Below are 546,158 nucleotides of genomic sequence, written 5' to 3'. Positions count from 1 at the left end.
ATTGGGTGCTTGTTGGTTTTGCTTAGAGACTGCTTGTCTGCCCTGGCATTTTTCAAGTCGTAAGAGCTAAGTCACCCAAGAAGCCAGAGCTGTGTAAACATTGCAGCATGGCCCACAGAAAACAGCTGACGTTTTATGTCTCTTCTAGGTTAATACCAGGAAGAACTTTTTCAGTACTAGCCAGGCCAACTCTCTGCTCAAAGGGCTGGGGGACTGGGCAGGAAATTTTGTAAGTTTTATTACAGGAAAAGATAAGTGGTTCCATTTTACATCCTAGGGGGGGAATCCACTAAGAAAAATCAGCACTGTCGCTTACTGCTTGCCACATCGTAAGACATGATGGCCTTGTGAAGTTCCTGGGTGTGCTGCTGACTGCTGGGGGTCCCTGTAAAGTGGCCGGAAGAGGTGGCGCTACTATTGACTTGAGTGCTGGAGACACTTAGAAAATGATGAACTCTCATCATTTTCGAAGAATTTGGGGGATGAGAAAAATGGAAATTACCATTCTACTCTCTTACAGAATCTTCTTCCTAGAGAGTGAGACCACTTAGTGTTTTTCACACTTTTACAAATAGGAGATCATGGGATCATTGTAGTGAGTGGCAATCAGTATGTTACTAAGAGAAAATAGGACAAATATCAAACACATTGCACAAGTTAAGGATAAGTTATTGCTTCATGAAACTGATTTCAGATATTAATGTGTATGTACTACGTCATGACGAAAAATTAATTTCTTGCTGTGGCCAGTGGTCAAAGCATGAAGAAACTTGACCTAACGTTCATCATTCGACAATTGAGGAGAAAGGCTCAGAGAGAAAAGTGTTGTGGCCAAGATTCCATTGTTTGTATATTAGTGAACATTGTCACCCTCACTCAAAAGGAGCAACAAAGGTAATTGCCACCTCGTCCTTTCCAACCCTGTTAAATCCAATTTCTCCCAGATTTGGATAATACTATATCATTTTCTAAGTTTGTAGGCATTTAAGGACCAATCAAAGCCAAATACCTTGTTGTCTACATTCATTCACTTACCAAATACTTAGTGCATTTTCAGAGTTTAGAAGTAGAACATGCAAAGTTTCTGAAGCTAGTTAGCTGAAGAGAAATTGTTTTCAAGTTTGAAGCATCACTGAAATATGAACAATGTGCTAACTAAAACTTTTCCCCCAGAAGAAAGCCATCACTTCTAGGTTTCTTTGGCCCAGTTGTGACTTGTAGGTTATTTTATGAAAATTGTGTGCTGGAGGATGGGGACACAGCGGTGCTTACAATTTAATTATGAGATAAATCTGACCCCTAGACAGGATAGATGGCGTAGACTTGTTGAGTCATGTGACAGACTAAGGGCTGAAGGAGGAGGAGGGACAGGGTAATAGGAAAGGCCATGCAAACTGGGTAGAGCACCCAGCCGCTCAGAACACACACTCTGGTCTCCGCCTGGCTTCAGATCCCAGCCTCGGTTATTTCTCCTGCCTGGGCTTCGGTTTTCTAACTCTGGTGATAATAGTTCAGCTTTGGAGGTAGCTGTGAGGACTTGGCGATAATGCTCACATAGTGCCTGGCTCCAGGTCCTTAACAAACAACAGTGATTATCATCACCGAAAACCTCCAGTTTATGAAATTTTCAGATTTTCTAAGATTCCCCATTAGAACCAAATGACTATTACTAGTGGGTTTTTTTTTTTTTTTAAGATTTTATTTTTAGACAGAGGGGCAGGGAGGGAGAAAGAGGGGGAGAGAAACATCAATATGTGGTTGTCTCTCGCACACCCCTTACTGAGGACCTAGCCCGCAACCCAGGTATGTGCCGTGCCTGGGAATTGAACCTGCGGCCCCTTTGGTTTGCAGGTCAGCATTCAGTCCACTGAGCCACACCAGCCAGGGCTGTTACTAGTTTTATTAGATATCTAAATATAGAAAAACTTTGGAAATTTAGGAGTTACCTAACTGTATTTTTTTTTATCTGAGATTGGTAGGAGGTGGAGGAGTGGAGGATTAGCTGAAGACAGATCCCCATGTTGGGGTGATTGAGCTGTTAGGAGGGGAATGGAAGCCACTGTGTGTTCCAGGCTGACCCAAGACTCACCAGACCTGTACCAGCCAAGAAAGGTTGCCATGATTTCTATTTTTCCTTTGCCAAAAAGTATACATCCTTCAAAGTTTGGTTCCCATGGGAATACATATGCAAGAACAGACTGAAAATGTAACTCAGTTAACAGAAATTCAATTTTTAGCCAATTTCAAGGAAAGGGTAATTGACATTTGAGTTTCTTATGTGCCAGGTGCCTTTACAAATATGTCACATTAACAATTCTGTGTAGGTGGAACTGGATTTTTTGGTTTGGTCCTTTACCAGTGCAGGGGAAATGAGGCTAAAGCACATGCAACATCCACTAGTTAGCTACACGGGTGGAGCTGGTATGCGGGCCCAGGTCTCACTGACCTCGGATCCCATTCTCCTTAAGGCCGCTCCGTGTTGGGGCATACTTGGGAAGATACACGTGTTCTTCAACAGGGGAAAGGAGGATGTCGTATTCACTAAATGAATTCCCTTGCTCCTTACTTGTCTCAAGTGGAAATATTTCAATGGAATCAGAGAGAACTCTGCAGTCATGTCACCAAAGTTCAGCAGTGTGAAAACCCGAAACCTAGCGAAGAGCCATCATGTTTCTGTATTGGAAAGGCACTGTTAAGGGAAAGCAAAACTCACATTCTTTCCTTTCAGGCCTCCTTGTGTTGCAGAAAGAGCTTTGGCATGGAAGGCTGATACGGGTTCTTGTCCTAGCTTGTGTCAGCTACATTGGGCAGGCCCTTAACGCCCTTATGTGGACTGAGAATAATAGGAGGTCCCTTCCTGTGATTTTGTGATGTTTATGTCTTCCTAGAGTGCTCTCTTTAGGAAGGCAAAAGGTCCCCAGTTTCCCTGTCAAACACCTATCTTGAGATGTAGCTACAAGAGCGGACTTGCCACAAGGTGATGAGTGCACAGGATTTTTGCTGTGTCCGCTGTGGCTCAGAGAGGTGAGTGTCAGCCCACATCACACAGGAGGGGAGAAGGCCTGGGCTTGACTCCCAAACCAACATCCAAGGCCATGCTCTCATTTTCTCAGGACCACGGCTCTGATCTGGGCCTCAGTTTTGCCCGCGTGAGTGAGAGGGTCAGCACAGCTGCGGTAATGACCGCCACTCCTACGACTTACGCTGACACTCAATAATAGGCTCACAGACTCAGTAGTTCAGTTGTATACCCAGCGAGGATGGCCAGCGCGTTTCGTCTGAATTTCTGAAAATAAATTGAAAAAATGTGTTGAGTTCTTAAGATGTGCAAAATCATAATCACAGATAGTCAACAGTGTAGACTCAGAAAGACGTTTTTGTCTTAGACATCAAAAGTGACAGTCCAGTTAGCTAATTTGGTGCATTCAGGCATAATTACAATATGCTACTAAAATCTTACAGTCCAGACAAACAAATCCAGACGTCAGGGTGATATGTAATAATAAATGTGCCTTCTATTTCACCAAAAAAGCTGGCACTTCATGTCATTTGTCTTTTATAAAGTCCTGATTTTTCTAGACACGTTGCTTTCTTTCTCCTTTTTAGTTGATCCTTGTAACTGCACATCACCAATTTTTGACAAAAACAAGACATCTAAAATACGATTTTATTTCCTGCATCAGATTCTGGTGCAAATGTGCATGAATGGTCACTGGAGGGCTCCACTCCCAAGGGCTTCCAGTCCGTGGGGTCAAGTTTTTCAAACTGCTGGTCAAAACCCATTCTAGGGGACGTGAATCAGAAGCGAATAGAAGAGAGCTTGTTTTAAGAATAAATGGTGAAGGTAAGTACCGTTTTGAGAAACTTTTATTTCTCTTACATGTTTATGTGTGTCCTGGGTTGCAATTTGAAATGTCTTCGATTGGAGGCCTGGAAAATTATTTTGAAAAAAGTTTTGGAAGTTTGAAAGCCACTCACTTTAGTTATGGGGAGAGGAGGGTTGTTAAATCAGTCAAAGGTTTTATGAGAGTCAAAAATAATTTAGGATTGCAATCCCCATCTTTTACAAGTAATCTGCAGAGTTAGAACACTTAGTGACCAACAACCGCTGGTCATAGTAACTTGAATATCAACACTTTAGAACAGGAACATGAAGCTGCGTTCAGAAAACAGGACGTAAGGTTTCCTTTCTAAGGCTCGGTTGAGAGGGAAAGAAGAGAAAAGGGCGTTAGGAAGACAGCATATAAAGAATAAAACCCTGTGGAGCTAAAACTCCTCTTAAAAGAGCCTATAAAAAGAAGAAGAAAAGCAAAATTCTCCCTTCCTTTCCCAAGCCCTTTCCCCTCCCTGGGACAGCAGAGGGCGGGCTACTTAGGTTCTGTGCCCGGGCTCTGTTTGGCCAGCGCTGCTACAGATAACCTGACTCAACATTTGGAAAAAAACGAAACCTCCTCTGTTAGAAGCAAGAATTCTCCTTGATGACAAGTCCTCATACTCTCTTGCACAATTCAATTCTAAATTAGAAATGTTTGTATAGGCAGTAAACAAGATTGCCTTATTTAAATCTTAACTGGATTTGGGTGATTTTTCTGTTACCACTACCCCGAGCAACTATTACACAAGTGTCAAATGAGTACATGACTAAGTCACACGGTGTCCATATATTTTCAGAAATGTGATAAAATTGGAAGTTGAATCCGAGAGTTTGAGTTAAGGAAGGAAGCCTAAGGAGCAAGCAGGAAGGTTCACCGCAATGTCACAGGGGTGGAAATCAGAGAATTCCAAAGGGCTGGTAAAACAATCGGTCAATTGGAATATCTGCTGAAATAACCACCAGCTTCTCTAGACATTTTAAAGTTATTTTGGAGTCATTTTACATTGATAGGAAAGTTGCAAGGACTCTCCTAAACTCTCTTGGCGGTTCGCTCTCTACTTCCACCCTTTCCTGTACCTTACCCCATGGTTACGGTGTTCCAGGGGGCTGTGAGGGTTCATTGAGCATTTACCACGTGCTGAGCCCCTGGTAGGGGTGGTAGGAGAAAGCTATCTGCCATCCTTTCCCCTGTGCTCCCCCTGTTCTTTCAGGCATTATTGCGCTTGTATGGTATGCTGCACAGAGGGACAGGGAGAGGCAATGAGCGCCTCACCTCTACACCAGAAACAAGCATTGCTGCGGTTACAGTTAAGTGGAGGTGTCATGTACAATGTCTTTTTCAATAAAAGGTATTACATTAATAGTTTTAAAGCTACAAACTGATATGTAATAATTCCCCCTTAATGAAAGAAAAGTCCCTTTTTCTTTTCCTCCCTGTATCTTCTGTGCAAAGAGCCCAAGTCAAGTTCAGAAGAGAGCTGTGTGTTCAGGACCTCACCTACGCACCGGGGCTCTGGGCGAGTCACTGTTACCGGGCACCTCTTTCCTCAGCTGCAAGACACTTGCTCTATGACTCTATGTTCTTTCTAAAATGACGTGTGTGTAGACATTCTAACGTTTTATATTTAAAACCTGAGCTCTTTTTCAATATCTGCTCAGATTCCCATCTTATTCCAGATATGCTCCCCCTGACAGAGCTGTTCTCCTAATTAGTCCTGCATTGAGAAATGGCCACTTGTTAGGGAGTTCCTGTCTGAAAGCCCTCCATCCAAATGAACATTTTTGCCTGAACCCTAAATGAAATCAGGTCATACGCAGAGAGAGAGAGAGAGAGAGAGAAGAAAGAAAGAGAAGAAAGGGAGGAAAGGGAGGGAGGGAGGGAGGGAGGGAAGGAGGAAGCGAAAAAAAAGAAAAGAAGGAAGTAAAGAGATGGAATAACGGACCCCTGAACAAAAATAAAAATATAGCTGTACCTGTGTGTGTGTAACTTCGTAACTCAGTGTTTATGGGGACGCATGACCTTTTGGGGAGGAGAGGGTTTACTTTGCTGGAGGCAAATGCTTTTGTTCTGTCTAAGAGACAATTGGAGTGAGGGGGAGGGAGGCGTGGACACCAAGAGGCAAAGCAGGCAGTTTCTGTAGATTCCAGCTGGGCCCAGCTCAGTTCTGTAGGTGGATCAAATTCTGGGCCTATCTGCGCTTTTGGACGCCGATGTGCCATTTTTCTAATTCTCCAACATTCTCGGTTCTGGCCTAGGATATTGACCAATATAATGTAATCTGACAGTTTTTATATCTCTGGAGAAGATATCTTGGAATGTGATTCTGGTCGCTTTTTTTGATCAGCAGATACTGTTTAGACTTATTTATAATTCCATTTATTTTATAAATGATTTAAAGCAGTTTACAGGCAGGGTATAAAGCCATGTGTCTCTTAAGATTTCAGTTAAGAGTGATTACGGCAAAGGACTCGGTGGATGCCGCTGCGCCGGTCCTCACTGCCACCTCACCCCCATGGCAGGCGGGGCCGAGCCAGCAGCCGTCCTGTCACCGCTACAAACTGAATCTTTCTGAAACAGTTTAGCAAATTACTCTCCTTAAATGCCTCCCTTTTGCCTTATCCATTTGTTACTTAATTTGACAAGCATTATTTGAACATCTTTTACATGAGGAGAACTAGCTCCAAGGTTACCTGAATAAGGCCCAATTCTGGTCCTCGATGCCCCATTTTCTAATTTGGGGGCCAGCAGACCATGGGCTGGCGCCAGAGCTGGCCTATTACCTGTTTTTTATGGCCCTCAAGGTAAAAACGGTTTTTATATGTTTACATGGTCAGAAAAAATCCAAAGAATAATATTTTGCATCATGTAAAAATTAAATTCAAATTTCAGTGATCATAGATAAAGTTTCATTGTGAAGACACGCCCCTTCCTTTACCTAACGTTGCTGGTGCTTTCACAACAGCAGAGTTGAGTGGTTGTGACAGAGACCTCCTTTTTTTTTTTTAATTGAACTTATCAGGGTGACATTGGTTCGAAAAACCATCCTACCACTCGATAAAACATCGTCTGCACACAGCGTCACATGCCCATCACCCCAAACCAAGACTCTTTTTGCAACAGAGACCTTTTGACCCCCAGAGGCTGTAGTATTAAATAATCTGGTCCTCTACAAAAATAAAAATAAAAAACACTAAAAAATTGTTACAAATGCCAACCTGCTCTGGGTTCCACTCTTCTCTGTGCTGAAGTCACCAAGTTCTTGTCCTAATGGCCCTTACGCTAGAGTGAGGGGGTCAATGAAGGAGAGAGCCCTTAATCATTTAGTGTACTGAGTGCTAGAATATCGATAATGACAGTAATCACTAATATTAGTGTTTTCTGGGTGCCAAGCAGTACTCTAAGGACTGTATATTCCATCAGCCTACTTCATCTTTACAGTATCCCTCTGAAATGGTAAAAGAATTTTTAGAAGAGGGTATAACGATGACTTTTGTACAGAAATATAAAATGAACAAATGCCAAACCTTCTATTAATTAATAAGAATCATGTTCAATACTAATTGTTTTCTACCAATTAGAGTTGAAAGGGAGCTCAAAACTGAAAGTAAGAGATAGTAGAGATGAGTTACATAAACTGAATGCTCACTGAGCTTTTTTGGACAATTTCAAAGTCTTTTACAATTTTTTCTGACAGAAGTCAGTACTACATTGTGTCCATAAAATACATTTTTTTTAATAAACCAAAGATGTCCTCGATGACATTATATTTACTTATCTTTCCAGACTTTATGGACATCTCGTATTATTATCCCCATATTATAGGTGAGGAATCCAGACCAAGTTAACTTGCTCAAGGACGCACGCTGCATGTGGCAGAGTCAGAGTGAGAGTTCAGACGGGCTGGCTCTGTGTCTGCACGCTACACATGCCATGCATGATGTGCATCTGTGACACACACTCCTTTGGGCAGAACGCCTAGGACACGCGCAGTTCCCATAGGGCACTCCCTTCTCTTCTATTAAAGGAAGCATCCAAAAAGGGTGGCTCAGTTAACACCCAGCGGTCCCCTGGACCCTTGATGATATAGATAAGATTGACTTGAATCACTGCTCCATGGCTTATGGAAAGAGCAACGCCTTCCCCCAGATCACTAAGAATTCCACAGAGCTTTCCCTTTGTACAGTGAACTTTGGCTCTAGCTTCCTTCTTCCAGTAAATTTTCGTTCTTCACTTTGAATCTAATGTCTATTTTTACTATAGAGATAGTTGCATTGACTCAAACTCGTATCGTAGCATCTTCTTTTTAATCTTCCCCGAGGTAATAACAATAACAGTAATAATAATAAAGAAATCCTGCAGATGTAGAACTATTGCAGAACGAGCTATCCTCACAGGCATGCAATAACTTCAATTTGAATATTAGGCTTGGTAGTATCTACTACTTATTGAGTGCTTATGTGATAGGTACTACCTATATATTTGTATACACAGTAAACCTGCCAGCAAGACGTATATGGGGCCCAAAATTTTCATGCCCCCAAATGCAGGATTGCCTATGGCGAGGTGAGTGCAGTGACTGGGGCAGGCTTGTGCACCTTGCTGGCCGGGTGTTCCAGGCGCCCAGCTATGCTATCCGATTCCAGTCTATGGTTTGGCACCGCCCACTCTGGCTCCCATGGTGCGAGGGTCAGCCTGCCTTCCTGTGGTGAGCTGACTTCCAGGATGGTGGCAGCAGTCTCTGCCAGGGAGATGGGCTGGGGAACACTGGGGATGCCGGTGTCGCCTTTCCCTCCACGCTCTGTTCTCCCAGAAGACAAAATAAGAACCTCAGCCCAGTATGACAACAGCAGTGTACTTAGTGCTACTGAACTGTACACTTAAAATGGGTAAAATAGTAAATTTTATGTTATGATCTTTTACCACATTTTTTTAAAAAGAAACTGAGAATGGGAGTGGGACAGAGGGTGGAAGCCAGGCACCATTTCACTGACATCGACATTGCTTTATTGCAAGGGGCATTGGGGCAGGTTTTATGGGCGTGAACCTCGGTGACCTGACTCTGGGGTCGCATTTCAGCCACACTGCCCAGGCCACCCTACCATTCCGTCTCTCCGACTGCCTCTTTCCAACAAAAACAACCACCGGCAAAAAATTGCATTCCATCCTCTTTATTATGCAGAGCAATTCAATAATTCCTCCACTGGATCTGTCTTTTCAGGCTCTGTCCCATCTTTTAAAGCCTAAATATGTCTTCAAGTTATTTTCTTAAACAAAACAATTCCATCCTGCAGAAGGATTCCAACAAAGGACTTAAAAAAAAAATCTCAATAGTGAAAGATGACCTTAAATTCATTCTAATTTATGTTTTTAAAACAATTGCTTTTAAACTTTCGTGCTTTAAGTACCAATACTAATAAATTACTTGCAATATACTGCACCTCCCCACCGCCGCCCCCCCCCGCCCCCCCAGTGATTGAGAAGTACTGCTCTCATTTTCTGATTTGGCTCATGCGTTAGATTACAGATCAATTTCAAGGTTCAGGAGTAGTGTTTCCACACTTGTGCCTTCACAACCGGAGCTTCAAAGGCTTGTAGCCAACTAAAAAGAGACTTCTCCCCCTCACCTTCTTCCTGGGCCCTGATATCACAGGACTTCTCTGGGATCGGTCAAGTCAGTGTCCCTCCGCTGCCTTCCACGGCACTGGTTATGACCTACACCAGAAAATGTTGGCCAAGTTGTGATTTGATAGGGGACAAAACCCAGGAGGAGCTGTGATTCAGCCCCCAGAGCTAAAAACTTAGAATGGAACGCTTTGTTTCCTAAGCTTCCTAAGTTATCTGGTCAACCTTCTTGCCTTTTTTTTTTTCCTTTTTTCTTACTTGTGTCTTTGCAAAAGTGAGACCCTGAAGGGCCACAGCTGCTGTATGACCTCAAGTGACCACCTCAGTTAATTCCTCAAATGAGTGCCTCTGTGTTTAATGGTGCAGAAAAAATCCAAGCTCAGACAATCACGGAAGGGAACTGACACGATAAGTCCACATTCACTGGACTTCACAATCCACGGCGTAGCCGGGAGCTAAAGTCAGAATCAGGCCAAGCATCTCAAAATGTGGGGGTGGTGATGTAAGAAAATGACTAATCAGAAACTTCCCACCACGCAGCTTATTGATGACAGAAATGTCCTTTCTGCTGATTACAAAATAGAATTGCCAGAGATGATGTAGTCCTCACCTCCTTATTTTACAGACGAGAGAAGCGAAGCGAAGTGACCTGTCCGAGGTCACATAGTGGGACCTCCGTAGGTATTCTTTCCACTCCACCGTTTTACATTTCTTGACCTGCAAAAGCAAAATAAAAGATGGCTCTAGGGGTTAAAGAAAAGTGAGTTGTTATTTTGATAATTATACTGTAGACCATACAATATAATTGTATTGCATAGTCTACATACACTACATTCACTATGTGAATGGCGACCCCTAGAGCTGCGACCGGCCCATGTGGGCATTCATGGTAACCTGATAAAGGGCCATGTTTTGACACTGAGAGATAAAGAATCTGTAGAAAGAAAATTGCCCCAAATTAGACACACGCTTTCAACGTCAATGTTAGAAGAAAAGGCATGAGGACAGGTTGTTCTGGTGGGCTGATTACAAACGGCTATCGAGTTCCAGGCTGGAGAAGACGATGTAATTCGCCTGCTTTTGTGTTTGTGACTGCCTGGCTCCTGTGAGTCTCATCTTTAGAAAGCTTGGCCATGTTTGCCTGGCCTTGGTGCTGGTCCCCTGCCTCACACTAAGCCTGTCTTGCTGGTCCTCGGTCCCCTCCTCAGGCCAGCCCGGGCCCCCCGCTGACCTGACCCTACCTGCCCTGAGCCGTGACGACCCGCCCTTCCCGGCCCCTGCTGGCTTCATGCATCCGAGGGAGCCAGCCTTTGGCCGCAGCCTGGGAGAGAGAGCCTCTAAAAATGGAAATTCCAGAAAGTTGGGGAAATGTTTTAACCAACAGTAGAATCAGTTTGGATTTGAGTTGTTGAGAAATGGGGAAGTTGGTGAGTGAGAGCCGCGGTGGGGGTAGCGAAGGGAACACAGTAGGAATCAGTCTGACTGGACACTTGAGAGCAGTTTCCTTAAAATGTGAAAAGAAATGTGAAAATAACTTGCAAAGGAATGTTTACACAAAAGCTAATCTAAAGAAAAAACAACTTACACACAGGAATCTAAATGTCACTTGACTCCCAGGGGGAATGAGCTCAGATGTTAAAAGGAGAGGGATCCTCTCCAACTATTAAATATATTTTTTAAAGGCTCCTTTGGGTTTAAATTGGTTCCAGGAAGAACATAGACTCTTTTCCCAGGGGAGGTATCTTTGCAGATGCTAATAGGAGAGCCCAGAAGCTCAGTGTTCAGAATGGGGGGCGGCGGTGCAGAGGGCGCAGAGGTCAGCCAGAAATAGTCTGTCAATGGTGCTTTCAGCTGATAAATTCAGCCAGATTTTGAGATCAAACATGTGGAACTTGAGAAATTCCCTCCGGGGTTGCTTTTGTTTATCATACTTTCCTGGCCATTGGAGTTCACAGAGAGTCCTATCACTGAGGGGACTTAGGAAGCGGGTCCAAGTTTTCTAAGGCACAATCTTAGGAATGGAAAACAGCTATGCGTTCAGTTTGAAAGGATCATAAATAAATCTTAGGGGGCAGTCCTCGTAAGCATTGGCTGTGCAAGGAAGTTGAAAATACAACTGCCTGAATGCAAGCAAGTAGCTGGTCACAGGAGGGGAGAGAGGAACCAGGTTTCCTAATTCCCAGTCTAGTTCTTTTATTATAAGCATTTCCACAGAATGTACGTCAACCTTGTGAGCATATAAATAGCTTCAAAGATGATTTCTATACTGAGTGCAGAACAAGAAGCCTCATGGCCCCAGGTGCCACACAGAATCCTAGACCTCGAAGCAACTTGTCACCATCTAAAGCCATCAGATCAGAAGAGAATGAGAGGTGCAGCTCCCCAGGTGGGGAGAAGGGAAGTTAGGGAAGCTCAGGGAGGTGTGAGCCAAGGGCCCGGCAGGGAGGTGCTGCAATTTCAGGAGGCTCCTACTTCCTCTTCTGCAAAGCCTTCAACTTCCTGCCCCTGCTGTGCACCAGTACCTAAAGTTCTCCCTCTGAAGCTTCATTTGTTTGCTTCTGAACATACCTTTGTCACTGTGCAAAGGCCAGAGGAATTAATTTTACTGCAGGCGACTTAAAGGGGATACTGGCAATTCCACCCCCCCCCCCCCCCGTTTTCATCCCCTCCCTTCATTTTTCCCTGCCAATCCTAACCCCCTCCTTGTTTTGTTGTGTTTTTTTTCTTTATTGTTTTGTATCAGAAATCTCCAAAGTAATTACTGACCCTGTGTAGTTTTCAGCAATTTCCATTCAGTCAGCGAACCTTCACGAAGCCCCTTCTGCAACCAGGTGGTATGCCAAGTATTAGGGATTCAAAAGGCCAGTCCTGCTCCCTCCATAGCCTTCTGGGCAAATCAGAGAGTAAAGCACTAAGGACAACAACTCTGATAACGAGGGCTGTGTCCAGGAGAGGCGTGCCTTTGCGGGATGGGTGGGGGGCCATGGCAGGCTTTGCTTGGAGGTTTAGCAAGGAATATTTACGCGGGGAGGATGCAGTTAAGTGGGGACCAGAAAGGATATGCTAAACTTAAGGGAAAGCTCATGCAAAGGAATGGGACAAGAGAGGTCATCTCTGGGAACCATGGTGGTCAGGGAATAGAAGGGCACCAACTTGAAGGGATAGGCAGGGGTCAAGTCTCAAGAGGTTTGCCAGCTATGCAAAGGCACCACGGAGTTCGGGCTTCCTGTGGGTGGAAATGGGGAGCCATTGAAGGCTTTAGAGTAGGAGACTGAGATGACCAGATTTCTGGTTTAGAAAAAGCATCTGGGCTAGAGTGAGGAGAATAGATTGGAGGAGAGATGAGACAGGACGCAAATTAGATTTCTCGGCAAACTTTGTCTCACTTTGGCAACTTCTAAATTCTAGAGAAAGTAGGCCCTGTGCAGAGATGGAGGCAATGATCTGAGAAGACTCCTAAGAGAGCCTTCCCCAGTTCTCTCTACAGAGTTGTGAGCCCACTGTTTAAAAAAGATTTTATTTATTTACTTTTAGAGAAAGGGGAAGGGAGGGAGAAAAAGTGGGAGAGAAATATTGATGTGAGAGGGAAACATTGATCAGCTGTCTCTGTTCTGTGCCTGGACCAGAGGCTGAAACCACAACCCAGGCCTGTGCCTTGACCGGGAACCGAACTGGCAACCTTTCACTTTGTGGGATGACGCCCAACCAACTAAGCCACACTGCTCAGGGTGTGAGCCTCTTTTCTAAGAGTTGTCTTAAATCCTAAAGTACAGTTTCCAAGTAAGGGAACCTGAGACATTGCTGACACACCATCACGGCAGGGCCTCCCAAAGTCTGGTCCTCACGGCAGCAGCAGCAACAGCATCACATGAGAGCTTTAGATGTGCACTTTTTTTTTTTTTTTTTGGTCCCAGAATATTTATAGGAACTTTGGTCAAAATAGCCAGTCTGGAAACAGTCCAAATGTCATCAGTCGGGTAATAAATAAACAAATTGTAATATAGTCATTCAGTGGAACGTTACTCAATAAGCAAAAGGAATGAACTCCGGATACACATAACAATGTGACTGAATCAATCTCAAAAAGAAGACCAAAACATTATATTGAACAAAAGAATCCAGCCATTGCCCTGGTTGGTGTGGCTCAGTTGGTTGGAGTGTCGTTCTATAAACCCAAAGGTCATGGGTTTGATTCCCGTCAGAGCACATGGCTAGGCTGTGGGTTTGGTCCCTGGTCAGGGCATGTCTGAGAGGCAACTGATCGATGTCTCTCTCCTTCTCTCTCCCTTCCTTTTTCTCTCTAAAAACAATAAGCATGTCCTCAGACAAAGACTTAAGGAAATAAAAAAATAAGCCAGACACAATATCATACCTATTGCACAATTACATTTCTATAAAGACCAAGATTTGGTAGAATTGATCAATAATTAGTGATAGAAATCAAAACAGTGGTTGCCTAGGACCTGGCTGTCAGGATGTGTGATTGGACATTGGTAGGAGGAAACTTTTAGGCATGTTGGAAATGTTCTATATTTGATTTAGGTTTGCTTCGGCAGGTGTATCCAATTATTGAAACATAGCTAACCAAACACTAAAAATCTATTCATTTTATCATATGTACATTTAAGAAAAAAAATGCCATCTGAGAATCAAGATGGTGGAGGAGTGAGTGGAAGTCACACTGACCTCCTCCCAGGACCCATATGGAATTACAACTAAATTGTGGAGAAATCACCTGGAACAAAGAACTGAACAATAGTGCGAGAGGAGCCTTATAACATCGGACAGACAGAAGAATCAGCTTTAGCACAACCTAATTGGTGAGGAGTGTGGTGGAGACTTGAGAAGGTGGGAGGGCTGCCCACAGAAGGATATTGAAATGGCCAGTTGGATCCCCCTGAGAGAAGCAGGGTCTAAAACATAAGTGGGGATCTCCAGCCTACAGCACCAGAGCCCAAAAAGTACACAGAAAACAGCCAGCTGCGAAAAGCGGCAGGGTTGCTCTCTGCCAGAGACAGGCAGCTGGAGACACAAAGAGCCTTTCAAAGGGCCAACACATAAATTTTTATTTGCAGCAAAGGCAGGGCACAGTGGGCTGGAGATGCCTGAGGAGAGACTGGAGACAGAAGCTTTTGGGAGAGAAATGAGAGAGTAGCCATTGGGAGCCTGGTGCTGACTCATCCCACATAAGGCAACAGCCATCTGGTTCAGGCAGACCACTCCCCTGAGTGGCAGCAGTATGAGGGGACCCAAGAAACCCACCCCCAGGAAGGACTCTGCCCCACCCCGTGGTGTCTAAGCTGGCCTGCTGAGTGCAGAGTGATTACATTAACAGCTGAAGGAGACAGCCACAGAGTAGATTCCTGGAAGTCTCGAACAGACTGCCTAAGGTCAGACAGGGTCAACATCTGACATCACCAGAGGCAGATCCAGAAAGAAAAAAACAGCGGTCTCCTACTATAGAAGCTCACACTGCAAAGTCAGGAAATCAACACAGATCAATTTAAGAAGCAGAAACAAAAAAGAAGAGTCTCACAAATAATGGGAAGACAAAGAAACACCTCCAGTTGAAGGGAAATGAGGAATCCCCAGAAAGAGAACTAAATGAATTAGAGGCAAGTAAACTATAAGGTAATGAGTTCAAAACAACGGTTTTAAGGAAGCTCAATGAGCTCAGTGAGCTCAGAGAGAATTACAAAAAACTACAGGGAAACTATGAAGAACTTACTGCAAACTATATCAAATATACCCGTGGAAAAGGATATAGAAACGATCAACAAGAGGCAAGGGGAAGTGAAGGATACAATTTCTGAATTGAAGAACACAGTAGAAGGAATCAAAATCAGGCTAGATGAAGCAGAGGAACAAATCAGTGAGCTGGAGGACAAGGTAGAAAAAACGCTCACAGAAAGAGCAAGAAAATGAAAAAAGACTCAAAAAGAATGAAGAGGCATTTAGGGAAGTGCAGGAGAATCTGAAATGTAATTATATCCATATAGTAGAGATACCAGAAGGAGAAGAGGAGGAAGGGATAGAGAACCTGTTTGAAAAAGTAATGATGGAAAACTTCCCTAATTTGAGAAGAGAAAAAGTCTCACAAGTCCAGGGAGCATAGAGGGTCCCATTCAAGTGGAACCCAATGAGACAGAGAATCCTAAAGGCAGCAAGGGAGAAAGAGGTAGAAACATTTAAGGGAGCCCTGGTATGGCTAGTAGCTGACTTCTCAACAGAAACACTACAAGCCAGAAGGGAATGGCAAGAACTATTCCAAGTCATGAAAAGCAAAGGCCTGCAACCAAGACTGCTCTACCCAGCAAGGCTCTCAGTTAAAATGGAAGGTGAAATAAGGAGCTTCCCTGACAAAAGAAGACTAAAAGAATAGACCTCCACCAAACCAGCACTGCAAAAATATGCTAAAAGGACTGCTTTAAGAAGATGAAGAAAAAGAGTCTGTGAATACCCAGTCCCTTTCACAGTCACCAATACTTGATATTACCAATGTTTTTAATACTTATTAATCTGATTGTGACAATGATATGTTATTTTGTTACTTTATTGAAACTAAACCTGTTTTTGTATATTTCTTGCCTATTTCTATTAGTTTTTAAAAGCTTTAAATGACTTTTTGGTATTCTTTATCCATTTTCTTAATTAAATGTTTGTAGAATTTTTTCCCTAAAAACCAAAAACTATTAACCCTATTTTAGATGTGTTGCAAGTACTTTCCTATTCTATTCCTTGTCCTTTAACTTTTTTTATATGTATATTACTGTATAGTCTTAAATGTTTAATATAGTCATATTGTCAATATTTTACTTTATATCTTCTGGGTTTGAATATGTTACTTCAGGGTAAGAAAAATATTAGTTTGTATTTCTCCTAAAACTCCTTAGATTTTACATATTGATTTTTAACTCACCTGAATATTTTTTGTATAAGGTGTGAAATAGGGCTCTATATTTGTTTTATTTCAAGTGGTCCATGCACCGTATTTGTTGAATAAGCCTTATTTTACCCATTGATTTGAAATATCAATTGAATCATATATTATATTGTTAGACAGATATATACATTTGTTTCTAGAATGCTCATTTTATTTCATTGATCTATTTGATTATTTCTGTGCTGGTGTCATGTTGTTTTAATTGCTGAGACTTAAAATGGATTTAAATTTTTTAATATTTTATCATGGATCTTGACATTTTAAAAAATAAATAAATAAAATCAACCTGCATTTTTTTAGAAAAAGAAGGAACTCCTACCTTTTGCAACAACATGGATGGAACTAGAGAATATGATGCCAAGTGAAATAAGCCAGTCAGTGAAAGACAAATACCATATGATCTCACCTATAAGTGGAATCTATTCAACAAAATAAACTAAGGAACAAAATAAACCACAGCACGGAAAAATGGAGCAGACTGAAAGTGTCCCGAGGGGATGGGGAAGGAGGACAATGGCGGAAAGGAGAAGGGACTAAACAAAGAACATGTGTGAATGGCCCATGGACATGGACAACAGGGTGGGAATTGACTGTGGGAGAGGAAGGTGGGGTGGGATGGGTGGAGGAGGGCAAAGGGGAATAAACTGAGACAACCGTAATAGAATAAACATGATTTAAAAATAAAAAAAAATAAAAAGAAAGAGAAAAAATGCCTGCCTTTGCTACCTTACACAGATACTGGAAGATGGAATGAGATTTTAAGCAAATGTAAAATGCCACATAAATTTGAATTGTTGCCATCTGACAGATAAAACCAAACACAGACTGGGGGATGGGCAGGTATATGGACACATGTGTCTGGGAGCCGAGCACAGATCCCAGCATGTCAACCCAGACTGCAGCCCACGAACTAAGAGGACAGGACTACGAGCCATCCCCTTTGTACCTGAGGGCGACAGCTACTGCTGTCCCACGTGGTATCTTTGTGAGAATCAGAAAATAAGCCCCTTCCTTTCCTCTCACCATGGCACATGGTGTAGGGAGCAGAGAGAGGCTGGCTTTCAGCACCTCTTACTCTTTGGGCCAGGCCTGTTTGTGCCAGGAATCATCTGCACAGCCCCACATGAGGGCTCTCCTCAAGGCCTTTGTACATGCTGTTCCACCTGCCCAAAACGCTTGCCTCTATTTACACTGTACTGGCTCTCCTTCATTCTTCAGATCTTGGCCGAAATGCCATTTCCTCAGGGAGATAATGCTTTTTCCCTCACCCTATTAGCCTCTACCTCAATGCCCTGCTATTTTCCTAAAAACATCAGCCATGCTTTGCAATTGATATTTCTTTATGTGGTCTTTATCAGTCTCCTCCTCCTAGATTGTGCATTCCACAGAAGCAGGGAACCCATCTTCTGTTCACCGTAATACCCCGAGGTGTTTTAGGGCCTAGCACATGACAGGTGCTCCACAAATGTTCACCAAGTGACAGAGTCACACAGAAGTTTGAGGAGTTGTGAGTCTGAAAGCTGGTGATATTCCCAGTGGGTGATCAGGTAGCAAAGGCTGCTTCACTGGAGACCAGCAGGGGAAGAGGCCCAGGGAGGACTGTGGAGGGGAGGGGGCTGGCAGTTCAGGATCCGCAGTGAGACACAGCCCGTAACAATGTCAACTTGCAAAATAGACAGCTCTTTGGTGTCACATTTTTATATCATATAATAAATAAATACAAATTCCTAATGGGATCTTGATTGGCCATATTATTTTTTTCTGACTTGCTTTTCTAGAAATTTTGTCTTAGGTCATCAAAATTTATAATTTTTGTAACTTTATTTTCATTGATGAAAGGAACATCAGTTGTTCAGTTTTTCTTAGCAAATGCTAAATCACAAATACTTTTTGCTAATTTTTAATATCGAGATGATTTTCATGGTGATGCAGTTATTACTGGACTAAGGAGTATTTTACAGGTTATAATAACATTTGGATATATTTTTATTAATAACTTTGAAATATATACTTTAGTACAGTTACAGCTCGTGATTCTTACAGAACAAATTTTCCAAAAAGATTTGACTCTTTACAAATTCATTTTGTGTAAGTCTGAACTGAATTTTAAATGTAAATGTATACAACATCCTCTTTCCTTTTCTTTTAGTTTTTAGAAAAATTTAAAAAAAGTTTTTCAGTTACAGTTTATATTCAATATTATTTTGTATTAGTTTCAGGTGTACAGCCTAATAGTTAAACAATCATATACTTTACAAAGCGTCTCCCCTCCCACCCCGCCCCGGATATCTCCAGTGCCTACCTGAGGGCAGACATAGTTATCACAACATTATTGACTGTAAGAAATGCACATTCTTGAGCCCCACCCAGCTACAGTGTTTCTACGAGTCTCCAGGTGGCTCCGGGGCAAGGCTCAGGTAGAAAGAACCACTACCCTCTGGTCTGTCAGTTCGCGGGCCTATATGGGAGAACAGAACATCAGCTCGGAAGATTCTCTTTTTGTTTTTTAAGAGAGAGAAAAGCTTCAAGACTAGTCAAAGTCACCACTAAGCTGGTTAAAAGTTCCATGCGACAGACATGGAACTGTGACATCATTTATTTAATAAAAATCTAGCAAATGATTTTGAAAGCCTACTATGTACATTATACCCTGGGCATAGGGTTCCTGTGCATAGTAGAATTCTGCCATCATCATCATCATCACCATCATCAAAACTTCCCTGATGCTAACAATAGTCACTTGTAAGTATTCACATATGAGAACTCACAGGGCTTGCTGAGCACTAACTTTGCACCTAGCTCTGTGCCCTAAGGTTCCTGCCTTAGGCTTTCAAATGGCTTTCAGTCTAGTTGAGTCAAAAATTGAGCACAAGAAGCAATCCAGCCGCCCAATGTAGGACATAACACTGTGCTAAATTGTGAGGAGACCAAGCAGGCCTGGTCAGTTCAAGACCCCTCCTCTAGCTTTCTCCCAATGGCCTCATTCTCACTCCTTCTCAAGGTCCTGGTTTTTCTTTCTCTTTTTTCTTAATCCAGGTAGTGGTAATTCCATTCTACAAGACAAAGTCTGGTCCCCTTTCATCTCTGTTCCCTCTTATTTTAATAGCACTTTCCCAGCATGCTTTTTAAAGACCCCCAAAAGATGGTCAGTCCTACCAGACCCCAAATGCAGCCAGACTGAGGTCAGAGCTTCCCAGAAATTTGACGCACACCCCCTGAGATGTCCCCAGGCGAGAGCACCGGGCTGCAGAGTCTGGGACTCTGAGGAGGTTATAATGTTCGGTGGTCAGCCATCTCTGGGAAGCCGGGCCTCCTGGGATTTGTCCCGTGGAGGTGGGGGAAGCAGGCCTTCGGTGCCCTGACTCCAAGGACTCCAGCCTTTACCTCTGGGGCCCTGGGCTGCGTCCTGTATCTCTCAGAGGGAGTTTTGGAGGATATGGCCACTGCCGCATTAACAGACAACTCTAGGAAGGAAAGGAAAGGCCTGTTCTATAAATAAACGCTCCTCTCCTGGATGATGCACTGTCTGCCTTCCCACTCCCACCCCCAGTCACCCTTGTGACTGTCAGAGTGGAGCAGCCTCAAGCCAAGGGATTAGTGCAATCACAAGGTCACAATAGATACGCTGGTCCATAAATACTCCTGGAGAGCTTTAGTCATGAACAGGAGCCAGGAGGGGAAAGAAAGGAGGAGGAGGGAGAGAGGGCTGGGAGTCTGCTAGGGCTAGCCTGAAGATCTACAGTTTAAAAAAAAAAAAAAAAAAGACTGGTTTCCTTCCAGAATGTGAAAATCTATAGAGAAGTGGAGAAGGGAGGGGGGAAGGGCAATTCCCACAAAAGTACTGTTGTTTTTAGGGTGGTTAGCCTGACCCTTTGCACACAAATCTGCCTCCTAAATGTTGTAAATAGAAATCTAGGAGCCGGTACCCCGAGAAGTTTCAGAATGTCTGTTAAGATAGCAAGCATCAGAAGTACTGAAAGTTCAAAGGAAATATTTTTGGCACCTTTGCAGTGGAGAATCACAGAGGAGCAGGAAGAGGGAGCAGGGCTCCTGCACTGACAAAGCTGGGAGATAGGTTCGTGCTTGGTCTCCTGGGATACGCAGAGCAAGGGGAGCCCTCGCTGGAGCGGGCTGTCCTGTGGGCTCTGAGGAACCTGGGAGTCATTGTGTCCTCGCCCTTTGGTAGGGCGCACACACACCGAGTGGTGCAGGCAGAAGGAAATGATGGGGAAATGTGATCAGGAGATGAAAAGCTCCGTGCAGAAGCGAGTTGCTTAAGAGCATTGTACCTAAATAAAGAAGGCCTCGGTGCACGGGTAGCAGTGCCACGGAGCTGATATTCTGCATTTTCACCAGACAGCGCGGCGGGCAGAGGGTGGATCAGCTTCACTGTCACCAGCAGAGACAACTTCCAGAGCAGCTTGGATGAGTCATCTGGCGCGCACACACACTCAAAAATTTTAAATATGGAAGATGGGGGTGGGGAGATGCCAACTCGCAAAAGCTGAATTTGGGGTACACAATTTTTGGATGTGGTGTGGTTAATTCTGTCTTCAATTACTGTCTTTTGGTCACTTTTAAGTGAAACTTTGAGTGACTTAGCTACAAGCTACTATTAAGCTGATGTTAGAAGGCAAAGTCCTAAGTTGCTTAGGGTGATGTGGCCAATGTAAGCACCTAATCAAAAAACAAATTAGCTAATTGGGACGTGGTCACACATGCTATTAACATCAAATGCTATTAACATTTCTGTGTTACTTTCAAAACCACAGTTTAGTTCTTGGCTGCACAGTGAGTTTGTGTTTATAGCTGATGTTCCGAGCAAATCTTTGAAACATCACCTGCTTGCCCCTCCCACCCCTCACCCAGAACCTGTGCTGGAGACAGGACATTGCCTTGAGCACACAATAGGTTTGACAAATGGTACCTCACCTTATCCACACAGAAGAGCTATAGAATTAAATTCCTCTTTAGCCTTTGAGGATACAAGGTCAACCTCTGCAGAAAATAGGATAAAAGATTATGAACAAGCAAATGGGACTGTAAGAAACTCTCTTGTCTAAGAGGTTTAGAGGTCAAAAGCTAACTAAAAATAGCTGTAAAAGACTTTTCATGTGCAATTGAATCTATGTTAATATGCACTCCATATTAGATGATATTTAATCAATATGAAATGTCTTATTGTGCCCTAAGAAGCTAAATTTCAATGTATCTATGAAGCAACAGATATTTATTTAGTACAAATTTATTAGGTGCAATGAATTGCATGGGTCCTGCCCCGAACACATCATGTCTTATGTACCAAATTATATTGTCAAACCAAGAAATATGTCTATGGAAAGCTAAAAAAAAAAAAAAAAAAAAGGAGTCAACTGAAATTTCGTACCATTAAGTGAGGAGAGGCACTGACTTAAACTTCACTGAGAAGCCCCATATTGCTTGCTGCTTAAGACCCAATGAAATCACCACAGTTAGGATTTATGGAAGGATGAGCCATCATAATTTGTGGTTTGATTTAAAGTTTTCAAATCTTTCTTCAGGGTAAGGATGACATCGCATCCGCACTCTAAGCACCGCTCTTGGTGATCCTGGCCGAGGCAATGATGTCTTCTTGGCAAAGCCGCTGGGTAAGCTCTGCAGCTGCAACTGTTTGCGGAACGAGGACATTTACTGCCATTGGTCTTCTTCAGGAGGGGCTCATGTGCCCTGGGGGGCCACTGACTTTTTTCAGTGAGAATGTGTAAAAAGGTCATCGGTGACAACAGTTCTCTTGACGCCAGACAGCAGAACCCACATTCGGTGCTCATCCCAGATACATTTTCCAGGGCTCAGCATTCTTCGCCACCTTTTTGCTAGCCCAGGCTGAGTTGGTCTGAGCCCTTGGCAGAGTCATTGCCTGTTCCTCTTCCAGTTCAGCCCCACTTGTGGCCCACATCATATAAGCAGACATAAGCTAATAGAAGCCACATGGTGATCTTCCACATCAAGGTGAAGAGACTAAAAATGTCTTAACAGAGGTGTCCAACCCGCGCCCCACAGGCTGCATGTGGCCCAAGGATGGCTATGAAAACACAAAATCGTAAATTTTCAAAACATTATGAGATTTTTTTGTTTTCATTAGTGTTTGTGTATTTAATGTGTGGCCCAAGACATCTCTTCTTCTTCCAGTGTGGCCCAGAGACATCAAAAGTTTGGACATCCCTGACAGCATTTACTGCCTGTCACACCCTAGCCAACAATTGATTATATAGTCCTAGGTTACTTTCTAATTATGTCTTGCATATCAGTGTGCCAATTGACAAACATCAATTAGTGTCTTCTGTGAATTTAGTCATAATCTCCCTTCCTCAAATACAGAGGACGAGTTATTTACTTCTTCATTCTTCCAGCCTACACTCCACAGTGCTGAGCACTTAGCAGGAAATTATAAAGTGATGAGTTCTGTTTCCAGCAGTCCTGCATCAACCAGCTTGTGTGTCTCCTCATACCATCTGTTACTGGTGAGCGCTCACCACACAGACATTGGATAACAGGGACGCTGCAGATGCTGAGAGGTGCTTGGCCAGCCAATAGGTTTCAAATCAACACACCCCTCCTCCCAACAGATATTTTTACCTGCTCAAACTCTTTCCCAATGCCATCCTTACCAATAGGGATCAGATATTTTTACCTGCTCAAACTCTTTCCCAATTCCATCCTTACCAATGGGGATCGATGTGCTGATGCAGCTAACGGAGGGTTCACTAATAGCTCAAAGACGATTAGATCTTCTATAAGTCTCATCTGACATTTTCATTAAAATTTGTACTGAGTCTCAAGCACTGGAGCACCTACTCCTTTGGCAGAATGACCTTGTGTAATCCAAACATGAAAAATGGAGGGAAACTCATTCTCTTTACACAATAAAGTATTCCAAGCTCAATGTTAAGTGACAGGGATTAAATGTGAATCAGAGAGGGTCACGTGTGAACAGGAAAAGATGTGTGTAAACTGAGAAGTGCCGTAAAGTGTTAAAGGGCTTATGCTAGAAGTTCACCCAGTACACACTGAGGATGCAAAGAATGGTCCATTCTACTTAGGACAGTGATCAGGAAAGATGACACAGATGGGGTGACATTTGATCTTTGTCTTGAAAGATGAGTCAATTTTTTGTTTGATGATGGAGTAGGGAACACTGTGCTCAGAAGAAACAAATCATGAGTAAAGACATAGCAGTGAAATAGCAGAATCTACCAGGGGATCTGGAAGTCAATTAGCTTGGCCAAAGCAAAGTGGATAAGGAGGCACAGGGAGAAATAAAAATGGAAAGAAATGTGAGGCAAGATCACTAAGGGCCATGTAGGCCAGTCTAAGGAGCTTGGGTGTTGTTCTCTAGGCAAATGGGAGCCCTGGACAAATGTTTAAAACCACAGAGAAACATAATCAGATTTTTATTATGGAAAGATCAGCCCAGAAGCCATATTAGGAAAGGTTGGAGGGGTAGGCCCAGGGAGGCATCTCATTCACCTGCTTAAAAATCTTCCAAGGGATTAAAACAAAATCCAGACTTCTCATGATTGTCCAGAAGGGCCCCACCCACTTCTCGAGGGAACACCCTGAAAGCCACAGGGCTTCTCAAACATGGAAAGATTTTTTTTTTAAGTCCCAGGACCTTTGCATTTAATTTCTCTTTCTCTTGCCTCGAGTGCTTGTCTTTGGCTCTCCCTGTGACTCTTCCTCTCAACGAGGTCTCAATTTTAATATTATCTCCTTCAAGAGAACACTACGTCCTTCCTATATTTTTAATGTATTATAAACACATGATTCTTTTGTTTGTATAATTATTGTCTTTTGCCCCTTCAAATGTGGGAGTCCCCATCCCACAGAATCCTCCCAGCTGTTGTAGATGAAAAAAATGAGTCATTCCAGACACACTTGATCTGCCAGGAGAAAGGGGTGGCGATTCCCTCTGGTAGAGAATGCCCTGAGCCCTTCTCTGAAGTGGCTTTTATTGAGAAAGATATGCACAGGGGTACACAGCATGCATACAAAGCTTACAAATCAATGCCTAAAGGCTATATTTACAGAAAATAGACAGGGATCATAGATAACAATTGAAGGAACCAGAGATTTGCCTCAGGTCAGGGTCTGTTAGACATGCTGATGTCCAATGGTTGTTGAGGTACGGTTCCTGAATTCAGGAATTTACTCCCCTGCCTTGAGGTTAGATGCCTGTTTTTTCATTAGCAGGGCAGTACAAAGTGGAGCAAGCTTCAGTGGATACAATGCATTTTCCAGGCCTGATTTCCCACAGGACCCTCGGTGCTAGCGTCGGGTCATGTGTGCCCCGCAGCAGTCCCAGTTTTCTGGTCGAGACCTACAGGCCCCTTTCGAGGCCTGGCTCACACCGTCTACAGTTCCCGATACCATACAAAGTGGTCCCCAACACTCAAATATCCTTCATGAGGGAAGGGGTTATACTTGTCTTTTTTACCAACATGTCCCTAGACACTGAAAGAATGAACGAACGAACGAATGAATGAATGATGGCTCAAGCAAGAGATTAAAAGGGCCTGAACCAAGACTGCGAATGAGGAGGAGGGAATGGAACAAAGAGATGTGAAGCAGAGAGAACCAATCTGGCTTGGTGATTAAATGGATGTGGGCGGTGAGGGAAAGGGTGACATTAGGATTCTGGCTTGGGCAGCTGACTGGACAGTTATCCTTTATAGAGACAGGGAAAGTGGGAGAGAGATTCATGAGGCATCACCGAAGAGGTCAGGCATCACCGATGTAAGGTTGGGGCATTCAGAGATAGGAGACCAGGAGGCAATTAGCGACGGGAATCTAGAATTAAGGAGAAAGGTCCAAGCAACAGACACATATTTAGGAGTTGTCCACACACATGATAGCTGAAGTCAAAGGGAAGACATCAGTTAAATTGCGGAAGGAAAGAGTATGGAGGTGAATGGGAGAAGCAGAAGATGAGCATCAGTCCTTCCTAAGGACATGTCTCCATGTGGACGGAAGGGATGCCAGACAGTCAGCACCGTGCAGGCCTTCCTCGAGACTGCATGGGACGGCCGTCCCCACTGCTGGCTGCACAGGTGCCCATGAGGCCAGAACTCAAGAAAGAGTTTCCAGAGGGCCATGTGAGAGACCCCTTGCCTTGCCTGGCCTCTCTGAGAAAAGAACAAAGAGTTTCAGTCACCCAGGAGGCCAACTAAGGAACGAAGTACAGCAGCATGGTGTTTAACCTGCTGCTCTGAACACTCGGGCAGGAATTTTATCAATGTGGTAAGTGCACTTGAGGCCAAGAACCAAATCTTCGGTCTAAACTCTACGCAGTGGGAGCATATTTTGCCAGAGTGCATAGGCCCATTTCTGTAATTCCCTTTTACCTGTTTATTTGAGTAAGGCATATTCAAATAACAATAGTTTAAACTCATTAACAAAGAAAGGAGACTATAAATAGTACTTTTCTAAAAATAATACTACAATTGGCTTTTCTTCCTTCTAGGCTATTTTTCTCCACAGGCTGTTCTGTGTTTTCCTAGTGCAGACCGCTTTCTCCAGAGCAACTTTCTCCACCAACCACCGGTTGTCTCACACCCAACTTTCATACATGCCGGAGGATCTGTATTTATTTTCCCAGCTCTAATGTGAGATATCCTCCAAATAACTTGACGAATTGGCCAGACGTGGGTCACACATTCATCCCTGAGCCAAACTATGATGGGTTCAGATTAGAGCAGGTGTCCATTGGTGAATTAGTGGCCCTACCAGGAAGGCAGAGTTACGAAGAACACCGCGACTTCCCTCTGGAGCTGGGGAGGGAGAAGGAGCATTTCTCAAGGGAGTAGTGGTGGGGGCAGGGGGCCTTTTGTAAAGATGAGGTGTGTGCACCTCATCTAGGGCACACTAGATGCCACAACCAGTTCTCCCTAACTGGTGATTACACAACTGCTTTCCAGATTTCCCTGCCTCCCACCTCAATCCTTCCCGCCCTCCTACCAAATGCTCACTGGCGTTTCCCCACATGGTTGCCGGTGATCCTCTTCAAAATCAGCGACTCTGATAGAAATAATATCGTTGCTGTTTTCCGGAATTATTAAGCTTTGCGCAAACTGTGCACACAAACAGTACCTTCTTACCAGTCACCTGAAGTGAAGTGGGCAGAGGCGCTCTTCATGAATTATTCCACCTGCAGTTTACTTGTGCATTATTTTACTTCCCTTTTCACATCTGTTGCCGGCTTGGCCCTGTACCATCTGGCGCTGTCTATTATTCCTGCTTTCCTCCATACCTAACAACCCCACTACCACGAGGCCATTCCCTTTCCGCAGGGCTGCATGGGGCCCCAGCAACCCGGCCGCTGTGTCCACGTGTTTGTAAACAGTCATGACTACTCCAGCCTAAGCATTAGCAGGGCCTCCAGTAATCAGCTGGTCTAACCCTTTTAACTCATGGGGGGAGAAAAATTAGACTAAATGCTCCCGCCTGGTTTTTTCAAGGTCCCCTAGCGTGTTAATGGCAGAGTATAGCTAAAGTCTTGGTGTTTTCTGATTCCTCACCCAGTGATGTCTTCAGGAACTGGACAAAGCAACCAAAAAAAAAAAAAAAAAAAAGAAAGAAAGAAAGAAAAACAGAGGTGGTACAAAGAACCAGTCAAGCAGTTCCTCAGGCCCTTTGACAAAAATACTCCACTGCCATCCTGTTCTTTATATTCTTTTAAAATAATAAGTATGTCCCCTTTAGGGACACACACACTGCAGGACCTCTCAGCTAGACAAGAAATGCCGCCCCGCACTCGCTCAGCTGATAGTTATCAAGCCACTACTACTCTCGGTGGGGAATGCAAAAAAAAAAAAAAAGAAAACCAACCAAACAACCAACCAAACAACTAAAAACACATTACTTTTGATCTCAACCATTGAAAAGTTTTCAATGATTTGGGGAGAAAGGACAAAAATATTTGATCAGGTTTAGGATGCAAGGACTGTCAGAGAGCAAAGCATGATGTTAGAAAATAAACAGGTGGTAGAGACAAGGCTTCCCAATACTTTTCTTACCCCTGGCATCTTATCATCATCTTACATAAAAGGAAATGTAATAAGAACTTCCCCCAATCTCCATAAAGATGCCCCTAAGTCATTGAATAATATTATAATTATTGTGGGGAAAGGATAGACATCGAGTGCCAGGAGTTCAGAGAACAAGAGAAGATTCCACCTCCTGGGCTCTGATTAATGCCCCACCTCAGGAACGGTGGAGCCTGGCATCAGCAGCTCATTGTTTGCCGGGCAATGAACACAGATCCTTTCAACGGGAGGGAGGATACTAGGACCAGAACTCAGAGTGCCTGTTCTGTCAACTTCCCAATTTCCATTATCCAAGCAACAAATGCACACAGTTTAAAAAAGCAATTAGCTGGGGGTGGGTGGGGCAGGAGAAAATGGTGGTAGGAAAATGGAGACAAACATATTTGAACAATAAAAAAAAAAGCAATTAGTACTATAAGGTTTGTAACAAAAAATTGCTCCTTTCTTAAATTGCGGCTCTCGCCTGAGTGACACTTACTTTAAACCCAGTTTTGTTTTGTTTTGTTTTTACTTTTTTGGTTTCATACATGATGCTTAGTCTGTTAGCTTTTTATTTTTCCTTCTATGGACATCTTATTATGGACATCTCATCTCCTTAGCAGGAATGAGATTTTAGCTCTCTTCCTACTCTCCCTTCCAGTTACGTAACACTTTCTATCCAATCAGTGTTTAATGTTTACATTAGCATTTATGTAAACATTGTTCAGAGAAGAGCCAGGCAGCATACTGTGATCACTTTTCTTTCCTATATAACTTTCTGTTTTTCCTGGAATTGATAACTGCCTCTTTATTGTTGTTTGATTGGATTTCTATGTATCTCTCTTAGTTCATTCTTCCAACTTGACAAATTATAACACTGTAATTTAAGAAGCATAACATTCTTAATTTTATAATTAAGAACAGAACTTTATTAATAACCAGTGAGAATTATGAAAGTCTGTCAATATTCACACACATCAGGTGAGCTCCCAGTTTGTTTGTTCCTTTGGAGAAGTGCAAGATCCAGCAATCCTGAACTTCTCTGTCTTGAGCTCTAATGTAGAGCTTTTGTCCTAGTTTGTATGTACTGTTATTTTCAAACTTCATCTTCACTCTGGGAATCCCCTCCACTTCTCTCCTTTCCAAGGACCTTCTTAGTTTGTCTCCTCCTTTGTTTTAGAGGAACACATCTTCTGGTATCTTCTTGAGAATGGGTGGATAGGAAATAATTTTTTTTTTTTGAGACAATATGTGCCTAAAGAGTACCTTTATTTTTTCTTCACGATTGATTTATACTTTGGTTAGGTTTAGAAGGGTAGGTGATAAAACATTTTTTTTTTTTTGAGGTTGTTTGAAGGCCTTGATTTCTTTGTCTTTTCCATTCCAGTCTTGCTGTTTAGAAGTTTGATGTCATTATGATTCCTTGACATCTCTGAGTATAACCTGTTTCTTTTTCTCTGGAAGAAAAGAAAAAAACTCTCTCTGAGACCTCTTCTTTGTCTCTGAAATTCTGAAATTTTAAAATGATGTATTTTGTTGATGTATTTCATTCACCGTGCTGGGCACTGATTGGATCTTTTAGTTTGGAAACCGGGATCCTATCTTGAATTAGTTTCTCTGTTTTCTCTTTATGCAACTTTTATTTAGCAGATATTGAACCTCCTGGATTTGTATCTAAATTTTTGTTTTTCCATTTTATTTTCTGGTAGAGTCTCTCAACTTCGTATTTCAACCCTCCTATTAAAATTGTTTTCCAACAGATTTGTATCTCTGTGAGTTCTTTCCTCTTTTCTTAATGCTTTCTCTCTCTTTAAAGAGCATCTGGTTGGTGTTTTTTTGTTTGTTTGTTTTAATGATCATTATTTAAAAAAATGAACACAGTATCTTCTTTTACCTCAATATGATAGTAATTTTTTCTTTCCCTGGATTGTCTCTGTTTTTTCCAAGTTCCCCTCATATTACACTATTTGTTTGTCTTGATCTTTCTTTTATATTGGAGGATTCCATCAAATAGTTGATGGTCCTTGATGGGTGGTTCCAGAACCTTGATCCAAGACACATATTTAGAGGGGGCAAAGACCGCACTTTTGACCAGCAAGGAAAATGGATCAGGGTTGAGAGTGGGACCATGTATTAATTAATTGGTGAATTAATTAAAGTATATGTACTGAGTGTTCACTAGATTCCAGGCACTGTGGTATGGTAGGTGAAGAGGAAACAAAGATGAGTAAGATGTTCAGAGTCTAGCAGGGCAGATAAACAGGTGAACAAATACAACATACTGTGATAAGCATACTTTAGGTTCAACAAACGTTCACTTAATGTCTACTACATGCCAGGTACTATACTAGGCCTTTTCATTTTATTTACTCCTTATGATAACATTGTGTTAGGCATTATTATGCCCACTTTCATATAAGGAAACTGCCAAAATAGAGGAATATACAAGTACTAGTAAAACTGAGAGGCGAGGCCCCTCTTCACCTCTTTGGGGCCTCTTCAGCCTGGCCCCAGGCACAGTCTGCCTGGCTCAGGAGTCCCCAGTCTGCAGCACTGACGGCAGAGGCTCAGGCTGGCACCCAAGCTCCTGCCCAAACCTGGCTCTTCACCCAAAGGCGCCTGCTGTAGCTCCTTCAGCCTGCCCCTCAGGTAATCCACAGTGGGTTGGGGCACCGCCTCCCCCGCCGAAAGGGAGGACCAGGGGACAACAAGTCCTGAGAACCTTGAGCTAAAACGGTCTCCAACCACAGGAAGCTCTTAGATGTGTGGTCCTGTTTCTTGTTTTTATTTGCCTTCCCTTTTTCTTGTCAATAATGAAAATTTACCCAAGTATTGACTTAGGAGCTAAGAAATGTCCAAGAAGCCAGGGGAACAGGGGTGGGGGCGAGGGCGGGGGGCGCTGAATCTAGAGAGATTTTTATTAAGGTAGATCAGTTGTCCCTCAGAGGGAGATCAAGGGGATCATGTGGGTGAATCGGGGAGAGGGAAACGTGAACACACACACATGCGCGCGCGCGCACACACACACACACACACACACACACACCCCCACCCACCCACCCCCACCACCCACCCCTGCCTGAATCAGTTTTTTAAAACTCTGCCTCTAAAACAGGAACTGGCCTTGGGTCTCCTGAATCTAAAAGCGCAGATCTTGTCTTCCTCCTTCTCAAGTCACCTTGTCCTTTGAAGCCGAGAGCTCTGTTCTCCCACAGCCAGGGCGGGGTAAGTGGAGGCCGCAGGCCCACAGGGGCTCCCTGGGGGCTCCTTTCATTTTTGTTCTCTGGGGTTTAGGTAGAGAAGGTATTTTGGGGGGTGGGAACCCGAACTCCCCATGTATTAAGGAAAGGAGGTGGGGGCAGGGTACAGAGATTTTGCCAAATTACAGATGGAGCCGACTAGATCCAGAACAATTCCCAAAGGAGGCCCTCCCACACGCACAGGAAGGCCAAAAAAAGGCTTGAAATGCAAATTATTTTTGGTGCTTGGGAGATGAGAGGGGAGTGAGAGAGGGCAGGCACTGAAGGGGGAAGGAAAAACGAAAGACTCCGTCAGTATCTTTTCTCAGGAACAACTTAGGAGAGCACCAAACGGTATAAGAAATGTAGCTGGACTTGAATAATATTTTTATTATGTATCCACGGGCTGGACTGTAAAAGAGAATATTCACAAAGCTTGTATAAGTTTTGTTTCTGACCTGAAAGAGTGGCTGCCCCTCTCCTTCCGTGAGCCTCTGCTTCAGAGACGATGGGACAGAGAGGGTTTGCCACGCTGTCCCCACACCCTCTCCCTGCTCCTCTCAACCTCGTGTCCTGGCCCGGGTTTCCTCCAAAGCTGCCCTTTCATGAATGTTGTACACCCATATTGAGGTGGTTGTTTCTGCTTATACTTTTGCTTTTTGGGGAAGAGGAATGGGAAAATGTCGGGGAGAGGTAAGGATGGATGACTCAGGGTGAGAGGTGGAGAAAGCAGTCCTTGAATTTGAGAATTAGGTAAATGGAGAAATGAAAGACTCTGCTCCCTGTCTCAGTACTTTAGTCTTTCCAGGCCTCATTTTTTTTTTTTTTTCATCTCTTAAAAAGAATGATTTGATACTGGGCATGCTGTCAAAGTTGAGTTTCAGAAAAACTGCAAATAAATAACTAAAAAAATCTGCCATTACAATTCTGTGTATCTGAGGCAGTTTTTAAATCACATACCGCAGTGATGCGAAGTGAGAGGTACCCACAGGGCACAGAGGTGTGGGAGGGCCCGGCCCACACGAACGGGGTCTGCTCTGCTCCCACCTGTCTTTCCACGCTTGTCCCTTCTCATTTTTAAAAAAGGAAAGACAGGCATTGCCCTTGGCTGTAAAAACATGCAGGACCAAGGCAAGGGACAATCAGAAATATTTGTGTTTGTGTTGAGAAAGCAAAAGCCTTTTTAAACAGATACATATCATTTTCAAATTTAAGGTTTTTCATAAAACTTGGAGAAAAACTTAATTGAGTTGACCACTGATGGATCGGTCCAATCGTTTTTTAAAAATAGACTTTATGTTTTTAGATCAGTTTCAGGTTCACAGTCAGCAGAGCAGAAAGTACAGAGGGTTCCCATACGTGCCCTGCCCCTCACACCACAACTCCCCGTGGAATAATATCTGAAGGAAGATCTCTAAGTGACATCTGACCTATGACTCGAAGGTGTTCAAAGAATTGATTGACACTGCCATATTCAGCCCTGCTGAAAAACAAATTTCACGTTTCCTCGCAAAGGTGGACTGGGTGGAAGTCTTCACGTGGGGATTGTATTCATAAGCAGTTAAGTCATTCCAGACCCCACTTTGAAGCCATAAGCCCAGAAATATGTCCCAATTTTCCCTCCTTCTCATCAGCCCTGGGCATTGTCATAAGAAAACTCCTACAGTCCCGTCTACTTACTTATTAATGTGAACAAAGTTTCTCATGACAAATAGGGATGATATTGATAGGTAACATGCTCATTCTTGCAAAAAGTTATATTAATTGATAGACAGTTGAACAGATCTGTAGGTATATGGGTAAATACATATATGGGTAAATATATATAAATACATTATATTTAAAAATCCATCCTCATTCATCTCATTAAGAGAATAATGTCTAGTATTTTACTGTTTTATGTTTAATGATCAATTAAATATATAATTATTTTGTTACTGCTAATGGCAATGATGATTCAAACACTGACTATTGGGAGGCTTATAGTCACAAGACACTTTTTAAATTGTGAAATCAATTTACATATGCATTTTGTTTCAGAATATATGATAGGGTAATCAATAAAAGATGATGACATAATAAATAATGTCATAAAAATTTATGACATTGGGATACAATTTTTTAGAAGTGGACTGTAAATGCTCATATAGATCAGGCAAAAAGGAATGATTGAACATTCTGACTGTTAAATCATTGCTTGTTTATTTTGAAAAAGGGATGATGGTGTCAGGGGACTGTTAGTTAGAGTCTATTGGATACATTGAAAAAGAACGATACAACAGTTTTATTTTAAAACACTGCTTGTTAACAATCTGCAGAACACATCCTTTGCAACCACTCAAACTTATGATTAAAAGTTATAAATGCCAACTTGGAAATGTTCAAAAGGTCCCCTTGTTTCCAGCACTTTGTAAGGGGTGTAGTGAAGAAAAGTTTGAAGACCACTGTTTTATGCCATCCTCTTACTGACATTTCTGCTCATAACATAGTACTTATATTTCTAGATCTTTTGCAACTTTGACCAGTTAAATTGTAGGCATCCTCCTACCTACAATTTCAGAGGCTGCTTTCCCCAAGTTCTTTGGCCCTCACCGTGCCGCCCATCTACTCTAAACTGGGTGGTAGCCACAGGGTCATGACACGAGGGCTTAAATTGGAGAAACCAGAAATAAATCAGCCCCTGGACCTCACAGCTGAACTATTTCAAGGCTATGCAGTTACATTTCAGTGGCTGTGATCTGACTGACTCATGGCGTACCCAGTAACATATAATTACGAGTTGCATTCTAACGGACTTCTACTGTAATGTTTGCTTGTCGCCTTGTGAATGTAGGGGAGCCACAGCAGGGTTTTATGGTAACTAATTGAAATGACCCAACCAACCCTGATGCACATCCTGTCATAGGAAATTGACTTGCTTGCATACCAGCTGAGATTCTGGTGGAGTTTCTCCAAGTATTGAAAACTTTCTTTTTAAGGAAGGCAGAAAAATGGATGGAAGCAACCACAGGCCCAAAGGGCGAAGGGAATAGCCTTGGGGGAGGGGGGAGCTATGTAATAGGGATGGGAGCAGGGGAGGCTGGAGAGAAACAAAGTGCTGCTCTTCATATCCGAACTAAAAACTAAAGGGTCGTTCACCACCGTTTAAGTACAGCCACAGTATGTGAAACTGCTTAACCGGTGTGTGGAGTTTGTAAGTGGGGAGGCTTTAGTGAATCTAGGGTCAAGAGGGTTATGGCTCACCACAAGTGATTTTTAAAACTAGATAATATCTATTTAGGCACAAAGCTCTGTCAATATTTTTTAGCTTTTTTTTCTTTTATTAAACCTTGTATTTTGAGGTAATTGTAGATTCATATGCAGTTATAAGAAACAATTCAGAGAGATCCTGTGTATGCTTTACCCGGCTTCCCCCAACGGCATCTCGTAAGCCGTAGTGCAGTGTCACAACTGGGACACGGAGGCTTTTGCAGCCAAGAGACGGAACATTTCTGTCAGTAGGAGGATCTCTGTGTTGTCCTTGCATAGTTACACACACGTCCCTCTTACCCCACGCCCTCCTTAACCCTTGGCAATCACTCATCTGTTCTCCATTTCCATAATTTTGTCATTTCAAAATGTTATATAAGTGGAACCAATCATACAGTATGTAACCTTTCGGAGCTGGCTGTCTTTTTTCCACTTAGTATAATTCTCTACAGATTCATTCTGGCTGTTGTGTGTATGAATAGTTTGTTCCTTTTCATTGCTGAATAGCATTCCATGGTATGGATCTACTACAATTTGTTTAAATGTTCACCACTACAGGGACATCTGCATTGTATCCAGTTCTAGTTATTATCAGTAAAACTGCTACAAACATTCACGCACAGGTTTTTGTGTGAATTTAAGTATTTATTTCTCTGGGATAAATGCCCAGAAGTGTAATTGTTGGGTCTCATGACAGTTCGTGTTTAGTTTTTTTAAGACACTGCCGAGCTATTTTCCAGAGAGGTTGTACTCTTTCACTCCCATAAGCAATGAACCATGATCCCTTTCTTTTCTTCCCCATCTGCATATGATGTTATTACTATTTTTTATTTTAGCCATTCTGATAGGTATGTAGTGATATCTCATTGTGGTACAATATTTTTGGGGGTATCTTTTGAATTTTTACATTTTTATTGTGATATAGCTGACATAACATTGTATTAGTTTAAGGCGTATGACACAATGATTTGATATACATATACATTGCAAAGTGATCACAACAATAAATTTAGTTAACATCCATCACCTCACATAGTTACAAATGTTTTCTTCTGTAATGAGAATTTTTAATATCTACTCTCTTAGAAACATTTAAATATACAAAACAGTATTGTAACTACGTTCAATGTATTATACATTACATTCCCAGAACTTATTTATATTATATTTGTACCTTTTGACCTTTGCTCATTTACCTGCTCCCAACGCCTGCCTCTGGCAACCACCAATCTGTCCTCTGTTTCTATGGGTTCAGTGTTTGTCTTTCCCTGTCTGACTCACTTCATTTAGCATAATGCCCTCAAATTCTCTCCATGTTGTCACAAATGGTAGGATTATATTCTTTTTCATGGCTGAATAATATTATATGTTTAATATTATATATCATATTACATATATATCACATTTTCTTATCTTTCCACTCATCAATGGACACTTAGGTTGTTTCCATGCCTTGGCTGTTGTGAATAATGCGGCAGTGAACATGGGGTGTGCAGATATTCTCTTTGAGACAGTGCTTTGCTTCCTTTTGACATATACCCAGAAGTGGAATTGCTAGATCATATGGTAGTTCTATTTTTAATTTTTTGAAGAACCTCCATACTGTTTTCCATAGTGGCTGCATCAATTTACATTCCCTTTTCTCAACATAGGTACCCACACTTAACTCTTATCTTTTTGATAATCACCTTCCTAACAGGTGTGAAATGATATCTCACTGTGATTTTGATTTGTATTTCCCTGCTGATTACAGATGTTAAGCATCTTTTCGTATTCCTGTTGGCCATTCATATGTCTTTGGAAATTGTCTATTCAGTTCCTCTGCCCATTTTTTAATCAGAATTTTTTTTTTACTGAGTTATAGGAATTCCATGTACATTTTGGATATTAACCCCCTCATCAGGTATGATTTGCAAGTATTTACTCCAATTCTGCAGCTTACCTTTTCTTTGTGCTGATTGTTTCCTTTTCTGTGCAAAATCTTTTTAGTTTGATGTGCCCCACTTGTTTATTTTTGCTTTTGTTGCCTCTGCTCTCTGTGTCAAATCCAAAAAATATCATTGCCAAGACCAATGTCAAGGGGCTTACCCACTGTGTTTACTTCGAGGAGTTTAATGATTTCAGGACTTTAATATTTTTAATTTATACAATTTTCTTTTCACATATTTTATTTGTAAAGTCATTTAAAAGAATTTTAAGAAATTTAAAGCAAAAGATACATCATGCACATTTTAAAAACATAAAAGAGTGTAAGTGAATCCTCAGTCTCCTCTTACCACCTCAGAGGTGACCCCTTCCTCAAAGGTCACTGCTCCTACCAGCAAAACCACGGGAAACCTACCACCTAAAGTAAAGGCACTGGTCACTATTCAGCCGCGCTTTCCTACCCCAACGTCATCACTGGGAATGTGGAAGGTCGTCTTGAGCGCATATAATCTCTGGGAATGGCGTCCACCTTTCTTTCCCCTCCTTTGGCGTGGTCAGCTAATCCATTCAGGGACATGGGAATGAACTGAAGAAAGTCATTTCCCTCTCTCCCCTTCCTCCCTTCATTTCCAATAGCTTCTCCATTCTGCTGCTGTTTCTAATCTGCTGAGAGCTAGGAAACCACATTGGACGTTTGGAAATTAAATATTCACCCGGAACCCATAAGCAAGTCTAAGAAAGGCTCGTCTTAATGCAGGGACTTTCGTAACTCAGAGGCACTGCCCCGCTGATCTTCTGAATTCGGAGTCCTCTCCCAAAGATAGAAGTTGACAGAAGGGCAACCTCTAGATCAAGGTCGTGTTCCTATGTATGTCTTTGCAGCAGGCCAGGGCTGTGCCATCTTCTGACATCAGACACTGGAGGCTACTTATCCAATTAGAACATTCACTGTATCATCAAGTATTAGGTGTAAGGATAAAGTTAGCTTGTTATTGTTTAATTACTAAATGAAGGAGGTAAGCTGGAGTGGCTTAATTCTCCAGTCTTGTGCTACACTTAATTTTAATATAGTTTGATAGACATGTGGAGTCATCATATAAATTTTAATCAAATTTGAAAGAAGTTTCCTGAGCAGATTACCTGTCTCCAGTGACTCATCCTGAGCTTCATTAGGTCTCAGGGCTCAAGCTGCTAGTCAGGCTTTGTGTATCTTTTCTAGTGGTAGCAGTTTTAATGTGAAGGGTATAAAATTGGTTAAAATTTTTGGAAAACTGTATACACAGACTGACAATTATTTTTAAGGTGAGGGTAAAGTTAGTTCTATGGGTTTTTTTTTTGTATTTGTATTTGTTTTTGTTTTTGTTTTTGTTTTTTAATCACAAAGCAGCCATGAGATCTCTGAGGTACTTTTAAATTAAAAACTATTTACTAGTAGAACTAACATTTTTTCCCTCTGGTCACAAAATAATACATGCTTATTGGCAAATACTTGGAAATTTCAGAAATAAATTTAGCACGCAGATAATTACATTGTAGGTCATATCCTTGCAAGTTGAATATTTTTTATTATTAAACACACACACAAATTGATTACCTCTGGGGAAGAAAACAGTGACATTAGTGGAAGAAGTATTTGTTCGTTCTTACTATTAGTGCCTTTTGAACTCTGTATAGTTTGACCTCTGTGCATGTTTTTCCTATTAACAAAGTAATGGAAAGACATAAACTTATCTGTCCAAATATCCTTTTTGCTTTTCTTTGTTCTGTAATAATCAGCTTGTATTGAGAAACACTGATGGAAAAGTCAACCTACCATAGGAATGTCTTGGAAAACTGGATGGAGTTTATTCTAGCTAACAACTTTGACTTTCATAAGTTGTAAGCGAGAATAATTCATCCATAAGTATTTATTAATAGTAGCCTGCATGTGGGCTCAGTCCTGAGGGAATGAATTATGTAACTAGTCTAAGCAAAAAGTGAAGTTAAATACATTGCTAAAACATGGTCATGGGTTCAAAGCCTTCTCTTTCTGCTTCCACAGGCCCAGTTCTTCCCACATAATCACAGGGCATTGCTGGGGATGCAGGAATCCTAGCAGGGCACTGCATTTATTCAAACTGATGGAAAAACAATGCCATCAGCATGAATCAATAGGAAGAGTGCATTTAGCGGGCAGACTGTTATTTCTAGGGACAGGATGTGCACTCAGTTTTGAGGTTTATATTAGTGTCAGATTTAGCAGGATAGCAAATGTTTTCTATACTTTGTTACTAGGAAATAATTTTGGCATGCATATGTAATGTGCGTGTGTGTGTGTAAAAATACTATAGAATGTGTGGCTTAACAGAAATTTATTTTCTCACAGTTCTGGCAGCTGGAAGTCCGAGATCTGGTTGCCAGCATGGTTAGGTTTTGGGGAGAGGTCTCTTCTTGGCTCGGAGGTGGCCACCTCCTTGCTGTGTGTTCATGTGGCCTTTCCTTGGTGCCTATGGAGAGAGGGAGAGCTCTTTTCTTCTTGTAAGGCCACCAATCCTATAGATAAGAACCACGCTCTTACAACCTGATTTAACCTTAGTTTCCTTCTAAAGGCCCTTTCTTCAAATGCAGTCCCATTTCAAGTTAGGTCTGTAACATGATTTTGGAAGTGAGGGGTGCATTTCAGCATATATGTGTGTGTATAAATATGCTTATTTTATGTACAAATTTCCAGGTGTTCCACCAAATTTTTATCTTTTTTGATTTTATTGCTGTCCTGTATTGCTCTTTCCCTTATCCTATAAACAGAAGTTGCTGAAGTTTCTTCCACCCCCCATTTTACCCATTCTAAAGACTCTGAGAATTTGAGCTCAGAGGTAAGCCTGAATGTTGAACAGAGATCACTGAAATAGCATTCAGAACTATTGGAGGCAACTCATAACTGGCTATGTGTTTCTGAGACTGTATCTCTCCTGAAAATCTAAATTGTCCCCTTTGTAAAATGAGATTAATAATGAACAAACCTGTGAAAGAATGAATAGCTAATAATTTATCACGTTAGCTCTCTCTAATCAAAGTTTCAAAATCAAATGCAAAGATTTTAGTCTAAAAGTATACTAATTTTTAAAGTTAACAGAATTCTTAGTATTTACTATGTGCTCCAAAACAGTAACTCACTCAGTCTCAGCAACAACAGTATGAGATAGGTTATCTGTTACCACCACCCTCCCCGTTTTATAGAAATACAGAGAAAGAAGTCAAGTTACCACCAGTCGAAGGCTATACAGCTAATTAGTGACAGAGTCAGGCGTCAAATCCTGGCAGCTTGTTGCTAGAGTCCACGTGCTATGCAATCACTAAACTGCTTATTCACTTCGGATTGTGTCACTTCCTTGCTCAAAAGCCTTCAGTGGCTCCTGGTGCTTAAAGTAACAAGCACAACTCACTAGCTTAGCAGTAACGACCCTCCATCTACCTTTCTTTATTGTTTTGTTCCCAGGAAAACCCTTCATCTATCCTTCCGTGCTCCAGCCAAACTGGACCCGTCACACTTCCCTGAATGGATCGCAGGCATTCCCGCCCCTCTGTTTTGCTTTTGACAGTCTCTTTATCTGGGCTCTACCTATTCTCATTTCTCCCTCCCCCCACCCCGCCCTGCCCCTTGGCCCCTTCCACCTCTTACCTTTCCTTCAAGGTCCTTAAGCATCCTTCATACAGTTTCTCCTGCACCTCTCAATCCTAGCTCGTTGTGATTTCCCACAGAACTTTATCTCTTCTCTCTTCTCTGCCTCTATCAGTTTCTGGCTTTTGTGATAGTCATTTCTGTACGTTATATCCCCTCCCTAATAAATGATGGGCTCTTTGAGGGCTGCAGTATGCTTTCCCATAGAGCTTTTACATTTTTTATTAAAATTTAAATTATTATTGTTCTTTTCTCACAATCAAATGTATGCATACTTATTGCCCAAAATTAAGCATTACAGAAATACATCTCTTAGGAAGTGAGATCCACCATTACATCCCTTCCTCCTCTGTCCTAAGAAAACTGTGATTAACAGGTTGGAATATAGTCTTCTAGACTACTTTCATGGAATAAGCATGTGTAATTTTTATTTACAGAAATGGGTTTATACTCTACAGACAGCTTTGTACCCTTTTTCCACCTAAAATATCATATATATTATATATATATTTTCACAATTTAATCACAGGAATTTTTTTTACATTATTTTATATTTTTATTGTATTTTTTCTATTACCATTTATCCCCCATACCCTCTTCCACCTCCACCCACATCCCTCCCCCACAATTATTTTTTTAAAGCAGCTGAGTAGTATAAGATTGTATGACTGTACCAATATTTAGTTGTTAAATCCCTTGTTAATGATCATGAGAGTGATTTCCAACTTACCGTTATAAACAGTGCTTCAGTGAGTATGTGTGTATATAGCCCATATACAAATACACACTCCCTATATACATACACACTCCATATATACCACATCGATCTCCAGATGGTTTTCTGTAGGACATATCTTTGGACATGAAATTGCTAGGTGGAATGGAATGGATATTGTAAATGTTAATAATTATAAAAAATGTGGAGGGGAAAGAGTTTTGGTTTACATCTTTCTGTCTCCGTCACAAACTCGGCGGCTGAGAGGGCAGCCTCTGGCACTGGCTGCAGAGGTTTGTTTCTGTGTCTCAGTCGCCTCATCAGTAAAATGGGGCAATAAGGGTAACTTGCTCCCAGTGTTGAAAGACTTAGGTGAATAATAGGTGTAAAGCACTTAGCACTTAGTATTTGGCAAATAAGTAAATGCAAGATATATGGGAGGAAACATGGTACGAGGTTCAGATAATTGGTTGTTGAATGAATAGGACTGAATCAAACAATAGTAGTTTGCGTAATCGTTCTGGAAATGGACACTGTTTTGCTATTGAAACCAGTAGTAACTATTTATAAAATGAGCAGCTAGCATCAGAGGTGCAATGTGTGGCCTTGGAGCAATTATCTCTGTGTAAAGTTAACTAGCCTGAACCAGGATCAACCAATGACTTTGGTCTCTTCAGTCCCACCCTTCCCCCAGCAGAACTAACTGGCCCCAGTGGCAGCCTGGGACCTTATATGATGGGTAGCTCTGAGGGTGAAGGGTACCCTGGCTCACCACTGAAGGTTATTCGATCATCCAGCTACCCAGCCATTAATGCTGAAAATAGAAAGTGCATAAATGGCTAGAGTAGAGTAAAAGGCTTTCTGGTTAGATTCTTAAGTTTTGGGCCAGAATCTCATCTTCATGGAAAAGTTTCTATACCGATACTAGAAGATTCTGAGGGTAGTCAACCCTGGCTTCTAAAACCCACTTTGCCACTAACTAGCTGCAAAACCTTGAGCAAACTGTTGTACCTCATCTTGCACTGATAAAATGAGGGGACTTAAACGACTGACATGAAAGGTCCTCTTTTGGACATTCCTTTCCCCACTGGCAGTCGTATGTTCAGAGGTCAGGGCTGTTTATTGTACTGAAAAAAATTGATGCATAAAGCCAGGCAATGGAAATGCTTTACAAATGTGTCAGCCATGAGATGGAAAGGGACTCCAGCAGGGTGCAGAATCAATTCACACCTGCTCTGCAGCGCCCACTGCAGGAGGAGGTAGTCCTCTTGAGAAGCATCAGGAAATCCAGGGGTAAGAGTGGAATCGGGGTAGCAATTGTAGTCTAGCTGGGGCCGGGGGCCTGGCCAGAGTCAACAGCAAAAGAAAATGGGGCTCCCCCTGAAGTATGAGCTTCGCTCAAAGGGCGCTGATGACCATCCTCCCAGCTTAATATGTTCTTGCTCCTCACCACCGGAGGCAAATTGTACCCATTTTCTTAAGCCCACTTCAAGACCCACCCCCTTCTTGAGAACCCAACTCCGTGCCTCGCAGACATCTTTCTCCGCTAAAGGCTGACAGTACTCAGTCTCTGTGCCATTTATTCCCCAGGCACTTCCAGGAGGAATACAAGCCTGCCAAGACCTCCTAGTGACACTTGTACCCCCTCAACAAGACCCAAGGCCTTTGGCTCCTCTTGGCCTCCCAGACATCCAAGACAGTAGTGCTCAGAAAATATTTGTGGCTCTGTGATTGAGTGACTCAGGCAGGCTCAACGGAGAGTAGAGTTTTATGGGTTTTAATGTGAACCATACCATGAAATCTGAGATTTTTACCTCATTGCTCACACTGGAAACCACCAGTCCCAGTCAGATTTGCTTGGAGCTGGGTGGAATTTTATTCCTTTTCACCCTGAAAACCATAATCTAATTTTTAAATTCAAAAAACATTTCCATAGCATCCACTTCATTTTCAACAGCAATCTAAACACTACAAATGTTAACTCATTTACTCTCCCTAAGAACCCAGATGTAGAAACTGAGGCACCCAAAGGTTAAGCCACTTACCCAAGGATCAAAGTAGGGGAGCTGGGATTCAAACCCAGGCCACCCGGTTCTAGAGAACATGCTCTTCAACATGTTACATTGCCTGAAATTCGTGAGTGGCAAAAATCTCCATGAGCAGGGGGAAAAAACCCCGACGTTGATGTATTTATTTCAAAGGAAATGTTTTTTTTTCTCTCTCTTTCTTGTGTCCCCCTTTCCTTCCTCTTTTAAAGCAAAATGTTCTAGAGCAAACAGCCTCTTTTCACACCTGAGAGAACCGTGTGCTCATTTTTGCTTTGGCAATCAAAATGGAAGAGGAAACGTGTGTGGTTTCATCACTGGTGCTTTCGGGGTGTGTGCTGCGCGGTGTTCTGCCTCCCTCCTGGCTCGGGCTCCCTGTCCCCGGGCGTTGTTGCCTGAGGTCCCGGAGACTTTTAAACTGTCTGCCTTGGCCCTACACTACCGGAATGTGAACCAGCCTTTCCATCACTCTCGTATATCCAATTCTGGTCCTAGAGCCTCAAGGATCTTCTCTTGCCCTCCTCTCCTTCCAAGTCTGGTCGGCCTCAGATCGTGTTCACTACATTTGCATCAGAATCCCGAGAAACCGCGTCTCCCGACCTTCCCTTCCAGGGTGAATCCACTGCATTTCTGTGTCGGATGTTAACCGCCCGACTTAATGTACGTTTAAATGTCTATCGCCTCACGTGGGAGGCCCGCGTCAGAACCTGACCAACCTGCCATTGATTAACTGTGGGACTCTGGGCACATTACTTCACGTCTCCAGTCTCGGTTTCCTCATCGTGAACGGAATGGATACGCACAGGGCTGCAGTGGATATCGACTGAGATAACGCGGAGGCTGCACCGGCTCACAGTAGTTCTTAGGTTCCCCTTGGCAATATTTACTTAATGCAAGCTCTTCTGTTTCCCATTTTTCCCAGGGCACCCTCCCGCTCTGGGGGCGGGAAGGGCGTCTTTGCGCCACACTCGGAAAATGTCCCTATATCCCCAGTTAGGACGTTCGGCCCTACGGGGCTCTTCGGGCAATTTCATGACAATCTGGGAGAATCTGCGCTGCTTCTTTCGACCCTAACCCTAAACCTAACCCCGCAGTCCGAGGAAGGCAAGGGCTCAGGATGCCAGGGAGGCCCGACTGAAGTCGCTGGGTGGGGCTTTGGGAAGAAGGAATGGGGATCAGGGTGAACAGCCTCCCTCCTTCGAGGATGCCCTCCGCCCCGGGCCCCTTTCCGGCTCCGGACACCTGCTGCCGGGGCCGGGAGTCGGAGGCACGGCCTCCCCCCGCGGCCCAGGTTCCACCTGCGCGCCGGCAGACGCTGGCGAGGGGGTCGCGGCCGCCTTCCGGGCGCCCGCCCCGCCTCCTCCGCGCAGCCCGCCGCGCCCGGCCGTGCCCCCTCCCACCCGGCGGCGCCCCGGCACCCCTCTCCTCCCCCAGCGGGCTCCGCGGAGCATTGTACTCACATCCGGGGCTGGGTTTTGCTTTGAGGCGAAACGTAATTAACCCGGAAAAAAGAGCCGAGAGACAAGAGAAAAGGAGGGGGCGGGGTGGGGGGGTAGAAAAGCTAGAGGAGCGAGAGGCACCGAGAGTTTGGCAGCGAGATAAAGAAATCCCCCGAGAGCGCCAGCCCCGCGGGCCGAAGGGGCGCGTCCTACCCCGATGTGACACACGCACCCTGCCCGAGCCCCGGCCCCTGCACGGCGGGGTAAGTTGGGTGCCCTCGCGGGCCCAAGAGCGGAGAGGCGCAGAGGGGTGCGCGGGGGCAGGCGCGGGCTGGGGGCTGTGGGTGCTCCTGCCCTGGTGGCCGAGGGCCAAGGGGGCTCTCGCAGCAACCCCTGGCCACCGCCTCTAGCCCCGCGAAAGCCCGGAGGGCAGCCCCTCCTCCAATCCTCTGGAGCGTCCGGGGTGGCCAAGGTCGCCACCGCCAGGGGTCGGGCCGCGGGGGTGGGGCCGCAGGGAGGGTTGGGCGGGTGTTCTGCTGAGCTGCATTTTCTCACGTTTGCAGCGGCGAAACTTCTTTGCGGGTTCTGGCGCTGGGGCAGCGGCCCCGCAACAACTGCCCGAGCTGCGGGTAGGGCAGGAGAGCAGAGACCGTCCAGGCAAGTCCCTGGGGCACGCATTGGGTCGTGGAGACTCATCTCTCTCTTTCCCTATTACCTTATTACAGGACAGGCCTTGTATGCTTTCGTAGGGAGATCCCTTCCTTTCCCCTGGGTCCAGGCCGGGCCCTTGGGCTTCTGGAACTCCAGGCTATGGGGCTTACTTGAAGGAAAACTGTCCTAAAATGCATATTCGGTGCCAGGTTGGAAAAGCACCTCGAGGGGAGCTGTCTGTCTGTCTCTCTCACCAACTTCTTTCTCACCTTACTTGCTTCCCTTTTCTGCTCCAGCTCTCCAGTTCTGAAGATTGTTATTTCACCATATTAAAAAAAAAACCCAACAACAACAAAAAAAAAAAAAACAAGAGGAAAGGGAAAAAAGAGGCCTTGTAGGAAGGAAAAGTGTCCAGGCATGTCCTCCACTTTAGTCTTACACATCTCCTCCCCCAAGCCAGCCCTGCCCCCCAGCTTTTGGCTTAAGGTTTCCTTCCTTCTTGATGAGTGTAGGTTCAAGCTGTGTCTTCCCCTTCTAATGCCTCCCCTCCCTCCTCCTTTCTTTCTTTAGGACTCCAAATGAGGCTTTTCAAAAGAGAGTAAACAGCAGAGAAGAGGGAGGGGGGAAACATTCTACCAGGATGCCAGCTGTGGCTCTTGGAGCACCTCAGCCCACTTGCACTTGGGCTGAAGTTCCAAAATTGTACTCATGTTGTTTTTAATATATCTAAGTCAGTCCCCTTTTTCCTCCTTTCTGAAGCGTCATCATTTTTCTTTGGTGGTAAAGCCTTCGGAAACAGTAAAGCCGAAGATCTTGAAAGAATAGAAATGTTTGTTTCCTATCTTATTTGTATTCAATTGATATATACTGGATAACAAGGATATGAAAGGCAGGGATGAACAAAATGCAGCCTCTGTCTTTAGGGAGCTTCCAGTCTAGGAAGCTAAACAGCTTCCTAGAACACAGAACTGTTTGCTCAAAAAGAGATCCAGCATGCTTTAGAACGCAGAGGAGGTTTTTAAAAAGCAGTATGATCATATCAGCTAGTAGCTTTCTTCATTGTGTGCCGATTGCAGGCAGGTGACTTATGTCATAGCGAAAGTCTAGCTTGATAGTCTAGACTCTGGCTGCCCCAGTATATGACATCTACTAAGTGGTGAGTAAATGTTTGTTGAATGAATGAATGAATGAATGAATGATGGCAAGCACATGAATTGTTTGCACCTGTCCAGCAGAAGGGGAAAGAGCAGAGTGGCAGTGCCTCCAGCCTGTGGAAACAGTCCATCAAGCTGGTTCACGAGGGTTTACTTTGGGTGTTGCCTTTACAGCTAAGTAATCTTCTGCCCTATTTGTAAGCCCCACTTTTTACAAAGTGTGGCTCCTTGTGGAGCTCTAGCTACGGATGATGGGAGCCTTGCTTGCTTCAGAGATGGGTAATCACCTAGGCATTGACTTGGAAACCACCTGCCCTTTGGTGGAGAGTTTGTAAAACCTCCTTTTCCTTTGCTGGTGCTTTCTTCTCTCTTCTGTGTAAGGAAGTAGGGCCTGCAAATCCCATTGTGTTGTAGCGAGCTGAGCTGTATTTAGCGCATATTTTACTAAGGTTAAAATAAATCCTGAAGACATGCAGGTTTTGGTTGGTGCCTACCTATGGATTCTACGAAAGTGGGGAGGGAGATGCATCAGCCCTGTTAGCTAGATTCTCCCCAGCAACTCCTGCAGGCTTGCAGGGTGTTGTTGAAGTGCTGGAACCCTAGGGAGACCCAAGCAGCAGGAGCACGATCTTCATCGTACACATCCAGCTGGCATTTCATTGATTTTCTGTCTTCTTCATGGGGCAGGTAAACAGGTGAGTGCTGCCCTGTTAAAAAGCTGGAATGCCTCAGATTAGCTCTTGCCGTGGGCCACAGTGCAGTAAGTGTCTTTTGATTCACTGAAGCTACTGGACACTATTTATTCTGTCTGATGTAGTCCTAGAACTTGGAAAAGAGGATGTGAGTGCTGGAACATTGGGCTGCTCTGTTGCCCCACTGTGAGCAGTTTGGGTCGCCTTACTTTCAGTTTTCCGTCTGCCGTTGAGCTGGATAGGACTCTGGCAATCTAATCTGTTAGGCTTTGGAAGGGAAGGAAACAGAGCAAATATTATGGTTTGACAGCCTATGGGAAGAGAAGAATCCTAGCCCTGCCCAATATAAGTGCATCCTCGAGCCTGAGAATTGGACAGGGTGGGGAGAGAGGGAGGCTGAGAGGTGGGAGGGATGGGGTCCCTTCCTTCCTGTTCTGAGGAGCCTGTGCTTGGTGCAGTGGGACTATAACTGATCTTTATTCCAAATCTTGGGTTACTCGGTTCTCTCCTCCTCTGGCCCAGTCAGTCCTTTGGGCTTTAAAACTTACCTTTCTGAGAGCCCCTTGTCTGTCCTGACCCCTGTTTACTGAACTAACTTGCAAAGGATTTCAGGCTGGATTGGGCTCTCTCACCGTGGAGGTCCCGGTCCTTCTGTGCAGGGGCCCCTGACACTGCCCGGAGTGGGCTAAAGGCTTCCAGCTTTGGGCCTGGGGTGTGCTTTCCTGTGCACAGAGGTCGACCAGCTGAGATAAAGGGGTGGGAAGCTAGGTCTGCTTGTCCTTCCACTCCTGGGACACACTACCAGTGAATGCGCGAAGGCTAGTACTCGCTGTCCCATCAGCTAGGACTCAGATTTGGCCACCTTCTTGCAAAGTGGCTCTCAGCTATTGTGCTTCTCCTTTGGGCAGAGCAGGAGGCAGCTCCAGAGTCCCTTCCCTGGAACCGATAGGCGTGGGTGGGTTCTGTTAACTTTCAGAGCAAGCTGGCCAAGGTGGAGTCTGTGGAACTCTTGGACTTTTTTAACCTCTTGGAGAATTTTAGAGATGTAAAATATGATGGGTCTTGGAGCAGAGGCTAGAGTAAGGGACATTTATGCCTTTCTTTGTGAGGCATGCCAGTGTCATGGCCTTTTCACTGACATTTGCTTATTGATATTTGAGGGGCAGAGGTGGCTGCCGCAGCTCCTGCCCCTCACTGGGCAGCTTGGGTGCCATGGTAATCATACGCTTCCTCGTTAGGCGCTCCACACACGAACAGCCTAACAACATTTGCCCAGTACTTACTCCTTACCAGACATTCTGGTAAGCACTTTTCACACATTATTTATTTCCCTTAATCCCCACAAGCAGCCTTTGAAGTAGGTACAGTGATTCTCTCCGTTTTGCAAACGAGGAAATAGGCCCAGAGAAGTTCAGCAGGGTCTGACTAAAACCCAGCCTCTTTCACTTCACTCTCCCACATCAATGGGTAACTGAAAATCAGCACACCCTTTTTCATGGTCATCTGCTCGCAGGAGTTTCATCAAACGCACTCATACCGATCGCTGTCACCTGCACACCCTCCTCGGCACGCCCAGTACCCCCTCGTTCCCTGAACTCAGAGCTGCGAGCACATGCCTTGAGACAGGCGGACTTGCACTGTCCTCAGGCACTTTCCAAAAGGCTGGCAGAGAGGAGAAGCAATGGCGTTTGCTTTTCACCTCCCTACTGGCCACGTTTTAGTGGCTGACGCTCTCAAGTTGTAAGTGAAGATTATAACTCTGGGACTGCGGTGTAGTTTTTGCTAGGAAGCCCCGCCAAGAAATGGAATTCTTTGAGCCTTCTCAAGTGGGGGGAATTGACGTCGCTGCAAGTTGGAGATCCCAGTTTTTATAGGCCATTTAGAACACCAAGGTGGCAGCCCACCCGCACCGGGGTCCCTCTGGTGGAGGTGGTCTTCGGAGCCTTGAGCCGAGGCAGGCCTGTGTTTCCTACTGGCTCCAACAACCACATTTTCTCAGAACACAGACGAGGCTGCTGTTAAGACAGGTCATGAGTGTTTAAAATACTTTGTTGTTTTTAGCATTCTTACTGCAGTGGTATCAATGTTCCGTTACTTCTGCCATTTCCTCCCCATTTTTTTCCCCTTAAAAATTCCTTGAGTGTCTCTTGTCGTCCATTCAAAGCTCTTGGGGTCCGGTGGGGATTGGGCTGTCTGTGTCAAGGAGGCTTCTTTTCTTAACTTCCCCATTCCTGTAGATGTTTGCATTCCTCACCCTGAACTTCCGTCGGGAACATGTTCTTGGTACATTCTCTTCTCTCTCACATTACTCTCCTGCCTGAGACTATTTGGAGTGTGCTCTGATGACATTTTCAAAATGCAGTGATATTATAACAGTAGAAAATAGATGCTCCCACACTTCCTAAGTTATCATCTTTGGCCCATTCTCAGGGATGTGTTCTGAAATAGCTAAGCTCGTGTTTTGTTATTGTTCTTGTGATTTTTCTTGGGCCCTTGGCAGTGTTGAGGTTCCACAATACATGTCTATGTTTGCTGCAATTTAACGTAGGTGAGCGCTCTGTTCACATGGCCCATGCATATCCTAGCCAAGAGTTGACTGTCTCTCCTTAACCTCCACACCCCAGACCCTCTCTGCTGTATGACAGTCCTCGCTGAGCCCTCTGATGTCATTTCCTGATAAACTTTCTCCTGTAGAAATTTAGCAGTTTCCTGTGGGTATCCCTGTCACTTACTGCCAGTGCTGGACGCTGCGGTTTCCAGTTGCCACCTCTTTCTCCCACCATCAGAGGGTGACAGGACAGGAGATGTACTCACTGTACGTCGGAAAACAGCTTCCTGATTATTTTCTGGACTAAATCACTGAAATTCCCTGTCCTGCCAACACAGAGTAACATGAAAGAAAAATGTCCAAATTTAAAAAATAAAGTAAGAATTTTTTTTCTGACCTTTTTTTGAACTGGAGGTTAGATTGTGTCATAATGGGGCCAATGCCAGGGCTTCGTCTCTGTTACCCCTTTCTCGTATTTTTATAAATACTTCATCAGCGTCAGAATGGCCAGGCAGCTCAGTCTCCCTTGTTTTGCTCTATTCTTTCTCTTATCTCCAAACTACATTAGTGATTTTAAAAATCAAAATGTCCAATTCACTAAACGATAGCTTTCATGACTTAACAGCTCTATAGCTTTTGTTCCTTAAAAAAAAAAAAAAAAATCTGTTTATCCATCTCTTCATCTATCTCACCATTTATGTTAAAAATGGCAACCCTGTCTCCCAAGTTTCAAGACAGAAAGTTCCACTGGGGGGTCCTTGTCAGGTTCCCCTTCCTTTTCCTGAAGTGGCTCAGATGCTGGAGTCAGAGAGGCATCGACTCTGGCATGAATATTGTGGGCTCCAGGGACGGGGCTCCTCTGAGGAAGACCAGAGGGTAAGGAAACAAGCCTGCCAGGGAAAGAATGAGCCTAAGAGGATGTTGAAATAGGAAGTAAGGTGCCCAACTAGAATGGAGGGTGCCGAAGCTCTCTGACTAGGTGTCTGGCTCTTGGGCAATGGTGATGGGTGGGATATTGCTTTATTAGATTTAGGGCTTTGACACACCAAAGAAGTTCCAAGAGAGCTGGAGTGTAGGCAAGGTTTTACTTATTTGTGGACTCTGGAGAATTGAGAAATTCATTCTGAGCTTCAGAATTTCTATGCTGGGGATGAGGGTTTGTGTGGAGTTAAATAGCTTTTCTTCCCACTGAACAAAGTAACACACATTCCCTGTAAAAGGTTTGGGAAATACGGAAAATATGTAGAAGTAAGTAAAATTCATTTATAACCCACAGATAACTGCTAATATTTTGGTGTCTGTGTGTCAGTTTTTTTCTATCCAAATGTAGATATAGAAAAATAATATTTAGAGGGTTGAGATCGTATTATGAATCATATTTTATCTTAAAGGATCTTATCAGGATATGGTTTCTGCCTACTTGATTAAAAAATGACTTGAAAACATAGTTTTTAAATGATTATGTAACATTTCCTTATGCGAGTGTCTTATAATTATTTAATTATTCCCTAATCATTAGGACATTCAGAGCACTTCCAACTTTTTGTCATTACAAATTCTAGTGCAGTTGCTGTCTTTTTATTTTAATCTTTATTTGCATCTTTGTTCATTTACTTGGATGGAATCCTAGAAGTAGAATTACTGGGTCAAAGGGTATGAACATTTTTAGCTCTCTTGTTACATATTGCCAAACTGCTTCCCAGAAAGGTTCCTACTCCTGTCCGGGGTGTGTAAGAATCTTAGGGACATTTTTCAGGTGGGTAACATTTGTTATAAGCAGCAATCTTCTCGTTAATTTTTCACCCTTTTGCTGCCCCTCTCTTCCTTCCGGATATGTTCTCTATTTTTTTAGGGCCTTCGTCCCTCATATCTCTTGCATATTATGAGCCTGATAAAGAAATCGGTTGCTTCAGTTCTAGGGGACAATTTTATTGTTGGCTTGAATCTCTTCCAGCGATGGAACCTGAGGCATTGAAATGGGCAGTTGAGGAGAGATTTTGCACAGGGACATCTCCAAATGCCCCGATCTCATTGTGAGGTAGGCAGCCATTGACTCCTTTTTTCCTTCATGAGCTTTGTCTGGTCAACTGGCAAATGTTGGCCAGGAATCTTGGTTTAATTGACTTTTAACCCATTTTCTGCTGTGGATCAATGGGTAACTTCATGCAAGTTCACTTTTTTCCTTCCAAGTTTCATTTTACTATAAATTAAACATTTAATATATTTTTATTTGCAGTACATACTTAGGAACTTGGATACTGAAGAAATCTGGATCATATAAAACTTTCCTCTTTTCTATTTTTCTTTTCTTTAAAATACATTATTTAGTTACCTGGCTTATGTGAGGCCATGGTTTGGTTTCGTTTGGTTTGGGCTATGTGCGTGAGAGAGACAGAGATTGACTGATATTGATTGTGTGCACACATCATTTTGATCTCATTTCACAAAGTCCAGGAAGGAAAATGAAGCAGGAAATAAGTCTTAAGAATTGTAAAAAATCCTAAGCTATGATTTGGTCATATTATTACTTGGAATTAACATTGTTTTCATGTAAAAGAAGAAAAGCACGAAAATATGAATTTCAGCATTATTTTAATAGTGAAAAACTGGATGTAATCTAACTGTCTAATCATGGAGAAATGGTTAAGTAAATTATAGTAAATACAGTTTGGTAATGTTATGCAACCATTAAAAACAATGATTACAAAGACTATGTAGCAACATGGAACATGTTTATGATATAATTTAAAACTTTAAGAAGACCGATTATGCAGACGGGCATGAAAAAGCATGCAGAAGTGAAAATGGTTGCCTAGAGTGATCTTTTAAAAATGCCAACATTGTTACACTGTGATTTTTGCACTAAACACGGAAAACACTAGGGAAGTTTGGCATGCTTTGGAAAGATAGGGAGGGTTGAGCGGGGTGGACCAAGGTCCCTTCCGGCATAAATGTCTGTTCTCATTGTCTTCCATGTGCTATGAAGGCTAAGAAGCTACTTGCTCAGTGGTTCATTGCGGTGTTAGAGCAGAGGTGAAGAGTGCAGCCTCCGAGAGGGCATGTGCTCCTTCAGCCCCAGGAGGACACTTTGCATATTGTCTCAGGAGATGGGGAGAGTCATTGTCAGAGTATGGGGCCCAGGACATGCCGGGGGCAGGGGGGGGGGCAGGGGGCAAGTATGGGGGGCGGGCAACTCCTGGGTCAAACCACCCAATGTCACCCTCCACCCAATATTTTTACTCCGGGAAATTTAAGTTAAAATGGAATTTAAGATAACAAGTGATTTTAGAGAGTCAGAAATTAGCCTAAAACTATGTAACTGGAGGAAGGTGGAGAGAGTTAGAAAGGACATTTGAAAGCTTTGTCTCTGTCTTGATAGGGGAATTTTGGGGTCAGTGAGTGTGTGTGTGTGCATCATGGTGGGTTTTTCCCCCCTTTGCTACAAATTGCTAGCACTTCCCTTTCTCCCCACACTGCCCAGTTGTCTGGGCTGAGCCGGGGCGGGGGGTGGGGGGGTGCAGAGTTAATTGTATTAGAGGGCCCCTGTGAGAAAAAGAGGAGGAACCAGCAGAGACTTGGAAGATGAAGGTGACAGATCTAAGAGGCAGGGAGAGGGGATTTGGGGCTGGGGACAGCAGGCTGTCCATATCAAGTCTTAGCAGCTGTTGTGACAAAGGCTATACTGAGGGGTCCGAATGAACTGTCAGAGGACTGGGGCTTAGGCCCTCAGGTTTGTGTTTTGTGCACTGTCTTGAGGCTGTCACTTCTGTGTGGGTCGGCTGGTTATCACCACGTGTCCCTCCTGCTGGTTCTCCTGCAGCTGACCCTTCCCCCACCTCCCACATTCTTGATGCTCTCTGTGACTCAGCGGCTTCTCAGGACGTCTGAGCAGCCTATTTTTTCTGGGGCTAGAACCACAGTCAGGAGATGTTGTAACCAGAACTCTTCCTTTTATTATCTTTCCTTCTGAGACATGAAGGTCTTCTCCCTCCCATAACCTGTGCAAATGGGAAGCCTCCTCCACAAAAGTGGGCAGTGGGAAGGTTGTAGAAAGAGTACCCTCTCTAGCTTCTGCCTTGAGAAAAAGACAGGCTCTGATTAATCCTGTCGGCTGAAAAGAGAACATTGGAAAGCCAGCCTGAAGTTGGGCGTTGTGCTTACCCACTGGGCCTCGCTGCATATTCTATGCTTTCTCTTAGAAATGACCCAGGAGTGGCAATAGTCCTGAAACCCCTGGGAATTCTGTCTCTCTGGCTGCGTCAAGGGAATTTGCCGAGTTTTCTTGGGGCATGCGTGCACCCCCCATCCTGACCAGACAGCTGTGCACTCTCAGTGGGAGGCTCCTCTAGCCTTTCTGCAGGGGGACCCCTGTGTGCCCCTGTTCCCAGGGATGTCCTTTCTCAGGGATGCACGCCCTCTCCAACCAACGCCAGGCCTCTTGCCTTCGCTTCTTGGACCTGTGTCTGCAAGAAGACTTCACGATCCTCCTGTGGCGCTTGTTCCTAACTCCTGGCTTGTCTCCATCTCTTTCGCTTTCCTGTGCTCACAGTAGATCCGTTGTGGAACTGGAGCTGGGGCGAAAGCTTTGCTTGGGTAGGCACGAGAAGCAGGGCCTCCGGCTGCCGGTACCTGCGACAGACCTGATGCTCCATTGAGCAGGGCTGTTTCTGCCCTCAACCCTCACCCTGCCATTTCCGCTACACTTCTTCCTTCGCCACTGCCATCTTTTTTAACCTCCGTTTCTGTTCTTTTATCCTTTTTTTCACCTCCTCTTTTATTTCTCCTTTTACATCCTTTGCCCTGCCTGCTTTATTCTTTGCTTTCCCATTGTTACCCAGCGAGTCGTGGGATCCCTGACGCATCTCCCTTCTGACTGAGTCGTCTCTCCTGATTGGCATTCTGGCCTGACCCTCCTGAATCGAGGGATTCGCTGTTGACTGGTATCCTTGTCTGTAGACGGCCCTTTCCTCCTTGGGGCAGCCTTTCGACGCTGCCAGGCCCCTTGTGGGGGTGGGAGAGAACAGACCGCACCACCAGGTGCCACCCTTAGAATGGGCCTGACTGCAGGCCCTGCCCCCTGGGCCTGGAAGATGACAGGTGTAGTATCTCAGTAGCTTACCTGTTGACCAACCTAGTGTAGGCAGTGGCCTTAAGTTGGCCGTCTCATGACTTTGCTTAGTTGTAGACGAAGATCCATGGTGGGCTCCGGTCTTAGTGAATTTTACTTGTTGGAGCCAAGCAGGGCCAGGGGTGGGTGGTGTCTGTCCTTGAAAGTCTAAATGGTGTTTTCTAATCCCTGTGGGGCCTTGTCACCCTTCTACACTGTGTTGTGCGTCAGGTTGGGTGTAACCGCCTGCGGGAAGTTGCTCCTAAGCCTTCGGGGGGAGAACAGAGCTCCTGCCCTTACTTTGGCTCTGCAGAGAGACTGAAGGAAACCTCAAGGAGAGGGGAGGCTGGCTTGAGGGTGGGGCATGTCTCCTAACACCAAGATCCTCTGGGGTCAGGCGAAGTGGTCAGGGGTTGGGGCTTTCTTTCCATCCCTCATTCTTTCAGTTACAAGTGGCTTCTGGGTAACTGCAAAGTGGAGGAAGTGAAGCATGTGGCCCTGCCCAAAGGACCCAGGGACGCTTGAGTTAATTCTTTGACACCTCCATGGATCTGGAGGGGCTGCTATTGACCGAATTACTGGCAGCGTTTTATCTAGTAGTTGAACTGGAGCTTAAATCCATCCTGAGATAGTTTCTTTATGTATAAAACTAGGTTATGACCTATTTTCTAAGGCTTTTGTGACGAATGATAATAATGCCTAGTGTTTACGAAGTGCTTAATACACGCCAAGCACTTAATTTTCATCAAAACCTTTATGAGGTGCAGGGAGTGTTATTATCCCCATTTTATAGATGCAGAAACTGAGGAGCACAAAGATTAAATAGTTTGTGGTCACACAGTAAGTGGCCAGAACTGGAATTGGAACCCTGGCCCTTGACCCAAAGCCTAGGCTTATACCCTCTGTGTATCTCAAGCTGCCTAATGCTCAGCTCAGCGCATAAAAGAGCCTCAGGAAAGTGAGGTGATGCACGTTAATGGATTTTGATGACTGCTTACGGAATGGAATCCGTAGAGGTTTCCAGGCCCTGGCTGGGGTGGAACATTTGGTGCCCTGGGGAAGGGAGCTGATGCGAGAGCGTGCCGCCAGCACAGCTTCTGACAGAGGTGAGTCAAGCCAGAGCGAGGTTCCTACGGGGCCTGCTTCACCCTCCTTCTCACCAGCACCTCCCTCCCTCCTGCCATGCAGGGTGATGTGAGCAGAGCCCAGGAATGCCTTATGTGGATCGGCAGAACCGAATCTGTGGGTTTCTGGACATCGAGGAGAATGAGAACAGTGGCAAGTTTCTGCGGAGGTACTTCATTCTGGACACCCAGGCCAACTACCTTCTCTGGTACATGGACAACCCCCAGGTGAGAGGCTGCGGGGGAAGGCGGCAGGGGGCTGGCTGCCCGTCACTGCCTGGGAGGAATGCACATGGGATTAGCCTGAAGGGCTTCATCTGTCATGGGCAGCACCGACCTGCTGGTCAGGAAGGAGGGGGAAACGCCTCCACGCACACACACGCCCGGAAACACGCATGCACACACATGCACCCTCATGCACAGGAAATCATCCCAAATTTTAGTTTGAGAGAAAGCTCATCTCTCCTGACCCAGAGGATCTGGTGTCTTTTCTCACACTCGGGGAGAGGCAGGCCGGGTTGGGTCCAGGCTCTGAGGCACGGCCCGCTTCCGCTCCCCTCTCTTGTTAGGGCTGTGGCCTTGTGGCCGCTCCTGCTCTTCCACTCTGGGGCCCCTCCCAGCAGAGAATGTGACCTGATTCCCTGAGCTGGACAAATGGTGGACTTCCCTGGTCTCTTGCATTGAGCCGGGAGTCCCAACACCGGGTTGCAGGTGACCCAGGAAGTCCCCTACTTTTGCTTCCTTGCACTGCAGATGAAAACAGCTGAGTCTCAGACATAGGAATCAACAGGGTCCCCCAAGTTTTGTGGCCTTGCCCGGGAGTCCCTGGTCTGGGAAGAAGTTGCTCAGCCTCTGATACGGGATCTCAGGTCTTTTTTCAGCTGCTCTGAGTGCTGTTGGCTCTTTCCTTCCCACTGTCCCCGAGCAGTCCGGTGGGATGGAGCCCCAAAGACTGGTGTGGCCCTTGAACGGCGAGATCATGGGCCATGGCCATGCTGGGGTGGGGAGGGGTGTGGGCCTGAGATTTGGCTCTGGTTCAGAGACTTGGGAAGGGGAAAGCCTGAGTGTTGCAGGATGGATTTGGGCTTTGAGATGTGAAGTGGAAAAAGAATCCTGCGAGTTTCTAGGTTGTTATCCAGGGACTAACCCTCTAGAGACCTTTGGCATTTGTCCTCTGGATTTAATGGCTGAGAGAAAATGCTGTAGATACAGAAAACATACTCACAGATCAGCTGCCGCGAATCACTGTCTCCAGGAAAGACTTAACCCAAAATAGAACTGTGCCCCCTGTTTTACCCCACATTCCTGATAAACCTTCTGTTGATTACTTGCATTTAAACTGCTGAGCATGCAGAAGAAAACCTACACACAGACACTCACATCCTTGACGTAGTCTGGAATGCCTGCCTCTTCTGATGTTTTGTTTTGGGGTTTGCCTTCGGGCCCTGCTCTCTCATTTTCCCTGCCTTTGCTCTGTAGAGGTGCCCACAGCTGAGTCAACAGATCTTCTGTGAAAGGAAATATCATTTTAGGTGCTACTTCCCCACTATTGGAGGAACTTGAAATCGAGTCCTGCGGCCAGCAGACCTGGCTTCTGGCATGCCAGGGATGAGCCTGGTGACTTACGGTCTGTGAGTCTTATCGTTCATTTTCCCTTTTTCATCCTTCGTATACCTCCTCCCACTGATCTGCCAAGTTGGCTCAGGTAATTCGAATGTATTTTTGTCCTGCTTTAGCGAAGTTAGTGCTATGCATCTTACTAGGACTGTTCTTAACCCGAATTCCCTTGCTTAGGGAATCCTGCCTAGCCGTTGCCAGCAACCTCCCCTGAGAGCTGGACCCTCCTTCATACTCTGGGCCACAGGCTGAGTCTTGTTGTCAGTGACATGTCACCCGGGACCACAGTGTCACCATTTCCAATCTCGAGCGTTGCCAGTTGTCAGGATTTCTCTTGCTCTTCCCAGCTTTCTGATTTGACTCTTCCTTGGTTGCACTAACCGTGGAATGCTGGGCCTTGGGCTGCCTTCCTGGGGCGCCTGGGTTCAGCCTCTGCGGCAGGTCTCACCCTGCCCGGGGAAGCCTCCTGTGCCCCCCTGCCCACTGAGCTCTCTTTGTGCTAGAGCCTTCTCGGAGTTTGAGTTACCAGATAAAACTCGTGGCCCCTGCTGCAGATTCTTTACATTTTCCCTGGAGGCAGAAATTTCAGCTGGCTTGGCACATGCCTAAAAAGGGAGAGTCTGGCTGTGACACGGCAATATTTCAGAATATTTTACTTCTTTAGTTGTTGGCGTGGCTCATTGTTGCATTAAAGGCCAAACGGCCATTCTAGGCTTGCGAGTGGATATTTTTGTTAAGTTGTGGAAGAGTGTTAGTGCATTACTATGCACTAGGCACTGTTCTAAGGACTTTATTGGGTTTTCATTTCATTCTGACGGCGGTCTAATTGGTAGGTACTATTGTCCTCATTCTGAAGGCGAGGTGGGTGAGGCACAGAGGGGAAGACGTTTACCTGTGGTTACATCATAAGAAAGTGGTAGAGCCAGGGCTCTAACTCTGGCAGTCTGACTCTGGTTTCCCTGCTATTATTGCTGGTAATGAGACAGTCATTTTAATGTTGCTTGGGAGGAAGGAAAATTTTCAAAGGTAGTTTCTGATTAAGAAATAGAAGCCAGAGGACTCCCGGGGCTGGGAGCTCTTAGCTGGCAGGGGGCTCACCTGGGTTAGCTTTTGGTCCACAGTGTCCAGCCTGTGGGAAATGTGTACTCACTGAGTGAATGAATGAACAAACCGAAGAGGGTCGGGTAAAGACATGGTCAGAGGGAGGCCTTCATGAAAAGCGGAGCGTCTGACACTGCGCTTCTGGCGTGGGCGGTGTGGCCGAAACCCAGTGGAAGCTCTGGAGAGGGCCCGGCGTGAGGAGAGGGTGGCTTGGAGGTTATCCCAAGAGCAGGCTGGAGGGTTTGGGTCTGTCCCTGTGAAGAGAGACATTGGAAACTCCATTCAGCCCTGCACATCTTACTTGTATAGGGAAAAGGAGACACCTGATATAGTATCTTAGTTATTTAATAGACATTAATAAGTAGGGGATTTTCTGAACCCAGGTCTCTGATCTCTGCCTGTTTAAGCCACTTGGTATTTATGGACCCTGTTTTTACTACCACTGTTACTGCTGTTATTACTAACTAACTGCAGGTTATACTTAACCGAGTCTTACTGAGTGGTTGCTCTGTACCAGCTATTGTGCAAATGCATTACGTGTATTGTCTCATCAGTTCCTCTCAAGACTCCTGGGACTCAGGAACTATGATCCCTCCCATAGTGTTATTCTCTGCAGGGTGCAGAGAAGTCTAGTGACTGCTCAAAGTTGTGCAGGCGGTAAGTGCAGAACTAGAATTGGAGCCAGGTCTGTCTGACTTGAGTGTCTGCACTCTTCTTCCTTCTGTGGTATTTATGCTCTGTCTTGAGCAAGGTCCTGGAGGCGATGTGGAAGGTGAACTCAGTGAGGTCTTTGCCACTAGGAAGCTTCAGGTTCAGTTGGGGAGATGAAAACAATACACACAAAACTATAGTGCTAAAAATCCAAGTCCATCTTTATAACAAGATAGCATATCACTAAGCTGATCCACCCAGATGCCAGTATTTCGGTTGGAGGAGAGGAGGCGGCAGTGTTCCTTGCTGCTGCCCATCTGGGGAAGAGTAGCGCTTGGAGATGGAGTCTTAGATGGAACATTCTTAGGCCAGGGAGACAAAAGATCAAGGACCAGATCCTGGCTCTGCCACTCCGTTGTTTTGCACGTAGGCAAGCCATTTATCCTCCCTGGGCCGTAGGCATTCTAGGTGATCCTGAACGTGGCGTTTGGCCCTTTATTTCCTGAAGGGCTGAGAATAGGGTAAGATCCTGGACTTCAGCAACGCTAGATAACACAGAGGAGCAAAACGTGCACTGCATGCCAGACACCGGTCAGATGCTGAGGCTTCAGCAGCAAACTAGGCAAGTCTTGCCCTCATGGAGCTTGCAGGTAGCTGGGGAGGTAGATGATCAGATAAAAATGTGGCAGGGAGAGCTGTGGGGCTCCCCTTTATGGAGGGTTAGCAATAAATCCAAATCTGGAAGTAACTACTACAAGTGATTGTAAAGCACTTTACAGGTTTTGAATTGTTGTCACTTACAGTACCTCACTTGATTGTTTTGCGTCCTGGAGGAAGGGGAAGAGGAGGGTGTTTTCAGTGAGGGCAACAGTAGTCTTTTGGGGGCAGGGCAGCACCAAGGAGGGAAGGTGAGATAGTCTGCTTAGGGGGTGTGTAAGGTCCGGTTCCCCAGAAGGCCCCAGGACGAGGATTTGTGGCAAGTTCTTTATTAAGGAAATGTTCCCCTGAGACTGTCAGGTGTGCTGGGAAGCAGGGCAGGGAAGGCGAGGGAGCCAGACAAGGGTGTGAGCTCAGGAGAAGTCTGCCGAGGGTAGGTGGGCCTTAGCCCGTTGCTGCGGGGTGGGGGCAGGGGACAGTAAGGGAGGCCTAAGAGTTGGCCCAGTGGAACCGGGCTTCCATATGCCTCGCTGGACAGATGTGGGCAAAACGGCTCCGGTGGCCTGATGGCAGCCTTCTGAAGTAGAGCTGCTGGTGGCGGCCATGGTGAGCACAGCCAAACATAAGGTGGGAGGCCAGCGGCAGTGTCTGCTTCCAGGACAGATCGTGGGTGCATGTTACCCGTCAGCTTGCGGGGACCAGGTACAGCCTTGACTGCTTGTCAATATGTAGGTCCGTTGTGGTAGAGTGAAGAATCAGGGTTTTTTAATAAGGCACTGTTGACACCAAGCTGATCTAGGGTGAAACCTATTAGCTAAAAAGGACCCCTATAAATGGAGAGTTTCAATATTATTGATTATGACCACTGACTTGGCTAATGCATTTAAAAATCAATATGCTGACAATATCAAGCACATAAATAATTCGTAAATAGAAACAAATATTGGCTGGATTTTCCTTAAAGCACTCCTATGATATGATGGCACCAGCACTTGTATTTTAATTTAATGTTGGTGCCTATCATGGGAGAGGGCATGAAACTCCTTAATAAGGCTTCTCTCTTTTATTGCCATGACCTACAGAGTCATTAACTATGTTTTAGTTGCACAGCAACGCTTACGTTCCACCTGTCCAATGTCTGCTCGGCTAAGGAATTGCAAGACTAAACTGTATAGCCCTGAACAAAGGAGAAACAGAAGCATGAAAGGACTATTGCACTAGATTGTTGTTCTTGTCAGATTTACTCAGTAAAATATATTTTCTCTCTTTGGTCAAAAAATACTTTCCAAAGGCCATGATGTGAATTTTGGAACAAATTACCCATAATATAATATCCAAAAAGATTGCATCTCTGCATATCTCCTGGTGTCTGTGGGCCTTCAATAAAAACCTTTTGCTTTCCTTTTTAAAAAAATAAGCTGAAAGCAACTCTTCATTGAAAGGGGCAAAGGGCCCTGCCTTGTTGACAAAAAGATGAATATTTGGCTGCATTTTAAGCATATGGAGGGATGGTAGGAAATTATATCAATACATAATATATAATGGACAATAGTCTTGTCTTAAAGGCTAGGCAAAAGTTAGTGTGTGGGTTTTGTTTTGTTTTGTTTTTTTTAAATTGTGTTTTCTGTATCAAAAACCTTCTTGAGGAAAATTTGGCTGAAATCCAACACTGTTTAAAAGATTTTTGTATAATATGCTTCACCCTGTCAAAATGCCAAGGGCCCGTAAGATAACTTTCTTTAAAAACTGGCCAATAACTGCACCTGGTACAAAATTTGCAATGTGGGAAAACTGATACAGTGACAGGTTTCTTCCTCCCGCTCCTGTTCCCCAGCTGTGTATTTCCCTAGCCAGAGGCAACCAGTAATACCAGTTTCTTGTGTCTGCCCAGAGATACTCTCTGTATATATAAGCATCATGATGACTCTCAGATCTTCACCAGCTGTTGGGGCAAAGTGTGTGTAATTCATGGATTTTGTGTAATTGGTCTATCAGCGATCTATGTAACACATGATTTCAAGGGTTAAGAAGAATTCCTGGCATGCTTTTGTCTGTCATTGTGTTAGAGTAAGAATGAAGAATTCCATCGAGGGGGGGAAAATCCCTAAAGAAGATTTCAAGTGACAGATCTGTACTTTGTCTAAAGTGCAAATTAAAATAAAGAAATGCAAATTCTGCTTAGGTTTAATTATTATTAAATTAATGTCTTAAGAATTAAAATTATGTGTGGATTTTTGAGAGTTAACGTGAAATACCCTGAGTGCAATTTTGTTTTATGTGTTTTCTGTAGTAATTTTATTCTTTAAAAACAATTTTTGTCTTTACAACAAGGTGTACTTTGTCTAAATGGAAAAGAAGTAAAACCTAAGCACTTGGAGGCAATCATGTTAACTGTTACCACTACTTTGTATTAGAGCCCAAGCAGCTAAAGAGATGGAAGCTGTGAAACTTAGCAGAGGCTTTGCTCACCCATGGTGATTTTCTTAAAATTTGTCTTTGGTTATCTTGCTAGGTTTTGTTTTAGATCTTAACCTTCAGCATTCATTTACTATATCTGTTTATATATCTACTTTAAAATATTTTATATATCTGTTTATATACAAGAATGCCATCTTATTGTTCAAATAATGTCTCTATGGAAAGTGCTTGGGAGCAGGACTGCACAGTAGATTTTGCTTCAGAGCCCATTTGTATTAGTCCATCCGCTGAGCACAGGACACCTTGATGAACACATTAATGAGGAAGGCACCGTTGTTCGCTGAGCCCCCATCCTCAGCTGTAAAATACATGTAATAATATGAATTACCTCTATCTCTGACGTAGTTGCTGTGAAGATTAAATAAAGTAATGTATGTGAAAGTACTTGGATAAACTCTGGAGTTTATCAAGTTAGATGTTGGTAGAGGTGTTATTTGTTAAGGCATTTTTGTTCTGACGGAGATGAGAGATGGACGGGGAAGTGGGGAGAGCCCGGAGTCAGCGAGGACAGCGAGGGATTTGCCCCGCAGCTTCCTGATGTGCACAGGGCGGCGGCGGCGTGGAGGGAACGCAGTGGAAGGGAGCGGTTTAAGGGCCCTGTGAGAAAGAAACCGATGGGCCTGGTGGCTGACTGAGGGCGAGGCAGAGTGTCTCAGAGGGTCACAGGCTCAGCGTCTGCCTGGCTGCGGGGAGAAGGTGGAGCTGCTGGCAGAGATGGAGAAGTTGGGAAGGGAAGCAGTCAGAGGGTGGAGGGGGGATGATGATTGAGGTTGAGATAAATGTGGAGGAGGCCAAGCTGAGGAAACCAGTGAAGCACTTGGCCGATTGAGTGTCAGTTTTCAGAAACACTCAGTTGGCCAGTTGTTGGAGTCTCAGATCCTGAACGTGTCCCAGGGATTGTCTAGGGCCCAGGCCGTTGACCCTGTCTTTAGGTCACTGTCACCAGGATTGAAAGAGGAAGTAAAAGAGCTGGGAATGTGGTGGCTGAGAGACTTCCACATCAAGAAGTCTATCGTGGCTAAAGCCGGTCCTGGTGCTAGTCAACAAGAAGGAGACGCCCAGATAAGAGAATGAAAGCAGTACACCAGCACAGCAGGTTATGGTATAGAATTGGCTTTTCTCGAAGGGAAAGATTAAATCCCTCTCCATGCACTGGAGCCTGCAGAGAGCAGCCATGATCATTTCACCTTCCTTCAGGCAGCATCAGGAAGTGGAGCGGCAGGGTGGAGGGGAGATGTGTTTGATACCAGAGCCGCAGGTGAAGCCACTGCCTGGGTCCCCTAACGCCTGGGAACAGCTTGGTCACCTCCCTTTCGTTATTCTCTCAGGCCACCGTGGGGCTGTGGAATGCGGGGCAGAGGGAATCATCCTCTTCCCTCCATGCCCATCATGCTGCTCTTCTTGGGCAAGCCCTTTTCTCAGAGTCCGTGTCTGGCTTTGGCTTTTGGTGGTTTGAGCTGTGGTTTCAGCCCATGGGCAGCCATGGTGGCTCATGCCTTAGCTGAGGGATTTCCACATACATTCTCTTCCTAATTCTCCCATAAGCTGACCAGCAGGCCGGTTTTTACTGCCTGTTGTGTTCCTTCCCGTCTGCTAGGAACCCCACAGGGATAGAAGAGAAGGTAAGAGGGCACCAGCATCTCTCCTTCCCCCTTTGCACTCTCTGAATTCCTGGTCTTTTGGAGTTGGGCACCTAAGAGCCAGTTAGACTAGTTCCTGCCCTGCCCAGCTTGGGCAACTCTGCAGGGCCTCTTTTGGTGTAACCTTGCTGGTCCTGCTCTTGTATTTACCTTTCATTGATAATCAACTCTTAGATAATAAGCAGGTCCTTGTACATAGGAAGGATTGTCTCATGGGAGGTGGCACAGTAGAAAGGAAAGTAGATGGGATTTGAGAATCAGGAAGGGTTGGGTTCCACCCCTGGCCTGACTACTCAGTACCTGTGTCACCTTGGGCAAGTTGCCTTAGTTTCTGCGTCTGTAAAATGGGATTGTTAAGATTAAGTGGCAACATACAGAGGTGCCTGTCAGCAGGCCTGATGTATAACAGACTCTAAAGATAGGTCCGTTTCTTCCTTCCTCAAGCTGTGCTTTGTCAGAGCAGCAGATTGATCTTGGGAGTAATGGGCTCAGTCCGTCTTCTCTCTGCTCCTCGAGGACGTCATTTCCCCAAGTTGAGCCTTGGACGACTCATGTGGTGAATGACAAGGCATCAGCAGAACCTTTTAGTGCTGACGTTCTGCAAATTTATGAATCTATAGTTAGGTCTTCTGGTTGTTTCTATGCTTCTCGTTACTCTCACTAGAAGATGGGAAAATTTTTCCATTTCAACAAGAAATGTTGCTTCTAGAAGAAACGCTTGCCAGGGGACGTATGTCACGTCTCTGTGTGGGCACCTCAGCTCCTTGCTTGACGATGGAAAAGAAGCAACCCTATGCTTTCCACTCATGGGCAGTGGGAGCTTCTTTGAGGTCCTTGGTGGAAGAAGAACATTTGAGCAAAAAGCAAGGCGTTGTCTTCATAAAGCCATCATTTATCAGCGGCCTGCCTTGTGCCTTGCATTGTTCCAGAAAACTGAGAAGTCCCAGAAGTGTACAAGTTGTTCCTGACTGAAAAACATTTCCACGCACAATTGCTGCCAGCCATGCGTGCAGTTGGAATCCCTCGCCTCTCCCCGGTCACTGCCTGGCTCTTCTCTTCCTTGTCCCTCTTTATTGCTGCTGCAGCAGCACCAGCTCGGGCCGCTCTGCGGGCTGTGGCTGGGCGTGGCCCTTTCTCTCACCAACTGCTGTGTCTCTGCCGGGGCAGGGCCAGCAGGATCAGCTGGTGCCTGCAGCAGTGGTCCTCAAACTTGGTGGCACAGAGGAATCTCCGGGGACATTTAAAAACGTACAAGTGCCTGGGCCCTCCCGCAGATCAGTTAAAACCTTGGGGGTGAAACCTGAATATTAGTTTGCTTAAAGCTCTCCCCAGGTGATTCACACAGCGGCCTTCCCACCAACCTCTGTCTCCGCTCGCCATCTGCTCAGCTGCTCCCGTCTCAGCGGCTTCCCACCTCTCCCAAGCCCACTCCTCAGCTCCCTCTGCCCAAGTCCTTGACCCCTTTTTGGTTGGGACCCCGTCCTTTCATGACCCCTCCACCCGATTCCTGTTCCACAGGAAACCTGCTGCAGGTCATGGGAACTGCGAAGTTAAGTGACACCCAAGTTCAAAATGTGAACGAGTCTCCCAAAGAAATGTTGTTTGCCCATGGTGGGTGGAGGCTGTGTCGTCTTCCAGTCCCCCATGAGGGTAGCAGGTGTTTGCGGGCTGGTTTGGGAGCTGAACAAATAGGGTTTTCCTTTAAAAATTGAGTAAAGCTCTACTTATATCTTCAATGTGCTTGAAATCTAGTAAGAACAGACTTAAACTCACCGCCCCGCAAAAAAAAAAAAAAAAAAAAAGTACTCCAATACAGCATCCAGGGCTAGATTTTGCCATGTAGACTAATTGTTCTCAAACTTGTGCCTATGAAGGCATCACTTGGGAACATTAAAAAAATATACGTGTTCTAGGCGCCTTCCACTTGATTCTAATTCAGTGTTTTCTGGGTGAGGCTTGAGCCTGGGCCTTGTAAAACAAGCTCCCCAGGGGAGTCCGATGCGCGGCAGAGCTGGGGAAGGACTGCTGTGCCCGAGATCAGTGGGAGCAGAGGTCGGGGAGGCGGGGTCTCTTGTCCCTTCCCTAGGGGAGACAGGCGGCGGCCAGGAGAGGCAGCTTGCTTGTGTGCGGCGCCTGGCCCCTCCCCAGGTGCTGTTCCCTGGTGTTCCCACCCTGACAGCTGGCTGCTGAGGCCCTCACAGCTCAGGCGTGTTGGCACATTCTTCCTTGAGCAAGAAGTGCCTGGGGCTGCCACCCTGGCAGTGAGCTGTCACCATTAATCCTCCAGGTCCAGTAATTGGAATGGACACTGAGCTGTCACTCTGGATCAAGCCTCTGGGATCCAGGGGCTGTTTTCTCCTGTCATTCATTTCCCTCTGGGTGGTGAGGACGGTGGGGGGGAAACTGTTTTTTCAGACATTCGTCATATTTTCCTGGCTTCTTGTGGTCGCGAGGAGGTGCACGTGAGCTTAGGAGCAGACCGTGGGTGGGCTGTGGGTGAGGGAGCGAGGACACCCCCGCCCCGAGGGTAACTGGGCCTGGAGAAATGCTGTCTTTTTCTCTCTGAAGCAGGGCACCGAGGGTGGAGCAACCGTGGAGGGTGGAGTGGATGAAGTAGTTGAAATCTGATCGGCTCCTATCTGTCATTATGTTTGGGTTAGTGTCCCAGTGGTTCCCCAGATCCCACTTCATCACTCATAATTCAGGATAGGGCCCTCGAGGCCTTTCGGCTGTGGTTTGGGGTCAGGACAGTGAGTTGTGCAAGACCAGCCCTGAGACTTGGCATCTGCATCTTGTAATTAGCATGCGGGGCGGAGATCAGAACCACCTCGGCTCCGCTCTCTTTGTGTGTTTGCACGTCACTCTCCCAACACACTATGAAACCGGGCCTATTACTGCTTACAGTCGTGGTAGAGCAGTGATGTCCTGAAGCTAGAATTCCAACAGCTCCTGCTTTTTAAAATTACACTATGTTGCTTCTAAGGCATCAAAGTGGGAGTCACGAGACCTGAGCTGTAGTTGAGGCCCTGCCACCAGTTGTTCCCTTGGACAAATCCCTTCACTCACAAGGCAGTTTCTGCAGGAGCAAGATGGGGACTTGGGGTGGATGAGGGGCTCCGTGTCCGGCAGAGGCCCGTGGCTCCGTATGTCTCTGGAGGCCCTGCTTCTGGCCACCTCACTCCAGGAGGAGCTGAGTGTTTGCACCGAGAGATTCACTTATCCTCTGGGGCAGGCAGGCACACACAGACCTCCTTGGGTGCTGTCGCTCCTTTTCGGACTCTGATTTAGGGGCTGTACCCAATAGAGGGTGACTAAAAAAAAAAAAAACACCCAAAAAACAAAATGCAGTCATTGGATAATTGAAAAAAAATGTGTAAATCAAATCGTCCATTGTTGAAATGCTAATCTGGCCACCTAAAGGCAGATTTTAGACTTATGGCCTCATTTGCAAAACGGGAGGTACTCTATCTAGTAGACCTCTTAACTCTAAAATTCTAAGGCTCTGAGATTCCGGTTAGCATGGTATTATTCCAGTCCATTTTCTCGTGAATGGAACAGTTCACGCATTACATTGGCTTCAAGGAAGAGATACATTAATTTAGATCATTGGGCCTGGAAGGAATCTTCCCTCTTGTCTAAGATATTTCTTGAGAGCCGTCTCCCTGGAATGACAGGTCATTTCACTGTTAACCCTTTAGGAAATTTAGTAAATTCCCATTGTCTAAGATTCGCCTCTCTTTATTCCTTTGCCGTGACCTAGGTAATGGGGGCTTCAAGGTTATTCTTTAAGGTTTGTGGAGACCGTTTAAAAGGTTCCCAGGAGTTAGGGACAGGTTCTCAGCTTCACAGAGAGTGGGTTTTCCAAATTACAGATTAGAAACTCCACAGCTGTGATTTCTGGGCCATTTCTTTGGTCCTCTCCCCTTCCCGTGTCACTGCTTCCTCTCTGACGATGGAGAACTTAGGAGGCCAAAGCGACTGTGCCAAGGTAGATACCGCCGCACAAGGTGCCTGTGAGTTTCTTGCTGTTTTAATTATATATTTACTGTGTGTTTTATAGTGTGTGGACATCATAAGAGTCCTGTGAAACAGACTGAGCAGCTGAATTTTTTTTATTTCTGTATTGTGTGAATCTGTACCCCATTTATTATGAAGAGAAGTTGAAGGGGCATAAAATAGGACCAAGCCAACAAGGAGATCAGATTAGTCAGGACAGAAAGATACAGTAGCTAATACTTGCTCAGCGTCATCTGTGTGCCAAGTGCTCTTCAGTGGACTCACTCATTCTTACGACTGCCCTGTGAGGTAGGTGCCGTTATCAGAAGGGAAAACTGAAGATTGGTGGTGAAGGGACTTATTAGTCAAACAGTGGAGCCCACACTTCTACCCATTGTACTAGAATACCTCTCTGTAATACATGAGGCCATGGGTGCCATTCATGCACACATGTAATGGCAAGAATTATCACTGTTTTACAGGGGAGGAAAGTGACTCGCTCAAGGTTGCAAAGCCAGTAAGTGGTATAAACAGAACTAAAAGCATGGTCTCCTGTCTCTTAGTGCTGTTTCCATGGCCTCACATAGCGTCCTTCTTAAAATGAAAAACATTTTTTTTTTCCAGAACCTGGCAATTGGGGCAGGAGCTGTTGGATCTTTGCAGCTGACCTACATCTCGAAGGTAATGTTGGTCTGGCTCTCTGGGAATTCATATTCTGTAAGTAGGTTTAGTATCTAAACAGGAGGAGGTGTCAAATCCTTTGGGTGTTAGCATTGGGGGGTGTTGCTTGGGCAGCTCCCCCTTCCTCACCATTGGCCATGGAAGCTCGGCTGCCGACCAGGAAGGGGGTGGAGTGTGGTCAGCAGGTTCTTGGGTTGGGTGGGCGGGGGCGCTGCAGCCTCCTCCTCCTGGGACACATCAGCCAGTGATGCTCTCAGCTCCAGCAAAGGAGACGGTGGTGGTGGGGGTAGGAGTGAGACGTGACCCTTTTTTGTAATTGGGACAAGGAAGAACACACCACAACAACAGAAAACCCCCAGTGACTGTAAAGGATTCTCCCAAAGGGTGTAATTAAACAGGAGCATCTCAGAAAGGGTGGGGTTGTATTGGAATTTTATCAATCACCGGGACAGGGTAACTGTGGAGGGAAGGCTAAAGATGCCTTGAGAAGGTGCTCAGATGTACCAGGAAACCCTTCAGCAGCCAGGTAACTGCTGTAGAGTCTGGCAGATGGGCTGGCAGGGTGAGAGCAGCCCCTCTTCTGGGCTGAGACCTGGTGGTGGGGGGCGGGGGGTGGAGCTGGCTGATGGTGCTCCCCTGTCGCTGCCGAATTCAGCTTCTTTTAGCGGCCCCTCCCTAGAGCAGGCTCCAGGGCTGACCCTTGAGGCAGCAATGATAAAAAAGGTCAGAGGATATAGAGCCTCAGCAGAAAGAGGAACTCTTTGTCCAATGAGGAGAGCCAGGTGGCACCCCGCCAGCCCTGAGGTTCCGGAAGTCCTGCTCGGCCCACTTACCCCTCACTGCAGGCCTCTTGGGGTTCTCTGCTTCCTTGATCAGGCTCTCCCACCCTCAGGGGGCTGAGACGGGTGGAGGGGACCATAATCTGAACAGCTCCTGGCTCCTTTTTATAACAAGCTTGGGGAGTCCTTGGCTTCAGCCCTCCATCTCAGCTGCAGGAGAGTCTGGCAGACACAGCTGGGTACTCTGAGCTGCTAGAGAGAGGAGACGGTGACCTGGAGGCAGAGGGCGGGCCTTTGGAAGCTCAAATTTGTGCCTGCCTTGGGTGGGAAATGTGGCTGCCTCCCTTCTCCTGTCCAGACTTGCTGTGAGATCGTTAGGCCATTTCTGTAGGAGATTCAGAGAAAGACAATTCAGAGAGAACCTCAGTATCAGTGAAACCCCCAAACCTGCCTGACTGAGAGGGTTTGGGAAGATTTTTTTTTTTTTTTTTTTTTTTGGTTGAGGGAAGAGTGACTACAGTCTCTTGCTGAATTGTGACTTGTAAGTGCAGCTCAGATGAGGGTTTTTGGAATTCTCAGCTTTGGAGATGGCCTCGCTTAGAAAGGATGGACCTGCCTTTTAGCCCTTCATGGGAGAGACAGGCCTGGATTGGCCGTTTGCAAACCCACAGCTGCCGTGGGTCAGGTTACACAGAGCCGAGGGCCGTTAACTCCTGCCAGAATGTGGGGGTTTTTCCCAGGAAAGCATGAAGCAGCGGTACCAGCATCACTTTTCAGCGTTCCAGGTTATTTCGTATTAACCCCTAGGTATGCCCTCCCCTAGTGCCAGCCTGCCTTCTGGTGTATGCGTGGCTTCTGTTCAGGGATTCCCCCAGTGTCTCCTTCTTGAGGGCTCATGTTGGGAAAATGGGGTCCTTCAGAGAGGCCGGCAGAGATGAAAGTTCTTCACCTGATGTCATCCAGGGCAGCCAGGGCAGCAGAACCAGTTCCTGGGCACACGAGAAAATAACTGACGCTGGCCTTTGCGCAGTGTTCTCACTTCGCCCAGTGGCCCTTCGCACAGCCAGTCCCGCTGCCCCAGCCGCAGCTCGTGTCCTGTTTTGTCAGGGCCTTGCCCTCAGCAACGAGAAGGAAGACCTTCCTAGGACACTGGTTCTTGTCAACAGAAATTCCCCAAAAGATTAGAAGACGGAGATACTTCATTCACGTGAATGGTTTGCAACCTGGGGAGATGTAGCCTCTCGCCGAAACTGGAAGTGTGTCATCTATAGAGAAAGTTTCCCCGCCCTGCCCCGTACCCCCCTTCCTTCCAGCAGTCCCCCCCTTAGTTCATGTCCGTGGGTTGTGCATATAAGTTCCTTGGCTTTTCCGTTTCCTATACGATACTTAACCTCCCCCTGTCTATTTTGTACCTACCAATTATGCTTCTTAATCCCTGTACCTTTTCCCCATTCTCCCTCTTTCCCCTCCCTGCTGGTAACCCTCCGTGTGATCTCCATGTCTATGATTCTGTTCCTGTTCTAGTTGTTTGCTTAGCTTGTTTTTATTTTTTAGAATCAGTTGTTGATAGTTGTGCATTTGTTGTCATTTTAATCTTCATAGTTTTGATCTTCTTTTTCTTAAATAAGTCCCTTTAACATTTCATCTAATAAGGGCTTGATGATGATGAACTCCTTTCGCTTCACCTTGTCTGGGAAGCACTTGATCTGCCCTTCAATTCTAAATGATAGCTTTGCTGGATAGAGTAATCTTGGTTGTAGGTCCTTGCTTTTCATCACTTTGAATACTTCTTGCCAGTCCCTTCTTGCCTGCAAAGTTTCTTTGAGAAATCAGCTAATACTCTTAGGGAATTTCCTTTGTAGGTAACTGTCTGCTTTTCTCTTGCCGTGTTTAAGATTCTCTCTTTATCTTTAACCTTTGGCATTTTAATTATGATATGTCTTGGTGTGGTCCTCTTTGGGTCCAACTTGTTTGGGACTCTCTGTGCTTCCTGGACTTGTATGTTGATTTCCTTTGCCAAATTATGGAAGTTTTCTTTCATTATTTTTTCAAATAAGTTTTCAATTTATTGTTCTTTTCTCCTTCTGGCATCCTTATGGTTTGGATGTTGGCATTTTTGGAGATTCCCCAGAGTCGTCTTATTCTCTCCTTATTATTATTATTTTTTTTTTGAATTTTTGTTTTCTCATTTGTTCTAGTTGACTGTTTATTCCTTATGTTCCAAATCATTGAATTGAAGCCCGGCTTCCTTTCCTTCACTGTTGGTTCCCCATGGATTTTTCTTTATTTCACTTAGTGTAGCTTTCATTTCTTCCCTTATGCTTTTGCTATACTCAGTGAGTTCTCTGAGCATCCTTATCACCAGTGTTTGAACTCTCCATCTGATAGGTTGCCTCTCTCCTTGTTGCTTAGTGCTTTTTCTGGGATTTTGTTCTCTTCTTTCATTTGGGCCATATTTTTTTGTCTCCTCAATTTGGCAGCCTCTCTGTGTTTGTTTCTGTGTATTAGGTAGAGCGCTTTGACTCCTTATCTTGGCGTACCTGTTATGTTGAATGAGGCAGAGCCTTAGGTAATCACCAGGTGGGGTAACCCACTTCACCGCTTTGTGGCTTTTTATGTGAGGGAGCAGTCAGAAAGGGGACAATGCCGCTGCCTGGCTGTTGGAGGCTTGCTCGGCACTTGCCCCATTCCCAGTCACTTCACCCACTTCCTGTATGCACTGACGCCTTCCTAGCTGCTGCCCTGGTGGTGGTTCCCAGAGTGGGTGGGTTTGCGTCCAGTCTTGGACAGTGTGGACCCTTTCAGTGGACTCTCCTTAGAGACTGGTAGTTTCTTCCACTGCCCCAACCCCCACTGGTTTTTACAGCCAAAAGTTACGAGGTTTTATTTTCCCTCCACTGGAACCTTGGGCTGTGCAGTCTGTTCTGGGGCTGGGATCATTTGCTCTCCAGGTGTCCCTCCCAGTTTTTCCCTACCACATGTGAATGTGGGACCGTCCATTCCGCTGGCCGCTGTCTCTGCTGCCACACTGCTCTTCTCTGCCCCGGTCCCCCATCTCCGCCCCCCTACCTGTCTGGATGAATATGGCTTCTTTAAATCCTTGGTTGTCAGACTTCCATATAGTTAGATTTTATGGCAGTTCTGGGTGTTTTTTGTATTGAGGTTAGTTGTGATCTTTCTTACGGTTCTGCAAGGAGATAAAAGTGTGTCTACCTACTCCTCCATCTTGACCCGACTGTATGGTTCTGATTGGTACAAATCATGCAGTCCCAATTCATCAGCATTATGTATCCTGATTGGTTTTTATAGAACAATTCTGATTGGTTGGTTTGACAAATGAGGATATAACTGTGTAGTTTTGATTGGATGGGGCAAGTCTCAATTCATTGGTCCAAAGACAAAATCAGGAATTCTCTTATAATACTTGACTCAGATAGATTAAATGAGCAGGGCATAATGCAGGAAGCCAAGAGCCCAGTCTGGGGTCCTTCCTGGTATACAGACTACATGAGAAGCCCCTGTCAGCATATGGCTGCTAGACTCTTATCAGTTATGAAATTTGGGCCCTCAGTTGACCATTGGGGAACTTATCTCAGCAGATAAATTTCTTCTTGGAGTTCACATCAAATGAATCTTTTTATCGTGGGGTCCACATACCTAACTTTTGGGGTGGGTCATGGGTCCTTTGGAGAGTCTGATGAAAAGTGTGGACTCATTTTCCAGGTAAAGTATGCATGTTTGCACACACAATTGTCTGTAATTTCAGGGCCCATTGACCCTTGACTGGTTCGGAGACCTCAACTTAGGGCCCCTCCAGTCATGCTGTGTAGGCGGCTGCTGCTTCTCTTCCTCTGCTCTTGATGTCACCTTGTAGGGCAGGGCTGCCCTGGGCCCTGGGGCAGAGCTACACCGAGCTCCTAGACCTCGTTCTGCGGCTGCTGCTGTGCCAGAGGGGCCCCAGCTCCACTTCCGGCCAAGGACAGGCAGGGTGGGGCAGGCTAGCAGAGTCCTGCCACCGATGAGCTGGCTGCTCCTGTGGTCTCTGTTTGATCTGATAAGAACAAGTTCCTCAGAGTCTTTGTCACTGTGGAGCGGCCTCATCTGCGTCACTCTCTGGGTGACCTGTGCTCATTCCCCTCTCACATCCCGACCTCCTCTCACTGCTTGCATAACCCAGGATCCACCAGCCAACCACAGTTGTGCAGCCACTCAGCTGAGGCCACCTTGCGGCACACAGATGGTTGCACTTGACTGCCCTCACCTAGTTGGCCTGTCAGCCACACTCCTTAGGGTTGTTGGCCCCTTCACTCTGTCTGGGATGTGGTGGGGGTGTGGGGAGAAGGGTTTGATCACCAAGATGTGGTGGGGGTGTGGGTGGGGGAAGGGTTATACTTGCCAGGGACCAAGGATTCTGCTTCCACAATCACCAGAATGTCAGGAGGAGGCCAGAGCTAACTGTTCACAGTAAGAACCCCTCCTTGGCCCTGCTCTTTGAGGGGCACAGCACAGGTAGATAGAATTTTGCTTTCCTCTTTTTGCCCTTCTTTGACCATAGCATTTTACTCTGGCTTTGCTAATCAGGAAGTTGATCAGAGACATTGAGGGTCTTAGCCCTCGCTTAACAGCCCATCGGGGCAGAACTAGAACCGATATTTAGGTAATTCAGCAAGGAACTGCTTTGCCAAATAATGGTTCTGTGGAAAGTCATGAAGCATGAGGCAAATTATAGATGTGTGTGCATATAAACACGCATACCCCCAACTGATAACTGGAGAACATATAAAAACAAGCAAATGAAAACCAGGCGATCTCTTTGAAAGCGTCAGTTCCCACAGTGAGCACATGGGTAGCATTCTCACAGTAAAGGTTGGTAATAAATTGTGATCAAAGTGGACCATTTGTCATTCAGCCAGGGTGAAAAGTGTCCCCAGTGGTGCTCTTTCTAGTCAATGATAAATGTTAGTTTCTGGGAGCAAGAGTTTCCTAAGAAGCTGGAGAAGGTTTCAAAGTGCCCAGCTTTTCATTGCCCTCCCAGAGCTGAAAGTAGAAGGGATGCCACGAGATAGGTGGGTTCTTAGGTTTGGGGTCCCAAGGCAGTTCTCTGATGGCCAGGGTTATACAGGAACCAAGGGCAGGACACACAGGTGTTCATGGGCACGAGGACCCGCAGGAACACAGATGCTGCAAGAAAATGAGTCACTGACAGATCAGAGCATCAGACGCAAGCAGGATAGAGCACACACTGTGGTTCAGAATGAGTGCTGGGGTCTAAAACTCAGGAAAACTAGAGAGCCCAGAGGCCAGAGCCCGGGACTGTTGTGTCATGGAGCTCCAATGCATGGTTCCTGGGAGAGGTGAAGACCTGCCTCAATTGGAGTAGTTGGTGTCTGAACTCAGAATATATGGGTCACCTTTCCTTAAATCTTCATGTTTTTCAGGACTGTTTAGACTTTCTTGGGCCCTTTGGCCTCCACCTCACTTTGTGGTAAACATACCAAAACGTACCTACATTTCTCATTAAACACAATTGTTTGACTGTAAACCAATTACAGCCAAAATGAGACATAGTGGCAGTGTCGGGGGAAGGGTTTTAATTATTTTACGTTTGGAAAGATTTGGCTCTGAGTAAGTCATTTAATTTTTGATTGGCTTTAATTTCTTGGCAATCATCTTGCACACCCAAGTATTCTGTGAACTAAGAAAATCACAGCTACTACAGTTTTTGAATCTAATGAAATTTTTGTGAATGTTTTAGTGAAATGTTAATGAAGTTGACTTAATGTGGCCTGTTGTAGGCATTTAATTAAATGCTCGTCATTGAGGTTGAGAGGATGTTATACAGACATTTAATTGAATATTTATTAATGCTGAGTATGCCATATTCATTTCGTATGTTGGAGGCCAGGCATTTTTTCAGGTTTCACACGTTTTTTGAGGGCCCTGAGAAGCTCACAAGGCTCTCAGCATTTTGCTCATGCTGCCAAGCATGGCACTGCGTGTGCTAAATAATGTGGAGTGGGGTTTTAAAGGAAATGAAGTATCAAGAGCAATAGCCTCTCCTTTACTGAACCGTCTCCTATGTGGTAGGTAAGTGTCCTACCTGCAGTATCACATTTAGTCCTTACAATAGCTCTATGAGAACATGCTACTATTATACCTATTTGATGGAACAGGAAATAGGGGTCACGAACCGGGGTGCCTCAGATTTGAGCCCTGGTCGTCTGGCACCAGAACCCAGGCTACACTGCCTGTCCTTCCTTTGATAGGCGGCTTCCTCAGTTGCCGTCTTGAATATCCGGGCCAGGCTTCATTTCGGTTGGTAAGGAATCCGGACAGGTCTGTAGAAAGAATTTAGAGCCAAGAGTGAGAATCCAGACAGACTGGCGCGCCAGTCATGACAGACCCTCAGCAACCGTGAGCCAAGAAGAGACCTTAATTTTGACTCAAGGTTTTTTTTTTTTCGCTTCTGGCTTCATGTCTTCCATTAAAGCAAGAACCACTCCTAGGGCCCCTCTTGAGAACAAGAAAGAGAATGTCCTTGGCTGGAAAGGGGTTGAAGGAATGGTGTCCTCAGGAGGATTATGACCATGTGGGAATAGTTCCTGGGGGAAGGTGGCCGGCCCCTTAGGAAACCCAGGTCCAGTGGGCGAGGTCTGCTCCAGGGAGGCCCACCCTCCATCAAGGGTACTCACCTAAACTCTGTGGGCGTTTCATGGAATATGAGTTGCTTCTCTGTATTCGTTCAATTTATTTGAACCTCAGAGAGGTGGGTTCAGGGGCACATGATCAAGAATGTATGTGCCAGGGGTAGGATTGAAAAAGCAAGGTGAAATCAAACAACAAGAGGTAAAGAAATATTTCTACTTCCTTATGCCCTTTTCTTCAGTATGTAGTTACGCCCTCTGACTCCATTGGCTCCCCTTGGAACATGTGAAAAGCGCACGTTTTCCTGGTTAAGCAGTCAGGGTGGATGTATCGGAGACCTATCAGAGTGTCCAAACGCAGTGGGATCCATGCTGCCTCATCTTTCTGTGAGCTGCAATTGAAATCTGTGTATTTGTAGCAGTATCACCTTCAACATAAAGAACAGTTCAGGGAGAGAGCATGGTGGTTAAGAGAGGAGTAGAATCTTGCTGGTGTGAGTGGGGCCAGTGCAGGTATTTTGGTCCAAAGAAAATTTTTTGTCTGGACTCAGTGGCTTTTGAAAGTGTTTTTGAAAAGATAAAGATTAACAAAGACATCAAGATAGTGGTTATCTCTGAGAGGTGGGGTTGGGACCCTCTCAGGGAGGGGCACACAAAGGACTTCTGAGAAATGTGGCTGATAATGTCCTGTTTCATCATCTGGATGGTGAATACAGTTTCCACTTAATTATTATTTTTTTAAATGTGTTCACATATTTATGTACGCTTCTTTTTGTAAGAAAACGTTTCACATAAAACAATTGGGAAAAAGTGCTTTTTAACAGTTAGAAACATGGTTATGTTTCTTTTATTTTTTTTAAATTTGATTTAGGTGAGCATAGCTACCCCAAAGCAGAAGCCAAAGACTCCGTTTTGCTTTGGTAAGTACCGAGCTAGAGGATGGGTTTTCTGAACACTCCCACAGCAACTTCCTCTTTTGCATGGAGACGGTCTGGTGATCACATGTGGCTTAAACCCGGTGTATATGAGTGACTTCAGTCACAGCCATGTTCCTGGCTCTCAAGTGATACTACTTTCCTTGGTCTCACCGCAAAGGTTATTAATAACCCAAGACAGAGGTCCAGTGGCGTTGCAAGTTCTGACTCCACAGGGTAGGGTGCAAAATACCTACTAGAAGTTTCTAGGAACCCTCAGTTCAGAGCTCTTTAGTGGTGTGCTCAGGTAAGGCGGAGACTTGGGAAAGTTGGGGGATAATAGAAAAGAAGGGGTATTCTGTTAAGGGTCTCAGTATTGCCAGACAAGTGACAGTATTGGGGTGACACAAGAATCAGAGCCACTCGGTTGATTCCCCAAGAGATTGACTCATCAGTATATATTTAGCTCTCACTATGTTGTCAGTACTGTATTAAGTGCTACAAGCAAATGATAATAGTTTCTGTTGTATATCTAGGGTGATTCTGAGTGTCAGCTCACGAAGGCAGGGGTATTCCTGTATCCTCAGCATGTAGAGTGGTTCTGGCACATAGTAGATGCTTGATAAATACTGGTTGACTGAATGAATGAGGTATAAGGAATTCCATGTCCCATGATTCTCGCCTCTTAAGTAGCTCAGGCTTTTTTATGCTAAGAGAATCAAATGGTCCCTGGAGTCATCCTCTCTCCCAGCTTCAGGTTGGTTCAAGCTTCCCTGGTACTCTCATTCTTCCATTGTTTTTTTTTTTAGATGTCACTACTGTGCTCAAAAATGACGCTCTCAGATTTTGTGGTCAGCAGATCTATTTAAAAAAAAAATTATGAACCCAGAAGTCAATTGTTGACCTAATGGAGTGCTCAGAGGAAAGAACAGGTTGAAAATGAGGTCAGGGTCACAGATTTGATGATTTGATTTCAGGGAAGCTTTGTTCCATTTTCAAACCACAGACAATACTCCTAACCCAGGCCACTTGTGCCAATGGAAACAAGGAGCACTGGGGCCAAAATTATATATGTATTATTATGAATGGAAATCTGTCAGCACTTCTGAAAAGCAGTTCAAGCATGTGTCTTCTTGGTGGCCGACTAGCAGCCTCATTACTCATTGCACAACAGCGTGTTAAAGGTTGTTGTTAACGTCAGGTGCCATTCTTGTGGCCAATGGAATAACCCATATTTCTAAAGAGAGAGCAGTATAGCCTGCTGCTCCCCCAATATTCATGCAGGTGACTTCGCCCCATGGGAAAAGTCTTCCTCTGCTTTGTGGGGGCCCTTCCCCTCGCTACTTCAAGCACCTTGCTTTTGTGGAGTCTCTGTGCGGCATGTGTTCTGACCTGGGTTTTTCTCCCTTCGTCTCCATGACTGCTGCAGTCATCAATGCCCTCTCTCAGCGGTATTTTCTTCAAGCCAATGACCAGAAAGATCTGAAGGACTGGGTTGAGGCCCTGAATCAAGCCAGCAAAATCACCGTACGTATGATTTCCTCTCCTCTCTGGAGGGGTCTGCGCCTCGTCCCTGCATATGGGCTGTTTGGGTGGGGAGGAATTCCGGGGGCAGCAGGGGCTTTTCCAGAAGCTTGTCCCAGACCCAGTTCCCCTACCTCTTCTTGCACCATGCCTGACTACAAGTTGAACAGAGAGTTTGAATCGAGTTCAACGGGAAGTTCGCGGAGCGTCTGCTTTGTGCTTCCTGGGAGGGCTTCTGGTCAGTTGTGTTTTGGGTAATGCTGAATCAGAAGGTGGTGGGATTGGAAAATGCATTGCTGACAAAGAGAAGTGGAGTGAAGGAAAAAGCATATGAGAAGGGAAGTCAGAACTTTGTCCTGGCTTGAGGGAATAATCTTCACACTCTTAAGAGTGGCCTAGGGTGGGGGTCAGTCCAGGCCATCCACCAACCTGCCCTGCAGAGATGTTTTATTTAAAAGCATCACTGAACTAGTTCACTGACTGGTCACGAGTACTCTCATTTTCCTTGATTGAGGAAGAACTCCTTTCTTTTTCCCTAGAAATACAGAAAAAGAAAGCGAGAAGCGTAGGAAGGAAGAGAGGGAAACTGTATGTTTTGGAAAACACTAAACCTTTAACCAAGTAACCTAGGCAGACTTGTGGCATCATAAATATGGTTTGTATGCTGAAAAGTTTGATTTTCTGTACCATACTGTCAGAGATTTTTGCATTCCAGTGACTTCCAATAATAACCATTATATGCTAGGGCAGATCATTCTCCAGATGCATCAGGGTTCCTGTGAAAAAAGTAATAGAAGAAATCTACACCTGTCCAGCACCTGTGATGCTGGACCCACAGAAAGTACAGTTCAGTCACTGAAGTCGTTTTGCTTGTTAGCTTGTTTTTCTGATGAACTTTGTTAAAGCCAGGAAAAGAGAGCAAAAGGCAGGAGATGGCTGCTAACCCATGTGTCTGCTCACCCATATGCTTCTGGACCTGGCTCTGGAGCGCTGATTTTAGTGAAGGCTTTCTCCATTCATGTTGGGGTCTTCACCCTTCTGCATCTCCCACAATTTGGGGAGTTTCTTTCGATGTCTGGCACTTTGTCCTCATTCAGCATTTCCTCCTGGATTTCCGCTGCTATTCCTGCCCGGTGAACTAGACTACACAGTTTGTGAGGCAGCTGAGAACCTCTTTCCCTTTCTTTCCTGCCTGGAGTGGAGAGTTGCTCTAATCAGCTAGTTCCCTTGCTCTTTTCTGGCCCAGTGGAGAGGAGGTTCCAGGCTGCGGAAGTGGGAGAAGCATGCAGGTGCCCAGAGGCTGGAAGTCTAAAGACGTGGTGGGATATTAAAGCCTTTTTCAGGGTCTCCACAATCTCCAGGACCCCCCCTCACTATCCTAGTTCCATAAATACATTGCATCAGTCCGCCTGCCGAAGATCTTGTGGGACAGAAGGAAGAGGAGGGGCAGTCTACACCCTCCTAATCTTTTTATATCCTGGGAGGGTTTATTCCTTTCTGCAGTTCTGTGTCATCTTCTGTTGTCTGTCCTTCCTTAGGGAGGCTAGGATGAGGGGTAGATGGGGGGCTGGGACACCACCTGGATAATATCCATATTAATTTTAAGGACCCTCATGTGCAAAGGGAAGCATCGGGCACTTGGGATACAGAGATGAAAGAGGGAACAGGTAGCGTAGTGAGCCAAACCTACACATGTGCTATACGTTCACACCATACATCACTCTGTGAGACAGGTGGTTTTATTGTCGTTTTTTTGGAGGAGGAGAAGGGAAATCAAGAGGCTTGCCCAAAGTGTAGAGGTTTGTAAGTGATGAAGCTGGGATTCGAACCTCAGGACCCCCTGGCTCCCAAGACCTAGGAGTTTATAGAAGTATAAGAAATGAGCAGCTGTGTTCAAATATGTTAGATTAAACACCTCTTTTAAATACATGGTTTCATTTTTGCCTTGTAAAAACCTTAAGTAGGAAGAGCAAGTATAATTATCCCCATTTATAAATGAGATGCAAATGCCTAGAGATCAAAGTGGCTTGCCCAAGGTTACGGAGCCAGGACAGATCCAGTTTTTCTGCCCACAGATCATTGTTCATATTATGCTAAGGTCATGGAGTCCTTATGCTTGAAGAAAACGATCAACATGTGGGATTTAAAGAATCGGGCTCTCTCAGAGTATTAGTATTTCTGTATTTTTTTCTAGGACTGCCATAACAAACTGGGTGGCTTAAAACAGCAGAAATCTATTCTCCCTCAGTTCTGGAGGCCAGCAGTCTGAAACCAAGGCATCAGCAGCGCTGTGTGCCCTCCGGAGGCTCTGGGGGAGAACCCTGGCCTCCTCCAGCTCCGGGCGGCTCCCGGCAGTCCCCGGTGTTCCTGGCTTAGAGCTGCATCATTCTGTTTCTGCCTCCATCCTTGCATGGCCTGGCAGTCTGTGTGACCTCTCCTGTTAAAGCACATCCGTCCTAGAACTGAGGGCCCACCCTCAACCAGTATGACCTCATCTTAATTTAATTCCATGTGCAAAGAGCCTGTTTCCCAACCGGGTCACGTTTTGAGGTTACGGGGTAACACTGTTCAACTCAGTACTCCGAAAAGGGTTGAAAGTGGACTGAAGCACAGCTCCCCCCCGCGCCCCACGCTGGATTATCCGTCGCAGCAGCCTCGCCAGGCTTGGTGAGAAGAAAGATGAGTCCTTGCACGTTTCATTTCACATTGTGAATGAAACCCATGGGGAACTCCAGCGCTGGAGAACATGCCACAGGTGGATGGAAGAGGGCACACCTTTAATTAGGCTCCTGGGATATGGACGAACCAAAAGGATGACCTTGTTTTCAAGCTTGGAGCATAGGTTTTGTTGAGTTGGTCCTTCACAGGCTGATTCAAAGCCTTTGGATGGGGAGTGGTTTTGGCAAGGCGCTGGGAGGCTGGTGGGAAGCAGCCTGCGCAGCAGGGGCAGGAGCAGTGACCACCGGCTGTTCTCCGGGTGGAGGACAAGACTCGGAGAGGCAGGCAACACACCAGCCAACCTTCTGTGAGGGTTTTTTTTTTTTTTTTTTTTTTTCTGGCCACTGAGAACTCAAAAGGCTATGTCCCCATATTCTAGCCGGGTTTCAGGAATTCATTTGGGTCATTTGGGGAGAATTTCTGCTGTTCCATGGTGATGGTATCACTAAACACCTCAGCAATAATCAGCATTCCTAAGAAATTTTATCTCACAACAGCAAAACGCAGAGAAAGTTAGAATGGGTGGTAGGTAGGTAGGTAGGTGTATTTAGCACCGGTGAGTCAGGCAGTCCTCAGGCCAATTACTTCATTTTAATGAGCTTTTGTTTACCTCATCTATAAAATGGAAAAAAATAATACCTACTTGATAAGATTCCTTGAGATTAGGGATAATGTGGTGAAGAGGTTAGCTCATTGCTTGGTGTTGAGTGGAGGCCCAAAGCATTGGGAGTCTCTGCTCTCTCTCAACCGCGAGAAGGGAAAGACAGGGAGGGTGTCCTGCTCAGTCTTGAGAGATGGTGGGCAGAGGTCACCCTCGCCTGTGTGCGCTGAGGTTGCAGGCCAGAAAGAGGGGGTCTCATCTTTCTGGGGCCCCAGCGTAATCACATGGTCTTACTCCTTTGAGTGGACACCAGATGGAGTGGTACTTGGTCCCCCTGAGCTGTGAGCTCTTGAAGGGTCTTCATTCTTTGGTCTCTCTGACTCGCCAGACTGTGGGAGAAACGGAAGAGGATGTTAGCTTTTCTCAGGCGGCCTGCACTGAGTTCTTGTGAGCAAGAGGCTGTGTGATGCTGTGGGCACCACACCAGCTGGAAGTCAGTCTTGTCTCTGTTCAGTTATTAGTCATGGCTTTAGCGAAATGACTTGCGTATTCTGGGCCTCTCTTTTTTTCTTACAAAATGAAAGATTTCTTCAGAGTTTGCAGACTCTGTTACAAATGAGTGACATGGACAAGGAGGAAGGAAAACAGCGTAAAGAGGACCAGTGCCACCTGAAGCGTGGCCTCGGTGTCGGGGGAATGGGAGGGATGGCGGCAGGCTGGAGAATGTATTCCCCATCTAAAGAGTGAGCTGCTGCTTGGCTGGAAATCTGGATTTTTGTGTGAAATATCCCAAATGTTAAATGTAGATTGAAACACGTATTACATAGGACAAATAGATCACAGTTTAGACAAAGTCTGCCTTTGGGTCAGCAGTTTGCAACCTGTGGCCTGTGGTCTCCAGCTAACCATGAAGATTCTGTGATTGTGTGTGTGATCAGCCATGGTGAGGGACAAAGACAGCTCCCTCTTCAGAAAGGGCTGTTTATCAATGTTAGTACTGTTTGTGAAATGTTAATTAAAATAATATGTAATAGTTTTGTATTTTTATTTGTCTTTCTGAAGTTTTTAAATGTCTGTACGCTATCATTGGATAACCACAACAACTCTACGAGATAAATGTTGTTTCACCTTCCATTTTACATAGGAGACTGTGTAGGCCCAGAGACATCCAATGAATTGCCTGAAGGTCCCTTGGTTAATTGGTGACAGGTCAGGGCTTATCTCCCAGGCCCTTGGGCTCCAAAGCTCACGTTTCCTAATTCTGTACCATATACCACGTGCGTGTTACCTGTCCCCTGTGTGACATGCTTTCTGTCTTCACACTTCCGGTTCCTTTCCACCCTTCAGATTACTGTTTGCCCATCTCCTCTTCTGGAGACCCGCGCTAACCACGCCACTTCAAGCAGTTCCCCTGCTGCTGTCTGTCTCGGCCCCTGTCTTTGTTCATGGCACTTGCCATCATTTGTCATTACTCTGTTTTGCTGTGCAGTTTTTGTCAGTCTCTCCCACTGGCAGACACGTGCCATGAGGGCGAGACGTGTCTAAATTTGGTGTTTTATCTTTAGTCTTTCACAGGGAAAGGCTGGCTCACAGTCGGTGTGCAGTACATTTGTTGTGTGTTCACGTGTACATGTATGCGCGTGAGTGTGTGGTGGAGTTGTTGACAGAGTTCTGCATATTTGTGAGCTATGGATCCGTGGAAGTCTTGGGGGAGGAGGGGTGTCTTACTGTAATTTGGTATATTAGCTTTTCTCACCCCTCCCACCCTGCTTGTGGCTCCCTGCTTTTCCTAAGTTTCTGTTCCCCGTTGACCGCAGTGCCATCATTCTTCCCAGGTACCCAAACCTGGGAGCATGCCCCTGGCGACCGAAGTTCTCAAAAACCTAGCAGTTCCCCCAGGCCTCGAGAAGAAGCCACAGGTGGCCTACAAGACAGAGATCATCGGAGGGGTAGTGGTGCAAACACTCATCAACCAGGTGCTGGCGCCTGGGGCTGCCGGGGTGGGGGGGTGGTTGGGGGTGTGAGGGGTCCGCGGTGTGCCAGTGACGCATGGGGGACAGTGCTGAGGAAAGGGTGGGGGGATGGAGCCAGGGCAGGGGGGTGGGCGAGAAACAGCAGGGCTGGGGTGGAGGTAGGTAATGGCAGCGTAGAAACCGAGGCCACTGTATCTTGAAGCCGTGTGGCCGGCGCATTTTGAGATGAGCGCATGTAAACCCCATGAGGAGAGGGGCTAAGCAAGGCACGTGAGGTTTCCTGCTCTTCTGCTTTGCCCTCTCAGTCCTCCCCTCTCTCCTGGGCCTGCCCAACCTCCCTGAGCCTTACTCCAGGAGAGCCCCCGGTGCAGAGCCTGACGGGAGCAAAGGAGATGCTTATTTTCTTATTTAGCTCTTTGACTGTCACCAGGGACAGGGAGGCAAGAGGTGACTTGGCCAGAGGGAGCGGGGCGGGGCAGAGGGGAGGCTGCCTAATGATCGAGGGGGCGGTGCTAACCCTGACACTGTTTCCTTGTAGAATGGTGGGGATGGGCAGGAAGGCGGTGAGCCAGGGTCCCACGCCATCCTTCGAAGGTCTCAGAGTTATGTCCCCACGACAGGCTGCCGTGTACCCACTGGCCCTCCCCTCATTAAGAGTGGCTACTGTGTGAAGCAAGGGAACGTGGTGAGTGTCAGCACCGGGGCTGGAGCGGCTGGGTGTGGGTGTAGAGCTGCTGTCCTCCGTGCCCCTGCGCAGACCCTGAGAGGCTCGGCACCAAACATTCGCCCCACAAGTCAGAGGCATTGTCTCAGGCGGGAGGAAGTTTGTGTCCCCACTGAGTGTGGGCGCCCAGGTTTCATGGGGCCGGGTCCCTGGGAGCTTAGAACTGGAACACCCTCTGCAATGCTGCGACCTCTTTCTAACGTCCTGCTCTTTACTTATTTATTATTTCAGCGCAAGAGCTGGAAACGTCGCTTCTTCGCACTCGATGACTTTACCATCTCCTACTTCAAGTGTGATCAGGTTTGTAGTTGCTCTGGGCCCTCCAAGATGTCATGGAAGGAAGAGGACACAAGTTACCCCCTGGGGGTGGGGTGTAGAGGTGTGGGCACGCACTCAGACCTCAGAGGGGCCCCTCTGTCTTATCTCCATCCGTCCCGTGTGCTCACCGTCACAGTGATATCACAGCGGCCCAAACACTCTCCCTCCTTCTTTGCAGTGAGCTGTTCTGTGGTCAGAGCCGCAGAGATCTTCTTAGATTTCTTTTTCTCTCTCTTGATTAACTGGAGACCTTGCCTTGTTTGCAACCTGGTTTTTAGCCAACCGCCTCTGATGAGCAAGGCACGTCAGTCGGCGAGTCTGGGCCGTGGCATTATGTGGGCAGCCTCACTTACCCACCTTTCCGTTTTACCCCCAGGACCGAGAACCACTGCGAACTATATTTCTCAAGGATGTTCTCAAGACCCATGAGTGTCTGGTGAAATCTGGGTAATTGTCTCTGTTTATTTTTTTTCTGAGCAAAACCTCCATTTGCCCTCTTAAATCTTCATTTACCACCTTGCTGAGGCTCTGTTTGAGAGTCTGCTACCAGGCGCAAGGGCCGGGGCCTGAGGTCTTGTGGCTGGGTCACCACATCCTAGCTGACGTGAATGCGAGATCACACTGGGTTGACTTATCCTCTGCCCATTACTTTACTCTCGTTCCTGAGAGGATGAGCCTATGTAATAATTTTCTGATGGAGAAAAAGAAAGACTGCAGGAACAGAGGAGAGCGTGGTGCTGAGATGTTTCTCGGTGGTAGCGTTAGATGCTCGGTGCACAGGAGGACTGGGGCCCAGAGCGCGGCCTGTGCCCTTTTTCACCCACTTTTCAGCACTTCTGGTCAGATCACTGCTTATGCCGGTGCCGCCTCCTTGAATTTCTTATGCCTTTTTTCTTCTCGCCCTTCTGACAAGTCCCTGATATCCCCTTCCCATTTAGGCGATTCACAGCGACTCTGTCACTCCCACTGGGCAGAAAGAGGAGGCATTTTTAAGTGTTCCTCTTTCCACTAAGAAGTGGTTACCTTCCAAGTATCACAGTGGACCGGTGATTTGTGGCCCCGGGGCCCCTAGATAAGGGCTCTCCCATATCCAACACCAAATACAGATGTGCCAGAACTAAGCTTTAGGAACCTTAGGGCAGCTGGACATCTAGAAATGCTCACTTTGGCCCTGAACCTGCAGTCTTTGGGGACTGTGTGATGGTCTCCCCGTCCCCCGGGCTGGGCCTGCAGGGCCCGCATCCTCAGGGAACTATTAGCAGCAGGCAGACTGCTCTCGGATGAAGCCACGGGAGAGTCTTGTGTGAAAACAAAGTGCTGGGTGACCCAGGGAAGCAGCGACTAAAGCACCGCACCGAGTCTCGCAAATGGCAGTGGCAGAGCACAATCACAACGGAGAGTCCACGAAAGTAGCTAGTGATGGAAGCCCCCGGAAGTGCGGCGAAGGAAAGGTTGGGTGTGACCAGAGCCTCGGAAACGGGTCCTGACCCTCGGGAGCCTGTACAGAGGAGACGTGCGACCCTTTGGGCATGCTGGGGCAGCTCGGAGAGCCAGAGGAGGTTCAGCTCTAAGAGCGTTTTGTACTTTGCCTAAATATCTGTCAGTGTCAGACTGAACTCTGAGTACAAGAATTAAGGGGGTTGGAGATCATCAGGGAAGGGAGTCCCCAAACCTCTTCTGTAGGTTCCAGGCCTGTGAGACTGTGTGTCCTCTCCCTAACCCAGTGAGAGGGCTTTTGGGTGCCTGGGTTGTCAACCAACATTTGTAGAATTGAATGGAAAGGCAACATGTAGAAGTATGTGAAAAGTACCTGAGAAGTAGATGTGAAAAGGGTAGGGGGTTCCTCCCTGGTTTGCTTTTACCTCCTCAGTAGTGGATTCCGTGTGTGCATGAGTAGCTTAAAAGGTGAAAACGTTTTAGCTGGAAAGCAGTGCCGTCTATACTCAGAGACTGAGAAAGTGATGATAGCAGTGAATTGTTTCAGTTGACCACTATGTGTCAGGCCTTGTGCCAGATGCCTTCTATACCTTATAATTGATCTTGTGGCAACTGGCCAGAAAAGGAGTCCTTCTCCATCTGTATTTTACAGTGAGAGTACCAAGGCTCAGAAAGTTTTCAAAATGTTCTTAAAGTACCTTTTCTCAAAGTGGAGTCAGAATTCGGCTGCAGGTCCATCTGACCCCTGTCTTCCTGTCCCCTTCCATGGAGGTCATTAGTCTCATGCTCCTCTCTGGGGCCCGTGTCACTGGCCAAGCGCCTGCCATTTCCTTTCAAGTCTTCATTCAGGAAGCCAGCTCTGCCTGTGATCTGTCCTTTCTTGGGATTATTCTAACTCTTGGCCTACTGCACACAGTCTAACACCACATTACATAGTTTTGCTTTTTAAATTTCTTTTACTGGGAAGGAATTAGGTCTTTCACTCCTTGTGTATCCCCCACTATGACACATTTAACACAGTAAATCGTTTCAGCTGATTTAAGGTTTGTCACTGAGTATCAGCTGCTTCTCGCCTTCTTTGCAGAAGTCAGGATCCCTCTTCCCAGACTCAGTTTGAGCCTCTAAAGTCATCTACTCTCTCCTTCCTCTTCCTCTCCTTCCTCTCCCTCTCCTTCCTCTCCCTCTCCTTCCTCTTGAGCGTCCAGTCCCCTCAGCCCAGTGTAATGAGGCACAGCAGGAATTTGATGAAGCTGACTGGTTGCTGCTTGGGTTGAGGGAAGGTTTGGATATGGGAGATTTGATTCTCTTAGGAGAGGCAAACATTAGTGGAGTCATCAAAGCAGAGACCCTGGAGCCAGACTTGGGTTCAAATCCTGACTCTTCCATTTACTAACGCTGGCACCGTGGACAAGTCACGTAACCTCTCTGAGCCTGGGTTTCCTCGAAGAACAGACTGGGCCGCTAAAGGTTGGGAGTGGGGGTGGGTGAAATGGGTAAAGGGGATCAAAAGGTTCAAACATCCAGTTATAAAATGAATAAGTCCTGGGGATGTAATGTACAGTGTGGAGGATATAGCATTGTACGTTTGAAAGTTGCTAAGAAGTAGATCTTAAAAGGTTGTGTCACAAGAAAAAAAATTTGTAACTATGCATGGTGATGAATGTTACCTAGACTTAATTGTGGTGATCATTTTGCAATATATGCAAATGCCAAGTCATTGCATTGTACATTTGTCTGTCTCTATATATAGATACAGCTATAGAGAGAGAGAGAGAGAGAGCTACACACATACACACACACACACACACACACATACTTTCCTATCTATAGATATATAATAAAATTTTCATCTACTTGATTCTAAAAAAAACAAATCAGTACTTTGCACAAAGCACATTGTGCATTCTTAGGCATGAAAAAAACCCACAAAAACAAAAAATCCCCACAACTGTAGGTGGCGTGGGGTGTGGTAGGTATTAACAGGAGGTTTGCAGGCGCGTCCAACCTTCTGGCATCTATGGGCCACAGTGGAAGAAGAAGAGATGTCTTGGGCCCTACGTTAACTACGTTGTGACACGTAATCACAAAAACTATCTCATAATGTTTTAAGGAAATTTATGATTTTGTGTTGGGCTGCATTCACAGCCAACCTGGGATGTGGGCGGCCGGTGGGCTGCAGCTTGGACAACCTGTTAGAAGGAATGAGCTGTAGATCTGTTAGATCTGGTGGTGCTGGTGATGTGTGTGTGAGGAGTTCCATGGGGGTGTCAGAACCTTCCAAGACCCTCAAAGGAGTGAAGCCAGAGAAAGCCCTGTGACGTTTTTGGGGCACGGGCTGAGGGAGCAAAGGCCCAGGAGCCCGCTTTTTGTGGGAGACGGTCCTGGTGCCTTGATGTAGAACAGATCAGGTCCCCAGTGTGTGCACCCGCCTGCCTGCTAACTTTCCTCTTCTCTGTCTAGGGATCTGCTGATGAGGGACAACCTGTTTGAAATCATTACAAGCTCCAGGACCTTCTATGTACAGGTAAAAAGCTCACCCCAAGGAGACTTTGATGTTCCGTCTCTGTTAGCGGAGTACTCATGGGCCTTGCCCTTTCCTGTGCTTTCTCTTTTATTTTGTTTGAAGTTTCTAGTTGGTAAATTTAGCCCCTGAAAGTCAGTATGAGTCCTATTTTTTTCTAAACAGGATGTTTGCCAAAAGCTTCCCAACCATAAAATAATAAGAGCAGGTTGAGCCACTGGGCTGGGGAACGTGAGCGTGGACCAGCTGCTCTCAGCCGCCGGGCGCCAACTAAGCAGAGAAAAGGAGAACTGGTCAGTGGTTTCACTTCTCCTTCGGAGGGTATTTATAAGCTCCGCCCGTGTGTGGTCATCGCTGCGTGAGGAAGGACAAAGGCACAGAGGCCCCTGCGCAGGCACCAGGTGCAGAGCCCAGCTGCACAGAGAAAGGCATTGTTTGGGCTCCGACCATTCAGCTGTCAGAACTTCTCCCCTCCGCCCACGGCTTTGGAGCTCTCCCAGCTCCTTCTAAAATCATAGGCTCTAGGAAGGCAGATTTCCAAGCAGGGCCTAGACTTTCAGGGCCAAGTCCCCACCCGGGCCCGCCTAGCAGTCCGCAGAGCGTGCCTTGATTCATGCAGCATCGTGACAATGCCGCATTTCTAGCGTGAAGACGGTCATGTCGTGTGTTGGTTTAAATGGGGAGGTTCCCCAGCCAACGCGTTGCAGGGTTCCTGGGGCCCTTTCCTCTTTGTTTCAAGTGTGCTCTCCCTTCCACAGGGGTCACCCTTTCCCTGGTTGTTGGGCAGCAGCTCTGTTTGTCCCGCTCTGAGCTGGTCCCCCTGCCAGAGCCCAGCCAACAAGCTGGCAGCCTCAGCCATCTGTGGGATCCATTCATTCAGACAAGCACTTGTCATCCCGGAGAGATGACGTGGGGAACTGCAGAAAGTGTTGCTGGGGGTGTTGGAGTGGCTCCATTGCCATCCAGGGACAACGTTTAAGCTGTAGGTGCAACAAAAGCATTTCCAGGTCTGGCAATAGCAGATATTTGCAGAATATCTTTGGGAGGCCGGGCATTTTGCCTATGCTGGGGACACTGCCTTACACAGAACAGATCCTGAGCTGGAGGGAGAGAGAGAAAGTCAAGTACACAGGCAGTTAAAACAGTGTGATGGTGGCGGGGCGGTGGATGGATGAACGCTTGCGTTTTTAGGGCAGTGAAGCTATGCTGTGTGATCCTGCAATAGTAGATGGCATGGAGTAGAACTTTACAGGACAAAGTGTAAGCCTTAATAGATGTAAATTTAAAAAGCATTTAGGAGGTCCGATAATCCCGGCATGGAATGCAGAATATGACAAGGGAAGCTAAATGTGTCACTGGCGAGAAAGTGCCTCCCTGGTGGGGATAGGGGAATAAACAGCAAGGACAAAAACGGTGCGATGAGTGCTAACATTAGACTGAGTAGTAGTTGCCATGGGAACTCATAAGAAGGGCACCGCCCCCAGTTCCAGGGAGTCAGGAGGTTTCCTGGGGGAGGACAAGTCTAAGCCGTGCCAGCCAGCCGAGGGGAGAGCGGCCCAGGCAGAGGGAACAGCACGTGTGGAAAAAAGCCTGGAGATAAAAGAGCGCGGGGCATCCCGGAGGCTGGAAAGCACACACCCAGGGCCCTGGCCTCATTCGTTGCTGAAGAGCCTGTCTGTTGTGCCAAGGGATAGGGCCCCTTGAGGTTGAACGAGAGGAGTGCCCCACTCAGATCTACCTTCTAAACATACCCGTTGGGCAAGGGATCTAACTTGCAGAGCCTTGTTCTCTCCATCAGTAGAGGAGGGATGATGGCCTTTAGCCCCAGCCCCAGCCGCGGCGTGCTGTAGAGGACAGATGAGCGAAGGGGGAAGATAGGCCCATGTGAGGGCGTTGTCGTAATTTAGATGAGGGATAAAAGGAAGCCCAAACTGGGGTGGAGGGACAAAAGTGGAAAATGGAAAAGCTCTTAAAGGGCCCTCTCTAGGGCTTGGTCGGTGGTTGGACTGGAGGGGGCTGGGAAGCATGTGAAGGGAGAAAGGCCAGGGTGGCTGATGGCAGCAATCACTGTGACAGGGGCCTGCAGGGAGGGGCTGGGAAACTCACAAGCCTGGCAGAGGCGGTGCCGAGTTCACCACGTCTCTGGGACATCTGAGCGGACATGCTACGAAGGTCCTCAGACAGTGCCTGACACACCGGTGGTGCTGAATAAGTCTTTGTCAAGTGACCGATTGCGTTAGGTAGGAGTGAGGACAGAGCTTGGGGAACCTGAACCCCAACAACAACAACAAAAACATTCGAAGGTCTCACTTCATCTGCATGAGTGTGAGCACGTTTACCAGAAGCTTCTCGTCACTTCCGGCCCCATTGGCCTTCTGCTCCCACATTTCTGGGATAGACAAAGACTAGCATCGCCCTGAATAAAGAAATGAGCGAACGGACAAATTTGTTTATCACAGCTAACTCAAAGAGGAACAGGGTGTTAGAGAAGAGAGTAAAAGTCATTAAAATATGTATTCATTTATTTTAAAATAGTAACTATAAACTCATTTGTACTAAGACAAGTGATATTTTATGAAAAAGAACTGTATTTCTAAAACAAAAATGACGAAGTAGCATGGTTTTTGGTGGTTTTTTTGTTTTGTTTTGGGGTTTTTTTTTTGCCAATCTCCTTAATGGCTGGCTTTATAGAAGACAGCAGGATTCTGATATCTGCCTCTGCATTCTATCTGGGGCCATATGTTGTTTTGATTGAAGAATATGAAGAAAATCTGGCCCTGCATAGAGATATGTAGTTGGGAGAAAAAAGGAATATTTTAATAGCTTTTTCAGATAATTGTGGATATCCTTCTTTGATCCTATACGAAAACTTGGCAAATGGTAGTTTCTTCATGTTTAGATGCAATGTGAAATTAGAAGCCAATAATAATAAAGTTTCATAGTCTTACATTAAAATCCATTGGCCAATTTTGCACTTTGAATGAATCCTTTTACCAATGCATGATTTTATAACTGTGTGCATAGGTTACTTGGAGAATTGTGGTCTCGCTGAGGTATGCAGATTTTCCAAATGTTGACCCATTTTATTATATAATATTTAAAATACCACATTTGTTAATATCAACACCAGTATCACCAAGAAAGCCTTTAAGTATAGAAAGCTGTCAAGTTCATGGAGATGAATATAAATTTCCTGAAATTCTAATTTTTGCTTTGAAAGCTCAAAATTCATCATTTGCAAGAAAATACTTCCATGATCTTCCAGACAAACAGGCTCATTTCAATTTTGAGAGTTTGCCATGCACCTAAATCTGAATAAGTTTGACTGACAGTTTGTCTGTCAGTCATTTGTTCCAAGTAAAAAATGTGCTTCATATAAGAAGTGAAAGAATATAACGGCTACTGATACAGTTTGGGGCCAGCAATTCTACCACCATGCAGGGCATTCTGACCTGCTTCCTAAGGCTTTATACTCAGTAGATCTGCTTTGAAGAACTGTGTATGCTTGGTGTCTAGGTAGGCTAGACCATAGAGCAGGGGACAGCTATGCAGAGAGAATAAACTGTATGCGGAAGAGAGAGACCTGGGCAACAGAATGGGGCTGGATTCCAGCTACTTACGTGTTGTTACCTTCTATGCCACATTTACCTTATATGTCACATGTACGTATAATTTGTACCCTGTCATCTCTCACACTGTAATATTGCCTTTGTGTTAACAAAAAGCTCCCGTTTAATGGCCACTTTGATATCCTAGGCACAATGCTAAGCAACTTACAGGCAGCACATGACTTAATTCTCAGCAGTTTCTGAGGTCACCTCCACTTTACAGATGAGGATATGGAGTGTCTGAAGATAAATTGTTTTGAGATCATAAACCTCATGAACTGTGGAAGGCATTCGAGGCACCAGATGCTGGGACAAGACCTACTCATTTGTGTTGTTTACAGGCAGCCTGGTGCAGAACCGAAGATGTTGAGGGTAGTCCGACATTGAGTTGGGAAGATCAACTTGGGGTAACTAGGTGTCCTGGCAGGTGGATTATGGTGACAGAGATCCATGACCTGGCAGTATTAGGTATCTAAGCTTTTGATGTTAGCAAGTTTATCAGCAGATACAGTTCTCACTTCTGAGCAAGGGTTCAAAATGAGATTTTCGTCTTTGGGGGATACAAGGCAAACCAGGGTCACCATTTCCTTATTTCCCAGTCGTAGATGGTCAAGGGTATTAGGCAGCTTATCAAGAGGAGGATTGGTTATTAGAAATGAGAAATGTGGCGCAGACTAGTTTTGGTGAGTTGGCATAAGCCCAGTCGTCAGCAATAGAGGGCTGTGCCAGGACGGGAGCAGCCCTAAGAAGGCTCACACGCGGACCCCGGGATGTTGAGCTAGAACTCTTTGGATACTTGCTGTTTTAATACAGACTACGAGGTGCATGAACTAGGTCGTGTATATAACCGAAGCAATCATGTGGCAGGGCTGTGTCCAAAGGTGGACTGGTTCTTGGGGAGAGGGCAGAGGTTATTAGCTGGGGGGAAGGGAGGGCAGAGGCGAGGAACGGAATGAAGTAGATAGTGGAGGCCTTTTCTTGATGGCCTCTAGAATTCCTTGTTTCAGTCCGCTGCGTCTGTTACAACGCTGGACTCATCGCAGATATTCATGAAGAGCTCGCTGGACTGCGATAAAAAAACCCAAACAGATGGCAGTGGCTCATTTTAATGCCTTTTGTTCCCCTCACCTCAAAAAACTGCCCTTAAGGGCAGAAACCCTAGTGTTTCTTTTGAATCAGGCACCAGAAACAGATGCACACGTTAAAGCACCAGGAAAAGATGCACATGTTTAAGCACCAGGAAAAGATGAAGGCAGGAACGTGGCACCTCCCTTTAGGTTCTGTGTTTAAGCCTTTTTCAGGCTTAGTGATTCACCATGGGGTGGGTGGACTTCAGCACTGTTTCTTACCTCTGGTTCATGAAGCTACCTTTGTGATGGATTTTAAGGTATTTTTGAATTCTTGGTAAAGGCTAAACCCAGGCTTTTCATAAAAGATAGGTATACACATACACCATATTTTTTTTGCATACAGTCTTTGAGGTTTCACTGAATTTTTGTTGCCCGTGAATCTCATCCTTAAAATTACTGATAGAGATTGTAATTGTGATCTCAATGAAATAATACTCTTTCTTTTCACATGGGGTGAGTTCCAATATCTGCTTTTCTATTTGAATAGTATTCCTAAATAACTTCTATTGGTTAAAGATGTAAGTGATATTTACTGGTGTTTATTATTAACATTAACATGGTTGCGTTAACTACCTAGATTATCTGACAGGAAAATGTCCTTAAAAAGAATTAGAAAATTAGGGAAGAAATATAATTAGCAAGCAGTTTCCATCTCTATTAATTACTAAATGTTTTAAGGAGGAGATTTAATTATTTTGCCTATCATATTAGCAAGGAGTTTTAAAAATTGTAGTGTGTAGTTCTAGCAAGGATGCGTGTGAAAAAATAATGTGTTGGTAAATGAAATGTTTATATATTGTTCATAAATGTAATTTTCATAAATGTAAGAGCCTGAAAGGAATGCATACTCTTGAACCTGGTGATTTCCCTGGGAGTTGAAGACTCTTTTAAGTATGAAAAAACTTTATGCACAAAGATATGAATAGCAGCATTATTTATATTAGAGAGTTGGAAATGATCTAAACAGGTTTTGGTGGATTTTGATTCTTGTGCTTGAGCCCCCAGATGTTAAATCAGGTGATTCCTAGATTTCTGTGACTCCGTGATTCCTTGCTAAGTGGAGGCTGGGGTGAAGACACTTGGGCTAGTTTTATAATAGTTCCTAGAAAACATGTTGAGAGTTTGTTGGTAAGGTCTCAAAGGACAATAAGATAGGTGGCCTTTGGCTTGTGGTTATAACATTGGACTTGGGGGCAGCATTCACTAGGGTAATGGAAGGAGTGACAGTAGCTTAACAGCCCTCGAAACTGATTATTGGATTGTAATCGTAGGGGTCCCCTATGTGATGTGGGAGACCTCTTTATTTCCCTCTGTCTTCTAACATTTTCTCCTGTCAATCACGTCTGCTTCCCTAGAAGTAAAATCTCTAAGGAATTCTTTTCTACTACTGTATAGTTTAATTACCTTCATCTCATTCCAATTCAAAATAACTCTCCTTCCCCCACAAATATGTTTTCTTACTTGATCCTGATAATGTGATCCTTTAGGTAGGAATTAATCTGCAGATAATGGGGGAAAAAGTCTCAGGGAGAGGGCGGTGCACATACTTATAATGTTGGAATTTAAGGCTTCATAAGGGTCCTTCATATGTAGTAGTAGTAGTAATAATAATAACAACTAATACTTACAAAGCTCTTTCTGTGTATCAGATGCTGTTCAAACTGCTTTACCTGCAAAAATTTACTTAATTCTCCTAATAGTTCTACTTGTGGACAGGCTAGCTCTGATATCAGTAAAATACCTTCTGGAAGAATCTTTTGGAGACCTTGCCCTGGTAATTTTTTTGGACTAGGGATGGATTTGTCTTTTCCTTGGGGAACCGCTAGATTGTCAAATAACTGGAAAAAGTCCAGGAGAGAGAGGGCGCAGGTGAATCTGCAGGTCTAGCATGTGGGAGAGGTGATCCCCTTGGACACTTGTTGCCACACGCTTTTGACCCAGTGTGCGGGGCGTGAAACCGTTTCTCTTGTGAGTTTCTCCTGTACAGGTCTCACCAAGTAAGATTTGTTTGAGGTGACAGGGACCGGGAAATAAGTTTGAGGGTTTTTGAAAAACTGATCATGTATTATCTTGATATAATGCAAAGAGAAAGAATCGCTTGGGGCATGGGGAAAGTGAGGGCTACATGTGCAGAATTTTACAGTCCTGGGTGTGGTGTTTGCAGATACACATGCTCGGGCATGCAGATGCAGGCTTGTGAATTGGGGTGGAACAATTTGGGGAGGACGCAGGGGGACAGAGAGAGGTTAAGAAATACAAAATTTCTGGAGGTCGGGGATTCAGTCTTGGTCCCATCTCTGTGCCCCGCACCTGAGGGCATGTGTAACACTAAGGCCTCAGTAAACGCTGCTGGTTCCCTCGAACTCAGTCTCTCCGCGGCTGCAACGCACTGATTCACTCCCAGGACTCCACCTGTGGTGGCTTTAGTTCCCTTCTTCACAGAGCCGCTGCTGCCCCCTTCTGGGCTTGGTAGGTATTTCGGGGAAATACTTTTTAACGGCCCAGCAGTGTCCTACACGTTGTTAAGCTTAGCACTCTCTCGTCTAACAACTCTGAGGCCTGGATGGAGAGTCCGGACAGGCCTAGGTAGCTTGTGCTTTGAGAGAGGACCTGCGTGGAGATCACACACATCAGGGAGGCGTTGTAGAGGATTTGGCTTTTAATGGGACTGGAGTTGAAGGTAGGATTAATTCTGCTGAGTAGAAAGATGACTGCACTGGGGGGCAGGAGAACCGGAATGCAGATCAGTCATAGGGCCTCGTTTTCAGTTTCCAGAAAACTGGACCAGGCCAGCTGTGTTCCAGAGGGAGAGAGAGACTTCAGCAGGGCATGGGCCCCTAAGCTCTCCTCTCCCTCATGACCTCCCTCAGGACACATTGCGGAGCAAGCTCTACTTTGAGCTGTTTTATTTATGAAGTATCAAATACTATTTTTGCAGGAAAAAAATGTCCTCAAAAGTCTGAAGCCACTGGACTAGATGATCTCTGGGATTCTGCCAGCTCTAATGATGTGATTTTATGAACTTAGAATTGAGTCAGACTTGAAAGCTGAAATCATAGTGTTCAAAACGTCTGTGTAAGTGCTGTGGGTGTTTTGCAGGCGAACAGTCCAGAAGACATGCACAGCTGGATTAAGGAGATCAGGGCAGCTGTCCAGGCCCTCAAGTGCCACCCCAGAGTAAGTCACTTCCTTCCTCTTGCACAGTCCCTGTCAACTTAGAGGTGATTGTCCTGGAGCCTGCAGGTTTCATTTGATGATGTAGGCAGGCAGCCTGGCTCCAGCTGAAGCCCTAGGCTGTCTTGTTTTTCTCTTTCGACTGACTTGGGCACACATTTTTATTTTTTATTTTTGGTTGTAGGAGGAGGTGAGGTAGGGCTGGATAGAGAAACAGAGTTTCTGATGTGTCCTACACATACACCTTCCTGTCAGGCAGACCTCGACGACTCTGGAGTGATTCCCATTGGACACATTTGGTTTCTGTACACAAGCGTGTCCGGGACTGTGAAGTGGTGACCTGGGTGGGTACTCTTCCAGGGGCTTTGGGATAAACGCTGTCAGGGAAGTCCTTACAGTCCTTTGTTTTTTCTCCCTTTTTTGTAGGAACTATCCTTTTCTAGATCCATTTCTTTGACTCGCTCTGGAAGCTCCAGCCTCTCCGGTGGGCCCAACTCTGTCTTCTGCAGAGGGCGGCCACCTGTGGAAGAGAAAAAAGCCCTCTGCAAAGCCCCCTCTGTGGCCTCGTCCTGGCAACCCTGGACGCCTGTCCCCCAGGCCGGGGAAAAGCTCCATCCAGCTGAAGAGACTCCTGAGGACTCTTTGTTCACTTCTCGACTTGGGGAGAGCAATACGTCTGGGGTATTGCCCAGCTCCCGGCTGAGGCACCGATCGGAACCCCAGCACCCCAAGGAGAAACCATTTATGTTCAACCTTGATGATGAGAACATACGGACTTCTGATGTGTGATGAGGCGGAGTGCCCAGGGAGGGCGGGGTGGGGAGGACTCCAGAGGAGGAGGCCATGACTCAGTCTCTCTCTCTGTTGGAGGATAGTCAAAAGCCTTTATACCGTTCATATTCCTGTGGCTGCTCTGTGGGAGGGGCCCATCCAGCTGGCTTAAAAAAAAAAATCAATGCAGTGTATTTAATTTGGGAAAATCACTAGGTTAGACCTGTAGGTGTGCTCAGTGGAGAGCAGGCGGCCTCCTGTCCCACGATTGAAAGATCGCCCTGATGAGAGAGGCTGGAGTTCCAATCTTGTCCCTAATCACGTTGTATTTGCTTGTCCTTGTTTTAGTCCCTTCCCTTTGTTGTCAGGACAGGCACAGAGTCTTGGGCTAGTCACCTGGTTTTACCCTATTCCTGTTTATTGGCCGAAGTTGGACTGTGAAGTAGAAGGGTGGGAACTAACCCACCTGAATGGAGGGAGCAGTGGTGGACGACCCAGCCTCCACCTGACTGGGATGCGTTTTGAGGGGAGGTGTTAAAATCTGGGGGCTGGCAGGTGACCCCCAGAATGTCTGCCAGGGCAGATCCCCGCAGAACCCCATGGGGGAAGAAATAGGGACCTCTTGTAAGGAGTGGGGAATGATTCATTTAATGCAGCAGTCAATTTTGAGAATTGCTCTTTTCTTGTTTTGGTATCCTTTGACCCCAAATACTGTCAGTGTGAGGGACAGACCTGCCCACCTGGTTTCTGTGTCCAGCCGCAAGGATGGGTTTATCAGTGTTAAATGTTAGGACTATTGAGAAGAGAACAGGCATTTCTCTTGATACGGTGTTATGTTTTAATGTGTGGAGGGTTGATACGTATATGATAATTCACCTGTGTGAAAGATCAGATCTCTATTTTAGAGTTTTAGATTTGCTTTGAAATAAGTGCCAGGAAGAGATGGATTAGAGTTCATCCAGCTAAGTTTTTTGATCCATGTTTTCCAGACAGAAGGAAAGGTCTGTTTTAGCAAAGACAGATTACCTTGAATCCTTGCCTCACAGCTCTTTTTTAATGGGCCAATATTAGTCTGAGTTTAAGTGCTGTAATATGGTATTCCCTGGCAGATTGCTTTCTTTCTATTCTTTGCGTTGCCCTTTGAATGAAACCTTGTCTATTTGCATGATCCGACCTTGTAATCTGATAGGTTCCATGTACTTAAGAGCAGAAAGATACAAAGATCATCTTGATAGATATTTATATTTTTAATAAAATAGAAACTGCATAGAAACATTGATTTAGAGGCTATGCATTGCTGACTAGAGATTGCCCAGGTAGAAGAGCGTAGATCACATTTCCCACCCAAATTTGCCTTCTTTCATTTGACAAAAAAAAGATACGATTTTTGGGGTCCCTGGGAAGATTTGTCTATCCAGCTTACATGGTGAATTGCTACCTGGAACTTACCAGATTTCCGTAAAGGGAGAGAAAACGTAACTGATTTCTGTCTATAACTTTTATCAGCTAGATCAGCTAATTAAATTAAAAAATTAATGACTAGCAGAAGAGCCTAAGAGAAGCATTTTTACCTAAGTAAATCCCTTTCTGCCTTATGTCCAAATCAAATGCAGAGGCAAAAAGACGTGACCAGAAAATCCTTAGTGTCTTGGGGGAAATCTTATGTTTCTTTCCAGAACCTCAGTTTCCTTGAAGCCAGTGTCACATTGGAAACTATTCTTGACTGCACTGTGTTGGAGCTGTCCTTCATTTATATTGTTTGCCTCGTGGTCCTGGTATGAAAAAAGAAATCTACTACTGAATCCATCTCTCTCTCCCTCTCCCTTTTTTTCTCTCTCTCTCTTTTCTGCTGACTCTTGTATACTTTTGTCCTCAGAAATCCTCAGTTTGGGAATTATTTATTTGTGAGTAGTCAAGGTTACGACATACTTCAAGTAGCCTGCTTTCAAGAAGTCATTCCAGATTCTTAAAACTCCTTGTCTGTGGTTTCATCTTCCAGTTTTCCTCCAGAAAATTATTTGGCTAGGTCCAAGAAACTATACAATAAGTGATTTTGAATTAATGGAAATAAGTTAGGGACTTTTGAGATCTCTAAACATTCCCTATCTCATGAAAAATTTAAGTTACAAAAATCTTTCGGTGTTCAAAGCATAAAAATCTGCTGATCTCTCTCTCTCTTTTTAAAATTAAAACAGAGTAGTACTCTGTTAGAGTACTACTGCTAAAGTGATTGGCCATCAAGGAAGCTGATATGTTTCTTATTCAGTCAGGTCTATTTTGAGAATGTGTTAAATTAAACATATAAATCTAGGTTGTATTGTCATGATAGAAGGAAAAGCAAGGACTCTAGTTGGCAACTACTTGGGAATTTCAAGTTAGAATTTTGTTAATGTAGTTCTAACACTAGAGAAATATAATTATCTTCAATGAAGCTTGAACGCATTTTCAGTCCCAAACCTTATTTTGGAATTCCTTTTGTGTCCTATTTCTTACCTTCTGGCCAATTTCACATCACAGCCTTTTAATTCATTATACATGTGAGCCAAAGATGTTGCATGTACAACCAAAGCATTTGGTTTTAAATGTGTAAAATGGAACCAAATGGAAAAAACAGGGTGGGGACGCACTATAGGCTAGTAGTTAAGTCCATAGGCTCTGTAATAATTTTATATCTGAGTTTTAAAAAAAGGAACTAAAAAAGGTACTGCATTTTGTGGAATAAAAACAGACTTCTCTGAGTTGTGCTGTTTTTTAATCAGAGTTTTGATGGGGTCTTGATTCACTGTATGTAACGGTATTTTGGGTGGTCTTTCCTATAGCTGAACTATTTACCATCCACTGTTAACGGAAAGCTTAAGGATTTGCTTTCTCAAGTCAGTTGATGGCTTGGTAAGCATAATTGGGCCTTTTGCATACTGTGAGACATCATAGACATACATTGAACCTCAGGTCAAAATGTTGGAATTACACATCTGTTTCTGGGCAGAAGGCTGGAAGATCCCCATGAAAAAGAGTAGACTTAAGGTCCAGCTTTGTAGTTCACTTGAAGCGAAGGGTTTTTTTTCTCTTCCTGAGTGTAACTGCTCTGACATAGGCTACAAGGACCCAATAATCATATAGCAGGTTCAGTAGTTGAGCAGTGGGATTTGATGTTTGTTTTCACTGTGAACCAGATGAACAGTCACATGTAGGTAAAAATATCTTGGAAATGGAGTTTCCCAAATCAGTTTTGTTTATAAACTTTGAACATGTGAGAAATGGGCAGGTTTATTAAATCTATCTTTTTATCAAGGTCACTTCCCCCTTATTCTCTTCGAACTGTTTGATTCCTTTTTCTACTGCTTAGGAAGGTGTGGCATGATTTTGTGTTTTGAACCAGTATGTTTCAGCTGTGAAATGCACTTGCGCTGTAAGCACTGAGCTGAGTGCATGGAAACTGTTATGCTTCTCATTTTATGTGATCTCTGAATTGGTATGTTGCAAAAAATAATTTTCTAAAACTGTTTTGTTGCTTGTTTTGTAATAAAACCGTGTGAAATACTGAAATGTGGTGTGTTTTCCTAGTGCTGAACTTGGGTGGGTGGTCGCTCTTGTCAGTCTGCCCCTGCTGGTTTCACGGACTTCACAAAGTAGGTCCCTGCTCAGGGTAGGGCTAGGGACCTCTCATCGTTGCCTGGGGGTGGATGTGGCCCTCGGGGAGGGGACGGATGTGTGATGGGAAGATGTATGGGGGGGGAGGGGTGTGTGTGTGTGTGTCTCTCTCTCTCTCTGCCGGGGGTGGGTGGGTGTGTGTGTGTGTGAAGAGGTCTGCCAGGCTCTGCCCTTTAAAGTCTGGGACTGGTGGAGGCGGCACCCTACCCAGGGGCAAGTGTTGCTCATTTAAGAGTGGTTGCGGCTCCAGGGTAAAGTAATTGGAAGAGTGGGAAGAAGAAGGGAGCAGGATGATTAGACCTGTGCTTCGACCAGCCAGGCTCGGACAATTCCTCCTGTTGTGGCTGCTGCTGCCCCCGGTGCCCGTTCCCGGGGTGGAGGCTCGGAGGACATGGCGCTCTCCGCTCTGCCCCGCGGTCTGCGAGCCAACGCGCTGTCCCCCGCTGCCCACCTGCTCCGCGGGTCCGGTGCTGGACAGCTGCCGCTGCTGCCGCGTGTGCGCTGCGGCCGAGGGTGAGGTCTGCGGCGGGGCGCTCGGCCGACCCTGTGCTCCGGGGCTGCAGTGCGGAGCGCCGTTTAGCCCCCGGAGCCTGGGTGGCGCCCGGCTGGGCACCTGCGGCTGCCCGGCGACTGGGGAGGCCGTGTGCGGCAGCGACGGGCGCACCTACCCCAGCCTATGCGCGCTCCGGGCTGAGAACCGCGCCGCGCGCCGCCGTGGCGCGCTCCCGGCCCTGCCGGTGCAGAAGGGGGACTGTAGCGATCCAGGTAAGTGTCAGGGCCCGCGCTCTCAGGGCACTTTGGGAACTTCCTTAGGGAGCGCATTTCAATCGCGCAGCTCGCTGGAGGTTCTGCTCTGCTCTACCGGCCTTAGGGATTCCACTTCTTGGTCCTGATTTTCTTCCCTTCTTAGGTGTCTCTTTACCGGTTCCTATGTGTTTTTTTCCTTCAATTTCCTCCCCACACCTGTTAAAGGTCTTCCGTTTTAATTTCTTTCTCTCTTTCTTTCTTTCTTTCTTTCTTTCTTTCTTTCTTTCTTTCTTTCTTTCTTTCTTTCTTTCTTTCTTCTTTCTTTCTTTCTTTCTTCCTTTCTTTCTTCCTCCCCTCCCCCTCCTTCCCCCTTTCTTTCTTTCTTTCTTTCTTTCTTTCTTTCTTTCTTTCTTTCTTTCTTTCTTTCCTTTTCTCTCTCTTCATCTCTCTTTCTTTCTCTTTCCCTCTCTCCTCCCTCTCCCCTTCCTTCCTTCATCCCGTACCAACCGAGATGACAGGTCTGGATCCCTCAAGGAGGCGTTGTCCTTACGGGATCGCAGGGAAAACAGAGATGGGGGACACTGAAGAGAGGAGGGGGCGGGAAGGTCGAGAGAGGCGCAGGGGATAGACTGAGAGATTTGAGATCAGGCCTCTGAGAGGGTCAGGAAGCGAGGGTCCCATCGCCCCCAAGAATGGAGCATTTTTTTTCACAGGGACCAGAAGCGCAGGCTGGCTCAGGAGCAACTATAACTTCATCGCCGAGGTGGTTGAGAAGGTGGCGCCATCTGTGGTTCACTTGCTGCTGTTTCGCAGGTAAAGGAGGAAGGAGGAGATCGTCCGCTACCTGCTGGTTTTCTGCTCCAGGCCCTGCGCTAAGCATCAGGTAGTGGTAAAAATCGATGAGAGGCTCAAAGCGGCCCAATGACCTGGCCAAGGTCGTTGAAGGGATGAGGATTCTGACTCTAAATCTGAGAACTTCTGCGCACTTAGATGGCTGGGGGTTTTTCCTTCCTCACCTCCCAAAGACAAAATTAAATGTCAGATGCAAGAGCTAGAAAGCACCTGGATGATCTTGCTCAGACCCCTCATTGCCATGGAAGGAAATCCTCTGTCACAAGGCCAGTTAGTAGTGGAACCTAAACAGAAACTAGACCTCCTGGATTCCCCTCCTGCCTGGTCCTCCATTGATTTGGCACTAGGTCCACTTTTGTCCAAAGTGCTGTGATTCTATTAGGCCTCCTTGAAGCAGAGGGCTGCTGCTCTGACCAGCTCTGACGAAGGGAGTGTCCCTGGAAAAGGAGAGTTGGAATCAGCCCTCAGTGCCACTGAACCTGCAGAGTCCAATTACACATGGAGAAAATGAAAACACAGACAGGGAAAAGTAAAATGTATGAGAACACTGTGCAGGAGGTATGCTTGATAAACGTGAGGTTTCCAGTCTGTAGTGGATCCCGACTTCCCTGCCCTCTGCTTATGCTGTTGTCTTGCTGAGACAGGTCACTTCTCAGCGGGGAGGATATTCCTGCATCCAGTGGCTCTGGGTTCATAGTGTCTGAGGATGGGCTCATTGTTACCAACGCCCATGTCCTCACCAACCGGCAGCGAATCCAGGTGGAGCTCCAGAGTGGGGACAAGTATGAAGCCACTGTCAAGGACATTGACCATAAATTGGATCTGGCACTGATTAAGATTGAGCCAAATGTGAGTATGCAAGGGCTAAATCAGACCCTGTGTATTTGGGGGATTTCTGTCAATTTGCTCACATTTCTTCCCCACCCCATTTGCACTCACACTACATCTTTTCACTTGGTGTCTGCTCTTTTCTAATTTCCTTCTTTTCTGTGTGTTTTTTTTTTTTTTTGACTCCTTCTTTTGTTAATTTTCTTCCATGCCAGTCAGTACATCCATAACAATTTCTATTAACTATGAAGTGGTCTTTTCTCCTCCCCTTCTTCCTCCTCCTCCTCCCCCTCCTCCTCTTCCTCCCCCCTTCTCCTCCTCCTCCTCCTCCTCCTCCTTCTTCTTCCCCTTCTCCTCCTCCTCCTCCTCCTTCTTCACTTTCTTCAACAGATGCCACTTCTGGGAAATTTATTTCTCTTAGAGGACTGTCTGAGAGTACCATGAGTGATCACAGTGAATTCAGAGTTGCTAAGGAGTACTCTGAGGTCCTGTTTTATATTAAGTTTGGTCTGCACAGTAGCAACATTGATATTATCTAAGCAATTTTTGGAAACGCAAAATCTCAGACCCCAGCCAGGTCCACTGATTTAGAATCTGCATTTTCTTAAGCTCCCCAGGGGATTTGTTTGAGAAGAGCTACTCTCGGTGATCTTATTTATTTATTTATTTATTTATTTATTTTGGCCAATTAACTTTGTAACCTTTTGAGCTGGACTGGTGCTAAGTAAATTGATAATGTCAGTTTATGTTCATTAGTTACTTCACTTGTGGTTTATTTATAGTAATTTCTACAAAGCAATATTTTCAGATTTTAGAGATGGTCTCAAGCATCTTAACAAGTGAGAATTTGGGTGGGTGATTCTTGGGTTATAAACGCCCAAACGACAAAGACTGTGTCATATGTGTGTTGTACACACACACTGGTTGATTCTCTTCCTGATTTGTCCTCCCCATCCCTTCTTGCCTATGTGCAGACGGACCTTCCTGTATTGCTGCTGGGAAGGTCATCTGACCTGCGGGCTGGAGAGTTCGTGGTGGCCTTGGGCAGCCCATTTTCTCTGCAGAACACAGTGACCGCAGGAATTGTCAGCACCACCCAGCGAGAGGGAAAAGAACTAGGGCTGAAAGATTCAGACATGGACTATATCCAGACTGATGCCATAATTAATGTAAGTCACGTGGGAGGGCCATCGGGAGTCCATAAGATACTGGCAGTGCAGTGAGGAGAAGACTTCAGGGTGGCCTCTTTTCCCTTTGTCCTTTCGGGGATGCCCGGAGTTCTGTTAGATCCTTATGGGAGGGATGGAATGCCTTGTAGTTACAGTTCATCCTGTTTGATATGATAACTGGCATCCATGATATTGGGTGTTCCGTCTGTCGTAGAGCTCACCCTGCTGTAGGAAGTGGTGGTCCTTTTGCTGTTGTTTTTACCTGCAGTGAGTTCAGTATTGATGATGATGGGGGGACAACTCTGCCTGCCGTCGGGGAACAGGGGGAAAAGAGCAGCCCGCTTTTGGTAAACCTGTTTAGGAGCCATGTATAGTTGATGAGGAGAAAAATACTGATTTTTTTTTTTCAAATTCTGTCTTCAGCACGGGAATTCTGGGGGGCCTCTGGTGAACTTGGTAAGTGGCCACTTTCCTTGCTGCTTCATGACTCTTCCTTTTAGAGACTTCATAAATTCCATGGTGCAGACTAATCCCAGTGTAGAGGCCTGTGGTATGATGCTTTTCTATGACTGTATCTTAAGCAGATGGTTACGAAAATTTAAGATCTGCAGTGGATGTGTCATCCTGGCGTGTGATCTCATTCAACTGAGAGCTTTGGGGCCACTTATACCTTACTTACATCTCTTCAGCATGCTTTCTGTTTTTGTTGGATAGTTAAAAAAGTCCTGGGTACTAAGCCCAAATTTATGTCAAATGACCAGCTGTACTCCGTAATGTATATCCTTGAAGACTCCCTGCTGCTGCCTATGAAGAACTGTCTCCATCCAAAAATGCTTATTTAATGATGTGGTCTGTCCAGGTTTTTAGAATTGACCCACTTAGATGACAGAAAAGCCACAACACAAATCCACTGCTCTGTCACATATTTAATTCTTAAATTTTATTCAGTCTCTCAAGTGGAAATGCCAGCATTTCTAGTTGCTCAAACACATGTGGAAACACGGGAGTGCAATACTGTTTGACAGAGCCTGTGATCATGTGATCATGCTCTCTGAGTTTATGAGCCTACTGACTCTGGTTCATCTTGACATCTTACACTTACTTGTAGAAGGATGAATTGCATGTGAAGTTGTTGAGTGTTTTTAGTTATAATGTTGCATGCAATTTTTTGTGCCTTCTTTCTCTAGTCGACAATGAGTTTCCTAGGTCAGGGCTCACGTGCAGAATTTCAGGCCATGCTCCAGACCTACTGAATTATATCTGTATTCTAATAGGATTAAACATTTCATTAGATAGTATGATTTTTTAAATCCTTTCCATTACTGAACAAAGGGCTGGAGGATGATGAAGTGCATGAGGAAGAAAGTATTTCTCATTTCACAGCTTCAGTTTAGTAGAGCTTTGTTCCTAAAGTCAATTTACTAATTCTCCTGAATAGTTTCATTGAAGTGTTGCTAGCAGCTTTTTGCCCTTGCCGTATTTATTTTTAGCTTCATTTAAGGAATGAAAAGGCAAATACTCCTTGTCCTCTTATTTGGGTGAAATAACAAGCTATGGCTCACATTCAAAATCAGTGTAATTTGGCAAAGGAAAAATGAGCCCAAGATTAAAAAAAAAAATTCCTCAGCAGGAATTTGTACATGTAGGTCCCCTTGAGTGCTATCCTACCACCCTCTTCATCCTCTAAGGTAACATCCATTGATTTCAATTAAAGAAGCACACGTTTCCTAGCCCTTCTGTACTCTGACTCTAAGTCACTAGCTTCCCTCCTTTTTTTTTTTTTTTTTAATTTTTCTAAATTTTTGTTTTATTTTATAGCAACTGTCATGATTAGAGAAGTAAATAACACGTTTAAAAACCTCCTCAGGGCCAAAGGATGCCAGAGTATTTACAAACACATGGTAGTCGTGGAGGGGGGGGTGTCAATATATGAAGGCCTGGGGCTCAGGGGCTAGGATCCCACCCAGGCCCTCAGCCAGGCTAAGACGTGGACGCCAGCCACCACAGCTGTCCCATCAGCCTGTGCGGGGCTCAAGGAGCATCTGTGGCCTTGAGACTCTGCTCAGGGACCTGGGGGGAGACCCTCTAAGCTACTTGTGGTCCTGCCTCCTGCCCAAGGGGCTCCCCACACCCCACAGGCCAGCTCAGAGGGGCCTCTGGGAAGCACCAAAGGACAGGGGGCAGTATGGGGGGCACAGGGGCTGGGACAGAAGTCCTAGCCTGCCCAGGGTGGGACGGAGACCGGCACACGCGCACGCATGTACGCATGTTCAGTTTGCACAACTCGGTGACTGCATGATATGTCCTCCCTTGCCAGGATGGTGATGTGATTGGCATAAATACACTGAAGGTGACCGCAGGAATCTCCTTTGCAATTCCCTCAGATCGAATTCGACAGTTCTTGGCAGATTTCCAGGAGCGCCAGTTGAAAGGTAAGGGGAGTGAGGACTTCTTCTTCCTCTTGCGTTTTTTCCAGGAGCACTCAGTCTATTGTGGAGACAGTTCTGTGGCACATGCCCAGTCCCTGTCATGGTGGTTTGGGTGGGAATATGGGGTCTAGGCACAAAAGCAGGCATGAATTATACTCAGGAATATTTGGATTGATCTATGGTGGGAAGGAAACCTGAGAGGTAGAAGAGGGGACGTGGGTGGGAGGAGTGTCTATAATAATGACAAAAGTTCTCTGAGGCACGTGTTTCATAGTTGACAGCCTGAGAGGGCAGCTAGGATGGTAAAAACCTCTGTGACTCCGGTGCCTTTTAAGATCTGCTGGAAAGAGAGAAGTTTTGTTGATGGTAACACAGTATAATTTTCCTTTCCAGGAAAGACTCTTTCACAGAAGAAATATCTGGGTCTGCGAATGCTGCCCCTCACTTTGAAGTAAGCATAGGTTTGGATGTGTCTGGCCTTTTTTTTTTTTTTTTACCCCAGAAGCAAAGCCATAGCTGGAAAGTCTTGACAGGGAAACGGAAGCGTCTGGATTCCAGCTGGGTACTCTCGTGGCCATAGGCCCAGTTTATCACAGGGCACGTATCTGCCTCAGCCCGCACCAGCATTCACTGTACTTTTCAGGAGTTTCTTTCACTGTGCCTGTATTTTATAATGTCCAATGGTTCTAGGCTTTCGCATAGAGAATCCGAGCATCCCCAGGGAAGAATAAGTGTGACCTGCTCGATGGAAGACTCTCTGGCGCCCTATGAGCCTTGAAAGAACAAGTAGAATATTTACTGAACGTCGAAGGCTTTACCCAGGACTCAGATCAATTCACTGTGCTTCTTAACCTTATGGAAAAACTCTTCTTTTCTTAGCCTTCTTCAGGAAATGAAAAGGCATGATGCAAATTTCCCTGATGTGAGTTCCGGGGTCTTTGTATATGAGGTGATTCAAGGAACAGCTGCTGAAAGGTAAGGGAAGCCCAGGCCTTTGCCCGCCTCCTTTGTCCGCACTAGGTCTGCCGTGGGAAGGGTGTGCAGGGCCTAGACTGAGGCCGTCCAGTACGGGGTCCGCCCCCATGTGGCTACTGAACACTTGGGATGTGGTTGGTGCGACCGATGGACTGAATTTTTAATTTTATTTCATTTTAATTTATTTAAAGAAACCAGAAGCATGTAAACTGTTTTCCCATTAAACACACCTGTGTTTTGGGCGGCCAGGGAGGGTGGGGCACGGAGAGGGCTGCCTTTCACTTTAGCCGCTGTGTTGCATGAGATGGTGTTGTGTGTTGTTTCTAGTGGATTCCAAAGACTTAAAACAGACTGTAAAATACATACTAATGATTTAAAAGATCACATGTTAAAATGACATTTTAGATACATTGCGTTAAATAGGTTATATTATTACAATTGGTTTTATCTGTTTAAAATTTTTTGAAAAAATTATCATTACCGGAAAATTTAAAATTACATACAGCATATGTGGATGGCCTTACATTGCTATTGGATAGTAATGCTGATTTAGACTTGTGTGCTGTAAGGGCCTTTGTTTTTGGGAGGGGTTTTCTGTAGCCCAAGAATGCATGATAGGAGTTAGTAGCCTAAGTTTAAATTAATTTTGCTAGGATCCCCAAGTCTGCCCTTTCAATACCTTAGTTATTAAGAATCAGAAGAATCCAAAGGGTTAAAAGTTTAAGAACATATTTTAAGTACCTTAAAGTACTTTTTTCTTTGAACTCTGGATGACAGTATTAGAGGGCAGCATTAATTAAACAAAGGAATTAATAAAGTGAATAAAGCAAAGGTTAGAGTAGCTTTCCAAAGAATATATTCCAGCTGACTTTACTGTTGTTTTGAACATTTATACTAACTACTGAGGGAAGAGGTGGCTTGTCCAACAATTATTCTCCTTGGTGTCTCTCTTAAACTTCTTATCTGTCACTGTATCTCTCTGTCACTTTTTCAAGAGCTCAATAATCTGTTTAGATTGTGGTAACTCTTTTAACAGCGGGCAAGAAAGCATAGGGTACTACCTGTTCAGAATAACTAAGTGTTAGATCTCATGTTACTAAATTTGGCTTGTCACAGGCTTTTCTGGACTTTCTTGGTACCCCTCCCTTCCCCTTATTTTTAACTTCTGATTCAAGGCCAAAGCTATTTCAGCTCTCCAAGTCCTTGCTACTCAGGATGTGGTCTGCAGACCGGCTGCATTAGCATCATCTGGAGCTTTTTAGAAATTCAGGGTGACAGGCTCACCACTGAATCAGAAACTGCGTTCTAAATGAGATCTCCATAACTCGGATGCACATTAAAACGTGGGAATTACTGCTTGGTTGATGCCACTGAGAACACAGAAATCTGTTCTGGCTCCATCCACTTATATCTAATACTAATGACAATAATTATAGTAATAACAGCTGGCATTTATTAACCACTTACTCTATGTCAGGTACCATTTTAAGTGTTTTACATGCTTGGTTTGAGCCCACAGTAGTCTTGCGACATAGGTATTGTTTTACAGAGGGAGCAGCTGTGGTATAGAGAGGTTAACGTGAGAGTTACGCAGACCAGACAGCAGGGATGTGGAACCTGACTTAACCCCTGCATCATCTTGCTTTCGTGGCTGCTTTTCTTACTACTAGGGAGACACTGAGTGGCAAGAAAATGGGTTTTTAAGTCTCAGAGACCAGGGACCAAATCCTACTTTAGCCTTTTACAAGCTGTGGGACATTTATTCTGTCTGAGCCCCACTTCCTCTTGCTGCATAGTCTGCACTCAGTAATACTTTGCAGGTTTCTTTCTTTTCCATTCCCAGAACTACCATGAATTAAGTTCCTTCTTTGTGCATCGTCCCAGTCATCTTCCTGAACTAACCTTGTTCTGAAGGCTTGCCATGCTTTTAGCTCTATCTACCTTTAAACTCCCCCCCGACCCCGCCATCCTCTCGCTTTATGTGTCTCCTATTTTTTAATAATCTCCATATATCTTGGCAATCCTTTCTATTATTCTTCCTTGGACCTCCCGTTTCTCTTAAAGGGTATCTCCGGGAGTCATTTAATTTTATGTCCCTCTTCCAGACTATCTTTGACTTTAAGACAAATCAACAACATAGCTATATACTTATTGCAGTGTTGGAGGTGGGTTTTCTTCCTGGAATATACATTCTATGAGAAACAAATTTGTAGGAGACTCAATACAATCACAGCTTTGGGGAAAAGGAGTCTAGAACCAGAGTCTTAAATATTTAGACCTGGGTGACTGGTTTTTGACTTTGGGAGCAGAGCTTTTAATAGTGTAGCTCAACATACCCTTGTTCCATAAACTCTGGTTGAAGAGGGGCAAGTGGGCTGTCAAAATCAAACTGATCAGAGTGTAGCTGTTTGGGGAAGCTTAGATTTTTCATGTTTGCTCATTAGACTGGGCATATGCTGGAGGTTAACAGAGGTCAGAGATTAATAGAAATTCAAAGCTAAACACTTTATTCCAAACCAAATCCAATATATGGGAGGGGTAAACTTCTTACACAGGATTCTGGTAGAATATTAATTTTGTAAAGGTAAATATACTGTGTCCTCCAGGTGATTTCACAGGTCTTACAACAACAGTCTTTGTATTTGAAAGGATTGAGGTGATTTCTGGTTTCTTGGTTGGTTATGTTTACTGCCAGCAAAGTAGTAGTGCCATAAGAGATAGACATTAAATTCTGGCTAGGGATAAGTATAACTCTCAGAGTTTCATGATCCTTTTCCCCCCTCCCAGCTCTGGGTTGAGAGACCACGACGTGATTGTCAGCATAAATGGGCATGCTGTTACCACCACAACCGATGTTGTTGAAGCTGTTAAGGACAATGATTCCCTTTCCGTCATGGTTCGTCGGGGAAGTCAAACTTTGATCCTGACAGTCACACCTGAAATAATTGATTAAGTATCTTGCTTTAAAGAGAAATTATCTAACAAAACCAAGGCTGTATTACCTGGTTTGTATTGAAGATGTGCCAAAGATGGCAAGCGGTTTTAGGATCTCATTCTTATAAGGGGAAATGAATGCTTAAACACACACGTGTTCGGGGACCATTAGGTTGGGGTTGGTACTGCTGCTATGCAGCCTTACTAAGCCAGTGGAAGAACTTGGTGCCAGGAAGTCTGGGAAGCTGATAAAATTTTATTTAAAGATAGGAACAACTGAAAAACAGCCAGTTTCTAATTTAACCTTGACAGAAAGACACTTAGTATTTTAAAACTTTCATACTCATGAACTGGATCACACACACACACACACACACTCCCACAGTGGACCCAGACCTGCCTCCTGGATCTGGCTGTGGGCTGAAGTCTGGGCAACCCCTGCAGTGCCTGGTCCCTGGGCAGGCAGGTGCCTCCCCTTGCTAGTGCAGTGCAGACCAAAGGAACCACAGGGTCCTCGCCTCCTCTCCACCCCTCAACCTGGAAGACGCTGAGCTCTAGCTGGAGGGAACGGGCTGGGAAGCTGGAGACCTAATTCTCCAAAAAAAGAGGAGTTTCCAGGAGAGGGATCCTGGGCCCTCCCATGGCACAACCTGGCCACAGGGAGCCGCGCTCCACCCTTCTGGCCCTGTCCCCGGCTCTCGCACTCTGGGCCTTGAAGCAGCTGGCCACACTGTTGAAATGAGTGACGGTGGCACGGATGGTGGGGGCCCGGTGCTCCTTCGCTTTTTGTCCTGCTGGGACCAGAGGGAGCCCAGGCAGTGGTGGGGCACCACCTCTTTGAAAAGCTCCTGGGAATCAGAGGAGTGTCACCCGGCCCTGTCACACCCAGGAGCTCAGCATCCAGTCACCCCTCCCCAGTCCCAGGGAGGGTCCCCAGTCAGAGCTGCCATCAGGAAGCTGAGGCCCGCGCACGCACACACACAGACATATCTACCAAGTATTAAGAAACAACCTGAATCCAGTGCAAAGGAAATAAAAATTTTTATTAATATTCCTTTATGCAATCAGTTTGTCAGGTTGCATCATATTATGGATACAGAGGATGGATATCATTTATAAGTTGAATTGAACAACTGTGGATTGTCACGAAGATTACTGAAGATTCTCAAGTTTTCACTCTAGCAGTGGAAACAGCTTCGATCTCCCACAGCTTTTCTGACTGCAAGAAGGGCTTCTATAAAATAAATACTTCAATAAATTAAATTATAGACTTTACTTTTTACCGAAGCCCTTCCTCCTGGCAACATTAATGATTTGAGCCTGAAAGCTGCCAAAGTGTGTGTGTTTTTTTAAAAAAAAGTCTTTGATGGGGTTTGTGACTATCTTTAAGGAAATTAAAAAAAAAAGTTGTGAGATGGGGCGGAATTTGTGGCTTATGGTGGTATATTTCTCTGGGTAAGATTTTATTTTTAGTTTGTTTTCCAGCCTTCTCTTAGAAGTGAGATTTTAAATATGACACCTATGCAAAATTTGATGCGTTTGTGTACTTTTCTGGGGAGAGGGTCCAGTTTCTTAATGACCCACAATTTAAAAAACACTGCCTTAGAGTATAGAGATTATGAATAAAAAGTCTTCCAATTACTGTTGTAAAGATTAAGGTCAGTGTGGTACAGACATTTCAAGACAGAACAAAATAAGTTGTTTTACTTTTTACACAATTGCCACCATTTAATAATATAAGAACAGTGATCATACTGATCAGGCGTAATAAAGCTGAAACTTTTTGGACAGCCATTTCACAATGATGAAGAATATCCAGTTATTTTAACTGCGATTCTTGGTCTTTAAGCCAATTATTATGTAAGTAAACTTTGGACAGTTCTACCTTGATTGTTTCAAGAATTTCTAAGTTATTCCAAATAGCAGGATTTTAGTTGACGTATCCATAAAGTTCCTTTACTTTGTATTTAACAGTTCTTTTCAACTTGGATTGCAAAGGATGGGAACTAAGTTTATAAAACCACTTGCTCAAAACATTTCCTTCATCCCCAGTGATCTGGGACTACAAAAGCCTGGGTGTGCTTCTTCTTGACTGTAGCCACAGGGGGAGCTTCTGGTATCAAGCTTATTTTGACATAAAGCCCTCAGTTCCTCCTTCTCCTCACAAATCACATCCTAATCTGCCCATCACCCAGTAATACTATCATTTAAGAGTCTGTTTTTCCTTCCAAGAGCATGATGCTCCTCACCTTATCTTACCTCATCATGAAGAACAGTTTTATAATCACTTGTATGAAATCTCTTTTTTACCAGCCTACAACATGGGCTCTCTAAACTGGTAAATGCTACTTTTCAGACAGGAAAATTCTGTCGAGAGGATAGCCTAACCCAGACAGGTCTAATATTGCTGGCTTTCAAACCATAATGGGGTGAAAAAATTATTTCCATGTGTATATATATATATTTCCATGTATATATATGCCTCTTAAGCATAATCATGGCGGAACAATAGGGTTCATTAATAGGGTAGCTCACTTCAATTGACTAGCTTGTAGTGCAACAAAGATAATTTTGAGTTTCACTCTACATACTGAGAATACCCAAACAGCATTCCAGGTTGGCAAAATTTACAATGCAGCTTAAATTCACAAAGTCGGAATTTCAGCATTGTGTTAAAATGCACAGCCATTTCTACTTCCACTGAAGATTTTCATTGGTTCAGCTTCCATTTTCTTCTGCATGAGACTCAGGGTCACAAAAGGCACAAGGCTAAAAATATTCACTTTGCTCATCCTGTTAGGTCCCTTTGCTCCAAAGGATTTGATGGTATAGCCATGTACAGAAAGAAAGAGTATAGAAACCTTTCCACAGCTTATAAGTTAGTTGCTAGCCTTTATATTTTTGTACATAAAGAAAGGTTTGAACTTGGTTTCCACAAGAGTGTTTGCTTGCCGTATCTAGTTTGCAAGGCAAAATTTGGGTTGAAAATCCACAGTCCAAAGAAGCCTTCATAACCAAAGCCATTCTCTCCAAAGAGGGCAAGTAACGGCCAGGTCTGATATCAAGGAAGAGGTGTGATCCTGTAGAGACGAATCCAGAAGCCTGGCCTCTCTCGGCCATAGCAGCAGCTCTTTTTAATAAACAGTGCACCAGTTGCTGCCATCGCTCGGCATCAGCCCTCCAGTTATAAGTAATATAAGGTCAACAAACCACCAAATCCCAAGTCCTCCAAGTGTCAACAGCTTGCCTACTGCTGTGCCAGTGTGTCCCAGACAGAAACGATCCACTCCGAAACATCCCAGGAAGAAAGAGTAGAGTAACGTGGTTATAAAGTAGTGTCCGGTATACCTAGACAAAAGGAATGAAAAGGAAGATGTTTACTGCATGAAAATTAAAACACTTACTGATCAGTGAAGTAAAGAAAGTGAAAAGATGGTGCAGGCCAGTCCCCCTGTGGCCTCTTACACTCTTGCCACCCATCCCCCTCCAAAAGATCTCTCGTGGGCCTAGAATCTCAAAAGCATAGTTGCTAAGATATGGAGGGCCTGTAAGATAAATATTGAGTTGGGCTGGACAAGAAATAATCAAGCCATTAGCACAACAGGCATCCTGGCAGGAGTGGAGTCTGGGCGCCTGCTGCTCCCTTTGCACAGACTCCTTTCCTGAGGCTGCAGTTCTGAATGCAGTTCTCTAACAAAGCGTTGTCTTCCCTTAAACAAATGCTCATCTCCATATACATTTTTGCTGACTCTTTGCAACTAAAAATGGGGACATCTTCATAAAGACTTGTGTCTTACATACTGTGATGAAACTCAATTGCATTACTAAAAGTCACAGACTCTTCATTAGCAAATGGTATGAAAAAATTCTGTCCCTTCAAGCAGAATTTGCAGAAATAATGCTAATTCTTTAAGTGTAAGATAAACTGATTTTCAGGGAAAGGCCCATACTTTTCATAATAAAACCTTTCTTCCTGAAATACAATGGCTATTTTCACAGAATTTATAAATTCCTATAATAGGAATTTTGATGCTAGGTCATCTGGTCCGACTCCTTCATTTCGCAGATGAGGGGAGAGACTATGGGCACCTAAAGGTAATTAGCTAGTTGGTGAAAGAGACATTTAGAACTTATGGCCTCTGGTCTTAAGTCCAGTGTCGGCTCTATTATAACTACATTGCTCCTGTTTATGGATTATGTACAGTAGTAATCCTTTAACACTTAAGGTAAAAGAGCCACATCAAGAGATGACAAGGAAAACAGTTCTACTTTCATCCAAGTACCAACTAACCCATTCAAAGTAACACTTACTTTACACAAGGTTTATTCTCTCGTAGGAAGGTCCTGGGACTGGCACACTCAATTCCATCCAGGGCCCGGCACTGGACTGACGTGTGTTCCACATCGCTGTAAGCCTGACCACCGAACTGTGGAATGACAACCAAAACAAACTCAGAAAGAAACAACAACAACAACAGAAAACATCTCACCAAAGCAAGTAACACAAAATATATCTTAATGAATAAAAACTGACTCAGGATGATAATTATGCTAATGAAGTTGGGGTCAAGCTGTGTGCAAAAGAACAAGGAATTTACTGACATACTTCAAGTGATTATAAATTAGTGCATCCTAAATGTGCATTGTTTTAAATAAACTCCCCTCTTTTTTCTTCTTTATGACTGGCTTCTTCAATATTATAGTTAATAATCAGTTTCATTAATGCTATTTAGAGTAGATGAACATAATGCTTTAATTATCCTTTATTTACAAGAAAAAGAGCACATTACTGAGCATTTGGGAATGGGTATTTAAAAAGTTGATGTGTATTAGAGTTCTGTTTTATATATATTATAAATGAACATAATTAGGAAAAAACTCAGAATATCAACTGACTCATGACTTTATTTAGGCCATGAATGTGTAATTAACAGATATTTGTAGTAGCTTTAAAATCAGCAAAAAATTTCAGAACAGGACCTCTGACCCCCTGTGTAACTGAATTCTGGAAGAGAAAGCACCACTGTGCGTTCTCTACTGGCACCTTGTTAAGAGCTTCACTCCTATTTTTGTCAGAGCGTTTCTCAAAGGGAAGGGAGTAGGAAATAATGATGCTCTCCCCTTGCACCTCCCCCAGGGACTCAGGTGCCTGAGTACCCTCAGTCCTCCAGGACTTCTGGGGGGAAGTGACAGTTTGAGTGCCCAGACAGCATCAATTCAGTTTTTAATTAAAATGGGCAAAATTAAGTGATCTCTATATAATGCTAACTCAAACTTCTATCAGTGGTTATCAAGAGAACAAAAATCTCCGTATTAAGAATATTTGTTTACACATGATTGCAGTGTCAGTTGCTTTTTAAGTTTTATTACTTTTGGGTTTATTCCTGTGTCTGATTAGTACAAAGAATGTTTTCCCATAATCCTGTAACACTTGTGTCTTGACTGGCATTATGCAGCACAATGTAACATAATGTTGAGTCCACAGTGCAGAGAAAGTACATGAATTTCACTGGTTTTCGGGAGTCTGACTGGGCAATGTGCACCTGCCTTTAGGGATATTATTAATGGAAACGAATGGTTTCTGTCCATTCCAAGAGGCCATTCCTTGAATGCTATAACCTCCTACAAAGACATGTGCTAATAAATCCTATTTATTTCCTAAAGACATGGTAGAAACTGCTTGCCTGGTATAAAGAAAGTTAATTGGCAAGAAGAGCTTTGCCCCAAATGAATGTGTAACAAACATACTGCTCAATTCATCATCTGTTTTAGAAAGTGTATAAGCCTTTCTTTTTTTTTTAATTTTTAGTTTTTTTCTGTATGATGGCTCTCGTAGTGCTTAATTGTCTTTTTTTTTTTTTTTTTAAGACGTTATTTATTTATTTTTTAGAGCGAGGGGAAGGGAGAGAGAAACATCAATGTATGGTTGCCTCTTGCACACCCTCAACTGGGGACCTGGTCCGCAACCCAGTCATGTGCCCTGAATGTTTACAAGCCTTTCTTTTGCTCTTTAAGGAAAGTGCATGCCTTGAAGGATAGTCAGGGCTAACAGGTTAGCTTCAAATCCATCTGCATGAATGGCCAAAGGAACCAAACACAGGTTGCTCTTTGCACCTGGGTAGTTTTGACACCGAGACTGCTTCTTCCTGAGGAAGCTAAATGTCTTGTTTAGTTACTGACCCTGGTCATGCCAGAAATTTCCAACAACAGTCATTCTAATGAATTCTACAAACTGGTAACTTCATACTCCTTACAAGGCTTATAATTTTCTGTAACGTTTTCATGCATTTCTGGAACCGTTTGTTTAGGAAGCAAAACAAAAACCCACCTTGAGACAACCATAACCAAGCTCCTGGGATGCGGTTGCATTTCCAACATGATCCACTGGGTCTTCACATTCTATGAATTCATCGGGTCTATAAATCACCAGTAAGATCATGATCATCACATGGTTTTTACAAATGGCTGTCTACATGTATGTAATCAAACCAGGCAAGTGACATTTCTTCAACTTTTTTGGGGTTTAATTTCATTCTGACTCTTCCTCAAAACAAGAGATGGCATCATGTAGACTGAAGCATGGCAGGTCAAATAGCTCTCCAAATGGTCCTTTTATTGGGGCAGAGGATTGTTTCTGATCCTATTTCTACGCGGGTTCTACTTCTGCCATGGCTTCCTCTCTCCCCTAGGTAAGTAAGCAGCTGCAAGGCTATCAGGGCAAAATTGAGACCAAAGAAGTCCCAGTTCTCTTTGCCTTTCCCAAATGCCTTTAAAGAGATATTAAAAAATGAATTGATTTTGCAACGGTAATGATACTGCTTTTTTCCAGGAAGTACTTTGGAGGCGGGAACAGCTAATTTACTTCATTTGTGTCTCACACAGTACCAGCCCCTACGATGGAGTCTCTCTCCGGTAAAAGGAAGCAGGATGGAGAAGGTGCTACCTCGTACCCTTCTTCCGGAGGTTCTGTGATGTCACTCCTTTCTAGTTCTCTTTTTCGTTGGATCCCAAAGAATCTGCTACCCACACGCAAGGTTTTCCCCTGCACGAGTGAGAGGAGTGACAAACCTGTCACGATATTTACCTCCCGTTTGCTGACTATCAGGTCCTCGGCTGAAGAGAGTCTGGAAAAAAAAGGCAGCCCACCTCGCCGCCTCCCCCCAGCACAACACCCTTATATCCCTTGCCCTACCGCCATCTCCCTGCCTCGACGACTGGGTAGCTTACAGGTAAGAGCAAAGGATGACTGGAGAGTTGGGGTCGCCATATTCCCAGCTCGAAGCACCCGCGGAGAACTCCGGATTGGCGGCGCCAGCGGATGTGAGCTCCGGGTCCGCGGTAGCGTTGAACGAGTGGCTCCGAGAGACACAATGCAGCAGCAGTAGATTCCCCAGCAGCAAAGCCGCCTGGCCGCACAGAAGTAAGTAACTCACAGGGCAACCACCCAGCACCATCTTCCCGGACCCAGTGGCGGAGACCGGGCCCCCTCAACCACAAACCCCGGCGGGAACCGGGGTTCCTAAGCTCTGCCTGGTCGGGCCTCTCCCGGTAGCACGCTTCTCGCTGCCAAACAGCCAATGGGCGTGCAGCCCGGCGCTCCGCCCAGCCCCCGACAACCAATCATAAAAGGCTGCGCAGGGGGCGGGGCTGTGCTTCGCCTTTGCCTCTCAGTTCCTCTTCTCTGCGTCACACGCTCCTCCTTTTGCTCTTAGTGCTTCCTCCAATAGGTTCCCTCGACCCCCAGAGTAGGCGGGCCTGGGAGTAGAAACAGGAGCGGACAGTGAATGGGCGGGGCAGCCTAGTGCGGGTTTTAGCCGACAGATAGCAATCCCATTCTCTCGCCTGGGACTGGCTTTTTCCCTACGTCAGCGGTAGCGAGCGCGATGTCGGGAGCGAGCTCGGATAAGAGCGGAGTTGCGTCAGTGGCGAGCGCGTGTTCGTTCCCGGGCGCGCGCATCCCTGCCAGCTCTGGGGCCCCGGCAGGGTTGGGAAATGATGGAGCAGGCGGAGGCAGGAGCGATCGAATGTTGAGTAGAACCTGAGGAATCGGCCAAGATGGGATCCCGCGCGGGCTCGCCCTTTGGGACCCTCCGCTTCCAGTGGTTGCTGTTGTTTGGCTTGGTAGGCCCAGTCCTTGGTGGGGCTCGGCCAGGTGGGTGTCCGCCCCCAGGGACCTTTGGGGTTGTTATTTCCTAGGGCTGCGACCTCGGAGTTATCCCGAGGTGCCTGGGAGTGGAGGGGCCTGGCCTGGCGACTGGACTTGGGGTCGGGAGGCGGAGCCGTTCCAGCTGTGTGGACAGTGTTTAGACCCTAGGTTCAGTGTCTGGCGCTCCAAACCCTCCTGAGCCCTGGTCTCTGTCTGGTTCTTCTTCCTCGGTTTCCTGCTTGACAGAGTCTTTTGCGGATCTCCCCACCCCCATCTAGCGCAAAGCTGGATACTCCAGACTCCGTTCAGACTACTATGGATCTGACTCTGACCTCGGGGAGTCTCCTGGGTGCGCGCCGAGGGTGTGTTCACATTTAAACTGTTTTGAGAAATGGAGCTTGGTCTCGCTTGTGAAGTTAATGTCACTTGGAAAGAGGCCGGGAGGCGGAACTTTTGGTCCAGGTTATCATAATTGGAAATTTTGACGTTCATTTAATCAGCTGAGCCACCAGTAGGTCCACGGAACTAAATTTAGTGATGGAATAAAGGGGCGTGTGTGCGTGCTCATTTTTCTTGGGCCATTTTGTTGTAGTAAGAATACTTCTTTTTGGAAGTGCTATATTTCTTTGATTAGTCTTTTACCTGCGATTTTCCTGGGTTTGTAATGCGGACAAATAATTTCCGCACTGCTAAAGTTACAGGATTTACGTGAAATCGCTTTTGAATTGTGAAACTTCCTTTTAATATGTAAGATATAAATACTGGAGGTGCCCAAACATAGTGGAAGTAAATCGCCAACATTCTAGCTTCTTTTTGGACGCAACTTTATTTTGGCTTGTGTATTAAATTATTGTTTGCATGGATATATTTTCTTTATTAGTTATAGAGTATGATAGAGAATGGTAGTGTTTTTTTTTTTTTTTTTTTAACTTACTAAATCACTACCTTGAGAATTGTTCTAAGGTGATGACGGAAAATTGTGATGACGGAAAATTTCAATGCCGGGCTGCTGACCTTCAGGAGACTAATTACATTTCTTTTTTATCTTTGGTTTATTCTTTTTCAATTAAGTGAATTTGGCCCATTGCAGGAATTTTGAAGCTCTAGACAGTGAGACTTTATTGACGGGGAAGCTGCTGAATTTTTTCTGGCTAAGAGCGTTTTTGTCATGACATTCTGGATGGTTAATGTTTACCAATATTTAAGGTGAAGTAGTTTATACATGTGAATTTTTAGTAATCTATGATTCAATGTGTTTGCAAACATAACTAAGACTATTTTTTATTGTTAATGTATGTTGATTATTATATACCTACATATAGATGTATGGATTATCCTTGTGGTTTTTAACTGTGGCTTTTAACAGTTTATGACCAGTCCCATGGCTTAAGCATGTGTATGCTTTCAAAATATAGCCGGTGTTTGTTGGACTCCTATAAACATCATGCTCAATTATTTTGGAGGGGCAAAAGGTGACTAGATTTGCTAAGTCTTTCTGAAGGATGTTGGGGAAGATTCCATAGAGAAAGATATTTGAACTGACCTATGTTGGCGAATGTTCAAGTAAAGGGATAGGAATACATTCTAAGCAGAAGAGTTTTTTCCAGAGTATGGAAGGGTGAAAGAACAGGATCTATTAGGAACGGCGAGAATATCCCCAGGCAGTCTATATGAAAAGGGGGCAAGGAGAAACTAAGGTAGGTTGGTACCAGTTGGGAATGGTCTTCTATGCCTAGTAAGGGGTTTGGACTTTTCCCCACAGGTAAAGTTCTCCAGGTAAGAAGGTTTGTCAGTAGGGTGTATTATTACTTAGCCAGATTCTTATGGTAACTGACATCACAATGGATGACAATGTGGGAGGGACAGGCTGGAAGCTGGGAGAGACCCGTTAAGAGGCTTTTATAACTGTGTAGTGAGTCACCTCATGTTTCCCTACTGGAATGTTCTTCCAAAATCAGATGACTAAATTTTTGCAATACAGGAAGGATGTTTAAAACATGCATGAAATCTCTTTCTGCTAATGGGAGAAAAATCTGAAGACTCAGTAGGCATTGTGTACGTAACAGTTAAATAGGTTTTGCAAGAATTTTTACTGCCAGGGTGTCAATGAGGAAGTGGAGTATAAATTCCAAACAGCTGACACTTACAGTAAAACTTTTTTTTAGAACTGGGATTAACAAAAGTAATTATGTATGGTTGTGAAATATAACAAAGGGAATCAGGCATGAAACCTCTCCTGATTTTCTCTTTTAAGGTAGTAATTATGATGAGTAGATCTAGAATTAAAAAAAAAAAAAGAAAAGTTAAAAAGACTAGCATTCTAAAGAAAATGAGTTTTAAAGTGTGGTTACTCACAGTGAATCACTGTAAAATGAACTCTGTAATAAGAACTAAGGTCCACACTAATTTTATTTTTTGGTGCCAGCAAATTATTTGAATTTGAAGTTTGTGTTTGTACTGTATAGGAGAGTGTAGATTTTTAAATTTAAAGATAGTTGGTTTTCCCTTAAAGCCCTATACATGTTTTTCTGAAGAAAACTGGGCAGGATGGAGGTGTGTTGACTCAAATTTTCTGTGATAGAAATAAATGCTGGTCTCCACTACATAGCGAGAATTGGGGGCAAGCTTCTCACCAAATAGTCCTGTAGGAAATTCTCTATTTTTGGTTATTTATAAGTAAACAGATCTTTATCCCAAAGCTTATACCTAAGTGAAAGTTGTGCAACTAATTCACCTTTTAATAAACTCAGACACTATTGAGTTATAAATATTCCTCCAGTGCATTATATGATTTAAAATTTTAATAAGAAGAGAAGGAGTTTGGAAGGCCTGAAGACTTCTACTTATCATTTTGGATAGCATATGATCAGCTTTCCCCAGAAGTCTTTCATAATCTTTCATTCTAATTGTTCAAGTAGGAGAGATACTGCAAGTGAAATAATTTGCCTTCCTGTCTTCCATTACCCTGGGAAGCCAAAATTACATTGTAACCATCTTTGTATTCCCACTGCATGGAAATGTGCCTCGCGCAGAGAAATTGTTCAAAGTTTGATTAATAAATGAAAATATTCAATAATATTCTGTGAATACTATTTTGGGGTCAGCATGGCTATTGTTATGGTCTTTCTTATCTTTCCTGACCTAATAATCCCTGGACATTTGTTAGCTATGTTGCTGTAAGAAAAGACAATAAGTAGCCAATCATATGCCCAAGACCACTTTTTATAAACTAGCATGCGGGGAAAATGGTGTCCTTGAGCTACAGCCTTCTCTAGAGAATGAGCATAAAACTATCCTTTCTGCAAACCTTAACTTGATTAATTTATTTTTCCTCCTCTAACATTCTCTCATGTTACCAGTTTACATGCAAATAAACTACAGTAGGTAAATATATAATGAAATATTTATACTGGGCAGGATGATGGATTGGATATGACTGTTTCATTGATTTTGACTTAGTGGTCAGATTGGGTATTAGTAGACCAATTTTAAGTATGAATAATAGCTTTTTAAAAAAGAACAATTTAATATGTTCCCATATTTGCCTGCACCTGTGAGATATTTCTTGATTCCTTTAACATCAGGCTGGTCTCAGCAAGATGTACCATCGAAGCAGAATAATGTAGTCTGTGAAATCTAGCCAATTGTCTTAGCTTTCTTTTTCGGTAAATGGCTTTCCGGAGTGGTTGAGAGTGTTATAAGCCATGGTAATGGGGTGTAATTTGTTTTCTGTAGCATTTGTTGTCTTCTGTAGCACCGAAGATACATGCTGCATTTCTAAATACTACTATATATGTTGATAAAAAGAAGCTCTAATTGTGTTATTATTATCTGGTAATTAAAATGTAGTTTTAAATGGGATAAAAAGTCAAGATAGTTTGGTTTTCAACTTTTAGGTAAAAAAGTAACACACTTATAATGAAAATATGTACGGAAGAAGTTGCCAGGCTCCAGCACAGTGTTTAAAAAAACACTTTAAAATTTACCTTACCAAAGTGTAAGTTACCTTTATATTTTTGCATTTTGATAAAAATCTTGGTTTATTATAAATCCTGTTCCCTTTCCCCTGCCAAAAGACGCACACTGTCAGTAACTAGAGGCATTTTCTTGGAATAGCCACAAGCCCAAATATATGACAAACACAGCCTCATTATATGTGTATTTCCCTTGGATACCTGGTCTATAGCAGTCTTGCAGTTATGCCATCCTTTGAGTCAGTGCTATGGAACTGATGGCCTCAAAAGTAAATCTAGTCTCCTTAGTGTCTCGGAAACTAAACCCCCACCACCTTTGAGTGTTGGATTGCACTTTGCATTGCGTACTTTTGTTGTTATATTGAGAAATTATGTTTTATTTTGTGTCAGCGTTATTTTAGTCAAATAATTTTTCCAACATAATCAGATGTAAGATACTTCACTTTTTTTTTTTTTTTTAATATTAGGGAACGTAATATTAAGTACTTCTTAAATCACATCTTTTAAGAGTAAGTTAGGGAACCTAAGAAGTTCACTTAATTTGGTCTGTTTTAAAATATACAGTTGCTTGTGCATTTGTTTACATTTATCTTAAGACACAAATGTTTCAGCTTACAATAAATGAAATGTTGCCACTGCCAAACTTTTGTTAGGCTGTGCAATGAAACCCATTCCCAGAGGTGGGAAATGCTTCTTCCCCCTTGACCCATCTTTCTTTCAGTGAGATGTTTCATGGTTTAACTCGTATTAGGAGGACCCCTGCTTTAGTTGCCCCTTCGAACCCTCCTGCATTAGACCCCTGGAGTTAGCTTTATTGGCACACGAGAATCCTGCTGAGTAGACGCTCTGATCGCAGCTGCTTGAGAGGAGTGGTTAAGCAGTCTATGGCATGGAAGTACAATGGAATATAGCATGTGGTTAAAATGCCAAACGTGTGGGCCCTGTGGAGCTGTGGGAAACTGATATAAAAGATGTCAATATAAAGCTTCCTTTGGGTTGTACATGATCATGACGATTACGAGATGTATGTATGTAGAGCAGTAAGGATAAGAAGAGCTTTACTCAATACACACTTATTAAATACTTTACAGTACAGAAAACACAATGAGTAAGATACTGTGCTTTATCTCAAGAAACTTAAATTCTTTGCTAGAGAAACTTAAATTCTTTAGGGCATTAAATCCTGTAAATGGTTGGCATTTTTCCAAAAGCGACACTTACAAAAAAACAGCAAATGCCCTGTTTCTTTTTAAATGTGGAAACGTAAATGTAAACAAAAAAGATGGTAACACTGAAGAAATGTAAACATATAGGACATAGCCATGACAAGTTATAATTATGTTTGAAGATAGTTATTGATTATATAGGATATATGTTTATTTGGGATTCACCGTGTGAATGGAATGGAAATATGTGGCTCAGAATAACAACCGCTTTATGGATCTCATTACAATAATTTCTTTTCAAGAACTAATTTGGACAACAGAATGATCTCTTCATCCTTTATGGGGAACCCAGGTTTGTCTTCTACAGTCAAAGTACTTCAAGGTGGCTCTTTGTTTACATTAGAGGTGGGAGGAAAGGAGAAAAGCTCATGACTCAGAGTTCACATTTGTTTGCTTTGCAATTAGGTGGAATTCTTTTTACTTGTTTCCTCTATTACGGTTACTATTATGAAACATATGCTTGGACTCCCTCCAAAACAGTGCATAAAAATATCTAAGGAGTTGGATTTTCATCCAGTGTGCCACAAGGATTTTTAAAGCATGCAGTACCTGACTGTTTGGTCAGGGGCACTGACCTCTTTTCCTTTAGATTGTCAAATAAAAAACTGACAACAGCCAACACAACAGTAACCGTCCAGTGTGAATGAATCAAAATTATACCTATTTTTTGTCAGATCAGCAAAAAATATACTTTTTGGTGTGCCATGGAGTTTTAATAATTAGTTTATGTATAGCATGACATGAAAGGGATTGAGAATCACTGAGTTAGAGAAAGAAGTGAAACTAACACCTTTCCCTGGATTTAAGACACTTTAATTTTCATGTTTTAACTCTTATTTTTATCTCCAGTCTGTTTTCTAGTAGCTTGATTTTTGATGCTATGTTTAGTCTGTCAGATTCTAATAGTACAGTGTATCTTCTCTATGCAGTTGATTGGATTAATCGATTTTTATTTCATTGAGAACTATATCCCCGGGAAGGCACCTGGGAGATATATTTAGTTGTCACACTTGTGGTGCTCCTGGCATTTCGTGGGTAGAGGTCACGGGTACTACTTCCTACATTGCTCGGGAACCACTCCCCCCCAAGACTTTTCTGGTCCAAAATGTTAACATCGTTGAGGTTGAACGTTTATATAAAGAATGTTAATGCACTTCCCTTATAGTAATATGTGGAACATGTTATTTTCGTTCCCAGGGGAAAGTGCTACTATTTGGAGTTTTAAAAAAGGAGGGAACTGAAAAATCTGTGCAAGGTATGAAGAGGGGGGGGAAAAAAAGAAACCAGAACTAGAAATAAGAAATTTTGAAAAAATATAGGAAGGAGTATTTGTATACAACTAGGGTATATTATTTTTGAATGACATAACTTAAGTAGGTGCATTTCTTCTGTTTTGGAACTCCTTATGATGCTCAGAAAGTGGATCCTTGGATTTTAAAACCAAGAAGTTGATATCACAATAATAACTATTACATAATAAATGACTTTTGGATGCGATAATTTTGAAAGCCTTTTAAAAGTAAGTGATTAATTGTGTTTTTTTTTTCCCCAAAACAAGAATTGTGCTTTTATTTTTATATTGGACTATTTTCTTTGCTACCTGAAACTAGTTGTGTGACTTTTAAGGTCACCCTGTTTCAAAGTGAACAGAGGGGCCATGTGAATGGGTGATTCAGGTCAGGGTACATTCCCAGCGCTGGAATTGCTGGGTCAAAAGGCAATTTCATTTTTAGTTTTTTGAGAAAATTGCGTACTGTTTTCCACAGTGGCTGCGCCAGTCTGTGTTCCCACCAACAGTACACTAGGTTTCCCTTTCCTCTACATCCTCTCCAGCAATTGTTGTTTGTTGATTTATTAATGATAGCCATTCTGCCAGGTGCGAGGCTTCCTTAGAGAAGTGTCGATTCAGGTCCTTTCTCCATTTTTTAATTGGATTGTTATATTCCTGGTGTTGAGTTGTATGAGCTCTTCATATATTTTGGAGACCAAACCTTTGTCTGATGTACCATTGGCAAATATGTTTTCCCATACAGTTGGTTCTCTTTTCATTTTGTCGATGTTTTCTTTAGCCTTGCAGAACCGTTTTAATTTGATGTAGTCCCATTTGTTTATTTTTTTCCTTTATTTCCCTTGCCATAGGAGATGTATCAGCACAAATATTGCTTTGCGGGATATCTGAAATTTTACTGCCTGTGTTTTTCTCTCAGACTTTTATGGTGTCATTACTTATGTTTAAGTCTTTTATCCATTTTGAGTTTATTCTGGTGTGTGGTATAAGCTGGTGGTCTAGTTTCATTTTTTTGCATGTACCAGTCCAATTCTGCCAACACCATTTATTGAAGAGGCTATTTTTACTCCATTGTATGCTTCTGCCCTTTTTGTTAAATATTAATTGACCATAGAGACATGGGTTTATTATTGGGCTATTTTGTTCCATTGATCTTTGTGTCTGTTCTTATGCCAGTACCAGACTGTTTTGATTACTGCGGCCTTGTAGTATAGTTTGATATCCAGTATTGTGATACATTCTACTTTGTTCTTCTTTCTCAAGATTGCTGAGGCTATGTGGTGTCCTTTTAGGTTCCATGTAAATTTTTGAAATACTTGTTTTAGATCTGTGAAATATGCCATTGGTATTTTAATAGGAATTGTGTTGGTCTATAGATTGCTTTGGATAGTATGGACATTTTAATGATGCTAATTCCTCCAATCCATGAACCTGGTATATGCTTCCATTTATTTATATTTTCCTTAATATCTTTCTTAAATGTTCTATAGTTTTCTGAGTACAGGTCTTTTATTTCCTTGGTTAAGTTTTTTCCTAGTACTTTATTTTTCTTGTTGCTATAGTATATGGGATTTTATTCCTAGTTTCTCTTTCTTATATTTCATTGTTAGTGTACAAAAATGCCCTCAATATCTGAATATTGACTTTGTATCCTGCAATTATGCCAAATTCACTTATTAGGTTGAGTAGCTTTTTGGTGGAGACTAGAGTTTTCTATGTACACTATCATGTCATCTGCAAACAATGACAGTTTTACTTCCTCCTTTCCAATTTGATGCCTTTCATTTCTTTTTCTTGTCTGATTGCTGTGGCTAGGACTTCCAGTACTATGTTGGATTAAATGAGTTTTCTGATTTGAGCATTCAGCTTTTGAATTCTATTATATTTTGGTACCGTGTACCTTTTTTTCATGTTCACTTGTTATATTTGTGATTCCCTTTTCTGTAGGCTTTCAACAGACATCACACCTCTCTTCTTATGAAATTATAACTCCTTGGAGATTAACTAGAGAACGAAGAGAAGCCCGTAGGCCCTATTCAAAACAAGTAAGTTATCTCTTGAGAAATATGTATGTATTTAAGTTTTTTTTGAGGACAAAGGTGTTGTTTTTCAGTAATGATTGGCTTAGTGAGTAAGTATAGGCCGAAGGCTAGTACAGAACCATACGTATGGCACTGACATTGATGGGATATTATTCTAGTAAAAGTGGCATATTGATCCTTGGTATCTTTTTTTAAAGACAAAGTGGCCAACTTGAAACATAACAAAATGAAATAATTAAATAAAATTCTAGGACCAGGGCAGGAAGCTTATCACATAGATTCCTAACCCTTAATGGATGGTTGATGGTTGCAGTGGTCTTGTTATAATAATAAGTAACCTCTCTCTTAGTTTGTGGTTGGTAGAATACTTCATACTGTATTTTCACAGACACTGGAGAATAATAGTGTATTACATGCATATATTTAATATTGGGAATGTTTACTCAAAAGTAAGTTTTATCTCCATATCGGAAGAAACATACTGTGAGGTTAATGGGGTAACCAGTGCACAGAAATTGTTTTTTTATACTATTTTGTTTTACTATAAAGTTCAGAAACAATATATTTGGACCAAAACGGATTTTGCAAACTCTTTAATTTTGTAGAATTATAATTTAACTTTATTATAATTTAACAGTAACAGATAATGAAGGATAGAGTACTACTTACTGAATTGCTGATGCATTTATAAACATAAGACAGCTTTCACTTGTTTGGGAGCTGGGCATAACAAAAAGAACACTGGAGTTGAGATTCAGGAGCTTTTAGTTTCAGCCCTTCATCTTCTCCTCTATAAGTAAGAAATAAATTAATCTAAGATTTCCTTTCAGTGGAACAATTTATAATTTTTTCTTTTTCTTTTTTAATTGGACTGGGCATTCAACCATTTTTTCTTGCCTTTGAATAGAATTAATTTGTGCTTGCTTCATTATTTTTCTCTTTTTCTTCATTAGCATAGGGTCTATGTTTTCTTCTTTACTGTGTCCCTGATCATATTTCATCAGTACTGCACACATAGATACTTATGAACATAATGAATGTCATTCATGCACCTCCATAAATATTTGGAGAAGTGGAAGCACTGTTTTGTCATATAGCAGGGAACAAAGCAGACAAAAATCCATACCCTTATGGAGCATCTGTTTTAGAGGGGAAGACAAACAACAAATAATATAGATTAATAATACAGATTACTTGTTAAGATGCTAATAAGTACTGTGGAGAAAATTAAAAGCAGGAAGGGGAATAAGGAGTGTAGAAATAGGGGTGGGGTGGGGAAGGATGGTTGTGTTTTTTCAGTAGTACAGCTTGGGGAGGACTTCCTGAGAAGGAAGACCAGAAGGAGGGGAGAACAACCCAGGCAGATATCTGGGGAAAGAACACAGTATCACGAAAGAGTTCTGACTGTCAGAATTCTTCTCAGAAGAGATGACAGTGACGTTTTTCTACCAGATGATAGACGAGCAGAAAGGATAGAAAGGCATATGCCAAAACTGGGGTGATGGGCAGAGCTTGGTATTTTTGATGCTGCAGTGTAAATCTGGGAGATCACAAAGATTCTTAGGCTCCCACTCAGGTTGTGGAAGTACAATGCCAGGATCTGGGATCCAGGCCTGGAAGTCAGACGTTGATGTACCCTCGGAGAGGAAATCATGCTATTTCTTGGCGAAGTATTAACTTAAGAGTCCAGACGCAGTAGGGAAAATAATAGGACACTTCTGATAATATAATTTGTTGAGTCTTTGCATGATGTCCTCTTTTGTTAAAGAGTTAAGGCAAAATTGAATCTCCTGGTTCTAGTGATCACATTAAACATTGTTGGCTAATGAGCTGGTAAGTTGCTGGGGAACCTCAGAGTTGTGTGACGTAGAGAAGAGGATCCCGTGAGCTTGAGGATGTGTAAGTGCAAGTTACCTGTTTGAATTCATTGACTCTGAGGAGCCATTTATGGTAGAACCTGCTATCATTTAATGTACCACTAATTAGGAAAGATGCAGAGTGCTTACCAGTCAGACCCCTGTGCCTTTGTATCTTGCATCCTGAATTCAGAGGTGTTCGTGTGCAGGGAAAAAAGTGTGTTTTAGAAGTGATGAAATGTGGTAAGTCCTGTGAAGATACAGAATTGTAAGAGTGTATGTATTTCTTTTCAACTTTCAGATAACTAGAACTAGGGATGATTTAATGAAACTAAGAAGTTTATTTCATTTAAACAAAAGGAAGAACTACTTTATAGCATAGGTAATACGTGGATGGACTTTACAGAAATAATTCCTGAAGTTATAGCTCAATTCTATAATGCATTTAAGACGAGTTTAGATAAACTTTCAGGCAATGTTCCACAGTAGGTTATTAAACGAAAGCAGGGATGCTCAGAGTATTTTCTATTATTTAGGAGCAGATAGAAGTTTCTCTTGTAAAACAGTTTCAGTCAATATCAAATCATTTTGAGGATGGAGTTTCCAATGTCTTATAAATACTTGTTTTGTTGAAAAGTACTTACTAATATGGTGTTTTATTGTTTTTTTTCTCCTTTGTGCATTTAGGTATCTTATGTCATTCAAGCTGAAGGAAAAGAGCATATTATTCACCTGGAGAGGAATAAGTAAGAAATTTAATTTGCTCTGGCTTGTCAGTAATTTTTTTTTTCTATGATGTGTAGCTTCGTTTTCTAGTTAGATGTTGTTTAGTGGATTGATAAAAACTGAGAATAATAGTACAAGCTTGGAAAAAGACATATTATTTCATATTCCCATTGGCAAGAGAGTAAGGGAAAATAAATTTAAAGTAAGGGAAAGTTGCATTTAAGAAGGAAACTTTTTATTGTTATCAATCCAAGGAATAGCTGAGTAGAGGTAAAGAAGCCTTTATCAATCTGCTAGAGTTCCCATAACAAAGTACCACAGACTTAACAACAGAAATTTATTTATTCATCACAGTTCTGGAGATTGGAAGTCTGGATCAAGGTGCCAGCAGGGTTGGTGTCTAGTGAGGGCTCTCCATGTGGCCTGCCTGTGCTCCCATGACCTCTCCCTGTGTGTGTGCCTGGGGTTGGGGTCGGGGAGCAGCAAGCTCTCTGGTGTCTCTTCTGATAAGGGCATTAATTCTGTTGGCTTAGGGCTTCGCAATTACGACCTCATTCAATTATAATTACCTCGTTAGTGGCTTCATCTCCTCACCGAGAGGGCGTCAACTTACGAATTTCGGGGAGTACAGGCACAAACATTCAGTCCTTACCAGTAGTCTCTCACCTCGCCATTTGAATGTTTTCTCCTTCTTTTAGCATACTTTCGCCTGTTCCCCTTTGCGAATCTGTCTTCTTCAGGTGCCTTTTTGAAATGCCAGGTTTCTCACTATGCTGAGCCCTCCACCTTCCTGTAGCCTGCCTTGTCCCCTCTCTCCCTTTTTTCATGTAGCACAATTTCCAGTATCTTTAGTGAGAGATCCCAGAAAAAAAGCTACCTAATAAACCCACTTATACTAAAGTGTGAATGATGGGATGTAAAGCGTTCCTGTCTAAGGAAGTGCTTCTCACAGTGTTGCCTTGGAACCAGCAGCAGCAGCTGGGAGTTTGTTAGAACTGCAAATCCTCAGGCCCAAGACTTGAATGAATCAGTTTCAGGAGGTGCCACAGCAGACCGTGTTTTAACAGGTTTTCCAGATGATTTCTGTGCATCCTCAAGTTTGAGTATCACTTTTCATCTTAGAAGAACAGGCTGAGTCACAGGGTCTGAGTCTCCCCAATGGAATTTTAGGCAGTGTGACAAATATTTCCAGACAAAGAGGCTTTCTGAAGCTATCTACTGTATTTGATAGATGTTGACATTTATTAAACATTTTCTGTGTCCTAGGCACTGTACCAAGTACTTTGAAGTGTATTATATACTTAATTCTCATGAAACTCCTGAGAGATCCTACTTGACCCCTATATAACGATGTCAATATGTACATAAATTTTTTAGTTCTACATATTCTCTCCACTCTTCCTTTCTACAAGGAGATGTAAATTAAATTTTTTTTCAATAAAATTATAGTTCTTTGTGTTTGCAAGGTTTTCAGCTTATGAAGTATTTTCATAATTTATTTCATTTATTTTATTGTCATAACAATTTCATTGTAGAGCGGTGTCTGTTGTCCTCATTTTATGCATAAGAATACTAAGGTTCAGGAAGGTTAGTTGACTTGCTCAGTATCACTTATCATAAGTGTTCAAGCTGGGGTGCAAATCCAAGTCATTTGACCTGAAGTCTAACGATTTTATTTTTATCTATCTATCCATCTACATGCTATGTATAGTCTACATTGCTATGCTTCTTGAATTGGTGGGAAAATGGGCGGTCATCGAAACTAATGATCACTAATGAAAAGAAGTTAGGATAGATAGTCTACAAGCAAATGACTCAGATACACCCTCTCTAGTAATGGGGAAATTAGGAAGTTCAGTAAAAGAGTGACTATATTCGAGCAAATGCTTATTTTTCTTCCCATTGCCTCTAGAATGGTGATCTTAACTTTTCTGAGGTCACGAATCCCTTGAGAATTTGGTTAAAGCCGTGAACCCTCCTTGCAGAGGAGTGTGCATAATCACAGGGGGCTGGGGTTGTGGAAAAGAAGACAGCACACCTTTTCTCTGCCTCTGCTGAGCAAACTTAAAAATAAAATAGAAGGGTAAGTTAAATAAGAGCTTAGAACATCCATTTTACTATTGATACGGGCTGGTTTGGAGGATTTAGCTTAAACTGAGAACCTGACGGACCTAGTAGTCCTGAATCCAGTGTTAGGCAGATTTAGCCGTTCCTGGTCATGCCGCATGCCCGGGGGCCTGCTTCTGGAGAAGTGGTCGCCGGGCAGGCAGTGACTTCAAAGAGGAAGAAGGGCAGAACAAAGCCAGGTAGCTCCAGTGTATTCTTTTCAAATTCACAAGAGGCAACAAAGGGCGTGTATGTGTGCGGGAAGGTGTATTGTGACCGTTCAGGGCTGGACAGGGTCATGAGATTGGTAAGCATGGAAGAATATTCACGGAGCTGTTGGGATGTCTGGCACACCTTTATTCAAGGGTGGACGATCCATGCACACTGCATGCTGCGTATCACACCGCATGTCACCTGTCCCCTCTGCGTGGCGCCCCGTGTGGGCCCTTGCATTCCCCCTCCGTGTCTCTGTCTGCACCCCCAGTGAGAAGCCCTTACCTTCTTAAATACTAGAAGGAACAAAGCTGGCTGCAGGCCAAATTGGTAGGTAACATAGCACGACTCTGCGCATGCGATCCCACTGCATGTTATGGGAACCGTTTATCGGACCTAGTCTCAAGGCTTTGAGAACACTACTTTATCAGACCCCTTCAAGGTTGTAGGAAACTGCTTCCCTTAGTTACCGAGACACCTGGGCGAGGAAGACAGACTGCCTCCCTTTACCATACAGAGGGTGAGAGAAGGGGAGATGGTGCAATGACTGAACAGAGTTGGATAATTGAAAGGACTCAAGACTCCACAGGCTACTCCCAAGCTCACCCCGGTAGACTTTAATAAACGTGAAGGAGAAGTGCATCAGGAAAAAGAAAGGGCAACTAGTCATCAGTAGGTTCAAAAACTTGCAGGCAGAGTTCCCCCCACCCCTGCACCTCCCCTGCCTCTTTCTCATTTGCACAGTGTAGCACAGGAGCCCCAAACTGGGGAGCTGCTTAAGTGTTCATAGTATTCCAAAAGAACACCCAGAGGACTATGCCGTTTATTACTCACATTACAGGGGTGTGCACAGGCCCTCCTCCCACAGGAGGCTCTTAATAAGGGGTTCCAGACAAAGGCAGCACAGGTCCTGTTTGCACAAACCTACATGTGGCCTGGAGCTACATTACATCAGTGTGTACGTGCAGAAGGAGACAGTCAAGAAGGAGTCACAGGACAAGAAGCCAAAAAGAGATAAGGAGGGAGTTACAATCCATTCCCAAAACAGTACACATTCCTTCTGGCCAGGGGCCCCCTGGCCAGCGCTTGTCACAGGTGGTGGGAGAGCCCTGTATTGACCCCACACCAATGTGTCTTGTCTTCAGGTTACAAAACACTGAGATATGTGTGAGGCATCATATTTTCAGCAGAGCCCAGGCACAAGTGTCAAGAGGGGATCTTTTATGTTCCATTGGTCACAAAGCTAAAGTCAGGCTGTGTGGCTGGTTATGCTGTCTGCAAACCATCAATCTATCCAGCTCCAAACAACATAGATAAGCTGGTCCTGGGTGCCTTCTGGGGAGTTTAGAAAGTTTGGAACAATAAATGGTGCGTTATGAATCACTAGCTAACACGTAGCATCCCTGGCTTGTTCTTAAGCCCTGGAGATAAGGAGGGGCTGATAATGGAGCTCCTCCAGTTTTGCTGCAAAGGACAGAGTCTGCCGGACCAAACTTCAGTTAGGCTCCTGAACCTTCCCCTAGTCGCATTGATGCACTCCCTTGTGGAATCCAGTTTTAGCAAGAACCTCCCTCCCCGCTCCCCTGATATCTGATCACTCTGGATGTCTGAAGAGGTTCGTCCTCCTCCACCACCTCAGGTCTGTTAGGCCAGTTTAGCCAGAGCTTTTCTCACCCCTTGATGTTTCCTCTTAGTAATTTTCTTTCTACTGCCCCCCGCCCAGCTCCTTATCCATAAATTCCCACTTACCCATGCTGCATTTGGAGTTGACTGGGCCTGATCTCTCTCCCCGCACTGTGATGTCCTACTGCAGTGGTCCCTGTACCTGTCATGGTGATGCTGAATACAAGTCTGCCTTATCATCGGTAACAAGTGTCTCTGGATATTTTTCCTTTAACAAAGAGAGCCCTACCTTTATGCACGTGGGTTGGACTACTGAGCTCTCATAACATGCAGGGAAGCTTCAGGCATCAGCAGTGCTTCTTTCCTTCAACGACAGACACATTTTGATTCCCTATTTAGGAGATGAAGGCAATGAGTGTTTCTTGTTTTTATAAGACTTTTAGAAAAGAGTAAAAGCACTATTCTCCTTCCAAAAATAGGATGTACTATATAACCCAATCTATGCTTTTCCTGTGAGATGTATCAGAAAGATTTAAGGGCATTGTTTGTGTTGATATCATCATATTTTGGTCACCAGCATTTTATGACCATTAGCACAAATATGTAGCTTAACATTTTTCATGAGAAAGAATGCACATGGTTTCAGATGCATGTCCATTTGTGAGTGTTAAGTGTTATGGTAGCTCCATCTTTAAATCATAATATATCAGGTGAAAGTTTTTTATCCTGCTAATTTCTTCTAGGAATAATGGCTTGTGAGTTGTGTCCTTAGTTGTATATAAATAAAATAATTTTAAATGGTGTGTTTTATTCCTCTTCCAGAGACCTTTTGCCCAAAGATTTTGTGGTTTATACTTACAACAAGGACGGGGCTCTGATCTTTGACTATCCTGATATGCAGGTAATATATTTTATTCTCGACCCTACAGCAGAATTTAAAATAATTGTAATTTTAAAATGTCTTCTATTTAGGAACTCAGCATTGTTATTTCTCACAACCTCAGGTGTCATCTTTGATGTTGTAATGTATGGAGTTGTCCTGGTGTGGTGAGGTGGTAGGTGCATTTATGTAAACTGAATTGTACCTTCCAGCTCTCCAGGTACTCAGTAGAGTCAAGTGTTTGTTTTTTTTTCCCCCCAAGAGCAGGAGAATAATCCTCTTTTTAATGATAATCCTTACTGATTATGAAAGGGGAAAGTTTGATATATTTTGAAAGTAGATTTTTTTGCTGAAATTTACTATCTCCAAAATCTTACTTCCTTATTAAACCATTTTATTTGCCATTAGTTCCTAGTAAAGAACAAACATTGGTTTGCTGTTATATGTTCCAATTTTTTCCTGAAAACCATTCTTTCCTAAAGAGGTGTGGTATACTCTTTGCATCGGAAAGCAGAGTGTGCTTAAGGACAGAATTGGCCAAGGATACCTGAAAGAAATTGGCAGGTGTCGATTTGTCTTTATGTGTTACTTAATCAGAATGTCAACATTTCTAGTTTTATTCAAGGGGAGTGTTTTACAGTGTTTTGGGCAATTAGACATTGTGTGTTTCTTTCTTTTGCAATAGTTTTCACAAGAAGTCTTTGTTCCCATTAAACATGTAATTTTCCCCCTGAGCTTTGTAATGTTTTGCTAGCTTGAATTGTTCGTTAGTTCTTCACTTTTGCAGCACTTCAAGTCAATAGGTGGCAAAGCCTTTATTTTATTTAGTCTTTAATTAACTTGATTAATTAAATTTTAAAAAATTAGTACTTTAAAAAATAAGGAAATGCTGATTTAACCCTTTCATTTTCTGATTCTTTTATCTTAGCATTCTGTTTGTTCATTGTTTAATAGCAAAATAGTAGAGGAACTTAAATTTACATGATAGCATAAACCAAATTACAAATCATTCACCCATCCATTCATGCATACGATAATGCATCCTAAGATTACTATGGCATGAGGCCAAAGACTACATAATTAATGCCACTTGACAAAAGCAGTGATCTCAGAAAGGCTTTTGTTGTTGTTCTGGAGATACACACTGTCTGGACTGGAGTCTTGGCTTCATCATTTATTTGCCGATCAAGTTACTTTAACCTGTTTGTGCCTTATCTTCACCTTAAAGTGGGACTAATTATTTGCAACTTCATGGAGTTATTAGGAGGCTTAACTGGATTAATATTTGTGAAATTCTTAGAACAGTCATTTTAACAACTTTTAATTCAATAAGTATCATTATTATTTGTTATTATTAAAAGTATATATGCTTAAAACTGCTACAAATAAATTTCAGTTAGGAATTTATGGAACGGTTATCTTAAAGTATTATGGAATTGGAATTGTGCTTTCCCGGGTGTTTGAAAAATCCAAAATAAGATAGAGTCTTTCACTTATTTCTTGTTTATTGAATATTATTCAGCTAGATGAAAGTGTGACTGCAGATTTCAGGTATCAATTAAAACTTTGGTACTGAGTTTATTTTTGCATGTCAGATATCATAATGACATATATTTTTGTCTATAAAATGCAATTAATTTACACTGAGAAAATTTGAATGCTTTCCCTTATGATTCTGTTATTTAAAGTAATTTGTAAAGCTATTATGTGGCTTTCATGATCAGTGGCTTTCACAAGGCCATTTTTCACAAAGAAAGAAAGTTTTAATAACCACTTTATGTAAATTGCTGTGTGAAATAAAACTCCAAATTACTATATCTTAGAGCTTTGGAGTACATTGCAAATACGTGAGGAAAGTCTTGTAATTAACTCCCCCAACTAATTGATGCTCTTTTTTTCCTCCAAAAATATATCGACCACCCCAGGCTCACTGGATTCTTGTGGCTCATAGGCTGTTTTCTAATAGTTCAATGTACTTCTGCTCCCACTGGTTGAGTTTTTTACTTAGAGTTCGTGTGTTTCCAAAATTGTTTGTGCTATTTAAATATTCTTTACTGTCATCATGCAATTTAATTAGATGTTTTTATAAACTTACAAAATATTATTTGTTGTTTTTTTAAAAAGTAACTTGGGTGCTTTCGAAAGATTTAATAAAAAGTAATTAAAAAAATATATCATCAGGATGGTAGATTTAATGACGAAGTGCTGGATTTCAGTCATGTCAAATGAGAGCTTTTATTATTATAGTTGAAACTGGAAACATTTAATTTTTGAGTGCTTTGAATTACTGTGTTACTTTCTCATAAGTGTTACTTCAGAAGGTATTCTTTTCCTCTAGGGAGAAGAAGGTAATGTCAAAGCTCTAAGTACAGAACATATAGTGGAAGAAAAACATCAGTAGTTGTAATTTGCCTCACCCAAGAACAAGCTGTACAATGTTGAAATTCAGCTTGTGTTATTAGTGTATAACTGTTTAGGTACACGCTTATAGGAAAATTCCCATGAGTGATATGAAACATCTATGTGTACCTTCACCTAGATTCTGGAAATGTTAACATTTTACACCTTTGTCTTATCATTTCTTTCCTTTTTTTTCCCTGAACCTTTTAAGATATGTTGCAGACATGGTGATTCTTTACCCTTAAATACTTCAATGTAACTTTCCTAAAAACAAGGAATTTTTTATAACTGTAATACAGTTCTCAAAATTAGGAAGTTAACATTGAAGCAATGCTATTCTCTGATTGACAAACGTATTGATTTTTTTTGTTCTATCATCCCAATAATATCCTTTATAGCTGTCTGATGGTAGAGTGAAGGTATAGCGGCCAGCAACACAGGAAGGTATCTTGAGATTGAAAAATGAGGCAGGCAACTCCACAGATTCCTATAACAGAATTTATTGTAGGGTAAGTTACTTACAGGGATAGGATTGAAGCAGAAGGCAGCTCCACAGCTAGACTGTACAGCTAACCTCCCCGGCGGACTGTTGTTCACAGTGAATGTTTTCAATGGTGTAGCCAACACGCTAATGATTGACAAGACGGAGGGACAACGAATGCAACATGTGCCAAAAACCGTACCTCCTGGTGGCTGTATGATGGGTGGTTGCTTACAGTTGATGGCGGCACCTAGTTTGGTATTTATCTTGGTTATCGTACCATTTGGTTCATTACTGAGAAGAATTTCTGTGGTTATAGTGTAAAACTTTAAAGAATGCCGATAATCATTAATGATAAGGCTTTAGTATGCTGGCTGAAACTAGTGAGATTAGTCAGAGTTCACAGCGTGAAAAGCCTGAACAAGAAATCAAGTCCACAAAGATGGAGTCAGTCATGTTCATATCAATGGCTATACAATAATGAAAGAAAATCCAACTTCATGTGTTGCGTTTAGTAGTCATATTTCTTTAGTCTCCGTTAATCTGGAAATACATTTCCTTGTCTTTCACAACAGTTATAGTCCAGCTTTTTGTGGAAGGTCCTGCCAGTTGAGTTTGTTTGACGTTTTTCCCTGATCAGATTCAGGTTATGTACTTTGGGCAGGAATACCACTGAAGAGGTCCTGAGTGGTTTTCCGTGTGTCAAACGAGTCAGCCTATGCTGCAGTTAGCCCTGTTATTGACAGGCTTCTCTTCTGTGAAGTTACTGTATTTCCTTTTTTAAATTAATATTATGGTTAGATACTTTGAGACTATATGGATACCCTGTTATTTCTCAAATTTTTACCTACTAGTTTTAATGTTTAGTATTTGTGTGAATTAATTGTTATAATAGTTGTTAAAATTGTGATTTCTTAATTTCATCAGTGCTTTTATATTCATCAGTGCTTTCTACTGTAAGGAAGAGTTTTCCTTTATTTGTTTATATCAGTACAGACTCATGAGTTTTTACTTTATTATTAGTGAGATTGAAAATATTTTTATATATGTAATGGCATTTTTATATCCTCCTTTTCAGATTGTTCATGTTCTTGGCCAGTTTTTATTGGGTTTTTAATCTTTTCCCTTCATTGTTTGAGTACTTTATAATTAATTAAGGATATTAAGCCTTTATCTTTGATATATTTTCTCTTTGTGTGTGAATTATCTTTTGACCTTGTTTTTTTATTTCCATGTAGAAGATTAAAAAAGTTTTTATATAGTAAAAATTACCAATCTTTAATTGCATATCGCTTTTGAGTGATTGATAGAAACCCTTTCTCTATATACAGGTTAAAGAGGAGTTCATCCATGTTTTCTTTTAATTCTTGTATTTTTTTTTATGTTTAGATTCTTGATCCATTTGGAGTTTATTGTTATGTATAGTGTGAAATATGGATCTAACTTTATTCTTTTCTAAATGTCTAACCAGTGGACTGATTACTATTTATTACAAGTATATCCTTGCCATAGTGATTTGAGGTGCCACTTTTATCATAAAAGTTCAGTGTACACTTTGGACTATTTTGAGACTTTGTGTTCTTTTCCACTGGTTGGTCTCTCAATTAAAGTACTGCCAGCACCATGCTGTTTTAATTATTAAGGCCTTGTGATGTGTCTCTACATATGGTAGGGCTAATTCTCCCTCACCACACACACTTGGCTTTTTTTTTTTTAGTGCTTTGTATTGTTTTAAAGATGGGGAGATCTTATTGTGTACTAAAAAAATCTAAATATTAGTAAATGATAGTATACTTGTATTTCCACTAGTCAATTTCTTGATTAAAATTAAGTATATAAACATTTTAGTTTTTAAAGATGGCTGAATATGTAACTAATAATAATAATATAATCAGACATTTTAGTTTTTAAAGATGGCTGAATATGTAACTAATAATAATAATATAATCAATATATGTATAGGAAGAAAAGAAAAAAATCTGACCGAAATCACTTCTTTTTGCTACATACTAAGTTTTTTTTTTTCCCTTGTCATCGTTAGCCTGTCACAGGTCCTCTTTTGTATTAAATGTCAATTGGCTGCTATTGCTTCTTGGATTGACTGTGATGTAAAATGTTAAATGTGACATAATGTCTTTTTCTGCTTCTAGGCTTAAAGGTTATTGGAGTAGAGCTGTTTGTACTTGGTATTCTTTGGAATTCCACCTAAACATTTGGGTATTTGTAGGGTAGTAGTAGATGATCTGAAATGGTCTAAAGAATGCCATGCGATATTATGAGGTGCCAGTAATATAAATAAAATTTTTAGTTTACTGACCTTAGATAATTTTGTTAGCTTTTGTAATTTCTATGATGATTTTTAGCAATGTAACAGTATCTGAAGATAATACAGTTTTTATCATTTAGGATCATTGTCATTATCGGGGCTATGTGGAGGGAGTTTATAAATCATCCATTGCTCTTACTGACTGTTTTGGACTCAGGTAAGGAATTTTCCTTATTAGTTCTTTTTTTCTCTTTATTTCTTATTTCTTTACCTTTCTCAGTTTCCAAATCAAGACATTTGGGGGGACTTAACAAAATTGGATTTTGCTTTGATGCTGCTGAAGGTGTTTAGAACTATGTTTCAGATATCATTCTTGGCATGTTTATTTAGGTAAACATTACAGTTGGTAAATTTTAATATTTAAAGAGAAAAATCTCATTTTTTGAGACTGCTAAGTAATTTTTGCTATTTAAAAATACACTTAAAATTTGTATAACACTTTATGTGTATAAAATTTTCACTTATATTCTTTACTTATGTCTGATAATGACTGTGAAAAAGGGTTCATTATCTCCACATTTAGGTGAGCAAACTGAGGTTTGGAGAAGTTGTATCACATATCAAGTGAAGCAATAATAACATTAAAATTATATTTATTGAGGGCCTGGCAGTCTGACACTGCTGGTTGATTGGTTGTATGATTGACTGAACTAATAAATATTACTTTTATTTCTCAAACCAACTATGTAAGATGGCTACGATGATCACCATTTAAGTAATAACACTTACAGAACTGTTACTAAGTGTGCCAGGCAATGTTCTAAGTATTTTGCAGTCACTAAATAATTTAGTTTCCAGAACAACTATACAGAATGTAAAGTAAGGCAGAGGTTAAATAACTGGCTGAGAGTCCGCAGCTAGGAGAAAACACTGGGGATTCGAACTCTGGTTCCCTGGCTGCAGATTCCACACTTTTAGTCACTGTCCTTGATTGCCTTCCATTATATAGTAATTACTCAGAGAGGTTAAGTAACTTTTGGGGCGTGATGATGGTACGTAGCAGTCTTGAACTGTAAATTTAGGCCTGCCTGACTGTAAATATAAAGCCTTATATTTTTCTCTATACCATGTTACTCTTTCTTACACATGTTAAGAAGTAAGATTTGAATTCAGGTTTTCTGATTCCTTTTCCTGTGTATTTTTTCCTCATTTTTAAAAATTGTGTATGTGTAATACAACACTTAGAGGATTGCTGCATATAGAGAATGTGAGTTATGGGATTGAACCCCTGCAAAACAGCTCTCACTTTGAGCACATCTTTTATCGAATGGATGATGTCCACAAAGAGCCTCTGAAATGTGGGGTTTCCAACATGGATATAGAGAAAGAAACCACAAAGGACGAAGAGAAAGAGCCTCCTACCACTGCTCAGCTACTTCGAGTAAGGAAATAATCTGTTTCTTCATGGTTCAGACTAAAGTTTTTTTTTTTTTTAGCTTAATACAGAAAGCTATTTTTATCGTATAAAAAGGAAGCATCATTGTTTTGAGGATTTTATTTTTTAGTATTTTTTTTATTTTCAATTACAGTTGACATACAATATTATATTAGTTTCAGGTATACAGTGTAGTGATAAGACATTTATATCCCTTATGAAGTGATCACTCCAATAAGCCTAGTTCCTATCTAGCACCATACATAGTTATAATAATATTGATATATTCCCTATGCTGTACTTTTTATAACTGGCAATTTGTACTTCTTAATCCCTTTTACTTTTTTCACTCATCTGCCCCGCTTCCCCCCAGTCTGGCAACCATCAGTTTGTTCTCTGTGCCTGTGAGTTTTTTTCTGTTTTATTTGTTCAATTATTTTGTTATTTAGATTCCACATGTAAGTGAAATCATATAGTATTTGTCTTTGCCTAACTTATTTTATTTAACATAATACTCTGTAGGTCCATCCATGTTGTTGCAAAGGGCAAGATTTTATTCTTTTCTATGACTGAGTAATATTCTGTTGTATGTATATACTACATCTTTTTTCATTTGTCTATTGATGGACATAGACTAAAGTTTTAAAAATTCATGTATTTATGCATTAAACAAATACTATTGTTATTGCTGTGTTTTTACCAACTGTGTGCCAGAAATTATGACAGGTGCTATGAAATTGGATACAGTAGACTTTCTTGCCGGAGTGTCCAACCCATTGCCTGGCGACAGCATGCGGCCCAGGATGGCTATGAATGCGGCCCAACACAAAATGTAAATTTACGTGAAACCTCTTTTTTGCTCATCAGTTTTCATTAGTGTTTGTGTATTTAATGTGTGGCCCAAGACAACTCATCTTCTTCCAGTGTGGCCCAGAGATGCCAAAAGGTTGGACACCCCTGCTGAGTAGAGCTTCTATGTTTGTTTGTTTGTTTGTTTGTTTATTCATCCTCACCTGAGGATATGTTCATTGATTTTAGAGAGATAGGAAAAGAGTGGGGCTCATAGAGACAGAGAGAGATAAACATTGATTGATTGCCTCCCATACATGCCCCGCGCAGGGATCAAACCTGCAACCTAGGTTATGTGCCCTGACCAGGAATTGGTCTTTTGCTGTACAGGACGACGTGCCAGCCAACTGAGCCACCCAGCCATGGCGAACCTCTGTTGTAGAAACTAAGGCTTTAATCTTAAACAGTAATTGTATTTCTTTTTATTATTGCTACATAATAGTCTATTATACTGTCTTTCAGAGAGTGGTAGAATTTTTTATTTGGATTCCTTTTACACAAACTGGAATGGTGATTCTTGAGCTCTAGGATGGAGAAACAGAGAGAGAGAGATTGGGCTTTAGAACTTCAGTTGACTCCAGGGACACTTGTATTCCTGATTTGTCTTTATTAGGATCCCCTGGCTTCCTCTTGACAAGTGTATTTTAGATTGAAATGTTTTTAGGAATAGATCAACCTCTACATACGAGATGATGCTGCTGTGTAGGAAGAGGCATGTGCCTCTTCTAGTATATTTACATTCACATTAACTCATACTAGTTTATGGTGTTATTTTCATTGCCTTTTCTTCCATTCACTCTAGACTACTGTGCTGTTCTTTTTAACTGTAATCATTGGAATATGTTAAAACTTTAGCTTATTCTATTCTTTACGTGCATTGATGCAAATTTACAAAAGTAATTTTTTTTTAAGTGGCAACCTTTAAAAGGTTGCTCACCTCTGCTCTGGGTCATTAGTGGATATTCTTTCTTCCACTCTCACCAAGGTAATGGGGTTCCTCATTAAAGAGCATGTGTATAGTTTTGATGTTAGAAAATCAATAATTTCGCTTTGTAAACTTTTAACTCATATCATCTTTAAATAGAATTTTTCTTAGGTCAGTAAAGACAGCAGATATCACTTAAAAAACATGTTATTTGCTTTTTTTGATCATGGATGTGTAATGTAAAATAATTTTACGACATCCTTCGAAGACATGAAATAAGTGACCAGAGATGAGGGCAAGATCATGACCTTTGAAAATCATAAGCTTTGTGACTTACTTTTTTGCCTCTGTGATGTTTTTTGACAGAGAAGAAGAGCTGTGCTGCCACAGACCCGCTACGTGGAGCTGTTCATTGTCGTAGACAAGGAAAGGGTAGGATTGGTGACAGTTTTTCTTCTTTTTCAGGAAAAGCAGATGAGAAGTGAGCATCCCATGAAAGAAATATAAAATCTAATATATCTGTATTGATTTTTCTGAAATGTAATTTAAAAATAGAGATGGCTTTTTCCTTTGAAGCATACTAAATATTCATAATACCACCAGAAGCTGCATATAGCAAATTGGACTACCTCTGGCTTTATTTTCACTAGTGATTTTTTGTTTTTTCCCGGGTGATTTGCTGATGCTGAATTTCTTAAGTGAAACTGTATTGCCTCTCAGAGTCTGGAGACCTTTTCAGATGACTTTAAAGGGCTGTAACTAGTTAATCAGATACTACTTTGTTGCCTAATAAAATTGCTTTGCTGTTTATAATTTCTGTTAACCTATACTTCATTTTAAGAGATAGAAACTTCCAGGTCTTGCCATGTGTTAGAAGGGAACAGAGGAAGGTGGTAGAAGGGAACAGAGGAAGGTGGTTCACCTTAACATTTATCAATACTATTAACTTTACTGTTCAGGATAATACAAAGGATTTTCCTTATTCATACTAAGAATTGTGCATAACTAAGAAAAGTAATTGATCTATTTTAGCATTTATAGGATTTTCAGTCTTAGATATAGCTGTCATATAATTTAACATAGATTGCTTTGAAATGTTTTGTTTGGCCTTTACTGACAGCTTTGTTGTTTGTGTGAAAAAGTCTGTAGAGACTTTACATGATTGGCAGTTTGTTTCTTGTAAGCTGAAGAAATAGTTTCAAGGATTGTATGGTTTAACAAAATCCATTATTGTATGTAGTTTAGGAAAAAAGCCCTATTTGCTAAGAGACAGAAGCATATTCAGATTGTTCATTTTAAGTTCATTACCCTCAAGTGGCAGAACGAAAAAGGGTAGGGAATATGAACAAGCATGAATGCTGGCCCAGCTGGTGGGTAAAATGTTTCTGTAGAATGTTTGAATAAATGACAAAAATAGAGGTTTGAAATGTTCTTCTTTATTACTTTCTCCAAATAGATTTGTTATATATTTGTAGAAAATGATTCCATTTTAATCAAACTTTGTCAAATGTATTCAAATGTATTTTTCATTTTTTTAAGAAAATCGTGATAGAATGCCTAACTGACAAGATCTGACATATCTGATTTTAAAGCCCTTATCATAAAGCAAAACATGCATTCTTGGATTTTTTCATTATTTATTGAATTGGTTGTATGAAAATAATGTTAAAATAGATACTTAGGTTTAGATAGGTCTCAAAGAAAAGAATCCATCATAATGACTGTTTGGCTTAATATGGTTAAACTTTTAAATACCTGTTTTTCATTTACATATAATGTTTCAAGTAGTGAACATTGACTAATCTCTCATTAATTTAGCCCAGAGTTTAGATACAGTTTATTGGTAATTTCTTTAGCCTGAGGAGTCAGAAAATCCATTGTTTTTATTCTTTTATCTATATGTTTCGACTGTTTTTAAACTCCACCTTTGTTAAGTACTTGAAAATATTTTTGCATTAAAGTGAATAAATATATTAAGAAGAAAATTCACTTTTAAAATTGTACTATTTTAAAGAAAAATGAAGACTTCTGTATGTTTTCATTATTAGTCTTCTCACATTTGTACCTGTTTTTCTTTTTAAAGATTTTATTTATTTATTTTTAAAGAGGGGAAGGGAGGGAGAAAGAGAGGGAGAGAAACATCAGCATGTGGTTGCATCTCATGTGTCCCCTGCTGGGGACCTGGCCCACACCCCAGGCATGTGCCCTACACTGGGAATTGAACTGGCAGCCCTTTGGTTCGCAGGCCGGTGCTCAATCCACTGTGCCACAGCAGCCAGGGCTGTACCTGTTTTTCTTTTATTCCTGTTTATCACTGAAATGTATCTTCTATATTTATTAAATTGAAATGCTGGTGAATGTCTAAATGCCTCAGATTTTGGTTCAGAGAAAACATTTGGATATTAATCTTCACTGTAAAAGATTACAGAAATTTTTTTGCCAAAATTACTTTGGTGATGATGATTTTCCTCTCTTGCTTTTCAGTATGACATGATGGGAAAAAATCAGACTGCAGTGAGAGAAGAGATGATTCGTTTAGCAAACTACTTGGATAGTGTAAGTTGTATTTTCTCTTGGAATTATTTTATTATATCCTTTCACAGTCCCAGAAGAGAATTTAAAAATTGTCTCATTTTGAGCTCTCATTATCCTAGGGCTTAAATGGCTCAATTTTTCAGGGGTCTTTTTTTTTTTTTAGTTCATTTTGTAACTAAAGTGCAAGTGTAAAGTTCATTTTGTAAGGAAAGTGTAATTTTGTGGAAAGACTTTGAGACAATCAAGAGATTTCATATTAGCATCTACTTTATCTTTAGAGTACATAGGCTAAGATACTTTGTCATTGTGAAAAGATCTTTGAATTTTTACTGAGAGAATCTTATTTTGGATAAGGCTGCCTCCTATTCTGAAAACATGATATGACAAAATTTATGTGTATGTGTGTAAGAGAGAGAGAGAGAGAAATGTGGTTTGAGATTTTGAGGTTTAGTCATCCAGTGGGAGATGTTGAAAATGAGATACATGTTCTTATAAGATTATTTCATCTATAAGGTGTTTCCCTGATAAATACCAAGAATAATAATAATGATGATGATAGTAGCATTCTAATGAGCATTTATAATGTTCTTGAAACTGAGGTGAGTTCTTTACATTTAAGAACTTATTTTATTCCTCACTAAGTATTTCTGTGAAATAGATGTGAGTTCTAGAATCCTTTATCTGAAACTTTTGGGATACATGTAATTAGAATTATAGATAAGAGTTTAGAAAGGTGCCAACCAATGGTTGTTACCACCAATTCAACACTGACAGGAATCTCCAGTTTGAGGTGGAGTGAAGAGGGAAACTTTATTCAGTGCAAAGAGCTCAATTGTGATATAGCACTGCTGTGAGAACAGCATGGCTGTGGCACAGCTGAATACTGTTACAGCTCAATTATGAAGGAGCATGGCTGTGAAACAGGGTGGCTGTGAGGAAGTTCTGGGGTGCGGCCCATCTGCAGATAGGCAGTTCTGCTCTGCTTTGCTCCACTTTGTGTTGGTCTGCTCAGCAAGAGGGGAGCTGACTTACACAGATGGAGGCACCTGTCCCTGGTCCCTGATTGGTCCTCATGTAAATGAGGACTCCAAATCTTTGCAGTTTCATTGGTCCAAAAAGCACCATCCTGATTGGTCAGAATGGATTGCTCTGATTGTCTGTGAAGATGCTGAAGGGAATAGGGCTGCACAGCTCTGACTGGTTGGGGAAAGCCTCAGTCCTATGGGCTGAAATACAATGCTAGGAAGTCCTTTATAAGGGCTGGCTTAGATGGCTAGAGCGTAGTGCAGGCAGGCAGTTCAGTGCAGCTTTCTCCATGAAATGAGATTTGCATGAGAGGCCCCTGTTTAGAAGCAGCTGCTAGGCTTTGCTTTTATTTATTTTTATTTTTAATTTTCATTTATTTATTTATTTTGTATCCAAAATGTGTTTATTGGGATGATTCCCCACTCATCTTGACTCAGAGTGCTTTTGGTGCCGCTTCCTTCTGAAGGAGCGTCCTTCTGCAAGCCTTGCTTTTCTTCTGTAGGACCAAGGAGAAGCCTGCACACGAAACTACCATTTGCACAGGGCCAAAAGCAGTGGTGATTTTATAGCATCCTGGGCATTCACATCTATGAAGTAGGAACTGGGGCTCTGCACCAGGTGCTGCTTCTTGTTTTTCCTCTTCTGTTCTGGAGAGGGATTAAGGAGATGCTTAGTGAGAGGTGTGTTGTTGGGGGGAGGTTGTCACTGCTGGAAGGCTAGGCTTTGCTTTTAAATTTGAGCCTAGTTAGCCACTAGGAGCCTTCCTTAGTAAGTATTTCCTTTCTTAGGGTCCACAAAGGTAATATGGTTCACTATGCACTATAAAACACCTCCCACAGGATCTTGGGGTAGAATAATGTAATCAAACCCATTGGTATTTCAATAGTGAAATGTGTGACTATTTCCATTAATGAGATAAATGCAGAATATAAATAGACTTGCATTAGTTTAGGGCAAATTTGGAACTAATTTATCAAAAACTTTAAATTTCCAGTGTTTGTCAGATTTTGGAATGAAAGATAAAAAGGATTTTGAACTTGCCCTCAGTGGGTGACTCAGTTGGTTGGAGTGTCATTCTGTGCATGAAAAGCTTGCGGATTTGATTCCTGGTCAGGGCCCATGCCTAGGTTGTGGGTTTGATCCCTGGTCAGAGCGTGTACCTGATCAATGTTTCCTTCTTATAGCGATGTTTCTCTCTTTCTCTCTCCCCACCTTCCTCTCTCAAAAAACATATCCTTGGGTGAGGATTTGAAAAAAAAAGGATTTTGAACTCATATTACTTTTATTTTATGAATGAGGGAACTGAGACCCTTGAGAGGTTAGGGTCTCATATTGAAGGAAATATTTTGTGGATGGGAGGAGTCCTGTTTTTAATTTAAGTAGTCATGCTACTTCATTGTAAGTTAAAAGATACATACTTTAATATATTTTATACTTTTGTTTTCTTCTTAGATGTATATTATGTTAAATATTCGAATTGTGCTAGTTGGACTGGAGATTTGGACAAATGGAAACCTGATCAGCCTGGTTGGAGGTGCTGGTGATGTGCTGGGGAACTTTGTGCAATGGCGGGAAAAGTTCCTCATAACACGTCGGAGACATGACAGTGCACAGCTAGTTCTGTAAGTGATTTTTTTAAAAAGTACTGTTGATGAGACAGTCAGAATAATGATTTTTGCTTGCTTTCTTTTATTAAGGTCATATTTTCTTAAGCGTTTTGAGTATTCATTTAAATAAGGAAAGCTTAGTTTTATACAATAGGAAATGAGAGTATGATAGTGAGACCTGTCTTGTTGTTGGATTCCTTGTCACCTTTAGCCCATGTCCTTCTTCCTCTTTCTTGGGTTTGGCTTCCTCTCTTGTTTTGGTACTTTTTCTGGTTTCATCTTGTGAAAGGATATATGGAACGAAAAACTGTGACTCCTTGTGTGTCAGAAAATGTATTTCACAGTCTCAGAACAGATTTCAAAATTATCTCATTTTGACCTTTGATTATCCTGGTGCCTAAGTAACTTTGTCTCCCAAAGGTGTGCTTTCTAGTTTGTTTTGTAACTTTGTGAGTATTTGGATGGGTATAAAATCGTAGGCATGAAATCTTTTTCCTTCAGAATTTTGAAAGCATGAATGTGTTTGTTATCTTGTTCACTCACATTATTACTATTGAGAAACCTTAAATCATTCTGCTGCCTGGCCCTGTGTATATGGCCTTTTTCTTCTTTTTCTTTGGAAACCTAGAGAATCTGCTCTTGGGGCCCATTTGTCTTAATTTTCTTGATGATAAGCTCTGGCGTAGGTCTCTTATCACTGATGTACTGTGTACTTAGTGGGCAATTTCAGTCTTGAAACTGATGTCCTGTGGTTTTAGGAATTTTTCTCAAATTGTTTTGTAAGTGATATCATCTTTATTTTTATTCTTCATTTCTTCTGGGATTCTTTTTACTTGGCTGTTGAATTTTGTGTTTATCCTCTAATTTTATTATCTTTCTCCTTTTTTTTCTTTGTGTTTTTGTCTTACTTTTTGGGATATTTTCTTAAAATTATCTTCTAAGCTTTATATTGAGCTTTTAATTCTGGCTATGTTATTTTTAATGTTTAATAGAGTTTTTTGTTCCCCTGAAAATTTTTATATAATCAAGTTTTTATTTCATGAATATAATAGTTTTCCTACTTTCTTTGAAGTGTTACTGATACATGTTTTTAAAATTTTCTCTTTTTGTCTAGCAATTTCATGGTGTCATAAAACTTAAACTTACATAAATCACTTAATACAAGTACATTCCAAAAAGTTATAGCAAAATGTTCATTTAAAATATTTAAAACATTTAATGCTTCTTAAAAGTTTTCTGGCTTGATAGGCTGGCTTTTTGCAAAAAATAAAAAAATAAAAAATTCTACATTATATACATAACGTCGATGGTACCTAAAACTCAGATTTTTTCAGAGGATAAGTTGCCCTTAATTTTATTTTGTTTTCTTTTGTTATGTGAGTTAGTTTAAAGCAAGGCATTGAAAAATACCAAAATGGACTTTTATGGCCCTGCAATCACAAAGGTTTGGTCATGACCTTTTTATTAATTTTTTGTAAAATTGCACCTGCAAGTATCCTCATGCCAGTGAGCATGCCGTCTAGTTCACACAAGGCCAGAAGGAACAGGCATCAAGCATATTCCCTGTGTCTGGCCCAGGCGCACCTATCAAGCTGTCTTTTCACTGCTTTTTGGGCTCCCTCTGTTGTGTTAGAGGCATTTCCCAAATCTCAGAGAATGATCTCTGGTTCTCTGTTTGTGGTTAACATGGGGTGCTGAAAAGCCTTCTGGAAGCACTGAGTACATGAGGGGAACTTGGGGACTTCCAAGTTCACTGTATGGTGATCTGGCAGAAGTGTTTTCTTGGAAATCCCATATGTCAGTATCTCGAGTCCTTTACTCCTGAGTGTTCAGATGTCCCAGAGAAGGATTTATTCATTCATTTAAAAGATATTTATTAGGGGTATAAATGATATTATACCCCTAGGCACTGGGGTATAGCAGTGAACAAAGCAGATAAAACTTCTTGCTCTCATGGAGTCCATATTCTGATGGAGGTGACTGGCCATGAATGAGATAACTAAGTATATATAATATGTTAAATAAAGATTAATGGTAAGGAGGAAAAAGGCAAGTATTGGAGGAGTAAAGTGGAAATTTTAGGTAACATGGCAAAAGAAGGTCTCAGTGAGATGACTTTTGAGTAAAGACCTGAAGGAGGTGAGGGAATGAGTTCTGGGTATGTACTGGGGAGGGGAGTTCCAGGCCGAGGGAGCGGGTCCTGATATACAAGTGAGGAGGCCACTGAGGCCTTTCTTCCCTGTGTTCCTTGCCCTGCAGCCTCCTGTGTGCATATATAATCATTGAGTTTGTTACCTGTCTTTCACTAGAATTTTTGAATAAATAAATGTATGCATCTCAGGGATGGTTTTCATTAGCGGGTAGAAAAAGTTTGGTGTTCTCTAAAATGCATCTACATTTAAAAAATGAATTTGTAATATTAATCTTATTTTCTGATAATAAAAGAGAAGGCTTTATTGTATTCTGACTTTAAAATGTTATTTAACTTTGCTGTCTTCTCCCAGCTTTTGTAGGTTCTACCAATCTAGTTTAGGATTATCCACAGATATGGGAGCAATGTGTTCCTTTTTCCTCCCAAGCCCTTCTTGTAACTTTTCCCTTTTCTTTTCACTTAGGAAGAAAGGCTTCGGCGGGACTGCGGGAATGGCGTTTGTGGGAACAGTGTGTTCCAGGAGCCACGCGGGCGGGATTAATGTGGTACATTTTTGTTCTTGATGTTCACCTTTGGGCATCTGTATGAGGACAGTGTCAAGCAGTTACTGACTCTGCACTTCTTCCCCTAGTCCTTGTGAAACAATATTGCGGATATTGTGAGGGACAGTGTAGAAGTGGCAGATGGTTCTCTAGAGACGGGATTAAGTGTCCTAATGTTTATCATGTGTTTGTTAGCTCCTCACTTTTTATAGATGAGGAAACAGACTCCATGTAAGAAAATTAAATTAGAACCATGAATTTGTTTTCCTATAAACCACCATGAATAATTTGTTGGTGCTGAAGTACAATATTTGATTTATTGCTTAAAGGGCCTATCTTCATTATCAGTGTGTTGGGTCACACCTGTTTCTTACGAGACTGAAAGGTGTAAGCAGTGATGGTGGATGCCTGACCTATCGCACAGACTGTTAACATTGTAGTGATAAGTTTCCTTTTGTGAAAAAATAATCTCAGAAACAAAAGCTATCCTTGTTGCTCAGAAACCTAATTAATACCTTCTTGTTTTTGGACAGTTTGGGCAAATCACGGTAGAAACATTTGCATCCATTGTTGCTCATGAGTTGGGTCATAACCTTGGAATGAATCATGACGATGGGAGAGACTGTGTTTGTGGAGCCAAGAACTGCATCATGAATTCAGGAGCATCGTGAGTAATTGAATTCTTTCTTCTTCTTCTTTTTAATATGGTCTTGTTAATCAATGTTCCTTAAACTCTGGGATATACTCATATCTATGTTGAAAAAATAGGAAAATTCATTCCCAGCTCCACTGAAATCAATCACATGATACACCAGTGAGAAGTCTATTTTTTAATTAAGTAAATAACTCTGCAGGGCTTTCAGGAAGAAACATTTATGTAGGCACAGGTATGTGGTTACACTCTTCTTTAAACCAGTGAACAGACCAAAAGATACAAGAACATGGGAAAATTTACATCTAAATTAGAAATTAGGGAAGGGTTTCTGCTCGATTTATTGCAGGCTGGAGTATAGGTTGAAGGACAATATGAAGCATTTGCCCACAAACCCCTTGAGAAAACACTGCATTGTCACTGTACGTAGAAGAGATCCTGACATAGTTCTACTAACATCTCCAACTTTATAGATAGAGGTGGGAGGCAAGACAGAGAGAAGGAGAAAGAAGTTGACATTTACTGAACTCATTTTATGTAATAGGCACTGTTCTAAGCACTCTCAAAAGGTATTAATCATTTAATGCTCAACATCCTAATGAGATGTAGGTACTTTGTTATCTCTTGGGGTGAGGAAAACTGAGGTCACATATCTAAGGAAGTGGTGACACTGGGACTTGAAATCAGGAAGTCTGGTTCCAGACCCTGTGATCTTAGAACCCCTTCTATCGCCAGGGTTCAAAAATAATTAAATTGAGGACGTGATGGTGAACAAGAACCACGGAGTTGTTGGGCTTCTTTTTGATGCAAAGTTGTTGTAAGGCAACACAGTTCCATCCTAATTTAGTAGGCAGTCGTACTAAGCAGAGAGCTGGATATAGCCACAATGCGTGTGTGCAGAAGTTAAGCCAGAGAAAAAATTAGATATGAAAGATGTTCATCTATAACCAACACAGATGAAGATTTCCTGTGGGGGACTATCCATGGCCTTAAGGAATCACTCCCTTTTCTAGTTCTCTCAAGCTTCCTGGGGCACTGAAAGAAGAATAAAAACTTGTCTTAGCACTTTATCTTGAGATCTGAGAGTATAATTGTAATCACATCCTGGTGTAAAGGGGAAGCACTCAGGCGGCATTTACTGCAGAATTTTTCTGTTTTTAAGCAAACACTAGGTTGAAAAGTTGATAATGGAAGAATTAGAGTAGTGCTCATGAAAAAAACGATACTTAATAAAAATGTAATTATATTCACGAGAAATGTCATGCTCGTAAAAGATTTTCTGTAGGAGAGGGAAATAAATTTAGTGTTAGCTTTGGCTGGCAGTGAAGTTGAGGAATATGCAAATTCAGGGAATAAGAAATAAGTGATCAAAAGTGAGATAAAACAAGAGACTAAGATGAAAAAGGGAGCATTCTTAGTAAGGAGTGTCATGAAACAGTTCTACGGAGGAACTTAAAATGGTATGAAGCGGTGAAGAGTGGACCCATACTTCATCCACTCATCAAATATTATTGAGCAGTATGTGCCAGACTTTGTTTTAGGCACTTAGAATATCTCAGTGAATTAGATAAAGACTTCCCCTTTACAGAGTTTACATTTTAATGGGGGGGAAGACAAAATATTAACATAATAAATATATCAATAATAGATCACAAACTGTTATAATTATATCCAGGAAATATACCTGCAGCGAAGAAACTTAAAGTAAGGCAAAAATGATCACTTTTCATTTACAAGATATGTAGTCATTAGTGAACATTTGTTTTGGTTGTTTCTTTTATATTATTAAGACATACAATGTAAAAAGCAACTCAAGGGAAAATGGTCACATAAATTAGAGAAAATTTTAAAATCTCTTTCATAATCATTGACAAATTACAGTATGTAAACAAAACATATATAAAAATATGAACAAAAGTCTGGAGGAAGCTTTTTGAAAAATTAAAAGAGTTTATTTAGATAATGATTTGCAAACCAGGAAACATAGCCCATAGTATGAACCAAAGATAGTTTTCCAAATGGATGGGATAAGGCAAGGTTTATAAGGGCAACACTTGTAAGGAGCTGACAATCAAAGAGGTGGGTTGCTAGGGGAAACAAAACCATAAACTTATAGCGTTTGTTTTCTGACTGGTGGGGGCAACTGTACTTTCAATGGTTGGCTGACTCAGAGGTCAAGCAAGTGGGGTTTGCGATGAGAACAATAGGTATGTGTGATTAAGCATTTGTTAACATCCTTGTTTCAGCCTAGGCCTGTAGAACAAAAAGTGTGTTTTATGATCCCACAATTGCAGTACAGGGGGTATTATTTAGCAGTGATGCAAAGAGTATGGTTTAGCAAACAGTACGATCAGTACAGGAGGTGCTGCTTGCTCTGCGGGTGGTTTTGGACCCCAAGGGACTAAGTTATGCTTTGTAAGCAGTGTCAGAGCTGATGCTGCTAAAATCCATATATTGGGCCACAAATTATGCTGTTGAAGTTCTGATAAGCCTTCAAGATTATAGACGTTTAAATAAATAATTAGTATGGGTGATTTAATAAATAAAACTTTGGCTCTATGCAGAAACAGAGCATAAATATTCATTTCAGGTGTCCAGTTGACCATTTTTACCTAAAGAAGACTTGCATAATTTCCAAAAAGCAGAAATAGGCAGGTCTCATTGTTTGACCACAAAGTGGTAGGACTATATATTAATGACAAAACCCCCTAAATGAGTTGATAATTTTATAACACTCTCCTGAGTAAACCTTGTGTCAAAGAGGAGACCTGAAGTCTAAAGTAATTATAAAATATTTTGAAGGTAATGGTATTGTGACTGTTATACTTAAAAGTTACCATATATTGAAACTTAAACATGAATATAAGACAATACCAAATTTCAGATGACCTACCATTTTCACCATGAGAAGAGCAGCAAAGAAGTTTTTTTTGTTTTTTTGTTGTGGCTAACTTAAAAATATAATTTTGTAGGGATGTAGAACACGAGGGAAAGAACGTAACTAGATCTTGGAGAGAAAAAATGTAGCTATCGGAGAGACTGACCCTGTAGGAGTTAAACTAGAGGGACACCGCCAACGCAAGGTGACCTGATGGAGAGGGATCGGGAGGAATTGATCCGCCGTCTTCTCCTCCTGACTTCCTGCGTCTGCCAGTGCCTCTTCCTGGCTGAGTCTGATTGGATGCACGGTCCATGTAGGTCAGCCTCCCCTAAGCACAGAGCACCGTGGAGAAGGATGGCCATAAGATTCACTGGTCCTATTACTTCATCTTGTTTTGGGAGCTTCAGCTAATGCATTGAATGAGGAAAAGATTGAGGGATAAATATTTGAAAGGGGGAGTAGCTCAGATGATATGATTGTCTGGTTTTGAACAGTGAGGGAATCAGTTCAATAATATTAGAATATAGTTATAAAATAAATGTATAAAATAAGTAGATTCCCGGTAAACCAACTATAACCATTTTGAAAAGCATGAAGGACTAAAATGGTTTTTATTTGTCCAAAGTTCAAGCTAGCCCAGAATCAACTTAATAGGAAATATGTAGGATTTGTTTACAGGAGACACCAGAAGACAATAGTGACAGTTAGGTTGTGTAATTTAGTAAAGGCAATGTTCTTTTATGAGATGACTGAATATTGGAAATGTATCTGTCTTCATCAGGTTAATCCTTAAATTTAATGCAATTCCTGTCAAGTTCCAGATATTTATATACTTCTTTCATTCTGGAACTTGGCAAAAATAGATTTAAAGTCAATTTGGAAGAAGAATTTTGTGATAATGGTGAAGAAAATGTAAGAAGACTTTTCATAATAGGTGTTAGGATGTTTTGGGGTTGTACAATATTAAATAATAAGCATATCAATAGACTCATCGTAGAAAATAAGAATTACTAAGTGACATTTTTAAAGACAGGATTATTCAATAAATGGATTGGTACAATTTGTGAAGATTTAGAGAAAATACAGATCTTTATCATATATCACATATTAAGATAAAATTCAGTTACATAAGGAAATAGAGAAAAACATGATTTAATAAAAAATAATCATAGATAAAAGATTTTTCTCAGCACAGACCTTTCTTCTTGCCTCCCATCCCCCCGCCAAAAAAAAAAAAAAAAAAGAACTGTAAAGGAGAAAACAACCTATGGATTTAAAGAGTTAGGTATGTCAGAAACAATTCAAACAGTCAAAGGGCAAACAGCCAAAAATACTATTTTTATTTAATAAAAAAAATAAATGGTGGTGTTTTTCTGTTGCATCATCGTATTTTTTTTCTTTTTAAATCAAAGAAAGTCTGCTCTGCACCCCAGGTTCGCCTCTATCTTTGATTCTATTTGCTTGTTGATAATTACTTCCTATAGAAGCTTTGACTCATGTCGGCTTTCTGGTCTCTGGACAACCTCCATCAGGTTGAGCAAATGGATTCTTTTTTTTTTTTTTCCTAAAGGATTTCTCAGTCCCAATTAAGTAGCCTTCTAGTTTACTAGATTCCACTGAGCCTAGCTGCAGGAAGGGAAGCACCAAGGATACCTCTTGTTGGGTCTTCTTGTTCGGGTTCAACTTGTCATATATTAAAACATTTTTATTGTGAAAAATAAAACACAGAAAAGCTGGCTAAACAAATGTATAGCTGAACACATTTGTATAAAGTGAACACTGTGTAACCACCTGAGGCCAGTCGCTACCAGTCCTCAGAAGCCCCTGTTCTGGTTTTCCCTGTCATGCGTTTTTCCCGAAAGTCAACCATTACCCTGATTTTTATGGTAACAGTTTCCTTGCTTTTCTTTGCAATTTTGCCACCCAGATATGTATTCCTAACTACTTTAGTTTTTTGCCTATTTTGAACTCTAATTATAGAATAGCTTAAATAGAATTAGTAAACAGAATTGCAGTAGTCCTCCTTAGCTGTGGTTTTCCTTTCTGCGGTTTCAGTCACCCGTAGTCAACCATGGTCTGAAAATATTAAATAGAAAATTCTAGAAATAAACAATTCATATGTTTTAAATTTGCACTGTTCTGAGTAATGTGATGAAATCTCACACTGTCCTGCTCCGTCCCGACTAGGATGTGAATCATCCTTCTGTCTAGCATATCTACCCCACTTCCCCTCATCATGTAGACATTGTATCATCTCACATCATCACAAGAAATGGGTGAGTACAGTACAATAAAATATTTTGAGAGAAAGAGAGACCACATTCACAAAGCTTTTATTATTGCATGTTGCTGTAATTGCCCTATTTTATTATCAGTTATTGTTAACCTTTTACTGAGCCTAATTTGTACATTAAACTTCATCACAGGTATGTACCTATAGGAAAAAATTCAACATATTTAGGATTCAGTACTATTCACAGTTTCAGACACCTGCGGGGGGGCTTGAAATGTATCTCCCATGTATAAGGTAGATACATACCTACTGTGTAAGTATGTTTCCTGTTGGTGAGGCTTTTTTTAGTTGACACCGTGTTTGTGATGTTTGTCCATTTTGATATAGGTCGCTGTAGTATATTTTCATTTTCGTTGCTTCCATCTGTCTTTGGTTTGATAGATGTGCCCTGGCATTTAAGCCCCTTAAACTTTTGAGCTTCACCTGAGGAGAAAAGCTTAGAGGTAGGAGTTGTGGGGAACTGTCCACCATAACTCTGCCGAAATCAAATTGGGTGGAAGAGATATGTTGTGGGGTACAATGAGTGCCTCCTATCTACCTCATCAATGATTGATATTATCCACTCTAAACTTCAATAATAAGTTGAGTATATAATGGGATGTTATTGTGCTTTTACTTTGCATTTTCCTGGTTACTAATGAGATTAGGTTAGATCACCTATTCATATTTATGAGTCATTGGATTTTTTTAAATGTGTATATAAAGATACTGTTCAGTTTCTCCCTAGTTTTTAAAAATTGGGTTGTCTATCTTTATTGATTTGTAGAGTGGTATTATAATTTTTTTGGTGACTTTCAGTGAAAAGTTGTTTATTTATCAATCTATTCCTTTGTGACTATTGCTTTCTGTATCTCACTTGATAAATTGTTCCCTAACTTTACTGTGACACAGATACTCATACTACTCTCTTTCCAGATCTTCATCTATTTTTGATTTTCATTTTGAGGTCCTTAATCCACCTCAAATTACCACCAGTGCATTGTGTAAGGTAGAGGTGAAGCTTTTTCTAGTAGGAGCATTTGGTTGAACTGGCACCACTTATTAAAAAGACTTTCTTTTCATAGTTACTTTTAATTGTCAGTTTGGTCTTGAATCAAGTGTCCATAAAATACATATGTCTGTTTCTAAGCTCTTCTATATCATTTGTTTGTCTATATTTCCATCAAAAGTGCACTTTCCTGAATCCCACAGCTGTATAAAAGGTTGTATAAAGCAAGTATTCCTACTTTGACCAACTTGTTTAAACAGTGTGGTGGTTACCAGAGGGAAGGGGGACAAAGAGTGTAAACCCAGGGAACAAAGTTTCACAGAAGGGATCTGTTTCTAGCTTCCTGGTATGTACAAAGACTCAACGAAGATAGGAATGCTTCCTCAAAAACTATAATTCAACAGTTTTTATTTCCACTGCTAGTTTTGGCATCATTGTTCAAACTGATGAAAAAGAGATTCTTTCAGGGCACCAAATTCCCCTGATTAAAAAAAATTAAGATTTTATTTATTTCTACAGAGAGGGGAAGCCACAACGCAGGCATGTGGCCTGACTGGGAACCAGCCACCCTTCTGTTTGTAGAACGACACCCCTCCAACTGAGCCACACTGGTCAGGGCTGCCCTCATAAAATTTTAATATGACTTGGATTTCTCAAAGATTCTTGTTGTATAATGGGTATGTTTCCCACTAGTCTTCAAAAGTAAAACAGTCAGTGGGATTATTTGAAAATATTTCATGGTTATTGAGTAAAACAATAATTATAAACCCTGAACATGTAAAACACATCAAAATTGCAGTTGTTTAAATCTCACATAGGTAGCTCAAGTTGGACAGTTGCTAGATGCCCATCTAGCTTTCAAAGCGTTAACGATTGTTCTCAAGATTTATCCTAAAAGGCTTTTAAACCCCAAGCTGTAGCTGAAATTCTGCACTGTGTGTTCTGCTTCTTGATGGCTATTGCATTCTAATAAGTGGTAGTGAGGGGAACATAATGAAGGTTGTCCTGCAGACTGACAAAAAGATTGGGGAAACACATAGCTAGCGTCAAATATTTGAAGACCTTTTACTAAGGAAGGCAATTCAAACTTAATTCTAAGTAGGATTAGATAACTTTTAAGGTCTCTTCTGATGATGGGATTTATGATTTTGTATTGCAAGGTGGGTGATTGGAAGATATTTTCATGGAAGTATAATATGTTGTAACCCAAGTAGTAATTATTACATAGTGACTGAAATAATGCCCTGTATTTATTACAAATAGATGTTAATTATCAGTTCTCTATTTTGGTTACCTTATTTTCTGCTTTTTGAACTATTCATTTCTTAATACAATAAAGATTACATAAAACAATAAATTCTTCATTTCTTGTTGGTTGAAGGCGTGACCTCACATTTTCAAAATGAGTAATCGTTTAACGTAAGCTCTTTTTCTTGGTGTTTATTATAGAGGTTCCAGGAACTTCAGCAGTTGCAGTGCAGAGGACTTTGAGAAATTAACTTTAAATAAAGGAGGAAACTGCCTTCTTAATATTCCAAAACCTGATGAGGCATATAGTGCTCCTTCCTGTGGTAATAAATTGGTGGACCCCGGGGAAGAGTGTGACTGTGGAACTCCAAAGGTCAGTTTAATTTTTGACTTTTGCTTTGTTAAATGACCTCAGGGTTTGCACAAAATAAAACACCTTGTTTTGGGCGACTCCGGCATAGAAGCTAAAGTAAAATTTAGTGGCATTTTGTTTGTGGGGATATCTTCCTGGGATTGGTCATCTGTTCCTTGCCAGGACATAACTAATGGTGTCATCTGTTTTGATGTCAAGGGAAACACCATGTTTATTCTCGTATTTTTGCTACCTCCTACCATTTCTGTTACGGTTATTGGGTCATTTATTTACTTTAAGAACAAATCAGTTTTTCAGTTGGCTCTGTACTTGTAAGCTTTCACATTCTGGCTCTGCCATTGCACAAGTGTTTATTCAGTTAAACTCGTTTTAATAATAAATGGGAGCTGATGCATTTTCCAGAGTCCTTCATTGACAAAGTTCTTGGTACCGAAATGTAACATTCCCCTTTGTTAACCTCTAGTCACCTCCCGATCTGTGGTTTTATCACACCTGTTACCCACACTTACTGCCAGAAGCCTGTGCTCACCTTCATTATTATTGTTCTAGATTTTAGCCATCCTTCTCTTAAAATGGCCTATTCAGGCTCTTTCCTCCTAGGCCTAGCATTAATTTTTTTTTTTTTTTGCAGAAATGTATTTTTTAAAATTGTTCAATTACAGTTGTCCCAACTTCTCCCCCATTGCTCCCCCCAGCGACCCCCCCCCCCCCCCCACTGTCAATTCCCACCGGCTTGTCCATGCCCATGGGTCCTTTATACATGTTCCTTGACTTGGCCCTTTCCCTTCTTTCTCCTGTACTCTCCCTGCCCCCTACCCAGATTTTAAAGAAATTTGTTCATTTGTGTGTAAGCTTTACTACATTCTCAATCCTTCCCACAAGTTCTTCTTTTCTTCCTTACGTGACCATGCCTGGCTTTTCCCAGAAGACTTCACATTCCAGAAAGAGTATGTACTTTACGATGAAATTGTGTTGGGCCTTCATCGCACTGTGCTGCATGGCAGGGACTTCTCCTCAGTGCTTCACATGGTATTATCCGCACAGTGACTCATACAGATGGATGGTTTTTTATATTTTCATTTTCAAGTGAGGAAAATAGGCCTCATAAGGGGTGTATAATTTCTAAATTAACATGATGCAGTTAGGATAACCAAACCTCCTTCTTTTCAGGCATTCTCAATTCTTAATCCTTAAATATTTTGTTTTGCTTTCTCCTGACTGTTTAGTTCACTACCAAACTTACTGAAATAGTCTCTATTTGCTTCTCGAGCTTTTACACTACAAAATTAGTCTTAAAAAGACATAGCCCCTCCCTCTCAAATATCACAGCTCTTTTTTTCCCTCTGGTATAAAAGTTTTAAATAGTAAGAACAAACCAAATTCTCCTTTCATAGCTTTATTTCCCCCATAAATTTTCTATTTTTTCTTCAGCGGTAATCATTCTTATAAGCAGTATGTTTCTTTTCAGACTTTATTCTTTACATTTATATTCATATATACAATATGTGCACTTAAAAGAATTGTGTTTGTTTTAGGGTTTATTTTTTATTTTTTATTTTTTTTAATTAATTTATTTACTTTTTAAATACATTTGTCTCTGCCTTCCCCCCACCTCTTTCCCCCCTTTCTCGCTCTTCCTTGGTTTGTCCAGAGTCCTTGCTATACCCTCCCCCTTCTCTTGTCTCTGTTGATTTCTTTTCCTTTCAGTGTTGCTTTTTTTACGTAAATGAAATCAGACTTAATATATTATGTGCAGAGTTGTTTTTCCATTAATTTATCTTGGAGATTTTTCATGTCATTGTATTACGTAGACAGTCTTTTAATCTGCTAATTAGTATTCTAATACAAGGACGTGCTATGATTTATTTACCTATGCTGTCATTATTGGGCACTGAGTGACCATAATTAGTATTTTTCTGTTGCAAACAGTACATCATTATACATACCTCATATATATACAAGTATTTCTCTGAGATGATTACATAAAGGCAGAATTACTGAATGGAAAAATATTGTATTTTTAATTATTAGAGACTACCAAATTTTATACAAAAAGGCCATGTCAGTTTGCACTTCTACTGAAAGTGTATCATGGTGCTCAGTGCTTACCATAGTGTTGCCAGCACAGGATAATGAGTGTTTTCTTAATTTCAGGGGGTGAAGATAGGAAAATATTATTTTATTTTATATCTTTTATTGACTGAAAAATAATATCAAATAGGTGTTTCATCACGAAAAAGGATTTATTTGGGAAAAAGGAAGGGTTGTAACCCAGCACATGCAGACATGGTGAGCCGCGTGCGCACTCTGGTCTGCCTGCCATGATGCAGGGTATTTATAGAAGGGACAAGGGATGTAGAACCATAGAGCTTTACTACACACAGGGAGTCCTTCCTGTAGTGTTCTCAGGATTATATAGAGTGTGACAACTTCCATAAGCCCTATCTCCCCCCATATACCCTCCTGATTGATTATGTTTGCTTAAGTTTCATTTAGTCTTTATACATTTTTTATATACTTATAGACCACATAATTTTCTTCTATGAATTATTGTTTTTATGTCCCTCATCAGTTTTTATGTTGGGTTGTTCTTTTTTTAGAAAATATAAAGCTATTTTTTTTCAGATTTTATTTATTCTTAGAGGGGAAAGGAGGAAGAAAGAGAGGGAGAGAAATATCAATGTGTGAGAGAAACATTGATCTGTTGCCCCTCACACACACCCCAATAGGGGACCTGGCCCGCAACCCAGGCATGTGCCCTGACTGCAGATTGAGCGAGCGACCTTTCCCTTTGGGGGATAACGCCCAACCAACTGAGCCACACTGGTCAGGATTAGTTAGTGTGCATTTCCTAGAGTTTCAGGTAAAGAGAATAACTTTTGTCTAGCTTCATTTCCTAAGCATAATTATTTTGAGCTTCATTCATATTGCTACTGTGTCAGTAGTTCATTCATTTTTATTGCTGTTTATCATTGAGTAGTATGGATACACCTCAGTTTGTTAATCATCTCTTAATGTGTATTTGGGCTATTTGCAGTTTTTTTGCTATTACATATAATGTGGTTTGAACATTTACCTACAAGTTTCTATATGAACTTAAGTTTTCATTTCTCTTGGGTAAACACCTTAAGTGAAACGACTGTGTCATATGGAACTTTCAAACTGTTTTCCAAAGTGATTATACCATTTTTGCATCTCCACTCTCTGTGTATGAGTTTTGGTTCATTCACATCCTTTCCACAACTTCATATGGTCAGTCTTTTCAGTGTTAGCTGTGCTGTTAGATGTGAAGTGGGGCCTCATTGAGGTTTTACTTTGCATCTCCCTAATGACTAGTGATTTTGAGCAGGTTTTCATTTGCTTATTTGTCAACCGGTAAGTCTTTTCTGATGACATGCCAGTTAAACTGTTTCCCATTTAAAAAATTGGGTGGTTTTCTTATAATTGAATTTGGACAGTACTTACATTCTGGATAAAAGTCCTTTATCAGATATAAGATTTGCAAATATATTTTCCCAGTCTATAGCTTGTCTTTTAATTACCTTAATAGTATCTTTTGAAGAGAAGTTTTATATTTTGATGAAGCCCATATTAATTTGTGCATTTGTTGGTGTCATATTTAAGAAATCTTTGCCTAATCAAAGGTTGCAAATGTTTTCTCCTAGGAGCTTTATAGTTTTAACTTTTACACTTAGGTCTATGATCCATTTGACTTAATATTTTTGTATGGTGCAAAGTATAGGTTATAGTTCATTTATTTTAAAATTTTTATTATGAAGTAATTATAAATCCAGTTTCCCCAAAGGTGACGTCTTATTTTAATAAGAAATAAGAAAGCTATTTTTCCTTCCTTTCCTCCTCTTCTCGTCGTTTCCCTTATCTTCTTTTCTCCCTTTCCTGCTTTTCCTTCCTTTCCCAACCAATTCAGACCCGAGGACATTAGCTGGAACATAGGAGAGTAGGTGTGTGTATGTGGTAGGAGGTTGTGGGGGTGGGGAGCCATGGTGGCCCAAAGTGGGGTGGGAGAAGCCAAGAAGGATGAAAAATATCCACAAAGGGTGAAGACACACTCAACAGAGAAGTCAGACCCTGAGCATGAAGAGGAATGCATTCGTGGATGCTTAATGTCTTGCGATCATCAATTATACTGTTATGGACTCATGTGTTGCCCACACATTCATGTGTTGAAGCCCTAAATACCAGTGTGGCTATATATTCATATGGGAACTCCAGGGAAGTAATTAAGGTTAAATGAAGTCTTAGGGCCAGGGCCCTGATCTGATAGGACTGATGTCCTTATAAGAGATTCTAGAAAGCTCACTTGTCCACTCTCTCTGAACACACACACTGAAGCCTTTTAAGAGCACAGTAAGAAGGCAGCTGTCCGCAAGTCCCGAAGAGAATCCTCACCGGAAACTGAACTGGTTGGAAATTTGATCCTACATTTCTAGCCTCCAGAGCTGTGACATCATGAATTTCTTTTGCTTAAGCTATATCATCTTGTTCTGGCAGTACGAGGAGACTAAGACACATATTCTCTATGATTTCAGTCCCTTGATATATTGAGACCTAAATAGTTGTAGCTGAAGGGTCACTGACAAATCCAGAGTGATAGTGAGTGTTTACAGAAATTAACTGCTATAGCCAGGTTAGAAAGAAGTAGATTTTAGGTCTAAGATAAGAATTTTATTAATGAATATTGATGACAATACCTCGTTTCTTTATTGACAGTCATTTTGTCTTTCCAGGAATGTGAATTGGACCCTTGTTGTGAAGGAAGTACTTGTAAGCTTAAATCATCTGCTGACTGTGCGTATGGCGACTGTTGCAAAGACTGTCGGGTAAGAAATGCCTTCATATTTTGGAAAAAATAGAAAAAGGAAAAATATGTATACATCAGAATTAGTTTTCTCTGATCTCTAAGAGAGCACTAGGTATATTACATGATTACATGAGAAATTTTATACCACTTATGTGCAGTTTTGCATTACATTCTTTTATGACAAATAGTCTAATGAGATTTCCTAAGTAGAAACATTTTTTTCTCATTTTAAGAATAATCTGTGTTTTTTAAAAATTCAACAGTACTGAAGTATAGAAAGCAGACAGTGAAAGACTATCATTTTAACCCTCTTCAGGTAGGCATTGTTGACAGAATGTTATTAATTTAGTTACTTTTTCCTCTATAAAAGTGTTTGTGAGAGTGTGTTTGTGGAGAGAGGTTAAGTGGGTAAACACAGATACAAATATTTTTCCTATTTGTATTTTTAATAAGATAAAGTGGACTTTGTCCCATTTATGTAATTCTACGTGGTTGTGTAGTTAGTACTTCCTTATATGGCTATCCCGTAATTTCTTAGTCAATTAATGATGGGCATTTAGATTGCTTACAGTTTTTTTATAACTAGAATTGTTGGGGCAGAGTATGCATATTAGTAATTTTTGACACGCATTTTACATGCTTTCCACAGATGTGCCATTCTATACCCACTGGTGTAATCATGCTTATTTCCTCATGTTAACATTAGTTATTAGCAAGTGCTATAGTTCTGCCTAGTTTTATAGGTTAGTTTAATGTGCTTTTATATATTTGTTTAATTTGCATTTCTTTTGAATACCAATGAGGTTCTGTTTTTTATTTTCTGAATTTGATAAATTCTCTGAATTGCCTATTATTGGCCTCTGTTCATTGTTCTGTTGGGTTTTTAATCTTTTGTTGCTGTTAGAACTTTTATAGATAGAAATACTGTGTTTTCTAATTTGATTAATTTGTGGGAATTGTCCTGATATTCCTATTTCATTTGAATCTTATTACCCTAGTTTCTTCCTGGAGGTACTTTATGTCGAGGAAAATCCAATGAATGTGATGTTCCAGAATATTGCAATGGTACTTCTCAGTTCTGTCAGCCAGATGTTTTTATTCAGAATGGATATCCTTGCCAGAATAACAAAGCCTATTGTTACAATGGCATGTGCCAATATTATGATGCTCAGTGTCAAGTCATCTTTGGCTCAAGTAAGATATTTTATTTATAATTGATCGTTTTGATTTTATTTATTTTTTCTTTAGTTTTTGTTAAAAGTAGTAATAAGAAATTGTTGCTAAATTGAATATTTTTTGTTTCCTCTCTCCTATCATTTCTCCCTCCTTCCTTCTTTATAGGTGATCACGGTCATGAATTTGATGTGCCCAAATTCAGTTGGTGACTTTTGTTTTTACTCTGTCTTTACCACCCCTCTATTCTATGCATACAAACAATATATGCAAGAGTATATATGGATGTACACACACATATATACTATCATATTTTAGTTTTAATAAATCCATTTTATTGATACATTTAGATCATTGTGCATTAGAGTATTCTATTATATAAATATAATCTGCTCTCTTACTGATTGGTATTTAGGATGTGTTAAATTTTTTTCTGATTCTCTTTTTAATGTTTTCATTTTTATTTAATTTATATTTATACGTAAAGGCCCAAATTATTTACAAGGTTTTATGAAAAAATAAAGTAGATTTGTATGTAACATCTCTATCCCTTGAGGCAACCACTTATATCATATCTAGCTGATTATATTTTTTACCTGCTCCATTCAGGTCTCTAGATGATCTCTTCATAATGCTACTTTTTGATTTTTTTTCCATGCTAGGCATTCATTAAATATTAATTTCTCATCATGGAAGATTAGAACTCAGTTTCTTCTTTCAACCCTTTATGCTAGTTTTTCATTCCTCATTCTTTTAATACAGATTAATTATAACTTTAGTTAGAGCAGTGATGATTGTTGTGGTATTTTGATTTATAATAAGAAATACATGTTTGGTCTTCATGTATTTTCTGGCAGGGAGCTTCTAATACTCTTGGAATTTTCTAAGTGATTGAAGCCATAAAAGTGACTTTTATTTATGTCATAGAGGTGACTTATAGAAGGTACCTATCTAATCTAAAGGGGTTGGTTGCCTAGGGAACAAACCATGTGATTAGAGGGTTGGGAGAGGAGAGAGACTGGAGATTGAGTTAAACACAAATGGCCCGTGATTTAATGTGTGTCCTGAAGCTTTCATAAAAACCCCATATGATAGGTTTGGAGAGCTTCCGGCTTGGTGAACATAAGGATATGCAGGTTGAATGTCACCTTTGTGGCAGGCATGGAAGCTCTGCCCTTTCCCCATACCTTGTCTTTTGCATCTCTTCCATCTGGCTGTTCCTGAGTTACATCCTTTTATAACAACCTAGTAATCTAGTAAGTGAAAAGATTATCTGAGTTCTTTGAGCCACTCTAGCAAATGAAACTGAGGAAGGTGTTGTGGGAACCTCCGATCTAGAACTTGTTGGTCAGAAACACAGGTAACAGTATGGTCTTGCAATTGGTGCCTGAAGTTGGGGGCGGAGCACTGGGGAGGACAGCCTTGATACACGACTGAGCCTTTTCATCTGTAGTATCAGAATTGAGCAGAATTGTCAGAGAATTGCTTGGCTTTGTGAAAAAAGTATACAAACAGTAGCTGAGTACTGTGTAATAGTCATTAATGGTCTTCACAGCTGAGCTATGTGGTAAGCTGCAGTTACTTTCTTGCCTTTTATTTTCTTTGAAGTTAGTATTTATTCTTTCCCTGTCTCTCGTCTCTCTGTCTCTGTCTCTCTCTCTGGGCTTGCTTAGTTTTTTGCTCTCTTACTGGTAATTGAACTGCAGATTGTTCACCAGTGTCTTCATCTTACCTTGAGGTGATTAGAAGCATCAGTATTCTGCTAATTTCAGCTTGTCTGAAGAAATCTGACTTAGAGACCCTCCTTAGTGGGGTCTGATTCTCCTGAGTGTTGATTGATTGTTCTATGTATTCAGAGAAACAGAGCCAGCGGGAGGACGGATGGACAGGGACGGACGGACGGACGGACACACACACACACACACACACACACACACACCGTTTGTTGTCATGGAGACTGGTAGATCTGAGATCTGCTGGGTGAGTCAGCAAGCTGTAGAGGCAGAAGAGCCAATGGCATAGTTCTAGTACAAAGGCTGGCAGGCCTGGCACCCAGGAAGACTGGATGACTCAGTTCAGGGCTTGAAGGTAGGGAAAGAGGTCCTCAGGAAGAATTCCCTCTTACTGAGGGAAAGTTATCTTTTTTGTTCCATGTAGGCTTTCAGCTGATTAGATGAGGCCCACACACACTGGGGAGGAGGATCTACTTTACTTGATATACCAATTTAAGTATTAATCTCATCCAAAGACACTATTACAGAACAATGTTTGATCCAATATCTGGGCACGCTGTGGTTCAGTCAAGGAGACACATAAAATTAATGGTCACGAGTTCATCCCTTGTCAACCTGGCACCTATGTGCATTCCCTTATATCATATGTAATCTCCAAAAGAAGAAAATAACAAGGTTATAATTCCGCTTAAGATTATACAGCTATCCTGTGTGCAACTGGAAATGCACTAAACCCTTCTCCTCAGAGGAAGAAGTCAAGTCCTTGAGTGATGTTTATTCTTCTCCTTGATAACCCCTAACTTATACAATAGAATGTCACATTAACAATACTTATACTATCTCATAAAGTCAATGCATCTTATGTTATGTGAGAAGGGAATAAGAGGAAATAAAAACAAGGAGATTTTATATAGATTAACAAATACATTTATTATAACAAAAAAGAATATTCATGACAATTAATGTCCTCACTTCGGTAACTGGTCATGTAGTCACAGCTGGCATTTTTAACAGCTTTCTTTATTACCAGTCTATATATCCCAGCTGCTCCTGGTCTTTACCTGGTGGGGTGACCCAGGCCTTCATTACTGAAGGCTGTGGCCATTAGTAGTACTACCTGGATTGGGTCGTTGTAGTTTTCTCTTGACCCTTAGTGATACAGCATGGCAATACTGAAAAACACCCCAAGGGATCTCCTATATCTGCTGTACTCTCCCTTTCCCCGATTGTGGAGTAGTAGTCCAGTTTCCCCTTGGTAGTCAGGATTTGTCACCCCAGCCAGTGACTCCCTTCTTTGCCTGTTCATTTAGAAGTATGAAGATTCTGAAGTGGCTGGCTAGCAAACTTAACTTCCAGTTCAGTGGAATCACTTTTGGGGCTCTTGTTGGAGGCATTCTTCCCTTTGGAACTAAGACTTCTAGGCTAGCAGAGCATAAGGTCATGGGAACCGGAAGCAGAAATTTTGCTAATGGGTCAATAGGAAAAATTGTAAGTGGTCCCACTCTTACTTCCACCCCTTGATTTCTGGACCCATGAATCCTGATTATGGGATAAACAACCATATACTGGATGCTGATTCAGAGCATATACAACCTTCTGGAGAACCTTGCCCCTTCCTGCAACTTGTTGCCACCCAGATGGCACTATAACTGAGTCTTCAAAAGGCTGTGCCACCATCCCATCAAACCAGCCACATCGAGATGGTGGAGAATGTGGTAAGACCGGTGAACTCCATGAACAAGAGCTCCTTGTCACATTTAATTTGCTGTGAAGTAAGTTCTTTGTTGTGAAGCAAATCTGTGTGCAATACCATGATGGCAGATAAGGCATTTTATCAGTCATGGAGAGTAGTTTTGGCAAAAATGTTGCATGCATGGGGAGCAGTTCTTGTCCAGAGTAAGTTTTTATTCCAGTAAGAAGAAAACCTCCCGCCTTGATGGAAAAGGGCCAATTTAATAAAACTACCACCAGGTAGCTGGCGGATGACCAGAGGGATAGTGCCATATGGACGACTCAGTGTTGGTCTCTGCTGCTGGCATATTGGATACTCAGCAGTGGCCATAGCTGGCCTGGCTTCAGTGAGTGCAAGTCCATGCTGCTGAGCCTATGCATAGCGTCCACCACTGTGACCCATTGCTCATGGCCCCACTGAGGGAAGACAGGGATGCCTGCAGAAGCAGATTGCCTGGTATCCTCAGAATGGGTAGGGTAATTATCGTAGCCACTGGATTGTTAAAATTCTCCCCTGCTGAGCTCACTTTATGGTGAACGTTCACATGGGGTAACAAATAATGTACGTGTTTTGCTCAGGAAGAGGTATCTTGTGAAATCTTGTAGAAGGGAAAGGTGATTAAAATCCCTGCAAATTAAACGATAATTCAGGGCTGGACAGTTGCTATCCCCCTGAGAGAGGACAGTGAAGGTGTATCTCTCGCTTTCTAGCTGAAAGCAAACTGCTTCTGGTGGTCCTTATTGCCTGGTATGGAGAAAAAAGCAGTTGTCAATTCAATAGTTGCATACCAGGTACCAGGAGATATGTTAATTTGCTCGAACAATGAAACCAAAATTGCCACAAAAGGTATCATTACAAGCACCACTGGCAAAGCTTATGATAATCCACTGTCATTTTGCAAGATCCACTTGGCTTTTGCACAGGCCCAGCAGGTGAGCTGAATGGGAATGCGGTGGGAATCACCACGCCCGCCTCTTTCCTGCCCTTGATGGTGGTGATCATCTCTGCAGTCGTGCCAGGACTGTGGTATTCTCTCTGATTTACTCTTTTCCTCCATACAGACAGTTCCAGTGGCTTCCACTTGGCCTTTCCCATCATAAAAGCCCTCACTCCACAGGTCAGGGGACCAATGTGGGGATTCTGCTAGCTGCTATTATGTCTATTCCAATGATCCATTCTGGAACTGGGGAAATAACCGAGGGATGGGTTTGGAGACCACTGGGCCAAGGGCGAGACAGACCTGAGGTAACACTGCACTGATCACCTCCTTCCAGTCGTCCCTACTCTGCTCTGACGGGCAGGCTAATGATGTGTGAGGTTCCTGGAATTAGTGTCAGGTCAGAGCCAGTGTCTAAGTCGTGCCTGAATGGTGTGATTATTTTCCCACAAAATACAGTTATCGTGGTAAAAGGCCATAAGTCTTGTTGGGGTAGAATGGGAGGAAGATTGACAGTAGAAATTTTTGGCAGTGTGCTGTCTTTCATTTACGGGGTTCTGGATCTGTAATATGACTCAAGTCTGGGAATTGTTGAGGACTCGTGGTGACTCAGTTCTTTTGATTCAGCTTAGACTTCTGCTCACTTGACCTAGAACTTTTCTGCTTCTGCAGATCTGGTAAGAATTTACTAGTAGGCTTCCTGTTTTTTCACTTTATAGAACATCATGATTAACCAATGCCGTAGGTCTGTGCAAGTCAGACTTTGACTTTGCCCTCTATTATGGTAAACACGTCCACCTTGCCTTTGCAGTTGAATGCCTTCACACTGGGCGCTGCCCCTGGATGTCCAAGCACTTCCATTGCACTTAGGCCTCCCAAATCAGTGACTGTATTTCCCAGTGTAAAGTGGCCTGCAGAGAAGAGAGACCACAGAGCTATGCAGGAGTGCTGGGGCTTCCCTCACAATTTTTTCTCATCATGTGAAAGGGGAAAGGTGTATCTTCTGCACCCTGTCAGAACGAGTAGGTTTTGAATGGAAAATCTACTGTAGCATTGCAAGCTCTGTAGGTTCATGGATCTCTTTTTTATATTAAACCAAGGCAAGTCCAGCATTTCCAGCTCGCTCGCTGTGGGCTGCCTTTTGGTTCATGTTTCAGCCAACCAGCCTCACAAACTGTTGCAGCCATTAACTCCCCTTGCTGCAACGTTCAATGCAGATTCTCTGCCCATGTCAATAAATTTGACCTGATTTAACTTTGTTTTTTTTAACTGTTATCCCACAGCTTTAATATTCATTCTCTCACATGTTCTCCATATTTCTATGTGTATAAATTTGAAAATCCAAGTAATTTGATTGGTGTATAGCATACCTTCTTCTGGGTCACATTTAGTATGTCACCTTTAGGGGTCTGCTGAGACTTGAGTCTGATTAGAGGTCTAGAAGCAAAGCGGGGTGGGGGGGGTGAGTCCTGAGGCCGCTCACGCTCATCTCACATGGTGACTTCCTCAGGGAAGCCCCTATAATTTCCTTCTGCACTCAATCCCTTTAGATGGGGGTGGAAAGGCTGCTTCCCTGACAAGGACGACTCTTCAGAATTTAGGGGCTCAGTGTCCCCAGCTTCATCAGGACCTTTGCTCACATTTCCATTCCAACTTTCAGGATCTCATTCATTCACAGTTACTGCCCTCAACTGAATGATAGGCAGTCCTGTGAGGCTGCGAGTTCATCCTGGATTGTCATGACGCCAGTTGGAGAACAAGATTCTGGGTTTGAGTTTTGTAATCTCAGCTCTGTCACTACAGGAGATGAGGGTCTTGTTCAGGTCACACGGAGCTTGCAGGTTATTTGTGCAGTGATTAAGCTGGGAATTTGAATACCTAAGCTTATCCTACCCCCTCCACCCCCCAACCCCGCATCTTGTCTGGTGATACCCGGAGCAATCAGCCAATCTCATACACTCACTGGGTGTTTGACAAAAATGATGGATTTATGCCCTAACCAGGTGGCTCAGTACGTTGGAGTCACCTGAGTTTGATTCCTGGTGAGGGCACATACCTAAGTTATGGGTTTGATTCCTGGTCGGGTTGTGAATGGGAGGTAACATCAATATTTCTACCCCCGACCTTCCCCTCTCTCTAAAATCAATAAAATATATCCTCAGGTAAAGATTTTTAAAAATGCTGGATTTATTTCTTTGAAGCTAGAGTTGTTGATTTTGAGCAGACTTCTGATGTGTTTAGCTTCTGTTGTACTCCTTACGGTGGGTAAGGTAAGCAGGAGGACAGAAGACTCTTTAAGAATTAAATGGGGCCAGAGTGGTAGAGATCTGCCAACTTCTGATATATGTATTGTGTAGGAATAGGCAGGTTATTCCAGACTAAAAAAGTAATTTTAGATAGGCATCTTAATGAAGTAATTACTGTTATTTAAGCAAAGATGTGATAGAGGCCTGCAAAAATGTCTAGGACCAAAAGAACCATGGTAATTCTTTTCTTTGGAGATAATCTGAAATTTTTATAGCTATTTCCATTCTGTAGAAGAGCTTTGCTATGAGTGTTGCCATATGACATTTATCCCATGCAAGTATTCTGCATTCATTTTTCATATTACTTGATCCCCTGCCTCTTTTTTGCTCTAAGTCCTTTCACTCATATCCATTTCCTTTTAAACTAAACAACGTCGCAGTAAATGTGTACGATAAGCAAGTGAATTTTGTGTATTAAATAAAAAGTCCTGACATTTTGGCTTAAAAATATTTGTAAACTAAAATATTTTTAGGAGTGATAATTAAGTGGAAAAAATTAAACATTAAGTGATATACATATATATAAAATAGAAGAAAGCAAGAGTGAATTGATACTTTATCAGCTGTCATGGCTGTTTGTCAATCTGTCTCATTGTTAGGAATACCTAAATGAAGCATGCATATATGGTAAATAAAAAAACAAATAATAATAATAACTGGCAATATTTTCATTAACCCTTCCCCACCTGATTTATCCAAGACTGCAGGAGATACGTGTTTGAGAACGGTGAGAATGACTATGCTGAAAATGCTACCCATACTATGTATGGGTTTTAATTTACTTACAGTTTCATCTTGTTTAATGGCACCTCTTTTAGGGACTGAATGTTCGAGTTTAGGCTTTTAAGTACAATCTAAGTACAATCTTTATTTTTACAGTTGGTTGTTAATTATAAAATATGGAACAAAAAATGTTTTATTTGTAAGGCCTGAAACTTTTTCGAAGGTATTGAGGCAGCTCATCCAGATGTATGGACTGTCATAGGTAATATTTTTATTTCTGAGTTAAATTGCCATAACGGTATTTAAAAAAAAATTTTTTTTAATGTTACAGAAGCAAAGGCTGCTCCCAAAGATTGCTTCATTGATGTGAATTCTAAAGGAGACAGATTTGGCAATTGTGGTTTCTCTGGCAATGAATACAAGAAGTGTGCCACTGGGTAAGTGCTGGCGAGATTATAGAACAGTGTGAAAGATCGCAAGACCAGTCATCTTTCATAACTTCTTGTGGCTGCCAATTCCTCCCCCTTAAATACCTAACTGTTCAGGCTTACAGTATTGCAACACAAGGTTTCGGAGTGACTCTGAATAGAACTGGTAAAATAAGTCATCCCTCTTGACGTTACCTATCTAAACCCTAGTAATTTTTAGAATCTTACTTTGTTTATCTGTATTCTACAGTAAGGACCCCAAATAAACACCCTTCTTTCTCTTTCTTCCTTTCATTAAAAGGTTATGCTGCTAAATCCATAAAGGTACAGAAGTTTGTATTTTATTATTTTCTTCTAGCTCTAAATTTCAAAGTGACAAATTAAAACCCTTTTTCTTTAAAAAAGTTTTTTTTTATTGTTGTTCGATTATGGTTGTCCTGCCTTTTTCCCCATTGCTCACCCTTATAAAACCCCCTTTTTTAAAATAACATTTGTTTGTATAAAAATTAGTAATATTAAAAATTATGAATGATAAAAAAGTCATCCATAATCTCAAACTGTATTATTCATGAATTTCAGTGTATTTCTTCCCTTTTTTTGTTTCTGTACACTATCCATATACACACTGTCATCTTACATAATTGGAATAATTTTATAACGCTGTGAATCTCTTCTCACTCTACCCCCTACTCTGCCAGTGAAACTAAGCAGCAGTAGTGAAGCAGTCCTTACTAAGAAGAAATAACAATAACAGACTCGGCATCACTAAATCCAACAGACATTTTTAGGTCTACTTGACCTTTCAGCAGCATTCAACTATATTGACAATTTTCTCCTGGAAGAAACGGCTTTCCTTGGCTTTTGTGTAAAATGTTCTTCTAGCGTTTTTTTATGTGTTTCTGGTTGCTCCTTTAATGTGCTTTATTTGTAGGATCCCCTTTCTCTACGCATCCACTGAATGCTGTGAAATGCTTCAGTTCTTCTGCCTTCTGCCACAGGGCCTTAGCCTGTGCTGTTCCTTCTGCCAGGCATGCTCTCCCCACCCCTTCAGATTTCAGTTCAAGTATGACCTCTCTAAAGGAGCACTTTCTCAGATATCCCTCTTAGAGGTATTCTTCATGCCTTTCTTGAAACTATAAATCAGTAGATCAAGGGCAGTTAAAAAACAAGTTTTTCAAAAGGGGTTATGAATATAATCATTTTGAATGTATCCTGTGATAGTCTCAGAAGTAGTTATAGATATAAATTCTCTTGCATTTATATAGCACTGTTTTTCCAGAGGAAGCCAAACTATTATTCTTAATAAGTTTATAGTATATTTACTATGGGAATATTTTATATTCAAACTAGCTAATAGGTGGGGAATTAGTATAACTGCTTGAATGAACTGAGCTAACTAACACCTTGGGATAAGTGGATTAATGCAGACTTGGAGAGAGTTTGCTAGACATTCCTTACTTAGCCTTCTTTTTAGCTTTGTTATGCTTCCATTTTTTTATGAATAGCCTGATGAAAATATAGAAATTACACATATGAAACTTATAAACTGCCAGATAGCTGGTTTTAAAAACATTTTGTAATAGTTTAATAAAGATATATAATAAGGATAATGTAATACAGTCATTAAGAATACACATCTGACTGAAGTTAGACTCTTTGAGTTTGAATTCTGCTTAACTACTGAAGATCTCTGGGGCTTTGGACAAGTTTCAATTGCATACATCATTTTTCACTTTTGTAAAGTGGCAGTAATAACGATACCTATTGCTCAGTGTCATTTTGGAGACTGAATGAGTTGATGGAAGTTAGTATTAAGAAGAGCTCATTGTGGGATTCATCATCATCATCATCATCATCACGGTCTCTATAGTCATCTTCATTATAGAAAATGTATAAAATCTAGAATAGTGTAAAGAAGTGATCACATGTGGTCCTATTATCCAGAGATACTTGGTTAAATTTTTGTTGAATTTCTTTCTCATGTGTATATATGTTCATAAACATATGTGCATCATATATACACATACACATGTGTACTCAGAGACCCACATATGCACATATAAACAAAACTGCGTAGTATGATTAATACTGTTTTATAAATTGATGTATTCGCTTTCCATTATATTAAGATCATTTATAGTATATACCTGGCTTCTTTTAACCATTTCCTTATGTTAGAAATTTATGTTTTTTCCAGTAATTTGCTATTTTAAATAAGGCCATGTTAAATACAGTTTAGATATTTGTTTATTTCTCTGAAAGTGTCTGTAGGTTTTTCTTAGTCAAAGAATAGGGACAATAATTTTAAGGGTCTTTACAGATACTTCCAAACTGACCTTCAAGGTGTTTAACTGATTTATGTTTCCACTGCCCCCTCACCAATGCCAGTGTTATCTTAAAAAAATACTTTTCCATTTGTTATGTCAGATAAGTATTTCAAATGAATTTGTAAATAATTATTTATTTTTTATTGTTGGTTATTCAAAAAACATTTAAAGAGATATAGAGAAAATGTGGCTTCTACTCCTATACTATTTTTCCCTGTTCTCACCCGCCCTCCCTGCACCTAGTTCTTTGAGCTTCATGAGTATCTTTCCAGAGTTTCTTTATGCAAAAATATGTCGTTCCCCCCTCCATTTCCACCCCCTTGTTGTGCAGACCGCAGACATCGCTGTGCACATTGTATTGTTCTGTTTCACTGAAAGAGCTCTCTTCTCTTTCAGTACATAGATAGTGTCATCCTTTTAAACTTCTTAAGTACAAATTATCAAATGTACAGAGGAGAAGAAAGAATAGTGTGATGAGAATCCACATATCCTAGGTTAAAATGTTAATATTTTATCGTATTTACTTTATATAGACTTTGCTGTACCACTTGAAAGGAAATTATAGACATTAGGATATTTCACTCCTAAATTCCTCAGTTTTCATCTCTGATGTAAAAGGCCATTATCATACCTAACAAAACGAACAGTTTTCTAGTATTGTGTACTACCTGGTCAATGTTGAAATTTGTCCAGTTGTCCTCAAATTGTCCTTCATAGCTATTTTTTTTCCATGTCAGGAGTTAGTTAAGGATCACACATGGCACTTATTTGTCATGTTGCTTAAATCACTTTTAATCTAAAATATTATTCTTCACAGAGGAAATGACTGAGCTGGTAGTCTTTTAGAATGTCCCATATTCTGGTTTGATTTGATAGTTTCTTCTTAAAGTTACTTAACTTGTGTCTTTACCGCCTGAATTTTTTTATAAATCTTAAGTTAAATCTAAGGTCTTAATTAGATTTGGGTGAAGTGATTAGGGGACAACTACTTCCTAAGTGGTGCATTATATCAAGGAGACACGTAATTCTGGATTGTCTTATTAACAAAGTTACTAAGCGGTGATGATGAGAGCTTGTAAAGTTATGTTTTTCTCATTGCAACTATTAAGTAATATTTGGAGTGATGATGTTTTACCATATGAATACCCAGTTCCCCACCAATGTTTTACTTGATGGTTTTGGCGTGCACTGATGATCCTTGCCTGAAGTGATTATTCTACTGAGACTTGCAATGGAATTTCTTTTATTACTGTAACAATGAACAGCTCTTAGCTTTGTTGGCTGTTTGTATTTTTTATTTTGTGAATTGCCTACTTTCATACATCTTTGCTAATTTTTCTGTTGAAGTGGCTGTCATTTTCTTATTGATATGTAACAGCTTTTTACATATTAAGAGTAAAGTTGACCCTTGAACAACACAGGGATTTGGAGCACTGACCCTCCATGTAATCAGAACTTTGTTTTGATTCTCTTAAAACAACTACTAATAGTCTACTGTTGACTGGAAGCCGTACTGATAACATAAGCAGTTGATTAACACATATTTTGTGTGTAATATCCATTATGTATATGTATTCATACAATAAAGAAGCTAACTACAGAACAGAATATGTTATTAAGAAAATCATAAGGAAAGGAAAATGTATTTATAGTATTCATTGAAGAAAATCTGCGTGTAAATGGATCTGTGCCATTTAAATCTGTGTTGTTCAAGAGTCAACTGTATTTTCTTTTTAAACTTCAGTATGTCACCAAGACCACAAATGAAACACTGAGAGTATCATAGCAACATGAACTTTGGATACTCCAACAGGGGTAAACTGAGGTCTTCTTTATGCTCTGCTTTGCTTTACAGGTTTTTCATATCAAATTTCAAACACCTATGTGAGCTAGGCATCATTTATCTCTCAGATGAAGAGACTGAAGCTTAGAAAATTTAAGCGCTTTACTCAAGTTACCTAGTGAGTAACTGGTGACATAAGGATAAGTGAAAGTTGGGACAAAATGACTAACTTTTGAGTGCAGGATGGAAGGAAGAGGAGACTTAATAGCAGCCTTTGCAGAGGAAATAGGGGTTTAACTGGTGATAAGTTCAAGGGCATTAAGGATGTAATGTAGTTACATATTGATGTAGTAACTTACCATGGAAGCGCCTATAATCTTGGGCCTAATAGAAGTACGGTTCTAGGATAAAGGAAATAAGAGAGAACGATTTTGTTCTTTGCTTGTCAGGCTGTCACCGAAATTTCCTGCCCCGCTCTGAGCACTGTGCTTTACGGGCAATGAAACAAACTGGAACATATGTAGAGAGGAGCTTCCATGTTGCATGAGAAAGGGCTGTAGCTGTTGCTCCAGTGAAATGAGGAATTAGGAGCTTCATTGAGAGTGCCCTTAAGTAGCTGGCCTGGGGAAGAAGGAAAAGACATTATCTGTGTGGTTTCACGTGCAAGATCTGGGACCAATGAGGAAAAGTTATAAGGAGACAGATTTTTAACTCAAGAAGTAAAGGAATGTTATGATAGCTAGAATGGGAATTTTTAGGAGGTGGAAAGTTAGAGAAATTGGAAAACAGTATCCTGTAATGACTTGGCAGTGGTGTCTTAGAGGAGATTCAGGTACAGGGTAGGTGCTTGAGTCAGAAGATAATTAAGTAATAAATTTTAATACCGCATCATAAAAGTTGATGTTAAGGGTACTTAATATATTATTAAATGATTCAGGAAAGGCATTTAACTCACACAGCCTTGACATACTCATGAGTTATGGCTGAGTCTTTAAGTCACTAATAGCCAAGCTAAGATGGCCGCCGGAGTCCTTTCTTAGTTATTTTACATTACAGAATCTAATTTTCTCTTTACCATAATTCTTTAAGAAGACACCATTTTTTTGATATAGTTCTATTATTTTCTGAGTAATAGCATTGATAAAGTTATATCACATTCATAAGAAACTTTATTAGTTAGACTTTTTGAACCCTAGACAGATAGCAAAGAGGGATTAGGTGTGAAGAAAGGAGAATTGGTACTGCCTGGTACCCTACTAATTTGCACCGAGCATCCATTTGTCTCTGTTCTTTTCTGCCATATTTAAAGAGAGTTGCTTTGACCTCTGTTGCTCTCATACACTTTTTATGTTGAGATTCCCTTCTGCTAAATAGTAGAACACTCTCTGTCTACATATAGAAAAATATAATTTTTCTTTTATATTTACAGCGAATGCATTTTATGTTCGCATTCTTTTTCTACCTTTATAGGAATGCTTTGTGTGGAAAGCTTCAGTGTGAGAATGTACAAGACATGCCTGTATTTGGAATTGTGCCTGCTATTATTCAGACTCCCAGTGGAGGCACCAAATGTTGGGGTGTGGATTTTCAGCTAGGATCAGATGTTCCAGATCCTGGGATGGTGAATGAAGGCACAAAATGTGGCGCTGGAAAGGTAATTAAAATGTTCTCTGTTTACAAAGTAAAATTTAAAAAAATCATTATGCCAAGTAAGTGATTGATCTTTTTTGATTATAAAAGAAAGCTATATTTATTATAGAAATTTGAGAAAATGTGAAGCCATCAAGAGCAAAATTAAGAATAATTATACTTGTACTATCCAGATTTCTTTCATATATCATAACTTATGGTTTCTGTGTTGCCATATACTGTGCATATTTCCCCTCCCCATCAATGTGCTATAATTAATTAGTTGGCTTGACATTATTGGGTCACTGAGGTGATTTCCAGGGGTGTGTGAATGTGTGTGTGCGCATCCATGTGTGTCTCTGTACTAGAAACCTCATAGTGTTTGTCCTGCCCGCGCTCCCTGCTATCCTGACCGCAGTGTTTCGATCAGGTATGAGCCAAGAGTTAGCCATCCCCTGACTCAACGCCAGTGGTTCCATATGAGAAGGTGAACTAGGCCAAATTCCTTTTTTGTTTGGAACATATAATTAACAAAAGGTAATTAATAGTAGGACAGAACGGATTCTTTGAGGGAGGCCATGAAGTAGGAGCAGGGCTAGAGAAGGCTGATGGCAAGGAGGAAACCTGCAGTCCCAGATTGAAAACATGCAGGCAGGTGTAATTCCCGGTTATTTAGGGGAGGGTTAGCCTTTTTGTTTTATTCCAGCCTTCAGCCGATTGGATAAGGCTCATCCACGTTAGGGAAGTAGTTTGCTTAGTTGTCTATTGATTTAAATGCTCACCTCCCCAAAACACACCCTCATAGAAATACCCAGAAAAATGTTTGATCACATTATCTGGCACCTTATATCCCATGCATGTGGCCACATAAAAGTAATTACCACAGTTATTACAAATTACTTAAGTTCAGAGTAAAACAATGAATTGGAAACAAAAAAATCCATAAAAGATGGTGGATTGTAATATTCATTTATCCAAATCCTCTCTGAATATAAAAGAATAAATAGAGAATAAATCCCAAAGCAGGAAATGCATGAGATTTATCAGTAAACAAAGCTTTCCACAAATTTTGAAAACCTGAAACAGGATAGAAGTTAGTTTGACAAAGTAGTAGAACCTACAACAGTGCCAACTGATAGGATGTGAACAAGAATGCTGTCTTAGCCTTGCAGAACCCTAAACAAATTGTTGATTTGGGAATAATGCTTGTAGCTGAGAGTGGGGTGAAGCATGAGACTGAAATGGAATTACTTTTAGTCTAGCAAAGGAGAGACCAGACCCTTCTCTTACGTGTCTGCTTGTTTTTATCCCGTCAACAAGTATCAGTGGCCATTTGCCTAGTCCTCTAGGTTGGAGATGCGAAGACAAAAGTTTTGATATTGTATTTGGTCATTCTCTTTAGAGATGCCTATATCCCCGTGCTAACCCTAGCACACTGTTCCCTTCATGCATACATAAGTGAACTGAGATGGATGGTTAGATAAAGTTAAACAAATCTCCAAGGAAGCTGAACAAAAAGACTGAGACAGAAATATGAGAGAAAAGATAAAAGCCTACAAGGATCAAATACAGATTCTTAAATTTGACTAATTAAAATTTCAAATTTAGAGAAAGAAAACAAGAAAAGTGGGCAATTACGAAATTTTAGAGTACTTGTGGAGAAGAAGCCCAACAACTTCCAGAGACAAACAAGCAAACAAATAAACAAACACCTCCCAAAATAGGTCACATATAAAAGAGTGAGGTTGCAAACCACATTTTGGAAGACAAAGGAGCAATACTTGCATGAAGATTCTCTCAATCTAGAATTCTATACATAGCCAAAGTATCCACCAAGTGAGAGGGCACAATAAAACCATTTCAGAGATTTAAAGGATCAGAAAATTTATCTTTTATTTATCCTTTCTTAGGAAATCACCTGATGAAGTGTTCTAACAAATGAGGAAGTAAAGCAAAAAGAGAAAGAATTGTAATCTAGGATACAGAAGTATGTCAAAGAGAAATTCCAAGATGACAGCTGTGTATCAGGCCAGGAAAATGAATGTAGACTAGGGGAATGGCACTCCAGAGGGAGGTTTTTAGGAAAAGAGGGAACTTGAAAGAGGAAATGACACGAAAAAGTCCCATTGTGTAAGAAGAAAGGCAAGTGTTAACTGCAGTAAGAACAAAAGCTCTTTAAAAGAAAATATAGTCTTAGTACTTAGCTTTGAAATCAACAGTGTTTTATCTTAATTATCGGCAAGAGATACTTCCCATTTCATTGTTCTCTTGTGGAGGAACTTCCATTACAATAACACTCCTGGGTTTTTGGGTGATAGCAACATGGATGAATAAGAGGGCACTCATTTGTGTCCCCTCAAAAATTACAATCTGGCATCCATCCATGGACAGACGTGCATTTGTAAGAGCTGTGGGATCCAGCACATACATCAGGAGACCTGAGAGAAGTCTTGCCTACCTTGTGTTAGGTAACAGGCATACAGAGACCTCAGTTCTGGATGTGGACTCTGCAGTGGCTTCTGCCTGGCTCCAGTCCTACCAGGCCACAGTCTGGAAGCCCCTGGAAAACAATATCTTAGTCAGTCACGCACAGATAAGACAGCCTTTGCAGAAGTCTGGATTTCTGGCAGAGAAGTTCCAGCACAATGTTGGAACAAAAAGACAAACAAACAAACAAACAAAACAAATGAATTGGACACATCGGAGAGGGTATGAGAAACAGTTTGACTCTACTTGAGGTACTCCTTACCCAAGGTGGCACAGATTAGGACAGGAGAGAGCTTTTCAGCTCATGCTTTCTCCCTTGGGGGACAGGAGAGCAGGTGAGTGAGCACCCCGCTTTCCCAGCTGTGCAGGGTCCATTCTTTCTCACACCACCAATGTACTGACTTGTGACTGTATGATTGAGGGGCAAGAAGAGGCTGGGAGAGGGGACAGGACCCTTGGAGAACATTAAAAGAATGCAGATCCTACAAACTGTTTAGCAGACTCCATGAGAAGCCCACCTACAAGTGGCTGGGTATGCCTTGCCTGTGGATCTTTCCAAGTGGCCCATGGGTACCCCATATGCCTGCCTGACAGTGGTGGCAAGAAAACTTTTGCAGAGAGCTAGTGAGCAAAAAGGAAGTTGTCATCGGTCGGCCTGGCGTGTCACAAGATCTGGAGAAGGCAATAAGCCTAATAATTCTGCAACAAGTGGGAGCAAGGGCGTGGAACAAGCGTATCTACAGAAGGCTGAGATAGCCTCAGAATTCCTAGCTGGACTGAAGGAAGGTATGTCTCTCACCAAGGCAGTTAGTAAAGACTGGAGTGTACTGCTACTTCAGATGGGAGGATGGCAATCCACAAGTTCAGAAACATGAAAAATCAAGGAAGCATGACCCCACCAAAGGATCACAATTTTTCAGTAACTGGTCCCAAAGGCATGATGATAAGTGATTTACCAATGAAGAACTCAAATAGCTGTTTTAAAGGAAGTTCAGTGAGCTACAAGAAAACATAGACAATTTAACATGATCAGGAAAACAATACATGAAAAAATGAGAAGTTTAACAAAGGGATAGAAATCATAAAAAAGAACCAAACAGAAATTTTGGAGCTAGAGAATACAATGAATGAAAGGTAAAATAAAATAGAGAGTGTAGAGAAAAGAAGATGCAGATAAATAAAATCAGAAATGAAAGAAGAGACATTGCAACTGATACCACAGAAGTACAAAAATCCATGAGACTACTATGAAAAATTATATGCTAACAAATTGGATAACATAGAATAAATGGACACATTTCTAGAAACATACAACCTGCCACGACTAAATCATGATGAAATCGAAAATCTGAACAGACGAATAAGAAGAGATTGATGCAGTAATCAACAGTCTACCAAGTCTCATACCTAGTGGTTTAGCTGGTGAATTCTACCAAAGATTTAAAGAAAAATTAATTCCAATAAAAACTATTAAAAAAAATCAAAGAGGAGAGAACATTCTCAAACTTATATTTCAAAGCCAGCATTACCCTGATGCCAAAGCCAGAAAAGGACATTAAAGAAAAAAAAATTCCCATTCAAGATCTTTAATGAATATACATGCATACTTGTCAACAAAATGCTAGCAAACCTCATTGAACAGCACATTTAAAAAGCTAATACAACAGGATCAATTCATATTTACCTCTGGAATGTAAGGATGGTTCAATATAAGGAAATCTGTAAATATGATACATCATATTAATAGAATGAAAGATAAAAATCATAGGATTCTCTCAATTGATGCAATCCCCCTATATAATAAAGCTTACATCGTACATCATGCTCAGGGGCGCAAGGTGAAAGCTATTCCTTTAAAATCAGAAACAAGACAAGGGGTATACAATCTCACCAATCTTATTTAGCATAGTACTGGAATTTGTAGCTAGAGCATTCAGGTTGGAAAAAAGAAATAAAAGGTCTCCAAACTATAATCTAAAAGTGACATTGTCTTTGCAAATAATATGATCTTTTACACAGAAACTTCTTTTACATAGAAAACTTTACCAAAAAATCAATGAATTCAGTAAAGCTGGAAGATACAAGATCAACATATAGAAATCAGTTGCAGGCATCTACATGAACAATAACTGTCAGAATAATAAATAAAGAAAACCCTGCCATTCACAATTGCATAAAAAAATGAGATACTTATGAATAAATTTAACCAAGGAGGTGAAAGATCTGTCCACTGAGTACTACAAGACTTTGGTAAAAGAAGTTTAAGAAGACACAAAAACAGGCATATTTCATTTTATTGTGCTTCACTTTATTGCATTTTGCATATATTGATTTTTTTTAAACAAATTGAAGGTTTATGGCAACCCTTCCCTGCATTGAACAAGTATAGTGGCCCCATTTTTCCAACAGACTTAGGTGATGGTTAACAATTTTAGCAATAAAGTTATTTTTAAATTAAGGTCCACATATTTATTAGATACAATACTGTTCACACTGAATATACTACAGTGTAGTGTAAATATAACTTTTATTCACGTTACTTGTTTTATTGTGATATTCACTTTATTGCAGTGGTTTGTAACTGAGCCAGCAAATCTTCAAAGTAAGCCTGTAAATGGAAAGATATCTAATGTTCATGGGTTGGAAGAATTAATGTTGTTAAAGTTTTCATACTATACAAAGCCATCTGTAAATACAGTGCAATCAAGATTTCATTTGCATCTTTAACAGAAATAGAACAAATCATCCTAAAAATTTGTGTAGGGCCACAAGGACTACGAATAGCCAAAGCAATCTTGAGAGAGAAGACCAAAGCTGGAGGCATCACAATTTCTGATTTTAAACTATATTACAAAGCAGTAATAATCAAATGGTGTGGTACTGGCATAAAAATAGACACCTAGACCAACAGAACAGTATAGGGAGAACCTGAAACAATCCCCCACGTATATGGCCAACTAATATTTGACAAGAGAGCCAATAATACTTAATGGGGAAAGGATTATCTCTTTAATAAGTAGTATTGAGAAAACCAGATATTCACATGCTATTAAATATTTTAATGATATTGGATCTCTGTCTTTTACCACTTACAAAAATTAACTCAAAATGAACTAATGACTTAAACATAATACTTGAAACTGTATGTCCCCTAGAAGGAAACATTGGGAGAAAGTTCCATGACTTTGGGCTTGGCAATGATTTTTTTGATATGACATCAAAAGCATAACCATTAAAAGCAAAAATAAGTGGGACTATATTAAATGAAAAAGCCTTTGCACAGTAAAAGGGATAATGAACAAAGTGAAAATGCACCTTATGGAATGGGAAAAAATATTTATAAATCATATATGTGATAAGGGGTTAGTGTACAAAATATGTAAGGCACTTACTCAATAGCAAAAAAATAAGCAACCTGAGTAAAAATGGGCAGAGGATCAGGAAGCATTTTTCCACAGTAGACAACAAATGACCAACAGGTATCTGAAAACATGCTCAACCTCACTACTAACTAGGGAAGTGCAAATCAAAACCACAGTAAGATATCACCTCATCCCTATTAGGTAAGCTATCATTAAAAAGACAAGAGACAAGTGTTAACGAGAATATAGAGAAAATGAAACTTCTGTGCTCTGTTGGTGGGAATGTATATGGGTACAGCCACTGTGGAAAATAGTATGGAATTTCTTCAAAAAATTCAAAATAGAAGTACCACATGATCCAGGAATTTTACTTCTGGTCAGGTAACCAAAAGAAATGAAAACAGGATCTTGAGTAGTTATCTGCACTCCTATGTGCATTGCAGCATTATTTATAGTAGTCAACATATAGAAATACTCTGTATAGTGGAATATTATTCCTTCATGAGAAAGAAGGAAATCCTGCCATTTGAGATTAATTGTTGGACCTTAAAGGCATTACGCTAAGTGAAATAAGTCAGACAGAGAAAGACAAATAATGTATGACCCTATAAGTGGAACTTAAAAAACCAAACTCACAAAAACAGTAGAATGGTGGCTCCCAGGAGCTGAGGTGTGGGGTGGTGGAAATAGGAGAGGTTGGTCAAAGGGTACAAACTTCCACATATAAGATGATTAAGTTCTCAGGATCTAATATTCAGCATGATGATTATGATTACTAATATATATTTGAAAGTACTAACAGAGTAGATCTTACATGTTCTCACTACAAAAAAGAAATGGTAATTATGGGGAGTATGGAGGTGTTGACTAAGCCTACTATAGTAATCCTTTCACAAAATATAAGTTTATCAAATCAACATGTTGGACACTTTACACTTACAAAATGTTATACGTCAATTATATCTCAATAAAGGTGGAGAAAAAGAGATTACACCCCCGGCCTCCGTGTGTTCCTCCTTCATTTCACTCCCAGGGATGCAAAGTGACTGATGCAGTTGATGATTTTGGGAGAAGACACTGGGCACGGGTAGCTCAGTCCCTTCTGTCTTCTCTTTTCAGATCTACCTGCCTGCAGAGAGGGTGCATTCTGGTCTGCTCTCTCAGCCATGCAGTAAATTTAGCAGGGCAGGCTCTGCTTCTGTGGGGGGAGGCCTGTGGTTGTCCAGAGCAGCCTGTGACTAGGCAGGTAAGTTTGATTTTGGGGTGCAGAATTAGGAAGCCCAGTTCCTTGTTTCCATAAGTCATGTTAACTGCTTTATTGATAGTAAAGATAATACCTTGGTCTCTAATTATCAGCCTCCCTGTCTCCCTTCACTAGTTATGAACTTGCTCAGGCAGTAGTGGCATGTAATGTACCGAGCGGCCATTAGCCCAATATTATGGTATAATATGTAAATATTAAGCAATATTTCGTTTGAGAAGGTGAAGGATGGGCATTGGGGTTGTGTTAGAAGGCGAAATTCTTATCTATCATAAGGACATTCGTTGATGATGTCTAAAATAATTAAATTAAGAAATAGGATACTACTTTAAAATAGGGAAGGAATTACCACAAGAAGGGTGGTTGTCTCTGAAGGCTAGGATGGCAGACTAGACAGAAATGGGTCATAGTTATCTCATCATAAGCACTTTTATCACTATTTGATTTTTAACCGTGTGCATGTATTATATTGTTTTAAAAAATGACAAAATAAAAATGAAGGTCAATTGGCACCCTCTTCTTTAGAAGTGATTTTGGAAGTGATCTGTCAGCCTGACTGAGAATAGTACAACATTGACGTTCAGAGACTTTCGTTGACATCTCAGGCCTAGTGAGTCTGTGGTGGGGAGAGTTCATGACAGCGATGATGTAGGTCACTGGAAGGCTTGATTACTTCCAAATGTACTTTACCAAAGGTGTGAGATTTTTCTCTGAAACTCTTGTGATAACAGAAAAAAAAGTGCTGATGGGCAGGTGTGAAAATCATAGCCAACAAAATATGCTTTTGTCTTTTTTTAAAATTAAATTTATTGGGGTGACATTGGCTAATAAGATAATATAGATTTAAAATGTACTGCTACATTTCTATGATACATGGTCTGTATGTTACATTGTGTGTCCACCACCCAAAGTCACATCATCTGTCACCACATAGTTGACCCGCTCTACCCTTTACTGTCCCACCCTTTCTTCTGGTAACCACCATACTGTTGTCTGTGTCTGTGAGGTTTTGTTTGTATGTTTTTCTTATTTATTTGTTGCTTTCAATTTTATATCCCATGTATGAGTGAAATCATATGATTTTTAACTTTTTCTGTCTGACTTACTTTGCTTAGCATGATATTCTCAGGGTCCATCCATGTTGTTGCAAATGGCAGTATTACACCTTAAGGCTAAGTAGTATTCCATTGTATGTATCTCCCACATCTTCTCATGCCTTTTTCTTTTCCCAAAATGTGACATAAGAGAAGGAAAAAAGATTTACTATGAACATGACTCTGCTTTAGAAATTGAGCATGCTTCAGGTTTGGTGGTGGGTTTGATGTCTTTGCTCCTTTCTAGGAATAAAACATCCATGTTTAATGAGTTGACTCTGTACGTTCATTTTTCATAAATATGCATTTGAAGATAGTGTGTTCTCGCTTAGAACATACAGTGTTTGTTAATTACATATTCAGATCTTTCACATTCTTATCTATTATTTAGTTTTTTTTTTTTAGTAGCACTGAATACTCTTCTACATTTAATCTCACCTACTTTTGTGAGTACTTCTGTAGGATAGATTTCTAGTCGATTTTTAAATTAAGAGGCATGTACATTTAAAATCTGATAGACACTGCCCGTTTATCCTTCAGTAAGGTGGCAGCAATTTCCATTCCACTAATTGTGTATGAGGGTGTCTTATTTTCTCCCACACTCTTGCTAACATTGTTTTGTCTTGGTTTCATGTTATGCTTAGGAAAACTTTTTGTATTCCAATATAATATAAATATCATGTGTTTTCATTTTGTATTTTTATAATTTGGTTGGGCTTTGGTGTTTACTGGCACAGTTTAATTTATTAACGTTTCATTCTATTTCTATGATCTTATTTAATGCTGTTTTAAATGTTTTAAAAATATTTTCTCCTTTATCTTCCTCTCTTCCTAGATTGCACAAATTGTATATTTGTGTGGTATGTGTGTGTATGAGTTCAGTTTGGACAGTTACTTATCTTTTTTCATTATACTACTAGTTCTTTTTATAGCAAGAAAAACACATTAATATAGTTTCCCCACCAACATCAGGAATAAAAATAATGTCTATTGATTTCCCCCATGTAAGATGTATCATTGTTACATTCAAACCCGCACAGACTTTTCTTTTCTGTTGGAAAAATATTGGCTTTAAACTCCAGTTTATTATGTTTTCATACTGTGTCAACACCATTTATGTACAAGAAGGATAGGAAATGCTTGGTATGTGTACCTGTACTCACACACTCATGGGACCAAACACCAACATTTTGTATAGCTGTGAAATAGGATACGTTGGATCCTATTCTTTCTGGGTTTTGCTAAAGTCTGGACTCTGGCACTTTGAGCAGACTATTGCTACATTTTTATTTAGGAGAGAAACTAAACCGAAAGTGAAAAAAAGTGGAAAAGGAGAACTCCTCAGCTTCTTTTCTGTTGTCCCAGGTAGTTCATCTTTGGCTTCAAATATATGTCCTGAAATCGAAAGTGAGAAATACTGTAGTTTTCTTCCTCTGAATATTTTACTTAGGATTTTCACCTCTATATTTGGAAGGATAGATTACAGTTTTATCACTGTTTTTGGCCTTTGTTTCATCTTTCCTTTTTTGATCAGTTATGCTTATATTAATTAATTTTACTTACTTTTCTACATGTGCAAATATGTAATGTGGGGATAACCATTGCTTAAAATTTTGAAAGAGTTCCTAACCAAAGAAATAATCTATGCCCAGGTCTTTTTTTTCTGGCTAGTTTTATTAATGTGTTCAATTTTTCTTTACTCATTACTTCATTCTTTTCAGATCTGTAGGAACTTCCAGTGTGTAAATGCTTCTGTCCTGAATTATGACTGTGATATTCAGAAGAAGTGTCATGGACATGGGGTAAGGCATATGCTCTTTTGGTTTGTCCGTGGAAGTAATGCTGATTAATGAGGAATCCCCGTGTTGTGTGAGACTTCCTAAGATTTTTAGATTTTTAGACCTTGGGGAATTTAGATACCTGATAAAGTTTTATTCTTAAAGAGTGTCTATGGATTTGCATGAATGTAGTTCTTTCTCTTGGTTTCCATTCTAGAGTTCATGATTCAAAGCAGCATTCACAATTAATAAAAATGGTATTTTGATTGTTTTGAAGGTATGTAATAGCAATAAGAATTGTCACTGTGAAAATGGCTGGGCTCCCCCAAATTGTGAGACTGAAGGATACGGAGGAAGTGTGGACAGTGGACCTACATACAATGGCAAGTAATACAGAAGATTAGTGTGGTCTCCAGGGACCCGAGTCAGCAGTTGAGCATCTGTGTACCTCTCCCACGCCTCTCACATCAGTTGTATGTTACATTATGTTGGTTCTGCCTCTTACATTTTTCACAAATATTTCCATTTTTTTTATCCCTATTAATTATCTTCAGTTTCTTGCCTGGACTTACGTAATAGCCTCTTAATTAGGCTCCCTCTTTTCCATCTTGCTTCCTAACGCACAGTCCACACTATATTACAGAATTTTCATGTTTTCCTTCAAGAACTCTATTTTGATTATGTCAGTATCTTCTTTTAAATTCAGTGCTTCTGCATTGTTATTAGAACGTAGTACACAAATCCTTGACATGGCTTAAATGCCCTGCATGATTAATGCCCTGGTTTAACTTCTCCAACTTCATTTCATTATGCTTAAGACACTGTAACTTCCTTTACTTCTTCTAATAGGCTACTCTCTATTACCTCTGGGCTTTCATACCATATTATATTCACATTGTTGGAACTTGGCTAATTGCTACTCACATTTCAGTATTTCCCCTTGGGAAGTTTTCCCTGACTGCCTAAATCTGATTTAATATGTCCTTTCTATTCTCCTGTTACTGTAAGCACTAGCACATACTACAGTAATTACTTATATACTACTTATTGTTATTCCCTGATGTCTATGAATGAACTCCTTGATACCAGTATCTTTGTGCTGAGAAGATACGCTTTCTTTCTCTTGGGTAAATATTAGGTAGAATGGTTGACTCATAGTGTAGGTTTATGTTTCGCTTTTTAAGAAACTGCCAAACTGTTTCTCAAAGTGGCAGTATCAGTTTTCATTCTGTCCAGCTGTATGTGAGGGTTCCAGTTTCTCCACATTCTCTTCAATACTTGGTATGGTCAGTCTTTTTAATTTTAGCCATTCTAAGAGATGTGTAGTAGTATTTCACTGTGATTTTTTTTTTCATTTAAAAAGCTACTTTACTGAGCTATGATTGACATACAAAAAGATATACATATTTAATATATACAAATTGATGAGTTTAAAGATAATTATATACCTGAGAAATCATTGCTACAATTTTTTTAAAATTTGTATTTCTCTAACTACTAATGATGTCGAGCGACTTCTCATGTGCTTTTTTGCCGTCCACATATCTTCTTTGGTGATGTGTCTGTTCAAATCGTGTGTCCAGTTTTTAGTTAGGTTGTTTGTCTTCTTGATTTTTGAGAGTTCTTTATTCTGCATATAAGTCCTTTATGAAAAATACTTTGTAAATATTTTCTCCTGGTCTGTTAACTTCAGCTTTTATTTGTTCTTCTTTTTATAGTTTCTTAGGATAGAAGGTTAATCAGGTCATTGATTGGAGACATTTTTTTCTTTTCTTAATATAAACATTGTAATGTCATCAATTTTCTTTTAAGAAGTATTGTTTTTGCACCCCACAGATTTTGATATGTTGTGCCTTCATTTTCATTCAGTTCAAAATAACTTCTAATATACTTTTTATTTCTTTGACCCATGAATTATTTCGAAGTGTGTTACTTTGTTTTATAGTGTCTGGGGGATTTTCTGGCAATTTTAGTGTTATTGATTTCTCATTTACTCCACTGTATTCAGAGAACATACTTTGTATGGTTTGAATTCTTTTGTGTTTTTGACACTTGTTTTATAGCCCAGAAGGTGGTTTATCTTAGTAATAAGTTTTGTATATACTTGAAAATAATTTGTATCCTTCTATAATTGTGTGGAGCATTTTATAAATAGTTCAATTAGTTGACAGATGTTTAAGTCTTCTATATCCTTACTGATTTTGGAATACTTGTTCTCTCAGTTATTGAGAGAGGAATATTGAAATCATTGGCTATAACTGTTAATTTGCCTATGTTTTCCTGGCAGTTTTATTAGTTTTTGCTTTATGTATTGTGAAGCTCTGTTATTAGGTGCATAAGCATTTAGGATTGTTCTGTCCACTTGATATATTGACCCCTATAATTACGAAAAAGCTCTCTTTATACCTGCTAATACTCTGTTCTGCAATTAGATATTAATATAGTTATTCTAGATACCTTTTGATTAGTCAGCATGGGAAATACTTCCTCATCCTTCTACTTTTAATCTTTATGTCCTTATATCTATTCTTTTTTTTAAACCTCACCCAAGGATATATATATTGATTTGAGAGAGAGGAAAGGGTGGGGAGAGAGAGAGAGGAGACCATTGATGTGAGAGAGAAACATTGATTGGTTGCCTCCTGTGTACGCTCCGACCAGGGACCTAACCTGCAACCTAGGTATGTGTCCTGATCAAGGATCAAACCTGCAACTCTTTGGTGTACAGGATGATACTCCAATCAACTTAGCCATTTGTCCAGGGCTTGTTTCTTTATATTTAAAATAGGTTTCTTGTAGGCAGTATGTAGCTGAGTCTTGCTTTTTTATCTAGTCTGCCAGTCTTTGTCTTTTGATTGAGTTGATCAGACATATTTAATTGATTATGATATGTTTGGGTTAAATCTACCATACTGATATTTTTGTATCACAGTTTATATCACTTCAGTATGCTTCCATTTATCTGCCCCTGCCTTTTGTGCCTTGATTTCTCATTTATTCCACTCTATTCAGAGAACATACTTTGTATGATTTGAATTCTTTTGTATTTTTTTACTTCTACATATGTTATGAACCCTACAATACACTGTTGTTATTTTTGCATTAAACGGCTGATTATTTTTAAAAGAGGTTTAAATAATAGGAAAAGCCTTTGTATTTTCCCACATAGTTTACATTTCTGGTACTCTTCCTTTTTTTTTAGAGTCATATTTCTATCTGGTATCATTTAATTTCTGCTTATAGTACTTCTTTTCACATTTCTTATAATGTAGATCTACCAGTGACAAATACTTTTAGCTTTTGTATATTTGAAAGAGTATTTTGCCTTGAATAATAACTGGGTAAAAAATTCTAGGGTGAAGTTTCATTCCCATTTTACTTCGTCAAAGATGTTCCTACACTGTCTTCTGGCTTGTCTTTCCTGAGAAATCTGCAATCATCTCTCTTTTGGTCTTCTGTTTGTAATGTGTTTTTACCCTCGAGTTGCTTGTAAGATTTTCTCTTCATCTCTGATTTTTAATATTTGATAATAATGTCCTTGGCATACTTGGGATGTGTGAAAACTTTTCAATTTGTCCTTTTATAGTTTTCTTCAAATTTGGAAAAATTTTGGCCATTTTCTCTTCAAAAGTTTTTTTTATAATGTTTTATTTATGTAAAACACAATAATTAGGTGCTTTATTGAATTATGTGCAAATATATGTCACATATAGCGCGTCCAGACATTAACTGACTTCAGTAAGGAAGCTTTTCTAGCCAGACCTTTTACATCTTAGATTTTTTTTTTCAATTACAGTTTACATCCAATTATTCTGTATTATTTCAGATGTACAGCCTAGTGGTGAGAAAATCATGCACTTTACAGAGTGGCCCTCCGATGGTACCCACCTGACCCCATACATAGTTATTATGATATCATTGACTATATTCCCTATTCTGTAATGTACATCCCTGTGACTATTCTGTAACTACCAATTTTTACTTCCTAATCCCTTCATCTTTTTCACCTAGCCTCCAGCCTCCCCCACTCTGAAAACTGTCAGTTTGTTCTCTGTATCTACGAGTCTGTTTTTATTTTGTTTATTTTGTTCTTTAAATTCCACATATAAGTGAAATCCTATGGTATTTGTCTTTCTGTGACTTATTTCACTTAGCATAATACCTTCTAGGTCCATCCACGTTGTCACAAAAGGTAAGATTTCATTCTTTTTTATGGCCAGGTAGTAACTGTGTATATATACCATAGCTTTTTTGTCTACTCACTTATCAACAGGCATCTGGGTTGCTTCCATATCTTGACTATTGTAAATAATGTTGGAGTGAACAGCTGGTGCATATATTCTTTTGGATTAGTGTTTCAGGTTTCTTTGGATATATTTGTGGAAGTGCAACCACTGGGTCATTAGACAATTCCATTTTTAATTTTTTGAGGATCCTCCACACAGTTTTCCATAGTGATTGCACCAGTCTGCATTCCCACCAACAATACACTAGGGTTCCCTTTTCTCCACATCCTCACCAGCACTTCTTGTTTGTTGGTTTATTGATGAGAGCCACCCTGACAAGTGTGGTGTGGTATCTCGTTGTGGTATTGAGCGACTTTTTTTTTTTCCTGTTTTCCTCTTTCCTTCAGGGACTCCCAGTACATATCTATTTGATAACCTGAAGTTTTTTCACATCTCATTTACTTGCATTGATTATTTTATTGTTTATTCTCTGTGTGTGTTTATGAATAGTTGCAGTTGTTATTTTCAAGTTTGCTTTTCTTCTGTGTATCTGATCTTTCATTAATTCCATCACTGTAATTTTCATTTAAGACGCTATATTTTTTATCCCTGTAAGTTCTATTTGTTTCTCTCTTGTTGGTATCTTTTATGTCTCTACATTGCAGGTTCAATCTTTACTCTAGCTTCTTGAACATGGAATACAGTCATAGTAACTTCTGATCTCCTTGTCTGCTAATTCTATCATCCGTGTCATCTCAGTCAGTTTTGATTGATTTTTCTTTTCATTTTGAATCATATTTTCCTGCTTCTCTGCATGCCTTGTGATTATTTACTGGATGCCAGAAATTGTGAACTTTGCCTTATTGGATACTAGATATTTTTGAATTTACATTGATGAACTTTGTTCTAGTGTGCTTATGTTACTTGAGCATAGTTTATGGTTTGATACCTTTGAGTGTCACTTTTAAGCTCTGTTAGGGAGGACCAGAGCTGCATTTAGCCCAGGGCTAATTTGCCCTGTTATTGAGGCAAAACCCCTTCTGTTTATTCTAGTCATTGCTGTAGTGATTATGGAGTTTTCCACCGGAAATGGTAGGAACAGGCACTTTTCCCAGTCCTGTGTGAGTTGTGAGATTCGTTCTGACTAACTCTTACTGGTAATTCTCTGGCTTCGGGTGGTTTGCTTACATGCATACGTAAATCAGCACTCAGTATGTGAGCGGAAACCTCTGCACAGCTTTCAAGTTCTGTCTGTGTAGCCCTCTCCTTCTGGTTCTTTGGCCAGTGAGCTCTAGCTGCCTGGGGGACAACCAGCTCCATCTCAGTACAAGGAGATCACAGAGTTTTGCGTGGGTTTTCTGACTCATTATGATCTGTTAACTTTTATTAGGCAGCAAACTGGGACAATTGTAAAGCTTGCCTTATTTTTTTTCTGTCTTAGGTATCACTGTACTTCATTGCCTGATGTCCAACATTTTGAAAAGTGTTGCTTAATATATTTTGCCTGGTTTACTCGTTGTTATAGCTGGCAGAATAAATCTGGTCCCTGTTATTCCATCTTGGCTAGATGTAAAAGTCAGAAATAATGGCTGTGTATCATTCCATTGAGTGGATGTGCCATAACTTGACTTAGCAGTTTTGTAATTATTTGACATTTAAGTTGTTTCAAATTTTGGGTATGCACTGATACCATTGTGATGTATATCTTAATATTTAGGCATTTTTTTTCCAGTTGGAGGATAACTTTCTAGAAATGAGATTACTAGGTTGAAGTGTATAATTTTTATGATTCTTCATAAAAATTCTATGACAAACCCACTGCCAGTATTAAACTCAATGGGCAGTAACTACAAACATTCCTCTTAAGATCTGGAACAAGACAGGGATGCCTTCTTTCACCTCTCTTATTCAACATAGTACTGGAAGTCCTAGCCCCAGCAATCAGAAATGAAGAAGAAATAAAAGGATCCAAATTGGAAAGGAAGAAGTAAAATTTTCTTTATTTGCAGATGACATGATACTGTATATGGAGGGCCCTAAAGATTCCTCCAAGAAACTACTAGAACTGATAAATGAATTCAGTAAAGTAGCAGGATAGAATACTAATACCCAGAAATCAGTTGCATTTTTATATGCCAATAATGAACTATCAGAAAGGGAAATTAAAAAAAACAATCCCATTCACAATGTATCAAAAAGAATAAGCTATCTAGAAATAAATCTAACCAAACATGTAAAAGAACTGTACTCAGAAAATTAGAAGACACTGAAGAAAGAAATTGAGTAGGATACAAATAAGTGGAAGCACATACTGTGTTCATGGATAGGAAGAATTAACATTTTTAAAATGTCCATGCTACCCAAAGCAATCTATAGATTCAGTGCAATTCCTGTCCAGATACCAGTGACATATTTCACAGAACTAAACGAACATTTCAGAAATTTATATGGAACCACAAAAGGCCCCATGTAGCAACAGTGATCTTGGGAAAGAAGAACAGTTGGAGGAATCATGATACTTAATATTAAACTGTGCGAAAAGGCCATAGTAATCAAGACAGTATGGTAAAGCATAAAAACAGACACATAGATCAATAGAGAGCCCAGAAATACACTCATACTTTTTTAGTCAATTAATATTTGACCGAGGAAGCAAGCACATACCGTAGGCTAAAGAGAGTTTATTTAATAAATGGTGTTGGGAAAATTGGACTGATACATGCTGAAAAATGAAACTAGATCACTTTCTTATACCACACACAAGGATAAATTCAAAATGGATTAATGACTTAAATGTTAGGCCCAAAACCATAAAAATCCTGGAAGAAAACACAGGCAATGAAATCTTGGACATTGCTCATAGCAATATTTTATATAATATATTTCCCCAGGCAAGGGAAACAAAAGAAAAAGTCAACAAATAGGAATACATCAGACTGAAAAGATTTGTTACAGCAAAGGAAACCATCAACAAAATAGAAAGACAACCCACTGAATGGGAGAACACATTTGCTAATACATCTGGTAAGGGGTTAATGTCCAAAATTTATAAAGAACTTATAAAACAACACCAAAGAAACAATCTAATTAAAAAATGGGCAAAGGACCTGAATGGACACTACTCCCCTAGGACATTCAGGTGGCCAGTAGGCATATGAAAAGATGCTCAATGTCACTGATCATCAGAGAAAATACAAGTTAAAACCACAACGAAGTATCACCTCACACCTGTCAGAATGGCTATTATCAATAAAGAAAAAACAAGTGCTAGTGAGGATGTGGAGAAAGGGGAACACTTTTTCACTATAGATGGGAATGCAAATTGGTGCAGCCACTGTGGAAAGCAGTACGGAGGTACCTTAAAAATTAAAAAAATAGAACTTCCTTTTAACCTGGTGATTTCACTTCTGGGAGTATATCTGAAGAAACCCAAAACACTAATTCAAAAGAACTCAGGCACCTGTATGTTCTTTGCAGAGTTATTTACAGTTGCCACGATATGGATATGGAAGAAGCCTGTGTCCATCGGTAGATGAGTGGCTAAAACAACTATGGGACATTTACACATGGGAGTACCACTTGGCTCTAAAAAAAGAATAAAATTTTGTCCTTTGCTACAGCATGGATGGACTGGTGAACATTATGCTAAGTGAAATAAGCCAGTCAGAAAAAGGCAAATACCATATGATTTCACTCCTATGTGGAATCTAATGAACAAACTGAACTATCAAGCAAAATATAGACAGACTCATAGATAGGGGGCAGGCTGACAGCTCTTGGGGAGCTTAGGGGGTGGACGGATTGGGCAAAAAGGAAAAAGGACTCATGGACATGGACAGCAGTGTGGTGATTGCAGGGGGAAGGATAGAAGGGAGTAAATGATAATGGAAAAAACTACAGTAAAAAAACTAAAAGAAAATTCTAAATGAATTTGAGTAATGCTACTGACTGTATGAAGGTACCAATTTCAATATAACCTATCAATGTTGTATACTTTAATCAAAATTTTATCTACTTATTAATAGGTATAAAATGATACATCAGGCTTTCTTTAATTTTTTATATTTGTAATTGGGTTGAATGTTGTTTCATGTAGTGTCAGACATCTTTTAACAGAAATATCTGGTACTATTATAGGGTTATACATTATAGCACTTTTATAGCATTTTTAAATAACAAAAGATTAGAAGAATGACAGTATCACTTGGGTACTGGTTAGGTAAACTATAGGACATCCTTGCAATATAGTTTTGTATAGCTGTACAGAAAATGAGATGGTCCTTTATGTACGATTTGGAAAGATATATAGATAAGTTATGTACTGAGTAGTGTTTAAGGTATGATACCTTTTATGTAAGATAGGGTTGACAACAAAAATATTTTGTTCTTATATTTGTATGAAGAAATACTGTAAGATAATAAAAGACATTAATAAAAGGAGTATTTGGGGAAGGCAAAAAAAGTGGGCAGCAATGTGGTGTAAACAGAATTTTCAGTGTATTTAATTTTTATCAATTTGATTTTTAAACAATGTGAAAATGAATGTAAAACATTTATAATCACCTACTGTGTTCTAGTTAATATGAGTTCAGTTCTGATTTAATGATCATTAATATAAATTTTTTCTCTCTAGAAAATACTGCACTGAGGGATGGACTTCTAGTATTCTTCTTCTTAATTGTTCCTCTTATTGTATTTGCTGCTCTTGTCTTCGTCAAGAGAAATCAACTACGGCAAAGATGCTTCAGAAAGAAGAGATCACAAACATATGAGTACTTACATTTTTTTCTTTTAAATTCATATAATAATTTAAGTAATTTTAGTATGACAGTCGTATCATAGAGGCAGGTTTAAATCATCTCTCTATTTTTTGACATGATTAGCAGGGGTACAAGAATAGTGATGACTCAGCCACTTCTTAAAATGGGGAGGGGGAAGAGATTATGGCAACCAGTCTACTACAGAAAATGCCCCTGAGAGTTCATTTTGCTTGACATTGATCTCTGATAGTGGGGTAAGTAGGATTTTGGGTGACAGTTTTTTTTTTTTTTTTGACTTCTTAATTAGAGATTAAAATATGGGATAAAGATTTAAAAATGTAAATGTTGAAAATTTTTCTTTCATGTCTATGTTAAGGATCACTTCTCACAGAGGAAGAGCTCTTCAAATCACAGTTTTGGAACAGATTTTGTGAATTATAAGCTTTTACAGATTAAGTTTTGGTGGAAGAAAGGTTGTCATAGTTCAGATATATCTAATCTATTGTGTTGGACTCTTGTACCACTATCTGTCAACTATCACTTATATGTTGGCATTATAATGTAGTATAGATTAGCTTAGACCTTGTAATCTAAATTTATGTTTCAGTTTGTCATTTATTAGAATTATGAACTGGAATAATATATAAAACTCTTTGAGCCTTGGTTTACTTCTTCTAAAATAAGAATAGTACATTACCTAGGTCTTAAAGTTGAAATGAGAATTAAATGGAAAAAAAATTAACAAATAAAACCCATGGCACATTGGCTGGCACAGTGTAATTACTTAAAAATTAATTTTTATTATGTTAATGATTTTAAAATATGGGATTGGTTAAAAAGTCTGTTTAGTTTTTTCCATAAAATAAAAGACATATTTTTCATTTCACCAGTAGCTTTATTGATTTGGATATTTTGAGTATGTCAGCTATGTCCCCCATGGTAGAACATTGATTGTTCTCAATTAATGTCTCGATTTGATCACTATCTACTTCCATTGGTCTACCCGACTGTGGAACATCATCCAGTGAGAAATCTCCAACATGATGCAAACCACTTTTGACATGTTTGTTCCATCAGTCACCCTCTCCACCACTGCACAAATCTTTTTTGCCTTTCAGTTGTATTTTTCCCTTTCTTGAAATAATAAAGCATAATATGCTGAAAATGATACATATTTTCTTCCATCTTAAATATTAAAATGGCTACACAAAAATTCACCAATTTTGATAGTTTTTTTTTTTAAATGCACGCTGATATGACAACAGCCACAATACAGTCAAACAAAATTGTTTAGAATGAAGTTAAAGACAGCTAGGCACTGGTAGAGCCATCATATGGAAAAAAACCAAATGAACTTTTGGCCAACCCAATACACATATCTCTTGATTGCTTAACCTTTACTTCATTGCCCTATTTTTCTCACTTACTGCAGAATATTTTCCTAGAGTATTCTGATGTTAGCTTTAATTTTTAACATATTCTAAACAGATTTACTTTGTTACACACTTCAGACTGACCAAACCATATAATTCCCCAACCTGCATCTCCAAAATTTTAGTTCCATAGCTATAGCTTTCTCGTATACATCTCTTTCTGCTGTTGCCTCAGTGTGTCTAAACTTAACTGGTATCTTTCCAGCTAGCTCATTTGCTCCCCTGGACTTCCTAATTTTTGGAGTGACTCCCTCAGTTTTGCATATGCAGCCTAAGCATATGCCAAATTGACCCAACTTTATAATTTCTTAGAATTTCAGTTTATTTAATTGTGGGGTGGGATTAATCAAACTTTCTAATACTGTAAGGATTAAAGATGTGTGAAAGCTGTTAAAAATGCCAGGAAAAAAATTAGCTATCATGATCATCATATCACCACTGTCAGCATCATTATTTGGTTTTGGGGAAAATGCAAGGTATGTGTAATATTTTACATAGAAGTGTTTTAATTTTAATGTAGCTCAAAAGTAATTGTCTTTCAGGTCAGATAGCAAAAATCAAGGGAAAGTTTCTAGACACCCAGTGAATGCTCCTCGACATGTTTCTCCAGTGACTCCTCCCAGAGAAGCTGTAAGTTTAAAATGAAAAATTCTATTTCTTTACTCTTATTATGGTTTCAAGTTTTTAAAGATTAAAAAAATCATTGTCACATAGGTATAGACAGTTCTTAAGAATTGAGGAATGTGGTCTGTAGGTAGTCTCTGGGTTAGTTAAATACTGGTAGGGTCCCTGGCTCAGAGGAGAAGGAAGACATCTAGATAATAAGAATGTCTTGCTTTGACACCAAGATTGGGAAATGACATGGGGTTCATGAGCTCTATCTGTTTTCAATGCCTGGCTTCCCTGGGGCATGTTGTCAAAGACCTGGTCCTGAGCTCCTGGAATACACTTAACGTCTCAGCAGGGGGACCAGTAACAACCACTCCTCTGACTTGTTTTAGGAAGTATTGGGATAATGACATACTTTTTTTCTCAGCTGCATATAGTCCTAAGAAATATGTAATATTACTTTATATGCTTCTTAAATATTTTAAAAATTATGTTATTTTTAAATTAAATTTGTTGATGGGGACATAGGTTAATAAAATTATGCAGGTTTCAAGTGTATTCTCTGATACATTATCATCTGTATATTGCATTGTGTGCCCACCACTCAAAGTCAGATCCTCTTCCAGCACCATATATTTGACCTCCTTTACCCTTTACTACCCTCCTACCCTCACTCCCTCTGGCAACCACCATATTGTTGTCTGTGTTATAAGTTTTTGTTTGTTAATTTGTAGATTGACATCTACATCTTTGTCAATACTTGCCAGACTTTTAAAGTCTTTCCAATTTATGTGGACCGAAATGATTAGGTATCCTTCCTCATGTTTTATATATATGGAGTCTCCCTATTCTACTCCTTTTCCCTAGTAAAAAAGAAACAAAAAATTATTATGCCCTTTTTGTCCTTAATTATATATCTTCAAGATTTTCCATATCACTACATATATAGGATAATCATACAGTCACTACCTATAGAAGTTAAAAATTATATATATGCTCTTCATCCTTGACATATTTTTTATGGCAAAATATATATGCCATACAATTTGCCATTTTAATCCATTTTAACTGTACAATTTAGTGGCCTTACACCACTGTCTTTTTAAAAATCCTTTTTATTACCCCCAAAAGAAATTCTGTACCATGAAACAATAAATCCCGTCTATCCTTCCCCCATAAAATTTTGAGAATCTACTTTCCCATTTATACAAAAAGACCATTGGAACTTGATTATGTTGAATCTGTAGATCACTTTGGGTTGAGAGATCTTGACAATACTGAGTCTTTGAAACTATGAACACTAGTTGTCTTTCCATTAATTTAGGTCTAATTTAATTTTTTCAGCCATGGGTTGTAATTTTCAGTGTTTAAGTTTTTAATCATCTTGATTAAATTTATTCCTAGGTATTTTATCCTTTTGGATGCTATTGTAAATGGAATTGCTTTCTTAATTTCCATTTCAGATTGTTCATTTCTGGTGTATAGAAACAAAATTGATTTTTGCGTGTTCATTACATATTTTGCATCACTGCTGAATTCATACATTAGCTGTAGTAGCTTTCTTTGGAATTTTCTCTTTATATATAGGACCATATTATCTGTGAATAGAATAGAAATAGTTGTACTTTTTTTTTCCAATTTCAATACCGTTTATTTATTTAGGTATTTATTCCAGTTGTTCTGGCTAGACCTTCCAGACCTTTCTATGTGTTGCACAGCAGTGGTAAAATCAGCATCCTCGTAATATTTCTGATTTTAGAGGGGAATACTTTCAGTTTCTTGGGCATATTTAAAATTTTCTCCATGTTCTTCCGGTGAAATCTTTGCTGTTGATGCTTAGAAGTCCTTAAGGCAGTCCTGGAAAGCTGTTTTTGCACTTGCAGCTGTTGGTAGAGTCCTTATCTATAACATAGATTGGGAAAGACAATCTCATCTCAAATCTATTTTTAAAAATTGTTAATATGGCAATATCAGCTTTTTGGGGGTTTGTTATTGACGTTATATCTTTTTGTGTCTCAGCTCTAGAGTTTTGTTTTGTGTTTACCATGAGGTTTATATAAAATGTCTCATAGGTAAATAGTCCTTTTTTTTTTTTCCTGATAGCTTCTTATCTTTATTTGCGTATGCAAGTTGGGTACTTTTCCTCCTCCCTTTTTATATTTTTATTGTTGCAAATTGCCCTTTTTACAAGGATGTTTGTTGAATTAGCTATAATTATTTTAAGTGCTTCCACCTTTTACCTTTCGTGTTATTGTAATTACTTGTTTCATACCCCTTTTTGAAATAGAGCTGCCACTTTCTGATTCTGTTTGTCATCTTAAAGTTTTGTGTGTTCCTTTCAACATTTCTTGTAATGCAGTTCTTGTGGTGGGGAACTCCCTCAGCTTTTGTTTGCCTGGGAAAGCCTTTGAGATGCTCCTTCATAGCTGAGTGATAGCTTTGTTGCGTGATAACGTACTCTTGGCTGATCGTTTCTGTCTTTCAATATTTTGAATATATCATTCCCTTTCTCCTGTCCCGTAGAGTTTCTACTGAGAGATCTGATGATAGCCTAATGGGAGTTTCTTTGTAGGTTACTGTCTTCCCCACCCCAGGCCCCGCGTCCCCCCCACCCCTGCTGCCTTTAGAATTCTTTCTTTATCATTGACTTTTGACAGTTTTAATGTATTGTGTCTCAAAAAAGTTTTTTTTTTGCAGTGAGATAATTGTGTTATGTTAGTTTCTTGTACTTTTATGTTGAGTTCACTCCCAGCTTTCAGAAGTTCTCATTTATATTTTTTTTTCAGCTTTTAAAAAAAATTTATTTTAATTTATTGTTTCAGATACATTTGTCTCTGCCTACATTTATATTTCTTTAGATAGGCTCTGTCTTTTCCTTCTTGGGTACCCGTTATCCTTATGTTGCCCTTCCTAATTGAGTCAAATAATTCTGTTTTCCATTAAAAAAAGTCTTAGTTGTCTCTTCTTTTCTACCTGAATTATTATTTCCAATGCTTTCTAATGCATTACTCATCTCATTAATTGAGTTCTTCAGCTCTAGATTTCTGTTTGGTTCTCTTCTACAGTTTAAGTCTCTTTGGTATGTACTTCTTTTGTTCATTAATTTTATTCCTGAGCTCATTGAATTTTTTGGTATCTCATCAAGTTGTTTCATAACAGGTCTTTTGAATTAATCCTTGTCATTTAGATCACAATCTTTCATCACTTTGAGTTTGGTTTCAGGAAAATTGTTATCTCCTTTTTGTGATAACCATATTACTGTGGTTGTTCATGGGTGGTTCCATTGTTTGCTAGTAATGAGTATGTACCCTATTCTTGTTAATAGTTTCACACCATTCTATCTTATGGATTTTCCATAGATTTAAAAACAGATTGTTTCAAATCTCGTTACCACAAAAAATGCAGCATCAGACATTCTTGTACATAGGTTTTTTGCATACATGTAAAAGTATATGCAAATTCCAAGAAGTGGACGCACCTATGGCTTGATGGACGGGGATGGAGACAGATTTTTGCATCATTTCTCTATTTCAACAGTACAAACAAATCACTCCCTGGGGCAAACAAAAACAAAAATAAAAAAGATCATCTGTTCCATAGCAGGTTCCAGGGAATGTTCAAGCTCTCCTTCAACACTGTGCATATTGAGCATATTCTGCTGCTCACAGAGCTTTAGTTGATAGTGGAAACATCTTAGTCAAGAACCCTTCAGCAGTGATTTAGTAATTTCCTCTGATCCTCCCTGACTTTTCCTATGTAATGTAATAAGTGTAAAATTTTCTTACTTTTACTTTCTTATTTAAGGCTGTGTTACAGAGTCTCAATTTGTTGCAAAATTTTCTTTTAACTACCTTGTCAAAGAAGAATATAAGGAATTCCAAAATCAAGGGTTGTAGATTAGTGGTGTTTGTAGTATCACTTAGGCACTGTATAGGCTTGGCAGTACATTTTTGGAAGATTTTATTTAAAATATATTGACTTAGGAAATATGTTACCTTTTAATTAATGTGGTTGATTATAGCTAAGATTATGATACTTTAGTAATATTGAATTTTAAAAAAGTAGCCTTAAAAGAATTAAGTATTCCATATTCAATGGTGAAAATGTTGAATAAGCAAAAATATTTTTTAATGTCAGTATAATAATTAAGTTGCTTGCTCATTGATTTCTAAATATATTGCTTACTTTATATGGAAAATAAACTGTGTAGATAATATATTTATGAGTGTATTGTGGTAATGACTTTTCTTTTCTTTTTTAGCCTATATATGCAAACAGATACCCTGTACCAGCTTATGCAGCCAAGCAGCCTCAGCAGTACCCATCAAGGTCTGAAGCGAGTTTGCTTAGATTATTTGACTAGAATGAAATTCAAGGATAATGTTTAATATTTTTCCTACTATTTTAATTTGATTTAGGACAAGTATTTATTGCCAACAGGTTAGATAGAGCACAATTTACAGATAGGCTTCTGTGAATTTTATATAAGTTTTGTCATTAGTTTAGTGAGAAAATGGAATCTTAAAGAAGCCTCAGCATGGCAGTAAACTTCTGCTGCAGCCGTTTGTGTACAGGAGGTTCAGAAGGAAGGGCCTTTAAATACCCAGCAATAGGGAACCAGGGACTCAGAGGTTATCAGATATAGACTTTAAAATAACTGTGGTGCTTATGCTATGGAATTAATAGTCAAGATTGAGAATTTCAGCACAGAATTAGGAACTTTTAAAGAAAGGAACCAAATTAAAAACTCACTAGATGGGCTTAAAATCAGCAAGACAGAAATTTTTTTTTTTACTAAATTTTACATCACGTAAAATACATCCTACCCCTTCCACCTTCCAAAAGACTTCTCAAATTACAATTGAATAGAAACTCTGAGGTGTGTTCTCCTGTATAATCTTTATTGTACAATAAGAGTGTGTTGAAATCCACCAGAGCATCAAAAGAAGAATATAAAAATTGTGAGACAGATATTCACCAGGTAATGTAGTATGTTCCTGGATTAGTGATATACTAGAATTGATTGACGTGGTTAAGGAAAGGATATCCTCAGGTTAGAGTGTGAGGACTGAGAAGGACAGGTGCAGAAGTCATAGCCAGTTTAACCCTGAGAGTGGATATTATGTTTGAGAGACCTGGAATTTCAGCTCTGTGTGTATTTGTAAGGTTTATACTTATAGTAATTTACTGCCCTTAAATCCTAACAGCACAAGAGGCACTTAATCCACATAGTGTCCAGAATCTTCACAGAACATTTTAGATTGTAAAACAGCATTAATGTAATGTAGGTACTCTATTTTAGACTCTGTTTGGAGCCCTTTAACCATTGCACATCACGTTAGTAATGATCTCAGAATGTGACATACCCTTAAGAATGGGGAACGAAGTTAAGGATGGCGATAGGTTGGGTTTGTAATGAATGTAGCATTAGTTCATTCAGTTGAAACATACAGTTAACTGTGTTTTTTCTTCTCACAGGCCACCTCCACCACAACCGAAAATATCATCTCAGGGAAATTTAATTCCTGCTCGTCCTGCTCCTGCACCTCCTTTATATAATTCCCTCACTTGATTGTTTTACCTTTCCTTTTGCAGATATCTTCAGGGAACTGAGCTAATACTTTTTTTTCTTGATGTTTTCTTGGAAATCCTTTCCTCCTGCTGCAACTATGAATGAAAGCAAAACACCGCAAAACAAACTTTACTAACACAGAAAACGTATCGTGGGAATTGGGAAATATAAGAAGTTCAATGAAGCCAGGGAATTTAGAATAACATTTTCATTTCCATCACTGAATAAGTCTATTCAGTCATCTGTGAAGTTAATGCACCTAACATGGATTGTTATTTTGAACATGTTACTGTAATGATTCTCAAATTAACTGTATTGGTTTAAGATTTGTTATTATGTGTTTAAATGTAACTATGAATTTTTACCTTAGTTATCATTAATGTAGTTTCAGGCTGAACATGAGATAATCTAATACCTGTGAAAACTGACTAACTGCCAATAATATCTAATATTTTTCATCTTGCACAGACTAATAATCATCATATGCTAGAGTCTTGAATAAACGTTTGTTCTGTCTTCAAAAGAATGCGCAAAACCCACAATTAAGTTGTTATAATATTACTTTTTAAGTACAAAATACACTAAAAGTGTATATGTGTGTATTCACACACAGTTATTATCTTTTATTTTTATGATTGTTCTATGGATAAATGATTCTGTGGATTCTATGGATAATAGATTCTGTGGATCTATCTATGGATAATGAATATTAGAAAAGTTAATTTAATAATAGAATTCTATTGTGAATCATGTTAAAACATGACATCCTTTTACAATAGCATTATTTTAATAAAGCATAAACTTTAAGGTACGAAGTATTTAATAGAACTAATCAGATATGCTGTTGATTCATGGCTATAATAAAGCAGGAGCAATTGTATCTTCAATCAGTGGAGCTGTTATAAAACCACTTGAGAATTTCATGAGCACTTTAATTAAGTTTAAAATCTGAAACTTCAAAGCTTGCTATTAATATAATTTAGAATGTTTACATTTACTAAGGTGTGCTGGAACATGTCTCTATTGACACTTTTTCAAAGAAACTAGGTTGGAGAGACGGAGGAAGGAAGGATTTTCTTAGATAAGTGCAAAAAGTTATGTGGCATCTGTGAGGTATGATCCCAGCTGTGTTACAAATGAATTTTCTATGTAAGAAATAGTATGGACAGTAAAATTTTAAGCACTTAAAAATTTTACATAACCTTTCATAATAAAGTTTAATAATAGGTTTGTTTATTAACTGAATTTCATTAGTTTTTCTGAAAATTTTGGTTTGTGTATATATACATATGCAAATATAACATTTACAATAAATAAAATACTTGAAATTCTGTTTTGTGTTGCTTAGTAACTTCTTACTTAGCTATTTATAACTTTATTAATTAAAACATTATACTGGGCAAAACTACTATACTAGTCAAACTTTTACAGGTATTTCACTAATTATTTTAGACTTCTGCCAAATTGTACACCATAGGTTTTTGTTATTAAAGGAAAACATTAGTTTTGAGGAAGACAGCTATTTCAGTTCTCTGAAGATGGTATATTATTTAACAATCGGATATACATTAAAAATGATAAATATTCCCAAATGAAGAATCTTCATTTCAATTTAAATCCCTGAATGAATTCACATGAGATATTTGTGGAAATATTTGTCTTTCATTCATTTGTCTCATTTTTTGCAATTGTAATTCATATTACTGGAATTTTACAGTTGGTAATATATTAACTATGTAACTTAGAACTTCTCTCAGAATGAGATAATTCCTTGAATCTTTAAATATTTAGAAAGTTTTTCTAAAAGACTATTTTATTAGTTCAAATTCTTTTACTTTCATATATATTTACAAATTTATATGCTTTTCACTTTGGTCTGTCTTTGATTTATCTTGGATTGCTATTAAAAATTGTTAAATTTTATGGTCATAGATGCCACTTCAAACTTCAAAAATATTAAAGGGCTTCCTTGCCATCTGCTGAAGGTGTCTTAGTGTTTGAGGATAAATTATATGTAACTTTGGTGTAACTGACTGTATATTCACAAACTTACCTTATTCAGGGTATTGCATTTTCCCTCCCTATCAGGCAAATGCCCAGGTCTCTAACAATATAGTAAAGCACAATGCAGGTTGTCCGAGCACAAACCAGATTTTATTGAATTTCATAAATGTTTTCTGAAATTCTGCCAGCCTGTAGGTGTACATGTTAGGTAGTGTGATACATAAGTTCTGGGTGGAATTGCGTCCTGTAATGGAGAAAGCCATATACACTAGTAAGATTAATATAAAATCTGCTCTGTTAAAATTTTATTAAGGGTTGAGGAGGGGGAAAAAAAAACTAAGAAATAACTAGAAATATTCAAAATTGACAAACCTAAACATTTACTATAATTCTTTTAATGCTATGAAATAAGACCAGATTTTGGTTTTAGCTACTGTCTAAACATAGTGTTGGTGTAGCATTGGGTGCTCCTGTTGAGATACAAGCTAGGTGTCTCTTTTTGTTGCCTTGTTTTAGCTCATGCTATTCTTTTCGGGTTTAGATTGCCCTGTTGAAAATCTATGCATCCGTAGAATTGCATCTGAAATGTCAGTGTAGATGTGGTAATTCCCTAAGTGAGCTTTTTTGCATAACCCCACTTCCCCCACCCCACTTTCTATTTTGTGTGTCTGTTTTTTTGTTAATTAGTATGAGAGTTCATTCTTTGATATTTGGAAAGATTTAAAAGATAGTGCATGTAGGTGGAGATGGGGTGAGGCTGGGAGGGAGGAGGCATTGCAGTCCAAGGGAATAAGACAGTGTTCATTCAGGAAAGACCAGAGGTCATGGTGGCCAAAGAACGGGGGGTGGGAGAAAATAGGTGGCAGTTTGGGTTTGAATATAGAAAATGTTGAACGCTGCTTTGGCTATAATTTTCTACTAGAACATGCATACTGTAACTATGGGCAAGAATCTCGTCCATCTCATTCACTGCACGAATGAATGAATATTCATTGTACTGAGAAGTTACTGAACAAGAGAATGACATCACGTGGATTTTGGCCAAGGCCCTGTGGAGAACCAGGTTGATTGGAGGAAATAGTTGGCAGAGTCTGGTTAAAAGTACTTTTGGATAGGTAGGAAAAAAATGTAGCAGGCTCTTTCCAAAGGTATCAAAATCTATTCACTTTCTTCATTCTTGGAATCTAGTTTTTTTAAGAAACCATTCAGCTAGGTTTTTTTTTTTTTTTTTTTTTTTTTTAGAAACGTAGCTTAATAAGTATATGCATAGTTGTGTGTGTGCCTGTGTTTTGCATATTTTTCTTGTTTCCTTTTTATTCTAAAATTTATTGGGGTGACCATGGTTAATACGATTATATAGGTATCAAGTGTATTCTATAATACATCATCTGTATATTGCATTGTGTGCTCACCAGCTGGAGTCAAGTTTTCTATTATCATATATTTGATCCCCCTTCATCCATAATTACCCTCTCGCACCCTCTGGTAACCACTGGTAACCACCATTCTGTTGTCTGTGCCTGAGGTTTTGTTTTCTTGTTTGTTCATTTGTTGCTTTCAGTTTTATATCTCACATATGAGTGAAATCATATGTCCGTTAACTTTTTCTGACTTATTTCGCTTACTATGATATTCTCAAGAGCCATCCATGGTGTCGCAAATGGCAATATTCTATCTTTTCTTGTGGCTAAGTAGTAGTCCATTGCATATGTACCACATCTTTATCCAGTCATCTAATGTATAGTTTTAAGTTCAGAAAGTATTACACGTTGGTCTTTAAAGCAGCTAGGTGTGTCTGATACAAAACACCGCACAATGAACGTGTTAGCTCTTCTAGGTCCATACATAACACCAGGGGACAGGTTTGCGGGACAATCATCAGAAGGAGGCGGCTGGTTTGGATAACTTTAGGGGAGTAGCGGGCCACCCGGTTGGGCGGGACTCCGGGGAGGGAGCGGGATTGATCTCGGGCGTGGGCTGATTTTAAGGCGGCACGCCTGCGGGGCGCAAAACACCAGGCGCCCCGGCCTCGCGAGAACGGCGCCCCGGAGCACACGGGAGGGGCCCTCGGGATCCGCGCGCGCCCTCCCGGCAGGTGCTGCGCCTTCCGAACCAACGGCTGCACGCTCACTTCTCACTGGGAGCCGAGGATACCCAGCATGTTCCGCTTGATGATGCTGTTTGGTGGCCTCGGTGGCTTGCTCGCGTCCAGATCCGGTAAGCCAATGAAGACCCTGGTATTCTGGTCTGGGGCCGAGGAAGAGTTTTCTCCTTTCAGGACACGCGAGCTTCCGTCCAAGTCAAACTGGGGACCAAGCCGATTAAAAATCAGGGGGCCTTACCTGCTTTCTGGTCTTATTTTCCCTGTCACCCTGGATGCTGGGCTGTGTTTGGACGTCCGGCTTTAGAAGTGACTCATGAGAACAGAAGATAATAAGCTCAAGGACAAATCCCTTCCTCTCTCAACCTGGATTTGGCCTTTCTTGTAGGCATGTTATACACATCACCAAACTGCCTCAAAATGTCTTGCACCCAAAAGCACCCAAGAAACTTCTTGGATTCCACTCAAACTTCAAAACCAACCAACCAACCAACCAACCAACGAACCAACCTCTGACTTTCCTCAGCTCTCATTTGTTTCAACATAATAACGTGTCTTGCAGTAATAATTTGTACAGTAATTACTGTATTATTATACAGTAATAATTTGTCCTGCAATACTAAATAATATTGGAAGCAACAAACGAGTTTGATTATTGTGAGTCAAATTCTGATTCAGAAGTCGAGAACTTCCAGGAAAAACATAGGTAGAATTTAGTTTCCACCATTCCCCACATTGTTTCTTTTGGGGGAGGCACATCTTTTCCCCAATATCCAGTGCCATTATAGATCTCATTGCCCTCCCATGCAGACACGCTATGAGAGCTTACACTGTAGTCATGCAGACTCCAAGGCCACATGAACTCACTTTTGAATCATATAAGAGCACATAGTTATAGGCATCTAATGGAAGATAACCTAATGTTTTCAAAACATAAGGAAAGGTTTATTAGTCAATGTCTAAATCTGAGTACGGGTTATATACCTTTATGAGCAAGGAAGTCCTGATGGAAGGTAGTTATTTCTGGGGCATGTTTTCCAGAGGGAAGACAATATGTGTTTCATAGAAGCAAAAAGAGTACCTTACCAGTCGTTTTTTCATCCTTTTAGGGATAGAGGTGAGGCCATCAACTCAGGAACCTCAAGAGCATTGTGGTTTATTTTTTTGTTTTTTTGTGTTTGTTTTTGCTGTAGCACAGATCCAAGCGCCAGTGAGATCTGCAGATTCAGAAAGCTTCTGTAGGGTAGGGACAAGAGGGTGTAATAAAGTGTAATTTTTAGCATGAAGGTTACAAAAAGAGGCCAAATCAAGAGCTAAAATTATCTCTATTAACAGTAGCCATTGTGAGAACTCAGGAAAGGTGGCTGGTGTACTAGCTAATATGTGAGTTCTTTTTTTTTTTTTAAGTAATATTTTGCTTTATTAGGAAGAACTTCTTTTAATGATTTTATTTATTTTATTTTTAGAGAGGGGAAGGGAGGGAGAGAGGGACAGGAACATGAATGTGTGTTTGCCTCCTGTGTGTCCCCCACTGGGGACCTGGCCCACAACCCATGCACGTGCCCTGACTGGGAATTGAACCAGCGACCTTGCCAGTTCACAGGCCAGCGCTCAATCCACTGAGCCACACCAGCCAAGGCACATGTGAGTTCTAAGTGAAATAAAAGTTGATGAGCTGGAGGTTATAAGAATAGCATATAAAAATATAAGAATAGCAGTTTTTCTGAATTATAAGTTCTTAACCACTGTAAGCTACATATTGTCATGCGCTTTCAGCACATAGAAAAGTGGATAAAAGAGTTCTCCTGACAAATTGTCCAGAGGAAAAAGCATGAGGTTATATTGGCTTGGTCCAGAATCTTAGGAAAGTTTTCTATTCAGATGGTGTCTGCTGCGTCTGCTCCTTGGAAATTTTGAGCTTTAGGTCTCCAATAGGGGCAGATTGCCATGTAGGTGTTGATTTCTTTAAATGAGAAACCTGAATCCAGGAATCAGTGCCTTTAAGTTTGGCTTAAGATTAATTAAAAGTACCTGGTAAGGTCCCTTCCACTGGGTTGTAGAGCATCCTTATTGAGATGTCTTTTCCAATGGACAAAATCTCCAGGATGTAAGTTGTGGTGGAGCAGGTCTTCCTCTCCTGGGAGTGTGCTGTGAAAACATTGCTGGACTAGTTGGCTGTTTTTCCTTAAAGCCTCAATTAATCCCTGGCTCTAAGACAATATATGTGGTCTGTTCAGAAGGTAACCAGCCATGTAATATGAAAAATAGAGACATTTATTGAAGAAGATACAAGATACAAGAAACATTGTACATAGGAAAATGACACCTCAGTCCCCTTCAAAGTAGGCAGCTTGGGACCTTACAGAGATCTCCCAGTCGCCATGAGCTGCCCCATCGTATTTTCCTGAATCTCATGGATGGTCTGAAATCTCTTCCCTTTCAAAGGTGATTTTAGTTTTGGGAAAAACCAGAAGTCACAAATCTGTGCTGTAAGGGGAGAAGTGTCACCTTGGTGATTTGATGTTTCACCAAAAAACTGCACGAGATGTAATGCATGAGTGGGCTCGTTGTTGTGATGAAGCTGCCAATCATTAGCTGCCCACAGCTGCAGCCTTCTGAATCGTCCGAATATTTTCCACAGGAGAATGTTCAAGCTTAATGCAAAACTTAATGCAGCTTCATTGGGCTACTTGCTCAGTCGTTTTGAATGCGACAGCCACACAGTACACATGCTCACCTAATGGCATCTACTGACTAGTACAGTGAAGTCGTCATTGTTCATGCACGTGCATTCCAGTCCACTCTCCTTGGCTGCCAGGTTTCATGAATGTCATGCACATCGTTCTCATGATGTTAACAATGACAAAGTTCATGGGTTTGATTCTGGTCAGGACATATACCTAGATTGCGGGTTCCAACCCAGTTGGGGCAATTACAAGAGGCAACCAATGGCTGTTTCTCTCTCATATCATGTTTCTCTTCCTCTTTCTCTCTTCTCCTCTCTCTAAAAAAGTCAGTAAGCATGTCTCTGGGTGCGGGGTTAAAAAAAAAGGAGCCAGAGTGGGATACTGATACCTCGAAAGATGTACCATACTGGGGGTTAGTGGGCATACCAGCTTGGTGTCAGATGAAGACAGGGCTGTGAAAACACATCTCAGAAGGGGCCAACATGCACAATTCTGGACTTGGGCTCACAAAGGCAGATGCAGTGAATCACGTTTTTTTTTTTTCCTTTTAACCTCTCAAACTTTATTTTATTTTATTTTTTTGATATTCTGCTCTATTACTATAGACCTGTTCTTCTTACCCCAATTTTTTCTTCTTTAGATTATGGGTTTCTATTCATATGTTTACAACTGATGACCCCATAATAGTCCTAATGTAGTCCCCCAAAGTGGAGTTAAAAATTTTATCAAAACATAAAACAGGGTGTGTGAGCCTGTACAATATAAAGGAAAGGTAGAAGGAAAAGTCACTCTAAACCCCTTTCTGCTCAGGTCTCACCTGTGAGAATGGGAACAGGGACGAGGAGAAATCTGCATGTATCACTGAAGTTGAGGACACTGCTCAGGGCTCCCAGGGTGATTTCTGTCTCCTGGTTTCCCTTATTTCCCAGCTTGCTGCTCATAGAGCTTGGGCACAGTCGCCCCATTCTGCCTCATAATACATGCCAGCCACTGGGGACCAAGCTCCTACTTTTGGTGGAAAGATGACGCCTTGAATTTTCCATGGTGGTCTCCAGATTTCTTGCTGAGAATGAGCTCTTTACACTTCAGCAGCCTGTCCTACTTATGAACCAAAGAGACATGGAGGTGAAGTCTTGTGTCCTTGGGAGGCCCATGGCCTCAGAAGGTCCAGAGCCCACGTAATTGGACTGCCAGAAAATGGTGCCATTGCCTTTATTTGGGGTCCTGCTGGGAGCATGTGGGTCTGCCAAAACCAAGATATAAGAGTTCACCTGGCTCAAGGCCATCCCATGCAATGCTGGCGGGCTGGTTTTTAACCTGGTGGGTATCAGCACTTTGGCCAGCTTGTCAACCTCTGTCCCAGTGTATTTGACCTGCAACGGGTGTTGTGGTCTCTGGTTCACTTCCTGCAAGCCCAAGGCCCTGGACCACTTTCTGAGGCCCAGGGTCACTCCAGGGCCCAGCAGGCGGGCAGTTGGCATAGCTGCAGGAGGCCAGGCACAGGCCAGCAGTACCAACTCAGAACAGTCTTCATTGATCCATTTTGAGTTAATTTTTGTATATGGTGTGAAGTAGGGTTTCAATTTTTTTAAATTCATTTTGGTTTCTTTTTATTAACCGTATCCTGTCACTATTTATTCTTAATAATGCTTTGACACCTTAAATTCTATTTTTGCTAATGTTAGCATAACTACATCAACTGCTCTTTGATTAATATTTGTTGTAAACATGTTTTCCCCATTTTATGCAACAAAATCCCTGGTGCTCACTGAGCATCTATATTTTGCCTACACTTCTTGGCCTTTTTCCATTAAATTGGTTCAATTACCTCTTGCTCTTGGGGTTCAGAAGAAGAGATGTGTTGATTTTGGATCGAGGCAATTAAGTGTATGTATCCCTCTTCCATCTTTTCTGATGCATGGTGTCCTTTGAAGCAGTTAGTGACTGATTATGTCAGTCTCTGAAGAGGAGCTCAGGTTGCAAGATCCTATAGCATCACATGGTCTGAATTTTAGCCTCTGTGAGCTAGAAACTTGCATAAAATAAATATAGTTACATACTTAAATTAATACCTTGTGGTTTGCCATGACAAAGTATACCACAAACTACAGAAATTTAATCCCTTACAATTCTGAAGGCCAGAAATCCAAAATCAATATATTGATTTCTTTTGGAAACTATGACAAATAATCTCTTTCATTCCTCTTTCCTAGATTCTGGTGGCTGCCAGAAATCCTTAGTATTCCTTGTAGACATACTACTCCAATTTCTGTCTCTGTCTTCGTGTCACTATCTCCTCTGTTTATTCGCCCCTTCTCTTACTTACAGGACACATGTCATTGCATTTATGGTCCATCCCAATGTGGAAGGTCTCCTCTTAAATCCTTAGCTAATTACAAATAAGGTTGCATCCACAGAAAAGAATGGACATATCTTTTCCTGGGGACGGGGGAAACCATCGTTCAAACCATTGCATATGCCGGTGAGAGCATGTCTTTGCTTCAGTACCTCAGGGGCCTTTACTGAGGTTCTCCCAGCGGGGCTTACCACAGGCTCTACTCAGGTTTACACCTGTCACAGATCCTTAGTGCGCTATAGGTTCCCCCGGCCATGAATGGAAAACACTAGAGCTGCCTGCACAGAAGCCTCAGTCAACTGAGGAGTGTTCTTTTACTTTGGCATCTCACAAAGCTGGCAGCCTATGATTTTTCAGTGAAATGGGCAAAGCAGCACAGACATATGTTATGTGTGTTGCCTCCAAAGTCCAAATGCCTCTTGTCATTTATTATGGAGGTTATTTTCCAGTGTCTCCTGGACTACTAGGCCATTGTAGGTGGGTTTTTCTTGTGCATGGTGTGTGTGTATGTGTGTGGGGGTGGGTGGGTGTGTGGGGGTGTGTGTGTTTAATCCAGAATTTGGCACATCTGCTGCTTACCAAGGCATCTAATATACCTGCTAGTTCAGGTCTTATAGGCATGATGTTATGAACATAGTCTCCAGAATGATTTCCTCTCAGATGTTATAGTAATTTCTTACTGTTATATAACATTATATTACAGTTCTATAAAATGGGTCTCATTGGGCTAAAATCAAGGGGTTGGCACTGCTCTATTCCTTCTGGAGGCTGTGATAGACAGTCTGTTTCTTTGCCTTTTCCAGTTGTAAGGACTGTTTGCATTCCTGGGCTTGTGTCCCCTTTCCCCTATCTTTAAAGCCAAGAGCGTTGGGCTGCGTTCTTTTCACACTGCCGTCCTTCTGGTTCTCTCTTCTGTCCCCCCAGAGATTAATCCAGGATAATCTCTGTATTTTAAGTTCAGCTGTTCAGCAACATTAATTTTCCATTACAATTTGTCATGTAATGTACCATATTCAGGGGCTCTTGGGATTAGGAGAAGGATTATTCTATCCACCACAGAGTGTGATATGTTTAGAGCCGAGGGAGGAGCGGAGCTAGAGATGATAAAGACCTGAGGCAATATGATGGGGAAGCTGTAATGCCATCACTGCCAAGTGATAATGCGGATTTGCTGCGGTAACTCTGCTTATTTGGGTAGCACCTTTTCCTATCCATTTTTACATACAGGTGCCAATGCCACTGTTGATTTGCTTCACTAAAGAGACCATATTTTGAACAATATTTGTTATTTCAATCATCACCTCATTAAACTTCAAACAACTCATTCTCTGGTATCTCACAGATCGAACAAATAATACAGATCAAACAAATAATAGGGGAATATAATAGGGATTACCGCCTCTGTATATTTCTTTTTTTATTTTATCGAATCACTTCTTACTGTGTTTTTTCCATTACCATTTCTCCCCCTTATACCCTCTTCCACCGCACCCACACTTCCCCACCACTGTCGCCAGACGGTTGTCCATATCCAGGAGTCCTTTGTCTTTTTAGCTCTATCCCTCCACCCCCTAATCCACTCCCTGCCCCCGCCAGAGCTGTTGGGCTGCTCTGTATCTATGAGTCTGTCTCTATTTTGCTTGTTAGTTCATTTATTCATTAGATTCCATAGTGGGGCTACTTTTCTGGACTCTGAAAGACTTTGGGTTTAATTTTTGGTGATGGTGCAGATGATATTTGGAGGTTTCTCTTTGGCTCTTCCTACCGTAATAACCCTCATCCCATTGGTTAGGCAGGCTAGATGGGGATTCCACAAGTTACTGATTCTGTTTGTTTCTACACATGGTTCCATAATTGGGAAAATTGTGAGAGGATTAATTTGTAGACCCAGAAGTACACTCATAGATTTGAACATTAATTGCCTGACTTTTTCTGGTAAGCATACATCTTTTAGGTCCTCAAAAATTAGTATTAGCTTACACTTGATCTTAGCCAAAAGGCTGAGAAGCGATCAAAAATTAGTATTAGCTTAGATCCAGTATTCATTATTCCACAGAAGGCCTGAGTAATTGGGTTTTTATTTTGTGGATCCAATCTGAGAATTTTTCTTCTAGTTGATCACTTCATCCTACTTTCATTTCTTGATATGACAGATTGTTAATCTCAATACTTCTTATTTATGTCATACTTTATTGACTTAATGCTTTGTTTTGGTAAAAAATCTTTTACCATAAAAATCTGTGACTATTTTTTAGGTGTCTTGTGTATTCTCCTCTTAATTTGGAATATTTATAATCTGTTTTATATAATAGATTTAATCCTTTATTTAGGTAGTAACTAGTGATTCCTCACTGTGATTAGGAAATTTAGTATCTTACTACATCTTCCTACTTCCTGCCTTCTCCTTTATTGCATGACTATGGTTTTAATTCTTCTATACTTTTATATCATTAAACAATATGTTCCTATTTCTACCACTTGGTTTTCAGCTTTAAGTCATATTTTCTTTTTTTTAACCACATTGTTATAAATTTAAGGAAATCAGTATGCACATATGGTATCCCTCTTCTGCTATACTTTGTGACATTATTGTGTATATTATTATGCCTATAAAATCATAGTTTAGAACATTTATGTTTAATTAAATAACTACAATTTCTGCAGGGTTAATTGCTTTAACCTTTATTCTGTGTTTACGCTTGTTTAATGCTCGCCACTACTAGGCCTTTTTCCTCAACTCTTTTTTTAATCTTTATTGGGAGAAGTTCATCTGCCTTCCCCGGCAGGCACATGTAAACTGTATTACTTATGTTTTTGCTTGAAAACATCTTTCTTTTGCTTCCATGTTTCAGTAACAGTTTTGCTGGGTAAAATATTCCTGGTTCCATACTTTTTTCATGAAGATTTTAAAAAGACATTGTTATTCAGTTTTTTAATGTTAAATATTGTTTTAAAAAGTTCACAAGCCAGCAGCCAGCCTGTTTTTCTTCCTGTATGCCCAATATAATTTTCCTTTTTTCCCTTTTTGCTCATATGCCCATAGGTTATTTCTTTATCTTAGATAGCCACTAACTTACGTAGAATAATCTCAGTTTTAATTAATTGTTATTGGATTTTACTGTAGTACAGTGAATTCAGAGGTTTCTCTCTGGCCCTTCCTACCATAATAATCCTCATCCCATTGATTAGGTAACCTAGCCTGAGCCTATTGTTTCAAATGTTTTAATTCAGGAAAATTGTCTTGAAGTTTATCTCTGAGTATTTTTGGTCTGTCCTGTTTTCTTAAGGAACAGCAAATTTTGTGTAAGTTGATACATTCCCCCCTGTGCTTTTTATGGTGCCTTATAACTATTGGGTCTGTTTTTAAATTATTTTAAATATTTTTATTAGAGTGTACAGTGATAACTTATTTGTGTAAGTGAATCTTATGAAAGAACCTCAACAAATATTTAGTCAGGTTTAAGACACAATTACTAACTGTATTTTATTTCTTCAGATTCTCAAAGTTCATCTGTCCAGGTTGTATTTCCAGAGAAAATCCAAACAAATACAAGTGATAATTCAGAAGTAGAAAATGTAAGATATATTTTTGACAATCAATATTATTGTATGAAATTTCTTATTTTTATCATATAGCAATGAAATGTATCAGTCCTATTATAGTATGAATATAAGTTCCCAGTATTACTGCTAATAAGGAACTTAAAGTTTTGGTGACAAAGGCAAATGTGTACCTTAAATGTTCTACTGTGTTTAATGTCATTTCCTCATGGTAAAACTATTAAAAGTTCAAATACAGGAAATAATGTAGAAGAATTAGGGTCTTATCTGAGTGATATCTAGATGACTCATATGAAGAGAATAATTTTCTCCAAAAAGGATAAGGAGACTCTTTTTTAAAAATAAAGCCTCCTTCCTTCCTTACTCTTTACCCGATCATCTACGAGTTCTCAGAGAAAAGAAACTGCCATATTGGCAGGATAATTTGCTGCGATCATCATGAAGACTTAGAGGTGCTGCTGAATTAGGGAAGGCACAGAGGCAAGTGTTTGGCATTCAGGTGAGCCACTGCGACTTTTCTTAAAATTCCCATGCAGGTTTTAACTCTAAATGAGAACATATAGGAAGTATGGCCTGATAAGTAACTGGGGGCCTAGAACCCTGAGAGATGAAGATCTAGCCATCCTATCAGGCCAACCCTCTGTCTGCCACAGACCTGTTTTACTTCTTTCTTCATTTCTGGTTTTGATTTTTAAAAATATGCAAAAAATTTTGGAATCATTATAGATTTACAGAAGAATTATGAAGACACTGCAGAGAGTTCCCATATATGTTCACTCACTTTCTCCTAAAGTTATCATCCTTTATAACCATGTTGATACATTTGTCAAAACTTGAAAACAAATTTTGTTCAAGAATTTTCTGTTGAAACATATAGGCAATACCTTTTAGGAAATGGTTAAAATAATTTTTGTGCTTCACTGATGTAAATAGGCCTTACCTTCCCAACGAGGCCACCTGAGCGGACATTACCACATAGCACACAGGCTCTTTTATGTGAAGAGTGTAAATTTAGTTATGTATAGATTTATACAGTAACTAATACTGTATAAATCCCTCTATTGGATTTATTTTTGTGGAAATAAAATGTATTATATAATAGATAAATGCTAAGATTTTTTAAACATTAAAACAATGGAATTTTATTTTGATGGAAAACTTGAGTTTACAATCATTTAGTAAATGAAAAACAAGCACTTCATTTTCCTATCCCATAACTCTTAAGGAAAAAATACCATTCGTAAATAATCATCTGTGAACAGATTAAGGGTAAGGTAGACTGGATAATAACCCCTCCCAATGTTCACACTCCCTGCATGTGACTCACTCTAAAAGGGGAAAGCGGCACTGGGGGTAACTGAACTGTTGAACTGTCAAGATACGGGCATTGAATCTCATTCTAATATTCAAATAAGTCCAATGATAAGTACTCATGTTTTGCTCATCATGGGCAATAAACAATATACATTTTACTGGAAGATTATTTGATAGAAGCACTTATTTAGATTGCATTGTGCATCAAAACTATAAAAACGGCTTGAACAGTTTCATTTAACTAGTGTTCATAAAATGCAAATATATAATATTCTGCATCTTATCTGGGGTGTGACAAATATCAGTCTAGACTGAAAGTACCCTAAGCTGCCAATTTCCTACACTTCTGAAAAGATCTATATGTGTGAGAAAGGACTGTCCCCCATGCAAAGAACCAATTTCACAAACCTACTGGTAAACAAATACATTTACATAACTGGAATCTCAGGATGCTAGAGTTGTACTCATTTAAAAAGACATTCAGGTACCTTTGGTCTTTAAAATTTGTGATATGTTGTTGCAAACATATGACTAAACACATAGTGAAATGTTTTAATCAAGACATTTTAAGCATTCTTTGGAGGGATTAATAGATATAATATTGTTGTTTAGCTTATTCTATTATATTTGTGTTCATTCCCAGTTTTTCTGGATTTTGTAGAAACAGATATCCTATATTATTCCAATAGATGAGAAACCATATATTGTGCACTTGAAGCAAAGGTAATTTTTTTCTTAAGTTTTGGATTTCACTTAATTTACATGAATTTGTTTACTTATAATAAAAATGGACTACTAAAATAATAAATATAGTTATTAAATTTTAGTTGTCTCAGATAAACAGATGCTCTCCTGTGAATTCATTAAATTTTTGGTTTTAATGTCTCATTTAGTCTTTTGTGAATAGGGGGGTTAGGAATAGAAAAAATAGGGACTCACCTCCTGAACATTAATGTATATGATCTTAAGTTGGTGGAAAGAGCAGGACCTCTGCAGGGTGGGGCAAACGTAGGCTTACAGTATAGCATAGAAATCTATGAACAACTCTAAACCTACTTTTGTCTCAGTCTGTATAATCAAGCGAGGATGTCAAAATAAGAACTAAGCCTGTAACTGATTGTATTAGTTAAAATTTGATCAGGGAGGCAGGTCCAGCATCAGGGTTATTTATAAGGGATTTATATAGAAATTAGATCACACACTGGCAGCTAGTGAATAATTTATGGAAAACAGTATTAGCTATGTATCATCTTTCAGAGAATTAAGAAAATAATTTAAATAACTTCATAAGATTTAATTTGCTAACGGAAACCCAGTTGTGAAGAGCTGGCTTGGAAGTAAGTTGTGACTTTCAAGAGGACAACTGCCGTTAAATTTTGGGTGTAGAGCTAGGTTACATGGAATTAAGGAGAAGATAATTGTGAGAAACCAAAAATAGTAAGTATAAATAGCTTACCAAAAACATTGGGCAGAAAAAGAAGAAAGAAGAGGTCAGCAGAATGCTTTCAAAGAAAGAAACAAAGTATTTTGGCTGAGGGGAAGTTTCTTAAAGAGAGATGTAAACAAGTGATTTTGTGTAAGATGCCAAAGAATGGCATTGAGTAAAAAAAAGAGTTAACCTATTCCTGTGGACAGAAGGGAAGAATATGGTGAATGATAACACAAATAACTTTTTAGGTGTATAAGAGGGAAAGTGAGAGGGACTGAAGCATGGCCTATGGACAGAGCATGTGTGTATTTGGGAGATTTCCTACATGATGATGAAGACAGCATAATACCAATTATGTTATTGCAAATAACTTACACTAGAAACAAGGAGAAGCAGAACTATGATTTGGTAGAGGTAGGGATTTTTTTTTCTGAGAAATACAGAAGTGGTGGGAGAAAGATTACCTAGCAGATTGGCTATAGTGAGTGGTGGCAGAGATTTAGAGGCACAGTAAACCAGAAGGGGAACAGATCTGAGTCAAGGAAAATGTGGGGTCATTTTTGGAGAGGTTGCACGTGAAGTGCTAGTGGGCTATCCCAGAAGTAATGTCTAGTTGGCCAGTAGATTTAGTTTAGAACATGGAAGAGAGGTGTGGGTTTTAAAAGCATCTTTTTATGGAGGTATAAAGGAAGCACCAGAAATGAACAAGATAAATCTACAGAGATGAGGGTAAATATTAAAGCCAAGAAGGAAAAACAACCCACAAATGAATGGAAACATTTAAGGGAAGAAGCGAGGAGCCAATGAAGGGATTTACAGAAGTAGAAAGATATGAGGAAAACCAGGAGGAAATGGTATGATTGAAGTTGAAGAGCAGATGATTTAAAGAAGGGGAATGTGGTCAACAATATGTAGTGCTTTAGAGTAGTCTCACTTGACTTCAAACTACCTTTTGGATTTGACTTCAAACTACCTTTTGGTCATAAGGTAATTAATCTATATGAGACCAGTTTTAGTGGAGGATTCCCAACGGAATTTAGTCTGGTGGTCTAGTTATGTAACATTGGCTTGAGGAACAGGCATGAGATGACGAAGCCTAACTAAAATAGTATAGTACCAGAGAAGGTTGAACTTAGACTGTAGTTTTAGTACCTGTGTTCAGATTAATACGACTTTTACACAATACTCCTTTATTCCATTATAAAGGAAATACATATTTATGGTAATAAAGTTTAAAACAAGTGAAAAAATAGCTCTCACATTCCTGCATCTAGTAGTCCCTTTTCCTTATTTTCTTTAAAGGAGTCCATTAAGATAGGAAAATTATTTTGAGTAAATGTGTATTGCTTTGAATAAAAATTATATATATATAAAATACCTTTAGTAGAGGTTGGCAGACTTTTTGTCTAAAAGCCCAGCAAATAAATATTGGCTCTGTTCCCATAAAACTTTATTTACAAAAATAGAGAGTAGGTCAGATTTGGCCTGAGGCTGTTTGTTAGCTTGCTGGTCACTGCTTTATATGTTTCAAAAAGAGTAACTTTTTAGTAAAAATCGCGACAGCATGGATGGAACTGGAGAGCATTATGCTAAGCGAAATAAGCCAGGGGGCGAAAGACAAATACCATATGATCTTACCTATAAGCGGAACTGAACCAACAATACAAAGATGCAAGGAAAATAAGACCAGCAACGCTGAGAGGAAAAGAAATCAACAGAGACAAGAGAGAAGGTGGGGGGGGGGGGGGCAGGGGAAAAGGAAGGGAAGGGGAAAGTCAAGGAACATATAGCAAGGACTCATGGACAAAACCAAAGGGGAAGAGCTGAGGGAGGGAAAGAGGGAGGGGGCAAGGGAAAGTGGTGGCGGGGAGGCAGAGACAAATGTATTTGAAAAAATAAATTAAAATAAAATTTAAAAAAAATAACTTTTAAAATTCATTTTTTTTACATTCAGCCTTTTTTTAGCTGATAATTTTATGGTTTATTTGTATAATCAAGGATCTGTGAATTCTCATTCTTCAAATATTGAGGTAAGATTTAAGTTCTGTATTTTAGAAAAATTTTAAAACCTTTTTTTACAATGAATAAATGCTTTCCTAATACAGAAGATTCTATTCACAAGGAATATGTTTAAGGGATCCCTTTTTTTAAACTGAATTTCTCCCATTATTAGGGTTTCCTGAAGTCTTGGTAATTAAAGACAAATTGTATTCACTTAGTACCTTTTATTCTGCTTAGAATATAGGTACCATTTAGTTAATTAATTAATTAGGTTTTTTTAAAATTAATGAACCTAAATTAAAGAATAATAAAAGCAAACACAAATATTACTGGACATAAAAATCATAGGTTGAGAACCTTTTCTTCCCCTTACCCCCCATTCCCAGTGATTGTGAGCTGGTGCGCTGCAAGAGTTTGTAAAACATGTAATACCTGGTTATTTAGTCGGGGGCACTGACCTCTTTTTCCTTAGATTGCCAAATAAAAAAATGACAGCGGCCAACACAACAATAGCCATCTGGCATGAATGAATCAAATTATACCTAATTTATTTTTGTCAGATTGGCAAAATAATATATTTTTCAGTGTGCTGCAGAATTTTAGTAATAAGTTTGTATGTGCCATGAGATGACAAAGGTTGGAAATTTCTACCCTATCCCATCCATGAAGAAATCCTATTGAATCTAAAGGGTAGCCTTTAAATTATAGTATTGTATAGCCATAACCCATCCTTTTCCTCTGTCTCCATCCACTGATACCACTCTTTTCCAAGTAAACATCATATTTAATTGTATTATGGCCAGAGCTTCTTGAATAATCTTTCTACTTCCACACCTTGCACATCCTCTCAGTCAACGCTCAACAGAGCAACCAGATGGATCCTGTTAAAATCCAGTCAGATCATGTCACTTCTCTGCTCAGAACGCTGCATGGGATGACCACTTGTTGCTCACCAAAGTGAAAACCAAAATCATTTCGTATCCTACAGCCTTTATACAGTCTGGCCCTCTTTACCTGTCTGACCTCATTTCCTGTTATTTTCTACCTTACTCACTTGTTCTGATCACATTTCTCTCCTTGCTCTTCTTCAGACATACCAGACATGTTTTCCTTTCAAGAATTTTACACTTTCTATTTCTTCTGATCCAGATGTTTATTCCTTTCTAAAATACCACATTATCTTTCTCCTTCCTTTTCTTCAAGTCTTTGCTCAAAATCACCCCCTTAGCCCTTGGCTAACCCCTATTTTAAATTGTATTCTTACACTTAGTACTCTCTTACCTGTTTTGTTTTTCCCCATATTGGTTCAAGTATACGATGAGTCATCTACTTTATTTACTTCCTTTATTTTTTGATTTTCCAGTAAAACGTAGTCCTCACCAGGTAGGGTTTTTCATCTGTATTATTCACTGATGTATCCCCAATGCCTAGAAAAATGCCTGGCACATAATTAGCATATAATAAAAATTTGTTGAAATACTAAATTGGACACCATGTTACTTCATTTGTATTGGATAAGACCATCAATTTCTTTTTCTTGCTGCTTCTTTCCTCCCCTAATTCCAACGTAAAGCAGTGTGTTAACAAATCTTACACTGATTTCTACCAAAAGTTATAGCACTATTGAATCTTGGAAATTATATATCTAGTATAATTGTACTGTAGTCAGAGACCAAACTTTGTATGATTTCAATAATTTAAAATGCATTCTTGTGCTTCATGGCTAGCATATGGTTTTATTTTTGTAAATGGGCCGTGTTCTTTAAAAAGAAAGTGTATTCTACAGTTCTAAAGTATACTTTTCTATCTGTATTAAGCTGTTATCATGCTGTTCAAACCTTCTATAGATTCTGAATGCTTGATTTATCAGTTACTGATGGAAGTATAGGTTTATTTATTAAATCACATTTTATTGTTATTCTATTACAGTTGTCCCAATTTTTCTCCTTTTCCCTCCCCCACTCCCACAATCAATTCCCACACTGTTGTCCACATCTGTGGGCCATTCAAACATGTTCTTTTCCTACTCCCTTCCCCTTCTTGCCATTATTATCCCCTCCCCACTCCACTCTGGTCACTTGCAATGTGTTCCCTGTTTCCATGCCTGTGGTTCTGTTTTGCTTGTTAGTTTATTTTGTTCATTATGGATCAAAAAACTGTGATACATTTACACAAAGGAATACTACGCAGCAGAAATAAAGAAGGAGCTCCTACCTCTTACGACAGCATGGACAGAACTGGAGAGTATTATGCCAAGTGAAACAATCTTTGTCTTTTAATTGATGACCTAAATTTATGTATTGGAAAATAATTTTACCAAAAATATGGAATTGACTTTGGAAGCAGGGTGTAAAATAATAATCCCAAGTATTAATATGATAAGAGTAGTTAATATAGTGAAAGTAGTAAATGTGGGTAGACTTCTTTATTCATACTGATATAAACTGTATAGCCTGGAAAAATACTTAGAAAATTCTATCAAATAAGAAATCATTAGAAAGTTTTGTCAGTTTTTAAGTAACCATCTTACACTTTTTCTCTTCTAGACTCAGTGCTACTACCAAGGATCTGTTGAGGGATATCCGAATTCTATTGTCACGTTAAGCACGTGCTTGGGACTGAGGTTATGTATTTTTTACTGTTGATAGGCGAACATCATAGTTATGATATTTGGCTGCATTGAATTTGTTATGTTGATATTAAGTGTGAAGTTGGAAGAAAATTCCCAGGTGGAGATTATTCAGTTAAAGTCTCTGCTGTATCTTTTACGTCTCCTCACTTTCCTCACTGACCAGAAAATTTCTTTCCTTGAAGGTTTAGGTTTTCTGGCATCTGTGCTCTATATTTTGTTTTTTCTTAACTAGAGAAATGGCAATTGAATGTGTGTGACTATAGGTAGTTTGAGAGCTAAATTTAGGCTAGCTTAATTTTTCAGCATTTTGAATATTTTTTGATACCTATCATGTACCAGCTACCAGCTTAATGTTTGGAGATACTAGGAGAAGTAAATATAAACAAGGCATGCTTTTTCTCAAGGAAAATCATCTTAAGACAGAGGAAGTCAATTCTGTAGAAACAAATAATTATCAATATGGTACTCATTTTTCTAATAATATCATTATCTGAAAGTCTCTCTATTGTAGGGTTTCCTCCTGAGTAATTAAAGAGTTTTCTATTATGTCAGGAAATTCTTCACTCTCATTTTGTAGCCTAAGCTTCTTGTTTCTCACATGTGCGTGCGCACGCACACACAAATGTTCCTTAGTGCTTTTACATAGAAATCTGAAATTTGGTTTTTAGTGAGTAGTCACTTGAACTGTTCACTTGAACTGAACACTCACCTGTATTGAGGGAAGAGTAGTTTAAAAAAGTTGTTTTACTCTTTAAGATCATGTTTTAAAGTTACTCAGACAATGTGCATAAACAAAATTAATAAGTGTATTTTCATAATTATTGCTAAATTTCATTTTATAAATAAAATTGCTCATTATATAGCTTTTTATTATATTTTCCCAAAGCAGTGCAAACTGGATTTCTGTATTGCTTTCATGAAGTCACTGATTTGGAGGACAGGGGAATTACTTGATCACCGTGAATGCTGTTCACTACACCAACACTGATTACATAATTTCTGCTGTATTTATAACTCCAAAAATGAGATGGGAAGTTAATTTTGTGGATTGGTGGAGATCTTTTGTCTTTTCAGAATCATCTTCAAAATATAAAGAATTTGGGTCAAAATGTTGAGCTCAAAAATGTTCTGTTTTCTCTTTTTTTTTTTGATTCTGTCAGAATTTTTAAAAATGAGCTAAAAGCACTTATTTTTTATATCCTTAACTTTACAGAGGAATACTGCAATTTGAAAATGTTTCTTATGGAATTGAGCCTCTGGAAACTGATGTCGAATTTCACCATATTCTTTATAAATTAAGGAATGAAAACATTAAATTTGCTGTTCATACTGAAAATAACCGTGACATAGGACAAAACCCAATGGACTATAACATTTTCGTAAATGAAAAAGTTAGTTCCATATGCTTTATTACTACTTTCAAGACAATCTCTGCTTTTATTTATTTTAAAAAAGTTTATTAACCTATCGTATAGCTGTAGTGAATATTTTCTTTTTTCCCCTTTTTATTGTATTTATTGGGGCAACACTGGTTCACAGAATGATACAGGTTTCAGGTGCACAGTTCTGTAACACATCATTTGCGCATGGTATTGCGTGTTCACCGCCCCAAGTCAAGTCTCTGTCCATCACAGTTCGTCCTCCCTGCGCCCTCCTCCACCGCTCCGTACCCCCCCCCCCTTCAAAATCACCTCTTGTCTGTGCCTGTGAGTCCTTTCTTTCTTTTTTTTTTTGCTCAATACCCTTAAGAACATCCTCACCTTTTTTTAAACTTAGTTTCCTTTGACCCATACAATACCTTCTTTTTGCAACAACTTTTAATTCTTATTTTTTTTAATTTTTAAATCATGTTTATTCTACTACAGTTGTCTCAATTTTCCCCCCTTTGCCCTCTTCAACCCCTCCCACCCCACCCCCCGCTCCCACAAGTCAATTCCCACTCTGTTGCCCATGTCCATGGGTCACTTATACATGTTCCTTGTCTACCCCTTCTCCTCCTTTCCACCATTGTCCTCCTTCCCCATCCTCTCTGGCCACTTTCAGTCTGCTCCATGTTTCCATGCCTGTGGTTTTTTTTGTTCGTTAGTTTATTTAGTTGAATAGATTCCACTTATAGGTGAGATCATGTGGTATTTGTCTTTCACCGACTGGCTCATTTCATTTAGCATAGTGTTCTCCAGTTCTTTCTATGTTGTTGCAAAAGGTAGGAGTTCCTTCTTTTTTTTATGGATTGATTTTTTAATGTTATTTATTACTTGCTAAAAATTAGCTAGTATATATTTGATATAAACTTTAAAAATTCAGTTCCTGTTTTTGTCTCTATATTCCTGAAAGTTATTCATTAAAGCCAATATTTATAAAAGTTGTATTCATAACCAAGGAATCAGCATTAATTAAATTATAGATATAATTAAAATGTCATAAGCAGGATTGTCACATGTGACCCTGTAAATTGTTCAGTGTATATCCTGTATAACTGCATGTCTTTGTCCTCATAAAAGTAATTGAGTGAGATAAAAATTTTGTGCCAAGTAAGAGTTGCATAAGTAAGCATAGTTTACTTAAGAGGTATATGGCATTGTTAGTTGTTTATAGTATACATTCTCCTCACTTTCTGTCATTTTTAAATAACAAAATCCCTAAGAGTTTAGCTGGGAATGTAAGAAAAGACTACATTTCTCAACTTCCCTTGCATTTAAGTAGGGCCATGTGATAAAGTTATAGCTAACGCCATGTAAGCAGGTGTAAAATATATTGTGTCGGGATTGAATTATAAAGGAAAGGGGTTTATACTCTTTTTGATTTCGCTTCCTTGCTAACTGCACTGTGGATATGTTGATACGTGCTAGTTCACAAGGATAATGATGATACCATATGTGGCAGAGCAATGAGGCAGAATGAGCTGTGCTCCTGAAGAATTTACAAGACTAAACCACCATTTTCAGAGAAAGAAAAAAAATCCCAATATTGTTTAACCCACTCTTATTTTTGTGTCTCTGTTATAGCTTCTAATCCCATGTCCAAAATAATAGAGGAATCAAATGTATGATGAAAAAAAGGTGCAGCACCACAGTATTCAACATCATCATGTATATGTGTATAATTTAAAATGAAATTTTGTTAGCTAAATACTAAAATTTCTTTTTTGCTTCTGAGAATTTAGGAGGGTAATTTACAATGGCTTAGATTACCCAGACTATGTTGGGCAGGGTTAGTGCCCTGCCCAGATTCCCTTGGACCTTTTTTTCACGGTGTTCTTGCGGATATAGGAAAGGAGTATGGGGCACTCTGTCTTTGTGGTTTTGCTTTCAACATCAAGAATCTGGGCCTCTTAAAGTGTATTTATATTTAAAAATTATTTTATTTCAGTTGTACTGACATATAATTGGCCCATAATAGTGTGTTTGTTTAAAGCATACAACAGTGACTTGACATATGCATATATTATGAAATGATCACGACAATAAGTCTAGTTACCATCCATTACCACCTAACAGCTCAGAATCACTAATCATCAGAGAAATGTAAATCAAAACCACAATGAGATATCACCTCTCAGCTGTTAGAATGGCTATTATAAAAAAAGACAAGAAATAACAAATGTTGTGAATGGGGAGAAAAGGAACCCTTCTGTTGGTGGGAATGTAAATTGGTACTTGTACTATGGAAAACAGTATGGAGGCTCCTCAGAAGATAAAAAATAGATCTATCAAATGATTCACCAATTTTACTTCTGGGTGTATATCTTAGGAAACAAATTAGTATCTTGAAGAGATACCTGCCCTCCCATGTTCATTGCCAACTTCATTCACAGTAGCCAGGATATGGAAATAAATACCCATTTATGGATGAAGGATAAAGAATGCATGCCACACACATACACAGACACACACATGCACACGGGGATATTATTCAGCCTTAAAAAGGAAGGAAATCCTGTCTTTTGTGACAACATGAATGAATGTTGAAAACATTATGCTAAATGAAGTAAGCCAAGAATGGAAAGATAAATACTACATGATGTCATGTGTGGAATCTAAAACAGTCAAACTCATAGATGCAGAGAGTAGAATGTTATTTGCCAGGAGGTGGGGACAAGGAAAATTGAGGAAATGTTGGTCAAATGGTACAGAGTTTCAGTTATGCAGAAAGAATAATTTCTGGAGATTTAACATACAGTATTGTGACTATAGCTAACAATACTGTATTGTAAGCTTGATATTTGCTAAGAGGGTTGATCTTACGTGTTCTCACCTCATACATACACAAAAAGAAAGTGGTAACTATGTGAGGTAGATATGGCGATTAGCTTTATTTTGCCAATTATTTCACAATTTATACAAACCAAGTCTTATACCTTATATATATAAGTATATATAAAGTATATATATTTATATATAAATGTAATATATTTAATATATTTCAGTTATATAAATATAAATACATATTAAATATATAAATATATATTAAGGTATATTTAAATATATATTTATATAAATATGTATAAGGTATATTTGTCAACCATACCTCAATAAAGATGGAAAAAAGATTTTAAAAGTTCAGAATAAACAATTTGTGAAAGCTTTTGTGTTTTTAAATATTTTTTCTTTTTTTCTAGTCAGAATCAGCTGTTCCAGACTTAATTCCTCTTTATCTAGAAATGCTTATTGTGGTGGACAAAGTTTTGGTATGTATTTTTCTTTACTTTTACATATTTAGTATTAATATATGATTATCCCTAGCTAGATAAGAACTTAACGATTCCAATTTTCTTACTTGTATATCATAGACTGAACAGTGGAAACATATGCAAACTGACAAAACACATATTCAAAATTATACTATTTCTGTCAGAAGTGTTTTATTTGAAATCTTTACACAGTACTTCACATCTTTGGGGCCTCTCTCAATCCACAATATTTTTTTTTTTAATTAATTTATTTACTTTTTAAATACATTTGTCTCTGCCTTCCTCCCACCTCTTTCCCTTGTCCCCTCCCTCCTTCCCTCCCTCAGCTCTTCCCCTTTGGTTCATGAGTTTATTTGATTTTTTTCTTTTCAATTAATGGTGATGTTTGTTTTATGTGATGTTCTTTAAGCTTTTTCATTTTTGTTTGCACTTGCAAAGCAGTTTGAAATCTAGAGAATGTTTTGCCCTATAAAATAATCATTGGCACAAAAGTGATGATACTGTAGTTATTTATGGGAACTGCTTACATTAATATGTCAATTTTTTAGCAGTTTTTATTGGAATGCCTGTTGCATCCTATTGTTTAGCTGGTCTAAATGCACCTCTATTTAGATCCTTGATTCCCATACACAATTTGAGGACCTCTGAACTTCAGGACCATGGGGTGATGACTTCACTTGCACTCCATCAGCTGTTGTTTTGTTTCCTCTATATTTCAAAGATTTCAGAAAATAAGGATAAATAAGGATGGGGCCAGGAAAGACTTCGTGCAAGAGCACGTAAATATATGAGAGGAGGTTCTTTTCAGGAGACTAGAAGAAGTTTAGCATAATTAACACAAAGCATTGAAGAAGGGAAATGGAAAGAGATGAATTGAAGAATTGACATATGTAGATTTTATCCTAAAGTTAATGGAGAGTCATTAGAAGATTTTCAACAGGGGAGTGACATGTTCATGCTTTCATTTTAGAAACACCATCTTTTTTTGGAAAAAAAAATAGTGTAGTAACCGAATTTCTGGTGAGAAAATTAGAGAAGGAGGGACCATTTAAGATATTATTTCAAAAATCAAGGTGAAAATTCACAAATTAGTAATATTAGGACTAGAAAGAAAAGGACAATTTAAAAAGTTGCTGATGAAGTTAGAAGGGCTAGTAAATTGATTAGATTTGGTCATTCACTTAATAAATTTTTTCAGTATGATCTAGATGCCAGTTACTGTTCTATTTATTGGGTATATAGCAGTGAACACAACAAAAAGAGTTATGCTCTTATGGAATATGTGGTATAATAAATGTGGGAGATCATAAATGATAATACCATTCACTGTATTACTGCAAATGTAAGTAGGAGCAGAATTTTGAAGAAGGATGATGAACTTAGTTTGGGTATGTTTGAGGATTATGTGGAACATCAAAGGGGTAGTGTACTTCTGAGAATGTGATTTCACATTCAGAGATATGATTTATAGATATGGGATATGACATTGGCACTTCCATAGAACCTATTCAGATTTCAACAATTACATATACACTTACTTGTGTATGTGTAGTTTTATGCAGCAGTATCACAAACATAGCCCTGTATCACTACTACCGCAGTCGAGATACTCAATAGTACCATAACCACAAGACTCTCTTATGTTTTTCTTATAATAACACCCACCTCTCCCCACCCCCTCCACTTACTAACCCCTGACAATCACTAATCTGTTATCTATGATTCCAGCAATATTGAATAAATGTTGTCATCCAGTAGGGATCCTTTTGAGATTTTTTTTATATTCAGCATAATTTTCTTGAGGTTTATCCGAAGTGCTCCATATATCAAAATTTCAGTTTCTTTTTTATTATTAAGTAGTATTTCATGGTATGAATGTGCCACAGTGTGTTTAATCAGTTAACCATTGAAAGATATATGAGTTGTTTCTAGTTTTTGGCTTTTATGAATAAAACTGTTATAAATATTTATGTGTAGGTTATTTGGGTGAATATCAGTTTTAGTTCTTTGGGATAAATGCCCAGAAGAACAATTGCTGGGTCATGGGGTAAGTTCATTATTTGTGTTCCAAAATACTTTCCAGAGTGGCTGTGTGATTTTGCATTCCCATCAGCATGTATGAGTGATCAAATTTATAACCATTTAAAAAAATTGGTTACTAGCTTATTTTTAACTGTTTTAACCCCGAAGCATCCTCAAACCTCTGAGTAGATAGAGAGTAAACCTCAGATGTATTACATAAAAAATTTGTATTTAAATTTAAAAATTAATTCTGTTTTTCAGTATGATTACTTGGGCTCTGATAGCATGATAGTGACAAATAAAGTCATCGAAATTATTGGCCTTGTAAATTCGGTAAGTATTTTCATACTAGTTAGAAAAATTCATATGAGTTTTGAAATTTTAATTTCTTTCATTTTGATGCGGCATTTCTTCTTTTAGAGAAATACAACATTTATTATTTATCCTTGTATTTACTATTAAAATTCTTTTTTTATTGTTCAGTGACAGTTGTCCCACCTTTTTCCCCATTGCTCTCCGCTGCATCATCCCTCCCTCACTCCCACATTCAGTCCTGCCCCCATTGTCTGTGCTCATGGGTTCTCTATTCGTGCATTTCTGAATAATCAAGTCATACACACAAACTGAGCATACATTTGTCAAATAAATTGAATTAATTTCTTGGTCATGTAAATTAACACAAAGATTATTTTTTCATGTATTACCTCTTTTGCTTTTAGGCATTTGCCCAACTTAAAGTTACTATTGTGCTGTCATCATTGGAGTTGTGGTCAGATAAAAATAAGATTTCTACAGTTGGTGAGGAAGATGAATTATTGCATAGATTTTTAGAATGGAAAAAATCTCATCTTACCCTAAGGCCTCATGATGTTGCATATCTATTCATGTAAGAGTAATGTTTCAGTATTCTTGGAAAACAAAATCTGAAATAATTATGTAGCTTTATTTAGGGAATTTTAATTCATTTTTCATTATTCCAAAGGGAAGGTGGTAGGAGGTTAGGAAAAAAGAGTTTTTGAGACAGCAAAAGCTAAAGGAGATCATCACTAGTTGACTGGCCTTACAAGAATGTTCAAGCATTAGCTGAAATGAAACAGTGCTAATTAATAATAGGAAAACATTTGAAAGTAGAAATTTCACTGATCTCTCTCTTTCTCTCTCTCTAATCTCCAGACTAATCTGATGTTGTAAAGATGGGGGGAGGGTTTAATTACTTACAAAGCTACTGATAAAGGTTAAAAGCCCAAAGTAGTAAAAATAATTATAGCTACAATAATTTGTTAAGGGATACACAAGGTAAAAAGAAATTAATTGTAATGCCAAAAACATAAAGTGTGAAGATGGAGGGAGTAAAAACATAGAGTTTCATAATATGATCAAACTTAATTAGTTTTCATCTTCAAATAGACTCACAAATCTAAGTTGTTTTATGTAAGCCTCATGGCAACCACAAAGACAAAACCTATAGTATATACACAAAGGATAAGATAAAAGAAATCTAAGCATACCATTACAAAAAAATCATCAAATCTCAAAGGAAGAGCATGAAAGAGAAGAAATGAATAGAGGAATTACAAAGCAGCCAGAAAAAAAATGAATAAAATGGAAATAAGTACATAGCTATCAGTGATTACTTTAAATGTAAATGGAACAAAATCTCTAATCAAGACAGAGTAGCTAAATGGATGAAAATCAAGACCTAGCTATATACTACGTACAAGAGACTAACTTCAGAAGTAAGGATGCACACCAACTGAGTGTGAAGGGATAGAATAAGATATTCTTTTCATGAAAATGGAAACCCGAAGAAATCTAGGGTAACTATTCTTAGACAAAATTGACTTTAAGACAGACTGTAATAAGTGACAAAGGAGGTCATTATATGATAATGATAAAGGGGTTAATTCAAATAAATATATGCTATTTATGTCTTTTTCTTGCCTAATTGCTCTGGCTAGGACTTCTAACACTATGTTGAATAACATTGGCAAGAGTGGGAATGCTAGTCTTGTTCCTGATCTCAAAGGAAAAGCTTTCACTTTTTTACTTTTAAGTATGATATCAGCTATTGACCTGTCATATATGGCTTATATTGTGTTGAGGTATGTTCCCTCTCTACACACTTGAGAGTTATCATACTGTTGAATTTTCTCTAATGCTTTTACCGTATAGATTGAGATGATTATATGATATTTATCCTTAATTTTGGTAATATGGATTATCACTTTGTTGTTTTCAGATGTTGAACCACCCGTGTATCCCTGGAATAATCCCACTTGATCCTGGAGTGTGACCCTTTTGATGTATTATTTAATTCAGTTGGCTTATGTTTTGTTGAGGAGTTTTGCAATTATGACAGTCAGTGATACCATCCTATAATGTTTTTTCATAGTGTCCTTATCTAGTTTTTATATCAGGGTAACTCAGACCTCATGAAATAAGTTTGGAAGTGTTCCCTCCTTTTCTTTTTTTTCAAATAGTTTGAGAATCGTTGTTATTAATTCCTCCTTAAATGTTTGGTAGAGCGCACTTGTGATGCCTTCTGACCTGGGCTTTGTTCTTTGGGTTTTTTGATTATTGCTTCAATTTAATTGCTAGTAATTCACCTGTTCAGATTTTCTGTTTCTTTTTGGATCAGTTGTTGAAGGTTATATGTTTCTAGAAATTTATCCTGTGTATTCTAGGTTGTCCAATATGTTGGTATATAATTGTTCATAGTGTTCTTTAATGATCCTTTATATTTTTGTGGTGTCGGTTGAAATATCTCCTTTTTTATTTCTGATTTTATGTATTGGGGCTCTCTCTGTCTTTTTGATAAGCCTGCCTAGAAGTCTGTAAATTTTATTTATCCCTTTAGAGAACCAGCTCTTAGTTTTGTTTATTTTTTTCCTATTTTTAGTCTCTATTTCATTTATTTCCACTCTGATTTTTATTATTTCTTTCATTCTACTCATTTTCGTTTTTGTATGTTCTTCTTTTTCTAGTTACTTTAGTTACAAAGTTAGATTGTTCATTTGGGATTTTTCTTGTTTATTTGAGATAGGCCTGTGTAGCTATGAACTTTCTTCTTAAAAGTGCTTTTGCTGCATTCCGTACATTTTTGGAAAGTTGTGTTCTCATTTCCATTTGTCTCAAGGTAGTTTTTGATTTTCTGTTTGATTTCTTCTTTGTCTCATTGGTTGTTTAGTAGGATGTTGCTTATTCTTCATGTATTTGTGTTTTTTTCTAGTTTTTTTAGCATAGTGGATTTCTAATTTTGTGTCGTGTTAAAAAAATGCTTGATATAATTTTAATCTTCTTGAGTGTATTGAGGCTTGTTTTGTGGCCTAATATATGGTTTATCTTGGACAATTTCCCATATGCACTTGAGAAAAATGTGTATTCTGCAGTTTGGGTGAAATGGTCTACAAATGTCTATTAAATCAGTTTGGTCTAATGTGACATTTAAGGTCATTATTTCCTTATTAATTTTTTTTTGTCTAGATGATCTATCCATTGAGGTAAATGTGGTATTAAAGCCCTCTACTATTATTGTATTACTATTAATTTCTCCCTTTATATCATTAATATATGTTTTATATACTTTGGGGCTCCTACACGGGTGCATAGATATTATTTATTGTATTGTATTCTTTTACAATTATTGTAGTCTGTTTTTGATTGACTCCTTATCACTATGTAGTACTCTTCTTTGTCTCTTTTTACATTGTTTGTTTTAAAGTGTATTTTGTCTGATTTGAGTATGGGTAGCCTAGCTTTCTTTTCATTTCTATTTGTATGGAATACCTCTTTACATTTGTTTGCTTTCAGTATGCATGTATCTTTCTATTTAAAGTGACTCTTTTCTAGGGAGCCTATAGGTGGGTCTTTTTTATTTTATCAGTTCAATCACCCTATTTCTTTTTATTGGAATATTTATTCCATTTGATATTTAAAGTAATTATTGGTAGGTATGTGCTAATTGCCATTTTGTTAATTGTTTTTGTAGTTTTTCTCCGTTCTTTTGTTCTTTTAACCTCTTTCCTTTGGTTTATTGGTTTTCTTTAGTATTGTTTGGGTTTCTTTCTCTTTCTGTTTTTTTTTTTGTAGGAGTTCAGTTCCTGGTCACCATGAGGTTCATATATTTCCATCTATATTTATAGCAGTCTATTTTCGGTTGATAGGCATTTAAGTTCAAATACTTCCTAAAAGCACTAAATTTTTACTCCACCCTCCATGCTTTATTTTTGACATATTTTATATCATTTTTTTGTATATTCCCTGACTATTTATTGTAGGTATAATGAATTTTGATACTTTGTCTTTTAACCTTCATATTTGTTCTTTAAGTAGTTAATTCACTATGCTTATTATATATTTGTTTTTACTCATAAGATTTTTTCTTTTCTGTATTTTTTTATGTTTGGCTATGACCTTTTCTTCTCTGCATAAAGAGATCCTTTAATATTTCTTGTAAATCTAGTTTAGTGGTGGTAAAAAAAATTTTTTTTTTGCTTGCCTGAGAAACGCTTTATCTCTACTTCAAATATGAATGATAATCTTGCTGGGTATTTTAGTTGTAAGTTCCTTTATTTCAGTACTTTAAATATTTCCTGCCACTTTTTTCTGGCCTGTAGAGTAGCTGCTGAGAAATTAGCTGACAGCTTTATGGGGTTGCTGTTGTATGTGACTTGTTTCCTTCTTGCTGCCTTCAATATTCTCTTTTTCCTTAACTTTTGACATTTTAATTACAATGTGTCTTGGTGTGGGCCTTTTTGGGTTCATCTTTTTGGAACTCTTTCTGCTTACTGGACCTGGATGTGTGTTTCCTTCCCCAGGTTATGAAAGTTTTCACCCATCACTTCTTAAAATATATATACTTCCTGGTACTTTCCCTGCCTCTTCTCCTTCTGAAATCTCTATAATGTGAGTGTCAGACTGCTTGATGTTGTCCAGGGGTCCTTTATAATATCTTAATTTAAGGTGTTTTTTTTTTTTTCATTTTGCTTTTCTGATTGGGTGATTTCCATTATTCTGTCTTTCAGGTTGTTATTCTGTTCTTTTGTATTAACTACTCTGCTGTCAATTCCTTATAAAGTACTTTTCATTTCCATTATTATATTCTCTTTCATTGTTTTTTATTGTTATATTCTTCACCCTTGATTGGTTACTATATTTTCTAACTCTGTTGATGTTTTTTTTCTGATTTGTTTCTGTTCTACTCTTAAGTTTGTTGAGCATTCTTTTGACTATTTCTTTGATTTTTCTAAATCTGGCAAACTACTTATCTTTGTTTTACCCTTGGGTTTTTTCCTTATTTCTTCAGTTAGGGTGTGCCCTTCTGTCTCTCCATTTTGTTTGACTTTTATGTGTTTGCTCCTTTGAGTTAGATCAAATAGCTATCTCTTCCAGTCTCAAGAAAGTGGCCTTGTGTCAAAGTGGCCTGTATAGACTGTGTGCTGGCTGCTTTTGGCAGACTGGTTGGAATTGGAAAAGCTGCGTTTGGTGCCTGGTGTGCTGCCTGGCCAGAAGGAGTGGGTTATGCGGGGGCTGCCTGGTGTACACATGTATGCAGTACCTCCCTGTTGTTCTGGGTGGGGCAGCCTGATGTGTGAATGCTTCCTTGCCCTTCTAATCCAGATGGGGTTGCACTGTATGCACATGGCACACCCTGCTGCTTTTATTGTCTGTTGTCCAAGCAGCATCTGGGTGGAACTGCTCTGTGTGTTTGGGCCACAGTGTCCTACTAGCTCTGCACTTTCTCTGGATAGGGGAACCTTGTGTACAAGCACTGCCAAGCCTTGCAAGCTTCACACTTTTGCTAAGCATGAAAGCCCTACATGCATTTACAATCCAGTGGATGTGCACAGCAGCACCCTAATATTCCTGCTGGATCAATTTCTGGGTGGAGGGACCCTGTGTGTGCATGTTACGGCTCCTGCTTATTTATTTTGGAGCTAGCTGTTTGAGGGGTGGTTGGATATATGCTACTGTGGCTCTGCAGGTAGGCCAGAGCACCTTGACAGAGCTCCTCCCCATTATCCAAGTTCAGGGGAAAGATGAACAATGGAACTCACTGGTTTCTTCAATCCTGGAGTGTGTACTAACTCCCAGAGTGCTCATTTGGTTCCCCAGCCTTCTTTATGTGGTCTCACTCTCTCTCCCATTTGTTGTGTAGAAGCTATTCATTTGACTCTTAGTTTTCTCTCAGGAGGAATTTCTCTAAATAGTGGTATACGTTTGATGTGTTCTGGGAGAGGGAGAACTCAGTGATCTTCTATGTCACCATCTTGGACCTACCTTACATCACATTTTCATTATCCAGTCATCTGTCAATGGACACTAAGAAGTAGGCAGCATCCTGTATGGCTGGGGGCACTCACTATACTCTTGCTTTCCTCTGTGGGAGAAATTGTGGCTGAGGACATCTCTCTTAGCATTGAGCTGTGCTGCTTTTAGGAAATGGTGACATGGGTAAATTAAAGCTATGCTTACTTTATTCGGTGCATCTATCCTTGGATTTTTTTCCTCCAGTGGGGCACTGTGACTTCTCCTCCGGACTCTTGCACTCTTCACAAAGTTATTCTCGTCTGTGGATGGTTGTCACAATCATTGTTTCTGTGGGGAGATGGGGCCAAAAACTCCTATTTCACCATCTTGTTTATGTCACTGCACAAGATTAATGCTAGCACATTATCCCTACTTGCTTGTAGTTTACAGGAGAAAGAAAAGGAATGGGCGGTTGGATTGACTGAAAATAGTGTATAAAAAAAGTCCAATTAAAGAAGTGGTAATTAAATTAGAAGGGGGAAGTCAGAGTTAGGAACACTTAAATTAGATAAAGGAGATTGAAAGTGTTCCAGGTTATGGAATCAATGAGACTAAATAATTTTTAGTTATTTTCAAAAGTATTGACTTAACATGTATTCTCATAGTTGGAACTGTAGCTGAACATTTGAAGGCGAGGGTAAGGATATAAGAAACATTGAAGAAGTAAAACATTAGATCTTGACAAGTGGCCTGATGTGGAGATTGGGTGGTGGGCAGTAGTAAATAAAAAATAACTATTATTGAGTCCAGCTCATCAAGGGTATGCATAGAATTTTGGGGAAGTCTTATCTATTGGGATGATTATATTGGATGAAGAAAGAATGTAAACAATACTTAGACATTGATATGTAAAGCCAAAGTTGGGTGTTAGGAGCAAATACTTGAAAACAATAAAAAAACTAGTGAAATCAATGTTTGGCTTCCAGAGGACGGAAAAGCCAGACCATGACACGATTAGCTGGGAGGGTGCTGCTTTGTCCGCTGTGCTACACAGTCTCCATCTTTATAGAGTTCATAAAGATAAATCATTGTACCTTTTATCCTGTCAAAGACGTGTATATAATTTTAAAATAGGAAAAAGAAAAGTGCTGGGAAGGGTTAGGTATACACAACATCAGAGAGACAGAATAAGGCTGCAGAGGGTACACCGCGCAATTGTGAAGTAAAGTGCAGTCGACACCAAAGGGGCGTTTCAAATTGAGAATTGAGCGACAAGCTCTTTTATATACATCCTGGAATGTTTGTTTTGGTGAGAGCTCTAAAGATGACATAATTTATGTCTGAAGTGTCTATACCTTTGTGTTTGAGAGTACAGCTCTGAATTCAGATTGTTCAAGTTTAAATCCGTTTAGTAGAACCTATCATTTGTGCTATCTTGAGAATGTTATTTACCAAACTTACCATCTGGTGTTTGGCTTTTTCCAATGGAGGTAATAATGATATATATTTTACTGGCTTATTTGAGTATTAAATGGAATAATTTATGTAGACCTCTGAAAATAATGCTGTTACTATACAATTTATATGGGATCTTACTCAAAGGAGAGATAATAATATTAAGTTGTAGAACAAGAAAGTCATTTTCATGAGAAACTGCTGAGCTTTTCTTCATGAGAGTAAATAGTTTCAATCCATACATTAAAACTATTTTTTATTGTTACTCAGAAAAATGCTTATCAAAATGTTTGCTCAAAGGCTTTAGTAGCCTTAACCAATGTGATGAGAACAGTAAAGGAAAAGAACAAAAACTTGGATTTATTGAATATCTCTTAGAAATTCAGAATGCTTGATTTCATTTAATTAAGAATACTTTCCTACTTAGAAACAGTTAAGAAAATATGGAAATTTTATACCTCCGTTTGCTTCAGACCTGGCTTTTATGAAGTACAGACAGATTATTAGCAGGAATTCTCACATTTGAATTGTTCAACAAAATGAATTATAAATGTATACTTATTTTTTTAGCTATAGAGATTACCCAGATTATGTGGGAGCAACGTTTCCTGGAAAGATGTGTATTACTAATTATTCTGCAGGGATTGTTTTGGTATGTAATTATTTAAAAATTATATATTGAAAAATTATTCAACATTTTATAGTTTACATTTGCATTTATTTTCAGTTACTGTTAAAAATTGAAGTGTAGAGAAGGAAGAGTCTTGCAAAATAAGTGCCTTGTTGCAATTACTTGGAAGTTAAAGTGAAGTAAAAGCATAAATACACATGCATTCTTTAAAATATAGAATAGAATATCATGAAAAATTATCTGCGAAGAAATATCTGTTACCCAAATAGATTTTTGGTTGTAGACATAAAATTGGAGAAATAGTCTAACAGATAAGATAGCTTCAAAATCAAAACAAATGATCAAAAGTATAATAAATGTTTTTAAAAATACTTCAAACAGCATTAAGAAGAAACTTTTATGTGTATTTTAAATATTTACAGTACTACCTAAATATTTTATGTATAAAGAAACTATTGGTACAATTAGATGCATCATTGAAAAGTGAAGTAATTTGAGCCACTTACCCACCCAATTCATTCTTTTAAAAACAAGCTTAAGTACTTTATTTATTTATTATTGTTGTTCAGTTACAGTTGTCCCCATTTCCCCCCACATTGTTCTCCCCTGCCCCGTCCATGCCCTGCTCCCAAAGACGATCCCCTCCTCATTGTCCTTGTCCATGGGCCCTTTGTACTTGCTCCCATTCTTTCCCCGTTATCCTCCTCCTCCCTCCCCTTTGGTCCCTGTCAGTGTGTTATTTCCATGTCTCTGGTTATTTTTTTCTCATTTGTTTGCTTGTGAGTACTACATATTTTTAAATTAGAAAATAATTTTTATTCATGTCCATTTTTTAATGTACATATGGGAACATATAAGGAAGTTCATACAATCCCTTATGTGCTATGAAAAACAAAAGATGTGAAATAGCTATATAATTCTCATATACATTGTCTAGGTTTATAAAACTTATAATTTATTTTATAGAACTTTTGTATTTTGCAGATTGATTTAATAATTAAACTAGTAGATAGAATTTTACAGTATTTTTGAACATATAAATAATATTAACTATTGAATAAAGAAATATGTCACTGTGCTAGTAAAGCTTTGAGAAGAGAATCTTGTAGGCATAGGGTTTAACAGAAGTTCTTAATGTTTTTCTAACTTTTATGGGCAAAACCAACTGCCAAAGGAAATTAAAGCCCCTTTTCCTCTTCTTGGAATTCTTTGATATTTTTATGGAATAACTTTGGAGTTTTTTTAAAGTAGTGTATATAAATGGCAAACATATAGTTATTTTATTAATGAAGATATTTTTGCATTCCCACCATATTCGATTGATTTAAAAATTTGGCTAGGTATAAAATACTAGTTCTCACATCTTTCTATCTTAGCATTTTGAAGATTGATATATTGTGTTTTTGTCAAGTAATTTTGAAGTGAAAGGATGACAAGGTAACTTTAGGGTGCTTTTAAGAGTATTTGAACTGGTTAAGGAAGAAGAGAAGTCAGTATGGAAGTTTGGATCAGTGAAGATTTAAGAACGAACCATGATTTGGATGTGCTGGTAGGTACACGATTGTTGGAGTTGAAGTGCTAGAGGACTGATTAGGAAAGAAATTAGGTGGTCAGGATGTAGTATGAACTTTATAGAGATGATGGTGGAGTCACAGGTATTGATAAAGATCTGTTGACAAGACTTACGGTGTGAACTATTGGAATGAGTGGCTGAGGCAGGGTGTAGGCTAGAATGATTGGAGGAGATGGATTCAAGGAATTAGTCTTTCACAGAGCTTTTATACTTATATTTTTACAAAAACTTTCTTTGTTTAAAAGCTCTTATGCTTTTACCACAATTGAATATTTCTCTAAACAAGAATTGTTTTAATGTTTTGAGCATAATGTAAATTATATCACAATGTGCCATTTGAATTTTTGGTTTCCACTTACAATTTTGAAATTTATTCATCTGGCATGTGGAATCTAGTTAATTTTTAAAAGACTTTATTTATTTTGATTCCACAGATAATTTTATTCCAAGTGCTTTTAGGCATAATTAACATACAGGGATGAATGTGCAATGTGATTGAGTAAATATAAATCAATGAAACCCAGTAAAGCACATAGTAGGAGCATAATAAATGTTAGCTCTTATCATCATCATTATCATTCTTACCATTCCCCTACACCTACAAGGGTTCAGTGGCATGGATAAGTGGCATGCACATTTTTGTAATAGGAGGCAGAAAGTATACTGATTATATTGTTGGTACAGATAAAAGTCTAGGAATCCAAGGAAAGGAAAATTTCAGACTGGAGATCAGCATTTAAGACATGTAATAATAGGGAAGCCCAATACCGTCATATCCTCAGTATTGTGTAAGACTTTATTTTTTAATAGTAATTTTAGTTTTACAGCGAAATTGAAAGTTCAGAGATTTTTCTATATCCTCCCTCACAATTAACATTCCACACAATAGCAGTACCTTTGTCATAAATGATGAACACATTGACACATTGCGATCATCCAAAGTCTGTAGTTTATGTTATGTTTACTCTTGGTGATGTACATTCTGTGAGTTTTGACAAATATATAGAGACATACATCTATAATTACAGTATCACTCAGAGCAATTTCACTGTACTCAAAATGCTTTGTGTCTAATTTTTGCACTCATGTGTGATATTTCATTATATAAATATGCCTCACTGTATATTTTATAATTTTCATGAGAATTTAGTTGTTTCTATTTTTGTCATTACAAACAATATTTAATAAACATCTCTATACATACTTGTTCCAATCTCCATTTGATCTTTTTATTTTTTGTAAAAAACCCCCCAAAACCAGAATCTCAGTTTTCAGATAGGCCTGTTTGTATAGAAACCTTCATTTCTTAGCTGTTTTTATAGCTAGTTTTTTCTAAGTTTCATTTGTTGTGATGTAAGTAGAAATAACATTTGGAACTTTCAGGAAGCTTCTTTAAAGGGATGTTGCCCATTCTATTGTGGCCTTTCTCCAGTTTGCTGTTTAATTGCCATGTGAAGACAAGTTCATTACCTAGTTAGGATGGAATAGGAAGCTGGAAGGAGGGAGTCTAGGTCCCCCAAAACCAGTAAGTTGCTTTTATATGTGTGAAAAATATCTTCCTATTCTAAGTTATTAATATTTTGAATTTTCTCTCTACATTGAGTCCTAGCAATTCAGTAGTATTTCTTGTAAACAGGATAGAGCTGGATCAATTTTCTCTATCCAATATAAAAATATGTGTATTTTAATTATTTCAGTTTAAATCATGAACATTCTTGCACTTACTGATATTTTTAGAATTGATGTTTTTACCTTATTTTACCCTTTTTTTTGTTTCTTTGCCTCCACTGCTTTGCCAACAGTCCAATATCACTAAAGGAAATTATAAATAATATACTTCAGGAAAAAAGAGAGTGTTCTAACTGGGAGCTCTGAGAATCAGAGAGAATGAAGAATAATGTCTGAACATGGCCTGCATGAATCAATTATAGTGTGTGTGTGATGAGATTAAAATAGATACAAGATTAAATGAAAACAAATGACAATAGTGTGTCATATGTTGTTTTCTGCTAACATATTCCACATCTGTGGCTGGAAAGCATGTGCTTTCATGAACCACATTCCTCAGACCTCCTTATATCTCGGTAGAGCCATGTAATACGAATAGGAGTAATGTTTGTCACTTCTTGGTAGGAACAGTTAAAAAGTTTTGTGAGCCTTCCCACTGGGGAGCTTAATGGAAAAGACATAAATAAGGACAGAAGCCCAGTATGTAATTATTTAAGCATGAACATATGTAAGGCTATCCACAACCAGGAACATCTACACTGGGATTTATTTAAGTATATTAAAGCACTAAGACTTTTGAATCTTGTTTATAGGCATATCCAACATAAAAGCATAAAAAAAAATAAAAAGACAACCCATTAAATGGGAGAATGTATTCACTGATACATTGAATAGGGCGTTAATATCCAAAATTTATAAAGAACTTACAACACTCAGCATCAAAAAACCAAACCATCCAATTAAAAAAATGCGCAAAGGAACTGAATAGATACTTCTTCAAAGAGGACATATAGATGGGTAATAGGTATATGAAAAGACGCTCAAATGTCACTAAACATCAGAGAAATTCAAATTGAAACCAAAGTGAGATATCGCCTCACACCTGTCAGAATGGCTATCATTAATAAATCAACAAGAAGTGCTGGTGAGAATGTAGAGAAAGGGGGAACGTTGTGTACTGTTGGTGGAAATGCAGATTGGTGCAGCCACAGTGGAAAGCAGTGTGGAGTTATCTCAAAAAATTAAAAATGGAACTGCCTCATGACCCAGTATTCCATTTCTGGAAATTTTTTTGAAGAGCCTTGAAACACCAATTCAAAAGAATATTCTAAATGGAGACAACTGTACTTGAACAACAATAAAAAAAATTTTTTTAAAAGGAATAAAGAAAAAAGAGAATATATGCACCCCTATGTTCATTGCAGTGTTATTTATAGTCACCAAGATTTGGAAGCAGCTCATGTCTGTCAGTAGATGAGTGGGTAGAATAACCATGGGACATTTACACAATGGAATACTACCTGGCTGTAAAAAAGAAGAAAATCTTACCCTTTGTGTGAGTATGGATGGACCTGAAGAACATTATGCTAAGTGAAATAAGCCAGTCAGAGAAAGGCAAATACCATATGATTTCACACATATGTGGAATCTAATGAAAAAACATAACTAACAAGGAAAATAGAGACAGACTCATAGATAGAGAGCAGGCCGATAGCTCTGAGGAGGTGGGCAGGTGGGTGGAGGGATTGAGCAAAAAAGAAATGAAAGAGAAAGAACTCATGGACATGGACAACAGTGTAATGGTTGCAGTAGGGAGGAGTGGATAGAGGTGGGAGAGGGTAGAGAGAGGATAAATGGTGATGGAAAAAAAAGTAATAATATATGGGTTGGAAGTGTGAATAGAGTTGTTTAACAACAAAAAATGAAATGTATTTCTATATACTGCAACAAACAAATTGAAACTTCAAAAGTAGCATAAAAATCAAGAAACTTAGGAATAAAAAACAATAAAAAGATGTATAAGACTTCTTCAGAGAAAATAAAACATTATGAGAGACAGTGCCTAAGATTTTGGACTAGCCAACAATGTTATAAAGATGCTGATCTCCCCAGTTGATTTACAAGGTAAATGCAGTCCCTAGTAAAAGTCCTAGCAGGTCTGTATGTATGTGTGTAAAGTTGACAGGCTAACTCTGCAATTTTTATGGTAATGCAAAGAGTTATTAAGGCAGTCCCGACGAATAACATAGCACAGGGCCATGCTGTAGTTTATAGTAAGATGTATTTATCATAAAGTGTCAATGATTATGACAAGGTGACAAATAGACCAATAGAATAGAATAGATTCAAAATAGCAAAATGATAGGTATGTACTTAATTTTTTACAAAGATGATTGTAGTGCATTTGCTAGTGGGTGATCTTTTTTATTGAGCTAAAATTGGTGTAAAACATTATGTAAGTTTTAAAGGTACAACATAGTTTGACTTCAGTGTACACTGCAAAGTGATCAACACCAAAAATCTGATTATAGCGAATTTTTTTAAAATAAATATACCTTTAATGCTATTCATCAGATAAAATCTGGGTAAACTGTGGATCTATAGGTAAAATTAAACAACAAAGCCCTGGAAGGTAAAGAAGAAGCAGAGCTTTACGACTGTGGGCATAGGGAAACATAAGGTGGATACAAAAAACACTAATTGTAAAGGAAACATTGGCCGAATTGGACCCCATCAAGTTAAAGAAATTTTGTTCATGAAAAGGCATTAAGAGAGTAAAAAGACAAGTCACAGAATAGTCTTGTGGAAAAGTCCTCACAATGCATGACTAATAATGCTAACAATGACTCATATACAGAATGCATAAAATGCTTCCACAAACCAATAAAAAGGCTAGTGCAGTGAAAAATGGACAAGATACTTGAATAAATACTTCACTAAAAAGAACAGCCAAATTGTCAAAAAATGTATGAAATGTATATTATCTTATAGCCACCAGAAATGATAACATAAAACAGACAGACAATACTAAATGCTCCATTCTCCTTGGCAAGGTAGTTATCTGTACACTTGTTATATAGATGAGAAGCCTAATCCAGGAATGTGGTTTCTCTCTATTTATTTGTTTGTTTGTTTGTTTGTTTCATTGAGAAATACTAGCAGGAAGCAGAGAGCTCACTTAAATTCAGTATTTTGTGGGCACTTTGTGAGGTGCGAAGCAGAATATCATGTGGACTATTTTAAGTGTATATGAGAGCTGTTCTAAGAAATTAAGTGAATTGAAGATCATGGTTGATATATCCAAATTGCTAATGTAAAATCTAAGGTAAAAACAACCCTTTATATAATTATGGTAGCTACTTACTATGTTAGTTATTCAAATGTTAAATTATGGCAAAACTGGGCATAGAATCAATATGCTTATGTCTGAATAAAATTTCATAATAGCTTTAGCTTCGCACCTGTTCAAGGAGCTGTATCTACCTATTCTTAAGTATTTGATAGAATAATAAAAATGGTCAGAACTAGAAAAACATTATTTTTAACACCCTTCAGTTAATTGTTTCATTTGAATTTTCTTTGCTGTTACTGTAGTATTCAGAGGAGGTAACTTTGGAGGCATTTTCAGTAGTTGTCACCCAAATGCTGGGACTCAGTCTGGGAATATCATATGATGACCCAAAGAAATGTAAATGTTCAGGAGCCATCTGTATGATGAATCCAGAAGCTACGTAAGTTTTTAACTAATAAGATTTATTTATTATATTTATTTAGTTTTAAATATTTGAAGGCCAAATATAGATTTAACTTATAGCACAAATTAGCTAAAAATGGACCAAGTATATAACATGAAAATTTCAGTGTAAGAACAATCAAAGATAACAAACACAATCTGCAAGATAATTAGCAAAGGGATTCTCTGTAGGTTGTGTGTTTATGAAAGCACTTAATAAGGATCATTAAAAATCTGTCAGCAAGCCAAACAAGTGGATTTTATTTTTAGAAAGAATTTTTGGTTTTGCTTTTAGAGTAACTTAGTGTTGTGAAAAACTTAGAATGAGTCTTAGTTGGAGGTTCATATGAAATATATGATATTTGTGTGACTTTGGACAAATCACTTTGTTTAGAGTTATTTTTCTCATCTTTAAAATGGAAATGATTATGCCTATTCTCTTATTTCACAGAGTGATGCAAGAACAAAACAAGAAAATAAAATATGAAAGTGTTTTCTAAATTGTAAAATCTATAAGTATGGATGGATTTATTATAGTATTTCTAAATTTGCCGATGTTCCCCAAATAGTCATCAGTAAAGGACTAGAGTGGGTGTCATTAGTATTCTATAGTTTTTTAAAAATTTGTTAAAGGGCTGTGCTATGAGGACCTACTTATAATTGAAGAGCAATTAAAAGTCAAACATGAAAAAAGGCATTAATTTTTGAAAACATGCTCTTTTCATAGTTCCTTCTAAGCATCACCTGAAGGTTAACTTTTGCATTCTAAAAACAGCTTAAACTCATGTATTTATATATACACACATTTAAATACATATAAAATACATATATAAATACATATGAAATACATATAAAATACATATATATACACACATTTAAATACACACATTTAAATACATATAAAAACATATGTATTTATATATACACACATTTTATATCACAGATAAGTTCTAAATGGATTACATATGTAAAAAATTTTATACATATTCTTTAATTGAAATCATATGAAATTTTTCTTTCTCTGACTGAGTTATGTCATTAGCATAATACCTTCTAGGTCTATCCATGCTCTTGCAAATGGTGAGATTTCATTCTTTTTTACAACTGAGTAATATTCCACTGTGTGTGTGTGTGTGTGTGTGTGTGTGTGTACTTTTTATCCACTTTCCTATTGATGGGTACTTGGGTTGCTTTCATATCTTGGCTATTGTAAATAATTCTGCAATTAACATAGCAGTGCATATATTCTTTCAAGTTAGAGTTTTAGATTTCTTTGGAAATATACCCAGAAGTGAAATAACTGGGTCATAAGGCAATTCCATTTTTAATTTTTTGAGGACCATCCATAATGTTTTTCATAGTGGCTGCATCAATCTGCATTCCCACCAAAAGTGCACGAGGGCTCCCTCTTCACCACATCTTTGCCAGCACTTGTTGTTTGTTGATTTATTGACGATAGCCATTCTGACAGATGTGAAGCAATAATCTCATTGTGGTTATAATGTGCATTTCTCTATTAGTGATGTTAAGCATCTTTTCATATGCCTATTGACCATCCGTATGTCCTCTTTGAGGAAGTTTCTATTGAGGTCCTCTGTCCAATTGTAATTGAATTACTATTTTTTGTTTAGGTATTGAGTAGTATGAGTTCTTTAAAAATTTTAGATAATAACTTCTTATCAGATGTATCATTAACAAATATGTTTACCCATTCACTAGATTGTATTTTCATTGTGTTGATGGCTTCCTTTGATGTCCCTAAACTTTTTAGTTTGATGTAGTTCTACTTGTTTTTCTTTTATTTTCCTTGCCCAAGGTGAGTATCAGGAAAAAAAATATATTGCTGAGAGAAATGTCAAGGGTTTTACTGCCTCTTTATTCTAGAAGTTTTATGGTTTTGAGTCTTACATTGAAGTCTTTGATCCATTTGAGTTTATTCTTGTATATAGTGTAAGAAGGTGACCTAATTTCATTTTTTTTGCAGATATCTGTCCAGTTTTCACAACTCCATTTATTGAAGACACTGTCTGTACCACTTTGTCAAATATTAATTGACCTTTTAGGTTTCAGTTTATTTCTGGGCTCTCTATTCTGTTCCATTGATCTGTATGTTTGTTTTTATGTTAGTACCATGCTGTTTTGATTACTGTGGCTTTGTAATATAATTATCAGATAGCATGATATATCCAACTTTGTGTTTCTTTCTCAAGATTGCTGAGTCTATTCCATGTCTTTTTAAGTTTCATATAAATTTTTGGATTATTTGTTTTAGTTATGTGAAAAATACAGTTTGTATTTTTATAGGAATTGCATTGAATTTATACATTGCTTTGGGTAATTTGGCTATTTTAATGATGTTAATTTATTATATTCATGAATGTGGTTATATGCTTCCATTTATTTATATTTTCTTTTGTATTTCATAATTTTTTGGGTACAAGTCTTTTACTTCCTTGCTTAAATTTATTCCTAAGTATTTTATTTTTAATGCAATTATAAATGAGTTTTTTTTTAAGCTTCCCTTTCTGATAGTTCATTATCGGGGTATAAAAATGCAACCAAATTCTGAATATTTATTTTGTATTCTGCTACTTTACTGAATTCATTTATCAGTTCTAGTAGTACAATATTTCGGTGGCATATTTAGGGTTCTCCAAATACAGTATCATGTCATCTGTAAATAATGATGGTTTTATTTCTTTCTTTCAAATTGGATGCCTTTTATTTTTTCTTGTCTGATTGCTGTAGCTAGAACTTCCAGTATTATGTTGAATAAGAGTGGTGAAAATGCACATCCCTGTCTTGTTCCTGATCTTAAGGAAACAATTTGTTTTCTTTTTCTTGTTGAGTAAGATGTTGGGTGTAGGTTTGGTATATTGAGATAGATGGCCTTTATTATGCTGAGGTATGTTCTTTCTATTTCCACTCTGCTGAGAGTTTTTAAAAAAATCAAATATGTGTGCTGGATTTTGTTGAATGTTTTTTCTGCACCTATTTATATTATCATATGATTTTTATCCTTTATTTTGTTTATGTGGCATGTCACATTAATTGATTTGTGGATATTGTACCAACCTTGCACCCCAAGAATAAATCCCACTTGATTGTGGTATGTGATCTTTTTATTGTATTGCTGAAGTCAGTTTGCTAATATTTTGTTGAGGATTTTTGCATTGATGTTCATCAGCAATATTGGCTTATAATTTTCTTTTCTTTTTTTGTAATGACTTTATCTGGTTTTGGAATTAGGGTAATGCTGGCCTCATAAAATAAGATTGAGAGTCTTCCCTCCTCTTGAATTTTTTGAGTAGCTCAAGAAGGATTGGTGTTAGTTCTTTGAATGTTTGGTAAAATTCACCTTTGAAGACATCCAGTTTAGGAATTTTGTTTGTTGAGATTTTTTTTTTTTGATTACTGCTTCAGCTTTATTGGTTGTAATTGGTTTGTTCAGATTTTCTGTTTCTTCTTGAATAAATCTTAGAAGACTATATGTTTCTAGGAATTTTTTCAGTTCTTCGATATTGTCCAATTTGTTGGCATATAGTTTTTAATATTGTCTTATAATCCTTTGCATTTCTGTGGTGTCAGTTATTCTATTTTGGTTTTGATTTTTAAAATCTAGGTCTCCTTTATTCTTGATGAGTCTAGTTAAAGTTTTATCAGTTTTGTTTATCTTTTCATAGAATAAGCTCTTATTTTCGTTGAACCTTTGCATTGTGTTTTTAGACTCTATTTCATTTATTTCTGCTCTGATCTTTATTATTTTCTTCTTTCTACTGATCTTGGGGTTTTTGTTGTTCTCTCTCTAGTTTATTTGATGTAAAGTTAGATTGTTTATTTGAGATGTTTCTTGCCTCTTGAGGTGTGCCTGTAATGCAGTGAATTTTCCTGTTAGGACTGCTGTTGCTGTGTCTCACAGATTTTGTGTTGTTGTGTTATTTTCATTTGTCTCAGCTATATTTTATTTCTTCTTTGGTCTCATTGTTAATCCATTCATTGTTTAGTAATGTGATATTTAGCTTCCATGGATTTGTGTTTTTCAGTTTTTTTGTTGTTATTGATTTTTAGTTTCATACTCTTGTGGTTGGAAAAGAATGCTTCAAATGATTTCAGTCTTAATTTTATTGAGACTTGTTTTGTGTCCTAACATGTGCTCTATCCTAGAAAATACTCCATGTGCATTTGAAACGAAAGTATAGTCTGCTTCTTTGGTTGCATTTTTATACAATAATGAACTATTGTAAAGGGAAACTAAGAAAACAATCCCATTAACAATTGAATTAAAAATAAAATAATTAGGAATAAATTTAAACAAGGAAGTAAAAGACTTGTACTCAGAAAATTATGAGATATGGAAGAAAAAACTGAAGAAAATACAAGTAAATGGAATCACAAAACCATCTGGTCAAGGGTATCATTGAAGGCTGCTATTTCCTTGTTGACTTTTTTGTCTGGAAGATGTATCCATTGACAGCAATGGGGTGTTAAAATCCCTTACTATTACTGTATTACTGACGATCTCTCCCTTTGTGCCTATCAAGATTTGCTTTATATATTTAGGTGCTCCTATGTTGGGTGCATAAATGTTTACAAGGGTTATGGCTTCTTGTTGGATTGATGTCTATCATTTATGTCCTTCTTTGTCTCTTACTATAGCCTTTATGCATGTATGTATTTATTTATTTTTACTGTTCAAATACATTTGTCTTTGTTTTCCTGCCACCACTTCCCCTGCCCCACCCACCTGCATCTCCCATCTTCAATCCTTCCCCACTTTGGCTCCGTCCATGGGTCCTTTATACATGTTCCTTGATTTGACCCTCCCCTTCCTTTCCCCTGTTACCCTCCTCCCTCCTTCCCTCTCGTTACTGTTGGTTTCTTTTTTCTTTCAATGTTGCTGGTTATATTTTCCTTGCTTGCTTGTTTTGTTGATTAGGTTCCACTTATAGGTGAGATCATATGGTATTTGTCTTTGACCCTATTGCTTACTTCATTTATCATAATGCTCTCCAGTTCCATCCATGCTGCTGTGAAGGGTAGTAGCTCTTTATTTCTGCTGTGTAGTATTCCATTGTCAAACTGTACCATAGTTTTTTGATCTCCTGCTTTACTGATGGGCACTTAGTTTGCTTCCAACACTTGGCTATTGCAAATTGTGCTGCTGTGAACATTGGGGTGCATAGGTTCTCTTGAATTGATGTTTTCAGATTCTTAGGGTATAATTCCAGCAGTGGAATCACTGGGTCAAAAGGCAGTTTCATTTTTAGCTTTTTGAGGAAATTTCACACTGTTTTCCACAGTGGCTGCACCAGTCTGCATTCCCACCAACAGTGTACTAGAGTTCCCTTTTCTCCACAACCTCACCAGCACCTGTTGTTTGTCGATCTGTTTATGGTGGCCATTCTGACTGGTGTGAAGTGGTGCCTCATTGTGGTTTTAATTTGCATTTCTCTGATGGCTACTGATGCTGAGTATTCTTTCATATGTCTCAGGGCCATGCGTATGTCCTCCTTGGAGAAGTGTCTGTTCAGGGCCTTTGCGCATTTTTTAATTGGATTGTTTGTCTTCCTGGAGTGGAGTCATGTGACTTCTTTATATATTTTGGAGATCAAAACCTTATCCAAGGTATCATTGGCTAATATATTTTCCCATATGGTTGGTTCCCTTTTCATTTTGCTGATGATTTCTTTAGCCATGCAGAAGCTTCTTATTTTGATGAGGTCCCACTTGTTTATTTTTTCCTTTATATCCCTTGCTCTGGGGGACATATTGGTAAAAATATTGCTGGGTGGGATATCTAAGAATTACCTGCCTATGTTCTCCTCTAGGACTTTTATGGTGTTACGACTTATATTTAAGTCTTTTATCCATCTTGAGTTTATTTTTGTTGATGGTGTAAGTTGGTGGTAAAATTTTAATTTTTTGCATGTAGCTGTCCATATCTCTCAATGCCATTTGTTGAAGAGGCTATTTTTATTCCATTTTATGCTTCTTCCACCTTTGTGAAATATTTCTCACAAAGAAATGTGCAAATGAACTTTGTAAATATATGTTCTTATGTTAAGAACTGCCATTATGGGCAGAAAAATGGTGAATAATTAGGGATTATATTTATATATAAAATTTTATAAATTATATATAGTTGACTATAACTATTTCCCAGAGCAAAAATATTAGTTTTTAAATATAAATTTTCTTCACCTTTCAATTTTGGTGATTAGATCATCAAAATATATGCTTTAGAGTGAAATATCTATTAATATTTAATAGGAAATATTTTATTGAATTATTTAATGTTCAAAGGTGAATTTTTGGGTAAAAAGCACCTGAATTTAAAGTCTTTAACTGTGTGTGACTGACCCTACTAATTTATAAACTGTCTGAGTTTGGTGAGGATTTCAGCTTCCCTGTATACTGGCTCAATTTCTATAAAATGTTCTGGACTAAGGCTTCTATTTGTTATTATAAATAATCAATAGACAATTTTCTGAGAATTATACAGGTAATGTGATGTTAACAATACAGAAGACAAAAATTATTTCCTCAAGTAAGTTATGTTTAATGAATTAGCTGTCATTATATATATAGTAAAAACATTTGAAAAACATTGGAAAACATTAGAATAAATTCAGACTTTCAAAGAGCTTGATTCTTAATTTTGTAATGATCAAGGGCAAATATGGAGGAAGTAGAAGAAAAGTTTGGAGAGTTGTTAATATTCGTATGGGAATTTACATAAAATGGTACAGAGTTTTCTCCACGCCATCATTTCAGTTTTATTTCACATCAGCAGAGGTATCATATACATATATAGCCAATTTTCTCCATGTGGAAGAATTTTCATAAATCCCACCCAAAAACTAAAAAAATTTTAGATATACATTTAGTTTGTAATGCATATAAAACTAAAATCAATATATTCTTATTTTTTCATTTAAAAAGGAGTCCTCTTAAATTTTTTAAATATACAATACAGTATTTTTAATCATAGGCACTATGTTGTACAGAAGACTTCTTGAATTTATTCATCTTGCATAACAAACTTTATACCTATTGAATAATTCCTTATGCTTCCCTTCTCCTAACCCTTGGCAATCACCATTCTACTCTCTGCATCTATGAGTTTAACTATTTTAGAAACCTCATATAAGTGAGATTATGCAGTAGTTATGCTTCTGTTCTGGCTTATTTTACTTAGCATAATGTCCTCAAGCTTCATCCATGTTTTTGCATATGTCAGATTTCCTTTTTTCCAGACTGAATAATATTCGATTCCATGTAGATGTCACAGTTTCTTTATCCATTCATCTGTCAATAGATATTTAGTTTGCTCCTATATATTTGCCTTTTGTGAATAAGGCAGCAATGAATGTGGGAGTGCAGATAGACTGAGATCCTGATTGCAAATTAAAACCCCAGTGAGATATCACCTCAGACCTGTTAGAATGTGTTAGAATTTGGTGTAGCAATATCTGTATGAGACACAAAATAGTTTTAAAAAAGGCTATAATGAGACAAAGAAAGACATAATGATAAGGGGATCAGTCCAACAAGAGGATATAACCCTTTTAAACATATATGCACCCAACATAGGAGCACTTAAATACATAAAGAAAATTGATGGACATAGAGTGAGAGGTTGACAGTAATAGAGCCATAGTAGGGGATTTATGTGTGTGTGTATGTGTGTGTGTGTGTGTGTGTGTGTGTATTACCCAGATTATATACTCAGAAGTGGGATTTATGGATTATATGGGTTGTTATGTCTTTAATTTTTTGAAAAACTTCTTTAATGTCTTCCATAGCAGCAGTACCAATTTATATTTCCATCAATAGTGTATGTACCAGGGTTTCGATTTCTTCACACCCTTGCCAGAATTTATCTCTTTAAAAAAAAATTAGCCATTCTCACAAGTGTGAGGTGATATCTCATTATGGTTTTAATTGCATTTCCCTGATGTTTAGTGATTTTGTGCACTGTTTCATACACCTGTTGGCCATTTATATATTGTCTTTTGAAAAAATTTCTGTTCAAGACCTTTACCCATTTTCTAATTGGTGGTTTGTTTTTGCTGTTGAGTTTTGCTTAATTTTGTTTCAATAAGGGCATGTATTCCAGTGAATAAATCACATGATCTCCTCAAGAATGATTCTAGCCTATGAGCTTTTGTTATGAACATTTACCATTTTTCTTAAATTTAACATTTTGAAATTAATTTATATAATATAGAGTTGTGCTTTCAAGAATATACTGCCAACAACATTATATGAACTCATCTTTAGGCAATCCAGTGGTGTGAAGACTTTCAGCACTTGCAGTTTGACTGACTTGAAAAATTTCATTTCAAATATGGGTGCCAAGTGTCTTCAGAATAAACCACAACTGCAAGCGTCTCAAGCAGCAATCTGTGGCAATGGCAGAGTGGAGAGCCCCGAAGTTTGTGACTGTGGGACTGAGGAAGTAAGTCTGGTAACAGGGGGCATTGATGAATAAAGTTATTGTTTTAGTTAATCTCCTTGTCATAAATGTTACGGATCTCAAATATGACTGAGCAGCAGGTAGAATATGGTGGTAAATGAAATCAAGTTTGAAATATATACAAGAATATACTGTCTAAATCTTATAGGTTGAAGAGTTTTGAAGATATGTATTCCAAAATATTATTGCTGATGGGAAAAATGGGGGTCTAGAATGAGGTTTTGGGTTCCAGACTAAATATGGAAGATCTTTTCAAATCTGTACTTAACCTTTGGACATTTTATAAATGCCTTATTGAAGATTAATATGACAGTGGATCATCAAGTATCCTTTAGGATCTCAGTTCACAATGGAACCAGTAATATGGTGATGGAGGACTGTGGGAATATTACAACCTGAATATTAGGTTATTTTGATAGGTAAGTCCTGAAAGTATGAATGCTTAATGCAGGATATAATGATTCTAGACAATTAAGTATTTGCAGCAGTACAGCAGATATCATAAATTTCTGTGAATACAAAATAAATGGATGGAAATGATATTAGAGTTTGATACATATATGGGTTGAAATGTATGTGTGCGTATCATGTTTTAATTACTGTGCCTTTCTTTGTATTATGTTTTACCATTTGGTAGAATAATTCTTCCCTCTTTACTCTGTTTTAAAGTCACTTTTATTGGGACATAATCTACATACAATAACATGTACTCATTTTAAATATACAGATTGATGAGTTTTGAAAAATGTATATAAACATTGGTGCAATTAAAATACAGGTTGTTATCTTTATATCCAAAAGTTCGCTCATGCTCCCTTTGCAGTCATTTCCTCCTCATCTCCAGGCAACTTCTGATTATGTCAGTTTTGCCTAATCAAGAAAGTTACATGAAAGAAATGATACAACACACATTCTTTATGTCTGGATTCTTCCATTCAATACAGTGTTTTGTGATTCACCTTGTTTTATGTTGTAATAGTTTCTTCCTTTTTTTGAGTAATATTTCATTGCTTGGATATAACACAATCTGTTTTCCCATCCACCTGATAATGCACATTTGAGTTGTTAACAGTATTGGGCTATTATTCTGAATCCCTAAAAGAATTGCTGGGTCATATGATAAGTGTATTTTTATGAGAAACTCTCTTCCAAACTATTTTCCAAAATTGTTGCATCATTATACACTCCTATCAATGATATGTGAAACTTCCGATGGTTTTGATTTGTATTTCCTCGATGACCCTAATCATGTTGAGCATGTTCTCTTCTTGTTATTAGCCATTTGTTGCTTGAATAATCTCCTCAAATATTTTGCCAGTTTTTAAAACTAAGGTGTTTATATTTAAAATTTTTTTTTATTGTTCCAATATATTTGTTTCCATTTACCTGCCACCACTCTCCCATGCCCCACCCGACCCCACCTCCCGCCCTCAATCCTTCCCCACCTTGGTTTTGACCATGTGTCCTTTACACCTGTTCCTTGATCTGACCCTCCCCGCTACCCCTTCCCACTACCCCCCTCCTGTTGCTGTTGGTTTCTTCTTTCTTTCAATGTTGCTAGTCCTATTTTCCTTGCCTGGTTGCTTGCTGGCTAGGTTCCACTTAATTTTTTTATTATTGACTTGTAAAAGTTCTTTTATAGGCTAGATACCATTTCTTTGTCAGACATGTATATTATACATATTTGTTTCTAATCTATATGTTACCCTTTTAGTTTTTTTTTTTAGTTTCTTAACTTAGTCTTTGAATAGCAGACATTATTTGTTTTTATAAAGTCCAATTTATCATTTTTCTGCTATGCTCACACTTTTTATGTCCTAATAAATCTTTACTCACCCAAAGTAATGAATATTTTCTTCTATGTTTTCTACTAGAAGTTATACAATTAAAAATTTTAAATTAGTCTGTAATCCATTTGAGTTTGTTTTTGTTAAGAGATTTGGGTTGACAATCATCCTTTATAAGAATATGACTTTTTTCTAGCAGTATTTATTAAAATAACTACCTTTTCACCATTGTTTTACTTTAGCATCCTTATGAAAACAAAGCACCACACATGTGTGTCTATCCCTGGATTCTTTTCTTTTGATTTATGTCTGTTCTTATTCCAATTCTATGCTTTATTAATTAATGTACTTATATAGTAAGCTCGAAAAAAGACTTACTGTTCTTTGTCTGTTCCAAGATAGTTTTACTATTCTAGGACCCTTGTATTTCCGTATAAATTAGAGACTCATCATGTGAATGTAGGGACTTTGATTGAAACTGTATTGCATCCATACCAATATTGAGTCTGCCAATCTCTGTGCATGGTATTCAGTTTAGATCTTCTTCCTTTTTAAAAATGTATTGATTTTACTGGGATGACATTGGTTAACAAAATTATAGGTTTCAAATGTACAATTTTATAATGCGTCATCTGTATATTATATTGTTTTCACCACCCATAGTCTAGTCTCCTTCCATCACCATTTATCCCCCCTTTACCCTCCTCCACCTTCCCCCACTCCCTTTCCCTCTGGGAATCACCATAATGTTTTCTGTGTCTATGTTTTTTGTTTGTTTATTTTTCTTAATCCCTTTGTCTTTTTCACCCATCTCCCTTCTTGCCACCCCTCTGAAAGCTGTCACTCTGTTCTCTGTGTCTAAGTCTGTTCCTATTTTGTTAGTTTATTATGTTCATTAGATTCCATATATAAGTGAAATCATATTCACTTTTCTTACTTTTCTTACTCTGACTGGTTTATTTCACTTCGCATAATACTCTCCAGGTCCGTACATGCTGGCACAGAAGGTAAGATTTCCTTCCTTTTTTATGGCCATGTACCATTCCATTGTGTAAACATTCCACAGCTTTTTTAATCTACTTACCTACTGATGGGCACCTGGGTTGCTTCCAAATCTTGGCTGTTGTAAACAGCACTGCAGTGAACACAAGGGTGCATATATTCTTTCAAATTAGTGTTTAGGATTTTTTTGCATATATTCCAGAAGCAGAATCACTGGGTCATAGGCATTTCCTTTTTTAATTTTTTGAGGAAAGTCCATACTGTTTTCCTCAGTGACTGCACCAGTTTGCATTATCGATTTATTGATGATAACCATTCTGACAGGTGCAAGACGATGTCTCATTGTGGTTTGAATTTGCATTTCTCTGATAATCAGGGCTGTTGAGTATTTTTTCATATGTCTATTGGCCATCTGTATGTTCTCTTTAGAGAAGTGTCTATTCAGGTCCTTTGCCATTTTTAATTTTACATCTAGGTTTGTGATGCATTTGGGGTTTTTTTCCATGGGTTTGTTTGGGTATGTGTGAAAGATGTAGGGTCAGTGTCTAGAGTTCCTTATTTTTCATGTGGATATCCAATTGTCTGTCATCATTTATTGAAAATACTATCCATTCTCCATTGAATTGCATTTGCTTCATTGTCAAAGACTTTATTATCTCTGTACAGGTTATTTCTGGGGCCTCTATTTTTTGTATAATACCATACATTCATTATTGTATAATACCATACATTCATTATTTCAGTTTATAGTAAGTTTTGAAGTTGGGTATTGTCAATCCCTCAGTTTTCCTCTTCCTCTTTCTCCTTTTTCTTTATCTGTATTATATTGATTAGCATAAGTCTTTTGCCTTTTTATATAAACTTGAGAGTCAGTTTCTTAACTTGTTGGAATTTTGATAGGAATTATATTGACTCTCTTGATCAGGTTGGGAAGAACTGATGACCTAATAATACTGAGTTTTCCTATTCATGAACATGGAATATCTCTCCATTTATTTATACCCTCTTTGATTTCTTTCATCAGAGTTTTGTAGTTTTTTTAAATATAGATCCTGTGAAATTTTGTTAGAATTATTCCAAAGAATTTCATTGTTTTGGTGATAATGTAAATGGAATTGTGTTTTTTTTATGTTAAATTCTCACTTTTTTTATTGTTTCTATACAAGAAAACAGTTGAATTTTGTGTACTAATTTGTATCTAGCAACTTTGGTATAATTACTTATTAGCCATGAGAAGTTTTTGTTGTTGCTATTATTGTTTGGTCAATTATTTAGAATTTTCTTTACAGAGACAATCATGTAATCTATGGACAAAACAATTTTACTTCTTTCTTTCTAACATGTAGTTTTTTAAAAATTGTATTTTCTTGTTTTACTGTGTTAAGATTTTGAAAGCAGTGGTGAGAGGGGGCATCTTCGCCTCATCCTGAACTCTAAGGGGAAAGCATATCTAGCCATAAGTGTGATGTTAGCTGTAGACTTTTCTTAGTTGTTCATTTTTAGATTGTGAAAGATCCCCTTTATTCTGGTGTTGCTAACATTTTGTGTAAGTGAGAGTTGGATTTTGTCAGATGCTTATTCTATTCAATATATCAGTTGTTATGATATGATTTTTTTCTTCAGCCTGTCAATATGGTGGATTATATTAATTGATGTTTATTGATGAACCAGCCTTGCATACATGTGATAAGTCCCATTGGTTGTGGTACATACTTTTTATACATTATTGGATTTGATTTTCTAATTTTTATTGAATATTTTGCATCCATGTTTATGAGAGATATTGTTATGTAATTTTATTTTCTTGTAGTGTCTTGACTTTGGTAATAGGGTAATATTGGCCTCATAGAGTGAGTTAAGAAGTGTCACATTAGTGCTTGGAGTGTAGTGTGTCTCTGATTCCATGGGGTGAAGGTAGTAAGAGCTTCATGTTTAGTGCTTCTCTTGGATTCTATCCTAGATGATTTTTCTCTTGGCTGATTTTAATCTGTATCCTTTTCATGCAATAAACCATAACTGTTGCGTATACCGGCTTTTAGTGAGGTCCGTGAGGTCTTCTGGTAAACTGTCAAACTTCACTGAACTGACGATGGAACTGATGAAGGAAGCCTTAGGGACTGTTCTCTTTAACTCTGCAGTGGGCCTACACTCTGTATGCCCTCACCCCCCGATTTATTGAGGTATAATTGACAAATAAAAGTTGTATATATATATTTAAGGTGTACAGTGTGGCATTTTTCTATATACATACATTGTAAAATGATTGTTACAATCCAACATATTCATCACTACGCAGTTACTTATTTTTGTGTGCAGTGAGAATACTTCATCTGCCCTCTTATGAAATTTCAAGTATATAATCCATTATAGTTAACTGGAGGCATCATGCTGTATGTTAGTTTCTCAGAAATAATTCATTTTATAAGTGAAAGTTTATATTTTTTAAGTCAATATCTCCCCATTTCTCCCACCCTCCAGGCACTGGTAACCACTGTCCTCTCTGTTAACATTATCCAGATTCTGAAAAGAGTGTTCCATGTGTTTTGCCCAGTATTCTAGTTGAGAGTTAATGGGGTTCCAGTTACTCTGTTTCTCTTGAAGTACCTTAGTATTTTAATTGTGTAGAGATACAAAAATCTATAAATGTTGAAAGCATTCATATTCTTTCCCAAAACTCAAAAGCCCAGTAAATACAGCTCCTGCCAAAGTTTATGTTACGTTATAATGAGTTTTTATTTACATTCGTCTCCTCCGCAGCAATGCGGGCCAGCCAGCTGCTGCGACCCTGTGCGCTGCGTGCTGAAGCCCGAGTCGGAGTGTGACAGAGGGCTGTGCTGCCACAACTGTAAAGTAAGATTTCAGTTTACGTGCATAATGAGCCATGTCTGAAATTCTCTATAACACTCAGACCTACCGCTGTAAGTCAAACAAATGACCTTTCAAATAAAAAAAAGATAACTAAATTCAGAATCAGGTTTCGAATTTTGTGAACTTTCGTTGGATTTTGAGGTCTTCTATTATAATGCCATTATTCTCCCTAACTTGATGCTTTTGTTTTCAAGCCTTGATTGAGAGCTATTACAGAATTCTCCAATTTAGAAAATCTCCATTAAAAGGGATTATTTTCATTCACTTCATCCAACATTTATATTTTACAAATAAAAAATGTTACTGGTTGTGATAGGTGTCTGTATATATATTGAAAGACATAGCAATTTCCCACAAATGTATAAATAATGAAGCTCACCAGAACAGTTCCAAATGCTACATTAGCATAAAATTTAAACTATAAACTTATAATTCAAAGATAATTTGTCCTAAAGATCACATTTTAGCTTATATGATAAAAGGTGTTGACTCGTGTCCCCTGTTTTCCTTTTCAGTTCTTTGAATATATTTGTAACACATTTGTTGTATGAGAATCCCTCTGTTGAAATACCTACCATGGGTTCTCTATTCTTGACTGTCCTTCACTAACACAGTTTTATGTTAGTTTTCTCTAGAATCTTATCATGTGGTTACATTCTTACTGCTGATCTTTTTAGTGTCAACTGAAAACAATCAATTAGGGAGTATGAGAGATGTTCATTTAAGATTCTTTATATAAATTTTTAGAGTTCTGTATGTGGAAACGATAGCTAACTATGGGATAATTTAGGAGAAAGATTGTAATTACTGATATTCCATATTTACTGACTGTGATTTGAATAACTGTATTTTATTTGGAAATTGTATAAGTTAAACTATTTTCACCCAAAAGGAGTAATTATCACAAGCTAAAAGTGATTTTTCCTCCCTTGCACAAAAACACAGACAAAACCTTGCCTCTCATCACACCATATTTATATTATACTTTTCCTTGTGTATATGTTTTATCTCCCGTTTTAGTTAATAACACTCATGTTTTTCAATATAATTAGCATAATACTTTATATAGAAGATATTAAGAGACATTAATGGGTTATCAACATATGAATGAAATTAACACGATTTTGAAATAAATATTGATAAACACAACTATCATATATAGTGCTTTATTTTTTATATTTTAATTTCTACTAGTTTGCAAGTGCAGGTACCGTATGTAGGCCCACTGCGCATCCAGAGTGCGATCTTCCTGAATCTTGTAATGGAAGCTCAGGAGAATGTGCTCCTGATGTGACTATACTCAATGGACGTTTATGTAAAAACAAATTTATTTGTTATGATGGAGACTGCCATGATCTTGATGCACGTTGTGAATCCATATTTGGAAAAGGTAATACTGTTTTGTAACATCTATGTAGTTGGTCTTTAATATTTTATTAACATTAGCAAGACAATGGTCAATTATGTATAATTTATATTCCATATATTTATATTATATATAAGTATATAAACTTAAATTGTTTATTCTGTTTAACTTACATATTTTTATTTTTTCAAACTTTATTGAGGTATTAATTGACAACTAAAAATGCATATGTTTATGGTACATGACTTGATGCTTTGGTATTCATATACATTGTGAAATAATTGCCACGATTAAACTACTCAAAATATCCATTGTATATATATATAATACTGGCCTCATAGAATGTAACACTGGTCTCATATAAGGTAATAATAGCCTCATAGAATGAATATATATATTATTTCTGGATCATAAGTTCATTTATTTTTAATTTTTGAGGAGTCTATTTGCTGTTATCTGTAATAGCTGTACCAATTTTATTCTTGTCAACAGTGTACGAAAGTTCCCTTCTCTCCACATTCCTGCTAACACTTATATCTTTTGTCTTTTTGATAATAATTATCTAAAAAGTGTGAGTTGTGGTTTTGATTTGCATTTCCCTGATGATTAGTGATGTTGAGCACATCTTCCATATATCCGATGACCATTTTAATGTCTTCCTTTGAGAAATGTCTTTTCAAGTCTTTGCTGTTGCAAAATCCCATTATTTGTATTTGTTATTGGATTGTGACATATGCTTTGGGGATTAACCCCATATCAGATATAATATTTGCAAATACTTTCTCTTATTCTGTGTTTCTTTTTCAGTGTTGATTGTTCCTTCCCCGAGAAGGTTTTTAGTTTAATGAAGCCCCCACTTGTCTATTTTAGCTTTTGCTGCCTGTGTTTTTGTGTCATGTGCAAAAAATTATTGCCTAGACCAATGTCCAAAAGTTTTTCTCTTATGTTTTATTATAGGAGTTTTATAGTTTTTGGTCTCACATGAAAATCTTCCCTACCCCCAGATTATACAATGTATAAGTTTAAGGTGTATAATATGTTGATTTGATTCATAAATTGCAGTGATGAGCACCGTAACATTAGCTAATACTTGAATCATGTCACATAACTACCATTTCTTTTTTTGTGTGTACGGTGAGAACATTCATGATCTACTCTCTTAGCAACCTGCAAGTATATGATATGCTTTCAAGTACACAATAAGCATCATGCTGTACATTAGATTTGCAGAACGTATTCATCTTATAACTGGAAGTTTGTAGCCTTTGACAAACATCTCCTCTTTTCTCCTACCTCCCAGCCCACAGTGACTACCACTCTACTCTTTGTTTCTATGAGTTTGGCTTACTTATTTATTCATTCAATTCATTCACTTATTTATTTTATTCCTCACCCAAGGATATGAGTATTGGTTTTTTTTCTTTTGAGAGAGAGAAAGAGAAAGAAACATCGATGTGAAAAAGAAACATCGATGTGAGAGAGAAACATCAATCAGTTGCCTCCTGTGCACACCCCAACCAGGGATTGAACTCACAACCTAGGTATGTGCCCTGACTGGGGATAAAACCACAGTCTTTTGGTCTATGGGACAATGCTCCAACCAACTGAGCCACCTGGCCGGGGCTATTATTTTCTTATAGGCAGATTTTGAATTATCATTCACATACCATAAAAGTTGCCCTTTTACAGAGTTATGCGACCATGAATCCTTTTCTCTTTTTTATCAGATTTATTGGGGTGGCATTGGCTAATAAAATTACATAGGTTTCAAGTATACAATTCTATGATACATTATTTGTATATTGCCTTGTGAGCCCACCACCCAAAGTCATATCATTTTTCGTCACCATATATTTGACCCCCTTTACCCTTTATTATGCTCCTCTCCCACCTTCCCGCTGATAACCATTCTGTTGTCTGTTGCTGCTCATCCCTGTTCAGGCACCATCTGTCGCCTAGGTGAGCAGTGCACAGGCTGCTGCTAGTCCCTGGTCTGGGCGACTACTGCTGCAGGTCCAGAGCGTGTTGCGGGGAGTGCGGGGCACACGGATGCTCCTGGATCTGAGGGTTACTGTCCCAGGCCAGCTGAGGAGGGAGCGGGGCTCTGAATCCCGAAGAGCCCATCCCGGGGTTGTCACAGATGCGGGGAATAAACACGGGTCGTGGCAAACACTTCTCTTTTTGCCAAGAGAGGGGACACGGCTCCTCCCTCTAGTGGGGAAGGCCCCGAGCCCCTTTGTTCAAAGGCTTTTATTGAAAAGGTTATCAGTGGGGCCAGGTACTAGGAATGCACAGGCTATCTCATTACATCAGTATGTTAATTTTACAGAGAATAGGTGATGTTTTGAAGAAAACAAATGGCAGGAACACACCGATTTACATGGGTCCGAGAGGAGACTAATAAACAAGAGAGTGTAAACATGAGAGTGCCAAAGGGTATAGGGTTAGGGTCTGTGAATAATGTAAATTTCCTTCCCAGCATGAGCTGTCTATAGCTTTTGAGGGAGAAACAAAACATACTTTAAAGAATTTACTTTTAAGCCTGATTTCCCCTGGGAACTGGCAGATCTAGTTTAGGACTGCCTCCAGTATTGTTTTGAGTCTTAGCCAGGTAGGGGGAGGGAGCAGCCAAGAGACAAGGAGACTTCTTTCGGATAGAATGAGGACTCCGGCCATGTCCAAGCCAAACCGATGGGTGTGGGCCTTTTTGGCCTTTCTCCGCGTCCCCCAAGTCCATGTCTGCTGCCCATACCAGCCGATGTCTGTCTTAGGTTGTTTCTCCTCATGAGAAAACCTACCCGTCATCAGCAACCGAACTTCACAGGGCCAAGCAGGGTGACGTGAGCGGGGCAGGTTTCATCTCCTCAGTGGCCTGTTTTCCCAAGGCCTCCTTGATTATTTCCAGCCTTGGGGTCCTCTCACCTGTTGGCGTGGTTACAGTTCCTGAAACCAGACAGGGCGTTTCCCAACAGTTGTCTGGGTCTATGAGTTTTTGTTTGTTTTTCTTGTTTGCTCATTTGTTCCTTTCAGCTTAACATCCCACTTAGGAGTGAAATCATATGGTTCTTGACATTTTTTGTCTGACTCATTTCACTCAACATGGCATTAGAACACAATGCCCTGACAGACAGACCAGGCACAGGGCCAGCTTGATGGTGCTGGGTTTTTGCCAACACGCAGAGAGCAGCACTTTCCCCACATTAGAACATAACCTCTTTAGACATGTTTTGTTGTTTATAGTGAACATGTTTTTTATATCTTTGTTTTGTATTATTTCTAACAATGTTTTGGGTTTTGGTGCTATTATAAAGACTATTGTTTTTATGAAACGTTGTTTTCCAATTGTTAGTATGTAGAAATACATTTGATTTTTGAACATCAATTTACTTTTTATGATCTGATGTAGGAAGACATAATTATGCCTTCTAAGTATAGAGAAGTATTACTCGAATTAGTCATCAGAAAATATGGAACTGTACTATGATGTAGTTGTGCAATTGTTAAGTGACAAAAATAAAAGAGTTTAGAGTAGTTCAAATGAATCAGTATAAGAAAGAAAATTTATAGCATATACTGTATATGTGGCTGGTAACTAATCAAGCATCAGAGTTGCTCTCTTTTATACAAATGCTGACAAAAATGAGCAAATATGACAATAATGATATGAAATTTACTGTTGGAAGTAAACTGATTATATGCTTTTAGTCTAAAAAATTACATTACATAGAGATCATTGGAATTTGACAATGGCTTATAATACCTAGCTTAATATTTTCATTAGTGTTTTTTCATTGTTGACTTTCTTGAATTTTTTTTACACAAATACACAACACATGTCTTCTGAGAAAAAAGTTTTACCTTTTATTTTCCAGTATGTATGTCATTTAGTTTTTTTCCTTATTCCATTGTATAGCATCAATGTTGAATGAAAGTAGTAAAAATTTAGTAAAACATCCTGTGTTTTAGTGATGTTAGGTGGAAAGCATTAAGTATTACACTTCATTAAATAAGTATGATGTTAGCTCTATGTTAGATATAGGTATTTTCTGAATGTCCTTTATAACATTAAAAGTAATTCCCTTCTATAGGGTTAGCCAAAAAGTTTGTTTGCTTTTTTCTGTAAGATAGCTCTAGTACTGCTTAGTTGTCTTTAATTTCATTCAAAACAATTTTTTTATTGTATTGTGACCCCTGTCATATTAGCATGCATTTAAAAATTGATGAATTTTGTGTAGCCATTTTAATGTTGAAGATGGAAGAAAATACACATTTTTGGCATATTATGCTTTATTATTTCAAGAAAAGTAAAAACGCAATTGAAATGCAAAAAAAGATTTGTGCAGTGTATGGAGAAGGTGCTGTGACTGATGGAATGTGTCTAAAGTGGTTTGCGAAGTTTTGTGCTGGAGATTTCTTGCTGGATGATGCTCCACATTTGGGTAGACCAGTTGAAGTTGATAGCAATCAAATTGAAACATTAACTGAGAAAAATCAACACTGCATCACGTGGAAGATGGCTGACATACTGAAAATATCCACATCAATAAAGTTATTGGTGAAAATGAAAAATGCATATTTTATTTTATGGAAAAAACTAAAGAAACATTTCTAGTGTATATCATAAATGGGTGTTGAATTTTTCAAATGTTTTTTCCACATTTATTGAGACGGTTTCATTTTTCTAATAGTTTGTTAATAGGCTATATTATATTACTTGACTTTACAGGGGTTAAAACTTACATTTCTAGAAGAAACCCATTTATGTATTATTCTCTTTATGTACTTTTACATATGATTTACTAATAGTTAGGGATTTTTTATCTGTTTATGAGATATATTAGCTGTAATTTTTGTCAGGTTTTAATGTGAGAATTATGCTGTATTCATAAAATGAGTATAAGATGTTCCCTTCTCTTCTGTTTTCTAAGAATTTTGGTAACCGGTATTATTTCTTCATTAAGTAGTTGATAAGGAGAGTGACATCAGCAAAATGGCTGAATACATATCAGTTTCCCTGCAACAATGACAATTTGACATCCATCATGGACAGAAATGACTTTGTGGGAGCTGTGTGACTCCCTACCACATACCAGAAAGAGTCTTGCCCACCTGTGCACTGGGTAATAGGCCTACAGACCCTGGCTGTGGACCATGCAGTAGCCCACAAACCAGCTCCTGCCCCTCTCGGCCACAGTCCAGCAGTGCCTGTAAAACGCTATCTTGGACAGTCAGCAGTGGATAAAGAGAGCCTTTGAGGAAGTCCAGGTTTTCAGGGGAGAAGTTACAACACATCTTTGGAGCAAAAAAATATGAGTTTGGATGCATTGGAGTACTTTAGCGACATGCATGGAATAGCGAAAGGTAGCCTGTCAGTACTTGGCCTGGTGCATTGCAGGACTGACCGAAGTCACACAAGCTTAAGTATCCTACCACAAGAGAGAGCAAGAATTGCTGAACAGTTGTATCCATTACGGCCTGGAGAAGCCTCAGAATCCCAGGGACGGCTGAAGGAAGCTATTTGTCTCCTGTAGGCAGTTAGTAAAGGCTGGAGGAGTTTCCTGCAGCTTCATTTGTGAAGACAGGAATTCAAGACTTCGAGGAAACATGACAAAATCAAAGGCTCACAGTACATTTCTAGTGACCAGTCTCAAAGACATGGAGATCTGTGATTTACTGATACAGAGCTCAAAACAGCTCTTTTAAGGAAGCTCTATGGGCTACTAGAAAACACAGTTCAATAAAATCAGGAAAAATGCATGAACAAAATGAGAAGTTTAACAAAAAAATAGAAACTGTTAAAAAGAACCAAACAAATTCTGGAGCTGAAGAACACAATGAATGAAATGGAAAATGCAAAAGAGAGTATCAACAGGAAAATGGATCAAGCAGAAGAAAAAAACTTTGTGTTAAAAGACAGGAATTTGGAATTATCCAGTTAGGGAATAACAAAGGAAAAAAGAAAGAATGAAGAAAGCCCATGGTATTCATGGATACAATCAAGGGAATTAATTTGTGAATTATAGTAGTTCTAGAATGAGAAGAGAAGGGGGCAGAAAGCTTATTTAAAGAAATAACAAAAATTGTATGATCCTCTCAACAGATGCAGAAAAAGCATTTGACAAAAATCCTCTAATGATGAAAATTTTAATTCCTTGATTTTTTTTTTTTGGTATTTCTTATAGTATTGCATTGTTTGCATATTTGATGGAGCAGTGACCTCTTCCAGACTTTATGGTCTAGTTTTGATGCAGAAATACTTTTACCTCATGAAAGTGCGGAGACTCCAGCTTGGGCAGGGCAGTGGCGGTCTGTGTGCAGCTGGGGTCCTCACGTGGCTGAAGCTGCACCTGGCGTCTGTAGCAGATGGTGAAGGTTGTTGGCTTCTTCAGTGGCAAAGACTTCTGGGGCCTTCCCGATCTTTTTTTTTCTTCCATGGAGGGTGTAGTGGCCAAGGGAATTCCTCTTGGTGCTGGCTCCACATCGTGGGTACCCTTGTGATGGTGGTGATGGCACTGGGTCTGATGCGCAGGCGCCTGTGGAGCAGCAATGGGGCTGAGGTTGGAGCATGGGCATGTATGGAGTGAAAACGTACCAAGGTCTGGGGTGCTGGCTAGCTCAGAGTGGCGCGGGCGCACACGGAGCATCCACAGAGGTGGGGACTGGAAAGTGTGTGCTCATTAAGCAAGAGGGGATTTAGGGTGCAGGGCTTTGGATGGCACTCAGGGGCAGGGTCTGCTGGTGCCTGAGATGTGGGGGCAGTGGACCAGCTGTGACTCTGGGCCCCGGGGCATCTGCAGTGTTTGGGAGGCGTGATAGCCCTGGTCCTGAGGCAACATAACAACAGCCCTTTCTGGGTGTGGAGCATCAGTGTCTCCTTATCTGGGAGGGGCTTGTGATGGTTACCTCAATGGCAAAAGCTGCTAGTGTCTTCTTTGGAGCTGGCTGCTGGGATGTGCTCCAGCAGACACTATGGGGTCTTCCCCTATGAAAGCTGTGGGAAGTCCATGGCTGTCGCAGGGACTGTTGAGGTCCTCATTGGCAAAGTCTGCACGTGTCCTCTGCAGAGCAGGCCACTGGGGACTGTGGTGGCATCTGCTGCGTGGCTCATAGCGATAGCACTTATCCTTTGTTCCTAGCTGTCTCTACTCACCAGCACTAAGTTGATCCCCAGTTATCCTTTCTGTCCAGTTTATTCTCCTTGTTTTGCTCCACTGTGTTGCCATAGGTTCCTCACTGTGCCCTCGAGTTCTCCCAGGATTCTTTTCGTCTGTGGATCTCTCTGTAATGATTTTTGGTGGTGGTGGAGGGGAGGATGAAGGCTGTTATCCTGTATTCTGCCATCTGTTGATCTCACTTTTCCTTAATAGAATTTTTTAAATGGAAGAGAAGTAAATGTACGTTCTAGGTTTAGTAGAAATTCCTAGTCCATGTCTTGAAAAAATGTGCAGGATAATCTTACCAAGGGAGATCAGGCCTCAAAAATTCCATACCATAAATTATTTTCTAAATGTTAGTATTATGAATGAGTCAATTCATTGAATTAATATTTGGCCCCAAACTCTCAGACTCAAAATCTATCATACATTTTATATTCCGGTATAGAGTATGTCTTTCACCCCTAGAAAGTTTCTCTGTAGTTGGTACATTTGTTGGTGAGATAGGAACTATAATAGGAGCTGTGATTTGTTGGTGATAGGAACAGGAGAGATAGGAACTATGGCTATCTGAAGATAGTACTCGTGCATTTGAGGTAAAAATGACATGTCTTAGAATGCAAAGAAATGGTGCTATTGTAGAATTTCATAAAAGTGACACCAAAGATTAATAAGAAGTTTCAGGAATTATGTAATGGAAACTGCAAGTATTCAAAGTGGTTGTTCAATGAGCTTAGTGTGTTAGATCTCATGAATGGTAATGGATTGCTTCTCAAGTGTCTGTAAAAGTTGCCTATGTTAACAGCAGATCCTGCTGAACTCAGTTTTCCAAACTTTCCAAATGCCTAAACTGTAGATAATGTAGATGGGAGTGGCTTCCTGAGTGCCTATTGGTCCTCTGAATACTCTGCCTCAGTTTGGAGCTTTACATGTATCAATCTGATCTCCCTGTTACTAGTGAACTGTAGTATCTTGTATTCTATAGTTTGTATGGGACACCCATTCATAAAGTGTTTTGGTTTACCACAGTGACAGCTCTATTAGTTAGAGAATAAAGTATTATTACACAAATACCTAAAAATACAGTGATTCAAAAAAGAAGTGTTATCTCTCTCATATAATATTCCAGAGGTAGGCAAGTTGCCAAAGATGATTCAGCAGCCTTGCTTTATGACATTTTGAAGAACCTGTGGTGGTTGGTTTTGCTTGACCATCCCTTGCGTCTGATAGAAGGCAGTTTCCCAGCACGAAATCTTCATGCCAGCCCATGGAATGGAAGTAGGACATGAAAGTGTAACCAGCTTTCACTTAATGCCATTAACTTGGTGTTTTGCATATAATTTCTGGTCATATTCCACTGGCCAGAACCTAGTCACATAACCATATCTCTTTGTGAGGGAGTCTGAGAAATGCCTTCCTTAGCTTGGCTGTCTTGTGTGTCCTGCTGATAACAAGAAAGTGCTATTACTAAAGGGAAGAAAGGAGTAGATATTGCGGGACAACTGCCAGTTCAGGTGTTATCTTTCCCCTCTCATTACCTCAGCATTGCCGAAGTTGAGACCGTGGTAGCAGCATACCCTTTGTCATAGTCATGTTAGCCTGGAGTACCACAGGTTCTATAGAGAAGGCAGAGATCAAAATTTCCCCATACACTGCTAGATTTATCTTTATCTGTAGAGGTCCCAGACAGGATTTTCTTCTTATTACCACTTTCTAGGGGCCGGCCCATATCCGTATGGTTACTGTGGGAAATATCCTATTAGTAGAGTGTGGTCTTATATTTCCATATTCGATTGACTGTGGTATTTAAACCACTCCAATTGCAGTATTCTCCAACCTTGCTAGAGCTGGTAGTTCTTGAGGTGAGCATCTTGCTCGTACTAAGGGAGTTGGGGAGGCTCTGAGTCTTCTCTGGGAATTCTGGACAGTTTAAGATGAGAATTTTCCCTCTAAAAGCTCTGGAGTTTTTAGCAGCTATGTTTTTGACTCTGTGGAAAAAGATGGGCCTCAGTGAGCTAGACAAGTGAAGCTGCAGTGTAAGCATAAATGAAAACCAGAGAAAAAGGGATAAACTTTACCTGTATTTCTTCCTTGAAGCCCAACATAATAAGTGATATTCTATTTAATCTGTCTCTTCTTCTTCTCATAATTTTTGATGGGTTTTCTGGAATTACTAGAATGTGGTTATTCTACTGTCATTTTAGCAAATGTTATAGTAGTAATCTCTAGTTCATTGAAGATAGAAACGAATTACATACCTCAAGGAGTTCCAGATTCTATAAGTGATTTTGTGCAAACTTATCTTAAATAATCTCCTAAGACTGTTTTAGGAACCATGAGGAAAAGATTGCTACTCTCATAATTCTTTTGTAGGAAATTTAAATTGGTTTTATCTAAGATTTATTTGAAAAATATTTATTTGAAAAACATTGCCTCGTTCAATAAAGAATATTTAAGGGACCATGAAACAAACTTTAATGAAATAGGTGACATTAGAAACATAACTTGGAAGAGATCACTAAGGAGTTTGTTTTCAAATGTCAATCTCCAAAGTTCTCTATTGCCTCAAATTATATTGCAGGACCTGATTTTGGATGTCAAACCTCATAAGGAAGACAGATCATCAAATATGGTTACCCAAGATGTTGATTTTTAAAAATTTATTGAATATATTTAGCAACTCAGTTGGGTAAGGTACTCTTCTAGCAGTGGAAGCCCAGTGAAGGGCAGGACAAAATAAATGGCTCCTATTGTTATGGAGGTTATATTCCACTGAAGAATTCAGGCAATAAACAATACAAATTTAGTAAATAAGTGTAATCATTCGCATTAGTGGTGTTATAGGGGTTCAGATAATAAATAATAAAAAATAGGGAATAAAGAAATAAACATAATCATTTCTCTTACTGGTAAGTGCTATGATAAAGAAACAAAAACAAAGCAACAACAGCAGCAACAGCAACAACAATACATGATGATAGACCCCAAGTAGAGAAACCACTTGTGCCTTGTCGGACTTCTCACTTCCAGAAACTGTGACATTATAAATGGGTGTTGTAAGTTGCCAAGATTTTAGTATTCTTCTGCAAAGTGATAATAAAACTAATATAGTAATGAAGGAAAACACAGTTGAATATATAGGTTGGCAATTTTGGTCCTTTTATTTTAGACTTCTTGAGGATACAATGTTTCTTCCATGAGATTATATTATAGACCTGGCTTTTTAATGAGTTCCTACTTGGAATCCTGGAGAACAAGTATAATTTTCTTGTGTTTCTTTCTATTGCCTTCTTTCGCAGAGCCCACTCTCATGGCTTAAACTTCTGTAACTTGTCTCATAGCTTTTGTGATGACAATAACAGAAAATGAAGCAAAAAGGGGAATAACCACGATCATTGCCTTCTCTTTCTCTTTTTCTACAACATCATCAGGAAAATTTTGAATTAGATAATAATAGAGAAAAAGGAAAAGAAATGAAGAAGATGAAAAAGAAAGGGAGTTTTAACCCAAACATATTTTAAACTGACAGGTTCATCAAATGCTCCATTTGCCTGCTATGAAGAAATACAATCTCAAATTGATAGGTTTGGGAACTGCGGTAAGGAGAGAGGCCAATATCGTTTCTGTCCCTGGAGGTAGGCTCTGCAAATATTAAAGATACTTTTCTTATGTTCTGTAAGATTCTATCTTAAGTTTTTCTTCATTTGTGTCATTTATTCTAGTGGTTCCAAGTACTACATATGTATGGGAGTGAATTTCAAGTCAAAATCTGTAACGCTGACATCTTTCTTGTGCTACAGGCTTAAACTTACATCTAATTTTTAAACATATGTAGATGACCATTAGTCTCCTAAACCCAATACATGATTGAAACTAATAATGTCGTTTGCACCTTTTCGTTCTTAACCTGCTCATTCTTTAAAAAAATACTGTCCCCATTCATTTGATTGCTTGCCCAAGCTGAAGACTGCCCAGTATCTATCTATAAAATGGAGTTTATTTTTCCTGGCATCTGAAAGGCCAGCTCTTTGATATATTGGTCATGAATTTATTTTAACATTTATTAAGATTTAGTATGTGCTGGACACTGGGCTAGATATGAGTTAGCAAATCATGCATGGTCCTCATATTCACGGGATTTGTAGACAAGTAAACATAATATGTATTTTATGGTTCCTTGATTTGCTTATGCTGTAACTCTTGTTTAGAAATGCCTTATTCTGACTGTTGAAATCCTACTATTTGTAAGTTTTAATTCATATGGAGTGTTCTGTTTCAAGTTTTCCCTGACTGCTAAGTTAGAATGTCCTCATCTGAAAGCCCTGTAAGAATTTATTTCCTTTGTAGCACTTTTTAAAGCAATTATACTTTTTAAGTTGAATTTATTAGGGTGACACTGGTTCACAAAATCATACATGTTTCAAGTGTACCACTCAATAAAACATCGCATTTAGTATGAGACTATAGAGGTCTTGAAGGTAGAGATCACAATTTGTTTACTTTTATATCCATATAAAATGCTTGAGTGAATTGATTATTTGACAATAACTATATAAATCTTCACAGTGAATAAAAGCCAATTAGTAGCGTTGAAAGATAATCTTGTATCAATGACCTTATTCTTTTTTACTTTTTATTTTAAATGTTAGTTTTATCTACACTACATTTCCCTAGATACACTGCCATAAATGATGAACCATTTATTCTTATTTTTTTGTCAAAGAAAGCAAATCTGAAGCATTTCCAATTAATGCCTAATGTGTAATAATCATATATATAATTTTATTATGTTTTCAGGAATCTTATATGTGGAAGATTGATTTGTACTTACCCTACTCGAACTCCTTTCCATAAAGATAATGTTGCTGTGCTTTATGCTTATGTACGAAATGTTGTATGTATAACTCTAGACTATAGTATTCATGGCTCAACCACAGACCCAATGGTGGTCAAGAATGGCTCTGAATGTGATAAAGGGAGGGTAAGTAAAATGAAATTTATTTTTTAACTCTCACTTTATTCATTTCTTTATTACATATTTTCATTTCAGTATCAAATTTAAATTCATTTGTAGTGCTATGTAACCTTAAATATTTAGATAAAGAGAACACAAATAAGCTTAAATTGGACTCCAGATGTTAAGAGGGAAGTCGGACTGTCTGATCCTTTTCAGAATTTCAATGGTGTGAGCAAGGAAACTATCAAGCGTTTTTGGATTGGAGTGAGGAGGGGAGAGCTCTTGGTAATAGATTGTAGTTAAGTACTCTCCAGCATGGAAATTTACTTTTCTTCTTGGGAAAAGAAAAAGAAGAAATCCTACTGGGTAATATGCGTCTCTTTGTGGCCCAGTAGATAAGAGCACACGTCAGATCAGGTTGCATAGAATTGAATTTTCACCTCCTATGTTTTGATAGTTTGCTGCTAGTTGCCTGACCATTCTGAGATACCATGTCTATATGTACAGTGGGGATAACAATAGCATTTACTCTGTGGGGTTATTGAGAAGATTAAATGAGATAGCAGTATAAAGTGCACAATGTCCAGCATGTGGTAAGAGTTAAATACAGGTTGGCTATTGTTATGTATTGTTATTATAATTCATTCTGTTTGAGGCTGACATAAATCTGGAGAAAATAAATTTTCTTCAAAGTCTCCTTTCATCCCCAAGCAGAGGGTTGCCAGCCTCCTTCTCCTGCCCAAGGACCACGAGCGCCTCCTGGGAGGAAGGGTGTTCCTGGAGGCTCAGCAGAGAGACTTAGGTCATAGAGCCAAAATGATTAAAAAATAAAACAAGTCAACAGATGATTTGATATTACTCAAATGGTAGTTTAGTAAGAATAGAGTCTTTTCCATAACATGGGTAGTTCTTCTCAGTGATAATGTTTGAAAACAAATTTTACCAGGTAACCTTTAATAATACTATAAGTCTTATATGATAAAACATTCTTGGTACCTTTGTTACAATTGATGAACCTACATTGACATATCATGATCACCCAAAGTTTATAGTTTACATTAGACTTACCTGAAAAGTCTCCAAATTCTTGGAGATTAAACAATACATTCTGAATAACACATGTATCCCACACATTGAAAAAATATTTTACATTAAATGGAAATACAACATAAAAGTTTGTGGGGTACAGAAAAAGCAGTACTTAAATGGATAATTATTTCATTGAATGGTTGTGGTTTTATGTTATAAAATTATGGATTGTAATGTTAAGAGCTGAACTTCTCTGACTAGGAATTTGTTTTCATTAGGTTTGTGTAAATCGTGAATGTGTAGAATCTAGGATACTTAAGAGTGAATTCCATCATTGTTCAGCAAGGTGCAGTGGGCATGGAGTAAGTAAGCACATGATCGGTATTTCCCCAGATCACATTTATCTTGGACATTTTTCAGTTTTCAGGCTCACTCATTAATTTGTTCAGCATTTATTTGGTTTCTACTGTACTCTAGTGTTGGGTTGCAGCCTCCTCCAGAGCTTCCTGAGTATAATCTGAAACCAGTCTCCACGGGAGGGAGGCAGGGAGATGCTGAAGAAGGCGGCAGGGCACTCTGGGTTGGCAGGCAGCAGGCCTAACCAACAACTTACAGGCTTGCGTTGGGCAGCTGCAAGACAAGTAGTTTTCTGCACCAGCCCGCTAGATATTTAGACGTTAATCAAGAGGCCCTAACTGTGTTCAGTCAAGTATACAGGGGCTTTATCTGGGTTTAGTCACATACCTAGTTCAGGTGGACTCTTCTCCCCATTTCTATCTCAGGATTGTATCCTTGAGTAGCTCCTAGCCCAGGGAAAGCAAGTAAAGCACATACTGCAAGCACAGTGGAGAGAGTGAGTCTCACATTTCCCAGGTATGTACAGTGGTGGGTCAAACCAGTGGTCACCTCTGTTTGATGACCTTTTCCAGAAGTTAGGCCCTGCTGCATCTAGTGTTAATACGGAGCTGAATTGGGTTACTAAATTTGTAGCTGTAGATAGTTACAGAGACCATTGAATAGAATTAAATTGGCTAGGATTTCAGGTTGTGTAGGGCTGGGAACTCGACTGAGGGGTGGTGGACAGGGCTATTATTGAGCTCTCCAGCCTGGGTGAGGGAGCAGACCAGGCCCCAGAAATGGCAAGGCTCGCTGTTTGAGGTCCCAAATCAGGCAGGCGTGTACCCAGTCGACTTCCCTGCTCCTACTGCACCACTCTCTCGGCTCTGCTGACGAACAAAGCCACTGGTTGGGACTCCTACTTGGGCACTGAGGTAGGAACTTGAACAAAATCCTGGTCATTGCAAACCCTCAAAATCAGAACCCCAGTGGGCAAGCCTCACCAATTTTCCCATGATCCTTGTGAGACAGAATCAGAGTAGGGATTCCCAGGAAGTGGCTCACAATGCTGGAAGTTCACCCTGAGCAATCTTTTCCTGTTGGAGGAACTGTAGGCTCAGGGAAGACTTCGCAGTGTGCTGTTGTGCTGGTCCGGGGGAGGGGCAACACAGTCTGTCTCTGTCAGTGTGGTGCCTGGGTCTGTTTTAGTCTCACCTTTCTGTAATGGATTCTCTCAGTGGTGTCTTGTCTGCAAGTAGTTGTTTGTTCTTCTTCTGAGAGGGAGCGAATTTGGGAACAGCCTATGTTGGTGACGTCTTAGTGACATCACTTTCTATTTTTTTCTTAGTCGAGCTGAAGATTTGTTAATTTGTTTATCTTTACAAAAAACTTTCTCTTAGTTTCATTGATCTTTTTCTTTGCTGTTTTTTGGTCCTTATTTATTTCACTGTGATCTTTGTAATTGCCTTTCTTTTGCAAACTTTGGGCTTATTTTTCTTTTTCTAGTTCTACTTGGTGTAAAGTTAGATTGCTTATTTGAAATTAACTATTTTCTTTACATGTGCATTTGTCATTATAAATTACTTCTAAGAACTGCTTATTGCATCATCCCAATATTTTTGCCAGGTGGTGTTTTCATTTTCATGTGTTTTAAATATTTTTTTTATTTTCTTTTTATTTCCTTCTTTGACCCATTGGTTGTTTGGAGTGTGTTGTTTAATTTCTATATGTTTGTGAATTTTTCAGCTTTCCTCTAGTTTATTTGTAATTTCATATTGTTTTGGCTAAATAGGCATTTGATATGTTTTTAAGTTTGCTGACATTCTTTTTGTGGGTTATTATATGACCTGCTCTTGGTAATGTTCCATATGAACTTGAGAATGTATATTCTGCCAACATTTAATGACATGTTCTGTATATATCTGCTATGTCCAATTGATTTAAAGTGTGGTTCAAATCCAACATTTACTGTGATTTTCTGTCTGGATTATCCATCCATTGTTGAAAGTGGTATATTGACATGTTCCACTTTTATTGTGTTGCTACCAGTTTCTTCAGATCTGTTAGTATTTGCTTAATGTATTAGGTGCTCCAGAATTGGGTGTGTATATTAGGACTGTTATGTCTTCTTGAGGAGTTGACCCTGTTATCATTATATAATAATCTTCTTTTTGTCTTGTTATTATTTTAGGTTTAATATCTATTTTATCTTATATAAGGATAGCTAGTGCATTTTTCTTTTGGTTTCTACTTTCATGGAATATTTTTTAATCTCTATATTGAGACTGTGTGTTTTTACAACTGAAGCCAGTCTCTTAAAGGAAGAATTTAGTTGGGTTCCACTTTTTTATCCATCCCTTCTATGTTTTGATTGGTTCATTAATATCATTAGCATTTACAGTAATTGTTGACATGTAAAAGCATATTAATACCATATCTTTAATTGTTTTCAGGCTGTTTTTTAGTTCCCTTGTTCTTTTCCCTCATTCTTCCTGCCAACCTTTGTGAGTTGGTGGTTTTCTATAGTGGTATACTTTGATTTCCTTTTGTTTATCTTTTGTGAATCTGCTATAGCTTTTTGCTTTGCAGTTACCATGAATGTACATAAACCATCTTATAGATAAAATAGACCATGCTAAGCTAATTGCAGATTAACTTCAGTCTCATACAAAAGCTCTAACTATTTACTAGTCCTTTTTAAGTCACAATTTACCTCTTTTCAGATTGTACATTCATTATAAAATTATAGTAGCTATAATTAGTTTTTAATAATCTTTTCTCTTAACCTGTATGCTAATGTTAAATGGTTGATTCACAATTACATCACAGATTTAGAGTTTTAAAAATCTGTGTAATTTGTTTTACCAGTGTGTCACATTTTTGTATGTTTTCATGTTACTGATTATTGTCTTTTCATTTCAGATGGAAGAACTTTCAGCATTCCTTGTAAGGCAGGTCTGTTGGGGATGAACTCCCTCGGTTTTAGTTTGTCTGGGAAAGTTTCTATTTCTCCTTCATTTCTGAAGGATAAGTTTGTTGGATAAAGTATTTTTGATTGACTTGTTTTCTTTCAACACTTTGAATATGTTATTCTACTCTCTCCTGGCCTTTATAGGGATTGCTTTGTAAATTAAAATTGTTTTTTTTTCTCTTGCTATTTTTAGGATTTTCTCTTTATCTTTAATTTCTGTGAGTGTCATTATACTGTGTCTTTGAGGAGGCCATTTTGCATTGAGAAATGGGGCGGACTATTAGTTTTGTGAGTGTGGATCTCTACATCTCATCCCAGGCTTGGGAGGTTCTTAGCTATGATTTCTTTAAATAGACTTTCTGGCCCTTTTCTTTTTGTTCTCCTTCTGGTGCTCCAATTCTAATATCTCTATGTTTGATGGTTTCCCATAGCTTATGGATGCTTTCTTTGCACTTATTTTTTTCTTGTTCTCCCCTGCTCCTATCATCTAGATCACCAGCTTTATCTTCTATTTGGTTTATTCTGCTATGGATGTTCTTTATGACATTTTAAAAAACCAGTAATTAAATTTTTCACTTCTAGAATTTCTTTATGCTTTTTATTTGTGATTTTTATCTCTTTGTTAAAATTTTCATTTTGTCCATGAGATTGGCCTATTTCATTGAATTGTATTTCTGTGTTTCCTTGTAGATTATTAGAAGTTCCCAAAACCAGCCATTTTGAACTTTTGATCAGCTAAATGACTAAGTTCTGTGTCTTTGAGTTTGGTTGCTGAAGTATTATTGTTATCTTTTGGTGATTACTTGTTTCCTTGGTTCTTCATGTTTTTGGAATTTTGCATTGCTATTTTCACATTTGAAGTAGTAGTCACCTTAAATCTTTACTAGTTGTCTTCAGGTGGGAGATACTTTTTATTGGTCTTGTTTACGTTTGCATTGTTCTCCAACCTTGTATGACTATACCTGCTCCCCTCTTCTTTCTCCGTCTAGTGGCAGAATACTTAAACTTGCCTGTCTTCACCTGTTTTTAGAAGCTGGCTGCTGGAAACCTCTTTTTTGTTTTCCAGAAGGTGGCTACAGCTGAAGTTTGTGTTGTTTTCCTTTCCTTAGTACCCTGGCTTGATTCTCTGAGGGATATACCTGTCTACCAGAGCTTGCTCTCGCTGATCAGCTCAGGTGTACACATAAGGAGCAGGCCACAAATTGGGGGGAAATTATGGGCTTAGCATGTGGGGGGTGGTGGGTATTCACAGGTCAGGTGATGGGGGATCCATGATTTTAGTTTTTGCTGCAGCTCATGAGCAGGCTTCTTGTTGGACTAATGAGAACATTCAGCAGAAACTGTGTCCCTTTAATGCCTGTTCATATCTTTATCTGATCCTTTTCTGATCTTACTTCCCCAGTCCTGGAGGTCCTGCCTTAGTACTCTGGATGCTGCAGGAGAAAAACAGGTTTCTCCAGCTATGTGATACAGCCCAGGACTCACTCACTCCTTTCCCTTCCCCTAGAGGAGAGGTCACCACTGGCTAGTTCAGCCCTGTGCTTGGGGAGAGATGGCACTAGCGAAGTTACTCTACCCTCTCCAGTGTGTTCCAAACAGTTAAATCAGTCCAAAAGAATGCTGGAATCTCTTCTTCGAAAGGTGGAACTTCTGCAAAGCTTTTGTGTCCGTGGTTTTCTGTTGCCTGAGTCAGAGCTCTCCGGGTTTTGCCTGAAGGCAGCCAAGAGGGGCTGAGGTCTGTTCACTGACTGCTGCTGGTTCCACAGCCTACACTGAGGTCTGTCTGTCTTTTCCTGATGTGCAGGTGGGCAAGGCTTCTCCTGGGTCCCTTGATGAATGGTGCTCAATTACACAGTTCCACAAAAGTGCTTTCATTAATGGATGGATGCCAAATTTAGTGGTGAAAAAGGAACACAATAAGGAGGGACGTCTTATGCTGCCGTGATGCTGCTGTTGCTTCCAAAGGCAGTTTTATTTCTCCCTTCACAATTTGCATGGCTTTTATTTTCTTGTTGGCCAGTATGATTTTGAAAAGGAATGGTGAGAGGGGACTTTGTTGGCTTGTTCCTAGTCTTAGTGGGAAAACTTCTAATCTCAACCACTAGGTATAATGTTATCTATAGAGTTATTTTTAATTCTTTATCTTATTTAGGATTTTTGCATTTGTATTTATCAGACAGATTGGTCTGTAGTTTTCTTTTTGTGTGTTCTTCTTGCCCGGTTTTGATATCGGGGTAATGTTGGCCTCATAAAATATATTAGGAAGTATTCCCTCTTCTTCAATTTTTTTAGAAGTTTGAGAGGATGGGTATCAGAGCTTCTTTGAATTCACTAGTGAAACCTTCTGGTTCTGGGCATTTACTTTTTGGGGGGTTTTCAAAGTTTGTTTCAATTTCCTCGTTGTTGATCAGTCTATTTAGATTTTCCAGCTCTCTGTAGTTCAGTCTAGGAAAGTTATATATTTCTAGGAACTTATCCATTTTTTTCTAGGTCATTGATTTGGTGGCATATAGTCTTTTATAGAATTCTAGTATGGTCCTTAGTATTTCTGTGCTATGTCTGGTAACTTCTCCTCATTCATTTTTTATTTCGTTTGAATTTTTTCTCTTTTTTCCTTAGTGAGTCTAGCCAGGGGTTTATCAATTTTATTAACCTTTTCAAAGAACCAGGTCTTTGTCGCACTGATTTTTGTATCTTCTTTTTCTCTGTTTCATTTAATTATGTTCTCAGTTTATTATTTCCTTTCTTCTGTTGCTTTTGTTCTTTTTCTAGTTCTTTAAGATGTAATGTTAGGTTTTTTGCTAGGCCTGTAAACTTTCCTCTTATTACTGCTGTTGCTGCATCTCAAAAGTTTTGTTATGTCATATTGTCATTCTCATTAGTCTGTATATATCTTTTGACTTCACCTTTTAATTCTCCTTTGACCCAGTCACGTTTTAATAACATTCTATTTAATCTCCACGTATATGTGTCTTTTTTTTTTGCTTCCTTTTTGCAGTTGATTTATGATTTCAATGCATTGTGGTTGGAGAATATGCTTGGCATGATTTCAGTCTGCTTGAATTTGTTGATGCTAGTTTTGTGTCCCAGTATATGATCTATCCTTGAGAATGTTTTATGTGCTCTAGAGAAAAATGTATAATCTGATGTTCTGGGATTAAAATGTTCTGTAAATGTCAATTATGTCCATTTGGTAGAATGTGTCATTTAAGGCTGATACTTCTTTATTGATTTTCTGTTTGGATGATCTATCTATTGCTGTCAATAGGATAGTTAAGTCCCCTACTATGATTGTGTTTTTGTCAGTTTCTCCCTTTAGGTCTGTGAGTAGTTGCTTTATATATTTCAGTACTCCTTGATGGGGTATATACATAGTGAGAAGTGTTATGTCTTCTTGATGTAGTGTCCCTTTTGTCACTATAAAATGTCCATCTTTGGCTCTTGCTACCTTTTTTCAACTTGAAATCTATTTTGTCTGATATAAGTATGGCTACACTTGTTTCTCCGTTTGCTTGGAGAATCATTTTCCACCCTTTCACTTCGAATCTGTATTTGTCTTTGCAACTGAGATGTGTTTCCTGAATTCAGCAGATAGTTGGGTTTTGTTTTTTGATTCAATTTGCTACTCATACCTTTTAACAGGTGAGTTCACTCCATTTATATTTAGGGTGATTATTGATATAAGAGGATTTCCTATAGTCATTTTATCTTTTGTTATCTGCTGGCTGTGTCTCTATTTTTCCTTTTCTCCACTGTTTCTGTCTGTTATTTTCATTTGGTTGTATTCTGTATTCCCCCTGCCTTTATTTCCTTTTTTGATATCTTTTTTTCAGTTCTAGATTTTTTTGTTTTGTTTTTACCATTAGGTTTATGCAAAAGCAAATTTAATATATACAGTAGTCCTTTTTCTTAACAATTGCACTTTCTTTTCATTGACCTGTGCAAATTCAGTTTTTTATCCCTTTGCCTTCTATGTTTTTGTTGTCACAAATCACTTTTTAATGTTGTGAGTTTATTTCCATGTTTCAATAGCTATTTTCTTCTTTTTTAAAAAGTAGTTTTACCTTCTTGAACTTTTATATTATATTTAAGGTTTTCACACCCTATTCTGAATGAGGGTTTCAATTTCAGGTTCTGCCTCTCTGTTAGTCATCTTGCTCATAGTTTTGTATCTGTTTTTCTGTCTGTTTCAGACAGAAGAAGCCCTTCAGCATTTCCTATAATACAGCTGTTGTAGTGGTAAATTCCCTCAGCTTTTGTATGTCTGGAAAAGTCCAAATCTTACATACCTACAGGATAACTCTGCTGGATATATTATTCTTGGATGGTTATTTCTTTCTTTCAGTACTTTGAATATTTAATTTCTTTCTTTCCTTGCTTATAGGGATTCTGCTAAAAAATCTGATGATAATCTAATTAAATTTCATTTATTTATTACTGCCTCCTTTTCTCTGGATGCCCTGAAAATTCTTTTTTTGTTGTTAGTTTTTGATAGTTTTAATAATAATGTGTCTTGGAGAAGTCCCTTTTGGATTGAGATAATTAGGTATTCTGTTAGCTTCTTATATCCAAGACTCCAAAGGTTTGGGAAGTCTTTGTCAATTATTTGCTTGAATAGGCTCTCTGTTCCCCTCCCCTGCATCTCACCTCTTAGAATACCCACTATTTGTACATTGCTCTTTCTAATGGAGTCTGATAGTTCTCATAGAGAGTTCTGTTTCTTTTTTACTCTGGATTCTCTCTTTTCTTCCACCAGAGTCATTTCTAGATTTCTATTTTCTATGTCACTAATTCTTCTCTCCATCTTGTATGTTTTATTTCCTAAGCCTGCTAGTTCATCCTTTGTCTCTTTTATTGAGTTCTTCAGCTCTGTAATTTTTCTTTTCTTTCTTTTTTTATCATCACCTGAGGATATGCTCATTGATTTTAGAGAGAGGGGAAAGGAGGGAGAGAGGGAGAGAAACATTGATGTGAGAGAGAAACATCGATGGGTGGCATCTAGTATGTACCCCAACCAGAGAATGAACCTGCAACCTAGACATGTGCTCTGACTAGGAATCAAACCTGTGACTTTTTGGTTTATGGGACAATGCTCCAACCAACTGAGCCACACCAGCCAGGGCCTTTTTGGTTTCTTTATATATATAATTTTAATCTCTTTGGTGAAATATTCCTTTTTTTCACTGATTTTATTTCTAAGTTTGTTGAAATACCTTTTTGAATTATCTTGGATATTGTTGGGTTTTTCAGAACAGCAATCTTGAATTCTTCCATTTAAGTTGCATATTTCCATGTCTTTATGTTTATTTTCTGGAGATTTTTTTTGTTTCTAAATTCCCTTGATTTCTGGATATTCACTGTGCTTGATGGATTATTCCTCTGCCTTGACATTTGTGGAAATGAAAGCTGCTTTTTTTAAATGTTAGGAAGCATTTTTAAAATTAAATGTATCTGAAAGCTGTTTTTAAAAAGAACTTTGAAAATGGTAAATGGTATTGAAAAAAATACAATGAAGATTTTTTAAAAAAAGAGCTTTGATAGGTAGAGGTCTTTTTTAATTTTCCTGTAGGTGGCGCAGAAGCACATGTTTTATTTTCTCTTACCGGCTCTCCTGGGGCTTCTGGTGTATCTGTAGTGCAGTGTCTCCTCCACAGGGGAAAGTGCTCGGTATTCCCCAGGCGGTGGGCACCCTCTCCATGCTCTGGTGCCTCAGTCTTAGGACAGCACTTCTGTGGGTTGAAAGAGATGGACTATGATTAGGACAAACTGCCAAGTGCCTTCTAAGAAGGACAACATCATTTCTGTGAAATATTTCAGCATATACACATATACACATACAACATTATGAAGGTAATATGACAGAAGTTTGAGCATTGAATACCCTGAACAGAGTACTTTTCCCCCTGTACATTTAAACCACGGAACATAGACATTAGATTCATGTTCTTAAATTGAGATCTTAGAAACTGAGTGACATTTTATATTATTTTGAGAGACAGTATAGCACGGTGGTCTAGTGGCAGAGCTTCTGACACCCAGTTGCTTGGGTTTAAATCCTGGCCCTCTCCCTTACCAGCTGGGTGCCTTTTGGCAGGTCAAATATCTATACCTCAGTTTATTCATCTGTAAAGTAGGAATAATAATAGTCCTGACCTCAAAGGGCTGCTGTGAAGATTTAATGAATAAACTTATATAATAAGTGCTCAGAATAAAGACTCACGTAGTAGGCATCATAAAGGTGTTTGCTATTATTTAGTAATTAATTTATTAATAAGAGAAACCATCAGTTCCTAATGTTATGCTTTATCTAAGTATCTGATGTCCTCTTAGAATAAAAAAACCCTTTGCTTAAAAATCAAACAAACAGAAGCAAACAGAAGAAAACGATAATAATCAAGGTCAGTATGATGCTCATAGATGTTTAACAACTACTCCTGGGGGGAGGGTAAAATCCTCATTTGTAAGTGCAAATACTTCAAGTTACCACGGCACTACACTGAGCTTGGAGACTGGAAGAGAGGCACACAGTCGGCCTGGGAACTGGCTGCGTCTGGCCTCCAGCTCACGCGGGACATGTCTCATTTTCACTAGAATTAGGTTATGTGTTTTTGAAATTGCACATTACAATTTCAGGAGATCACTTGAAAATATTAAATTTTCTTCATGCCAGTATTGTGAGCCTTACTTCCTATTTAGCTCTCGTGTGTGTGTGTGTGTGTGTGTGTGTTTATGTGTGTGTCTATCTCTCTCTGTGTACACACTTTAAGAAATAAAGCGTTTGATCTATAGGCTTATCTCAATAAATCAACAAACCAAAATTACACTAGGAAAACAAAACCAAAGAGATAAGCTTGATAATCCATCTAATAATTTTATGTTCTATAGGAAAACACATTAAAATCATCACTTACATGTTTAAAATGATCCTAGGTGTGCACTTCCCAGCAGCAATGCCTCTGTGATAGCGGCTGGAGCAGCGCGCGCTGTGACCGGCAGTCCAGAGACGCGCACGGGGACAGGGCAGGCAAGTGTCTGTGTCTTCGCACACCCGGTGAATAAAATCCTCAAATAGCTTGTCTTGACAAAAACAAAGTTACGTTTTTGCCACTTAGGAAGAAACCTGTATTTGTAATTAAAAGGTAAATAGACTTCTTTCAAGAAATGGAAACCAAATATGCCTTCTTAATCTTGCTTTTTTTTTCCTCACATTAACTTTCCAATAATGTGGTTGAAGCTGAGAGTATCTTTTAAAGTTTGTATTTACTGATATCATTGATTTTCTTCTTTGAAGACTCTCTTTCAACATTCCCGCCTTCATAATTGATCCTGTGATCTCAGCTATACACAAACGATTATTCTGTGTGACTTTGTGTTTGTTAGTAGAAGAAATAAAGGAAGTTGAAGATAAGTTTTACTCTGAGGGAGTTTGTTTTAAATGAGAAACATTCACCAATTGCTGTTAAAGAGATCCTAGAAAGAAGCTAGCACAATGTTGCATTTGTGCACCATGTTTTTCATTCATTGGCAAATATTTATTGAACTCCTAATATTATGCTAGGTGCTGGTCATATGGCATGAGGGATATACAGTAAGCTAAACAAAGTCCCTCTTCTCGTGGAGCTTAAGAATGTGTGTAGGACTCCATGCCCAGTGCTACCTAGTTGTAGAATAAGGGTTAGGAATCAAGTCTCCTGATTTTTATGCCAGTGCCATTTTAGGAGTGCTGCAATGGCTAGATATATATATCGATATATATCCCGTTTTTATATAAAAACAGATACCTAATGTCAAAAAGTCAACAATTTAATAAAGAAAAACAGGATATGCACAAATATAGTGAGGTTCTATAATACTGCAATCTGTAACAATGCAAATTTGTTGGATAACTTGGCACCATACCACACTATACTTGTATATCATTGAAATTTTGGGGCCCCACTTACAGTGTTATAAAGTGAGTTTTTGTTGTAGCTGCTGTGTAATATAGAATACATTGCAACTTTCTGGAACTTGGCATTCATTCTGTTAAAGTAAGAGGTAGTAGAGATAGTCCGAAGTATTATGATTCTATTATGTTTTGTGTTACTTTAAAGACAACAAAAATTAAGAACAGTGTAATTAGTTTGATGCAACTTGAAAGTAAAAGTAGACAGCTTAATTTTACTTTCAAGTTGCATCAAACTAATTACAGTGCTCTTAATTTTTGTTGTCTTTAAAGTAAACTCTGATTTTTTATTTTTTTGTTTGTTTTTAGGTTTAATCATGAAAAGAGCTTTTTGGGAATCTGAAAAGAACCGGTGGCTTCTAGGTTTCTACATTGCTTTACCTGTTCTCATCATAGCAACAATAATAGCTATTTCAAGGAATCGTTTGAAAAAGTGGTTCACCAAGGAAGAGGAATCCCTAAGTAGCAAGTAAATTTGTGTTCTGAAGTTAAACTTCAGTGCCATTTGAATCTAATCATATATAAGGCATTATCATGAGCAACAATGCTATACTTTATAACAATTTTGAGTATTATATCGATATGTCATTTAATTATGTGCTATAATTTTGAATAGCCTCATTTTAGAGATACAAAAATTGGGAATGTAATTTTAAGTAACTATCAAAAGTCATTGTCTTGGTAATTGAGAGAGGAAGAACTTTAATGTACCTTTGTCTATTTCTTTCAAATAACCCTAGTAGTTCTCAGTAATCTGTGTCACCTTGAAGGAGAAACAGCTGGGTCTTTATTAAAATGCAGATTTCTGGGCTTTCTCACACATGAAATACTGCAATTTGCATTGCTACCTCACATAAGAGATACTTTTAAAAAGATCCTCTGGATCAAGTCTTTAGAAGGTGAATTTATAGTTCATTCTGCAAGATATGTTTATTTTTTTAAAAATTATTCAAACATAGAAACACAGAAAAAGGTGACAACTCATTTGCCCACCATTAGAAATAGACAAATGTTAAGATTGTTCTTATTTCTCTTATGAAATAAGTCTGGCGTCTACAGCTGCAGTGCCACCCTAGGGTTTTTGCCTTCCCTGTGGAGAACACTCTGGACACTGGCAGCTGATGTATGTTACATGTTTTTACGACAGGTGGCTGTATCCATGTGCCATACCTAGAATTACGTATTATTTTAAATATTTATACTTTTTTATAGGTACATTTTCTCTTCTAATTTTGTTTATGTAGTTTTTCTTTTTTTACCTTTTCGTGGGCGGTTTTGGTTTCCCTGAGATCTCTATATTTTCTTTGTGTTTATTATCCTTAATTTATGCCCTTTTCCTCCTATTTGCTCTTGTTACCTTTGCTCTGTTATAATTTTCGCTTTCTTGACTGTAATGCTTTGCTTACTAATTTTCAATTTTTCTTATTTTTTAGTATAATCTTCAAAAGTTAAAACTTTCTCCTTTGTATATCATTTTATCTTCAATCTCAAGTTTTTAAGATATAGCTGACATATAGTTCAAAAAGTTAGAAATTTCCAGTATGATTTCTTGTTTAAATCATGACTAAATTGTGTTTTATAGTTTCCAGTTATGTGACTAATTTTTATTGTTGTAAAAATAATTTTCAATTTTATTACTAAATTAGGAGAGACCTCTCTCTCTATTATTTAGACTCTTAAATGTTGGAACCAGAAAGGAAGTAAGTTTTTGTTAAAAAAAAAAGTGTCCTTAAAATGTAGTGTTCAATTATTGTGACATGGTATGTTTGTTCCCTTGTTTTTAGAATTCTTTTTTTATTGTGTTGTTTCAAATCTTTATACTTACTGAGTTCTTTTCCCCCTGTCTGCTTCATGACATTTTCTGTGAGAAGCAAACTGAAGTTTTCAATATACCACGGCTTTCCTTCTGATTATGGAAACTTCTGCTTTATATATTCCAAGGCAAAGACTATACTTTCAGGGATCATTTCTATAGTTCATTATATATTCCAAGGGAGTGAGGAAATGCATAAAGTTAAAGTTAGTTATGTTTTTAGCTGTATTTTTATTATTAATAATTTTATCTGAAATTCTACTCTCACTGTTTTAAATTGTTATAACTTGCTATTTGAAAATTTGATTTACCTAGTACATCTTTTTTTCATCCCATATTCTCAACCTTTCTATGTTTTTAGTTGGTGTGTTACAGACAGCCTTTATATGGAATGTAGTAGTGGAGTTTGTTATGCTTAATGCATGGTGGTGTATACTTAGGCAGAAATTTACCATCTTATTTTTTTTCTATTTACCATCTTTGTTCCTAACTTTTTTCTTTTCCCATAATCCATTTTCTTGATTATGGTTCTTTTTATTTTTCTTCTACTATTTTGTACATTTTTGTATTTTTTAATACTTTTCTTTAAACTTTAGTATTTATGGTTAATGTTATATAATGTCTAGATTTAACATTGTATGTAGCCTTCTTCCTATAAGATGTCTCCCTGTAAGATCTTACATAGGCATCTTAGCCCTGTAACATGAAGCTCTCTTCTTCAGTTTGTCATTTAGTTTTCAGTTTCCCTCATGTAAATTATTGTTATTTTGTTATTATCATTATTATATGTAGCCACACTTGCTAGAATTTCCTATTATATTTCCCAACACCTTTGCTTTTTATTTTTTATTTTAAACTTTTTGTCTGGAAACTAAGAAATGTAAAAAAATTGCAAAAACCAGCACACTTGTACTCATTTAGGTTTTCCTAGTGATAACATCTTACATTAATATAGTGCATTTCACAGCCAGGGAGTTAGTATGATACATTATTGTTAAACTACAGATGGATTAGTCATATCCATCAGTGTGTAAATGCACTCATATATGAGTATGTGTGTGTATAGTACTATGAAATTTTGTCACATGGTTTTGTGTAGCAACACCACAATCATCACCATTCTTTTTGATATCCTACTTTTTATTTTTAATTCTAGGTTTAGTTTTCTTCCTGGGGAAGCACACAGTTCAGGAGTTATTAGAGAGACTATGTGTAATAATTTGTTGGACTTATATGTCTGAATTCCATCACTGTAAAACCCCCCTCTCATTCCACCTCCAGCTTCTGGCCCTGACAGATCTGTCTTCTTTGCTTATACCTTTGCCTATCGCAGAACTTTGTATAATGGAATCACACAGCATGCAGTCTCTTGAGCCTGCCTGCTTTCCCTTAGCATAACGCATTTGATATTCACACACATCGTTAAGTATATCAATAGCTTGTTCTGTTTATAGTTTCAGTGATGTATAATTGATACTGGACTTCAGTAAATTGCATATATTTTACATGAAACCATTCCCACAATCAAGATCACAGGGGCATCTGTCGACCCCGAGTTTCCTGGTGCCTCTTTGTAGACCCCAGCCCTTGCCTCTCCCATCGCCTTCCTTCTCAGGCTGCTGCTGATCAGTTTTCTGTCACTGTAGTTTAGTTTGCATTTTTTAGAACTTTATATAAATGGAATTTTACAGTGTGTACTTTTTATTTTTGTCTGGTTTGTTTCATTCACTATAATTACTTTGCAATCGATCCATGTCCTCATGTGTATCAATAGTTTGTTCATTTATGATACCTATTCAGTTGTATGAGTATACCATAATTTGTTAATCCATTTATCTGTTGATGGATTTTTGGGTTGTTTCTGGTATTTAACTGTTATAAATAAAGCCACATTTGTCTAGTAATTTGACAAATTACTAGAAGATGGTAGTTATAGCTGAAAAGCCTCATTTTTAAATTGGGTTGTCTATTTTTAGTAAGTCATTAAAATCTTTTAATTATTTCTATAATGGGCCGTTTGTTTCCCTGTTATTACATTTGAGTGTTTTTTATATGTCTGGATACAAGTACTTTATCATACATATGATTTGCAAATACGTTCTCCTATTCTGAGTCTTGTCCGTTAATACAAATAGCAGAAATTTCAAATTTTGGTGAAATCCACTGTATCAGTTTCTTCTTTTATAGATCATGGTTTCAGTGTTGGATCTAGGAAATATTTGCCTAACCAAAATTCATGAAGATTTTTCTCTTATGCGTTCTTCTAAAAATTTTATAGTTTTAGGTTTTGCATTTAGGCTCATGTTCACTTTAAATTAGTTTGATACAGTTAAAGAGGTATGGATCCAGTCAGTTTTTCTTTTGTATAAGAATATCCAATTGCTCTAATACCACTGTCTTTTGAGCTTCATTAAGCAGGATTGGAATAGTCACCACTACTGAGGCAATACCCTTTTGAGTAACTCTGCCCAACTCACCATGAATTATGAGATTTTTTTTACCTGAGGTGGTGGGTATACAAACTATTCCTGTGCCTTTGTGAGCACAACAGATTGCTGCTCCCTTTCTTCATTTCAAAATGTTTTTCCCTCTGACTCAGGTGGTTTCCTCACTTGCACTTCTGCCTAAGACTCAAGGGGGACCCTCCGCAGATCTCAAGAGGTCTCCGTGTGCAGCTCTTTCCCTTTCTGCTATTTTGCCCTGTGGATTCTAGCCCCCTTGCCCTTTCTAGACTCCCCATTCTATTATCCCAACGCAGGGAACCTTCTGGCTTTGCCGGCATCCCCGGCCGTGCTGTCGCCTAGAAACTCTCATCAGGCAATAGAAGGGTCAAATATAGGTCTCATCTTTTTTATTCCATTGTCTCAGAGATCACTATCCTGCATTGGCATATTCAATGTCTCAAAACCAGTGTTTCATACACTTCGTTAGGACTTTCAGTTATTTCATGTGGGAGGGTAACTCTAACCTGTTACTCCATCTTGGCCAGAATTGGAAGTTTGTCTTTATGGTTTATAACTGTGTATCCCATGTTCTGTTTTATATCCTCGGTTCAGACTTTCATTTCACCAACTCTCCCTCCATCTCTGTCCTATAACAGTCTTATGGAATCTATCCTTGCAAAGATTTCTATGCAAGAATGTAATTCTTATAATAAAGTTATAAAAATAATTCGTGTGGTATTTCTTAGCATGTGAATTTGCTGAGGTGCTGTGAATGTTGGTGCTCATGCTTTTCGTGGTTTGTAATCGTAGACTCTCCTATCCTCAGTGTCTATGATTTTCCCATGAAAACTCTGCATGCCCTTGTTGAAGACACACATATGTGGATTGTTTTATTTTTGCTTCTTTTAAAGCAAAAATATTCAAAACAACTGCAATGCATGGTGTTCAGGCACTTACAGTGTGTGAGCTGCGTTCCTGAAAGTATACTTTTTAAAGGCTTGACAGTCCTATTCTTCTCATTGATATACCTTTCCCGTCTCATCTTCCTGTTGCTTTCCAAAGGCCACTGGTCAGAGGTGATTTTTTTTTTATCTTGAGACAAAACTTTTATTTTTCCTCTCCTATGTGCACTTTAAAAAAAATTAAATTTATTAGGGTGACATTAGTTAATCAGATTATATAGGCTTCAAGTGTCCAATTCTGTGGTCAGAGGCTCTGTTATCCCTGTTTATGGGTGGAATGGCCCTTCCTGGCTCCCAGGTCTAGTGAAGGAGCCCACTGACAGTTTCCCACAGGCAAAGGCCTCACACCTGATTTCCTTTTAAGGAAGGGCTTCTAAATCTCCAGTCCCAAAGGTGTATCGCAGGCTCAGATATCACTGCAGTCATTCAGTTTTAGCTCCTGTTTATCCTCTGAACTCCGTATCTTAATTTTTACTAGCACCAGGAGAAGTCTTTTCTTGTTTTTAATCTCAGTTATGTATTAAATTTTTGTTAGTTTTTTTCAGCACTCCTCTATGTGAGGAATGGGAGGGGAAAATAATCTTGCTTGTCTGTGCTACAAGATTGTCTAGAAGCCAGTAGGGATTTTAATTTACAAAATGTAGCATTTCTCACCCTTGCCAGTGTGGTTCAGTTGGTTGGAGTGTTGTCCCATAACTAACAGGTTGCAGGTTCGATTCCTGGTCAGGACATGTACCGAGATTGCAGATTCAATCCCCAGTCCAGGCGTGTATGATCCTGGTCTGGACACTTAAGGGAGGCAACCATTTGATGCTTCTCTCTTGCAATGGTGTTTTTCTCTCTCATCCTCTCTCTCTAAAAGCAATGAAAAAAATGTCTGAATGAGGATAAAAAATATGTAGCATTTCTTTATCAATGAATAAAAAGTTAAAAGTTGAGGTGTAACGAATCAGGCATTCAGAGTCAAACCTATATTTTGTGTTTAGCAGTGACAAGCAGAAAGCAATGCAAATATGTGCCTTCTTAATACTGTCCTCACCATGGGATCTGGCACTTGCATTCTTTGTGGATGAGGTATACGGGTAAATAAAAATGTTATTTATTGGCCTCTTTTTTCAGTGACCTGGATATTATCTACTTTATTGATAACCAGTCTTGTAAAAGAGATAATACTGCTTATAAACTGGTCTTTTATTCATGCAGTAGGTGAACTTTCCCGGGACTAACTCGAGACATTATTTTCTATTTTTTAAATACCCAGATCAGAAAGCAGTTCTCATACATATACCACCACCAGGTAAGTAAATTAGAAAGCTTTTTAAGATACATGTTGAAAATAAAAATGAACTAATAAATCACACTTAATTTCTAGATATTGTTTGAACTCTTGCAATTGGTAAAGTAATGCACTGAAACCAGGGTACTAAATATAAAAAGTTACGTTCTAGTAAATTAGTCTTTTACCTCTTTGGAAGTCTAGTTTGAAGAAACAAGGAATAAAATAGTTGACTCTAATAAGAAATAGAATATGTATAATTAGTAAAGAAAAAGCATGTGTAGCCCTGCCAAAGAAATATTGCAGGTTTGGTTTTGACCACTGCGATAAAGTGAATATTGTAATAACGTGAGTTATTACATTACTGGATCCTAACTCCTGTTAATGTTGCTACTTTGACCTCTTTCCATGAATCACTGATGTTTTTAATGGCATTTAGAATGGTGAACTCTTTGCAGAAGGTTTTCAATTTACCTTGCGCAGATCCAGTCTGTTTCTTAGAGTTACCTGACATAACTTTTTCACAAGCTGGGCCCTGAAAAATATCTTGCCAATGGGATTAAAATAAATAATCTCAAGCGTTTTCCAGTAGTTGAATTTAATATGTTTATGTACTTAAAACATGTTTGCCAATATATTTAGACTAAAGCCTACCATTTTATTTTTTCTATTGACCGTACTTTTCAGTATTGTTTCTACTTTCTTACATTCCATTATATCGATTGTGCTGTTACTGTGTTTTCTTTCCATCTATTAATTTGGTCATTGTATGTTCTAATTTTATTCTTTAAGTTGTATTATTTAGTTATTAAATTATTATGTTATTTAATTTTTAAATGTAGTTAATTTTGCAATTATATATGTATATATATGTATATTCATAGTCTTCTAATGATATATAGATCTTAACTCAGTTAACCCTATGAGGCCTGTCCAGAAAGTATCCACCCATGTACTATGAAAAATAGAGACGTTTATTGAAAATACAAGATACCAGAAACATTGTACATAGGACAATGATGCTTCAGTCCCCTTCAAAGTAGGCACCTTGGGACCTCACACAGTTCTCCCAATCACCATCAGCTGTCCCGTCATATTTTCCTGAATCTCACCGACAGTTTGAAATCTCTTCCCTTTCAAAGGTGATTTTAGTTTTGGGAAAAACCAGGAGTTGCAAGGTTCCAAATCTGGGCTGTAGTGGGGCTGAGTCACCTGGGTGATTTGATGTTTCGTCAAAAACTCTGCATGAGACGTGATGCATGAACAGGCACGTTGTCACCAATCACCTGCTGCCCATAGCTGCATCCGTCTGAATCATTTGAATAGTTTCAGGGGAGAAATATTCAACTTAATGCAAAATATGATGTAGATTTGTTGCTCTGCTTGCTTAGTCACTTTGAATGCCACAGCCACAAAAGACACATGTTCGCTCAACAGCATTTACTGCCCCCACGGATTAGGATAGTGAAGTCATCCTTGTTCATGGATGTGCATTCCAGTCCACTGTCCTTGGCTGCCAGGTTACATTGGTATCACGCCAGCTGTTCTCATTATATTAAGAATGGCTGGACTTTTTCCAGACAGATCTCATACATGCTTTCCTTCACTCACTTTTATGTAATTTTATCATTTGGGGTTTAGTTACTCCTGAATTTTAATCTACTACAAATCTTTTAATATTCAGTACCCGTTTGAAGAAGTACCATATTTTTGCCACTCATGATGCACACTTCTTTGCCCAAACTTTTTGAGGGAAAAATAAGGATGCATATTATACACGGGAAGTAGTAATAAGACATGGGGGCGCATTATACGCTGTGAAATGCGGTACGTCTCTGAGAAATTCTATTAGTGAGTCTGTGTGTAGTAAGTTGTTTTATCTTATTTGCCTGGAATTGTCTTTATTTTATTTTCACTCTCGAATGTGCATTTGTGGAGTATGGACGTCTAGGTTGAGAGTTCTTTTGTCTCAGCTATTTGATGATGTCAGTGACGCCTGGCATTTACTGATGACGATGATAAATCTTCTGTTAGTGTGTTAATTAATTTATTCCTTTTCATACTTAGTGACTTCAAACAACATTCATTTATTATGTTGAAGTTCTGTAAGTCAGAAATTGGGTGGACTTGTCTGGGTTGTCACAAGCGTGACCTGAAGGCCGGAAGGCCAGGCAGGCTCTTAGCTCATTCGGGTTGTAAGCAGAGCCTAATTTCTTGCAGTTTTAGGTCTGAGGTATTTATTTCCTTGCTGTCTGTCTGCTAGAGGCCCCTCCTGATCCTAGAGGACACCCGCATGACCTTGCGTGTACCTCTCTTTGTCTTCAAAAAGACAAGGGCCTGTCAAGTGTTCCTCCGGCTTTGACTCTCTCACCTCCTCTTCTGCCACCAGCAGGAGAAAACTCTCTTTTTAAAGAATTCATTTAATTGGGTCATGCCCACCAAACTCTCTGAATTTTATAATCAACTGATTTGAGCTTTAATTACATTTGCAAATTCTCTTCAGAGCAATACTTTAAAGGATGTTTGAGTGTCCAAAGAATGGGAGTCTTAGGGTGCCATCTTTAGAACTTGGCCTAGCACAGCCTCTAAAGTTTTTCTTTGTTCATAGAGATTTTGTTTCATTCTGGCAATTTTTTAAAAATCATGAACTGGACTCAGTGTTTTCTTTCAATGTGAAGGCTTACTTTGGAAAAGCTCTAGACTTTTTCTCTTCAAATATTGAGTATCCCTATTCTAAATCTTCTATTATTTTTTTCCCATTTTTTTTTAAGCCTGTCTTTTATATACAGGGATGGGCAAAAGTAGGTTAAATTATCTGCCACCATTACCTAAAAGATAAGTCATAAGTAAGGATATGAAATTGTAGCATGGCGGCGAGACAGGGTGCACCGTTGCGGGGGATGAGGGAGTGCTGCTTGGGTGGCCGCTCACCCCGGGTCTGGGCAGCAACGGCCACAGGGGGGCGGAGCAAGTCGCAGGGAGTGTGACGCCCCTGGAATCTGAGCGATACCCTCCGGGCCCGCTGAGACGGGAGCGGGGCTCTGAATCCCACAGAGCCTGTCCCGGGTTGTCACGGATGCGGGGAATAAACATGAGTCGTTACAAACACTTCTCTCTTTGCCAGGAGAGGGGACGCGGCACCTCCCCCTAGTGGGGAAGGCCCCGAGCCCCTTTGTTCAAAGGCTTTTATTGAAAAGGTTATCAGTGGGGCCAGGTTAAGAGGAATGCACAGGTTATCTCATTACATCGGTATGTTAATGCTTACAGAGAATAGGTGATGTTTTGAAGAAAACAAATGGCAGGAACACACCGATTTACCTGGGTCTGAGAGGACACCAGTAAACAAGAGAGACAACTAAACAGGAGAGAGTAGTAAACATAGGGGTGCCCAAGGGTAAGGGGTTACGGTCTGTGAATAATGTAAATTTCCTTCCCAGCATGAGCGGGCTGTAGCTTCTGAGGGAAGAACAAAGCACACTTTAAAGAGTTTGCTTTTAGGTCTGATTTCCCTGGGAACTGCCAGGTCTGGTTTAGGACTGACTCCGGTATTGTTTCGAGCCTGAGGCAGGCGGGGGCGAGGGCGCGGGGCGGGGGAGAGGGAGCTGCCAAGAGGCAAGGAGACTTCTTTCGGGTAGAATGAGGACTCCAGCCATGTCCAAGCCAAGCCGAGGGGTACGTGCCTTTTTGCTCTTTCTCCATGTCCCCCAATTTCTTGTCTGCTGCCAATATTCAATCAGCATCTGTCTCAGGTTGTATATCTCAGCTTGAGATAACTTACCCGACATGGATCACCAGTCATCCATGGCAAAGCAGAGAGGCAGGAGCTAATGCCCCTGCCGGGGGCCCGGGGGGGGGGGGCGGGGGGGGCGCGGGGACAGGTTATGTCTCCACAGGAGCCTGTTTCTCCAAGGCCTCCTGATTATTTCCAGCCTGGGGCCCTCCAGCCTGTTGACGGGGTTACAGTTCCTGAAACCAGACAGGGCGTTTCCCAACATGAAATAATAACCCTAATGATAAGGGCAAGATGACTTAAGAGGAGCAGCCTAGCCAGAGACCCCCTCCCAGGTTAACTGTTAATCATTGCTCATCTGCTTCTGTAGCCCGTTTTCACATCCCTTCCCCCGCCTGGGTAGCACATCAATCTCATCAATCTCCCACCTGAATGCTAATCCCTTCCCCCACCTGGGAAGCCCATCCGTTTCCCGCCGGAATGCTAGGGCTTATAAACCCCTATCTAACCCCGATTCGGGGCTCAGGATTTGGAGACTGCCTCCTCTGAGCCCGCGCGTGTGAATAAAGGCTTACTCCGTTCCCTGAATCGTGTCTTGAGTCTGGCTTTCCGTAACACTAATAATAAGATAAATAATACAAATAAAATAAAAAATAATAAATAAATAATAACACAAGAATAAACTGTGTTTCCGGTACTCACAACTGTAAACCCACTTTTGCCCCACCCTGTATTTCTGTTTACCTAGTGTTCTGGATGATTTCTCTATACAGTTTAAAAATCAGCAATTCTTTTTTTTTTCCCTAGTTTTGTCATTTCTTGGTTAATGCATCCTGTTCCTTCATTGATCCCTACAGGAATCCTAAATATTTTTTTCAACCTTTTCTGTTACCTGTAATTCTTGTCATATGAATTCTTTAGTTTGTTCTGACTGTGGACATTACCTCTTGGTGGCTTTTTTTCTTTGATTGCAAGGCCATTTTAAGCAGCAAGGACTGTCTCATGAGAATTCTACATATCCTGCTTTTAGAATACTCTCATAGAGAGTATTTCATGTTTTACCCTCTTAAGTCACCAATTTTTACAGCACTGGTTAGACCTGGAACTCTAGAATTCAAAAGAAGCATGAGCTGGTATTCTGAACCTATCCTTGTTAAAGACTTAAGGTCTCTGCTTCTCTGTGTGGTATTTTTGTTATCCATATCCTTAAACCATTTTAAGCACTTAGGGTTCTTGTGTCTCCAGGTAGTCCTTTTTCATCTGCACTTGTAAAGAAATTTCCCTGCCCTATCCTAAAGACTATTGGTAATGGCTTTTACTCTTCCTGTTTCATGGGTGGTGTGGCCCTTCATGGCTTCCAGGTTTAGAGAAGGTTAGTTCCAGCTTTCTAGAAGGTCTCAACTCCTTATAAGCTGATGTATACAACCGATTTACATAACTCTGGAGTAATTCAGCTTTAGTTCCTATTTATCTTCTGTGCTTTCAATTTTCTCTGCTTTAAAAAAAACTATATTAGAAGTGTCCCTTTCCTGTACACTTGGGTTTTCCCCCATTTCGCCATGTGTGGGGTGGGAGGGGGACATGGCACTGTCATCCCTGATTGTCTAGAAGGCAGTGCAGGTTTCAAATCGTGATCTGCAGTAATTCAGTTATTGGTGGAAAAAACACTTGGTTGGAACCTGAAGGCTAGAATCAGGCATTCAAGATCAAGCATATATTCTGTCCTGGGTACTAATAAGGAGAAAAACAAATGTGTTACTTACTCCTCTCCCTCACTGGGGATTTGAAATTTATATTATTTATGAACATGGTATATGTCTAAACAAGAATGCTATTTAGTTGCATACCCTAATTTAGTAATCATTTGAGGTTATTCATTAGTTGTGACTAGTGGTATAAAAAAGTTAATTCAGGTTATAAAATGGTCTAAGATTCATTTTTTAAAGGCACATTTTTTAAAGAATTAACTTGGAAGCATTATTTTCACTCTCTTTTAGATCCAGATCAGAAAGCAGCAGCCAAACAGATACTGCCAGGTAAGTGACTTAGGAAGTATTTCTTAAAATCAGTATGTTAAAAAGTAAGATGAACAAATTAATAATCAACAATTAATTGGTAAGTATTAATTAAGCAGCAAAAATTGGTACACTACTGCACCAAAGAAAACACAACAAACAACACCCAAACCTATTAATATTTGCCAATCTAGTAACTAGCACTGATCTGTATAAATACATGTCTTCATTCCTCCAGTTTGTTAATGTATATTGGGAGTTTACTCTTGGATAATTGGTAATGTTTTTGGAGCTAACTCATAAATGGGGAAGTTTACTTCTTTATTTGGAGATTCAACTAGAAATTCAATATGTATGCCTAAGAATAGCTGAGTTAATGATTGCTTACCATGGTCCCTTAAGAAAAATTTGCTGAAGAAAAACATCACAAAGGAACAATAATTCTATATATTCCATAGCCTCTTAGTAGTACAAAGGAGTTTTAATTAGATTACCTTCCATTACCTGAAAGGTGGATATCTCTATGTAATAATACAACAAATGTTTAGTTTCCCACATCTAACAGTTTTGGTTTGGGGTCCTTCTCCAGATAGAAAATATTTGGGAGTTTTCACTCTTCTTTCTCTGACTTAAAGAATTTATTTACTTGGATAGGAGCTGGCATTTTATATTATCTAGATACTTCCAAAGTCTACTGCTATTCCAAAACACATCCACATCCACAGAATAAACTTTTGAGGTTGCACAATAGGTTGTATAATTTATCTTATTCCAGAGAGGCCTTTCTCTTCAACAGCAATACCTATTCCTGCTATTCTTATCCTTTACCTCTTATTTATTATGATCTTCTTATAGTGGCACTTTGGAGTCACGAGTTAGTATTAACAAACTAAAAAAAAAATGATTTTCATTATTTTGTCCTCTCTGAGTTACAAAACTATCATATATTGTTCAAACACAGCCATGAGGTCTCGGTGAAACTTTTCCTCATCTTGGACTTACATCGTATCATTCTCTGTCATTTTAGAGGGTAAAGGTCATATTTTTCTTGCTCAGCATTGTATGGTCAGTATGTAGCTCAATTCTCGGCTTATGGTGTTAAATACAGTTGACCCTTGAACCACACAGGTTTATACTGTGCTGGTCCACATGGATAAGGATTTTTTTCAATAAATTCATTGAATATTTTAAATGTATTTTCTCTTCCTTACAATTTTCTTAATAACGTTTTATTTCTTCCAGCTTACTTTATTGTCAGAATACAGTATATGACACATACAACCGATGTTAACTGTTTATGTTATCAGTTAAGCTTCTGGTCAGCGATTGGCTATTAGTGGTTACATTTTTGGGGAATCAAGTTATAAGCAGATTTTTGACTGTACAGGGTTGGGTACTCCTCTAACCCCCATGCTGTTCAAGGGTCAACTGTACTTGTTGAATGAATGAAGGATTACTTTTAATCTTCACATGCACATAAGCAGCTAAACCAAAACTGCTCCACAAACAGAAAGACAAATACACACGCACATCCATGTATCTATAATATATAACTGGCCGCATTTCTTCTCTTTCATTATATCACCTCTCATCTGGCACACTTGTTAATGTACTTCATCTCTCCTATGATCCTTATCCCCCTACACTGAGTGAGAGATGATAGCATTACCCATAGGAAAATGTTTATTTCAGTTGGAATACAGTTTGGAATGCTGGTTCATTAGTCTAGCCTTCTGGCTTGGTGTGCACCAGGGGAACATTTTTTGCGATAAATATTTATTTAAATTCTTATAACGTCACTTGACACTGTTGCTGTGCTTTACTGACATAACATCCAGTATAGTCTTCAGGTCATTTATTGATTATTATTTTGGGGGAAGGCGTTTAACACAGCAGAAATCCCTTGTCTCACAGTTTAGGAGGCCAAAAGTCCAAAACCAAGCTGTCAGCAAGATTGGTTCCTTCTGGAGGTTCTGAGGAAAAGTCTGTCCCATGCCTTCTCCTGGCCTCTCGTGGTTGCCAGCGACCCCTGGTGTTCCTGGCTTGCTGCTGCGTGACTGTAGCGCGGGTCCCATCTCCACGTGGCCGTCTTTCCTGTAGGCCTGTGAATGTCCGCGTCCCTAAATCTCTCTCTCCTTGTAAAATGTCCCTTGGTTGGATTTAGGGCCCACCCTAATCTAGTATAGCCTTATCTTAAACTGATTACATCTGTAAATGCCCTATTTTCAAATAAAGATACATTCACAAGTACCTGGTGTTAGGACTTCAACCTATTTTTTGGGGGGACACAATTTAATCCATAACTATGAAATAAATACCCTGCTTATCATTAGAAATATAAGCCTGTAAATTCATAAAATACATAAAAGCTCATTTTATAAACAAGTACATAAGAGAAGGAGGAAATTCCAGTTAATGTGCAAACTAAGCTATTTTTCATTTTTTGTCCTTCACTATTTCCTTGCCACCCACAAGACATGAATTTCTTTTAACTTAACCTTTTTTTTGCAAATTTCTCCATGAAAACTTCTAATCCACCTCCCAACTACTTTCCCATTTATGGTCTACACATTATTATTTATTGTTGTCGAATTTTAATTTTTATTCATATAATATTAGAACCTTCTTCCTTAAAGATGATCAAAGCAAGTCTCATATAGTTTCTGTCTTGACCAAGGTCATCAAGATTGTTAATGAAAGAATCAGAAGTAGCATCTAGGTTTTTTTAAAATTTTTACTAAATTTAATGAGGTTACACTGGTTAACAAAATTTTACAGGCTATCATCAATAAATCAACAAAAGCAAATGTTGGTGAGGATGTGGAGAAAAGGGAACCCTCCTGCACTGTTGGTGGGAATGCAGATTGTGCAGCTGCTGTGGAAAGCAGTTTGGAGTTACTTCAAAAAAAATTAGAACTGGAACTGCCTTAGGACCTAGTAATTCCACTTCTGGAAATAGATCCAAAGAAACCCAAAATGCTAATTTGAAAGAATATGTGCACCCCTCTGTTCATTGCAGCATAACTTATAATAGTCAAGATTAGGAAGCAGCCCAAGGGTCCGTGAGTAGATGAGTGGACGAAAAAGCTGTGCTACCTTTACACACTGGAGTACTACTGAACCATAGACAGAAGGAAACCTTACCCTTCTTGCCAGCATGGATGGACCTGGAGAGTATCATGCTAAGGGAAATAAGTGAGTCAGAGAAAGACAAGTACCATATGATTTCACTCATATGTGGAATCTAATGAACAAAATAAACTAACAGACAACAGAAACAGACTCATAGATATAGAACAGACTGCCAGCTGTCAGAGGGGAAGGTGATCGTTACGGGCTGGGTAATAAAAAGATTAATCCCCAAAACCCCCAAACAAACCCATAGACACAGACAATAGTATGGTGATTACCAGAGGGAAAGGGGAGTGGGAGGAGGTAGAAGAGGAAAAACGGGGGAAATGGTGATGGAAGGAGACTTGACTTGAGGTAGTGGATACACAATATAATGTACAGATGATGTATTATAGAATTACACACATGAAACCTATATAATTTTATTGACCATTGTTACCCTGATAAATTTAATAAATAAAAACATTACATAGGTTTCAAATTCATTATTCTAGGACATATGATTGTAGATTGAATTGTGTGCCCACCACCCAAAGTCAAGTCGTGCGTCACCATATATTGGACCCTCTTTACCCTTTACTACCCCATCCATCTTCCCTCCAGTAGCCACTGTACTGTTGTCCGTGTCTATGACTTCTTATTTGTTTTTCTTGCTTGTTCATTTTTTGCATTCAGTTTTATATCCAACCTATGTGGAAAATTGTATGATTCATGGCTTTTTCTGTCTGACATTTTGCTTAGCATGATCTTCTCAAGATCCATCCATGTCGTAAATGGCAATATTTCATATATATGTACCACATCTTCTTTATTCAATCATTTATTGAAGGACACTTCAGTTGTTTTTGTTTTGGGCACTGTGAATAATGCTGCTATGACCATAAGGCTGCATACATCTTTGTGCATAAATGCTTTGAAATTTTGGGGGTAGATACTCAGAATAGGAGTTGCTGGGTCATATGGTAACTCTTAATTTTTGAGGAGCCTCCATACTGTTTTCCATAATGGCTGTACCAGTTTACATGCCCACCAGCAGTGAATGAGTGTTCCTTTTTCTTCACAGCTTCTCCAACACTTGTTATTTGTCTGGATGATAATAGCCATTCTAATAGGTGTGAGGCGGTAGTTTTGATTTGCATTTTCCTAATAGCTAGTGTTGTTGAGCATCTTTTTATATATTTGTTGGCCATTTATATGTATTCTTGGGAGTAGAGTCTGTTCAGGTCCCCTGCCCATTTTTTTTAATTGGGTTTTTTGTTTGGTGTTGAGTTATATGAGTTCTTTATATATTTTGGATATTAACCCATGTCGAAGCTGTTGTTTTCAAATATCTCTTCCCATTTTGTTCATTGCCTTTTCATTTTGTTGGTTTCTTTTGCTGTGCAGAAACTTTTTAGTTTGATGGAGTTCCATTCATTTTTGCTTTTACTTCCCTTGTCTTTGGGGCCAAATTCATAAAATCCTTTCTTAGGCCAAGGTCCATTAAGTTTAGTATGTATGTTTTTTTCTATGTAATATATTATTTTAGGTCTTAAATTTAGGTTTTTGATCCATTTTGAATTAATTTTTATACATGGGGACACATTGTAAATGTACTTCATCTCCCTCCCTTCCTTCCTTTCTTCCTTCCTCCCTCCCTCCCTCCCTCCCTCCCTCCCTCCCTCCCTCCCTCCCTCCCTCCTTTCTTTCTTTCTTTCTTCCTTTCTTTCTTTCTTTCTTTCTTTCTTTCTTTCTTTCTTTCTTTCTTTCTTTCTTTCTTTCTTTTCTTTTTGCATGTGGCTTTCCAATTTTCCCAGCACCATTCATTGAAGAGACTTTCTTTTTTCCATTGCATGTTTTTGGCTCTTTTGTCAAAAATTATAGGCCCATATACATGTGGGTTTATTTCTGGGGTCTCAATTCTGTTCCGTTGGTCTATATGTCTCTTTTTCTTTCAATACCATGTTGTTTTGATTATTGTTGCTCTGTGGTATAATTAAGTCGAGGAGTATGATAACCAGCCTTGTTCTTTTTTTTTCAGGATTGCATTTTTGCAGATGACATGATTCTTTATGTAGAAAACCCTAAAGACTCTACCAAAAAACAATTAGAAACAGTAAACAAAGTATCAGGATACAAAAGAAATTACAAATACCCATTGCATTTTGTGCTAACAATGAAAGTTCAGAAAAAGAAATGAAAAAAATTCCTTTTTAATTACAACATAAAGAATAAAATACCCAGGAGTAAATTGAACAAAGTATGTGAAGGACCTATACATTGAAAATCACAAAGAATTATTAAAACAGATTGAAAACACAAAAAAATGGAAAGACATCCCATGTTCATGGATTGTAAAAATTAACAGTTAAAATGGCCATGTTATGCAAAACAATATCAAGACTTAATGCAATCCCCATTAAAATCCAATGTCATTTTTTATAATGAAATGGAACAAAAAAATCATTAGATTTGCATTTTTTTTAAAGAATAATCTTTCACTGATGGAAAGTCAGTGGGGAAGACTGTTGAAGTCAAAGAATGAAGAGAGGTTGGATTAATTCCAGTGTGGCTTATATTAATACCACAGTAGTATAATTAATTTTTAAATATCTAAATTCAATCAATATTTCCATTCTTTTCCTAAATGATCTCAGGAGAATCTGAGATGATTTAACAGCAAACTTCAGTCATTCATCTCTCACATATTGTCATTTGACTCTTAATTTCTGGGTTTTTTTTTTTTTTTTACCTACATGGCTCCCCCTAGATTAGTCACTGTTGTTATTACTACTATTATTATCATCATCATCATTTTATGTTAAATGAATATTTACTAGGATTTAACAACATATTTACTAATTTCTTTGATCACTAGTCATTCTTGAATTTATTTTTTGTTTTTACTTTAATTTCCTTTTTTCTGAAGTACAATCTTTTTAGTTTTAGCTAGTGGTTATAAGTATTTTGTGTTAATGTCTGAATATGTCTTTTTTCACACTCATCTTTGAAAGATAGCTTAGGTGATTAACAGACTTTTAGTTGAGAGTCAATTTCTACAATCTTTTAGTATATTTTGTGTTGTAAGGTGACATATACTGTCATTATTGAGACCTCACTTGTTAATCTGATTAATTTATTTATTCCCTTCCACTTAATATGTATTTTCTTTAAGTGCTTCTAAGGTTTCCTCTTCGTAGTAAGTCTTTTGTTCTTTTGTTGTGATATGTCATGATATAATATGGTTTTTATCTATCCAGCTCTGGATTCAATATAGTCTTGAAATATCTGCATTAAGGTTATTAATTCTGGAAAAAATTTAGTCATTATCTCTTTAATTATTTACTCTTCCCCATTCTTTTTCTTTTCTCAACCTAAATGGCTATTTATGGGAGAATCTTCTCCTTTTAGCCTCCACGTTTCTTAACATGACTGTTCATGCATTGTGCTTTTCCACCTCTCGGTCTCACATTGATATCCACATGGATTTCCAAATCACCCATTATCGCCCTTTCTCTTAACAGCTATCCTTTTCTTGCTCTACTTTTGACTCCATCTCTGTGGAGATCCTAAAGGTTGTATTAAAGGTTTTCTTATTATCTGTTGACCTTAATGTGTGAATTTTTCTGCTCTGCTGTGGCTATGGACATTTACCATGCAGTAGTTTGTAATTTAGACTTGTCAACTCATCGTCAGGGCCAGTGATTGTTCTCATGGGAATTCTGCATGCCCTGAATTGTAGAAGCATACAGAAGAAAGAGCATATTTCCGGTTTGCCTCTTTTGGGGCATGACTGTTTCAAAATTTGCATGCTTGCTGGTTTTAATTTTTGGATATTGGAATTGACAAATTGAGCTCTTGCCTCTGTACATGGTACAGGCCTGGGGTTCTGCATTTCTTGGTGATCCTTTTCTAGTCACACGCCTGAGACAGTTTGTCTGTTAAATTCCTAGCAGCCATAGTTTTTATTCTTTCTATTCAAGACTACTAGGCTTGGGCTTCAATCAAGTTTTCTAACATCTAAACAGCTGTGCCTTTAACTCCTTCCAAGCTAAGCCTAGTCAAAGCACATCCTTTAGGGTGTGAGTAATTCAGATTTCCTTGTAGTCATTCAGCGTTAGCCTCTGTTTTCCCTCTATACTTCTAGTTTATCATACTTTACTGACAGAAAGAAAAGTCTTTTCTGGTTCTTAATCTCAGTTGAGTATTCACATTTTTGTGCTATTTTCATCAGCTTTTCTGTGGAAGAGAAAGGGGAAATTTTCCTTATGGAATAGAAAGGGGAAATTTTCCTGTCAGTTCAGTCTGCTAGGTTGCCCAGGAGCAAAGGGGAGTTTTAATTGGTAAAATGTGGCAATTTTCATATCAATGAATAAAAAGATAGCGTGGAGCGTGAAGGCCAAATTTAGGCCTTCAGAGTCAAACTTAAAGAAAGTGCTTAGCAGTGAAAAAGAAAAAAAGAGCTTTGATATCTTGATACTTTTCCTTATTGGAGGTTTAAAATTTTTAACAGCATATTGTACTTGATGTTGAGTAAATAAGAATGCTACTTATTTACTTGTCCAAGTATTAATACAAATTAGTTTTGGTATAAAAATGCCCTAATCTTCACTTAAAGTAGATAAGTTTCTTAATATTAACTTTTAGACATTACTTTTACTTTTATTTTTATTCAGATCCAGGTCAGAAAGTAGTGCCCAAATGTATACGAGCAGGTAAGCCATTTAAGAAGTATTTCTTTTAAATAAGTATATGTCAAAAATAAGAACGAACCAATCACTTAATATTTTTTTGAGCAGCCACAGTTGATAAAGTACTGCACTAAAATGTAAATATCTCTCATTCTTGGAACAAGTATTAAGTCAATCTTTTTTCTTCAGTTGACTAAATTTGTAGTGACTGCTTCCTCTTTTGATACATAGGAAAAAACTAGTTAAATCGAATAAGAGACAAGGTATTTATAATTACTTTGTGAAACTAACTCATAAGCAAGGCATTTGTTTTGCATTCTTTGTAATGGGATACACAAAGGGAAATATTACTTTTTTGTTCAGGTTTCATTTACACTCACAAACTCAATATGAAGAACTGAGTCAATGATTAGTTTCACTGAGGCGGAGTTTATCTAAGAGTCAGTATCATAAATGCACTAGAACTCTACATTTCCCACCTCCCCTCAACAGCCCATGATTGTGTTAACAAGGGTTCTCTGAAGTTGAGTTTCCCATGCTCCACAACTGTGGCCTTGTGACCCTTCTGAAGTCATCCAGTACTTACAAGGAACAAGTATTAACTCAAATAAATTCTTTCTTTCTCCCTTATAGAGTTTTAGTTTTCTCGTACTGTCTGGCATATTTCCTTGAAGTATCTTTTTCTAGTTACAGTCAATCCATTGGTCTTCCAGAATATCTTGTAAATCTTCAGGCTAAGTTTTCAGGCTATACCCACCATTCTATGGTCTCTAGCCTTCCCGATGAAGTCAGTTCCTCCATCAGGGAAACCATAGAAATTCTGTATTCTTTATTCTCTCTGTTGTTTTTGGATGTCTCTAAATGTATAATCACCTCTTTATAGACCTTAGTTACCTTCTCCAAACCAAGTACGGAGGAAAAAACACTGATTTTCTTTATTATCTCTCTTCTCTGTCAGCATTACCAAGAGATTTGTGGCAATGGTGCCAAACACTAATTCCTCCAACCTTTTGCTTACCTAGAAGCATTATTTTCCCTGTATATTCTGAAACAACTTGAGGGTAAGGGCTACACGTATTTTGCTAACCAGTTTATAGTTAGCACCAAGCAGAGTAAATGCTCAATAAGTACTTGTTTAATGAATGAGTGATTACTCTTGAACTTCACATATACAGATAATTAATGTTATAACTACTCCAATTTTCCTCTCACATTCTCTCTCATTATAGAATGTGTCGTTCACATACCATCCTTTTCTAGAAGTGGTATTCAACTAAACCGAGGGATAGTCAAGAGCATCATTTATAGAACAACATGTATTGCATCTGAAGAGTGTAACTTGGAATGAATGTTAACCCATTAGTTTCTGTTTAGCATACACAATAAAAGCATTCTTGGATTATTTTTTTCACTTAAATTTAATAAGCTAAGCAGACATAGTTGTTGTCCTTTACTGTTTCTTTTTCTTCCCTATTTTAAAATTTGTATTTTCAGTGTCTTTTCAAATTGGAAAGACCATGGGAGATGTTGCTAAAACCAACTTCTTGAGTAAACACTACCAGAACAAAATTTTTTTTAAAAAGCTGGAAACCTAATGAGCTGTACATGTCAGTAGACTCACAAGTCTGGATATTCAAATCTTTTTATTGGTTTGGACGAGAACCAACTATATTAAATAGGGGTATTTGGAGATCAGAATAGTAGGAAAGATCTATAAGTTTTGAAGATATAAAAATAGCACTGATAGGGAAAGGATGAAAAGAATAAAACTATATTATCACTAAAATTTCTTGCTAATTTAACTATCTGTATTATCTTCTCTGTCAATTAACCTCATTTAATTTGCCTTCAATTTATTCTTTTTTTTCCTCATTTTTTTTGTTGGGGGCTCTGACATAAGAAATTTGTGAATATAAAAATAAGAAAGAGGCCCAATAATTTAATTTGATGTTTGATAATATAAAAATATAAATTTGGCAATGATTTCTCTTTTACCAAAATTTTGAAAGGAAAGAGGAAGAAACTGCCATGAAAATTGTAAGTTTGTCAGATTGTATTGTATCAAACTAAAAGTACTATTTCCTTATCTATTTAGATCCAAATGACAGGAAACTATCCAACTGTAAAACACAAAGTAAGTGCATTAAAAGATGTCTCTTACATGTTTGAAATTAAAATGAAATTCATAATCCATGATTAATTCCTAAGTTATTTATTGGGTAGATGAATTGGTAAAGTAGTACACCAAAAATAATTTATTAATCTTTACTAGTCTTGTTATTAATGGGTATTTAAATCACTTAGCCTTTTTCTTCAGTTTCATAAAGTTATCTTAAGTTTGTAAGGAACTTGTTCTTGAGGATAGAATGGAATTAAACTGTTGAGTCTAATATAAAAAACATGTAAATTAGTTTATAAAATGAATTGATAATCAGGGCCATTTTATCCATTAGGCGCTGAGGTGACAATGCTTAAGGCCTGTGAGTTTCCAAGTGCCAAAATACTGTTTATAACATGAAGAGCAAAAATGATTGCTACAAGATACAACAAAAGTAAAATTAACATGTATTTAAATTTCTAAACAATGCAAAGATTAACTTAATTGTTATATTCATGAACATTTTGTTGTATGTGGAAAAAGTGATAGTTTTTCTCATCTGCAAATACTTTTAATTTAATATGACCCTTCAGAAATCACAGAAAATGGTAGAGTAAGTTATAGCCAAATAATATCACAAGCAAAATGGTACGGATTCTTGCTAGAGCTTTTTTCCTGCCGTGTGAATTTTTCACTTGGCCGCACCCCGACCGTTTGTGTGTTTTGCTGTGGGAGGGAATTTATTTGCTCTCGGTACCTGAAGCATGTGTGTCTCTGTTCTTTTCTGCAGTAACTGGTCATTTCTTCAGAAGTCAATGGATGCTACTGAGTGTCTCACCGAGAAATGAAAATTCTGCCTTCCCTCTCCTTGTCACAGCCGAAGGAAACAATAAACGAAGTGTGCACCAATTTGCATGCGTGTCTGGTTTTTCTCGCCTCCTCCATGCCTGTGCCTGCAGTTCTGTCCTTTCAGGGTCCTGAACTAAAGACAGTCATCTCAGCTGGGGTATTTCCACTCTGCCAGCTCCCCGAGCTCCTCTCCACAGCTCTGCCACCGCAACTCGAGGTTCCAGATGCTGGGGACTGGCACCAACTGCCCTTATCCAGGAAGGGCTCTGGGTGGCGGGACTTCGGACTTCGGTTCTCCAGACTTCGCTGGCTGCATGCAGGTTTCACTTAACCCAGATATTTGCCCACCTCACCCTCCCCACAACCCCAAACCAGGCTTCTGAGGGAGGGTGTGTTTGCTTCGGAGACTGTACTTCAACTTCCAAGCCTCTTGCATTGCCTCCCACCTTCCTCTTGCCCCTCTGCTGGGTGATCGACAGGTAAATCTGTTACCTAGCTAAAGGGATTCATCTGCCTGTGTGCATCAAAGCCAAATGGAACAAGGACAGTAGTTTGCAGCAGAGAAAGTAAAGGTTTATTTAAGAAAACAGTGCTAAGCCCACAGACAGGTGTAGACCTGGCTCCCCAGTGGCTTGTAGAGGGTAGATTCTATAGGGAAAAATCATTTAGTCATGTGACTAAGGGAGTTGCGGTGGTGAGCCGCACTGACTGGTTGGGGCCAGGGCAAGGATAACTTGTCACTGTGTCGCTTCCTGATGTCAGCCATGGCGTCATTCTTTCTGGTTTCATGAGGGTGTAGTTGGTAGGGTCATTCAGCTTTCATGGGCCTGGGGCTGAAACAAAACTGAAGTTAAGATACTGTCTTTAGTTTGTCTAAAACTCTGTTCCCTGGAGCAGCAGACCCAAGGTTCTATTCTTAAGATAGTTGGAGTTGACCAGAACCTGATGTTCTAAGGGCTTAATGATTAAGGGAGTATGTGCGAAGGCAGAAGAATCTGGTTGAAAGGAGGCAAGTGTGTCATGGTGCTATAAGATGGGTCAAAGGTAGCATGAAATAAAAAGTCGTATTTGAAAAATGAAGTTTCTATGTCATTACAATTTCCAGAAGACAGGAGGACCCAGAGGGCTTGAGCTTGGATTGGGGGCAAAGATTAACCCTTCAGAGTCTGGTCTCAGGATTGATAAATTGAGTTAGGAAAAGTTTCCTTCTTTTTTTTTTTCTTTTATTGATTGCAGAGAGAGGGGAAGGGAGGGAGAAAGCGAGGGAGAGAAATACTGATGTGCGAGAGAAACATCATCAGTTATCTCACGCACACACCCCGACTGGGGCTGAACCCATAACTCAGGCCTGTGCCGTGGCGAGAAATCAAACCCAAGAACTTTTTGTTTGCGGGACGATGCCCAACCAATTGAGAGCTGTTCTCTCATTTTCCATGTCCTGAAAGTGTTTGTGTAAAATGTAGTTTTTCAATTAAGTATTTGGCAAAATTCACCAATTTAGCTGGGGTTTTATTTGTGGGAATATTTTAAATTATGGATTCAATTTCTTTAACAGAGGACTATTCAGATTTTTCATTTATCTTGTGATAGCTTAAGATATTGTGATATTAAAGGAGTTTATTCATTTCATTTAATCGTCCATATTTGGGTATAAAGTTGTTCCTAATATCCTTTTTAATGTCTGTAGGATCTATAGTTATGGCCTCTCTTTCATTCCTGATCATGGTGATACTCTGATCCATCTTGATAAGAGTTTTTCTATATAATCTACTAATATCTTCAGGCTACCTCTTGGTTTTGTTGTTTTCTCTGTTGCATCTGTTTTCTGTTTCATTAATTTCCACCTTTTATTATTATTTTTATTGTATTTTTCCATTACCATTTACCCCCCTTGTAATTGCCTCCCGCCTGCAATCACCACACTGTTGCCCATGTCTGTGAGCCCTTTTTCCTTTTTTCTCCATCCCTCCATTCCCTCCCCATCAGTCTCACCTTGGGGCTGTCGGCCTGCCCTCTGTCTATGAGTCTGTCTCTTTTTTGCTTGTTAGTTCAGTTTGTTCATTAGATTCCACATATGAGTGAAATCATATGGTATTTGTCTTTCTCTGGCTCTTTCACTCAGCATAATGATCTCCAGGTCCATCCATGCTGTCTCAAAGGGTAAAATTTCTTCCTTTTTGTGGCTGAGTGGTATTCCATTGTGTTAAGTGTCCCATAGTTGTTTTATCCACTCATCTACTGATAGACACTTGGGCTGCTTCCAGATCTTGGCTATTGTAAATTAACACTGCAACGAACATAGGGGTGTTTATGTTCTTTCGAATTAGTGCTTCGGGTTTCTTTGTATAAATTCCCAGAAAGGGATTACCAGGTCATGAGGCAGTTCTAGTTTTAATTTTTTGAGCTTTCTCCACACTGCTTTCCACAGTGGCTGCACATCTGCATTCCCACCAACAATGCAAAAGGGTTCACCTTTCTCCAGATCCTTGCTAGCACTTGTTGGTTGTTGATTTATTGATGGTAGCCATTCTTATAGGTGTGAGGTGATATCTCATTGTCATTTTAATTTGCATTTCTCTGATGACTACTGACATGGAGGATCTTTTCATATGTCTTTTGACCATCTGTATGTCCTCTTTGGAGAAGTGGCTATTCAGGTCCTTTGCCCATTTTTTAAATCGGATTGTTTGTATCTTTGGTGTTGAGTTTCGTAAGTTCTTAATACATTTTTGATATTAACCTCTTTTCAGGTATATCAGTGAATATGTTCTCCCATTTAGTGGGTTGTCTTTTTGTTTTGTTGATGGTTTCCTTTTTAGTTTGATGTAGCAAAAGCTATGTATGACAAACCCACTGCCAGCATCATACTCAATGGGCAAAAACTATAAGCATGATCCTTAAGGGCAGGAACAAGACAGGGATGCCTGCTTTCACTTCTCTTATTCAATCTAGTACTGGAAGTCCCAGCCATAGTAATCAGATAAGAAGAAGAAATAAAAGGCATCCAAATTGGAAAGGAAGAAATAAAACTGCCTTTTTTGCAGATGACATGATACTGTACATAGAGAACCTCAGGATGCCACCAAGAAACAACTAGAACTGATAAATGAATTCAATAAAGTAGCAAGATACAAAATTATTATTCAGAAATCAGTTGCATTTTATACACCAATAATGAACTATCAAAAAGGGAAATTAAGAAAACAATTCCATTCACAATTGTTTCAAAAAGAATAAAATACCTAGGAATAAATTTTACCAAGGATATCAAAGACCTGTATTCAGAAAATTATAAGACTTGAAGAAAACAATTGAAGAAACAAATAAGTGGAAGTACATACTGGATAGAAAGAATAAACATCATTAAAGTGTCCATACTACCCAGAACAACCTATAGATTCAACACAATTCCTAGGAAGACGTGTTTCACAGAACTAGACCAAATATTTCAAAAATTTATAGGGAACCACAAAAGGTCCCACATGGCAATAGCAATCTTGAGAAAGGAAAACAACATTGGAGGAATCATGCTACCTAATATCAAACTATACTATAAGGCCATAGTAATCAAAACAGCATGTAATGGCATAAAAGCAGACACATAGATCAATGGAACAGAACAGAGAGCCCAGAAATAAACCCACACTTTTATAGTCAATTAATATTTGACAGAGAAAGCAAGCACATACAATGAACTAAAGACTGTTTATTCAATAAAAGGTGTTGGGAAAATTTGCACAGATAGTGCATAAAAATGAAACCAGATCACCTTCTCACACCACACACAAGAATAAATTCAAAATGGATAAAAGACTTAAATGCTAGACCCAAAACCATAAAAATCCTAGAAGAAAACAAAGGCATTAAAATCTTGGACATTGCTTATAGCAAGATTTTTTTCTGATATATCTCCTGAGGCAAGGGAGACAAAAGAAAAAATAAACAAATGGACCTATATTATTTTTAAATTGAAATCATTTTTAATTTTTCAATTACAGTTGGCATACAACGCTATATTTGTTTCAGATGTACACCCCGGTGTGTAGACATTATATAATTTATAAGTGATCATCCCAATAATCCTAGTACCCATCTGACATCATAAATACTTATTACAATACTATTGACTATATTCCCCCTATGCTGTACTTTATATCCCCATGACTAATTGTAATAACAATTTGTACTTAATCCCATCATCATTTCATTAATGTCCCCAACCCCCCTCCTATCTGGCAACCATCAAAATGTTCTCTGTACCTGAGTCTGTTTCTGCTGTGCCTGTTTTGTTTTGTTTTTTTGATTCAATTGTTGATAGGTATGTATTGATTGTCATTTTATTGTTCATATTTTTTCTTTTATCTTCTTCTTCTTCTTAAAGGAGACCCTTTAACATTTCATGTAATACTGATTTGGTGGTGATGAACTCCTTTAGCTTCTCCTTGTCTGGAAAGCTCTTTATATGTTCATCAATTCTAAAAGATAGCTTTGCTTGATAGAAGAATCTTGGTTGTAGGTCCTTGCTTTTCATCACTTTGAATATTTCTTGCCAATCTCATCTGGCTTGCAAATATTTTATCAGTCCTACCCTCTTTCTTCTCTTCTGAGGCTCCAGTAACATGGTAGAACTTTTATTGTAGTCCCGAAATCTTTAAAGTTCTGTTTTTGTTTGTTACAGTCTGTTCTCTCTGCACTATTCAGAGAGGGTAATCTCTATTTCTCTTAAGTTCATTAGTTCTTATCTCTGTACTCTCCATTCTCCTGTTGGACTCACCCAGTGGGTGTTTATTTTGGTATTGCATTTTTCAGTTCTAAAATTTCCATTTGGTTCTTTGTATTTTCTTTGCTGAGACTTTCCATTTTTAATTGGTTTTACGTGTGTTCTTAATTTCCCATTGAAGCTTTTTATAATAGGTTCCTGAAAATTTTCATCAGATAATTCTAACATCTCTCTATGTTATCTTTTGACTCTTTGTTATCTTATTCAGTTTGAGATTTTCTTATTCTTGGTTTGATATTTTGGTTATTATGAGATTCCTAAAAAAGTCTCCAACAGCACCTTTAGTGGCATTGTGGGTGGGTATGCAATTCCATCCTCCCACTTGGTCATATCTGATCTGAGACCCCCTCTGGTGCTTGGGGGTGTGTGTGTGGTGGGGGTCATAGATGAGACCAACCTGCTGGCTAAATCAAGATCTCAAGACACCCTGGTATCTTGAGATAGCCAGCAGGTTGGAAGGCTAAACTCCCTACTCTGCCTTTGCTGATGGAGTTGGAATGAAGCTGTGTTATTTATTTCCTGTGGTATTTGGCAAGTAGGGAAGTGGCTAAGTTTTCTGCCTTGCCATATTGCCCCTTTTTGGGTCCTTTTCCTAGGGAAAGGAGGCTTTTCTGGGGATATTTTTTGTCTGCTCTTGCTCTTGTGGTTTCAAGTCATTGGCTTCTGCAGCACCCAGCCTGGGATATATGAGACAAAAAGAAAACTCAAGGAGCGAGCTCACTGCCATTTTGTTACATAACAAAGTAAAAACTAGGGGCTGCATTATTACACAGTGTGGCAATAATAGTGGGATGGATAGTAAAGAAGTTTTTTCGAAGAGTGTGTCTTTGAACTGGGATTGTATGGGGTTTTCTCCATGCAAACCGTGTCCGGTAATGGCATACCCAACAATGAAATTTAGAAAAGTAACATTGTTTGCAACCGTTTTTGCAAATATATGCATTTTGCCTATTTGGATGGTGTGAAAATATAATAGGCAGAAATTTGTTTGCTATGAGTAACTTCAGCATTTTTATCTTTGTTCCTCCTCTTCTTTGTAACTAGAAACTACTTCAAAAATCGTTGGCCTAAGTAAATGATACAAACAGAAGCCTCACTAACACCACCCTAATCGGAGGACTGAAAAGCACGCAGCCTTTCCTTCCGTAACAAGCAACTGAATGTGTGTGAATGAATGTTGACAGGCTCCTCCGGGCCCTCCCCTGCCCACCTGCTTTATGCCAAGTCACCCCCAGGGCCAGGCGAGAACCTCGCGTTTCCTAGCGCACTAGCTCTGCCCCTCTCCGCAGCCTCCCGCCCTGCTGCTCGGTCTGGCGTTACCTCCCGGCTCTGCGAGCCTGCGCGAGCTGCACCTTACTGGCCTCAACGTCCCAACTGCTGTTATTCGGCCAACAGGGCTCCAAGACAACGGAGCCATGTTCTTTCTTCTGGTCCTTCTCACGGGACTTGGTGGTCTGCAGGCAGGCCCCGGTAAGTACAGATACTTGTTCCTCCTGCCAACCCAGGCTGCTTAGGGGACTTTGCTTCGGCGGCTGTACTTTTTGGTCCAGGATCTCGGCCTAGTCCGTCCTTAACAGGGCCCCTTGCTTGTCCCACCCACTTTCTCCCTGTCCTTCCCTTCAGGGTCTCATCTTTTCATTTCTCCGGAATGGTTTCCTTGTCTGAAAAATGGACAGAAATGAAACGTGGTCCAGTCAAAATCCTGCTGTTGTAAGAAGAATTGCATTGCCTTAAAGAAGCTACTTATCTATGATTTCCCTGATTGGCTGGCTGCTGTCCTCAACCTGTTCCACTGAAAACTGCCTGTCACCCTTGTGTTCAGTATTTTGTCTTTTCCCTGTAAATGATCTCTCTCTCTCGATGTACCTGTGTTGTTCCCATTTCCACATTTATTTTACAGAACAGTAACACTGTATTTGTTGCTCAGTGTTACTTAGTCCCCTTGTTGAACCGCCTATTCAGTGTGTGTGTGTATAGAAATAAATAAAAAGAAAATCAAATCATGAGATATTGGCAAGGATTAAGAAATTTGTAGGTAAGAATGACCAAAGAGACAGTGAAAAGGAAGAGCAGATACATAGATTATACAAAAAAAAAATATTTTTGGTAATATAGAGAAACAAATGCAGAATTAGATTTAGTAATGGATAATATGAGATAACAGGTACCAAAATAACTTCACTTATTTTTCTTTTAGATCTTCATAGAACATTTCTGCAGACCACAGTTCCTGAAAAGATCTCGTCTTTTGACACAGAAAGAGATCCAGAAAATAATGTAATGGGAAATAATATTTGCATATCTTAAATTGTGTTGTCTTTAATGTGAAGACTAGCATTGCTGAATGTAGGCAGGAACTCAGTTCTTGGAGTCCGAGCTGACAGTTCAGACCAGGATCACAACATGGAGCATTTTAATGTGTATGAATATGTGTGACTCTGTATGTGTGTGTGTTTCTGTTGAGGATGAAGGATTTTAATGATAGGAGCCACCAGGGCCAGGACTAGGGAGAGGCAAGCAAAGACCTCGACTCAGGTGCAGAATTTAAGAGGGTGACAAGAAGCTGGAATTCCCCCAGGACCAAGCTTAAGGCGAGGTGATTGAGGTGAGTCAGGGTCAGATACTGTCTTTCTTTACAATTTTGGTATTTTGCCTCTCATCAGTTTTTTGCATTACTTTTGATTATTTAAAATATTGCATTCAAGTAGTGTTTATCTGTATTACTGAGTTGTCTGGCCCCATAGTCCAGATGCATATGGGTATACATGTTCTTTGACTAATCTCTTCCAGACCCCCTCCCCTCTGAGATCTGTCAGTCTGTTTCATATATCCATGCCTCTGGTCTTATTTTGTTCATCAGTTTGTTTTGTTCATTTGATTCCACATGTGACTAGATTCTATGGTATTTGTCTTTCTCCTACTAGCTTATTTTGCTTTGCTTTGCTCCAGGTTCGAAGGGTGAGTTCCTTTTCCATTTTTTTTTTTTTTTGACAGCTGTATAGCATTCCTGATCTTGGCTGTTGTAAATAACGCTGCTTTGAGCCTTAGAGTGCATATATTCTTTTGAATTGGTGTTTCAGGATTATTCGATATATTCCCAGAAGTGGGATTGCTGGGTGAAAAGGCAGTTTCATTGTTAATTTTTTGAGGAAGTTCCGGGTTCTCTTCCACGGTGACTGCATCAGTCTGCACTGGATAATCTTGCAGCTGTGTCAGTGAGTGTGTCACAAGTTCAAACTCTAAATTAGTTGTAAATAAGTTAAATGATTGATAGGGTTGTAAACTTGTGAACAAACAGTTAATTGAACTTGATATGGGACTAAAAAAAAAGACAGTGAACTTCCGGTTTCTCTGTAAGAGCCGGTTGTAAACATGGTTTTGCCTAAACAAAACCAAGCCAATCTCATATGAGGGTTTGGGAAGCCTGGTGTTCAGAGATTGGTAGGCTTTCAGGAGGGAGAGTTTTATGTATTGACAAGCTCTCAGCTGTGTTAGTGTGATCGGTGGAGTAAAACTACTTGTTGACTGTCTCACTGTCAGAATTCTCATCAGTGGAGGGAGGGAATTACTGTCTCTTGTCTAGAAGCTGGGGCTGTCACTGATTGGCTGATTTGCAGACACTTGGGGCTCTCACTGATCTGCTGACTTTCAGAAACTAGCTATTGTAGTGTGGCTGTTGTGGACTGGCTGATTTCCTGATCTGCCGCGCTACTGGAAGTTATCTCTAACAGTGATTACTTACTCCTGACCCAAGACTTTGCCCAAAGAACAGCCTTTTCCTTTGTTGAATATGAAAAATAAGCATTTTAAATTCTGAGTCCCTCTTTTTGGACCTCCCTCAAATAAGCTGATAAGGAGGGAGAAGGGATTGCACAGGTCTTTATTTCTGAAAGAGTGATTTTCAGCTGGTGTTGCCATTTAAGTGACATAAGCACTAGTTACTATGGTAGAAGATAACTCTGACTGCCATATTCTTGTAATTTATTGAAAAAAGCTGAATATAGGACATTTAGGGTATTCTGACAAAGTCACTACAGGACACAAGACAAAAATTATTAAATTTAGGACATGTCCCTATATACAAGGTGCCTAGCAATGCTCTACACATACCACAGTCTACTTAGGGATGAAAAAAATTATTTGCATATTTTTGAGTTTCCCAAGTGACTTTTTGATTTAGATATCGGAATTTAAGGCGGCCTAGGACTGTCCTTCCAATACATCACATATAATTAGATCCGATAGAACACTTGTATTACCATCCATTAAACAAATAAAAGGAGGCCCAATTACTTCATTTAGTGGAAAAAGGAAGAAGGGATGCTGATAGCTTTTTTTTTGTTGTTGTTCTCTCTTTCTTGGTTCCTGGGCAGAAAAGTATCTTGTGTAATCAACAAAAATAGTGCAAACATTTTTGCCCTAGCCACATTAATTAATAGTAAATGTTGACCTGATAATGACTCCTCCTGGAGCATGGATGGACTGAAGCAAGGCTGTTCAAGGGGAATTTGGATGAGTAAGGTAGAGTCTCAGAGTATTATCTAACATACCAAAGGAAGGCCAATTGAAACTGCTGTTTATAACCCTTTGGTATTTGATTTTTATTAATACTGTTTGATATTTTTGTCCCAATATTTTATAGGTGCAGTGTAGTGTTCCATGTTATTTAGTTTTATTTAAATAATATTTGGATACTTTTTTCAGTCATGACCACCAGAGACCCAGTTCTATTCTAAGTGAATTTTGTGAATGATGGTGATATACATGATTTGTTCCAGAAGAACAACCAAAGTGAAGACTATGAAAAATCAATGCCATCCTTCCTGCAACTAAAATTTTTGCTAATAGAGCAAATTAGAGAAGACTGTCCAGGTATAGAATAGTATGAGCCAGAATACTCTTGAGCTTCCTTATACCCCACCAATCATCCTGCCCCATACAAAACACTGAAGGTGGGTAATTCATTAATTTCTGTTTTGTTAGGAAGAATTTTTAGCGTGCCTCAGGATGTCTTCCGGTTCATTCCAGCAATGACACAATATGTTGTGAAGAGAGATTATAGGTTGACTTCTGTGATTAATTTGATTTAAATTTAGTGTTTTTGGAAATATCCCATAGAGGATTTTTTTGGACCTCAGGAGCAGATATATACTCAAATGCATTTCATAGCTCACTATGATGAATTGTTCTATCAAGACTCTTTAGTATATTTTCTCCTTTTCCTAATCCCCATTCCCATTTACTTCTTCCTTCCAAAGACAACAATACCCATGTACTTGATATATTTCTTTACATGTGTGCATTTGTTTGTATAATATTGTGGTGGACAGTATTCTAAGATGGCCTGAGTCTAAGATACCGACTCCCTGTTGTGTGTACTCTGTATAATCAATCCCCTCTCCTTGAGTGTCAGTTGAACCTGTAAATATTATGAGGTAGTCACTCTATTATTTCATTTATGTTATACAAGACTCCATCATAGCTTTGTGGAGGGTTCCTCCAGTGGCCTCAAAGAAGACACACATTGCCATGTTGTGAACCACCTGTGGGGACCTTGTGGCAAGGAACTACAGGCAGCCATTATGAGTTAAAAGCAACCTTGGCTGACAGCAAGCAAATAATGGTGACTTCAGTCCCACAATTACAAGGAGATAAATTCTGCCATCAATCGCTATCAATAAATTTAGCCCAAGTTCCAGATGTGATCACAATGACGGCCAACACCTCAATGAGTATAATTTAACATTGCCATTTCTGTTATTCTGATGGATAAGTGTTATCTCATTGTTTTAATTTGCATTTCTGAAATCATTATTGAGATATTTTTATTGAGATTAAATATTTTTATTTACATAGAATGAAAAGCAGAGATTTTAAGTGTACAGTTCCTTGAGTTTTTACAAATGTACATATTCTTGTAATCAATACCCAAATCAAGATAAAGATCATCCCAGAAAATTTCCATATGTTCACCCCCTCAGAGCCACTGTTTTGCTTTCTATCATCATAAGTTAGTTTTGCTTATTATGAACATTTTTGTGCACACTGTAACCATCTGTTTAACTACCACACATTTGTGGGTATAGAATCTCTAGCATTCCAGAAGGAGGCTCCTGTAGTTTCTCAGTCAATCCCCACAATGTTACCATGATTCTTATTTCTATCGGCGTTGATTGTCTATTCTCGATACATATATGATTCCACATAAATATAGAGACATGATTAAATAAACATATATTTATGTATGCGTGAATGTATATATGATTATGCGATCATACATTATGCAGCCTTTTTGTGTAGCTTCTTTTGTTTAACCTTATGTCTTTTAGATTCATCCATGCACTTGCTTTTAGTTCAGTTTATCCTCTTGCATTGCTGTACAGTATTCCATTGTGTGAATGCACCATAATTTCATGTTCTCTTATGTTCAGCACTGCTGCTGAACATTTGGATTGTGTCCAGTGTGGAACTATTGTGAAGAAACTGCTCTGGCTATTTTTGCACATCTGTGGGACACATTTATTCATTCAGTTGGGTATATGCCCAGAAATGAAACTGCAGTGTCACAGGATCTATCTAGCTACCTAGTTGTTATCTATTATGGACAAAGTCAAGCATACATAGATATATAGATATACGTACACATGTGTATGTGTCTATTTTAGCCTTAAAAGATACTGCCAATGTTCTAAAGCAATTACCAATTAACATTCCCAGCAGCAACATAAGGGTTTTTGAGGTGTCCGCATTCTTGCCAAGACTGATATTATCATTTTCATTTATTTTAGCTCTTCTGGTGGTGGTGCAGCGGTATCTCATTTTGATATTAATTTACATTTTTTTCTGATTAGTAAATATATTGAATACCTTCTTATATAAATATTGACCACAATGATTTTCTCATTTGTAAAATGCCTCTTTAAGTTTATGCCCATGTTTTATTTCCTTTTCAGATTTATTTGTAGGAATACTTAACCTGCTTGGACTGTGAGTTGTCAAACATGCATTCACGTATCTCTCAATCCGGCTTTATACTTTCTTAATATTTTCTTTTGGTGGTCAGAATTTAACTTTTTATAATAAAATAGGCTTATTCTTTAAAGCAGTATTAGGTTCACAGCTAAAGTGAGTGAAAACAAGAAATTCTCATACGCCCCCTGCTCCTACCCATGCACAGCCTCCCACACTATCCATAACCCGCTCCACGGTGGGACATTTGTTGCAACTGATTAATCTACATTGACCTATTTTTACCACCCAAAGTCCATGGTTTACATTAGAGTTCACTCTTGGTGGTGTACATTCTAATGGTTTTGACAGATGTATAATGACATGTATCAGTATAGTATCATAAAGAACAGTTTCACTGCCCTAAAAATCCTCTGTGCTCCTCCTATTCATCCTTCTCCTCTCTTACCCCTGACAACCACTGATCTTTTGACTCTTTCCATAGTTTTGTCTTTTCTAGAATGTCATATAGTATTGGGTTGGCCAGAAAGTTCATTTAGTTTTTTTCCATGTGATTGCTCTGGTAGTGCTTAGTTGTCTTTAACTTTATTTGAAACAAAAGAAGGGGAAGGGTTGTCGAGGGACATGTATAAAGGACCCATGGACAAACCAAAGGAGGGTAGGACTGAGGGTGGGAGGTGTGGGGGTTGGTGGGGCGGAGGAGAGTGGTGGGGAGAAAATGGAACAACTGTACTTTAACAACAATGAAAAAATAAAAATAAAAAAATTTTGTAAGGTTGTCACGTGACAGCTGTCATGTCAACATGCATTTACAAAACCTATCAAAATTGGTGAATTTTTAAGCAGCCATTTTAATATTGAAATGAGACAAGATACACAACATTTTCGGCATATTATGCTTTCTTATTTCAAAAAAGGTAAAAACACAACTGAAACACAAAAAGGGGTGTGCTGTATATGGAGAAGGTGCTGTGACTGACTGAACGTGCCAAAAGTGGTTTGTGAAATTGCTTGGTGCTATTGACATTTTGGCCAAGTAATTCTGTGTTGTGGGTCTGTCATATGCATTGGAAGATGTTTTGCATCACCCCTGGCCTCTACCCACCATAAGCCAAAAGCGGGAGACAGCCGACATACTCATAATATCCAAATCAATAAAGTTATTGGTGAAAATGAAAAACGTCTTTTATTTTACAGGAAAAACTAAATGGACTTTTTGGCCAACTCAGTAGTTGGAATCATGCACTACATTGCCTTTTCGGATTGGTCTTCTTCTCTTAGTCATATGCATTTAAGGTTCCTTCATGTCTCTTCATGGCTCGGTAGCTTATATCCTTTTGACACAGAATGATATTCCATTGTCTGCATGTACCGCAGTTTATTTACTCATTCACCTACTGAAGGACATCTTTAGTAATTATGAATAAGGCTGCTATAAACATACATGTACAGGTTTTTGTGTGGACAGAAATGTTCAACTTTTCATGATTGCTGGATCATATGGTAAGAGTATGTTTAGTTTTGTAGGAAACTGCGGTACCATTTTGCTTTCCCACCAGCAATGAGTGAAAGGTTGTGTTGCACCACACCCTCAGCAGCACTTGGTGGTGTCAGTGTTCTGGATTTTGGCCATCTCGATAGGTATGTAGTGGTATCTTGTTTTAATTTGTGATTTACTAATGGAGCATCTTTTAATATGTTTATTTGCCATCTCTGTATCTTCTTTGATGAGGTGTCTGTTCAGGTGTTTTGCCTATTTCTTTTTTAATACATTTTTGCTGTTGTTGAATTATAAGACTTTGTATATTTTGGATAACAGTCCATCAGATGTATCTTTTGTAAATATTTTCTGCCAGCCTGTGGCTTATCTTCTCATTCTCTTAGAACATAATTTTTAATTAGTTTCAGTTTATTAATCTTTTATTTCTTATTTACTGATCTTTGCATTTTATTTAAGCAATTTTTGCTTCCTTCAGGTTTATATTTTCTCTCTTTTTGTTTAAAAGCTTTATTTTCTTTTTAACATTTGGTCTGTGATCTACCTGGAATTGATTTTTTTCGTCATCTGATAGAGGGGTCAAGTTTTATTTATTTTTCCATGTGGATACCCAATTCACCAAGCAGGATGTACAGAAGGCCATTTCCCTCACTGTCTTGCAGTGTGACATTATTGAAGATCATATAAATGTGTATTTGTGGCTCTTTCTGAGATCGCTATTCTTTGCCATTGGATTATTTTTCAATACTTTGGTCCAAGTCCACTAGCCTAATGGCTATAGCTTTGTGAGAAGTCTTAATATAGATTTGTGTAGGTATTCTTACTCTTTTTTATATTGTTTAAGATTGACTTGACACTTCTAAGTTCAGTTAGCTTGTTTATATCAACAAATGGTCTGCTAGGATTTTACTGAGTTTGCATTCAATTTATGCATCAATTTAGTGGGAACTAAATGACATTGAATCTTCTCATTCATGTACATAGTATATCTTTATATATATTTTAGGTTTTCTTTCAGTGAGGTGTGGTAGTTTTCCATGTAGATGTCTTGCAAATTTTTTGTTAAATTTAATATCAATTTTTGACAGATTTTAACACTATAATAAATGGTATTTTTTCCCTTAAGCTCATTTTCTAATTGTTTAGTTTGTCTATAAATATGATATTAACTTATAAAATTTGATGGAGTTGCTTTATCACCCAACATATGGTCTTTTTTTTTTTTTCATAATGTTCCATGCGTACTTGAATATTTTTTTGCACTTGGGTGTATAAGTGATACTACACTTCCATTGAAATTCTCTAGCATTTTCTCATTTTAATCATGGTTGTTATACATAGTACCTGTGGCTTTGTTAGTTCTATTTTTTATATTTTGGATAATTTTATCCTCTTATTTAGCATTTCTTTTAATTTTTACTGAAATTTGGGATATTAGTTTTATAGAGCTGCTGTAACAAAGTAACACAAGCCATGTGGCTTAAACAACAGAGATTTATTGTCTCACAGGTCTGGAGTATAGGAGTCCAAGATCAAGGTGCTGGTAGGGTTGGTCCTCTCTGAGGACTGTGAGGAAAGATCCACTTCACACCCCTATCCTTGGTTTAGAGATGAATGTGTACTTCTTATGAACCTTAGCATAGCATTCTGCCTTTGCATATGTCTGTGTTCACATTTACTCTTGATACGTATCTCAGTCACATTGGTTTAGGGACCACACCAATGACTTCATTTTAACTTCATTATCCAGGTAACTTCATTTTCTGAGTAAGGTCACATTCTGAGATCCTGGGGTTAGAAATTCACATACAAACTTAGAGGGACAGAGTTCAACCCACACAGCTGGATGTTGTGCATGAAAAGCTGTAGAAGCTCTGGTCGTGTCTTTTCGAACTTTTTTTCCTCCTGTCAATTTTGTACATTTCTTGTTAATTATGTTATAGTTGTTTTCTTTGTAATATATGTAGATTTAGCATTTTATTGCTGCTACCAAATGCCCCTTTATTTTTTGTGCTATTCATTTAATAACAAGGGATTTTTAGAGGGCACAGCTTTCAAGGTCCCCTCCAGACTCCACTTGCACTTCTTTCCCGTGTGCCACCAAGATGACTCTTCTTAGACCATTTATCTGTTGCAAAGATTCTGATTCTGCTGAAAATGTTCAAATGGCTTTTTCTCTGGCTAACATAATCTGTAAATATTAACAAAATAAGTAATTTAAGGACTCATACTTCCTGTTATGTTCTAGAGGGTTCTCCTTACATGTCTCTGCTGTATCTCTGTGTTCTCCTATGTTCTATTCCAGAGGAGTTTCATTGTTTAGTTGGAGAAGCAAAGGGCAATGGTAGTTGCTGTGTTATGTTGCTAGAGGTATAGTACATTCCTGTAGTTCTGTCTTTTAGGAGTGTCTCTTCCAATGAGCAGGGAAATTTACTTTCCAGGGTAGCTTGGAGTAAGCAAGCAGAAGGTTCTCTCAAGTGAGGTAGGCACCTTTGGTATTTACTTTCAGCGTGGTGGGTTGATGGTATGCGTGTAAGGCAAAATATGCAACCATCAGGTAAGATTCTCTCTCAGAAAAATGAGTAATGGTGACTAGCAGGCATGTGGGGTCTCTACCACCTTGTTCTCACTTCACAATGCCGAAGCTTCAAATATTCACATGGGAAGGGAAGCATATGTAATGGTTATATATTATTATTAATTTTGACAACATTTTAAAGGCATAGGTTCCTGACAGGAAACGTCATTTAACATAGTATTTACAAGTATTATTGAAAATATTTTGAATTCTCATGTTACAGGTTGCTTATATGATTACCATAAAAGGAAAACCATATTTTATCCATCTCAAAAAGCAGTAAGTAATTATTTTATCCTTTCAAATTTTAATTCTTTGGTTTCTTGATTTATAAAAATAGCTATGAATAGGAGCATTTCAATTCAGACATATATTTGATACCTATATGCCCTTGATATCTATTGTGTATTGGTTATTGGGTAAAGCTTTAGGCATACTAAAGAAAATCAAATATGGTCCACATTTAAATCACTTATAATGCAGAAAGATATATTCAAACACATTAATAGAAAAATGGAGAATTTTATTATAACATGGTATTATGATAGATGTGTAAACAGCAGTCTGAAAATCAAGGAAGGCATTTTGGAAAGAGGTAAGAGATGGCTTGAATGCTGAGGGAGGATGCCTTTAGCTCTGAAAAGAAGTGGGGTAGTGTAGGCGGGCATTCTGTTTAGAGAGAACCATGCGTAAAACATGGAGATGTGAGACCAAGTACATTCTGTGGTGTGCAAAGAGTCAGTGTGAATTACTAAAGAACATGTCTTCTGGAGGAAAGGAGTACAAGATTTTGGAAAAGTAGTAGGTAGGACCAGGTTGCAGAAGATCTGGCATGCCATGGTAAGGATATTGGAGGCCAAAATGTTTGTAGAATTATATTTACATAGGCTCATTGAGTCTTGCAGTCTGATTTTGAGGGGGCAAAAGTAGAGGAAGGGTATATGATAGTTTAGGTGAGCGATGATTGGTGGCTTGAATGTATGGTATAGGCGGTGGCACAGGAAATGAAACATTCAGTAGACCTGGAAGACAGATTTGGTAGTGTGACTGGGAAAGAGTGAGGAATCTTGGATAAAATGAGGAATATGAACAAGGGAGATCTTCCTGTGAGGAAAGGGTTTAGTTTAGTTTGCAGGGCCTATAAGATATCCAAGTAGGCTTTTCCACTAGGTATATGAGTATAGGAATATGAATCTCTGGGCAGAGATTGGTAATTGGATATAGGTTTATCAGGAATCAATAGTTTGGTGGTATTATTAAATGAGAGCTTGTAGAGTGCTTATAAATAGATTGGTGGCTGAAGACTGAATCCTGGTAAAGGCCAATATTTCAGGACAGGTAGAACAAAGAACATGGAAGACTGTGTTCTCCTAGACCAGGGGCTGACAAACTTTTTCTGTAAAGAGACACATAGTAAATATTATTAACTAATATGCTGTACACTCTGTTGGAATTAAGCAATTTTGTACTGCAATGCAAAAGCAGCTATAAACAATATGTAAACCAATAAGCCTGGCTATATTTCAATAAGATTTTATTTACAAAACATGCAGCCAGCCCAGTTTGGCCCATGGGTCACTGTGGGCCGACATCTGAAAGAGAAGCAGAAGAGTGATGGTGATTAGACTGAGTAGGCACAGTTTCCAAAAAGATGCTAGAATTCCAGGACAATGATTATTTAAAAATTGTTTTTAGATTTGATATTCTGGTAGCTATGAATCTTTTCAGAGCAGTTTCATTGTGAATAAAGTATTGACAAAGTGGAGAGACTGGGTAGAGACTACTTATTTGATAAAAATAAGTTGCAGGCTGACAGCTTTGGGGGTGGTGTTGAGGGGTGGAGGGATAGAGTAAACAGAAAAAGAGTCCTGGCTGCTGTGGCTTAGTGGGCTGAGCGTCAGCCTGCTAAGCAAAAGGTTGCTGGTTCGGTTCCTGGTCAGGGCACATGCCTGGGTTGCAGGCCAGGTCCCGTGCTGGGCCTGTGCAAGAGGCAACCAGTCAATGTTTCTCTCACACATTGATGTTTCTCTCCCTCTCCAAAAATAAGATAAAAAGAAAAAGAAAAAGAACTCATGGACATGGACAATGGTGTGGTGGTTGCTATGGGGGGAAAGGGGTTGGGTGGAGGTGGAAGACAGTATGGGGAGATAAACGGTAATGGAAAAAGTACAATTAAAAAATGAACTATTCAAAAAAATAGGTTGCAAATTGGAAATACATAGGGGATAGCTATAGTAGGACCCAGGGTCAAGGGAGAGTTATTTAGGATGGTAATGACTTGATAATCAAGTTTTAAAATAGTGTTAGGATAAAAGAGAGGAAGAGTTCGAATTTATGGTGCTGAAAAAAACATGCACCTTCAACATATGGCACAAAATGGGATTCGTTGCACAAGTATAGGATTTACTTTGAACCAAAGTAATCATCTTCTGGAAACAAAGAGACGAGGTGAGGATGGGCACAGGTGTAACACCCACATGGAGGTTATGTGGGGTGATTGACAGTGGCGGCGCCATGTTTTTGGATGGATACTGAGGATAATGAAAGGCAACCCGGACCCAGTTTATTGAAGAGAACATGGTACTTAGCTAAGCTTAGTGAATGAGTTTGTAGCAATGTCAAGGAAGTCTTTCAAGATTATATTCTAACCCTACATTTTAATTTTGAGATTCTGGTTTAAAATCTGGAGTCAATGAGCAATAAAGACAAAGATTTGAACGTTCTGTGCTGGAAATTGGAACCTATGTTGTTTCACTGTTTGATATTTCAAGGAATTTGGATTGTTCATTAGCATGAATTTTGGTATATGTCGCTATAGTTAAAATGCCTTCCTCAGTGCCTAATTTATTGTAAGTGCTAGAGGGGTGTTTGGAAAATAAGATATGACAAGACAATTGGCACTACTTTAGATTCTCCAGGAAAATGAAAAATTTATTATAAAGAATATTTTTTTCTACGTTTTCTGTTTCACAACTTGAGCATGTTTTTGTGCTTTCTGCCTAGATCATTTTTATCTTCAGTTTCTGTTGTTTATTCTTATGACAAAAATGACACCCGGAATGCTAGCCCTTTGTTAGATCAGGTAAGACTTGTTATTTTTTTCTTACAGATGTCTTGCTCTGAATTTCCTTTAAAAATATGAATACTTTGAAATTACTAGAATATAATTTTATACATTCCCTAAAATATATAACCCGGACTAGTTCTTATTTCTACCTGGCACAGCTTCATTAGGTAATTGCCATTCATATTAATGTACTAAGGTAGCTAATGTAATAATACATATAGATGACATATATGCGGTATCTATTTTTGAAATGTTATTCATTTGTTTATCTTCATGTATTTTTTTTCAGATGGATTGCAGTTATTCTGGATATATTGCAGGCTTTCCAAATTCTCTTGTGTCACTCAGCATTTGTTCAGGACTCAGGTTGTAACCAGTGGAAATAGATTTCATTTGCCAGTATTAGATCCTCTTAGTGTATGGGTTGATCCTCCACATATCTTTTCTGATTCTAAAATCACCTTTGTTACTTTAATTCCCCAAGGAATGAGTAAGAATTGTTGATAAAATAGATGGTCACCCAGACAGCATCTCTTTCTGATGGGCGGCTACTTGTTGACTCTGACAGGATCTGTTGCTTGAGGCTTTGAGCAATCATGAGTGTTAGGGGGGTTGCTAGGTCTCTCTGTATTTTAGTTTTCCCCAATGTTTTATGTTTTCTTAATGTCCTAGGATGGTTGACGGTTGTAGAAATTGTCAATCTCTTAGACACTTTGGCTTGGCTGTAATCATTTTTAGGCAGGTAGTGTCTTCAGTTCAGCCCACACAAATTATTTAGGACATTAAGTGTCAGGGAGAGTTAGGTGTTTCAAAAAGAGGGAGGGGACTGAAGATTAAGGGAAAGAGTGCCTATAGGTCCTAGAGGCTGGCTTAAAATACCTGTCCCCAAGGACAGGGTCTTAACCTGTTTAAGCCTAGGGATCCATGCCACCAACATTATGTCTTTAAGATACTCTTTTTAGAACATTTATAACATAAAGCAATACATTCCCTGTGATATTACTGGTCCAGTTCTGGGTAATGCCTCAAAAATAAAGAGAGAAGGTAGAAAAACTAAGGTGACTTTAAATGAAAAAATAAGAACTTGGCCAACATTTCTTATTAGAATATTAGACTATAGTTTTGGTAGAATCATTTTAGATGTTTTGATTATTTCAACATTCAGGGGAACGTTGCAGTTGAAAAACATCTCATATGAAATAGAACCAATGGAGACTGTATCAGAATTCATGCACGTGATTTATGAAGACAAAGATTATAACAGTAACATTCCTCTTGTAGTAGACAGTGGTGATTACAGTTATAATAATTCCAAGTATCACTATAGAAAAAATCCAGAAGTAAGTGTTGACTTTTTAATTTTAATCTATTTAGTGTAATTTTGTGAAATAAAGTTAATCTCAGAGCAAAATTTGGCAACTTGCAAATATTGGAATTATTTTACTTTTTAAAGAGGTACCTGCATGAATTTTAAAATAAATAAAAAATGAAATTGAGTTCTTTGTTATGCTTGTTATCAGATGACAGTTTAGCAAAACTTAGTAATTAACATTGGGAACAGGCATGTGAAAATAGGATTAAGGATACCAAAAAATTAATTTTAACATGTGGGCATTTGGATAATTAAATTATTCCTTTTCCTTAATTGTCTGATGATTTACATGGTATAAACATTATGTGATCTGAATTTGTAAGTTAAGTCTGTGTTTCACAAAAGTTCACAAACGGATAACATCAGTGGCTTACATAAAGTACATGAAAAGCAAAGTGGTTAATTCTTCCTCCGCAAACGCTTGCAAACTGTCATAAATAACATCCCTAGCACCAGTGAATGCCATTGATCATGCTTGAGTAATATTTTTTAAACTATATTGTTTGCCACCAGTAGTTTCCCAATAAACTAATAAATCTGCCTATATGGAAGATTACTATGAAAATTATCACAAGGCTAAGGAAAGAAAAGCTATATGTTAAAAGTTAATATTTCCAATTTCAGCTATTGCTAAAATCGAAAAACCTGGGTTCTTATATAGCCTGGGATCTTAGTCAAAATTCTTTTAAACCCAGGCACTTTTTGGATTAGAATTTTCCTAAAAGTACCTAAATTCTATATTTGAAGCTAGCCGTATTATATAATTGGTAGCCACATGTCTCTCAATTTATCTTTGAATGTAATTTCAATAAAGGATACATTTTTAGAAATTTCTCAGTATTCATGTTGTGTGTTTTTCAGAGAGCTGAATTTTTCAAGTTATTCCCTCAATACCTTGAAATATTTATCGTTGTGGATAAAAATCTGGTAGGTCCTTTTTTCATATATTATTACTTTAAAATTATTTAACATTTGTCTTTAACTTGATTTCAATGATGTAATGACAATTTAAAACAAATTTTTGATGCTTATTTTGCTTTTAGAACAATGAATAAGTTCTTAAAATTGTGAATAAGCCAAGTTTTTGTTAATGTATTTATTTTGTATATATGATCTCCAATGGCTTTTATAAAGTGAAGCATCTTCTCATTTTCTAAACCTTGTTTGTTATTTTTCCTCTTTTCCAAAAAGACTACATTCTCAATGCAAGTATAGATCAGAATTTCCCCAAACCCTCAACCCCACATGCAGTAATATTTAGCTGCCTCAGCCTAAATGGCAAAGCAGTCTACTAAATACACATGCCACCTCTTTCAAGCAAAGAAAATGAGGTATCTGTTTTGTTCTCAGTTCTAAGTATTTGAAATGACAGGAAAACAAATGAGCAAACTTTTCATACTGAGAATTCACAACTATTTTTCAGATCTTGGGTTTAAATTTTGAATTCATACAACATAGGTGGTTAGGGGGTTCCTTTTTTTATTGTTGTTTAATTACAGTTGTCCCCATTTCCTCCCCCTTTCTCTAAGATATGAGGATATCTTTGTCCTCGGTTGGTAAGATCTGAGAGCGCATAAAGGAAGTAAATGGTATTTATCCTTAGAGGAATACAAGTTCAAACAGGATTCCCACAGATTAATATGAGCCATGTATGAGCTCAAAATCCATAAGAAAATTAGCCACAGTGTACAAGGGTTAGCAAAACAAAAATTAATAGATTTAGATCCACATTCAGCTATTAATATTTTAATGCCTAGGTTATAAACAAAATTTTTTGTTTTTGACTTCCTATTTTTCCCAAAAGCCAGTTGATTCTCAAAGAAGTAAAAATGAGGCAGGAAAGTGTGGACATAACTGTGGTCAGGGATAAAAAAAAAAGAAATGAAGCTCATGGCTCACAAAAGAGTTTTAGACTTTTCTATCATAGCTAAGTTGACCCAGCACAGAGCCAAGACATAATCTAAGATCATACTGCTATAAAATTACAAAGCACTTAGAAGTTGGTAATTGGAATTTTAAGCATAATAAACAAAAAGAAGGCAATAAAGGGGAAGAAAAGCATTATACATTATACATTTGTTTCATAAATATGGAACAAATTTAAAAGCTAAGGTTAACGTAAAAGATTTCGGCTCAAATATAAAAGTAATTTTAGTAGGCATAGAGGGAATAAACACTGCAATTAAAAACCAAAGTAAGTGCTGGCGGGGACGTGGAATAAAGAGAACCCTTTTGCACTGTTCGTGGGAATGCAGACTGGTGCAGCCACTATGCGAAGCAATATGAAGATACCTCAGAAAACTGAAAATGGATCTTCCCTACGACCCAGTGATTCCGCTTCTGGGAATATATCCGAAGGAACCCAAAACACTCATTTGAAAGAACATAAGCACGCATATGTTCATTGCAGTGTTATTTACAATAGCCAAAATATGTAAGCAGGCCAAGTGTCTATGAGTAGATGAGTAGATAAAACAACTATTGGCTATTTACACAACGGAATACTACCTGGCTGTAAAAAAGAAGAAAATGTTATCCTTTGTGACAGCATGAACGGACCTGGAGAACATTATGCTAAGTGATATAAACCAGTAAGAGAAAGACAAATAGCATATGGTTTCATTCATATGTGGGAACAAATGAACAAACTGAACTAACAAACAATATAGAGATAGACTCAGATAGAGAGCAGTATGGCCGCTATGGGGTGGTGGTTAAGGGTAGAGGGACGGAGCAGAAAGGAAAAAGGATTCATGCAGGTGGACAACAGTGTGGTGATTGCAGGGGGAAGGGGGTACAGGGGAATAAATGGTAATGGAAAAGTACAATTAAACAAAAACAAACAAACAGACAAACATACACCAAAGATAAAAATCAATTGAAAGCAAGACAAATGACAGTATTTTCTCTTTGGTTATAGCTGGGTATTTATGTGCCACAGCTTCTTTATCCAATCATGTATTCAAGACACTGCAGTTGTTTCCATGTTTTGGCCACCATGGATAATGCTGCAATGAACATAAAGATATAGATATCTTTATAAATAAATGTTTTTAAAATTTTCAGGTAGATACCAAGAAGAGGGGTCACAGGGTCATATGGTAATTCTGTTCTTTCTTTTTTCTTTTTATTAAATTTATTGGGGAAATGTTGATTAATAAAATTACATAGGTTTCAAGTACATTTCTATGATACTTGACCTGTACATGTTGTATTGTTTGCCTCCCGCAAAAGTCAAATCATCTCCTGTTTCCATATATTGACCCTCTTTACCCTTTATTACCTTTCCCACCTTCCTTCCCTCTGGTAACCACCACACTTTTGTCTGTGTCTTCAGTTTTTGCTTGTTTTCTTATTTGTTCACTTGTTGTTTTTAGTTTTATATCCCACATGTTCTTCAATTTTTGAGAAACCTCCATAGTGGCTTTACCAGTCTACATTCCCATCAGCAGTGAATGAATGTTCCTTTTTCTCCATAACCTCTTCAACACTTATTCTTACTTGTAATGGTTGATGATAACAATTCTAACAGGTATGAGGTATTATTTTGTAGTTTTGATTTTCATTTTCCTAATAGCTACTGAAGTTGAGAATGTTTTGATTTATTTTTAAACATTTTTATTGTTATTTTATTATGGTTGTCCCAATTTTCCCTCCTTTGCCTTCCTCTGCCCAGTGCACCCAGCCCCCCAGTCAATCTCTACTCTGTTGTCCATGTACATGGGTTATTCATATATGTTCTTTGACTAGTCCCTTCCCCTTCTTTCCACCATGGTGGAGAGAAGCTTTTCATTTATCTGTTGGCTATTTGTATGCTTTTTTGGGAGAAATGTCTGCTCGGGTTTTCTGCCCATATTTAATTGGATTGTCTTTTTGTTTAACATTGAGTTGTATGAGTTCTTTATATATTTTGGATATTAACCCTTTGTCAGAACTGTTGTTTGCAACTACATCCTCCCATTTGATTGATTGTTTTTGTTTTGTTTTGTTTTGTTAGCGGGTTTCTTTACTGGTGGTGCAAAAGCTTTTTAGTTTGATATAGTCTCACTTATTTATAAACTATCCCATATAAAAAAGTTATTATTCAGTTTTCAGAAGTAATAATTAATGGCACAGTTAACTGCATTAACATTGCTTAAAATCACGTTATTGAGAGTCTCTTGCTCTGCCAGTTGAGCCATTCAAGCACTTCATAAAATTGCATACTTGAAGCATATGTAATTTTATTAACCAACATTACCCCATAAATCTAATAAAGATGTGTAACTTTAGAACTATTATTAAAGTTTTCAAAAAGTAAGAGTATCACCGAAGAAGACAAAAACCAAAATCATGTTTTAATTGTTTTTACTTATTATAGAAATTAAATTATTTTTATAAATAGTTATTTATACATCATTATCCACTTCTTGGATTACAAATGGAATGTAGTTCTATCGCTAATTTAAAATATAGTACATTATATATATAAAAGGTTTGTGATATATTAATGGCATTCACTAGTTTTTAAAAATAATTTATCTTTTTCAGTTTGATTACATGGGCTCTGATATAAAGTCTGTCACACAGAAGGTTATTCAGATAATTGGATTTGTTAACACTGTAAGTTTTAAAAAAACTCTTTTGTTTATATACTTTGTTAAAGTGTATGTGATATGTTTTTATATATATAGAATTTGGTTGTGCTGTTGAAGAGTTTCCATGATCAAACTACCAAATTAAATGTCTTAAATATATTTTTATAAAGTTTTAATATAATGTTCACATTTATTAAAAAATTGTCATTTACCATCTCTTCTCAGATGCTTACTCAGTTAAAACTGACTGTTGTAATATCGGCCATAGAAATCTGGTCAAATAAAAACAAAATTTCTACTGTTGGAACTCCTAATCATATATTATTTAGATTTTTGAAGTGGAAATCAAATCATGTCCTTCCAAGTCATCATATTGCATACTTACTTGCGTGAGTACAGTATTCTTTATTTGTGTAGCATTAAAGACATAATGAAGAGGGGTTGGCAGGATGACAGAGGAGTGAATGGAAGTCACACTGACCTCCTCCCAGGATGAATCTGTAATTACAACTAAGCTGTGGAGAAATCACCTGGAACAAACAACTGAACAATAGCAAGAGAGGAGCCTTGTAACCTTGGACAAACAGAGGAATCAGCTTTGGCACAACTTGACTGGTAAGGAGTGTGGTGGAGACTCAAGAAGGCTGGCTGGCTGGGCACCCACGGGCAGCAGCACCACAGGGATATTTAAACGGCCAGTTGTAACCCCTGAGAAGAGCGGGGTATAAACAGTAAGTGGGGGTCCCCAGCCTACAGCACCAGAGCCCAAAAAGTACACAGATAACAACCAGCTGTGAAAAGCAGCAGGGTTGCTCTCCGCCAGAGACAGGCAGCTGGAGACGCAAAGAGCTGTTTAAAGGGCCAACGCATAAATTTTTATTTGTAGCCACTTACCCTGGGCTCCAGCCAAGGCAGGGGCAGAGTGGCTGGAGACTCCTGAGGAGCGACTAGGGAAGGAGACGTTGGGGAGAGAACTGAGAGAGAGTAGCCAGGGGGATTCTGGTGCTGACTCATCCTCCATACGGCAGCAGCCATCTTGCTTAGGCAGGCCACTTCCCTGAGCAGCAGCAGCATGAGAGAACACGATAGCCCTGCCCTCAAGAGTAACTCTGCCCTGCCCTGTGGTGTTTAAGCCTGACTGCTGAGAACAAAGTGGCAGCCACAGATAGTAGATCCCTGGCTAAAGGGGGCACTGAGTGGTCTAGAGACACTTGAGGGGAGACTGGAGATGGAGGCTTTGGGGAGAGAACTAAGAGAGTAGCTAGTTGGATCCCGGTGCTGAGTCATCTCCCATACGGCAGCAGCCATCTTGTTCAGGGAGACTATTCCCCTGAGCAGCAGCAGCGTCAGAAGAAACAATAGCCCTGCTAACAGAAGGGACTCTGCCTCACGCTGTGGTGCCCAAGCCTGACTGCTGAGTGCAGAGTGACTAGATTACCAACTGAAGGAGAGAGCCGTAGATAGTAGATTCCTGGATGTCTCAAACAGACTGCCTAAGGTCAGACGGGGTCAACATCTGACATCATTAGAGGCAGATCCAGAAAGAAAAAACAGCAGTAAATACTAGAGGCTACTGAGACAAAATCCACTGTGGTCTTCTCAATGATCTGTGGTATTTTCTTTACTACATAGCTATTTAACATTCATTTCGGGTCCATCAAGTTTGTGCACATTAAGTCATCAGATTTTATACTAATAGTTTCTTTCTCTCTCTTCTTATCATAGTCTTAATCACTTTACAGCCTTATTAATATTGGCTCATTTGCAGTTGATAGTGGGATTGCAGAGGGGGAGTTATTTTTGCAGACGAGGGTTTGTTTCCTGGCCTTTCTGGTTTTGTTCTGGTGGCAGCTGCACAAAAACACACAAGACATGGTGGGCAGAGTGACCTCCATTAAACAGGTGGAGGGAAGGACCCTCCAAAGAGCAACCAAACAACAGTCAAAACCCAACTGCTTCCAGAGAGCCAACATAAACGGCATATAAGGCATCCAAAGAGTGGCAAGTTCAAGAGATCAAGGAATCTGCACCATTGAATCTCACAGGTCTCCTACCATAGAAGTTCATACCACAAAGTCAGAAAGTCTACACAGACCAATTTAAGAAGCAGAAGAAAAAAAGAAGAGTCTCACAAATAATGAGAAGACAAAGAAATATGCCCCAATTGAAGGGAAAGGAGGAATCCTCAGAAAGAGGACTAAATGAAACAAAGGCAAGTAAACTATCAGATATTGAATTAAAAACAATGGTGATAGAGAAGCTAAATGACCTCAGTGAGCTGAGAGAACCACCAAACAACAGGAAAACTACCAGGAAGATACTACAAGCTATATTGGCCTGAAAAAGGACATAGAAACTATCAACAAGAGGAAACAGGAAATAGGAAATGAAAAATACAATTTCTGAATTGAAGAACACAGAAGAAGGAATCAAAAGCAGGCTAGATGAAGCCAAAGATCAAATCACTGAGCTGGAGGACAGGGTAGAAAAAAGCTCCCAGAAAGAGCAAGAATATGAAAAAAAGACTCAAAAAGAATGGAGACACTTAGGGAAATGCAGGACAACCTGAAACGTAATAGTATCCATATAATAGGGATACCAGAAAGAGAAGACGAGGAGGAATGATGGATGGAGAACCTGTTTGAAAAAGTAATGATGGAAAACCACTAATTTGAGGAAAGAAAAAGTCACAGAAGTCCAGAAAGCACAGAGGGTCCCATCCAAGAGGAACGCAGTGAGGCCCACTCCAAGACACATCATAATTAAAATGGCAAATATCAAAGACAAACAGAGAGTCCTAAAGGCAGGACAGGATAAACATGTAGTAGCATACAGGGGAGCCCCGATATGGCTAGCAGCTGACTTCTCAACAGAAACACAACAAGCCAGGAGTGACTGGCAAGAAATATTCCAAGTCATGAAAAGCAAATACCTGCAACGATACCAAGCAAGGCTCTCAATTAAAATGGAAGGTGAAATAAGGAGTTTCCCCAACAAAAGAAGGCTAAAAGGATACACCTCCACCAAACCAGCACTGCAAGATATGTTAAAGGGACTGCTTTAAAAAGATGAGGAAAAAGAGTGAGAAAGAAAGGAACACATGTACAAAGGGTAAAAATGAATAAGTACCTATCAATAATAACTTTAAATGTAAATGGATTAAGTTCTCCAATCAAAAGACACAGAGTAACTGAATGAATAAGGAAACATGACCCACATCTATGCTGCCTACAAGACACCCACCTCAGAACAAAGGACCTACACAGATTGAAAGTAAAGGGATGGAAAAAAAAATGTTCCAAGAAAATGGACAGGAATAAAAAGGGCAGGGTAGCAGTACTTATATCAGACAAAATAGATTTCAAAACAAAGGCCATGAAAAGAGATCCAGAAGGACACTTCATAATACTCAAAGGAAGAATCATTGAAGATGACATAAACATTGTAAACCTATATGCACCCAACACAGGAACATGCAAATATATAAGGAAAATCTTGGAGGACTTCAGGAAAGATATAGACAGTAACACATTGATAGTGGGTTGTTATAACACTGCACTGTCAGCAATGGATAGCTCTTCCAAACAAAACATCAACAAGGATATTGTGGAAATGAACAGCACATTACATCAAATGGACTTACCTGCCATTTATAGAACCTTTCATCCAAAAGAAGCAAAATACACATTCTTTTCAAATGCACATGGGACGCTTTCAAAGATAGACCACATGATAGGACACAAAACAAGGCTCAACAAATTCAATAAAATTGAAATCATAACAAGCATTTTCTTGTATCGCAAGGGCTTGAAACTAGAAACCAACCTCAAGGAAAAACCTCAAAAACTTGCAAACTCATGGAGACTGAATAGCACACTATTAAACAACAAACAGGTCAATAATGGGATGAGAAGAAATCAAAAAGTTTCTGGAAACAAATGAAAATACACACATCAGTCCAAAACCTATGGAACACAACGAAGGCAGTCCTGAGAGGGTAGTTCATAGCAACACAGGCCTACCTGAAAAAGATAGAAACATTTCAAATAAGCAGCCTAACCTTACAGCTTCAAGAAGTGGAGAAACAGCAAAAAGACCAGAGTACGTAGAAGGAAGGAAATAATCAAGATCAGAGCAGAATTGAATGACATAGAGAATAAAAGAACAATCCAAAGGATCAACTAATCCAGGAGCTGGTTCTTTGAAAAGATAAACAAAATTGACAAACCTTTAAGCAGACTTACCAAGGGCAGTGGGAAGGGGAGACGACCCAAATAAATAATATTAGAAATGAAAGAGGAGAAATAACAACTGATACCACAGAAATACAAAGGATTGTAAGAAATTTCTATGAACAATTATATGCCAAGAAATTTGAAAACTTCGATGAAATGGACAAATTTCTAGAAAAATATAATCTTTCAACACTGAATGAAGAAGAAGGAGAAAGCCTAAATAGACTGTTAACCGCTGGTGAAATTAAACCAGTAATCAAAAAACTCCCGGCAACAGAAGCCCTGGACCAGACAGTTTCACAGGAAAATTTTACAAAACACTTAAGGAATAGTTAACCCCTATCCTTCTCAGACTATTCCAAAAAAATCCAAGAAGAGGGAAGACTCCCAAACTCTTTCTATGAGCCTAGCATCATCCTAATCCGAAAACAGATAAAGACACAGCAAAGAAAGAAAACTACAGGCCAATATTGCTGATGAACACAGATGCTAAAATCCTCAACAAAATATTGGCAGACCATATCCAGCAATACAGTAATAAGGTCATCCATCATGATCAAGTGGGATTCATCCAAGAGATGCAAGGAAGGTTCAATATTCACAATTCCATAAACGTAATACATCACAAGAACAAAAGGAAACAGAAAAATCACATGATCATATCAATGGATATGGAAAAACATTAGATAGGTTACAGCACCCGTGTATGATAAAAACACTCAGCAAAGTGGGAGTAAGGTGCATACCTCAACATAATATAGTCCATATATGAAAAACCTACAGCCAATATCACACTCAATGGGCAAAAAAATCAAAGCTTTCCCACTAATATCAGGATCAAGACAAAGTTGTCTGCTTTCACCACTTCTATTCAACATAGTATTGGAAGTCCTAGTCACAGCGGTCAGACAAGAAAAAGAAATAAAAGGCATCCAAATTGGAAAGGCGGAAGTAAAGCTATCATTGTTTGCAGATGACATGATAGTGTTCATAGAGAACCCTATAGACTCCACAAAAAACTACTTAACCTAATAAGTGAATTTGGCAAAACAAGGATACAAAGTCAATGTTCAGAAATCGACAACATTTTTTTACACCAACAATGAAATAACAGAAGCAGAAATCAGAAAAAAAATCCCACTTGCTATAGCAACAAGGAAGATAAAGTACCTAGGAATAAATTTAACTAGTGAGGTAAAAGATCTGTAGTGAGAAACTACACAACACTGAAAAAAGAAATTAAGGCAGACACAAATAAATGGAAGCAAATACCGTGTTCCTGCATTAGAAGAATTAACATCATCAAAATGTCCATAGTACCCAAAGCAATTTATAGATTCAGTGCAATCCTTATTAAATACCAATGACATATTTCACAGATATAGAACAAATATTTCAAAAATTTACATGGAACCATAGTGAATAGCTGCAGCAATTTTGAGAAAGAAGAACAGAGAAGGGGGATTCATAATACCTGACATCAAACTATATTACAAGGCCACTCTAATCCAAATAGTCTGGTACTGGGATAAGAACAGACACATAGATCAATGGAACAGAATAGAGAGCCCAGAAATAAACCCATGTCTCTCTGGTCAATTAATATTTGACAAAGATTCAGAAGCATAAAATGGAGTAAAAATAGCCCGTTCAACAATTTGTCTAGGAGAGCTGGACAGCTACATGCAAAAATTTGAAATTTGACCACCAACTTACACCATGTGCAAAAATATACTCAAGATGGATAAAAGACTTCAATATAAGTCACTACACCATAAAAGTCCTAGAGGAGAATATAGACAGGAAACTCTCAGATATTCTACACAACAATATTTTCACCAGCATGTCCTCTGGAGCAAGGGACATAAAGGAAAGAATAAACAAATGGGACTTCACCAAAATAAGAAGCTTCTGTGTGGCTAAAGAAAACATCTCCAAAATGAAAAGGGAACCAACAGTTAGGGAAAATATATTTGCCAATGATACCTCAAACAAGGGTTTGATCTCCAAATTATATAAAGAACTTACACAACTCCACACCAGGAAGACAAACAATCCAATTAAAACATGGGCAAAGGCCCTGAACAGACACTTGTCCAAGGAGGACATACATAGGGCCCAGAGATATGAAAGGATGTTCATCATCACTATCCATCAGAGAAATGCAAAATGAAACTCCAATGAGTTACCACTTCACACCAGTCAGAGTGGGCATCATAAACAAATCAACAAACAGCAAGTGCTGGCGAGGCTGTGGAGAAAAAGGAACCCTAGTCCACTGTTGGTGGGAATGCAGACTGGTGCAACCACTGTGGAGAACAGTATGGAATTTCCTCCGAAAACTAAAAATGGAACTGCCTTTTGACTCAACAATCCCACTGCTGGGATTATATCCGAAGAACTCTAAAACACCAATTTCAAAGAACCTATGCACCCCGATGTTCATAGCATCACAATTTAGAATAGCCAAGTGTTGGAAGCAACCTAAGTGTCCATCAGTAAATGAGTGGATCAAAAAACTTTGGTACATTTACACAGTGGAATACTATGCAACAGAAAGAGCTACTACCCTTTGCAACAGCATGGATGGAACTGGAGAGCATTATGCTAAATGAAATAAGTCATGGGGTGAAGGACAAATACCTTATGATCTTACCTATAAGAGGAACCAAATCAACAAAACATACAAGCAAGAAAAATATAACCAGCAAAATTGAAAGAAAAACATATCCACAGTAATGAGAAGGAAGGTGGGAGTGGGGTAACAGAGAAAAGAAAGGGAAGGGTCAAGTCAAGGAACATGTATAAAGGACCCATGGATGAAGCCAAAGTGGGGAAGGATTGAGGGTGGGCGTTGGGATGGGTAGGACAGGGGAAAGTGGTGGCGGGAAAATGGAGACAAATGTATTTGAATAATATAATAAGAAGAAAAAATAAAAAAATAATGGAAATGATTTCATATGTTAAATTATGAAAAATAAGAGTTTATTTAATATATACTGTATTCTGTAAATTTCATAGACATGATTGGGATGGGAAAAAAATGTAAGTTATAGTTCTTGTCTTCAATGACTTCATGTGAAGCAGACTTAAAAACTTCTATCAACTGAGTTAAAATAACCTGACAAAAGTTAAGTTACATTAATGCATTGAAATAATTAACTGAAGGAGATTAATCATGAGTGATACAATTTCTTTGATGTTGCTTGGCTTACAAACTTTTACTACCTGTTATATTATCTCTGTATCTTGTCTTTCATCACATTCATTTTTATGTTTTTATTTTCTAATAGCAAATATTTTGAATTGTTTCATCACCCAGAATATTATGTACAGAAAAATGCACTCATTTTTAGTGAATGAATGAATAAGGAGGTTACAGAGAATTGACATTCAGGGCTGTAAATGTAGAGGGAACCAGAATAAAAACCATAACTATTAATGCAAATGCATTTGGCATAACTTTTAGGCTTTATCCTTATTATACTTCTGAGAGTTTACCCAATAAAAAAGTTACAAGTATGTATTGAAATATTCTTAATCTTGTAGGTATGAGAAAAATGTGTTTCAATTAGCTTAATTCAGCGTAGCATTGTGCTTAGGACATAGTGAGTGCTCACTAATGTTTGTTGCTATGAAAATTTATCATCAATAATACCATCCTTAAATGCAATTATGAGGAAATTCTTATTTTTTGTAGCTTCAAGAAACATTTGAGTTTTATAGGAGCTATATATCCTGGAAAAATATGTAGTGAGGAATATATCGCAGGAGTTGCTCTGGTATGTAATTATTATCCAGTTTGCTTTCCTTATTTTCATGTTTCAAAATTTTCTAAATATTTTAAAGAATGAATAAATATATTACATAGGTTACTCATTCTTTAGTAGTATTTTATATCACTAATTTTGAAGCATAAAATTAAAGTGTATTTAATTGCTTTTAAAAAATAAACCATTTAACCCTGGCTGTTGTGGCTCAGTGGATTGAGTGCCAGCCTGTGAACTGAGAGGTTGCTGGTTCAATTCTTGGTCAGGGCACATGCCTAGATTGTGGGCTGGGAACCCAGCTGGGGATGTGGGAGAGGCAACAGATTAATGTATCTCTTGCACATGGATGTTTCCTTCTCTTTCTCCCTCCCTTCCCCTCTCTCTAAAAATAAATAAAATCTTTTAAAAAATAGAACATTTAAAAATTAAACCGATCATAATGTAATACTGTTTTTAAAAATTTATTTGACCTTTGTAAGCGAAAGCTTGTTTTGAACAGTGGTATGCTTTCATCAATATTTATTATATATTCAAAGCGATTTTAACGTTAATTATTGACCATATCAATCTTTCCCTCAAAATGAATATTTTTGTACATTCTTTTGTTTTTTTATTAAGTGAAATTTATTATTATTTCTAATTTAAGGTAATTATTTTATTATTGTATTCAAGTCTTTATGTTTGGGAGGAGCAGGCTTGCAGGAGAAAACATCTATCAAATATTCATAATCTACTGATTTCTGAGGAAAGTTAGAGTGAGCTCTTATTACAGAGTTATATTCCATTTACAACAAGTTATATAAAAAGTAGGAAAGGGAACTAAGTTGAGAGAGCTTCAGAAAAATACATGTGTACTGTGATTTTCATATTGACCAATTTGTGCAGTTGGTTGACTTTTAGTAGCAACTATGATGAAACAAATTGCCATTGACAGGTCAAAACCATTAAAATTGGCTCTGGTATATACTTGTTATAATGTTATGTAAATTTAAAGTCTACAGTGTACTGATTTGATATGTGTATACATTGTGAAACAATTGCCACAATAAGGTTAACATATCCATCATCTGCAATTGTTACTATTTGTGTATGTGTGTGTAGTGAGAACCTTTGAATCTGTTCTCTTAGAAACTTTCAAATACACAGTACAATATTGTTAATTCTAGTTACTGCACTGCACAGAGCATCTCCAGAAGCTGGAAATATATGCCCTTTGACTGCTTTTGCTCATTCCCAACCTATGGTCCCTTCCCTTGGCAACCACCAATCTGTTCTTTGCTCGTATGGGTTTGGTTGTTTCCATATATAAGTGAGATTATACAGCATTTATCTTTATCAGTCTGACTTATTTCACTTAGCATAATGCCCTCAAGGTTCATCCATGTTGTTTGTGTATATATACGTATACATAAATACACATTATGGTATCATATAGAACGTTTTCACTCTCCCCCCCGCAAATCCTCTGGGCTCTGCTTATTAATTTTTCACCTCCTTACCAGCAACCACGGATTGTTTTATTGTCCCCATAATTTTGTATTCTTCAGAATGTCATATAGCTGGAATTATACGGTATGTAGCCTTTTCAGATCGGGTTCTTTCACTTAGTAATATGCATTTAAGGTTCCTCCATTTCTTTTCATTACTTCATAGTTCATTTCTTTTTAGTGCTGAATACTCTTCCATTGTCTTAAGCGTGCCACAGTTTATGTATCCATTCATCTAGTGTTTGGATACATACCCTAGTTGCTTGCAAGTTTTGGCAATCGTGAATAAAGCTGCTATAAACATCTGTGTGAAGAAACTGGGAATGATACAAAGGAGAACAACAATATCTACTGAGGGTTTATAATTATCTATTGCTATATAACTGATTGTACCAAAACTTAGCAGATGTAAACAATGCAGGTCTATGGATTGAAATTCTAGGAGCAGCTTAGTAAGCAAAATCAAGGTGTCAGCTAGAGCTGTAGTCACCTCAGGGTTCAACACAGAGAGGATCTGCTTCCAATCTTAGTCACGTGGCCATTGGAAGGCCACAGAAAGTGTTTTTCCAAGCTCACTCAGGAGGACCTCTCCATTGGCCTTCATCATGACACGGTAGCTAAGATGGCTTCCCCCAGAGTGAGGACAGTGATTCATAGAATCCAAGAAGCTAAGTCTTTTTCTAACCTGTCTTGGAAAAGATGACCCATCAATTCTGCTATATTCAGTTTACTAGAGGTATGTCAATAAATGCAGCTTACACTAAAGGACACAGAGAGCGGAAGGCAGAAATCATTGAAACCCATTTTAGAGGCTGCTTTCTACAAAGAAAATGCAGAATTGGTTAGTAAAAGATGAGAGACATTTTGTTCAAAATAAGTCAAAGAAGCAATACAATGTGGTGTTTAATCGGATTCTAAGGTAGCTACTGTTGTCATTAAGTCATAGAATATTGAAATGATACTTTTGTGTTTATTTGTCCATGTTTAAGAAATCTGTCATCCAGATGCTTCTATAATTACTAGTTGCATCTACATAGGTTCCTTGGATGCATTAATATATTTGAAAAATGAATTTCATATACTAATTTTTGATTATAGTAAGCATTGCTCTTTTAAAAAAATAACTGAATGGGATCTTAGCTGAATCTTTGCCTTTTATTTTTCTTATATTTAGTATCCGGAGGGTTCATCTTTGGAGTCATACACCGTCAGCATTGTGCAGTTGCTCGGCCTTACTCTGGGACTGAGTTTTGACAGCACGGACTCCTGCTCCTGCACAGGAGATGTTTGCACAATGTCACCGGAAGCAGTGTAAGATCATTTTCTTCATGAAATACCCATAATTCCTTGTAAGAACTTTTTTGGTTAGGAACTTTTGCATTTGTGTTAAGCATACTAAAGTCATTGACAGGTGTAGAACACACTATCCAACAACTACAGAATACACATTCTTTTCAAGTGCAGATGGAAACACACACCAAAATAGGCCCAACACTCCCCTAGCACTCCATGCCTGGGGCAACTCTCTTCCTCCTTTCTACTTTCCAGAGCCTGGCTTTATATTTTTTCCCTGGTCTGCTTGAAAGCTCCCTTTAGGGACAGGCCAGATGAATTGTGTCATTTCAGCGATTCTGCATCAAGTTAAATGCTCTGATATTTGCGATAAACTGGCATTGTCCAAGATAAGGATGAAGAGTACAATTCATGTTAATCAAAATTTTTATTTAAAAAGTCATTAAATTGCAAATAAATAACACCATGACCCATTGAGAGAGAGACTTTTGACGAAAGGAAAAAGTTTTTAATTTTAATGTCATTAATAATTCTTTCCCTTGCTTTATAAACACGGGGCCCTGCATTTCCATCTTGTGTAGCCAGTCCAGGTTGTTTCCCATCATCACTAAGACAGTGTGTTCAGTATGTTGAATTTTAATCATTTCACTGGGTATGTAGTATGATCTCCTATTGGTTTTAATCTACACTCCCCTAGGAACTAATGATGTTGAACATATTTCCATGCTTAGTAGCTTTGTATATCACCTTTGGTGAAGAACCTATTTAAATCCCTTTTTTTAATTTTAAAAACAAAAAAAGATTTTCATGCCCTTATTGAGTTGTAAGAATTGTTTATATATTCTCGCTATCAGATACACGATTTCTTCCTTACAATGAATTTTTTAAGAAAATGTTTTTAATTTTGATGAGGTACACTTTATTGTTTTTTTCTTTTCTCCATCATGGTTTTATAGCTCTTATATTCAGTTTTATGGTAGACTTTGATTTAATTATTATATATGTGTTTATTTTTATTTTTGGCATATGGATTTCCCATTATTCCAATCCTTCTTGTTAAAAAAAAAATCCTTTCCCTCCCTTAATTACCTTGGCAACTTTTCCAAAAATCAATTGACCACATATGTGCAGATTTTAAATTGAAATCTCTATTTTATGTTATTCATCTGTATGTCTACCCTTATGGAAAAACATGCTGCCTTTGTTACTGTAGCTTTATATTGAATTTTGAAATCAGATAGTGCAAGCACTTAAGTTCTTTCACCTGTTCTAGGTCCTTTGCAATTTTATGTATAGTTTATCAACTTTCTAATTTTTACAGAAACTCCTGCTGAGATTTTGAAAAGTATTGCATAGTTTACTTGCATAGTTCAATTTTGGGAGAATTGCCATTTTAATAATATTGAGTATTTTGATTCTTGACTCTGGTATATATCTTCATTTTTTCTCAGCAATATAATTTTGTTAACAGTTTAAATTTATCTCTAAGTATTTATCTTTATTCTTAAATTTATCTTTAAGCATTATTAAATTTCTCTTGTAAGTATTATTTTTGCTATCATGAATGCAATTGTTTACTTGATATCATTTCCAAAAATTGTATTTATTTATTTTTAGAGAGAGGGGAAAGGAAGGAGAAAGAGTGAGAGGAACATAGATGTGCAAGAGAATCACATTACTCAGTTGCCTCTCGCACGCCCCCAACTGGGGATCTGGCCTGCAACCCAGACACGTGCTCTGACTAGGAATCGAAGCAGAGACCTTTCAGTTTCAGGACAATGCCTAACCGACTGAGCCATAACGTTCAGGGATTAATATCCTCTCCAAATTGTTCATTGCTTGTACATAGAAATATAATAGATTTTTGTACACTGATTTTGGATACTGCAAACTTGTTAAACACTTTAGAAGTTCCAGGAGATTTTATTTGTTGATTTTGTAGTATTTTCTATAAACAAGGTCTTGTTATTCACGAATAAGGACAGTTTTATTTTTGCCTTTTCATCTATTTGTGTTTAATTTTTTTTTCTTGCTTAATTACACTTGAAATAACTTCAGCTCAATGTGAACTGATGTAGTAAGGGTGGTTATTACTGCCTCGTTTACAATCTTAGGCAAAAACATTCAGTTTTTCACCATAAATATGATGTTAGCTATAGATTTTTAAAAAATCCTCTCTTTCAAAATAATATCTGTTATTCCCTTGCACAATATGTTGCTTTATTTTTGTTCTTCATCATTCCAATAACTATCTGACTTATTTCACATATTTCTTTCCTGGGGTTCATACTTTTTGCTCCTGGCAGGCACTTGGACTACTTTTTAATAAATAATGGTTGCCAAAAGAGTGCTCAGTAAATATGTTGCACATAATGATCTAATCAGCTCAGGATATTTTCTCATTACTTAATTTTATCCTTTGATTTCTGAATCCATCATATCTAATTTTTTATGTAGATAAATAAATTTATTCCTCCTTCTTTGTGATAGTTTCTCAGAAAAATATTCTCACCATATTTTTGAGTGTTTATACTTTATAAACAACCAATTATTGATGTATAACTTGTCCACAATAAAATTGACATACTTTAAGTGTGTAAGTTCATGACTTTTTACAAATATATATAAATCTTTGAACCAAAGTGTGGTCAGGCTATGCAGCCTTTGTCTCTCCACAGAAAGGTCCTTCGTGACCCTTGGCAGCAGGCCCTCTGCCTCCCACCCTTGCCGCAGGCATCAACTAACCTGATTTCTATCACTACAATTACACCTACAAGTTCACCTTGCTCTACAATTTTATGTAAATTGAATGTAAACTATACATTGATTGTTCACTTATGACTGTAATTTCTCTGAATTAACTAAGTATTTTTCTTTAATTGTTAGAATATATAATATCAGTCTCTTTTAAGTATCTGTGTGCCATATCTAACACCTGGGCCAGCTCAGTGTTGATTTCTATTGATTGTTTTTTTATTGGCTATGGATTACATTTTCTTATTTCTTTTATGTCTATCATCATCATCATCACCACCATCCTCACCACATTGGATATTGTTGTTATACAATAGAAAGCTTAGATTCCCCTACCTTCCTCTGAAAAGCTTTGATTTTTTTTTTACCAAGCAACTCAACTACTGGCTAATCATTTTGAGTTTCATTTGCTTGCTTTTATGTTTTATTAATATTGATAAATGAAAACTCAAGGTATTTCCAACTTGGTCTCCTCTTGGGATCCTGTCAGAACTTGACTTAGACTCTGTTAGAATTGATATAGGGAAGATTATAGGATAGGGCAGTGGTCAGCCAACATTAACCCAAAATGGGTCTGGCTGCATGTTTTGTAAATAAAATCTTACTGAAATATTTCCAGGTTTATTGGTTTACACATTGTTTATGACTTCTCTTGTACTACTGTGGCTAATTTCTTAGTTCCAACAAAGTGTACAGCATATAAGCTGATGCTAGTTGCTACGTGGCCCTTTCCAGACAAAAATTCCTCAACCCCTGGTCTAGAACACAATCTTTAGTCTCTTAAGTCATATTTACAGTGTCTTAGTTGGATGCCACGGTGTTACAAAAGTGCTGACAGCTTTTACTCTGTCAGGACAGGTACTCCTATTGTTCTTCCCATAGAGCTCAAACAACAGATTTTCATTTGAGAAATGTTTAATTATGGAGAGCAGCAAAGCTCTAAAATATGCTATTGAAGTCGCTATTAACAAATAGTAATAATAAATACTATTAATAAATATACTATTAAGTGCATTCACATTGGCATTTACAGAACAAATATAAAAATAATATTAAATAGATAAAAATACATTCAATGCTGAAGCCAAAAATTTTTAATTCAGTTGTTTGGCACTGAGAAAGTAGGAAATAATAACACAGTTCCTTTTTTTTCATTACTTAGTTTTCTGCTGAAATTTAAAAAGTGTATTAAACATATTAGCAATGCAATGTGTATTTTTTAAAATGTGTCTTCTGTTTTCTGTGAAGAATAATGCTCTTCAAATCTATCTTGAAAAAGCCATACTTTAGGGTAAATGTGGAGATAGATAGCAATAACTTTTATCATGCCCATGTTTTCAATAATTTAGGCACTCTCATGGTATAAAGGAATTTAGCACGTGTAGCTTGGATGAGTTTAAATACTTTGCTTCAAATCCTGCCTTTGCATGTCTTCGTTACCCCTTTCATCTTCAAAACACCCTTCCTCTTACGCCAGTTTACAAAACAACAGGGAGCGTATGTGGCAATGGGAAGTTGGAAGGAAATGAACAATGTGATTGTGGCACTGCAAGGGTGAGTAGAAAATTTTCAAAAATTTTTTTTGTTTTCTATATATGTGTTTAATACATGAGAAAAAAGATAAAGACCTTGTTGTTTAGAAAAATAAATTAAAAATGATCTATTTTGTAGAAGATGGCAGTCGTTAAGTCCTCTAATTTTTTGCTATTTTGGAAATGGAGAGCAAATGTTCTGAAGACAATGTTTGTCTTCGGATATTGTCTTTTGGCATTGTTTAGTGTATGCATCACTACACACTTAGAATTAGTGACTGCAAAGAGTATTGAAGGAGCTGAAGAAATGTATTTAACAACAAACAGTAACAAAAACAGACAAGAACATCTGAAGTATATAGACTATTGGCAGTGGGATAGACCTGGTTTGATAATATAATGGGAAAAAGGTTTGTATTGACAGATGATTCCCACTAAAAGTACTTTAAAATGAAATTTATTACTTATAGAAAATATAAAAATGTACAACAAAGACAAAACCAATACAAAGATGAAAGATGATAGAGGAGATGTTTACAACAAAGTGAAGCAGACATATGTTAAAAGTATATTTATATATTAAAATGTGAAATATATAATACATAAACCATATATAATATATATTATCTATAAATATGTATATGTAGCATATGTATATATTTAATTGTGCTGGAACACACATAAAGAAGAAAGAAGCCAGAGGAGAGTTTACTCTAGAAAAATCTGCAGCTGGAATGTATAAGTTTAAGTTTATGCCTTTCTAGTCCAAGGGTGCTCTTTCACCTCCACAGTTGTGGCAGAATTAAATAGTTGGGGAAAACAGAAGCTCTACTGACTCAGTGTGGCAGAGAACAGAGTTTAAGAATGAGTGTCATTGGAAATTTAAGGCTAAAACTCTGAAAGCGAGAGAATTGTGAAAGTGTTAAGGCCAAAAATCTCATTATTAACTGTACAAATACTTGGAGGGATGCTAAAATATTCATGGACCAGAAATACTCCATGGGGTAAAAGAGAAGGGGGAGACACTTGAAAGACACAGGGTACACCAGGTAAGTTCTGTTTGATGATTTTTTTTTAAGAGAATATTTTCTAACTGTGTGCAAATCAGGCAGCAGAAATCTGAAGCCTTACCGGGTTTCAAAATCAGAATATACAGTCTGAGACTGGAACTACAACTGGACATTAAAGAGGAATCCTTAGAAACAAGGGAACTGCAGAAAAGAGGAAAGGAGGAGTGGAGAGAAAGAGAGAGAGAGAGAAAGAGAAAGAGAGACATTGATTGGTTGTCTCCCATATGTGCACTGACTGGGAATCGAACCCACAATCTAGGCATATACTGTGACTGGGAATCAGACCTGCAACCTTTTGGAGTACAGGAAGACACTCCAACCAACCGAGCCACTCAGCCAGTGCTAATTAAAATATTTTTCACAAAGAAACTCCAAATCCATGTTGCTTCACTAGTGAATTTTATCAAACATATAAGGAAGACATAATGCCAATTATACATTAATCTTCTTGGATAATAGATGCAGGTATTTTGCAACTCATTTCATGAAATGACTATTGGTCTGAAGTCAAAACCAGAAAAGAAATCAAAAGAAAAGAAAATGCCACCAATATCCCTCATGAACAGTATATAGTTTAATGTCTTGATTAAGTGGGACTTAATCCCAGGAATACAGGGTTGCTTTAAGATATGAAACTTCTCAAGGATTGTGAATAAACACATTTTTACATTTTAGAAAAAGAAAATCATTTTAATTCAACATAATAGAATATATGAAGAAAAAACCATTTAAGAAAACTTAGCACCAATTTACTTATACTATCAGAGCTTTAAGAATAGAAAAGAACCTCCTAACTCTAATAAAGAATGTCTCTGAAAACCTACAACTATCATCATATTTACTGGTGAGACTCACTGTTTTCTCCAAATACCTGGAACAAAGGAAAGATGTTCACTCTCATCTCTTCCATTTAACATTGTAGTAGATGTTACAGTCATTGTAGTAAGGTAAGATGAAGAAGCATATAATGATTGGAAAAGACGATGTAAAACTATCTTGAGTCAAACTCAACTTGGTCACAGGACTAGAGAATACTAAGCAACCTTCCTCCAAAAGGCTACTAAAATTAATTAGTAAATTCAAGTCACTAGATATAAGGGCAGTATACAAAATTCAACTGAATTTATAATGTAAGCAATAAAAAAATGGAAAATGAAATAAAAAGTACAATTCCATAAACATTGTTTAAAAAATGTGAAATATATAGATACCTTTGGCAAAATATTTGCAAGACCTATACAGTAAAAACTGACATAGCTCAGCAAATGAAAGAAGATTGAATGAAGACATATCCACTTTCATGGAATGGAAGACGCAATATTGATAAGATGTCAGTGCTGAATAAACCGATACATTTATTCAAAACAATCCCAACCCAAACTCACCCATCTTTTTGTAGAAGTTGATAATCTGTACTATAATGAATATGGAAATGCAAAGGACAAAGCATTTTTTTTTAGAAATACATTAATACATTAATCTTCTTTAAATTTCAAGATTTTTTTAAAGCTACAACAATCAAGGCAATGTGGTATTGGCCAGAGCATGAATACATACCTTACTGGGATAGTATAGAGAATCCAGATATAAAATAATGTGTATATGGTCAATTGATTTTCTGCCATTCTGTTACGGCAGTTCAATGGATGAAGAAGATCTTTTTGACAAAGGTGTTGTATGAACTGGATTGGATATCCATGTAAACGAAATAAACCTTGACTCTCCCCATACACAAAAATTAACTTGAAATGGATCAAAGACCTAAATATAAAAGCTAAAATTCTAAAGCTTTTAGAATAAAATGTGGGAGACAATCTTTTGACCCCGTGGTAGGCAAAAATTTCTTAGACATGGCCAATAAGAATGAGGTTTAAAAAATGATAAATTGTACTTCATCAAATTTAGAAACTTTTCCTCTTATACTGTTAAGAAAAATAAAATGGCAATCTCCAGAAAGGGAGACAATATTTACGATGCATGTATATTCAGATGCATATGAATATATGTAAAAATATTCAAGAGCCACTTAAAAAATACAAAAAGACACTTAAGTATTGTGGTTTCTGGTCTGACATGTGAGTAGTTAAGAAGTCACCATTAAGTCTTTACAACAAAAGCTTAACAAATTGAGGAAGCAACAACACTTCTTAGATCCATCAGAGAGATGAGGTATTAGAGCAAATCACTGCCCCACCCCCTTACATGGAAGGACAGATAAGCAAGTAACAGAATCACAGTTTACTGGAGTAGCAGCCCACAAACTGAACCCTTTTGGGAATTGGGAAAACCTGAACTATAGTTGATGAATTGCTGGAGGCTCAGTGTGGACAACTCTGATAGTTAAAAATTCCAGGGGGACCCATTCATAGGGAGGCTTGCCCACACTTTTGTGAGTTTTACCTCTAGGAGCTCAAACTGGTTGTCACAATGAATATTGGAGAAAAATATTCTCATGCTTTGTAAAGAAGATAGGGTAAAAGGAACCATTTTGGAATAGAAGGTTCTATTTTTCTTAAGAAGATTTGCTTTCACAAAGTGTATTGTAAAAAATAAGAGGATAACCACATATTTGATTAAAAGTCACAGTATTTTCAAAAGCTACCAAAAGAATATTTAAAGTTTGAATACATGAGTCAATATATGAGACTTTTTTTTTTTTTTTGCAGTTACCACTATTTCTTTTTCTTTTTCCACTCTCCATGGCTCAGCTTTATTCACTTTTTTAATTGTATTTTTCTATTACTATTTAACCACTTTATAACTCCCTGCTACTTTATTGAATTCATTTATCAGTTCTAGTAGTTTTGAACCTTTGGGATTCTCTATGTACAGTATCATGCTATCTGCAAATAAAGACAGTTTTACTTCTTCCTTTCCAATTTGGATGCCTTTTATTTCTTCTTCTTGTTTGATTGCTGTGGCTAGAACTCCTGGTACTATGCTGATTAAGAGAGGTGAAAGAAGGCATCCTTATCTTGTTCTTGATCTTAACGGGAACACTTGTAGTTTTTTCCTAGTGAGTATGATGGTGATTGCCATATATGGCCTTTATTATGTTTAGGTATGTTTCCTCTAATCCCACTTTGCTGCGAGTTTTTATCATAAATAGGTGCTGGATTTTACCAAATGCTTTTTCTGCATCTATTGATATCATCATGATTTTTATCCTTCATTTTGTTTATGTGGTGAGTCACATTTATTGATTTGCAAATGATGTACCAACCTCGCATTCCTGGAATAAATCCCACCTGAACATGGTGTATGATCTTTTTATGTTTTGCTGTATTTGATTTACTAATATTTTGTTGAGGATTTTAGTATCTATGTTCGTCAGGGATACTGGCCTACAGTTTTCTGTTTTTGTAGTGTATTCATCTGGTTTTGGAATTAGTATAATGCTGGCCTTGTAAAATGAGTTTGGGAGCCTTTCCTCCTCTTGAATTTTTTGAAATAGTTTGAGAAGGAGAGGTTATTTCTCCCTGGAATGTTTGGTAAAATTGACCTGTGAAGCTATCTGATCCAGGGCTTTTGTTTGTTGGAAATTTTTTGATTACTGCTTCAGTTTCACTAGGTGTAATTTGTCTATTCAGATTCTCCTGATTTAGTTTTGGATGATTGTATGTTTCTAGGAATTTATCCATTTTATCCCGGTTGTCCAGTTTGTTGGCATATAGTTGTTCATAATGTTTTCCTACAGTCCTTTATATTTCTTTGGTGTCAGTTGTTATTTCTCCTCTTTCATTTTTGATTTTATTTATTTGGGTCCTCTCTCTATTTTTCTTGATGAATCTGGTTAAAGGTTTGTAAGTCTTCTTTATCTTTTCAAAGAACCAGCTCCTGGATTCACTGATTTTTTTGTATCTTTTTTTAGTTTTTATTTCATTAATTTCTGCTCTGATCTTTATTATCTCTCCCTTCCACTGACTTTGGGCTTTCTTTGCTGTTCATCTTAATGTTCCTTTAAGTGTAAAGTTACATTGTTTATTTGAGCTTTTTCTTATTTTCTGAGATAGGCTGTAATGCTATGAAGTCCCCTCTTAGGATTGCTTCCCCTATGTCCCACAGATTTTGGGTTGTTGTATTCTTATTTTCATTTGTTTCAAGGTGTCTTTTGATTTCTTCCTTGATCTTGTTGGTGACCTATTCATTGTTTAATAACATTATTTAGCTTCCATGCCTTTGTGTATTTTTCAGTGTTCTTGTGATTGATTTCTAGTTTCATAGCATTGTGGTCATAGAAAATGCTTTATATGATTTTAGTGTTCTTAAATTTATTGAAACTTGTTTTGTGCCCTAACATGTGGTTTATCCTAGAAAAAGTTCCATGTGCACTTGAGAAGTGTGTATATTCTGCTGTATTGGGGTGAAATGCTCTCAACATATAAATTAAACCCATTTGCTCTAGGGTGTAGTTTAATTCCACTGTCTCCGTGTTGATTGTCTGTCTGGAAGATCCGTCTTCTGAAGTCAGTGGGGTATGGCTACCCTACTATGACTGTATTCTGTTGATCTCATGGTTTATGTCCCTCAAGATTTGCTTCACCTATTTAGGTGTTCCTATGCTGCATGTGTAAATGTTCACTCTGGTTTTATTCTGTTGTTGGATTGTTCCCTTTATCATTATAGAGTATCCTTCTTTGTCTCTTACTATAGCCTTGGTTTTAAAGTCTATTTTGTTGGATTTAAGGGTTGCTTCCCCAGCTTTTTGTTCCTTTCCATTTGGATGAGATACCTTTTTCCATCCCTTTACTTTTAGTCTGTGTGTATCTTTTGATCTGAGGTGGGTTTTTTGGAGATTGCATATATATGGGTCTTGTTTTCTTGTCCATTCAACTACCCTGTGTCTTTGGTTGAAGCATTTGAGCCATTTACATTTAAGGTGGTTATTGATAGATATGTATTTATTGCCATTTTATTTTTAAACCATTTTCCTCTGTTTGTTCTTTCTCTCTTTTTTTCTTCTTCTTCTTAAAGCAAGCCCTTTAACATTTGTTGCAGTACTGGTTTGGTGTTAACGATCTCCTTTAACTTTTTCTTGTCTGGGGAACTCTTTATTTCTCCTTCAATTTTAAATGATAGCCTTGCTGGGTAAAATAACCTTGGCTGTAGGTCCTTGCTTTTCATCACCTGGGATACTTCAATCCCTTCTGGCTTCAAATGTTTTGTTGAGAAATCAGATGACAGTCTAATTGGAGTTTCCTTGTAGGTAACAATCTCTCCTTGTCTTTAAGCCTTGTCATTTTAATTATTATGTTTCTTAGTATAGGCCTGTTGGGATCCACCTTGTTTGGAACTCTGTACTTCCTGGACTTGTGTGTCTTTTTTCCACCAGACTAGGGAGTTTTTAGTTATTATTCCTTTAAATAGGTTCTTGATCCCTTGCTCGCTTCCTTTTCTGGTAGTCCCATGATACAGATGCTGTTATGCTTCATGTTGTCCCAAAGGTTTCTTAATCTCTCCTCATTCTTTTTAATTGTTTTCCCTTTTTGCTGCTCTGCCTGTGTATTTTTTTCTACCTTGTCTTCCAAATCACTGATTTGATCCTTTGCTTCATATAACCTACTGTTTATTCCTTCCAGTGTATTACTTATTTCAGATAATGCATTCTTTATTTATATCTGGCCCTTTTTATTGTTTTTATGTCTTTTTTCATGCTTCTGGGTACTCATATCATTACTCTAAACTTCTGTCTGATAAATTGTTTGCCTCCCTTTCATCTAGTTCTTCTTCTGGAGGATTCTCTCGTTATTTCATTTGGGACCTGTTTCTTTGTCTTCCTATTTTGGCCACCTCTTTGTGTTTGTTTCTATGTATTAGATAGGTGAGCAAAGTCTCTGGTGCAAAGCTACATCAGACACTGCCTGTGACTGACCCTGGGCAACCTATTTGGAGTTGTCAGCAATCCACAGCTTGTGGCTCCCTCTGTTGGGCCTGCTTGTGTGCCAAAAGAACCAGGCTATGGACCATGGCTGACTTTTTCCCACACCCAGTCCCAGGAGTAGATCAGCTGAAGCCTTAGAGCTCCCAGAGATCCACCTCAATTGTTAAATTTAGTCATACAGATTAACCTCCAGAAGCACTTCTTGGTGACCTGGCATAAATTCTACAGGGTTGAGCAGAGTAATTCCCGTGGGCAGGGCTACTGCTCCCCCTCAGGCTGATGCCCCTTGGAGGGGGTTGTTCTTGTGAATGATGGCTTCTGCCATAAGGGAAATGACTCAACATAGGCATCCTGGCAGCTGTTCTTTCAGTTCTCTCTCCAGAGCCACTAGCCCCAGACTCTCCTGACGCATCTCTAGTCCACTCTGCCCTCCTTCTGCTGGAGCCCAGGATAAGTGGCTGCAAACAAAATTTTGTGCATTGGCTCTTTAAGGGGCTCTCTATATCTCCAGCTGTCTCTCCCTGGTTGACAGAAACCCTGGTGCTTTTCACAACTGGATATTCTTAGGCTCCTTTCCTGGCTCTGGTGCTGCAGGTTGGGTAGCCCAGCTTGGAGTTTACACTTCACACTTCTTGGGGGAATCCCCAGCCACTGGAATGTACTGCCAGAACTTCAGCTGCTGCCCATGGGAGCCCAGCTAGCTGTCTCACGCCTCCTCTGCACTCCCTACCAGTCTTGTTTTGGTGGTGTGTTTTTTTTTATGTCCTTGGTTATAAGGCTTCTCTCTAGTTAGAGTTCAGTTGGGTATTCAGGATGAGTTTTCTTCAATTTAGACGTAATTCCAGTTTGGTCCTGGGAGGAGGTTAGTGTAGTTTCCACTTATTCCTCCACCATCTTGGATCTCATAAATAACTTTTTAAAAGTATAGTACTGCATATGGTCAAGCTATTCATTGGAAATAGCAATAAGAAATTACCAAAAACAACAAATACATCACCTAGAAAGAAACATCTGATACTGATAGACTACATAATTTGGGGCAAACTTGCTCCTGAGGACTAGAAAAGCTGGACTGAAGATACTGAATCTTACAAAATACAAGTATCTATAGGGCAGCATCCCAGTGAAATCTGAGGTCTGAATGGATGATCCTGGCCTCTGGGACCACTTTTTTTTTTAAGGTTGGTTTTGGAGATTTTGCCATTCTAGAGAAGAGAAGAATGTTGCTTTTGATAACTTCACATCAAAGAAGTTCTGTATGTGAACAGATTTGGATTATACAATCAATTATAAAAGCAAGAGTATAAGAAAAATTTTGAAGAGAATGGTAGGTAGCAAGGTATTTGGTAAGTATTTCCTCTAAGGTTTGGCCTCACAGTAGTATGCTAATATTGTTCTGAGTATATGGAATGTAGTGAAACAACACACTTTTACAAACTAGTGAATAAGATACTGATATCTATAAATGTCATATAAAGAATGGGATTACTAAAACTGGGAATTTAAGAAAAGCTTCAGAATTTATAAAGAAATTCTGAGTTGTAGTTTTATTTGATAGTAGCTAATCATATGTGATTCAGTAACAGCATTTATTTACAGACTTGTACACATAAATCCTGCTGTGATGCTACATCCTGTCGATTGAAACGTAAGAAACAGTGTGGTTCTGGGGAATGCTGCACAAAAGATTGCAAGGTAAGAGGCCATCTGTGTTTCATATAGCTCAGAATTAATCTGGTGAGATTTTTGTTTAAATAAGATGGAAAACGTATTTCGCCCTTCTCATTGTGTTATATCTAGGTGGCATTGGACCCGCTCTCCCACTTCAGTCCATTGAGCCATCTATCTTTGACAGAACTCTCATGGACATAATACCCAATGCTTCCCTCCTGACTTGACCTCATTACAAATCTTTCTTGTAACCACTGAGATTTCTCAATGATGGACATACACCTGGAGCAACCCTCTTAAGGTCTTATTTTCTAATACCCTACCTTACCCATGTAAAGTCAGAAAGTTAGGTTTGCTCCTTTTGTTGGCTAAATTTTCTTCATTATCTTCTGGTAAAGTCCTCTGTTCCTTTGTAATTCATTCAGTTTTTGTTGCAATCATTCAATACCTGTTTAAATACCTGTTTAAATGTTTGAAAGCATTTAAAGAATTCCTGAGTGATTGTCCCATGTCCAGTACTATTCACTGCAATCCTAGGAAGGAAAGAAGGAAGAAAGGGAAAGAGGGGAAGGAAGGAAGGAAAGAAGGAAGGAAGGAAGGGAAGGAGGAAGGGAAAGAGGGAGGGAGGGAAGGAAGGAAGCAAGCAAGGAAGGAAAGAAGGAAGGGCTCTTGAACAAGGTTAAAGGCAAATGTCTGTAGATTGCAGAAAGAGTATCCTTTTATCTTTTAAAAAATTTCCCCCAGCTTTTCTGAGATATAATTGACATGTAATGCTATGTTTATACATATAATGTTTTTGTATAAGTATATATTGCAAAATAATTACCACATAAAATCAGTGAACACATCTACCACTTAATATAGTGAGAAGACTTAAGATTTACTATCTTAGCAACTTTCAAATATATAATACATTAATGTTAACTATAGGCACTATGCTGTAAATTAGACCCCCAGACTTATTCATTTTGTAGTTGAAAATTTGTACATTTGACCAACATCTTCCTATTTTCCCCACCTTGCTGCTGCATCTGGCAACTATCATTCTGGTTTTTTTTTTTTTTTTTTTTGTGAGTTTGGGTGTTTTTTAAAAAAATATATATTCCACATACGAGCCCTGGCTGGGTGGCTCAGTGGAACAAGTGCTGACCTGAGAACCAAAAGGTCGCAGGTTCGATTCCCAGTCAGGGCATATGCCTGGGTTGTGGGCCAGGTCCCCGGTAGGGGGCACGCAGGAGGCAACCACACATTGATGTTTCCCTTCCCCCCTCCCATCTCCTCTCTAAAAATAAATAAATAAAATTAAAAAAAATTATATTCCACATATGAGATCATAAAGTATTTGTCTTTCTCTTGTTTGGCTTATTTCATTTAGAATAATACTCTCAGGTTTTATCTGTGTTGTCATAAATGGCATATTTTCCTTCTTTTCATGAGTGAATGTTATTCCACAGTGTATATATATTACATTTTAGAAATACATTCATGCACTGATGAAAATTTAAGTTGTTCCCATGTCTTCTCTCTTCTGTGTTATGCTGCAGTGAACCTGGAGGTACACATGTCCCATGAAAATTTTATATCCTTCAGATACATACTTATAAATGGGATCCCTGGATCAATGTTAGTTCTATTTTTAATTTTTTGAGGTTTCTTTGGTAGTATGGATATGCAATAATATTAATTCTTATCCATGAACACAGAATATCTTTTCATTTACTTGTATCTTTCAATTTTTTTCATCAATGTCTTATAGTTTTTCATGGACACATCTTTTACCTTCATGGTTAAGCTTATTCCTAAGTATTTTATTCTTTCTGATACTATCATAAATGGGATTTTAAAAAGTTCTTCTTCATACATTTTGTTGTAAATGTATAGAAATGCAGATATTTTTATAGTCTGATTTTATATCCTGTGGCTTTACTGAATTTTTTCTCAGTTCTTTTTTTGTGTGGCTTCTTTAGGATATTCTATATATATGATTATGTCATCTGCTGACACAATTTTTTTCTTCATGTCAGCTGAGGTTCTATAGATTGATCAGGTCGCCTGTCAGAAGATCAGCTGAAAATCTGTGTTGGGGGCAGAAGCAAGTGGGCTTGGCTTCCCCTACTCGGCTGCCGTCTTCTAGCCTCCTCGATTTTTCTGTGTTAGCAGAACTGTAATCTTCAAACAGAGATGTGTTGAATTCTTACCCTCCAGGTTGAATGCCTTTAATTTTTTTCTTGCCTAATTGCTCTGACTAGGACTTTAGTATTAAGTTCAATTGATGTGGTATAAGAGGGCACCCTTGTCATGTTAGCTATGGATTTGTCATATGCATGCTTTATTATGTTGAGGTGCATCCCTTCTATGTAAAAATGACTGATAAATTATCATGAAAATATGCCGAATTTTGTCACATGCTTTTTCTGCATCTATTGAGGTGATCATGTGTTTATCCTTCAGTATACTAAAATGGTGTATAACATTTATTGATTTGCATATGTTCAAGCATCTTTGCGTTCTAAGGATAAAATCTCACTTTATCATGGTTCATGATCCTATTACGGTGCAGTTGAATTTGGTTTGCTAGTATTTTGCTGAGAATTTTTGCATCTGTGTTCATCAGGCTTGTTCATCAGGTCAAGCTACTACAATGGTGTATAGTTCTATTTTGTTGTAATGTTCTGTCTGACTTTGGTATCATGGTAAATCTTACCTTTTAAAATGCATTTGGAAGTGTTTCTTTTTCTTCAATTTTTTTTGAAGAAATTGAGAAGGATTTGCATTAATTATTTCTTAAATGTTAGAATTCACGTGACAACCCATCTAATCATGGACTTTTCTTTGTTGCAAGGTTTTCGATAACTGATTCAGTTTCCTTAATCATTACTGGTTTATTCTGACTTTCTCTTTTCTTTATGATTTCATCTTGTTAGTTTGTTTCTAGGAATTTGTGTGTCTTCTAGATTATGCAATTTATTAACATATGCTTGTTGTCTCATGATATTTTGTATTTCTATGGTATCTGTTATAATGTCACCCTTTTATTTATAACTTATATCTTTTCTATTTTTTCTTAGTTAGCCCAGCTAAAGGTCTGTCAATTTTATCTTTCCATGGATGTTTTTACTTTCATGGATTTTTTTTATCATTTTTATCATCTCTATTTAATTTATTACTGTTTTGGTTCTTTGGTGACTATCTCTTCAATTATAATTATATATTCTCTGTATATTTAGGTATTCTGATGTTCAGTGCACATATATTTATAATGTTATATTCCCTTGATGAATTAACCCCTTTATTATTAATAATCTTCTTTGCTCATGTGACAGTTTTTGACCTAACATCTATTTTATCTGATGTAAATGTAGCCCTCCCTGCTCTTTCTGATTGCCAATTGCTTTCCTACATCCCTTCATTTTTAGTGTGTGTGTTTCTTGAAAGCTTAAGTGAGTATCTTACAGGTAGCATATAGTTAGATTTTTACCTTTTTAAAATTTATTTATTTTTACTGTTGAAATACACTCGCTCCATTTTCCTGCCACCACTTTCCCTTTTTTGCTTTTGCCATATTGGTCTTTTCTCTTTTTTGTAATATTTTTTTCTCATTTTTCTCTCTTATTGTCTGTTGTGGTTTGTTTATTTTTTTTATGGTGATATGCTTTGATTCATTGGTCTTTATCTTTTTTGTATCAACTACCTGTATTTTCTTTATAATTACTACCCAGACTACACTAAACACTTTAGAGTTATAATAGTCTGTTTTAAGCTGATAACTTTGATCTCATACAAAAACTTGGCACCTTTACTTCTCCCCAAAATTTTATGCTATTCATATATTTTAATATGGTTTTATATTGTGTATCCATGAACAAATTATTACAGCTCTAGCTATTTTAATTTTTAAAACTCAATCCAATTTTATTTTTACTTTTTTACTAAATGAGCAAAATATTTGAACAGGCAGTTCATATATTAAAATAGACAATAAATATTAACAAGACATTGAACATCATGTACAGGCATCATTTGAGCAAGAATTCAAACCACTGTAGTGTAGATATCACTACAGCCCCACCAAAATGGCTAAAACTGAAAGGGCTGACAATATCAAGTGACAGAGAGGATGTGACACAGCTGAAACTTGCATAGATTGTTAGTGGGATATAAGTGGGGCAAAAACTTTGAAAAACTGACTCTCCACGAAATTTCATTGTAAACATATCGGTACTCTGTGATTCAGCATTTCCATTTGTAAGTGTGAACACAACAAAAATGAGTCTCTATGTACAAGAATGTTCGCAGACATAGCTTGATTCGGAAAGCCCTGGAATGGGAAACTCCAAATGTCTATCAAAAGAAAAATGGGTAAATAAATAAATAAATAATGGGATATGGAAGAACAGAATATTACATGTTCTATGATGTATTTATTTATTTTTTCCTTTTAATTTTTGTTTTTTGTTCAAATAAATTTGTCACCATATTTTTTGATCCAATCATCTACTGATGGGCATTTAGGTTGCTTCTAACACTTGGCTATTGTAAATGGTGCTGCTATGAACATTGGGGTGCATAGGTTCTTTGAAACTGGTGTTTTGGGGTTCTTAGGGAATAGTTCCAACAAGGGAATTACTTGGTCAAAAGGCAGTTCCATTTTTAGCTTTTTAAGGAAATTCCACACTGTTTTCCACAATGGCTGCATTCCCACCAACAGTGTACTAGGGTTCCCTTTTCTATACAGCTTCGCCAGCACCTGTTTGTTGATCTCTTTATGATGGCCATTCTGACCAGTGTGAAGTGGTATCTCATTGTGGTTTTAATGTGCATTTCTCTGATGGTTAGTGATGCTGAGCATCCTTTCAAGTGTCTCTGGGCCCTCTGTATCTCTTCCTTGGAAAAGTGTCTGTCCAGGTCCTTTGCCCATTTTTTAATAGGATTGTTTGTCTTCTTGGAGTGGAATTGTGTGAGTTCTTTATATATCTTGGAGATCAAACCTCTATCTGATGTATCATTGGCAACTATATATTTCCCATACGGTTGGCTCCCTTTTCATTTTGCTGATGCTTTCTTTAGCCATGCAGAAGCTTCTTATTTTGATGAGGTCCCACTTGTTTATTCTTTCCTTTATGTCCCTTGCTTTAGGGTATATTGGTGAAAACATTGCTGCATGGGGTTTTTGAGCTTCCTGTTTATGTTCTCCTCTAGGACTTTTATGGTGTCGCGACTTATATTTAAGTCCTTTATCCATCTTGAGTTTATTTTTGTGTATGGTGTCAGTTGGTGATCGAATTTAAGTTTTTTTCATGTAGCTGTCCAGCTCACCCAACACCATTTGTTGAAGAGGCTGTTTTTACTCCACTTTATGCTTCTGCCCCCTTTGGCAAATATTAATTGACCATAGAGACATGGGTTTATTTCTGGGTTTTTATTCTGTTCTACTGATCTATGGGTCTGTTCTTGTGCCAGTACCAGACTGTTTTGATTACAGTGGCCTTGTAATATAGCTTGATGTCCGGTATTGTGATCTCTCCTACTTTGTTTTTCTTTCTCAGAATTGCTGTGGCTATTTGGGGTCATTTATGGTTCCATATAAATTTTTGAAATATCTGTTCTATGTCTGTGAAATACGTCATTGGTATTTTAATAGGGGTTGTGTTGAATGTATAAGGCATTGGCCTCCTATTTATCTATTTAATATGAAGGTCAAGGTCAGGCAACAATAACCTCTGGCCATAGAAAAGGAATAGGAGCTACATTTTGCATGGGCTGTTTGCACGGACTGGAAGGAGGCAAAAAGGAACCTTCCAGGGTGCTAATAACTTTCTTCATCTGGGTAGTCAGTATATACATGTTTAAAAATTTATTAAGATGTACACTTAAGACTTTTGTGCAATATTGTTTGTAAGTTATATGTTAGTTTTTATTTATTTATTTTTTGCGCTTTTTATTGTGATTTTACTTTTTTTTTATTGTTGTTCAATTCCAGTTGTCCCCATTTTTCCCCATTACTCTCCCCTGCCCTACCCACCCCCACCTCCCACATTCAATCCTCCCCTCCCGTTGTCTTTGTCCGTTGGTCCTTTATACGTGTTCCTTGATGACCCTTCCCCTTCTTTCCCCCATTACCTCCCTCCCCCTTCCCCTCTGGTAACTGTCAGTTTGTTCTTCATTTCCATGTCTCTGGTTCTATTTTGCTCTCTTTTTGGCTTGTTGATTAGGTTCCACTTATAGGTGGTATTAACTGGAGAGTATTGTGCTCAGTGAAATAAACCAGGCGGTGAAAGACAAATATCATTTAGTTATTTTTAATACTTTTGCTGTTTAACTTTTATATTAGAGTTAAGATGATTTCCATACTAGCACTTTACAGTATTACAGTACTCTGAGTTTCACTATACTTACCATTACCAGTGATTTTTATACTTTCATGTTGATAATCAGCATATTTTAATTTTGATTTGAAGAACCCTTATTAGCATTTTTAAAAGACAGGTCTAGTGGCAATGAACTCCTTCAACTTTTGTTTTTCTGGGGAAATCTTATCTCTTCTTCATTTCTGAAGGACATCTTTACTGATTACAGTATTTTTGGTTGGAAAGTGATTTTTCTTTTGGCACTTAGAAAATGTCATCTCACTCTCTCTCGGCCAGCAAAGTTTTTGCTGAGTGATCTACTTATAGTCTCATATGGGATCCCTTTTTTGCAATAATCAATTTTACTGCTTTCAAAATGTTCTCATTGTGGTTGACATTTGACAGTTTATTTGTAATGTGTCTTTTGAAGACCTCCCTATGTTCGATCTATTTAGAGTTCTTTTGGCTTTACATGCATTTCCCTTACCAGATTTGGGAAATTTTCTGTCATTGTTTCTTTAAATAAGCTTCTGCTCCTTTTTCTTCCTCTGCTCCTTCTAGGACTCCAATAATGCCTATATTGTTTCCTTTGATGGTGTCTCACAGGTACTGTCAGTTTTCTTTATTTTTTTGGTTCTCTGAATGGATAATTTCAAATGACTGTTTTCAAGTCCATTGTTTCTTATGCTTGATCAACTGCACTTTTGACACTCTTTATATGGAATTTTTCAGTTTAGCCATTTGTTATTCAGGTACAGAATTTCTGTTTGGTTCTTTTGAAAAGCTGTTTTTCTTTGTTAAATTTCTCATTTTATTCATGTATTGTATTCCTGATTTTTATATATTTGTCTATCTGTTCTCTCTTATATCCTACTGAGTTTAAAATGATTCAGAAGATTAAAATGATTAAGAAGCCGGTCATCAAGTCTGCCCAGATGGTTTTGGGGGTCTATCAGATCTTTTCAATGTGTATATTTACTCTACTTATCTTATTCCATCATTGTGGAGAAATTAGGATTGTGTGCTTTCTCTCAATCTCTCAAATCCAGTCTAGATGCAGAGAGCCTTCCATTGCTTTCTCTAAGGCAGTGCCCTGAATTGTTCAAGGTTGTCTAACTTCTCCTCATTCAGGAGAGTCAAACCAGCCGCTGATATCCATGTGCTGAGTGCAGGATTATGTACACTATTGATGGCCGATGTGCACCCACTGGCTGGGGAGAGCGGGTGCCAGCTCTAGAGCATGGGCTTGGAGTGCTAGAGGTGTCTTTTGGCTACTTGTGGATGTCCTCATTTGAAGGGATCCTACTGGTTCATGACTGGGGCTCTTGGTGGAGTCCTGAGAAAGTTAATAAGATATAGGGTTGTTTGTTGTAATCTACCTACTGGTTGCTATGAGACCGCGTTCCTTTTCCCTATTCCTAGGTGTTCCCAAGTGTCCACCTGTACCAATTTCCTGAGTGTTCTGGGTGGGGAAGGACAATAATGGCCCTCTTGGGTAGTGTCTCTAAGACTGGGGAAATTAGCCTCTCATATAACTTCCACTGTCCCTGTCAGAGAAGCCACAAGCCAAGAGGGTTTCTGTTGGGATTCAGCGGTGGCAGCTTGAATGAGGGGTGATGTGGGTAAAGTGAAACTGTTATTCTTACCCTCTATAGTTCTCCAATGTGGGCTCATCATTTGTAACAAGTACACCACTCTGGTAGGAGGGGTTGGTAATGGGGCAAACTTTGCATGTGTGAGACAGGGGTTAAAAGGGAAATCTCTGTACTTTCCCCTCATATTTTCTGTGATACTTCAACTGCTGTAGAAAGTGGTCTTTATAGCAAATGAAATTAAAATAACATTAAAATTGCCATTTATGCTTATTTACAAAAGGAAACATATTCTCAAGAAACAAGTGGTAACACTTTTTCATTGTATTTATGTGTATTTTCCTTTATCAACAATTTTGATTGCTGGTTTTGATTTGATTGTTCACCCCATATGTGTTGTATTTTGTCTTCATATCCATCACTTGAAAAATTTGGGTAGCAAATGCATGTTGAAAACATGAGAAAAAGTATATAGAAAACTTATTCTGGGGGAGGGGATATGTGTGAACTTTATATAAGCCGGGCCCCTTGGATCTCGGAAAGCTCGCACAGATTTGATTTAGTTTGCATGGGTTAATGATAATAGCCTTGAGAAATGGGGCTTGAATTGAAGAAGGATTTGCTGTGATGAAAGCTCCACATTTCTTGGCAAAAGCAGGCATACTGAAAGGGAGCCCCGGAAGCTATCAGCTAAAAAGAGTAAGCACTGAAGAGATCAGCGATATGGGATTAGAGAAGTTACTTTATTTACCGTTGTTAGCAATGTGGTATGTGAAATGAACTTCCTGTTTCCTTAACTTTTCTTCTTTTAAAATCTACAAACTTTTTTCTAAATGATTATAGTGTGTATTTTCTGTTTTGTAAATGGTTGCTAGTATCTGCTCTAAGGATGGTACATGAAGAAACCAAGGGCTGCATATCGGAGCATAGCCATAACTGGGTTGCAAGTAATTTTTATATTCCTTAGCTCTATTGTCTTTCTTTCGTTTTAATAATTATGGAGGTCTGACTACCTTTGACTTTATCACATCTCTCAGAAGTATTATCCACTCATTTATGCACATTAAGTTCAATCACTTCAGTTTTTAGGCAATGTTTCAGTAGTTAAGGGGAAGAATTTCTTCATTCATCTTAGCAACTTAGAAAAATTGGATAACAATGCAAAGCCTGAAGAGAAAGAAAACTTGAGTATCATTGATATGTAATCTTATTTTTCTTTTCCCTTCTAGCTAAAACCACTTGGTACACTTTGTAGGAAATCAGTTGATGAATGTGATTTTACTGACTATTGCAATGGACTTGATTCACACTGTGTGCCTGACACTTTTGTACAAGATGGACACTCTTGTAATTCAGGTGAAGCCCACTGTTATAAAGGAAGATGTCGGACATTCGATAAACAGTGTAGAAACTTAATTGGAGGAGGTAATGGTCATATTTTCTTCCTAGTTCCTAAATTATGCAAGCTCTGTTATTCAGTTCTCCCAAACAAAAATGTAGATGTAATTTCTTAATGAGTTAAGTCTTGCCTACCGTATATTATTATTAAAGGAAATAAAAGTTTCTTGATGATGTAAAACAAATGAAAAAACTCCTTGGACTTATATGGAATTCTTATTTGCACATGGAAGAATCCTCCAGTAGAAATGCAGCTTCTCAAAATGTTATATAGAATTTGAAGTGGTGGAGTTCAGTTTAGATTTAAGTGAAAAAAAAGGTTTTTACTAGAATGGAACAGGGCTAATCACTGATCACTGGACTTCAAAGAAGGGTCTGTTCAGTGAGGCTTGCTGAAGAGTGAGGGCTTTGGCCAACTTAGTCCAGTGTGAGAGCTACCCTATAACTGTGTGGGTCAGCAGCTTTATTGAAACACTATACAGTTTCCTGCATGTATGCAGTTTATATATTTTGAGAGAGAGAAATGTTTCTATTCTCAGGCCTCTCTTTAGGCCCTCCTTAGGTCAGAAGAGAAAATTCTAACTCAGATCAACGTGGATGCCAGGAACTTAAGAAGGACATGAGAGGTTTTGGTAGTTATTATAATTTTGTTCTGCTTTTCTTTAGAATCATAGTTGTGCCATCTATAAGACAGTGGCTACATTAGAATAGTATTTAAAACATAATTGAGATAACAACAAATTACTAGTAAAATCAGGAAAAACAAAAAAGTATGTTCCAGATTCAACATTTCCCCATATAAAATCAGGAAAGTAAATCTAAGTGCTGGCCTGATATTTTTAGTGTTAGATAGTGAGATGTGAGCTAGGTGTTCATTTTACCCAGGTAATTTTTCTTATTTACTGTTTCTTTAGCATTAGCGGTGATTATAAAGCCCTCTGTGAGAAACTGTAGGTGAATAAGTACAACAATTGTCTCTAAAAGTAGTACAATTTTCTTTTTGGAGGAAAGTATAACATCTAAAGCCAAGCATCTTGATTTGAATTAATATCTGTCCAATCCAAAAGATCACTTGTGTTAATGCACCTAGGACAAGCCAAGTCTGGGCCTGGCTGTCAGTAAACTTTTGTACTTATTTTTGAGACACAATCCCATTTTTTAAGCTTCCTACAGAGCCTGGAGGCCATAGGCAGCTGTTGAAAATTTGTCCTCAAAAATCACAGTATTTCAATCCAAATTAACTGTAATTCTTTGATTAGGTCATCTATGGAGGCCTGTCATAGACACCAGGTACTAGACATGTCTTGAGGAGAGTTTCATGTAATTCTGAAGTAGGCATGAGCTTTCCAATGTAAAAACCATGTATTATGCTTTATAGGCAACAACCAATAAAAATCTTTTTCCACAGACCTAATACAAATCATTATCCTACCAAATTATTGGCTTCTGGACAAAATATGCTTATCGTGTGATATTAAAAGACAGCTTCTGCCTGAAGCAATATCATTCAAAGTAGAGAAATATATGGTAAAGGACCTTGAATTTAAGCATTAAGTCTTTTAAAAAATTAGATCAGTAGAGATACCTCACATGGACATACACTACCTTTCTCTAAGTTCTTTACCAAATTTCGTTTTTGTAAAAGTCTAGCAGCTACAGCATGTTCCTCAGTGTTATTCCTTCACATAAAGACACTCCCTATTCTAGGTATAACATAAATGTTAACATGTTTCTGTCATTAATTTTGTGCTGATGATTGTTCTCTAGGAAGTAGAAAATCTCATTAGTTGAAGTCACAGGCATTAATAAGGAGCTCTGTCACCAAATAAAGTTGTGTGGCTCCCAAAGGTGTGTGAGTACTAACCCAACAGTTACATCTGGGTTTCTCAACCTCAGAATTATTGATATTTTAGGCCCAGACATTTCTTTGTTGTGGGAGGTGGGGGTGAGAGGGATTGTCCTGTGCATTGCAGAATACGTAGAAGCATTCTTGACCTTTGCTTACCAGATATAATGCCTGCAGACATTTTTGCTTTTTCTAGCTTGGAACTGATACTGGTCTCTAGAGGGTAAGATCAGGGATGCTACTAAATGTCCTACAAGGCAAAGAACATTCCCTGCAACAAAAATTATCTGGCCCCAAATATAAGGGCTTAATAATACATAATACATAATAATTATTAATACATAATAAATATATGTGGTTTTTTTTTAAGAAGGGATATCTAAGCCACCACAATGGTGATGTTACTCACTTTAGCATTTTGTGTAAGGGAGGTCTACTGGTTATGAACTCTTTCTGCTTCTGATTTTAGCTCTCCTTAATTTTTGAAGGGTAGTTTTGCCCTGGATACTGTTCTTTGTTGGCAGTTTTGTTCTTTTCAGCACTTTGAATATATTATCCCACCAATCCCTGGACTCTATGTTTCTGCTGAAAAATCCACTCATAGTGTTATAGGGGATCCCTTGATTGTGGCAACTCACTTTTTTCTCTACTTTTGAAACTCTCTTTTTGTGTTTGAATTTTGGCAATTTGATTATGATGTGTCTTCATGTGGATTTCTTTGGGTTCAATTTATTTGAGTTTCTTTGGTCTTACTGGATCTGGATGTCCATTTCTTCCCTCTAATTTGGGGACTTTTTAGCCATTATTTCTTTGAATATGCTTTCTGGTCCTTCCCCCTTTCTTTTTCCTTCTGGAACTCCCATCATGAATATATCAGTCTCCTTGGTTTTCCCCCATAAGTCTGTTAAGCTTTCTTTACCCTTTTGCATTCTTTTATCTTGTTTGTTCTTACTAAATAAATTTCAATGACTGCTCTGAGAGTTCATTGATCCTTTCTTCTGGTTGACCTAGGCTGTTGTTGAGCTCCTTTAGTGCATTTTTTTTTTTCAGCTTAATTAGTCTATTGTAAGCTGCATGATTTCCGTTTGGTACCAGGAGCTCTAGGAAAAATTGATCAACTCTTTCTTCTACCCCAAGGCGGAAAGTGAGATCTGGGGTTATTCATGCACTCACTGTGTGTTGAGCTGGAGGGGTACCATTGGTGTCTACCAGCTCAAGCTGCCACCCCTAGTTGCTTCCTGGGCAGCTAGTCTGTCCATATCCATCAAAGCTCCAGTAATTGGCAAGGCAGATTCCAGATCTTTGGGCATTAGGCAGCCCCTCTGGAAGTGTGTCGGTCCTGGGCATGCACATAAATCCCTTCCCTCTCCTGGATGAAAATAGGAGGTAGATGGTCTCTTCCTGCTTGAAAGGCACTGTGACAAGATCAGGTCTCCGTCAAGAAGTTGTCCTGAATCTCCCTACTGGCTCTGGTAAGTTTGGTTTTGTGTTTTCCCAGAGTAAAGAATTTCATCTTGTTTAGGTTCATTAGAAAGGGAATTTCTTTATGAATTATTGCTGAATCCATGCATTTGTGAGGGAAGGGGTGACCAGTACTTCCTGCACTATAATGTTGTTGGTGTCTTTCTCCCTCTAGAATATCTTCCCCCACCCCTACATTATTGAGATGTAATTGACATATGACATTATGTAAATTTAAGGGTTACAACATGTTTACTTGATACATTTACACATTGCTAAATGATTACCACCATAGGATTAGCTAACACTTTCATCCTGTTATGTACTTGCCACTTTTTTTTTGTAGTGAGAAATCTTATTTTTCTCTGTTAGCAATTTTCAAGTATATAATACAGTTTTATTAACTATAACCACTATGCTGTACGTTAGATCCTTAAAACTTGTAAATACTGTTACTGGAACTTTTTACCCTTTGGCCATATCTCTCTATTTCCACTACCCAATGCCCCTAATAATCACTATGCTATTCTTTGTTTCTCTGTGTCTGTTTTTTTTTTTTTTTTGATTCCACATATAAGTGATATTATGGGATATGTCTTTCTCCGTCTGACTTATTTCACTTAGCATAATGTCTTCAAGATTCATCCATGTTGTGTCTAATGGCAGGAATTCATTCTCTTCATGATCGAATTCTATTCCATTGTATATACACATACATACACACATTTTCTTTTACATTAAGCTGTTTATGGACCCTTATGTTGTTTACATATCTTGGATATCATGAATCAGGCTGCAATGAATATGGGAATGCAGTTGTTTCTTTGAGATCCTGATTTCAATTCCTTTGAACATATACCCAGAAGTGGGATTGCTGGATGTCATTAGTCCTACTTTCAAGTTTTTGAGGAACCTCCATACTGTTTTCCACAGTAGCTGCCCCAACTTCCTTTCCCATCAGCAGTGCTACTTGGCTTCATAGCTTCAGCCTGGGCATCCTAGAGTAGGTGTCCAATGGGCTGCAACCACTTTCCATTTTACACCAGAAGGTGTGTTTATCACACCCTCTGCCCCCTTTCCAGGGCCTGTTTTATTATATTTTGCTATTCCTAAGCTCCATTAGCCATTCCAGTGACAGGTGGCACTTTGAGTATTTTTTACATGGAAGCATTTTATGGAATTAGACCTTTTCTCTCCCTGTCTCGTATATATAATCACAGGGAGCTAAAATGATGCTATCTTTTGGTTATATTTGATACTTCAGCTGCTGATAACCCCTAAGTCATACAGCTTAGGAGTAGCTGCTTGTAATATTCTTGAGCATTGAGATCAATGTCACAAAGTGCAGGACACTGGGTTTCCTCACCCACAAACAAACGTAAATACCTGCCTACCTCCATCGTGGCCCTTCCCTGGTAATAAAATGTGATGGGAAAGACTGTGAATTCCAAAATGCAAGGGATTAACAACTAAGGTGAACAAGTATATAAACGTACACAAAATAAATGCCTTCTTTTTCTAGATAGTCTTCTAGCCACATAGGAAAAAAGCAGAAACACCCCCCAAACAAACAAAACCCGTCAGTGATTGGCCTTTATTTGGCCCTACCAGGTGAATAATTCATTCTCTTGATCCCACTACTTTCTCAGACTCTCCTTCAAGACCATTCCCACCCACAGCAGGTCATTGCAGCTCCTGATAGTACCTGAGGTTGGCATTGTTCCTCAACGAACTTTCCCCCTTGGGGTTCAGGGAACTCCATTGACTTAAGTGCTGCAGTAAGAGTGTCAAGTTTCTGTCCTAAAATGGCCCAAACTTCTGATCACTGTCTTTCTTTGTTCATTTGGGTTCGTGGTGACCTCATTTCAAAGCCTGTCAAATGTAGGCAAGAATAGGAAAATGGATACTTACATACTTAAATCTCTAGGCCCCAGGAAAAGGAGCTGATGGAAGTACAGCGACACAGTTTTGGTAGGCAAGGGAAATTCTGGCCAGGAGTAAGTCTGCCAGGGCAGCGGGCCTTGGGTGTCAAGAAGACAGTGTGGAAATATGTGCCATTCTGAGCCTCAAAAGTTGAGCAGAAAAAGCCCACCGTAGAGGACGTTCAGAGTGGTGGCTTCCTGACGTGGCTCCCAAGCCACTTCCAGGAAGTGTAGGTGGATTGGAAAGGCTGTTCAAATGGCATTGTAAGGCAGGGTTTTACACAACAGACAATGACCTGTCCCTATCCAAAATTTAGTGTTTTTTTCATTATGGATTTTGCTTGCAATCAAGTTTGATTTTTTTTAATGCATTAAGATGTTATCTGATTATTATATTTTTGTTCCTCTACCCCGTTAAATTTTCCATCATCCCAGTCTTGGCCCTATATAGAATTTGGGAGAATTGACATGTTTAAATGAGATTTAATCATGACAGTATTTTGATTGGAGTGAATCAAATACAAGGTAATTACTGGGTGAGTTCAAGAGTAGGTCCATTCAAAAGAGAAAAGGCTGATTATGGTGAAATTCTGCTCACAGACCTCTTTTGACTGTTTAGGAGCACCCTGTGCATGTATGGATTATATCTTTTGGGAGAGATGGTGAAAGTCTTAGATAATGTTCTCCAACTATGAAAATATGTGAAATTGCTGAAGGGAGTTCACTTGTCACTTTATAGTGGTGACAAGAAAAGATTGTTCTTATTGCATGTGAATGATCATGATCAACCCAACGCACCTCTAAATCACCAAGTCTAAGTGATGAGGCAGCTATTATATACATTTGAATTATTCATGATTTTAAAATTAGACATAACTAAATATATCAAAGGGCCTACGGAGATAAACAGTGTTGTCCTTCCTAATTTTAAAATTCAACAATTCTTATTTAGTGATTGTTAGGATGCTTGGGAACACAGATGAGGCATATAGTATGGAAGAAGGAGAGTTAAGTGATCTTTGGGCTTCTTCTCAGTATTTCATTATGGATGCTATTTCTCTCCTGTTTTGTGTGGTACCCAGGACAGCTTAGCAGGCTTAAAATGAGGGGATCTCATTTTAGTCTGAGATCTACCCCAAGCTGCTATTTAATGCTAGGTAATTATAAATCTCCCTAGGGATCACATTATGATTTCCAGAGTGAGTCTATTATTTCTTTAATGATAATAGGAATTATGTGTTATAATTTACTTATAGTTTTTCTTTTAGCTTCTAGAGGTGCTCCATTTGCTTGTTTTGAAGAAATGAATTCATTAGGAGACAGATACGGAAACTGCGGTAGAGTCTATTGTGGATTTCCGTATGTATTTAGACAATTCTAATTTGTTTGCGATGTAGGTTATATGCTGTTAGGATCCTAGAATATATTATTATGTACTCACTAAAACAGTATTTGATACCAGGTTTTCTTTGTTTCATGATCTGAGAACATTTTTACCCATTGCCTACAAATAACATGAGCCTATAATGTTACAACAATGACCATGAAAATTGTCTCTGTTTTTTGCTGTGATGAGCTAGATGTTGTGTTAAGTTGTTTATATACAGTTTATATTATAAATATATTTAATACATCAAACATTTGTAGTAAGAGTTAGTCCGTTTTTTACCAATGAAAAAACTGAAGACCAGCAACCATTTACTTAAATAGCAGAAGCTAATACAGGAAAGATTAGGTCCATCAGATTGCAAAAATCATTAATTTTTCCCTTGCCACCTTGCCTCATAAAACAAAAAGAGCCACATCATACATATGTTGGTATGCTCTGAAAACTTTACTGAGAGGAAGTTCTTGAAACATGGATTTAATTTGGTAAAATATGTTTTTACCTTAGCTGTGTCAACAATCTATGTTAATAACAAGATAATTTTTTTATGTCTTATGCTTCTAGTAATATACTGTGTGGAAAATTAGTTTGTGCCTGGCCACATAAAGCATTGGTGTCACGGGCAAATTTATCTGTGGTATACACACATATACGAGAAGAAATGTGCGTATCTACGTATCTAAACACGGACAGGATACTTAAAGAGACACGGACAACATATAGTACACCTGAAGACAGAGATAAAACATTTGTAGAAGATGGCTCTACGTGTGGTCCTGGGATGGTAAGTGTTTTAAATACTGTTTTATGGTTATACTCATTTTGACAGTATGCCAACCAATGCATTTTAAAACAACCTGACTGAGGTATAATTTTTCCATAAAATTTACCTATGGTATAGGTGGACGATTCATTGTTTCTGATTAATTTACGAAGTTGCACAACCGTCACCACATCCAATTTTACAAGCATCACCTCTTCCCTCTCGCCCACTTGCCCAGTTTCAAGCAACAAACCCAGTTTCTTTTATTATTAACATCTAACACTAGCATGATACATTTCTTTTTTATCCTGGTGGAGGCCTCACAGAGTCACCCTCTTATGGGAGAGTGCCACCTATTAATTTTCTAAGTTTAAAAGGAGTTTTTGGACTTTTTAGCCATTTAGATCAGGTCATCAGCAATCACTTTTAAGGCATTAGCAGAGAACAAATCCTATCATAAGTCAATGCCTCGGGTAGAGCATTAGTTGTCTGTCCGAAATGATTACTTTAGCTCCCTATCAAGTCCCTGCTGCTCTGACAGAATGCATTAGCCAAGCTGGGAGGATATCCATCGGAGCAGCTTGCGGAAGCCTTTTCCATTGCCAAAAATGAGGCTTTGCCTCCGACAAGGAAAAAACCTGATAATATTTATTTTTTATTTAATCTTTATTGTACTTTTTCCATTACCATTGAGCCCCCTTATATCTCCCCCACCCCCAGCAATCACCACACTGCTGTCCATGAGTCCTTTGATACATTTGTCATAATCAAAGGACTGATGTTGAGGCATTGTTATTAACTAAATCTAGGACTTCATTCAGATTTCCTTAGCTCTTACTTCATGTCCTTCTCTAGGACTGCACCTAGGGTACCACTTTGCATTTATTGGTTGTGTCTGCTTAGGCTCCTCTTGACAGTGACAGTAGCTGCTGCTTGTGCTGGGCTTGGAGGTGCCCAGGAGAAGCCAAGTTGCAAACCAAGGTTGGTGGCTGCTAGTGCTGGGCCTTGGGCCACTTAGCAAGAGGTACAAGGTATACAGAGGCCAAATGCTGCTGGCTTGCGAAATTTTAGGGAAGTCCAAAGCGTGAGGCAAGGGAGGCCATTGGTATGGAAAAGTCACTGGAAATGGCTTGGGTGGGCCTGCAAGTTGGGTGGGGCAGGGTCTCAGGGAATCACCAGGGTAGGGTGAGCAGTGAGGGCCATGTTCATGGAGATGCAGACAGGGCACCCACCTGCCAGCTCTGTGGGAGGGGCTGGTCTCAGAAAAGGAGCAATGGCCTCTGCTCGCACTTTAGCGAGGCAGTAGGCTGCCTCCCACCTGCCCCCAGCTCTCACTACTATGCCAGACAATTTAGTTTCTCCCCGTATGTCCCTGGTTTTTTTCAAGCTGCTTCACCAGCACTGGAGCTCAGAGGGAGTGAGTCTGAATAATATGGGCTCTTTAACCTGGCAGAGGTTGTGGCTGATCTGGGAGATACAAACAAGCTCTTTTCTTAACTATTGTTACTTGTTGCATACATCCGGTGCATTTGTACGTGACCCAATGTATGATTTGAAAGTTAAGCCATAACGTTCAAGCTAGTAATGACCTTGAGCCTATGCACCCGATATATGTAACAGTATTTAAGGGAAGATTTGATTGGTATCTGTCCGATCAGCTGTGACCTCCACCAGGTAAAGGGAAACCGCCTGGGACTCCAGAAGCCCTCTGTCTCACTCAGCCACAATTCCTGCTTGTTTTCACAGCTAGAAGTTATGGGGTTTTCTCCTCCTGGCACTGCAACCCTGCCTGGGAGGCCGGGGGTGGGGCTGGGGCCTCTTGCTACTTGCGGGGACCTCCACAGTTGAGATACCACTCCCTACATTTATTCACCACATATGGGTGTGGCACCAGCTGGGTCCATGTCTCCACCTCTTACATCCCTAGTGGCAGGACTTCCATTCAGCCAGATTTAGGACAGTTCTGAATAATGGTTGTTCTATAGTTTAAGTGTGATTTTAAATGTGGGTATGGGAGTATCTTAATACCGATGATGTAAGACTTGAACTCCCCACCAGACAGTGCCCCGCACTGACTGCTCACAATTGCCTGGACTCTGCCCCCAGGGATTTTCATGCAATGGTCTCAGGTGGAGCCCAGCATGGGCGTTTAAAAAATGTTCCTCAGGGCGCTAGTCAAGTTATTTTCCCAGAAATTTATCTTTCCAAGAGGACTTCTGGTACTAGACAATAAGAAAATAAAACTTCAACTCCTTATATATGATTGCATTTTTATAATCTGAAGATAAATAACCTATTTTACATTTATTTCAATGTACTCACTATTGCTTTATTATTTGGATTTTTATGCCAATCCTTGGTAATATGAATTCTGGGATGGTCTTCAATTTTTCTTATGTACCAATACGCATGATCTGATTGTTTGAGACTTTACATTTCTCTTCCTTTTGCTTTTAGATATGTGAAAGATTTAGCTGTCGAGAGATTAAATACTTGATTGATTACAGTTTGTGTGAAAGTTCTAGACATTGCAGGCTCCGTGGAGTAAGTTCATTTTAAGCTACATGCTTTGAAAATTCAATAAACAGTCTGAAGATTTATAAAATTATTCAAATTTTTAGTCATTTTTGTACTACTTGGTTTTGCTTACCAGTTTATAATTTATAGCTTTAATATTATTTTCCAAAGAAATCTTGCCAAACCATTTATCAGAGAAGGTAAAGTAGAAGTATTTAAGATGATTCTGGATGTATAAAATGTTAAATATGTGGGGTGGGTGTGCTATAAACAACATATGTTGCCATATCACTGAAATCATCATAAGTTTACAGAGCGAAGGCAGACACTGGTAAACAAAAGTTATTAGAATTTCCTTGGTAGTCTTATTTGTTAATTTAGAGCCTGGGACACTCTGTGAAGCTGGCAAGTGCATGATGATTAATAATGGTGTGTTATTGGTAATTACTGATACTTGGTTTTGGCTGTGGGGAGAGTTGAAAGAATTAAAAAACTGATTTGGCAACAGAAGCTACATGTAATTTTTATTTACTTATTTATTTGTTTTGGAATTTTATTTTATTATTTTTGTTAAAATATCAGTTGCCTGTATGAGCAGTTGATATTTGACAAAGGTGGCTAGATGTACATTTTAAGGTGTAGATAATTTCGTGTGAAAATTTGTTGACATTTCCATTTAAGATAAATCCTCTAGAATGGCTAATTTATCTGGAATAAATTACTTGTTGCATAAGTATAGAATATTCATTGGTCTCTATTGAAAACCATCTTTATACATAAAAATTATTCTGTATTCTGATTATTTCAGGTTTGCAACAATTTCAACCATTGCCATTGTAATAAAGGGTTTGCTCCTCCGAACTGCACGGAACAGAAAGGACAGTTTGGAAGCATTGATGATGGGCACCGATCCGAATCAAGTTAGTGTCTTTAACGGTTTATTAGTGAAAGATAATGCGAAAGAGAATAAAAGGATGGGTTACAAGCTAGATTACCGAACAATGAAAGCCAAAAAGCGCGGTTTTATTTTATATATAAGGTTAAAAAAATTGGACTATATGTTTGTACTCTCCTTTCTATGTCAACATTGACATTGTTTACTAACATAAAGTGTAACCCGTATTAGGCACTTTCAAATGAGAAATTCCAGTGCATATAATTTGACTAGTTAATTTAGATGGTTCACTCTGGATTGCCTCATATATTCCTGGTTTATACCTCATTGTTATATTAGCGCCACTGGAATCTTTCAGGCTGATTTTGATTCCTTTTCCTGAATTATAAGGCTTCCCATTTAATTTTTTTGAAATTTCCTGTTGAGAATTCCTCCTCTCCCACGCTGGAGTTCCTGAGCATTATTCGAAGATTAAGAATAATCTTAGTCTGGATAAGAATGGGAACAGTTTAGGGACAACTCCCTGCTCCAGAATGTATGGGAGCCCATCTAAAATGACCCGGGAGCGGAAGAGGACTGTCCACCCTGACTCCCTTTCCTTTCGGGCAAAGGAATAATGAAACGCCCGGCAGGCTTGCCTGTAGCTCAGATACTAGGCGGTGGCCATGCCTAGGGTGACCAACTTTTTAGAGAGCTAACGCAACGTTGTATCAGACTGTGTATTAGACCAAAATAAAAGCATGATAATTGAACACGTCACATATAATTTTACACGTATATCATTATTTTCTCATAAATATGTGAAAAATAGATACTTATTTGAAATGATATAGTTTTATAATTTTACCTCTACAGTATATCTAGGGTTTTCTAAAATGTGCCTCAAAATTTCTCCAGGCTCTATCTACCATTACCCAGTTCCAAAACCATTTTCACATTTTTAGATAATTGTTACAGCAGCACCCTAATTCTAAGTACCAAACTCTGTATTAGGTTTCTCCAGAGAAACTGGACAAAGGATGTTTGTGTGTGTTTGGAGACGGAGGGGGGAGAGAGAGGAATTGGCTGATGTGATTATGGAGGCTGACAAGTCCCAAGATCTGCAGGGCGAGTTGTCATGCCTGGAGCCGTGGGAGAGCTGACGGTTTATGCACAGTCCAGAGGCTGGCAGGCTCTAGACACAGGAAAAACCAACGTCTCTGCTCAGGTTCCTCAGGCAGAAAGAATCCTCTCTTATTCTCGAGAAGATCAGCGTTTTTGTTTTATTAAGACCTGTAGTTGATCGGATGAGGCCCACTCATCTTAAAGAAGGCAGTCTGCTTTTTTTATAATTACCGATGTATTATAAATGCTAATGTCATTCCAAAACACCCTCACAGAAACACCCAGAATAATATTTGACTAAGTACCTTGGCACACATGGCCCAGTCAAGATGACACATAAAATTAACCACCACACATACATTAACAGTATTCATTGGCGGTAGATACTAAGAGTCCCTCTCTATAAAATGTTTTTGGCAGATTGTACTTAGCTGTATACATAGCTTACTTTAAAACCTGGAATTTATTGATTTATGGTGGAATAGTCAGTTGGAGAAACTAGGTAATCATGTTTTTACCAGTGCAAAACTGAGGTAGCTTCCTTATGAGCAATATCGTTTCCATTTTCCTCAAAACTCTCATCTGTTTTTTTCTAAAGCCAATTTGGATGCCAGGGGCAGGGGGACAAGGGAACCTTTCGGGGAGGCAGCTGAGGGAGTCAGGCTCCTCTGGGGAGAGACCCTTTTTTCTATATGCGATGTTTGACTATAATGTTTGGTGTGAGTGAGATTTATGCTTTGGGGAGTCTGATTTGACAGTTAAACCCTTGAGTAGTAAAGGCTAAAACAGTTTGGGGTAATACAAGGAAGAAGGTGGGAAACCATGAATAGTTAAATGCCTAGATGATTCCCCAAAGCATCTGTGGAATGAAGTACAGGAAGCTGTGAGGCGGATTACTGGGGACTGGTTTTAACCGATGTAAAATGGAAACCCAGAGCAACTAATTAAATGAAGAAGACCAAACTGAAAGGAGAGTTAGTAGAAAACATTCATTTTTAGCTGTTAGTAGTAATGCTTGTTAAAACTAGGCAGTAGTATAAGAGAAAGAAGACAGACCAATTTTTCTGGTTTCTGGAATTCCTATTCATGCTTTTGAGGCCTCCTGGGAACATACCATATTCCTTTCAAATAACCCATGTAGTGTCATTGATAACCCCACAGACTATACAAGTAGCTGAGAATCAGTCTGCAGTATATAGCCAGAGAGGCTGGTCTCTTCCTCTGATTCAGTGGCTTTTTGATTACAAATATAATGTAATTCTTATCCTAATAACACGGGGAATCCCAGCCACAAAGCAGACCAACAGGAAGTGTTGAACTTCCTACCCTGAACTCACTTTAAAATTCTTTTGGCAATGTAACTGCCCCAGAGGCCGTGATACGGGATCACACTGACACTCAGTGATCATTAATTGACAATAAGTGTGGCCTGAGAGTGGCTCCTCTGCCTGTCGGCTCCTCCACTGTTCCCGCTGGCAAAGAAGTGCCGGGGCGGTGCTCCGTCTCCAGGAAAAGGAGGCAGGCCAGCAAACCGTGGAGAAAGTGAACTTGCCACAGTGCAGCTCCAGAAAGGTGTCTGGAATATACAAAGAGGTGGGAACTGAGGAGCCACCTTCTCAGTTGAGAATGAGTAAGAACTGATGAGAAAAATGTAGGAATTAGCACCAGTTAGTCACAAATGGGTTAACGCCAGGCTCAGCGATGCATCTGATGCAATAATCCTAGAGCCATTTTGATTTCATATTGCTACATATTTGATTGAACAACTTAGTTATTTAACTTAGTGACTACTAATTTTTAATTTTTAGAAAAAGTTGTCGTAATATGGGAGAAATTAAATGCCGCATTTCCCGGGGATAATCCCAATAATCTCTGTGACATGCATGTTTGAACTTTGGAGAAGCTGTAACAGGAAAGAATTGAAATGTATTAAACCTGTGCTTCGTGAAAGAACATTTCCTTCAATCAAAGAAAGCACCATATGGTGGAAGGTTGAAAATGTAAAGTCATCAGTAAAGCACTAGGACCAGCTCATTTTGTACATTTGGTTTTGGAACTTTATTATATTCATAATACATATGAATGAAATATTTAGTGTTTGGGATTAGTGTTGGTAACGATAGCCCCTCCACTTTCTCACTTGGTTAATAAAATCTGTGGCATAATTTGAAATGGGTATTTTCTATTGTAGCTAGAAGTTTATTGGACCAGAGACCTACCACTTCCCCAAAACGCCGATTTCAACTCATTTTCTACATTTCTTTACCTGTGCTTCTCATTACTGCTGCTGTTTTAACAAAGCGGGCTAAAATAAGAGAGCTCTGCTACAGAGGAGAAACTGAAAGTGAGAGGTACCTATATATATTTATATGTGTATATATATATATATATGAACATATAAAACTCATATTAAATAAGCCAAGAAACAAAGTATTCAGGCTTCATCAGGAATAATCTAAGACTCTAGGTAATGTGACATGAGGAGAGGCCCAGGGACACATTTGAGACTGGTTTGCCATCCTCCTTGTTTTTCTAGCTTCACTCATTTTACCACCAGAATCATTTTACAGGAATGTGTGGGTGCCTTGAATATTGTGGTTTGTCCAGTCTCTCAGTCCACTGACCCTGCCTAAACGGTTACCTTGCCGCAGGCTTCATGAGAATAGGCCGCACTGCATTTCAAGGGAACTTTCCGAAACTGAGTATTTCAGAGACAGAGTCTCAGATCAGTGGCAAACAATTTATTAGAGCACCTTCTTCAACTAGAGATAGTATCTGCGAACTTGCCTCCATAATATTTATCTTCCTGAGTATTGATATCGCTAATTTGGAAAATCATTTCTAAACTAGAAATTACATGTGTCAGTTCACTATGTCAGGTTAGGAGGCAGGAAGTGGCATTATGAATTGCGAAGAGAATTACATTGAGCTTCAGAAAACCTAATTTTAACTCCTAAATGTTGCATGTAAAAACTATGCTTGCTTTCTCGAACAAGTGATTTGATCTTTATGTTCTTAAAATTATTCTCCATAACTCTATAAGATGGGAGATAATACTAGCTTTCCAATGTATCATGAAGTTTTTAGGTATACCAAATTAGTAAGTGAAATCCCATGCTACTTGTAATCAGTCACACAAATACTAATGGGCCTATCATGCTTCCACTGTGCAACTCTGCTACCTGAGTTACACAAGTACTTAAATATCATTATCGAGACCCTTATTAATAATTCACTGTATTGTCCCACAGAAATATTTACCTCTAGTTTGACATTCCAAAACCTGATAGGAAGAGCACACATGAATATGTGTTATGAGAGAAAGAAATATGTACACATACATAGAAAATTTAACTGAAATTTTTGACTACTACTTAATGGTTTTGGTTTCATTTGACTTGAGGAGTTAGGGATAACGTAGAATCAGGGGACCTGACTGTACAAATGTGAGCTTACAACATAAACACTTGAGTAAATGTAAAATGATGACGAGAAGAGTTAACAAAGCAAGATGGCTGATGGCATTTGTTCTAATATTGAGACAGCATCTATTTTGTTTTTATTTTATTTTGTTGGAAGAAGATAATTCACTTAATAAATCACTCTGTTTCTTTGAAGCCCTTCTTTATTCAGATAATCATTTAAGATTTTAACAGTTCCCCACTTTAAAATAAGCTTTATCAATTTTATAGATCTGTGTCAGAAGAGAGCAGCAATTTATCCCCCAGTGTAAGGTGAGTGTGGAACAATGTGATTAATCGTTTTGCATTGTGTCTTTTGATCATGATGTTTATGAGCACTTAAGAATTGTTTGGTTCAAACCAAAGCATTTGTTCATGATATTCTTTATGATTCTCATTGTGTATTACTTTATAACCCCTAACAATCAAATTCGGTTTCGTGACATCTCACCCTCTCTTCCCTGAGCTATACTAAAAGAGTGACTTTTGTGCACCCTTGCAAATATCTATGAGGATATAAATTATAGGATTTTTCTGAGTATTGGTAAGAAGCACTTATATCTAAATGACATTTTACTGCCACATAAAAAGAGGACTGATATTATAAGGTATGCCATTTGTGCTTATAGTTATACTATTATCTCAGAAAAAAAATTACTGTTACTAAGATAGAGTTTTGCAGTATTCTTTGATTTTACTGCATTAATTCATAGGGAAGGTAAACTTGGAGATTAGACTATGAAATGATCAAACACATCATTTTATAAAATTAGATATTTCCCTTTTATTATCAGTATAGAAAACTTTCCCTTAGCAAATGATGGATTGAATATAAAAATAGAGAATATTTCAATAGCATCCAAGATTATTTTGCAAGTTCTCTCTTCATACTTGCAGTACAAAGTTGCATACTGACTGATGTTCATATAACAAATGTTGAGATACATGCCTGACGAGGGCATTTCTGATTTTAAAAGCACTATTAAGTAGGGACAATACCATCTTAATCCTATGGTCAAGGCAGACTGTTTCAGTTTCTCCAAAGATGAGGCATATCTCTCCTTTTTAGCAGGTGTTTCTTTTATCCTTTTAATCACAATGAAATGCATATTATAGGACAGAGAACAATCAAATGTATTTTTTCCATTATAATCTTTACCAAAGAGATAGAAGAACTCATTGCCCTCAGAGACGATGGATGGAAAGAAAGAATTAAGGAAAGAGCAGAAATAAATGAAAAGGAAAATACACAGAAAAATAACAAAAATAAAGAAAAAATAATCGAAGACAATAGCAATTTTATTATTATATCACAAATAATGCAAGTGATAAAAATTACCTAATGAAATTAAAAGGAGAAAGGATATAAATTATCAATATCAGGTATTAAAATTGCATGTTTTTGATATTTTGGACATTAGAAGAAAAGAGGGTACTAGTAACAACTTAAAATCAATAAATTCACATTTTTAGATGAAATACATCTATGCAGTATGGTACTGGTATAAAAACAATAAAGACCAATGGAACAGAATAGAAACCCAGAACTCAGTCCACACATATATGATTAAAAAGGTGCCCAAGAATACACAATAAAGAAAGAATAGGCTCTTTAACAAATGGTGTTGGAAAAACAGAATATATCTGTAGAAAAGAATGAAATCAGACCCTTACCTCAAACCATACACAAAACTCAACTCCAAATGGATTAAAGACTTTTATATGTGAGCCCTAGCACAGTAAAAGCCATCAAAGAAAACAGGGAAAAACTTTATGACATTGGCCTCAGATGTGATTTTTTTTGGACTCACACCAAAAGTAGAGGTAAGAAAAACAAAACATAGACAAGTGGGACTGTATCAAACTAACAAGTTGCTGCACAGCGAGGGAAACATTCAGCAGAGTGAAAGACAACCTAGAGAATTAGAGAAAACATTTGTAAACCACGTTATCAGGTAAAGGGTTAATTGTGAAAATATGGAATATCAATACCAAAAACCACGATAACCTGATTTACAAATGGGTTAGAGACTTGTTTAGACACTTCTCCCAAAAGACCGTACTGATGGCCAACAGGCATATGAAAAATATGATCAGTGTCCTAAATCATCATGGAAATGCAAGTCAAAAACACAAATGACTACCTGTTAGTATCAGAAAAACGCACACACAAAAGCCTGTTGGTGGGAATGCAAATTATTATTGCACCCACTATGCGAAACAGTTGAAGGCTCTTTTAAAACTTAAAAAATAGAACCACTGTATGAACCAGTAATTCCACTGTTGGATTTTTTTTTTTAAACATAATCGAAGTCAGGATTTCAAAGCGCTATTAGCAGTCCCGTGTTCATGGCACTACTGTTTACAATAGCTACCATGTGGATACAGACTAAATGTCCATCAGGAGATGAATGGATAAAGTAAATGGGGTGTACACATATGATGGAATGTTGTTCAGCCATAAAAAAAGAAGGAAATCCTCCATGGGAGACAACACAGATGAACCTTGAGGACATTATACGAAGTGAAATAAGCCAGTTACAGAAGGACAGATAGCTGCATCATTCCACTTACACGAGGTCGCTAAAAGAGGGAAACTCATGGGAGCAGAGAGTACAATGGCGGTTGTCTCCGGGCTGGGGGAGGGGAAGAAGTAGTGTTGCTAATCAATGAGAATAAAGTCTCAGTTATGCAAGATGAATAATTCTAGAGATCTGCTGTACAACATTGTCCCTATTTTCAACAATACTGTATTATGCACTTAAAAATTTGTTAAGAAGGGAGATCTAATATGTGTGCTTACTACAACACAATAAAATTATTAAAAATTTAAGAACTTTTGCTTCCCAAAAGACTTCCTTATAAAAGGAAAAGGGAAGTCACAATGCGGGGGAAACTTTTGTAATGAATATTTCCAATGAAGTACTCATATTTAGGACCCTACAACTCAATAACAAAAAGTGAGAGAACCGAGTAGTCAAATTATTTGAAGAGACACTACGCAAAAGATGATATTGTAGGGACTCAAAACAGGAAAAATTGCTCAACATTATTATTCATCAGAAAAAGGCAAATAAAAATAAAAATAAAAGACATTAAAATAGAAATGCAAGAAAGAATATATATTGGAACAGTATAATTTTTATTACAGTTTGGCAATTTAGCACCTTCCTAAATTATTAGGTTTCAGTCAAATTTGTAGCTTATATATTTATCTTTAAAACGATCGTATCTATCATATTTAAATTTTATATTTACTTTATAATTCAATATTTAGTTACTACACTTAGAACAAAGGAAATTTTCTGCGAATTTTGAGTCTGATTATCTAAAATATATCTCTTTTCTACTTAACTTGAAATTGACTTCTTCCTCTATTAGCTTTTAACTTTAAAGCTTATTTTTCTTCTTTTCCAGCATTAATAATCTATTTATGTATATGTATGTTTCTATATATTTTAAATAAACTCAATCAAGTTATTTTTTGGACATATGAGTACCAAAATTGAGAAAAAGATTTTGAGGTTTATATGAAAGGAAAAGAGGGGTATCCAGGTAAACTTTGGTATTAGAACTAAACTAACAATGAATTAAAGTGCAGATCATTTTATTTTCAAACTACATCTTTTTTATTGTTAATGTATTATCAAATATTTATTAAAATATCTAAGTTACCTTGGTTGATATACAAATTAAGGGTGAATTTTTCAAAATCAACACACAAGGACAATTTCCATTAATAATATAGATGCAAATCTTAAATGTTTTCTAAGTAAATATAAAAATAAGTTTTTTTTAAACTTAAAGACTCTTATGGACTTTTCATATCTTAAAATTAGTCCTATATCATTCTTCTGTGACATATGGTATTCAATTTAAAAATGAAAATTAAATTATTTTAAAAATCCATTATTATGAATATTTAGCCTACTTCCAGTTTTTCATTGTTACAGACTCCCTGTAAATAATATCCTTAAATGTATACACATTTTGGAACAATTATTCAGTTATACCCTAGGAAAGATTGATCAAAGCATAAATACATTAATACACTCATTTTTTTTGGTCTCTATTGCCAAAGTACCTGGTTGTATGATTATCACCAGTCTCCTTGTATCAAGTTGTAACTTCATCGGTTATTTATTTTTAGTGAATTGAACATGTAAGTGGTATTTTTCCTGAGAGATAGCATGTCTTAAAATTTACTCTTTTTTACTATCCTGTTGAATTTTGTTATTTTCCATTATGTCATCTAGTACTGAGCTATTTCTATACAGAGTGTGGCATGGAACTAGAAAGTGCACAATATCATCATATGGAATTAGAGGCATTTTTGAGGTTCCCTTTAGTACTAGGGATCCTTAATACATTTTTACCTTCCTCCATCTCTCACTTCACTGATTTTTTTTCCCTGCAAGTTGGGATTTTAGACCTAACATACTGTTAATAAATCCCTGTTTTTTAAACATTATCTTGGTTTCAAAGATTTTTTTTTGCTTTTGTACTTAAGTTTACAACAAAAATTCTGACTTTATTTAATGCTTAACTGGTTTCATTTTCCATAATTCTGAAGGGTAGTTTCAGATTTTAATAGCATTAAGATCCTTTCCCATCCAGAGTCCTTGGAATGACCAAATATTGCCTTGACTCTCCTTTCTTAATTCATTCAAATAATTGTATGTGTATCTGAGTGTATGAATCATTCTGCTGTTATTACGTAAGTAACAAGTAACAAGCATTCATTCAAAGAATAGAGGCATGCAAAATAGTTAAATAATCATTATCATTAATCTTAGCACAAACGATGGTCACTGTTAAAATATTTCAGTAAATAGATGTACACACATGTGTGTGTGCTTGTATATTGGTGTGCACTGGAAATGTCAAGATACTTTGCTTTATTGACCTATTTAGTTACTAAACATGGGTAAATAAACAGTATTTTAGAAAGCCACTTCTATTATAAAACTGTTTGCCATTGAGGTAACAGGATAATTTTTTTTTTCTGCATTATTTTCCATTTCCTTGACTCTTTCCTTTCAATTACCTGTGCCTTTTAAATTACTTGTGTTAGACATATGTTAGCCCAGGGGAAAAAAAGAAAAAGCAACTCTGGTTATTTTGTTTGGTTTTCTCTTACAGCAACACTTCCTAACAACCTTGGCCTGAAGAGAGGATGGTACAAAATAAGTCATCAGAAATTGGTCTAAACCAAGAAGAAAAAAACATAATTTATTCCTCACCTGTGTTGTCACTACTGAAGGTTTAAATTATGATATAATAAAGCATCTGCATCTGAATCACCTGAATTATGCCTGCTGTCTACTGTATTTTCAGTCTCAGTTTTCACCCTACCTACTCCAACTTGAATCCAGGAGAGGCTCTGAATCTGGGGAACTCAGCCTGCGATCCTCATCCCTTGAAGCCACAAGAGCCTGCTGGTTTAGCCTCATGACACAAGGATAGAGAGTAACTCTTTTCCCTTCTGCCCTGTCGGTTGACCTGAATCTCCCTCCTGTCCGACCTTCCTCCTTCCCTTCAGAGCTCCTAGCCTTCAGCTGGCCTGTGACCTGCTCCAGTGTATCAGAATACAATCCTACTCTTGTTACTGCTTCTCTTTGAATACAATACCCTTCTTTAGTGTATTGAGATACCTGTTATCAAGAGTAGACATATCATGAAGCTAAGGGAGCAAAAGCATTGGGGCCACTTGCTTGCTTAGGTTCTTTTCAAAGTCACGGACCTAATTTAATTTTGTATTCTTTCCCGAGTTCGCTTAGGGGCTAGAAAACACCAGAACTTATGGAATAGTTGCTGAGCACTGCTTACTTTCTCTACTGAAGTGGAGCAGGGCTCTGGTCCCGCAGAGCCGCTCTGGGTCGTCAGGAATGGGGAAATAAAAATAAGCCGTTCCAGATACTTTCTCCGTCTGCCAGGGAAAGGGGGTGGCGACTCTCTCTAGTGGAGAATACCCTGAGGCCCTATGCCCAATGGCTTTTAATGAAAGGGCTATCAGTGCAGGCTGGGTAGTAGGAATGTGCATGTGATCTCATTACATCAGTATGTTTATGTTTACAGAGAATAGATGATGTTTTGAAGAAAACAAATGTCAGGACCACACCGATTTACATGGGTCTGAGACGAGATGAGTAAACGTAGAGTGCCAAATGGTTTAAGGTCAGGGTCTGTGAATAATGTAAATTTCCTTCCCAGCATGAGCCGGCCATCACAGCTTTGAAGGAAAAACAAAGCATGCTTCAAGGAATTTACTTCTAGGCCTGATTTCCCCTGGGAACCACCCAATCGAGTTTAGGGTTGTCTCTAGTTATTGTTTCATGCCTGAGCCAGGTCGGGGGCAGGGGGCAGTAGAGCAGCCAAGAGATGAGGAGACTTCTTTCAGATAGAATGAAGACTCTGGCCAAATCAAAAGTCATATCTCTTGCTCTTTCTCTGTGCTGCTCAAGTCCTTCCCTGATGGCCCCTATACGACTGTGCCTGTCTTAGGTTGTCCCTGCCATTGAGAGGTCTTACCCGTCATTGACTAACCAGCCATCCTCCAGGGAAAAGCAAGGTGATGTGAGGGAGGCAGGGGCTGTGCCCTTGCCAGGGGCACAGGTTTTGTCTCCTCAATGGCCTATTCTCCCAAGACCTCCTTGCTTAGCTCCAGCCGTGGGTCTCTCCCACCTGTTGGCGAGGCTACAGTTCCTGAAACCAGATGGAAAAGTTCCCGATATTCCACCACACTGTGGACAAAATAGAAAAAACTAAGGCTATATCAACTGTGGATAGGTATAAGCCTTCCATAGTTCCCATGATGGAAGACCTTCTAAAGCATTCTTTGGCAGGGTTGCGGTCATTGATTTGGCTAATCAAAGTTCCCCTCTGCCTCCTCCCCTACAAGTCCCTGTAGAATCAATTTGTTAGTTTCCAAGTTGACTGCCAAATGAACCTTGGAGGTACACCGATGTTGGGAAAGTGTCCTTGTTTCACTAACTAGGCTAAGCCAATTCTAAAAGTTGGACACCCTGGAAGCAGGTAAGTGTGTGCAAACAGATAAGTGTAGCAGCCAGGAATGTAGCATTCAGGGAGCATGAATGATGAAGGGCCTGAGCAGCTGCTCTCTGAAATACCTCAGTTCATTTTGTTGAGGCCACACATGCCATGGTCTACTCCCAACCAATGATTGAATTTGAGAGAAATAAGGCAAGCATTCCAGGGAGACACGGGACTCCTCTGACAGCGACTCTGGCTCGAAGCCTCCCCGACAGTCTTGCTGAACCTTCTTTACATTGCATGGGCCTCCCTTAAACTGTGCGATCCTAGTATGCCTCTATCCGGTTTTCTCTCCCTCTCTCCTTCCCTTGGGCTTAGGCTTGCTTTGCTGTCTGACAGGTTTCCAGACTTTTCATCTTTCTCACCATTTTTCATACAATAGTGTTCCTTTTAGTAAAATTCCTGCACATTTAGTCCTGTCTTGACATCTGCTTCTCAGAAGATCCAAATTAAAACAAGTAATAATGAGAGCACTGGGTGTAAACTGCAAAGTAGCAAGATGTGGATTTGGCTTGGCTCACTTCATCCTGCCGCAACAAGGACAGGATCCCTGTTGGAAGAAGGGCGCAGATAGTTCCTGCCAGAGTGGCAGTACAATTCTAAACATTGGATGGCAATGAGGAAAACTGTCCCAGTCGAGGGAAACGTTGTGTCAGATGCAATAAAGCAGGCCTTGATGGTCAGAGGAGTTAGCTGGTTACTGCTAAGTTTTACTGATGACCTTGAGAGGGACAATAAGAGATTGAAGATTGATAACAAGCAGCTACTGGCTATATTTGAGAGCCAGAGGGTCTAGGCTGAATCAGGGAACAGAAATCATCCAGTGATTTAAATAAGAAAAGTTAGATGAGAAGCTTCAACAAGAGAGTAATTATAATGACATAAAGAGAGCTCTGTGGTACCCTAGGTCTGAGGATATTTCCAAAGAAGGGCACATTTGGAAGGGTGGCTGCTCTGCAAGGCTGGAGTTAAGATCGCAATGGACAAGGTGTGGTTTATGACCACTAGACTAGAACTGTTCCACAGACATGGAGGAGAAAGCAGAAACCACACCTCCAGCTTGTGTTGCTGAGAGAACCAATGTCACTTCATGTGCGAGGACTGGAGTGCAAAGTGTCCAGGTTAGGATGGGCACAGGTAAGTCACAGCTGGTATGGGGTTGCACAGAGTGTGGTGGGATGGTGCTTCAGGAGCCAAGGCCTGATGGCCCTGTCAGCAGGATCATGAGAATGTGGTCGTTGGATCCGGGCCAGGCCTGCAAGGTCTCTGGAGGTCAATGTACTCTGGCAGCATGAGCACATGGAGTACAGCACCACAGCATGTCTTTGCACCCAGCACTGGTTATTGCCAGTGCAGCAGGAATGAGCGAAGGTAAAGCAGAGCACACAATGAGGAGTCTATGTTCCCCCAATGCTGCTCTGGTGTGCTGTACTGCCAAATTGACTTAGCATCTCCCTTAGTGTAATGGAGAAAATGTCTAGAGTTCAACCCACTCTTGAAGATCAAATAGTGAATAATGAATTTGGACTTGAGAGGCAACAGTTCATAACTTGCATGTGACCAGCTAAACGTGAAGGGAAAACCCTGAGCTGGTTTGTGGATGGTTTGGGCTGGTCTTCTGGTTTTAGGTATGAGGGGTTCTGGGGTAGAGGCATGTGGATGGACACATGGGAATGGGCACAAAGTGTGAAGATTTTTGTAACACATGCTAATGCCCTCTAGAAAACATCTGCCACAGGAAAGACAGCAAACAACCACACAGACAAAATGACTTGGTCAGCTGATTTTAGTCAACAGTTATTGTTGTCTTCCCAGGAGTGTCATGATGGGCATAATAATGGCATGGTCACTGTCGCTATGTATGGGCCTAATAGCATGAACTGCCACTTACTGAAGCAGATATATTTACTTCTTCTGAATGCCAAATGCCTCACTTGTCAGAGGCAGAGACTATAATTGAGCTCCAATATAGAGCTACCCACGTGTGCACACACATACAAGTATGCATATTTTTTAAAGGAAAGTAACTGTCACTTGATGGCAGGTTGATCATATCAGAACTTCTTCCATCCTAGAAGAGCAAGAGTTTTGTTCTGATAGGGAGAGATACCTAGTCAGTTATCGCTTTGCCTTTCCCACTTGCAGAGTCATTGGCAGTACTACTATACATGGGATTACTGGTATAATCATTAATATATTGGAATACATAGACATAGCATGCCACGCTGCACAGCATCTGACCAGGGAACCCACTTCGCAGTGAAGGAGGTGTGGGAGCGAGCACATGACCATGAGGTCCACTACTGATTGTTTTTCATAATACACCACCTAGTCTGTAGAACTTCCGAGTAGCTTTTTTAATAGGTGAAATGAAGCACCAGTTTGAAGGAGGTATTTTAAAACAATGAAATGATATCTGTGATGGTACATTTGTCAATTTGATTGACCTGTATGTCCAGATAGGTGGTAAAGCATTATTTCTGGGTATGTCAGTGAGCCTATTTCCAAAAGAAGTTAGCATTTGAATTGGTGAACTGAGGACAACGAATGGCCCTTCCCAAGGTGGGCGGGCATCATCCTGATATATTGAGGACCTGAACAGAACAAAAGGTGAAAGATGATTCATTCTCTGGTTGAGCTGGGACATCCATGTTCTCTTGTCTTTGGACATTGGTGCTCCTGATCCTTGGGCTTTCAGACCCAAATCAAAGACTTACATCATCAGTACCAGATTTTCTGGCCTTCAGACTTGGGCTGATTATGCCACCAGCTTTCCTGGTTCTCTAGCTTGTAAATGGCTAATATGGGACTTCTTGGTCTCCATGGACACATGAGCAAAATTCCTAAAATAAATCTATCCATCCATCCACCCATCCATCCATCATCTACTTCCTACTGGTTTTGCTTCTCTGGGGAACCCTGACAAATACAACATCCTTAGCATGCAGTACAAGATGGAGCAAAAGTAGGTTTACAGTTGTTTGTATGGAAAATGATAGAATAAGTAATAAGTAATAACAGGAATAAATTCTGTTTCAGGTATTCACAACTGTAAACCTACTTTTGCCCCACCCTGCATATTTATTAACCCAGACATCCCCAAGGGGTCATTAACAGAAAGGACTTATGGGTCTGGGAATGTAGGGATGGGAGTAGAAGTGGCCCCACTTGTGTTGCACAGGGCCCTGCCTTCATATAGCATTTCATAAGCGATACCGTATTTTCCCACTACTTTGATCTCCACGTGTATGTGCTGTGTCCATAACAATGCTCCTATTTATCATCCATTGAAAATTGTGGGTAAATTGCTACAGTATATGTCAAAGCAGTATTCTACGCTGTGCTCCTACTGTTTATCTAAAACTAGTTTTTCCCCTTGCATGTCACACAGTTTAATGAACTGTGAATGCTTCATGAAATAGTTCAATAAATGTTATTCAGTCAGCCTGTTATGGAGTACATATATGCTAGACATTGTTGTAGGCACAGTGAAAAAGTAGACATTAAAAGAAAATAAAGATATCTCTGCCCTCTGTAGCTTACACTCAAATTTGGAAAATATTACTATGTTTACTATAGTCTATGTCCCACAGTAAACAATGCCTCTTAACATCTGGACTACTACTTTTATCACTCTGAATCTTAAATCTTTTGGCAGAATATTTCTCCCTTCTTTTCAAAAGGTAATAGATTATTAATTTAATGTTTAATTCTGTCTCTTTCAGAGTGTGATTTAATTTCTTTTTACTTTCATATTTTATTTTCTAATCACTCCTTTGCAGCAACCTTCACCCTTGCTAAGTTTCTTGCTCTCTAACTGAACCTTTCTTTGGCTTTATGAAAAAAGAGGCTGCCTCTTCTAATATCGGTATCATCTCCCCTCACTTTGCTTTCTAATTTTCCTCATGATGGCTTCTGTCCCTGCTGTTCTGACAGCTTCTAGGAAGGTCTATTTGGCAAACAGAAAAATGCAGCACACAGATCCTCCTTCGAGAAAACATTTGCGACCCAAGGAAGAGTGTGGATAACTGACAGATTCAAATTCTTAGCTGTTTTACCGTCTTCCTTAACAACTGCATGAGCAGCTGAGGGTGCATCAGTTCAATTCCTGAACAAGCCAGTAGCACAGAGTCCTAAACTTTGTTTCCTTTGTCGAACAACCTTCGCTCCGGTGCTCCCTTGTTTTGGAGCAACTTGTCTCATTTGGCAGAAACTTTGTCAGGTCTTTATTACTGTCCTAGACCCTATTTACCCAATTTTGTTTTCCTCTTTTTTCCCAGTGTTACTTTCTAAAAAAAGCAAAACAAAACATTTGGCTCTCTACCTCTTCTTCAGCATCTGATTCCTGGAGAACGCAATGGGGAGATTCATTATTGACTCATTACCACCAATACAATAATCACTTTCTTGTTTCTCATTCTACTTGACCTCTGAGATGCACTTGGAGTTTTTGAGTAATATTTCATTCTGTAATAGTATTTTATTTTCATTTTTAATCACTATTACCATCTCAATGTTTGGTCATTTTATCTTCTACCTGGATTCTTTTTTCTTAATTCCCAAAACATCCGCGTTTCCCATAATTCTGCGTCAGATCTCCTTTTTCGTTCAGTGTTTCTTCACAGACGTTCCTATCCGGTCTTGTTTTTCCTTCCTGTTCTTTAATGTGCTCCCAAATCTATATTTTTCAGCTCTGACCTGATGTATCAGACTGACATTTCCAACTACTCCTCCATAAGCCATTCCACAAGCACCTCCAATTCAACATATCTTTGAACTGAACTCGTTATTCCTCATCCCTCGTTTGCATCTGCTTCTTCTAACATCGGTGCCCTCCTCTCACGCTAGTTGCTTAGTCATCTTAACAATTGCATCAACCTCAACATCAAATAATTTAACAAACCTATTTTTCTCCCAAAATACCTCTCAGAAAACCTTTACTACTTTAATTCTGCCCCCTCCCCCGCCCCACCCCCGCACTCTCTATTCCTGAAGCTGTAGACAGCACTGGACTAAACTATGGAAAATTCTCCTTAATGACATCATTGCTTCCAGACCTCATCATTTCAATCCCTCCACCCCTAGTCTGTTACATGTTATCATTCTAACACAAAAATTTATCATTTATTGGCACTTCAAGTTTTTGTGTAATTTAAAATTATTTAAGGAAAAAGTTCTAAAATGCACTACTATCCATGCAAATCACTCATCCAAATATAGCTTGGATCAAATGTCACATCTGTTTTTTAGCTTCACTTGATATCTGTACAGCAAACAAAATGATCTCAGCTTGTTCCCAGAGAACTTTGAACATCCTTCCAAGAAGGGTTTTTCATTTCTAGCAGTGACATCTCTTGTACATATCCAGTTTTCTGTCAGTCTCTGATGTAGTATGTGGAAATAGAAAGTGTCACACATATTTTGATATTAGCTTAGTTCTAGATTTGTAGTAAGCTTGTAAAAAATAATTGTTGATGTAAACATAAAAGATTTGAATGCCTATAAGCCATGCACATTAAAAATTGAGAAGCTATAACTGATCACGAAAATAAAGTAATACATTTAGATTATAAATACTTATTTCACCTTTTGGTCACTTGACTGAACAACAGAAAATTTTAGTAGAACCATGAACAGCCTTTTAAAACTTATCATGCCTTCTGTGACATATTGTAGACTTCAAAAGTTGGTCAGGTTTAGATAACCAAAAAGGCATTTTATTTTAAGAACAGCATATTAATCCTGATATATTAAATCTTTCACTACTCATATAATCTGTCAAAAAATAAAAGTACTAATTTTATAGTATGTAAATTATTCAAATAAATGAGTATGATGCATAACATGCATCACAACAAAACTGAATAATTAGCTTGTAAATATAAGTAAAACACTGTGTACAGAATTGACTATTTGGAAGTAGAAAATTCTTGTGTTATTATTTGGTACTTGTACAATACTTTTTTGATAAATCACACTAAAATAATTTTTTTAAAAGCATGAAAAAATATGTATTTTTTTAAAAAAAAGGCTAGCCTTATCCATTTACTTGTTTCCTTTTACAAATTGGGAAAATAAAATCATTTAATTTTTTTGTGTAAATATTGCTATTAAGAAAATGCAAGCACAATTATTCCATGGAAGAACAACTTAAGAACTGTCTGGTAAAAAAGTCATTGCAAAATTTAAATTATGCAAGTCACTACCCTGCATATTAAGCCATCAAATGAAAGCTCTTTCCAAATTAATTCCATTGCCTTTCCACATGTGAACTCCACAGTGATGGGGGAAAATGTTTATATTTAACTTTTATTTAGTTTGCTTAACCACAGGAACCAAATTATCCACACAGAATAATTGAGAATATAAGGTTGTATTTACAGGATCACTTCATACTTGTAATTTTTCTCTCCCTGATACTTAAATTGCAACTCCATAATGGGGGATTAAAACAAATACCTAAATACATTTCATATTTTAGCTTTCTATTTAGTTTGTTTAACCAAAGATTTTTCTAAGAAAGAAACTTAGGAGCAATTAAACAATTGATTTATATATATATATATATTTAACAACATCTCTTTATGTTCGTGGGTGTATGTGTATTTGTTTAGCCCTACGACTTAAGTAGAAATCTGGCAGTAGATATGGTTAAAATAAACAACTGTTTGCTACTAGATATTCCGTGAATTTCTGTCTTTTTCCTTCCCTGGAATTATTCAGCCATTGTACCAAGAAGGCTACAACGTGGACTCCTAATGTTGCCAGGAGCTTCATCCTCCATGATCGGCTCCTAGAGGAGAAAGCGGCTTGATAACCTCACGTGACCCTGAAGGCCTCTGAAACGTCAGCTTCGGGGAAATAAAGCACGTGGCAGACCGCAGGCTCCTGTGTTGTCCCGCGGGTGGGAGCCGCCTGCGGTGGGCGGGGCCTCTGGCGTGGGCGGGGCGAGCAGCCTTGCCTTCCACCGGCCACTGCCCTCCCCTTTCAGACCCAGCCCAGGTCTCCCTGCCCTCGAGACAGGGCGGGTGCCCCACCAACCGTCCTCACTCACCGGCCTCGCAATGCTCCTCCTCTTGCTGGTCCTCTCATGCCTGGGCCGGCTGACCTCCGCCGGCCAGTGTAAGTGGGGGAACCTGCGCCACAGGCGGCCGCTGGGGGCAGAGTCCCCGGGCGAGGCGGGGATCGCCCTCCTTGCTCCAGAACCCGGCCGGGCGGGGATCGCCCAGGGTGCTGTCAGAGCCCGCCTCCTTTCAGGGTCCTGCTGCGCCCCAGGGTTGGAGGCCTCGGAGCAGGCCTGGGGCAGTTGTCCCTCACTTACCTGACGCTGCACTGGCAGGAGAGATCGCCCCCCTTCTGGGGCGGTGGGGTCGGAGAGAGCCTGGATGGGGTCCCGGACCAGCGCTTCTCCTCCACCTGGGTGGGGTTGAGGTCCGCGAGTCCCAAGTGTCCTGTCGCGTCGAGAGGAGCCTCTTCCTGGAATTGCACAAAGCGTGTGTGTGTGTGTGTGTGTGTGTGTGTGTGTGTACACACGTTAGGGATATTCATGCATGTTTTCCTTACTGCAGACTCTGAAACATCACATCTGCGAATTACAGTGCCACGGAAGCTTGGGACCAACACCAATGACGGCGATGCTTCAGAAACACGTGTAATTAAGAAATCACTTATTTAAAAAAAAATTGAGTGTCTTATTTTTACTGGACTACATGTCCCAAGTTAATTCATAAAATATCCCTTTGTGAAATTTTGTGTTCTAATTACTGTGTTTAGGAGGTTTTTTTGGTTTTTGTTTTTGTTTTGTTTTTCCCTGAATGAGAGCAAGTGTCTTGATTGTTTTCATTTCTCAAGTGATATAGGCTCACCGTGAAATTATATAGGTACTCAGTGATCTGAAAGGAATTCAAAGTTGGAACCTCAGTAGCAGGGTCTGAAAGGAACACGGAACTGCCAAGTGTAAAAGTATTAGACACTGAGGCAGGTTTTAGAGGCAGAATGATCCACCTGACTGTCTCACTTTTTGCACCAAACGAAGTCCAGTGACTATGTGTTTATAGAAGCTATTACATAAAAAACATAAATATCCACAGGTTAAAATATTTAAAAGAGTAAAACATATCCTGGGAAAATGTGAACAAAAAGAAAATGTGGGTATCCATAATAACAGCAGGAAAAAATGGAAAGCATTTCGTTCACTCCAACACACTTACTACACACACTCAACACACACAATATTTTGAGGGACAAGCATTATTACTTGAAACATTCAGTCCACTAGGAACATATACCAATTCTAAATTTGCATGAATTTAATAAAATGCCCTCAGTACATGTACAATAAAAACAAAAGGGAGAAATTTTCAATTCCATTCTCATAGTGAATCCACAAAATGCTTTCCTCTCTGCATACTACCATCTAGGTCCATCCACGTTGTTGTAAATGGTAAGTTTTCATTCTTTTTGTATGGCCAACTAATATCCATTGTATACACAGGGGTGGGCAAAAATAGGCATATTGACTCTATTATTAACTCAAAAGAATATTACGATAACATCGTGCACTTAGGTATAATCTTCTAAGTGCTTAAATTGCCGGTCTTCATTATTTACACATTCTTGCAGTCTACTGGCTATGTTCAAGTACATTCTGGCATGAGTTTTTTATAAACCTGCTCTTGCCCGTCCCTGTAGCACCACATCATCTTTATCCTTTCGTCTATTAATGGTAACTTAGGTTGCTTTCATATCTTGGCTCTTGTAAATAATGCTACAAAGATGAATACCACATGATTTCACTTACATGTGGAATCTGAAGAGCAAAATAAATGAAGAAACAAAACACAAACAGACTCATAGATTCAGAGAACCAACTGATGGTTGCCAGATATGAGCAGGGCTGGAGGAAGGCTGGGGAAGAAAGGTGAAGGGATTAAGTACACATTGGTGATTACAACATAGTCATGGATATGTAAAGTACAGCATAAGGAATATAGTGAGGAGTATTACCAAGTGGATACTAACCTTAACTAGGGCATCATTTCCTGTAAATGTGTAATCACTATGCTGTACACCTGAGACTAATATTGCATGTCAACTGTAATTGAAAAATAAAAATTAAAAAAACTCTCAGAGGAAAAAATGTTATTTTCAAATGTTGGTAGAAACATCATAAAGATATAAACAAAATGTGAACAACAAAAATAAACATTTTATTCAATGACTCAATATTTACAGAAGTGACCCCACAGAGTGAACGCACTTTTTCCCCCTTTCTGCTCTTTATTAGGACTCACTAAAGCCCACACATCAGGCGTTTTAATGGCAAAGCATTTGGTGCAGCAAAAGAATGAGAATTCAGACAAATATCAGGGCCCGAGAACATTAACAGTTAGGTCCCCACAAACCCAATCTCTGTTCCTCAATTGTGCTGAGTCTCTGGTTTGACATAACAAGACCTATGAGAGGAATTTTGGCCTCGATAGCATTCCTTATAAAACATTCTGTGACTGTGAGAAGCCAAGCAAGCCCAGTCAATCTAGGTAGGAGAACGCTAGGGAAGCTAACTTTGGCCGAAGGAGTTCTGAATCCTAAACGGTACATTATAAATTTCACAGCCCTTGTTTTAACTGAGTCAGAAACACTCAGCTTTTCTGTCTAATGCTGCTTAAATCAGCTCTGTCTTGACAGTAAATGATACACATGCTTCTCAAGAATGTACAGGTAATTCACCAAAATTGACAAGAACAAGTTAAAAAATTAGAAATCAAACAGGACAGAACTCATTATCTGGTAACAATTTAATTAATTTAAAATTTATCAAAAAGGCTGAAAATGTATTTGGTAATTTAAAAGTACACTTGTACATAATTCATGGGGTGAAGGAGAAAGCATAAATTAGAATGGATATTAAATAATAACTAATGGTCAAGAAGGAAAAAATTATAAACCAAAATGTGAGCTATGCTTTTAGATGGTATAAGGAATGATTTAAAATTACAAATAGTTAAATAGGCAAAAAAGTCTGAAAATTAGAGGTTGAAAATAATTATAACCTTAAAAAATTTAAAGATATAACTAAAGGTGCAGAACTAACAAAAGAGAACATTAAGCTAAAACAACCTGGATTCACAAGGTCAAAAGTTGAGTTATGAAAAAAAAAAAGATCTTTTGATGAGGTAGACTAAGGAAAATGGAAAGAAGAGGAAAAACATGTAATATTAGAAATGAGAAGTATATAAAGGAATAAAATATCAAAACTATATGCTCCTTTATTGTTACTTAAAATAGTTAAATTCATAAAAGTGTAACAAAGTGACCTAAGATGAAACAAACAGCACTAATCCTCTTTTCCTATGAAGAAACTAAAACATTTTTAAAATCATAAGATCCCCTGCCCCCTCTTAAAGTTTTTAAGAAAGTTGCTCTAAATTTGTCAGGAGATATTTTAATTTTCATTTTAGTAAAACACCCTCATTTTTTTTGTGTGTGACAGTGACGAAGGGAGGGGGAAAGAGAGGGTGAGGAACATCGATGTGAGAGAGCGACATCAGATGGTTGCCTCTCGGACTTGCCCCAACCCGGGACAGAACCCGCAAACCAGGCGTCTACCCTGACTGAGAGTTGAACTAGGACCTTTCGCTTTGCCGGCCCATGCCCCATCAACTGAGACACGCCAGTTAGGGTGAAACCTTCCTTTTCAGTGGAGCCCAACCTTTCTGGCACCAGGGACCGGTTTTGTGGAAGACAACGGTCCACGGATGGGGGAGGGGGGAGGGAGGGGACAGAGGAGGCAGAGCTCAGGTGGCAATGTTATCCAAGCTTCCCTGCCTAGCTGTTCCCCTCCTGCTGGGAGGCCCGATTCCTATCAGGCCCCAGACCGGTGCTGTCTCCGCGGGCCCGGGGTTGGGGAGCCCCGCTCTATTTCAGCAATTTTCTCTGTGGCATGACAGACACCAAAGAGACATCATATTTATATAATTGCAATATATATATATTCATGTGATGGCAAAGTAGAAAAGTAGAAAAAAGATAATAAACTTCGAGTTTCTTCAAGGATATTCAGCATTTATAAATGTAATCATTTTAAAATAAAACTTGATTATGATACTTAATAAACCCAGTGATGAATGCTCTTAATTTGAAATAGATTTAGACCCCTTGATTTTCTGTCATGCATTCTGCAGGTAAAGAAAAGTTGCAATGTACTTCTATATGTACATATAATTTTGAGACGTGTGATACAACCTGTTTATGAAAAAGTACATTGAAAAAATTGTGGCTTTTGACTTTTAAACATTTTAAATTTCTACTAATGACTTGGTCTTTGAATACTTTGCTGTAGGTCATTTATGCTATCAAAATTGACAGAAAAACATACACTCTTCACCTTGAAAAACAGTAAGTAGCCATTTTTTATATGGTTTTTAATTTCTTAAATTTGTACAGTTGCTACCCTATATTGAGACTAAACAAAAGAATGACTATTACGTTTATTTAACATGTTATATACTCTTCATGATTCATGTCAGACTGGAATTTGTCTTCATCTTGAGAAATCTAATTTTTAAGCCAAGTTTTAGTTTAGTAATGTAAATATGAAGATCTGTTAGATAGATACAAATTACTCTGTGTAACTCCTTAAATGTAACCACAATTGCAACAATGAAGGGAATAATTTTATTTGTCAGTGTTTAGCTTTGTCTTCACATTAGTTCGCGTACTTATGTGATTTTAAGCGTATTACTTGATATTCTACAATAATATTCTCTCATTGTGCTATGGCAGTATTTTTAATGTCTTAAATATTCTATTTTCATTCTTTGCTCTAGAAAATCAATATCAATAAATTTGTGTGTCTATTTTCCCAGTTTTCTATTGAAAATTTATATTTCCCTTAAATAAAACCTATCAAATTTTTTGTTTTTACACAAATGGAAATAGGGCATTGTGAATGACAAATCATATTAAATAACAGTGCTTTTTTCTTACTTTATGTATATATTGTAACTCGTTCTTTAATATGTAACATTTCATAGTATGTAATATTTATAGGTAATGATGTTATTTCCAGGGATCGTCACTATTAAGTCCTCCAGTACACATTTTGATTACATATTCTTATTTATATAGATTTTGTTTTGTAGCCTTGATATCAAGAAATAGGTTTCTGGATCAAGATGTATGAACAATAATCATAATAGTGATAATACTAACAAAAACAACTAAAGTAATTAACATTTATTGAACACATACCACTTGATGGGCATATTTCTAAGCAGTTTGTATATAGTAACTGATTTTTTTTCACAGAAACCTCTAAGGTAGGCACTCTTCATTACTCACATTTTATACTACATTAAACACTTGAGAGACATTGCCAGTGTCTTTCTGAAAAGATAGTAGCAATTTAGGTTTCCAAAAGCCTGTGTGATGTACTAAAATAGTCTATCTATCTTAACATCAGTTCGTATTTCTGTAAATACTCTAAACAATTATTGGTTATTTACATTCGCTTGTATAAGGCTTGCCTTTCCATAGAGCTCTCTCATTATTATTTTAATATACTTTATTTTGTAGAGCAGTTTTAGGTTTGCAGCAAAACTGACCGTATGTACAGAGATTTCCCATATGCTTCCTACCCTACATATGTAGTCTCATCCCTCGTCAAAATGATACGCTGTTATAATTGTTTATATCAAATTGACGTGTCATTATCATCCAAAGTCCATAGTTTATATTAGTCCAATACATCTTCTATACTGGATTTTTTTTTGGAATAATGAAAAATAAAATGTGTAATTGTGAGAATAATTTAAACAGTTAGTTACACACATGTAAGCATTGTGTCTACACTATTTTAAAAGAAGTGTACATGGCCGGTAATAGTGAAATCTATTATTCCCTTACGCAGACCCATTCATTTTTCTCAATCCTCAGTGCTAATCACAATTGTGATATTGACATATATTCTTCTGTCATAGTTTTCATTTATCTATGTGCCTGGAGATGAATAATCATCGTAATGTTTTAAGTATTAGTTTATAGATGTGAAGACTCAACACTGTATATTCCATCAATTTATTGTAACATGGTAGACCACAAAAGTGACTCCAATTCTTTACGTTTCCCTGAATCTTCACCCTTTGCCATACTAGGGGAGACCCCAAAAACCCAGAATTTGTAAAAAATTGTGTGTTTACTCTTACATGTTTTAACTTCAGCCACCTTCAAAATTCTCTCCATTTGATGCGATACACTTGAGATTTCTTTCCACTCCTCAGATCAGTTTTTGAACTTGTCAATTTTGATGCCGCTTTTTAGTGCTTCTGCTGCTTTTTGTGCCACCTATTCCACATTGGCAGAACAGTTTCCTTTGAGGACTTTTTTATCTGGGGAAACAAAATAAAGTCACTTGGGGCGAGACTGGGTGAATAGGGAGGGTGGGTCACAGGGGTCATGCCGTTAAGACAATGAGAAGACTGCGGTTGTTTTTTACCACAGCATCACTTCATGAAAACCAACAATAAAAGCATATTTTCTTTGTCTTTACCAGTCAATGTCTTCTTGTTAGCAAATATTAAATAACATATTTATGCTATTAAATCTATTGATGGTTAAATCTAAAAGAAAACTTTGTTGTGGGAATTTGAAAGCTCTGGTTTGTACTACAGATAAAGCTGTGTCATTACAGCATCCATACTGGTATCTGGTTATACTGGTCACTATTTTTTCTTATGTACACAATATGCCATCAGAAAGCAAGTTAAATAATAGAGAGATGAGCCCATTTAATTTTTGGATATTTGAGCTTGTAAAATAGAAATGAATTTTGCTTAATTTCATGATTCTGTAAATTACTTTAATTAATGAAATTATTACAATGAAGTGTCATTATCTTGGTTGAACTAGGTCATTTTTAGACCCTCATTTCCTGGTATATTCATACAACGAATCAGGAACATTGTATCCAGATTCGTCATTTACAAAGGTAAGTTTTTCTTTACGTTGTTTAGATTTTATTATTTTATGTCGTTTAAGGTGGGAAGAAAAAGAATGTTTTCTACTGCACAGAATTATTGGGCAAACAGATCACAAATCCAAATATAATGTGTCAATTATAATTAAATCATATTGAATGGAATGCCTATTTTCTTTTAATTTTCACCTGAGGATGTTTATTGATTTGAGAGAGAGAGAGAGAGAGAGAGAGAGAGAGAGAGAGAGAGAGAATCGATCAGTTGCCTCCTGTATGTGCCCTGACTGAGGATCGAACCTACAACTTTGTGGTGTATGGGAGGATGCTCCAACTAACTAAGCCATCTGGCCAGAGCTAGAACAATTACTTTTTAAATTTAAAATTCAGGAATCACTTATCCAAGAAGGTCATTTAATCTACCTGGGTGTATTAGTAGGAATTTGAGAGGAAACAAAAATAAAATGGGTGAAGGAGCTAAGAAGTCCTAAGCACAGTGAGTAATGTAAATTGATGTATTATAGAATCGGAATGGTGGAGGTAATGGTGGAAATTATAGCATGACCACTGGGAATGTGAAGACACAAAAGCATATTGGCTACAGAAACTGAATATGTTTACATGTGAAATATAGGAATTTGAATTGTATTCTGTAACACAGGTAGGAGTCAATAAATTTTTCAAAGACATGAGAAAGTTAGCTTTAGTCTGTATGACTCTTATTTTACCAGAACATATGATTTGGAAGAAACAAATGTTTGACAAGTGATTGGAGAATTCTATTTCTTTATTGCAATTGAGAGATTAAAAATGTGCTAACTGGTACAGCATCTGTCATAACATCTACAAGAAGAAAGCATAACAAAATATTATACATGAGGTACCTGCTTTCAGGCATTTGACAATAGGCAGATCAGGGATTTTCTCTCTGAGAGAAAGGATGCATAGAAGGTGAGCCTCACATTCAACTTGGCTCTCGGACTGGGAGTCATATCTTAAGTATAGTGTAGGGGTCGGATGATGAAGAACCCATGAGACAGAGAACATTTTCTCTGGCTGTTTTCCAGCCACTGCATGTCAGTGTGCTTCTCATCTGATCTCTGCTAGTGTGTCTTAGTTAAGAAAGGTCCTAATTGGGCCACTTTATGCTGCTTAGAGTTAGAAATGTAGGGAAATCTCTCATGAGGGTAATTTTCTCTGAGTGCATGCAAGGCCAGGGGCCAACAGTCTGAATTGCTCTCTGCTGCTGTGTAGAATTCGAGAAATCTGCTTTGTGAAGGGCTTGTAGCTGCAATGGCTGTTGACGCCAGTGCAAGTGGAGGTAGCTGCACTGTTGCTTGGTATGGAGCAGAGTGTGTTTAGCTTCTGTGGTTAAGCCTAGTTTTGAGAAAAAGCAAATGGTGGAGATGTATTTCTGGGAACGTAAAATGCATAAGCAAATTCATAGGAGAGAATGTGATGATACTAAAATTTCAAGAGCGCAGGATTAGCAAAGGAACAGGACTGATTCTAGATATCACTAGATTTTTAGGGGAAGAGAAGGGAAGTTTGATTGAAAGACTATCAGAGGAGAATCTGGGAACACATGCTATGAAAGTCCATAGGGATGAGAGTTTGAACTAAGGATGGTCAATATGGTGAAATAGTAAACAGAAAAAAATATGAGGAAATGTCAATTAAGATATTTTTGAGTAAGAGAAGAAACAAGTGAGATGTTCACAGTTGAAGTATAAATTACATCGTTAGCAATTACAGACCATACATTAAGAAAAGCAGCTGAGAAAGGAAAGATAAAAAGCTTCTGTAAAAATTATATGTAGGTATGTATACATGTATTTAGACTAGTGTTGCTATAAATATTAGTGTACAATTTTTTGTTACAAAACCTGCTTTCAATTTTTGCGGTATGTGTTTAAAAATGGAACCTCTGAATCATAAGGTAATTCTATGTTCAACTTTATGGGGAACCTGCAAACTGTTTTCCAAGCTGGTTGCAACATTGAGCATTCCCGCCAGCAATGTACAAGAGTTCCAATTGCTCCACATTTTCACTAAAACTTATTATTTTTTATTTTTAATTGTTCATTCTTGTGCATGCGAAGTGGTAACTCACTTTGGTTTTTCTTTGCATTTCCCTGATGACTAATGTTTAGCATCTTTTCAAGTTTTTTTTTGCCACTTGTATATGTACTTCGGAGAAATGTCTACTTAAGTCTTTTGCATATTTTTAATTATGTTATTTGTCTTTTAGATGTTAAGTTGTACACTAGAGTCTTTTCAGTTGTATGATTTGCAAATATTTCCTCCATTTCATGAGTTGTCTCTTTCCAGATAATGTCCTTTGATATACAAAAGTTTTTATAATTTTAATGAACGCTAGCTTGTGTATTTTTTCCTTTGCTGTTTGTGCTGTAGGTGTCAGATCTAAGAAACCATCACCCATTACCACATGCAAATGTATGAAGATTTACCCCCATAATTTATTGTAAGAGTTTTATAGTTTCAGCTCTTATATTTGGATGTTTGATCTGTTTGGACTTAATTTTTGTATATGGTATAAGGTAATGTTCTAATATTATCTTTTTCATGTGGGTATTTAGTTTTCCTAGCACAATTTGTTGAAGAGACTATCCTTTCCCCATTGAATAATGCTGCCAGTCTTGTTAAAAAAAGTTTATTAACTAGAGATGTAAAAGTTTATTTCTAAACTCTTAATTTCATTGCATTTGTCTACATGTCTGTTCTACTACAGTAACACCCAGTGTGGATTATTGTAGCTTTATAGTAAGTTTTTACAATAAAAAATTCTTAGTCACTTTTAATTGGGTTAATATATCTTTTTATTACTGAGTTGTAATAGCTCTTTTTATATCCTGGGTACATGTTCTTTTTAAAATATATGTAATGTACATAGATAAAGAACAGACTTGTGGTCACTAGAAGGGAGGGAGATTGGGGGACTGGGTGAAAAAGGTGAAGGGGTTAAGAAGTAGAAATTGGTAGTTACAAAATAATCAAAGGAATGTAGAATACAGCATGGAAAATATAGTCCATAGTATTATAATAACTGTGTACGGTGCCAGGTGGGTACTGAAAATATCAAGGAAAACCCATTGCAAATTATAAATACTATTCTGTACACCTGATACTAATGCAAAATAATATTAATGGCAACTGTAATTAAAAAATAATATTTTCACATCAAAATCAAAACGAGAGGACTTGTAGTCAAGATGGCAGCATAACAAATATGGCTCATCTCCTCTCAGAAAACACATCGAAATTAAACTATAGAACAGCCATTACTCAGAACCATCATATTGAGCTGAATGGAAGTCCTATAACTACAGAATTAAAGAAGAAACCATGTTGAGACTGGAAGGAGGGGCAGAGTTGTGGAACAGTCTGGTCCCACACTCATGTGTGGCAGATAAAAATCAGGAGAGATTTCTGAGGAGCTAGTGGTTCCAGCTCCCCACTAGACCCCCCGACCAGTGCTCCAGTGCCAGGAAGATAAGTCTCCATAATTTCTGGCTGTAAAAACCAGCAGGGGTTGAAGTTGTGGAAGAGAGAAATTTCTGGAATCCCAAGCATTTCCTCTTAAAAGACCTGCACAGAGACTTACTGGGACTCTCTCTCAGCTTCAGTGCTGGGGTAGCAGATTGAAAGGCATTGGAGACATAGAGGGAGAAACCAAATTGTTTGACCTCAGGGTGATAGTTAGGGGGCAGATTTCTCCCAGACAGAAGAGCTGGCAGAGGCCATTGTTCCTTTTCTGAGCCTTATCCTCACATAGCTAGCAGGCAGGTACCATTTCTGAGACTTCATCAACCTGGCTCACACTGTTTGCCCCACCCTGGTGATCCCCTGAGGCCCTGATCCACCCAATTTTCAGGCCCACTCAAGCTGTTTCCAGTGGCTTTTTCATATGAATGGCTTGTCTTGGCCCATGGTTCAGATTTTTCTAAATTCTCTCAAACAAACAGCACCTGGCTTTAGCAAGCTCCATACTTCCCACAGTGTTGCCCCGGGCCCAGCACTAGCAGCAACCAGCTTTGGTTCACAGCTTGACCTCTTGGGGGCACCTCCAAGACCAGCACAAGTAGCAGCCATCTACAGATCACTTTGTAGCTAATGCTGTGTGACCAGGTGTAACACTGGTGGTGGCAGACCTTAGACATGCCAACAGCAATCAAGGCTCAACTACAAGGGGAGGGTGTCTGCAGCCCCACGTGGTGGGCATTCCTCAAGTACCCAGCTAAGGTAATAGGAGAAGCTCTTCCACTAGACTACAGAACACCTACTGCATTAAGCCACTCTGTCAAGCCTGGGAGATATAGTAACTCTACTTAATACATAGAAACAAATACAAGGAGGCTGCCAAAATGAGGAGATGAAGAAACATGGCCCATATGAAAAAACAGAACAGAACTCCAAAAAACAAAACAAAAACAAAAACAAAAAAACCCTAAACAAAACGAAGAAAAGCAATCTATCAAATGCAGAGTCCAAAACGCTGGTTATAAGGATGCTCAAGGAACTTAGGACCTCAACATCATAAAAAGGAACCAGACAGAAACAAAGGACACACTAATTGAAATAAAGAATGATTTACAGGGAATCAATAGTAGAGTGGATGAAGCCAAGAATCAAGGAAACAAAAGCAACCAATAGGAGCAACAAGAAGAAAAAATAATCCAAAAAATTAGGATAGTGTAAGGAGTCTCTGGGATAGCGTCAACCAAAACAACCTCAAGCAAATGCACCATGGAGGTGCAAGAAGGAGAAGAGAAAGCAAGAAACTGGAAACCTATTTGAAAGAATAATGAAAGAAAACTTCCCTAACGTGGCGAAGGAAATAGATATACAAGTTCAGGAAGCACAGAGAATCCCAAACATGATGAACCCAAAGAGGCCCACTCCAAGATGCATCGTAATTAAAATGCCAAAAGCTAAATACAAAGAGAGAATCTTAAAAGCAGCAAGAGAAAAGCAGTTAGTTACCTACAAGGGAGCCATCATAAGACTGTCAGCTGATTTATCAAAAGAAACTTTGCAAACCAGAAAGTATTGGCAAGAAAAGCAAGGACCTACAACCAATATTTCTCTACCCAGCAAAGCAATCATTTATAATATACAGACAGATAAAGAGCTTCTCAGACAAGGAAAAGCTAAAGGAGTTTATCATCACCAAACCAGTATTATGGGAAATGTGAAAGGTCTTCTTTTAGAAGAAGATCAAAACTATGAACAATAAAATGGCAATAAATACATATCTATCAACAACTGATCCTATAAAAAACCCAACCAAAATAAACAAGCAGAACAGAACCGGAATCATACATATTAGAACGTTTTGATGGTTGCCAGATAGGCGAGGGTCAGGGGGATAGGTGAAAAAGATGAAGGGATGAAGGGGTACAAATTGGTAGTTTGAAAATAGTCATGGGGATGGAAAGTGCAGCATAGGGAATAGAGTAGCCAAAGAACGTATGTGCAAGACCCATGGACACGGACAATGGTGTAGGGATTGCTGATGGAGTGTGGGGGGCTGGGCAGAGAGGGACAAAGGGGGCAAATTTGGGACAACTGTAATAGTATAAACAATAATAATAACAAACAATAATGTAGTTAAAAAGAAAAACAATTAAAATTTAAAATAAATAAAATAAAATATACGTATTGTGTATTATTTCATGTAGTACATGGCTTGCCTTTTTGTTTCCTCAATAATATGTTTAAAGAAATTAATAGAGCTAATTTTTTTTAGCAGTTTAGCTTTAAGAAAGATGAAGTAGAAAGTACAAAAAAGTTCCCCTACACCCTCCCAAACCCTTAGTTACTTTATTATTAACATCTTGCATTAGTGTGGTATTTGGGTTATGTTTAAAAGTCAATGTTGATATATTACTATTAATTAAATCTTATAGCTTACAATAAGGTTTTTTTCCTGTTCCTGTTCTGTTTGTTCATTTATTTTGCTTTTTAGATTCAATTGTTGATAACTATGTATTTATTTACATTTTATTATTTTGATCTTTTCTTCCTTCTTTTGTAAGACCCATTAACATTTCATGTAATACCAGTTTGTTGGTGACAAACTCATTTAGCTTTTTCATGTTCTGGGAACTCTTTATATGTCCTTTGACTATAAAAGCTTCTGTCAAAATTATAGAATTTAGAATTATAGAAAGGCCTTTAGGGGGTGGAGGTTATAGACAGAAGAGTGTTAAGAGGAAGACATTGTAGGTAGATAAAAAAGGAATGGAATATCTGGTGAATAATGGTGACTATTGGCTAAATCTGCACATTTCATGTCTAGGAAGTGAGGATAAAACTTTATTTCAATCATTCATGAATGTGATGTTATTTACTCCCATTTAGGACCATTGTTTATATCAAGGATATGCCGCAGAGATTCCAAAATCAGTCGTGACACTTAGAACCTGTTCTGGACTCAGGTAATGGCATATTCCAGAGATGTGCATGACTGACGGTCTTGTGTAACACTTTAATTTTTAGAAATTCCTTGAATGGAAGAAGAGTGACTGTAAAGAAAATATAGATTTTGATTGTGTTTCTTCTCATATGTATACTTTTCCCTTGTTCTCCTCTTGCCATTTATATATTATTTTGTCTGCATACTAGGCTTACAGTCATAAAATGTATTTAGCAAAAGCTCACTAGTATAAAGAATATTCACATTTATTAAGCATGCTAGAACTACAGGACTCATAAATGCCATATGGACGGAAGGTGTAAAATTGGCTTGAAGTTAATTTGAGTAAGATGGGACTATTCTTAGGTTAAATTAGACCATAAAGACCACTATAAAATTTCTATAAAATGTTTTCACTTAATTTTGACTTACAGTTCTCAGTGGGAAATCTATATTAATCACTATTATGTGTTTTTATGTGTTTAAATATTCAGGGGATTATTGCAGTTGGAGAATGTCAGTTATGGAATTGAGCCATTGGAATCTGCAGCTACATTTGAGCATATACTTTATCAAATAAAGAATAATAAAACTGATTTTTTCCTTTCAAGAGGAAATTATCCTACCACTCAATCTGCAGATCAACCCTATAAAATTCTTGTGAAGTCAGAAGTAAGCAACCATTTTCTGAAATCTTCATTTTTTCTGCTTTTGATAAACTTATTCACACTAAAATGTGTTATATTTGGAAAACAAAAAAAAAATGAGTCTATTTTTGTGTATGGTGTAAGTCGGTGGTCAAATTTCAATTTTTTGCATGTAGCCGTCCAGCTCTCCCATCCCCACTTGTTGAAGAGGCTATTTTTACTCCATTTTAAGCTTCTGTCCTCTTTGTTGCATATTAATTGACTGTAGAGACATAGGTTTATTTCCGGGCTCTCTATTCTGTTCCATTGACCTATGTGTGTTCTTATGCCAGTAACAGACTGTTTTGATTACAGTGGGCTTGTAATATATTTTGATGTCAGGTATTGTGATCCCTCCTACTTTGTTCTTCTTTCTCAAAATTACTTCTCCAAGGAGGACATAAACAGGGCCCAAAGATGTATGAAAGGATGCTCAGCATCACCAGCCATCAGAGAGATGCGAATTAAAACCACAATGAGATACCACTTCACACCTGTCAGAATGGCCATCATAAACAAATCAGCAAATAAGACGTACTGGCGAGGCTGTGGAAAAAAGGGAATCCTAGTACACTGTTGGGAAGGCAGACTGGTGCAGCCACTGCGGAAAACAGTTTGGAATTTCCTCAAAGTGCTAAAATTGAAACTACCTTTTGACCCAGTGATTCCATTGCTGGGATTATACCCTAAGAATCCCAAAATACCAATTCAAAGGAACCTATGCACCCCAATGTTCATAGCAGCACAATTTACAATCGCCAATTGTTGGAAGCAACCTAAGTGCCCATCGGAAAATGAATGGATCAAAAAACTGTCGAATATTTACACAGTGGAACACTACACTGCAGAAAGAAAGAGCTACTACCCTTCACAGCAGCATGGATGGACCTGGAGAGCATTATGCTAAGTGAAATAAGCCAGAGGTGAAAGACAAATGCCATATGATCTCGCCTATAAGTGGAACCTAATCAACAAAACAAACAAACAAGGAAAATATAATCAGCAACATTGAAAGAAAAAAGAAAACAACAGTAGTAAGAGGGAAGGAGGGAGGTGGGTAATGGGGAAAGGAAGGAAAAAGGAAGGGGAAAGATCAGATTAAGGAACATGTATAAAGGACCCATGGACAAAACCAAAGTGGGGAAGGACTGAGGGAGGGAGGTGGGGGTGGGTGGGGCAAGGGAACTGGTAGCGGGAAAATGGAGACACAGGTATTTGAGCAATAAAAAAAAAATTTTTTTTTAAATACACACGCACTTAAAGAAAGGGCTTATCTATTAAAAGAATATTGTACCCTTGCCCTTTCCTTAAACCCTGCTAAAGGAAAAAGCGATTTTTTAAAATGGTGTAAACTATAAGCACAAACAGGAGAGAAATAATAACATTGGAAATTAAAGTCAGAGGTAGCAAGCTAATTTAGCCCCCAAAAAGCTGAATCCTAAACTGGCATTGGGATAAACTATAGGCCATTTGATATATCCAGCAGCACTACTCAAACATTTCTGGAATTACATGTCCAAATACCGAAGTGATTTTAAAAGTGGACCAACGAAGAGTATTGGTTGAAAATAAGTTCTGTTAGTATCTAGAAATGCTGATTCCCTCCCCTAATCGATTGTCTCTGTTGTAGACAGATAGATAATTGAAGGCTATTTCCTGTGGAGAATCTGTGAAATGGGACATGAGGAACAAATGTTCTATTGTATGTCACAAATATTCTATCGTATATCACAAATATTCTATCATATATCACAAATGTTCTATTGTATGTCACAATAGAGGAGAAATAGCATTCTGAAAGTAATGTGACTAAGTTAAACTTAGCACACTGGGACTTGGGACCCAGGCTTACACATTCTAAGAAGTATATCGAAGATGCCTTTCTAGGAGGCAATTGTATCAGCCAAAAGAATCTAAATTGACCACATTGACAGCAAGTTTTTTCCTAATCAACAACCCAGACAAATTATGCTCTGTCAAGACATAATTCCTAAACTCTGCATGTGGTCACAGGTATTGAAATAAGCTATTAAATGCCCAATTCCTAGTATGAAGGGGACAGCAGACATACGATGAAACAATTTAATACAGAAGATAGGGACATTAAAAAATAACAATTTTAAAGAGTAAGACACCAAATATAGAGGGTAAAGAAAACAAACTGATGATGCTTTTACAGAAGTAAGATAAAGTATTTCATCTACAAAATAAGAACAGAAAGCTACCTAAAAAAATAACGTTCAACAAATAACAGTTCTTGGAAATTAAAAGCATAATAAAAAATGTAAAAACTCAATATAAAATTCACAAGATAAAATTCCAGAAACACACAAAAAGAAAAGTAAAAGACAAAAAAATGATGGAGACATATAATAGATAAGAAATTAAATTGAAATATAAATATGGATGATACAGTAAGAGTTCTAATTATACTGGGGGAAATAGAGTTGAATAAATAAGAGAAAATTCAGCTGAATAAATGAGAGGACAGTCCAAGAAAAGTTCTAAAAATTAGTTGAGTTTCTTTACTTATATTTTAAAAAACTTTATTTTTATACACGGGGGAGATCTAGAGTGGCATAAAATTTCTCAGCAGCCACACTAAAAGCTAAAAGGCAGTACCTACCCAATTCCTTAAAATGGGGCAAAGTAATTTCCAGCCTATAATTCTGTCCCCAGCCAGAACTACATACTTGAAATTTTTGATTGAAACCATTTTATTATTCCTAATGTGAAATGTCCTTCATAATGTATAAAACAAAGAAGCCACCGTTAAACAGAAAGATAGAACCTCTAGTCTCATCCTGAAGAAGAGTAGCCAGCCACAATGACAACACAGTTACGAAGAATACTTGCCAAATACAGTCAAATTTCAACCAAGTGAAAAGACAGAACTACTGTGTAGCAGCTGCCCTCAAACTGTATTGTTCATGAGAATCATTGGTAGGTCAAATGCCAGTAAATTTTTTAAATCTTTATTTTTACTGTTGCCTCTCTCACAGATGTCCCCGTTTTCCTCCCTTTCGCCCAACTCCGCTCAGCCTCTGCACCCGCTTCCCTCGGGCCATCACCACACTGTTGTCTGTGTGATTCATGCACATATGTTCCTTGGCTGATCCCTTCACCTTCTGTCATTCAGCACCCTCCTCCCTCCTCCCCTGTGACAGCTGTCAGTGTGTTCCATGCGTCCATTTTTTTTGGTTTCTATTCTTTTGTCAGTTTATTTTGTTCTAGTCCACATATAAGTAAGAATCACATGATGTTTATGTACCTAATTATGTACCTAATTACAATCAATATAAGAATTTAAAAAATGTTTTATTTAATTCATTCTTTCTATTTCACAGAAAAAATCAGGTGATGTGCTATTGAAAAAAACTCTGAAAATACAAATCATTATGGATAAAGCCTTGGTATGCATTATTGAAGCATTTCATCATATATTTACTTTGTGTTCAAGTACAAAGGAGCAAGAAAAGAAAAATATCTTTTTGTAATATAGATATGCTATGCTTTAAGCTTTTTTATGTTGATGCAACTGTTATATTAATTTATATATCTATCCTAATATATGACATCTGTTTTTTGTCTAGTAGTTTCCTGGTAAATATTTTCATGGTTTGACTCTTAGTATTTCTGTTTTCTTAATGTAGGGGTTTTAAAATTTTAATTTGCATACAGTGGCTTTATTTAAACAGTCTTTGTCATTTGGTCTATTGATAATTTGTGATTACTGACATATGTAGACTCATTTCCATAACCATATTCTTTATTTCTTTTGTCTTGCTTTTCATATATTTAGCCTTACAACAGATCACCTTCACATATACCCACATGCATGCTGCATTGTGTGAATATACAATATGGTTTATTGGGAAAGGTCACATACAGAAAAATAGCAAAGTCTAAACATTTACTAAAGAACTAGAATGGCATTCCTTTTGTCTAAATCAGAGAACTCTGTCCATTGCATTTCTTGTCAGTAATCTTCTGCAGATTTGCTGGAGATTATTGAAAATCCCAAGCTGCCAGTTTTTATGTTTTTCACAAACACTTAGAGATGTATGTGAACACACAGTTAGAAGTATTTCACAGATAATGCTATGATTTTTGTTCCCTTAAGTAAGGACATCTTCTTTTTTTCTTTATCCTCACCTGAAGACATTTTTTTCATTGCTTTTAGAAAGAAATGGAGTGGGACTGGGGGCGGGGGTAAGAGGAAGAGAGAGAGGCATCGATTGGTTGCCTTCTCATGCATGTTCCCACGGGGGATCGAACTGCAACCTGGGTATGTGCCCTGCCCTGGAATCGAACCCATGACCTTTGAGTCTGTGAAACAATGCTCCAACCAACTGAACCACACCAGCCAGGGAAGGGCATATGCTTGAGATTGTTCATGACTATGGTACTAAGACCTCTGTGTTAGACAGAAAGACTTCGTAGCTTAGTTAGAGATTTGAGGTCTGGTTCGTACCCTTAGTATTTATACAATCTTGGAACCTTAACTTTTGGCCCTTAAATTCTATATGTGTAAACAGAAAGATAATCATGACCCTATCTTTTTAATATTATTGATTAATTTGTAAAGACCCTAGGTTTATGCCTAAAACATTAAAATTCAATAAATTTTAATTCTGCTTCTATCTTTTCACTTAAGCTCTTATTGTAACATTTTTTTAATCTATTTAAAATGTAGTAATATGGTAATTTTCACTGGTGATTAAGAAACAGAATTTGTCTTTCAGTATGATTATATGGGCTCTGAAGTGGCAGTTGCAGTTGAGAAAGTTGTCCATATCTTAGGTCTCATCAATTCTGTAAGTGGTTATGATTTATATTTTAAATAAGAAACATTCCTATTAATGCAATAACATTATTAGTATAAATAACATTTACATTTCTATGCAAAGTATAGATCTACCAATCTACCAATCAATTTTCTTCACCAATGAATTTCGTCTCCAAATAACAGGAAATTGAATGGGTTAGCATTATGTATAGAGATGTAATGTTATATTTGTGATTGTCTAAGCTGCATATCATGCATCTTTCTTTTCAGATGTTTTCCCAGCTAAACATGACTGTTATGTTAACATCTTTGGAGCTCTGGTCGGATAAAAATAAAATTTTATCTAATGGGGATGCTAATGAAGTACTGCAGAGATTTGTGTCATGGAAAGAAAGTTTTTTGTTTCGAAGATCCCGTGATATGGCATTTTTATTAATGTAAGTACCTTATTTGCATTGATATGTGGTTTATCAAATGATTTGACATGTTAGCTATCACAATTATGTATAAAATCGACTATGTATAATGATAAAAGATAGTGTATGAGTACAGTGTTTGTAAAGTGCAAAACAAAAAGAATAACAAGGTAACATGAAAAATCATGGTAGACCATTATTCTTAGAGTGGACTATGTACCTATGAACAATTAAGGAACTGGAAAGTATAGCAAGTCTTGAGGTAAACATGGGCCTCTGTGGTTTTAAAGATTTTCTTAGACACAAATAATTGATACCATCATTTTAACATTAAATAAAATACAAATAAGTTAACAGAATGCAATAATTCTGTATAATGCTGGGTACAGTACAAAACATTAAATTGTAATACCTTCTGATATTTCTTTATTGACATAAGTGGTAGGTATTTAATTATTGCACTTTATCTTTCAAGAGAATATGTAGATTTTTGTTTTAATAATCTGATTATTTTAGATGGAAAAAACAAAAAACATAGTTTTGAAATCTCAAGCAATGTGAAATACGTTTATAAGTCCATTGGCATCTCTTGTGGAACCGTAGGTCAGGTTTAGGAATTAAGGAACGACATGAACTAAGAGGTAAAATGAGTAAGAGCAGTTTGTACATCCTATCTATTTTTTTCTTAGTGAGCCTGCTGAATATTTGTCTCTATTTGTCTTCCAATCAACATTTTTACCTACTTTACATGTTCATTATGAGCAAATCATGGCAATAAGCTATTCTGACTTTCACATTTTAGAATTATATCCATTCAGCACTGACAATTGTGTTGATTAATATTTTTTTTATTCTCACTTGAAGACAGTTTTTCATTGCTTTTAAAGAGAGAGGAAGGGAAAGAGAGAGGGAGAAACATTGACGTGAGAAGGATCAGAAGCATCAGTTGGTACCTTCTCGTAGGTACCCCGACCGGCAATCGAACTTGCAACCTGGGTATGTGCCCTGACCAGGAATGAAACCCGTGACCTTTCACTCTACAGGACAACACTCCAACCAACAGAGCCATACGCTCCAAGGCAGATTAATCTTTTTGGAAGGATTAGGCACTGCTGGGTTCTGGGATGTGTGTCAAATAATGTTAAAGTATCCTTTAGAACCTAACTTTGTAGGAACTATGGGAGATTACCCAAACCCAAAATGATTAAATACATTGGACATGATATATATTATTCACATTTTAAAGAAAACATAGTTCTATTGAAGTATGTATCCAATTCTTAAAAGGTCATTAAGATTAAAAATTAAAAACGCATTTGTCAGCCCTGGCTGGTGTGGCTGAGTTGGTTGGAGCATTGTCCCACACACCAAAAGGCTGGGGGTTCAAGTCCTGGTCAAGGAACATACCTAGGTTGTTCTCCGGTTGAGGCACATACGGGAAGCCACCAATCAGTGTTTCTCTCTCACACTGATATTTCTCACTCTCTCTCAAGTTAATAAACATATTTTTAAAAAGCTAAATAAATAAAACACATTGATCCTTAACAAAAATTTGTATTATTTAGTTACAGGGATTCTCCTAATTATGTGGGAGCAACATATCGTGGAATGGCATGTGATCCAAAACTAGCTGCAGGAGTTGTTCTGGTATGCATGTTATTCCTGCCTCTTCAGAAGTTATATACTGTTTGAAAATTAATAGCCGCTTCAAGGAAAGAAAGTACTTACCAGTGTATCTACCGTACTGTTTTCACAGACTTTTAGAAAATGTTTTTTTATAGATTTTTGATACTCGAATGGTAGAGTTTTAAAAGAACTTTTGTAATGATAGACTACATATAACACAAAATATAGTATCTGAACTATTTTTAAGTATACTGTTCAGTAGCGTTGCTTATTTACATTGTGTGAAACAGATCTGCAGAGTTTTCCATTTTGCATAACTAAAACTTTTTACACTTTGAGCAACATGACTCTACTTTCCAAATCCTCCTGTCCCTGGGAACCACCATTGTATTCTTTGCTTCTGTGAATCTGAAATTTTTAGATTCCACATATAAGGGAGGTCATGAAATGTTTGTGTTTGTCTGGCTTATTTCAAATTCACATTGTACTATTAAGCTCTCTGCATGTTGTTGCAAAAGGCAGGATTTCATTATTTTTTTGCTGAATAATATTTATGTATGTATATATGCATGCATAGATGAATATATGTGTGTATATGTGTGAGTATAACATTTTCTTTGTTCCTTCATCTGTCACGGGCACTTAGGTTGTTTCTAACCTTGGCTATTGTGAATAATGTTGCAATGAAATGGGAGTGCAGCTATTGCTTTGATTTCAGTTATTTGGGATATGTACTCAGAAGTAGGTTCACTGTATCATATGGTTCTATTTTTAATATTCTAATCAATCATCATACTGCTTACATTATTTCATAATCCCAAAGTTCATATCGTATTTATGAAAACATCACCAATACATTTTTTCTCTTTTTTTAAATAGCTGTCATCTTAATTGGTATGAGGTGATTTCTTATTGTGGTTTTGATTTGCATTCCTGTGACTATATTGAGCATCTTCTCTTATGCCTTTTGGCTTCTTGCATATCATCTCTGGAAAAATGGGTACTCAAATTCTTAGTCCACATTTCACTTTTTTTATTTTTATCATTTTTAATTTTCAATTACTGTTGACATGCCTTATTATATTAGTTTCACATGTACACCCCAGAGATTAGACATTTTATAGCTTAATAAATGATCATCCCAATAAATTACATCATCTATCTGACACAATATATAGTTATTAGACTATTATTGACTGTATTGCTTATGCTGTACTTTACGTCCCTGTGACTATTCTGAAACAACCAATTTGTACTTCTTAATCACTTTATCTTTTGCACCCATCCACCTGACCCCTCTCCCATGTAACAACTGTCAAAACGTTTTCTGTATCTACGATTCTGTATCTTTTATGTTGGATCTTTTGTGTTTCCTACAAACAGGATCATGCCAGCTGTGAACAGAGAGAATTTTACTTCTTTTCCAATTTAGAAGCCATTTAGTTATTTTATTGCTTAATTGCTCTGGCTAAATCTTCCAATTTTATGTTAAATAGAAGTGGTGAGAGAGAGACTATTTTGCCTTATTCTTGATCTTAGAGGGAAAACTTTCAGGAATTCACTAGTGAGTATGATGTTAGTTGTGAGCTTTTCGTATGTTGTTTATTATGTTGACGTAATTTCCTGATATTCCCATATTGTTAAGTGGTGTTTATCAAGAAATGTGTTGAATCTTGTGAAATGCATTTTCTGCATTAACTGTGATCGTGTGGATTTCACCCTTCATTCTGTGAAAATGGTATATTACATTGACAGATTTTCCTATGGTAAATAATCTTTGTGTTCCAGAAGAAAAAAAACTCAGTTATGATGTGTAATCTTTTGAATGTGCTATTGAATTTGGTTTGCTAGTATTTTGTTGAGGATTTTTTATGAATATTCAGCCGGTATATTAGTCTATAATTTTTTTTGTTGTTGTTGAGTGTTTTGGTATCGGGGTAATGCTGGCCTCATAGAGTCATTTTGTGAGCATTCTCTCTTCAATTCTGTGGAAGAGTTTGAGGAGAATTGGCATTAAATCTTTGCTGAATATTTGGTAGAACTTACCAGTGACTCAGGTCCATCAAATCCTGAATCACTGGTAAATTCTGACCTAAAAGCTTGATTCAACACCACTAGGTCCTGAGTTTATTTTTTTTTTGTTTGTTTTGTCGTTGTTCTTGGAAGGTTTTTGATTACTGCTTCAATCTCCTTACTAGTTGTTTGTCTCTTCAGATTTTATGTTTCTTCATTAGTCAATCTTGATGAGTTATATGTATTTTTTTCTTCTGACTTATTAATAACCTTAATGTAGTAAGGTGTTGAATCTTGGTCTCAAGTGTAATAACTACAATCATGTGCCATATAATGTTATTTAGGTCAACAATGGACCAGCTCTTTGATGGCGGTCCTAGAAGATTATCATGCAGCTGAAAAATTACCATCACCTTCGAAGGTTGTAGCCATCATAACTTCATAGAGCAACACATTACTCATGTGTTTCTAAGGACATTGGTGTAAACAAACCTGCTGCACTGCCACTTATATAAAAGTATAGCAATGCAATTACTTATAGTACATAAAACTTGATAACAATAATAAATGATATGTTACTGGTTTATGTATTTACTATACTAATTTTTATTTTTATTTTTTAAATTTTTTATTGTTGTTCAATTACAGTTGTACCACTTTTTCCCCCATTGCTCTTCCCTGCCGTGCCCACACCCAATCTGTCCACCCTGTCAGTGGCCACCCCATTGTCTTTATCCATGGGTCTCTTATACATGTTTCTTGACTTGCCCCTTCCCCTTCTGTCCACTCTCATTTCCCTCCCTTCTGTCCTCTGGTCACTGTCAGTTTATCCTTTATTGCCATGTCTCTGGTTCTATTTTGCTCCCTTGTTTGTCTTGTTGATTAGGTTCCACTTATAGGCGAGATCATATGGTATTTGTCTTTCACCACCTTGCTTATTTTGCTCAGCCTCATACTCTCAGTCCCATCCACGCTGTAGCAAGATGCAGGAGCTCCTTCTTCCTTTCTGCTGTGTGGAATTCTATTCTATAAAGGCACCACAACTTTTTGATCCACTTACTCTCTGATGGGCACTTAGGCTGTTTCCTGCACTTGGTTATTGTAAATTGCACTGCTATGCACATTGGGGCGCGTAGGTTCTTTTGAATGGGTGTTTCAGAATTCTTAGGTTATAATCTCAGCAGTGGAATTGCTAGATCAAAAGGGAGTACCATTTTTAGTTTTTGAGGAAATTCCATGCTGTTTTCCACAGTGGCTGCACCAGTCTGCATTCCCACCAACAGTGCACCAGGGTTCCCTTTTCTCCACATCCTCACCAGCAATGTCGTTTATCGATTTCTTTATGATGGCCATTTTGACTGGTGTGGAGTGGTATCTCATTGTGGTTTTGATTTGTATCTCTCTGATGGCTAGTGATGTTGAGCATCTGTTCATATGTCTCGGGACCCTGTGTATGTCCTCCTTGGAGAAGTGTGTGTTCAGGTCCTTTGCCCGTTTTTTAATTGGTTTGTCTTCCCGCTGTGCAGTCATGTGAGTTCTTTTTATATTTGGAGATCAAACCCTTGTCCGAGGTATCGTTGGCAGATATATTTTCCCATACGGTTGGTTCCCTTTTCATTTTGCTGATGTTTTCTTTAGCCATGCAGAAGCTTTTTAATTTGATGAAGTCCCATTTGTTTATTTTTTCTTTTATGTCCCTTGCACTAGGGGAAACATTGGTGAAAATATCGCTGTGTGGAATATCTGAGATTTGCCTGCCTACATTTTCCTCTAGGACTTTTATGGTGATGTGACTTACATTTAAGTCTTTTATCCATCTTGAGCTTATTTTTGTGCATGGTGGAAGGTGGAGGTCGAGTTTCATTTTTCAGCATGTAGCTGTCCATGTCTCCCAACCCCACTTGTTGAAGAGGCTATTTTTACTCCATTTTATGCTCCTGCCCAATTTGTTGAATATTAATTGACCATAGAGACATAAAAGAAAATACAAGAAGACGGGAGACTCCTAAACCTATTTCTGAAGTCAAAACAAATTGTTAATTAATCCTTAAGAATTTGTGTATTTTTTCTAAGTGTTCACTGGAAAAATAATACAGTTACCTAAACAATGCTTCTCCTTCTAAAAATTTTTTAAGGTTTTTGAATTTAAATCAGTAATATGATAAAAACATAAAATAGCACTATTTTTACTTGTTACATGCCAATGCCATTTGTATTAAAAATACCATTTTTCAAAAAACCACCAAAATTTACCATTTTTTTTGTTTTTCATATTTCTAAGAAAATATTGAGCTTTGGAATACTATCTTCTTATATTTGCATTTACATTTAGGTAGTATGCCTACAGATTACTTATTGAAAAGTTAAAAGGGGTGAAGAAATAACTTTGGCAACTTTTTTTTTGTATTTAGTATCCAAAGAAGATAAGTTTAGAGGCATTTTCAGTTGTTATGGCACAGTTGCTTGGAATTAATCTGGGATTAACATATGATGACATCTATAATTGTTACTGTCCAGGAACTGTATGCATTATGAATCCTCAAGCAATGTAAGGTGGTGTTTCTTTTTTTAAATCAAATCTGTATCTTTTGGGGGGAAATGTTTGTAGTAGTCTTTGATGTATAATCACGTGCAATAAAATTTGAGTAAGGTGATTTTTATTTTATATATATATATATGTGTGTGTGTGCTTATTTAAAGCTTGTTAAATGAAATGAGTATTTGATATTGCAGAAAATGTGCTTAATATTTCTATATTAATATTACAGTCTACAGGGAAAGTGTTTATTGATAATGACTTTCTGGGGTTTACTAGAGCCTTGTGGTGCAATTTATTTATTCATTATAAAATATGTCACAAAGATTGATTCTGTTGCAAGATAGTGTGTGTTTGTCTTACCAATGCTACAAGATAGATAAATCCTAAATATCTTATATTAGTCCATTAGGGACAGAAAATTAAAAAGCGGCCATAGAATAAACAAAATATAAACATCTTATGATAGGTGTTAAGAGGGAGATAAATAGGGAATAGAATGGGAAAGGAAACTTTTTAATGAAGTGGTCTAGGAAATAATTATGTTGGGACCTGGAAGAGAAGGAACGAATCTGGTCATGTAAAGAACTTGTGGAATACTTTTCAGCGTAAGCAAGGGAGTGATATGTAGAGAGCAAGAAGCTTGATGAGTTTAAATGAAAGGAATAAGGAGACTGTAGCGGGAGAGGGATAAAAATGAAAAACAAAAGAAATGGCTGCAACTGTACGGAAGCATACACATAAGACATAAGACAAAGAAAATAAAATACAAGAAGGCTAAAGAACAATGAGGGGAAGAAGTCCAGGAGGTAACTAACATAGAATATGTAGGAAAGAGCCTGATGATGTAATCATGTGAGAGTTGAGATTTTATGATCAATGTAACAAACCACATTTTAAATTGACTTATGCAGTATAGATAATAAAAAAATATCTTTAAATGAATGAATAATATATCAGAGGGACCAGCAATATAGCAATATTTGGGAGGCGAGTCTCATAATAATCACAGCAGATTATTAAAGCTGAGAGAAATGGAAATAGCCAGAATTATTTGTAGATTTTTGAAAATCATGACTTATTAACAGATATTGAAAAAAGCAAGTATTTTAGGAAAGGAGAAAATGGGAAACCTTGAGGCAGTTTGTATATGTTATATTGGGGGCTCTGAGTCATTTATTAGAATTAAGTGCACAGTTATATAGGTCAGGATCTTAGAGGACAAGGGATCTAAAATGTGTGATCCATCAGCATATTGATGGGAATTAAAACCATGACCAGATCATTTAGAAAGAATCTGAAAAGAGTTAAAAGAAGTGCCTTAGGATGTAGCCTTGAATACTTGTCATACAAAGAAAGAAAATATTAACATAAGAACCAAGGTAGGATGTAGCTTTACCTATGGAGGAATTTGTTTTAAGAATAAGGGAGAGGCCCTGGCAGGGTGACTCAGTTGGCTGGAACATCGTCCTGTGCACCAAAAGGTTGCAGGTCCCACTTTGGGTCGGGACACATACCCGGGTTTCCGGTGCGACACGTCTCAGGTCCGATCCCGGGTTGGGGCATGTACTGGAGGAAACCGACCCATGTTTCTCCCTCACGTTGATGTGTCTCTCTCTCTTTCTCTCTCTCCCCCTTTTTCCCATTCTAAAATCAATAAACACAGCCTCAGGGGAGGATTTTTAAAACAGAGTAAGGGAAAGGATAGAAGTAAAATGATAAAAGTATCAGCACGGTATTTTAGTCTTCCCCTGATTCTCTGATGAAGTAAAGAATAACACTAGGAAAACAAACAAAAAAGGAAAGACATATTCTTTATTTCCAAAACTGGAATGTGCCAGAGAGAGCAGCATGTGGGGTCAATCTACTGACAAAATAACACCTGCATGAAGGAGGTAGCTGTGTAGGAGGAGAAAACATTAACACAATGAGATCTCGAAAAGTCTCACAGACCTGGGAGCTCAGAAATCACTGACTAACCGACACGCCAAAAAGCTGTCCACCCTGAGGCTGAAATATCAGTAAGCTCATGCCATTACAGGAGCCCAGACTGGCGGGGATATTGCAAATTGCAGGTTATAGCAAAGGGACTGAACATTTCTTAAGATGCTGGTATGGCCTTGGTCTCTGTGCTTTAAAAATCTTATAACTAACAGCTGTCAGGGAGGAAAGGGTGGAGGGAGCTGGATGAAAGAAGATGAAGGAATTAGCTCCAAACATAGATGCATAACCAATAGACACAGACAACAATGTGGTGATGGCCAGATGGGGGGAGGACGGGGGGACAGGGTACAGGCAGGCAAAGCGGGGAAAATGGGGACGTTTGTAATAGTGTCAACAATATAAATAAAGAAAAAGAATCGGTCAGATATAATAATAGTTCACTATGAGTTTTACCATTTATTCCAAATGCTATATCTAAAATATTTACAAGTAACATATTTCTAGAAAAGTACAAATATTTTCAAGTGAAAATTTTCTTTAATAAAAGCAATGTTTTATTAAAAATCTAATAACAGTGAGGACATGTAACACCCAGGTAATATTTTTAAAATATTGTTCCTCAGTAGGACATCCAGGGGCACCTTGGAGAAATGATTGATTCCAAGGCTAAGGCAGAGAAAATAGAAATGAGCCTGGAACACCTTGTGTGAATATGAGGTGTCGCTCAAAGAATATGGAGATTTGTCAAGACACAAAAGCCAGTTTGAAGGGGCTCCCTATAGCCAGATATGTGACCATTTGAACGCCGTAAATAATGATAGTAGTGTATTATAACCCATTTAATATAATATTGTAGAAAGACATGATTCCATAATTATATAAATCGTTAATGAATAAATTGGAAAGTTAGAAATGGGATTTATACACAAAACCAAAGTATTTCCCTCCAAATAATTATTAACTGATAAGGAAATAATGTAATTTTAGAAGGAAGACTGGCAGACATACCTTTCATCAACTAATCAAAGTAATTTCTATCAGTAATAGAACAAATCAAAATCATGTGCCATTTGTTAGGATTCTGTGAAATAAACACAGCAACACTCTTGTGATAATGTTGCATAACCTCAATCTATGAGGAAGCATTTCATAAACCAAAATTACCAAATAATTGACTTGTAATCATAAAACTTTTGAGGTTATGCAATCCAACCAGAAAACCTAAGTAACTAGACTAAGGAGACATGAGAACCAAAAACAATGGTTGGTTCCGAGCTTTATCCTTTTGCTATAAAAGTTACAATAGTGTGCTGAAGGGAAAGTCTGAATGAAATTTTAGGGTTAGGTGTTAACAATGTTTCATTATTTCTGGTTTTAAAGCACCTGTTTTAGGAAAATTTATTTCTATGGAAGAATTATACATTAAAATATTTAGAGTTATCAAAATACTCTGATGACAATTTACTCTTATCTTCTTCAGGAGAAAAGTTATTCTTAGGGCTGTATTTGTATCATTTTCCTAAGTTTGAGATGATTACAAAGTTAAACAAAAACCCATCCAACAGTACACTTAGAGATATAGAAATTTAAAAATAAAAAATAATCTAGGCGTATTTATATTTATATAAATATGTTCATTAAAATATATTTAATGTTGAGATATTTTAATTGATTGTTACCAAGGAACATATATTTCTGATTTTTTCACCAACACAGTCAACTATCTTTTATTCCTTTAGTTTTCCATATAAATATCCCAGTATATTTCATATTCTTAATGATAATTATACTCTATAATAATGATTATAATTATGATGCTGACTAATAATAATAATAAAAATAATGACTAATAGGACGTGGTTAAATAGACCATTTGTGTGCCAAGCACTGTGGTGTTTTAATGTATTCTAACTCATGTCACCTTAAACTTCCTCCACTTGCTAGATTTCTATTATATTACAGTACAGTATAAAAGAACTCGTTTCTTAAGTTTATGAGTTGTATTAAAAATGAAAGCACTCTCCCCTTCTTCTTGGCTTCTCTGTAACTGAAGTTGCACAGAATCAATAGTGTTATATTGAAGAGGGTTACTTTGATAGTGATTTTATTCCATTTATCTGAAGAATATAATTTCATTTTAGACGTTCCCGTGGTGTAAAGTTTTTCAGCAGTTGCAGTGAGGATGAATACAAAGGTATAGTTTCACAGCCAGAATTAAAATGTCTTCAGAATGGAACTGTTTTCAAATTGGCTGCCCAAGGAAGACAAATGACTTGTGGCAATGGGATTTTGGAAACTGGAGAACAATGTGATTGTGGCCGTGTTCAGGTAGGTGACAAACATTGATAGTTTGTCTGAAGATTTGGTTTTTCATTTCCATATAGTGCTATAAATGAAGATGTAATACCAAAGGGGAGGGCTTTTTTTCAAATGCTGCATTATTGTACCAAATATCTAAGATATGGAGACATCGGCCATGTGAGAACTGACTCATCCTGAATTTGAAGCATTTGAAGAATTTAAGTATGGAGTAAGTGTAGCATGGATTCAATAAGACTTTCTTCATTGTGGCACCAATAACGGCAACACTCACTCTTATGTATCATAAACATCTGTATCAGCAATAATATAATCATCATTTAAGTTGTCTCCTGAATCCTTCCCAAGTGACCACGTTGATTCCCTAAGTTATAAAATGTGTTATATACCTTCTCATCTCTTAATTTTAGTCCTTGCATTTGGGGATTTTCATTTACTTTAACTTGGTTGCATAGAATTCAATTAATCATAAGCCATGGTTTATTATTGTTATATTTAGTTTTTGGCTAATATTTTTTTTCCCAGTTGTGCTTGGTAAGATCGCTAATCACTGAATTTTGCTGTGCCTGCTTTCCTATACTTCTGCATGGTGATTTTTTTTTTGGAATGATACATATTTTCTAGAAAAGATAAAAGGCCTCTAATTATTAGGAACAAAATTCTGTATAACTTGACTGCATTGTAATTGTAAGTGAATGACTCAAAATTTCTGCATTTTTATTAATTTTGATTGGCCCCTCAGCACTTGAGAAATAATATTGATACCTCCAATGATTCAGTTGGATTTGCCGGTCTAATTATAATATACTCAATTCATTCTTTATATTTTGAAGCTGTTTTATATGGTGCAAACTTATTTACAATTTTTATACCTTTCTAGAAATTTAACTTTTTACCTTCAAATAGTGAATCTTTTTACCTCTAATGTTGCTTCCTCTTTTAAAGTCTATTTGGTCTGATATGTCTCAATCTCCGTCTCCCTCAATCTCTATCTTCATCTCCATCTCTACCTCTATCATCTCCATCTCTCTCTATCTCTATCATCTCCATCTATCTATCTATCTACCGTCTATATATCTCTATGTGCACAGTCTAGCTTCCTTTCATTTAGCATTTCCCTGATATTTCTGCATTCCCATTTAATTTTTCTATACAATTAACTTCAATATCTACATTGTTTTAATTTATTATTATTTGTATTTGATTTATCAATCATCACCTTAGAAATTATTGTGATTAATATATTTGCATACCTTAAAATAAACTAAAGTCCCTACGTTATTCAGATTTCCTCTGTTTTTACCTAATGGCGTCTTTCTGTCCCAGGATCTTTTCCAAGATACCTTATTATATTGAGCTGTTATGACTCCTTACACTCCTCTAGAATGAATTTCTTATATGTTTAGTTATCTCAAAATTTTTATATTTTCTATGTTCATCTTGTTACACTTGTTTTCTAATTGAGCTTTACCTTATTTATTTTGATCTGTGCTTTTTCTTTTTTCCCATTATTTCTTTTAGTGGTTTACTGGATATGTATATTTTTCCCTTTACTGATCATCTTTTTATTTTTGCCATGCCTATTTAAGGTTTAATTACATCTGGGCTACTCTCTCCAAAATAACAGAGTCTAAAACTCAATTAGCTTACATACAACTTTTGTTAATATTTTATTTCTGTCACCTTTTCATTTTACAACAAAAAGTGCAAGAAGACTTTATTCAGGAAATAGTTGTTTTATGTTTCCTACTATTCCTTTTGTTTTTTAGGGGTTTTTTTGCATACCAAAGATTGTTTCTAAAATAATTTCCTTTGGAATTATATTTTATTCTTAAAATATATCTTAGGACAACAGTTCTCTGGATAAGACAGTCTCCCATCTACCCCCGTTTGGCAATAAATAATTGTCAGTCTCACCATTTCTTTGTAATATGTAATTCACATGAAGTATATGCATGAAATATGGATGAAGAGGGTAATACATAACAAACACCTGAATAATCTGTACTCAAGCCCAAACAAATTTTACTTATGCCAAACAAGTTCTTTGCACATCCTCTCTCAATAACATAGCTCTTCCTTTCAACCATCATTTAGTGGAATTTAATGGTAATTATTTTAGTGCTTTGCTATTCATCATAGTTTCACATCCTATTTTTTTGCATCTTTGTGCAATGGGATCTGGCTGATTGTCTTCTACCTTTGTGTGATTTACAATCATAGGGCTTAAACCATTCTGTAAACTGGTCTTTTACTCAATATTGTAAAGTTCATCATATTTGAACACAGGTATAGTCCAATTGTTTTCATTGTTTGTAGTACTAATTTTATGAATATTATAATTTATCCATTCTGTGTCAATGAAAATTTAAGTTATTTCAGTTTTTGACTATTAAGACTCATGCAGTTATGACTGTTCTTGCACATTTCTGCCCCTGCACATGCGTCTCCCAATATGTGAATGTGCTATTCAAGTGACATATATGTATATTAAACTCTGAATGGAGGATATCTTAATGATTTAGGAGTTTTTACGCTTGAATGATCTTTTCATATCTTTTACACATTTTCATCAGTATTCACTGCTATGCAGTATCATCAGTTTATCATCAACATAGTAGAAGGCTAAGAGGTATGCTGTTTCTCCAGTAAACTAAGTTTCCTTGACCTGAGACAAGTTTTGTAGGGAAGATCGGCAGTGATCTTGCAGTTTAGGTAAAGCAGTAAGTGGGCTGCTTTTGTTTCTTTATTTTACAGATGTACAGTGCCCTGTTTGTGGGGTTTACCAGTGTCAGAGGCCATTCTGTCTATGTGAAACTTTGAAGGGTTACCCCACTCAATTGATTTGCATTGTTTTATAAAGGGCTGTCAATGGAATGGGAATATTGAAACGAAACCTCTTCTTCACTTAATCATGGGATAAAGATTTTTGATTCAAAGTCCAGGCACCAGTGAAAATCAGAGGAAATCCAGTGTGGTGGTGGCAAAATGGAGACAAATGTATTTGAACAATAATAAAAAAAAAAAGAAAGGAAGAAAAGAAATCAGCGGTGTAAGTGGACAGAGATGCCTGCAATTGCATGAGGTCCTAGTTAAATAAGGTGCCCAATGGTAGGGCTCTCTCTCACACTCCCCTATCCTGGACCACTTTTAATGCTTCTCAATGCTGAACTCCATTTACCCTCATTGGAACTTAGTTGATATTTTGGTAACTCAGTATAGTAGGATGTGAAGAATATTATTTGGATGATATAGTCTCTCTTTAGTCATATATTCTTAAAAGGCATGCAGCAAAGTTACCAATTTTCTCAGTGCAGGCCATTATAAAAGTGTCATGGTGATAGCAGACTACCTATACACGCAATGGTATTTTGCTTTTGCAAGAATTTGTATAATTCAGAGACCACACATCACTGTGGGAGACCAGAAGAAAAGAAGTGGTGTGCTAAGCCATGCCTGATGAAATTAAATTGAGTTTTGCCAACTTCCCTTAATTGTATAAAAACATACTAGCAGTACCTTACATTTTATATCAAAAGCTATTAGTGGGAAACATATTATAATTGTCTTTCATTTGTCAGTCATTGTGGAAAAATGGTTTCACTTCTTGTTTAAATCGCAACAGTATAATGCAAGGCTCTAATTACCCATGACTTTTCTTTTGCCAGGCAGTAATTATTTTTTTCTGGTATGCAAAATTTTGTACACTTGAAATGCTTTAGGAGCATAGTCAGTTCTTGGTATATTCAATTCTTGTAGAAGACACTGGCATGCAACATCTCTGAGAACCAAGAACAAAGTTATCATATAGTGAAGACTAAGAGAACACATGAAAGGCATGAAAAGCAAACTAATAGCTAGGTTTCCACTGTTTAATAGGCTTAAACATACACATTTGCAGAATATATCACTGGGCCACAAAGTCCCAAGACCCAAACGTAAGACCTGAAACAATAAATTACACAGAAGAAAACATAAGTACTAAACTTGTGAACCTTGGTCTTAGAGAGGATTTTAAAATTCAACCTCAAGTTGAGGAAAGTAAAGGCAAAAATAAATGAATTGGACAGTATCAAAGGAAAGAGCTCTGCGCAGCAAAGAGACCACCAACAAAACAAAAAGGCAACCAACCAAATGGGAGAAGATACTTGCAAAGAACAGCTTCAACAAGGGGTTAATATCCAAAATATGTAAAGAACTCATACAATTCAACATCAGACAAACAAATAATCCGATTTAAAAATGGGCAGAGGACCTGAACAGACACTTTCCCAAGAAAGTGTACAAATGGCCAACCCAACACCAAGGGTGATGCGTGGCAAACTCTAGGAGACTATGGGGTGGGCTGCGGGGAGGGATTCCCGGCTTCCTTTCTCTGTCGGGACTGCCAACGGCCTGACGGCTGTGGACACCCTTCCCTGCTGGGTCCTGGCCCAGTCCCCTGGGCTCAGGCTCAGCTCATGTGCTCACTCCTGCGGTAACACCCGCGGTTTCTATTTTTATTTTTCTAAACGTTTAGATTTGTTTTTATTAGTGTAGTGATTAGGCAGACCTGTAGAAAATGGGCAATTTCCAATTTCTTAGAGATCTAAATATGCTTTTTAAAAAATTGTTGTTCAATTGCAGTTGTCTCCATTCCCCCCCCCCCCGCCATTACTTTCCCCTGCTCCACCCACCCCCACCTCTCACATTCAACCACACCCCTCTTCCCCCACCCCCGCCAGCGTTGTTTTGGTCCATGGGTCCTTCATACTTGTTCCTTGAGGACCCTTCCCCTTCCTACCGTTGCTCCTCCTGACTGAGGGGCGTGGCAGCCACGACCAGTTTCCTCCCATCTCCGGCTGAGCCCTGCACGAGCTTCCCACTGCAGCCTGTGTCCGTGGCTCTTAGCCCTTCTCTCATCTCGCCCTTCTCGTTTGTTTTCACCTGCCCACCTTTAGATGTTTCAGTGTATGGACCTCTAAGGCATGTCTGTGCGTTGAGCAGAGAATCCTTTGCTGAGTTCTAGCTATTTAAATGGCTGAAACTTCAAGGGCTGAGGCCAAGGGGATCTCTTATGCCGCCATTCTTGGAATGTCACTCCTTCATGTAACCTATTTTTATACATGCTATAAGGATATCACCTTAAACAATCATAATTTACTAAAGGCTGTCCTCCCCTCACTGCTAGGAAGCAGTCAGTCTTGGTCATCGGCCATGTAAACATTTGTGAGTTTTTCTACTTTTATGCCGCTATCTTAATTATTGAGGATTTCTATTAATTCATGGAATATGATATTATATATCCTCCAGCATTGTTGTTCCAGTTCATGATTATCTTGGGTAATTTTGGCCCTTTGCATTTTCATAAGAATAGCTGATTTGTTTTTGCATTTCTGCCAACAAAGAGCTAGAAGACATTGGATTGAACTTTTAAATAGAATTAGAAGTTAGATAAAATGGAGGTATTTTCTTCCATTTTTTATTTCTTTTAATTTCTCTCAAAAGTATTTCCTAGTATTCAGTATAAAGGTCTCTCACTGATAAACTTTTAGATTTTTATTGCTATGTTTTTAAATTTTTTATTGTAGTTTAAATCATACATTTAAAAATTTGGTCTTATTACTCAGATTTTGAAGTACACTAGATATTTTTATGTGGAATTTTTACAGCAGTCCTGTAGAATTCAGTTATTAATGCCAGTGGTGTTTCCTTAGACCAATGTTATCTGTTAGAAATATAAAGTGAATCGCATGTGTATTTTATATTTTCAAGTAGCTACATTTATAAAGTAAAAAGAAAGAGGTGAGATTAATTTATACATTTTGACTTAATATATCCAATATAGATTTATTTCAACATGTATTCTATATAAAGTTATTGCTGAGTATTTTTATTTTTTATATTTATATGTTTATATGCATACACACATATTTACATTATATGACTAAAGATAGAAAGAGAGAGATATCACAGGAATTGGTTTACCCAATAATGGAGGCTTTGTCACGGAGCTTAACAAATTCTCACCAAGCCGAGGAGTCAGACAAACTGAAGGAAGATCCAGGAGGAAGGAAGAGCAATTGCAGACCCAACTGTTCCTTCGCTCCTTTGAGACAAGTCAGCAGATCGACAACTTTAAGTTAACACTGTAATGAGCTTTGATTTTATGGATGCTGGGATGGCGTGCATGTACTTTGCTTAGGAGGTGAATGTGATGAATCTTTGGTGATCAGATGGTGAAATGTGCAAGAATAAATCCTAAAGTTTCCCATGTCCTAATACTCATAACTTGTCAATGTGTTACTTTACATGGCAAAAAGGGCTTTGATGATATACTCAATTTAAGGACCTTGAGAGGGAGATGTATCCTATATTATCTGAGTGGGCCCAATGAAATCCCAGGGATCCTTAGAGGGACGGAGGCAGGATAGTCAAAGGCCATGTGACAATGATATTTGAAGATGTTATTCTGCTGGTTTTGAAGATGGAGAAAGAATCCATGAGCCAAAGAATGCAGATGGCCTCTAGAAGCTGGAAAGTCAGGGATACAGATTTTCTCTGTAGCTTCCAGGAGAAATGAATAACTTAGAAAATCTTCATTTTTAGTCCAATGAGGCCTCTCTTGCTCTTTTGACCTTCAGAACTGTAAAAAAACAAACAAAAAAACCCAAACAAACCCCAAAAACATGTATGCAGTTTTAAGCTACTAAGTTTTTATTAATTTTTTATAGCAGAAATAGGAAAATTAATATAATGCTCAATCAAGTTAGAATTCCTTACGATGAACAAATTTCTCGAATGGTTTTAAAGATACCCTGCCAAACAGATTGCAGTTCTTTGAAGAAAACAATTTTGCTCTCACAGCACAGGTAGATCCAACACATTGGTCATTTGGGCAAAATAATTTCCATCAAGACATTTGTAGAAACCTCAGCAGCATTTGTCTGGTATGAGGTCAAGATACACGTCTTAACAGACCAGAAGTAGGGATTGTCAATGTGAGAAAGGTGTAAGTACACAAAGGAACACTGTAGGAGAGAACCAATGTTCTGAAGGAATGTTCAAAGGAGCTGCTAACGATGTTCATCAAGTGGGTCAGTGGTATGATAGATCTAACAATCAGAGTAGAAGCTTTAGGCCTGAGGAAAATTGGAACCATATCAATATTCAAAAGTTTATCTGGGACAAAAGCTGTCTACCACATTTAAGTCAACAAATCTGATTCAGTTTTCCTGAGAGAATGGGTATCCGGTCCTTAGGTTAAGGGCGGTGGTGATAATCTGGAATAAGATCACCAAAGCATTCTGAGTTATATTCATTTGTATCGTTTTTCTTATGGTTAGTTGAGTTTTTGCATTGTATATTATTATTATTATTATACAAACACTTACAAACAAGGGAAATAAAGAGAATACTGCAACCAAAATTTATGTATGGAAATATAAAATAAACCAGAATGTGCATATATGTTAAATTTTCAACTCCTTTTTAATGAAAATAATAAATTGAAACAGACATAAATGCTTAATTATTTTCTCTATAAACTTGAGTAACTTTTAAATATCACTGTCAGTCTAGTAAAACATCATTCTTGCACTGCATAGACAACTGTATAAAAATAAGTATAGTGTTATAAAGTATAGTTACGATATCTGTACTCCATGACTCCAATAACATTTTGAATTAATTTTTAATATAAACTTCTAGAGCTAAAAAACAATGACAATTTTTGAAACATTATTTATGATACTAAAATATTATAATTTAGAAACTTTTACATTGTTACAATCATAAATTGTTATATATTCCCCAAATTATTTTTTTAGGCTTGATAATATGGAAAAGTACTTGTGATGTATTCAATGAAAAAAAAAAATCTCAAAATTCATTGTGCAAATGTTTGCAAAAGCAGAGAGAATTGAAAGGAACTGCACTAAATTAACAGCTCAATTTCCTGAGCATTAAATCATGAATAATTTAGTACCATTATATTCTATACTGAAAATATGTTAAATTTAAATGAAGCAATGTTACAAATAAATACAGATGTAAAAATTATACTGTAATTGTAATTAACTTAGAGACAAACTTTAGTATATTTTGACAAAATTATTTATTTGATTAAAAATTCCTATTATTTAACTTGATTGTATTTGCTTTTAGACATGCGCCTTTAAGAAGTGCTGTAATCCTGCAACTTGTGTACTGATTGGATATGCAGAATGTGGCAGTGGACCATGCTGTGACAAAAATACTTGCCTGGTAAACTTTCAAAGTACAACATTATTTTCCTTCATGGATCTCTTTGTGTACTTGTGAATTCTTCGTATTTTAACTTTAAAAAGACTTGTTTTTACACATCTTTCGAGTATGTTTTTTACGTACTCAATTCATACACAGTTGGTTTAGAATTTAGATGATGTCCTTAGTTCTTTTTCTACTGCTTTTAAGCTCCATCAGTCACTGTTTTGTTTCAGTTTCTACTCAAGACCCATCCAGTTATTACATTCAATACCAATTCCAGATTTTTTGGATGCTATCAGTTCCTCTTGGTCATGCCTGAATAAAGCTCTTTATCATGAAACATCTTATGACAAAATTATAAATGAGCTATCCAACACACACTTGACATGCAATGCACAAATAAATGACAGCAATTTTTTAAAAGCTCCTTTTGAAAGTAACAGAAAAGGAATTCATGTAGAAGAGTAAGCAATATGTAGCATATAAAATAATGAAGTTTAGTTTGACAAGGACTTCTAGCCTAGAAGTGGATTGAATCTTTGACTTCCCTTGGGGAGTTTTTCATTCAGGTTTCCTCTATAGCCACATCTGAGAGGAGATTGGTTAGAATTTGTCTTCTGGGGAGTGCATTATTATAGCCTCTCATTTTGTGTCACTTTCAGGAATCTATGACAAGTATAAGAGCTGATTAATGAGAGATTTTGCTTGTCAGATTTATTTTTCCTCTGTCAATGAACTCTCTCCCAATATAATTCTACTTTGTTCTGTATGTGTTCTTTATTACCCTGTGGATTAGTAATTAGAGCCAATGATCACCTGTTTTCAAAGTACATGAAAGCAGAGGTCAGGTTAGCATTTCTATTTTTTAGCAATAAATCTTGTTGCTTTTTCCTTCATCAGAGCCCTCATTTTGACCTTTGTCTCCAAAGCAGTGGGACTGAGCCACTGAGATGTGTCTAAACAGTACATTGCCCTTTACCTGTATCCCAAAGATAGTTCTTTAACATGGAGATAATCACTACATTGGGTTGAGTGAAAGTTCACAGTACAAGTTGCTAAGGAGGGCTTCAGGGCAACAGCTAAGTATACTATGTGAGATTACATTAACATAAACACAAAATATCTGACACCAAGCTACGCATATTTGTTTTTCAACTGCTGATTCTTGGGGACTAATTGCACTCCTGAAATGCTGTACTAACTCAGGTGCTAGTCTTTAACGTATTTCTAAAATACTGCTTCACGGACATCTTTTTCATTTCAGGTAATTTTTCTTTCACCTCTACCATGAGGGGGTTATAAATCATGAATCTGCTTCTGACTCAGGATGATAATCAGAAGACTTCTCCCTACACACAGTGAATGGAACAGTGGTGGGAAGTTTAACTCGGCCGGGTCCGTCATGGTTTCCTCCACTACTGTGCACTGAGGCAGATGCTGGGAAAGAAAGGATCTCTCTGCTCTTCTCAAGTGTTGCTCTAGGGACTAGAAAAGTCAGGCGGTGCAATGAGCTATCTGAACTATACACGGAGGAACTTTGTTTGAGACCTGTCAACAAAAATGCAAAGATATTCAATAGATGCATAGAATAAGGATTTTCTTTTTTCTGTTTTAAATGAAGATTCACCTGCGTATGAAGTTAGATTCATCTTTTACTAAAGCTTCATACGTGTTTGTTTGTTCTCCTTTGCTTGGCCATTGTCAAGATGCAAGCCCTTAAACAGCATGAGCGGACCTAGAGATTATTATGCTAAGTAAGATAAGCCAGTCAGGGAAATACAAATAGCATATGACTTCACTTACGCATGGAATCTAGTAAACAAATTAAAAAACAAACAAAATAGAAACAGACTCATGAAAACAAAGAACAGATTGGCAGCTGTCAGAGGGGAGAGGTCTAGGGGCCTGGGTGGAAAAGGTGAAGGGATTAGGCAGTACAAAGTGGTAGTTGCAGAGTAGCCCCAGAGAAGCGGTTTGCAGCATGGGGAATATGGTCAATAATATCGAGGTGAATGGCTGTGGAGACAGATGGATACTTGCGGCAGCAGCGTGACTGACGACTCATTAGGATGCGTGGTTGTTTGGCCACTTTCCTATACATCTGAAACTGGTTTGGAACGGTAGAGAATGTAAACTGTGGCTGAAAAAATTAAGAATAAAATAAAGACTGAAGGGGTAAGTGTGGGCTATCATTTATTTTCTTTATAAAACCAATTCCAGAGAATTTTGATATTTTAATTTTAACCACTATTGAGAAAAGAGAACATTTCCATTTATTTTTCTGAAAAGAAAGTCATGTAATGTCAAATGATATTTTAGTCTCTTGGTATTTTAATAACAAAAGCCTTATATCTAGAAGTTTTCACCTTTGTTGTCCCACTATGCCATTAAAATTAGAGCATCTCTAAGCTATGAAGTAAAAATAATATTGGGAACTAGCTTTACTTCAAATTCCTAGTAGGCTTGAGATAAAATCATGCAGTTAGAACTATCATATCTTTAACTATTTTTTACATATAAGTGTATGTATTAATAAATGAATAATAAACATCATTTTGCACAAAGTCAAAAAGACACAACTGACCAATACATAATTGGTATTATATAGTACCAATTACAATTTTTTAAAGGTTTTATTTATTTATTTTCAGAGAGAGGGGAGGGGAGAGAGAAAGAGAGAAACATCAAGGAGCGACAAAATCATGGATTGGTTGCCTCTCGCATGCCCCCATCTGGGGCCCTGGCCTGAAACCCTGGCATGTGCTTTGCCTGGGAATCAAACCAGCAACCACTCAGTTTGCAGGCCGGTGCTCAATCCACTGAGTCACCAGCCAGGGCCCAATTACAATTTTTTTAAAGACTTTATTTATTTATTTTTAGAAATGGGGAGGGAAGAAGACAGCGGAGAGAAGCATCAATGTGTGGTTGACTCTTACACACCCCCAACTAGGGACCTGGCCCACAACCCAGGCATGTGCCCTAACTGGGAATCAAACTGGGAACCCTTTGGTTCACAGGCCAGTGCTCAGTCCACTGAGCCATACAAGCCAGGGCCCCAGTTACAATCTTTTGAAGCACATAGAGAAATGTCTGAATACTAGTTAGAAACAAGTTACTCAGTTATGTTTCAGCAAAACACTGGTTAAACTATTCTCTTTCATATCTTCACATTTGGAATTGAGTCTATCTAAAGTGAAATGTTATTTTTAAAATATTGGATCAAATTGTTAAATTTTGGAAAAGCGTTGGTGGAAGCCAGCCTCACTGAAAGCAGACAGAGAAGAAAATAGGAAGCCGTTTGCTTTTGGCCAATAATGAAAGACAGTAGCCTGTAAGATAACTACCTGTCAGCCTTAAATGACAGCAAAAGCCAAATTCTATGCTATAACCCATAATATAACACAAAATAATAGGAAAACAAACAAACACATATGAAGCTTTAGTAAAAGATGAATCTAACTTCATACTCAGGTGAATCTTCATTTAAAACAGAAAAAAGAAAATCCTTATTCTATGCATCTATTGAATATCTTTGCATTTTTGTTGACAGGTCTCAAACAAAGTTCCTCCGTGTATAGTTCAGATAGCTCATTGCACCGCCTGACTTTTCTAGTCCCTAGAGCAACACTTGAGAAGAGCAGAGAGATCCTTTCTTTCCCAGCATCTGCCTCAGTGCACAGTAGTGGAGGAAACCATGACGGACCCGGCCGAGTTAAACTTCCCACCACTGTTCCATTCACTGTGTGTAGGGAGAAGTCTTCTGATTATCATCCTGAGTCAGAAGCAGATTCATGATTTATAACCCCCCTCATGGTAGAGGTGAAAGAAAAATTACCTGAAATGAAAAAGATGTCCGTGAAGCAGTATTTTAGAAATACGTTAAAGACTAGCACCTGAGTTAGTACAGCATTTCAGGAGTGCAATTAGTCCCCAAGAATCAGCAGTTGAAAAACAAATATGCGTAGCTTGGTATCAGATATTTTGTGTTTATCTCAAAACAATTATTTAGCATAACCACAGCATTGTAACTATGAGAGCTTTCATTAAAGCCTTTTTAAAAAATGGAGGTAAAAGTCACATAAGGCAAAACTAGCTATTTTCAAGTGAAAAATTCAGTGACATCTAGTACATTCACAATGTTGGCAGCTGCCGCCTCTATCTGGCTCCAAAACAAACTCGTCATCCAGACAGAAAACCCCTCACCCATTAAGCACTTGCCCTCCTTTTCTCCTTCCTGTCACGTCTCCAGCAGCCACCAATCTGCATTCTGTCTTCATGGGTTTACTTATTCTGGATATTTCATGTCAGTAGAGCCATGCAATATGTGACCTCGGTGACAGGCTTTATTTAATGTAGTGTTTTCAAAGTTTATTCACTTTTAGCATATCTTAGACTTCCGTTTCTATATATGGCTGAAAATATTTCATTGCGTGTATATACCACAATTTATCTATTCATTCATTGATGGACATTTGGGTTCTTTCCAATCTGTTTCTCTAGAACTTTTAAGTAAATTTATAATTATCTTTAAGTAGTTAAAATGTAATAGAATCCAAATGATAATTACCAACACAATACTCTTATTTGATCATTTTACATTTTAGGTTTACAACTTAAAAAATATTTGTTTCAGACAGACCAAAAAAGAAATCAGCAGCATGCTTTGTCTCAAACAGTTAGGTGCAATCATGAAACCTGAGCAACAGCCTTGGGAAAAACTTCATCCTAGAACCTCTACTTTGGTAACAGCGCCCCCTTACTCTGTCAGTGAAAACCACGTTCAGTTTCCCATTGTTCTCACCTGGGAAGTTACTAGGAGCCATGAGAGAGCCGAATGCTATTTTAAAGGCACTGTAATGTTTTCTGATGAAAGAACAGATGCTAACTTATGGGTTTAACATTTACCCATCTTTCAGAAAATGACATACATACTTGCCTGCGAATTTCACGTTGGGTGTGAGTGCATGATGGATGCCATTATGTCCACGTTCACTTAAATTTCATACTAGTAAATTATATATTTTATATATATTTTATATATATTCAGATAGTAAATTATTTCAAAAGAAGGGTGCCGTGCTCCGTGGATAACATGCACGGTGGCTGTGCTTAATGTTAATAGCATCAGTCAGGAATCTGAGTTGTACCACTCCAGTACTGAACTAATATGTGATCTTTGACAAGTCATTTAATCTCTCATCATTCTTAACTATAACGATCGTTTATCTAAATTATCACAGCAGATAATAATATCTTGCTTGGAGGAGTGTGATAAGACTTTATTGTAGTGAGAAGCACTTTAAGGTCATTGGATACAGTGTATAACAAAAATATATATTTGTTTCTCTTTTTCTCACAGATACGTGAAAGAGGACATATATGTCGGAGAAGCATCGATCCATGTGATTTTACAGAATTTTGCAATGGATTATCTGAGTTTTGTATGCCAGATATGAAATCTGCTGATTTAGAAACATGCAATAATAAAACCGCCTACTGCTTTAGTGGAATATGCCAAGATATGGATAAACAGTGTGCGCAGGCTTTTGGAAAATGTAATAACTGTATGTTTTTTTCTGGGGTTCATTTTTAAACTGTACTTTTCTAAAGTCAGTAATCTACCCTATAAGCCACACTAAAAGGTATTGTTTATTTAAATCCAAATTTGAAAATGAGATTGCAAATCAAAGCACTTTGAATTATGTTGAGGCAAAATAGGCTTTATAATTGTAGGACAGAGAATAGAACATTAGTCAAATCAGGTGACAGGTGCAAAGGAAATAGATTGCTAGAATTGTAGATAAAAGAACAAATGACTGTTTGATTTCTTAATCATTTCTGCATGTCAATACCAATTTTTCTCTTCCCAAATTGGTAGTTTTTAGGGAGTGTTTCTCCTTCTTGAATAGCCAGTAGATGACGTCAAAACTTTGTAGCAGATGACGCTGACTGAGCATTGCTGCTGTCTAAATATCTCTATATTAATTTACCACACTTTTAGTTTTGCTTTTTTTAAGATGAATAATTTGAACTTCATGTTTTCAGATGCTAAAGGTGCTGATTTTCTATGTTTACAAGAAGTGAATATTCAGAATGATTTGTTTGGAGATTGTAGACACAGGCGGTGTTCTTATATGTATGTATTTAGAAAACTCTCTATTTCCCAAATGCATGTGTGATTTGTGTGTATGTTTTCTGCAATGAGTCACTTCATTCAAATGAGAGGTGAATATAATACATACAGAGGAATTTATATGTTGTACTTCATAATGGTGCATGTTTTGAATAGCATTGCTGTTATGGTCTGAGCAACATTTTGAATTATCCTCGTATTTTGAACTGTTATTTACCTAATACATTGTGTCATGAATTGACATATGGGAAATTTTCTCTGTTTTATATTGCCAGGGATACCATTTGTGGAAAGTTAGTTTGTCACTGGACACATACAAGTCTCTCAATACCAACTTCAGGTTATGATATTCAATATACTTACTACGGAGGCCATGTATGTATGTCAGGAAATCTCAGACATGGTGCAAAAATTAAAAACCTCTTTGTAAGAGATGGCACTATGTGCGACGAAAATCGAGTAAATACAAATTTTACTTAATTCTATATATGTAGTATGTGCGTGTCTCTGTGTGTGTGCACAAGAGAGAGATTCAAATGTCAAGATTTCTGTTATTCAAAGGAACACTTGCTTTCCTATCATTTTTATTATAAACTTTGCTATAGATATTTAAACTTGTTTTCTCATACTTGAGAATCTAAGCCTCTTCATTAGGCTAGGATTTGGTCTGCTATAATTTGTAAAAATTTGTGAAAAAAATCAAATAACACTAAAAAGGTAGAATAGAACAATCTGAATAATAAGAACAATGACATCAAATAAACAAAAACAAAACCAAAAAATCCCCAAGTATTTAGTCTTGTAGTAATTGATAAGAACTAATTTGGCTATAACAAAAGTAAAACATTTATTTGCTTATCAGCCTATTCTCCTAATTCTTTCTCCAAAAGCATAATGTACTTGTTAAAAGTTTGGCCCTCCCACAAAGCACAATAATGAAACAGGTGTAAGTTTTATTTAATTTCTTTTTCTAAGTTTGGAAACATAATATACAATCGATTTTTAAACTATTACCACCAAAAGTAGTTGACTAAAAATGTGCATAATTAACTTATATTTTAATTAAAATAATTTATATTGAGAAACAGTATTTTAAGAAATAAGAAAAATAAGAAAAAAAGTGAGTGAACTTCTTTTAGAATGGAAAAGGTATCTTCAAATTAAAAATAATAATCACAAAGAAACATATTGGTACTGACTACATTGTCAACAAAAGAATGTTTAGCCTAGTAAAAAAATCTTAAAAGAATTTATTTGAGCCAAACTGACAACTCCTGGGAAGTAAAGATCTCAATGGATTGAGAAAATGCTCCGGAGAATAGTAGTTTTACTGCTTATTTTATACATGAGAGTCAAAGGAGGAGTTGTAGGGGTGGTTACATAAAATCCATTGCTGGTCGATTAGGGAGGCTGGAAAAGGCAAAGCTGGGAAATCTCTGGCCTGGAAATTATTGTGCTAAGTGAAATAAGCCAGTTGGTGAAAGACAAATACCATATGATCTCACCTATAGGGGGAGTCTAATGAACAAAATAAACTAATGAACAAGCTAGAACCACAGGCACGGAAACATGGAAGAGACAGAAGGGGACCAGAAGAGGGGGAGGGTGAGGGAGACAATAGGGGATAGAAGGGGGAAGGAGTAGATGTAGAACATTTATAAATGGACAACAATGTGGCAATCGACTGTAGGAGCAGGGGGTAAGGGTGGGATGGGCGGAGGAGGGCAAAGGGGGGAAAATTGGGGCAATTGTAATAGAATAACAGTAAAAATGATTTAATAAAAAAAGAAAATTAGGTTAAACAAATAAATAAAGTAAATCTTGTATTTAGTGAGGGTTTACTATGTGTCAAACACTGCTTTTGTTTCTTCATATGTAACAAATTATTTAATCCTCATAAACTATATGTATACTTTTTAATCACTTGGGTATAATTACCATTTCAAATTCTAACCTGGATAAACTGAGGTATGGAGGAATAAATAACTTGCTCAAAGTCACATTGCTAATGTAAAAGATTAGAGATATTGTTACTAGAGTTTGAAAAAGTGTAAAAATGAAAAGGATGCTAGAATTTCACGTTGACCATTAGGCTGTGAGTAAAATAATTCTTGCACTGAATATTGACCCAGTTAATAACTCGTCGTGTGGCCTTAAAAGTGCAAAGTGAATCCTTAGCAAATATAAATAAGGATAAAAACATCTCTTTCACAGGGTCAGTATGAATATACCAATGTATTATGAAAATGCATAGAAGTGCTGAGATACAGCCTAGCAAATGATCAGTACAAGCTGGCTGTTTTCATTTTCATGCTGGTGGACATCAATTAACTCACAGCTCTGCTCCCTCAAGGAAAAAACAGTATCTGATTTTCAATATTTCATTTTGGTAAAATAAGTTGTTTTATTAAATGAATAGATGTCATAAAGTCCAGATTCATCTGCTTTTATACACAAGGGTGGGCAAAAGTAAGTTTACAGTTGTGAGTATGGGAAACAGAGTAGACTACAAGAATCTGTAAACAATGTAAATAATCATAACCTGCAGGTCTTTTTTCATACAAACTACTATAAACCTACGTTTGCCCACAGCACATACAAAGTGTGTACATCTGTTTTGCACTAAGAACAAAAGAACAATTACACATTACATTTCATCTCTTTACATTTCATGTGTTTTATTGTTGTTGTTTGTTTTTAAAATTGTAGTTTTGTCAACGAAGTTATTGCAGACCTGTCGGTGAATATAACAGAACAATAACGTGTAATGCAATAACCAAATGCAATGGACATGGGGTATGTAATGATTACTCTATTTTTATGCATAGTTTTTTAAAAAATTCATATCAGTAACATTTCCAAGATAGTAAGGTTCAGAATTATTTGATGTGGAAATTTGCAGTCAAATAAGGAAAGCAGTTTCCATTATTCATAGACAGGTACATGAATTATGTGTTCAATCAGATTGTTATAGCCCTTATTAGTTATAAACTTTGAATTTTGTACAAAATGCAATATAAAGCATAATGTTTTATTATAACATTAGATCAAGATTGTGAAATTTGGGGAATTGATTTATTAAAGGTTATACATACACATTTATACACATAAAAATTATTTATAATTGACTATGTTTAGTTATATATTTAAATATACAAAACATATTTAATGACATATATTACTTATAGTCTAATGTTCTTGTGAGAGCAGATTTTTTTTGTCTATTCTGATCCATTTCACCCTTCAATGGCTTCAATTTGTGGCCTGTATGTCTGTTCCACACGGTATTTGAAGTCATTCACAAATGGACTATGGTATAATGTCAATTTTTACTTACCTATTATAAATAGTGGTGCAATGGACATTGTTGTGGATTCATCTTTTCATATTTATATGGTTTCTTAAATTGTTAGCAATAAAATCTGATGGACCAAATGTATGCACTGTTAAAATTTTCAGTAATATTATATTGTCTTCAAGAAAGAGTATACCAGGTTTACCCCCACTTATCATGTGTGAAAAGGTGCATTTCCTCAAACTCTGGCCTGACGAGTTTCTCAGTTTTTTAATCTCTTCTAACGTGCTAAATCCATTGTTTATTTGCATTTATTTAATAATTAATGATAACAGTTTTTAAGTATGCATGTATGGTCATATTTGCCATTTACATTTCTATTTGTCTTTCCATTGTGAAATTATCTACTGGGTTACAGAAATGTTGCAAACTTTGAAGGTTTCCAAGTGTGCCTTTGGCTTTCATGTTTTAGCTAGTGTCCTTTGCCATATGGATACTTCATATACTATATAGCAATCCAGAAAAAAAGTGATATGTCTGTGTCTTGATTCAAAATTTCCTCCCACATCATTAAAATGTCCTATTCTTTACAGTTTATTTTCTGTTTTTTTCTTCTTTATTTAATTTTGCATGAACCTATTTCTAGATTCTCTATTCTGCTTCTGACCCCTCTTTCAATTCATTTACCAGATCACATTTATAGATATTTTTTAAAAATATTATTTTTTCTTTATCCTCACCTGAGGATTTTTTTTTTCATTGCTTTTAGAGAGACGGGAAGGGAGAGAAAGAAACATTAATGTGAGAGAGAAATTTCAATTGACTGTCACCCATTTATGCTCTGATTGGGGCTTGAACCCATGACCCAGGTATGTGCCCTGACTAGGAATCAAACCCTCAACCTTTTGGTTATGGAATGACGCTCCAACTACCTGAGCCACACCAGCCAGGGCACATATATAGTTATTTTATAGGCTTCTTATTTTCCAGCAAAATAAATTTTGCAATCTGTTTCTGTTTAAGCAAGTCCTTCCTTTAATCCACCCCCTGCCCCAATTATTTAAAGGTTGGCTCTTGTCATAGCTAGCTTTCTATCTACCACAATTCATAATACATTTAAACTCCTACAGTTTTATAATTTATGGCCTCATAATTTCTATGCTTTCTAGAATAAGCTATTTCAGCTGTATCAATAATGTTATCTACTTTAATTTAATACAAGAGACAACAGGAAATCTCAGTGACATTTGAAAAGATGTTGCATGGACATTTATTTTATCAAATTTTATTTTAAGAATTATTTTCTGCATTAAAATAAACACTACCTATAACATACTAAATTCTAATACCTTAATGATGTACATTGACTAACAATGACAAAGTGTATGTACTTCTTTATTGCATATGTAATGTTCTCAGTTTTCATTTGGATTTGGTTGGAGGTTTGTAATTCTAGAGGCAACTGTCATTGTGATGCTGGATATGCTCCTCCTTCTTGTGATCCATCAGTGTCATCCCCAGGAGGAAGTATCGATGATGGGTTTTGGATTTTATCTGAAGGTTAGTATCTAGATCAGTGTGCTCCAATAAGACTTTTCTGCACTTCTAGAAATGGTCTACATCTCCACTTTTGATGTGGTTCTTGAGCACCTGGTGTGCGGATAGTGCAACTAAGGAACTAAAATGTTCATTTTATTTTACTGTGTTTAATTTAAATTTAAAAACCACTTGTGGCTAGTGGCTATTATATTAAACAGTTCAGCTCTAAGTCATATTGTCAATCAAAATTTTGTATACACTTTTAATTCAAATCCAGAAGTGAACATTTTAATAGGCTTCCCCTTAATTTTAACCATGGTTCCCCAAATATTCCTATTTATTCAGCAGAGTTTTCTAGATTAGTGTTATTAAATTATAGAATGGGTGATAGTTTTATGATATAATTTATATTCCAAGGATGTTATCTATTGTGATGTTCTAGTTTGTAACCAAGTTACATTCTTAAAGTTAACCATGCTATAGAAAGGTAAAAATAATAAAATCTTTCATACCCATAGCATATACATAGCAGGTGGTAAAAAACATTTTTGCAATTTTTTGAACATTCAGGAACAAGTGTAGTATTTTTCTAAACTTCACAATGTAAAAATCTCACAACAGTTTAATTGTATTATTGTCCTTCCATTATTGATACTTTTGTTGTTTTATATTTTCTTTATATATTATGTTGTACCTGACAGTATATTATTATTTTCCATAAATGGATAATAGATAATACATTTTTTAATGTAATTATTTACATATGCCCACTTATTTACTGTTTTGTAGGACTTTTCAGCTCTTTTGACACATTCAAATTTCCATATGGGTCTTTTTAGCCTGAAAAACTTCCTCAAATATATATATTTGTGTATATATATATCCTGTGGTGACCATATGTCTCACTCTTAGTTTTTCTTGAAAACATTCTTGTAATGTTTTAATTTGTGAAGAGCGTTTTTCACTGGAAGCATATTTCTACATTGAGAATTATTTCTCTCAGCAGTTCACCGATGTAATCACATTGTATGCAGACTTTCATTTTCTGATGAAAATACAGCTGTCATTATTCATCTCAATAATATAGTGATTCTTTTATTTTTTGTCTGAGTTTCAGACTTATATTTTGGATTTTTCAGTTTCACTATGGTTTACCAAGATGTGTTTTTCTTTGAATTTATCTTGCTTGAGTTGGCTGAGATTCTTGAATCTATAGGTTGATGTATTCTGAAAATTTTGGGGAAGAAAAACAACCATTGTCTTTTTAAAAAAATTTATTGGCTTTTGAAAGTTTATACACATTAGCATATTCACTCTGTGGTATACAGTTCTATGGGTACAGAAAAAAACTTATCATACTTTTGTTCCCATCAACTATGGTCATGATACACAAGAGATCTATCACCCCAAATCCTCCTTCTGGCTTCCCCTTCACATTCAATTCCTACTAATTCCTAAAAAGGAATTATGTGTTCTCTGTCCCGAAAGATTTTCCTTTTCAGGATGTCATATACAGAGACTTCCAGCCAAGATGGAGGTGTAGGTAAATACACTTTGCCTCCTTGCACAATCAAAAGAGACAACAACAAATTAGAAACAAAAAATAACCAGAACTTCCAGAAAATCGAACTGTACAGAATCCTGACAGCCAAGGAGCTAAAGAAGAAACATTCATCCAGATTTGCAGCTGGGGCATAGAGGACATGTGGCAAGGTGGCGGCAGGAGGACCCAGCAGATGAGGTAACACTTGGCTGACTAGGTAGTGCCACGTTTGCATGTGGATGAACTGGAGAAACAGCCCGGGAACGAGACAGACTGCGCAACCCAGGGTGCCAGTGCAAGAAAAGAAAGCCTCAAAACCTCTGGATGTAAAAAACTTGTGGGGATTGCGGAGACAGGAGAAACTCCTAGCCTCACAAGAGAGCTCGTTGGAGAGACCCATGGGGTCCTAGAAGGTACACAAACCCACCCACCCGGGAATCAGCATTAGAAGGGCCAATTTGCTTGTGGGTAGCAGAGAAAGTGACTGAAAGCTGGCAGAGCAAGGGCCATTGTTCCCCCTCAGACCCCTCCCCAACACACAGCGTCACAAGGCAGCCACCTGGATTGCCCTGCCCTTGTGAATACCTAAGGCTCTGCCCCTCCCAACGTAACAAGCAGGCTGAGACAAAGAAATATGGCCCAAATGAGAGAACAGATCAAAGCTCCAAAGAACTAAGTGATGAAGAGATAGCAACCTATCAGATGCACAGTTCAAAACATGGGTAACCTGAATGCTCACTGAATTTGTTTAGTATGGGCTCAAAATGGAGGAAAAAGGGAAGCCTACACAAAGTGAAATAAAGAAAAATATACAGGGAACCAACAGTAAAGGGAAGGAAACCAGGATTCAAATCAATGATTGGGAGCAGAAGGAAGAGATAAACATGCGGACAGACAAGAATGAAGAAACAAGAATTCAAAAAAATGAGGAGAGGCTTAGGAACCTCTGGGACAGCTTTAAACGTTCCAACATCCGAATCATTGGGGTGCCAGAAGGAAAAGAAGAAAAGCAAGATATTGAAAACTTACTTGAAAAACTAGTGAAGGAGAACTTCCCCAATCTAGTGAAGGAAGCAGACTTCCAGGAGAGCCAGGAAACTCAGAGAGTCCCAAAGAAGTTGGGCCCAAGGAAGCACACACCAAGGCACAAGATAATTACATTACCCAAGATTAAAGATAAGGATAGAATCTTAAAAGCAACAAGAGAAAAGGAGTCAGTAACCTACAAAGGAGTTCCCATAAGACTATCAGCTGATTTCTCAAAAGAAACTTTGCAGGCAAGAAGGGGCTAGCAAGAAGTATTCAAAGTCATGAAAAACAAGGGTCCTACATCCAAGATTACTCTATTCAGCAAAGCCATCATTTAGAATGGAAGGGCAGGTAATGTGCTTCCCAAATAAGGTAAAGTTAAAGAGTTCATCATCACCAAGCCCTTATTATATGAAAAGTTAAAGGGACTTATCTAAGAAAAAGAAGATCAAAAACTAGGAACAGTAAAATGACAACCCACAACTATCAACAACTGAACCTAAAAAAGTAAAAACAAAAACAAACTAAGCAAACAAGTAGAACAGGGACAGAATCATAGAAATGTAGGTCGGGGGGGCGGCGGGAAATGGGGGAAAAGGTATAGGGAATAAGCAGTATAAATAGGTACAAAATAGGCAGGGGAAGGTTAAGAATAATATAAGAAATGGGGAAGCTGAAGCACTTATGTGTCAGACCCATGGACGTGAACTAAGCGGGGGAGAATGCTGGGGAGAGGTGTGGTGCAGGGCAGAGGGGAATAAAGGGGAGGAAAAAAATGGGACAACTGTAATAGCATAATCAATAACATACTTTTTTTAAAAAAGAATGTCATATGCATCTGAGAGTCATTCCTGTTGTCATATGTTTTAATACTTAATTCATTTCTATTTTTAAGTAGCCTTCTATTGAAAAGACATACTATGGTTTGCTTATCGATTTGTTTTGTTTTGATTTGTTTTGTTGATTAGGTTCCACTTCTAGGTGAGATCATATGGTGTTTGTCTTTCACCCCTGGCTTATTTCACTTAGCATAACACTCTCCAGGTCCATCCAAGCTGTCACGAAGGGTTGGAGCTCCTTCCATTCTGCTGCATAGTGTTCCACTGTGTAAATGTACCACAGTTTTTTGATCCACTCATTTATTGACAGGCATTTAGGCTGTTTCCAGCACTTGGGTATTATAAATAACGCCGCTATGAACATTGGGGTGCATAGGTTCTTCTGAATTGGTGTTTCAGGATTCTTAGGGGGTAATGCCAGCAGTGGAATTGCTAGGTCAAAAGGCAGTTCCATTTTTAAGTTTTTGAGAAAATTCCAAACTGTCTTCCACAGTGGCTGCACCAGTCTGCATTCCTACCAACAGTGTACTAGGCAGCGTTCTCTTTTCTCCATAACCTTGCCAGCATTTGTTCTTTGTTGACTTATTAATGATAGCCATTCTGACCGGTGTGAAGTGTTATCTCTCATTGTGGTTTTAACGTGCATCTCTCTGATGACTAGTGATACTGAGCATTCTTTCATATGTCTCTGGGCTCTGTGTCTGTCTCCCTTGGAGACGTGTCTGTTCAGGTCTTTTACCCATCTTTTTAATTGGATTGCTTTTCTTCCCACTGTGGAGCTGTGTGAGTTCTTTATATATTTTGGAGATCTAACCCTTGTCCAAGGTATCATTTGCAAGTATGTTCTCCCATACAGTTGGTTCCCTTTTCATTTTGCTGATGATTTCTTTAGCCATGCAGAAGCTTTTTAGTTAGATGCAGTCCCATTTGTTTATCTTTTCCTTTATATCCCTTGCCTTAGGGGATGTATTGGTGAAAATATTGCTGCATGAGATAGCTGTAATTTTCCTGCCTAAGTTTTCCGTTAGGACTTTTATAGTGTCATGACTTATATTTAAGACTTTTATCCATCTTGAGTTTATTTTGGTGAATGCTGTAAGTTGGTGATCTAGTTTCATTTTTTTGCAGGTACTTGTCCGGGTCTCCCAACGCCATTTATTGAAGAGGCTGTATTTGCTCCATTTCATGTTCCTGCCTCACTCTGTCAAATATTAGCTGACCATATTGACATGGGCTTATTTCTGGGCTTCCATTCTGTTCCATTTGTCTGTGTGTCTGTGCTTATGCCAGTATCAGATTGTTTTGGTTACTGTGGCCTTGTATTAGAGTTTTATATCAGGTTTTGTGATCGCCTTACTTTGTTCTTCCTTTTCAAAACTGCTGAGGTTATTTGGGGTCATTTATGGTTCCATGTAAATTTTTGAAATATCTGTGAAATATGTCAATGGTATTTTGATAAGGATTCCATTGAAGCTATAGATTGCTTTGCATAGTATGGACATTTTAATGATGTTAATTCTTCCAATCCATGAACACCGTATATGCTTTCATTTATTTGTGTCTTCCTTAATTTCTTTCTTCAGTGTTGTGTAGTTTTCTGACTACAGGTCTTTTATCTCCTTGGATAAGTTTATTCCTAAATATTTAATTTTTATTGTTGCTATAATAAATGGGATTTTCCCCCGAATTCCTGTTTCTGATATTTCACTGTTGGTGTACAAAAATGCCTTCAATTTCTGAATGTTGACTTTGTATCCCGTGGTTTGGCCAAATTCATTTATTACGTTAAGTAGTTTTTTTGTGGAGTCTATAGGGTGTCTAGATGTGGCATTCCCTGAGTACGAGTAATGCTTGTTACCTGGTGGGGACAAACTGTGTTACAAATCTCAGTCTTATAGGGCTAAAGGTAGAAAATTCAGGATCACGTGTTTTTCAAAAATGAAGAATAAACCTTGGAAGACTGTTAACTGAAAAAAAAGTGCACTATCATGTCATCTGCAAACAGTGATAGCTTTACTTCCCCCTTTCCAATAAAAATAACAGGTTTAAATAAATATGTTGACACACAAGATAAAAATAATAGCTCATAAGCCCACAAGATTGTCCTGACCATTTTAGGAAAATGTTAATCAAAACCATGCAAGATACTAGTTCAGTCTTCTTAGGTTGATTTTAATAATAAAAAAAAAATTACAGGTCACATGTGATTAATGTGGTCGTGGAGAGACTGGGATCTTCTTGGTGCTCTTTTTCCAGCACTGCTCAAACTCTAGTATCTCCTTTTCAATCTCAACCCAGTAGAGCTGCTGTTTAATTAGCTTCAGGTTATCCCTCTACCAATGACACTTGGGAGTCAATCACGCTTCTGGGATCCCTAATCTGCAGAGCAACTGTGTGGTGCTGCACCCTACAGACTGAGCCATTTCTGCTGTTGTCAGCTCTGTCCTCTGCCTCCTTCACTCAGTGAAATGTTGCACTTTGCCTGGGACTCCAGTTCTCTGTTGAGATAAGCAGATTGTCCACAGGTGGAACTGAATTTTCATAAAATCAACATATTTTCTCTCAGATATTGTGGTTTTCCATCTCTTGTTGTCTTCCAGAAATCATTTCTCTCATGTATATTGTCTTGTTTTTTATTTTTATTGTAAGAGAGTTATTTTGGCACCGATTAATGAAAAAATTTTTATGATAGCTAAAGTGGAAGCCCTACCTTCATTCCATAGGGTAATGAATATCTCTCAATCCAGTAATAAGTAGGTGCAATTTCTTTAATCAGCTTTAAGTACATTAGAAGGAAACTCCTCTTCCAATACGATATTTTAAGTGAAGATGGACTAATGGAGAACTGAGCTTTTTTGATGGATGAAGCAGGAAAGGAGAGTTTTTAAACTGTTGAGTTCTACCATAGTGTAAGACTACTGCATGTTGGGTTAATTTCAATATTTTTCCCTGTATTTGCCAATTGACTTCTTATATACACGAAACATTCTGAATCACTTTATTTTAGGTGAATCACTTTTTATCCACATGTATTGGATTGTGTGTGTTTTAAAGTTATTGACCTGTCTTCCTTGGGGAACATTCATTTCATTTACACTTAATATTATCACAGTTATGTTGGTGGTAATTCTGCTTACTTAATTTAGCTTTCTGTATTTTAGTTTTTCCTAGATTGTTTCTTTCATTTAATTAGACCAAGCTTCCATAGATTTTTAGTTTTTCTGTAATATAACACCTAGAAGAATATATATTATTGTAATTAATATAATCATAAGTAGGACAATGTCACTTTATACAGATAATTTGGAAATTTAACCTAGTGTACTATCCTTAATTGTGCTTTACAATTAACTCTTAGCTATGTCAATAATTTTTCATTAAATCATTTTTAAAACACTTCTTTTGTTTGCTCCATATTTTAAATAGAAGAACTTATTACATAGTCATATCAGTTTAATGTGTTCTACACGGCAATTCACAGATGGGAATATGATAAAATGCATTAGAATATAGCACATAAATAAAGATTATGCATATAATGATTTAAAATAAAGTATAACAATGATATTGATATGTATTGAGTGACATAAACATACAATGCACTTTGTGCCATAGGCACAGAATATTGGAAAACACTCAAATTTAATTTTATTCATCCATGACTATTATTTGAAGCACATATTTTTATAACTCAAAATTCTAAAATGCTTTGAATGTCATTTTTGAAAAAAAATAAGAGGTACTCTCATGTTTTCAGAAAAAAATGTGAACTTCCCAAAAAGAAAACCACGTGGTTCTCCTCGAAAAAATGGCCTCTTGATCAGTTTCTGCATTTTTCTACCTTTCCTTATTTTAATTGCCGTCATTGCTCTTAAATGGAATAAGATAAAATTTTGGGTAAGAGAGGAACCAGTAAGTGAAGGGTAAGTAAACTTATTATTTCTTATATTTACATTAAAATGCATAATGGAAGAATTCAAATGTTATTCTGAATATTACAAGTGGGAATTTGTGGATGGATTGGTTTAGTGTATAAAAATATTGAGTCTTAGTATGAATATTTTTTCCAGATTTCAGGCAGGTAGGTATCCCTCACGTGTGTATAGGCCCAGGAACAACTGAAGCTACTCAGTAAATCCTAAGTGGCCTTCAAACAGGAAGCCGTTTGGATATAATTGCTTTAGGAGGTTTGTCTATTTCCCAAGCAACTCCATGTTCAGCTGTGCCAAGGAGATTAATAGAGATAGAGAAGCAAATTTTGTGAACATTAATATGTAGAAAGTGAGAAAAACATAAGATAGCAAAGATCAAGAGAGAGAACACAGGATACAGACCACTTTACACATAGTATCACTCATGTGTTTCTAAAATTATAATTAAGGCACTTGGACAGCTTTTTTTCTTTAACTATAACACTGATACGAGCCGCATTTTGCTTAGTGAATATTTAGGAAAATGAGAATGCAGAATTAAAGATAAGTGGGCCTCACTATTCCAAAGTAAGGGAAAATGGTTCTCTTTCTCACTAATGAAGAGAGAAATAAAATGAAGACAAAAAATTTCTGTCAACACTTCTCTTTCCCGTCAGTTAATTTTATTTGTAAACAAGTTTGCAGCAAGTAGTTAAATTCAGTAGAGTATTCTGCCTGATATTTATAGACATTTACATAATCATCAAACTATTATAAATTGACTTGAATGAGCATCTGGCATCAGTCTTTTTGTACTCTTAAGACATCTTAAGATCGGAAAAATCGGAATAGTTCCTAGAAAAAAACCTGACCTTTGAAAGAGATGTTATGACAGGGCGTAATTAGTCATAAATAGCTAAAACTGGTCTTGAAAGCCTGAGTCTCAGAGCAACATTACATGGTTTCAGGTTTGCAAGGAGTAAGAAATGGTGTAGAGCTGATGCACCGATGGGTGGTAATGAACTGTGTATGGTCAGGAGCTACGTCATTCTTTCCATCACTTAAAGCCCTTATGGCTGACAGCATCTCTTTGTTTATGTCCATTCTCTGTAGAACGACTTCTCTGCTTGCACATGGCAGAGAATACTATTTAAACCTTGCTAGTTTTGTTTTCAAATAAAAGACCAACAATCTGTCCATAATGAATGCCATTTAGTTCACATTCTCAAGAGACAGAAGGATATAGTAGTGGGAGCACACCTAAGTTCAGGCTGTGTTCTGCCTGGATTTATAACACGGAGGTGTTCAAACCTTATCTCATTACCTGTGGCCCAGGAATTGTAGTCATGTTGCAGGAATCTGGGCACCAGGACTCTGCTCTTCCTCAGGCATTGTGTGTGTATTGGAGTTTTCCAAAGAAAACATCGGAGACTCTACATATCACCGAATGTAACTAAATGTAGCTTAATTATAACGTGGAAACACATGTAGCTGGAAGACATAGAGGCCTCACTGAGGATTCATTGATGAAATTAAAAAAGTTAATTACATAGTTTTTGATAGATATATCATAACCAAACAGATGATAATTTAAGAATTTGACAATTTTCATGTAAATTACCTTTTTAACTTCAAAGGAGCATTCTCATAGATATATTAATATACATCTTGTTTTCCTTGTAGAAGAATAATAGATTGGTTTTTAGTTTGAAATTTATATATTATTAACATAATTAGTAGTTTGTACAACATTAGAGAGACCAAATATTAAATATAGGATCACTGAGTGGAATATGGGAAGCAAAGTGGATCTTGGTATATGTTATTTGAGTAATGAGGACAAGTATAGCTTTATTACTCTTCTTGATTTTGCTTAAGACTACAATGTTTCCTAAACCTAAAATAATGGTATTCCTTTTATACAGATCTATATCAGAAGAAAGCAGTAGTAACAGCAGCGAGTCACACACAGTTTTAAAGGTAAATTGAAGGATTTAAACTATTGACACAATATCATTTTTGAAATATATTTAAAATAATCATTAACAATATCTCAGTATAAGACCTATTATTTCCATGTTTCATCAACATCTCTCCTATTTGTCAATATCATATACTAAGAAAACGAATTCAAATTGTTTTCTACTCTTTAGAAATATTTAATGTTAACCAGTATTAGAGATTTATTAATCAACTTGTATAAAAGAGTAGTGACTCTGAAGAGATTTAAATGTTTTCTTAAAATAGTTATGAGTTATCCTGAATCTTGTTCACTCATTCAAGGTTCTAATTGATGGACTTCTATGGATCATTTCCAAACATTTACATTTCTCCCTCACTAAGATTCCTTGGTTATTGTTATTTTCCAAATGAGAAAACAGACACAAGAATTTAAATAATTATCCATGAGTATAGAATTTTAGTAAATTTTGGGATTAGCATTTAGTCAGATCCAGGTTTAAACTCCTAATAACCATAGAGTTTTGACACATGTAGACTGATATATAACTAGGGATGGGGAATAAAAGTTATATTTATTGAGGATATATTAGATGCCAAGGAAAATGCTAAATGCACTTTCCCTACAAGGCAGAAAGACAATTATTTACTATAAGATGGAATGAAGAAAGCATCTCTATATATTTTTTCAAATTTTTAGATGTGTAAAAAAATCATAATATTTGACATGCTAGAACTATCACTTGTAACAAATGGAAAAAATTAAAAATTCAACCAGGATTGGGGTCAGAGTTCATCCAATAACTTAGCTGCCATTCCTCCATCTCTGACTTTGATTAAGAATTAAGTCACTGGATCTGTTTCCTTATCTGCTACCAGAGAACGCATAACTTCTACCTTGAAGGTAAATTAGTCTTATTTCTGACTGGACCAATCTCTACTACTTCTTTGATTACTCTATTAGAATCCACATCATAAGCGAGGATTTTGGCATTTGTTGTCTTCCTCCTATGTCCTTCAATAATAGTCTCATCCTCATTTTTTTCCTAGAGCAATATACTTATCTTGCTATTTCTCTGATTTCTTCTAACTCTTAAGTAATAAATTCAGTATCTCACTTTGTTTTACATTTTTTCATAACCTTACCCTGCCACCAGTACTTTATGGTTACATAAAGATATTGCCTCAAGAATTTGAAATAGTGGGTTAGGCAGTCAGTACATAAGCAATAAACACATTTCATAAGTTGATTGTATAGTGTATTCAAAGTGATTCATCATATGGAAAAGATTAGGGCTGAAGAGTTGATGTTGATGAAGGAATTTGTTAGAAATTTTTAAAAATATAGTTGATTCCATTTTGCTTTCTGGGTAAAGGGGGGATATATGAGGATGGAAGGAGACTTGATTTGGGATGGTGAACACACAATACAATATACAAATGTATTGTATAATTGTGTTCCTGAAACCTAAAAAATTTTATTAACCAATGCCACACCAATAAATTCAATAAAAATATGGTTGACTCAGTTGGCCTTATTGAGCAAATGATATGTAAACAAAGAATTGAAGGAGGTGAGAATATTTATCCAGGTTAGATATTTGAAAGAAGTCACCTGGACTCACAGGGTCATCTCATATAAGGCTCTTCTTTAAATGCAAAAGATGTAGTACAGCAAGAGAGAGTGCAGGCAAGCAATGGAGGAGGTCAGAGAGATACCACATGCACAAGGCCTCAAGGTTCTTCTTTGTAAAATTTTACATAACTGATCATCAGTCTTCAATTAGCACAAAATGAAAGCAGACAACCACCTTTCCCAGAGATAAAGATAGAGCTTTTTCAACTCCAGCTATAAATCAACGCTACCTTACACAGAAATACAGCCGGTAGAGCTATCCATGTATATATCTGGTCAGGAGCTTTCCAAACACAAGAATGATCCAATGAAAAGTAAAAGTCAGGAATGTTTGATAAGTAATAGTGATGTCAGTTTATCTGGAGCAGAGTTAGCAAAAGGGCTCATGGCTTACACTTGTGAAGGTTGTTTTGTTGAAAGTAGTCTGTAACAACCATAGGGTAAAAGTGGAGAAACCAGCTGGTGGCCTATTACTGCAAAAATCCAGGAGAAACGTAGGTGGTACCTCAGAGCAGAAATACCAAAAATGGCTATAGGAAGAAATTTTTAAGATGAACCAACAGAATGAACTGACAGTTTGGATGCAGAGTATAAGAAAAAGTGCTTAAATAATGTTTACTGATACAAAGCAGGAACATAGCAAGGCTAAAATGTAAACCAGGACTTGTTTCTAAATCTGTTTTCTAATACATTTTAAAAATTATTTTAAAATTTATGAATATTGAATGATAAAATCTACTTAGGTAATTGTGAGCCAAGGAAAATGCCTGATGTGCCTTGATAAGGAGGTTAAATATTCTCATATATGAATGGGAACATAAAATACTCTTGAAGTAGTGAGAGAGTGATTTAGCATGACATGTTTTGCTGGAGTGAAGCAGGGGGAAATTCAGTCAGATTCAAGCCAGAACTGGAGATGAGTGAAACAGCTATGAGAGTATGGCACACACAAGACAGATGTGATGAGGACGGGATTGAAAGAGAGGAAAGGGTCAATAAGTTTTGTGAGATACACAGAAGTAGAATAATTAAGTGGTAGCTGATGGATGTTTTGGATGTAGAATAACAAACACTTCCGACACAATGGACAATGACACAATGGACACCTCTGACACAATGGACAATGACCCCTTTTACTAATGAAATATTGTACAGTGAGGTAACCACTTTGGTACCTGAGATTTTACTGCCTATGTTTTCTTCCATGATTTTTATGGTTTCATGACATACATTTAAGTTCTTTAACCATTTTGAGTTTATTCTTGAGAGTGGTGTCTGTTGGCAGGCCAGTTTTATTTTTTGCATGACCTGTCCGATTTTCCCAAGGCTCTTGTCTCCTCTGTGAAATATTAATTGACCATATAGGCATGGATAATTTCTGGCTCTCTGTTCCGCTGCATCGATCTATATGCTTGTTCTTACGTCAGTACCGGGTTTGTTTTGGTTACGGTGGCCTTGTGATATAGTTTGATATCTGGCATTTGATCCTTCTAACTCTGTTTTTCTTTCTTGAGATTGCTGAGGCTATCTGGGGTCTTTTTTAGTTCCATATAGATTTTTGGAATATTTGATCCAGGTCTGTGAAATATGCCATTGTTATTTTACTCAGAATTGCATTGAATCTCCCAGGGCAAGGGAAATAAAGGAAAAAAAATGAATAAATGGGACTACATCAAACCAAAAAGCTTTTGCACAGCAAAAGAAACCATCAACAAAATGAAAAGAGAACGCACTGTCCAGGAGTACATGTTCACGAATAATACATCCAGTAAGGGATAATTTCTAAAATACATGAAGAACTTACACAACTCACCACCAGGAAGACAAACAATTCATTTAAAAAATGGGCAAAAGACCTGAATAAACACTTCTTCAAAGAAGATATACAGAGGAATAATAGACATAAAAAATGCTCAGTATCACTAATCAGAGAGATGCACATTAAAACCACAATGAGATACCTACTTGCACATGTCAGAATGGCAACAGTCATAAATCAGCAAACAAGTGCTGGCAAGGATATGGAGAAAACGGAACCCTCATGCACCTTTGATGGGAATGCAAACTGGTGCAGCCACTGTGGAAAACAGTATGAAGTTGCCTCAAGAAATGAGCCATGGGACTGACTCTGACCCAGTGATCCCACTTCTGGGAAGATATCCTAAGAATCCTGAAACACCAATTTGAAAGAATACATGCACCCCTATGTCCATAGCAGTGTTATTTACAGTAGCTAAGCTCTGGAAACAGCCAAAGTGCCCATCAGTAGATAAGTGGATAAAAAATCTGGGATACCTTTACACAATGGAATACAGCATGGTAGTAAAAAAGAAGGAAATCTTACTGTCTGCAGCAGCATGGATGGATGTGAAGAGCATTATGCTCAGTGAAAGAAACCAGTCAGAGGAAGACAAATACCATACAATCTCACTTATATGTAGAATCTACAGAACAAAATAAACTGACAAAAAAAATAGAAACAGAGGCATGGACACATAGAACAGACTGACAGCTGTCAGAGGAGGGGAGGGAGAGGAGAAGAGATGAAAAAGATGAAGGGATTAGCCAAAGAATATATACACAAATCTCATAGGCATAGACAAGTGTGTAGTGCCGGCTAGAAAGAACAGGGGTGGGGGTTGCGTGGAGGAAGGCAAAGGGTGGGAGGGATGGGGACATCTGTAATAGTGTCAACAATAAAAATAAAGGAAAAAAAGAGAATGGGTTTGGTGTTCAAATCATGATGTGGAGGGGAGTGAAGAACGAGTTTGGTTTTGAACATGTGCATGTGGGAAACCTGTTGAATAAACACGGAGAACTCTTGAAAGTACTCATCTTTTGCAGATAAAAATAGACCAATTAATATTATTATTTATTCACATACTTTTTATTGTTGTTCAGTTGGAGTTGTCCCCATTTTTCCCCCATTGCTTGCCCTTGCCCTACCCACCCCCACCTCGCACATTCATTCCTCACCCTGTTGTCTTTGTCCAAGGGTGCTTTATACACATTCCTTGACTTGCCCCTTGCCCTTCATTCTTCTTTTATATCCATTCCCTCTCCCCTCTGGTCACTGTCAGTTTGTTATTTACTTCCAAGTCTCTGGTTCTATTTTCCTTCTTTGTTTGTTTTGTTGACTAGGTTCCACTTAGAGGTGAGATCATGTGGTATATGTCTTTCACCGCCTGGCACATTTCACTTAGCATAATGCTCTCCAGTTCCATCCATGCTGTCGCACAGGGTTGGAGCTCCTTCTTTCTTTCTCTTGTGTAATATTCTATTGTATAGATGTACCAGTTTTTTGATCCACTTACTCACTGATGGGCACTTAAGCAGTTTCCAGCACTCAGGTATTATAAATAATGCAGCTATGAACATTGGGGTACATAGGTTCTTTTGAATTGGCAATTCAGGATTCTTAGGGTATAATCCCAGCAGTGGAATTGCTGGGTCAAAAGGCAGTTCTATATTTAGTTTTCTGAGGAAATTCCATACTGTTTTCCATAGCGGTTGCACAAGTCTGCATTCCCACCAACAGTGTACTAGGGTTCCATTTTCTGGACAACCTTGCCAGCACTTGTTTTTTGTTGACTTGTTAATCATGGACATTCTGACTGGTATGAAGTGATATCTCTCATCATGGTTTTTACTTGCATCTCTCTGATGGCTAGTGATGCTGAGCATCCTTTCATATGTCTCTAGACCCTGTGTATGTCCTCCTTGGAGAAGTGTTTGTTCAGGTCCTTTGCCCTTTTTTTAATTGGACTGTTTTTCCTCCTGGAGTGGAGTTGTGAGTGTTCTTTATATATTTTGGAGATCAAACACTTGTCTGAGGTATCATTGGCAAATATATTTTCCCATATGGTTGGTTTCCTTTTCATTTTGCTAATGTTTTCTTTAGCCATTCAGAAACTTTTAATTTGATGTAGTCCCATTAGTTTATTCACATATTTTTATTGTTACCTTCCCCTATGATTCCCTGTTGGTGATTTTCTTTTACTCATGTGAGGCATAAATAGAGACTGTGTGGATGAGACATTTATATGTACCAATTTATAATATTTCCTTTTAATGTGGTTATTACAAAAAATTCAGGAAAAAGAAATCAGTTTACAAATTTTGTGGACCACCAGCATAGATTGTGACAGTAAACCCAGTTTCTTATTATACTAATTAAATGCTAAACTTGTAGTTGCATATTAAAATTAGACAGTTTTTATTAAAATTTCTATTTCTATTTTCCATATTTCTGTTACAACAGTGACTGAACAACATCAAAAAAACATAAATTGGAGAAAGGATATTACCAAGAAACACCATTAACTGGCCTGATCCAAGAATGAAAAAAATCTGCTTTTCTTTCCTTTTGCTATGGCTCAAGCTTTCAATTTCACAAACCAAAATAAATCCTGTGAGTGAAAGTATGTAGACCTGTGTCTGTTGATTCTTTTACCTGCTTGATCCTTTAGTAGAAAGTAAGCACTTTGTCTTCTTTTGAACCTGGGAGGCTGTTACACCCAAAGGCGAAAACATTCTATTGTCCACTATGCTGCCCACCCTCAGATGCCTGTGGCCAAGATAACAGTTTCCATCTCAAGAGAGGACACCTACAGTCCACACCTCTCCATAGCTCATGAGTCCCCTCCCTGTCCATTCCAGGCTTTGGATTTTGATGTGCTGCTAGGTCAGGACAGCCTCAAGCCCCCAGATAGTTGCTAATGTCTAGCCCATCTTTAAGGAATTGCTCAAACTGAGTTCCTGGTCATAGAAAACTGTTCTGTCTCCAAGTGATACTTCTGTGGCCTCATGTAATTTGAGATCTTGAATATATCTTTGCCCTTTCGGGGCACCTGGAATTGCTGTTCTTTCTTTATTTGAAGTTGACCTTTTCTGGATAAGATTTTCTTGCTTTAATGTCCCCTCTCCACATATTGCTCTTACTGAGATAGGTACACTTTTGTAAATGAACAAGCTGAGGCTCAGCCACATGGTGCCTTGACACATGACCCAACAATTAGTGTTGAAGGAAACAGGCTTTTATTAACAGGATTCCAACCTTATGTGGGCTAAGAGCACTCCTGCTCAGAGGCCTCTTCTCACAAAACCCCCAGCACTTCCCTTGCTCCCCAAAAGGCTAGAAGCCGAAACCATGCCCAGAAGTTGGCCATATCTTTATCTGTCCTTAAGCTGGCTGGGCAAGCAGGTTTCCATCCCCTCTGGAATGTGCATTTGTGGGTTTCAGAGTCGCCATTTCTCGCAGCAGCTCCCTTCTTCAGGATCTCGGGTATGATGTTCTCCACCTCTATGTAATAGTTCAAGGAAACATGCACCATGTTGCACTGGATCATACCCCAGGAAGGCACATGTCCCAAGAGAGTGGCTTCTCTGTACGTTTTTCAGAGAAGCAGAAGTAGCTCAGCATTCCCGGTCACAGTTCCGCTTCAGGCATCTCCTATGAATCCGTGCTTGGTTAGGCAGGCCCCCATACAGCTCCATCAGCTCTGCTGCCATCTTCTTCAGGCGGGCTTCCCAGGGGGTCTCCTCTCTTGCACCAGACCTTGTAGTGGACTCTCTCTACACACCAGACATTGTGACAGGCCGGGACCCCATCCTACACCCTTTCAGATTCTCTGGTTTCTTCTTGTGGTTTCCCTCTCTTCAGCCTGCACTCACTTTAAATGCTTGGCCCGGAAATTCCTATGTGACCTCATAACAGGCCCTTCTGTGATATGCTGTTTTTACCAGACCCCCCCGGCCCCGCCATTGTCTTTTACCTTCTTTCAGCTGCTTTCTTTAGTCAGAGTAGGAGTTCCTGGTGACACAGAGGCGTCCTCCTCCCTTGGCTATGTCATGAGTCACTACATACTCTTAAAGTCACATATACCTATTGCCCTGAGCAGCAGTCTGCTTCCTTTCAAGAAAGGCATGGCTATTCATGTGCCATTGTTATGCAAATCATCTTAACTGCCATATCATCCACTTCTCCCTTCCCCCAGTGAAGGTTTGCAGGGGGGGGTTCTCCTATTTTCAGGGGACCCCTGCTCTGCACCCCATTACACTTCTGCACACCTCCAACCATTATACATGGGTAAGAAAACCATCAGCCTGCTTGGAGATGATTAGGACCTAAAGATTCTTCATCAATACACAAATATGTTCCTGGGTCAGAAGTGGGAGTACCTCATCATAGAGGCTAAGAGTTTCTTTTTCTAAATGTCCACCAACTATAGAGGTAAGTGATGCTTTTGCCAGAGTAAGTGTAGGAAACTGTCAAGAATTAAAGCCTGCCTGCAATAAGCAATGAAGAAATTGTTTTACATTTTGATTTCTGAGAACTTACATCTGTAATTAAGTAAAGATTTCAGACTTTGGGAAAAGATGGTGGAGGAGTGAATGGGAGTCACGCTGACCTCCTCCTCCCAAGACTAAACCAGAATTGTGACTAAATAGTGGAGTAATCACCTGGAAAACAATGGAACTCTAGTGGGAGAGGAGCCTTGGAGCCACAGACAGACAGTGGATTCAACTCTCACACATCCGAACAGGTAAGAAGTGTGGTGGAGGCTCGAGAGGGTGGGCTGGGTGCCCATGGGCACTAGCACCAGAGGGACATTGAAATTGCCAGTTAGCTCCCCCCGAGAAGAACGGGGTCTGAATCATAAACAGGGACCCCTAAACTACAGCAGCTAAAACCAGGAAAATACAGACAAAACACAACCCTGAAAAGCTTAGGGGCGCTCTCTGCCAGAGACAGGTGGCTGAGGATGCAAAGAGACATTTGAAGCACCAACACAAAAATTGCAGCGGCAGCCACCCTCCTTGATCTCTGGGTAGAGGCGGCAGCAGGGTGGGCTGGTGCCTGAAAAAAGATTGGTGAGGAAAACTTTGTGAAGAGAACTGAGATGGCGGCCGGTGGAGCCCCGGTGATAACGCACCCCCAACTCTGCAGCTACCATCTCACTCAGGCATAAGGGAATCAATTAACCTGCCTTTTGTGCGCTCCACACACAGCTTGTGCGCCTGTGAGCTGGGGGGCTGAGTGCAGACTGGCTGGGAGAGCCTTGAGGAGAGACTGGGGATGGAGGCTTTGGGGAAAGAACGGGAGGAGGAACTGGGGAGTCCTGACTCCCTCCCCTTCCTTAGTCTCCATTTTGAACAGGAAAAGTGCGCCCCCAAAGAGGCAGAAGCGGGGCACGCATGAACCAGACAGCCCACGATTGAAACGCAGTCCACACAGGTGGTGGTGGATCCTTGGCCGAAGGGGTCACAGAACTGCCCAAAGACCCCTGAGGAGAGACTGGAAACAGAGGCGTTGGGGAAAGAACGGGAGGAGGAACAGGGGAGTCCTAACTCCTTCTCCTTTCCCTAGTCTCCATTGTGCAGGAAGAGGACACACCCCCAAAGAGCCAAAAGCCGACAAGCACACAATAGAGAGCCCAAAACCACCCAGTGCAGGCGCGCACACCTGCGTCGAGTGGTCAGCGAGGGTTGGCGAGTGTGTGTGTGACCCGCTCGGGCTGGCGAGGGCTTGTGCGGGCTGGCAAGGCCTCCCACAGGTTGGCACCGATGGAGCCTGCGAGGGAGTGCGCAGATTGGCGAGGGCAGGTGTAAATCGACTTGCACAGGCCTGCGAGTGTAGAGCAGTCTGCAGAAATAGTGGATCCCAGGCTGAAGGGGTCACAGAGCTGCCCAGAGTCCCTGGAGGAGAGACTGGAGACAGGATTAACCGGAGAGTCATGGAGCTGACTTCCTCCCATTTCCATAGTCTCCATTTGGTGAGGGCAGGCAATGCATCCAAAGAGCCAAAAGCGGGGAAAGCACACAATAGAAGGCCCTAAACGGACCAGTGCTGGGGTGCCTGCCAGCTTGGGGGGCCAGAGGAGTACGCGAGGTCGCGAAGAAGCCCCCTGGGCTGGGGCAAGCACGCATGAGCCCAGGCTGGCGGGGGATCCTGCCGGGCCAGGAAGCGCGATCAAGGAGCCGGCAGGAGAGTGCAGAGCGATCCACAGAAATAGTGGATCTCTGGCTGAAGGCGTCACACAGCTGCCCAAAGCAGAAGTCAGACACAGACAGTAGACTCCTGGAAGGCTCAAACAAATGACCCAAGGCCATATAGGGTCAACAACTGACATCATCAGAGGCAGGCCCACAAAGAAAAGTAAAGGGGGAAAAAATAAATAAATAAAAAGACCCACCTACTACCATAGAAGTTAAATCCACAAAGTCAGGAAATCTAGACGGCCCAATCGAAGCAGAAGCATAAATAAATAAATAAATAAATAAATTACTTAACAGACTCTCACAGAAATGGGAAAAAAAGAAGTTCCCCCCCAAATGAGTGGAAAAGGGAACTCCCCACAGAGAGAGCTAAATGAAATAGAGGCAAGGGAACTATCAGATATTGAATTCAAACAATGGTTCTAAGGAAGCTCAATGAGCTCAGCCAGCTCAAAGAGAACTATGAGAAACTGCAGAGAAACTCTCAGGATCTTACAACAAACTATATCAACCTGGAAAAGGACATAGAAACTATCAAGAAGACACAAGAGGATATGAAGAATACCATTTCTGAATTGAAGAACACAGTAGAAGGAATCAAGAACAGGCTGGATGAAGCCAGTGATTGAATCAGTGAGATGGAGGACAAGGTAGAAAAAAGCTCCCAGAAAGAAATCACCTTGTTTTCCAGGTGATTTCTCCACAGTTTAATTGCAGCTCCAGTTTGGTCCTGGGAGGAGGTCAGTGTGACTTCCACTCACTCCTCTGCCATATTCCCTCCCCTGTAATCTGTTTTCAGAAAGTTTGAGTCCTCTGGATTTGCCCCTTTCAAGACAGTTTTGGCTATTTGGGATTCCTTGACATTTCAAATAAATTTTAGGATAGATTTTTCTATTTCTGCAAAAATTGCTCATATTTTGATATATTCTATCTATAGATTGCTGAGGTTAGTACTGACATCTTCATACAGTTCTCCCTATACATTAACATGTGCTGTCTTTCTACTTAATTGTCTGTAGTTTTCATTGTACCTCTTTCACTTTCTTATAATAATTTATTCTTTTTGATGCCATTGTAAATAGAATAGTTTTCTTAATTTTTGGATTGCTCTCTGTTAAATGTATAGAAATATAACAGTTTTGAGTGTTGATTGTGTATCTTCCTCTTTTGCTGAATTTATTAGATCTAACAAATATGTGTGTGTGTGTAAAATCTGTATGGTTTTCTACATATAAGATGATACCATCCATGAAATAAATAATTTACTCCTCTTGTTCAATTTGGATGCCTTATTTTTTTCTTGCATAATTGCCCTGCCTGGAATTTCCAGTACTCTGCTGAATAAAAGTGGCAAAATGAGCATCTTTGCCTTCTGATTTTAGAAAAAACCTTTTCACGTTTTCACCATTGAGTAGGATGTTGGCCATAGGTCTGTCCATATGCCTTTTATTATTAGGAGGTAGTTACCTTCCGTTCCTAACCTGTTGAATGGTTTTGTCATAAATGGATATTTGATTTTATCAAATGCATTTTCTTTTGCATTATTGAGATGATCATGTTTTCCTTCATTCTGTTAAGGTGGGTACTACATTGATTGTTTTTTAAAGTTAACTCCATGATGGATCTTATAACTGTATTTGCTACAAACTCTGTAGAAAATAAAGCAATGAAATGTTTTTAGTATCCTTCCTTTACCTTATCCTTTGAATATAAAAATGTATAATTTGCCCTCCACTCTCTTGATATCATGTAACAGCATCACTTTATACCATTACTCAAGGTAGAGATCTGTTTCAACAATATAATATACAGACATACCTCATCTTATTGAGCTTCATTTTTTAAAAAAAATGGCTTCACTTCACTGTGCTTCACAGATACTACATTTCTCCAATTCACAACTTGTAACAACCCTGTGTCCAGCAAGTTTACCAGTGCCATTTGTCCAACAGCATTTATTCATTTTGTGTGTTTGTATCAAATTTTGCTATTTAAATTCTAATAGTTCAAACTTTTTCCTATATTTTTATGTAATTTGTGATGTTAACGTTACAATTGTTTTGGGGCTAGAAATGATTGAGCTTGGTGAGGAAGGCCAAAAGCTAGGCTTTTTGCACCAACAGTTAGCCAAGTTATGAATGCAAAAGAAAAGTTCTTTAAGGAAATTACAAGTGCTCTTCCAGTAAACACACAAATTACAAGAAAGCAAAATACTTCATGGCTGATAAAGTTTTAATGGTCAGAATAGAAGATCAAATTAGCCAGAGCAATGCCTTTTTAACTCTCTTCAGCCCAGAGTAATACTTTATTAACAACTCTCTTCAATTTTATGAAGGTTGAGAGAGGTGAGGGAAGTGCAGGAAAAAATCTGAAGCTAGTAGAGTTTGGTTCATGAGGTTTAAGGAAAGAAGCCATCTCCACAACATGCTGATGTAGAAGCAATAGCAAGTAACCCATAAGATCTAGCTAAGATAATGACGGTGGCTACACTAAACAGATTTTCAGTGGAAGCAGAACAGCCTGATACTGGAAAATGATGCCATCTAGGATTTTCATAACTAAAAAGAAGTCAAAGCCTTGTTTCAAAGCTTCAAAAGACAAGCTGACTCAGGTTCTGGGGGTGATTGGAGGTGTTTGAATATCAGCTCTGGCACCTGTTTGTGGGGTGGCCCCTGGAAAGTCACTGGACAATTCTGAATGTGCTTTGGTCTTTTGTAGAGAAAATAGAGTATCCCAGGATAACTTGCTTCTTGAATTTAAGATTATAATCTGTATGAAATATATACATGGGCTCCGTCAGAAGAATAATTGTTAGCTAATCAGTACTGTGGGATTTAATTGGGCACAACCACCACAAGTATCAAATGTATCGTATGAGTATGATCTCACTTATATAAGAATAAGTATTTAAATCACCAGTATTTTACAGCTAAAAGGTCAGTGGTCATTTTAATCCTTGAACGTGTAATTTTTCGAAAATCAAAAATGGTTTCATGATGTTTATACTGTATATTACTTGGAAAATAAAATCAAAACACTTGTCATACAGACAAAATGGCTCTTTAACAAAGTAAATTTGAACACAAACATAATTTAAAAGTGGATATGTGTGACTTGATTTGGGTCATGTAGTCCAGTAAGAATACTTATAAAATAATTTCTTAATTGGAAGTATTTCTGAAGCTTCGCCGTCATTGGTGTTGGTCCCAAGCTTCTGTGGCACTGTAATTCGCAGATGTGACATTTCAGAGTCTGCAGTAAGGAAAACATGCATGAATATCCCTAACGTGTACACACACACACACACACACACACACACACACACACACACACACACACGCTTTGTGCGATTCCAGGAAGAGGCTCCTCTCGACGCGACAGGACACTTGGGACTCGCGGGCCTCAACCCCACCCAGGTGGAGGAGAAGCGCTGGTCCGGGACCCCGTCCAGGCTCTCTCTGACCCCACCGCCCCAGAAGGGGGGCGATCTCTCCTGCCAGTGCAGCGTCAGGTAAGTGAGGGACAACTGCCCCAGGCCTGCTCCGAGGCCTCCAACCCTGGGGCGCAGCAGGACCCTGAAAGGAGACGGGCTCTGACAGCACCCTGGGCGATCCCCGCCCGGCCGGGTTCTGGAGCAAGGAGGGCGATCCCCGCCTCGCCCGGGGACTCTGCCCCCAGCGGCCGCCTGTGGCGCAGGTTCCCCCACTTACACTGGCCGGCGGAGGTCAGCCGGCCCAGGCCTGAGAGGACCAGCAAGACGAGGAGCATTGCGAGGCCGGTGAGTGAGGACGGTTGGTGGTGCACCCGCCCTGTCTCGAGGGCAGGGAGACCTGGGCTGGGTCTGAAAGGGGAGGGCAGTGGCCGGTGGAGGGCAAGGCTGCTCGCCCCGCCCACGCCAGAGGCCCCGCCCACCGCAGGCGGCTCCCACCCGCGGGACAACACAGGAGCCTGTGGTCTGCCACGTGCTTTATTTCCCCGAAGCTGACGTTTCAGAGGCCTTCAGGGTCACGTGAGGTTATCAAGCCGCTTTCTCCTCTAGGAGCCGATCATGGAGGATGAAGCTCCTGGCAACATTAGGAGTCCACGTCATAGCTTTTCTGGTACAATGGTTGAAGTGCTGCAGTGAAGGAAAAAGAAAATAGAAATTCGTGATATGCAGACAGTTGTCTATGTTAAGTGTATCTACTGCCAGATTTCTACTTAAGTCAAAACACACACAAGTACAAAACTAAAAACATCAAAAGTCAGTGTTAGTACAGATAAATTTTTCTTCTTAGAAAACTAAGGAGTCCTAATAACTATTATAAATACTAAATGTGCATTTGGGTTTTGTTACTTTCGTGTTGATTTATAACTGAAGTAGGTAGGAAGCAAAAAAAAAATTACAACTAAATGCTTCTCAAACATAATGAAACTCCGCAGGGAAAGATGACAGTGGAGTAGGTAGAAGCTGAGCCCACTTGCTTGTGCCCCCAGCACAGAATTTTGGCTGATCTTCCAACAAGTGACCTGAACAATCGATGGAATCTCAGCAGATACGAGTTTTTGAAGCCAACGAGTACAGAAAATGCTTTGCACCGTCTGGTAAGAGATTTTATAAATTGAGTGGGAAACGCCCTGAGTAAGATACCTGCAGCAGAGAGGAGAGATCAGAGAGAAAATGCAGCTTGGTGGCCCCCTCCCCTCCCAGAGCGGGGACCCTGGTCCTATACAGGAAACCACTAACCCTGATCAGGAGAGACTTGGAATAACATACAAAGTCTGGGAGACTTAGGCTGTACACACACAGCCAGCATCACATCCATCGCTAGAGGAGGGTTCCAGAGAGAAACTCTATCTATTAAAGCTGTGGACAGCCCTGCCCAGAGAGGCTTCATGCTTTTTGGGGAGGTGGAGAATGCAGAGAACTAGCCCAGGGCTCCATACTGCAGTGTAGGTGGCACATATAGGCTCTTTTAACAGGGGAGCTGAGATGAGACTGGACAGGGAGCCCATGCTTGGTCACCACACGTGCACGCAGCTCCTGTGCCAACAGAAAGACCAGAGTGAAAGGGCAGTTCAGTCCCACTGAGTCCAGCTTCACAGGAAGAACAGAAAGTGGCACTGCAAAGGTATTCTGGGACCTGACCCAGCATGGCTGGCAAGCAGGGGGCTAAGCAGAGAGGAGAGTTTGGGCTTGAGTTTCCCTGTGAGAATGGAAGTCTGGGGACTAGCCAGGCAGGAGCTGAATGCCTGAGATTTGTTGTAGGCACTCAAGTCCCCTAATAGGCAGGTGTGCTCAACCCTCACCTGCAGGACTGCAGACTCTGCAGATCCGTGAGACCAGGCTCAGAACGTCCCTGCTCGGTGCCGCTCTGCAGGGGAAAGGAGAAACTCTAAAAGAGCCCTTTCTGAACTTTTATTACACACTACAGGCTACACTGGTTCCTTGGGCCCTGATCCACTGAAACCGGCAGAACGAAGAGATTAGAGACAGGTGCAACAAGGGGCGTTCTGGGCCCTGCCCAGCCGTGGCTCTTGTACAGAGACGCCATCAGCACCAAGCAGGAAAGAGCTGCCCCTTTACACAGGAAACACACAGCTAATTCACCAGAAACTATACATTATTGGAAATAATCTGGGGCAGACCAAGACATGGTTGTCGGGGTGGAGGGTCGGGGGAGACAGGGGACTGGAAACATTCCCATTATTTTCCCTGAAGACTGAACAGTGCTCCCTGGGGGTGAGCCAGGGACCCTGCACCAGAGGCCCCCTCTGGAGGTAGGTGGTGATAGTATTTGCAGTGCTCTTGGAGATGAACCACTCCTGGGCCTTGTGCTGATGGAAAGCCAGCAGGGTAGAACAGTGGGGACCAGCCAAGCCTGAAGGAGACACCCCAGGCTGTGAACTGCGTGTAGATTCCAACAAGCTGCCTGGAGCTCGACTAGGACACCGTCTGACATTACCAGGGGCAGATGCAGAAAGGCTAGTGGCAAACACTAGACACTACTGAGAAATTCCACTGCAGTTTTCTTCATTGTTTGCCTTATTTTTTTCTCCTGCATAACTTTTTAACATTTTTCTTTTTCTTCAAGTTCATTCCTATGATTTCACTATGTTGTTTGGTTATTTCAAATCTCATATTTTACTCCTCCTTTCTCTTCCTTCCTTGTATTTTTGTTTTAAATTTTATTTTTTTCCTTTGTACATCTTGTTTCTATTCTGCACTCTATTTCTCTTCCCTCCAGCCTCTCTAAACCATTTTTCTTGCCATTAGCCATCTCACATTATTTTTCCCTTTCTTATAATATCTTTATTCTCTCTCCACCATTGAGATGGTGGTTGCGTTTAATTCCATTCCTAGAGTTTCACTCTTTTTGTATTTTAAATCTCCAATTTTACTGTTCCCTTCTCCTACTCCATTTTGCCTTCCTCCTGCCTTTCCTTCTTTCATTTAAATTTTATTTTTTTCCTCGCTTAGCCTGGTTTTCATTCCTCACTGATTATTCCTTCTCCCTCTATCCTCTCAAAATCACTTTTCTTTCCTTTATATCTTAAAAACTTTTTTTCTTTCTTATTCCCTTTCCACCTTTACTAATCTTTGCTCCTTTGTCTTTAATATTGCTGTAGGAGATGTTTATTCCTATTTTTTTTTCACTTTTTCACTTTTTTTAAACCTCATATTATACTCTTCCCTTTTCTTACTCCATTTCCCCTTCTTTTTTACAGCCAGAGTTGTGGGGGCTCCTCTTGCTGGCGCTAGTGTTCTGGGTGGGGAGCCCAGTGTGAAGCTGGGACCCTTTGTTCCTCAGGAGGTACCTCTACAGCTGAGATATCCCTCCCAATCTCAACTGTCTCCAGTGGGTGTAGGGCCAGCCCGTTTCGTGTCTCTGTTCCTTCTGCCAGGGTCCATGTAGTCTCTCCTTTTTATGTTTAGTTATAGGACTTATGTCCAGCTTGTCTTCAGATAGTTCTCCAGGTTGATTGCTCTATCATTAAGTTGTAATTCTGATGTGGTCATGGGAAGAGGCAAGCCATCTTGACCAGAACTCTCATCCAAGAGTTTTAAGTGTAAATAAGTTAGGACATTTTATGTCTTAGAAAAAAAAAACTTCTAATAGTCTGGGGATAATGAGAGCAGTGATGAGTACTGAAAACAGCTCTACATTTTGCTTCATCATGCATCCATCAAAAGAGTACTTGGGTAATTTCAAGATTGTAGCTATTACAACTAACACTGCTAGGAATGTTCATGTGCAGGTTTCTGTGCAAATGTAAACTTCCCTGTTTCTAGGATATATACCCGAGAGTGAAATTGTTGGGCTGTACGATAAGAACCAACAAGCTCATTGCCAGAGTAGCTATACATTTGCGTTTCCTCCAGCAATGTGAGTAACCCAGTTTCTCGCATCCTCATAAGTATTTGCTATTATCACTGTTTTGTTTTTTAATCTTGTCATTCTGTTGGAGGAAATATGATATGTCATTGTGACTTTAATTTGCATTTACCCAATGACTCATTATGTTAGTCACATTTCAATGCGCTTCTTTGCTATCTTATATTCCTTCAGTCAATTCCATGTTCATGCCTTTGCTCATTTTCTAACTGGGTTTTGTTTTAAACCATTGGGTTCAAATTTTTAAAAAATATATAGAAAAATTTTGCCAACTATATGATTTGTAAACACATTCCACCAGATCACAGTTTGTCTTTCACTGCCTTAAGAGAGTATTCTTCTGATCCAATATCTTTCTTTAGACCAAATCCAAATTTTCCTTGTGGTTCATGAATTGTTCTCATGTTTATGAACTCTTGGTATAGTCCTAGATCAACACAATGCTATGTTTTTCATCCCAAAAAGTTGCATAGTTTAAATTTTTACTAACTATAATCACTATGCTGTACATTAGACCCCCAGAAGTTACTGATTTTGTAACCAGAAGTTTGTACCTTTAGACCAACACCTCACCATTTCCTTCAATCCCAGTCACTGGTGATCACTGGGAGCAACTTCTAAGGAGAACAAAAATTTTCTTTTAGGGTGATGAAAATGTCCTAAAAAATGTTCTCAAACTGATTGTAGTGATAATTATATAACTAGGTGAATAAAGTGAAATCATTGAATTGTACACTGAAATGAGTAAATTGTATATTTAAAATTACATTTTAATAAAGCTGTTTTAAAAAGGTAATTGTTTAAACAAAAATAATTACAATTTATAACATATACAGTTATAACCATGACCTTCTTGAACCCTTGTGGAGAACCAACTGAACATTTTATATGTAATGTGAACTGAATATCTGAAACTTTCGTTTCACCAACAATGCATTGTATTTGAATAGAACCTTATGTGAGTATGTTTTACGGAGTCTATGAATTCTTTGGAATATACAAACCGGCAAAATCATTGCGAGACGAACTTAGTAACCTGGGTCAGTGACTGAAACCATCTGTAGTTTTATCTTAACATGTGTAGATGTAAGAAGATGTTAATGATTTCAGATTTTAAAAAAATGGAAATTTATAATTTATTTCTTTAATAGACAGTTATTTAACCTAGCAAATTATTTGAAACCCCAATTTCACTTAAAATAAAATGTTATGTCATGATCAAGTTCTCAAGACTGAGAAAGTGTTACTTGATAACAAATGTAGAAGTGGGTAGAAATAAATAAATAAATGCGTTATATGGAAACGAATTTCTGAGAAATGCAGTTCCCTTTCTAACTGAAATGTTCTGTTGTTTCCCCACTTGAGTCAAGATATTGTCCTATTTGCATTTTGATCTCTCGATCTCTCTCTCTCTCTCTCTCAAAAGATATACGTATGTGTTAATAACAAACTACTGGAAAACAAAATTGTAAAACTGTCATTTATATTAAATTAAAAATAACATATACTTAGAAATAAATATAATAATTGTTCTATATTATAAATATAAATTTATGACACTGGTCAATGTCTTACACAATTTATGACAGATTATTTGTATAATCATATTTACCCTTCATATTTTGAGTTCTCTCTGTTGCAAGGCTTTCTCATTTCATTTAGCTTCTTGACCATCATGATGAAAATTATTAAAAAGGGCAAAGCAATGTAGAAACTGAGAATAAGCCAGTTGTACTGATGTGCACTGTAGTCCTTTTTAATAAAAACTGTAGCTAGAAATAAAACATAGAGATCAGTGGGTATTCACTAAATATTTAAATAAATGTATATTTCCTTCACTTTAATCATATACAGGTAATACACACATACCTATATATTTATATACATATGTAAAAAACAATTGAAAACTTAATACCTTGGAATCTCATAGGGAAAATAGAAGAAAATGTAAGTCATAACCCAAAATTACAATGGTACTTTAAAAATAAATTTCCTGTTTGTCTTTTATGCATATTTATTTAATTATCCTGGTAGTAGGGACATGTTTTGAATATTGCTTGCTACCTTTAGCTTTTTGATGACATTGCTATCATAGAAGGGAATACATTAGTAAGGCCTGGGTTAAACATTTAAAAAGGAATGTACTGTGAAAAACCCCATCCTCTTTCCTTGCCAAACCACAGTTTCTCTCATTAGAGGAAACCATTTTTAAACCACTTGTGTTTTTCCATCTAGTATTTATATTCAATGCATATAAATAAATCCTTACTTATACCTATAATAAGTATAGGTATACTTGTATCTCTATCTATGTCTATATAACTATATGTAGTATGTGTGTATTTTCCCTCATTAAGTCTGTAAAACATGCTACACCTTTTATTATTTCTTACACTTAAAAAATTAAAGTATTACACAATTTCAGTATTCTTAATATGTTAAATTCTTACTGAAGCATAATATGTTAGAAATGCATGCATGCCATAATTATCCAGCTCAAAGAATTTTCTAAATCGAATATATCTATGTAAACAGCCCAAATCCAGGAAACATATTACCAGAAAATATTACCCCAGAAACCCCATTCTGTTTTCTTCCAGGCACTACTTTTCCTGAAGGTAATCACTACATTGGTGTTTAAAAGCATAGATCACTCTTGGCAGATTTTAAACTTTATATACATAGAATTATATTTTATGTATGTATTTTTGTCTTTTTTTTTTTTTTTACTCAATATTATCTAATTTTGGGATTCACCCATATTGTCCCTTAGGGATGTAAAATGTTCATTCTCATCTCTACATACTCTATCTGTATATAGATTTAACAGCCATTAATACATTCTATTCCTTATAGGCATTTGGGTAATTTGCAATTATTGATATTATGATTAGAGCTGCTATGAATATTTTATTACTTGTCTTTTAATCAACATATGCACACATATCTCTCAGATATATGTCCTTGAGACTAGCAATGATTATTCACAGCATATTCCAATATCTGACTTAGCAAATATTCCAATGATTTCCCTAAGTGGCTGTAACAATTATATTTTCATTAGTGAATAAACGTCTTGGTTGTTGCATATATTTGATGTTTCCCTTCTTTTTGTTACAGTTACTTTTATATACAATGAAATGCAAACATTTTTAACTGCACAGATGATTAAGATTTGACAAAGGTACACCCCAATGAGGCAACATATAAAAGAAGTTTTTTTTTGTTTTTGTTTTGACATTGTGGGTTTTCTTCACTTAGTGTACAAGACTTACATTTTTTTAATTTGATAAATAAATGAAATGCATTTAACTGGCACCCGAAATTTGACTACTAGTATGACTATTTTATGTTATTTAAATTTTATTTTAATAGCTTTACTGAAGTATTTTGACACATAATAAATTTACTTATTTAAAATGCACAATTTGATAGGTTTTTTTATATGAAACCATCCATGAAAACCATCCATGGAACCATCACATCGAAATGATGAATGCGTACATCATTCAAGCTCTTCTCTGGCTGCTCCGTGATCCTGCCATGCTGCAACTCCTCCACACAAGCAAACACTGAACTCAGTTTTCTAATATCGTGTGGAAGATTTTTGCATCTATGTTCATCAGGGATATTGGCCTATAATTTTCTTTCTTTGTAATGTCTTTATCCTGTTTTGGAATTAGGATAATGCTGGCCTTGTAAAGTGAGCTTGGGAGTTCTCCCTCCTCTTGACTTTCTTGGAATACTTGGAGGATAGGTGTTAGTTCTTTGAATATGTGGTAAAATTCACATGGGAAGCCATTCAGTCCAGGACTTTTGTTTGTTGGATTTTTAAAAAATTATTAATGCTTCAATGTCATTAGTTGTAATTGGTCTGTTCAGACTTTCTGTTTCTTCTTGATTCAGTTTTGGGAGATCTTCTTGATTCAGATTTGGGAGTCCCTGGGAATTTATCCATTTCTTTCAGACTGTCCAATTTGTTGTCATATAGTTGTCTGTAATATTTTCTTATAATCCTTCGTATTTCGCTGGTGTCAGTTGTTACTTGTCTTTCATTTCTGATTTTATTTATTTAGGTTCTCTCTCTTTTTTCCTTGATGAGCCTGATCAAGGTTTGTCAATCTTGAGTATCTTTTCAAAGAACCAACTCTGGGTTTCATTGATCTTTTGTAATTTTTTTTAGGCTCTGTGGCATTTTTGTCTGCCCTAATCATTATTATTTCCTTCTTTCTACTCACTTGGGGCTTTGTTTGTTCTTTTCTAGTTCCTTAGGTATAAAGTTAGATTGGGTTTTTTTTTGAGATATGTCTTACTTCTTGAGGTATGCCTGTGTTACTACCAATTTTCCTCTTAGGACTGCTTTAGCTGTTTCCCATAGATTAGGGGTTATTGTATGTTTATTTTCATTGGTCTCAAGGTAGATTTTGATTTCTTCTTTGATCTCATTGTTTATCCATTCGTTGTTATTTAGCTTCCATATGTTTGTGTGTTTTTCAGGGTTTTTTTCCTTGTAATTGTTTTCTAGTTTTATACCATGGAGGTCAGAGAGATGTTTGGTATAATTTCAAACTTCTTGAATTTATCAAGGCTTGTTTTCTATCCTAACATGTGGCCAATGCTAAAAATTTTTCCATATACACTAGATGTATTTTTTAAATTTTATTTTGCTTGAGATTCACTTATCTTCTTGTGTCTGAGAGTTAACTTTTTCATGTTTAGGATATTTGAGGGAATTAGTTTTAAAAACATTTTTCTATACATTCATTCTTTCTTTTTCCTTTTCATCTGAATTTTCTATTACACATATGCAAGAATGGTTGATATTTTTTCACAAATATACAATGATAAGCCTTGTGTTTCTCTTACCCCTAGAATCATAATCTTATACTATTGCCTTGTGAAAAATCTCTCATGTATTTTTCTATTATTATTTTTCTATCGTGGCAGAAGCCCTTGCAACTACTCCTCTTTATGTTCTTTCCTTTAAGAATCATCAGTGATCTAAGACATTCTGTCTCTGAAACATTGTTACTTTCTGAAGTTATATCCAAATATTTCATCTCATATCACATAAAATATACACACTTATACCATTACATAAATTACTTTAATTATAAACTGACCAACGAATACCAGTCTTGATGTCCTTATTGAGTTGGAACATTTTTATCAAGTTCCCATAGCTTCTGACAGACATCATCACATGCATTCTTCCACAGGTAAATCAAATGATAGGGCTGGGGGGCTGGGTATGGGGCTGAGGCTCCTCACTCCCAAGATATCACTCCCAAATTTTTGTCCACCACGCATGGATATGGGACAAGCTCGTTCTGTGTCTCTGCCCCTCCTACCTTCTGGATTGATGTGATTTATTTAATTCTATAGTTGTCAGACTTCCCTTCAACTCAATTTCTGATGGTTCTGAGTGATAGTTGTTCTACAGTTTAGTTGTAATTTTGACGTGGTTGTGCAAGGAGGCAAGCCATGCTAATGTACGTCTTCATCTTTACCAAAACATGGTAACTCTTAATCACTCAGAAGATAATGAGGGATTGGATGTGGTAGTACATTTCTTGATTTCATAGAACAAAATTTTACTTTGTTATAAAAGTTTAATTTCTAGATTAACTCACTAGATTTCTGAACATTTCCATCATCAATACTTCCCCCTGGTGAACCAAGCTGGAATTCACAATCTGGAGGCCGATAGCCAGGAAAGCAATGACAATTTCCCAAATTATTACATATCTAGAACAGAAAAACACATAATCACTATAAATCATGTTATATGTAAACAACTAAATTTGAAAGAGTAAAATCACTATTTTTTAAAGTTTATTAAGAATATATACAATCTTGTTCCACTTAAAGGGGATACATTCTGAGAAATGCATGGTTAGATGATTTTGGCATTGTACAAACATCACAGAGTGCACTTACACACAAACCAGGATGGCATATACCTCCTACATGTCTAGGAGGTATAATCTATTGCTCTTAGGCTACAAGCCTGTACAGCATGTTACTGTACAAAAAAACACAAGATTAAATCAAGCACAAGAGAAAATGATGCAATCAAGAGATGTGGTAAACATGAAATGTATGAGGCTGCTGCTAAGGTAACAGAACAAACTGTTTTAAAGCAAACTATTTTTATAAGTAGAAAGAGTGCACTTAAAAATAGGATAGTGTAATAAATGATAAACCAGTAATGTGGATGTTTATGATGATATCAAGTATTATGTACCTTACATAATTGTGCTATACTTTTACACAATTGGTAGAGCACTGGGTTTCTTTAGAACAGCAACACCACAACATGTGAGTAATGCATGGTGCTATGAAGCTACAATGGCTAAGACAGCTACAATGTCATGGGTGATAGGAATTTTTCAGTTCCACTTAATCTTATGGGACCACTGTCCTATATGCAGTAACTGACAGAAATGTTGTTATGTGGTGTATGATTGTAATGCGAGTAATAAGTTAGAAATAGTAGTGAAAACTTTGACACCATATAGTCAATGATGTAATCACTACTTACACAGTAGAGTGTGAGGTCTGTCCAGAAGTTATCCAGCCACTTAATATAAAAAATACATTTCTTGAAGAAGATACAAGATACAAGAAACATTGTACATAGGACAATGACATCTCCGTCCCCTTCAAAGTAGGCACCTTAGGACCTGACACAGATCTCCCAGTTGCCATCAGTTGCCTGTCATAGTTTCCTGAATCTCATTAACAGTCTGAAATCACTTCCCTTTCAAAGGTGATTTTGGTGTTGGGAAAAGCCAGAAGTCACAGAGCACCAAATCTGGGCTGTTAGCAGGGTTTTTAGATATTTCACCTAAAAACTCTGCAAGAGATGTGATGCATGAGTGGGTGTGTTGTCATGATGAAGCTGTCAATCACCAGTTGCTTGTGGCTGTGGCCTCCTACATCACCCAAATCGTTTCTGTGGAGGAATGTTCAAGCTTAACACAAAATTTGAAGCAGATTTGTTGCTCTACTAACTCAGTCATTTTGAATGCAACGGCCACACAGTGCACATGCTCACTCAATGGCGTCTACTGCCCCTGCTGACTTGTACAGTGAAGTTGTAATTGTTCATGCATGCACATTCCAGTCCACTCTCCTTTGCTGCTAGGTCACATTGATGTTGCACAAACCATTCTCATTATATTAACAATGTTTGGACTTTATTCAGACATACCTTGTATTTCTGGCCTCTATATTTGGACTGTTTTTGTAAGATTTTTGTCATCCCCAATCATATTAACAAATGTATTTTTTATTTAAATGTAGTTACTATAAAATCTTACATTGGTTATATTATTTTCAGATGTATATTATATTGATTTGGTATTTTTAAACCTACACTGTGATCACCCCATTAATTCTAGTAATCATTGGAGTCAGTAAAATTATGGCTATGGCATTAACAGAAGATAGCACTTTATTGGGTGAATTTAGAATTTTTCACAAATATATCAATTTATTTTCAAAGATTTGCTGTTACCACTTCCACATTTCCCACTGATGCACTTTCATTTCTATACAAAGTATTGTGATAAAATTATCATCAGTTTGCTTGGCCACTTAAATTTTTTACCCTAGCCCTTTTTAGAAATTTGACACTATTGATAAACCATATGTATCTGCTTTTAAGTGAATACATTTTTGAAAATCAAATAAAATGCAGAAAAATTTTTAAGTGAACTATAAAATAGAACTTTATGATAAACTTGCCTCACTAGCAGTTTATCGTCTGTGCACTTTACGTGTTATTTGTGATTTTTAATTTGAATGGTTTAGATTTAATTTTTATTTTAAAATAAAATAAGTAAAATGTTGTGAAATTCACACAATTAAAATACATGTAACTGAATGAGTTCTCACTCACTAATTCCCTCTCCCCAATGATAAGTAAGCATTTCCTGAATTTCATTCACACATTCATATGTAAACACAGATACCCACATCCACAAACACACATCAACACACATTAATGGATTTTTGCCAAACTAATATCACTAATGTTATACTGTGAACTTACTTTCATGTCTGTATGTGTAGATATAGAACTGGAACATTAAAAAAAATATACTCATGACCACAAAGTCAGGAAATCAAGACAGATCAACTTAAGAAGCAGAAGCAACAAAGAAGAGTCTCACAAACAATGGGAAGACAAAGAAACATCCCCCACTCGAAGGGAAAGGAAGAATCCCCAGAAAGAGAACTAATTGAAAAAGAGGCAAGTAAACTGTCAGATATTGAGTTCCAAATAACGGTTCTAAGGAAGCTCATTGAGCTCAGTGAGCCGACAGAGAATTGCCAAAAACTACAGGAAAACTACAAGGAACTTACTGCAAACTATATCAGTATGAAAAAGGACATAGAAACTACCAATAAGAGACAAGAGGAAATGAAGAACACAGTTTCTGAGTTGAAGAACAGAGTAGAAGGGATCACAAGCAGGCTAGATGAAGCAGAGGAACGAATCAGTGAGCTTGAGGACAAGGTAGAAAAATCTCCCAGAAAGAGCAAGAAAATGAAAAAAGACTTAAAAAAAGAATGAAGAGGGATTTAGGGAAATGCAGGACAACCTGAAACGAAATAATATCCGTATAATAGGGATACCAGAAGGTGAAGAGGATGATGAAGAGATAAAGAACCTGTTTGAAAAAGTAATGATGGAAAACTCCCCCAATTTGAGGACAGAAAAAGTCTCACAAGTCCAGGAAGCACAGAGGGTCTCATTCAAGAGGAACCCAATGAGGCCCACTCCAAGACACATCATCATTAAAATGGCAAATATTAAAGACAAACAGAGAATCCTAAAGGAAGCAAGGGAGAAACAGGTAGTTACATATAAGGGAGCCCCAAAACAGCTAGCAGCAGACTTCTCAACAGAAATACTGCAAGCCAGAAGGGAGTGGTAAGAAATATTCCAAGTAATGAAAAGCAAAGGCCTGCAACCAAGACTGCTCTACCCAGCAAGGCTCTCAATTAAAATGGAAGGTGAAATAAGGAGTTTCCCGGACAAAAAAAGGCTAAAAGAATACAGCTCCACCAAATCAGCACTGCAAAATATGCTAAAGGGACTGCTTTAAGAAAATGAAAAAGCGTCTATGAATACCCAGTTCCTTTCACAGTTGCCAATACTTGATATTACCAATATTTTTTAATATGTATTAGTCTGATTGTGACAATGATGTGTTATTTTAATTATTCCTTTATTATTTGTTGAAACTAAACTTGTTTTTATATATTTCTTGTCTATTTCTATTTTTAAAAAGCTTTAAATGACTCTTTGGTATTCTTTATCCATATTTTTATTAAATGTTTGTGAAATATTTTCCCTAAAAACAAGCAAATAAACCATTAACCCTTTTTCAGATGTGTTGCAAATACTTTCCTATTCTATTACTTGTCCTTAAACTTTTTTATACATATATTACTGTATAGTCTCAAATTTTTAATATAGTCATGTTGTCAATATTTTACTTTATAGCTTCTGGGTTTCAATATTTTACTTCAGCGTGAGAAAAATATATATTTGTATTTTCTCCTAAAACTCCTTAGATTCTACATATTGATTTTTAACTCACCTGAATGTTTCCTGTATAATGTGTGAAATAGGGCTCTCTATTTGTTTTATTTCAAGTAATAGTGGTCCCTGTGCCTTATTTGTTGAATAAGCCTTATTTTACCCATTGATTTGAAATATCAACTTAATCATATATTACATTGTTAGACAGATATATATGTTTATCTCTACAATGTTCATTATATTTCATTGATCTACTTGATTATTTCTGTGCTGGTGTCATGTTAGTTTAATTGCTGAGACTTTATAATGGTTTTAAATTTTTTGATATTTTATAATTTGACATTTAAAAAATAGATAAAATCAACGTGCATTTAAGAAAGAAAGAAAAAAAGAGGGAGAGAGATGGAACTCCTACTTTTTGTGACAACATGGATGGAATTGGAGAGTATTAAGCTAAGTGAAATAAGCCAGTTGATGAAAGACCATATGATCTCACCTATAAGTGGACTTTTTTCAACAAAATAAACTAAGGAACAAAATAAACCACAGGTATGGAAACATGGAACAGACTGATAATTACCAGAGGGATGGGGAAAGAGGACAGTGGTAGAAAGAAGAGGTAGGGACTAGACAAAGAACATGTATGAATGACCCATGGACATGGACAATGGAGTAGGAATAAAAAAAAACTCATAATATTAAATTATATCGATATTTCTTTTAACTCTACAGATATTATGTTGTGTTCATTGCAGTCATACTGCTAAATTGTTTGCCTTAAAGTTTATCAAAAATTTTAAACCTTTGTTTCCCTATACATCAAAAATGATTTCAATAAAATGAGTTTGAATTATAGCCTTCAATTTCACAAAGTATTTTATATACCTGTATATATTTAGTACACTGGTTATAAATATTTTAACATGAAGTTTTTTTCCCCCATTTTAAAAATTTATTTATTTTTGTTCAAATACCCACTTCCTAATTAAGATTGGAATATCATTGATTTATCAATTTAAACCTAATCCATAATTGTTTCCTCTTCCTCAGTTATAACTACCTCAGCAAGATAGGACAACAGAAGACACTTTCATTGCATTTTGACTAATTTCATTGAAGATAAAGGTGCTCAGCTAGAGCAAAAGCAACAACCAAACACATAGCACTATACAAATGTTCTTAAATGAAGAATGACTTGATATATCAGACTGGATGTGCAAATTGACATTCTAATAGGAAAACTGAAGCAAAAAATGCAAATCTCAGCCACTTGTCACCGATATTTTTAAGCTCAAGAATTAATCTTACAACATTCTGCAGAAAGTAAGGGGAATTAAACTCGCATCACATTACTCTTTGACAGGACTGAAAGCAACAGGACAGCATGACAGAATGTACAGCGTTTGGGGAGCAGGAAACTGAAATGTCATAATCCTATGACAACAAGGGGATTCTTTTGTGGGATGGCAATATTTTTGCATTGCTGGTATGTAACAACTCTAAATGTATATATCTCACATTCACTCTCTCTTTCCTTTTTGAATAGTCATATTCCAGCACTCCTCCTCTCCCATTAAAATAGAAAAAAAATATCATATTAGAAAGAATATTTTTGTCTAGTATAGTATTCTAGTATTTTTGTCTATTTTTGGCTAGTATAAATAGATTGGAATTCCATTTATAACATAATTTTTAGGAAAAAAACATTGTTATCACCTCACACTTGCCAGAATGACTACCATCAATAGTCAACAAACAGCAAGTGCTGGTGAGGATGTGGGGAAGAAAGAAACCTTGTATACTTTTTGTGGAAATGCAGATTGGTGCAGCCACTGTGGAAAACAGCATGGAGTTTTCTCAAAAAATTAAAAATCAAAATGCCTTTTGACTCAGCGATCCTGCTTTTGGGTATATATCCTAATGATCCTGAAACATCAATTTGAAAGAATATATATACCCTTATGTCCATAACGGTGTTATTTACAATCGCCAAGACCTGGAAACAGCCCAAGTGCCCTTCAGTAGATGAGTGGATAAAAAAGCTGTGGTACATTTACATTATGGACTACAACATGGCCATAAAAAAGAAAGAAATCTTATCATTTGCAACATCATGGATGGACCTGGAGAGCATAACGCTAAGTGAAATAAACCAGTCAGAGAAAGACAAATACCAAATGATCTTGTATACCAAAATCTGAAGAACAAGATAAACAAACAAAATAGAAACAGAGGCATGGACACATGGATCAGACTAACAGTTGTCAGCGGGAAGGGGGAGGGGAAACTGGATTAAAGAAGGTGAAGGAACTAGCCCCAAAATATTTATGCATAACCCATAGATAGACACAGTAAACTGTGTAGTGATGGCCAGAAGGAAGGGGGGTCGGGGAGTGGGTGGAGGTCAGCAAAAGGGCAAAATGGAGACATTTGTAATAGTGTCAACAATAAAAAAAAAGAAAAAAGAAAAAACGATGCGTAGAATCTCTCAGGTATCTCAAAGTCAAAGCAGCTACACAAAACACAAGTTCAAGGTGAAAGGTGAAGGATATGGAAAAGTACAAAAATGGGCTTAACTGTGTGTACAGGGGTAGATGCTTTTGTTTAAGTTTTGTATAAGGATAGAGGAATAAAGATCTTAGAAAACATGTTATAATTACTGATAATTAATAAGAAAAAACAAAGTTATACCCTAGAATTTCCTTTGTATTTGGGTAAAGAAGGGTAAGGGAAGGAATTGAATAACAATTCATTAAAAATGAAAGAAAATGTGTAAAGGAGAAATGCAAGAAATAAATAGTTGGTGAAAAAAATAAACTGTGGTAAATCCAGACAATGGGATATTATTGAATGCTAAAAGGAAATGCGTTATTAAGGCATGAAAAGACATAAAGAAACCTTAGAAGCATATTGCTAATTGAAAGAAACTACTCTGAGAAGGCTACGCACCATTCATTTCCAACTATATGACATTCTAGAAAGGGCACAATTATGGAGAGAGTGAAAAGATTAGTGGTTGCCATAGGTTAAGGTTGGGGAGGGATAAAAAGGAGGAGCACAGAGAATTTTTAGGCTAGTGAAAATGCTCTTATGATACCATCACGATGGGTACATGTAATTATACATTTGTCCAAACTCATAAAATATACAACACCAAAAGCAAATGCTAATGTGGTTCACCTATGGACTTTAGGTGATTATGATGTGTCAATGTAGGTTAATCAACTGCAACAGAGGTACCACTTTAATACAGAATGTTGATAGTAGGGTAGGCTATGCGTGTGTGTGGGTGAGAGATATATGGCAAATCTCTGTTACTTCCCCCTCAGTTTTGCTGTGAACCTAAAACTCCTCTAAAAATAGAGTTTTGCTAATAAAAAAGGTATATCATGAACAAAAAATGAGTAACACCATATTAACAAGCAACATTTCAAAATTAGATTTCTGAACAGCTACATATTTATAAAATTGAGCTGTTATTGTAAAGGAAGGGGTTGTAAATCACCTCTATCAATTCCATACAATAGAGTTGCCTATTTGTTGAGATATACTGGGATGTTAACACAGCTTCCTCTAGTCTCAGTTAAATTTTACTTGACATTTTGATTACTTTTAGTGCTCTTTTGAAAACATTTTAATTGTGAAATATAACATACATAGAAAAATGAAAAATAACAAATTTTATTTTATTCATTGTTTATTTCAAAATAAAAATAAAAAGTTTTATCAAAAGAAAAAATACATTTAAAAAGTCTAAAGAATATAAAATAGAACTTAAATAGGAATATGTTAAGAAAAATTCTTATCTAAAAAACAAGGTATCCATAATCTGTAATATAACTTTCTTTTTGATATTTTATGAAACAAATCATTGAACAAAGGAAAGCAAAAGATTATGCCAACTGTTGTATAACTATAGAGAAACAGAACATTAAGATGTAGTGACCCTCTTTGTTTACAGCCCACACAAAATTATACAGGGTAGTAACATTTTAAATCTTCTAAACTAATCAACTTTAAATTATAAAGTTGAATACTGATAAACTTGGTGAATTTGGGATCAATCATATAACACTGACTGCATACAAAGGACCAAAGAATAAGTATTAAGCAATGAAAATAAAATCTACAAGTAATGAAAATTGTATTACCAGATTAAATTAGATAAAATGCTCCAAAGAAACAAAAAAGTTTTTTACATGAGAATATATTTCCCATTAGAAACCTCCTTATGAAGAACAAACCGAAAATTCCATAACATGGCAACAAGTTTAAGTATTCTCTGTAAAATATTATACAGCCATAAATTTTAATTATCGAGTATGAGAGTAAACAAAATATGTTATAAAACATGTATGTATAGGCATTAGGAAAAAGTATATGTTTTTAATTTAAACATATTCTAATTCATAAGTTGAGGGTGCTCACAATAAATACAATGCACATATAGTATTGTACAATTGATTTAATAATGTTTGAATTATTTCAGCTGATTTTATGTGAGTTAGCTAGTTCTCGGCAAGGTCAGTTGGAAAGTAACCTAGACTCTCAATTCTCCCAAACAGGATACATTTTTTATTTTGAATTACCACAAAAATAACATGCAGTTTAGAACTACAAAAGGAAAAGTCACTTACCCCATTCCCTTTGCATTTTGTAGAGGCATTGCAGTTATATCCCTTTAAAGGAACTTCTTTGCAGGTTTTATTTTCACAATACTAAAACAAAACGATCCAACATAGTATTTTGTAATTATTCACAAATTTGATATGAGAAAAAGTATTTGTTACCTACACATAATAAATGCTCAAGTTGAGACTTTTTATTCTATATTACTCTTATTCTAGTAAAAAGATAATGACATATCAATACAAAATTCTAAAGAATATTAATTTTAAAAACATAGGGGCATTAGCTTTAGCATAGTTTAGGTCATGATGTCATATAATTTTGGCTTTGATACATACAATTGGGAATTAAGTTGAGGATCTCCATCACAAAAGTTTTCTATATAATGTTAATGTTCTGTTATAAGTAATTGGTTAAATTAATGTTAATGATTTACTCCTCAAAAGTTGGGAGACAATTCATTAATTTTATTTGGGACTTATATATGAGTTAATATTTTGGATTATAAATTATCATAAACCTCTTCTATAATAGTGATAATAATCTGGTTAGATAAATATTTTAACTCATAATTATTATGAAACCCTTGTTATGTCAAAGTGGGTAATTTAGTGGTAATTTGTTACCAGGATATATAACTCTTTACCTCATTTATCTTTTTTATAAATGGCCTCCTAGTTTATGTTCTTTTGATTTCCCTAAAAATACTCAGGAAGTGAATACCAGGAAGTGGGATCATTGGAGCCATGTTAGAAGCTGCCTACTGAGATAAGTCAGTCAGAAAAAGTTAAAAACCGTGTGATTTCACACATATGTGGTATAGAAAACTGAAAGCAACAAATGAACAAGCAAGAAAAACAAACAAGAAAAAGCTCATAGACACAAACAGGATGGTGGTTGCCAGAGGGAAGGGGAGCAGAGGGATAGTTAAGGATAAAGGGGGTCAAACATATGGTGATGGAAGATGATTTGACTTTGGGGGGTGGGCACACCATGCAATATAGAGATCATGTATCGTAAGAATGTATACTGGAAATCTATATAATCTTATTGACCAATGTCACCTCAGTAAAAAATAAAATTGAAGCTGCCTACCACAGTAAGCAAGTTTCTCAAGGGAATAGTTTTGCTGAGCCCAGATATAAGAAATGGCTTATTGATTGACCATTTCAAGGTTTCGTTTTATTTTTAATTCAGCAAGTGCTGAGTACCATTTACATGCAACACGCTGATTTACAATTGCTTTAAATCTCAGAGGGCTTATATTTTCTGGAATGTGTGTCTTCATACTTTCAGGCTAATAAACATCTGAACCATTTTTGTTCTCCCTTTATTTTATGACTATAGGAGTGTAAATGCTCATATGTATGTATATATGCATATGTACATAAGCTTGTAAGTCACTGTAACAATCTTTTCTTTGAACAGACTTCTTGGGTTTTTTCCCCAAACTTCTCACACATGCATTTTGGACATACACATAAGCAGATGATTTAAGAAATATGAAGTGTCAATTATGTTTCTTTGTGAAGTGGGGAAAACTGAAAACTCAATTAGAATATTTCCCTTTGAGATGATAAGGATGGACCTGAAGAGCATTATGCTAAGTAAAATAGGCCAGTCAGAGAAAGACAAATACCATATGATTTCACTCATATGTGGAATCTAATGAACAAAATTAACCAACAAGCAAAATAGAGACAGACTCAGATAGAGAGCTCACAGCTGTTGGGGTGGGGGGCAACTGAGGGAGTGCAGGGATTGAACAAAGGAATAAAAAGGAACAACTCAGGGACACAGACAACAATGTGGTGATTTCCAGGAGGAGGAGGTGGAGGGAGGTGGAAGAAGGTATAGGGGGCATAAATAGTGATGAAAGACTTGACATGCCGTGGTGAACGCACAATACAATGTAAAGGTGGTATGTTGTGGAACTGTACACATGAAACCTATATAATTTTGTTGACCAGTGTCTCTCCAATAAATTCACTAAAAATAAAATAAAATAATAATAAATTCAAACCAATCGTAGACTGAAAAAAACAAAATTAGAATTTTATGATTCAAAGTTGTTACAATTCAAAGGTCTTTTTTAGAAAAATCACCTGTTGGTGGAATCCTGTGCTTAAAACACATACATCCCTCCTCACATAAAAACTGATGACAGGTTAACTGAAAAAGTGTTATTGGGTACCTGAGGCTTAGTTTAATGATCTTTTCATTATCATATGGAAGCTAAGTGACAGCACCAGGTTTAAATGCACTCATTATAACTGTGATAGTCATCATTGAATGTAGTAGTAGATAATTACATAATTTATTACAGTTAAATATACACAAATATGTTTTGATACCATTTGGGTGCCACATGCAGTACCATCAGCCACATAGGCATAATCTCTTCCATCTGATCTCAGTGATGACCCCGTGGTTATAGATAAGCATATATGCCCTTGAGTATATGAATAAACTGCAGATTGAATATTACTTTTATAAGTATTATTATGTGGCCAAACACAAGCTAATTTTCCACAGAGAACATCTCTAGAAATGGAAAGAGAAAATTCCTTGTCATTTCTGTTTTTATGATACCAAGTTCCAAATAAATGTTATTACATGGGTAGTAACATAAATGTCATTCGATAGTATAAAACCAGGAAAAAAAAAGCCAAAATAACATTATCTTATGGTGCACAACTGAATGCGATTCAATTAATTAGCATTGTAGCAGAATTGAAAATTATGCACCACTAAATGTGCAGACATGATGTCATTTTCTATTTCAGAACTCAACTTTGTTGTCTGGCCTCCAGTTTTATAAGAGCAATCATCATATTTTACTACACTTTTTGGAGAAATCCATTACCTGTGCCCACTTTGGTGTAGCTTGACCAGTCTGGTCATTTGTTACTTAACATTTGCAGAAAGTGGCAGATGGCATTGATTTACTCCTTGTGTTATCATTTGAGCCCCTTCTGATGATGCCCATGGTCCCTGCCACGGTCTGCAGTCAGTACAACTCTGTAGTATATAAGCTCTTTATTTTTATCCTAATATTGTTTCTTTTTTTTTTCACCAAACTCTTTTGTTTTGCTGTTGCTCAGTTATGGTTGTCCCCATTTGCCTCTATTACTCTCCCTCTGCCCTGCCCACCCCATCTCCCACATTCAATCTTCACTCCTCCTACCTGTCGTCTTTGTCCATGGGTCCTTTATATATGTTCCTTGACTGTACACATGAAACCTATATAATTTTGTTGACTTTTCCCCTTCTTTCCCCAATTATCCTCCTATCCCCTCCCCTCTGGTTACTGCCAGTTTATTCTTTATATCCATATCTCTGTTTCTTTTATGCCTACTTGTTTGTTTTGTTGACTAGGTTCCACTTATAGGTGAGACTATACGATATTTGTCTTTCACCGCCTGGCTTATTTCGCTTAACATAATGCTCTCCAGTTCCATCATGCTATTGCAAAGGGTAGGAGTTCCTTCTGTCTTTCTGTTGTGTAGTGTTCCATGCTGTGAATGTACCACAGTTTTTTGATCCACTCATTTACTGATGGCCTCTTAGGCTGTTTCCAGCCCTTAGCTATTGTAAATTGTGCTGCTATTGCATTGAGCGTTGAGGCACATAGGTTCTTTCGAATTGCGGCTTCAGGATTCTTAGGTCATGACTCAAGAAAACATCAGCAAAATGAAAAGGGAACCAACTGTATGGGAAAGTACATTTGCCAATGATACCTCGGAAAAGGGTTTGATCTCCAAAAATATAAAGAGCCTATATTGTTTCAACATGTTGATACTTTCAGTAGTTCTGTATTCCCCTCTTGAGAATTAAGGAATGTTTAGATTCCCTTTATGCCACAAGCATACCAAAGGCTAACCCATAAACAGTTTATCTAGCCATTTAGATTTATCATTGGGTAGAATACTGGCTTCTCTAAGAGACTTACAAAATTCCTACTCTATGCCCTAAATGTAACCTGTATTATTATATTTCTTGCTCTTGAATTACCTAAACCTATAAACTCTCATCCTCAATGGAAACAACCATTCTTAGCTATTGACATGCGACTCTTGAGCATGTCATGATCATTTTTTACAAAAGTCTCCCTCTAGTAGACTTTCCAATTAGGACATTTATCCTTTTGTCCTAAAACACTTTTTTGGGTTCTTCAATATCACAAGGATTAGCTTAAAGGTATCATTAAGATTAAGGTATCATTAAGATTAAGATATCATTAGAAATGAGGCTGGGAGCCAAAACCTAAAGATCTTTCTAAGCTTTTCTCTCTTAAGCATAATTTTTCTAGTTTCTCAGAGCTAGATACTCATTTTTATTACTGCTCCACTCTGTTTCTATAAAATATATCTTAAACCAGCTTTGCACGGTAGGTCTCTTTCTAGTCTGGCTATGAAGTACAAACTCTTCCTCCAAAGTCCATTCTCCTTTGTCATTGAATTCTTCGTACTGGCTTTTCTTTTAGAAAAGGGACTATGATCTCCTTGGAACTGATGAATTGTGCCATTGAATTCCAGTCTCATCTAGTAATTTAATTTCAGGAAAATTTATGTGCTACTATCAGCTCAGATGAAGTGCAGATAAGTCATGCTTGCTAAATTTTATCTTCCACTTTTCTTTTTCCTTCTGTCATAAGTAATCTTAAACCAAGAGCAGTAGACATGCCTCTGGTCATCTGTGAGAGAGAGAAAGTGTGGCTGCTTTACCACCGTCTCTTGTCTTTGTTGGCATCTACTATGGCACTACACGGTCTGCTCTGTGTTGGTATCTAACAAGGTGCGGCTGATTAGACCTTGTCTTTTAGAGACTATGTGATTCCAGACCTCCTCTTTCAATCCCTTGTTCTTCCTGTGCTGAGGCACGGGGAATATTCTGCATTCTTTACCATGGTATATGTAATCCATGGTAAAGTCATGTGGTGACAGGTGGTGGAGGATACTATCTTTGTCACACCCAACTAGACACTTTATTCAGATATTTTTAATCATCAAAAATCTTCATAAAGGAAGCAAGTTGCTTTTTAACCATGCTGAGTGTGGTTTTTACCTGAGAATTAAACAATTTTTACTGACTGTGTCTTGGAGGTTGAAAGAAAGTCCTGCTTCTCCCTAGATCATCTGAGCTTTTCTGAGTGTTTTTATATTGTGTGCCCACTCTCTTAAGTTCTTGAATTTGGCTCTGTTTCTATTTTTAAGCCACTGACATCTAAAGGCCGCTGTACATATGTAATGTATACAACTTGATGAGTTTGGGGTCAAGTCCACATCGTGAAGCCATCAGCACCATCAAGAATGGAAACATATCAATCACTTTCCAAAGTTTCTTCCTGCCCTTTGTATTATAACAATTACTTTTGTGGTAAGGACACTCAACATAAGATCTACCCTCCTAGCAAATTTTAAGTACACAATATCACACTTTTAGCTATAGAAACTATGTTGTATAGTAGATCTACAAAACTTATTTGCTACTATTTTTTCCAGTTTTGAGGTATAATTCACAAAATTATAAGATATTTAAGGAGTGTATAGTGATGATTTGATATGGGTATACATTGTGAAAGAATTTCATTCATCTAGTTAACACATTCATCAGTCTACATATTTATCATGTGTGTCTGTGGGTGTGTGAAAACGTTTAACTTCTACTCTCTTATCAAATTTTCCAATATATAATAAAGTGTGATCTAGTCACAATATTGTACATGAGATCCTCAGACCTTATTCATCTTATAGCTAAAAAATTGTATCATTTTATCAACCTCTTTCTATTTCCCACTGGCAACCACTTTTCTATCTCTGTTTCTATACATTTGATTTTTTAAAATATTCCACATGTAAGTGATACTAACCAGTATTTGTTTGGCTATTTCACTGAGCATACTACTTCCCAGAGTCATCTATATTGCTACAAGTGACACGATTTTCCTCTTTTTACAAGCTGATTAACATGAGGTCTGTCTGGAAAAAGTCCAGCTATTGTTAATATAATAAGAACGGTTTGCATGACATCAATGTTACCTGTCAGCCAAGAAGAGTGGACAGGAATGTGCATGTGTGAACAATGACAACTTCACTCTACTAGTCAGTGGTGGTGGTAGACTCCATTGAGTGAGCATGTGTGTACTGTGTGGCCCTTGCATTCAAAATGAATGAGCAAGTAGAGCAATGAACCTGCATCAAATTTTGTGTTAAGCTTGAACTTTCCTCTGCAGAAACTATTCAGATAATTCAGAAGGTAGCAGGTATGGGCAACCGATGATTGGCAGCTTCATCATGACAATGTACCTGCTCATGTATCACATCTCATACAGAGATTTTTGGTGAAGCATCAAATCACCCAGGTGACAGCCTCGCTACAGCCCAGATTTGGTGTCCCATGACTTCTGATTTTTCCCAAAACTAAAATCACCTTTGAAAAGGAAGAGATTTCAGACAGTCAATGAGATTCAGGAAAATATGATGGGGCAGTTGATGGTGATTGGGAGAACTGGGTGAAATCCCAAGGTGCCTAATTTGAAGGTGATGGAGGCATCATTGTTCTATGTACAATGTTTCTTGTATCTTGTTTCTTTTTCAATAAATGTCTCTATTTTCCATGATATATAGTTGGATATCTTATGGACAGACCACGTATATGGCAAGTATTGTACTTACACTTCCATTAACAATGACTCTTGTTTGCTATGGTATTGTGTGTCTCCTGGATACAAGCTTCTTAGGCTCTCAGATATTTCATGATCTTGCCCTTCAGATGAATCTCAAATTTTGGGGCACTAAACGCAGGGTCCAAATCATTTGCTACTCAGGTAAAATTGGGAATTGGGAACTTCCATTTCAATTGTATGCTTCTGTGGAGAACAGGACCTGATGCCATGTTAGAGCATGCACAGTAGAGCAGTGATTCAGAGGGATGATGGCAGCCCCTCAGCATACACAGTACAGCATGGTAAACAACATGTGCTTATCCAAAGGGTAAGACCGCCCTCACAGAGAGTGGCATGTGCCTATTGAGACTAAGGAAAACAACACATACTTACTGAAATGTAGAGAACATACGGGACACTGTGCAAAAACCATGTGACTTTGCAACCCAAAGAAGCATAAAAGCAGAGGACTTCAGACCATGGATGATACATCCAGAGAACGAGTCACTTTGAGACATCCTGCACGTTTTGTCTCTGGAGAAAGAGCTCCCTGTGATCCCATCCCTCTGACTCTGCTTTGTAAGATGTTGACCACCTGGCCTGGTTGCCTCCTGAACCTGGACTTGATTTGGACTCTTGGTACTGGGGTATGTTTTCCCCTAGTCCTCTGGTGTGACATTATTGATGACTGTTTCTGAGTGATTATTATTTTATTAGGCAATTATAGGTTGGGTTGAATCGGCTTTAACAAAGCTTAGAGAATAGCATAGTCACTTGTGTTGACTCAGCTAATCCTTAGTGCAGGTGTGATCTGTAGGGCTGGTGGCCATATAGGTGGCCTGGCACTTTCAGTTCTTCAGGCCCGGAGTGGGGAGGCAGGGCTTATTTATAGGGAAGACTGTATCACAAAATATTCACCTGTGACAGTGCTGTGCCGGGTGTTGGGTTTATGATGAGAGTATATCTCCACCTGTTTCAACAAGGCTATATAGGAGTCACTCAGCTGCTTTCTGGATTTCTTTCAGAGGTAATCACTCCATGCTTACCTGGACATTCAGGTCTCCTATCTTGGAGAGAGGAGAATTCAGCAGCTTCCTATATTGCCATCATGGTCAACCTCCTATCTGTTACTATTTTGGTGATTCTTTTATTTTCAATACTCCTTTGAAATTCAGGAAGTATTTGTTATGGGGAGGCATTTTCTTTTTTAGATTTCATAAATCCCTTTATTCTATAGCTTATCGTGAAACTATATTCCAGAACTATGTAGTCAGCTGTTGATGGCTGCTGCCACACTTTACATATCAGTAATGTGAAAACAAGCAGCAAACAAAAAATTGTTCTTCTCAAAATCCTATGCCTTACGTCAAAGCACTTGCTTTATGATCATTATCATTTACTGAATTTATAAAAATTCCATTTTAATTCTCAAAATAGAGCACAAATTTCTGAATTCTTTTCTTTCTTTCTTTTTCTTTTTTTTTTTTTTGGCAGTATGCATCCACTTCCTATCTCTGATAATAAGCATTAGCCATTTTTTATTCTACTTTCATTATTAGAAAGGTTATTAGGGAAAAAAGAAAACTGAATTGTACAGAAAAAATACATATAATGTGATTTCAAATATTCTTCTGGCATAGGATTTACTTTCCATTACTATTTATTGTCTCTTGACAAGAAATAAAGAATTCAATGAAAAAAAATCATTTTTATATACATACTTTGGTTCACAAGGTAATGGTTGTGAAGTTTTAAAGCCACAGTTTCCAAATCTATCACGAAGAGAATTAACTTCTTCAAAACAAGCAAATGGAGCACCTTGAGCACCTTAAAATGCAAACATACCAGTTAAATAATTATTTAAATCCAAATTAAAAATTTTGTTAACAAAAAGCTAATATATCACTTATCGAAAAATCAAAATATCATGATCTTGATCATACTATTTTCCTGTGTATCTTGTCAGTTGTTCTACCTAATAGGAAATAGAAAAAGATCCTTTCAATTGTAGTGAATTACATGATCGTTAAAAATATGCTTCCTTTCCTTAAGGTAATGCATACTTCCTAATCCAAAGGGTATCAGGTTTACCCCTATAAATTGCTCTGCTTAATGAAATGAGAGATTTAAAATATGTCACTTATGAGCAAAAACTTGTGGATCTGGTACCTAGAGTTCTATTTTCTTTTCTTTTTTTTTCTTCCATTACGGTGGATCGGTAATTTTTAAGTAGAGGCTCATTTGGCAGTGTGGTGTCATTGTGAAGACAATGTGGAGTAGCAGAATAGTTGTGTTGGGTATGTAAATCTCAGAGATTTGATGATTATTTTAATTTCATTAAGCACAGGAATTGGTTCCTAGAAGTGGAGTTCTGTTATAAAAAAATGCCTAAAATACTGTGCTGTTGTAATTGGAGCCTGGCAGTAGGTGGTAAAAAGGAAACAGACAAGCAACAAAGGACCATCAGAGGTTACAAGGAGAGTAATGCATGATATGCGATGTTGAAGTATTTGGGAAAACTATTTTTTTAGTAATTTAATGGGAGATAGTGGCCTTAACGAATTTGTTGCCTTAAGCAAAAAGGTGGGAAACATCATTTTAAGTCAGGAAAGACCCAGCTATTTTAGAAGCAGTAATAAGAAAATTAGACAAAGTTCAGAATGTGTCCATCCTGCAGGCACCAGCATGGTGGTGACAGATGCTGGCTTAGGTAAATTGGCCAAGTCATCATGTCTGTCTAGTTGTTTTGTATCTCTTTCACAGTGAGTGCTTTTTGGTGAGTGTTGACTTAGTTAACTAATACAAAGATCTTCACATTGCTCCTTCTTTCCCATGTGCCTATCTACCCACATTCTGGAACTCTTGTTTCTAGTTTTCCAAACTTTCCATATCCAGGTTCCCCATGAACCAACTGGACCCTTTATCACTGCCCATGAGTACTATATTCTATATAGAATATATCTATATTCTAACCTCTGGACATTTCTTCTTCCACATAAAATAAATGATCAGGTTATCAACATCATTCAAGCCATCCTCCTAAGTGAGGTCACAGTATGGCTAATGTCCTTTTTCAGTTTATAGCCAGTTCCTGAGCCATAACTGTGACCACAAAACAAGCATAGGCTTCTTCTTTTTAAATCAGCTGGTCGACATAAAAGGAAGAAGCCATGTAGTCATAAGTGTGAGCTGACAGAGAAGCAAAGGTATAAATGGGAAAAAGACATACTGTTATGGATTCACTATTTGTAGATTTTTCTTCTGTCTTCTCTTTTTACATGTGCTTGAACCAAGATGAATGAATGACTTCCATCTATCTGACTAAGTTAGAGGTTTTGACATAACCGAGCTTATGATGCAGAGTTCTGAACACATGGTCACTTGGTATCCAAAAGTCAGATTTTCCATCTCTCCAGGGGCCACTAGTGTGCCCAGGTTCCTTTGTGAGAGTGGTATAATTCTCCAGTTTCAGTGGCACAGCCTTGCTGTAGGACCCCAGGGAATGGCGCTGTTAATCTTCCAAAGAAGCTGAGTATATGCCCTACATGGCAATTTTTTTCTCACAATCTATAACTCTAATATTACTGGGTCTGCTATGTTTGATGATTCAAAATGAGGGCTGGTTGCATTTCAGGCTGGACATGCTGCAGAGCCCTTTCTCGCTTTCACCTCACTCATCATTAGCAACATGTCATGTCATCCAGTAAATGGAACCGAGGAGTATTTCCCCACATGGGATATACTGCCTCCAGAACCCAAAGAGGCCTACCAGGTGTTGCGCTTCTTCCTTTGTCATAGTATATGCAAGGTACAGTTTGTCTTTAACTTCACAGGGGATGTCAAGTCATGCCACTGACCACTGGAATCCTAAAATTTTTACTGATGTGACCGTACCTGAATATTTCCAGGATCTATCTACTGCCCATTGTAACACATGTCTTTTACTTAGCCTTTCAACATATTAGCTATACTTTGCTTATTTAGCTAGAGTACTACAAAACATTTGTTGGAGTAGAACAATGTGACATTTTCTAGGATGTCCAAATGTCTTAACTACATTGTGACTGAAGGCAGGAGAGTAAATGTTGCCCTGGAGCAAAACTCAAAGTTAATGCCGTTATCTATTGCATTTTTCTAATTCTCTTTTCAAATAGGAATAGAAAGGAATATATTTGCCAAGTCAACAACTATACTCATACCACATATCTCAGGTTGTGTTCATCTGCTTTAGTCTAGACTCCACAACTAGCACAGTGGATACAATTACTGAATCTAACACTTGAATGCATTTGCAGTAGATTACTATGAACTTCCAGGGACCATGTGGTTTATCAGGGATCAGATTGAGTAATTAAATGTAGATATTATACAGCCAACCACCTATGAATCCTTTGGATTTTTGAAGGTAGCACTAACTTCGGGAAGAGGACAGACTTTCTCCTACAAAATTCTAGGAGCGAGAAGTAATTACCAAATGGATTTGTGGATCTAGTGGCCCCATTGTAAACTGAAACTTGGTAAGAACACCATTTATTCCCTGAGCCCTAAAAGTCCTCACTCTCACAGAGGAACCATGATGACACTGGGTTTCTGGGTATCCGCACCAATTCAGACTCTTTGTCCACCAGTTTCCAAAACGCGTGGGTGTTTCTCTTTCCCTAGTGTACAGGTACCTGGTTCAATAGTTGTAGGTCATTTGCAGAAGCACTAGGGGCATTGTTATTACAAATATTTCCTAGGTTTTGTGGAATTTTTCCTTTGGGCCTTTAACCTGCCCTTAAGTCAGCTAGTTTTGGAAGTAAAAATTGTCTTAGATTCAGAATTTGGACATGGGATTATGACATTCACTAGCGTAACTCTCTTCAGGTTCCTAGTTACCTATTTTCTATGTCGTTTAATTGTACACACCAAGTAATATCATTGTTAGTTGCCCATAGAACACATAGAAGAGAAGTCATATTCTATAAAGTACCTTCTTGTTTATAGATCAGGTATTTGTGTCTTCTACTCTGTCCCTCCTTATTAGAGTAATTTTATCCATCTTGTTTTTGGCAGCCAAGCACTACTATCTGGCCTTGGTTCTTTTTTTAACGATCTTGTAATGCACATTGCTATCAGTGATCCTGCTTCTATAATACCATCTCCTACCATTCACCTCTGGCCTACAGAAAAGGTCATCACTGAAACTTAGAGTGTTTCTGATAACCCTCTCACCAGTGTATTCCCTGTGGTGTTGAATTATTTAGCCCAACGTATATGCTGTAACACATTACAGTATATGCAATTGCCTGAACCCTTTCTTCTATTATCTGTATGGTGATTCCACCATTTAGGCTTCACTTGGAGGGGGTCATCATGGATTTTTTTGTCCATGTTTCTGGAAACAATGTTGGTAGAAACCTATACTATATTCTAGGATTCTTGCCGGGATGTTAAATCCTGTATCCTGGGAGAGTGCCCCCAAACAATAAACCCTCTCTTACCCAGTCTTACACGCCCTCATCTGCTTTTATGATCAAGCACTCTCACATCCAGTTCCATGTGTATTCATTCCACTTATTCTGGTAGTAACTGTTAGCTAGGACCTGCACCTTCACTGGGGTATAGTTCCTTGACTCTCCTAAGTACCAGCACACCTGGGCTCTCTTCTGCTGTGCCCTAACTCCATTTTCAGCTTTGAAAGTTGAAAGTAGGTGGTGGTGTGAGGAGACAGGGCTGTGCCATTCTACAAATTATAAGTTTCAGAGACATTTGGAGGCTCAGAATTATGAGGGAAGTATTTTCAATTGTTCCTACCACAAATGCAAGTCCCATTCTTTTCCCTACTGAACCTGAACCCTGAAAAAACAGACTTGACTGAGAATTTAACCTTCTCTGGAGTCCCTTCAATTTGATAACTGAGTCCTCCACTGTCTCTAACCTCCTCTATTCAGGGAGGGAAGCCTCCTTATAAGTTAGCAGGGAAAAGTTTCCAGCTTACACTTTCACTTAAAAGCATACCTTTTTGTTATCTTTTCCTAGGTCTCAATTTTGCTAGTAATAGCCAATCACTTCCATTGTGCTTGGCTTACCATTTCTGCCATACATTTCAGCTGTGACAGCTGATGCATTCTCTTTCACTACTATATTATCCCAGCTCATTGGGTGAACATATCACCAACTGCCACCAGTGATGGGGTGCTCACTGACAGCGAATGATGCAGTTTTGAAAATTTATCTTGTAGGCTATTTTCTCTACTAACTGTTTCTCTACCATACTGCTTTCAGTACCAACTGTTCATGGTTGGAATTTCCTAAAGGCAACATGTGGATGAAACATGATGTGCAAGCTATTTATTGGAGATCAGAGCATCTGGAAATGAGAAGAAAGCAGGATGGAACAGAGGAGAAGTCAAACTGAGATGTAGGCCCATCAAAGACTTGACCAATCCCACAGGCAGCTATGGAGCATGAATCACCTGCCAGAGTAGAAACCATGCCTCACTTATGCCTGATGAGGTCAAAATGTTCAGGCCTGGATATGTGTTGTCTTGGGAAGGGTGTGCTATTGGGTGAGCACACTGTGCAGTTGAGACAAATTCTGAAGGACTGAGCTGACAGCTTGAGAATAATGACAACTGGCAGTATTTATTTTGTCCACTACATCTCACTTTTTTCCCTGCATTCTATTTCTTTTTTACTTTAAACTGCACTTAACAAAATTATAGGTATTATATTTGCTTTTTATCTGTTTACTGTGTTTACCTTTTCATCATAGGCTCCATGAGTACATTAACCATGTGACTATGTTCATCTTGCTGGATATTACAACTAAGTGTGCATGTGCACTTAGGATATATATTTTAATAGACAAATATGATTGACCTGGTTAACCTTCTACAGTTCTCTTAAAAGTTTAAATTTAGATAATGCAAAATTTTAAAACTATTTAATTCATATATCTCATATATTAGACGACTTTAGAATAGCCTTTAGTTATATAGTTTTTGGTAAAAGAAGGACAAAAGAAAATGCTGGCCAGAGAGAAGAAGGGGTAGGGGTAGGTGGAAGGAGGAAAAGTGCAGTAAATGGGGACGGAAAGAGACTTGGCTTTAGTTGGTAAGCACACAATGCAGTATGTAGACGACGTTTTATTGAGTCATACACTTGAGACCTGTGTGGTTTTATTAACCAGTCACCCCCAATAAATGTAATTTTAAAAAAAGAAAAAAATGCCTGCTCCAAGTAGGACCTACATAAATGAATTAAAGAGGAATGAATGAATAAATGAATTTCATCAAAAGATTGAATTTTTGACCCATTGGGATAAGTTTTGCAGAGATACTGCAGCATATGTTCAAGGAGGAAACACACATAATGGTTAAATCTTACCTAAACATCTTTATTTTACTTAGAACTGAACAATATGTCAAATTTCAACTAATTCAATTCTGGGTCAAAGATTTATTTGTAAAAATAAGGAATGTGTCCTAGACTCTCCTTAATGAATGTTACGGAGGGTTGCTTAATTTTATTATAAAGTGATGTATAAACTTTGATCAAAAGTTTCTTTGGCAGTGGCAAATAACATTTTCAAATATAAGGAACATTGAAAAAGGAAAACAAAAACAAAGAAACAACAAAACAAAAGATAGCATCCTGAAAATATAACATACAGAAAATTACCTCTGACCTGTGATTTAGGAGATCATAGCTCTGCAGTTCTGGTTGACTTTAGGTTAAGTCACATCTAATGTGCAACTTGTTACTACAGACAACTTTCAAATAATTAAAAAGACAATTTGAACCACGTAGCATATCATTTGTTACCAATTATATTCATTATATCACTGCAGAGCAAATAACTGACATTTAGTGTTATGCTACCTTTACTCCATTAGTAAGTAATTTTATCTGGCTGTATTTTATTCAGTAATTTTGATATATTCAAATTTAATTTAACTATTCTAAAATATAAAATCATATTGGGTATTATGAATAATTACTGCCTAAAAATCAAGTACATATGCATGCCTTATTCAATTCTCAAGAAGTGCTTAAAAATCAAAATGAAAACATGAACTTTCATCAGTAGCCTATGACTGCTGTTATCGTAACAGTCCTTCAGCAATATATATACTTGAATGAAGTTCACTCTGAATTTTTAAGTTTCATGCCATTAAAATTAGATCATGAATATGTGAGTTAAAAGATTAATTGAAATTTCAGAATTTACCGACTTGCCATTCGAAGCTCCATATCAATTATGAGCTGAAAACACATTTTTACTCTGATAGCTAATTACCAAAAACAAAAAATCAAACTGTGAGGAAAAAATAGTACAATACTATCCTAGAAAACCTCCAACACTTCCACAAAAATTAATCTTCTTTAATTTAAATTTAGTCTTTACTGAGTTTGTGATTCGTGTTTTTCCTCTTCTTGTGGTGTGTGACATGCGTGATATTCTACAGAGGAATCCAAAGTTGAAGTAAAATAAATATGCAAGAAAGAGCAGTACCTTTTCCAAACACATTAGCACACTGGTTATCTGTAGTTTGGCATTGTCCATTATAACAATAGGCAGTTCCCAACCTGCACGAGTGGCCATTCAATGCATAAGTGTCAGGAACACAATTACTAGAAGTTCCATTGCAATACTCTGTAAAATCACACTCTTGATCAACACTTTTTCGACATGGAGTGCCTACTATAGACACCTAGGGGGGAAAAGAAAAAGAAAATCATGTTCTGTGAATGACTATCTTCAATTACTTTGTGAAGAGTTTTATCAAACTAAATATGGTTGATCACTGGTATTTGAGGGAGTCAGGGAGTTACTGAGGCAGAGAGTGCACTGAAGGAAACACCAGGCTCTTTAGGTGGTACTGACAGAAAATTAGTATTAATTAGGTGTCTTTTTTCACCAAAAAGAATTTATTTGGGAAAGAGAAAGGGTTTTGGCCCAGCATATGCAGCCATGACAATACACCTTTTGTCCAGTGAGACAGGATGAAGAGGTATTTATCCAAAGGAAGAGAACATGAAGGGAAGGAACGTTAGAACCACAGAGCTTTCTTATGAGCATAGAGTTCTTCCTCTAGAGTTCTCACGTAGGTTTGTGACTGCACAGACTTTTATAAGCCCTAGTTCCTCCCGCAGACACTCTGGACTGATTGGGATTTTTAAAGTTCCATCTAGTCTTTTTAAAAAAACTGAATGTACTGGGGTTACATTGGTAAACAAAATTATGTAGGTTTAAGGTGTACAGATCTATAATACATTATCTGTATTTCATATTTGTGTGTTCACTACCCCAAGTCATGTCTCTTTCTAGTTAGTCTTTATCAGAAGGCAAGATGACTCACTCTGAATTTGGAGAAAAACTAAAAAGATAAGTTTAAACATACCTGTTCCTCCAAAGTGGAGGGATATTACCTCTACCTTTTTGTTCATGGAGAGACACAGGATCCAAATTACCTGGTCTCAATCTCTTGGTCAGACTTTACTAGTTTATTTGTGTGGGTGAGACAAAAATCTCTGTGTGGTGCAGTTTTCTCATTTGTAAATTTAGGATAATAATGATCCTCTCATAAGGTTCTTGTTAGTATTCAACTGAATGTAAATTATATATAGAGCAACATATGATAAACATGTGTGTAATAGCTATCATCATCATAATCATTATCTTTATTATCTGAAAATAAAAAGTGCCCTTTGCATATCTCAGAAACATAGTATAGTTATTGTCAAATTTTTATGGCCCACTGACTTAATTGGTCATTCATTGCCTTCCATAATGAAATTCACCAAGTCCAAATGCTGACCCACAATATATATTGAAGTAACACACACACACACACACACACACACACACACACACACACACACACTACAATACAGTTTAATTAATAATAGAGACAAATATGACTAATGAATGAATCAAATGACATCTTAAGAATAATTAAAAAAAAAATCTTTCAATCTCAAAGTTTATACCTCGGAAGTAAATATTCCTAAAATGAATGAGAAATAATGACTTCCTTATGCAAATAATAACTGAGCAAATTCATTTTCAACAGACCCAAATGAAAAGAAATAATAAAGAGAGGTCTTTAGGCATGAGAAATAGAATACCAGACAGAAATCTACAAAAGGAAGTAAAGAGAGCTGGAAAGGGACTAAATGATGTTAATCATAAAACTCCCCTTTTCCTTATTTGTTTGCTCTAAAACATAAGACAATATAAAGCAAAAGCAGTAACAATGTATTTTGTATTTGTAGTATATGGGAGTGTTATGATCGGATCCATTGACACTGCACATGAAGTGGTATATTGTATGAAATCAGACTGATTAATCAAAGATTTATAAACCCTGGCCCAACGAATGAAGTAATTTTTTTTCATACATAAAGTATATAATTTGGTTGTTTTAACATATGCATACACTTGCGAAACCACCACTACAATTAATATAATAAACATACTCATTACTTCTCAAAGTTCTTTTGTGCTCCTTGGTCCCTCTGTCCTGTCCTTCTGTTCCCAGGGAACCATTCATTTGTTTCTTGTTATTATAGATTTGCTTACATTTCTCAGAATTTAATGTGAATAGTATTATATAGTATGTGCTATCCTCTTTTATGTCTGGTTTCTTCCATCTAGAATAATTATTTTGAGACTTATTCATGTTACTGAGCATATCAATAATTAATTCTTATTTTTTCCTCTTAATTTTTCTTTTTTGTTCAAAGCCAAAGGGGGTAAGGATTGAGGGCGGGAGGTGGGGGAGAGGGGCAGGGGAAAGTGGTGGTGAGAAGGTGGAGACAGATGTATTTGGACCAATGAAGTCATTTTTAAAATATAAATAATAAACCCACGATACAAATAATAAATGGATAGCAAAGATAAAATGAAACCATACATTGTGTGGGTTTAGACTTTACATTTAGTTTGCAGAGCAACTGTAAGTCTCATAAATGGTTGGTGGGGATTCAAAATAGTATAGCAACTTTGAAAAGCCAGTTTCCAGTTTCCTATATGGTTATATGTTTCCATATATGTTTACCATGACTCAACAATCTCACTTTCAGATATCTTAGTGAAATAAAGCTCTATGTTCACACAAAGTCTGCTTACGAATATTACATATAACAGCTGCATTTTCATCACCAAAAACAGAAAACCCAAATGTCCCCCAACTGGGGAATGTATTGACAAACTGTGCTCCATCCTTACTATACTTGCAAGAGTACTCAGCAACGAAAGAGAAATGAACTACTGACAAACACCTTAACACGACTGAATCTCACATGCATTATACCAAGATGCCTAATGACAATGTTTATACATATTGTATGAGTAAATTTATGTTTTCTCAAAATCAAAATTAGAAACATGGAAAACAGATCTGTAGTTACCTGGGTCTGGGGGTGAAGGTAGGATTGACTACAAAAGGGCACAGGGCTTTTGGGGGAGTTGTGATGAAATCACACATCCTTTGATTGTGGTGCTAGTTATAAAACCAAATTTGTTTGCAGTAATACTCTAAAGTAGCCAGTAAAAAAATTTACTACATTATATCTTAATTTAAAAATTGGGTTAAAATTTATGAAATAGATTATTTTTGGTACTATGGACATTTTGATGATGTTAATTCATCCAATCCATGAACACGGCATATGCTTCCATTTATCTGTGTCTTCTTAATTTCGTTCTTCGGTGTTGTGTGGTTTTCTGAGTACAGGTCTTTTACTTCCTAGGTAAGTTTATTCCTAGATACTTTATTTTTCTCATTGTTACAGTAAATGGGATTTTTTTTTCCTGGTTTCTGATTCCGATATTTCATTGTTGTTATACAAAAATGTCTTCAATTTTGTATTGAAGGCATTTGTATTGAAGAATATTGACTTTGTATCCTGCTGTTATGCAAAATTCACTTCTTAAATAAAAAGAGAACCAACCATATGGGACAACATATTTATAAATGATACCTCAGACAATAGTTTCATCTCCAAAATATATAAAGTACTCACAGGACTCCACTCCAGGAAGACAAACAACCCAGTTAAAAAAATGGGCAAAGGACCTGAACAGACACTTCTCCAAGGAGGACATACAGAGGACCCAGAGACACATGCAAGGGTGCTCATCATCACTAGCCATCAGAGAGATGCAAAATAAAAACACAATGAGATACCACTTCACACCAGTCAGAGTGGCCATGACTAACAAATCAACAAATGAGAAGTGCTGGCAGGGATGAGAAGAAAAGGAAACCTTGGTACACTGTTGGTTGAAATGCAGACTGGTGCAGCCAATGTGGAAAGCAGTTTGGAACTTTCTCAGAAAACTAAAAATGGAATTGCCTTTTGACCTGGCAATTCCACTGCTGGGATTATACCCTAAGAATCCCGAAACAGCTATTTAAACCTATGCACCCTAATATTCAGAGCTGCACAATTTACAATAGCCAAGTGCTGGAAACAGCCTAAGTGCCCATCAGTAAAAAAGTGGATCAAAAAACTGTGGTACATTTACACAATGGAATACTACACAGCAGAAAGGAGCTCCTACCCTTCGTGACAGCATGGATGAAACTGGAGAGCACTATGCTAAGTGAAATAAGCCAGGCAGTGGAAGACAAATACCTTACGATAACACCTATCAGTGGAACCTATCAACAAAACAAAGAAACAAACAAAATAGAGCCAGAGACATGGATATAAAGAATAAACTGACAGTAACCAGAGGTGAGGGGGAAGAGGGATAATGGGGGAAAACAGGGGAAGGGCTGTCAAGGAACATGTATAAAGGACACATGGATGAAGCCAAAGGGGGTTGGGATTGAGGGTCGGACATGAGGACAAGTTGGGCAAGAGGTAGCAGTTGGGGGGAAAATGGAGACAACTGTACTTGAAGAACAATAAAAAAAAGAACAAATGAAATAATTGTGATGTAATGTATTAGCATTGACATCATACTGTTTAAAAAATTTTTATTTTCTTGCTTTGAATTTTAGTCTTTTTAAAAAACATTATTGTTGTTTAGTTATGGTTGTTCCACCTTTTCCCCCATTGATCTCTCCTACCAAGTCCCCCCGACCCACTTCCACAGTCAAGAAGGGGAATGGTCAAGCAAAGGAACACGAACAGAGGACTCACGGGCACAGACAATGGGGAAGGATTGACTCTGCAAATCATAAAATATTTTTCATTATAGAACTTTCTTTCTTATTCAAACATATGCCTTGAAGATAATATCACATTAGTGCATGTATATTTAGCTTGCATTTATTCTCTTGGACAACATACAATAATTTATATAACCATTCCAATGCTAGTAAATATTAAGTTTGTCTTTATGGCTTCCTATTGCAAACAATTCTGTAATTAATATTTCCAGAGCTTTCCACATATGTGCATGATTCTAAGATATATACATATAAGAGATAATGATGATGATCAATTAATTTAATAACTTATACCTTCCTCAGAAATATACAAATACTGTTCATCAAAGGAATTATAGCTATTCAAAATTCCATAAACGCTATCCAAAAAATCTCTGTCCCCACTCCTTAGTCAATATCTGACATCACCATTTTTAAGATGGCTAGTTGGATATCTGTTCTATGATACTGCCTTATTCTTTTTATTTATGCTTACCTAATTACTGCAGAGGAGCAATGTACACATTGAACAATTGTATTTTCATTCTTGTAAATTACCTGGGTACTTCCATTGTCTGTGTGTGTGTGATTTGCCTTTTGCTTATCAATATGTGAGAGTTCTTTGGATATTCTGTATGCTACACATTCATCTGCTACTCGTGTTACAATTTTTCACAATTAATAACTTACCATTTATTTGGCTTTACAATTTCTTTGAGAGTGGATTTTTTGATATAGTAATGGATATGATTATTCTACTCTTTATCTGATCACTTAGATGAGAGTAAACTCTATTTTCAACACAATACCAATCTGAGATGACTTCTTCATTCACAGCAGTTTTCTTTCCATGCTTGTGGTTGTTTAAGCACTCTATTTTGTTCCATTGAATTACTCCTACATTCTTTCATCAGTTCTACAGCAATTCAATCAACATAGCTTTCCATGATCACATTCAATTTCCTTTTCATAAATATTGGAAAAGTACCTCACATTCTGGTGTACAGCATGGTCCAGAACCACATTTCACTGAGCCTTTCAGTTTACATGTGTTATAATCACAGCACTTCTTAAACTGACAGTCCTAAAATTTCATGAGAAGAAATGTTACTCTAGTTCAATCATTAAATTGCTCTTGTTTCTTAATCTCAACTTATATTTAATACTTTTCTGTGTTCAATTTTTCTTTTTATTTATTGTTCAGTTACAGTTGTCCCACCTTTTTCCCCATTGCTCACCTCAGCCCCTTTGCCCCAACTCCCACAGTGGGACAATCCCCGCTATTGTCCATGCCCATGAGTCCTCTCTCTATTCATGTCCCTGTGTTTGCCCCTTCTCCTTGTGTTCAATCTTTCAATTATACACCACAGCTATTGTCAATGAAGCTTTACAGTTTTTCTACTTCTAGAATATCCAAAGGCACATCCAACTATAAGAACTAAATAAATAACATCTAAAATAGCAGTTGATCAGTGATATTACCTAAAATATTTAGTAATTAATTAGTTGCCAATGAACTAATTCACAGGATGTCAATCTATATGTATCTTTGGTGAAAAATGTATGAGTACAAAAGAAAACTTCCCCAATTGTGTTTTTAATGATTTGTTTACTCAAGTTTCCTTCTGTGAATAAAGTTAGTAGAGTTAGGCAATGTATATCATAAAAATACATTTAGTATATTAATCATGTGTCATGTTTTACTATAATGGAAATAAAAAAGGATATATTGATACATACATATTTTATAAGGTAAGATAACAAGTCAATTGTTATTTAAATAAGATAATTTTAATAATGTTAATAAAATAAATATTGTTTTCATCTAGATCTATTGCATTTATAAAATTCATTAATTAATATATATATTTTTTATCTCATGAAAGGACATACTTGTTGATTTTAGAGAAAGGGGAAGGGAGGGAGGAAAGGGGAGAGAAACATCAATGTGAGAAACATCAATTGGCTGCCTCTCATATGCACCCTGATTGGAGACCAATCCTGTAACCTAGCCCTGTGCCCTGACTGGGAACGGAATCTGCCGCCTTTTGGTTATGGGACAATGGTCCAACCAACTGAGCCAGACTGGCCAGGGCTAAAATTCTTTAATATTTTTATATTCTTAACATTTTTTTCTAATTTACTATTAGTTGGATTGTTAATATGTTGATAACACATTTTATGTGACTTGACTTATTTCATCATTACGTACAAAAGCTCAGGACAGTAATTTATCTTTTTTAACTTAAAACCATATAAATTTAAAAAATTCATTTTTATTACAGTCAACATACACTATCATATTGGTTTCAGTTGTACAACATCATGATTTGACAGGCATGTATCTTACTGTGTAATCACAATAAGTCTAGTAAATGCCTGTCACAATACAGTTATTGTGATATTACTATTTTTCCTGTGCTGTATCTACATTCCATTGTTATTTTGGAGAGTGGTGGATGATTAAGAGAATTTAAGTAGAAATTTAATGTTATGTAAATAGTGGTGGTGAGTTATTTTTGTAGGTGAATACAAAATTGAAGTAACTTGGGGAGTAATCAAGAAAAAAAGTTAAGGAGAAGGGGACAGTTAAATATTATACCTTAATGAAATTATAGTAGACAAAATACGTGGTCCTGTCTGTTGGCAATAGTGTGCTTTGAATATGCATTTGATGGAACTATAGTAGACTGCACACCTATATTTAAAAGTGAGCAAATAGAACAGATTTTGATCATGCTGACACTTGGAAATGCAGGAATGTTTGAGAATGATTATGGAAAAATTTGAACCAAATTCAGGAAAAGTTTGTAGAGAAAACAGAGACTGTTATATGAGTTAGGAAATCAGTTGTGGATAAAGAGGAACTTATTTAACCTAAATTTCCAAATCTCTCTGGTAGGATAATTAGAAACAGTATGTGCAAACCGTTTTCATGACTTCCTCATCTTCTCAGTTGATGAGGTGTGCGAAAGTGATTTGTGTATCTTAACTTATTCCCATTTTCATATCGTGATTCTATATTGAAGACATCACCAATGATATTATCCCATATATAGTGTACCATGTCAATCACTTATTAGAAACACAAAAAATTGTGCTCAAATTTCCATCTTCATTACTCACCTCTTCACTACCACAGTCACATTCTTCATTAAGTTCCAAAATCCCATTACCACACACTGACTGAGTTTTATGTAACAGTTGCAAATTTGGAAAGTTTTGAAGACATTGAGCATCCAATTTTGAAACAAGATACCTATATTCATCCATACTACAGTTGCTAAAAATCTTTACACCACTGGAACCCCTAAGATGAAATAAAATTCCTCAGGTAAATAAACCTGGTTAATAAAACCATATCTAAACAGTGCTCCATGTATTAAGATATGCATTGCAAGATGGCGCAAATGTAAAACTTGTGCCTTAGCAGAAACAAAGTCAATCAAGATTAAATTTTAATTTATCTTTAACATTTTAAAATACATTGAAAGTGTATCTTTCCAGGAAAGCAATAGGGTGTAACAGTTAACTCTATCTATCTATCTGTCTGTCCTTCTCTCATCTCTCTCCACCAAATATGCTCTTCTCTTATATATTCAAGTTTTCCTTTCCTTCTTTAAATCAAATGTCTGTTCAAATGTCACCTTCTGAAGAGCTTTTTCTTGACAACATTATCTGAAATTATGTCCCCTCCCACATTCTACTTCCATTTTCAATATTTATCATTCTACATAGTACTATATTAGTATTTTTTAAATTTTTTTAAATTTGACCTTAATTTTTATTTTCATGTTCAAAGCTATATTTCCAGTGGAGTATTTAACAGGTATGACTAATATCTAATAGGTATGACTAATACCTCTTCAATGTCCAAAGACATTTCAAATATCTATGTACAATATTGAACTATTGAACTCAACCAAACCTGCTTCATCCACTGCACTCAGTTTCTGGCAACTCCATTCTTACGGTTTCTCAGAATAATTTAGTGTGATCTTGGGTCCTTCTCTCTCTCACACACTCTATACCAATACACACAGACACAAGCAAAAGTAACGTCTCCAATTAACAAAGTTGGTGTAATTTACATGTTGAAATAATTGTATTTTGAATATACTGTGTTAAATAAAATATATTATGAAATATAATATTGCAATTAATTTTATCTTGTTCTTTTAATATTTTAATGCAGCTATTAGAAAATTTAAAATTACATATGTGGCTCACATTTTATTTCTATTGCACAGTGCCATGCTAAGCAAGAATGTCTGAAATAGTATCACCTAAATAGCTATATTTAAGATGACAGAGGTCCTGGGTTGTCCCCTGAGCCTCTAAAGAAATAAATGTGTAACTGCTAAGGCTTCAGAGTTGGGAGAATATGAGAAAAAAGAAATGCTTCAGCTGTCACTGACATAACTATTGGTAATGAGATAAGTAAAAGAAATAATCACAAGGCATTAAATTATTTAAGCAAATTTCTCTATTACTTTTAACTATTTTGTTTTAACAGTCATTAAGAGCCACTCTAATACTGCAGAGCAAGTTCATGCAAAAATCTACAAACTTTGAGCGCTGGTATCTTTTTACATAAAATTAGTTTAAAGATAGACAGAAAACAGATTATTTTCTCTTTGTACCATATGGTTTTTGAGTGAAAATTAAAAGTATTAATCAGAACTAGGAACTTTTGTTTAAGGTGGGTATAAAGCAATTTATATATTAAAATTTCTGCTTAAAAGATATATATATATCCTACTATATACTATAATCACATTATATATAATATATACCATAATGTTTATATTTTTAATACGCACAAGACATTTCAATGTAAATATTAAATGATTGGGGTTTTGTGGGGAAGCTTACCATCCAGGCCTAAAGACAACTCTAAATAAAGTGAGCTAAGGCAGCTCTCTCAAAGTACTTTCTTTTTTTTTTTTTTTTGTCATTTCAGATGATTTTATTTTATTTTATTTTTTTAATTAATTTATTTACTTTTTAAATACATTTGTCTCTGCCTTCCCCCCACCTCTTTCCCTTGCCCCCTCCCACCTTCCCTCCCTCAGCTCTTCCCCTTTGGTTTTGTCCATGAGTCCTTGCTATATGTTCCTTGACTTTCCCCTTCCCTTCCCTTTCCCTGCCCCCCTTCCCTCTTGTCTCTGTTGATTTCTTTTCCTTTAGTGTTGCTGGTCATATTTTCCTTGCTTCTTTGCATTGTTGGTTAGGCCGTTAGGTGAGATTTGTATTTGTCTTTGGCGATGCTCGAGTTAAAGTTTAATTTCTTATCCAAAGCTCCAAGTGCAGGGTAGGAGAAATGCAAATAATTATTTCAAAAGACCACAGCTTCCCTTGCAGCCCTAACTCTGAATTTCATGGACATTAACTTGGCAAAACCTCAAGTATTTATCCACTTCCTTTATATATGCATTTTGGTAGCTGAAATTAAATGGACCAAAATAAACAAATCTGCTACTTTAGTTCATATTAAATTTGTAACTACAAATTCTAAGTATGTCCTTAAAAAGATCCACAATCTTATCACATTCCCTAAGTCATTTCTGATTTCCAGTCTCCATGACAAGCGTTGCACATCTACCATGAAAACTCTTACACTCTTGGCTCTCAGCCTCCTGTCAGAAGAAAGGGTCCTCATTTTTACCACCTCTACTAACCAAACTACATCCATCTTTACCTATCTACTCTCCTAATGTTCTATCGCACTGCTTACATCTACCCAGCTCTACAAAAAGCCAGTCTCTCTACTTATGCCCTAGACCCTGTCCTCTCTCATTTGCTCAAGATTTGCTTTTAAATCATTGTCATACCCAATATCATCATTTTTTTGTCCCATTTCTCTTTACTTATATCAGTCTATAGATATAATACGTAGTCTCCCTTCAATAAAACCCCTCCATGACCAGAAATTTCACTTCATATTCCTTAAAATGTTGTCTTTATTTATCATTTCCACTTGATAACCACCCACAGAAATGATCAATTTCCTTAAAAAAACTAAAATATTGATCGGAACTGTAATAAATTTACAAACCGCTTCTGAAAAAAAACCAATATTACAATAAGTTATCTATTTTCATGATGATGGTACACACATACTAAAATTTTTTTCCAGACTGATCATCCTAATAAATTTTTGATGCTTTTGTTGTTCTAACTGTAATTGGATTCTGTTGAATTATATAAATAGTCAATCATAATATCTGTAAATAAGGACAATATTTTCCCTGTTCAAATCCTTCCTCCTTTCCCTTTCCCTCAAAATACTAGCCCGAATTGCCAGTACTGTGTTACATTGTCAAGGGTGATTTTAGACATCTTTGCCGTGAGCATTGAATACTACAACCAAAAAACAATAATATTATATGCTTATATAATATTTCATAGTCTTCATGTTTCTTAAAAATTTCCCTCTAATTCCTTTGAGTGGATATATCTTAATCATAGGATTTACCACTTTTTAAAGTCTTGTATCACTGAGAAAAATTTGTCACTTGCATCATGTACAACATACTTTTCCAAGGTTTGATGTGGAGTTGACACAACAATAAAATATTTATTAATAAAAGGATAGAAAGCTCATCACATCTGTAAACAACCTCACCAATATATATGCAAAGTTAATTAAGAGGAAAAAATGTCTTACACTGCTTTGTGATTCATTATGCACGTCGTTCTTGGACAAGAACACTCACTGATGTTATCGTATGTTAGTCCTATTTTAAGGCCAAGTAGTTGAGCTACAATAACTGAAAATCCCTCCAAAGTTATTGCATCTGTATACTAAAATAAAGAATGTTGAAGAGTAAACCATTTTCAAGAGGAAAACAAAAGCAGGTAATAAATTAATATATTTCATTTCTGTAAAAAATTATATTTAAATACTTGATATCTTCAGTATATTTTACCACACTTTATTTCGATATGTCATTGCTATGAATATCCATATGAGTTTATTTATTAAGAAGCATAAAATTATGTAAAAAGCAAACTACCAGCATTCTCTGGTTTAAAATCTGACATACCCTATGAGTCTATGTTGCTTATTCGTTCAGTTCGTTCATAGTGAGCAGGATGACAGTTAAAGGGGGAGGGTAGGAGGTAGAGGGATTGAGCAAAAAGGAAAAGGGACTTATGGACATGGACAACACTGTGGTGACTGCAGGGGTGGGAAGGAGAGTATGAGGGGACTAAATGGTAATGGGAAAAATACAGCACCATAGAAAAAGTAAAAATACAAAAACTCAATTAAATCTGACATCCCTAAATTCTGTAGCACTCAGGCTAACCTTAAATACACTTAGAATTCCAATGCACTCAATATATAACCCATTTATTTAGCTTTCTCATTAAAAGAATTCATCTAATTAACAAATATTAATTCAGTATATACATGTGTCAAGTACTCTGATAGAAGGTGGAAATGTAGCAGCATGCAAAAATGGACTGTGTCCACACCTGGAGCTTATAGTATAGATGGGAGAAAGAAAAGAAACAGGAAATTCACAATAAGCTTCCCAAATATAATGAGATAATGAAAAATACTCTGAGAAATAGAAATGTTCCCATGGAGAATTTTGAGGAGGGGTATAACTATTTAGTTAACATAATTAGTAAAACGTTTGTGTGGCACTGATACTTAGGTTGAGATATAAAGTTTGGGAAATGACCCAGTAATATGAGCCTGGGTAGGCTGCTTATATGGGAATCTATTCAAAGGTTATGGTATAATGAGTGAAGCGAAGAAATAGCTTAAGTTAGAGATATAGGTAAAGCCATGATAGTATCCATTATGCCTACTTGGTAAATGAATAAACTAACATTAATAACATTTTTCTTAGGTGTAAGATCTGTAACTAAGTAAGCTTTCTGAGACTAAAATAATGCACCAACAAAATAATAATAAATATACATGTAGAGAAAAAATAAAGTTATTATACATTACTTAACTATAAATAATACTTATAAAATATAATATTATAATGGACAAATATTACATACCACAGCTATATTGGCATCATAGCTTCTATTGCATATTGTGCCAGCAAACGTTGCTCCCATATATTTAGGATGTTTCCTGTAACTACATCATTATAGCATGGCTTTTTAATTAGCATAGTTATTCAGAAAAATTTATTCACTTATTCATTAAATTAAATCTTCCATAAAATTTAAAATGATTTTTCAAACACAGAACATTTTGATCTGGATAATATCTATGACACAAAATGCTCAGATCACAGAAAATTACAATTTACTTTAATACCAATAATCTTTCCTCACCTAACTCCTAGACTCGATATGCTTTTATTATCTCAAATTCTCTTCAGTTTTTATTACTTTGTCTTCACTGTTTTAATCATGAAAACTTAAAACAAAAAAGATTTTTAATTTGTGGAAGAAAAAAAATCTCACCTCTGCTAAGGATAAGCATTTTTTAAAAGTTAAATATTACCAACAAACAAATTTCTCTTAGTCAAACAGTACACGCAAAGTGTATTAACATATTATAGGTAATGTTAACTGAATAGTGTCAATTTTTCCATCATTAATAAGCTAAGGCTCTCATGTATTTATTCTGTAGTACAGTGGATATCATAAAAATTCATGAAAGGCAGATGTTTTCACATAAAATGAACCCCAAAATATATTACGACATAACTGATTCATTTATAGAAATTTTTAAATCATTTCCTAACTACACTTTTACCTCCATGGCAACAGCTGTGTTTTATTTAATGTTTTCAAAGGAGCCTACAGAAAGTTGAAAAAACCAATAAATACATTAAATTATCAAATTAATAATGTCACTTACATATATATTCTATTTATGTAGAACATCATGCTTACACAAATAAGAATGTTACATCATGGGGCGGTAGGATAAGATAGCCCCTTTTTCCCACCAGAAACCTTTGTAATAAATCATCAACATCCCCACTGGTAGAAATTTGATTTCCATCTGACCACAGTTCCAGGGAGGACAGATTCACAGTCAATTTGAACTGCACAAACATCTAGAAATAAAATTTATGTTATACTTATTCAAGTAACAAATTATTACATCCAAACTAAAAAAATAGAGGGAAATATGTAATTTGCTATTTTGGATGTTAAACTAATTAAGAGGCTTTAAGACATTAACTTGTTATAATAGAATGGAAATCATTTTCAATGACTTTTGATAAAATTATAAATGTGAGAAAGTTAAAACTTACAGTGTTGACAAGACCAATACTTTGGATGATTTTCTGTGTTACAGCCATCATTTCTGATCCCATATAATCATACTGAAAAACAAATATTTTTATGGTTTCTTTAAAATGTGAATTTTTTTAATGATGAATATATGTTGATGTTATTAGAAGGAAAAACATAGGATTTGTCAAACAATTTAAAGCATACTAACATAAAGATAATAACATTTATAATAAAAGAAAACAAACAACTAAAAATTGTATTTGGGCCTTCCAAAGAGAGTCTCACTTGTCACATATTTTGAAGACACCTTTGAACAGAAATATTTAAAACTCTCAAGCAGTACCTAAAGTAACTTTATATCTTCCTTATTAAACAGGGATTTCTTGAGCTAGGAATTTTCTGTTGACACATACATCATTATAGTGTTTTTGGCTGTGTGCTTAATGAATAAAAAAGAGTAAATAAATAAACATTAAAAATAATCAAAATGATCAATATATTTATGGTAAAAATAAATCATAATTATGTAAAGTAAGACATATGTGGATTGAATTATTCAGAACAGTCTGATAAAGAGTGAGATGAAATAATATGAAGGAAGAGAAGAAAGGAAGCTGTTTTCTGTAACTGCTAATTCTTGAAAAGATATAACCTCCTTTTTGGGAGCTGAATGAATACTTCTGTACTTTGGAGTCATATTTGGAAAATGCTTAATACCCTCATAAAAGTTGCCAATTTGACAAATAGAAAATAAGGAATCCTACCAAATCTTAGAATAATCTGTATCTCTCGCTCATTCATAATTATCATAGTTATTGAAACTGGTATCCTCCTTATAAATATTGATAAAAGAAGAAATATAAAATTAATTACATATTTCTGTTGGATGAATTAAACATTAAATATATTCAAGACAACATATTTTCCTTGTAATACAAAGGTACTGTATTATATAGGCAAGTGTTATACAGGACTTCTAGTCCAGCCCAACACAAAATCATAAATTTACTTAAAACTTGTTTTTGCTCACCAGTTTTTGTTAGTGTTTGTGTATTTCATGTGTAGCCTGAGACAACTCTTCTTCCATTGTGGCCCAAAGATGGCAGAAGCTTGGACACCCCTTACCCTAAAACTAATATAGTGTATGTCAACTGTAATTTAAAAATACATTTAAAAAAATCACACTTGTTTTGTATGTTTGTGTGTGAAGGGAAATTTATAGAGAAATTCTAAAATGTGTTTAAATGCAGCAGAACCTAAATAGTCAAAGTAATAATGAAGAATAAGGAGAGGATTTAAACAAATAGATTAAATGACAATAAAGCTAAAGTAATAAGACAGCGTAGTATTGATTCAACAAAACATCAATAAGCCAATGGAAAAAATAGAATTTTGAGACGTATGTCATACATATTCCATTACATAATTTCTTTAAAAATTGCCAACATGATGGAATGAGATAAAATAAATCCTTTTTATAAATGGTGCTGGAGCAAATGGATATGAAAATACTCTGAAGTAGATTGACAGGCTTTGCATGCATGCTGTATATCTCTGTGCGCATTTTGTTCTCAATAAAAGCCCCTCAGCTGGGGAGACTCTGTGGGACAGGGTACCCCCTTTCATAAAATCTTTATTAAAGTAATAAAAATATGTGTAAATTCTAAAATAAAACATAGGTGATATGATTTATTCCTTGGTATAAGAAAATATTTCTTAAATAGAAAAGCTAAAGCAATAATAAAAATCATAAATTAGACATAAATGCATAATAAGTAAAATATGTATGTACATCAAAAGACACCATTAAGTGAGTGTAAAAACAATTCTCAAACTGAAAGAAGATATTCCCAATATAGCTATCTATAAAAAGGACTCATATTCATGATTTATAAAGAATTTCCACAATGCAACAATTTCTCATTTGCAAAAAAATGAAAATGAGAAATATGTATATTTACTCTTAAAAAGAATACATAAATTGTCAATAACATTATGAAATTTGTTCAAATTCAAAATCATGACATAAATACCAACAGAACTAAAATGTGATCCCACAATACGTACATAAGAATGGCTAAATTAAACTATCAATACCAATTGTTTCTTTCTTTTTTTACTGTCCCCCCAAATAATTAAAAAAATTTTTTTTATTGTTCAAATACATTTGTCTCCACCTTCCTGTCGCCACTTCCCCCTGCTCCCATCCCCGACTTTCTTCCCTCGATCCAATTGTTTCTGAGGATATGGGATCCTTGGATTTTTCATACATTGTTGATGGGAGGGTAAATTTATAATCACTTTTGAAAACTATTTATCAATATCCTCTAAAGGTAAAATATACTGACTTTATAACACAACAGTTTCACTCTTAAGTAGATACTCAAAAGAAATTATGTCAACCACATGGTCATTTTTTCCAAGAAGACATACAAATGGCCAATAGGTACATGAAAAGATGTTCAACATCGGTATTCAGGGAAATGAAAATCAAAATCACAATGAAATGTCATCTTACACCTGTTAGACTGGCTATCGTAAAAAAGAGAATAGATTTCAAATGTTGGCAATAATGTGAAGAAAAAGAGAACACTGTAGGAATGTAAACTGGTAAAGCTTTATGGAAACAATATGACAGTTTCCTTAAAAAATTAAAAAGAGAACCACCATATGATCCAGCAATCCCACTCATGGGTCCATATCTTAAAGAAATAAAATCAATATCTCAGTAGATATCTGTATTCCAATGTTTATTGCAGCATTATTCAAAATAGCTTAGATATATAAACAACATATATGTCATTAATAAACAAATGCTCAGGGAAAATATGCACTATACACACAAAATGGAATGTTGATTCAGTCATAAAAAAGAAGGAAATTGCCCCATTTGCAACATGATGAACTTGGAAGGCATTATGCTGGGTGATATCAGCCAGACAGAGAAGAGCAACAAAAACTGTAGGGTATCACTTGTATGTAGAATATTAAAACAAACAAACAAACATGTTTCTATATAAACAAATAGAATGGTGGTTGCCAGTGGTTGGAGGGAAAAATAAAAATTATATAGGTCAAAGGATACCAACTTCCAGTTATAAGAACAAGTTCTTATATAATGTACAACATAGTGACTAGACTAATTACATGATATCATATTGTAGCTGAAAGTAGATCTTAAGTGTTCTCACCACACACACACAGAGACAAATGAAAGAAGAGAGTGAACTATGTGAGGTGATGGATGTGTTTATTATCTTGATCTTGGTAATGAATCTGCAATGTATATGTACATCAAATAATCATGCTGTATTCTTTAAATATATACAAGTACATTTGACAATTATTCCTCAATAAAGTTGAAAAAATTCTAAGTAAATTTGCAAGACAGTAAATACCTGGTATGTTCAAAGAAAACATATGACCAAAGAGGATACAGTAGGTCAAGGGATGGGCAAGGGCAAAGCTGTTAGAAAATGGGGTCCGAGATCCTGGGCTGATCTGGAGATGAGGCATGGGGTAGATATTGCAAAGCATTCTAGGATAGTTTGGGTTTTTAGTCATTATTAACACTTAAAATAAAGTACCTTTATTTGGAAATGATTAAAAAAATTGCATTGTGATTTCAAAATTAAGAAAAAGTTTCATTAAGTTTAATGGAAGAAAGAGGGAAAGTGGGAACAAAGGTGTGTGTGTGTGTGTGTGTGAGAGAGAGAGAGAGAGAGAGAGAGAGAGAGAGAGAGATAATATGAATGGAGGGAGGAGGGGAGGAAGAATTTGACTTACCAAAGCTTTTTCCACTATAATATGCATTTCCAGGTATTGGGGTAATAGCTTTGAAAGAGTTTTTTCCTGGAAAAAAAAAGGGGGGATTGATCAAATGATCGCATGTATTGAATTTGTTAAACACAAGGAGTTATATATGAAGAAGGCAAAAAAGAATCATAGAAACCCTTCATAAGGACTTAAAAATAAAAATTTTTTTGAATTTTTAAAAAAATTTTTTTGTTCAAATACATTTGTCTCCACTTTCCTGCCACCACTTTCCCTGCCCCCCCATCCCTCCCCTCAATCCTTCCCCACTTTGGCTTTGTCCATGGGTCCTTTGTACGTGTTCCTTGGCTTGACCCTTCCCTTTCCTCCCCCCTCCCAACCCTCCCTCCTTCCCTCTTGACTCTGTTGGTTTATTTTTTATTTCAAAGTTGCTGTTTATATTTTCTTTGCTTTTTTGTTTTGTTGGTTAGGTTCCAATTATAGATGAGGTCATATGGTATTTGTCTTTCGCTCTCTGGCTTACTTCACTTAGCATAATGCTCTCTAGTTCCATCCATACTGTCGCGAAGAGTAGTAGTTCTTTCTTTCCTTCTGCTGCGTAGTATTCCATTGTGTAAATGTACCATAGTTTTTTGACCCACTCACCTACCAATGGACATTTATGTTGCTTCCAACACTTCGATATTGTAAATTGTGTTGCCATGAACATTGGGGTGCATAGGTTCTTTTGAGTTGGTGTTTTGGAATTGCAAAGGTATAATCCCAGCAGTGGAATCACTGGGTCAAAGGCAATTCCATTTTTAGCTTTTTGAGGAAATTCCAAACCGTTTTCCACAGTGGCTGCACCAATCTGCATTCCCACCAACAGTGTACTAGGGTTCCCTTTTCTCCACAGCCTCGCCAGCACCTGTTGCTTGTTGATCTGTTCATGATGGTCATTCTGACCAGTGAGAAGTGGTATCTCATTGTGGTTTTAATTGGCATTTCTCTGATGGCTAGTGATGCTGAGCATTTTTTCATATGTCTCTGGGCCCTCTGTATCTCTTCCTTGGAGAAGTCTCTGCCCAGGTCCATTGCCAATGTTTTGATTGGATTGTTTGTCTTCTTGGAGTGGATTCATGTGAGTTCTTTATATATTTTGGAGATCAAAATATATAAAGGTATACCTTGTCCAAGATATCATTGGCAAATATATCTTCCCATATGGTTGGCTCTCTTTTCATTTTGCTGATGTTTTCTTTAGCCGTGCAGAAGCTTCTTATTTTGATGAAGTCCCACTTGTTTATTCTTTCCTTTATGTCCCTTGCTTTAGGGGACATATCAGTAAAACTATTGCTGCGAGGAATATCTGAGAGTTTCCTGCCCATGTTCTCCTCTAGGACTTTTATGGTGTTATGACTTATATTTATGTCTTTTATTCATCTCGAGTTTATTTTTGTGTATGGTGTGAGTTGGTGATCAAATTTCAATTTTTTGCATGTAGCTGTCCAGTTCTCCCAACACCATTTGTTGAAGAGGCTATTTTTACTCCAGTTTATGCCTCTGCCCCCTTTGTCAAATATTAACTGTAGAGACATGCGTTTATTTCTGGGCTTTCTATTCTGTTCCACTGATCTATGTGTCTGTTCTTGTGACAGTACCAGACTGTTTTGATTACAGTGGCCTTGTAATATAGCTTGATGTCCGGTATTGTGATCCCTCCTACTTTGTTTTTATTTCTCAAAATTGCTGTGGCTATTCGGGGTTGTTTACTGTTCCATATGAATTTTTGAAATGTCTGTTCTATGTCTGTGAAATACATCATTGGTATTTTAATAGGGATTTCATTGAATCTATAAATTGCTTTGGGCAGTATGGACATTTTGATGATGTTAATTCTTCCAGTCCATGAACATGGTATATGCTTCCATTTCTTTGTGTCTTCCTAAGTTTCTTTCTTTGGTGTTGTATAGTTTTCTGCAAACAGGTCTTTTACCTCCTTGGTTAAATTTATTCCTAGGTACTTTATTTTTTTTGTTGCTATAGCAAATGGTAACTTTTTTTCTGATTTCTGCTTCTTCTCTTTCATTGTTGTACAAAAATGACTTCAATTTCTGATATTGACTTTGTATACTGCTGTTTTGCCAAATTCCCTTATTAGGTTGAGTAGTTTCTTGGTGGAATCTACAGGGTTTTCTATGTACACTATCATGTCATCTGCAAACAATGATAGCTTTACTTCCTCCTTTCCAATTTGGATGTCTTTTATTTCTTTTTCTTGCCTGACCAATGCGGCTAGGATTTCCAATATTATGTTGAAAAGAAGTGGTGAATATCCTTAAAATAAGCGGATATCCTTATTTTGTTCCCTATCTTAGTGGGAAAGATTTTTGTTTTTGCCCGTTAAGTATGATGTTGGCTGTAGGTTTTTCATATATGGCCTTTATTATGTTGAGGTATGCCCCCTTTATTCCCATTTTTTCTGAGTGTTTTTATCATAAATAGGTGCTATACCATATCGAATGCTTTTTCTGAAACTGTCGAGATGATCATGTGGTTTTTATCTTTCCTTTTTTTTACGTGAGGTATTACATTTATTGATTTGAGTATATTGAACCACCCTTGCATCCCTGGGATGAATCCTACTTGATCATGATGGATGATCTTTTTAATTTATTGCTGGATGTGGCTTTCCAATATTTTGTTGAGGATTTTAGTGTGTTTGTTCATCAGCGATATTGGCCTGTAGTTTTCTTTCTTTGTAGTGTCTTTATCTGGTTTAGGGATTAGGGTGATGCTGGCTCCATAAAAAGAGTCTAGGAGTCTTCCCTCATCCTGGGTTTTTTGGAATAGTGACAGGGGTTAGCTCTTCCTTAAATGTTTTGTAAAATTCTCCTCTGAAACCGTCGGGCCCAGGGCTTTGGTGTGCCGGGAGTTTTTTGATTGCTGCTTCAATTTCCCCAGCTGTTATTGGCCTGTTCAGGTTTCCTGCTTCTTCTTCATTCAGTGTTGGAAGATTATACTTTTCTAGAAATGTGTCCATTTCATCGAAGTTTTCAAATTTCTCAGTATATAATTGTTCATAGTAATTTCTTACAGTCCTTTGTATTTCTGTGGTATCAGTTGTTATTTCTCCCCTTTCATTTCTGATATTATTTATTTGGGTCCTTTCCCTTTATTTCTTGATGAATCTGCTTAAAGCCTTGTCAATTTTATTTATATTTTCAAAGAACCAGCTCCTGGATTGGTCGATCCTTTGAATTGTTCTTTTAGTGTCTATGCCATTCACTTCTGCTCTGACCTTGATTATTTCCATCCTTCTACTTGCTCTGGGATTTGTTTGTTCTCCAGTTCTTGAAGCTGTAGTGTTAGGTCACCTATTTGAAATGTTTCTATCTTTTTTAGGTAGGCCTGTGTTGCTATGAACTTCCCTCTTTGGACTGCCTTTGCTGTGTCCCATAGGTTTTGGACTATTGTGTGTGCATTTTCATTTGTTTCCAGAAATTTTTAAATTTCTTCTCTTATCTCATTATTGACCCATTCATGTTTTAATCATGTGCTATTCAGTCTCCATGAGTTTGCAAGTTTTTGAGGTTTTTCCTTGAGGTTGGTTTCCATATTCAAGCCCTTGTGGTCCAAGGAAATGCTTGCTATAATTTCAATTTTCCTGAATTTGTTAAGGCTTGCTTTGTGTCCTATCACATGGTCTATCTTTGAAAATGTTCCATGTGCATTGGAAAATAATGTGTATTTTGCTTCTTTGGGATGAAAGGTTCTATATATGTCAGTTAAGTCCATTTAATCTAATGCATCATTCAGTTCCACAATATGTTTATGTTTTGTTTGGAAGATCTATCCATTTTTGACAGTGGGGTGTTAAAATTCCCTACTATCAGTGTGTGGCTGTCTATATCTTTCTTGAATCCTCCAAGATTTTCCTTATATATTTGGGTGCTCCTTTGTTGGGTGCATTTAAGTTTACAATGTTTATGTCTTCTTGATGGATTCTTCCTTTGAGTATTATGAAGTGTCCCTCTGGGTCTCTTTTTATGGCCTTTGTTTTAAAATCTATTTTGTCTGATATAAGTATTGGTACTCCTGCTTCTTTTTCCTGTCCATCTGCTTGGAATATTTTTTTCCATCCCTTTCCTTTCAATCTGTATAGGCCCTTCATTCTGAGGTGGGTCTCCTGTAGGCAGCATATGTGTGGGTCATGTTTTCTTATCCATTCAGCTCTCCTGTGTCTTTTGATTGGGGCCTTTAGTCCATTTACATTTAGAGTTATTTTTAATAGGAACTTATTCATTTTTTTCCCTTTATATTTGTGTTCTTCTCTTTCTCACTCTTTTCCTTCATCTTCTTAAAGCAGTCCCTTTAGCATATCTTGTAGTCCTGGATTGGTGGAGATGCACTCTTTTATTCTTCTTTTGTCTGGTAAACTCCCTTTTCACCTTCCATTTTGGTTGAGATCCTCGCTGGGTGAAGCAGTCTTGGTTCTAGGTCGTTGCTTTTCATTACTTGGAATATTTCTTACCATTCCCTTCTGGCTTGCAGTGTTTCTGTTGAGAAGTCGGCTGCTAGCCGTACTGGGGTTCCCTTGTATGTTACTACCTGTTTCTCCCTTGCTGCTGTTAGGATTCTTTGTCTTTGATATTTGCCATTTTAATGATGATGTGTCTTAGAGTGGGCCTCTTTGAGTTCCTCTCGAATGGGACCCTCTGTGCTTCTTGGACTTGCGAGACTTGTTCTCACCTCCAATTAGGGAAGTTTTCCATCATTACTTTTTTATAAACAGGTTCTCTCTCCCTTGCTCTTCTTCTCCTTCTGGTATCCCTATTATGTGGATATTATTACATTTCAGGTTGTCCTGCACTTACCTAAATACCTCTTCATTCTTTTTGAGTCTTTTTTCATTTTCTTGCTCTTTCTGGGAGCTTTTTTCTACCTTGTCCTCCAGCTCAGTGATTTGATCTTCTGCTTCATCTAGGCTGCTTTTGATTCCTTCTACTGTGTTCTTCAGTTCAGAAATGGTATTCTTCATTTCCTCATGTCTTATTGATAATTTCTATGTTCTTTTTTCAGCATGATATAATTTGCAATAAGTTCCTGATAGTTTCCCTGCAGTTTCTCATAGTTCTCTTTTGAGCTGGCTGAGCTCATTGAGCTTCCTTAGAACCATTGTTTTGAATTCATATCTGATAGTTTACTTGCCTCTATTTCATTTAGTTCTCTCCGTGGGGATTCCTCCTTTCTCCTCATTTGGAGGATGTTCATTTTCCTTCCTATTATTTGTGAGAGTATTATTATTTTTTGCTTCTGAATTTTAAATTGATCAGTCTCGATTTCCTGATTTTGTGGATTAAACTTCTATGGTAGTAGGCTAGTCTTTTTTTTCTTTCTTTTCTTTCTGGATGTGCTCTGATGATGTCAGTTGTTGACCCTGTCTGACCTTAGGCAGTCTGTTTGAGACTTCCAGTAATCTACTGTCTGTGCCTGTCTCTTGCAATTGTTAATCTAGTCACTCTGCCCTCAGCTGTCAGGCTTAGGCACCTCAGGGCAGGGCAGTGACTCCTGAGAGCAGGGCTATCATGTCCTGATAGGCTGCTGCCACTCAGGGGAGTGTTTTGCCTGAGCAATATGGAGACCATAGAATGGGGAAGGAGTCAGCACCTGGCTCCCCCTGGCTACTTCTTTAGTTCTCTCCCTAATGCCTCTGACTCCAGTCTCTCCTCAAGAGTCTCTATGCAGCTCTGTGTCCCCTTTAGCCAGGAATCTACTATCTCTGCCGGCTGCCCTGCACTCAGCACGCAGGCCTGCGTACAACTCCTGGGCAGAGTGGCCTGAGGGCAGGGGTATTGTTTCCTTTTCTGCTGCTGCCTTTTTGGGGAGTGGCCTGCCTGAGAAAGATGGAGACTGCAGAATGGGGAAAGAGTCAGTACTGGGAACCCCCTAGCTACTCCTTTAGTTCTCTCCCCAACGCCTCTTTCTCCAGTCTCTCCTCAAGGGTCTCTAGGCGGCTCTTTGTGACCCCTTTGGCCAGGAATCTACTATATCTGCCAGCCGCACTGCACTCAGCACCCAGGCCGGTGCAGGACTTATAAATAAAAATTAATTGCTAGTAAAAAATTTCACTTGAAAACTTATTCTAGGTCTAAAAGAATCCCAGTGAACCTGTGAGAGGAATATGGGAGTCTAGTTACTCTATATTAATACTGAATGAGAAAGAAAGTGAATATAAATATACACATTCTATTGTCTTCATCTCAGGACAAATCCATGTTATTAGAGAAAACACTTGAGAATTCTTCCTGAGCTGTCCTCCTGAGGATTATGTTAACACCATGTGTACCACAATGGAAATTTTCCATTCATTCATCAGAAAAATATAGAAAAATTAAAAAATTCAGTCTACACAGAAATTCAGGTAAACAGTGTGACTTGCACTATTAGCCACAAAGCTACACAGGAAAGAACAGAATGCAAAATATCAGAAATAATTCTGTAGCTCCAAGGCATAGGCTGTAAGTCCCTTTTGATATGATGTTATAGCCCTTGATGGTGGCAGAAGTGAGCTATAAATTATAAATTTATTATATCATCATTTGGCACTTTACTGGTAATTTTATATGAGCTGTATATTAAACATATTAAAATGCTATTCACATATTTCAAAGAAATCAGAAGTTCATCTTTATCCAAGTATATTGATCACAAAATATAAGTAAGGAGGGTAAAAAGATTGGGTCTGTTATAAAATAACAGGTTAAAACAAATAAACAAGAAAACAAACTAGACTTAATGGATAGAGTCTAGGTTTAAATAAGTTTGCTTATCCTTCCATAGAAAACTAAAGTATGCTTGCATTCTGTATTCAGGGTGGGGAAAAGTTCATATAGAAAATAATACAGCAAGTAATAAATAATAATGATATGAGAACAAACTGTGTTTTGCATGCTCACAATTGTGAACTTACTTTTGCATAACCCTGTATGTATCACTTCATTTTCTCTCTAACTAAATGTAAATATGTGGTTTTGTAGGAAAGGACGTGTTCTTCACTTTTACTCAACACTTTTACTAGTTTTATAACAATGATGAACATAGGATTTATTTTTTTAAATGAAATAATGTGGAGTGGGACAGGGGCACTAAAAAATTTAAATTATATAATTATTAAGATGGATATTTAGTTCAATTTTATTAGGTGGACCTAAAAATACTTCTGCTCAAAAGTTAGTTCCAAAACTAGATTATATGACATATCTCCCTAATTACACAAAGTCAAAGCTTTTAAAATCTTTTCACTGATTAAAAATAACATATCAACCTGGGCATCAACATCATGGTGGAATAAGAGGACCCCTTTTAATATACCCTTAAATTTACAACAAGTTGAATTACTATAATTCTACAAATGATCCTCTGTTCAATGCACAGAGATATCCGAGAGGTCCGCATATCAGTCCATCTGGAGGTGGACACGTTGGAACAAGTAAGGGAGGTCAATTGGGAGAAGTAACATCCCTGCCTGGAATACCATTGAGGTGAAACATGTTGGCAGTGATGGAGATATGGAGGACCTGTGATGGTCATTGTTGACAAAGAGGCAAAGCTGTGGTCTTGTCGTAGCCATTACTAATTTAGAGGCAAAACCTCAAACCCACATATCTGCCTCCCCTTGCCCTCTCATTTCAGCAGAACCCAGCAGAGGTGGAGCTTAGTTGAAGAAGCGGGGATGCACATTGGTAACAAGGAGGCAGTGCCAGAAACTCCCATGGTCAGAGCCCCACTGCCCTTCACATGCCACCTCCAGAGGATGGTGACCCAAGATGGAAGCAACCCAGAAACAGAGTGGACACGGAACATCCTGGGAAATATAGGGCACTTTCCATGACTGTGACGACAGAACCCCACCAACATTCCACAGGGGCCAGCCTTGCAGGAAAGAGAAAACAAAACCTTGTACTATAGCGCCATCTACTGAAAAACATAAGTAGAACTTCGGTTCAGAAATCTGCTGCATTGTTAAAAGTAAAGAGTTAAGTAGAAAAGAGTTCAGTATCTGAAATGTGCAGGCACAGAAACAATTCATTACATATCATGAATAACCAAGGTAGCAAGTTATCAGAGAAAGAAGATAAAATCTCCAGAAACAAAACTCAAGACATGGAAGACTGCGATTTAAATGAGAGAATTCCAGATAGCAGTTATGAAACACTCAACGAGATACAAGAAAACTCAGAGAGGCAGTTCAGTGGTCTCAGAACAAAATTAATGAACAAAAGAAACACTTTATTAAAGGAATTGAAACTATAAAAAACACAAACAGGAATTCTGGAGCTAAAGGACTCAATAAATGAGGTGAATAATGCATGAGAGAGCATTGGAAAGGAGCAGACCACAAGAAAGAGAAAATTATTGAGTTTGATGATAGAAAATTAGAATGTGTTGGGAGAAAAAAGACAGAACAAAAAAAAATAAAAAAGCTATACAAAAACTAATGACTTATTAGAAAGAAGAAAGGATAATGGGTATAGTAGAAGAGAATAAGGAGAAGGGAACAGAGAAAGTATTCAAAGAAATAATTGATAAGCACTTTTCAAACCTATGGAATGTGCTAAACATTTGAATGCAGAGCTAACAGAACACTTAATTAACTCCAGGCAAAAAGACCTTCTCCAAGATACATTATATTAAAACTGTCAAAAGTTAATTACAAATAAAGAATTTATAAGGCATCCACAGGTTAAAAGACTACAGTCTACACAGAGAATCCAATTAGACTATTGTCAGATTTCTTTCAGTAGAAACCTCACAAGCCAGGAGACAGTGGACAAAAATTTCTGAAATATTGAAAGAAAGAAACAACCAGCCAAAAAATATATATCCAGCAAAATCATCCTTTAGATATGAAGGAGAAATAAATGCTTTCCAAGACCAAACAAACAAACAAATAAAAACCTGAAAGAAATCACCACTAGAAGACTTGCATTACCAGATGTGTTGAAAGAAGCTCTTCTACTAAAATCATAAAATAAAAGCTATACAAAACTTTGACTAAAATGACAGATAAGAACTTCCAACTGACTTCAGAATAGAGCATTAAACACTTAATTGTAACATAAAAGTTGAAGTGGAAAAAGTCATTAAAAGTAACCTACTGTAATTTGGCAATGAATACACAACATCAAAAGGGATAATTTGTGGGAAAAAAACATAAAATGGGAGGAGGACAGGATTCAAGTACAGGTGAAAGAATGTAAGAGGCAATCAGAAAAATAACAAGGACTATTGTATGTGTAAGACATTTTGCAAAAGCCTAATAGTAACCACAAAATAAAAATCCAAAGCTGAGACATGAAACACAAAGGAAGAAAAAATGGGGAAAAAATCAGACAAAAGCCATTTCAAAACAAAACAAGTACCATGAGACAAAGATGGGCATTTTACAATGATAAAAGGAACAGTTTTTCAAGAAGACATAACTCTTATCAAGATATATGCACCCAACCTGAGAGCACCAACATATATAAAGCAAATGCTAATAGACCTAAACAAAAATCTGACACCAATAAGATTAATAAGAAATATAAATGCAGCAATGGATAGATCCTCCAAACAGAAAGTCAGTAAGGAAATATTGGCCTTAAATGACACATTAAAGCAAATGAATTTAATTAATATTTATAGAACTTTCTATCTCAAAATGAGAGTAGACATTTTTCTCAAGTGCACACAGGACATTCTCAAGGGTAGACTCTGTGTTGGTGCACAAAACTAGCTTCAATAAATTTAAGAAAGTTGAAATCATACTAGTATGTTTTCTGACCACAACAGTGTGACTATTAATCAAATACATCAAAAAAGCTGGAAAACCCACAAATATATGGAGATTAAACGACATGTTACTGACTTACTGGGTCAATGAATAAATAAAAGAAGATATCAAAAGTTACCCAGAGACAAACAAAACAAAAAATATACCAACATTTTTGGGATTCATCAAAAACAGTACTAAGAGGGAGGTTTATAGCATTACAGGTTTATCTCAAGAAACAAGAAAAATATCAAATAAGCAGTCTAACATTACACCTTACAGAATTAGGAATAAACAACAATTGAAGCCCGAAGTCAGTAGAAGTAAGGAAATAATAAAAATCACAGTAAAAAATAAATGAAGCAGAGAACAAAAAGACAATGGAAAAAAAAACAACAACTTGAAAGGTAAACAAAATTGACACACCTCTAATTAGAGTCACTAAGGAAGAAGAGAGAAGACTCAAATAAATAATATCAGAAATGAAAGAGAAAATGTTCAATGGACAACACAGAAATACAAAAGATTACACAAGAACACTCTAAAACACTATATACCACTAAAGTGGATAACCTGGAAAAACCAACAAATTGTTGAAAGCATACAAACTTTCTAGACTGAATAACAAAGAATTAGAAAACCCAAAGAGACAAATAACTAGTAAGAAAATTGAAACTGTAAACAAAAATCTCCAAAAAAACAAAAGCCCAGAAGCAGATAGCTTCACTAGTGAACTTCACCAAACATCAAAGATTTATTACCAATTATTTTCAACCTCTTCCAAGAAATTGAGGAAGAAAGAGTACTTTATAACTCTTGCCTGGAAGAGTCACCAAAACCAGGCCAGGAAAATACACACACAAAAAGTACAGGTCAATATCTCTGATGAGCACAGGTGCAAAAATTCTAACCAAAACACTGGCAAATCTAATATAATACATTCAAAAGATAATACATTACAATCCAGTGGGGTTCATGCCGGGGTACAAGGATGATTCAGCATATGCAGATTGAACAATGTTAAATACCACATTAACCAAATAAAAAATAAAATTCAAATGATCATCACAATAGATGCAAAAAGAGCATTTGACATGGTACAACATCCATTTTTAATAAAAGCACTCAATAAAATAAGTACACAAGGAAATTACCTCAACATAATAAAGGCCATATATGACAACCCCTCAGCCAACAGCATACTCATTAGTGAAAAACTGGAATCTTTCCCTCTAAGGGAAAGGATTCCCTTAGATGCTGACTTTTGCTGCTGTCATTTGACATAATATTGAAAGTATTAGTCAAAACCATTAGGGAAGAAAAGAAATAAAAGGCATCTAAACTGGAAATAAATGAATAAAACTGTCATTCTTTGGAGATAACATAATTATACGCATAGAAAAATCTATAGGCTCTGTATTAGAAATAATAAATAAGTACAGTAAATTTACAGAATACAAAATCACTTCTCAGAAACCTGTGTTTCCAGATACAACAAATACAAAAAAAAAATCCCACTTATAATTGCATTAAAGAGAATAAAATAAACTTGAAATAAGAAAGAACCTGTACACTGAAATCTACAGGACATCATTAAAAGAAATTGAAAAAGACATAGAAAGATATTCCATATTCATGGATTCAAAGAATTAACATTGTTAAAATATCCATATTACTTAAAACAACATACAGATTTAATGAAACCCCTAACAAAATTCCAATGACACTTGCATAGAAATAGAACAAAATCCTCAAGTTTGATCAGAGATAAGGTAGTTCAGTTGAGATTATATGTTCTCAGGAAGAGAAAGAAAAAGATGAAGAAAAATGAACAGAAAGTGATAGAACTGTGGGCACTGTCAAATATACCAACATATTCAAAATGGGAGTATGAGAAAGTGAGGAGATAGATAAAAGGCAGAAAGTTCCTGGACACAACTTCTCAAATTTGGTAAAAAAATATTAATTAAAACATCCAGGGAGCTCTATGAATTCTAAGTAGGATCAACTCAAATAGATCCACTCAAAGTCACATCATAAGAAAACTGTTATCAGGCAAAGGCAAAGGGGAAATCAGAGAAGCAGCAAAGAAGGGACTCATTATATACAAGGAAACTTAATAAGTTTAATAACAGCTGATCTTTATCGGGCACCATCGAGGCCACAGAGAGTGAGTTGAAATATTCCAAGTGATGACAGAAAAACACCTGTCAACGAAATCTATATGCAGCCTATAAATAAATGAAGAGACTTTAATATAAATGAATGATTATCTATTTTAGCAAGATATGTTTTGGTAGTATTTAAAGTTATGTAACAAAGTAATAAAAGTATTTTCACCAGGGTAATAATTATAACTGTTAGTGGTAACTGATAGTGACTCTATTCTTCCTGTATTCTAAATTTTGTTTAACAATATGTATTTTTATTTAAATAAAAGAATAAGAAATGTTACATCATACATCATAAAATAAGCCCAAATATATTATTACATGTTTCTTCATATGTTTCAGGTGGAATCCGGATGTTTTACTTAAAGGTGTAGAAAAAAGATAACAAGTTTATTTTTCCTACTTGGCTGCTAAGCAGTTCCTTTCCACAATGAAAAGAATGCTACAGAAGTAATTTCATGGTATGTCATCAGGTCAGAATTATTGCTGTTACCTGCGAGCTTAAATAAACTTTATAGGTCTGGTCTTTCTGCCGAATATTGCTGTAATTTTCTGCTAGCACTGGTATGTCTGGATTGTCATTTTTCACTTGATAAATTATGTGCTCATATCTTGCTGAAGACTCCAATGGTTCAATTCCATAGCTGATATTTTCAAACTGAAGGAATCCCCTGAATATTTAAAAAATAATGATATGAAAATAATGATCCTATCAAAGTTATAATCTAACATGTTGTATGAAATGATGAAGCACAGGAGGAAACCTGTTTTAAACCCACTTTTCCCCATTTTTTGGTCTACAATTAATAACTGTTACCACATTTGCCATAGTTTTTCTCACATATTAAGGAACTAAATATATTAAAAAGTATTTTGTATTTTCTGTATAGTAATAACATTCATTAAAAATATATTATGTAAGGCCAAGTATTTGCTGGGAAACAAAGTATTTTGTTGAAAATTTCAAGAATAAAGGTCCTGCTCTAACAGAGGTAAAGACAGGGAAAAGCAGAAACATAAAGGGCATATCAAAAGAGGCTGATATAAATAAAAACCATTTTGAGAGAATGCCAATTTTCTGAGTTGACAGGAGTAAATTTTGGAAATCAGACAAACAAGAACCAAAAGTAAGTTAGAGAGTGTCTTATTTGTTCTGGACTTGTCTTCCTCTGATAAGCTTACCACCTTCCTCTTGCCATCATTAATGATTAAAATCACTTTTCTTTGCCCTTTATCTCTGAGGAAAATGTCTTTTACTCACCACCCCCACCTCCCTCTTTTTTGGCAACCATCAGCATGTTCTCTATATCTATGGGTCTGTTTGTTTTGCTTTCTTTATTCATTTGTTTTGTTCTTAAGATTCCACATATAAATGAATTCATATGGTATTTGCTTTCTCTTTCCGACTTATTTCACTTAGCATAGTACCCTCTAGATCCATTCATATTGTCACAAATAACAAGATTGCATTCTTTTCTATTGCTGAGCAATGCTCCATTGTATATGTACCACATCTTCTTTATCTATTCATTAATTGATGGACACTTAGGTTGCTTCCATACTTTGGCTATTTTAAGTAATGCTGAAATAAACATACGGAGACGGGTATTTTTTCAAATTGGTGCCTGTTGTTTTCTTTGGATAAATACCCATAAGTGAAATTGCTAAGGCATATGGCAGCTCTATGTTTAATTTTTAAATTAAATTTATGGTGGTGACATTGGTTGATAAGATTATATAGGTTTCAAGTGTACATTTCTATGATACATCATCTGCGTATTGCATTGTGTGCCCACCACCCAAGTCAAATCTTTTTCCATCATCATATATTTGATCCCCTTTACCCTTTACTATGTGCCCCCACCCACCTTCCCTCTGGGAACCACAGTACTATTGTCTGTGTCTCTGAATTGTTTGTTTTTCTTGTTTGTTCATTTGTTGCTTTCAGTTTTGTATCCCACATATGAGTGAAATCACATGATTCTTAACTTTTTCTAACTTATTTCTTTTAGCATGATATTCTCAAGATCCATCCATGCTGTTGCAAGTATCTGTATTTTATCTTTTCTTATGACTGAGTAGTATTCTATTGTAGATGCATATCACATTTTTTTTAATCCGCACCTGAAGACATTATTTTTATTGTTTTTAGAGAGAGAAGCAAAGAAAGAGAGAGAGAGAGAGATCAATGTGAGAGAGGAACATCTGTTGGTTGCCTTCTTGCATGTGTCACAAACAGGGATCAAACATACAACCTGGGTATGTGCCCGGACTGAGAATTGAACCAACAAACTTTTGGTCTATCAGGCAAAGCTCCAACTAACAGAGTGACACCAGCCAGGGATGTATCACATCTTCTTTAACCATCTACCAAAAGACACTCTGATCCATGTCTTAGCACCATGAATAATGCTGCAGTGAACATATAGGTGCATATGTCTTTGCAAATAAATGCGTAATTTTTTGAGGCACATCCATACTGTTGTCCATAGTGGATGCACCAATGTACAATTTGCGAGGGTTCCCTTTCTCCCCACTCTTGCCAGTACTTGATATTTGTTGAGTTTCTGTGTGTGTGTGTGTGATAGGCTGTCTGACAGGTGTGAAGTGATATGTCATTGTGATTTTGATTCACATTTCCCTGATGATTAGTAACGTTGAGCATCTGTTCATACGCTTTTTGGTCATCTGTATGTCCTCTTTGGACAAATGTCTGTCTAGTCCTCTAAGGTACCTTCTTAATTAGTTGTTTTATGTCTGATACTGAGTTCATCTTAACTGCGAGCATATAGTATGTGTCTGTTAAAAAACTAAGTGAGGTCTTTTTCCATAACTATTTAAAATGACTGAGAGGTAATTCAGCTATAATGTTTAGAAAATGTTATGAACTTTCCTTTACTGAAACTATTCTTTTCTGCACAGCATCTTGAAAATACCTCCAATCAGATGTCCTTGGAGTGATTTAATTTTACTTGGTACTTAGGTCTAGCTACTAATATTAATTTTTTAAAAATCTGGATTCTTTCTCAACCTTCCAAGATTTGTATCTGCTAGCCACTAAATTTCATCTTGAAGTATATCCTAAGTTTTCCATGTGTAAATATCCTCTAAGATGTTATTACCGGAGTCCAGAACATATGCTGAGTGTTGCAACTGAATTTGGAAAATTGGCAACATATCCTCGGTAATAGCAATGCATCTGAAAAATAGTATAGAAAAACAAATAAATAAATTATTTATGAATAAGATATGGGTGGTCAAACATTACAGATGCCTTAAAATCTTATGAGAGTTTAAAATAAAGTTGTGTCTCATGCAGATTTATTAATGCATATTTTAAGAGAAAAAAGGTTTTGACAACTCTCCTGACTTTGTAAACTACCACATAAGTGCCCATGAATATTATATCAACATTTCATCTTATTTCTATGTACAACAATCATAAGTATATGATATAAAATATATATACATATATTAAACTTCAAACATAGAACATATCTCAATGGTAATGATATGTCCACTTCAATAAAGAAACATATGGTAATAAATGTCTAAGACATTTGAGTCTTACCTTAAAATATGAAGAATCTGTATGCAAAGACCAAGTTTCATTAAATGTATAAACCAAAAAATTCTTGGATAAGAACGAGCTAAGTAAAAACAAAAATCAAAATGGTTGAGTCATGAATTTCATATAAATATAAACATTACACTAATAAAAATAAATGTGAAATTTATTAGAATCATATAATAAATAATGTGCTTCGGTTAGAGTAATTTAGTGTGAAATATATGTTTAAATTCATAGAACTGCTGTACCAGGCTTTCTTAACACTGAAATAAACTCTGTGAATCCTCTGTATCAGATAAGTGTGTGTGTGCCTGTGTATGTCTTCATTCAACACGTATTTACTGAGTGCCTCCTATCTGACAGATCCTTTTTCAGGCACTGGGACACAGCAGTCAACAAAAGACAAAACCTTCAGGAAAGTGAGAGACACACCCACTGCTAACATGTTAGATGATGATAAATAAAACCTGGGATAAGGATATATGTTGCAAAGTGTGGATAGGATGTCATGGAAGGCTTACAGATATTATGATACATTAGGTGATTAAAAACTTGAAAACACGCCCATAGATTTGCACTGAAATGCTATTCCAGACAGAATTAGGAGAAAATGGAAAGACCCTGAGGCATAAATATGCTCTGTGTATACAAAGAACACCTAGAGGGCAATATGCCTAGAGTGGAGTGTGGATTGAAGACAAGACATGATGTGGAAGATGGTATCATAAAGATGAGAAGCCACTGGAATATTCTGAGCAATAAATGATCAGATCAGACCAACATTTCGATAGCATCAGACTGAATGCTAGTTGAGAATGTACAGAAAGAGAGATACCAGTTACGCTGTTCAGTCATCCAGACAAGATGTGTCAGTGGCTTGAACTAGGATAGTAGCAGTGGTGGGGGTCTAAACGTGATATTACCCACATTATTTATGTGGAGATAGAACACATGGGATTTAATAAGCTATTGAATGTGGGGAAAAACAAACAAGGGATCTGTGGTGTTCTGGAAGCCACATGAAGAAATTATTCTGGATAGGAGACATTGATTGGTTATACAAATGCTGCCAATTAGTCAAGAAAAGTGAAGACTAAAAATTAACTGGCATTCAAAAACATGAAGATCATTGGTGGTCTTATAAAAAAAATGTTAATGGAGTTGTAGAGACACTCAAGACCAACATAAGTTTAATGATTATGAATTAGGTGAAAACAGTCATGAATTAAATGAGGATAATTTTCTCTAAACTTCTTCAACCATAAAGTTAAACTTGTTCAACTCCCTGAAGATGAGGTTGTAATAAGTATATATTTTCAAAGAGACAGGCATAGAGGAGTCTCTTTGATTCTATTTATATGAAAGGTTGAGAAAATACAAAATGAGAGACAGAAAGTATACTAGTTCTTACCTGGAATTGTGGTAGGAAAAAGATATTAGGTGTGAAGTGGCATGAGGGGAATGAAATGTTCTAAAAATGGTTTATGTTTGATGGTCGTAATACTATGTAAAAGTATTAAAAATTATTTGACTGTACATTTGACTGAGTTTTATGACATATAAAGTGTGCCCTTTAAAGTTAAAAATAAATACATATATAATTAATACATTCATAAAATGTATGGTACTAGTTGAATTTCCCACCAATAACCACTTGATGTGTTAATTATGTTTGAGTTTCCATCAGGTATACTTAATATCTATCACAGTTCTTGGGTTTTGTATCTTTACAACTCAACTAAGGATTTATGAATATATAGCTCATTCCTAAATTTGAAAATAAAAAGCTGAATAATTAAATACGACATTCTCATATGACCTAAGATTCAAGACCTAATGAATCCTACCTTGCAAATGGATTGATTAAACAGTGTGCATTTTCTTCATTATTATATTTAAATAATAACAAAATCTTTTTAAAAATAAAACTTAAGCTTTAGGGGAAAATCAAATCTTACTGTTTTGTGAGATGCAGAGTGTATGGTTTTCCATCAATTGTAATCATATAAATCACCTAAAACAAAAATAAATAAATAAAGATGATTAGTAAATCAAGAATATACAAAGTAGCCCCGACCAGTGTGGCTCAGTGGATTGGGCATTGTTCCACAAAGCAAAAGGCTGCTGTTTTGATTCCCAGTCAGGGCACATGCCCGGGTTGTGAGTTCAGTCCCCATTTGGGCCATGTACAACAGGTAACTCATCGAGGTGATGTTTCTCTCCCTCTTTTTCTTCCCCCCTTTTCCTCTCTCTAAAAATTAATAAATAAAATCTTTAAAAAATATATATGAAAGTAAAGCTATTTTACTCATGTTGAAAAAGACTCAGTCCATTTTAAAAATTAACATATTCTTCAGACTTTATTATTCAAAATAGAAGGAATTTATTATTATTACAAATTCAAGATTAGGGTAATGAACTTAATATGTAGGGACAACTTTTTGAAAAGAAACATCTGAAAGTCACATTTTGGAAAGATAATTTTTAGCCTTATTACTACTATAAATTAATCATTTCTATTTGAAAATTATATACATTTTTTAGTCAAGGTGAGTGAGACATGGCAGCAGGCTAACAGTCTATGCTAAATGGTAAAACATTTATAAATACATATATACATACTGCCAAGTACGCCAAGAGCCACTTCACAATCCTCTCCATATTAAACCATGGGGGAAAAAAGACTTGGGAGACTGAAGCTCTCAAGCTTCATTTATGCTACATTTTCTCAAGGCTGTAGCCAACCCTCTGTTTTCTTAGAGTGTGTAAAGAAAATCCGGTGTTTTTACTCCTTATAAGGTAGGCTTTTTCATGGCTTAGAGAAGTTGGCTTCTCTGGAAGGAGGAGAAGGGGCTGTTTGATGCCAGCCATGAAAATCCACAGGCGGCTGCAGTAAATCTACAAATTCCTGGTTGAAGAGAGATGGCACCTAAATGAGAGGAGGAAGCCCCCTCCCTTTCCCCTGCTCTCCCTTCTCAGGAGAAGCTACGCTTTCCCTCCCCTGATCTCTTTGTTCTGCTTCCCCTCTACATTCTTACAAAAACCCTCACCTACACTAAAATTTTAAAATGGGTTTTTCTGAGGACAAGAGTACCTGCTCTGTTTGAATTGCAGGCAATTTGAATAAAACATTTCTTTTTCACCAGCAGCTATCTCACGAGTTTGGCTTTTGTTGCAGCGGGCAGCCAAACGTGGGTTCAGTGACAAAAACAGTGCCCATCATCCTAATGTGGAGACGTCCAGGAATAGGTGGGTCAGTGGACGGTCTCCACAAAGGCAGGCTGACATCTACAGTAGCATATCCACAACTTCTTTTCAAGAAAAACTAATTTTAAGAAAGATCTTTGATTTTGAGAGGAGAAAGTCTGTAAACTTGTGAGAGGGTAGTGCTGCTTACGTCTGGAAACACCCAGGAAGTACAAGACTCAGAGACTAGATGCTCAATTACCCAGAACAGAAAATATAATACAGGGCTTAGCAAATATTCCTTGCTCCTCCTTCAGAGTTAGACCTTTTTCACTTCCCTTTCTCAGTTATGTGGGTTTCACCAGTGCCCTCAGGCCAAAAACCTCTTTACTCTTTTGCCAAGAGGCTAAGGATTTTGCATCATAAAGGTGGCAGAAGAGATGAGTTTAGGTAAAGTTTCCAAAGTGGGGTTTGCTTTTGCAGGTGGCTAAAGGCACTAGAACCACCTCGGTCTAATGGCCTCCTTATTTAACTATTCTAACGGTATATAGATACAGAATGTATTACAAAAAGTCAACAATCAGCTGAAATAACTCTTTTGTTTTGATGGTTATTCTCAAACTATTCCATGATAGCTTAACCTTAATATATACATATACATCTCACATGCCTTCTGCGGTCATCTGATTTCAATACTTGCTTAAAGATGGAGCCTTGATTAATGCTTAATATGACCTAACATAAATTTATTTATATAAATTTTGATATATATAAAAATCATTCTTTTATACATATATATAAGGAACATACAAAGGGCGAGAAATAGAGAAGCAGTCCCTAATATTGAAGAGCTGGCTTGGTACTAGCCTTGGTGTTCTACTGTTGAACATGAACATTTTTACAGAACATCAACATCACACACAGCCACTGTGAGAAACTGTGAATCAAGACAAACACAAGATCACTGTATAATCATGTCTGACTACAAAGAAAATACAAACATTTTGTAAGTCAGGAAAATAGAGCAATTTTGCCCTGGTTGGACCAACACGAGTGGTTCTTTTTAACCAGTTACAGCTGTAGGATTTTTCTAGTCTTCTCTTTTCTTAGATAAGACTTACTAAGATGCACAATCACAGAATTAGCTCTACTTCCGGACCACATCCAAACCAGAGCAAAGGTTGGCTTCCTCAGACCTTCCACAAGTCCTCCAACAGCAGCTGGAAGCTTTTAAAGCCTTTCTAATGCACTCTTGCTGAGATGTCCCATGGTTCTCCACGGTGTGCTGTCCCTCACTGAGCTGATCAGTAAAACTAACTTGTTTAACTACAGGTGTGTTCCCAATGGTCTTTGATAAGAAGGCATTGAAAGGCAGCCAGCTCGCCTCTGCTGAGGAGTTTCTTGCCAGTATTATACCAATAGCAGCACCTATAGCTTGCACAAATATATTTAGATACACCTTAGAAATTTGGACACTTGCATAAGTTCTGCAATATCCCAAAACAAAAGCCATTGCTTTAGTAGAATATGTGGTTATCATGATAAACTGAAAGCCCATAAAAAAATAATCTTTTATATGTTTAATAACCAAAAAAAGACACAGGGTAATCTGGAATTAAAGGAAGACAACAAGACAGATAAAGGGAGGTCTACTGTAAGAAATGAAAGGAGAACATTAATCATATTTCATCACAGGAAACTGGCTTCTGGAATTGCATAAACACAATTCAGAAAACATAAATAGGTATTAAATACTCTTGTGAAAGCATTTCATGTCCTGCATAGTTGCTATATGCTTTCCGAAAGGCAATCTGAAGTAAACAATTTAAAGTTTAAAGTGATCATGCAACGACAATGTCCAAATTCTTTGAAATAAATCAGAAAATATCTTTTTGTCAATAATTTTTCAACTGAAGGTAGTATTTGTAACGGAATTGGAGTTATAAATTCAAAATTAAATTCCGTATCCTGAATGTTGTGGCTTTGATGCTCTTAATATTTTAATCCTCATTATTAAATACATATATGATATATATTTATCATTTGTGTCATAAATATATCCATATCCTTGTTTAGAGGGTTAATCTGAGAATTAAATGAAATTTGTATATAAAAATACTTCTCCAAAGACAATTATTTTACTGCTATTTTCAATTATAATTTCACATACATTTTACTTTGATCATTATTGTTCATGAATAGAACAAAATCATGATAGGTTCCATTACTGCATGACAAAATGGTTAGGAATTCTTAATTTTTTACTTATTATTTCAATAATTGTTTCTTCAACATGAATTTTTTCCCCAGAGTTACCATGTATTGACCACATCAATTTAACTACACGGAAATCTAAACTCTTGCATTATGACTTTTGGTTTCTAATATCAAACATAATGACATCAATTTGAATTATTCAAGACTAAATGCCTTCCATTTAATTCCTTTTTCATATGGCAAGTAAGCATTTTTTCAACTTTGTTTTCTAGTTAATATTTATTTATTGTAATATTTTTCATCATAATAGAGAAAATATGACATTTTTATTTTTCCTTTTCTTTTTCTTCCTTTGGCCATATTTCTACTAAGGCTGGTGTTTCTGAGTAAAAATTTTTTGATATAAACTTAGCTCAAGACCAGTTTCTCTGTTGCTGGACCATTGTCACAATTATTTCATACTGATTTTTTCTACCAGTATTTTTCCTGTAAAATTCCTACCTGTATTTCCTGGAAAACAGTGAACAATATGTCAGAGAGATGGAAAAACGAAAGGAAGCCTGTGAGTGAGCAGCAGAGGTGTAATAAAGGGAGGAGCAAGATATACTGAAGCAAAATGGCACCAGGAAAACATTTTGTTTTGCAAATAAATACAAATCGGTATGAATGACTCGATACAAAGGTAAATTCAAATAGTCTTAAAATTTTAAATTGTAAAACAAATATTTACCTGCCTCTTTGTACTTTCACTCTTATTTGACCTTATTTTCTGTGGAACTGTGACATGTAGGAATATTCCTTCGAAATCTGCAGCGAGAAAATGGGCTTGTTTCCAACAACAATCATCTCAGTCAAGAACGGGTTCTTGAGTCCACCACGGTGGGGTCTAAAATTGTCAATAAACTTATTTATATTTGTCCTCCCTCCTCCTTGGTCCAAAGCTTTCACTACATTTTCAAAGCCACATTGAAAACTGCTAAGATACAAACAAACAGATATGAGACACTGTCATTCTACAGGACCATCCTCTTCCTCCTAGAACTGCGTCGGGACTATTTCCCTCAGGACCCCGAGGAATAAACTGAGGGCCGTGAACATACCCTTAAATCCAATGGCCATAGAGTTAAGGGAGCCGAGAAGACCAGCCTAGTCTCAGCAGCCGAGACCCGGGACCCCTGATGCGGGGTGGACTCCTCGGGTTTGTATTAGGCCGGGTTTGGGAGACATGGGAGAAGGCATCAACAAGAGATCCAGGAAGGAGGTGTAATAGGGGTCCCAGAGCTACAGGAAACTGTTCTCCAGAAAGAGCCCAGCCTTGCTCAGAGGTGCAATGAGTAGACCAGGCTCCCAGGGTCTTACCCATGAGGGCGCTCAGCTTTCCCAGCTCAGCGAGCAGTGCCAGGAGAAGGAGCATGACCGGGCCAGAGCCAGGAACACCGCCGAGGCTGCAAGCCGTTGGGTTCTTCCGAGGCTCGTGGGCAGGAGTACTCGGCGCGAGGGCACGGGGCACGGGGCACGGGGCACCAGGGCCCTGGGTGAAAGCTGTAGCTGCCTTCTGCCCTAGCTGGCCCTCCCTTGGGGATCCTGCTTGTTTGGGCTCCTGCCCCAGGGCTGGGAAAGGAAACTCCAGATAGGAGTGTATGCTTTTGTTTACAATTGGTTTGTTTGGGTAAAGTTGCATTGTTTAAACCCTTCACCACCCCACGTCCCAGCTCTTCATCGCCAGGACCCCGTTTTGGCCCTAAACCACCCTGACCTATTGCATACAAGTGAGTAAGAAATTGGGGGAGGGGTGGGAGAAGGAGGGGGGGAGGGGGGGGAAGAGAGAGAGAGAGAGAGAGAGAGAGAGAGAGACTTTATTCACTTAGCACAGCACATTGGTTTCAAGCTGCATCCATTTGTAACCATTTTATGGCTGAAAAATATTCCATTGTATGGCTAAAACACAGTTTTTAAATCTACCCTCAGTTGATGGACATTTAGAAAAGAAAACTCTTGGCCTCTGTGGTTAGGAACTCCCACTGCTGACCCAGGAACATATTTGTGTATTGATGAAGAATCCATAGATCCTAATTATCTCCACCCCTGGGGTTTTCTAACCCCTGTATAATGGTTCGAAGTGCAGAAGTGCACCTATCTCAGTAAGAGTAACATGGGAAGAGGGGACACTAAAGCAAGAAAATCTGGCCCACAAGAGCTCACCTTCAAGTAAAGAAAGAGCAGCAAGTCTGGGTGCCCCCAAGGGGCAAAGATATATCCTGTATCTCAAATTACATAAGGCCACAGAACTAGGGCCTAGAGACAGAACAGTTATGACCAGGAACTCAGTTTGAGCAATTCCTGAAAGATGGAATGGATGCTAGAGACTACCTGGGTCTTGAGCCTGGCCTGACCTAGCAGCACGTCAAAATCCAAAGCCTGGAATGGACAGGGAGGGGAATCATGAACTATGGAGAGATGTGGATGGTAGGTGTCCTCTCTTGAGATGAAAGCAGTTAACAGGGTCACAGGCATCTGAGGGCGGGCAGCACAGTGGACAATAAAATGTTTTCTTCTTGGGATGTAAGAGCCTCCCAGGTTCAAAAGAGACTGAAGAGCTTATGTTCTACTAAAGGATCTACGAGGTGGAAGAATCAACAGGCACAAGCCTACACATATTTCACTCACAGGATTTTGGTTTGTAAATTTGAAACTTTTAAGCCAGGAATTTTTAACTAGTATGTCAGAAGAATATTTAAAACATGCAATACCTGACTATTTCAGTCAGGGGCCCTGACCTCTTTTTCCTTAGATTGTCAGGTAAAAAAATGACGGCAGTCAACGAAACAATAGCTGTCTGGTGTGAATGAATCAAAATTCTCCCAGCTTGCATTTATGGCCTCACCAGGGTTTCCTTCCTTTAGCTGACAAAGGAAGGGAATATGTGAGCATAGTGTACAGATGGTTCTGTATGGTATGCCGGTACCACCTGAAAATGGACAGCTGCAGCACGATAGCTCCCTTCTTAGACGTTCCTAAAGGTCAGTGGTAAAAGGAAATCCTTCCAACAAAGAACAACTTTGGACAGTGTGTATGGATGTGCACCTTGCTTAGTAAGAGGAATTGCCGGACATGTGATTATATACCAATGTAGTTTGGCTGGATGGCCAGGGAATTGGAAAAAACATGAATGGAAATGTTAACGATATTTGGGGGAAGTATGTGGGTAGATCCTTATAAGAATGGGCAAACAATGCGAAGGTAGTGTGTGTGGATTGACCTCTATGAGTAGGCAAAAATCTTGAAGATGTTTGGGTCCCATGTGGATGTTCACTAAAGGGTGATCTCAGCAGAGGAGGATTTCAATAACCAGGGGGAAAGGAAGACCCATTCTGTGACTACTAGTCTGCCTCTATCCCCAGCAACATCTGTTACTGCCCAGTGAGCTCACTGTGGTCCTGATGGCAAGGGTGGAGGTTATGGATGGGCTCAGCAACATGGAATTTTACTCACCGAGCCTGACCTGGCTACAGTCACTGCCAGGTACCTAACCTGGCACAATGGAACTTCAGATAGGATGTCATTCACCAGGATGATCAGTGAGCTAAACTCGTGGCAGGTTGATTATGTTGGACTGCTTCCCTCATGGGCAGGGCAGTGTTTTTTCCTTATGGAATATAAACTTTCTCTGGATTCAGATCTGCCTTCCTTACATGCAATGCTTCTACGCAAACTACCATTCATAGACTTACCAAATGCCTTATCCACCATCATGGTATTCTACTCAACTTTGATTCTGATCAAGAAACTAACTATACAGCAAAAGAAGTGTGGCAATGACCCTCCTCATCAAATTCACAGGTCTCTCACCCTCCTGAAGCAGCTGGCTTGATAGAAAGGTGGAATGGCCTTTCAGACACTCAGGTGTGGTGCCAGCTAGGTAACAATAGCTTTCAGGGCTGGGGCAAGGTTCTCCAGAAGAATGTGTATGCTTTGAATCAGTCTCCAATATATTGTTCTCCTTCTCCCACGGGTGGGATTCATGGGTTCAGGAATCAGAGAGTAAGAACAGGAGTGGCACCACTCACTGTTACCCTGAGTGACCCGAAAGCAAAATTTTATTCCTGTTTTCATGACTTTATCCTCTGCTAGCCCAGAGGTCTTAGTTTAAGAAGGAGAAATGCTTCCACCGGGAGACACAATGATTTCTGGAACTGAAAGTTAAGAGTGCTTCCTGGTTACTTTGGGTTCCTTGTCCCTCTGAATCAACAGGCAAAGGAGAGAGTTAAGGTGCTGGCTGAGGTGATTGATTCTGACTACCAAGAGGAAAGTGGACTACTACTCCACAATGGTAAGTAGTATAAGGTAAGAAAGAGTATGACAGGAATATAGAAAATTGCTCAGGATGTCTCTTTGTGTTACCATACCCTGCACTTAAAGTCAATGGAAAACTACAACAATTCAATTAATACAGGGCTAATAATAGTCCAGCATCTTTAGAAGTGAAGGCTTGGCTCACCAAACCAGCTCAGGCTTGTGCTGAAGTCAAAGGGAATGCAGAATGGGCAGTAGAATTAGGTAGTTATAAATACCAGCTACAGTGACATGACCAGTTACAAAAAGGATGAGTAATGTATTTCCTCCTTATTTTGTTATGAATATACTTGTGTATCTATATACATAGATTAAAGAAATACCTCTTTTCCTCTCTTATTCTCTTGCCATGTAACATAAGATGTATTGACTTTATATCAGTATTTAAGTATTGTTAACATTACATCATAGTATTTAAGTTATGAGATATCTGGAGAACAGTAAACATTATTCAGGGATTTTATTTTCTCTCCTGGGGAAGGAATTATTTTATCTCCTGGGGAAGGAATTTTTGGTTGCATGCAGGATAGTCATATCATGTTAGGTAGTTATATCTCCATTTGGAGATTAATATGGTTTCAGAAAATGCATGTAGGTGTGAAGTTGACAAGGGGCACACTTGTGATGATTAATTTTGTGTGTTAACTTAGGGGTGCACAGATATCTGACAATACATTATGTCTGGGTGTGTCTATGAATGTGTCTTTGGAAGAGATTAGTATTTGAATCATTAGACTGGGTGAAGAGTATTATCATCAATACAAAGAAGAATCATCCAATCCCATGAGAGGTTGAGTAGAACAAAAGTGTTGAAAGGGTGAATTTGCTCTCTGCTTGAGCTCAGGCATCCATCTTTTCCTGCCCTTGGATATCCATTGGCACTCCTGGTTCTTGGGTTTTTGGGCTCTGACTCAGACTTACACCATAGATCTCCAGTTGTCAGGCCTTCAAACTCATACTGAATTCCATCACCAACTTTTCTTGTTCTCCAACTTGTAGATGGCAGATCATGGGATTTCTTGGCCTCCATAACCATGTCAGCCAATTTCTATAATAAATCTCCTTAGCCATGTATCATCTATCTATCTATCTATCTGTCTAGCATCTATCATCTACCTATAATCACCTATTGGTTCTGTTTCCCTGGAGAACCCTCACTAATGCATATGTATTATTGTAGCTTTCTATTAAACTGATGATTTACATTATGATATATTCTTCTTTATCTCTACTAATGCTTTCAGTATTGAAGTCTTTCAGGCTTTCTTTTGATTGGTTGTGGACCATCAGATAATAACATAACTACATAATTTTGCAATTTAAAATAT

The 546,158-nt window shown here is 38.1% G+C and overlaps 8 protein-coding genes and 1 pseudogene across 10 annotated transcripts; 6 read left to right on the top strand and 3 right to left on the bottom strand.

Annotated features, from left to right (window-relative positions):
* The first annotated feature begins 43,858 nt into the window (after nt 1-43,858).
* PLEKHA2 (pleckstrin homology domain containing A2) lies at nt 43,859-96,722 on the top strand. Of its 3 annotated transcripts, none has more exons than XM_054565987.1 (12): nt 43,859-44,034; nt 55,112-55,275; nt 67,812-67,868; nt 76,163-76,211; nt 77,635-77,732; nt 82,884-83,024; nt 83,560-83,706; nt 83,977-84,045; nt 84,440-84,510; nt 87,961-88,024; nt 95,859-95,936; nt 96,360-96,722. In XM_054565987.1, exons 2-12 carry the CDS (start codon nt 55,135-55,137, stop codon nt 96,720-96,722), a joined length of 1,278 nt encoding a protein of 425 aa, XP_054421962.1. In that variant the 5' UTR covers nt 43,859-44,034; nt 55,112-55,134. The 3 variants fall into 3 exon arrangements, with proteins under 3 accessions (XP_054421962.1, XP_054421964.1, XP_054421963.1); XM_054565988.1 differs by lacking the exon at nt 43,859-44,034 and adding an exon at nt 44,308-44,428; XM_054565989.1 differs by lacking the exon at nt 83,560-83,706.
* Nucleotides 96,723-100,645: 3,923 nt separating this feature from the next.
* Nucleotides 100,646-110,656, top strand: HTRA4 (HtrA serine peptidase 4). The gene is made up of 9 exons (XM_054565792.1): nt 100,646-101,120; nt 101,816-101,915; nt 102,599-102,803; nt 103,757-103,951; nt 104,375-104,407; nt 106,269-106,383; nt 106,774-106,831; nt 107,260-107,355; nt 110,143-110,656. Exons 1-9 carry the CDS (start codon nt 100,646-100,648, stop codon nt 110,306-110,308), a joined length of 1,443 nt encoding a protein of 480 aa, XP_054421767.1. The 3' UTR covers nt 110,309-110,656.
* Nucleotides 110,657-111,349: 693 nt separating this feature from the next.
* On the bottom strand, nt 111,350-117,830 carry TM2D2 (TM2 domain containing 2). Its single transcript, XM_054565986.1, has 4 exons — nt 117,517-117,830; nt 116,618-116,705; nt 114,601-114,716; nt 111,350-113,637 (listed from the first exon to the last, which is right to left on the bottom strand). The coding sequence occupies exons 1-4, from the start codon at nt 117,741-117,743 to the stop codon at nt 113,424-113,426; spliced, it is 645 nt and encodes a 214-aa protein (XP_054421961.1). The 5' UTR covers nt 117,744-117,830; the 3' UTR covers nt 111,350-113,423.
* Nucleotides 117,831-118,084: 254 nt separating this feature from the next.
* ADAM9 (ADAM metallopeptidase domain 9) lies at nt 118,085-206,530 on the top strand. The gene is made up of 22 exons (XM_054565985.1): nt 118,085-118,441; nt 126,871-126,968; nt 129,509-129,567; nt 134,312-134,390; nt 139,657-139,733; nt 140,762-140,957; nt 143,092-143,157; nt 145,210-145,281; nt 147,739-147,908; nt 150,509-150,590; nt 151,121-151,254; nt 158,851-159,022; nt 163,771-163,863; nt 164,843-165,038; nt 172,780-172,885; nt 178,457-178,640; nt 188,541-188,621; nt 188,875-188,980; nt 197,457-197,595; nt 199,559-199,646; nt 203,887-203,954; nt 205,104-206,530. Exons 1-22 carry the CDS (start codon nt 118,345-118,347, stop codon nt 205,195-205,197), a joined length of 2,457 nt encoding a protein of 818 aa, XP_054421960.1. The 5' UTR covers nt 118,085-118,344; the 3' UTR covers nt 205,198-206,530.
* Nucleotides 206,531-212,907: 6,377 nt separating this feature from the next.
* LOC129064651 (phosphatidylethanolamine-binding protein 1-like) lies at nt 212,908-213,470 on the bottom strand (annotated as a pseudogene).
* Nucleotides 213,471-215,505: 2,035 nt separating this feature from the next.
* Nucleotides 215,506-287,511, top strand: ADAM32 (ADAM metallopeptidase domain 32). Its single transcript, XM_054565770.1, has 19 exons — nt 215,506-215,521; nt 217,842-217,921; nt 219,882-219,943; nt 222,604-222,679; nt 225,197-225,273; nt 226,496-226,673; nt 229,901-229,969; nt 232,256-232,327; nt 232,714-232,880; nt 240,269-240,350; nt 247,006-247,142; nt 255,428-255,605; nt 261,170-261,262; nt 262,475-262,670; nt 273,330-273,435; nt 274,598-274,781; nt 276,065-276,148; nt 286,024-286,117; nt 287,348-287,511. The coding sequence occupies exons 1-19, from the start codon at nt 215,506-215,508 to the stop codon at nt 287,509-287,511; spliced, it is 2,115 nt and encodes a 704-aa protein (XP_054421745.1).
* An 8,889-nt stretch (nt 287,512-296,400) lies between these two features.
* On the top strand, nt 296,401-397,121 carry LOC129064649 (disintegrin and metalloproteinase domain-containing protein 5-like). Its single transcript, XM_054565769.1, has 18 exons — nt 296,401-296,516; nt 299,261-299,299; nt 301,193-301,374; nt 307,066-307,104; nt 315,992-316,277; nt 328,856-328,934; nt 334,822-334,893; nt 345,535-345,671; nt 349,757-349,961; nt 358,490-358,585; nt 367,730-367,925; nt 374,396-374,486; nt 375,079-375,298; nt 377,735-377,821; nt 378,603-378,714; nt 381,985-382,144; nt 383,486-383,527; nt 397,031-397,121. The coding sequence occupies exons 1-18, from the start codon at nt 296,401-296,403 to the stop codon at nt 397,119-397,121; spliced, it is 2,250 nt and encodes a 749-aa protein (XP_054421744.1).
* Nucleotides 397,122-397,371: 250 nt separating this feature from the next.
* On the top strand, nt 397,372-462,571 carry LOC129064648 (A disintegrin and metallopeptidase domain 3-like). The gene is made up of 20 exons (XM_054565768.1): nt 397,372-397,429; nt 397,876-397,958; nt 401,649-401,704; nt 404,216-404,294; nt 410,664-410,740; nt 411,213-411,390; nt 414,752-414,817; nt 416,150-416,221; nt 416,464-416,630; nt 418,175-418,256; nt 422,660-422,796; nt 426,870-427,056; nt 435,193-435,291; nt 440,633-440,828; nt 441,319-441,409; nt 441,682-441,865; nt 444,116-444,202; nt 446,144-446,261; nt 453,409-453,574; nt 462,400-462,571. The coding sequence occupies exons 1-20, from the start codon at nt 397,372-397,374 to the stop codon at nt 462,569-462,571; spliced, it is 2,355 nt and encodes a 784-aa protein (XP_054421743.1).
* A 6,091-nt stretch (nt 462,572-468,662) lies between these two features.
* Nucleotides 468,663-541,891, bottom strand: LOC129064647 (disintegrin and metalloproteinase domain-containing protein 18-like). The gene is made up of 22 exons (XM_054565767.1): nt 541,837-541,891; nt 541,208-541,284; nt 537,033-537,088; nt 535,075-535,153; nt 534,626-534,702; nt 531,997-532,174; nt 519,549-519,614; nt 515,780-515,851; nt 515,412-515,578; nt 514,563-514,644; nt 513,208-513,344; nt 509,664-509,847; nt 507,526-507,621; nt 501,887-502,085; nt 495,108-495,213; nt 489,074-489,263; nt 486,728-486,808; nt 478,165-478,279; nt 474,144-474,303; nt 470,898-471,090; nt 470,445-470,509; nt 468,663-469,152 (listed from the first exon to the last, which is right to left on the bottom strand). Exons 1-22 carry the CDS (start codon nt 541,889-541,891, stop codon nt 468,663-468,665), a joined length of 2,925 nt encoding a protein of 974 aa, XP_054421742.1.
* Nucleotides 541,892-546,158: the final 4,267 nt, after the last annotated feature.

This window comes from Pteronotus mesoamericanus, unplaced genomic scaffold (assembly GCF_021234165.1).
Source record: "Pteronotus mesoamericanus isolate MK-2021 breed Mesoamerican mustached bat unplaced genomic scaffold, CSHL_Meso_final contig_169, whole genome shotgun sequence".
NCBI lineage: Eukaryota > Metazoa > Chordata > Mammalia > Chiroptera > Mormoopidae > Pteronotus > Pteronotus mesoamericanus.
The sequence above is the reverse complement of the archived record's forward strand: the minus strand, read 5'-3'. Positions and strand labels throughout refer to the sequence as shown.

Excerpts from the sequence above, each read along its gene's own strand:
- TM2D2 (XM_054565986.1), bottom strand. The coding sequence starts at position 117,743 with ATGGTGCTGGGTGGTTGCCCTGTGAGTTACTTACTTCTGTGCGGCCAG. Across the intron at positions 116,706-117,516 it reads GTCATCCTTTGCTCTTACCT|ACCCGATGAATTCATAGAAT; the intron begins GTAAGCTACCCA and ends GGTGATTTATAG. Across the intron at positions 114,717-116,617 it reads TTGGTTATGGTTGTCTCAAG|TTCGGTGGTCAGGCTTACAG; the intron begins GTGGGTTTTTGT and ends GTCATTCCACAG.
- ADAM9 (XM_054565985.1), top strand. The coding sequence starts at position 118,345 with ATGGGATCCCGCGCGGGCTCGCCCTTTGGGACCCTCCGCTTCCAGTGG. Across the intron at positions 118,442-126,870 it reads CCTTGGTGGGGCTCGGCCAG|GCTTTCAACAGACATCACAC; the intron begins GTGGGTGTCCGC and ends CCTTTTCTGTAG. Across the intron at positions 150,591-151,120 it reads ACGCGGGCGGGATTAATGTG|TTTGGGCAAATCACGGTAGA; the intron begins GTACATTTTTGT and ends GTTTTTGGACAG.
- LOC129064648 (XM_054565768.1), top strand. The coding sequence starts at position 397,372 with ATGCTCCTCCTCTTGCTGGTCCTCTCATGCCTGGGCCGGCTGACCTCC. Across the intron at positions 404,295-410,663 it reads CAGATTCGTCATTTACAAAG|GACCATTGTTTATATCAAGG; the intron begins GTAAGTTTTTCT and ends ACTCCCATTTAG. Across the intron at positions 427,057-435,192 it reads GTGATTGTGGCCGTGTTCAG|ACATGCGCCTTTAAGAAGTG; the intron begins GTAGGTGACAAA and ends ATTTGCTTTTAG.
- LOC129064649 (XM_054565769.1), top strand. The coding sequence starts at position 296,401 with ATGGCGGCGAGACAGGGTGCACCGTTGCGGGGGATGAGGGAGTGCTGC. Across the intron at positions 299,300-301,192 it reads AGCCAAACAGATACTGCCAG|TTTAGGAGGCCAAAAGTCCA; the intron begins GTAAGTGACTTA and ends CTTGTCTCACAG. Across the intron at positions 375,299-377,734 it reads CTACGTGTGGTCCTGGGATG|ATATGTGAAAGATTTAGCTG; the intron begins GTAAGTGTTTTA and ends TTTTGCTTTTAG.
- LOC129064647 (XM_054565767.1), bottom strand. The coding sequence starts at position 541,891 with ATGCTCCTTCTCCTGGCACTGCTCGCTGAGCTGGGAAAGCTGAGCGCC. Across the intron at positions 513,345-514,562 it reads ATGATGCCAATATAGCTGTG|TATACAGATGCAATAACTTT; the intron begins GTATGTAATATT and ends TCTTTATTTTAG. Across the intron at positions 489,264-495,107 it reads CCATTACCTTGTGAACCAAA|AGATGTTCTCTGTGGAAAAT; the intron begins GTATGTATATAA and ends TTCCATTTCTAG.
- ADAM32 (XM_054565770.1), top strand. Across the intron at positions 225,274-226,495 it reads AGCACGTGCTTGGGACTGAG|AGGAATACTGCAATTTGAAA; the intron begins GTTATGTATTTT and ends TTAACTTTACAG. Across the intron at positions 262,671-273,329 it reads TGAATCCATATTTGGAAAAG|GTTCATCAAATGCTCCATTT; the intron begins GTAATACTGTTT and ends TTAAACTGACAG.
- HTRA4 (XM_054565792.1), top strand. The coding sequence starts at position 100,646 with ATGATTAGACCTGTGCTTCGACCAGCCAGGCTCGGACAATTCCTCCTG. Across the intron at positions 101,916-102,598 it reads CACTTGCTGCTGTTTCGCAG|GTCACTTCTCAGCGGGGAGG; the intron begins GTAAAGGAGGAA and ends TTGCTGAGACAG. Across the intron at positions 103,952-104,374 it reads AGACTGATGCCATAATTAAT|CACGGGAATTCTGGGGGGCC; the intron begins GTAAGTCACGTG and ends TTCTGTCTTCAG.
- PLEKHA2 (XM_054565987.1), top strand. The coding sequence starts at position 55,135 with ATGCCTTATGTGGATCGGCAGAACCGAATCTGTGGGTTTCTGGACATC. Across the intron at positions 67,869-76,162 it reads AGCTGACCTACATCTCGAAG|GTGAGCATAGCTACCCCAAA; the intron begins GTAATGTTGGTC and ends AATTTGATTTAG. Across the intron at positions 83,707-83,976 it reads GTGTGAAGCAAGGGAACGTG|CGCAAGAGCTGGAAACGTCG; the intron begins GTGAGTGTCAGC and ends TTATTATTTCAG.